General features: G+C 46.0%; 1 protein-coding gene across 1 annotated transcript; it reads left to right on the top strand.

Moving 5' to 3' along the window:
- Positions 1-278,019: 278,019 nt before the first annotated feature.
- On the top strand, positions 278,020-576,266 carry PTDSS2 (phosphatidylserine synthase 2). The gene is made up of 12 exons (XM_069223022.1): positions 278,020-278,267; positions 302,241-302,342; positions 329,780-329,862; positions 349,668-349,735; positions 354,588-354,722; positions 383,245-383,295; positions 394,357-394,470; positions 414,986-415,104; positions 424,826-424,940; positions 480,600-480,745; positions 526,779-526,964; positions 575,573-576,266. The coding sequence occupies exons 1-12, from the start codon at positions 278,122-278,124 to the stop codon at positions 575,715-575,717; spliced, it is 1,410 nt and encodes a 469-aa protein (XP_069079123.1). The 5' UTR covers positions 278,020-278,121; the 3' UTR covers positions 575,718-576,266.
- The last annotated feature ends 450 nt before the right edge of the window (positions 576,267-576,716 follow it).

Genomic DNA, 576,716 nt, shown 5'->3' with positions numbered 1-576,716 from the left:
TTCCTCATCATTTTCCAAGGTATTGTAACAGGGTCTACACGACTCCGTGGCCATACGTGCTCCCTCGCAGGTGCGCCAGACTGTTGAAAGCAGCCCTGTCAAGCCATTTTGATAGCCCAAGTTGGAACTATTGCATTTCTAAGGGCTATACAACATTTAATCTATGTTAGATTTTGTTGTGTTGGGCTTGTTTTACTCAGATAAATATTAGCTATTTTTCTAAACTGGTGAGAAATACTTGTGTGGTGTTTTCATTATGTTACTGTGTGTGTGTGTGTACAACTACTTTACATATTGCCTCTGAGATAAGCCTAACTGCTTGAGACAAATTACCAAGGGGTAAGCAGTGGTTATCTTTGCTGTGTGACTACCTTACCCTGACTACAGTGAGGGTCCCTACATATGCAAACCACTGCCAACTAGAGACCCCATTTCTAACAGTATACATTTTTAGTAGGGACTTACATATATATTAAATATGTCAATAAATTGTGAGTGAATTTGACTGTGTTTTAGGGAGTGAGCACGTTAGCACTGGTTAGCAGGGGTAAAGTGCACAGAGTCCTAAGGCCAACAAAAAACAGATTAAGACAAAATAGGAGGGTTTAGGCAAAATGTTTGGGGGTGACCCTGCAGTAAGGGCCAAGTTCAACATAACTCCACTCCAGCCTAATGCCAGGATAGACTGATCAGGGTAGACTGATCAATATGTTGACAGGCTTCCCTGCTCAAGCAAAACATGGACAATAGCATTCTACTGCAGAGGCACTTGTCAGTTCTACACCCTTCTGAACTCAGTTGGATTCCTCTGCCTACATTCTCCTGAGCCACTGGACTGACCCATGGTAAACACTTCTCCTCACCTGTGGACCCCATATGTGCAGCACCTAACCTTAACTTGCATCCAAGTAAGCAGAGGATACAGCCATGGCCAAAGAAAGTGATGTTAACCATTGCACCTTGTCGTAAGGCAAAATGACGGTAACTCCGGAAAAAGGACTCTAACCCATTTTACAACACTTAAGCATGTCGCAGATTGGAAATGCACTATTTTTGCCTGCATTAGCATCAAATACAGACACTAACGGAGAAGACAGTGCAAAGGAGAGGCAAAATGGAGCCAGAAAGCCAGGAGAGACCCCAGAGTGTCCCCAATCAACCAGGAACCAGCCATGAGGACCCAGTCAAGACCCAGGGGACGGAGAAGAAAAACATAAAGGGGGTCATTACAAAATTGGCGGTAAAAGCCGCTTACCGCCGTGCAGAAGACCGCCAACACACCGCCGCGGCAGCGGAATTCCGCCACAGCTATTATGACCCACATCTCAGAATCCGACAAAATTTAGACACCCACACAAGTCCGCCACACCAAAGGTCAGTGATAAACTGGTGAAAACAAAACCTCCACCGTCACGCCAACAGAAATACGCCCACACTATCACGACACACGAATCCACGCGGCAGTCTTTCAACCGCGGTATTCCATTGGCGGTACACACCGCCGCGCTCAAAATACACACACTTCGACAAAACGCTGCCACGTTGGACAATTTGAAATACACACACCTGAGACACATACACACACCACTCCCACACATCCATTACAATATAAAACACACACCCACATCACACACAAACCCCTACGACCACTATTACAGAGAGAAGGCCAGAGAGAGACACCACCATCCACCAACCAGCAGCCACAGGCATTCAACACCATCACCCACACAACTTCCACGCACAAAACACCACACACCACTACATACACCACACTTATCACCACACCCCACACATCCCCTACACCACCCCATGGCAGGGCAAAGACACCCCAGGTTCTCTGAGGAGGAGCACAGGGTCATGGTGGAGGAAATTGTCCGGGTAGACCCATAGCTATTTGGAGCACAGGTGCAGCACACCTCAATTGCAAGGAAGATGGAGCCATGGCGAAGAATAGTCGACAGGGTCAACGTAGTGGGACAACACCCAAGAAATCGGGACGACATCAGGAAGAGGTGGAACGACCTACGGGGGAAGGTGCGTTCCGTGGTCTCCAGACACCACCTGGCGGTCCAGCGGAATGGCGGCGGACCCCCACCTCCTCCCCCACAACTAACAACATGGGAGGAGCAGGTCTTGGCGATTCTGCATCCTGAGGGCCTCGCAGGAGTCGGTGGAGGAACGGACTCCAGTAATTCAAACCTTTAACTACCATATCCCCCACCCTACCTGCATGCTATTATATACCCCCACCCTCACCCCCTCCCCTATTACTCCAACTCCTCACAAATGTACCAATATCACAAACCACACATCCCAAAACCAAGCCCTGCATGCAACACCAATGCATGGACACCCATCAATAAAGCATGGCCACTGCACATACCCATACACCCCCCTAAACCATTAGCACACAAGGTCCTACACAGGAATGCAAGCACTGGGGTACACGGTCACCCACCCATTGCACACCATGACACACACAGATGCAATAATCATGCTTTTACACCCCTGCAGGACCCCTACCCAACATCACCAGACAGGAGGGTCCAGACATCTCCACCCCACCCACAGAAGAGGCCCACAGTGATGACAGCAGCTCTGTCCAACTGAATCTAGATGACCAGCCTGGACCATCGTGGGCCTCGGGACAGTCGGTTCCCCTCACACAGGCACAGGCCACCACAGACCTTCCACCCTCTGGTAACACCAGCACCGCACCCACCCAGCGGGCCCATACCTCCATCCCCAGGACACGTCAATCAGCTGTGTGCCCACCACTACAGGGAACCCAGGATAACCCACCACCCCAACAACAACAGGGACCTGGGGGCAGTGGCAGTGGGCACACGGTCCAGGGGACGGAGGCCCAGGAACACAGGGGAACTGGGAGGGCTGCTGTGTGACAGGGGGCAGACAGGTCAAGGGAACCCACTCTCCACGAGGCCCTCTCCACCATCATGGGAGCATACCACCACTCCCAGGAGACAATGGCAACGGTCCTGGTCAAGTTTCAGGAGACCCAGCGCATGCAGGAGGAACAGTATTTGGGGTTCAGGGAGGAACTCAGAACCATCAGCTCCGCCCTGGGCACCATCGTAGGGGTGCTGAAGGAAATACTCAACACCAGGAGGGACACTGTGGCACTCCAAGGGGCTCCTGACACTAGCATGGGTGATGAACTGCCCACCACCTCCGCCGGCGCTAGTGGACAGGAGGCACCGCCACAGGACCACCACACCAGCACCCCACCCCCTGCAGATGGAGAACCACCCCGCAAGCGGTCACTGAGATCCAGGAACAAGACAGAGCATGATGCCAAGACCCCCGCCAAGAAATGAGACCACCCTGATTGTCAACCCACTGTCCCACTTTGTCACCCTGTCCATATTGGAACTGCCCCAGCTCCACTTCCTATGCCCATATGGGCAATGCACCTATGAGACAAATAGACTGGACTCTGCCATGGACACTCCCCCGCCATCACCCCTCACCATTTAACTTCACCCTCCAATATTTTGTATGTAAATAAACACACCTAAAGCACCAAAAGATCTGGAGTCTGTCTGTGATTTTGAAATAGTGTATTTGCAATTACAGTGACAACATTTCCAGGAAATAGCAATGTCAACATACCTATGCCACACAGCTCTAGTCCATGAGGAATCTAAGCAGATGACACACGCTGGGACCCACACCTGTGAAACCGTAAGGGAAAGTGACAACTCAGTGACCATACACTGGGTGAAATAGACAGACAGGGTAGAGGTAGAAGTGTAAAAGTAACTGTAGTAGGCAGGATTGTATTCTCACCTGTGTTTCACTGGAAATATTGCTGGATGACTGAGTCCCTGTTGTCAATGTCTTCATCCTCTGCTTCCTCCTCATCACTGCCCACAGGCTCCACAGCTGCCACAACACCGCCATCTGGACCATCCTCCTGCAGGAAAGGCACCTGTCGTCGCAAAGCCAAGTTATGAAGCATACAGCAGGCCTCGATGATCTGGCACACCTTCTTTGGTGAGTAGAATAGGGATCCACCTGTCATATGGAGGCACCTAAACCTGGCCTTCAGGAGGCCGAAGGTGCGTTCGATCACCCTCCTAGTCCACCCATGGGCCTCATTGTAGCGTTCCTTTGCCCTGGTCCTGGGATTCCTCACTGGGGTCAGTAGCCATGACAGGTTGGGGTAACCAGAGTCACCTAACAGCTACACCCAGTGCCTCTGTAGTTGACCCATCACAAAAGGGATGCTGCTATTCCGCAGGATGTAGGCGTCATGCACTGAGCCAGGGAACATGGCATTAACATGGGAGATGTACTGGTCTGCCAAACATACCATCTGTACATTCATGGAATGATAACTCTTCCCGTTCCTGTACACCTGTTCACTCCTGTGGGGGTTACCAAAGCCACAGGGGTCCCATCAATGGCACCTATGATGTTGGGGATATGTCCAAGGGCATAGAAGTCACCTTTCACTGTAGGCAAGTCCTCCACCTGAGGGAAAACGATGTAGCTCCGCATGTGTTTTAGCAGGGCAGACAACACTCTGGACAACACGTTGGAAAACATAGGCTGGGACATCCCTGATGCCATGGACACAGTTGTTTAAAAAGATCCACTTGCAAGGAAATGGAGCACTGATAGCACCTGCACTTGAGGGGGGATTCCTGTGGGATGGCGGATTGCTGACATCAGGTCTGTCTCCAACTGGATACACAGTTCCTGGATTGTGGCACGGTCAAACCTGAAGGTGATGATCAAACTTCTTTCCTCCATTGTCGACAGGTCCACCAGCGGTCGGTACACCGGAGGATTCCACCATCTCCTCACATGTCCCAGCGGACGGTGCCTATGAAGGACAACAGCGACCAGAGAGTCAAACAAGTCAGAGGTATGTACCCACAGTCTACACAGAACACGATTCATACACAAAATCTGGCCTGTATGTGTGTTGAGAGTAGGCCTAGGTATGTGTGAGGCAGTTGATAATTAGGCCATGTGGGCCCCTGAAATGGCAGCTGCCTGACCTCTAAAGCGGGACAATGGGATGTGAGGTAATTGCGCTGTCATTGTACACCGTCGCGGTAGGCGGTCGAAGACCGCGGCGCAATGCTGCATTGGTTAACATTGGACCCTATGGGTCCCAGGAGCCAATGACGATGTACGCCTGCGGTGATGGTACGCACCGCAGCGGACATGACCGCCATTTTCTAGATGTTGAATCACTCGATACCTGATCTTCGACAGGAGAGGACCTACACTGCAAGTGCTGCTGTGACCTCGGTCTGGAAGAGACAATGGCTCGTGCGTCTGGGGAAAGGGCCCCTGCCTTCACATCGGAGGAGTTGGAGAAGCTCGTCGACGGGGTGCTCCCCCGGTACACGCTACTCTAAGGTCCTCCAGACCAACAGGTAAGTACAGAGGGAGCATGTTGTATGGGCTATGCCTGTGTGGAGAGGGCTGGTTGTAAGAGGGAAGGGGGCAGAGTTCTGCGTGCATGAAAGACGGTGGGGGCATGTGCCACATGGCAAGGGTAGGGATGTGGGCCACTCACTTTGACGGTGCAGTTGGTAATGACTTCTCTTCTTCCCCTGTACATGTCATGTAGGTCAGCGCCCACCAGAAGAAGGATATTTGGCGTGCCATCGCCAAGGACGTCTGGACCCTGGGGGTCCACCACAGACGGAGCACCCACTGCCGTAAAAGATGGGAGGACATTCGCCGCTGGAGCAAGAAGACGGTGGAGGCTCAGCTGGGGATGGCCTCCCAACGTGGGAGGGGTGCCAATCGAACCATGACCCCCCTAATGTTCCGGATCCTGGCGGTGGCCTACCCGGAGTTGGATGGGTGCTTGAGGGCATCACAGCAGACACAAGGGGGTGAGTACACTATCATTCAGCTGACTTTGCATGCAGTGAAGGTGTCTGGGTGGGGGAGCAGGGCTGTCGGTTTCCCTAGGCCAGGGCGAGTTCCGTAGGCTAGGCCCCTCCGTAAGGCAGTCCATGTGGCACCCCACCCCGCCTCTGTAGAGTGCCAAGTACAGGTATTCATGCTCCTGTGTCATCTATGCGTGCAGATGTCATCCATAGCCTTGTAGGCCATTTCCCAGGAATTGCATCTGTAGAGCCCAACAGCGCGACGTAGTGCAGGGGGCTGCTGTGTCTGTATTGTCCGCCAACGGTAGCGGTAAGTCATGCACTCAACCTGTCTTTCTTCTGTCGTCCCCCCCCTTTTTGTGGTCTCCCTGTTCTTGTGTGCAGTAGCATCATCAGGCGGAGGTACAGTTGCACCGGAGCACAAGGGAGATGCATCCCACATGGCCATGGAGGGCCACACTACGGACTCAGAATACACCAGTGTGACGGAGGGCGAGGGGAGCACCACGGCGGTCCCAGGATCTGCGACCAGCGACACAGACTTATCCTCCGATGGGAGCTCCCTTGTGGTGGAGGCAACATCTGTGCCCCCCACTTCTACAGGTACAGCCGCCACCCCCCCTACCAGCACCGCCCTCCCAGCAGCCCCTCAGCCTTTGCCCTGTGCCCGCTCACCCAGGAGGGTGGGCATCACCTTCGCCCCAGGCCCTGTCACCTCTGCTGCCCTCAGTGAGGAGGCCATTGACCTCCTCAGGTCCTTCACTGTTGGGCAGTCCACCATTTTGAATGCCATCCAGGGTGTAGAAAGGGAGTTGCAACACACAAATGCATTCCTGGATGGCATTCATTCTGGTCAGGCTGCCCTTCATTGAACCCTTCAAACTCTGGCCTCAGCACTGATGGCAGCCATTTTCCCTGTGTCTAGCCTCCCCCCTCCAGCTTCCTCCACCCAGACCCGATCCCCTGTACCTCTGCCTATCCCAAGCACACCATCAGACCAGCCTGGACACACCTCACCACACCAGGGAAGCTCAGGCAAACATAAGCACCACACATCCCACAGGCACTCACGCAAGCATCACACACATACAGACACACCAACATCTACTGTCTCCACTGTGTCCCCCTCCTCCTCGTCTCCCTCCTCCCTCCCTGTCTCATCTACACTCACACCTGCATTCCCTACCACTACAGCCACTACGTCCCGCACCAGCACAACCACCACCACACCCCGCTCACGTGCAGTCACCACCCCACTACCATTTCCACGTCCCCAGTGTCCTCTCCCAGTGTGTCTGTGACGCCCCCTCCGAAGATACACAAACGCAGGCACAAACCCACCCAACAGCCATCCACCTCATCACAGCCTCCAGCCCATGCACTTGCACCCAAATCCACAAAAGTTACACCTCCTACAACCACCACCTCTTCCTCCACTCCCTAAACCCTCCAGCTACCCATCCCAGTGTCTCCCAAAAACTTTTCCTGTCCACCCTTAACCTATTTCCCTCCCCGTCCAACTCATAGGTCCCGTACTAGCACCTCAGCCAAAAAATCTCCGGGACCAGTGGTGCCTGTTGTTAATGTTGTTAGGTATGTGGAGTGCACCCGCCACCAGGCCAGCCAGTGTGGCACGGAGCCACATCACAGCCAGTCCCCCCCCTGTGAAGCACCAGAAGTTGGACAGTGCCCGGTGGGAGAGGGGGAAGACTCCAGCCAGCAAAGCCGCTCACAGGGGTCCCGGGGGGAGTGTCCACTCAGCTGTGACTCCTCCCAAGTATGGAAAGGGGCAGAAGAAATCTCCAAAGTCTGGGAGGAGCAGCACGGCGGAGAAGACCGCCATCATCCCAGCTGGCCTGGAGGCCTCCACCAGCCTCATCGTCACTGCCCAAGAGACCACCGCCAGAGTCACTGCCCAGGAGGCCTCCGCCAGCCCCATCGTCACTGCCCAGGAGGCCACTGCCAGAGTCACTGCCAAGGAGGCCTCCGCCAGCCCCATCGTCACTGCCCAGGAGGCCACCGCCAGCCTCATCGTCACTGCCCGGGAGGCCACCGCCAGAGTCACTGCCCAGGAGGCCTCCGCCAGCCCCATCGTCACTGCCCAGGAGGCCACCGCCAGCCTCATCGTCACTGCCCAGGAGGCCACTGCCCGAGTCACTGCCCAGGAGACCTCTGCCAGCCACAGCCCAGCTGGCCAGGAGGGCCCCGCAAGCCACAGCCCAGCTGACCCATGAAGGACCGCCAGCTACAGCCCTGCTGGGCAATGAAGGACTGCCTTGGCAAGGACCGCTGAACAGGGCACAGACCGCCATGGAAAGCACCGCTGAACAGGCCAAGGACCGCTGAACAGGGCAAAGACCGCCATGGAAAGCACCGCTGAACATGTCTGACACTAGCAACTCAAGCACTGTTGAACAGGACAAGGACCGCTGAACAGGGCAAAGACCGCCATGGAAAGCACCGCTGAACATGTCTGACACAGGCAACTCAAGCACCGCTGAACAGGCCAAGGACCGCTGAACAGGGCAAAGACCGCCATGGAAAGCACCGCTGAACATGTCTGACTCTGGCAACTCAAGCACCGCTGAACAGGCCAAGGACCGCTGAACAGGGCAAAGACCGCCATGGAAAGCACCGCTGAACAGGTCTGACACTGGCAACTCAAGTACCGCTGAACAGGCCAAGGACCGCTGAGCAGTGCAAAGACCGCCATGGAAAGCACCACTAGCCCATTTGCGGCAGGGCCAGTGACGCAACTGGGACCGTCACGGGGGCACCAGTCCCCCTCCAGAACCAGTGGAGAACAGCATCCACTCAGTTTGTCCTGCACAGGATGAAGCACTCTGGGCACCAGTCCCCCTCCAGGACCAGTGGAGAACAGCATCCACTCCGTCTGTCCTGCACAGGATGAAGCACTCTGGTCACCATGCCCTCTCCAGAACCAATGGAGACCTGCATCCACTTGAGAGACTGTGGCTTTGCACTCCCCAGGATGGCACAGTGGGCAACCCACCCACTGTAGGGACTTGTGAGACTGTGGCTTTGCACTCCCCAGGATTGAACAGTGGGCAAGTCACCCACTGTAGAGACTTGAGAGACTGTGGCTTTGCACTCCCCAGGATTGAACAGTGGGCAACCCACCCACTGTAGAGACTTGAGAGACTGTGGCTTTGCACTCCCCAGGATTGAACAGTGGGCAGCCCCCCCACTGTAGAGACTTGAGAGACTGTGGCTTTGCACTCCCCAGGATTGAACAGTGGGCAAGCCACCCACTGTAGAGACTTGAGAGACTGTGGCTTTGCACTCCCCAGGATACATCAATGGGCATGGAGGCCCCTCGTGGATCTGGCGTGGTGCACTCATCCGGCTGAGGTGCCCCCCATTCCCTTCCCCCTGAGGTGCCTGTTGTATTTCTATCTGATGAACCTGCAGTGTTCTCTCCGTTTGGATCAGGTATCTTGTGTGGGCCTCGCCCATGCATTTTGGGCCCAGTGGTCCACGGACTATGAATGGTGCAATACCTGCACTACTAATCGTGGTGTATATTTTGTTTATTGTGAATATATATATGTATATATTTGCTTACTGTATTTTGATATATTACAATGGTTCCACTCATTTCCTTTTGTCTTTGCATTCTTCCGGGGGTTTTGGTGGGTGTTACTGTAATGTATAGATATGCATTGGTGTGTGTTGTAGTGGGTGAGGGTCGGGGTGGGGGTTGGGGTGTTGAGTGTGTGTGTCCCTGTGTTTTTGCCTCCCACCTCCCTATGTCGTAGGTGCAGTACTCACCGTGGCCTTCGCCGCCGGCATTGATGATCCTCGTAGAGGAACAGGAAGACTAGCGCTGGTAGGATATGGAGTTCCGGCTCCATGGTGCCCTCTTCCCTCGTGGAGTGTGTAGAGGTGAGCGTTTTCCCTTTGAAATGGCTGTTTCCGCCGTGTTTTTATCAGCGGTGAATCCGCCCCAGAAAAGGTGGCGGATTGGTAGGTTGTGATACTGTGGGCGGTACATTGTCTTCCGCCTGTCTCTTGGCGGTGACCGCCGTGCTGTTTGTTTATACCGCTGTGGCGGTCGGAGTGTTAAAGTGGCTGTCTTTGTTGGCGGTTTCCGCCACGGTCATAATTGCAATTTTTTTACCGCCGGCCTGTTGGCGGTCTTACCGCTGCTTTAACACCATCCGCTAGGGTTGTAATGACCACCAAATTATTGAAACAAATATATTATATTCTGAAAAGAAAACAATGCACATTGAAACAAATACAATGTACATTGAAATGAACATTAAACATGTTGCAATGAATTTGAATTGTGTTGAAATAATTATTACCAAGATGGCAATAAATATGAGACACACAGAAATTAATAGGAGATGATTGAAAATGAATATGGCTTGTGTTGAAATGAATGCAACCCCCTTGAATTGAAGTTGACATGTCTTCAAATGAGTATGACCACAGCTGAAATTCACATGAGATTTGTTCAAATGAATATGGCATGCCTTGAAAATTAATATGACACATATTCAAACTAATATGATACATATTCAAATTAATATGATATATGTTAAAATTGATAAGTTGCATCTTCAAATTAATATGACAAGTGTTAATATGAATATGACATCCATTGAAATAAACTTAACATTGATTGAAAAGAATATAGCACATGTTAAAATGAATATGACCTATGTTGAAATGAATATGACCTTCCTTAAAATGAATTTGACATGTTTTAAAATTAATACGAGTAACGTTAAAGTGATCATGCCATTTATCATAATGAATATGGCTTGCATTGAAAGTGATATGATATACATTGACATGATTACAATATATGTTGCAATGGATATGATTCATGTTAAAAATAAGATGTGTTAATATGAATGAAGCATCCATTGAAAGAAATATGACACATGCTAAGATGAATATGACATGCATTGAAACAAATGTGAGCTCCACAAACTGAATATGACCAATGCTGAAATTAAAATGAAACTTGTCAAAATGAATAAGTTGTGCTTTGAAATTGATATGATACATAGCAAAGTAAATACTGCATACATTGAAATTAATGTGACCTATGTTGAAATGGATATGACCTGTGTTAAAATTATTATGACAGGTGTTAAGGTGAATATGACATCCATTGAAATGAATGACATTCATAGAAAGGAACATGACACACGTTAAGATGAATATGAGCCACTTTGAAATGAATATGACACCTGATGAAATTAATATGGCCCACATCAAAAGTTATATGACATTCTGTAACATGAATATCACACTTTTTGAAATGAAATTGAAACTGTGAGATAAATGTAACATGCTTTGAAATGAATTAGGCAAATATTGAAATGAACGCAAGCCATGTTTAAATGAATATGACTGCTGTTTAAATGAATATGGCTTGCTCTGAACTTATGTGGATTTGCTTTAAAATCAATATTACATATTGAAATTAATGTTACATATTCTCAAAGGGTCGCATTACGAGTTTGGCGGTTTGTGCACCACCATGGCGGCGGTGTGACCGCCATCTGCTTGCAGGCCAAAAAGACCGACAGAGCTGGTGTTTCAGATGGAAACATTATGATGTTGCCTACCACGAGCGTGACTGTGGCAGTCCAACCACCACATCCCAGCAGGTGGAAACGGAAAGCATAAAGGAAGCAACTCACCTGCAGGCAGTGTTACATGGCCTGTGCCGCCATGGAGCCCATCACACACACGTCCTGCCGCAGGTGCTGCTCATCGATGGACCCACACAGCACCCACATTACAATACAATGGAAGGTCAATTGGATGCACAATAGGTTGTGAAACAAATATCCAAAGCTCACAATGCAAACAATACCTGCATAATAGTGATATCGACATCGGGAACATTCATGGACACATTTCACTTTGCACATGCCCGTAAAACAGCATTTGTATAGGAACTGACCCTTCATGTATCTCAGGGACAAACAATATTTGAGCCAAGTGATATGCCTAGCTGCCAAATGTGTAAGTGCAAGGCAAGAAAGTACATACAATGGCAGCAGCATGGTCCAGACATCTAGATGATGTAGCTGTAAAGTACACACATCAAAGTGGACACATGGTCAGTCAAATCCAAAGGAAGCTACCAAAATTTAACACCCTCCATGTGTGGACAAACCAAACTCTAGCTCCCGCACATGAAACAAAAGTACAATCTATATCAGGGGACAAATCTACACCATACATGCTGACATTGGCCAGCACAAGATTAAATACTTACCCTAGCAAGCATAACACAATGCAATGACACCCCAATTGGATCAACACCCACATATCCATACAATGAACATCTACCCTTGTCTTTGGTGACCAACACTTCCCACAAAGTCAGATATTAAAAAACAACAGCAAATGTGGTGGATGTGTCTGTGGGTGTTGTGGTTGTGTCGGGAGAAATGGTGACTGAGGTGTGTGGGGCTGTGGGTTGTGAGCTGTTGTAGGAGGCTGGCCTGGCTTGTAGTGGGTACCTTGGGTACTTACACCTTATACCAGGTCCAGTTATCCCTTATTAGTGAAATGTAGTAGTGTTCTATCAGCTTAGGCTGATAGAGCTAGCTGTAGCAGAGCAGCTTAGGCTGAACTAGGAGACATGCAAAGCTCCTGCAATAGCACTTATAGTTACACAGTACTTATACACAATAAAAGACAATACTCAGTGTTACCAAAAATAAAGGTGCTTTATTTTAGTGACACAAGACCAAAATTATCTTAGAGGCAATACTCCTTCTGGAGGTAAGTAGTATACACAATATATACACTAGGCACCAAAATCAGGTAAGTAAATAGTCATAGGACAGTGCAAACAATATAAAATACCATAGAATGCAATAGGAAGAAATAGGCCTTGGGGCAACACAAACCATATACTAAGAAAGTGGAATGCGAATCACAAATTCCCCCCTAGGCAAGTGTAGTGTGTAGAGGGGCACTTGGAGTGTAAGAAAACCACAAAGGTTGGTAAAATACTCCACCCCAGAGCCCAGGAAAGTAGGAGTAAAGTACTGCAGGTTTCCTTAGGACACACTAAAAATCGTGAATAGAGTTATTGCAAGAATCAAGCAAGACTGCAAGCAACAAATGATGGATTCCTGGAGCTGAAGACCTGTAAAGAGAGGAGACCAAGTCCAGAAGTCCCAGAAGATTCCAGGAAGGACAGGAGCGCCTGCCAACCTAGAAGATGGTGGAAAAGAGGATTCTCCGGTTGGAAGAAGTCTGCAGAATAGCACCAAAGAAGATGGCTGTGGGTTCCTGTATGATGCAAAGTATGTCCCACATGGAGATGTTGGATGCAGGCGAGTGGTAGCGCTGGATTAGTCCAACAAGCCTAGGTTCAAACAATGTCACGGATTGTGTCAAAATGGCGCTGCCTGGACCCAGGAGGGACCTGGGAGCCTCAACTCAGACTGGGGAGGCAGAGGGGGCTCCCAACACTGGAGGGAACCCACAGATGACCAGACAGCACCCACAGAGGTCCCAGGACACGGTGACAAAGAAGGTGCAAATTCAGGTTGCTGCAGCACTACAAAAGAAGGTCCCACGCCGCCAGAGAACAACTCAGCAAGTTGAGCATCACAGGATAGAGTGCTGGGGACCTGGGCCAGGCTGTGCATGAAGGATTCTTGCAAATAGTGCACAGAGGCCTCAGGAGGTGAAGATGACATGGTGCACAGGGGTACTGTTGCAAACGGGGAAGGCAAGCTCTTACTTCCTCCAAATTTGGACAGCTGGACCTTAGGACAGTCTGTGTCAAAGGGGTCCACCACCTGTGTTCCAAGGAGCACGCACATCATCAGGAGAAGAGTCCCAGAGAACCTGTTGTTGTCTTAGAAGGTGCCTGCTGGAGCAGGAAAGTGACTCTGTCACTCCACAGGGGATTTCTTTGGTCCTTCTGGTGCAGGGTGAAGACAGGGAGTCCCCAGAGTGTGCACACCAGGGAAACTGTTGCAGTTGCTGGCTGGAGCTGAAGTTGTAGAGTCGCAGTAGCCTTTCTGGATACTTTGTTGCAGTTACAGTGGTTCCTGGAGCAGTCTGCGGTTGATCCGAGGTCAGAGGATGAAGAAGGAATTGCAGAGGATTCCTGGTGGAAACTTGCAAGCCAAATCTGAAGAGGAACCCACATGAGAGACCCTAAGTAGCCCTGAGAGGGGGATAGGCTACCTACCCAGGTATGCACCTATCAGGAGGGGTCTCTGACAGCACCTGTTGGCACTGGCAGAGTGTCCCCACACCCTGGAAAACAAGATAGCTAAGGCAAGGGACACAATGCAGGAGCTCTGGGCACCACCCCTGGAGTGGTGATTGACAGGGGAGTGGTCACTCCCCTTCCCATTGTCCAGTTTTGCGCCAGAGCAGGGACAGGGGGTTTCTGAACCAGTGTAGACTGGCTTATGCAAGGAGGGCACCATCTGTGCCCTGCAAAGCATTTCCAGAGGCTCTGGAAGGCTACCCCTCCCAAGCCTGTAGCACCTATTTCCAAAGGAAGAGGGCGTAACACCCTCCTCCCAAAGGAAATGCTCTGTTCTGCCTTCCTGGGACTGGGCTTCTCAGGCCCCAGGAGGGCAGAACCCTGTCTGTGAGGTGGCAGCAGGTGTGGCTGCAGTGCAAGCCTCAGAGAGCTGGCTTGGCAGTACTGGGGGTCCATGGTGGAGCCCAAAGGATGCATGCGATTGGCCCCCCAATACGAGATTTGGAATGGGGGGACAATTCCATGATCCTAGACACCTTACATGGCCATATTCGGAGTTACATATAGGTATTGACCTATATGTAGTGCACATGTGTAATGGTGGCCCCGCACTCTCGAAGTCTGGGGATTTGGCCTTGGACTGTGTGGGGGTACCTTTGCTAGTGCAAGGGTGCCCTCACACTTAGTAACTTTGCACCTAGCCTTCAGTAAATGAAGGTTAGACATATAGGTGACTTATAAGTTACTTAAGTGCACTGAAAACAACTGTGAAATAGTGTGTGCACTATTTCATTCAGGCTGCAGTGGCAGTCCTGTGAAAAGGTTTGTCTGAGCTCCTTATGGGTGGCAAAAGAAATGCTGCTGCCCATAAGGATCTCCTGGAAACCCGATGCTCTGGGGACCCAGGTACCATATACTAGGGACTTATAAGGGGGGGTCCAGTGTGTCAATTGGAATTGGCGTATGAAGTCACTAAACTATAGTGACTAATTTGGAAGCAGAGAGAGCATAAGCACTGAAGTTCTGGTTAGCAGAACTTCAGTGAACCAGTTAAGCACTACTGACAACACACACAGTAGGCCACAAACTATGGGCACTGGGGTCCTGGCTAGCAGGATCCCAGTGAGACAGTAAAACCACACTGACATACGCTCACAAACAAGCCAAAAGTGGGGGTAACCATGCTACAAAGAGGCTACTTTCTCACGGTTGTTGTCTGGGCGTATGGTGGGTGTGATGGATGTGTCACTGGGTGTTGTGGTGGTGTCTGTGGGAATGGCGGATGTGGTGTGTGGGTCAGTGGGAGTGTCTGTTGAAATGGTGGCTGATGTGGTGTCTGTGGGTGAATGTTGAGCGCCTGCATGCCGGCGTGCCTGGTAGAGTTTGTGTTGCTGTGTGCTGCTTGTGTGTGTTGAGGTTGGTGCATGCAGATGTGTCTGTGTGCTTAGGACAAGTAGGGGAATATGGAATTTGGATAGGGAAGACGGAGGATGTGGGAGGGAGGATTGGGGATAGATTGCTGTCATCATTGAGGAGGCCAGAGCCTGAAAAAAATTCTGTAGGCCAGACACCATCGAAATCATGAACACCATCCACTCCGGCTCTCCATATAACCCCTGCACTCACCACATCCTCAACAAAGCAAGCTCCATCATCGCACCCCAACTACGGAAGATCATCAACAGCTCCTTCGAATCTGCCACCTTCCCGGAGAGATGGAAACACACTGAGATCAACACTCTCCTCAAAAAATCCAAGGTGGACCGAAAAGACCTCAAGAACTTCCGGCCTATCGCCCTGCTCCCTTTCCCGGCAAAATTCATAGAGAAGGCTGTCAACACACAACTAACCCGGTTCCTCGAGGAAAACTGCACCCTGGACCCTTCCCAATCCGGATTCCACAGCAACCACAGTACTGAAATTGCCATCATCTCACCCACCGACTACATCAGAACCATACTGGATAAAGGCGAAACCGCGGTCCTCATCCTCCTGGACCTCTCGGCCGCGTTCAACACCATCTGCCACCACACCCTATGCTCACGCCTCAGCAATGCAGGATTCCGCGACAGAGCCCTGGACTGGGTCACCTCCTTTCTCATTGGCAGAACCCAGACAGCCCACCTCCCCCATTCCGCTCGGATGCCACCAAAATCATCTGCGCCGTACCCCAGGGTTCATCCCTCAGGCCGACCCTCTTCAACGTCTACATGGCCCTGCTTGCTAACATCACCCGATCCCACAACCTCAACATCATCTCATACGCCGATGACACCCAGCTGATCCTATCCCTCACCAAGGACTCCACCAAGACCAACCTCCACGAAGGAATGAAGGCCATCGCCGAATAGATGCCTCAAACTCAATTCCGTCAAGACGGAAGTCATCATCTTCGGCTCCACCCCCTCTGCATGGGATGAGTCCTGTGCCCTACCACTCTCAGAGCCGCTCCGACTCCCACCGACAACGCACACAACCCAGAATTCATCTTGGACTCCCCATTATCCATGACCCAACAAGTCAACGCCATCTCCTCCTCCTGCTTCAACACCCTCCGCATGTTTCAAAAGATCTACAAATGGATACCCACGGAAACCAGAAGAACAGCCACCCAAGCCCTCGTAAGCAGAAAACTGGACTATGGCAATGCCCTCTACGCAGGAACCACAGCCAAACTCCAGAAGAGGCTGCACTGCATCCAGAACGGCTCTGCATGCCTCATCTTGGACATCCCCGCCACTACCACATCACAGACCACCAGAAAATCTGCACGGGCTCCCAGTCAACAAAAGAATCACCTTCAAACTCCTCACCCATGCTCACAAAGCACTGCACAACACCGGACCAGAATACCTCAACAGACAGCTCTCCTTCTACACCCCGACCCAGCATCTCTGTTCCACTCCACTGACCTCGCTCTTGCAAGCGTCCCACGCGTCTGCAGAACTACAACCAGCGGTAGATCATTCTCGCACCTCGCCATCAAAACGTGGAACACTCTTCCAACCCACCTGCGCCAAACCAAGGACCTCCTTAACTTCAGGAAACTTCTAAAGACCTGGCTGTTTGAGCAGTAGGAACACTCCCCCTTTCTCTACCCCCCCCCCCAGCACCTTGAGACCCTCATGGGTGAGTAGTGCGCTTTACAAATTACTGATTGATTGATTGATTGATTGACATATCACTATGAATGTCTTCCAGGAAAGCATTTGTCTGAAGTTGGCTTACCAACCCCTGGATGGTATTCACAATTGCAGTCTGCTCCACAGAAGGCTATTGACCTCCTGATACTCCTCAGGAGGTCAATAGCCTTCTCACTCAGGGCAGCAGGATAACAGGGGCTGGCACTGAGGTGCCTAGGGCAAAGGAGACGCCCACCATCTTAGGTGAGTGGGCATGGCCAATTGGGTGGGGAGCAAAGAGGAAGGGTGGTGCTAGTACTGGGGGTGGCGGACAAGGATGGTACAGGAACAAGTCCTGATGGGTCCCCCACCACTAGGGAGTGGCCACTGGAGGTAGAATCTAAAGATGATGAGGTTGAACCTGTGTCCTCGGTGGCACTCCCCTCACCTTCCGGGCCACTGGGTCCCTCCGTGTTGGTGGTGTAATGACTGGATGTACCGTGACCAGATGCTTCCCACTTGGTTTCGCCCTGTCTCCTTCACTTGCCTGGGATGATGCTCCAAATACAAAGGGGAAAAGGGTCTCCACATGTTCCTGATCACACCTGAACAAAAGCTGTGATTTACAAACAGTACCATGACGTCAAGTAGGCCCCAGCAACAAACTACTTCAAGGTGACTCCTGCATGAATCATACATGTGCATGTATGTCATATGAACTGTCAACAGTTGCCCACAGAAAAATCAGGTCTGAGATCTCCAATCGCATGGGTGAAGTTGTGCAATCATAATAACCATTGAACAAGTAGAAGACCATATCACCTTCAATGCTTTGCCTCATGGAGAATACCTGTTACCTGTTGTCATACAATAGAAGGCCAACGCCAGGTTCATTCCAACAGATCCCACACAAGGTCATGCAGACATCTATTTGTCACATACTCAATAACACAACAATAAGAAATGATGCTCCAAATCCTGCCATCTTGCTGACAGCAGTACAGTATCCTGAAGAAGGTGACATGGAAATACTCATGTCACACTGGAAACATGTCAACAATGCACACTTCACCATGTGTAAATTGTCCTAATTGAGTCATGGAGGTAGTACTAATGTTGCTCAGATATACTACATATTTGGCAAGGAAATGTACACTGTAGTCAAAATGTGCAAATTGACAGGGAGATATGTTGCTGAAACACATAACACAATGAAACAGCTAGCCCCCAGAAAATCACCACTACTATGTGGCACCCCTTACAATGACAAACTCTGATTGCATCAGTAGAAGCCATTAGTTCTTTGTACATTGGAGAGGCCCAGGGATTTACAAGAACTTGTAGAAGGCCCTGGACATGTTGCCCAATGGGAAGCTACATCACTGTCTCCATTTTGGTCCTGCAAACCCAGATGTCCGTGGATGAATGGTTCTACCCAACCACATGTGATTCCAACAAAACTGCAAGTCACTCCATGATGTGTGCCAACAGTCAGGCAACAAATCTTTCCCAATTAACATGTGCAGTGCACTTTGCCACTTAATGCCACATCAATGGCATGGAAATGGTCATTGTGTGTAAAAACTCTAGTCCTACATGTCATACCTCTCATTGCTACTGAAGTTGTACATGACAAATCACATGCAATGACGGGTGAAAGTATGTGTGAGCCAACAATCAATGGTGACACAATCCTGTCTGTGGCACCACATAAAATGTAGCCCCATTGCATATGTCCAATTCCAAAGACAGGTCGGCATGCAACCATATGTGAGAGAATACAGAAATCTTCCTGTGAACACAGGTAGACGAAGCATGAAACAGCAGTGTACACATTTTGTTAAAAGAGAAAGGGACAAATGCTAAAATGTCAGCACAAGGAATTTTGGCAACAGTGAAACAGGGACATAAATCATGTCAATGGACATTCACCACTTACCAAGGGAAAGTTTTGATCTGTAGCTGCACCCAAAGAACAATGTATGCTCTGTCATATGTGTGATGTCATCTTCGCATGTCAGACAGTAGTGAGGCACCAGCATTCATCACACACTGAAAACAAGTGGCCTCTTGGGAGCAGATGCCAATTTATTCATCTAACCAGACACATGGCTGAGGACAATGATCCATCACTTCTTTTTCTTTGGACTGTAACACTGAGAAGTAGTGGTCTGTTGCGTAGAATTTAGACCCACTATAACAACAAACCTTCCTTGATTGATCACTGTACAAAGCAATGTGTCGTCCTCTGAGAGCCATTGTTTTGTGGATTGTACTCAGTTGTGATCTAGGTCCCTGGGCTACTAGGCAACGCACATCAATATGCACAAAGTTACATATCTACACAAACAGTTACTCACATTAACTTGGCTGTGTGACAGGCAGTAATATGTCCTGTACTCAATACGGCTGCTGTGCACCCTGCAAATGCCCATCAAGGTTCGGGTATACTACTGCCAGAATGCGGGCCCTTAGGGGGTCATGCTTCGAAATGTGCCCGCCCACGTTGGGAGGCAAGCCCTATCTGAATCTCTGAGATCTTCTGGCCCAGCACCTCAGGTCCTTCCACCTCTTGCAACAGTGGACACTTTGCCGGGTATGGAACCCCAGGGTCTGCACCTCCTGGGCGATGGCTCTCCAAATCTCCTTCTTTTGATGGGTTTTTACCTATATGGATGCAGGAGACAAATCAATCGATTACAAACACATTTTTTTGCTCGAATGGTTGTGTCACACACGTCAGAAACACCAAGCATAAAATAGGCAATTTGTCAACACACCACAAGTGTGAAGCACATGCCAATAAGCACAGAGACATGACTACACACTTTTGGATTAATTTGCAGACTAACCCACTACCCTGCTCAAGGCCTACAATGACTAAGCAAACCTAATGACATCAGGTATTCGATGCTCCAGCAACATGTACTGTGATGTGAGCCACAATTAAACACCACACAGCAATGTGGTTTCTGAAGGGTAAACTTGTTAGACCTGACTTGACAAACACATTTACACTCTGCAGCACTGACTCAATGCATACAGTCCCTACAGGCAACTATCATAGTACAGACTTCACCCTTACACTTGAGTGACAATGAAAGGGCTGGCATGGTGGGCACGGAAAGCATCTTCCCTGTGCATGTGTGGACATGTGGCCTAGCAAATGCAGACTAATGTCACTTCAGAGTAGGTTTCGGTGGTATGTACCTGTACCACAAAACACTCCTTTAAACATATGTTTCTAACCTACAAAGAGAACAACTCAGCGAGTTGAGCATCACAGGATGGAGTGCTGGGGACCTGGGCCAGTCTGTGCACGAAGGAATTCTGCAAATAGTGCACAGAGGCCTCAGGAGGTGAAGAAGACGCAGTACACAGGGATACCGTCACTCTCAGGGAAGGCAAGGTCCTACCTCCTTCAAATTGCATCAGCAGGACCTCAAGGATAGCCTTTGTCGATGGGGTCCACCCTCTGTGTCCTTAGGAGTACGCTCGTTGCTGTGAGAGGAGTCCAAGGGTACCGGTCGTCGTCTTGGAAGGTGCGTGCGTGAGCAGGGGAGTGACTCTGTCATCCCACAGGAAATTTCTTCTGTACTTCTGGTGCAGGATGAAGACAGGAAGTCCCCAGAGCGTGCACACCGTGGAAACTGTTGCAGTTGCTAGCTGAAGCTGAAGTTGCAGAAGAAAAGTATCCCTTGTGGATACTTTGTTGCTGTTACAGTGGTTCCAGGAGCAGCTGCAGTTGATCCGAGGTCAGAGGGTGAGGTAGTAGTTGCATAGGATTGCTGAAGAAGACGTGCAAGCAGAATCTGAAGAGAACCCACAGGAGAGACCATAAATAGCCCTGAGAGGGGGATTGGCTACCTCATCAGGTAAGGACTCATCAGGAGGGGTCTCTGACGTCACCGGCTGGCACTGGATATTCAGAGCCCTACAGAGTGCCCTCACACTTTGCAAAGCAAGATGGCTGAAGTCTGGGACACACTGGAGGAGCTCTGGGCACCACCCCTGGGGTGGTGATGGACAGGGGAGTGGTCATTCCCCTTTCCTTTGTCCAGTTTCGCGCCAGAGCAGGGGACAAGGGGTCCCTGATCCGGTGTAGAATGGTTTATGCAAGGAGGGCACCATCTGTGCCCTTCAAAGCATTTTCAGAGGCTGGGGGAGGCTACCCCTCCCCAGCCTGTAACACCTATTTCCAAAGGGAGAGGTTGTAACACCATTCTCTCAGAGGAAATGCTTTGTTCTGCCTTCCTGGGACTGAGCTGCTCAGAACCCAGGAGGGCAGAACCCTGCCTGTGAGGTGGCAGCAGCTGTAGCTGCAGTGCAAGTCTCAGAGAGCTGGTTTGGCAGTACTGGGGGTCCATGCTGGAACACCCAGGATGCATGGAATTGGCTCCCCAATACCAGATTTCCTAATTGCGAGTCGCAGTGCAATGCCAGATTGCTTTGTGACCGTGAACGCGGTCACAAAGCAATCGCAGTTTGCACCCATTTGAAATGGGTAGTAACCCATTTACAAAAGGGAAGGGGTCCCCATGGGACCCCTTCCCCTTTGTGAATGGAACTGGAAACATTTTTTCAGAGCAGGCAGTGATCCTATGGACCTCTGCCTGCTCTGAAAAAATGAAACGAAAACATTTCATTTTTTTGTTTTGTAATGCATCTCGTTTTCCTTTAAGGAAAACGGGCTGCATTACAAAAGAAAATTGCTTTATTTAAAAGCAGTCACAGACATGGTGGTCTGCTGTCTCCAGCATGCCACCATCCCTGTGAGTGCCGCAAGTCTCAAGGGGGTCGCAAATTGCGACCCACCTCATTTATATTAATGAGGTGGGCCTTTACGACCCCCTTGCGAGTCACAGATGGTGTCAGGGACACCATCCTACATTCCAATTTGCAAATTGTGAGTCGCTCTGACTCGCAGTTTGCAAGTCACAAATTGGAATATACCTACATCTGGCCCTTGGTACTTTCCTACAGCAGTATTTCTCTATCAAGTAAACATGTAAAATACCCCAGTATATGTCCTACCTTTTAAATACACTGCACTCTGCCCATGGGGCTGCCTTGGGCCTACCTTAGGGGTACCTTACATGTAGTAAAAGGGAAGGTTTGGGCCTGGCAAGTCGGTGCACTTGCCAGGTTGAAATGGCAGTTTAAAACTGCACACACAGACACTGCAGTAGCAGGTCGGAAACATGTTTATGGGGCTACTCATGTGGGTGGCACAATCAGTGCTGCAGGCCCAATAGCAGCATTCGATTTATAGGTCCTGAGCACACATGTTGCACTATACTAGGGACTTACGGGTAAAACAACTATGCCAATCATGTATAAACCATTCATCAGGTCAATTTAGACAGAGAGCACTTGCACTTTAGCACTTGTCAGCAGTGGTAAAGTGCTCAGAGTCCAAAAGCCGAAAAAAACTAAATGTAGCACATTGTCGAAAACATATATTTATTTTAGTTAATTAATTTGTGTTCATATCATATCATTTCAGAATATGTAATATGAATTTCAATATGTATTGTTAATTTGAAAGCAAATTAACATCGATTCATTTATATTAATGAGGTGGGCCTTTACGACCCCCTTGCGAGTCACAGATGGTGTCAGGGACACCATCCTACATTACAATTTGCAAATTGTGAGTCGCTCTGACTCGCAGTTTGCAAGTCACAAATTGGAATATACCTACATCTGGCCCTTGGTACTTTCCTACAGCTGTATTTCTTTATCATGTAAACATGTAAAATACCCCAGTATATGTCCTACCTTTTAAATACACTGCACCCTACCCATGGGGCTGCCTTGGGCCTACCTTAGGGGTACCTTACATGTAGTAAAAGGGAAGGTTTGGGCCTAGCAAATCGGTGCACTTGCCAGGTTGAAATGGCAGTTTAAAACTGCACACACAGACACTGCAGTAGCAGGTCTGAAACATGTTTATGGGCAGGTCTGAAACATGTTTATGGGGCTACTCATGTGGGTGGCACAATCAGTGCTGCAGGCCCAATAGTAGCATTTGATTTACAGGTCCTGGGCACACATGTTGCACTATACTAGGGACTTACGGGTAAAACAACTATGCCAATCATGTATAAACCAATCATCAGGTCAATTTAGACAGAGAGCACTTGCACTTTAGCACTGGTCTGTAGTGGTAAAGTGCTCAGAGTCCAAAAGCCGACAAAAACTAAATGTAGCACATTGTCGAAAACATATATTTATTTTAGTTAATTAATTTGTGTTCATATCATATCCTTTCAGAATATGTAATATGAATTTCAATATGTATTGTTAATTTTAAAGCAAATTAACATCGATTCAAGGCAAGCCATATTTAAACAGTGAGCCTTTTAATTTACACAGGGCTTGTGTTCATTTCGATATGTGCTTTATTCATTTCAAAGCATGCTATATTTATCTCATATAGTTTCATATCCATTTCAATAAGTGTCATTAATTTTAATGAATGTCATATTAATTTTGATATGGCTCATATCAACTTCATCAAATATCATATTCATTTGACAATGGTTCATATAAATCTTAACACATGTCATGTTGCTTTAAATAAATGGCATATTCGTGTCAGTGGATATCATATTCATCTTAACACCTGACATTATAATTTTAATATGGGTCATATCCATTTCAACATAGGTCAAATACATTTCAATATATGCAATATTCATGTCGCTGTGTATCATATTGATTTCAAAGCATAACATTAATTTTGACAAGTTTCATTTTAATGTCAGCATGGGTCATATTCAGTTTAAGGCATGTTGAATTAATTTCAAAAGGGCTCATATTCATTTCATGTCATATTCATCTTATCATGTGTCATATTCCTTTCAATATATGTCTCCTTCATATTAACACATGATATTGATTTTAACATGACTCCTACCAATTGCAACACATATTATGATCATGTCAATGTATATCATATTACTTTCAATGCAAACCATATTCATTTTTTTATAAATGTAATGTTCATTGCACCTTATATTCCTTTCAGAATAATGCATTTTCACTTCAGTATCTTATATTCATTTCAAGCTGTCATATTCATTCCAATGTGTGTTATATTCCACTTGGCATATGTCAGTCATTTCAGGAAATGTCTCATTCTTTTTGACAAATATTGTATGTGTTTCAGTGATTGCTTTTTATTTACAGTGAGGGCCATTTATTTCAGTATGATTGATATATATTTCAGTATATCCCTTATTCAATTCTGAGTGTGAGTTATTCATAATAATAACCAAGTAGCATATTCACTTTGCCTGGTTTCATATTTGTTTTGCTTCGAGTCAGATTTACTCTGCCAGGTATCATATTTATTTTGACACATAGTACGTTCATTTTGCAACACGTTATGCATTCCAGGAGTTGTCCTATATAGGGAGCTGTAATTTTGACATGAATGGCTTCCCATAACAGGGTTAATACGGTGTGCATAAAAGCAAGTTGTTAGCCGCTAATATTGTGAGTGCGTCACTAACAGGCTAATGTGGTGATATGTTTTCCACAATGTGAGGTCTAACACACAGTGTGAAGAATCTAGCGTGCATATTTTCAGACGAATATACATATATAACACCACTAGGCCTAAATAAAGCATTACACTATAATAGGAAGAAGAGCATATGTAAAAAAAATCACAATCTTAATATCAAAACTTAAGCAATACATTGTCATATAGTTCCATGCATAACGCAATAAAGCAATCAACTGACGGGGGCAAAGGCCATAAGTTAATTGTTGGGCAGTAATACAAAATAATGATTAAACATAGCACATGAACACAGCACATGTTGCTGATTGATCATAGATCATGACAGTGAATGCCACCTTTCTACTGCACTTGACAGGGAATTTCCATATTGTCATGACTGATTCATTGGGTTCTAGCTTCTATAAACTACCCTGAGAACATTTGTAATGCATTGATATAACTAACATGACTGGCTGTCTGTACATGTAAAAAAAGTATAAAGGAAAGATTTCTAGTCGTCTGTGGCTAGAGTGCCTTTTCGGTGAGCGAGGCAGAGCATTCCAAGGCTTACTCAAGCTGTGTGCCACAGGCTAATAACTCAGAAATGCATCAGATAACAAAAAGTGTATCAATATCTGGTCAGCGCTTCTTCCAAAAGGAAACATACACGCCTTAAGCAAATAGATGATAGGCATTTAATAAACGCCAGGCCCACTGGTCTTAACATAGTATGTCCCACCATAGAATATAAAACAATCAATAGTAATCAACGTTTCAGAATAATCCTACAAATATATCTTTTTACATATTTCTCTAGAACTAAAGTCATCCCTTCGTGCTTTGACATCCATTCCATAGTGAGCAATACCAAAACTGTGAACATATCTGTGAAAGTCTTATTTCTGTTATCAAACCAGAACATTTAGCACCTAGAAGGAACCCAAACACTCCATGCCATCCAAAGACACACCATACTCTCAGCTGTCAGAAAGCTAAAAGTAATCTAGATACTCTCCATTGTAACGGATCTAAGATCCAGGAGAGATAGAGGGGCACCTTTTGAAAGCTGTTGCTGTGTGTCCACTAGAGAGCTACAACATGCCAGGCAGTCCCAAGAAGCAGGAACCACTTTATAGTGTTTCTTCTGCATTTCCTGGGCACCACGTGACAGGTATACATTTTTCACCTTGAATCAATGGGGCAATTTATTTGGCTAAGCCTTTGATATGGTTGCTTGGGCCATTATTTTTTCCTTTTTTCGTTTGTTTTAGATTAAAGTACCTAGCAAAACAAAAATAAAATTAAATTAAATGATGGATGGAGTGTTGAAGCTTTCAAACACCCACCTCTATTCACAGATCTGGGTTTAGTTCATTGTTATTTTGCTTGCCAGGTCACCCTAATTTGGACACAGTCATATGCACATCAGTCTTGACCCTGCTCCCCATGGGAACAGTTCAGCCCAAACTGTCAAGCCAGGTACTCCCTGGACTGGAAACAAGCTTCCTGGGACCAGTTACAGGGATTCACTCCTCATCACTCTAGCTAGCTTGAATCCAGTCGCGCAGCAAGCAAGGGACCCATGACTGAGAATACCATTTTGTATTGCTTAGATTAAGGCGCCAATTATTAGAATGCATGATCTTGCACGAATGCCTTTGTTTTCCCAGGCACCTGTACACCTCGAAGTAGGACTGAGTGGCAGGCTCCTGAACTGGGTAGTCGCCTATTTTCCATTCCGGCTTGGCATTTGGTTGCAGACTGCTGGTGGGGGAAAGAGCAGCACCTCACGGCTCTCAAAGCATATTACTCTCCTCCTCCCTCTCCTTGCCTGCCCTTTCCAATAAACTAGGCCTTCATCCAGGCTGCCGCCATAATCTGTGGCCAATTTTTAACTCTTTGCATTGAACTAGCATGGAAGTCTGGTACTCTGAAGTACCTGATGATGCACGAAAGTCTAACAGTGAGTAGGGAATGTTGGTACCACTTGGACACAGGTTTCACATCTTTGTTGGACTTGTTATGTGACTTGTCTGAGCTTAGTCAAAGAAACTACATACTGCATGAAACCACAGCTCTTATGAGGTTGGCAAAGTCAGAGAATAAGTTATGCCTGGTCTAGAGTGTCCTTGCTTGGCAACTGAGATGCTCCACTTCTGCAGCCGAAACTTTGTTGCCCAAATTAGGAGAACACTTGACTGATGCTGTACTTTTGGATTCAACAAAAAGGCTGAATTAGATAGAGACGTGTTCTAGAAAACTATTCATATTTGAAGACTTAGGCTACGTTTCTAAGTACTGTCTCAGGAGCTATGCTTTAATTATTATGAACTCATATTTTGCACACATTTTTTTCACATGAGGCATACAAAAATCTCTTATACCTTCAAAGAGTTTGATAACATTTCTTTTGGATAAGTGTATTGTATTAGGGTATCAATATAGGTTGGGAACGTCATAGCTTGCTCTCACATAAACTTTATAATCTTAAGGAATTTGTGTTTATTATTTGGCAGATTATGAACCTGACTCTTTCAACAAAATGCAAAATCACAGGTGGTAGTTCTCCCATAACGAGAAAAGCAAAACAGCTCTAAATACTTTTGACATTCTTTTCAAAGGTGATAGTTTTGTTTCAGTTCTATTTAATTTAGTTTAGAGAGCTTGAAACAGGGAGATGGTTTGAAGATATATTATTTGACATATCAAAACCAAGCCCATCTGATTAACAAATCACAGTGGGTATATGCAGTGTATATACAGTTTCATTTTTCCCTTGTATCCTATAATTTTAACTAACATATTGTTCTGTGAATGGCTGACAGTATATTTGAAGAGTTGTAGAAAAATACACCACTCTTGTTGGATACAGGCTTTCTGATAGCTGCCTATGTATCAAGCAGGAGGCTCGCATATGCCTCGTAGGGCACCATCAGTCAGCACAAGACCACTGAAGACCTAGGTGAACCCCTTTCTCCAGGGTCACCCGAAAATCAGTCTCTACGGTCCACAAGTTGGAGGTGAGGTGCTGGTGTTGTCAGCTCTGGAGAGAGAGGTAACAGAAATCCAAGAAGTACATGTCCAGAGTCCCTCCATTAAAGACATTGGCCCTGATTCTGACACGGCGGTCTGAGACCGCCGGGGCCAGGGTCGGCGGGAGCACCGCCGACAGGCCGGCGGTGCCCCACAGGGCATTCTGACCGCGGCGCTTTGGCCGCGGTCAGATTTGGAAAACCGGCGGTCTCCCGCCGGTTTCCCGCCGGTTTCCCGCTGCCCTTGAGAATCCTCCATGGCGGCGGAGCGCGCTCCGCCGCAATGGGGATTCTGACACCCCCTACCGCCATCCTGTTCCTGCCGGGTCTCCCGCCAGGAACAGGATGGCGGTAGGGGGTGCTGCGGGGCCCCCGTAAGAGGGCCCCACTCTGTATTTCAGTGTCTGCTTTGCAGACACTGAAATACGCGACGGGTGCCACTGCACCCGTCGCACCTTCCCACTCCGCCGGCTCAATTCTGAGCCGGCGTCCTCGTGGTAAGGTTGATTTGCCCTGGGCTGGCGGGCGGCCTTTTGGCGGTCGCCCGCCAGCCCAGGGCAAATCCCAAAATACCTTTCGACCGCGGAGCGGTATTTTGGTGGGGGAAGTCTGGCGGGCGGCCTCCGCCGCACGCCAGACTTAGAATGACCCCCATTGTCCCTCCAGGGTGTGAGTCTGTCTTTCTTCTTCTGTTTCTTCTGTCTTTTTCAAGCCTCTACTCTTGTGCACAGGTTTAAAAATGGAGGTGGAGAGTATTAGAAGGTGGGAATGAGGGAAACCACATCACCCTTCCAGTCCTAAATGTGAATTCACCTCTTCACTTCTGAAACATCAGTGGAACAGTTCTCTTCAACTCTGCTCTATGGGAATTTTCAAAACTTCGATTTGAAGCCAAGTTGAAAACCCCTCCTCTCTAATCCACATTCCTCTCCCTTAAAACTTGGGCTCTTCCCTCCAAGGCTTCATAGGAAACCACTGGGATGACATCTACCAGAAGTATGCCTGCCCTGCCTTTGTCTGCTATTTGAGCATTGTCAGGTAAAGGCACATAAACACCTTATGGAGACTTCTCCCATCTCCTTCCCCTCCCAGAAGGTAAATTCATCCAAATGGGCCTATAGTACAAGGAAAAGGCTTTGAACTGCCATCTGGTAGCAGAATTATTAACTTGGCCTTGCAGGCTAATTCAAAAGCTGAATTTATTTATTAATTGAATTCAATAATTGGCATTGTTATATAGCGCATACAAGGCACAAGATCATCGGAGCGCTTTATAGAGGAGATGATGTATGGTGTTAGCGCGTCTGACCTTAATAAGTAAACTTACAAGGGGATGCAAATAGGTCGATGAAGCTTTTGACTCGCGATTAAGATGTTCTTCCCATAGATCCAGTACATAATCAATAACCAATACTCAAAAGTCAATAATCAACAACAATCAATACCATAAATAATCAATGGAGTCAGTAACTGTCACGCACTATGACCTTTCAGTCATGAATAACCACACCTTTTGGCAAAAGTTAGAATATTTATTTCCCTATATTAACAATGCAAAGGTCATGTAGATCAATCTCAAAATCAAATGAAACACATACAGAAACAATACTGGCTGTCCAAAGCGGCGGATTAAATGTAATCTAATCAAAGCTTGAACTAAAACACATTCTAAGGTTACGGTGCAAATCAGTAACAAAGTCAACTGCATCAAAGTAATCACATACATTAGGTTTAGCAGAGAAATTCAACAAGCATTATTCCCTGTTAGCACAATTTCATTAGTGAGGATCCTTAACTAACACCAAAATAGCATCAGCATGGTGGGCTCCATGCAAAAACAATTTAGTAACACAGATTTGGAAAAACATCTAACTATGGTTCTATCAAAACAATGCAGTTGGTACCTAGAAAGAAAAACAAATATGCAGTATAATCAACAGTATAGCTCATTATACCTATCCCCAGTGTGGATCAGCAAGCAGAGTCAGTCTTCATCCACAGGACATCAATCGATCAGCAAGGCATCAGAATTCAGCATCAAAGTTCAGAAAACGCAAAGTCTCTAAGCAATAAAGTTGAGCACCTCTCTTGTCAAGACGCAAGATGAACAAGAATGAGCCCGTCTTCTCTTTGTGCAGCGTCGTTAAGTTGAATTCACTAAAACTATTTCCCAAATCCCTATTGGTCAGTTAATCGTATGTTCACACTTTGTCCAATAAAACTAAAACTCCAAATCTATGAATTCTACTATTACTCTATTCACATGTCGTTGATTGGTTTGTCCTGCAATATACTCATCATCCGGCTTGTCAGGTAACAATAGTATCTCAATTGTTCTTCTCCTGAGAAAGTCAGTCTCACACGCATTACACACAAAATGTTACTTTAATAAGAACAATATCTTCTAGCAGTCAATTCTCATGGGAAACAACTCTCAACCTCGAGCACAAAATGCAAAATGGAAAATCGCAGTTTAACTCTCTAGGACAGCCATTTATTAAACGTTAAGAAATTCAGCTTTGAAATGAGGCCTGGCAAACTATGCCAAAAAATTTGCTAAGTTAAGGCCTACAATTTATAAAGCTAGAGCATAATGCATAACCCTTAATATGACATATTACTACAGTAGTCAAACATATATTCAACATTTCACAATATTGATTCACTATCAAGTACAATTTGTAAACATTGGTGGCCATTCATCGTAATCACATTTTCAAATACATGCATTATTTTCTACGTTATTATATTTTCCACATAAATCACTTATTCAAAATACATGAACACCTGTTAATAATTTTTATTAAAACACCTGCGCCAGCAATCCCTCCTCTGATGACTAAGGGGGTGATTCTGATTCTGGCGGGCGGCGGAGGCCGCCCGCCAGAATTCCGCCCCCATTATACCGCTCCGCGGTCAGAAGACCGCGGAGGGTATTATGAGTTTTTCCCTGGGCTGGCGGGCGGTCTCCAAAAGACCGCCCGCCAGCCCAGGGAAAAACTCCCTTCCCACGAGGATGCCGGCTCGTAATCGAGCCGGCGGAGTTGGAAGGTGCGACGGGTGCAGTGGCACCCGTCGCGTATTTCAGTGTCTGCAAGGCAGACACTGAAATACTTTGCGGGGCCCTCTTACGGGGGCCCCTGCCGTGCCCATGCCATTGGCATGGGCACGGCAGGGGCCCCCAGGGGCCCCGCGACCCCCCTTACCGCCATCCTGTTCATGGCGGCTTTCCCGCCATGAACAGGATGGCGGTAGGGGGGGTCAGAATCCTCATGGCGGCGGAGCGCGCTCCGCCGCCATGAAGGATTCCCCCGAGCAGCGGTAAGTCGGCGGGAGCCCGCCGACTTGCCGCTTCTGACCGCGGCTGAACCGCCGCGGTCAGAATGCTCGTGGGAGCACCGCCAGCCTGTTGGCGGTGCTCCCGTGGTCGGTGGCCCTGGCGGCCACCGGCCGCCAGGGTCAGAATGACCCCCTAAGTGTGCCATCACACCAACTTTCACCCATAACTTTTTGCATCAGCTAAAATTCTGTCAATTCAATCCCTTCATATTTTTACTTTCCCCTTTGAATTTTCTCTGTACAATTTTTCCCTTTTCTTTTCTTCCCTCCTCTGATTATCCTTTGACCTTTTCAATTTAATTCTTTTACATAATTTACACAATCCCCATATTCCAAATAGACAAACCACAAAAAGCAATATCCTTTGCAATAATTTCAATAGTATCCCATTCCAAATGTTGCTGACCCAATTTCCCACTGAAGCAAAACCTTTGCCAATCTTTTCCCAAACACCTGGTTCTTTCAATTCTTTCAAATCACCACTTTTATTAGTCAGATTAGTAATTAAGCCTCTAATTTCCCTACCATTATCAGGAATATACGAACAACAATGGATAGAATTAATCATTCTAGAAACTCCACCCTCCTTCGCTAAAAGAATGTCTAAAGCAAGATGATTTTGAAGAGTCCTAGCTCTGTCACCAGCTAACTTAGTATCTATCAGGAGTATGGCTCCTGAAAAATTTGTCAGCATGTTATCCACAATAGTAGACAACATGTGAATCTTTATAGAATTCAGAATAACTCAGACTGAAGAAATCACTGCTCCAAATATATCTCACACCATACCAGAAGAGGACTCCCTCCTCTGTCCCATATGATGTAATTCAGTCACTTTCAGAAACTTCTTTAAATCCTTCATTTGATAAATCTTTGGGAAAACTATCCCCAAATACCATGACCCATTCCATCCTCTTGGAACACACATAATAAGCATTATGTCCATAAACATAATAAATTCTGGGAATTGCCAGGTCCTGTCCATTCAAAATAAATGTTCATTTACTCTGAAACTAAAACACATGCTTACATTCACTCGTTCCCACAAAAAAAAGTGTCAGTGCGTGATTTAGGCCTGCATATACAAAGTTTCCCTACTTGTTGTGCATCTAAAGCTAAGTTCCCTTGCATTTTAATTTCACTATAAGCATAATCATTCCTGTAAGTCTTTTTCTCTAAGCCTTTTTTTATTTTTTCCTTTAATGCCTTTCTCCTGTCATCTGTGTTTTCTAAGAAGCTTTTCTCTAAAGGTGTAAGCAAGCATGCCCGGTTATTTCTATGTGCATAAGCTGTGCCAAACGTCAATGTAGGTTCAAAGAAACCTCTAACTATTACTATGTCATTAACCTTAGCTACTCTACTCCAATACCTAATTATAGGAACAAACGAAAACACAACATCATAATTCGAGTAAAAGTACTGTATGTACTCCTGGTTATAAAATCTTGTTAGTAGCAGGTTACAACTTATTCCGTAAGTTAGTGGCAAACTATGGTAGGTAACTCCTTCCTCAACTGATGAAGGAATCTGCATACACACATAACAATTTTTCGCCTCCATTCTCTCAACATATTCACTCAACAAGCGATAGAAAACAATAAAATAAAGTTCTCCTTGTGCATTAGTATCCTCATGCAAATATCTCTCATCTAACCTAAACCTCTCTATTGCTGTTAGTGCAGTAGTCATCTCAAAAGCAGAAGTATGGTTGGCTTCATTCTTATCAAGAGCAGACATACCCACAATCAATACCACAAACAATATCCCAGACATAGGGCCTGATTCTAACTTTGGAGGACGGTGTTAAACCGTCCCAAAAGTGGCGGATATACCACCTACCGTATTACGAGTTCCATAGGATATAATGGACTCGTAATACGGTAGGTGGTATATCCGCCACTTTTGGGACGGTTTAACACCGTCCTCCAAAGTTAGAATCAGGCCCATAATCACCAAACCAATAATCATATATTTACAGCGCCTAGCATTCCTACCCTGCTGAATAATGTTATTCATGATCTGTAAAGAATCAGAAAGCATAAGAAATTCAGAAAACTTGCAGCAAAAATAAAAAACAGACAACTCTTTTTCCAGTAGTTATTTACAGCTCTCAGACTAACTTCCAGGATCCCTTGTCAAAATCGGTTAGCAGCTTTGTGAAAAACAGGATTTAAAAAGTCAAATCAGGTTATCAATGTCTCTTCTGGTTACTTTCAACAGTCTCTTTCTCAAAAAATGTTCTCTCAGATTGTTTCAACAGTGCAGTTCATCAGCTTCCTTCAAGTGCCAAAATGCTGACCCGTAATGTCTCTATCAAAACAAAAAGACAAAAACTCTTGCTGCCATTCAATTGTAGTTGCATACGCCCATTCAGGACCTGCTTATCTTCTACTTGCTATTCTTTTTCTTTTCAACTTTCGATCACCATTCAATTCTCCTTCACTTAGATCTTCTCTCTTGGTTGTATCTATTTGCCCCTCGATTGTTGTCTCAACAACCATTCCGTTTCCTCTTCCTACTTGCGTCTTATCTCCTTTCAATGGACCTTTTGTCAGTGTTCTCTTCAGAGTCAAACTTGAATCTTGTTCTGCAGTGTTTTCTCTTGAGGAACCTGCAATCGGTTCAGGAGGAGTCAGATCACAGTGACTTTGATCCACCTCAACTCCTTTCCCCTCTTGGTCTGGCAATTGCTCTGTTTGTCTCTCAAGATCATCTGCTTCTGGGAAAGTCCTCCTGTGAATAGGCTCTCCTGCTGCCTCAATTGAGATCTCCGTCACCCTCCTAGAGGTCTTCTCCTTCGTCTCTCACAGGAGTGACTGGACCGTCCTCAACGTGCTCAGATCCGGTCTCAGTTCCCCTTTGTTCTATTTCTGGCCCTGGAACTTGTCTAGCTGTTGTTGGTACTCTCAACAACTCTTGTTCTTCATGATCCAATGGACATGTCACTTTCTTCATATGACGTGCATGAATCCAGTTCAGAATTCCAGCACACTTAACAGTTGTGGTAGTTGTTAGAACGACCTCATAAGGTCCCTTCCAATGAGGCTCCAAACATGTTTTCCTCACGTGTTTCCAGTCCACAACCCAGTCTCCAGCTCTCAGATTGTGCCCTGAGTCATGGATTGGTGGCAGTGTGGTGGCTTCCACCTGCTGAGAAAAAGAGAGAACCACATCAGCCAGACCTTTGCAGTAGTCCAACACCATATCATCTGTAATATTGGCAAGTGCATTTGCAGGCACCGTTGGCAATCTCATTGCTCTGCCCATGAGGATCTCATGTGGTGACAATCCTATCTTCCTGTCAGGTGTATTTCTCATTGACATCAACACTGAAGACAATGAGTCAGGCCATTTCACATTTGTGGACACACACATCTTTGCAACTCTTGACTTCAAGGTACCATTCATCTGTTCCACTAGTCCTGATGCTTCAGGGCGGTAACTACAATGCAACTTCTGCTCAACGTTCAGTGCTGCACACAGTAATTTAATTACTTCATTGTTAAAGTGACTTCCCCTATCTGATTCTAAAGAGATCATAAACCCGAAACGCAGTATCAGTTCCCTAAACAGTAGTTTCGCTATTGTGAGACTATCATTTCTGTCCAGTGACTAAAAATGCAAACAATCACCAACACATATCTCAAACCTCCACACACAGGCATCTCAATAAAATCCATCTGCATTCTGCTGAATGGGCCGCCCGCTCTTTCAATGTGGCTCAAATTAACCACTGTCCGTTTTCCCATGTTCACATGTTCCTCTGTTGGCAAATGACACAACAATAGCAAACTGCTTTAGCAACTTATCTAAAATGAACCAATTATGTTTGAACAATCGAATCATTACATCCCTCCCAATATGTGCTTGACCATGATAGTACCTCGACATTTGCGACAACAGACTATTTGGCAAAACCAATTGACCATCTTCTGAAACCTATAATTCATCTTGTCTTTGCACACATTTTATTTTGCCCCATGAATGTTTTTCCTCCTTGTCAGCATTATTCTGCAACCTTTTCAATTCTTCCAAAGTGTTAAATATTTTCAATGAATAGCTTGTACAAGATTCATATTCTTCAGATAACAGTTCCCATTTGTCTTTCAATGATATACAGTTCAATGCGCAAAACCTTGCAACATGATCCACATATCCATTTCCCAATGACACAAAGTCCTGCGACTTCAGATGTGCACTGCATTTTACCACGGCAATCTTTTCAGGAAATTGAATAGCATGTAACCATTTCTCACTGGTGAACCAGAAGAGGTCATGAACCTCTCTGTAAACACAATTGGCCAAAATCATGGACTATTCTAAATCCATACTGGCTATCCTTATAGATTGTAACTTTTAACTGAGCAGAAACAGGGCATGCTCTAGTAAGGGCTACCAGTTCCGCAACTTGGGCAGAATACAGTCCTCAAAGCCAAGAAGTTTCTAAAATATCAGTAATTGTGCACACAGCATATCCTGCTCTCTGTGTCCCTGCATTGTCTTGCAGATAAGAACCATCAACAAAAATAATTTGGTCATTTTCTCCCAATCGGGTATCTCTAATGTCAGATCTCGGTTTTGTGCACAAGTCAGTTACTTCAAGACAATCATGCTCAATATCTTCAATTTTTTCAATTTCACCATTTTCATTTGTAAGTAAGGTTGCCAGGTTCAGCACTGTACATCTTTTCAATTACACATTTGGTGAGCCTAGAATACTCGTTTCATATCTGGTCAACCTCGCACAAGTCAAATATTGGGTTTTTATAATTGAAAGTAAAATCTCAGTAGAGTGAGGGACCATGACAGTCAGGGGTTGTCCCATCACAATGCCTTCACATTGTGTATGGCTTTGACCAATTGCTGCAACTGCGTGCAAATATTCCGGTAAGGCTGCTGCAACTGGGTCCACAGTAGCTGAAAAATATGCTACTGGGCAATTTACACCTCCAGGGATCTGTGTCAAGACAGACAAAGGACATGACAAAACAATGTGAAAGGCTTTGTGTAATCAGGCATATCCAACGCTGGAGCCTTGCACAGACTCTCTCTCAATTCAGTGAACGCTTTCATTCCAGCCTGGTCTAGCACTATGGGATCAGTGACTTCCTTATGAGTCAGTTTCTGCAATGGTCTCGAAATGACTGAAAAATTTGGAATCCATTGACGACAATAGCCTACCATTCCTAAAAACATCCTGACATCTCTCTCCGTGGTTGGGGGATTTATCTGCAATATGGCTGTAATCCTTTCTCTGGATATCTTTCTTGATCCCTTCTCAATCTGGTGACCCAATTATTTCACCATTTTTTGACAGTACTGCAACTTAAGTGGCGACACTTTCGCCCTCATTACAACCCTGGCAGTTGGTGTTAAAGTGGCGGTAATACCGCCAACAGGCTGGTGGTAACTACCGCCACATTATGACAATGGCCGTGTCACCTCCGATAGACAGCCAATGTACCACACCGACCGCCAGGGCAGAAACAACAGCCACCACGGCGGTAGCTGCCTTCAGCCAGGCTGAAGTCAATGTTCCGCCAACCATATTAAGACACAGCAAACCGCCACCGTTTCTGGGCGGTACCAACGATATCAAAAGCCTGGTGGAAACTACACAGAAGTGAAAGGACTCACCATTGGAGACACAGGGAACAACCACACCACCATGGAACCAGAACTGCATGTCTACCCCATGATCTTCTACGTTCTGCTCCACCACAAACACAAACGCCGGCGAAAATGACAACGGCGAGTACAGCCCCCTAGCGCACAAGGGGGGGGGATCAACAGTGATGCACACTAGCACAACACACCCACCCCCCACACACACACCATACACACAACCAGATGCTTTATAAAAATAATTTTACCACCTCACTCAGATGAATAATGCAAGGACAAAAAGATTTCGAAAAAGTAAATGTAATGAGATCAACACAGCATGAAAAATAAGTTAGGCAAGATAATAGATATATACATATGTACACAAAAAGGGACATACCCCAGTCCACAATGTTTGTAGGCCACAGGGCCACAGGCCAAACTCCAAGGATACACATGTTACCTGCCTCAATACAGAGAGAACACTGCAGGGGCATCAGTTGGTAAATAGGCAGGCACCTCAGTGGGACGGGGGACAGGGGGGCACCTCAGCCGAGAGATGGAACAAGACTACTGGTTCAGGAGGGAGCAACATGCCCTGTGCTTGGTCCTGGGGAGTGCAAGGCTGCAGTCTCTTGAGTAGGTGACTTGCCCACTTGCTCTGGAGGGGGCAACATACCCTATGCTTGGTCCTGGGGAGGACAGGGCCATAGTCTCTCGAGTGGGTGACTTGCCCACTTGCTCTGGAGGGGGCAACATGCCCTGCACTTGGTTCTGGGGAGTGCAAGGCCACAGTCTCTTGAGTGGGTGACTTGTCCACATGCTCTGGAGGGGGCAACATGCCCTGTACTTGTTCCTGGGGAGTGCAAGGCCACAGTCTCTCGAGTGGATGACATACTCACTGGTTCTGGAGGGGGCCTTGTGCCCTGTGCTCTTGATCCTGGGGAGTGTTGGGTATGTGGGCAACATGCCCACTGGTTCTGGAGAGGGCCTCCTGCTCTGTTCTCTTGATCCTGGGGAGTGTTGGGTATGTGGGTGTCTTACCCACTGGTTCTGGAGGGGGCCTCATGCCCTGTGCTCTTGATCCTGGGGAATGTTGGGTATGTAGGTGTCTTACCCACTGGTTCTGGAGGGGGCCTATTGCCCTGTGCTCTTGATCCTGGGGAGTGTTGGGTATGTGGGTGACATGCCCACTGGTTCTGGAGGGGGCCTCATGCTCTGTGCTCTTCATCCTGGGGAGCGTGGGGTATGTGGGTGTCTTACCCACTGGTTCTGGGGGGGCCTCGTGCCCTGTGCTCTTGGTTCTGGGGAGTGTTGGGTATATGGGTGACATGCCCACTGGTTCTGGAGGGGGGCTCATGCCCTGTGCTCTTGATCCTAGGAAGTGCAAGGTCACAGTCCCTCAGGTGGGTGTCATAGCCACTGGATTTGCAGGGGCAGGCCGCACAGCAGTCGATGGAGGCAGGATTACATACCGTCTGCAGGTGGTGGTGGTGTTTGTGGGGGGAGGCTCCTGCCCATCACCTGCAACCTCAGTCGGTTGCACAACCATGGTTGGTGGTGGGGGCTCCATCACAGTTCCTGCCCCAGACCCCTTGCTCTTCCTGCCTGTTTTTGCAGGCTCCTTGTTCTTCCTGGCAGCTGGGGCAGGCTCCTTTCCCTTCTTAGCAGCTTCTGCAGGCTCCCTTGTCTTCCTGGCAGCTGGGGCAGGCTCCTTTACCTTCTTGCCTGCTGGTGCAGGTTCTTTAGCCTTCCTAGCAGCTGGGGCAGACTCCTTTCCCCTCTTGCTTGCTGGGGAAGGCTCCTTGCTCTTACTGGCAGCTGCTGGGGCAGGCTCCTTTTGTCAAAGCCCAGCTCACCTGAGTTCTTGTTCAGTTCTGATGGAGGTTGAAGACAATCCGACCCCACCCTGAAACTGCTTGTTCCAGCACACTAGTTTTTAAAACAGTGCACTAAGAACAGAAGCTCAAGGGAAGGGGGGAAGTGGATAAAATAAAAAATAAAAAGACAACACCGTTCTTGCGTTTCCACTGTTGAAGTGCTGCACAAATCTGCGGCCCTTTCTGACTTCTGTAGAAACTGGTGCCTAATGAAACATAAACAAAGAACAGATAAGTGCAACCTATTCCTAAATGGGTTCCTGACTATCCCTTTATTTATTAGAAATTCTCTTCTAAAAGTACCTCTTGGATCCTGGTCTCTAGTTTCCAGGTTTGGAATGTGTTACTGCTCTGGGATGTGTTTTCTATTACTGTAAAGCTTCTAAAACATTAAACAAATACCGTTATCAGAATTACCAATATCAAACATTCATCATAATATAACTAAAGCCTAAATTCCCAATAGTAGACTCACTTTTCCCATGTTTCCAGAATCTTTTATAAAACAAATACTGTACTTGTACATCAAAATACAGCATGTAATTTGTGCAAGTCCTTGATTTACTGTTTGCCTTGCTGTCAATGGTTTTCACTGTTCGATTCCCAAAAGTTCCATGAAAAAAAAAAAAAAACAATGTCCGCTTCACAAAGTTCCGCAAAATACTCCTGCAACAAAGAGCCTGAATCACAATGCTCGTGGAAGGCACTTCGCCTCAAACTGTCTATACACGAATCCAGAAATTGCTGTCAAAGCTTCCTCAGGTAATAAAAAGTTTTGCACTTACTTGTTGCTGGCAAGAGATACTGATCAGTCTAACCTTGTCTTCTTTCTCTTTTGCAGGTTACTCGTAGGAGAGAGGCTGAGGCAAGGAGGAACCGGAAACCGGAAGAAGGAAGAGCCAGCAGCTGCGCCCATTGAAGTCAAAGAAAGTCTGTAAAGAGCAGGAGTGCCAGCGCCGAGGGATCTGTTCTCAGGTAAGCTGGAGGTAGACGAGCACAAGCACTGGGTGAGGCTCGGGGGATGCCTTTTATAGACAGGGCTGGGTGTGGCTCAAAGAGCTGGGTGTGGTTTGAAGGGCTGGGTGTGGTCCTCACATGCTGCACATGTTCTTGGAAGGTGTGCAGAGCTGGGTGTGGTTTGAAGAGCTGGGTGTGGTCCTCACATGCTGCACATGGTCTTGAAAGGTGTGCAGAGTTTCAGTTATTATGCAAATGAGTTGGATTAACACATGGCCTAGGGAGGAGTGTTTTAAAGAAGCCTTGGTAAAAGCAAGGCCCAATGTGTAAACAAAACAGCACATTAAACAACATACACAGAAGCCTAGGGGGGGGGAAGGTGAAATAACAAGAAAGGCTTTTAATAGTAAGTTTAAAAGGGAGCTATTACAGAACCCACTAGTGCAGTGAGAGGGGACATGCTCTTTGCTGTGTACAAACCCTAACAGTTTCCCCCCTCAAAGGCCCTCCTACAGGACGGGGTTTTCCTGGATTTTTTAAATAAAACCGTCTAATCAGCTGTGGGGCATGTACATATGATGCTGGTTCCCATGAATTCTCAGATTCATCATATCCTTTCCATTCTACTAAATAAAACAGACGTCCACTAATTCTTTTTGAGTCTTTTATGCTTTTCACTTCATATTCCAGATTTCCCTTAATTGGTATGGGTGGAGGTGGTGGTTCAGGTCGGGTTTTTGAGTTGTACGGCTTAAGCAAGGACACATGGAATGTAGTATGTACTGGATATTCTTTTGGTAAATCTAATTTTACTGTTACCGGGTTTACTATGGCAGTTATACTAAAGGGTCCAATGAAACGTGGTTGCAGCTTTCGGGATCCCTCTATGTTTAGGTTTTTTGTGGAGAGCCATACCTTGTCACCAATTTTATACATTGGGGCCTCAGACCTGTGTTTGTCTGCTTGTCTTTTCATGCTTTCCTTGTACTTTAATAAATGTTTCCTGGCTTTGTCTTGTATGTCACCTAACCTCGTTAGTCTATCCGTTACTGTAGGCAACAGGGAATCTTCTAACAAAATGGGTATAGCTCTTGGATGATACCCCTGCAAGAAATAGAATGGTGAGCAAAGTAGAGCTGAATGCTCAGTATTATTATAAACAAACTCTGCTACAGGAAGAGCTTCCAACCATTCACTAGAATAATCAGCCAATAAACAACGTAGTGTTTGAAGTAAGGTTTGGTTCAGTCGTTCAGTCTGTCCATCTGTCTCTGGGTGGAAAGCAGTGGATAAGGCCACATCTATTTTCAGTTTTTCACATAATTTTTTCCAAAATCTGGAGTTGAACTGGCTCCCTCGGTCTGACACCACTTTGCTTGGCAAACCATGTAAACGCACAATTTCCCTTATAAAAATATCGGCAAATTCTGCCGCCGTGGGTAATTTCCGTAATGGTACAAAATGTGCCATTTTAGATAAAAAATCCACTATAACCAACACTGTTGTGAAGGATTTTACAGGTGGTAAACCTACAATAAAGTCTACGCTCACAGTGTGCCAAGGTTGTTTGGGTGTTGGCATTGGTATTAACAAGCCGTCAGGAGCCTTATGAGAAGATTTATGTCTTGCACAAATTGGACAGGTAGTGACAAATTGCTTAATGTCCTTTCTTATAGTGTCCCACCAAAAGTGTTTTTGCACATTTTCCAGGGTTTTTACCCAACCAGGATGACCTGCCAACGGTGAGGCGTGATGCCAAATTATCACCTGTGTTTGTAATTCAGAGGTGGGCACTAACAGCATGTTGTCGTGATACAATAAACCTCGTTGTATTGTGTTATGGGAATCCTTTAACCAATCCTGAGGTGCTATTTGCATGTGTGCATTATATAGATCTGTGATGAAATCCTTCTGTTGTACTGGTGCCAACAACTTTTGGGGAGGAATAATGGGTTCTCCTATTTTATCTTGTTTCATGTCTGAGGTATGTCCGTATCTAGATAACACATCAGATTGAATTTGTTGTGCACCTGGTCTATAGGTTATAACAAAGTCAAATGTGCTAAAAAAATTTAACCAGCGCATCTGACGTGGTGTTAGTGCTTTAAGTGATCCAAAAAACTGTAGGTTCTTATGGTCAGAAAAGATTGTAACTGGGTACTTGGCTCCCATTAAATGGTGCCTCCATTCTGAAAAGGCTACTTTGATAGCTAGTAGTTCCCTTTCAGCCACAGTGTAATTTTGTTCAGCTGGCAATAACTTTTTGGAATAGAAGGCTATAGGATGTAACTGGCCATCTACTGCATCTCGTTGAGAGAGAACTCCTCCTAAAGCTACTTGTGAAGCATCCGCTTCAACAAAAAAGGGCAAGTCAGGATCAGGATGTTTCAGAATTGGGGCTGAAGTGAACTTTTGTTTTAGGAGTTGAAAGGCGTGTGCCGCCTCATCAGTCCAAAGAAATCGTTGCCCTTTCCGCAACAAGGTAGTTATTGGGGCCGCAATGTCTGCAAAATGTGCAATAAACCTCCTATAAAAATTGGCGAAACCCAGAAATTTCTGAATATCTTTTACAGAGGATGGTTCTGGCCAATCAGCAATAGCACTGATTTTCTTTACATCCATAGTTATTCCTTGAGGTGACAGGCAGTATCCTAAAAAGTCCACCTTGCTGACATTAAAAGTACACTTTTCTAACTTAGCAAAAAGATGATTTTCTTTTAACTTTGATAATACTGCACGAACATGTTGGGTATGTTCTTCTGAGTTCTTAGAGTAAATGAGAATGTCGTCTATGTATACTATGACACAAACGTCCAGGAATTCGTGTAGGACCTCATTTATAAAGAACTGAAAGGCCGCAGGGGCATTACATAACCCAAAGGGCATTACTGTGTACTCAAATAAACCAAACTTTGTCTTGAAAGCTGTCTTCCACTCATCCCCCTCTTTTACTCGGACCAGGTGGTAAGCTCCCCGCAGATCTAGTTTAGTGTATACAGTAGAATGTCTTAATTGATCCAACAACACAGGTATTAGAGGAAGAGGATATTTATTCTTTATTGTAGCCTTATTTAGTCCTCTATAATCGATACACGCGCGCAGGGATTTATCCGGCTTCGGGATAAAAAAGAGTGGAGATGACACCGGAGATGTGGAATGACGGATGAACCCAGACTGTAGTAGGTCATCTAGGTAGGTTCTTAAGTATTTGGTTTCTTCGTCAGTCAAAGCATATACTCTGTTATTAGGTAAAGGGGCCCCTGGGATAAGATCTATACGGCAGTCATAAGACCGATGTGGGGGCAGCACACTAGCCTTTACTGGATCAAAGACGTCTTTAAAGTCAGAATATTCAGGAGGGAGACTTGGTTCATCTTGTGTAACACTAGCACAGTGTAATACTGTGCTCTGTTCTGTACCTGCTTCTTGATAGCAATTGGTTCTACAGAAAGAGGAATCCAAAGTAACAGTTCTATTCACCCAATCAATTTTTGGGTTATGAGTTGTTAACCAGGGTACCCCGAGAATCAAACCAAAATTAGGAGTATCTATTAGATCAAAGCTAATCACCTCTGTGTGCCCGTTCTGACAGACCATAACAAGTGGACTTGTTTGTTTTGTGATTAATCCAGAGGTCAATTCTGACCCATCCACTGCACATACTGCTTCTGGACAAGGCTTTAGGCACATAGGAAGTCCTAAGATTTCAGCTAACTTATTATCCACAAAATTTCCTGTTGCGCCTGAGTCCAGTAGGACAGGGAGAGAATGCCTCACTTGGGTAGTAACAATTAAAACAACCTGAATTATGAAATGTCTAGGTATGTGCGGTACCCTGAAGGGTGCAGCATTAGAGGTTTGATTAAGATGTTTTCTCGAACAAGTAACCTCTCCCCTTGTCGAGCTTAATCGTTTCCCGATTCAGTTGAGGAGGTGGAGGAAACAGCACCCTTTCGTGGAGTTTTAGACTTTACTGGACATTCTCTGGCAAAGTGACCTGCCCTGCCACAATATAAACATAATTGAAATTTTCTCCTTCTTTCTTTTTCCTCTGATGTGAGTGGACCTCTGAGTGTCCCTATTTGCATAGGCTCTGGTTCAGGGAGTTTATTATCTGTGTCTTTCTTCTCGTGTCTAATAAAAGTTAACCGTGATTCCAGTTTGTATTTATCTCTCTTTCTTTCTCCTAGTCTATGTTCTAATTTCACAACTAAATCTACAAAGTCCGAATAGTCTTTTGGCAAATCAACGATATGAGCCAGCGCGTCTTTTAACTCGTCTCTCAAACCTTTATAAAAAAGGGAGACACGCTTTTCTTCTGGCCACTGTGTCTCGGTGAGTAAACGATTAAAACTAGTGAGATAGGTCAATAAATCCTTGTTACCTTGTTTAAGATTTAAAAGCTCATTATCACTTGCCTGCATGAAAGTGTGTTTTGCAAAAAGGCTGGTCATGGTACGTTTAAATTGATTCCAATTATGGAGGATGGGATCATCTCTATCCACGAAAGGAATTGACCAATTGGCTGCTGTGCCACCCAAATAAGACAAGACGAATGCCACTTTCGTATCATCAGTAGGGAACTGTTGTGGCTTACAAATGAAGTGTAATTGACATTGATTGATAAAAACATGGAATTTGTTACTATCTCCATGAAAACGTTCAGGTGCTGCTAAGGGCACAACATTAGGAACATTAACAGTAACCTCAACTGGGGAAGGCAAAGTTGTATGTTTTGATGGCGCCCCTGTCTCTGAGGAGGTTTTAAACAAAGGCGTAGAAGCTGTGTTCCACTGAGATCCCCTAAATTTATACCTGCTTAAATCCTGTTTTAAAGAGGTATTCTCCATCTTTAATCTTTCTATTTCCTCTTGCATATGTTGCAAGATGCCAGACACTGATTCATTATGAGCCAAGTCCTCATTTAGGGCCAGCGCCATATCCGTGACGTCAATGCCCTCTATTTCTTCCCCGGTATTCATCATCCACCAGAACTGAAATTTTTTAAGGCTTGTGCTTCTGTCAAAGCCCAGCTCACCTGAGTTCTTGTTCAGTTCTGATGGAGGTTGAAGACAATCCGACCCCACCCTGAAACTGCTTGTTCCAGCACACTAGTTTTTAAAACAGTGCACTAAGAACAGAAGCTCAAGGGAAGGGGGGAAGTGGATAAAATAAAAAATAAAAAGACAACACCGTTCTTGCGTTTCCACTGTTGAAGTGCTGCACAAATCTGCGGCCCTTTCTGACTTCTGTAGAAACTGGTGCCTAATGAAACATAAACAAAGAACAGATAAGTGCAACCTATTCCTAAATGGGTTCCTGACTATCCCTTTATTTATTAGAAATTCTCTTCTAAAAGTACCTCTTGGATCCTGGTCTCTAGTTTCCAGGTTTGGAATGTGTTACTGCTCTGGGATGTGTTTTCTATTACTGTAAAGCTTCTAAAACATTAAACAAATACCGTTATCAGAATTACCAATATCAAACATTCATCATAATATAACTAAAGCCTAAATTCCCAATAGTAGACTCACTTTTCCCATGTTTCCAGAATCTTTTATAAAACAAATACTGTACTTGTACATCAAAATACAGCATGTAATTTGTGCAAGTCCTTGATTTACTGTTTGCCTTGCTGTCAATGGTTTTCACTGTTCGATTCCCAAAAGTTCCATGAAAAAAAAAAAAAAACAATGTCCGCTTCACAAAGTTCCGCAAAATACTCCTGCAACAAAGAGCCTGAATCACAATGCTCGTGGAAGGCACTTCGCCTCAAACTGTCTATACACGAATCCAGAAATTGCTGTCAAAGCTTCCTCAGGTAATAAAAAGTTTTGCACTTACTTGTTGCTGGCAAGAGATACTGATCAGTCTAACCTTGTCTTCTTTCTCTTTTGCAGGTTACTCGTAGGAGAGAGGCTGAGGCAAGGAGGAACCGGAAACCGGAAGAAGGAAGAGCCAGCAGCTGCGCCCATTGAAGTCAAAGAAAGTCTGTAAAGAGCAGGAGTGCCAGCGCCGAGGGATCTGTTCTCAGGTAAGCTGGAGGTAGACGAGCACAAGCACTGGGTGAGGCTCGGGGGATGCCTTTTATAGACAGGGCTGGGTGTGGCTCAAAGAGCTGGGTGTGGTTTGAAGGGCTGGGTGTGGTCCTCACATGCTGCACATGTTCTTGGAAGGTGTGCAGAGCTGGGTGTGGTTTGAAGAGCTGGGTGTGGTCCTCACATGCTGCACATGGTCTTGAAAGGTGTGCAGAGTTTCAGTTATTATGCAAATGAGTTGGATTAACACATGGCCTAGGGAGGAGTGTTTTAAAGAAGCCTTGGTAAAAGCAAGGCCCAATGTGTAAACAAAACAGCACATTAAACAACATACACAGAAGCCTAGGGGGGGGGAAGGTGAAATAACAAGAAAGGCTTTTAATAGTAAGTTTAAAAGGGAGCTATTACAGAACCCACTAGTGCAGTGAGAGGGGACATGCTCTTTGCTGTGTACAAACCCTAACACCTTTCCCTTGAGGCTGCCTTGTGCAGGCTCCTTCACCTTCAGGCCATGTGGCCTGGATCCTTTTCCATCACGAGTGGGTGTGGTGACGACTGGGCCCATGGACTGGGTGGCTGAGGTGCTTGGCTGGGTTCTTCCCACCCTGGCCATACTTGCAGGATGGGGGTAGGGAAGAGGTCAATGGTGGATAGGAACAGTTTTTTAGGGACATTGGGGTGGGAAGAGGGAGAAGGAATGGGAATGGAGGAAGAGGGAGTGGTTGTTGGAGGTGTCTGTCTGCTGATTTTGGGTGCAGGTGCACGGGCTGTATGCTGTTGTGAGGTGGATGGCTGTTGGGTGTCTGAGTGCTTGCATTTCTGTACCTTAGGAGGGGCGGACAGACACAGTGGAAGCGGACACAGGGGACATGTGCATGGCTGTTGTGGAGGTGGCTGCCAGTGAGGTGTGTTCTGCTTGGTGTGGTGATGCTGGCAGTGGATGATGATGTAGTGCATGCAGGTGTGATTGTAGATGGAACTGGGAGGGAGGTGGGGGAGGATGGGGAGACAGTGGAAATAGTGGATGTTGGTTTGTCTGCATCTGGATGGTGTTTGTGTGAGTGCCTGTGGGATGAAGTGTGGTGCTTGTGTTTGCCTGTACCTGTCAACACCAGAGCAGTACGCGCTCTATTGGCGACAAACATGCAAAAAACCAGCACTCTCAAAACAAAGTAATTTATGCATTGTGCTGATATGTTGTGGTTTTACCTTTTGCATTGCAGTGTTCAATCCTGAAAACTTATTTTTAATATGCTTACAAATACTGTTCCTTTGCAATGTATTGCTGCAGGTTTTCAGAGTGTGTTAGGGTGTGGCCCCTTTCCAGGGCCTTCCAGAGACTTTCCCTGCAACATGCCTGGGCGTGGTTCTGGGCTGAGCCAAGACTCTATAAAAGAGAGCCAGCCCAACTCCCAGTGCTCACTACTCAGAGGTCCCGGTGCAGAGCAATAGCTTCTTCCTGAGCGCCTGTTCCGGCGGCCTATTTGGATTTTCCAGTCTTCTGCCCTTCATCCTTCATTGGTGATCATTGTTCCAGGCGGTAAAACGGTAGTTGGACTGTCCCGACACCGTTATTGAGAATTTTCATATTCTTGGTTTAATTCTTAAATGAGTAACAGATTACTTGCGCGCTATCATTTCTTGACATTTATATGGTAGTTTACAAATAGGCAAGACGCGCAATTGGTTTCAGAAAGGTTTGACTTTGTTATTCGTTGCGTGCTACCATTTCTTGACATTGGCATGGTGGCTTAAGAATCGGCAAAAGAAGCGCGATTCGGTTCATTGTACTTTGATCTTGTTATTTATTGTGAGCTATTATTTCTTGACATTTACATCGCGTTTTATGAATCAGCAAGATGCGTAATTCGATTAATGATGATTTGACCTTGATATTCATTGCGTGTTAACATTTCTTGGTATTTTACATGGTGACCGGAGGTAAGCGCCTTTTACCGCCGAGGTCAGAATGACCCCCTATGATTCTAAGCCTAGTCACTCTGAAAACATGAACAATCTAAGAGTTAAGTTTAAAATGATTACGTTTCAAGATGGCCGGATACCTGTAGGGGAATCAAGATGAATTAAATGAAAACTTTCTTATTCAAGAACTTTCCTTTACATGAGAATCAGAAAAACATTCTGACTAAATTTATAATATATATATATATATGTATATATCTGCAATATGCGCAATTTGTGTTGAAACATTTTAAGAGTACACAGAAGGCCAGAGTTTCTAGATGCAATATTGTATGGTCCTAGTATACATTCTCAAAACAGGATTTATATGACTGGTTTAAAATTTAGTCAGAATGTTTTTCTGATTCTCATGTAAAGGAAAGTACTTGAATAAGAAAGTTTTCATTTAATTCATCTTGATTCCCCTACAGGTATCCGGCCATCTTGAAACGTAATCATTTTAAACTTAACTCTTAGATTGTTCATGTTTTCAGAGTGACTAGGCTTAGAATCATAGGGGGTCATTCTGACCTCGGCGGTAAAAGGCGCTTACCTCCGGTCAGAAGACCGCCATAACACCGCCGCGGCCGCGGTAAACCGCCACGGCCATTCTGCCCCGCGACTGGCAAACCGCCAAAAACCCGACATCAACAAAAGTCCGCCACACCAAAGGTCAGCGAAAAAATGGCGATGACCAAACCTCCACCGTCACGCCAACAGAAATACGCCCATTCGATTCCAACCCACGAATCCACGCGGCGGTCTTTCAACCGCGGTAATCCATTGCCGGTACACACCGCCGCGGTCAAAATACACACACCCTTACAAAACACAACCACATTGGACAATTTGAAACACACACACCTGATACACATACAAACAACACTCCCACACACCCAATACAATATAAAACACACACCCACATCACCCACAAACCCTTACCACCACAATAGCGACTGAAGGACAGAGAGAGACAGCACTGCTTAGAGTAGACCATCACACAGAGGCAAATCACAACATCACCCACACAATTACCACGCACAAAACACCATACACCACCACACTCACCACACTCTACAACACATACAACATCCCTCACCTCATCCACACCACCCCATGGCACCCCAAAGACACCCCAGGTTCTCTGACGCAGAACTCAGGGTCATGGTGGAGGAAATAGTTCGTGTAGAGCCCCAGCTCTTCGGGGCACAGGTGCAGCACACCACAATTGCTAGGAAGATGGAGCTATGGCAAAGGATAGTCGACAGGGTCAACGCTGTGGGACAGCATCCACGCAATCGGGATGACATAAGGAAGCGCTGGAACGACCTACGGGGGAAGGTGCGTTCCATGGTATCAAGGCACAACATTGCGGTGCAGAAGACTGGCGGCGGACCCCACCTACTCCCCCAGAATTTACAGCATGGGAGGAGGAAGTCTTGCACATCCTGCATCCTGAGGGCCTCGCAGGAGTATCTGGAGGAATGGACCCTAGTAAGTCTAATCTTAACTACTTCTTCCCACCCCCTCCCCACCTGCATCACAAATCATACCCCCACCCCCATCACACCTACTCCCTGCAAATGGCTCACCATCACAACCCACCCATCCCAACACCAAGCCCTCCATGCGACCACAAAGCATGGACACCCATCACCAAAGCATGCCCACTGAACACACACATCACCCCCACAAGCCACCCTCACAAAAGCCCCCACAAGGGAATGCCTGCACTTGGGTACACGGCCACCCACCCATTACACGAAATGCCACACACAGAAGCAATAACCATACCCTTATACCCCTGCAGGACCCGAATGCCACCACACCGCCACGGAGGGTCCAGAGATGTCCATCCCACCCCCAGAAGAGGCCCTCAGTGATGACAGCAGCTCTGTCTCCCTGGACCCAGATGACTAGCCCGGCCCATCGGGGACCTCGGGACAGTCGGTTCCCCACAGACAGCCACAGGCTACAGCAGACCTAACCCCCTCTGGGAACACTAGCACAGCTCCCACCCAGCGGGCCCATGCCTCTGTCTCCAGGACACGTCAATCAGCGGTGTGTCCGCCACTACAGGGCACCCAGGTTGACCCACCACCCCCACAACAACAGGGACCTGGGGGCAGTGGTAGTGGGCACACCGTCCAGTGTACAGAGGCCCAGGAACACAGGGGAACTGGGAGGGCTGCTGTGCGACAGGGGGGGGACAGGCCCAGGGAACCCACTCTCCAAGAGGCCCTCTCCTCCATCATGGGAGCATACCACCACTCCCAGGGGACGATGGCTACGGTACTGGGCAGGTTCCAGGAGATCCAGGCACTGCAGGAGGAACAGTACATGGGGTTCAGAGAGGAACTGAGGAACATTAGTTCCGCAATGGGGACCATCGTTGTGGCCCTTAACCAGATAGTCACCACATTGCGGGACCATGTGGCACCACAAAGGGCCCCTGTCACTAGCCTAGACCAGGAACAGCTTACCACCTCCGCCGGCGCTAGTGGACAGGAGGCCCCCACACAACGACAGGCCACCAGAACCCCACCTCCTGCAGAAGAAGAACCACCCCGCAAGCGGAACCTGAGATCTCACAAGAAGACAGGGTAGGATGCCAAGACCCCCGCCAGCATAAGATACCCCCTGATGTCATCCCACTGTCCCACATTGTCACCCTGTCCAACCTTAAACTGCCCCTGCTCCATCCTTCCACAGTCATATGGGCAATGCACCTGTGAGACTGAGAACTGGACTCTGCCATGGACATTACTCCACCCCCACCCATCACCGTTTTACAATCATGTACCTAAATGTAGCACTTTAATTAAATCACTTATTGCACTCAAAAAATCTGGAGTCTGCTTGTATTCTTGACAAATGTATTAGACATAACGGTGCAAAAAATGTTATATTGTGATGACAACATACCACTGTCATACAGCTGTAGTCCATGGGCAAACAAAGCAGAAGTCACGCAGTGGGGCATACAGCTCTGAAAAGGGAAGGGAAAGTCACAAATCAGTTAACATGAACTGGGGGAAACACCGACAGTAGAGAGGCAGGAGGCTGTAAGTAAATGTAAAATGGCGTGGTTGATTCTTACTTGTGTGCTAATGAAAATACTGTTGATTCACTGTGTCCCTGTTGTCTGTGTCATCCCCGTCGTCTTCCTCCTCTTCACTCTCCACAGGCTCCACAGCTGCTACAACACCACCATCTGGACCATCCTCCTGCAGAAAAGGCACCTGACGTCGCAAAGCCAGATTGTGAAGTATACAGCAGGCCACGATGATATGGCACACCTTCTTTGGTGAGTACATTAGGGATCCACCTGTCATATGCAGGCACCTAAACCTGGCCTTCAGGAGCCCAAAGGTTCTTTCTATGATCCTCCTAGTTCGCCCATGGGCCTCATTGTACCGTTCCTCTGCCCTGGTCCAGGGATTCCTCACTGGGGTCAGTAGCCAGGACAGGTTGGGGTAACCAGAGTCCCCCAATAGCCACACACGATGTCTCTGTAGCTGTTCCATCACATAAGGGATGCTGCTATTTCGCATAATGTAGGCGTCATGCACTGACCCAGGGAACTTGGCATTTACATGTGAGATGTACTGGTCTGCCAAACAGACCACCTGGACATTCATCGAATGATAACTTTTTCTGTTCCTGTACACCTGCTCACAGCCACTGGGGGGGACCAAAGCCACATGGGTCCCATCAATGGCACCAATGATGTTGGGGATATGTCCAAGGGCATAGAAATCACCCTTCACTGTAGCCAAATCGCCCACCTCAGGGAACACAATGTAGCTCCGCATGTATTTCATGAGGGCAGACAACACTCTGGACAAAACCTTAGAAAACATAGGCTGAGACATCCCTGATGATATGGCCACTGTTGTTTGGAATGATCCACTTGCCAAAAAATGGAGTACTGACAGAACCTGCACCAGAGGGGGAATCCCTGTGGGTTGGCGGAAGGGGGACATCAGGTCTGGCTCCAGCTGGGCACACAGTTCATGTATAGTGGCTCTGTCAAGCCTGTATGTCAGTATGATATGTCGTTCTTCCATTGTCGACAGGTCCACCAGCGGTCTGTACACGGGAGGATTCCTCCTTCTCCTCGCAAGTCCCAGCGGACGGTGCCTAGGAAGGACAACATGGAGCATAGAGTCAAGCAACCCACAGGTACGTTCACACAGCTTGCACAGTACACGATTCGCTATGCATTGAATGGCTTGTATGAGTGGCAATGCAAGGCCTAGGCCTGTGTGACGCAGTAGAAATTAAGCCATGTGCGCCCTTGAAATGGCGGCTGCCTGACCTGTGAAGTGTGACAATGGGATGTGAGGTCAATGAGCTGGCGTGGCACACCGTGGCGGTAGGCGGTCGAAGACCGCGGCGCTAAGCCACATTGGTTAACATTGAACCCTATGGGTTTCAGGAGCCAATGACGATGTGCGCCGGCGGTCGCGGTACGCACCGCCGCGGGCGTGACCGCCATTTTCTATCTGCTTAATCACTCGAGACCTGATCATCCACAGGAGAAGACCTATATTGCAAGTGCTGCTGTGACCTCGGTCTGGGAGATACAATGGCTGCTGCGACTGGGGATGGGCCCCTGCCTTCACATCTGAGGAATTGGAGAAACTTGTTGATGGGGTCCTCCCCCAGTATGCGCTACTCTATGATCCACCAGACCAACAGGTAAGTACATAGGGAGCACGTAGTATGGGCTATGCCTGTGTTGAGTGGGGTGGAGGTAAGATGGTGGGGAGGTGAGCAAATGAGGAGTGTAACGCACAACAGATGAGAGCATGTGCCACATGGCAAGGTTGGGGAGGGGGGGCCACTCACATCGACCATGCAGAAAAGTGATGATATTTCTTTTCCCACTCTGTACATGTCACATAGGTCAGCGCCCATCAGAGAATCGAAATTTGGCATGCCATCGCCAAGGATGTCCGGGTCCTGGGGGTCCACAACAGACGGGGCACCCACTGCCGAAAGAGGTGGGAGGACATCCGCCACAGGAGCAGAAAGACCGCCGAGGCTCTGCTGGGGATGGCCTCCCAACGTAGGAGGGGTGCCAGCCGCCAATTGACCCCCCTGATGTCCCGGATCCTGGCGGCGGCCTACCCCGATTTGGATGGGCGCGTGAGGACATCACAGCAGACACAAGGGGGTGAGTATCAGCACATTCTGCTATCTTTGCGCGCAGTGGAGGTGCCTGGGTGGGGGAGGAGGGCTGTGGCTATCTCTAGGCCAGGGCGCTTTCTGTAGGCTAGGCCCCTCCGTTAGGCATGGCCCTGTGCCCCCGCCCCCCACCTCTGTAGGGTGCTATGTACAGCTATCCATGGTCCGGCCTCACATATGTGTGCATTTGTCGTCCATAGACCTGTAGGCCAAGTCACAATAATTGAGTAGTGTACCCCGAGTGCGCGGCGTAGTGCTGGGGGCTTCTGTGTCTGTCCTCTCCGCCAACGGTGCCGCCAATGCATGCACTCAACATGTCTTTCTTTCTTCTCCCCCCCTTTTTTCTTGGTTTTGCTGTTCATGTGTGCATTAGCATCATCAGGCGGAGGAGAAGTGGCATCGGCGCACGAGGGAGCTGCATGTCACATGGGCCCGGAGGCCCATACAACTGACTCCGAATACACCAGTGAGACGGAGGGCGAGGGGAGCTCCACAACGGGGACCCGTGGAGACGTCAGCGACACCGACACGTCCTCGGAAGGGAGCTCCCTTGCGGTGGCGGCAACATCCGTACCCACCGCAACAACAGGTACAGCCGCCACCCAGGGCACCAGCCCCGCCCTCCCAGCAGCCCCTCAGCGTTCGGCCCGTGCCCGTTCGGCCAGGAAGCCGGCCATCTCCTTCGCCCCAGGCACCTCAGGCCCTGCCCCTGTCACCCCTGCTGCCCTCAGTGAGGAGGTCATTGATCTCCTGAGGACCATCATTGTTGGGCAGTCTACCCTTTTGAATGCCATCCAGGGTGTAGAGAGGGAGGTGCATCGGAGCAATGCATACCTGGAGGGCATTCATTCGGGTCAGGCTGCCCATCAGCGATCGTTCAACGCTCTGGCCTCAGCACTGACGGCAGCAATTGTCCCTGTGTCTAGCCTCCCCCCTCCAACTTCCTCAACCCAGTCCCACTCCCCTGTTCCTCTGCCTATCCCAGCCACACCTACAGACCAGCCTGCACACACCTCAACACCCAAGGGCAGCTCATCCAGACATAAGCACCACAGATCACACAAGCATTCACCCAAGCAACATCCACATGCAGACATGCCAACAGCCACTGCCTCCACTGTGTCCCCCTCCTCCTCGTCTCCCTCCTCCCTCCCTGTGACGTCTCCACTCACACTTGCATGCACAACATCATCATCCACTACGTCCATCACCAGCACACCCACCAGAACACTCCGCACACTTGCAGTCACCACCCCCACTACCATTTACACGTCCCCTGTGTCCTCTCCCAGTGTGTCTGTCACCCCCTCCTCCAAACCACACAAACAAAGGCAGCCACCCACCCAACAGCCATCCACCTCACGACAGCCTCCAGCCCAAGCACCTGCACCCAAAGACACCAGACTTCACACTCCTACAACCACATCCTCTTCCTACACTCCCATTCCCACTACACCTAACCGTCCCTCTCTTTCCAAATTGCTTTTCTTTTCAAAACTTGACCTCTTTCCTACAACTCCCCCACCCCGTCCATCTCATAAGGCAGCAATCAGCACCTCAGCCACCACCAAACCCGGACCTATCAGGACTGTTGTCCAAGGACATTGGAGTCCCCCACCCTTAAGGGCAACTACTCCGGCTAGGAGCCAAGGCACGGCCAGCCCATCCCCGGAAAAGCAGCCAAAACTTAGCAGTGCCCGGCGCGAGAGGCGACGGACACCAGGGACCGAAATCCCTACCCTGGCTCCGTCTGGAAGTGGGGTGCCACCTGGCACACCGCCAAAGGTGTCAAAGGGCCACAGACGACCAGGGAAGGGTGGGAAGGGCAGCATGCCCGACAAGTCCGGCAGCAGGCCAGCTGCCCAGGAGTGCCCCACCAGCCCCCTCCCAGGTGTGCAGGAGGACACCCAGAGGCCCGGTACGGCAGCCCAGGAGGGCCCAACAAGCCAACGGACAGATGGGCAGGAAGGCCCCGCCAGCCACATGTCAGGTGGCGAGTGACACCCATGCCTGGGCCGGAACCGCTGAATTGGGCCCTTTCACTCAAGCACCGCTGAACTGGGCCCTTTCAAACAAGCACCGCTGAACAGGGCACCGCCGTCTCAAGCACCGCTGAACTGGGCCCTTTCACTCAAGCACTGCTGAACTGGGCCCTTTCACTCAAGCACCGCTGAACTGGGCCCTTTCAAACAAGCACCGCTGAACTGGGCACCGCCGTCTCAAGCACCGCTGAACAGGGCACCACCGTCTCAAGCACCGCTGAACAGGGCACCGCCGTCTCAAGCATCGCTGAACTGGGCACCGCCGTCTCAAGCACCGCTGAACAGGGCACCGCCGTCTCAAGCACCGCTGAACTGGGCACCACCGTCTCAAGCACCGCTGAACAGGGCACCGCCATCTCAAGCACCGCTGAACTGGGCACCGCCGTCTCAAGCACCGCTGAACAGGGCACCGCCGTCTCAAGCTCCGCTGAACTGGGCCCTTTCACTCAAGCACCGCTGAACTGGGCCCTTTCAAACAAGCACCGCTGAACAGGGCACCGCCGTCTCAAGCACCGCTGAACTGGTCCCTTTCACTCAAGCGCCGCTGAACTGGGCCCTTTCACTCAAGCACCGCTGAACTGGGCCCTTTCAAACAAGCACTGCTGAACTGGGCACCGCCGTCTCAAGCACCGCTGAACAGGGCACCGCCATCTCAAGCACCGCTGAACAGGGCACCGCCGTCTCAAGCACCGCTGAACAGGGCACCGCCGTCTCAAGCACCGCTGAACAGGGCACCGCCGTCTCAAGCACCGCTGAACTGGGCCCTTTCACTCAAGCACCGCTGAACTGGGCCCTTTCAAACAAGCACCGCTGAACAGGGCACCGCCGTCTCTGAACTGCTCTGCTGGGCCCTTCATCGCAAGCACCGCTCCGCTGGGCCCTTCATCTCAAACACTGCTCTGCTGGGCCCTTCATCGCAAGCACCGCTCCGCTGGGCCCTTCATCTCAAACACCGCTCCGCTGGGCCCTTCATCTCAAGCACCGCTCCGCTGGGCCCTTCATCTCAAACACCGCTCCGCTGGGCCCTTCATCGCAAGCACCGCTCTGCTGGGCACCGCCGTCTCTGAACTGCTCTGCTGGGCCCTTCATCACAAGCACCGCTGGCCCATTGCCAGGGCCGGTTCTGTGTCGAGCAGGGCTTCACGAAGCACTCTGGCCACCATGCCTCCTCCATGAGCAGTGGAGTCTGTAATCCACCTGATGGACTGTGGCTTTGCACTCCCCAGGATGGTACAGTGGGCAACCCACCCACTGTAGAGACTTGATAAACTGTGACTTTGCACTCCCCAGGATGTAACAGTGGGCAAGCCACCCACTGTAGAGACTTGAGAGACTGTGGCTTTGCACTCCACAGGATGGTACAGTGGGCATGGAGGCCCCTCGTGGATCTGGCGTCATGGACTCATGTGGCTGAGGTGCCCCCCCTTCCCTTCCCCCTGAGGTGCCTGTAGTTTTATCATCTGATGCCCCAGCAGTGTTCTCTCCAATGGACTCTAGTCTCGTGTGTGGGCTTTGCCCATGTGTTTGTGCACATTGGCCCACGAACGATGGAACTTTGCCAAAATGTGCAGGACTTATAGCCTATGTATATATTTTTAATTATGTTCTTTATTTAATATGTATAGTTCATATTTCATATTTCACATTACTTCATTTGAGCTATAATATACTTCAATTTTAATGATCATTTTATTTTGTCTTTGCATTATTCCGTGGGGTTTGGGACTTGTTGCTCTGCATTGGTGTGTAGGGATTTGGGGGGGCTGGGGGGGTGGGTGTATCGCGTATGTGTGTGCCCGTAATCTTTCCTCCTCCCCCCTCCCCTGTGTCGTAGGTGCAGTACTCACCGTTGTCGTCTGCGCCGGCGTTCGTGCTCCTGGTAGAAGAGCAGGTAGACAATAGCTGGTAGGATGTTTAATTCGGGTTCCATGCTGTCCAGATTCCTTGTGGAGTGTATAGAGGTGAGCGTTTTCCCGTTCGTAGTCTGTTTCCGCCATGTTTTTATCGGCGGGGCTCCCGCCCCGGAAAAGGAGGCGGATTGGTGAGTTGTGATAGGGTGGGCGGTACATTGTCTGCCGCCTGCCTGTTGGCGGTGACCGCCGCGCTGTTTGTTTGTCCCGCCGTGGCGGTCAGAGTGTTAAAGTGGCGGTCTGTGTTGGCGGTTCCCGCCAGGGTCAGAATTCAATTTATTTGACCGCCTGCCTGTTGGCGGGTTGGCCGCTGCTTTAAAACCGACCGCCAGGGTTGGAATGACCCCCATAGTCTCGTATTGATTTCAGGAGATATAATTTTCATATTGTGTGTCCTAACCTTTTTCTTACTACAGGTCTCCTTTCCACCTGTTTCCTTCCTAATCCCCTCTTCCCCTCTTGAACTCTCTCAGTCTCTGGAGCTTGTCAGTGGTGGACGTGTTGGGAACGTGCACAGACCCCGAGGATCTGGTGACTCTGACAGAATAGTGAGCCCACAAATTATTATCCTCCTGGCTTGTGTATGTTCTCAGCATGGCCACGCTAGACGAGTTAGTCAAGGCTATCACCCAGCTCCAAGCAGAGGTGGTATCATCCAAAGAATTGACAACTAGCTTAGCAGAGAGAGTGAGTCAGTTGCAAGATAAGGTAGAGAAGAAGGAACAAAGTCCCACAGGAGTGTCTTGGCCAGGTACTTCTTCTCAGGCTTCTGGAAGTAATCCGATTTCCCTATATGTTCCTTCTGCAATTCCTTTAGCTCCCCCAGAACGTTTCTCAGGTGACCCTTTGAAAGCGCAATCTTTCCTGGTTCAAGTGAAACTACACTTCACCTGCAGACCAAATACTTTCCCCGATGCCCAGTCCAAAGTAGCTTTCTTGTTATCATATCTGTCTGGGGATGCAGCTACTTGGGCCGTTCCTCTTGTGCATAAAAATAGTCCCTTGTTATACAACTGGAGAAATTTTGTTCGTGAATTTGAGAGAGTTTTTGATTGTAGAACTGTAACACAGTCAGCAGATCATGAATTATTAGATTTACGCCAAGGGAATCAAGACCTAGTGTCGTATTTAGCTAACTTTAACCGGCTGGTTGCCGAGACAATCCTGGCCTGAAGAAAAACAAGCGGTCTTGTTTTACAAGGGACTCAAAGAGGAACTAAAAGATATCTTAGCGCAAATTTATCCACAACCTACAGACTGTCAAGAATTAATAAATCTTGTCTTGAGACTTGATCATCGTTTAGCAGAACGTGAAGGGACGCGCAAAAAGATTGAAAAATATTCATGGCGCGTCCATGATAACAGAGACTCAAGAACTCCGAAAGAAAGAACGCCGGAACCGATGGAAATTGGAACCATCAGAAGACCTTTGACCAAAGATGAAAAGGACCTATGCAGAAAAAATGGACAATGTCTTTATTGTGGGCGAAAAGGTCATTTTGCCAAAGATTGTCCAATCAAACCAAAGAACAAACAAGGTTCAGTTCAAAAGGTCACAGCCAATGCACCAGTCGAGTTGGAAAACTAAGACACCCAAGATGCAGAGAAGGGTTGCTCTTGGTGTCACCGTGGACCCTTCACAATATAGACATCTTAAACTGGAAATAAGAGTTCAGGTCAAGAAAAAGATCTATTTCAAAAAATCTCTAGTCGATTCTGGGGGTTCTGGGAACTTTGTTGATGTCCAATTGGTTCGTGCATGGGGGATCCCATGTATTGAAAAGAAGACCCCAGAAATCATCCAGGCAGTCGATGGAAAACTCTTGACTGGAGGTCCGGTAACTCTTCAGACTATCCTCTTATCAATGATTTGTGAAGATAAGAATCAAAGAAAGAAACATAAAGAGAAAATCATCCTTGACGTGATCCATGCTCCCCAATATGGGATTATCCTTGGCTTGCCATGGTTAACTCATCACAATCCGGAGATCAATAGGGCAAAACGAAAAATCGTTTTCTCATCTGTGCTATGTAACGAACGATGTCTCCAAAAGATTCAAGTACCAAAAGTTTGCAACTCTTACATAGCTACTGCCGCAGAGAAAGAAATTCAGCTGCCCAAACAGTATTACAAAGATGTATTTGATGAGAAAGGAGCAGAGACTCTACCTCCTCATAGATCTTATGACTGTCAATTTGATCTAGCCCCAGGTGCAATACTTCCCAACTGTCGTGTATATGCCCTGTCAGAACATGAAAATCAACATTTACAAAAATACCTAGATCAATTTTTGGAGCATGGTTTCATTCGCCCCTCTAAGTCTCCTGCAGCTTCACCTTTGTTTTTTGTTTCAAAAGCTAATGGAGAACTTCAAACTTGCATCGACTATAGGAGTTTGAACAAAGTCACCATCAAGAATAAATATCCTTTGCCCCTAATTCCGGTCTTATTGGAACAAGTAAAGAAAGCATAAATCTACACGAAGCTTGACCTTCGAGGTGCTTACCATTTGGTCAGAATGAGAGAGGGTGACGAATGGAAAACAGCGTTCAAGACAAGATATGGCCTTTTTGAAAACACCATCATGCCTTTTGGTCTGTGTAATGCTCCAGCAGCATTAAAATTTTTCTTCAATGACGTTCTTAGACAGTACCTCAATATCTTTGCCATAGTTTACATTGATGACATTTTGATCTACTCAGACAATTAAAATGAACATGTTCAACATGTCAAGAAAATGTTGGCAGCCCTTTGTAAACACCATTTATATTGCAAGCTAACCAAGTGTGAGTTTCATGTTACCACAGTTGAGTTTTTAGGGGTTATCCTTACCCCTCAAGGTATGGTGATGGCAGAAAGGAAAGTAAAAGCCGTATCTGAATGGTCCATCCCAAAGACTGTTCGTGATGTACAATGTTTCCTGGGGTTTGCAAATTTTTACCGGAGGTTCATAAATCATTTCTCCCAGACAGTGGCTCCAATCACTAAGCTACTAAGAAAGAAAGAAAAGTTTGTATGGTCCGCAGAAGCTGATCAAGCCTTCTCGACTTTGAAGGAAGCTTTCTCCACTGCCCCAGTCTTGACTCATCCTGATGCGATTCAACCTTTCATAGTGGAAGCTGATGCTTCAGATGTAGCAATAGGAGCCGTCTTATCACAACGAAATAAAGACACTGGTCAACTTCATCCTGTAGCTTATATGTCTCGGAAGTTGAACGAAGCCGAACAGAACTGTGTCATTGCTGAGAAAGAGCTTCTGGCAATTTGTAACGCCTTTAAAGAATGAAGACATCATTTGTTGGGTGCTAAATACACTGTCACAATATATACTGATCATCGTAATCTTCAGTTCATGAGTTCCGCCAGACTTTTGACCCCTCGGCAATTATGCTGGATGCTTTTTTTTGCCGAATTTGATTTTGTAGTAACCTTCCGGCCTGGTAAAGATAATCGCAAGGCTGACGCCTTATCCCGTCAAGAGTCTACAACGTTGCCTGCATTTCAAGCCTCCAGAGCTATCATTGCTCCTGACAAGGTTCTATGTATCATAAAAACTGAAGATTTCTTTGAAGAAATTTGCAACTCTTTCACAGTTGAAAAATGGCAAACATGGGCCCAAGCAGATCCCAAAAGGTCAATCAAGCAAGGTTACCCTTTTATGACGCTCGTTTGTTCGTACCCACTACCAAACTTCGCAAGATAGTGTTTCATTGGTTGCATGTTATACCTACGGCAGGTCACCCAGGTACTCCTAAAACTCGTGAACTGATCCAACGCTATTTTTGGTGGCCTATCCTAACAAAAGATGTAAAAGCAATGGTAAACAACTGTGAAGTTTGTGCTCGCATTAAAACAAGTCATTCAAAACCAAATCAAATCAAATCATAAACATTTATAAAGCGCGCTACTCACCCGTGCGGGTCTCAAGGCGCTAGGGGGATGGGGTTACTGCTGCTCGAAGAGCCAGGTCTGGAGTTGCCTCCAGAATGCGGAGTGGTCCTGAGTGGTCCTGAGGGTGGTGGGGAGGGAATTCCATGTCTTGGCCGCTAGGTAGGAGAAGGACCTCCCACCCACCGTGGAGCGGCGGATGAGAGGGACGGCGGCGAGAGCGAGGTTGGTGGAGCGAAGTTGACGGGTGGGTGTGTAGAAACTGAGGCGGCGGTTGAGGTATTCGGGTCCCTTGTTGTGGAGGGCTTTGTGTGCGTGGGTGAGGAGTCAGAAGGTGATCCTTTTGTTGACAGGAAGCCAGTGCAGGTGTCTCAGGTGGGCAGAGATGTGGCTGTTGCGGGGTATGTCGAGGATGAGGCGGGCGGAGGAGTTTTGAATTCGTTGCAGACGTTTCTGGAGTTTAGCGGTGGTTCCTGCGTATAGGGTGTTGCCGCAGTCCAGGCGGTTCATGATGAGGGCGTGGGTCACGGTCTTTCGGGTGTCGGCGGGGACCCAACGGAAGATCTTTCGGAGCATGCAGAGGGTGAGGAAGCAGGAGGATGATAGGGTGTTGACTTGTTTGGTCATGGTGAGAAGTGGGTCCAGGATGAAGCCGAGGATGCGTGCGTGGTCTGAGGGGGTTGGTGCGGTGCCAAGGGCCGTGGGCCACCAGGAGTCGTCCCAGGCGGTCGGGGTGTTTCCGAGGATGAGGACTTCCGTTTTGTCTGAGTTCAGTTTCAGACGGCTGAGTTTCATCCAATCTGCGACGTCTTTCATTCCATCTTGCAGGTTGGTCTTGGCGCTGGTGGGGTCCTTGATGAGGGAAAGTATCAGCTGAGTGTCGTTGGCGTAGGAGGTGATGATGATGCTGTGTTTGCGTACAATGTCGGCGAGGGGGCTCATGTAGACATTGAAGAGAGTCGGGCTGAGCGAGGAGCCTTGTGGGATGCCGCAGATGATCTTGGTGGGGTCTGAGCGGAAAGGTGGGAGGTAGACTCTTTGGGAGCTGTTGGAGAGGAAGGAGGTGATCCAGTCCAGGGCCTGTCCTTGGATCCCGGTGGAGCGGAGGCGGGTTATTAGGGTGCGGTGGCAGACGGTGTCGAAGGCAGCCGAGAGGTCGAGGAGGATGAGGGCAACTGTTTCTCCATTGTCCATCAGGGTTCTGATGTCGTCTGTGACTGAGATGACTGAGACTGACCAAAAGGGTTGTTACATCCACTTCCAACGCCAAGTCGTCCATGGGAGCACATTTCTTTAGACTTTATTACCGGTCTGCCAGTGGTTCAACAGCTTTAAGTAATTCTGGTGGCAGTAGATAGTCTCACGAAATATGGACATTTCATCGCCTGTAAAAAATTGCCCACTTCTAGTGAATTGGCAACTATTTTACTGAACAGAGTGGTTCGTTATCATGGACTGCCAAAGGTTATCCTCTCCGATCGGGGGTCACAATTTTCCTCCAATTTCTGGAAGACATGGTGTAAAACACTAAAAGTGACATCTACGCCATCTACTAGTCACCATCCTCAAACAGATGGTCAAACGGAGAGACTAAATCAGACTTTGAAACAATACCTACGTGCCTACACTGAAAAGGCACTTCATTCTTGGACATCTTTGCTCTGGTTAGCTGAGTTAGCTTACAATAACTCATTCCACACTTCTAATGGCGTTACACCATTTTTTGGTTTATTTGGCTATCATCCTGACACCTTGCCCATCACAATTCCTCAAGAAAGTTCTCTTACTCCAGCTGTGTCAGAAACCAGTCAGCATTTACATCAAACCCAGAAACTGATTCAACAGCATTTAGAAAAAGCCAAACAAAAATATAAAAGGTATTATGACAAGAAACATTGTGAGGGACCGCAATATCGACCAGGTGACAAAGTGTGGCTTCCCACAAAACATATAGACTTCAAGAAGAAGCACATGTTTAACCCTAAATTCATAGGTCCTTACACTGTCCTTCAGCAAATCAATCTGGTGACCTATAAACTACAATTGCCCAGATCCTTACGGATTCATCCAGTGTTCCACACTTCCCTCTTGAAGAAGGCAGTCCAAAAGGTCCACCCTCATCCAGCTCCTGTTCTAGTACAAGGTGAAGAAGAATACGAAGTCAAGAAAGTGTTGGATTCTAAACTGAGAGGGGGTAATCTATGGTACTTAATCTCATTGAAAGGTTATGGTCCTGAAAGTAACTCATGAGTTTCCGCATCTGATGTTCATGCTCCAGTACTTGTGAGATGCTTTCATCGTCTTAATCCAAGCAAACCAGGCCCTAGAGCGTGTCTGGGAGAGGGGAGTACTGTCAACACCAGAGCAGTACGGGCTCTATTGGCGACAAAAATGCAAAAACCCAGCACTCTCAAAGCAAAGTAATTCATGAATTGTGCTGATATGTTGTGGTTTAACCTTTTGCATTGCAGAGTTCAATCCTGAAAACTTATTTTTAATATGCCTACAAATACTGCTCCTTTACAATGTATTGCTGCAGGTTTTCAGAGTGTGTTAGGGTGTTGCCCCTTTCCAGGGCCTTCCAGAGACTTTCCCTGCAACATGCCTGGGCGTGGTTCTGGGCTGGGCCAAGACTCTATAAAAGAGAGCCAGCCCAACTCCCAGTGCTCACTATTCAGAGGTCCCGGTGCAGAGCAGCAGCTTCTTCCTGAGCTCCTGTTCCGGCGGCCTATTTGGATTTTCCAGTCTTCTGCCCTTCATCCTTTATTGGTGATCATTGTTCCAGGCGGTAAGACAGTGGTTGGACTGTCCCGACACAGTTATTGAGAATTTTCATATTCTTGGTTTGATTCTTAAATGAGTAACAGATTACTTGCGCGCTACCATTTCTTGACATTTATATAGTAGTTTACAAATAGGCAAGACGCGCGATTGGTTTCATAAAGGTTTGACTTTGTTATTCATTGCATGCTACCATTTCTTGACATTGACATGGTGGCTTAAGAATCGGCAAAAGAAGCGCAATTCGGTTCATTGTACTTTGATCTCGTTATTTATTGTGAGCTGTTATTTCTTGACATTTACATCGTGTTTTACGAATCGACAAGATGCGTGATTCGATTAATGATGATTTGACCTTGATATTCATTGCGTGTTACCATTTCTTGAATTTTTACATGGTGACACTCTAATCGGCAAGACGCACGATTCTCTCCTCAAGTTTATTTCATGTTGTTTATAGTATGCCACTATTCTAAGATATTTATTATGTAATATTCGAGTTGACAAGTTATGTGATTTGTTTCCTGAATCCATATTGTGTTATTCATGGTGAACAATCCTTTTATGGTGCTTACTATATGTATATATATATAAATATCTGCAATATGCGCAATTTGTGTTGAAACATTTTAAGAGTACACAGAAGGCCAGAGTTTCTAGATGCAATATTGTATGGTCCTAGTATACATTCTCAAAACAGGATTTATATGACTGGTTTAAAATTTAGTCAGAATGTTTTTCTGATTCTCATGTAAAGGAAAGTACTTGAATAAGAAAGTTTTCATTTAATTCATCTTGATTCCCCTACAGGTATCCGGCCATCTTGAAACTTAATCATTTGAAACTTAACTCTTAGATTGTTCTTGTTTTCAGAGTGACTAGGCTTAGAATCATAGTCTATTATTGATTTCAGGAGATATAATTTTCATATTGTGTGTCCTAACCTTTTTCTTACTACAGGTCTGCTTCCCAGCAGTTCCCTTCCTAATCCCCTCTTCCCCTCTTGAACTCTCTCAGTCTCTGTGATTTATCTATCAGAGTCTTGGAGCTGTTCAGTGGTCACTTTTATGTGTTGTCTTGTGTGCATGCTTGTCTGGCTGTGTTCTTGGGATGGGTTAGGGTTGAGGACAATGGGACTGGGAAGAGGAAGTTGAAGGGGGAGGAGGGAAGGTAGAAACAGGGACGGCTGCCATCAGAGAGGAGGGCAGAGCCTGGATCAATCTCTGTTGGGCTGCCAAGCCAGTGTGAATGCCCTCCAGGAATGCATTAGTCTGCTGCATCTGGGCTGACAGCGCCTGGATGGCATTCACAATGGTTGACTGCCCTACAGAGATGGATCTCAGGAGGTCAATAGCCTCCTCATTCAGGGAATCAGGGCTTAATGGGGCAGGGCCTGGGGCGAAGGAGATGCCCACCCTCCTGGGTGAGCAGGCACGGGCAACTCGATGAGTGTAGGAGGCTGGACTGGCTTGTAGTGAGTACCAAGGGGTACTTACACCTTTCACCAGGCCCAGGTATCCCTTATTAGTGTATAGGGGTGTCTGGCAGCTTAGGCTGATAGAAAATGGTAGCTTAGCAGAGCAGCTTAGGCTGAACTAGGAGACGAGTGGAGCTCCTACAGTACCACTAGTGTCATATGCACAATATCATAAGAAAACACAATACACAGATATACTAAAAATAAAGGTACTTTATTTTTATGACAATATGCCAAAGTATCTCAGTGAGTACCCTCAGTATGAGGATAGCAAATATACACAAGATATATGTACACAATACCAAAATATGCAGTAATAGCAATAGAAAACAGTGCAAACAATGTATAGTCACAATAGAATGCAATGGGGGCACATAGGGATAGGGGCAACACAAACCATATACTCTAGAAGTGGAATGCGAACAACGAATGGACCCCAAACCTATGTGACCTCGTAGAGGGTTGCTGGGACTGTAAGAAAACAGTGAGGGTTAGAAAAATAGCCCACCCCAAGTCCCTGAAAAGTGAGTGCAAAGTGCACTGAAGTTCCCCAAAGAGCACTGAAGTCGTGATAGGGGAATTCTGCAGGAAAGACCAACACCAGCAATGCAACAACAATGGATTTCCAGACGAGAGTACCTGTGGAACAAGGGGACCAAGTCCAAAGGTCACGATCAAGTCGAGAGTGGGCAGATGCCCAGGAAATGCCAGCTGTGGGTGCAAAGAAGCTGCCACTGGATGGTAGAAGCTGAGGATTCTGCAAGAACGACAAGGGCTAGAAACTTTCCCTTTGAAGGATGGATGCCCCACGTCGTGAAGAGTCGTGCAGAAGTGTTTTCCTGCAGAAAGACCACAAACAAGCCTTGCTAGCTGCAAAGCTTGCAGTTAGGGTTTTTGGATGCTGCTGTGGCCCAGGAGGGACCAGGATGTCACCAGTTGCGTGAGGGGACAGAGGAGGCGTCCAGCAAGACAAGGAGCCCTCTCAAAAGCAGGCAGCACCCGCAGAAGTGCCGGAACATGCACTACGAAGTGGAGTGAAACGGTGCTCACCCGAAGTTGCACAAGAGAGTCCCACGCCGCCGGAGGACAACTCAGGAGGTCGTGCAATGCAGGTTAGAGTGCCGTGGACCCAAGCTTGGCTGTGCACGAAGGAAATGCTCGGTGAGTGCACAGGAGCCGGAGTAGCTGCAAAACACGCAGTTCCCAGCAATGCAGTCTAGCGTGGGGAGGCAAGGACTTACCTCCACCAAACTTGGACTGAAGAGTCACTGGACTGTGGGAGTCACTTGGACAGAGTTGCTGAGTTCAAGGTACCTCGCTCGTCGTGCTGAGAGGAGACCCAGAGGACTGGTGATGCAGTTCTTTGGTGCCTGCGGTTGCAGGGGGAAGATTCAGTCGACCCACGGGAGATTTCTTCTGAGCTTCTAGTGCAGAGAGGAGGCAGTTTACCCCCACAGCATGCACCAACAGGAAAACAGTTGAGAAGGCGGCAGGATCAGCGTTACAATGTCGCAGTAGTCGTCTTTGCTACTTTGTTGCAGTTTTGCAGACTTCCAGCGCGGTCAGCAGTCGATTCCTTGGCAGAAGGTGAAGAGAGAGATGCAGAGGAACTCTGATGAGCTCTTGCATTCGTTATCTAAGGAATTCCCCAAAGCAGAGACCCTAAATAGCCAGAAAAGAGGGTTTGGCTACTTAGGAGAGAGGATAGGCTAGCAACACCTGAAGGAGCCTATCAGAAGGGGTCTCTGACATCACCTGCTGGCCCTGGCCACTCAGAGCAGTCCAGTGTGCCAGCAGTACCTCTGTTTCCAAGATGGCAGAGGTCTGGAGCACACTGGAGGAGCTCTGGGCACCTCCCAGGGGAGGTGCAGGTCAAGGGAGTGGTCACTCCCCTTTCCTTTGTCCAGTTTCACGCCAGAGCAGGGCTGAGGGGTCCCTGAACCGGTGTAGACTGGCTTATGCAGAAATGGGCACCATCTGTGCCCATGAAAGCATTTCCAGAGGCTGGGGGAGGCTACTCCTCCCCTGCCTTAACACCTTTTTCCAAAGGGAGAGGGTGTAACACCCTCTCTCTGAGGAAGTCCTTTGTTCTGCCTTCCTGGGCCAAGCCTGGCTGGACCCCAGGAGGGCAGAAACCTGTCTGAGGGGTTGGCAGCAGCAGCAGCTGCAGTGAAACCCCAGGAAAGGCAGTTTGGCAGTACCCGGGTCTGTGCTAGAGACCAGGGGAATCATGGGATTGTCTCTCCAATACCAGGATGGCATTGGTGGGGCAATTCCATGATCTTAGACATGTTACATGGCCATATTCGGAGTTACCATTGTGAAGCTACATATAGGTAGTGACCTATATGTAGTGCACGCGTGTAATGGTGTCCCCGCACTCACAAAGTCCGGGGAATTGGCCCTGAACAATTTGGGGGCACCTTGGCTAGTGCCAGGGTGCCCACACACTAAGTAACTTAGCACCCATCCTTTACCAGGTAAAGGTTAGACATATAGACTTATAAGTTACTTAAGTGCAGTGAAAAATGGCTGTGAAATAACGTGGACGCTATTTCACTCAGGCTGCAGTGGCAGGCCTGTGTAAGAATTGTCAAAACTCCCTATGGGTGGCAAAATAAATGCTGCAGCCCATACGGATCTCCTGGAACCCCAATACCCTGGGTACCTCAGTACCATATACTAGGGAATTATAAGGGTGTTCCAGTATGCCAATGTAAATTGGTAAAATTGGTCACTAGCCTGTTAGTGACAATTTGGAAAGAAATGAGAGAGCATAACCACTGAGGCTCTGATTAGCAGAGCCTCAGTGAGACAGTTAGTCATAACACAGGTAACACATACAGGGCACACTTATGAGCACTGGGGCCCTGGCTGGCAGGGTCCCAGTGACACATACACTAAAACAACATATATACAGTGAAATATGGGGGTAACATGCCAGGCAAGATGGTACTTTCCTACAATGAGGGGCTGCTGGGAGGGCAGTGCTGGTACGGGCGGTGGCGGCTGTAGCTGGGGCGGTCACAGAGGTGTCCGCCACCACCAGGGAGTTTCCCTTGGAGGAGGTATCTGTGTCACAACTGTCCCCTACTGTCTCCGCCGTGGTGCTCCCCTCGCCCTTTGTCCCACTGGTGCCCTCAGCATCGGTGGACTCTGCCTCCTGGGTCCTGTGGCATGCAGCTCCCTCCGTCGCTGGTGCCTCTGCTCCTCCGCCAGATTATGGTAATGCCCATAAGGACAGAGTGACAAAACAAAAAAGGGGGAGACAAAGGATACACTTAGACAATAGCTGCACCAACACCACCGTTGGCGTACCCAGCACCATCACACACAGGGAACAGCTCTACGCAATATGCCATAGCACTACCAGAGAAATAGTTAGCAGCCAAGGCATGGGGGGGGCACACACCGCCAAATGCAGCACACCTGCAACCCACGCAGCCCTGACCAGAAGGGGATGCCTACGAGCTAGGTTGCAAGATTTACCCTTCTGAACCCTAGCCACCAGGGGACCTATGCTGCAATGTCTGGCCTGGCCTAGGGAAACTCACTGACACACATCCCCCACCCACATACCACCCTACCATGCATAAGTTGTAATGATGGGCACTGTACTCACCCCCTTGAGGCTGCTGTGATGCCCTCAAGCGCCCATCCAGCTCAGGATAGGCCACCACCAATATGCGGGCCATCAGGGGGGTCAGGGTACGACGGGAACCCATTCCTTGTTGGGAGGCCATCTCCAGCTTGGCCTCCGCCGTCTTCCGTGCCCAGTATCTTAGGTCCTCCCACCATTTGCTCTGCCTGCCGTAGACCCCAAGGGTCCGCACGTCCTTGGGGATGGCACACCATATACCCTTTTTTTGATGGGCGTTGACCTGCAGAGGTAATACACACAGAAAAATGGAATTAGTCAAATAGTCCTGCCTTTTACACTTATGGCCCACCGTACTCCTTCACATCACCATTTACACACACATGGCCCAGCACACAACCTATACGCTGCCCAGAGGACATCCTCCCACCCTCCTTACACGAGGCCTTCACACACACCACTCCATGCATTCATGCCACATGCATCGTGCCCACAGGGTACTCACCTGTTGGTCTGGAGGCCCATATAGCAGTCCGTACTAGGGTAGGACCCCATCCAATAGCCTCTCCAACTCCGCCGAAGTGAAGGCTGGGGCCCTTTCCTCAGTCACACAGGCCATGGTAGGTTCCAGACACAGGTCACAGCAGCACATGCAGTGTAGGTCCTCTCCTGTTGAAGATCAGGTAGCAAGTGAGGTATAAGATAGAAAATGGTGGTCATGCCCATGGCGGTGCATACCGCCATCGCATGCGTGGATCACCATTGGCCACTGAGTTGCACGGGGGTTCCCGACCGCCGCCCGCAACGGCGCACAACGTTAGCAGAATTACCTCACTTCCACCTGTCCCTCCATACAGGATAAGAAGCCATTTCAGGGGGGGGGGGAATGCCCTGGAAAATTGCTGCGTCACTGGTGAAATAAGGATATGCTTGACAAATCACACTTACCCATTACAAGTTAACAGCATGCAAGGCTCTGTTGTAGCTCCATTGTTCAGTTTGTGACCGGCTCCCCACTCTTTTGCCCCATAGATTCCTACCACTGCGGATGAATAGGAGATGGAGACATAACCTCGTGTACAGACCCCTAATGGACTTGGCAAAAATGGAGGACAGGCACATCATCCTCACCTATAGACTAGACAGGGCCACAATAACCGAGCTGTGTGCCCAATTGGAGCTTGACTTGATATCTGCTATCCGTCACCCCACTGGGATCCCCCCTCTTGTGCAATTTCCATCAGTGCTCCATTTCCTGCCAGCTGCTTCTTTCCAAGTGACAGTGGGCTTGGTAGCAGGAATGTCACAGCCAATGTTCTCAATAGTGCTAACAAGAGTGTTGTCTGCCCTGACTAAACACATGTTGAGCTACTTTGTATTTCCCCAGGTTGAAGATTTGGGCACAGTGAAGGCCGAGTTCAACACAATGGGACATATCCCCAACATAATTGTGGCGATTGATGGGACACATATTGCATTTGTCCTCCCCCTGTCAGAATGAACAGGTGTTCAGAAATCAGAAGAGTTTCCACTCTATGAATGTGCAGATGGTGTGCTTGGCGGACCAGTACATCTCCCACGTCAATGCTAAGTATCCTAGGTCGGTGCATGATGCCTTTGTCCTGAGGAATAGCAGCATCACAAATGTGATGGCCCAAATACAGAGGCACAGGGTGTGGCTAATAGGTGAGTGCTGGTTCCCACCCAGTATATATTGGTGTATGGCTATGGTGTGGGTCACATAGGATAGTGAGTGACTAAATGTTGTCCCTCAATATTTGCAGGTGACTCTGGTCACCCCAACCTATCATTGCTACTGACCCCTGTGAGTAATGCCAGGACAAGGGGAGAAGAACGTTATAATGAGGCACATGGGTGAACCAGAAGGATCATTGAAAGAATCTTTGGCTTCCTGAAGGCCACGTTCCGGTGCCTCCATCTAACAGCTGGATCCCTGTGCTACTCACCCAAGAAGGTCTGCCAGATAGTAGTGGCATGCTGCATGTTGCATAGCCTGACCCTCAGATGCCATGTCCCATTCCTGCAGGAGGAGGAGGTTGGAGATGCCCGTGTGCCAGCAGTGGACCCTATAGACAGTGACAATGAGGAGGCAGAGGATGAGGACAACAGAACATCAGTGATCAGACAATACTTCCAATGACACACAGGTAGGACAGTGTTACTTCACATTTCAGTGACCTTTGTTTGAATTACGGTGGCACTGGCATGCTGATATTTCCCACTTCTATGCCCACTTACTGTTCCCGCTGTCAATTCATTTTGCAGATGTTGGTGACCTGACATATGCTCCAAGTGTGATCACTGCAGCCAGCTACAGGTCATTAATCTATGCTCATTTTCAGTACAGTTGAATTGCTAAATTTGTAGCTGTTTCAATTAATACATATTTGAACAATATGACATAGTCCAAACTTCTTTAATTTCCAAGGGTGTTTATTGAAGTGCTAAAATATAGAGGTGCAAGTGCAAGGGAATGGGGTGATGATGGAGGACAGTCCAGGGTATTGTTCCAGTCTGTTTGTAGCACATGTGGATTGTCCAAGGGGACATAGGAAGGGGAGCAATGGCAGTTCAAGGTGGACAAGGTGACTGAGTGGGACACAAGGGTGACAATCAGGAGAGTCTAATTTCCTGGCGGGGTGTTGGCAAGTGTCTCTGGCTTCTGTCTGGATAGCAGGGAACGTTTGTGGGGTGGTTCTCCTTCTGCAGGGTGACCAGTGCTGGTGGCCTGTGAGTCCTGTGTCGGGGCCTCCTGGCCACTAGCGGCAGCGGAGGTGGAAGGCTGTTCAGATGTCTGGCTAGTGGAAGGGGCCCGCTGTTGTGAGACTGCCTCCCTCATAATGCTGGCCATGTCTGCCAGCACCCCTGCTATGGAGATCAGGGTGTTGTAGATGGCCTGCAAGTCCTCCCTGATCCCCTCGTACTGTCCCTCCTGCAGCCACCTGTTATTCTGCACATTTTCCAGGATCTGGCCCATTGTGTCCCTGGAATGTTGGCAGACTCCCAGGATCACTGCAAGTGCCTCCTGGAGAGTCGGTTCCCTGGGCCTGTCCCCCCCGGCGCACAGCAGTCCTCTCAGTTTCCCTGTTGACCTGTGCCTCTGTCCCCTGAATGGTGTGCCCACTGCCCCTGACCCAAGGTCCCTGATTGTCTTGTGTGTGATGTGTGGCCTGGGGTCTCTGTAGAGGTGGACACACAGCTGATTGATGTGTCCTGGGGACAGAAGTGTGGGTACCCTGGGAGGGTGCTGTGGTGATGTTTCCTGATGGGGAGGCTCTGTGGTGGTGTGTGACTGGGCCTAGGTAACCGGCTATCCAGAGGTCCCTGATGGCCCAGGTTGGTCATCCAGATCCTGAAGATCAGAGTTGCTGTCATCACTGTGGGCCTCTTCAGTTGGGGGCCTGGATATTGCTAGCACCTCCTCTCTGCTGACATTGGCTTGGATCCCTGTGGGGATGTAAAGAATGTGTTATGGTTTCTGTGTCTGACATATTTTGCATCCATGGCTTGCCCTCTTTGGTTGTATTTGCCCTGGCAGCTTTAACTTGTGTACATTGGTGTATGGTGGGATGATTAGTTCTCTATAGTGTGCTTGCTTTAGTGATGAGTGTCCATGCAGGCCTGTGAGGGGTGTCCATGCATTGTTAGAGCATGCAGGGCTTGGCATTGGGATAAGTGAGATGTGATGGTGGGATGTGTGGGAGGTGGTGGAGTGATGGGAGTTAGGGTGGGGGTATGAGATATCATGCAAGTAGGTGGGGTAGTAGTAGTAGAGAGTTAACTTACCAGAGTCCAGTCCTGCTCCTACTCCGGCCAGGCCCTCAGAATGCAGGATTGCCAAGACTTGCTCCTTCCATGCTGTTAGCTGTGGGGGAGGAGGTGGGGGTCCACCGGCAGTCCTCTGTACAGCGAGCTGGTGTCTTGCTGCAATGGAACGTACCTTCCCCCCGTAGGTCGTTCCACCTCTTTCTGATGTCATCCCTAGTTCTTAGGTGCTGTCCCATGGCGTTGACTCTGTCCACGATTCTCTGCCATAGCTCCATCTTCCTAGTTATCGATATCTGCTGCACCTGTGCTCCAAATAACTGTGGTTCTACCCTGATAATTTTCTTCACCATGACCCTTAGCTCCTCCTCTGTGAATCAGGGGTGTCTTTGTGGTGCCATGGGTGTTGTGCGAGGTGTGTAGGTGAGGGTGTGTTGGGTAAAGTGTTAGACTGTGTGATGTGGGGTGCGTGAGTGGTATATAGGTGGGTATAGTGTGTGGCTCTGGTTGTGTCAGTGGTCTTGGTGTCTCTCTGCTGGCAATTGTTTGTAATGGTAAAGGATTGTGGGTAATGTGGGTGTGTGTTTTATAGTGGTGTGGGTGTGTGGGTGTGGTGTGCGTATGGGTGTCAGGTGTGTGTTGTTTGAATTGTCCACTTTGGTGTTGTTTTGTTTGTGTGTGTCCAATTTGAGTGCAGCTGTATGTACCGCCAATGGTTTACTGCCGTTGAATGTCCGCCATGGTGATTCATGGGTCATAATGTGATGGGCGTTGTGCTGTTGACATAACGGTGTGGGTTTTGATACCGCCAGTTTATCACTGACCTTTGGTGTGGCAGATTTTTGTGTGTGGCTGAATACTGATGGATTGGTGTGTGTGTGTCATAATATGGGGAACGGATATCCGGGGCTGCAGCGGTAAGTTGGCAGCAATCAGCGTAAGTGGGATTTACCGCCAATGTCATAATGAGGGCCTTTGTGACCATTCTTTCCCAAATGGTTCACCAGGGCAATCGTATCATTCTTGCACTCGTCCCTTGTTTTGGATGCAATCAGCAAGTCACCAATGTACTGCACCAAGGTCACTTGGAACGGCAATTCCAACAACTCCAAATTCTTTTTCAAGATGTGATTGAGTATGGAAGGTGACTCTGAAAACCCTTGAGGAATTCTGCACCAGCAATACACTCGATCCAGGAATTTGAAATAAAAGAGAAATTGACTATCCTCATGAAGTGGCATGGAAAAGAAGGTTATGACAAATCAGTAATGGTGAACCACTCGGTATCACATGAAATCTGAAACATTATCACAGTTGGATTTGGCACCACAGGACACCATTTGACCACAATCTCATTTATTTTTCGCAAATCTTGAACAATTCGAACTTTCCCACAGGGCTTTTGCAAACCATTATCGGTGAATTACATGGACTGCTCAATACTTCCTTCAGAACCCCTTGCTTTACAAAGTCTGCAATTATCTGAGCTACTTTCATAAGGACATCCTGCGGCATGTGGTACTGTGGTAGTAAACTGCATTCAGCTTCACCGTAACTTTAACTGACTCAACTCCCTTTATCAAACCTACTTCTTTTCCTGTCAGATCCCACACTTTCTCCATAACTCTTTCACTGTGAACATCTGGAAAAATGCAATCAGAAGGAACTCCTCATTTGTAGTTTCACACTCTGTCTCTGGGGTTTGGTCATCTTCATCATCACTATCCGTCTGGATCTCTATCCCCTCATTTGAACAAGTTATCGGACACTTCGTTTTACACAGCAAATCTCCTCCCAGTAGGGATACCGGACTTGAATCGCAGACTACAAATTTGTGCAATCCCTGGAAGGTGCCAATCTCAACTTGAACTGGATCTGTAATCAGGTGTTTCAAATACTGGTTTGCTACTCCCACAACCTGAACTGTTCTATGAGAAAGGGGCAAATTTGGAACTTCTGTACTTCTTACTGTAGAGCGTGTGGTTCCTGTGTCATCCAAGAATGAGACTCTGTGACCCATGACCTTTCCCTTCACATCAGGACCTCTTTGATCTACTTCTAGGGAAGTTGCAAGCACACACGGCTCCTCATCTGAACTGTCACTTGTCCAATCATCATTTATTCCATTCTCACTGTATAACGGGAATTGGTGCACTGTGTTACTATTAAGCCTCTGACCTGCGACCTGTTGAGAAAGCATCATCTGTTGTGTTCCATTGGGGCTCGAAGTATATGAAATTGCTCTCTCTGTACCATGGGAACCTGCTGTTGCATTGCCTGTAACTGTGACATCTCTACTCATGGCATTTGCACCTGCTGCATGGGCTGAGAATTCTGCATTTGATTCACATTATTCTGAAAATTTGGATTAGGACCTCTCACTCTTGGTCCTCTTACATTCTGGAATGAACTGATGTCATTACTCTGCTGAACGACACCTTCCTGCACCACCATTGAACACTCCAGTTTCCAATGTCCAATGGCTCCACAAATGTGACATGGCAATTACTTCTTCATTCCCTGCACATCATTCTGAACCACTACAGTACCTAAGTCTGGACCACGATTCATATTTCCTCCACGACCTCTACCTCTCATCTGGGCTGCTGAAACATCATGTTTCCCTGCTGCTGCTGTGGTAACTGCTGTGGAAAATTCCCTTGCACTCCTGTTTGAGCTGCTTTAATCTGCATCACCATCGCCTTCTCTTTCAACCTTTTCTGCTTCAACTCAATCTCATCACTATAGTATTTTGCATACTGCAACACCTCATCAATTGGCTATGCTTGCCAGCAAATCAAATGACTCTTAGTCATCTGGCTAATTTCAGGTCTCAATCCTTCCACAAATCTGAACACAAAATGGCACATGTCTTTCGCCTCAATTGTTTCTGTACCACTGTAATGCTTGAATGCCTGCAGCAATCCCTCATAATACGCATGTATCGACGCCTTTGCTTCCTGAGCTGCCCTGTCAATCCTCTGCCAATCAATATTCTTGGGCGAAATTCTCATTTTCTAAAACTCAATCACCTTATAGTAATATTTGATTACCTCAGGAGACAGTGAACCTGTATTCTTGACGATCTCCGGTAGGCTCCGGTAGGCCACTCTATTGGCTTCTCTCTCGATTTTGGATAATCATTTGTAAATGACAGAATGTCACTTCTGCTCCATGGGACATGAACAAAATTTCCCCCTGGAATCTCTCTCATTGGTAAACATTTTACTGGATCTTTATCCTGCTGCACATTTGCATTCAGCTCCAAATAATCCCTTTTTCTCTTGTCTCTTTTCTTTACCCATCTGCCTTCTCATTTGTCTAATGCTCTCCAGGTCTGAGCACTTTGAAGCAATTCCTTAAGGTGTGCCTTTATTCCGGCAGATCTCATGTGTTCAAAATCGTTAGCCTCAAAATCTAATCTGTACTCCTTTTCAAATGCTTTGTTTTCTCTATTTCTATGCTGTACTTCCCTGCCAAGTCTGCTAATTTCTGACGTACATTGTTCACTTGTCTCATAATTTTTGGGCACAAATATCTCAATTATGCCTCTGTGTAGGATTCTAACCTATTCACCTCCATAGTTTCCTCAATGAGTTAACCCACTTCCATGCTTAGCCCAGTATAATTCAAATACTCCTCTCCCTTAGGAGCACTATGTGGGGTATTCAGCTTGTATAACCATTCACTCAACTGCTGAGCTGTCAATCCTTGTAACAAAATGTTACTTGCTTGGACTGGTGGTACCTGCTGTGCAACTACATTTGGGGTCTGCAGTGTCATCAATTTCAAACTCTGACTAACTGTTTGACCCTGTCATAGTATCTGGAAGTGCTACAAATGGACTAAGGTCTAGCAATGATCTTGATCCCTCAAAAGTCTGTCCCACAGGAGAGACTACTCAAGCATTTCCATTATGTACTCCCCTCATTATATTCTGGGTCATTGCTCCCTGTTCTCCTACAGTAGGTTTCTTCTGTACAAATAATGGTACAGCTAGATCAACAGTAATAGGTGGCGATATAGCATCTGGGGCTGTTCTGGCACTTACGCTCTGTGGGAGAGTAACTCCCATATTTTCATTCATCACCAGAATCATCTCTGACTGTGTCCCTGTTACTGGAGTGAATCTTTGCATTACCTGTGGCTGCACCTTGGGGCAGTAAAATTGGAGTTTGTTCTGTCTGAACCAACATCGGTCTCAGGTAAACCTGTTCCGTAGGCTCCATTATGTTCAAAATTGTTTCCATAATGGGCACATCAGGATAAATTCTCTGAACCTGTGGTGGTTGCATCTTATTTTGCACTACAGGAGTAGTAGGCACATTAAGACCACTCTGCATTGCATTCTGTGTCAGGCTAGCATTAACCTGCATCAGACTCATTGTCCTATTAACCTGTGTTGGGGCTATTGGAAAGGCGCTGGTACTTAGACCACTCTATTGTACTGTATATGGTGGTGGGCGATCTCTCAATAACTGTGTCATAAACTCCTCATTGTCCGATTCCTCTTCCACTGTTGAAGACTATCTAGCCTCCCTACTCTCAAATGGACTTCTGTTAGTCTATCTAGGAGCCTTCCTTCCTTCCTTCTCATTCTCCAGCGTAATTGCCGGGAACAACTTAATTCCGTGCAAAGTCTCCATCCTCCAAACTCTCTGAACACTGTCCCATCTAGCCTCCACTAAAGTCTTTCCTGCCTTTCTCATCCTCCTCTCAAATTTCTGTTGCTGTTGCTGTCTAGCTACTAGCTCCCAAATCGCTAATGCCTCAAACTGTGCTAGGCTCGGAAGGGGCTTTGATTCATATAGCACCATCCTTAAATACTCCAAACCCCTCAAATTTGTAGGAAATGTTAAATTCCCATCCTTCTCTGTCAATTTGCACCATTGCTTTAGCCAGAGACATGGCGCAACACCCTTCTCTTCCATTTCAATGTAAGCTGGTGTACCTTCTGGCGGTGTGGCCTCCCCTACACTTGTTGTAATATACGTATGTCCCCTTAAGGCACTCTTTAAAGCTTTGAAAAATGTCATCTTTTCAACCTTTTTGTTACTCAAAATCAAATCAAGAAGTGACTTTTAATCCCAAGATTCCTTTCACTTATGTTCTCAACCAATTGCCTCTCACGGACGGCTGTCAATCCATGAGCAACCCTTCTCAATAACAGGCCTATCCCAGCACAGCTCCAATGACGTCACACGTACTGCGGCTGACAAAGTCTTGCTGCTTGTCCTCATAAACTCTGATTCACACGAACTCATGCAAAAATTGCAAGCACTGATCAAAAAACAAAAAACAAAAACAAATCTGCTGATTTACTACAGGAAAGGTAACACAATCGCTTCAGAAACCTTACGGATTTTTCACTGACGGCTATTCCCATACTGAGAGCTACTCCTTCTTTCTCTGTCTCCCAGATTCACAAGCAAAATTTGACCCGCAAATTTTACTCTCAACTGATCAATGGGTCTGTCCTCGTGCACATAGGATTTGCCAAATCTCAGTCGAAATTTTTCTTTTACTCACTTTACTCACACTCTGACTTGTCGACCACGCCCGATGAACCTAATAAACCAGACAGATTACAACATAAAACCCAGTGTCTCATACACTTTTCAAAATACTCCGGAGTCTTAGACCATGCAGGGTCCGTACATCAACACCCACGTGGAAAATGTTTGAGCACAAAGGGCAACACACATGTGAAGTTTGACGACTTCAATACTCTCACACTGTGGAGTACGCACAGTCCTTCTACACCTTCATATGGAGTACGCAAACTCCCTAAAACCCAGACAAAACCTCACAATTCACCTGCGATTTGCATAACCTGTGCAAGTGCAACCTACATCATTGACACTGTCACTAGAATGCAGAGAACATCCTAAAACTACCATTAGCAGGATCCAGGATTCTGGGAAAGTAATTTCTGGGCTTAAGGGAACATCATTTACTCTCCAATTAGCATAATTGAAAAATAAAATTCAAATCCCAATAATAATGAACTCCCAAAGTACCAACTAATCAAGCTATTACCATCTCTGGGAACACCTATACAAGGCTCTTAGGGAGACGAACTTTCACCTCTCTTACCAAACACTGTTAACACTGTTACTCTGTACCGGTTGTCTATGATAAACTCTTAAGTAGACTAATCATTACCTCTCTTACCATCTCTGTTAACACCTGTTACTCTGTACTGGACGTCTATGACAACCTCTTAAGGAGACCAACCATTACCTCTGCTACCATCTCTGTTAGCGCGTATGACCCTAAAAAGTAAACTTTCAAGGCGAACCGAATAGGTCAATGAACATTTTGACTCGCAATTAAGATGTTCTTACCATAGCTCCAGTACATAATCAATAACCAATACGCAATAGTCAATAATCAACAACAATCAATTACATACATAATCAATGGAGTCAGTAACTGTCATGCACCATGACCTTTCAGTCATTAATAACTACACCTTTTAGTAAAAGTTAGAATATTCATTTCTATATATTAACAATGCTAAGGTCATGTAGATCAATCTCAAAATCAAATGAAACACATACAGAAACAATACTGGCTGTCCAAAGCGGCGGAAGAAACGTAATCTAATCAAAGCTTGAACTACAACACATTCTAAGGTTGAGGTGCAAATCAGTAACAAAGTCAACTCTGTCAAATAATCACATACATTAGGTTTAGCAGAGAAATTCATGAAGCATTATTCCCTGTTAGCACAATTTCATTAGTGAGGATCCTTAACTAACACCAAATTAGCATCAGCATGGTGGGCTCCATGCAAACCAATTTAGTAACACAAATTTGGAAAAACATCTAAATATGGCTCTATCAAAACAATGCAGTTGGTACCTAGAAAGAAAATCAAATATGCATAATAATCGACAGTCTAGCTCATTATAACTATCCTCAGTGTGGATCAGCAAGCAGAGTCAGTCTTCCTCCTCAAGGCATCAGTCGATCAGCAAGGCATCAGGATTCAGCATCAAAGTTCAGAAAACGCAAAGTCACCAAGCAATAAAGTTGAGCGCGTCTCTTGTCTAGATGCAAGATGAACAAGAATGAGCCTGTCTTCTCTCTGTGCAGTGTTGTTAAGTTAAATTCACTAAAACTATTTCCATTCCTATTGGTCAGTTAATCGCATGTTCACACTTTGTCCAATATAACTAAAACTCCAAATCTATGAATTCTACTATCACTCTGTTCACATGTTGGTTGGTTTGTCCTGCAATGTCCTCATCATCCGGCTCATCAAGTAACAATATTGTTGCAGGTTCCACTCCAGTCAGTATCTCCATTGATCTTCTACTGAGAAAGTCAGTCTCACACACATTACTCACAAAATGTTACATCAATAAGAACAGTATTTTCTAGCAGTCGATTCTCATAGGAAACAATTCTGAACTGCGAGCACATAATGCAAAATGGAAAATCGCAGTTTAACTCTCTAGGACAGCCACTTATTAAACTTCAAGAAATACAGATTTGACATGGGGCCTGGCAAAATAGGCCAAGACATTCGCTAAGTTAAGGCCTACAATTTATAAAGCTAGAGCATAATGCATAACCCTTAATATGACATATTACTACATTAGTCAAACATAATATTCAACATTTCACAATATTAATTCACTAGTAAGTACACTTTGTGAACATTGGCGGCCACTCATCATAATCACATTTTCAAATGTGTCCATTATTTTCTACGTTATTATATTTTCTACATAAACCCCTTATTCAAAATACATGAACACTCGTTAATAATTTTTATTAAAACACCTGCACTAGCAATGGTTTCATACACACACCAAAACTCAGTAACGTAACAGTAAATAAGTAGACAAAAATAAAAAAATGTCTGACAAATGAATGCCTATGTAATTTGATCATAGATCCAAATCCAGCCTCTAAATTCTTTCTCAGTTTCTAAGGTCAGTGGAGTGCTTACTGAGGATCCATATGGAGCCTAAAGGTTGGGTCAACTTACATTTGTAGTATACTCTAGATAGGAGTCAGGTATGTGAACAAGCAAAAGCACAAGAAGAAGGTAGTTGAGACACCTATTTGAGAAAGCAGCCGGAGGATGAAGGCCAGGTTTATCAAATAGCAGCTGCCTAACTGTAATAAACCCGGGTTCTGGACTCCACACTGAAAAAAAATGGACGAAGGTTCTCAATTACAAAAATTATGCATTCAACTGTTAATCCTCATTGAGCATTCCACTGACGACAGAGGCTGACAATTATGAATGCCAATACACCAAATCATTACAGACGGTGGTCTACCTGCCTTGCAGATTATCCCCTTTATTGCTTTTTAAGGGTTATGCATCCCGTTAGACTAGATGTTCCATAAGCATAGCATTTGATCCGATATACTAATTAAATACAGAGCCACTACAATAAGCTTTATGGAAAACAAACTTATGCATTGAGGCAAAATAAATTGTGCAATAAAGTGACACCATATTATGTAGTAAAAAAGGGAAAAAAGGAATGTTTTAGTCAGCAGCAAATTAATCTGTGCGTTTACATTTCTTTAATAAAAGCGTCTCTCTGTTTTTTTGTGAGTGACCTAATTATGTTTCAACACTGGGCTTCAGATTCATTTTTATGGGCGAGCGCAACCGCTCAGTCTATGAAGTAATCTATCTGTGGGCTTCAAACCACGCCCAGGTCACATCAGTCTCTTTCATTGGTTCCTGGGCTTGCTCTTTAAAATCTGCTTGCTTTCATTTGTGAAAGGCATGCATACTTCATAACTTTTCCGGTGTTTAGCCCGCCTACACAGCACTGGTAAACTACTAGAAACATACGAGGCTCGATGTTTTGAGCCTGGATTTCTGGACTACTTTATCTGTTAATTTGTACCGCAGCACAATCGCGCTGGGGTTTAGTAGCGCGACCGCGCTCTGTTTTTTCGTTTTCAATTTCAGAGGATCGTGCTGCATTTCACAGAGCGCGATCGCGCAGTGTTTTTTTCCTTTTAATTTGTGTGGCAAGAAAAGTTAGGTTAGGAGTTTACAATGCAAATACCACCAACTCCAGCAAATGCGAGTCCCGTTGCATTGAAAATGCTTGTTAGCCATTGTGGATAATACAGCATAGCAAACAAATCCCGCAGTGCAGTATTAAACGCGCTATATTAGTATAGACACGTCCCGAAGGAGGCAATGTTTACACCGCCAGCATTATTAGGACAGAAGGCCTAGCAACAGTGATGCACTCTAACTGGAAATGTCTCAGGGGTCTGATCTTGGAAGGACGTGTGCTAGCAGTGAGTAGCCTCATCTCAGAAAAAGCTGTCCTTGATTGTGAGCAGTATCTTGTCACAATTTACGCCCCTCAATACAAATCACCGTATTTGTACGTTTGCTTCTGGTGAACAGAAACAAACATTGGAAACCGGCCGAGTCACTCTCATTAGTCTGCCAATGCGACGGCTTATCCTCTTTTATTATTCCTATCTAGAGAGACACCGTTGCTGGGTTGGTCCGTGTTTATTAAGCAAGGAGTGGTATTTCAAGAAATGCTTTATACTGTGAGATAATCAACAACCACATGCAGCAGTCCTGTTTCTCAAGCAAGCATGTTATGGGTTTCCTACAGTTTTGTAATTTAGAACTGCAGATATGTGTTATGGATGCACAATGTTTAGAGAATAAACTTGGTCTCTGTACCTTGTGCTTGCGTTGGCTCTTGAAAGGCGGGACTACCAGATGAAAGACACTTGTGCTTTGTTTGGTATTTTCGCTGCAACTACGTGAGAACGAAAGTGCTGTTATTTTTCCGTGTAACCTTTTTTACTTCCATGCTTTTAAGAGTTGTATTTCACTTGATGGAGAATTTGAAAATATTGATTGCTTCAAAGGCATAAGAAGAAATGCAACGTTTTTGAAATTCCTCCAAACTCTGAGTGCTTTCTTGAAATAATGTCTGCTGTGGGAACAGTTGCTTGGTTTATAGTTTGGCATGCAGGGTTCTCCATTGCAATTACAACAGAGTACCCTGTCCACCAAACGTCAGTGCAGCCGCCCCATTTAGAGTCTGAGATCCATCACCTTTCTGTCAACAGAGCCACTTTTGGCTCTTTCAATGCAAAGCTTCCTCCAACAGATCAATGGAGTGGAGGCTGTTAGAGGAAGGACTTTACACCACATGACCTATTTATGTTGAATTATTAAATGCTCTTTTTTTATTGTTCATCTCTGCCAGGGAAAACCTGTGGTGAGGGACAGAAAAAGAATAATGACACAGGCACCATGGGGGAAAACTCCCAGGTTGTGGGAATCATTTGCATTTTGCTTTCTGAAACAAATTGCTGCTTTGGGAGTTTGTTTTCAAAAAGAAAAACGTTCCAAAATTTTGCTGACCAGAGTCAGAACCAGAAAGCAGCCTCCCACTAAACTTTTTGTACATTGAAAAGAACTGCTGTTATGGTGGTTCCTTTCAATGTACACAGATGAGCGCTGGGGCAGAGGTCATCTTTAACTTTGATGGATAGTTGTCTGTCAGGGTGGAGAATGTAATGTCCACCACAAGCCACCTTGACGGAGAAAGTACTGCCTGTCAAATGCTACATTAAGCCCAGTGTCTTTATATTAACTGATTATCTTATAACAAAGTGTCTGGTGTTAAAATAAATTTACATGACGACATAAACATAATACTTTCAGGATAAATAATGAATAATAGTACTGGTTTTGAATTACATTAAAACACTTTTCTAAAATACTTTTTTAAATCTACAAATTTTGCAGCATATAGTGAATTATGCACTACGCGGAAAATGCTTCTGACGCAAAATCAAGGCACTTCCATTACTATGATTGTATGGGCAGCTGAAAAGAATGTTTGGTCTGGATTGACCTCTTTTCTTTAGAAATATAGCAAACAGTTACAAGAAGGACACGTTACAACACAAATCTAAAATCAGATACAAAAAAGTGTTACCAAGATGTAAAACTGTAGGAAAGTTAATCCAAGCAAAACTAGGATTCTGGAAAGCATCACCTGCGACACACACATCAGGCATTCTTCCAGCACACCTCCCCTTTTTGAAAGTGGTGGTAACATGGCAGCAACCAGGAAGGGCAGCAGCAACTAATATAGTTTTAATAAGGGGACCTCCAGTGGTCTAGTCTCAGTCCTGATGTGTGAGGCATACTCTCCAAACAAGGTCTCTCTCCTCATGTTTAGCACACATCCCTTTGTAGATTAGAGGTGTGTGATGTCAGAGGAAGGCAGAGGTAGACCAAACAGATGGTAGTAGAATCAGAACAAATTAGCTCAATTTAGTTGTGGAATCCAGTGCAAAGGGTTAGACCATTGATCAGAAATGGTCTCATAACTGCCTAAAAGTAAAAAAAATAATAATCCTTGTGTTAGACCTATCTACCTTAGGGTGGTCTTCCCCTAAATGTTTCGTGTTCCTCTTTCATATTTTTGCTGATCTCGTGTTTGCTGGCCTTAGATCTCTTTCCACCTTACCACTGCTGATCAGTGCTCTTTCCTCCAGACATGGTAAAATTGGCTTATACCCAACTGGCAGATTTAATTTACTTGCAAGTCCCTAGTAAAGTGGTACTACATGTACCCAAGGCCTGTAAATTAAATGCTACTATTGGGTCTGCAGTGCTGATTGTGCCCTCTTTCTCAGGCCTGCCATTGAAGCCTCATTGTGCAGCTTTAAACTATCATTTCAACCTTGCAAAATAAATATTTTGCCAGGCCCAAACCTTCATTTAAAAAAAATATGTCACCCCTAGGGGAGGCCCTGACCAGCCCAGAGGGCAGGGTGCAGTGTATTTAAAAAGTTGAACATGTACTTTTAAGTTGTATATGTCCTGGTAGTGAAAAACTCTTAAATTCGTTTTTCACTACTGCAAGGTTTACCTCTCCTATGGGGTACCATCAGGGTGATTTAATAAGTGATAACTTTCAATTGGGAACAGGTGGAAGCCCTCTTTACTGGTAAAGTCAGATTTTTAATCACAATTCAGAAAATTCTACTTTTACAAAGTTGGCATTTTCTTGTCCTAACCATTTGGTGCCTGCAGCCTTATCGTGAGTCCTATGACTAGGTGAAGCTGGCAGTTGGTCTTTGTGTATTGCTCCCAGACAATGAGACAAAGGGAAGATAGGTGTTGTCAGGATGGACCACTCTGAGATAACGAGGGAGAGGAGCTATAATATTTGCAGAACTATCACACTTGCATATCACAAAGGCTCTGCATGAGTACTCTCACAAAGGGTTTGTCAGTAGTCTTTTGTGACCCCAGACAAGCTGGGGCCAGAGCAGGGATAAAGGGAACGCCTGACACCTGGGGAGAAGGAAACCGTTGGAAGCATCTCCTACTACAATGTGGACACCAGGTATAAATATTGGACCCCGGATCCCAACTCTTCAGATCACTTCTGGACCTGTGGAGTCTGCCAGGAGGAAAGGACTGCCCAGCTGTGAAGTCTACCTTACTCACCTGCTTTGATGCCCAAGGAAGGCTCTGCTGCCCAAGGACTGCTGTGGCTGTACAAACCAGCCTGCCTGCCTGTGTGTCCCAGGACTTCAAGATCTCCAAGGGTCAGTGAACTGACTTCCTATTCTCAAGTCACAGTGACATAACAAGCTTCTCTGTGCCACACATTTTCAACGAAGGAGCGTGCATAGGTTCGACAGCTCTGCATGCTTGAACCAACATGACGCATCTTGATGCTGAGAAGTGGCCCAGAGCCCTGCACCTCATTGCTAGGCCGACCCAGTGCAATACATTTTGACACTGACAACTGGCCTACCCCGGCGCAGTGGGGTGCATCTCAATGCAAGTCTTCATAAGTCTCAGCAGCTTCACCAGCACTAGCCTAGGATGACACTCTTGGACCTCTTTTGACATGGTTAGCCCTTCACTTTGAGCTTGGTATTTGATGTGGTTTCAAAGTTTTTAGTGCCCAGGGCCTGTGCTAACCAGGTTCCCTGGGTCACATGTCTTTCGCAAATCTGTTGTGATACATTGGCATGATTGGCAACACCCTTAGCTTCCACTATAAGTCCCTAATAAATGATACTTAGGTACCAAGAGCATGGGGTGCTAAGGGTAGGCCCCTGAGGGTAGCAGCACAGATTGTGTCACCCTCAGAAACCACTCATCCAGGCACTGCCATTGCAGGCTGAGTGTCCTGGTTCAGTCCCAAAGTGCAAAGCTGACATGACACACAGCCTGTGTGACCTGTACACTACAGACTGCATGCAACATAGGCAAGCCACCCCTCTGGCAGGCCTTCCAGCCCTAAGGCAGGGTGCACTATAATGTATGTCTAAGCATAGATGCATGAGCAATATGCCTCTATTGTGTCCTTGGCAAACCTGGTCGTAGTAAGTGAGCAGAGCAGGTATTTTAAATACATGTGCTGGGCACTGGACAGCACGAGTTTCACAGCTAGGTGATGGGCACTCTGAACTCTGGGATGTTTTGTATCAAACAACTCAGAACAATAAATACAAACCTTAGAGGTGCCCCCTGTAAATGCTAACTAACCCTGGCATGGTTGCTGGCTGGTCACAACCGGCTTCCACCATCAGACATGATTCTGGAACCCTGGGATGAGAGCCTTGCTCTCTGGGTTCAGAAAACAAAGCCCTTCCAGGGAAGTGGTATACACCTCCTCCCCCAGAAAACTGCACTGCCCTGTCCTGCCAGTGAGTTTTAAAGGGCTTACTGCCTTTGAAACTCAGCCCACAGCCCTACTGATAGCAGCAGATGGCTGCCCCTATTGCAAACCCCCACTTTTGGTGGGAGCAACGGTGGGAAAATGCACAAAGGACAGGAGGAGTGGCTACCCCCAGCGTGCATCACCCCTAAAGAGTATGCGAGGTGACCTCTCCATTTCAATTTCCTTCATCTTGCATGTTAGGAAAATAGCCTATAAGGGATAGGGAAGTGACCTCTGCCCACAGGAAGTGGTCACATAGTGGAAGTAGCCACCCTAAGGTAGATTACCCATTGGTCACTACTAGGGACTCCCCTAAACACCCACTAAATGCAGTATTTAATGGGCATTGCTAGACCTGCTGATCAGATTCCGAGGACACAAGAAGGCCTGCAACAAAGAAGCCCCAGGGACTGAAAACTTCATTCCTGCTGCACAAAGAAAAAGGTGCCAAACCCTGCCGCCTGCACCCAGGACTTGACAATAGCTGCTGAGGGGTTGCATGGACATCAGGCTGACTTTACAAAACCCCAGAGAACCTCCACTCTTCTGAAAAATATCAAACATCTCCCTCTAGAGTGAAGGCATCATTCCCTGCAACAAAGAGCAAAAGACCAGTGATGTCCAGTTCACTGACTGTCTGCTGACCAAGGAACCAGACAGAGCAGTTGAAATAACTTTCAACTGATGTACCCAGAGGACAAATCCTGAAAGTGTGCCACGTTTGGTGGCACTGTGATCTCAAGTGGTTGAACCGTGCAATAGCCCGGGGTACTGGACACCCAACATCAGACACCAAGAAGAAAAGTCCACTCTGGACTCTCAAAGGACCATGAACAAGTCCCGATTGAGGGACTTCAGGACACATAAGAACCACCCCCCAGAGTGGCCCTGCTGACCTGCAATCCACCCTCAAAGTGACCTGCGTCCTGCTTCCAAGGGCAACTTTGCACACATCTCCTGGGCCCTGAATCGGAGAACCAGCTGCACTCTAGTGGTCCCCAACCCCTTGCAACCTCTACATTCCAAGGGGACCCACCAGACACACCTTGAATTCCTCCTGTGAATTGCTTTTTCAAGTGGTCCCTGCAGTGGTTTGCACCAGCTCCAAGGACTTTTCAGCAGCTGCTCCCGCCGAAACTGGGAGCCGTCCAAACTTCCCCAGCTGGTCCACTGGACATCTCGACGACCTCAACCTATAAATGAAAGGAGACATTGGTAAACGCATTGCCTGATTTAATACACATTTTACATTTAAAAAATCATAACTTAAAAAATACCTACCCTATTTTGATGATCATGGTCTTAAAACTTTTATATACATCTGAAGTATTGTTGAAAATTGGTCTTGAGTTATTCTTTTGAAAATGTGTCCATATTTATTGATATTGTGAGTACAACAAATGCTTAGCACTTCTCCAAGATTGGCCTAACTGCTCGACCAAGTGCCATAAAAATTTGAGCATTAGGTGGTCTAGTTTTAACCTCTGTATACCAAGGTGAGGGTGCTTGGACTCTTTGCACACTGCACATCATTTTTGTATGCTATATAGAGAGACAGCCTCCTACATTCAGCACCTACGCATTGATACGCTAGTATTCAAAAGTCCCAGGGTCTTCCTCGATGATGCTGCAGGACAACGCACATCATGCTCCCATCACCAGTCACTGACCTCGCTGCATGGTGCATCTTGGTGCAGGACATTGTATCGCAAACTCCACTTCAACAATTTTTTGACACCAGTCAGCACAATCAAACACTAGAACTTTCATTACTCCCCAACCAGGATTTAAGGCACTCTTGTTTAGTGGGCCTAACTGGCTCCCCGTAGTCAGCCCATACTCCATCTTGATCAACTTGAACTTTTGATTTTGTCCTGGTTTGGTGCGACCAGATAACTACATTTGGCACTTTGTGCTTTTAGTGTTATATTCACTGAAATCTATGAAATTGCATTTCTCCGGTTCGTCTGATTGGATTCTTTGTTGTTTTGGTGTCTACATTTTTACTTCATGTTAATTGTTGTGGGGTTTTGCTCCTCCATTGTTTTAATTTTATTACTGTTTGAAGTGCTGCAACACGTTGCCTCTAAGTTAAGCCTGATTGTTATGTGCCAAGCTGTCAGATGGTTGAGCACAGAATAATTTGGGGTTTACGTGTGACCTCACCCTAACAGAGAATCATGGTTGCTGCATGATTAGGGTTTCACCGCCTCAATCAGTAATCCAGTTTCCAACACCTGATAACACTGGCGATAGCAGTAGTTTACTCAAACCAAGGCTGAAGCCTGCACCTTGTGTACAAGTGAGACAGAGCCTCACTAACACTGTGAGTCTAACACTGCAGAAGGTATGCATAGGATGACTATGTACATATATGAATCAAGGCTAGAATCCCAGAACCCGGAACAATCAACTACGTGAACCCTGAATGGCTCCTTCTTAACCCTCCTGTCTCGGGCTGCATTAGTTCCGGACTGTGACCCGTTTCACATGCAGTCTGACATGTACCCCGGGGGCAAGGTAACAAGAGGAACACCAGAGGAGTCCCCCGGGGCAATGAGAGGAGATTCCTCTCATGGGACGCTGGGAACATCCGGGGTCGCGACCTAGAGGGCCGGCGCTCGACAGATGAAAAAGGGGAAGAAAACGTCAAGAGAGACGCGTGCTGCACAAGAGAGACAGAAGATAAGAAACTAACAACCCCACTGAGAAGAGAAGATGCAGAACCTGATTGCCAGCCACCGAAGAAGCACCCAAGTCCCAGAACAGACCAGAGAGATGCAGGGATCCTTGCAACGCTGAGCAGCCCAGCCATGTTCCCTGAGGTACGTGGCTCCTAAAGGTACAGGGGTATTTCAACGAGGGACGGGCCGTGCTGAAACGCGTGAGGGAAGGAGGAAGGAGAGATAGAAAAGGAGACCTACAGAAGGGGATTATTTAAACAAAGCCTAATTATTGATAAATGTTAACCCCTGGTGGAAGTAGTGTGTGAAGAAAATACACATATGCATGAGTCGCACTAATGACTGGTTTTGAACCACTGTGAAAGGGAAAAGAAAAAAAAAATCTGCCCTCACTGTCCTCCACTTATACCTCCCAGGTGCCCTTACCCCTATATAACCCCTAAGATACACTTACCCAAGCCCGTCCTCTGTTTCTTTTCTCCGAGGAACATACGCGGTGGCTCTAAACCCTGGAGCTAGTGTCCAGCACCATCCGACACCCAAAGAGGAGATCTGCCGTTGACGCGCCTAAATAAAGGAGAAGAAAGACTTAGAATCAGAGTGCCAGATCATATAAATACTGAAAATAAAACTCTATTCATTTCTGAGATCACCTTAGTAGAACTATGTTACTCTGCCATTAACCATTACACCTCCTTAAAGACCAACCTAAATAAACTTTGCAAAAGAAGTACCACCAGGCAGTCATTTCCTCTAGATCCCTGAAAGAACCACTTTCTAAACAAAGTCACTTGATTCAGGTCACCATTTTTGCATCCTCCTCATCTTGCTGCCTCACTGCTTTAATCCTTTTCCTCCTCGATTAAATTTCCTTCTTGTTCCCCTGCAAAGCCTAATTGCACATGAGTAGCAATGTGCTTTATTGTCCACTCCCTCTCTGTTGCTCCTTTGTAGACCTGCTATTCTGCACACCTTGTGCTGTCCCCACCTTGTGTTGTCCCTGCCTGGACTATGGCCCTCATTATGACCCAGGCGGTCACCAGACTGGCAGGGTCATGGTCGCGGTCAGATAGCCGCCAAAGTGGCAGTCCAACAGCAACATTATAACCGTGGCGGAGCTGCCACGGGCGGACCGCCAACACTGCCAGATTGCCGCCAGGCAAGAGCCTGGTGGTCTCGGTGGTTGTTATCCTGCAAGCAGCGCTGCCCTGGGGATTACGAGTCCCCATTCCACCCGCCAGCCTTTGCATGGTGGTAGCCCTGCCATGCAAAGGCTTGCAGAAAGGGGGGGTTTGGGGCCCCATGGGGACCCTTGCACTGCCCATGCCCATGGAGAGCTGCATCGTGCTTTCCATTGCCCGAATTATAGGCAGTCAATAGCGTGATGGGTGCTACTGCACCCGCCGCACTGCCACATTGGCGTCAGCTCCTATGATAAGGCACCGGTGGTCTAGGCGGCTGTAATCCTCCAGGACAGCGTTGCTTGCATTAGGAGCAAGCGTCAACGATAAGGCCCTGCAGTGAACTCTTTATGGGGCCGCCGCCTCCCAAACTCATAGTGAGAGTCTATATCTTGTTAATTTCTGTTCCACACACCCTGGTTCACATCATAGATTGCCTCTGAATGGATTATATTACACATCCTTTATGGACAATTTACACATCAACAGTCCTTGTCTCTGTTTTGTCATGATCTATCTTTTGCTTACTGCCCTGTCAGATGGAGCTGAAGTGCGACCTTGATTCTTGTAGGTCCTGCTCTGGTCGAGGAAGGGGCAATCCTTTCCGGTAGCCACAGTGCTGCTGACATTGGTACACCACAGCAGCCTGTGCCCTCCAGAAGGAGTCCCAGAAGAAAACCCCCTAAGGGAACAAACCTCTTTGACAGGAACCCCCGGAACAGAAGAAAGGACACTCGAAAAATTAGAACTCCACGTCCAAGAAAAAAATAACTGGAAAAGCTGGAAAAAACAGGAAAATAAATCAGAATCAGAGAAAAACCAGCCTGAGCATGATCACCACCAAAGGAAGTGTTCCAAAGCAAAGAGAACAAGAATCTGACCCCTTATATACCACTTAGCAGGAAGTGACATGCAGGAAGAAGCAAGAATGCCGTCTTGGTTTGGGAAAGGGGCTAAAGAACAAAGCAGAAGAAGGATCCATATTAGAAAGGGAAACAGATGCATGCAGGGAAAAGAAAAGAAGAATAGCATGCTGGAAAGGAGAGAACATGGCCCCACTAGGAAAAAGGAAAAAAGAAAAAAAGGAAGAAAGAAAGAGCTCTAGAACAGAGCACCAGGTAAGTGAAGGGCCGGGGGTGCAGACATCCCGCGGCGAACACCCATGCCACGCGTTGAACGTGGTGAGGCCCAACGCGCCAACCCTTGGCCTCTGACCTCGCTGCGGGCAATAATGTGGGACGCGGCTGGGAAAAAGGGCCGCGGTGAGCCCCGCGATCCGTAAAATGGACCGCAGCTCTCACTGCACCCCGAGCAGAAGATGCCACTGGAGCCCACAGCATGACATGTTTGCACTATGGTACACATTTACAATTTTTAGAAACAATGTCTGACCTTTATCTTTCTACCCCTCTTCCCTCTTTTCTATATCCCTCCATGACAAGTCTTTGTCTTTTTCCTGCTTTGATTTGTTCCTCCTTTCAGCAGCGACCTTATGCCCTATGAGACCTGGTCCACACATTGCAAAATCTTATAAAAATACATAAATAAATAGGGCCTTGGTGTGAGTAGATGCTCTGCATCAATGGCCTGTGTGCTGTCTGAGCAGAGCTACTGTGCACAGAACATGGCCATCATCAATCTATAGTGTCAATGTAGCTTTAATCATCATATATAGCCTGTCCACCAGGCAGGTGGCATAGTATGTAGCAATGCTGTGCACCCAGCACCAATGCCTGCAGTACACATAGGGCCTGATTCTAACTTTGGAGGACGGTGTTAAACCGTCCCAAAAGTGGCGGATATACCACCTACCGTATTACGAGTCCATTATATCCTATGGAACTCGTAATACGGTAGGTGGTATATCCGCCACTTTTGGGACGGTTTAACACCGTCCTCCAAAGTTAGAATCAGGCCCATAGACACTCTACTAAGCATGGGTAGAGATAAATCCTGTTTTTCTCCAGGTATTGAGACAAAATATCAGCGAACATTTTTTGTGTGGATGAAAATTGTGTCAAGAACATCGAGGACAAAAATATTGTGAAGGTAAGTTTGGAAGGTAAGCAAAGGTTTTAGTATATATACCTCCACGTATATGTACCTTGACTATATATATATATATACTTAGTTGTGGAGTTAAGCATAGTCAATTTATACTAATCTATTTACACTTACCTTCTTGATAGTTTGTTCCTCAATGTTTTTAACACGATATTCTGTCCACACAATATTTTCAGGTCTAACTCTCTCTGAGTGATTCCTGAAAAATGAATGATTCCATATTGGAACATATACTACAAGCTGGAAATGGGGCCTTTGGTTGGCAGTCAGATTACCCCCTGTCCAAGCAAAGACCCTCACTCTGGTCAGGGCAAAGGAGAAACACACTTGGTTAACTCCCACTCACCCCCTTGGTAGCTTGGCATGAGCAGGCACGCCTAACTCAGGAAGGAATGTGTAAAGTAATCAAAAAAGGTGACAACTAAATGTGATGATCTTGTAACGCTGGTAGTTATTCTATATGAACGAATTGGTTACATGGGAGGTCCTGGGGTTGGGGCCAACGGGGGTATCCACTGATGCAATGATTGTATTTGCTCCATATTTATGTATGTATATGTCATCTCCACCCGGTCGGGGGATAAATAGATATTGTGGTATCTCGCACTGATATGCAATGCACTGCTTTTGTCTTTTTGTTGTTCTATATTATAAACTCAATAAAATAGAGTTATAAAAAAAAGTATTTGCACCAACACACACCGTAATACAAAATAATGAGAGTCTTAGTCCATAGAAAATAATGGAAACGATTAATATGCACAGAGTACCTGGTTTGAGTCAAAAATAGAGCTGCACGGGCAAGCGCGCGTTGGAAAAGTCAGCGATGCGCACATCCTTCCTCACAAGGGAGGCTGCGTGTCGTTTCTTCACCAGTCGGGTCAGCGATGCGTTGTTTTTTCTCCCTCGCAAGAAAGCTATGCGTTGATTTCCAGACAGTGCACCTCGGATCCGCGCAGAGTAAGGATGACTTTGACGCCCAGGGATGATGTGTGGAAAATCCGGTCCCACGGTGTTAGGAAAGCGCGCTGCATGGAGTTTGCGTCATTATCAGCAGCTGCAAACGGGTGTTGTGCGTCATTTCTCCAACCGTGATGTGTCGATCTCAAAGCTGTGATGCAGATGGAGTGTCGATTTCAGCTGTAAAGGCGGCAGCGCATCATTTATCAGCTGCGTTGCAGATGGTGCAGCAAACATTTCCCAGCATTGCATTCTATGCATTGATTTTCAGCTCTTGTTCTGACAACTTCGCCTTTCAAGGGTCCAATGACTCAATAGGGCACCTCTTGGCAGGAGTCTCAGCAGAAAGTCAAGGTGCTGGCAGAAGAAGTCTTTGATGGCCCTGAGACTTCAAAACAGGAGGCAAGTTCAGTCCAAGCCCTTGGACATTCTTCACGAGAAGGAATATACCACAAATTCCAGTCTTTGTCCCCTCTCACAGGCAGAAGCAGTAACTGCAGGATAGCCCAACAAAGCACGGTCACATGCAGGGAGAGCACTTCTCCTCAGCTCTTCTTTTTGGCAGAGGTTCCTCTTGAGGCCAGAAGTGATCTTGAAGAAATCGAAAGTCTGTGGTTTTGAGTCCACTACTTATACCCCTTTCTGCCTTTGAAGTTGGCAAACTTCAAAGGAAAGTCTCTGTTGTTCACAAGATCCTGCTTTGCCCAGGCCAGACCCCAGACACACACCAGAGGGTTGGAGACTGCATTGTGAGAGGCCAGGAACAGCCCATTCAGGTATAAGTGACTTCACTAAAAGATGTGTTTTTAAATTGTGAGTTCAGGGACACCAAACTCCAAATTTCTACCTGCTCCCAAAGGGAATCTGAACTTTAAAGTTATTTAAAGGCAGCTCCCATGTTAACCTATGAGAGAGATAGGCCTTGCAACAGTAAAAAACGAAATTAGCAGTATTTCACTGTTAGGACATGTAAAACACATCTGTACATGTCCCACCTTTAACATACACTCCACCCTGCCCATGGGGCTACCAAGGGCCTGCCTTAGGGGTGCCTTATATGTATAAAAAGGGAGGTTTTGGGTCTGGCAAGTGGCGATACTTGTAAGGTCAAATTGTTAGTGTAAGACTGCACATACAGACACTGCAGTAGCAGGTCTGAAATATGTTTACAGAGCTACTTATGGGGGTGGCACAATCAAGTGCTGCAGGCCAACTAGCAGCATTTGATTTACAGGTCCTTGGCTCCTCCAGTGCACTCTACTAGGGACTTACCAGTAAATAATTTATGCCAATCATGGATAAACCAATCACCAATAAAATTTACACAGAGAGCGTATGCATTTTAACATTGACAAGCAGTGGTAAAGTGCCCAGAGTCCTAAAGCCAACAAAACAGGCCATAAACATAGGAGGAAGGAGGCAAAAAGATTGGGGATGACCCTGCAAAAAGGGCCAGGCCCAACACTACATAATATTGAGCAGGAGAAAAGATTTTTGAAGGAAATATATCTATCTGGTGCATGAAAGTTACATCGACACACTTGGACAAGTACTACAATGAAACGGAACTCACTGCAGAAGTAGTTCCACTTCATTTACAGGCCGTCTCCAGGTCAGAGGGGAGCACATCTCTCCTGGACAGACAGGTTTCGAGGAAAGGCAAAAGTGGGCCCTGGACCAGAGCCCCAGCCTTTCAGGGGGACCCTGATACAGCTTTGCAGAAAGGCTTGCCCTGATGAACAGATTGTTTTGAATACCGTTTTCCTTTTATTTATTTTTAATCTGAGTGATGTGTGTGTGTGTTACAGACATTTTTCAGAGAAATGTTGTATTTATGTTTCATGCAACACCCATTAAAAAAGTTTCCTTTAGATCAAAACAGGACCGCACATATGAGAAACGGGAGGATATCACAGAGATTATTTGCAGTAATATCAGTGAGCTTCTGCTGTGTTGCAATATTAAAAGCACATCACTATCCCTGAATATTCGATGTAAACACATTTAGAATTTCGACGAGTGTGCCTGTGCGCTGTCAGTACCCGGCCAAAGTTGTCATCAAAGACCTCCAATTGGATCTTAAATTTAAAGCAGTTATGAAGAGGTGACCCCAAAATACGTTAGGCCGAGGGCCCCTAAAATCCTTGAGATGTCCCTGAGCCCTGACGGCAAGCTGCAAGTCACGCAAATCAGTACTCAAGTGGAAAACATGTTGAGTTTCACGTTACCATTTTTTCTAACGCATGTTGACGAGATGGTTTTAAAAACAGTGACAGTTTTTGTAATTAACCACACACTTGGAATTTCCCACAGGCGGTGCACAGATGTCATTGTGCAACAGAACTATGTGAATGATGTAGTGCACAAGAGCAAAGGCACTTAAGTGTGATGTCAAACTGTTTACATTTCTTTACGTCAGCGAGTACAATTCTTTAACGATTTTCTATAAAAATTGCAAGACACCAAAAACAAGAGTAGGTTTCAAATACTGAAATATTTTAATAATTAAGTTAAACACAGAGCCAAATTCACAAAAGACATTTACAAGTATAGGTAGTAGACCTCCCTTAATACTACTTCATACTATCAAGAGCCTTTCACAATCTTACAGACCTGGCTGAATGCCCACACTGGCGCCATCTCATCTCTGCAGAATAAACAGTCATGACTGCATAGAAATCTGCACGCAAAGTCCTACATTTTAGTTCTCATGTTGGAGTAGCTGGTGGAAATGGCTTGAAAATGGGTAATAACTATTACAAAGTCAGAAGGCGAAAAGAAAAAATAAGGAAGGGTAAGTGAGCAGATATTTACCAAAGCTAAACCAATTTCTACTCCAGTAATCCAACATCCAAAACAGGCTCAAATCTACTCCAGCCAAACCTTAGAGTAAGTTACACTGTACAAATGGCCAATCACAGAGGGTAACCACTATTGTATAGATTCACATACTGCATTTGTACTGTGTAAAGTAGTACTTCAGAACTTCTACTTAACCTGTGGGACGCAGGTGCAATTTTACTCATCAGTGTTACAGTGTGTAGAGTACTTTGGTGCCCAATGGTTTGTACCCCTGACCACTGGATTCTTCAGTTGTATCAACTGTGTTAGAAATGGGGTTTTTGGTTGGCAGTCAGGTTACCCTCTGTCCAAGCAAGTACCCTCACTCTAGTCAGGGTAAGTCACACACAATCCAAATTATCCTGTGCCCACCCTCTGGTAGCTTGGCACGAGCAGTCAGGCTTAACTTAGAAGGCAATGTGTAAAGTGTTTGTGCAATAAATCATACAATAACACAATATAGCACCACAAAAATACACCACACAGTGTTTAGAAAAATATATAATATTTATCTGGATAATTGCAGGTCAAAACGAATAAAGATGCAATGTGGAATTGTAGAGATATCACTGAAAAGTGATATAAAGTGTCTTAAGTCTTTAAAAAACAAACAAAGTCTCTTTCAAGCACAAAGTACCTGGTTTAAAGTGGAAAATCTCCGCAAAGGGCCACAGAAGAAGAGATATATGGAAAAATGGTGTGTGCGTCGATTTCTCCCCTGCACACACAGACTTGCGTCATTATTTTTCACGCGGGGAAGTCGGGCGTCGTTTTCCGGCACGCGGACAGTCTCTTTCTGTGGTTCGCAGGATTACCAGGTGTCCCGGGGTCTGTGCGTGGAATCCTAGGCTTGTTTTCTGGCTGCGCGTCGTTCCGGTGGGCTGTGCGTGGAATCTTCTCCCTTACGACAGGCGTCGCGTCGATTTCCTTTCTAGAGTCGAGCGGCGTTTGTCCAGACGAGGCCATGCGTCGGTGAATTTTTCACCGCGGAGCAAGCTGTGCGTCAAATTTTTTGGCACACAAGGCGTCCAAATAAAAAAGAGAAGTCTTTTTGGTCCTGAGACTTCAGGGAACAGGAGGCAAGCTCTATCCAAGCCCTTGGAGAGCACTTCAGCAGCAAGGCAAGAGTTCAGCAAAGCAGCAGGGCAACAGCAAGGCAGCAGTCCTTTGTAGAAAGCAGTCAGGTGAGTCCTTCAGGCAGCCAGGCAGTTCTTCTTGGCAGGATGCAGGTTCTGGTTCAGGTTTCTTCTCCAGCAAGTGTCTGATGAGGTAGGGCAGAGGCCCTGTTTTATACCCAAATGTGCCTTTGAAGTGGGGGACACTTCAAAGAGTGGCTAAGAAGTGCACCAGTTCCCCTTTCAGTTCAATCCTCTCTGCCAGGGTCCCAGTAGGGTGTGTGGCAGTCCTTTGTGTGAGAGCAGGCCCTCCACCCTCCCAGCCCAGGAAGACCCATTCAAAATGCAGATGTGTGCAAGTGAGGCTGAGTACACTGTGTTTGGGGTGTGTCTGAGTGAATGCACAAGGAGCTGTCAGCTAAGCCCAGCCAGACGTGGATTGTAAGGCACAAAAAGATATAAGTGCAAAGAAAGGCTCACTTTCTAAAAGAGGTATTTATAGAATAGTAATATTAAATCCAACTTCACCAGTCAGCAGGATTTGGTTTTACCATTCTGGCCATACTAAATATGACCTTCCTACTCCCTTCAGATCAGCAGCTACCACTTCAATACTGTATGAGGGCAGCCCCAATGTTAGCCTATGAAGGGAGCAGGCCTCACAGTAGTGTAAAAACGAATTTGGGAGTTTTACACTACCAGGACATGTAAACTACACAGGTACATGTCCTGCCTTTCACCCACACTGCATCCTGCTCTAGGGGTTACCTAGGGCACACATTAGAGGTGACTTATATGTGGAGAAAGGGGAGGTTTAGGCTTGGCAAGTACTTTTAAATGCCAAGTCGAGGTAACAGTGAAACTGCGCACACAGGCCTTGCAATGGCAAGCCTGAGACTAGGTAAAGGGGCTACTTAAGTGGGTGGCACAACCAGTGCTGCAGGCCCACTAGTAGCATTTAATCTACAGGCCCTAGGCACATATAGTGCACCTTACTAGGGACTTATAAGTAAATTAAATAGTCCAATCAGGTATGATCCAAGGTTACTATGTTTAAAGGGAGAGAGCATATGCACTTTAGCACTGGTTAGCAGTGATAAAGCGTGCAGAGTCTAAAAGCCAGCAAAAACTGTGTCCAAAAAGTGGAGGGAGGCAGGCAAAAAGTTAGGGGTGACCACCCTAAGGCGGTCAGGTCTAACAAACTGCATTTATTCCTTTGTTCCTAGGTCGATTAAGGTTGAAAACTTTCATTGAATTGGAATAAATTCAGCATCAAGGTGGTGGGCATCACCTGTGCTTTGGCTATCGTCTTTTGCCACAGTTATCTTTAATTCCTCTTTCAGATTGTCTTATTTGATCTTACTTTCCTACCTATAATTCTCATAGATACAACATAATTCACTCTTGCCCATATTTTATTTTTAAAGCACTAGTCAGATACCGAATAGTTAAGGTTTAGTGTTGATGATGACATTGTCCTGATCCTCAAACTATCAGGCGGAAAACTTTTTCTTCTGCTTCTGATCTGCCATGTTTAACAGCTGGAAAATAGGAAAACAAAGAAATTGTCACCTTTTTCAACTAATGAAAAATAGACATGTTCATATACACCTGGAACATTTGCATCAGGCAGACATTGATGCATTGGTTTTGTTCGGCAGCTACAAGTTAGGTGAAATGAAATGAACTAATCTCTTCTGAGGTACACACAAACATACATAAGTCACAGGGACATACCAGCATACAAGAGATGTTGTTTTACATTTAGAGAGTCACATTGTTTAATAAAAAGTGTGTTTCTGTGTAGCAAGCTATAGTTTATGTACAAATAAGTGTGTACACAAGGTACTGAATTTTCGATTATAAATGGTAACTCTCTCTATTGAGAAGAGAGATATTGTAATAGTACATTGTTGATGGCCTTCTTCCTTTCAGTAGCGAGCCCCTTCTTAAAAGATCCTATCATGAAATCGGTATACACATTTGCAGGAACTATTGTTATTCTCTGCACTTCCTCTTCATTGTTTGTTGACTTGTGTGTAATCTGACCTTCATTAAAGATTAAAGAAGCGACACCATTGGTCAATTAGTGCATAATGCCAATTCCCTTTTCCTAATGTCCAATTTAAATAATAATGCAGTTTTGAAAAGTGGATTAAAGTAGATTCGTGTTCCTTCAGATGCACATGTAGTGATGAGTCTAAGCTCTTGCCATAAAACGAGTGCAACATCCCATTGAATAATGTCTACATTTTCGAAAAGAATGTCTACATTTTCAAAAATGATCTAAAAATGTTGACACGTTTTCAAAAATGTAAAATTAAACCACTGGTTATTATTGAGGAAGATTGGCAGTTAAGCAATCAGATGTCTAATCCTAAATCGAGAAAAAATGCACCCATAAATGAGATTAAACACAACCTTTCTTCAAATATGTCAACAGAACCTAAATCCGGACCTGGGACCGCAATTTTGTACCTTTCTGTAAATCTGTTGTTCACATGCAGACTATTGTAAGCGAATTTAAAAACGAAACCACTTGGAACATGGGAAAAACATGGAAACGCGGTGCTGCTTGGGGTACAATAGAATGTACAAGAAACTGGAAATTCACACCGTATTATAACTCTAAATTCGTCCTTGTGACCTAACTCCTTAACCATTGGTTGTACGGAAAGGGGAAAGGCGCTCATACACAGGATGTAGATGAGGGGTGAATATTCCTATAACAAGCAAACTTCAAATGATCTTTTAGTATATTTCGATCTTTCATGGTCAACCAGAATTATGACCAACAGCAAAAAGGATTTGACCAAATTCACATTCTTGTAATTTTTCACACCGTAAGGCAGTTTGAGCTACTCACAGGGAAGTCACCTCAATCTGCCTGCTGGATTAATTTGAGTAGATATTCTGGGAAACATCTTAGGACATCAAATGATAATGTGTAAAAACAATAAGTGCTAAGGCTCTCGTCAAGCGGCCTCTGCAGCTTGCAGCACCCACTGCCCCTGCCAGTACCACCAATGACAGGATCCGCACAACTACGAACCATCACACCCTACAAGCATGACAATTCAGACTATTCCAGGTCCTCAAAGCTATAGGAATGTCTTGGGCAGCAGGTATAAGCCATTTTAAATGTATATTGAATGAATAAACAATTGTTTTCAAATCTAATTTAGACAAACGGTCCCACCCTGTGGTAAAATATAAAATGTGCCGATGTTGACAAGTGCCGGTGCCGAGCACCAGAATCCACCGGCTCAAATTAAGCACTGAATGATACATGAGAACATCTGTTAAATTCTAAGCATATTGAGGGAAGTATTAGAAAGTCGCATCACAAATCTATATGTTTGCTTCAAAATAGAAGCATTAGGCTCAACTGAAAACAAGGGATTCAGATGAAGGGGGCAACATAGATCCAGCACTGTTAAAGATAGGTGCATATGCGCAAAATGAGGAAAAGTATAAAAATGGTTGTGCTGCAGAAAGAAAATACATGAAAAAGGAGAGAGCAGTTGCTTTGGTGGTGTGCAAAAAAGCATTTGTGGCACAAAGGCATCAAGATCAGGGAACTGACATTTAACACCTAGCGCAGTAATTTTAGGAATAACAGTATCTCAGTAGTGCTTCTAACAGAAGTCCTTTGATAGATATGGCAAAAAGTACAATGGGCGCAGCGTCCGTAAACCCCTGTTCCTTTATGACAACACTGCTTGATAAGGATATATCTAGGTAGAGAGGGGACCAGAATTAGACAACTAGAGAACAGGTTACCATCATTTAATGTATGTGTGGAGCGTGAAAGATACTTTAATCCAGACCATGTCAGTTCTATCTTCTTCCTCTTCAACCTCTTGTGGGGAATCTGGACATGTCCTGCACACTTAACTTGTCATTAAAGGTGTGCTTAGGCATATATCAGCAATGACATAGTAATTAAACGAGAGCTGTTTGGTCATGGGGCGTCCTATTGACATCCATTGAGGCTATATAGTTTTGTACAGTGGAGAAACCTCCATGGACCAGCTCCTGCCTGCACCCCATATTTGTTGCCACAGACTGTGTCCATCTTCTCCATTCCATTGCTGACTAGCATCATGGCTGTGGAGTCTCAGGAAAATGTGTCACCCCTCTCCAGCCCCTTGTCATCCACCATCTCCTTGCACCACAGTCCAAGGGTAACAGTAGAGATTGGCCCTGTTCTCAACCATAGCAAAATCTGTGTGCACAGCTATGTACTCAGGGCCGGCTCTAGGGCGGTGCGACCGGTGCCACCGCACAGGATGCTGATTTCGGGAGGGGGCCCCGTGTTTGAAGATATATTATAGTTTTAAAAGCACCTGCTGTGGCATTCCTTGCCTCCAGCAATTTTCAAGCAACAATAAAACTGTCAAGATAACTCTGGTGATTAATGTTCTGCCTGGAGAGAGTTCTGAGTTTTCTCTAGTGGGAGTTTTAAAGTGGTGCAGGGGGTTAATATGCCTCCTGCAGAGAACATGTACCATGCACTTCACAAAGTGCATAAAACGCAACTAGGACAGTGGGTTACTGCTTTTGTCAGAGAGGATCTGTTGTTACTCAATATAGAACAGTAAGCTATTAACTGTCAAAGAACTGCATGCATTCCTCAAGGTATGAGTAGAGCTTTATTTTTTGCCAGTCTTTCATTATCCTAATGCAAAAAGGGTTCATTTGGGTTTAAATCAATTCTTAATATTAAAGACAACCTCCCGACCATGGTGTTACATTTTAAATTCTGAGTTTGTGCTTCTCTAGACTAAGCACTATTAAACTATACTGCCTGCCAGTGTGGATGATATATGACTCCTATATCTTGTAGTACTATGTTTCATGTAACATTTCTTATACAATGATTTCAACACTTAGGATTGACTGTCAATGTGCGTGCGATGTAAAGTGCTCTGACACCCTACACTGAAATGAGTGGCGCTACAAAACTAATTAAATGTATCTGAGGGAGAGTGGTTCTGGAGATTTGAGGGGCCCTGTTAAAATGTGGTGGTGAGGGAATCCGTGGCAGAGGTGGCCACTGGAAGCGCCAACAAACACTGTCGCACAGGGCGCTGCCAGCGTTATGGCCGGCCCTGTATGTACTGATCTGTTTTTTCATGAATACATTTCGGCAGGTTGGATATACTGAAACGCTGCTGATCAGGCTGCCACTTTAAATGAGGAAGTTAATTGTGCTGCATCTCTTGCTCAGTTTACTTAGTTTCAAAACTTAGATTGTCATCAAATGTCCCCCAGATAACATTCCATATTTTTTTTAAAAACATGGTCAGAAACTCTTGATTGCATGCACCCTGAAAAAGCATGGCATTATTTATTCCATCGAAGCACGTGACCCTCAAAAAGAAGTGTCCAGAGCAACAGAAAACACTTCTCTGGAAACATTAGAATGTTTGCCAAACACTTTTAAAAAGCCCTGGTATAAACATTTATTTTGGCAACGACGCAACAAAAAGATATGACCACTTAGACAAGGAAAGTATAGCTAAGAACACTGCTTTTTGTTCATTGAATAAATATTGTGTAATAAAAATACAGGTTATCATGTTTTCAGAGTTCATACTGTTGAGCTTCCAGTACTCGAAGTACTATAAACTGACGCGTATTTAGGTTAACCTGTTTATGACTCTGAGTATATAAAGCCATTCCATAACTGTAAAATATATTTTTATATCCATTGACATAATCTGAAAATTAATTTCTGTTCTGTCTTTTAATCCTTATAGCTGTCTATATTACTCGGCAGCAGTGTGCAGGTAGTATTTTAGTGAATAATGTTAGCAATATTTACTTCTAATGGTTATTTGTTCTTAGCTTAAGGCTTGTGGTTATACTATGGTGTGACACCTAGGTCTTCGTTAAGGGTAGCTGCTTAATCCTGAAGGGCCAGTAACAGCAGTTATTAGGCTCATCAGAGTTATGAGATCCCAGGGACCACTTCTCTTTTTACTTTCACATGGATATTTTGACTACAAAAAGAAGCCAAGAAGCCAAAATACCAATGTGAGAAATGATCGTGGCAATGTACCCAAATTACCAATTCCCCTGATCCTATTGACCCTACATCCTATTTCTTAGGGATTCTTAAGGTCCAACTTATAATGGGCTGTATTTTCCAACCCCCTGAATTACCAGTACCCTCATTACAGGTAATTCCAGAGGTGGAGAAAATCTGGGTCCATTCATCAATCAATCAATCAGGATTCATAAAGGGCAGCTAATCACCTGATAGGGTATCCATGCATTTTCCGGTCCCGGAGGCTTATTCGAATAGCCAGTTCTTGATTAGCTTTCAGAATTCCAGAAGTGAGGTGATGATCTGGAGCTGCGTGGGCAGGTTGTTCCAGGTCTTTGCTGTGATGTAGGAGAAGGATCGTCCTCCACTTTTGCTTTGGTAGGTTCAGGAGCGTGGGCAAGTGATAAAGAGGCAAAGTGTAATCTTGATAGCTGGGGGAAGTTCAAACTGTGGTTGATGTAGGTAGGTCATTGGTTGTGAACAGCAGCTTGAATTGGCATCTCTTCTGTACAGAGAGCAAGTGGAGTTGTTTGAGGTAGGGTGTAAATCTCGTAACAAGGTCCTCATGTTTTACTAAGGAACACATCGAAATGTTGTCAGTTTTCTCACTCTACTGCACTTGCAATTAAACTCACACATGAGTAGGAGGTAATCAAGTATTTCTCAAATTATAGTAAAGAATCACATGGAATACACTTCCTTGAATAAAAGTATTGTCAGATAATCCGTTCTTTTTGCATCTAGTACACATGCAGATAATACCTATTTTTTTATCACCAGAGTAACAGCAGGTACTGATTTTATTAAGGACAAGAGATGAGAATTGTTTTCAGGGTTTCATTTATATTTGGAACAAAGAGCAAAAAGCTTTCTTTAAAATTACAGATTTTTCACCTGCATGTTTTCTAGTTAGAAATAAAAAGGTAATGGAATACATTCATAAACTGGTGCACCATGCAAGTGTAAAGGATTTCAAGAGCCTCATGATTTAGTGGTGAGAAGGCCAGCTTGCTATTCACTAAACAATTAAGGAGGATGGCTTTTACAATTAAATTGTTAAGAACACGCATACCTTTACAATGGATACCTTTTGTAACGAAAATCATGGTAAATATAAGTATATTACAGGTAAGTAATAAGCCTTTAAAAAAAAAAAAAATATATATATATATATATATATAGATATCTCTGGATTATATATATATATATATATATATATATATATATATATATATATATATATATATATATACATATTGTATTTAAAGGTTGTATGGTATATACAGTATATAAATATATATATATACATCAGATTTTCCGTCATTCCCCAGCTACTTCCACTCTGGCAGGGTCGGTGCCAAGAGCAGAAGCCAGCCATCCCCTCAATAAAATAGTAAAAAGGATTCCAAGTACCACCGTCACCGGTACCTAAAAGTCTCACTCCAAAGGCTTGTTGCTATGTGATAAAGAGAATTAATGGCAACGCGTTTCGACCTCCCAGAGATCTTCCTCACAGCCAATAAAAACAATGTGCACCACCTCCCTTAAAAACAATGGAAATACCTTAAACATAGTAAACAGACTATGAGCCATTGACAAAGTGCAAGAAGAAAGACAGACAGTGTATATATATATATATGTATATATATATATATATATAATATAATCAATCACTAATCACATTCATGATATAACTATCAATTTGTACAACCACATTTTTGTCAGGTTGTGTTACCATTGTGTTTATACACAAATCATGTATTTTGGCCAGTTGGCAATATTACACATCAAACTACTAATTTTAGATTGCATTACCTCAATTGTAAAATTGTAAAATGCGATCATATTGTGCCATTCCCTAAATCCATTATACAAATATCTATACCCTATATTCTGGCCAAGTGGACAGCATATCATAATCTCTAACACATGATTTATCTGACCATACACTTGTAGCCCCTCCTAGATCTCATTGTAAAGATTAGATGCTCTTCTTACATACTAACCCAATAAAATGTCATTATATTTTATTTTCTCATGTCAATCTTCTACCAGAAAAACAACCCATGCACCCACATAAATAAATACGTAAATATGTAAACTAAGGAGAGTACTGAAAAGACTACTACCTATTTTCCCACCATTGCAAAATAAAAAAACAAAAATGCATTACATATGGAGATGCCCCTAACTCCTATCTCCCAGAAACCCAATCATAAACATAATGCAAACAGTGAGAAAGCTATTGCTGACTGTCCCATATTATGAATACTATCAACCTATAAGGACCAAAAGCTCCTCATCAACATTCAGACCCATTGGGGCCTTACTGTTAAGACGCACAATATATTCAGACTCCAAGATCCAGAGTTTCCTCTCTCTGTTGCCTCCTCTTGTCGATACCTCCACCATGTCAATACCGAAAAAGGAAAGAGTATCAGAATGTTTGGCATGCTCTTTTTTCCAATGTTTTGCCACTGGATTATTATGATCACACTCTCTAATCGTTCTCAAATGCTCCAAGATACGCTTCTTGACAAGAAAAATGTTACTTACAATGTATTGTAAGCCACATGGGCATTCCAAAACATATACACAGAAATCACTATAACGTGTGATTACCTTGTTAATGTTTCTCTCCTGTCCATTTAGCATTGAATATGTCTTAACTGTTCTTGCAGGCTTTGCATTTGCCACACTTATAAAAGCCCTGCAGTTCGGTCAGCCTGTTCGGGAGCCTTCTTCATGTCAGTATGGACCAGAAAGTCTCTCAGTGATCTTGCTTTACGATAAGTGATCAAAGGGGAGGGTAGGACCTTCCCACCAATTACACTATCGGATTTTACCGCATGCCAATCTTTCAAGATCATCCTTCTGATCTCTTGTGTGTCTTGCTGTGCTCTGGATTCTGCAGTCATAAGAAATTGTGTTCAAGTTTTTTTCTCAGCCATTTTCGCTCCTTGCTCAATGGTAGATGGTGAATATCCTCTTTGGTAAAGCCATTTTTAAAATTGTTTACTTCCTCAATTTGGATTCTCGTGTCTTCCTCACCATATGGGATGCTCTTGATCACAGCTTTCGGATGAAACATGTTCCACGCAACACACTATTGGTGGCCGTGGGTTTCTGATACATTGCTGTTTCTAGTTTGTCATCCCAAACATACACCCAAATATCCAGGAGGTCAATTTTCTCACGACTCATATTATAGGTAAATTTCAGGCCACATTGGTTCTTATTGAGTTCTTGAAAGTATTGCATAAACTGTTGTTCTGTTCCATTCCAAACCAAAAACAGATTGTCAACGCATCTCAGCCATACGATCACTCTGGTCAGATGTTGCAAATACTTTTCATCCCATCTGACCTCCTTCTCCTATGAACTTATTGTGAGATTTGCCCAGCTGTGGGAGAAGGAAATTCCCATATCTGGCCCCACACCTGTTGGTACAGTTGACGATTGAAGAAAAATACATTATTAAGTAAGCACATTGCAATCATCTCTAGTATGAAAGCTGAATGTATCATATGTTTTTTTTTTTTTTTGTTTGAGGATATAGGGCCAGATGTAGGTACGAAAAAATTAGCGACTCGCAATTTGTGAGTAAGTGCGACCCGCAAATTGCGTGTCGCTAATAGAAATGCAGGTACAATGTCAGTGTAGAAATTGCCGCTCGCACCCGGAGTCGCAACGCAGAGAGCGAGTCCGCTTTTTGCGACCGCGCAAAAAACGAACTCGCAATTTGTGAGTGGGTGTCGCAAATTGCGAGTACCATGTAAATTGATTGCAGGTGCTGCAGAACACTCAAGAAACCACTCCAGAACACTCTGGAAACACTTCCTGGCACATGATGATGACATCACAGCCAGGAAGTTAACTAATACACCTGGGAGGAGGGAGGACCACACCCATTTTAAACTGCTGAACTGCACACAGGAGGAACAGCAGCTGCAATGGAAGAAACTCCTAGAAAAAGAAAACTAAAATTCTCAGAGAAGGAGCTGGAGGTGCTGACAGACAAATGCTGTCAGCACTATGATGAACTATTTGGAAAGGCAGCCCTCAATGTGCCAGAAGCCACCAAAAGACAACTCTGGCAGGAGATCCAGGAAAAAATCAACTTCCTGGGGGTGAGCCACAGGAGTGTGGAAGAGATGAAAAAACAGTGGTATGACCTCTGCCCCCGGACCAAGGAGAAGGTGGCTGAAAGGCTCCGGGAGATGAGAGGCACAGGAGGGGGACCATCATCAGTACCACCACCCACACCCCTGGAAGAAAGGGTGGAGGAGACCCTGGAGCAGGAGGCAGTGTCAGGATTTGGAGATCTGGACACCTCTGAGCCCACTACATCAACCGGTGAGTACCATGTGATATGCCTGTACCCCTATCAATGCCATACCCCCACCCACCATGTACACAGGGGCATGCTCAACCAAGATAGCTCCATTTCAGGGTTGCAAATACCAGAATGATGCATTATGGGAAATGTAGTCAAGTAGGCAGTTCATAGGCAAATGTTTATTAGGAAGTGTGCAACAGATAGTAGACACTGACAGTGTGTTCCCCATGTCCCACAGGTCTCCCACAAGACACCACCACAACCCACAGCAGCCAGCCCCATGAAGACAGCACAGGAGCCGCCACCACTCCCACCTGCACGACCAACACCATCCCTGTTATGTCCACACCTGCTGCAACTGTGTTCCAGGAGGCTGTGCCAGCAACAGGCAGGAGTAGCACAGTTGAGCACACAGGGCAGCCACCGCTGCGCAGGCGACGCAGGTACAGGAGATCAGGGCTGCAGGCTGCGTCCGGCCGTCAACCTACCACCAACAGTGAGGCACAGCTGCTGCGTGGTCAGCGCCTGCAAAACAATATATTAGGGCGGATTAGTGGTGTGTTGCACCGCTTTGTCAGAAACAACGAGGCCAGCATGCAGCATCTAAATTCCAGAATTGACGTTATTGCCACAAACACTGGGGACCTAGCCCTGTCCATGAGGGATCTGGTGGCAGGACTACTGGCACAGGGCGAGGGTGGGCGGCGCAGGGACCGTCAGCTCCTACAGAGGCTTGACAGGATGGCCACATCAATCGGCACACTGGCTGTGAACACCACTGGCCTGTCGAGAAGGACAGTTGGCCTCCAGGTCGAAATGGGCCATTTTGCTGGAGATGTGGCTAGGGGCCTGGGCCGTATCACACACATGATTGACTTAATGGAGGCACGGCATCTGTCCAGGGGCACAGGGGACACACCTCAGGACAGCGAGGAGGGCTCTACAGTGAGCAGTGTCTCTGCCAGTGACACTAGGGTGCTCCGGAGTGGGAGTACCAGGCAGAGCACTGCAGAACCACCAGGGACCAGCCAGGCTGGCAGGGGCCGCCGTAGGACATAGACATAACCCTGTCCCTGATGATGTGGCACATGACATCAATGTGCCCCATGCATGGTTTGCATTTAGATGACCATGAACAGTTATTATTTGTAAATAGTTGTATTTCTGCACAAATTAAATAGTTTTTTTGTTCCACTTAACAAATGGAGTTTTTGGTCAATAGGTGAGTATGGTTGGAGTTGGCACGTACCTTCCAAAGTATTGGTTTGCGATGTGTTCCCGTCTCAGTCTGCCTTGATTAGCTGTACTCCGATCCCCATGATGGCGATGTGGTTGCTCTTGCTCTTCATCCTCAGGATCTGGGTCTGCAGGGGTGAGAGGTAGCCCACGTCGGGTGGCTATATTGTGAAGGATGGCGCATGCGACAACAATTTTGAATGCTGTAATGGGGGTATACTGGAGGGCACCTCCACTGCGGTGGAGGTATCTGAATCTTGCTTTCAGTAATCCAAAGGTGCGTTCGATAAGGTTCCTGGTCCTCTTATGTGCATTGTTGTATCGCCTCTCACATTCATTGCTGGGTGTTAAGAACGGAGTCATAATCCATGGCCGTAGAGCATATGCACTGTCACCTGTTGGGCACAAACATTACACTGTTAGAAAGTCCTGGTTGGTGTGCACAGTGACCTATCTGTATGTCTACGAGGTGTATGCAGCTCTACATAGGAGGTATCCGTCTCCAAACTCCCCACGTTCCAGGCGTTGGTGTATCCCACTGTGCCTAAAAATGTAGGAGTCATGGGTACTGCCTGGAAACTTAGCTACAATGTCAGTGATGACATAATGGGCGTCACAAACAACCTGAATATTGAGTGAGTGGGTACACTTTCTGTTGCGGAAAAGATGTTCCAGGTTTGCAGGGGGGCATATTTGAATATGTGTCCCATCTACACATCCTATGACATGGGGAAAGTTGGCAATCCGGTAAAAGTCCAGCTTGGTGCTGTTGATTTCTGCCTCATTCCTGGGTAGGTTTATGAAGTGAGACCTGTGTGTGAGTGTGGCATCTAGGAATGCCCTGAGGAACCTTGACACTGCACTTTGAGATACCACACCTGCCACAGCAATGACCCCCTGATAGCTCCCTGAGGCCAAGAGGTGCAGTGAGCATAGCACTTGCACATGCGTAGGGATGGCGCTGCCGCGCAGAGTCTGGTGTTCTAGCTGTGGTTTTAGTAAATCAATTAATTCTAGTATGGCTGCGCTGCTAAGGCGGTATTTATCATATATCTCTTCCTCAGTTTGCTGAAAAAGAGTCTGCCTTGTTCTTTATATCTTCTCCTGTCTGTGGCCCCTCCTCCTCCTCTGCTGGGCTGCGTGGACTCTCCTCCTCACTGCTATCAGGTATATCTCCGCCATCTTGAGTAACCCAGATGCCTTCTGGGTCTCCTTTTATACTTTGGTTATGGTTACCACCTGCTCTGAGTTAGTGGTAAAGTGCAAGTGCAAACTGGGCTTTTTGCGACTAGTCGCAATTTGCGAGTTGCAATTGCATATGTTTTGCGACTCGCAAATTGCGACTTGCTATTTGCGGGTCGCAAAATGGGGTCGCACATTTTGCGAGTCGCTAACGGCTCACATCACTTTTTGCAAGTCGGAAATGGGGTTTTTGCATCCCATTTCCGATTTTGCACAGTCGCAAATAGCGATTCGGGCCATTTGCGACTCGCAAAACTTTGCTACATCTGGCCCATAGTTCACTGTATTCAGACCTACATCATGTTTGATGGAAGCATATAGTGAAACCACATCAATTGTTATAGTAGATAATTCTGTTGCCATTCCAGCTCAGATATTCTTTGCAAGACATCGCCAGAGTCCTTGATGTACGATGGGAGCGTTTTGACCAAAGTTGCAATATAATATCCAACATGTTTTGACATGTTCTCAACAATCGGTCGTCCTGGTGGATTGTCCAGTGTTTTGTGCATTTTCAGTAAAAAATATATTGTTGGCATAATCAGATTTGAGCACCTTAAGAACTCATGTTCATCATCATTTAGTAGTTGATCATCATACCACCCTTTCAATTTTTTGTTAAAGTCACAATGATATTCATTGGATTATACTCAGCTTTTTCTAGCTATTCACATTTGTTAATTGTCTTATGGTCTCCTTCATATAGTCCTCTTTGTTGAGTAGCACTATATTACCCCCTTTGTCTGCTGGTTTGGTTGTTATTGATTCATTAGATTCATTGGAGGTAGGGTAGGACATAACTTTGATATTGGCTTAAAAGAACTGTATTCGTGGGCATCGACGCATGTTTCTAAATCTTCCAAGATTTGAGTCCCAGACACCTCTTTATCACCAGACTCATGTATCAGAACCAGTAATGCACTAAACTCCTCCGTTTGGTTTGTTGAGGAGTCATGAGTTGCTTCCTGCCATATTGGCTGTGTATCTCTTGCCTCTTTATTTGAAAAGTAGTTGCAAAGTTTAACTTTACGGATACATTTGTAAACATCAATCTTATTTTCCACTAAGTCAACATGGTGTTAAGGCAAAAGGAGAGACCTTTATTGAGGAGTATAGATTCTTGCGTAGTAAGCTGATGATTTGAAAAGTTAACCACTAGATTTTGACCTGGTTCCATTTTCTGTACTACTTCTTTTGTCTGTTACATAGAGGGTACATTCTTCTTCCCACGCCCTCTTCTGTTTCTTCTAAGTTTCCTCACATTCTTCTTTGCTGGCCTTCACCCCTGTTGCATCCTCAGCCCCTTCCTTTTGACATATGATGGTCGAAATACAATAATTGCATTTCTTCTAGCAGGGTAGTTTTGGTCTTATTTTCCGAGTCCCCTTCACCCTCACTGAGGTCTGTGTCTGGTTCATTAATCACTTCAGAAGCTAGTGGTATTTTAAGCTTGGAATCTGTAGTATATTGTTTCTTCAGAGCATCAAGCTGTCTTGGAAACGTATATATTGTGCCATTCAGATAATCTTGTTCATCCCTCAAGTATTTTCTCTGTTTCCTCGTTTCAATATCAGATTTGTGTTTTTTCCAACCTCCATTCTATCTTTTTCTAGGTTTTTAACCATCCTCTTTTTCAGGGTATTTAGAGATCTGTTCCTCTATTTGTTGAATGGATTTGGTTAATAATTCCTCCACATCCATTGTAGCATATTTTATCAGAATCAACATCATAGCATTTGGGGCTTATATATATATTAAATTTCACTTGAAAAAACAAAGGTTACAGGGACGTTATAATTAGGCTCACGTTTTGAAAGTACAAAACCATACAAATTCACCAGTTATAGTTAGAATTACCTCAAGTAACTATAACTTGTGCTCTAAGATAACTATAATTCGACTCCCTGCCATGCAGTCTTTTCATCAAATTTGTGGGGTAATTAGCAGTGCATGGCGAGGGTGCAAGTTACATTCACCTTAGGGCACAAGTTATAGTTACTGGAGGTAACTCTAACTATAAATGGTGAATTCTTTTGGTTTTGTATGCTTAAAATGTGAGCCTAACTATAACGCCCCTGTTTTTTTAGTGCATTTCTATGTTTTTTTTTAACGTATAGTAATTCTCATTACTATACGTTAATCCAACCACCACCACGCAGGGCCCTTGGCAGTGTATGGTGGTGGTTGGCCATAGAGCCTGGCCTCTGGCCAGACCCTGAGGCCAACCCCCTATAAGCAACCAACCTTGCACTATGCACGGCCTTCACCCATGCACAGGGTAGGTTGCCCGCAAAACCTGGCCTTCAACCAGACACTGCGGCCAACATCTCCTAACCACCCAACCCCATGCTGTGCACGGGCCTTTGGCCATGTGCGGCGGAAGTTGGCTGCAGCCTCTCTAGGTGTGAGAATAGGTGTGAAAGGGTGTATCTGGGGGTGAAAGTGGCTGGCATATTGTCTTTCTGAGTGTGAGAGTGCGTACATCAGTGTTTTAGTGGGTGCATCAGTGTGTGTGCGGGTCTGTGAATAGGTGTATGATAGTGTCAGTGGGTCTGTGAGTTGGTGCATGAGTGTCTGAGTGGGTCTGTGAGTGGTGGTTTGTGTGTCTCAGTGGATCTATAAGTGGGTGCATACATTTCTGAGTGGGTGTGTGAGAGAAAAGAGACAGAAAGAGAGAAAGAAAGTGAGAGGGAAAGAGATAGAGTTTTTCTAAGTTTTGATGTTTGATATACTTAGAATGAAATATTTGTGTTCAAGTTAAAATAAAAAATGTAATTGTTAGTTTTAAAAAATCGATAATAAGAGGAAATGAGTCCAGCTGGAAGGTTTGCGACCTTCACACTGAGCTATGAGTTTGGGTTGGTATTTTTTTGCAATTTTTTTATCCCTTTGTGGGCTATCTGGGGCTGTGAGGGATCACTCAAAGGCTCACCCGTGGCCCCTATATATTTATTTATTTATTTATTTCATTTTTTTTTTTTCATACAAAGCCCTTTACGGGCTATCTGGCACTGCCGGGGAAGCCTCAAGGCCTTTGACAGCAGCTTCATACTTGCTGAAGCATTTCTGCATGTGTGCAGGGACCAGAGATGAAAGCTTCAGTTTTTTAATTCACAGGTACTGCTGTCAAAATCCGAAGTGTTTGCTGTGGCTTGGCTGCAGAGCTGCAGCAAGACACAGCAAACAGCTGTGTCCTATGATGGGCACCCTGGGACATAGCAGGAACAGGCCGTGAGGGGGTGGTGGTCCCCTGGGCCACCTGTGGCTCCACGAGGGGGCCGCGTGGCTTCCCTACAACATTAGGTTAGCTGCAGGGAGGTGGTTGTCCCCAGGGCTAATGATTGCATATTTAAGTATGTGCCCTGGGGGGTTGGTGGTCCCCAGTGGCATGAGGGTCCCAAAGGGACCCACTCTTCTTTTTTTAAATATTTGCCCGTGGAGGGTGGTCCCCGGTGCAGGGGGGGCCACAGGCCCCCACATATTATTTCTTAAACACCAAGGGAGGTGGTGGTCCCTAGGCCAGCGAGGGTCACACGGCCCCCGCTTATACATTATAAACCCCAGGAAGGTGGTGGTCCCGGGGCAGCTGGAAGGGGCCAGGAGCCTCTCACTGCATTTCTAAATAAATGTTCCCAGGTCTTGGTTCAACTGGGGGCTTTATGATAACAAAGCGCAGGAGACCACGCTTCGTTTTCTTCATAGTTAACTGTGGATCAGCCATGGATTCAACAGTAAAATTGAAAAAAATGATTTTTAGCCTGGGGGTTCCATTTGGGACCCCACCACCAGATCAAAAGGGTCAGGGTGTTCATACCCTCGCTCCTTTTGTATTTTATATTATTTTTTTCTGGGACTTGGCTTTAGTTGAGTCCCAAGATGGCTGACAACACTTCTGTTGTTGAAGTGTTTTCAACCAATCAGATCTCAGCAAGAGAGCGGGAGGGGCCACGAATCCTTTATGTCCCTATAGATACAAATTTGGATGTTCTTAAATTTGTCAAAAACTACTGAACGGGTTTAACCCGAATAACAAAAAGGGCTCATTTCTGATCAAGAGATACCTTTTTGCCAAATTTGGTGTAATTCCGTCCAGTGGGTTTTGCGCTACTGCTGTTCAATTTTCCCTATGGGAATTAACATTGGAAATGCTATAAATTTCACTGCCCCTTTATCTCGGCACCTGCTTGATGGATCACCCCAAAACTTTCCAGACAGCAGCTCATGTGACTGTCCAATTTCTTTGAAAAGATTCATGAAGATTCGTCAAGTGGCGCCAAAGATATAGGCAAGCAAAAAACAGCTTTTTCTATAGAAACTAGGAGCTCCATTACGAGCCTTTCAGTGGTGGTCCTGACTGCCGCCAGTTTAGTGGACCAACCACCAAACTAAGATGTTGAGCGTCAGACCTCCAAACAACCGTTGCTTTTTAGCCTAGGGGTTCCATTTGGGACCCCACCACCAGATCAAAAGGTTCAGGGTGTTCAGACCCTCGCTCCTTTTGTATATATATATTTTTTTTCTGGGACTTGGCTTTAGCTGAGTCCCAAGATGGCTGACAACACTTCTGTTGTTGAAGTGTTTTCAACCAATCAGATCTCAGCAAGAGAGCGGGAGGGGCCACGAATCCTTTATGTCCCAATAGATACAAATTTGGATGTTCTTAAATTTGTCAAAAACTACTGAACGGGTTTACACCGAATAACAAAAAGGGCTAATTTCTGATCAAGAGATACCTTTTTGCCAAAGTTGGTGTAATTCCCTTCCAGTGGGTTTTGCGCTACTGCTGTTCAATTTTCCCTATGGGAATTAACATTGGAAATGCTATAAATTTCACTGCCCCTTTATCTCGGCACCTGCTTGATGGATCACCCCAAAACTTTCAAGACAGCAGCTCATGTGACTGTCCAATTTCATTGAAAAGATTCATGAAGATTCGTCAAGTGGCGCCAAAGATATAGGCAAGCAAAAAACAGCTTTTTCAATAGAAACTAGGAGCTCCATTACGAGCCTTTCAGTGGTGGTCCTGACTGCCGCCAGTTTAGTGGACCAACCACCAAACTAAGAATTTGAGCGTCAGACCTCCAAACAACCGTTGTCTCTGCTGGGAAAAATGTTCTCGACTGGCTGACGGCAGTCCAGGTAGAAATCAGCCAAGGCGCCGCTGAATATTTATGTGTTTGAATAGTGCTGTGGCTCCTCTGACATAACTTCCGTTCTTGTGACTTTTCCCCCATTGCATATGCTGTTGATACACACCTCATTGTTTCCATTGGCAATAATACAGATGAGACATCCCTGAGGTTCCGCAAATGTATGAAGGCCATCATATAATGGATGAGTCAAAACAGTTTGACACAAGCTTGTCTTTTAATGCACAGATAAACAAGTTAGTCTGTTCCTGTTTTTATCTGTTGCTTAAGTTCAGGAAAATCCTGATCTATATTCCTTTTGAATTGCATAAAACAGTGGTCACTACACTGATCTTGTCTTGACTGGACCACTGTAATGCTCTATATTTAGGAGCCCATCAGTATTCCTTAAACAAACTGCAATGTCTTCAAAATGCAGCAGCCAAACCTTTGAAAAAGATACCCAAATTTCAGTGTGTCTCAGAAACTTTAAAAGAGCTACACTGGCTGCCAGTGAGGGAAAGGGTCAAGTTCAAAGCTCTCTGCCTTGTTCACAAAGCACTGTATTGAGCTGCCCCAAAATATTTCAAGAAAAGTCCCATAGTAGATCTTTAAGATCCTCCAGTGCCAGATTGATCAGGCTATGTAAATTTACGAGATCAAGCTGGGGAGGCAGAGAAAATGTATGTTTTTGGCAGCTCAACTCGGGAACACCCTGCATGTGCTGCTGAGAGGCCAAGCTAAGCTTCTGTGTTTCAGAAAACTACTGAAAACCTGGCTTTTCTCCACCTCAGCCAATGTGGTTTAAGGTCTGGTTGGTTCAATTTGTTTTTCTCCTTCAGACTTTTTTTTTTGAGTCAGTGGCAGTTCTTTAGCGCCAAGACTCTAATAAATATCAACATCAATTACAAGCTGGCTCTCTGCCAGCCTTTTCATGGAGGTTTCACTGCCCATGTGCTTTGTATGTGCAGTGCAGGGGTCCCCCTGCCCAGCACCCTCGCAATGCTCACTGTCTGCTGTGCAGCATTGCCGCCAGCTCTATGACGAGCTGGCGACAATGCTGCTGCCACGTTCCCACAGGGCTGATGGGTGAAACCTTGGTTTCCGCCCATCAGCCTAGCAGAAAAGTCATACTCGGACTGGCAGAGAGGCAACCAGCATGCCAGCAACCTCCCCGTCGCAAATTCGTCTGCCAAATCTCATAATCAGATCCTAGGTCCTAAATGTAAGTACCTAGTGGCAACCACCACTATGATATATATGGAAATGATATGGGCATGAGACGGAGATGAACAGGCTTAACTAATTTGTTTCATGAAAAGACATTCGCATATTTCCACAACAACATTGAGTTTTCATGCTGAAAGCGCGCCGATTACAATGACAGTATGAATATGCCCAGAATCACTACTGCATCTGGGACTTTTAAACTATAAACAACACATGTTAAAATGGCAGCGCTCTGAGCAGAGTGATTTATGAATGAATTGAAGTCCTTTCTCACTGAGGACTAATATCGAAACTAACAATGAAGGGAAACTATTTAAACAGCCAAATACGAGTGTCTTTTTATTTTGCTGGCATTTGAGAAAGGCATTTAGCTGAAACACGTCATGCTGGGGAAATGAACTTAGCTGCAACCTGGAGAGTGCCCCTTTATGGCTTTGAAGGAAAGCCGGTTTTGTTGGTATGTTTTACGTGTATGCCACTTGCACGGAGGAGGCACCCATTGTTAAGTGTTTGGCATTTTCAGTGGCATTTGGAGAAACTCATAATGACAAAATGCCAGAACTGCCGTGGCCCTGAAATATTGAAATACTTGCTGATTTCACAGGACATGACTACATGGATTGGCATTAGTCACGAGACTGCTGCCTTCAGGTATGGAAATGATATGGGCATGAGACGGAGAGGAACAGGCTTAACTAATTTGTTTCATGAAAAGACATTCGCATATTTCCACAACAACATTGAGTTTTCATGCTGAAAGCGCGCCGATTACAATGACAGTATGAATATGCCCAGAATCACTATTGCAACTGGGACTTTTAAACTATAAACAACACATGTTAAAATGGCAGCGCTCTGAGCAGAGTGATTTATGGATGAATTGAAGTCCTTTCTCACTGATGACTAATATCGAAACTAACAATGAAGGGAAACTATTTAAACAGCCAAATACAAGTGTCTTTTTATTTTGCTGGCATTTGAGAAAGGCATTTAGCTGAAACGCGTCATGCTGGGGAAATGAACTTAGCTGCAACCTGGAGAGTGCCCCTTTATGGCTTTGAAGGAAAGCCGGTTTTGTGGCACCCATCGTTAAGTGTTCGGCATTTTCAGTGGCATTTGGAGAAACTCATAATGACAAAATGCCAGAACTGCTGTAGCCCTGAAATATTGAAATACTTGCTGATTTTACAGGACATGACTACATGGATTGGCATTAGTCACGAGACTGCTGCCTTCAGGTATGGAAATGATATGGGCATGAGACGGAGATGAACAGGCTTAACTAATTTGTTTAATGAAAAGACATTCGCATATTTCCACAACAACATTGAGTTTTCATGCTGAAAGCGCATCGATTACAATGACAGTATGAATATGCCCAGAATCACTACTGCAACTGGGATTTTTTAATTATAAACAACACATGTTAAAATGGCAGCGCTCTGAGCAGAGTGATTTATGGATGAATTGAAGTCCTTTCTCACTGATGACTAATATCGAAACTAACAATGAAGGGAAACTATTTAAACAGCCAAATACAAGTGTCTTTTTATTTTGCTGGCATTTGAGAAAGGCATTTAGCTGAAACGCGTCATGCTGGGGAAATGAACTTAGCTGCAACCTGGAGAGTGCCCCTTTATGGCTTTGAAGGAAAGCCGGTTTTGTTGGTATGTTTTACGTGTATGCCACTTGCACGGAGGAGGCACCCATCGTTAAGTGTTCGGCATTTTCAGTGGCATTTGGAGAAAAACATATATATATAAGTATATATATATATAAATGTGTGTGTATGTACATAGTATATTTTGGCTTTAGGGTAGGTTTTAGGTTTTTGGGTGATAAGAGAATTTTTTGAGTTTAGGGTGGGTATGAGTTTTTGGGTGGTAAGGGAAAGTTTAGGTTTCAGGGTGGGTATGGCTGAGTGATAAGGGAATTTTTAGGGTTTAGGGTAGGTATGAGTTTTTGGGTGGTTAGGATATTTTTTAGGTTTAGGCTGGGCATACGTTTTTGGGTGGTAAGGACATTTTTAGGGTTTAGGCTGGATATGGGTGTTTTGGGTGGCAAAGGCATTTTTGGGTGGGTTTTAGGGTGGTAAAAGATTTTTTAGGTTTTAGGGTGGGTATGGTTTTTTGGGTGGTAGGGGAATTTTTATGGTTTAGGGTGGGTATGGGTTTTTCGGTGGTAAGGGAATTTTTAGATTTTTTCAGTTTGTGTATGAGCTTTTGGGTGGTAAGAGATATTTTAGGGTTTAGGGCGAGTATGGCTTTCTGGGTGTTAAGGGACTGGTTAGGGTTTTGGGTGGGTATGGGTTTTTGGATGGTAAGTTAATTTTTAGGTTTTAGGGTGGGTATGGGTTTTTGGGAGGTAAGGGCATTTTTTGGGGTTTAGGGTAGGTATGGGTTTTTGGGTGGTAAGGGAATTTTAATTTTTAGGGCTTAGGGTGGGCATGGGTTTTTTAGGTGGTCAAGAATTTTTTAATAAAATAATATGCATTTATACTGTTGTAAAATAAATATATATAAATATATACCTTTACCACATAAGCCTTTCCACAAAAACGTAAGGCCCTCATTACGAGTCCGGCAGTTCATGGGAAAGACCACCATGCGAAATGGTGCCACCATATCGCTAGTGGTAGTGGAAGATCGACCGCCGGATTACAAGTCACAAAACATAAACCACCCAAAAACAGACACAAAACCAACACCGCCAGGCCAACCCATGGTGAAAGAGTGACCGATCACCCGCCAGCCCGCCACGCTGAGACCATTGCGACACCATATTTAGAGGCAAACTCCAGCACAGCTGTACATGCACGGCAGTAAGCCATCGGTGGTTCACACCACAGCGGTACAAAAAGGCACTGCTAAAAGTAGCCAACACCACCTTGGACAGTTCAAATATCCCACACCTGAAACAAATACCCACACCATGCACACCTGCACACGCCACTATATAACACACACACACCCACAATCGCTAGCGATAAATACGAGCAGACACACTCGACATAGAGCACACCCCAAACACAACAAAGACAATCACACTGCACACATTGTACAAATTACCACCACAGTCCACCAGCACCCACAGCCAAACACCCCGCACTGCACCTGGCACTCCCACCACATACCCACCCCACAACATGTCACGCCAGAAGCACCCACGGTTCACCAAGAATGAGTCGGGTGAGGGTGGACGAGATCATCAGAGTAGAGCCACAGCTCATGGGAGTCCAGGTACAGCAAACATCCATATGCAAGAAAACGGAGTTGTGGCAGAGGATCGTCGACAGGGTCAACGTAGTCAGCACCTACCCACGCATAAGGGATGACATCAGGAAGAGGTGTAACGACCTCAGTGGGAAGGTCCCCTCCATGGCTTCCAGACATCAGAAAGCCATCAACAAGACTGGGGTGGGCCCCCACTTCCTCCCCTTGAGTTGACATCCTGGGAGGAGAAGGTCTTGGACATCATGCAACCTGAGGGCCTGACTGGCATCAGCGGAGGGCTCGACACTGGCAAGCCAACAATACACCCCAACCAACAACCACCCCTGCCCAGCATGCCACCCCAACCACTCTCCAACCGACTGCAACCCACTCCATTGCACCCATCCAAGACACCCCATGCCCCTCCTCTTCATGCCCACCACACCATTCCCACCATCTCTACTCACTACCTCCTAATGCACGGATGACAACCGCAATGTGGAATCCTGCACAACCCACACAACAACACACCACAGACCCACTGCGCAGTGGAATATCTGCATGGACAACCATACCAGACCCCACTCCAACTGGCTGCCATGACTCCTTCCCTTCACATGGCAATGACAGCAATGCCAGACACCACCCACAACCCCCATGCCACATGGAAAGCATGTCACAAACCCCTACACCAAATCACTGTCTGCAGTGCAGTAGCTGTCATTGCCATCACTGGGAAACAAGTCGAGCCACTGTATGCATCACAACAGGAACATGACAAGTACAGTTACACAACCAATCTCTACCGTTCCCATCCACAGGTTCCCCTACCACCCTGCAGAAGATGCCAGGCTCAGACAGCCTTCCCCAGGATGAAGGCCCCACTGGATGTCTAGGTGGGGATGACTTGCCTGGGCAATCTGGGGCCACTGGACAGTTCACCAACAGCAGACCCAGCCTGGACACACTGGACGCCCCCACCCATGGTACAACAACACCACAGACAGTCCCTGAAATGCAAACCTGTGCCCCAGGGACCTCATAATCAGAGGTGTGCCCCATAGTACAGGGGCCTGAGTCAAGGGCACACACCACAGACAATAAAGACCCTGCTGCTGCTGGAAGTGGGCACACTGTGTCAGGGGCACAGGCACAGGGGGCCCGATGTATTGGGAGGGGAACCGTGGTCCAAGGCTCGGGGCAGCCACACCAACTGACTTCCCATGAGGCCCCCAACCAAGTCCAGGGTATATACCAGAAGACCCAGGACACAGTGGCCCAGATCCTCGCTACCGTGCAGGAGACCCAAGGTTGCAGGGGGAATACCACGAGGAGCAGTAGCAGGCTCATAATATCACCATGGCCTCCATAGCAGGGGTGTTCAAGGACCTGACCACAATCATGCGTGAGTCCACCACCCAGCAGCAGGCTTCTTCCACTGGCCACATCCCATCAGAGCCCTCCACGTCAGCGGCAGCCAGTGGTATGGATGCCCCACCACAGGACCCACAGGACTCCAGCAACCCTACCCCTGTATGCTGAGGAACCCCCACACAAGTCAGGATGTCCAACTAGACATCCAGCCAGATATGATGCCAAGACCACAACCACTATCAGGAAGTGACCCTCTCCTGAACATTCTCCCTTGTGGGTGACTGAGACACCCTGTCCACTGTCCACTCTCATGTCTCCGTTGTCCCATGGCCAGCATACTGGACCTGGACTAACCACTGCTGGCCTCACCACTCAAATGATCTCAGCCGCCATGACCCCACTCATCACCCCTTGCACTTGTCCTTTCCAAATAAGCACCATTGAGCACAGTTACTGCCTACTTCTTTATTTGTCATTAGTACGAATTGAACTGCCAATACAAGTGCAACTGGCAACCATTGCCCAGCACATGCATGGGAGGGGGACAGAGTGGGGAACAAAATGCAGGGAGGTCAATCGTGGAGCAGCCATTGGCTGGAGACATGTGTCAAGGAAGGCAACAGATAAGGCAGAGACCAGAGAACACCACTTCAGTGTCTTGAAAGTAGAACAAGACAGGGACAACAATCGCTGTAGGAGTCACAGATGCCAACCCAACACAAATGCACTGTAGGAACAGGTTTCCAAGTTAGATATGACAGTCAACTCCACAACCATACGGCCAGTACCAACACACAAAAACAACACATACAAACCCAATGGTACCACCCTCACAGCACCCTGCACCAGACCTGACCCCATACCCACTGTCACCAACAACAATGTAGCACTGCCACCCAATGTCACCTCCCAGTATAGATGCTACACAGATGCAACAACCCTGTGTGGCACACACATAGCACTTGCAATGGCAGCTGAGGGACATTTGTACATACACGCTGATGGCACTAGTGCACCAGCAGAACAGCTGTCTGACTATAGGCCTGACCTGTACATTGTGACTACCTAAGTCACAGACACATGTGACACCCCCTCAACCCACCCAGAGGCAAAGCTGAAAGCAATACCGTCAGTGGTCACAGACAACAGGTGGTAGCAGGGACAAGGGAGACAGTCATAGAGGACACATACCACACGGTTAACACATACCTGCATCTCAGTCGAAGTACTGTCAAATCAGGTCTGTCGTGGAGTCAGCTGCATCCTCATCATCCTCCTCTACATCACTCCCCATGTTCCCTTCACCCGCCACTGGTACAGCTACCCCCTCCTCTGCATCCAGTAATGGGATGTGATGCCTCAGGGCCAGATTGTGCAGCATGCAACAGGCCACAAAGATCTGGCACACCTTCTGTGGGTTGTAGAGCAGGGCACCCCCGGAGATATGCAGACACTGGAATCTGACCTTCAGCAGGCCGAAGCACCTCTCAATGACCCATCTGGTACGACCGTGGGCCTCATTGTAACTGTCCTCTGCATCTGTAGTTGAATGCCTCACGGGTGTCAGGAGCCATAGCAGGTTGGGAGAGCCAGAGTCACCTGTGTGCACTGAGGTAAGACTGGGAGGGCAGTAGGGCAGGGACACAAGTGTACAGAGAACCGAGGGGCACACATGTGCAGGGGTACAACCAATGAGCCAGGCCCGGTCCATCATGTGTGGGACACTGCTGTTCCGCAGGATGAAGGAATCATGCACAGAGCCTGGGAACATGGCCGTCACCTCGGAGATGTATTGGTCTTCGAAACACATCACCTGCATGTTCACCGAATGAAGGTTTTTGTGGTTCCCATAGACCTGTTCACTACTCCTGGGTGGCCCAAGGGCAATGTGGGTGCCATCAATGGCCACAATGACATGAGGGACGCGTGCCACTCCGTAGAACACAGCTTTGACAGTGGGCACCTCTGCAGGTTGGGGAACCGGATGTAGCTGCCCAGATGTTTGAGCAGGGCACATAGTACATCCCTCAGGACATTGCTAAACATGGGCTGCGACATTCCTGCTGCCAGGCCCACTGTGACCTGGAAGGAGCCTGAGGCCAGGTAGTGGAGGAATGACAACACCTGCACTGTGGGAGGGATGGCATTGGGATGGCGAATGGAAGGTAACAGAGTTGGCTCCAACTGGGCCACCAGTTCCATGATGGTATCATGGTTCAGGCGATAGGTCTGGATGACGTGATGCTCCTCCAGGGAGGCTAGGTCAACTAGGGGCCTGAGGTTCATCCTCAACCTTACATTGTACCTGGGAATAGGAGAGAGTGGCTATCATGTTGTGCACCATAGACTGTGTGGACGGTGTTGATGGGGCCACAGGTCACCAAATATCACCCATGATGCACTAACATTTCACCCACAACACACACTGGACATGTAAAACGGCAGGCACCTGTCCTGCATGCATGGGACAGGGGAAGTGAGCTCATCCTGCCAGCTATCACGTCATGGTGGTAGGCAGTCATGACTGCTGTGTACCTCACCATTGGTTAACGCTGTTATCTATGGGAGGCAGGAGCCAATGGTGATCACCACCAGTGGTGACAGTGATTTCCACGGCGACCGTGAACGTCATTTCATGTGCTTATGCTCACTTGACTTCTGAACCTCATGCAGTGAAGACCTCCACTGCGTGTGCTGCTGTGTTCTGACTCTGGTAGCCAAGATGCCATGTCCTGCAGGAGATAGGGCCCCAGCCTTCACCCAGGAAGAGTTGGAGTGCTCGTGGACGGGGTCCTCCCCTTGTATGGACAGTTGTATGGGGCACCAGAGCAGCAGGTAAGCCCAATATCATTGTCCTGTAAGTGAGCTGTGCGCATGAGGATGGGGGCCTTGGTGAGTGACAGTGTGTCTGGAACATGGACATGGGTGAGGGGCCTAAGGCTACGTTGGGTGATGACGTGTGGGTGTGGAAGTGTAATGTGTGCTGACCACTGCTGTCCCCGGGATGCCACTCTACATGACTGTGTCCTTCTGTCTGTGTCTCCCATGCAGGTCAGCACCCATCAGAAAACGGGGATTTGGCGTGCCATCGCCAAGCAATTGCGGGCTCTGGGGGTCCATGCCCGGCGGGGCACCCACTGCAGAAAGTGGTTGGAGGACCTGAGATGCTGGACCTGGAAGACAGCAGAGGCCCAGCTGGGGATGTCCTCCCAATGAGGGAGGGGTGCCCGTCGGACCCTGACCCCCTAATGGCCCGCTTATTGGTGTCATCCTACCCTGAGGTGGATGGGCGCTTGAGGGCAGCACAGGAGTCACATGGGGATAAGTACCCATTTTCACTTGCTACATGTGTTGCCATAGTGGCTGTGGGTGGGCACCATTGGGTGGCTATGGTGTGGGTGCTTCACCCAATGATGTCCCCTGTGGGTAGTGTCCATCTGGGCAGGGTTGGCATCATAGGTGTGGGTAATGCCATGCAGTCACTGGTAGCGGGGCAGCTACCTCCAAAGTTGAAACAGTGTGGCCACCTACTAGATAGATGTGCTTGCCAGCTCATGGCAACAGGATGATTGGACCTGGGGTGTCAGACACTGTGCCAGGGGTGGCTCCCAGGACCTCAATCAGCTGGCAGACACTTAGGTGGTCATTATGACCCTGGCGGTATTATAACCGCAGGGCCAAAACGACGGGAGCACCGCCAACAGGCTGGCGGTGCCTCCCGGCGTATTTTGACCGCGGCGGTAGCGCCGCGGTCGCACCGCCGGGGCCGGTGGTTTACCGCCACAATGGCCCCGGCGGATGTAATCCGCCAGGGCACTTCCCTGGGGATTATGACACCCCTACCGCCAGCCTGTTTCTGGCGGTTTGCACCGCCAGGAAGAGGCTGGCGGTAAGGGGTGTCCTGGGGCCCCTGGGGGCCCCTGCACTGCCCATGCCACTGGCATGGGCAGCGCAGGGGCCCCCTAACAGGGCCCCGGCCAGCTTTTCACTGTCTGCATAGCAGACAGTGAAAAGCGCGACGGGTGCAACTGCACCCGTCGCACGGCCGCAGCACCGCCAGCTCCATTAGGAGCCGGCTCCTATGTTGCGGCCTCATCCCCGCTGGGCCGGCGGTGCAAACTTGGTTTGCGCCCGCCGGGCCAGCGGGGATGTCGTAATGGGGGCCGCGTGAGTGCGGCCGCATTGGCGGCCGCACAGTGGTTACCGCCGCCCGCCAAGGTCGTAATGACCCCCTTAATGTGTAGTGGGGTCGGTGTGCCAAGTGGTCACAGTGCTAATTGACAACAGCCAAGTAGGCCTGCCAACTAGCCATGCAGGAATCTGTTGGGTGTGCAGTAAATCACATGCCTGTCTCAACAGCCATGGGTAGTGGGCAGGTACTGGACAGTTGTGGCGGGTATGCCACTCCTCATGTACATGTTTGCTCAGTCATACCATCAGCAGTTGACATGTGCATTGATGTGGTTTACCCCCATGGTGTTCCCTAGTTGTAGGATGTGCAGGGGTGGGCATAGTGTATCATGGCATGGCATAAAATGCTGATGTTCTACCATGTGTCACTGTAGTGCTAGCATTGACCAAATGCACCCTGTCTCTCTCTCTCTCTCTCTCTCGCTCTCTCTCTCACCCTCCCTGTCCTCCTCTGTCTTTGGGTGCATCAGCATCATTTGGCAAAGGAGAAGGGGCACTGGTGAGTTGGGAAGCTGCAGCCCACAGGACCCAGGAGGCTGACACCAGTGGAGCCGAGGGGACCAGTGGGACGGAGAGCGAGAAGAGTGGCACGGGGAAGACAGGATCGACCACATCATCCTCAGATTCCTCCTCCCTGGTGGTGGCGGACCCATCTGGGCCCACCCCCTCCCCATCCTTGTCTGCCACCCCCTTACCAGCACCACCCTCCCTGTAACTCCCCACCCAATTGCCCATGCCCGCTCACCTAAGAGGGTGGGCATCTCCTTCGCCTCTGCCCCTGCCCTAGTCAGCCCTGTTGCCCTCAATGAGGAGGCTATTGAACTCCTGAGGTCCATCTCTGTGGGGCAGACAACTATCTCAGATGCAACAGAGCAATGCATTCCTGGAAGGCATTCACGGTGCCTTGTCTGGCCTACAAAGATTGTTTCAGGTTCTCGCCTCCTCCTTGATGGCAGCCAGTGTTCCTTCTTCTTTTGTCCCCCCTCAAGCTACCTGATCCCATGCCCACATCCCTCCACCCTTACCCATCCAAGGCACACCCACTGACCCACATGCATCCACATCAACAGACTCAGTACGCAAGGACAGACATAAGCACCACAAATGCCACCACTGCCACGCACACACACAAATGACACAGCAGCCATGACAACATCCACACCCTGCACCGACTCCCCCTCCACCTCTCCCCTCACTGTCAGTACACCACTCACACCTGCAGTCAGCACCACATCAGTCACTGATCCTGCCACATGTGCCCTCACTGCCACCCTCGCCACAATATCTGACCCCCATTTATGCACCCCATACACAACTGGTGCACACACCACAACTGTCAACACACCCACATGCAGCACATCCATCCTACCTGTAGACACCACCCCAACATACACTCACACGTCCCCCCTGACATCTCCCTGCATCTCCTCCCCACCTCCTCCCAGTACATCTAAACGCCTGCACTCACCCACTCAACAGTCCACCAGCGCACACATTTCATACACCCAAGCACCTGCACCCAAGGCACATCCACGTACACACCTCCCAACCAAACCCAGTCCTTCCACTCCCAAACATCCTTACATTGACCTCTTGTGTCCCCCAAAAACATTTCCTCAGAGAGTTTTCCCTGTTCCCCACCACTGACCCAGTCTCTGTTCCCCCGGGGCCCTGCTACCTACCAAGGTCCCTGCCTTCTGACTGCCAGGCCACCACTACCCCTCACCATGCTCCTCCACCACCTGCCACTTCCACACCTGACATGTCCGCTGCTCCTCCTGCCAAGCCCAGGCCAATGCCCTCTCTCTCCAGTTCCAAGGCCAAGCCCACTCCCTCCAATTTCAAGGCCAAGCCCACTCCTTGCACTTCCAAGGCCAAGCCCACTTCCTCCACTTCCAAGGCCAAGCCCAAACTGCCACCCCGGCTAAAGCCCCTCCCCTCCAAGGGCAAGGGCAAGGTCAAGGACCCCCCCCTCCAAGCCCAAAGCCCCCCTGCCCCACCCCTGACCCCAGGAGTCAAGTTGAGGCGTCATCTTGTGCCCAGTATGCTTGGGGCATTGTGGGAATTTTGGACTGGCCCTTAGGCCTGTGTGTTCATTGTTTTATCCCAGATTGTAAGATTTATAATATATTAGTGCCACAACACCATTGGCGTCCATGTTACCTATCTAGTCCTGGCTTTTCTTCCACATGTATGTGTGGTGGTTGTGGGTATTTGTGTGTATGCATGTGTGTATGTGTGATGGTATGGGTGTTTGTTTGCATGTGTGTGTGGGTGTACCTTCCTGTTTCATGTGTGTGTTGTGTGTGTGTACTAACGTTGTTCCCTCCAGTGTGTGCTAGGCTGGTGTACTTACGGTTGGTGTTTTGGTCGCCATTGCTGTTCTGGGAGTTGTATGACCAGGTAGAACATTGGGAGGAGTTACAATGTGCGTGCCATGGTGCCTACGGACCTGTCTGTGTTCCTGAAGGTGGGTGTTCCCTTTCACATTGTTTGTTTCCGCCAGGCTTTTGGTGGCAGTGGATCCTCCTTGGAAATCCTGGCAATGTGCAACCTCGTAATCTGGTCATGGGATTCTGCCTGGCCGCCGGCCTGGAGATGGCTGCCGCCAGCTGCGCCGGCCCCTCCGCTGTGGCAGCCAAAAAACTAACTTGGCTGTGTTCTGCAGGTGCCTTCCCAGTACTGGTGATATGGCAGTCTTCACCGCCATCGGGCTCGCGGAGGTGCGGCTGCCAACTCCACTGTGGCGGTCCACTGACCACCAGACTCGTAATGAGGGCCTAAGTATTTTAAAGGTCAAAATAAACTAATTATATATATATATATATATATATATATATATATATATATATGTGTGGGGGGGCATGTATAGCCCACGCTGTGAGGACCGGTTCACTCCTCATAGCGTCGATAAACACTGTCAGTTCAAGACAAACACTATTCTTGTGAGGACCGGTGCGTTATGAGGACCAGTCCCTGTAGTAGTTTCGAGCAAGTGTATCAAAAAACTAAAAGTGCAGTTATATTTGCCTCGGTCCGCTTTATAACCTTCCCTACTATCAAAGCGAGCTTGGAGTTAGAATAGTAAATGCACACTTCATTACTGTCAATGGCTGGTCCTCATAATTATAGGTATGTCATGTTGTGTGTGTGCGTGGGTGTGTGTGTGTGTGTGTGTAAGAAGTGTTTATACTTACTTGTTAAATACTTATGTTTCCGTGGTAAAGGCTTTCATTGTAAAGGCATTCCAGATTCCGTCATAAATCCGTGAGAAGATGTTTCCTCTTAGTCATCAACAGCAGCTAAACCTACTCTGAAGTGGGGGAGATTAGGTATTTCATTGTAAGACCCAAAAGATATGTTATGCTTCCCTTAAGTGCAGAATACAGATTTATAGACAAATAATGTGTGTTTAACAATCAGGGAATCTAAGTGACATCAAATAGTCAATGAGAGTGAAGCCTAAGTTGCCTATGATGTCACTCAGAACCCCAAGGTGATTCACTGTATTCACAGTTATGCTGTCTACAATGTTATGTTATGTATGGATCCATTTAATCTCCCCTGCTGTAGATTAGTTGAGGAGTCATGGGACCAACTCCACCACCCTCCGGCCATCCATTGTGCCTCCCACCCCTATTAAAATAAAAGGTCCTGTGATCCCACCACTCACCCAGATCACTGACATAATATCAGAATCAACAATATTGTGTAACAGAACTACAGTGCCTGGTTAGGAGTTCGGTGGATGGGAAGACTCGTCCGCCGAACTTCCAATGGGAAGGTTGCTGCCATACTGACTACCTCCCCGCCGGACCCATTATGACTTTCCCGCTGGGCTGACGGGCAGAAACCAAGGTTTCCACCTGTCAGCCCAGCGGGAAAGTGGCTGCAGTATTGTTACCGGCTTGTAATTGAGCCAGCGGCAATGCTTCCACCGCAGGGTGCACTAGCACCCTTGCAATCCTCACCGTCTGCAAAGCAGACAGTGAGGATTGCAAGGGTGCTTGAAAGGTGCACCCCTACATTGCCCATGCCAAGTGCATGGGCAGTGCAGGAGTCTCCCTGGGATCCCCTCACCTGTTCTCCACCAGCATTTTCATGGCAATGATACTGCCAGAAGTAGGCTGGAGGAGAACCAGGTATTAATCAGCAGGGCGGAGTTGCATGCATCAGCATTACATATTAAACATAATGAATATCAATCACATTCTTCTAAATGATTAATTAAGTAATAATTGACAATTATTTAAATAACTTCCACATCCCCTTACAAACTCAAAAACTCACAACACTATAAATTACATTGAACTATTACGTTAAACATTCTAAATCACTTAAAATTACAAACTATATTTCAAAAAAATGAATACCAATTATACAACAATATTAACATAAAATTGAAATATAAACTAAAACACATCAAATTAATTTAAAAATGATATCCTTTACAACTATATTATTGAAAACATTATTTACAACAATATTATTAGCAACAATATTACTTACCTGAAAAAATTATATCCTTGACAACGATATTTCTGCATCACAAGATTTTTCCATCACATTTTTCTTCTATAGTTCTGTCTCCTGATATTTACAACTCAATATTGTTTTCCAAATATCCACTCACCCACCACCCTCTGCATCATTTACCTTAGTCTCCCCCAAATAAAAAACGGTGTCCTTCCCCCCATCCTCTCTTGAATCCCTCTCCTTCCCTCAATGAGGCATAAAACAATGCCTTACTCCCTGCCATCCACAACCATACCCTTTGTGCCTTCCCTCACCTTCCCCATCGAAGCTATGGTTTTTGTTCCAATGGAGCAGAGGCCAACACAGGAGTCTTGCTGAGAGCTTTGAGAATCCTGTCAGCAGAAGTCAGCCATTCACAAAAACAGTTTGCTAAATGTAAGGAGGAAAGCATTTGAATTTACCAGTGTCTGCTGGCACCTACGTTATATTAAATTATCATCACAAGTGTTCCACTGCAGTAAAGGTATTCATTGAAAGTTGCATTATTAGTTCATTGTCATAATCCAGCGCTGGCACATATATTTGTCCGTTAGAACAAACACACAAATCATTAAAGGAGCAAAAGTGTATAGGTCATTTGTGCCCATAGTGTTTGTGAAGGTCATTTGAAGAACTTGTATCTGGCTCGAAAAACATGCCTGGTAACCACCGGAGGTCCTGCAGCCTTGTGATAGACTTCCAGCTGTTTCTTCTGTTTTGAAAGACTTAAGGTATTGCGGCTATGAGAAATACCAGACCTATTTATTTTCACAATGCTTGTTTTAGTTGTAACTTGAAGTTATGGTAATGTTAAATAAAACAGTAGTTCCTCTTTTCGTCATCCAAGCTATGACTTTGCTGGAGCCTTTGGTCTATTTTTCTGTGCTATTTAGCAATAGTAAAAACAATCACTGCAGATGAGCGATAGAGAGAGGCGTACGAAGGGCACCATCACTTTCCCTCAGTCGTGGAAACCTTTCCTTGCCCTGGACAGGGGACAAAACATAGAAATACATTTCTATAAGCTGATTTTGTAAATGTGCTCTTTTAAACAAACAGGTGTCTTTCTGAACTGCAAACTTCAATTTACTCAAGCAAATTTGGCAGATTAGAATGAGACTGTATATATTATACAGGGTTGGACTGGTACAGAAAATGGGTCCGAGCACCAAAATAAAAATAGTCCCGATTAGTGAATGCGAATTCGAATTCGAATTATATAAGCTGTCAGTGGCGCTGGAGCTTGGAATCCGGGAAATGCACCCAAATGAAACTAGTAAGGTTAACTACAGAATGACCAAAAAAAGGGGCCCTTTTAATGTTTTACTCCTGACAGTATTTGTTGTGTTTCCAAAGATAGACGGTAACAAATTCCTCATGCCTTTAGTGTAGTGATGTTACAGATCAGCAACCCCACACTTGAAAATGTTCCAGCACCATTGCACACTGTATTGGTGTTTTGCAAACTGTGTTTGCTGCAGGCACTGTGTGTGGTATCTGGGAAATCAACAGTTAAAAAACCGGCCTAGCAGACCATAAAACAGGTCCACAAACAGCCTAAGAAACAGTCACTCAGAAATGTCAGACTAGCCCGTCGGGCGCTGCCTCGTTGCCTTACAAGCCAGTCTTACTATGTAAACAAATAACAACAGATTCGTGTATCTTCTTTCAGAAAATAAGGTCACTTGGCTAGTCTCAGGAGCAGAACGTCCTTAGCACAGCGCAACACACACACAGTAAGAGAGCAATGACTTTCAGCATGTCTTTGTTGATGGAGAGCACAGCATTCCTCCTCAGATATTAGACATCTGACTCCTACTAGAAATGTCAATGTCAAAAGGAACTTGCTGTCTCTCTCTCAGCCTCCATAATCTCTCTAAAAGGGTGCAGCACAGTCCCATGCTTTACTCTCTGATGTGTTACTTCCCAATTAGAGCACTAAGTCAAGTAAGGATGAGAGCAATGTAAGCAACAGATCGTTTGCAAACTATTCAATTCAACAATGAACCTCTGAATAAATACACATGTGAAGCATACCTGTGCTTCAGTCTGCTTCTGTATTGCAATGAAGCAAAGACACTTGAGGCAGCAAATCTACTATTGTCTCCTTGTTTCCCCCACAGTGACCTGTTATCCTATCATATCCCTCCCTCTCCTCTCTGTGTCTGCTCCTGAATGCTCCTCCCTCTTTTCCTCTTCTGAATCCTGGCAAGGTTTTTCCCACCACCTCCCTGCTCCAGTACATCATCTCCTTGCTTCCTAAACCCTACCTCCCCCATAGTGCCCCCACTTAGTTCCTTTTCTATTCATCCTAGCTCCACTGAGTTGCATTGCCACTGCTTTTTTAAACTATTCCCTACTTTTAATTTAGATTTTCTTTGCTCTAACCGACAGTCCATACTACTTGATGATCATCTTACCTATGTTGTTGTTTCAGAAGTTGTTCATTGATGTCATTTGAGATGTCATCAGCGATGTCATCAATGGCTACAGGGCCTGTGCCCAAAACAAGGGTAACGAGTGGCCATCTCTTTGCTGCACACGGAGAACTGTTTTTTCTTTTTCTCTAAGGATCTGTTCTAGTCAAAATAAATGAAGTTTGCAACTTCAAACAGTGTGCACTAAATCTCAGAGTTCTGTTTGAAACTCCCAGCTTGTTGTAAATGGGCAACCAGTATAACTTTCTTTTTTTAAAGATGTTTTTTATTGAGTCAAATACAAGAACATTAGCTTAACATTGCCAGGACAGAGATATGCAGTTGTGAATATATATGCATAAGGAATATTGTACTTGTAAATGCATATTAAACATGTACATGAATTAGTCATATACAGCAATATAGTATCAAAGACTCCAAGTATGAATAAAGAAAGAAGAAAGAGAGAGGGAGAGGGAGAAGAGCTATAGGGATAGAAAAGGGAATCAAGTGATAGCCATGTGGAGAGAGAGGTAATAGACATTAGTTACAGTGAATGTAAGATGAAATAAGTATATATAAGAAGAAAAACAGGAAATATATTGATTTTTTTTTTTTTAAAGGAGGAGAAAAATCAATTTTCTTTGCAGTGCGTGAGAGATAGTTACTTAATGGCAACCATAGCTGATGACGTTTGAAGAAAGATCCTGTTTAATCAAGCTTGTAGCTCTCAAGTCTATGATGATAACATACAGAATTCCACCACTGTCTGATAGTAATGTTCTCCGAAGATTTCCAGTTAGAGGTAATAATAGAGATTGCAATAGAAAGTAAAAGGTCCACCAATTTTCCAAGAGGCCTGAATGAACTCCAGATATCGTGCATGCCACCCAAAAACAGTAATTCATATGACATTGGTAAGGAGATCTGAGCTATTGCTGAAATGCGAGACCATATTGAGGACCAAAAAGTAGATAGGGATGGACAGGAAAAAAACATGTGAAAGTCAGTACCCTGCTGAGTGTGGCAGCACCAACAATTGTCATTTTGTGCAAGTTTGAGTTTGTAAAGGCATACAGGGGTGTAGAAAAGTCTATTATAAAAAAAATATAGGGTCTGTGTGAGGCTTGCAGTGCGTGCAGTGGAATGTATCTTACACCATATTCTATCCCATAAAGGAGTTGGCCAAACAACACCAAGATCTGATTCCCACAATGTCTCAATAGGTGATTTGAGTCTAGGTGAAACAGACGTTCTTAAAAGTTTATAAATTCCAGCTGCCCTAGGATAATTAGAAGTTACAATCGGGTGTGGAGATGATGCAAGAGAAGAATGATTATGATGTATAAGTTTATTGAGGGCCTCTTGGACTAGAGTAGAAAGAATGATATATTGGGATTTCATGCAAATAGGGAGATTATAAATGGCTGAGAGAGTAGTAAAAGGGATGATAGAGTCTTTATGATATAATTGGGAAATGAGAAGAATACCTTTAGTCATCCAAGCCTTCCCACACAAGGTTTTACCTTGTTTCCTAAGCGAACTATTGTGCCCTATAGGACTGTTAAAGAATTGATTAATGGGGGTAAGATGCGAAATAAAAAAAGGTTTCAGTAAGTTGACTGAATGGGAGATAGTGCTGGGCAACCAGAATTTTGGGGGGTTAGACATAAATATAATGGTGGTCATTACAACCCTGGTGGAAGGTGTTAAAGATGCGGTAATACCGCAAACAGTCAGACGGACAAAAAAAGGGAATTATGACCCTGGCGGAAACCGCCAACAAAGACAGCCACTTTAACACACTGCCCGCCACGGCGGTACAGACAAGCAGCGCAGCGGTCACCGCCAACAGACAGGCGGGAGACAATGTACCGCCCACAGTATCACAACAGGCCAATCCGCCACCTTTTCCGGGGCGGATTCACTGTGGATAAAAACACGGCGGAAACAGCTTTTGCAATGAGAAAACGCTCACCTTCTACACATCCCACGAGGAACGACGACTCGATGGAGCCGGAACTCCAAATACTACCTGCCCTTGTCTTTCTGCTCCTTCACGACCAACAGCGACGTAGGCGCAGAAGATACCGGTGAGTACTGCACCTACGACACGGGGAGGGGGGAGGCAAAAGTTAGGGGGACACCCACCAAACACCCCCACCCTCGCATATCTCAACATACACACCAATGCAGTCACAAAAATCACAGTAACAACCCACAATCCCCCCGGGAGAATGCAAAGACAATGCGAATTTCAGGCAAACATTATAATGTGCCAACATACATGTCATACAAAAATATACAAATATATGTATTCCAAAATCACTCATATTTACATAAATAATCCGAGAAGTATTGCAGATATGTACACAACAATTTCCGTGCACAAACAGTCCAAAAATGCATGGGCGAGGCCCACAATAGATACCTGACCAAAATCCGAGAGAACACTGCCGGGGCATCAGATAGAAACACTACAGGCACCTCAGGGGGAAGGGAAGGGGGGGCACCTCAGCCAGATGAATGCAAAGCCAGATCCACGACGGGGCTCCATGCCCATTGATGTATCCTGGGGAGTGCAAAGCCACAGTCTCTCAAGTCTCTACAGTGGGTGGGTTGCCCACTGTTCAATCCTGGGGCGTGCAAAGCCACAGTCTCTCAAGTCTCTACAGTGGGTGGCTTGCCCACTGTTCAATCCTGGGGAGTGCAAAGCCACAGTCTCTCAAGTCTCTACAGTGGGTGACTTGCCCACTGTTCAATCCTGGGGAGTGCAAAGCCACAGTCTCTCAAGTCTCTACAGTGGGTGGGTTGCCCACTGACATATCCTGGGGAGTGCAAAGCCACAGTCTCTAAAGTCTCTACAGTGGGTGGCTTGCCCACTGTTCAATCCTGGGGAGTGCAAAGCCACACTCTCTCAAGTCTCTACAGTGGGTGGCTTGCCCACTGTTCAATCCTGGGGAGTGCAAAGCCACAGTCTCTCAAGTCGATGCAGGTCCATACTGGTACTGGGGAGTGACTGGTGCCCAGACTGGATGAGTCTCCCCGTGAAAGGTAGTGTCCTGTCACTGTCCCAGCTGCACATGGGATAAGGATGCCTGATGTGGTGGGCCATTCATTCCTACCCGGTGCATTGCCCTGTTCAGCGGTGCTTTGCCATGGCGGTTCTGGACTGTTCAGCGGTGCTTTGCCATGGCGGTTCTGGACTGTTCAGCGGTGCTTTGACATGGCGGTCTTTGCCCTGTTCAGCGGTGCTTTGACATGGCGGTCTTTGCCCTGTTCAGCGGTGCTTTGCCATGGCGGTCTTTGCCCTGTTCAGCGGTGCTTTGACATGGCGGTCTTTGCCCTGTTCAGTGGTGCTTTGCCATGGCGGTCTTTGCCCTGTTCAGCGGTGCTTTGCCATGGCGGTTGTGGATAGTTCAGCGGTGCTTTGCCATGGCTGTCTTTGCCCTGTTCAGCGGTGCTTTGACATGGCGGTCTTTGCCCTGTTCAGCGGTGCTTTGCCATGGCGGTCTTTGCCCTGTTCAGCGGTGCTTTGACATGGCGGTCTTTGCCCTGTTCAGCGGTGCTTTGCCATGGCGGTCTTTGCCCTGTTCAGCGGTGCTTTGCCATGGCGGTCTTTGCCCTGTTCAGCGGTGCTTTGCCATGGCGGTCTTTGCCCTGTTCAGCGGTGCTTTGCCATGGCGGTTCTGGACTGTTCAGTGGAGCTTTGCCATGGCGGTCTTTGCCCTGTTGAGCGGTGCTTTGCCATGGCGGTTCTGGACTGTTCATTGGTGCTTTGCCATGGCGGTCTTTGCCCTGTTCAGCGGTGCTTTGCCATGGCGGTTCTGGACTGTTCAGCAGTGCTTTGCCATGGTGGTTCTGATACGGACTTTGGTGTGTGGCATGACGATCTCCATACTGGACATTGGTGTGTGGCATGACGATCTCCATACTGGACATTGGTGTGTGGCACGACGATCTCCACACTGGACATTGGTGTGTGGCATGACGATCACCACACTGGACATTGGTGTGTGGCATGACGATCTCCACACTGGACATTGGTGTGTGGCATGACGTTCCATCATTGCCCAGCGGGGCTGTGGCATCCTGGCCCCGCCTGGGCTGTGTCTTGTGCGGTGGTCTCTGGACCAGTGACGATACTTGGGCCCTCCTGGGCTGTGTCGTGTGCGGTGGTCTCTGGACCAGTGACGATACTTGGGCCCTCCTGGGCTGTGACTCCGGCGGTGGCGGTGGTCTCCTGACCAGTGACGATACTTGGGCCCTCCTGGGCTGTGACTCCGGCGGTGGTGGTGGTCTCCTGACCAGTGACAATACTTGGGCCCTCCTGGGCTGTGACTCCGGCGGTGGCGGTGGTCTCCTGACCAGTGACGATACTTGGGCCCTCCTGGGCTGTGTCTTGTGCGGTGGTCTCTGGACCAGTGACGAAACTTGGGCCCTCCTGGGCTGTGTCTTGTGCGGTGGTCTCTGGACCAGTGACGATACTTGGGCCCTCCTGGGCTGTGTCTTGTGCGGTGGTCTCTGGACCAGTGACGATACTTGGGCCCTCCTGGGCACTGACTCTGGTGGTGGTCTCTGGACCCGTTACGATACTTGGGCCCTCCTGGGCACTGACTCTGGCGGTGGTCTCTGGACCCGTTACGATACTTGGGCCCTCCTGGGCACTGACTCTGGCGGTGGTCTCTGGACCCGTTACGATACTTGGGCCCTCCTGGGCACTGACTCTGGCGGTGGGCTCTGGACCCATTACGATACTTGGGCCCTCCTGGGCACTGACTCTGGCGGTGGGCTCTGGACCCATTACGATACTTGGGCCCTCCTGGACACTGACTCTGGCGGTGGGCTCTGGACCAGTGACGACGGTGCTGGCGGTTGTGTCTGGACCACCGGAAATGATGGCGCACTTCTCCGCCGTGACACTCACAACAGGCTGGGCAGACTTCCTCGGGACCTTCCCCACCTTTTTTGGAGTTACAGCTGACTCACCAATCGCCTTTGATCCCATTTCACTTGTTGTCCCACCAGGAGTCTTGACACGGTCCATTCGTCCACTCTCCAATTTGGGAGCCTTTACAGGGGGTGGGCTGCCAGTGCCTTGGCTCCGGGTCCTACTGCCTGCCCTGGTGGACGGTGCACTCCAAAAACCTGGAACACGCACCACTGGTACTAGTGGCTTTTTGGCTGAGGCGCTACGACGGGACTGATGAATTGGAGGGGGGGTGGGGGCAAAAAGGTCAATTTGACAGAGGGACAGTTTCTGACGAACACTGGGATGGGTAGCTGGAGGGGGTCTGGGAGTGGAGGAAGAGGAGGTGGTTGTAGGAGGTGTCACTTTAGCTGTTTTGGGTGCAGGTACTGGAGGCTGTCGTGAGGTGGATGGATGTTGGGTGAGTGATTGCCGGCGTTTGGGTACTTTGGGAGGGGGCATCACAGACACACTGGGAGAGGACACAGGGGACGTGTAAATGGCAGTGGAGGTGGTGAGTGCAGGTGAGCGGCGTGTGGTGCTGGGTGTCCTGGTGCGAGTCCTAGTGCCTGTAGATGTGGTGCATGCAGGTGTGTGTTTAGACGAGACTGGGAGGGAGGAGGGAGAAGAGGAGGAGGGGGACACAGTGGAGACAGTGGATGTTGCTGTGTCTGTATGGGTGTGATGCTTGTGTGAGTGCCTGTGGGATGTGTGGTGCCTATGTTTGCCTGAGCTACTTTTGGGTGTTGACTTGTGTGCATGCTGGTCTGTAGGTGTGCTTGGGATGGGCTGGGGTACAGGGGATTGGATCTGGGTGGAGGAAGTTGGAGGGGGGAGGCTGGACACAGGGACAATTGCTGCCATCAGTGCTGAGGCCAGAGATTGCAGGGTTCGCTGAAGGACAGCCTGACCAGAATGAATGCCCTCCAGGAATGTATTACCGTGTTGCAACGCCCTTTCTACACCCTGGATGGCATTCACAATGGTAGACTGCCCAACAGTGAGTGACCTGAGGAGGTCAATGGCCTCCTCACTGAGGGCAGCAGGGGTGACTGGGGCAGGGCCTGAGGTGCCTGGGGCGAAGGTGATGCCCACCCTCCTGGGTGAGCGGGCACGGGGCGAATGCTGAGGGGCTGCTGGGAGGGCGGTGCTGGTAGGGGGGGTGGTGGCTGTACCTGTAGAAGTGGGGCGCACAGATGGTGCCACCACCACAGGGGTGCTCACATCGGCGGACTAGACTGTGTCGCTCTTTGGTGATCCGGTGGCCGACGTGAAGCTCCCCTCGCCCTCCGTCCCACTGGTGTATTCAGAGTCTGTGGTGTGGCCCTCCATGGCCATGTGGGATGCAGCTCCCTCGTGCTCCGGTGCCACTGTACCTCCGCCTGTTGATGCTGATGTACAAAAGGACAGGGAGAGCAGGAAAAGGGGGGGAGACAGAACAAAGAGAGTTTTAGTGTATGGCATCCCGCTACCGTTGGCGGACAAGACAGACGCAGCAGCCCCATGCACAACGCCGCGCTCCTGCCCTCTGCACATGCAATTTCTGGGATATGGCCTACATGGCATTGGTTGAAATCTGCGCATATGGATGCCACAGGGGCAACTATACCTCAACTTGATAATTGAGGTGGGGTAGAGTGCCACATGGCCTACATTACGGAGGGGCCTTGCCTACCTAACTCGCCCTGGCCTAGGGACACCCAGAGCCCACCTCCCTCACCCAGACACCTCCACTGCACGCAAAGTTCGCAGAATGAGAGTGTACTCACCCCCTTGTGTCTGCTGTGATGTCCTTAAGTGCCCATCCAACTCCGGGTAGGCCACCGCCAGGATCTGGAACATCACGGGGGTCATGGTACGACAGGCACCCCTCCCACGTTGGGAGGCCATCCCCATCTGAGCCTCCGCCGTCTTCTTGCTGCAGCGGCGAATGTCCTCCCATCTCTTCCGGCAGTGGGTGCCCCGTCTCTGGTGGGCCCCCAAGGTCCGGACCTCCTTGGCAATGGCACGCCAAATGTCCCTCTTCTGGTGGGCGCTGACCTACATGACATGCACAAGGAAAGAGGAACAGTCATTACCAACTGCACCATCAATGTGAGTGGCCCCCTCCCTACTCTGACCATGTGGCCCATTTATTCCCATGCTTTACTGTAGTATGACTTCTGCCCCCTTTCCTCTTCCACCCAGCCCTGTCCACCCAGGCCTAGCCCCTACAACTTGCTCCCTGTGTACTAACCTGTTGGTCTGGAGGACCGTAGGGTAGCATGTACTGGGGGAGGACCCCATCCACAAGTTTCTCCAACTCTTGTGCAGTGAAGGCAGGGGCCCTTTCCCCAGACGCAGCAGCCATCGTTGCTTCCAGACCGAGGTCACAGCAGCACTAGCAGTGTAGGTCCTCTCCTGTCGAAGGTCAGGTATCTAGTGATTGAACAGATAGAAAATGGTGGTGACTTCCGCGGCGGGGCGCACCATCACCGCCGGCGCACCTGTTCATTGGCTCCTGGGACCCATAGGGTCCAATGTTAATCAATGCAGCATTGCGCCGCTGTCTACGACCGCCTACCGCGACGGTGTGCAACGCCAGCGCTGTTACCCCACAATCCCATTGTCCCGGTTTAGAGGTCAGGCAGCCGCCATTTCAGGGGTCCACATGGATTCATTTTCACCTGTGTCACACATACTGAGGCCTACACTCAACACACATACAGGAAGGGTTTTGTGTCTGGTGTAGTCTTGTGTGTAACTGTGGGTACATACCTGGAGGAATAGTGACTGGTTCTTCGCTGTTGTCCTTCTTAGGCACTGTCAGCTGGGACATATGAGAAGATGGCGGAATCCTCCGGTGTACCGACCGCTGGTGGATCTGTTGACAATGGAAGAGAGACATTTAATTGTGACCTACCGGTTTGACCGTGCTACAATCCAGGAACTATGTACCCAGTTGGAGCCAGACCTGATGTCACCAATCCGCCATCCGACTGGAATCCCCCCTGATGTGCAGGTACTGTCAGTGCTCCATTTCCCTGCAAGTGGGTCATTTCAAACAACAGTGGCCATGGCATCAGGGATGTCCCAGCCTATGTTTTCCAACGTGTTGTCCAGAGGGTTGTCTGCCCTGCTGAAACACGTAAGGAGATACATCATATTCCCTCAGGTGGAGGATTTGCCTACAGTGAAAGGTGACTTCTATGCCCTTGGACATATCCCCAACGTCATAGGTGCCATTGATGGGACCCATGTAGCTCTGGTCCCCCCCGCAGGACTGAACATGTGTACAGGAACAGGAAGAGTTATCATTCAATGAATTTCCAGATGGTCTGTTTGGCAGACCAGTACATCTCGCAGGTACATGCTATGTTCCCTGGCTCAGTGCATGACGCCTACATCCTACGGAATAGCAGCATCCCTGATATGATGGGTGAACTCCAGAGGCACCGTGTATGGCTATTGGGGGACTCTGGTTACCCCAACCTTTCCTGGCTATTGACCCTAGTGAGGAATCCCAGGACCAGGGCAGAGGAACGCTACAGTGAGGCCCATGGGCTGACTAGGAGGGTTATCGAACGCACCTTCGGCCTCCTTAAGGCCAGGTTCTGGTGCCTTCATATGACAGGTGGGTCCCTATTCTACTCACCGAATAAGGTGTACAACATCATCATCGCCTGCTCCATGCTCCATAACTTGGCATTGCGACGCCAGGTGCCTTTTTTGCAGGAGGAAGATCCAGATGACGGTGTAGTGGCAGCTGTGGAGTCTGTGGAGCCTGTGGACAGTGATGAGGATGAAGCTGAGGAAGACGAAAACGACAACAGGGAGTCAGTCATACAGCAATATTTCCAGTGAGACACAGGTGAGAACATTTTCATTTTTACCATTCCATTAACTTTCACACATCTACCTCTATCCTGTACCTACATTTCACTCACTATTTGTTAATTGAGTTGTACCCTTCCATTTCAGTTTCACAAGTGTGGTAACCTACGTGTCAACTGTTTGCATCCTTGAAGGGCTTGTGATGTGTGACATAGGTATGTTAGCCTTCCAATGGGTAACCCATTATGAAACTGTAATTTATAATACAGATTTACAAATCATAGACTGACTCCATTTGTTTTTAGTGTTTCAAGGGTGTTTATTTAAGTGCTCAAAAAATGAAGGGGGGTTGTAAACTGGTGATGGGTGATGGTGGAGGAATGTCCATGGCAGAGTCCAGTCTACTAGTCTCACAGGTACATTGCACATCTGGGCATTGGAAGTGGAGCTAGGTCAGTTCCGATTTGGACAGGGTAACAAAGTGGGACAGTGGGGGGACAATCAGGGTGGTCTTATTTCCTGGCGGGGGTCTTGCCATCTTGCTCTGTCCTGTTCCTGGATCTCAGGGCCCGCTTGCGTGGTGGTTGTCCGTCTGCAGGGGATGGGGTGCTGGTGTGTTGGTCCTGTGGCGGGGCGTCCTGTCCACTAGCGCCGGCGGAGGTGGTGGGCAGTTCATCGTCCTGGCTAGTGTCAGGGGCCCCTTGGAGTGCCACTGTGTCCCTCAAGGTCTTTTGAATGTCCGTCAGCACCCCTACGATGGTGCCCAGGGAGGAGCTCAGGACCATCGGCTTAAATATTGTTCCTCCTGCAGACGCAGGGTCTCCTGCAACTTGTCCAGGACCGTCGCCATCGTCTCCTGGGAGTGGTGGTATGCTCCCATGATGGAGGAGAGGGCCTCGTTGAGAATTGGTTCCCTTGGCCTGTCCTCCCTCTGTCGCACAGCAGCCCTCCCAGTTCCCCTGTGTTCCTGTGCCTCCGTCCCCTGGACCATGTGCCCACCACCACTGCCCCCAGGTCCCTGTTGTTGTTGTGGTGGTGGGTTCGCCTGGGTGCCCTGTAGTGGTGGACACACCGCTGATTGACCTGTCCTGGGTAGGGAGGTTTGGGCCCGTTGGGTGGGTGCTGTGCTGGTGTTACCAGAGGGTGTAAGCTCGGTTTTGGGCTGTGGCTGGGCAAGGGGAACCGACTGTCCTGAGGCCCACGATGGTCCAGGCTGGTCATCAAGATCCAGTGGGGCAGAGCTGCTGTCGTCACTGTGGGCCTCTTCTGGGGGTGGAGTGGTGTTGTCTGGACCCTCTGGTGTGGTGACGTTCCTTTGGGTTCCTGCGGGTTCCTGCGGGGGTATAAGTACATGATTATTGCATGTGTGTGTTTCATGGAGTGCAATGGTTGGGTGTTCGTGAACCCCAGTGCAGGCATTCCTGTGTGGGGGCTTGTGTGCTGATGGTTGGGGGGTGTTGGGGGTCTGTGCAGTGGGCATGCTTTGGTGATGGGTGTCCATGCTTAGTTATGTCATGCAGGTCTTGGGGTTGGGATGGGTGGTTGGTGTCATGGGTAGATAGGTGAGGATTGGGGTGATAGGGGAGGGTGTGATGGTGGGGCTGTGTGATATCATGCAGGTAGGGTGGGGGTTATGATGGTTAAGATTAGACTTACCAGTGTCCGTTCCTCCAACGACTCCTCCGAGGCCCTCAGGATGCAAGATGGACAAGACTTGCTCCTCCCATGTTGTTAGTTGTGGGGGAGGAGGTGGGGGTCCGCCGCCAGTCCACTGTACCGCGATATGGTGCCTGGATACCGTGGAACGCACCTTCCCCCGTAGGTCGTTCCACCTCTTCCTGATGTCCTCCCTATTTCTTGGGTGCTGTCCCACAGCGTTGACCCTGTCCACTGTTCTTTGCCATAGCTCCATCTTCCTGGCTATGGATGTGTGCTGTACCTGTGAGCCAAATAGCTGTGGCTCTACCCGGATGATTTCCTCCACCATGACCCTGAGCTCCTCCTCGGAGAAGCGGGGTGTCTTTGGCGTGACATGCGGTGGTGTAAGGGATGTGTGGGGTGGTGTATGTGTTGATGAGTGTGGTGAGTGTAGTGGTATGTGGTGTTTTGTGCTTGGATGTTGCGTGGATGATGGTGTTGTGTGCCTCTGTGTGATGGGGTTGTCTGTTCTGTGCTGTCTCTCTGGCCTTCTCTCTGAATTTTTGGTAGTAGGGGTTTGTGGGTGATGTGGGTGTGTGTTTTATATAGTATTGGGTGTGTGGGAGTGGTGTGTGTATGTGTGTCAGGTGTGTGTATTTCAAATTGTCCAATGTGGCGGTTTTTTGGAGATGTGTGTGTATTTTGAGCGCAGCGGTGTGTACCGCCAATGGAATACCGCGGTTGAAAGACCGCCGCGTGGATTCGTGGGTCGTAATGGCATGGCCGTGTTTCTGTTGGCGTGGAGGTGGAAGATGCTGACCTTTGGTGTGGCGGTATTGTGTGGGTGTCTGAGTTTCAGCGGATTCCGTGATGTGTGTCATTATAGCTGTGGCGGTCTACCGTGGCCGCGGCGGTGTATTGGCGGTCTTCTGCACGGCGGTAAGCGCCTTATACCGCCAATGTTGTAATGACCCCCAATGTGTTTATGGGAAAAGGGAGAAATAAATGTTTCTTCCAAAGAGAACCATAGCTTTTGAGGGGCATTATTGAGTGTAGATAAATAGGGATGTATTTGCTTAATGCCAAAAGATTTGTGATAAGTTATAAAGTCAGGGAATTTAACTCCACCTTGTACTTTAGGACGTTTTAATTTTGAGAGAGAGATTCGGGATTGTTTACCGTTCCACAGGAACTTGGATAGAATTTTATCAATTGAACTAAAAAATAGTTTAGGTATCTTAATAGGAAGCATCATAAGGAAGAAGTTAATGATAGAGAGAAGCATCATCTTAATGGTGTCCAAGTGGCCCCACCACGTGAGACATAACGGAGACCATTTCTGTGTGAGATCTACAAGCTTTGCAGAGAAGATTTCTAAATTAATCCTTAATGTGTCCTTGAGAGTAGTGCAGTACCATACCCCCAGGCATTTAATCTTAGAAGAATTCCAAGATAATCCTGCATCAAGGAAAACAGAGCCAGTGCAATGAGCATTAAGTGGTAAAACCACTGTTTTGTCTATATTAAGTTTATAGCCAGATACATCAGAATATAAGTTGAGCTCATGCAGGAATGCAGGAAGAGAAGTGTCAGGGTGAGACATGAACAAAAGAATATCATCAGCATATGCCATAAATTTGATGTGTGCATTATTAATTTGAAACCTAGTAAATTGTTCAGACGTTTTTAATTGGTATAGAAAAGGTTTGAGAGCCAAAATAAATAGTAAAGGAGATAATGGGCATCCCTGACGAGTACCCCTTTTAAGAGGGAAAAAAGGAGATTGGATACCGTTTGTTATAACCGAGGAACATGGTGAGGAATAAAGAATGGATATAAAATGTCGGAATTTAGTACCTAGTCCATGCCATTCCAATGCTTTCGACTAGAAACCCCAGTAGACCCTATCAAAGGCCTTTTCTGCATCCAATGATAAAGCTGCCAGAGGAATCTTAAGTTTAGATGCCTTGTTAATAATATTTTAAAAAGTACGGGAATTATCTGCTACATTTCTATTAGGGATAAAACCAGATTGATGAGAATCAATAAGGTTAGGAATATATCGGAGTAAACGGAGAGCTAAAACGTTGGCATAGAGTTTACAATCAGTATTAATTAAAGCTATGGGTCTATAATTTTTACAGTCAGTCGCATCCCAATCTTTTTTGGGAATAAGACAAATCAAGGCCTCCGTAAATGAGCCAGATGCAGAACCTGACATTATAAAGTGATAAAGTAATTGAAAGAGTTTGGGGAAAAGAGACTTAGCAAACTGAATAAAGAATTCTACTGTGAAGCCATCTGGGCCTGGAGCCTTACCCTTGGGGAGAGATTTTAAAGCTGTATATAGTTCGGTAAATTGTGGGGGTTGGTCTAAAGATGAGAGGTCAATTTGCAATGGGTCTCTTGATTTGAGATTAGAGAAATATTGGTTGAGAGATTCAACTGTTGGTATGTGTTCTGGAGTGTACAGGTCCTTATAGTAAGAAGCGAAACACAATGCTATATCTTTATCTCTAAAGTGTTTAATACCATTGTTATCTTTGATAGATTTAATAGTTGTTTTTTCTTTTCTTTGTTTCAAATATCGAGCTAGAAGAGAACCAGCTTTATTGTTACCACCATAATATCTGGCATTTATTTTCAGGAGGGTGCCGCATGCTTGTTCAGTGGTATATTGGTTAAACTCCATTTTAGGTGAGACTAGTGCTTCAAGATGTGATTTACTAGTTTTGTGAGTTTAGTATTCATGTTCTAAGGACTTTATATTTTCAAGGATGGAAGTCGATTTTTGTTGAGACGACTTTTTTTTTGAGTGAGTGTAACATAGGCTGATTTGAATGCATCCCACACAAAATGAAATGATAGTTGATGTGAAAATATTCTTCTATAAACTTACTGTAGGAAGCGATAAAAGTAGCATCTGAAAGTAGAGAGTTATTAAACCTCCATGAAGATGTTTTAGAACCATTAAGAAATAGATCAAGGTCAGTAATCACAGGTGCGTGATCTGAGATCAAAATAGCACCGATTTCAGAGTTGACCATATGGTGCAATAAACCTTTACTCCGAAAGATATAATCAAGCCTAGAATGGGAATGGTGGGTAGGAGAATAAAAAGAGTATTCCAAGAGGTCGGGATTGCATACTCTCCAGGAATCAGAGAGAGAATGCTGTAAAATAAAGTTTTTAAAAGCTTTGTGGGAGGCATGTGGATTGAAACGTGACGTGGAACGTCTGTCCAAAAATGGATCGAGAATTTGGTTGCAGTCACCACCTATTAGTAAATTGTTTGAGGAATGTTCAGAGACAATATGTGAAAGATTCTTCAAAAAAAATTGGATCTGGATGCGTGGGGCCGTATATATTTAGGATAGTAAGAGAAATATTGTCAATTGTAAATGTAACAAGTACCCAGCGACCCTCTGTATCTTGATGCTGTAAAATTATGGTAGGTTTGAGAGATTTATGACAGAGTATAACTACCCCATTTTTGTTTGTGAGTGATGGAAGGGGAGTAGAAAATGTCCCCCACCCATTGTTTTTTAACCTTAATTGCCTCAGAGTCGTTGAGTCTCTTGCAACAAAGCAATGTGGCATTTCAAATAAGCATGGTGAGATAAGACACGCTGACGTTTAATGGGGTGTTTAAGCCCCTTAACATTCCAAGTAACAGTTCTAAGTTGCATAACAAGAAGTATTAATAAACAACTGCTGTAACAACAACAAAACTAGGCATATCAATTTTGCAAAAGCAAAGACATGGGAAAGAAACAAGATAGTAAAGAAAAGGAAAAGGAGGAAGACGACCTCCAGAAGTTGTATATACATGGATGTGGCAATACAGGGACTAAAGTCCACAAAAGCGAAAGAAAACAAGATAGAAAGCGAATACCCCGAAAAGTAGGGGACAGCGGAGAACCTGAAAAGACAGGCAAGAGTGGTTTCAGCACAAGAAAAGTGATATTAGATATTAAAACATATGAAGGCGGGTTTCATGGAAGAAAATAAAACATACAAACGAAAAATGTACCATTCAGGAGACCAAATAATATAATAACTACAGTAAAGGACTATGACATGAAAAACAATCAAAATCAAAGCTTACCAGTGGAACGTGTAGGAGAACAGTTTGGATGGCGAGAAAGGGATACCCAATAAGAAGATACAGAGAAGGAAAACCATGGATATAAATATTAAATATAACCATTACTATTAAACTGTCCAGAAAAAAAAAAAAGAAAAGAAAGGACATTAAAGACTAATTAAATTATATGCAGATGCTCCTAGTTCCATAGCTTCTGTTTTGTGTTGGTTAATAAACGTTTGTAGTGCTGAAGGTTCCTCAAACAAGTAAGATTTGTCCTTGAATGTAATTTTGAAAAGGCAAGGGTGAAGAAGACCATATCGAATATTCAAGGATTTGAGTTGTGGACGTAAGTCCAAAAACTGTTTGCGATGTGCAGCTGTAGCAGGAGAGAAGTCTTGTGTGAAAAACACTTTATGACCTGACCATAGCAAAGAGCCCATCTTTTTGGCTTCAAAGAGTATTTGCATCAAGTCAGTAAATTGGAGGAATAATAATTCCTCTAGGATGTGCACGAGGGCCAGTTGAAGTCTGTGGACCTAAACGATGTGCCCGTTGGATAGAGAGGGCAGAGGTAGGAGGCAAGCGAAGAATTGAAGGTATTGCTGTTTGAAGGAATGCAATCATGTTAGAGCCTTCCAAACATTCTGGAATCGCAAAAAGGCGAAGATTATTTCTTCTATTTATGTTTTCTAAGTTTTCAGTAAGCCTTTTAAGTTGAGCTATGTCCTTAGAAATCTGAGGATTGACAGTGTTACAATCTTCAAGGTCACTGACTCTCTGTTCCAGAGTACAAATTTGTTGTTTGTGTTGGGACCATTGCTCCTCAATACTTTGCAAAGAGGCATTAGTGTCCATCATAAAGGGCTTTAGTGCACGCAATTCCTCCATGACATCATCTAGAGTAAGATGTGGAGGTGATTTTGAGGGAGAATCAAGGTCTTTTTTTGGGCACTTGACGGAGGAAGTGTTAGATGTTTTTTTTCGCAATTGCGCAAGCAGCATGAGATGAAGAGGCGCTATCCTTTAAAAAGACTGCAGCACTATCCATTGTTAAAGCTGATGGTAGAGAAGATTTAGGGGGTCATTCTGACCCTGGCGGTCATTGACCACCAGGGCCAATGACCACGGAAGCACCGCCAACAGGCTGGCGGTGCTTCCTGGCCAATTCTGACCGCGGCGGTAAAGCCTGCTGTCAGAAAAGGGAAAACGGCGGTTTCCCGCCGGTTTTCCCCTGGCCAAAGGAATCCTCCATGGCGGCGCTGCATGGGGATTCCGACCCCCTTCCTGCCAGCCTGTTCCTGGTGGTTTACACTGCCAGGAAGAGGCTGGCGGGAACGGGTGTCGTGGGGCCCCTGGGGGCCCCTGCACTGCCCATGCCACTGGCATGGGCAGTGCAGGGGCCCCCTAACAGGGCCCCAGAAAGATTTTCAGTGTCTGCTTGGCAGACACTGAAAATCGCGACGGGTGCCACTGCACCCGTCGCACCCTAGCAACTCCGCCGGCTCCATTCGGAGCCGGCTTCATCGTTGCTGGGTCTTTCCCGCTGGGCCGGCGGGCGGCCTTTTGGCGGTCACCCGCCGGCCCAGCGGGAAAGTCAGAATGACCGCCGCGGTCATTTGACCGCGGTGCGGTCTTCTGGCGGTCTCCGCCTGGCGGGCGGCGCCTGCCGCCCGCCGGGGTCGGAATGACCCCCTAAGTTATATGTGTGCGCACCACTCGAAGAGGATTATTAGACTTAGAGAAAGATAATGACTGGCAACTCTGAGAATTATGTGGTCTCCCCATAAAAGCCAGCAGCAATTTGGTAATAGGAAGCCAGCAATGTGAGGTGTTGCTGAAATTATATTAGGATGAGAAGCTGCTGCCAGACGTTTCCAACAACAGAGCAAAATATAATAAAAAAATATATAAATAGAAAATCCTAAATTATTCTCCCATAACAGGCATGACAGAATACCACACGAGCAAAGCACTTCACTGCACATAGTCAAACAATTGGTGACTAGTTTTAAGGGAACTTTCTTTACCATGTTATGAAGAGCAATTTGAAAGAGCTCCTTGACAAGAGCTGTCAGTGAATACTGAAAGTTGAAAACCTCAGCTAAATGTGTTTGAAGAGAGAGGTCAAAAGTTTAGCTGGCTGTCAGAAAGTAATAAATATTCCATTGCAGAGGAAACTAGATTTGTAGAATCACATCCAGGCAAGCAGTTAAAAGTCAAATAGAAACATCTCTGTGAAAGTTTAGGTTTGTGCAGAGGCTTATGTAGTGAAAGGAGATAAATAATTACCTCAGGCCCTCACATGAAGTCTCTGAAATAACTTCAAAACTTGATGTATCTGTAAGATAAGCACGGCAGACCTCCAGTGCTAAAAAATGCTGAAGAAATTAATCATTTTGATGTGAAAACATCTTCTTTCCAGGAGGTGCTGAAGCCTCACAGAGCTCTAAAGAGCAGCGGCCATCTTGCGTGACCCTCAGCCACGCCCCCCCCAGTATAACTATTTCTATCTTGTTATTTCTAGAACACTTGAAAAACAAACCTGCCACCTCTTTTGTCCAGTCTCTGTTTGGAGATTATTTGCTCGTTTCACTATGAGGCCTGAGTCCTCTGGGTTTCTCCAGTCTCTTGGACAGCCACTTGCTATATTCATATGCCGGTATAAATTGTCCTTCTGTTAATTAAAAATAAAACTATTTGGCTCTGTCAAATCCTAACTTTCTCTTGCCCTGCCTGTGATCTCATTGCTTTTGCTTAAGTACAGTAACGTGCTAAGTGTCCAGTTATATGGTAGCATGAAGAAAGCTCCAGGCATGAAGAAGGTTATTATAGTTATATTGCAGAATATAAAGTCAGCATTAGCATCCCTCAGCGACTACTTCCCAGAGAAGACAGCCATCAACTGTCCACTCTGGAATACTGTCAAGGAACCTCCAATGATAACACCCCAATATAGCAACATATAGAACAAGTGCTTACGTTCCCATTACAATGCAAAGAAGTAAGCATCATGACATAAAATGTCCCTGGGCTGGTTGTCTTCATATGGAGGCAATATTTAGCTGAGGTGTTCTTGTATATAGTCAGCTGATTGATACTCTATGAGAAACAATGCAGAAGCCTTTACAGTTTCTAATACAGTTGCATCTGTAGTCCAAGCTCGTATTTTGAACAGCTTCATATAATACTACAATTCAAGCAGACTCATTCAACCAGAGTTTGATATTGATAGCCTGAAAGCAGCCACCTAGCATGTGGCTTCCTGGGACACTTCCGCTAAAACGGGTCTAGTGGCGAGAGCTCCTACTCCAAGCAATGTCATAAGTAAACCAAGATACATTAAATAAAGGATACAGTAATTTATTAAGCTTCTCTTTTAAATATATCGACTTGAGATACACTGGATGCAAATCAAAATCCACAAAGCTATTTTAATGACATCGTGGGCAGATCCTGTGGATTGCTTCTACACATTGTCCATTCTCTTCATAGTCATCTAATGTTTTCCGCTTTTTCATCCACAATAAGCGTCTCCATTAATTTCAGAGCTTATCAGTTATACCTTGCTTACGAATTTTAGGCATTTGATACTGCACAAACAAAGGAGAAATACAGAGTTTAAAGTGAAAATTTTTATTGCAGCAGGAGCATCCTAAAAATAAAACATGTGAGGCATATTTATAGTTGGGGTTGCGTCACTCTTGCACCATGCAATATGGTGCATGCACGCCGCAAGCCCTGCATGTCTTGATAAATCTGGAGTAAAGCAACACAAACTGTTGAGTTGCGTTACTTTGCCCGAGGGAGGCATTCCATGGGTGTTGGCAAGTAACATCCATGGATTTTGATGCATTCCCAGATTTAGCAAAAGCAGTAGACCTGGGAAATGTTCCTTTTTTATGTGTGCAGCATCCTGGAGCACACATAGAAAGAGGAAAAGGCCTCAGGGGAATGTTTTTTTGCAGGAAGGGACCCTTTACTGCAGGCTCCCTTGCACCATGCAAGGATGCCTGAGTTGACGCTAAGCAGCGAAAACGGCGCACAAGCAGGGACAAAGGCAGGAATGTGCCATATTCTTTTAAATGAGGCACATTCCTGCCCTTTCCCTGTCACGCAGTGCATGCATGGTGACTTGCTGCCCTGTGCTGCATGACTTTTCCATAAATGTGGCACTCTATATAGAAAAGTGTACTAGTGGAAAACGGATTACAGAAAGCAAGGTGTGATGGGAGGGGACTGGCTGGATGCAGTTGCAACAGCAATATACAGCTCGCTTCTTTTTAGATCATGTATACTTGGAATTGAAGACACATGAAGTAAAGAGATTTGCCATACATTAAACATTCGGAAGCCACTTATCAAGTATGGAAGATAAATTGCCAAACAATGGTAACAAATGACTTCACATTATTTATTGTTATTTTATCCTTTGCTGTTGCAGTAATCCTTTCTCAGTAATTGAGATTTGTCTATCAACTTCCAGACTACTAGTAGACACTCAAATGCTTCTTAGTGTTCGCACTTTATACTCCTATCCTAACTGGCTGATTAGCTGACTGACTCACTGTCTATGTTTATAAATGCTCTCCTAACTTATTTAAACACCACAGGCTTTTAAAACATGGATGTAACTAACATGGTGCTTAAGGAACTCATCAAACCCTTAGGAGCCATACAAAACACAAATTAATACCGCTCATGTATTCAGTGCTTAAGAAAAGTTTGAGGCACCCTTATTATTTGTCGCACAAGCATTGTAAGATACTTGTTACAAATTGTACTACCTATAAAAGAATAACAGTGCAGGCCCAAGATTAAGTGCCACATACAGAATGAAGTGATATTCATTCACCATAAATCACTTAGATTTAGACATGTAGAGACATGCCATTCTCACACAGATAAAACAGACAGAATTTGTGCATAATATTCCAACCAACGGTATGACTATAAATACTTTCAAGTGGCATTGCTTATTGCAAACATTAGCATAGAATCAATCATGCAGTGGCCTTTTAATAGTGGTCTTTAATGCAACACACCATGAGGACTTTATTCTACCATACAACAGCATGAGGACTAATTAAGTTGTCAATTAATCCCAGGACATGGTGTGTTCGAAACACTTTGAGTAAATTTGGAGCAATCTGTTCTAAAGAACTACTTTGGGGCATAATTTCTTCTGGATGCACAGGCCAAGATATGCAAAGATTTTATGTCAGGTTTGTGTTACTTTTTAACACAGACCTGATGCAAATTCCAAGTTGGTATTTACAAAACAAAGCAAATGGTGCTTTGCATTGTTTTGTAGCCAAAAGTAACGCAGCACAATGTGCTGCTTGCTTATATTAAGGAAGCATTCCATGAGTGGTGCATGAGATTTCACTTGCATGTACCCATTACTTTTGACGCAAATCCATCAGGGTGGCTCGTCTGTTAGGGAGGAGGAGTGTCACCCCCCCACCACACACACACACACACACACACACACACCAGCAGCATAAGCTGCAAACCTTTCAGAACAAAAGGATAATAAACTTAATTTATTATCCTTTCATTCTGAAAGGGGCGGGCCATGGGGGGGTTAGCAGTGAGGGGGAGTGTACAGTGCTCCCCCTCAGAGCGCAAGTGTGTTTGGCCGGCTGTCTTAGGATGGCCAAACAAACATGCGCAGTAGGCTCTCTCCAGCCTAGCAACACAGTTCATGGGCTGGAGAGAGCCTCTACAGGCTCCCAGTCTGCCTGGGAGTGCCCAGATTCCATTTTGAAGAAAAGTGAGCCCGCTAGAGATGACAAGGCACGACTGTACCACACAGGTTTCCCATTTTACCAATCTACTTTGGAAAATGTACCACAGGTACACACAGTTTTAAACATATCTTCACAGATCCTCCACATTCCTGTAGGGAGTAGTATGGTGCATGTGTTGCACTGACTTGTTCAGTAACTAATCTTTCTTAAAATTCGAAATTTTAGGGAGCTGCCAACCCCTGCTTTGAAAATTGTTCTCGGTCCACTGCCTCCCCTTGCAGTATTTCAATAGAGAGGTTTTTTTTTTTTGCTGAGAGGAATTTAGAGAACAGGTCACCTAAATCACTTGCACCAGGTGCTCTAATTTTCTTGCTTTTTTTGGCAGAAGTAAAGCTAGTCAATCCACTTCTATGAGGACAGTGGTTGATCAATAAATATTTTCTATGAGTATGAAAGTGGGGCCCAATTAGATTCGATACATGATACAGAATTCAAAGAATAAACATGTGAGGAAATTGTCGATGTAGCCCTTCCAGGATATCAAAAATCCTAAAAGTCGAAGTGAGGCAGATAGTCACTTCAAAATAATCAGGGATCTTTAACTTGCTGGCAACGTCCGAGGAATAACATAGGGCCTCAGTTAGAATTTGCGGACAGGTACACTATTACAAGCACCAAGGATATCTTGTCTGCCTTATTACAAGTGCCATTGGTGATTATACTTTTATAATAAGGTAGGCAGGATATCCTTCATGTCTGTGCCAGAATAACCCATCTGCCAAACTCTAAATCCTGGCACAGTTCTCTAATCAAATTATTTTTTGGGAGGTGCACATATCATTTTGCCATTAATGTTTTCCTTTTTCTGATTCAGCATCAGAATATTCTTGGGTTTCTTTTCTAATCTAGAGATTAGAACAGATATGAGTAATATCTACAACTATGTTTTGGAAACTGCTGCAACATAACTCCCTCTTCGAATATGATAGTAATCATTTGAAATCTCTCCATAACTTACCATTTAGATAATTACAATTAAAATTTGAATACTTCCTGGATTAAGATAATCTATATATCAATGTCTGATTAAGCAGGGATACCCCAGGCGACTAGTGGAAACAAAGCATGTAAAAGGTCCTTCTTCTGTACTAGTGAGAGCCCATTAACTCCCAAAATATCTCAAACAAATGTTTCACAACTAGTGTACGTCACCATATATAAACCCTTAATCAATAATATATTAAAAAAACAAATCAATAAAAATGTTTGCATAACTTGAATTTTGTCCACTATCAGGGTTCAATATTTAGAAGTTTATTTATGTTTCAACTAGAATGGAAGCATGAGAGATCATGTAGTAAAAGCATATCTACCTGAACCCAAAGAGAATATTTCAATCACTGAAATCTAGGGAAGTCTGCCACTGGTGGGACATTACAAATGTGATGTCTTGTCAGAAGGTGATCAAACTTCAATTACCAAACTACCATTGCAAATTGAACACCTTCACTAACATCACTAACTGCAACACCCCTTTATGTCATCTACAAAATAGAATTTCAATGTTGCTTCCACTATGTAGGACTCACTTCCTAAAAGGTGAATGTTCAGATCATACAACATAAAATTAGAACCAGATGTCAGGTCAAGCTTGACCTTTGGTACTGGATTTCAGTGCACATGAATATACTGCTGATTACCTGAGATATACTGTTATTTAGGAACTACAGCTTTTAATCAGATTTAGAGATATTTCAGATTAACTCCTGATGAAAAAATACTGATGAATTTATAATCTGAATACCAATGAACAGGACCTCAAGAAAACATGTTAATAGCAGGCTCCAGTACTCTTGTCAGCACCTTGTAAAGGATCCCTGCACTCCCACACTTAAAAACGCAGGCCTAAACACTAAACCCAGACCTAGGGACCTATTCACAAAGAAATCTGAGAAATCTAAATGTGTAAGTTTTACTCTTATACTGCTAAGCAACTTTACTACTTTTGGCTATTCACCATTTATGAGTGGAAAGTTACTCAAAAGTATGGACTTATATGTCCCTACTTCCTGAAATATGGGGTGGAGTGAGTAAAACATCAAATACAACAATAAAGTTACTATTTGTAGTGACTTTATGACCATATTTGATGTTTGTATGTTAATATACATGGATTTTAATTGTAGGCTATGCTTTTAACATCTTATATTTAAAAAAAGTCTTACTGCACAAATACAATTTTAAAAGAGGTTTACAAACAATTTATACCCACTTAAAGTAAAATGTTTACACTTATTTATTGTGTATACAACGTTAGTAAAGGTTATGTTTAAAATTATTTATTTCTTTACTTATTTTGTCAAATTAATTAAGGTTGTATTCATTTTAAATTAAAAAAGTAATTACATTATTTTAAAACACACAATGTTGACTTAGAAATTAGATTTTATTTTTTAACTTAAAATATTACATATGTATATTAAAAAATTAGCTGATTTCTTTTAACATTATTTCTTATGGGGTTCTATTTTAAGTCTTTACCTCCATTTTTTCTATGGAAGAGTGTTGCAATACCTGTGAATGATCATGGGTGGTGCTGGATGAGCTAAGGTACATATTTAGGACTGTTATGGGTCCTTTTGGATGTAAAAACTTCAGAAGTGCATTTCGAGAATAAGAAAGTGCTTACTGTTTTGTGGGTGTGTGCCTGTCCTTTCATAAACCCTTTTGTGGCCTCCCCTTAACCTCTAATTTTTCCTCCCAAAAACTCTCCTCCTTAGACGACTCCCCATTCCCTCCCACATTTACTATTAAAATGCACATCAATATGTGTGGAAATCTCTTCAGTCTGAGCAGAGATCACCACACACAAAAGATAGGAGGGCAGAAGCTGAGACTGAGACTTCCATATTTAGGTTTGGGAAGAACATTTTGTAGTAGATTAATAGTACTACTAAATGTACTACCAAATGCAGAGTCTTACAAAGAAGGATGAGCAGGTTTGGGTGTAGCTGTTGAGGGTTCAATCTTCGATTCACTTAAATGTGGAGTCAGAGGTATTTGGATACACAGGAATCTTACCGTAGAAGCAATAATCTTTGCTTCCACGTCTGTCAGTAGTCATATATGACTCTGAAGGTATAAGGAGAGTTGGTGTCAATGGAGTCTGATTTATTTTTAGTCAAAATACAAGCCTGTGAGAGTGTGAAGCTCAACTATCTGAGCGGAGCAGGCAGTGGGAAAGTGGTTGCTTTCTTTGACCCCTGTTTTTATCAGGAAAACATCTATTTCCAGTAGTTCTGCAGGTAATACCATGATGTATATTTATTTAAGCAATATGTGAGCAGTGTGTCAATCAAAATGGGGTTCTCCGGTCAGCTACTAGACTTCTTTGGAATGTTTGAGGTTCTTTCCTAACATTGGAAAACTCTTTAATTAATTTCCTGAGGTCCTCTGGGCTCAAGGGCCTGTAATGTCACTAAAACACAATTGGTACTGGACTTATTGCCTTAGTGGGTCCTGGAAAGCATCCCCCTTTAGTGCTGTATAATTATATGTGTGAGTAGCAACTGATGGTAAGACGTGGGTCAACTATGACTTATAGATCATGTTGGAAAGTGGATTATTGGTAACAGCAGATAGGTACTTACACTTAGCAATATGCCACAAACCCCCACTAGGTCCAGTTAAGGTCTCAATAAATTAACCCTTGCTCAACTCTTGATAGTTTGGCCCACAAGCAATTAGGCTTACCTTAGGTGACAGGTATGTAAAGTATTTATTATCATCAAAGCAGTAAAGTGGTAAAATACAATAAAAAAGCAACACCATTTGATAAAAAAATAGGACATATTTTTTATCATTAAAATGACACCAAAACAAAAAAAAAACTATGTAGGGAACCAGAAATATGAATTTGTAAGGATTACAACTAAAACTATTGCTTAGAAGCAAATAGCACTCAACGGGTTACTAAAAAGGTTGCACTGGACAGGGGCAAAGTCCAGAGCTCAGGCCACCCACGATGTAACACTGTTACACTTCTTTTCATAAGTATTTCTTGGTTCAGGGAAGTGTCCCACAGCACCAGTTAAGGGTTTAGAGGCTCTGGTTTGCCTCTTGGGGTCTGGGACTACAACTCCCACAAGGCATCTCTTCAACTTATGGAGCTTTTTGCAACAGTTGCTGCAAATGTCTTCAAACATCTGGATCTTCTTCCAGAAGTCATTTTTGGGTCCTTGAAGTGTCCACAAACTTGTTCCAAGGTTCCAAAAAGCTCTGAGTGCTCCTTGGAAGTTGGGACCACAGTTCCCAGAATGCACCTGGTTAGAATCCTCAAATGGCAACTAGACGCTGGTCAGCTGGGCTCTTCATCAAGGATTTGATACAGGGGACTCTGGTCAGCTCCTTTGTACCTGTAGCTTACAGGGAGTCCACTCCTGGAGTTGTATAAGCAAGGCAAAGTCCTTTTCTTGGTGAAGCCCAAAGTGTGCAGCTGATACAGTCCTTGTTAGCACAGTTCTTCAGGTACAGGCTAGGGGTCCAACAGGGCAGTCCTTCTTCTCCAGTATCTTCTTGCAGCAGAGATCTGAATTGTGGGGCATCTTTGCCATATGTATCATTGCTCCTGGGGTAGGAAGCAGAGGGGTGCTCCTGTCCAGTGGGGTGCAGGCCACCACCCTCTAGGGTGACTACTAGTGTAGCAAAAATCAACCCCAGAAAGCAACATTCTCTAAAAATCCAAAATGGCAAAAATTCATCCTTGGAGGTTAGATCTGGCGTAGTACACCCACTGGTGTGTCTAAGTTTCCCTCAACACACCCCTTCCTGCCCCTCTCCTAATTTAATCAGTGGGGCTCTCATCTGTCTGGGGAGCAGCAAATAGGAGATGTCCAGTTTCTGCCCCAAGTGTCTTTCCCTCCTTTGAAGACAAGTTTTGCTACTTTTCCCCCATCCTGTTCTGCCATCTGCTGCTGCAGTTCTCCACCCATCACATGCTTTCTTTGTCTCAGCCCAGGCCACTTCACACCTCAGGAAGGTAGCCTGGCTCAGGCTGCCAGAGACTGACCAATCAGGAAAGGACAATGCACTGCTAAATTTGGGAACTTTCAGAAAGAGTTCTTAAACTCTTTTCCTGTCCTAGTTATATTAAATTTAACATTAGCAAGTTGTTGGATTTATTATAACATTTAACTTGGTACCAGACTTGCTATATTTACCTAATCTGTATTGGAAATAAGACTTTATTATTTTAAAATAAAGTCTCCCAATGCTATCCTATGGAGCACTTTGACTACATTCCTAAAAAATTTTTTTTGCTGTTTTTCACTCACCAGTGCTTATAAAACATATTTTATAAGGTCCCTGCTAATACCTACACTGCACCCAACCCTGGGGGCACCTAGAGCAGACCTTGGGTGTGACTTATATGCAAAAATAAGGTTGATTGATGCTTTGGAAGTATTTTTCATTCCAAAGTCTAATTTGGGCTTAATTGTAACTTTTATAGAATCCATTCACCGCAGTAACAGTGATAATATATGAAGAGTGTCATAACTCATTAATTTCAATATTAAATAAAAAAAAGAAGCCAGAAAAAAAGAAGCCAGAAAGGCCTGCCTGTACAATGACACCAGGGATCACAGCAGTGCACCCAAGGGTGCCCTATCTACCCTTGGGCCCCTAAACCTACATGCCTTACCATATTATAGGGACTTATAGTTAGGTTGTCAGAGCCAATTATAATTAGACCTAACTTGCATATACTATTTGAAACAGAGTACTGGCCCTGGGACTTGTTAGCAGTGCCCAGGGCACAGTCGGAGTTAGAAAACACTAGAATCAGCTAAAATGGGGGCAAAAGTTGAGGGGACTTCTGCAATCCGCCCAGTTTCCCCACAGATCATCTCTCCATTGGGGGAGATGAGGGCTTTGGAATGGCATCATAATGAAGGCCTTTAGCAGGCGGGACTATGCTAGCCCCAGGGACCTCAAATTTGTTAGGAAGCAGTGGGACTAGGAGGACTTCTTTTGAGTCCTGAGTCTAACTGTGAGTGTGTGTGTGTGAGGAATGGATAGGGATGAGGATGAAAGCATGCAGAGAGTGACTGGTGACAAGACATGGGTCAATTGTGACTTACCTTTCTTCTCCCTATAGGGGGAAGCTGGGGATTTCGGAAGGGCATTTTGGATAATTCCTTTAGCAGATGGGGTTGTACTAGTCCCAGAGTCTTCCAATTTGTAGGATGGAGGGATGTGGGGGACCCTTTTGCGGACTGCAATTAACTGACTGTATGTGAGTTTGTTAGTAAGAGGTGGGATAGAAAGATGAGGTCATCCTGTGAAGAAACACACAATGTCCTTTGGAGTTTCTCCATCATGCATAGGAGCTTTGCCAAGCTGTGGATACATGAGGGCAGCTGGCCCTTTATCATTTCTCTCTGTCATTCCTCTCTGTCATGCTGTCATCAGATAAGTCTTTGTTTAATTTTTCTTTTATGTTCTTTTTCATTTTTCCTGGGAATCTTCGGAAGCCCACACCCATGTCTCCTAGATGTCTTTTCATTCCAATCAACATACATATGTATTTCATTGATCTTTGAGGCACCCCTTTCCAAGCCTCTAAGGTTCCCCTTACACATGCTAATTTATTGAGTTCAAATGTACTATCAACTGGGAATTCTTTGGGTGATCTATTTGTGTATACCACTGGCATTTAATTTAACCAAAAATGTATAAGTACTGGGGTCGAAGCTTGCCCGGCCTGCAAATGGCCACTATATAGGCAAGCTCCTACCACATCACCATCACCAAGCCGAAACGCATCAGGAAAGAAAAGACTGCCAAGAAAACTGCATTATTTATTACAATAAATGCCAGTACTTCATCGAGTTGGGCTTTGACAATTTTTCTTCTGTGTGATTTGAGTTATAGGACACTCCAAAACCCATTTCAAAGCCACCCCTGCAGGGATGGGGGCTCCCGTCATTTGGAGATTGCTGTTTGGATATATATATATAAATATATATATATATATATATATATATATACATACATATATATATATATAATTCACCAAACGTATTCACTGCACTCCATGAAGTTTCAATAGTGCCTATTTATTGATGCCAAAATAACAACCACCAACGCGTTTCAACTCCCCAAGGAGTCTTGTTCACAGTGAATGAGTCCCTTTTCCCTTTTGCTATTTATACCCCATAGTGCTTCATTATTTGCAATGCATCCTGGATAGTGTAGTTTCCAATTAAAAAACATTTAAATAATTTTCCTAATTTTAAAGTACCTACCACTCCCCATCATATCACAAATCATAAGAATGCACCCCCCACTATCACCCCACCTTCCAACTCAGCATTCCACACCACCCCTCTCCCACCATCCACACACCAACCCTGCACAATGCATGCTAAACCTTCACTATCTTCCCAACTACCACTCCCACAATCCATCACAAGACATGCCGGGTCCGAGTCACACTCACACCTCACAATGGTGCACCTTCATGGACATTCATCCTACAGCCCACCCAGACTGCTAGCCAACACCACCTCACTACCTATGGCAACTACAGCAATGCCAAACAGCAATCCAACAACTACAATTGATATGACAAGCATGGCCCAAAGGCCATTCACCATGCAGTGTCAGCATTGCTGCAAATGTCATGGCCATCCCTGGGTAACGATTTCACCCACTGCAAGCGGCACAACATGACACTACAACAACATTTCCACTTACTAACTCTCACCCTTTCCATCCACAGCTAACCCTGCTACTGCCATTCAGAAGAGGATGCCTGAGTCAGATAGCCCTCCCCAGGAAGAAGGCCCCAGTGGATGTCTGGAGGACGACGGATTTCCTGGGCCATCTTGGGTGACTGGCCAGTCCACCTGTAGCAGCCCCAACCTAGACACCCCGGAATCACCCTCCCATGTGGCTACAACACCACAGCTAGCCCCTCCTCCCCAAACCTGTGCCTCAGGGACCACTCAATTACAGGTGTGCCCCACAATACAGGTGCCTGAGTCATGGGCCCCGCACCAGACAATGAAGGCCTTGGTGCTACTGGGAGTGGGCACACTGTGCCCGGGGCACAGTAACAGGGGGCCAGGGCTAGTGGGAGGGGATCTGTGGTCCAAGGGAGGGGGGCAGAAACTACATCAGACTGGCCAGGAGGCCCTCGCCCATGTCCTGGAAGCATACCACCAAACCCAGGACACCATGGCCCTGATACTCACTACCCTGCAGGGAATCCAGAAGCTACACAGGGAGAACCATCAGGCGGCCATGCAGCAGTGGCAGATCCACAATGCCACCATGGCCTCCATAGCAGGGGTGCTGACAGAACTTACATCCATCCTGCGTCATTCCACCTCAAACCAGCAGACCCCTACCATTAGCCAGATCACATCTGGGCCCTCCACGTCAGCCGCAACCAGTGGGAGTGAGGCCCTGCCATAAGACACCAGCTCCCCTTCCCCTGTAGCTGAGGAGCCCCCACACAAGCGAGGGCGTCCAACCAGACATCAGCCTCCACTGATGCCAAGACAAAGGCCACCACAAAGAAGTGAGCCACTTCTGAACATACCCCCTTGTGTGTTATGGCGACACCCTCTTGACTGTCCACTGCCATAATTCTGTTTTCACATGGCCATCAAACTAGACTTTGACTCCCCACTGGTAGGCTAAGTACTCTGATGATCCCACTCACCATGACCTCACTCATCAGCCCTTGCACTTGTATCATTAAAATAAACACCTCTGAGCACAGTTTCTGTCTACATCTGTATCTACCATGAGTACAAAATATACAGCCATTACATATGAAATACGAAGACCATTGACCTACCAATGTATGTGACAGTGCCAGAAGGGGGAGCAATCATTTGCACGTTCTGTAATACAGTTAACAAAACCACATCTAAAGTAATGGGTTTACCCTATACCCACATTGAACACAACCCTGGTAGCAGCCCTGCACACGACACACATTGCTACTGGTTACCTATTATGGCTTTGACACATACCTGTATGTCAGTGCAAGTGCTGTTGTGTCAACTCTGCTCTGGAATCAACTGCTACCTCGTCATCCTCCTCCTCATCACTCCCCATGTCCCCTTCATCTGCCACTGGGACAGCTGCACCCTCCTCAGCATCCACTGACGTCTGAAAGCCAAATTGTGTAACATGCAGCATGCTACAATGGTCTGGCACATTGTTGCTGGTCTGTACAGTAGGGCCCCTCTAGTAAAGTGCAGGCACCTGAATTTGGCTTTCACACTCCATAGGTGCATTCTGTTACCCATTGGGTCCTACTATGGGCCTCATTGAAACTTTGTTTGCTGCTGTAGTAGGATGCCTGAGAGGTGTCAATAGCCATGGCAGGTTGGGATAACCAGAGTCACCTGTGTGCACAGAGGTAATATGTATATTGAAAATTGTAGGTAAATTTGGAAGGTGGTGTAGAGTGTGCAGTATAGAGAGGCACACATATTACACAATACATAGCGATGAGCCAGGCACAATTCCTTTGCAGTGGTGCCATCAGGTGTGGGATGCTGCTATTTTGCAGTATGTAGGCATCATGCACTGACCCTGGGAACTAGGAGTAACTTGAGTGATGTAGAGGTCTGCAAGACATACCATCTGAACATTGGTTGACTAGAAGTTTTTACGGTTCCTAAACACCTTTTCACTCCTCCTGGGTAGCACCAGGGCAATGTGGGTCCCATCAGTACCCCAATCACATGTGGAACATGTGCTACAGTATAGAAGGCTGCTTTCACTGCGGGCAGATCATCACGTTGGCGAAACCTGATATAGTTGCCAATATGTTTGAGTAGGGAACATAGGACGTTCTTCGAGACGTTACTGAACATGGGCTGGGACATTCCGGCGCCCAGCCCACTGTTATTTGGAAGGACCCTGAGGCAAGGAAGTGGAGGACTGCTAACACCTGTACTGTGGCTGTGATGGCATTGGGATGACGAATACCAGGACGCAGATCCGGCTTCAACAGCCTCACAAGCTCCATGATGGTCTGACGGTTCAGCCGATAGCACTAGATGACGTGCCTCTTTTTAAGGGTGGCAAAATCGATCCTGGGCCTGTAGACAGGAGCATTCCTCTCCATCACTCTTCCACTGTACCTGGGAATAGGAGGGATTAGCAGTCATTATGTGCATAAGTGACTGTGTGGATGCAGTGGAGCTGTGCACAGGTCACTATTTAACATTCTTGACGCACCTCATTAACCCCCTCTGTACACATTGTAGAAGTAAAATGGCAGCCGCCTGTCCTGCATGCACAGGACAGATAGAAGTGAGCAAATCCCACCGGTGTAAGACGTCATGGCGGTAGACAGTCGCTACCACCGTGCGGCCTCCTCATTGGTTAACATCGTTGTCTATGAGAGACATGGGCCAAGAGCGATCACTGCTGGTGGTGACGGTGATGTCCACGGTGGCTGTGACCGCCATTTCATGTGCTCATCTACACATGACTCCTGGGACTCGTGCTGAGAAGACTTCCACTGTGTGTGCTGCTGTGTTCTGCCACTGGTAACGAAGATGCCACATGCTGCAGGGGATAGGGCCCCAGCCTTCTCACAGGAAGAAGTTGAGAAGCTTGTGGAGGGTGTCCTACCCCTGTACGGCCAGTTGTATGGGGCACCAGGGCAGCAGGTGAGTGCACTATGATTGTACTGTCTGTGAGTGGTACAAATGTAGATGGGGGCCTTGGGATGAAGATGAGTGACTTGTGGAAGGACCTGGCTGCGGGCTGTGAGGGCAACTGGAAGGTCACTGTAGCTCCCCACCCAGTTGCGCGTGCCGGTGTCTGCTCACCCAGGAGGGTGGGCATCTCCTTAGCCCCAGGCACCTCTGCCCCTGCACCAGTCAGCCCTGCTGCCCTCATTTAGGAGGCTATTGGCCTCCTGAAGTTCATCTCTGTTGGGCAGACAACCATGGTGAATGCCATTCAGGGACTGGCATCCCAGATGCAACAGTCCAATGTGTTCCTGGAAGGCATTCATAGTGCCCTCTCTGCCCTTCAGAGATTGTTTAAGGCTATGGCCTCCTCATTGTCGGCAGCCAGTGTTCCTTCTTCTTTCATCCCCCCTCCAACTACCTGTTCCCACATCCCTCTCCCATTTCCCATCCAAAGCATACTTTCATTCCAGCATGTATCCCCTCCAACAGACCCAGAGCGCAAGGACATTCACATGCACCACAAACTTCACCACGGCCATGCTCACACCCACCATTCAGATGTCACACAACAACATCCACTACCTACCCTGACTCCCCAACCTCCTCCCCCTCACAGTCACATCACTACTCACACCTGCAGACACCGCAGCATCAGTCCCAGGTCCAGGCACATGTGGTGTCACTGCCACCATCATCACAACCGCAGACCCCCATTCAAACACCCCATACACCACATTTCAACGCACCACAACTGTCAACACAACCACATGCTGCACATCCACCCTACCTGCACACCACCCCAACATTCACTCACACATCCCCGTTGCCATCTACCTGTGTCTCCTCCACTCCTCCTCCCAGTACACCTTTACGCCCACACTCATCCACCGAACACACACCCAGCACACAGATATCATACACCCACCAGCACCCAAACCACATCCATGTATACACTTGTCAACCATCCCCTCTCCCACGACTCCCAAATGCCTTACCCATGACCTACCCGCTGCAACTAAGAAAAGATTCCTACATGTGTTTTCCCTGTTGCCGTCCCCTGGTCCAGTCCCTGTTCCCCACCCCAACGCCCTGCTAGCCTTCCCAGTGCCCTGCCTTCCACCTCCCTGTCCTCCTCTGGGCTCGATCATGCCCAGCAGTCAGCAGTCTGAAGTGCTGCCACAACAGGCACACCTGCCACACATACCTCCAGCCCTGATAGCACGCCATCTGGGTCCCCTGCTGTGGTGGCCTCCACCGCCGTGCCACCTAAGAAGGCAGGAAAGAAGGGCAATGCTAAGGCGTCCCCCTGAAATAGGACAGTAAGGGGAGGAAGCCTAATAAGAAGAGGAAGGACCCCCATACAAACCCTGACCACCCTCCCACCACCATCCCTGAGGTTTCTGCATGCCACTTTGATGCCCCTGCCCTGTGGAGGTCTGCACATTGCAGTCAGGAGTCAAGTTGGGCAGTCCTCACATGCCCAGTGTGCCCAGGACATTTGGACACTGATGCACTGACCTTTATGGCATTTTGTATATAGTTATTGTCATGACATATTTGTTATTTGCAATAATATTTTTCTACAATGGCACCATTGGTGTCGGTGCTACATTGCTTGGCCTGACTATCCTTGCACATGTATTCGATGGTGACTGTGCATTTGTGCGTGTGTGTGTGTACTAATGTCCTTCCCTCCAGTGTGTGCTAGGCTGGGGTACTTACAGCTGGTGTCTATGTCAGCGTCGCTGGTCCTGGATGTCAATGGCCAGCAGGAGCATTGGAAATACTTGCAATTCGCATGCCATGGTGCCTATGGACGTGCCTGTGTTCCAGAAGGTGGGTGCTTCCTTTTATGTTGTTCGTTTCCGCCATGGTTTTCACAATGGTTGCACTGTCCCGGAAGTCCTGGCGCTGTGCAAGCTTATAATACAGTGAGTGGAAACTGTCTGATCACCGTCCTGAATAGGCCTTCCGCTGGCAACAGCGGTCTGTCCACAATGGCGGCCCGGATGGAAACTTGATTGTGTTTTGCAGGTGTCTTCCCAGTACTCGTAACATGGCGGACTATGCCACTGGGCCCGCGGCAGTGCGACTGCCATCTCTACAACGACGGTCCACTGACCGCCAAACTCGTAATGAGGGCCTGAGTTTCAAAAATCCACTGTTCACTGTATTTATCAGGCACACTTAACTGTAGTATTTTCTGCGTTCAAATTTCACACAGATCCCATCAAAAGTCATTGCTACAACCTATAATCTGTAGCAACGCCGCTCAACTGAATCTGTGTCAATGTTTAAGGATTGTAGCACCACCCCAAAGATAAAAAGCCACGCATTCCAAGGAGTTTGGGGATTTTAATCTTTCCTATCTTTGAGGACCTGGATGAAGAATCATTGAATGACTGGAAAAAGAATATGCAAAACACATCATTTACTATGATGCATATTTTGATTAAGCGTATGGAGAAGAAAGTATCCTAATTACAAATAATAATTGACACATTGAAGAAGGAAATAGAACCTTGATTTGAGAAAAATTATGAGATTTTGAATAAAATCATTGAAGACCACCAGTTTTATTTATGGATTAAAAAACTTAAGAAGATCAGGAGAAATGATAGGGAAAAAAAGAAGGAAGAATCCGTTCATTTGCTCTTTAATATGACAATGTAAATGTGCCTGGGGACAAAGATGGGGGCCGGATGATACTATGGAAACAACGTCGATCAGTAGTAATTCCTTTGCCTTCATAGATAGTATTTAAATACAGGACAAATCTTTGTATGTCTCTACACTACAAGGCCCATCTACTTTCTTAGTAGAAATGGAGAGGTTAAGATTGAGCAACAAGCAACAAAGAGTCAAAACCTGATGGGGCAGTAGGAGATGGAAAAAAGAAAAAGGTGGTGGGTCCTGGAGTCCAAACTCGCTCCAAAAAGATGTAATGTCAGGAATGACTACGAAAATGGAGATTTGTAACACACATATGATGATTGTTTCTGATGCTTTGGATAATAACTAGGCTAAGATTAATGAATTAACAATTGTTAACTTATTTATTGTATATTAGATATTAATGGAAGAATTGGGTTTTTGTCTTTCACATGCTATGGAAATGCCGATTTATTTAAGTTTACAAGAGTATTGAAATGAAAAGACCATTTCAGTCAAATTTCTGGGAAATGTTACTCTGCAATACCTAAAATGTCCCCTCCTTTGCAAACTGTTTCAGATGTATATGCCTTGCAGATGTTATTGTGCTGGACCGAAGAGGACCCAGTTCATATTGAAAGCCTGCTGGATAGAAAAGACAATGTGGAAAATATGGGAGTCAAGAGCGAGCTTAAGCAGTGATCCAAATTTATATCTACGGATACTCACTGGAATTCCGACATTTTGTGTGAAAAGGCCACAAATGAATTGTACAGGTTTAGGAAGAAACCATTGAGACAAAGTAATTAGACACACAACCTCACTAGAGCAGAAAGGTTGGCTCTCTGAAGATAAAGGAGTCTGAGAAGGGCAGTAACATTGTAACTATGAACAAATCAGACTATATCTAGGACATTGATAGGCAACTTCCTTGTAATGAATGCTATGAATGGGCTGATGGTAACCCCTTGGAGGAATCGGCCCCATTCATTAACATGAAGTTGAATGATTGGAGAGAAACATGTTTAACTATATAGGATGATTATAGATACCTGTCAGTCAAAAATCCAAGATTCCCCTGTGTTAGACCTGACAGCCCTAGAGTGGTCACCCCTAACATTTTGCCTGCCTCCCTCCACTTTTTAGATACTGTTTTTGCTGGTTTTTAGACTCTGCGCACTTTACCACTGCTATCCAGTGCTAAAGTGCATATGCTCTCTCCCTTTAAACATGGTAACATTGGATCATACCCAATTGGACTATTTAATTTACTTATAAGTCCCTAGTGGAGTGCACTATATATGCCCAGGGCCTGTAGATTAAATGCTCAATCAATCAATCAAAAAAATGTATAGAGCGCGCTACTCACCCGTGAGGGTCTCAAGGTGCTAGGGGTGTGGGGGGGGGGTTATGGGGGGGACAAGGAGGGTCACTGTTCAAACAGCCATGTCTTGAGCTTTTTTCTGAAAAGCAGGAGGTCTTGGGTTTTGCTGAGGTTTGTGGGGAGGGAGTTCCAGGTCTTGGGGGCGAGGTAGGAGAAGGACCTGCCTCCAATGGTGGTGCATTGGATGCGGGAGATTGAGGCTGGTGCGAGGTCGGCAGATCAGAGGTGGTGGGTGGGAGTGTGGAAGTTCACTCTTTCGTTGAAGTAGGTTGGGCCGGTGTTGTGGAGGGATTTGTGTGCGTGGATGAGGATCTTGAAGGTGATCTTCTTGTCTATGGGGAGCCAGTGAAGGGATTTGAGGTGCGGTGTGATGTGCTTGTGGCGGGGGAGGTCCAGGATGAGGTGTGCAGCTGTGTTCTGGATTCTCTGGAGTTTGTGTTTGAGTGTGGTGCCGGCGTAGAGGGCGTTACCGTAGTCTAGCCTGCTGCTGATGAGTCCGTGGGTGACAGTCTTCCTGGTCTCTGTGGGAATCCATTTGAAGGTTTTTTTCAGCATGCGGAGTGTGTGGAAACAGAAGGAGGTGACTGTGTTGATTTGCTGGGTCATGGAGAGGGAGGGGTCTAGGATGATGCTGAGGTTGCGTGCGTGGTTTGCAGGGTTGGGTGTGGGGCCTAGGGCAGTGGGCCACCAGGAGTCGACCCATATGCTTTTGTTGGGGCCGAAGATGATGATTTCTGTTTTGTCGGAGTTGAGCTTGAGGTGATTTGTTATCATCCAGGTGGTGGTGTCAAGGAGTGCAGTGTGGAGGTTGGTTTTGGCGGTGGTGGGCTTGCGGGTGAGGGAGATGATGAGTTAAGTGTCATCTGCGTAGGAGAGGATGGTGATTCCGTGTGGTCGGAGGATGTTGGCGATATGGGACATGTAAATGTTGAAGAGAGTGGGGCTGAGGGAGGACCCTTGGGGGACTCCGCAGATGATCTTGGTAGCAGTGGAGTGGAAGGGTGGGAGGCAGACTTTTTAGGTTCTATCAGTGAGGAAAGAGGTGAGCTAGTCTAGGGCTTTGTGTCGAATTCTTGTGTTGTGGAGGTGTGTGCGGAGTGTGTGGTGGCAGACAGTGTAAAAGGCAGCAGAAAGGTCTAGGAGGATGAGTGCGACAGTGTCGCCCTTGTCGACTCTGGTTCTGATGTCATCAGTACATGTGATGAGGGCAGTTTCCATGCTGTGGTTCTTGCGGAACCCGGATTGTGAGGGGTTGAGTGTGTTGTTTTCCTCAAGGAAGTGGGATAGGCGGGTGTTAACTAGTTTCTCTGTGACCTTGGCGGGGAAAGGGAGAAGAGAGATGGGGCGGTAGTTGGAGAGGTTGTCCGTGTCGGCTTTGGGCTTTTTTAGGAGTGCAGTGATTGCTGCGTGCTTCCAGAGGTCTGGGAAGGTGGCGGTGTCGAATGAGGTGTTGATTATTGCGCAGAGCTTTGGGGCGATGTTTGGGCTGGCTTTGTTGAAGATGCGATGGGGGCAGGGGTCGGAGGGGGATCCAGAGTGGATGGAATTCATTTTTTTTTCAGTTTCTTCATCGGTGGTTGGGGCCCAGGTGGTATGTCGGTTTGGGGGGGCGTGAGGGGGGTCTGAGTTGGGTAGGTCAGGGGCGTGTGTGGTGGGTGTGTGTGGTGTAAAGCTGTTGTGTATGTCCAGGATTTTGTAGTGGAAATGGTTGGAGAGGGAGTCGCAGAGGGCTTGTGTGTGTGTGTGTGCGAGGTCTAAGTTGCTGGCTTTGGGTTTGGAAAGCTCTTTAATGATGGTGAAGAGGTCTTTGCTATTTTGGGAGTTGGTGTCAATGTGTTCCTTGTAGTGTGCTCTTTTGGTGGTGCGTATGAGTTGGTGGTGGGTGCGAATGGAGTTTTTGAGGGTGGAGAAGTTGGTTGTTGAGGGTTTGTGTCACCAGGCTTTCTCCGCTTGGCAGCAGTTGTGCTTGGAGTTCGGTGGTGAACCATGGGGCGTTCTTGATGTTGCGAGCGTGATGTTTTTTCTGAGGGGGGCTAGTGTGTCTGCGCAGGTAGTGATCCATTTTGAGAGGTTGTGGGCAGCGGCGTTGGGGTCATCGGTGTGGGGGAGTTATGTGTCAGTTGGGAGTTCAGACGTTCTGTGGGGATCTTGTCCCACATGCAGTAGGGCGTGGTATGTTGGTGGTGGTGTGTGGGGGGTTTGGTGAAGGAGAAGTGGACGCAATGGTGGTCCGTCCAGTGGAGTTCGGTGGTGTGGGTGTAGGTTATGTGTTGGCTTGAGGTGAAGATTGCGTCAGTGGGCCTGCAGCACTGATTGTGCCACCCACTTAAGAAGTCCCTTAACCTTGTCTCAGGCCTGCCATTGCAAGGCCTGTGTGTGCAGTTTCACTGCCAATTCAACTTGGCATTTTAAAAGTACTTGCCAAGCTTAAAACCCTTTTTCTACATATAGGACACCCCTAAGGTATGCCCTAGGTAACCCATAGGGCAGGGTGCTGTGTGGGAAAAAGGCAGGACATGTACCTGTGTAGTTTATCTGTCCTGGTAGTGTAAAACTCCTAAATTTGTTTTTACACTGCTGTGAGGCCTGCTCCCTTCATAGGCTAACATTGGGGCTGCCCTCATACAGTGTTTGAGTGGTAGCTGCTGATCTGAAAGGAGTAGGAAGGTCATATTTAGTATGGCCAGAATGGTGATACAAAATCCTGCTGACTGGTGAAGTTGGATTTAATATTACTATTTTAGAAATGCCACTTTTAGAAAGTGAGCATTTCTCTGCACTTAATCTTTCTGTGCCTTACAATCCACGTCTGGCTGGGTTTAGTTGACAGCTCCCTTGTGCATTCACACACCCCAAACACAGGATACTTAGCCTAACTTGCATACATCTGCATTTTGAATTGCTCTTCCTGGGCTGGGAGGGTGGAGGGCATGACACTTGCATGTCAAAGGACAGTAGCCTGCCATCACACAAATGACTGCCACGCCCCCTACTGGGACCCTGGCAGACAGGATTGAACTGAAAGGGGACCTTGTGCACTTCTAAGCCACTCTTTGAAGTCTCCCCCACTTCAAAGGCACATTTGGGTAAACAGGGCCTCTGCCCCTTCCAACTCAGACACTTCCTGGAGAAGAGACTTGAACAGAACCAACCTTTCTGTGAAGGACTGCTGCCTTGCTGCTCTCTGACGAAGAAGTGCTCTCCAAGCGCTTGAATGGAGCTTGCGTCCTGTTCCCTGAAGTCTCAGGACCAAAAAGACTTCATCTTTTCAAGATGTACTCCTTGTGCGGCAAAATTTGATGCACAGCCTGCCAGAAACTACGCACAGCCTGCACCGCGGTGAAAATTTCACTGCATGCCGAACCGGAACGATGCAGCCTGACTTTGCAACGAGAAGATTGACGCAGTGCCAGCGTGCAGCAACACCCGTCCCGCAGTCACTGCCTGTAAATCGGGCAGTGACCTGCGTGATGGGGCACTGCACGGGGGCCCCTGCACTGCCCATGAAAAAAGCATGGGCAGTGCAGGGGCCCCCAAGGGGGCTCCGGAGCACCCCTTCCACCAGCCTTTCCCTGGCAGGGGAACTGGGCAGGGGAAGGCTGGAGGAAACAGGGTACATAATCCGCTTGCAGCGCTGCCCTCCGTATAATGTAATCTGCCACCATCAGGCTGCCTGGCGGCCCTCCCTGTGTTAATAATATGGCGTTTCAGACCGCCATGCCGGTGGCGGTCTTTTCCGCTGCCGCCGGCATGGCGGTCTGAACCCCCAAGTTCATAATGAGGGCCTTAAATGTTTGTGACATTCAATGTCACTAGCTAATTTATATGCATGCTTAAGGAATTCCGTTGGCTGGCAGTGGAGTCCTTTCTACGCAGTAGGACAGCGGATTTTTATGGGCATAATGGGATGGTTGTTGAAATGATCAATATAATTCTTTCAAAAAATTGTTCTCTACAATGAGCAGTGATACCATCAGAAACAAAAGACTACAATGGGTTCCAGGTTTTCTCCCTCTTAAGCCAGCCTTTTCATGGACTGGTAACAGTGGGAGCAGGCCTGGGGCCAGTAATCCTCTCCGTGGACGGACCGCATTGTTTTCTGGGGAGGCAATATACTGATGACATTATTGCCCTGTGGAGGGATTCTGAAACCCAATTGAATGAATATTTTACATTTCTCAATGACAATCCCTATAACATCAAGCTCACTATGAATTTTGACAGAAGTAAATTAGATTTTTTAAATCTTCAGTTTTATATAGAGAGGGGAGCTATACACAGAACTATATTCAGAAAACTACTGCCTGTAACAGTATTCTACACGCTAGGAGTGCTCACCATAGGTCTGCGGTGAACAATATACCCTATTGGGAGATGGTTAGAATCAGGCAGAATTGCAGCAAACCTGAGACATTTCTTGCAAATATAAAGAGTGAGAAATAACGCTTTTTGCCTTGTGACTATGATGTAAAAACTCTACAGCAAGTGGAGGGGAGAATACAGAAGGTGGCCTGGGAGATTACATTGAGAAAGAAGGAGAAATGGGACGATGAGGGACCTGGCTGTTTGGCTTTTATCACTAAGTATACTATGCATAGTGATCATGCCTATAGAATGGCTTTTATTCCTTGTAATCCCCAGTATTAAACAAGATATTACTCCAATACCCAATATTGTTTTCCATAGGGGCAGGAGTTTGAGAGATTGGTTGTGCTCCAGTTAGATTTCCCTGATCAGAGAGAGGGCAATTGATTGCCCCTACTACCAAAAGGTTTTTACACATGCAATAATTGTGTTGTACGTAGATGTAGATACAAAACCAATCAATTTCAGTATAATACTGTGAGAATTTATCAGATAAGGTAATTTGTTAATTTCAATACTAAGTATCTAATTTATGTCATTGGTTGGAACTGTAACAAGATATTTGTAGGCAGTAAAATCAGGTCCTTAAACTCCTGTATTCAGGAATATGTTCGGACATTGAGGAATCAGGATTTGAGGTATTCCATGACCCACCACTACAAAGAACACTACAATGGTAATTTTAATGTATAGCTCCATGGAATCGATCATTTACCATTGCGTGATAGGGGTGGGGATATAGACTTTCTGTTGAGGTGTAAGGAAACAGGATGGATTTATCATCTCTGGATAATTGATTTGGGTCACAATACGAATTAATTGCACTGCTTTGGTACCTATGGGGCTGTACAGTGTTCTATTCCTGAAGGTGGGTGGAATGGTGATCGATTGGAGTATATTTTAACAATGTACCTTCACGGTTATGGTTTGAACACATAGTAAATGGTTTTGAGGATCACTGTGTACAAAATGTAAACTAGTGGGAGCATAATGGTCATTAGCCTATCAAGTAAATTGTGAACGACATGGCAAGATATCCCTTTTTTGAGATGTAAGTTACTGTTTTATTTTTATTTAAATTGGGGCACAATAGGAAAGATCGATACAGGAAAAACCGTGATGTATCGTTGAGTAACAATGTTGCCCTTTTCTTCTTGGATGTGTGAATATCTGTAAACAATTTTGTCCTTTGTTGCAACAATATGCGTAAAATGATTTTCCTCTTTGAGTTTGTGGATTGATTATTATGTAACAGTGTTAGAGAATGCATGTAAATGATGTTGTTCTTTTTGTCTAGAAATGTGAACTTTGTGAAGGATTAATATAGGATACCCCACTACACATTGTTAGTTAATAATATTCCTATGCTCCTGTTTGGTATGAGAATATATGGGATATTATTATTCTACGTTGCAATAGGACATGAAGAGATATATATTTTCTGTGGTTCAGTGGGTTGACTACCATTATTTATGACTATAATTGTAAACACTGCCCCACTTTTATCTTAGGAATTAACTTTTCTCTCTTCCGTTTGATTTTTGGGTAAACGATTTTTAGGCTAATTTACATTTTGGGGAGTGCAAACGTAGCCTATGTATTGTTTGTTTATGATTACAGAGAATAGACTAGGTTTGTATTAGCACTAGAGTCTCGAGGGGGGGGGGGTTACATGACATGGGGCAGTGTGAGGAGTACTATTGGCGAAATGTGGTAGTGATGCTCCTCTCTTGTCTGAATGCAATTGATTGCAGGATCGGGTGCTGGAGTTTCAAACTTTCACGTATTTTAGGATCGCGTTATTTGGAGAAGTGAAACGTGATTGAGAAAGGTGATGAGTATGGGTTGGATACCCTGGCAGGATGAAGCAGTCTAAGATGGCATACCTGTTTCCCTGGAATTGGGGTGGTGCTGCGCTGGCTCGTGCACAGGTGTAAACGGTTGACATGCGGCAACATTCAGCTTAAATGCGCGGGTACCGAGGTATCTCTGCAGTGGCGCTACGATCCTTACTCCGTGACACAGATTTGAGTGAGAGGCGTTGTTACTGATTACAGGCTGTTACAAAGAACTAGGAGGGGGATATATGTGTAATTTGAACGCTTAAATACAATTAAGTACGCCTGATAAATACAGTGAACTATAGGTTTTTTTTAACTCAGACTTGTTTTGGCTCCTGGGGAATACACACACATTCTCAGTATGTTATTCGATATTGGGACCTATTTGTTAACTGAGCACATTATGGCTTTGAATGGTTCCGAGGTCTTCAAATCTTACTGGAGGGATACATTGTTACCGACCGTTGCATTTGGTTTGGTGGACGAAGTTGCAGGAGCCGCTGGGGATTTAATTTCGGAGGCATTGTAACATGTTATCCCATTTTGGGTCTTATCCGGCTTATTGAGCGTGTTACGGTGAGAGTGGTTCATGGGCCTTTAATAGTTTAACGTGGCGGATACAATGTCGCCGATTGCTGTATTTGGCCTAGGAAGGTAAACGTAACCATAGGAGCCACTATCCTGTCCGAATTTGGTGACTCACAGATGAATGTTGTTGATTGCTGTCGGTTAAATGAGCGTGTTATAGGCGTGAGTGGTTCCTGGCCCTTTAAAGATCATTGGGGGACATATTGTTGCGGATCATTGTATTTGATCAGTGTGGTGAATGGAGTTGCAGTAGCTGCTTTGGGTACCATATTGTCCCCGACCATTGTATTTGGATCGGCGTGGTGAATGGAGTTGCAGGAGCGGCTTCCTTATTATTAGAATTTGGTGAGTCATGGATGAGTGTAAGATATGTTACATTATTATACGACGTTCCACTCACGGAAGAGTGCAGCACACGTTATATGACTGTAATACGTTCTGTATAGTGAATTTCTGCCTGACAGCATCGGGTGGCTGTATTGTTATGAGCAATCCTTGGATGAGATGCGCTTGTTGGTCAGAGTGAGTTATGGATGAAAACTATTTTGAGTATTGCACCTGACTTGGTGTGTAGTTATGTGGGAATGGTTCAATATGGTAGGGGCTGTTTTGCAGTCTTGTATTTGTTAGTTTTTCCGCTTTTTGATTTTTCTTTTTAATATTTTTTTCTCTTAATTGTTCTCTCTTCTTTTTTATATTTCTTTATTTTTTTCTTTTCTGCTTATTTACTTCTACTTCTTAGGTGTCCACGGAGGGGTTCACCTCACTTCCTTATTATAGTGAGTAAGTGAATTGGAATATGACTGGGATCTGGCATACTAATTATAAATATGGAAACTGAAACCATTTCACTCAGTGATTGGATAGAGGGTTATGTTTTTCTCTTTGGCTTTTGGAATTTGTACTTGAATTCTGAAACTCATATTGAAATTAATGAGTTGTGATGCTCTTCATATATTATCACTGTTGCTGTGGCAAATAGATCCTATATATACATTTTCTGTGATGGTCTTGGATTTAAGTAGTAATGGTCAGTATTGGGAGATGCCTTAATTCCTTTACCTTCTCTGTGGTGGGCAACAAATCCTCTAATTTAGCATGACATATGAGGTAGTCAGTATTGATTGATTTGTAACAATGTTTGTTGAAGTTGACATCATGCCTTTTTTGGGCATCCGTATATGTGTTCAATATGTTTTTAAAACTGGTCATTTTTTAAAAAACAATTCAAGATTCTGGGTCGGTTTATTAGTTTTAATTGTTTTTGTCTTACAAGTGTATATTTGTGTTATTACATTACAGCTCTGAAGAAGTTAGCTGAGTGAATGAAACACACAGGGCCGGCTTTAGGACCTCCCCCCCGTGACCTCCCCCTTGGTTTCACTCACTACCACCCGACAAATGTGCCCTTCACCTCTCCATCGCTCCCCTTTCACATACATTCATGTGTTTTAAAGCACTTGTAAAGGCTGGCTTTGCTAATCCACTCAGCTAGTCACATAAAATATAGGGGCATATTTAAGAGCCACTAGTGCTATTCTAACGCCACATTAGCGTAATGTTTTTCACGCTAATGTGGCATTAGAAGGCCAAAAACGCCGTGCCATATTTACAAAGTGGCGCAATACATGCATTGCGCCACTTTGTATCCCTTTGCGCTAAATTATGCCTGCGCCACTCATAATGTATGCAAAGGTGGCATTCCCCTGTTAGGTAGGGCCAAAAAATGGCACAAAGAAATCTGACAGATTTCTTTGCATCATTTTTTTCTGGCACTTTTAACGCCTGCTCAGAGCAGTCGTTAAAATGAGGGTTCTGTTGGTTACAATGGGCCTCAGGGTGCTTTGCAGGATTAGCATCAACATTTTGTACACTAATCCTGCAAAGCGCCGGACCAGCGTAAAAAATTCTGACACTAGTCTCCTAACTACCGCCATGTTGCGTCATATTTTAAATACAGCGCACACATGGGTGCAAGAAAAGTGGTGCTGCACTGTGTGTGGCACCACTTTTGTCAAATATGCCCCTTAGGGGCATATTCAAGAGCCCTTAGTGCCATTCTAACGCCACATTCGTGTTATTTTTTTAAGGTAATGTGGCATTAGAAGGCCAAAAACGCTGCGCCATATTTACAAAGTGGTGCAGTGCAGGCATTGCGCCACTTTGTAACCCTTTGCGCTACATTATGCCTGTACCAGGCATAATGTATTTAAAGGGGGCAACCCCCGTTGGGGGGACCATACAAAAATGGCACAAAGAACTCTGACAGATTTCTTTGTGTCATTTTTTTCCGTAATTTTTAATGCTTCCTCAGAGCTCAAAAATAGGTGCTGGTGTTGTGCACCGGATACAACAAGCACAAACTAAGCACTGCCATAGGGGCATATTTAAGAGCCCCTAGTGCCAATCTAATGCCACATTAGTGCCATTTTTTTACATTAAAGAGGCATGAGAAGGCCAAAAACTCTGCACCTTATTTACAAAGGGGTGCAGTGCATGCCTTGCGCCACTTTGTAACCGTTTGCGCTACATTGTGCCTGCGCCAGGCAAAGGAGGCATCCCCCAAACAGGGGGATAAAAAAAATGACCCAAAGAAATTTGTTAGATTTCTTTGCGTCATTTGTTTCTGGCACTTTTAACGCCTGCTCAGAGCAGGCATTAAAAGGAGGCTTCCATTGGTTACAATGGGCCTCTGGGTGCTTTGCAGGATTAGCGTCACCATTTTTTATGCTAATCCTGCAAAGCGCCGGACTGGCATAAAAAATTCTGATGCTAGTCCCCTAACTACCACCATGGTGCACCATATTTTAAATAAATATGATGCACACTTGGTGGCATTAGGGGGGTGCTCAAGGGCACAGGAAAAGTGGTGCAGCACTGTGTACAGCGCCACTTTTTTCAAATATGCCCCATAGTGCAGTGCTTAATTTGTAGATAAAAAGGTGCCGGTGTTCAAAGCCCTCCTCTTAAATACGCGGCTGCTGCAATTAAATGTGTGAACACGGAATACAGAGGCAGCGTAATCCTGAAGCCATCTCAGGCCTCTTCAATCCATTTACAGGCACTCCCTGCCCCTTCAGCTCATTCTTGTGGATTTCTTCTTTTTCCCATTGTGACGCTTTTCATTTTTCTCTTCCTCCATCTTTCCTATATGTGTCTTTTTCTCACAGTAAATGCTAGAGGCAGAAAAATAAGCGCCGGCCCTCAAAAATAAGTGCCGGTGCTGTGCACCGGAAACAATAACCACAAATTAAACACTGCCACAGGGGCATAGTTGAGAGCCCCTACTGCCATTCCAACACCACATTAGTGTAATTTTTTTACATTAATGTGGCGTTAGAAGGCCCAAAACGCAGCACCACATTTACAATGAGGAGCAGTGCATGCATTGCACCACTTTGTAACCCTTCAGTTAGAATTCTTTGCACCTTTTGTTTTTGGCACTTTTAACGCCTGCTCAGAGCAGGGATTAAAAGGAGGCTTCCATTTGTTACAATGGGACTCTGGGTACTTTGCAAGATCAGCATCAACATTTTTGACGCTAATCCTGCAAAGCACCAGAGTAGCGTACAAATTCTGACACTAGTCCCTTAACTGCTGCCATGGTGCACTGTATTTTAAATATGATGCACACATGGTGACGTTAGGGGGGGCGCTAAGGGGTGGAAGAAAAGTGGAGCTGCACTGTGTGCAACGCCACTTTTCTTAAATATGCCCCATAGTTCTGTTTTTGTAGCAGGCATATTAAGCCTCTATGCTACTTTATGTTGAGTCAAAGCTGCCAGTAGGCAAAACTCCCATCTCTCTCCCTAGCAGGAACATTAATCACAAGAGGTATCTTGACATTTTAATTGTTTCTTGAAGGCTAAACACACATGGAACTTTTCAGCAGGTGGTTTTAAATCGCAAGTTTCTGAAGTTATTGCTAAACACAGTGCCCCCCTTGAGGTCAGCGCCTGGTGCTGTTGCACCGCTCACACCGCCCAAAAGCCGGCCCTGGAAACACTTTGGCTGTGTATCTGTAGTGCACCATTATTGGACTATTATGTTTTAACTACTCTTTTAGAAGAAAGAAGAATTTGAATAATTGATGTTGGAAAGTGGATTATTGGTAAGGGGAGGTAAGAACATACACTTAGGAATAGGCCACTAACCGACAACTAGGTCCAGTCAGGTCTCTATAAATTAATCCCAGCTCAACTCTTGGTAGCTTGGCAACACTTAATTTAGGAGATAGGTGTATAAAGCATTTAGAAATTACAAGACAGTAAATAATTGAAATACCTAACACAATAAAAGTCCAACATCAAATTATAACAATAGATTATATTTTTCTATTTAAAATGACACTGACACGACAAAAATCCAATAAAGGAAAGCAGAGATATTAATTTGTAAAGAATAAATGTTTTTTAACACGTAGAAACTAAAAGTCCCAATCTGAACATCTGATCAAACTCGACCGGGGCAAAGTAAAAATTTGAGGCTGACCCCAATGGAGCTCTGCTCGGTTACAGTGAGCCGGAGGCCTCAGTCAATCAGACTTAGAGCTCCAGTACGAGTCTGGCGGTCATTAGACCACCAGACTCGTGGATGGCAGTCGGACCGCTGCCAATAGAGTGGTCCAAGCACCATATTTTGACCATTGCAGTCGTGCCACGGTGGGACCACCAGCACCACAAGGATCAGAGATCCCGGCAGGCTGGCGGTTGCAATGTTCCTAATCCACCAGGGAAAAGCTGCAAGCAGTGCTGCCCTGGGGATTAAGACTATGTTCTCTTCCAGCGGTTTCATGACGGTAGCACCACCATAAAAAGGCTGGCAGAGAACAGGTGCACCATGCACTTGGCCTCGGGAGTGCGGGGGACCCTCTGGCAAGCACCCACGCTGCAGACAGTGAACATTGTAAGGGTGCTGGTGTACCCTGCATCCTACAGCTTTGCCACCGGCTTGATTACGAGCCAGAGACAATGATGTAGACATTCTACCACTAGGCGAGCAGGCAGAAACTGAGGTTTCCTCCTGCTGACCTAGTGGGAAGGTAGTCACTATGGTGGCAACCTCCCTGTCGGATGAGCGGCAGATGGTCTAAACCATCCGCCGAACTCGTAATGAGGCCCTTAGTCTTTTTCTTGAAGATTTCTCTGGAATGGGACAAAGTCACAAGTTGAATCTGACCTCCCTGGAGCTCTATTCAGATACGCGTTGTAGGAGACCTCAGTCAAGGATTCTACATTTGGACTTAGACGATTTTTTTGTGCTGGAAATTTTCATCTGGTACCAACTTGAAATTGAAGTCGACCTTCCTGGAGCCCTCTTCGGATACGCTGCATGGGATGCCTTGGTCAACTTTTTATGTTCAGACTTAGAAAAGTTTTTGGAGCCTTTTCCCTCCGATATCGGATGACCCTTCACAGCAAGTCGATTTCAAATCAACGTCATCAGATTGCCTTTCTACGAGCCCCCGGTGAAATCCTTGAAGTCTGGGGCTCTGGAGCATTTCAACTGGATGAACCTGCAAGTCAGTCGCGGTCGACGTAAGCCAGCGTGACTCGCAATGTCCAGCCAGTCAAATCAAATCAAATCAAATCATTAGCATTTATAAAGTGCGCTACTCACCCGTGCGGGTCTCAAGGCGCTAGGGGGAAGGGGGGGGGGGGTTACTGCTGCTCGAAAAGCCAGGTCTTGAGGAGTCTCCGGAATGCGGAGTGGTCCTGGGTGGTCCTGAGGCTGGTGGGGAGGGTGTTCCAGGTCTTGGCTGCCAGGAAGGAGAAGGACCTCCCACCCGCCGTGGAGCGGCGGATGCGTGGGATGGCAGCGAGCGCGAGGCCAGAGGAACGGAGGAGACGGGTGGGGGCGTAGAAGCTGAGGCAACGGTTGAGGTATTCCGGTCCCTTGTTGTGGAGGGCTTTGTGTGCGTGGGTGAGAAGTCGGAAGGTGATCCTTCTGCTGACTGGGAGCCAATGCAGGTGTCTCAGGAAGAGACAATTATAGAGCTTTTTCCAAAGTTTCTCTAAACTTCTCCAAACTTCTGGATCTGCTTCCAGAAGTTCTTCCATGGTTCTGTAGGAGCCCACAACTCACTCCAAGGTTCCAGAAGCTCTGAGTTGTTCCTTGAGGGTTAGGACTTCAACTCTCAGAATGCACCCGGCTCAAATCCAAAACTGACCATTGGTCAGCTGGTTTGTATCATCAGGGCTTCATGCAGGGGACTCTAGTCAGCTATTTTCTACCTGTAGCAAACAGGCAGTCCCTCCTTGAAGCAGTAGAAGCCAGACAAAGTAATTTTTGTGGTGAAGCCCAAGTTTGCTGCTGTGCAGTCCTTCTGAGTGCAGTGTCCAGGTGCTGGCCAGGAGGCCAGCAGGGCAGTCCTTCTTCTTCTTGTCTTGTTCCTGCAGGGATCTGAGGTGGGATGCAGCTCTGCCAGTTTTATCTTTGCTCCTGGGGGTGGAAAGCGGGGGGGGCCCGTCCAATCACATGCAGGCCACTACCCTCTTGAGTGGCCACTTCCTGGGAAATGTGACAAAAATCAATCCCAGGGAACAACATTCTCCAAAAATTCAAGATGCCAAAAATTCAATCTCAGAGGTTAGGTCTGGCTGAGCCCACCCACTGGTGTGGTTACATTTCCCTTGGCAAACCCCTTTCCAGCCCTGTCTTAATATGATCATGTGGCACCTGGCTGTCTGGGTTTGCAGGAAACGGGGGAGGTACAGTTGATGTCCCAAAAGTCCTTCCCTCCTTTGAGGACCAGTTGGCTGCTCTCCATATCCTGTTTCATCATCTGCTGAGGCAGATCTCCTCTCACCATATGCTACCTTTGTGTCAGCCCAGGTCACTTCACACCTCACCAACGCAGCCTGGTTCAGGCTGCCGCAGGCTGACTAATCAGAGAAGGGCACTACAGAGCTGAAATTGGCAACTTTTAGGAAGAGTTCTAAAACTCTTGCTAGGTGCATGTCATATTACTTTCAACAGTGGCAAGGTGTTGGATGTATTATAACTTTTAATTTGATACTAAACATGCCATATTTTCTCCTTTCTATGGGAAATAACACTTTATTATTTTAAAATTAAGTCTCCCATGTTAGCCTATGGAGGCAATTCACTACATTGGGGAAAAACAAAATTAGCTATTTTTCCTTCACCAGGGCTTATGAAACATCCCTTATGAAGTCCCTGCTTATAGTTACACTGCACCCAACCCTGGGGGCACCTTAGGGGTGACTTATATGTAAAAATAAGGTAGCCTAAGACTTTGGAAGTACTTTTAATTCCCAAGTCGAATTTTGGGTTAACTTTAACTGAAAAGCAGCCAGCAAGGCAGGCATGCCCTTAAAACGACACTGGACACCACAACAGTGCACCTATGGGTGCACTACCTATGCTGGGTTTCCTAAACCTACATGCCCTACCATATGCTAAGGACTTATAGGTAGGTTGATACAGCCAATTATAATTAGCCTGATTTGCATAATCCATTTTACACAGAGCACTGGCCCTGGGACTGGTTAGCAGGACCCAGGGCACAGTCAAGAGTCAGTGACCACCAGTATCTGTCCAAAACATTTGGGGGGTGACCAGAGCAAAAAGGAGGACATTCCTGCAACAATTGATTTGGGCTTGTTTATATTTTCTTCATGGTGCACCATTACACCATTTGTTTATGCTTGATCTTATTTTGCAGTGTACTTTGGAGCAGCCGGTACTTTGTATTGTGCTCATTATCTGTGGGACTTTCACTTTGGAAACAGGTAGGAGGTGCAGTTCGATTAGACCTGCTGTTCATAATTGGGATTGTTAATATTTCTCTGCTGGTTGGCTTCCAGTGGTGCTTGTGAAGCTGCGGGTGCCCCTTGCTGTGATCTGATGGGAGGATTTAACATAATGGGCAAAAATGAACGAGAAGCAGCCAAAGCTGAAATTTGAACAATGGAAAACCCCCAAAAACTGTGATAATAGAGCAGCCCCACCACCCCCCTCAAAGGCTAGTCAAGATACTGCAGAACCTAAGATGGGCAGTGAGCTAAAGCAGATCCTGACTGCCAAGCAATATAGCACTACCAACATTGACGGCAAGATCGAACCAGTGTCCTTCCAAATGGATCAGGTGCCTGAGCGATTGAACAAACATGCAGAGGACCTGGTTATGGTAGAGAGATGTGTGTCAGAAGCAGAAGACGTACAGGTTACTATAACCATGTCCCAGATACAGGTGAAGAAGGTGCTCACTTCCTTGCAAGCTAAAGCAGAGGATTCGGAAGCTCGCTCACACTGTAGCGATTTATGTATTGTGTGATCTGGCTGAATCTATGAATGTAGGCAACATGAAGTAGTTTGTGCAACAACTCGTCATCGATCTCTGAGACATGAGACATTCTGTGACTTTAAAAGTAGAGCGCGCACACTGTTCCTTCGAGCCATGCCCGGGGCCAGGGGTGAGGCCTCGCCAGAACATTGCACGGCTGTTGAACTATAGAGACCAAGATGCGGTGCTCCTCTGGTCCCGGAACAGTCAGGTACTCCGCCACGAGGGCATTGAAAACTCAATTTTCACAGACTTTACACAGCAGGTGTAGGAAGCACGCAGGCAGTTTTTACTGGCTAAGCGCAAACTGCAAGAACTGCTTTTGGAATACACTATGCTCTACCCTGCATGCCTGCAGGTGATGGTGGATAGGAAAGTCAAAATCTTCAATGAACTTAAACTGTTGTAGCAGTCCCTCAAACAGTACCTGCCTGTCAGGACTTGGTAGTGATCTCCGCACACTGAGGAGGGAAAGCTGGCGATGTCACCGGATTCTAGAGGAGCAGGGCTAACACTCTTCACAACCCCTGATCTGGTGATCTTTAGTACTTGTTGTACGACTAAGAGACCGTTGTTGACTGATCAACCAATATGTCTCATGGTCATGTATGGGGGCTCAGAGTTTGTGATCTGTTTGTCTGCTGCATGGAGGTGGCTATGTTGAAACTCTGGGGTACATCTGCTAATGTTCTACAAAGATTTATTTGTGTCTACATAGTGTAGTGCAGCTTTATTGCCTGGTTGTGCGCCATCTTTCCCAGCTGACAAAGTATGGACTTAGACAGCTAGATCAGTACGCTTTTGATGGCTGTGTGGCAGTGGTTGAGGTTTCCAAAGTTTAACACTTGTTGAAGATATTTAAGCAACACAATGCATTGAAACAGCCTGCTGCATCTTGGTGTAGCAGGGGTGATCAGCTGGGAAACATCTGCCCCCATGCATGCTCCACAATGTTATGATTGGGGTTATGTTATTTGGATACAGAGGTGGTCATGGGAGGGATGAGTGTCACTGTGTTGTTTGCTAGGGATCACAGTATGGGTGGTGGTGGGTCATGTTCAATGCAACCATTTACAGTACTCTGGGGAGTGTTGCCTGTGGTAGGCAGTCTGTGTATCAGTCTGCGTATATCTTGGTTCAATAGTTTGTGCGTCAGGGTGATGGCTGATGGCATGGCTGGTAACAGCATGGCCCCTGGTAGTCCATTGCTGTTGAGGTTTCTAACCTGGAATGTTAGGGTGTTGAATAACTATAGAAAAGTGTGCAAAGTGGTGGCATACTTACAGCGACACCAAGTCGATGTTGCAATATTACAGGAAACACACCTGGTGCAAAGTAGAGGGCTCCTCACATAGCAGCGTATAAGGGGCATGTGCTATGCAGCAGGTTTCACCACTCAGGCCAGTGCATGCTGATTTGGGTTCGGTGGAACTCTGGCATTAAGATTCAGGAATTGTGCATAGACCGCGGTGCCCGTTATGTAGTGGTGCACTGATATAAACGTTCTTCTGGTGGGAGTATATGGCCCTAATTACGATGAACTACACGTCTGTCATGCACTGAGTGCTCGACTTATGCAATGTGGAAATATTCATCAGATATGGGGAGGGGATTTTAATTGTGTCCTTTGCTTGTGATCGCTCCAGAGATCCACCTCGGCAAACCTCAGCTGCGGCCCACACCATCAATGACATAATGGAGCAATGTGGTTTGCTGGATGTCTGGCGGAATATGTTCCCCACTGGTGAAGGTTACACTCACTATTCCTCTGTACACAATAGTCATATGCGCATTGACTACTGGTTGATGTCCCATAGTCTGGCATCTAGGGCTTGCCGGTGTGAACATCTACAATGTATGTACTCAGACCACTCGTCTGTGCTCGTGGTTCTGGAGCTGGATTGTCCACTGCCTCCAGCATTCTCCTGCTCTTCCTGCAGTATTCATTTCTGCAAGCTGAGTTCCGTGTGGAACTTGCACAGACAACTGACGAGTATTTCACAAGTGTGAGATAGTCATCATTTTAGCCTGCTCACTCCCATTTTTTCTGACTGAAACTGGTGGCAACTGATTCTGAATGCGCCCTGGGTTCTTCTAACCAGGTACAGGGGCAATGCTCTGATTAAAAAGGTATATGGTAATTGGGAATAACTACAATTGGCAATAACAGACCCCTGTAAGTCTGTGGTATATAATATGGCAAGGGGGATTCAAACTACCTATAAGGCCCTAGTGTATAATAGGGCAGGGATGCTTGGAGTCCCATTAGATTTCCTGCACTAAAATGTGAACTGCTGTGTTGCCGTCACTTTTAAAGGCAGCCCTGCTTTGCAGACTGTCTCTAAAGTAAAAGTTATGCAAATTCGACTTGGGAAGTAAAGGTACTTCCAAAGTGGTAATCAATGTTATTTTTACATATATTCACTCCTAAGGTATCCCCTAGATGCCTCAGAGGTGGCATGCCGTGTAACTATAAGCAGGAGATTTGGCCAGGTGAGTTGTGGAAAAGGTAATTCCAAACTTCCAAAGACCATCTCAGAGCATATAGGCCCTTGGACTAGTGTTTTGGACACTATGAACCCTCAAGGGGAACTGCAGGAAGAAGTTCCTGAAGTTTGGAAAAGTTTGGAGCAACATTTGGAAAAAGCTCCATAAGTGGACTGACCCGACATCAAAAGTCAAGCTGACTACTTTCAACCATGACCCGGCCTGAAATTTACATTTGTTTCACTGAAATCTCCGAAGCTCCAGACTTCCACAATTTGACCAGGGCCTCGCAGAAAAGCGATCCAATGACGCATCAAAATCGGCTTGCTGGAGTGGACCGCACAAAGTCGGGAGAAAATCCTCCAGAAATGTTTCCATGTCCGAAGGTAAAATTTTGACTGAGGCCTCCTGCTCAGTGTATCCATGCAGGGCCCCATCACAGTCAAACTTTGACTTGGTCCTGGTCAAGCGCGACCAGATGTCCCTGGTTGGAGCTATTGGTTTTTACCACTAGAAAGCACATTTTTAAATTTAATCTTTAAAACTTCATATGTCCGGTTCCCTATATTGGATTTTTTTCATTTTGGTATCATTTTAAAGATAAAACTATTTCCTATTTTTATAAATTGGTATGGGATTTTTATTGTGTGTTGTGTCCTACTTCTTTAATGTATTGGTACATTTAAATACTTTCCATACCTGTCTCCTGAGTTAAGCCCAACTGCTTGTGGGCCAAGCTACCAAGGGTTGAGCAAGGATGGATTTTTTGAGACCCTGACTAGACCTTATGTTGTGGTGGTTGCCTTATTGCCATTGTTAGGTATATGCTTACCCCTATTAATAATTGACCCAAGAATGTGGGAACTGGGGAGAAGTTTGCTATGGTCTGGAAGCCCTTTAAGGTCTACATTCGGGAGGGTCACCATATCCAAGCATGCAGGTGTACTAAAGGCAATTTGTGCTTGATTGTCATGGCTAGAGGTGGAACTAGCAGACTTAGAGCGGGCGCATCAGGAAACAGCTGTGCAGAATCTGTTGGGTGACATTAGGATCCGACTGGAGGTATTTCAGAAAGTAGCAGAGAGAGGGGTTGCTGATTTGGAAAGGTAAGCGACTGCAAGGGTGTATGGTGAGAGCGAGCATCCTGTGGTACGCTGGTGATGCTTGTGTGACCACATTACAAGGATAACGAGGCTTTCGCTTTCCAGAATAAGCAGGGATTGCCTCTTTGTTCAGCCGATAAGATTCTGGATCTGTTTAATTGTTACTGTGAAAATCTATATGCCTCATGTCAATCATAAAATTAGCAAGCTGTGGCGGACTATCTTGCCCACATCACAATGCCACCACTCCGCCATTCGGAGATCGTGGCATCCGGGAGGGAAGGCGCTGCGCATGGATGGGCTGATGGTGGCCTTTTTGGAGTCCTTCCAGGACAGATGTGTCCCTCACTTAACTGGCTTGTATTAAGAGCTAGTACAGGAGGGGTGTATGCCCCCTGCAATGCACGAGCCACTTCTGGTCACCCTGTTAAAGCCAGGGAGGCCAGCTGAATGCTGTTTGTCCTGTAGATCATTGTCACTACTGGACACGGACACAACAAAAATCTTTGTGACAATTTTGCGATTCTCCTGGCACCTCTACTTCTCAATATTGTGGGTCCTGAGCAGGCAGGGTGCATACCGGGGTGGTCCTTGGTGTATATTCTTCGGACTTTGTTTGGCATGATCTCTTGTATAGAGCAGAACATCCAGGCTACTGCTGTGTCCTTGGACGCTGAAAAAGCGTTTGACTCTGACAAATGGAGGTTTGTTATGGCTGTGCTGTGTCGCATGGGCAATGTCTTCTTACAATTGGTAAATGTTCCATTGCTATCACAAGGGGTAGGAGGCATGGTTGCCCCTTTGTCACCATATTTATATGCCTTGGTGTCCTGCCTGTGTGTTGGGTGAATATCCTGCAAACCGTGAAATTTGCTTCCCACATTATTATAATTATAATAGTGTCTGCTTAAAAGGACGATATGCTACAATATGTACGGAATCAGGAGCGCAAATTGTCCCCAGTTCTCCGTGAGGTTGTCTTGTTTGGAGGACATTCCAGACCACATAGTGTGAGGTGCGTGGTGGGAGTTCATTTCTCACCTCTGATTAACGGACTGGTAAAAGAGGGCTGCAGAATCAATGTAGATTCTTCATAGCTCTCTTCATAACTCTTTGGGAGATGGGGCTTCCTCCAATATTGCGTCTCTAGCTTTGAGTAATAATCAGTGTGTAATGGCCAAAGAGCAGCTCACTGTTGGTCTTCCAGGCTTGAATGTTTCTGGGCTTCAGTTTGAGAAAAACCAGATGTCTCCACAAGAGTCCTGCATTGGAGAGGCCTTGTTGAAATTCAGATATTCTTGCCCAGTGATATCACCTTGCAAAGCTGGTCCCCCTTCAGCTTCTTTGTCCTTAATAAATGCTGTGCCATCATCACAGAGCAATTTTTGAGTAGTCCACTCAGCATTAATCTATGTTCCTGAAGGACTCTTAAGTGTCTTCAGTGTCTCAAGAGAATTCTGCCTTCTATTTTGCAGCTACTGGAAAAAATGACTGACAGCTCCGATCATAAGTTAGACATCTTAGCAATAATTCTGAAAATACTTCCAATGAAATGTGAGGGGGTTGATGCTTCTGCTGGAGTGCAGCCTGGTTTTGTTAAAAATTATCAATAAATGTGACGTAGCAGTGCAAGTTGGTTCTCCAACATGGAAACTCTTAGCTCCAGTTGATGAGCTTAAATCTGGGAATGGGAATGGTGAAATGGATTTATCGTCACTAGAGCTCCTTTTTATGAAGAATTATTGCTCCGCAGTCAATAAATTAGAGGGCTTAGGGAATGTAAAGTCCCCTTGACCTTATTCCAGTGGCATAGAAGTGTTTCCAATTTTAATTCAAGATAAATGTGAAAGAAACAATTCATAATCAATTTGGAGCTAGGTGTAGTTACAGGGAAAACAACAAAAAAGTTAGGAAAAAGACTAAAAGGAAATTAAGATGCTTTAGGAAAGGAGGAGTTAGGAAAATCACATTTCCAGATGAGCCTTTTCTGTCCCTGAGAAAAGTGTGCAGGTCACCCCGGAGCAGGGGGGCAGGGTGTACAATTGGTTACTCATTAAAGGGGGTGGGGGTGACATAGAAAGTGCAAATGTGGGGGTCTCTATAAAGGTTGGAGACCCTGGGCTGGAAAAGGTAGTTATTTTGGCCAAAGAGTCTGAGATTGACTCTTTTAAAATCAAGGCTATGGTGCCAAATATGTTTGCACTAAGGGATAGAAAAGGCCCTAAAGGGAGATAAGGTCTTCTCAGGTGACTATGGATTCCATCCCTTTAGTTTCCGTGCCCCAGAATATGTCAGATAACGCAATTAATAGCAATCATAATGATTGAGTTTCTCAAAAGTATAATCTCAATAATATAAAGGATATTAAACCTTTAGACTTTATTGTTTTATTAGATGATGAATTCTTCGATTTGAATCAGTTGTTTCTGTTAAATCTCCTAACCCAGGTACACCGACTTAAGAGTAGTGATTTAGAATTGGTAGGACTGCTGGATTCTGTTATGGAGAAGAAAGCAAGGGTTAACTTCAAGTCACCTGTAATCGTAAATTAGAATTTGATCAATGGTGACTATTTTTGTCCCAGGGAATAGATATTATTCCCTCACCTCTCCAAAGGAGAGGGGTGGGGAACTGTGCACAATAGCACGTGCTCTTGAGGAGGGTTAATGCTAAATTGACTGTGACTTTGTGTAAAGATGGTATGAGACTGGTTGAATTCTTTGATCAAAAGAATGGATTATAATTGTGCAGGGCTTGCTGGCTGTTTAAACATGGGAAAACCCTCTAATTCGAAGTTTTTGTAGAGGAGCGTTTAGTAGTATGTTGGATAATATTAGAATTCTATCAAGGAATATTGCTGGTTGCTGGACAAATTTAGGGAAAATCTGGAATCTAGACGCATGGGATCCTGCAATAATTTGCCTTAAAAAAACTTGGGCTCCTGCTCCTTTTGAGGTTGGTTGAAAAAATGTATGTTGTTAGCAGTCCAGCAAAAAAAAATCAAATTGTGGCCATGCTAGTGGTGGTATAGCCACAACTCTATCTACAAACTTTTCTTGGGTGTATCAAGTCTTTAGTCATCATTCACATTTGTTACATTGTATTGTATTCTTTGAGCAGAATTGGGATAGATTTCCCCTTGCTCCTTTTATCTTGGACAATTTGTATATTTTACCAGGTGAAGAAAACAATTATTTGTTGAATTATTTCTTTGATTATATTATCATGATACTGTCTAAGGTGGGGAGCTGTAGGGTCCTAATTAGTGGAGATTTTAAAGCCACTATTTCTAATAACTCCCTTGCTCTTTTTGCAGATAAGGAAAGGGAGTAGGCATTAAATATTCCGGTTATTGTGTTTCCTCAGTCCTCCAGGACAAATTGAAGGGGTGCTCTTCTCCTGGGAGCTTGCAGGGGACACGGTTTTGTTGTTCTTAATGGGAGGCTCCAGAGTGACAATCCCGCTTGTTATACTTGCACCTCAGCAAAATCAGGAACGGTTATTGATTATGTTATTGGCTCTTGTTCAGGTTTTCCTTGGGTGGCCGGTTTAAACGTAATAAAGAACGTTTGGAGTGACCATAAGATAATGCTCTGTACAATCCTGGGGAATCTAGCATGTAGTTACCCCGGGCAGATATCTGATGATGAGCAGGTGTTGTTTAGTGTTGCAAATAGGAAGGTTTTATGGACTATGAAAGACAAACAATGGCTCACCTCTGAGTTAAGGAAAATTACCTTCAACCAGGCCCTCCTCATGTTGGTTACCAATCAATGTATTTGAGGAGGATATGGGGAAATTTGTCTGTAGAATACAACCCCGGAAGGCATCATCAGGAAGAAGTATTTAAAGCAGTCTAATAATTTGAATAAACGGTTCACTCTTAATTGGCTTATTAATCATCTGTAAAGAAGGTGTTTGTCCATTATTCCAAGAAATAAATAAATGGATTGCATGTCTAGAAAGAAGACGTGTCGCTGGTGTTGCAGGGTGCTTCTTACTAGAGCAGCTCTCCACCTAAAAGTGGGAACTTCCCAGAGCTCTCCTTTGTTTTTTGCATAATTTATGCATCACTCTAACCCTGAAAGGGCCTTGGTTTGACTTATACTGGGTGCTCCCTTATGTCTGGACAAAGCTATACTCCTCTGAAGAGCTCTAATGAGAGCAAAACACATGTCAGGGGTTGCTTTACTCATTCCAGGTTGGCTTGGACAGTATTTGACCAGTCCAAAGCTGTAATACTGTGCCTGGAGTGGTAAATGGCTTTTGTCATTTTACAGCTCGGCGAGGATGACACTATGTCAATCCTATGCTTAAAGATTTTGCTGTACAAATGGCAAAAGACTTTGTCACTATCTAGCTCGGCGAGGATAGCACTGTGCTAATCCTATGCTTAAAAACTTTGCTAGATAAGCAGACATTTGAGGTGAGCAAATCTAGAGTGTCGCTAGTGTTGCAGGGTGCTTCTTGCTAGAGCAGCTCTCCACCTAAAATTGGGAACTTCCCAGAGTTCTCCTTTGTTTTTTGCATAATTTATGTGTCACTCTAACCCTGAAAGGGCCTCGGTTTGACTTATACTGGGTGTTCCCTTATGTCTGGACAAAGCTATACTCCTCTGAAGAGCTCTAATGAGAGCGAAACACGTGTCAGGGGTTGCTTTACTCATTCCAGGTTGGCTTGGACGGTATTTGACCAGTCCAAAGCTGTAATACTGTGCCTGGAGTGGTAAATGGCTTTTGTCATTTTACAGCTCGGCGAGGATGACACTATGTCAATCCTATGCTTAAAGATTTTGCTGTACAAATGGTAAAAGACTTTGTCACTATCTAGCTCGGCGGGGATAGCACTGTGCTAATCCTATGCTTAAAAACTTTGCTAGATAAGCAGACATTTGAGGTGAGCAAATCTAGAGTGTCGCTGGTGTTGCAGGGTGCTTCTTACTAGAGCAGCTCTCCACCTAAAATTGGGAACTTCCCAGAGTTCTCCTTTGTTTTTTGCATAATTTATGCGTCACTCTAACCCTGAAAGGGCCTTGGTTTGATATATATATATATATATATATATATATATATATATATATATATATATATATATATATATATAGGGACCCGGATCCACCGCACATCAATCCGCAGATCCACGCGCCACAAGAAGAATCTGATTGGCTGGTGGTAACCTGATAGAAAAATTGCGGCTGCCATTTTGATTGTCGCATCAGCTCGGGTGTGGGAAAAGATTAGAGAAAAACACATAAGAGGTCAGGATATTGGTATCCTGACCCCAGAGGACACATAGAAAGGTCCACTGTATCCAAATTCATACTGCACACGGCCAGAGGTTTAGGTGCATGCAGGAGGATTGGCCGCTGGGCCTGGCCATCCAGGCCATGTGGCCAACCCCACTGCACATGGCCTAAGGCTGTGTGTGGCGCTGCTTATATTTGCGTCCGTGCATTCTAAAAGACCTATAGAAATTCACTAAAAAAACAAAGGGGCATATTTATACTCTGTTTGCGCCGAATGTGCGTCAAAATTTTTGACGCACATTCGGCGCAAACCCTGCCCCATATTTATACTTTGACGTCCGACGCAGCGGGCGTCAAAGTTCCACCATGTGCACCATTTTTTGGAAGGGGGAACCTGCCTTGCGTTAATTATATGCAAGGTAGGCGTTCCCTTCTAAAAAATGACTTTAAGGCCTGTGCCCCATATTTATACTGTGACGTCATTTTGATGCACAGGAGGGGGCAGGCCTTAAAAAACAGCGCCCAGCCTGATGGGCGCCGTTTTTAACGCCTGGGTCAGGGCAGGCGTTAAGGGACCTGTGGGCTCAGAAGGAGCCCAGAGGTGCCCTCCCATGCCCCCAGGGACACCCCCTGCCACCCTTGCCCACCCCAGGAGGACACCCAAGGATGGAGGGACCCATCCCATGGAAGTCAAGGTAAGTTCAGGTAAGTTTTTTTTTCTGTTTTTTTTTTGTGGCATAGGGGGGCCTGATTTGTGCCCCCCTACATGCCATATGCCCAATGGCCATGCCCAGGGGACATAAGTCCCCTGGGCATGGCCATTGGGCAAGGGGGCGTGACTCCTGTCTTTGGTAAGACAGGAGTCATTTCAATGGGGTTTGGGCGTCAAAAAAAATTGCGCAAATCGGGTTGAGGCCAAAATTTTGCCTCAGACCTGACTTGCCCCATTTTTTGACGCCCAAGCTCCATTGTCCCCTACGCCGGCGCTGCCTGGTGTGAGTCATTTTTTTTGACGCACACCAGTCCGCAGCGCCGGCTAACGTCATTCAATAAATAAGGCGCCCGCATGGCGCTTTGGAATGGCGTTAGCCGGCGTTAAAATTTTTGACGCACAACTGCGTTGGCGCAGTTGTGCGTCAAAAAGTATAAATATGGGCCAAAGTTTACAGGGACGTCATAGTTAGGTTCTGAATTTACTCGCACAAAACCTTAGAAATTCAGCAGTTATAGTTAGAGTTATTTCAAGCAACTATAACTCACACCCTAAGGCAAATATAACTCGTGCCTTCACCATGCACAAGTGATTACTCCACATTTTATATCACTGATGACACCTTCTTTGGCATCTTTGATATTATCACTGTAACATTTGCAATAAAAGTATTGTTCAGAAAACTGTGCATGGTGTGGGCGGGAGTTATAATTACCTTAGGGCTTACTTTTATGATTGTTGTTCATACATCCAGACTTGCAGGTACCTCCCTTATGTTCAAGGTATTTAATCCACATTTCTGTACAACTCCACACAACACTTAAGACAGAGGAGGCGCTCATCAGGTGCGTGTAGATGGTTTGTGCTTCCTTGTAGGTGAATATCACATACAGTAAATTGTCCTTTGTTTAATTACAGGAAGAGTTTGAAAGGAACTTTGGTGGTCCAGGATCAGGATGTGCAGAGTCTTGAAGGCATCTACACTTTTCTCTTCCTTCCCCTCTTCCCGATTGGACACGTTTTGACTTTGATGTTGTTGTGTCTTCTTGTCTGACGGGGACGTTGGGACTAGTCCTCGTTGCCGCATTACACTTTTGTGAAAAGACCAGATGAAATCCTGACAAAGATGACTGCCCCTACAAAGCAACGTTCATTTTGCATAACTCCCAAGCATGAGGAACCACTGGAGTCAGTGGTTGTCCACGCCCCTGGCTGACATGGTTAAGCATACTGAGAAAAACAACTACAGCAACAACACCACCATAAAAAGAAAGGGATGCTTGAGATGATGGCCAAGGCGAACCATGAAAGAATAATACATCAGATGAATGATCAAACTCACGTCTTTGAGGAAATCTGTGGTAATTTCTAGTACACGTTGCCCTGAATGATCATCGATTTTATGATGCACTGTAAGAAGTGGAAGCTAAAGACACTGCCTCTCTAGATTGCCCACAATCAGTGTTTACCATAATAGTTAGGTCTTTTGGATTACTTTGTTTTATGAGATTTTGAGATATGAATGGGAAGGGAAAAATAGTAAGTCACCCTCTATGTGGAAATCACTAGAGATAAGCTTAGTACAATGTAATTATATCCTTCAACTCCGTTACATGTGGGGACGGCTCCTGTCGGGGCAAAACAGCAGGGTGGGGGGCACAAAACAAAGACAACAAAAAGAGAAACAAAAAAAAAACACTCACCTGACCCGGCGCATAGCTACGCCATGCCGCTCTTTTGACTCCACTTACTGCAGACATGTGCTCCCAGCCTGCCCTGAAGCAAATCCTAATGCTGCTCTCATGCTGCTGGTCGCATGAGAGCAGCGTTAGAATTGACCTCAGCGCCCCGGCCTTGTGCTCCCAGGCAGACTGGTAGCCTGTGCCTGCTGTCTCCAACCTGGCATCACAGCTTAGGTTGGAGAAAGCTCAGTGTGCATGTGTGTTTTCCCGTCCTGAGATGACCAGCCAAACACACATGCGCACTGAGAGGAGTGCTCACAACTCCCTGCCTGTCATTCCCATGGCCACGCCCCTTGAAAAATAAAACAATAAAAAAGACTGTTTATTATCATTTTATTTTTCAACTTGCAGCTGCTGCTGCTGGCGGGGGCAGAAGGGTGGCACTGCTCTGCCATCACTGAGTAGCCACTGCTGGTTATATACATGCTACTCTTAAGGTGAGTCACCACATCCCCCCACCCTCATCATCACTGCCTGCATAAATCTCATTCTTGATATTTCTCTTCACCCACTTCTCCCTTCTCTGTAGAAAGGGTGTGTTGGAAAATGGATTATTGGTAAGGGCAGGTAAGTACCTACACTTAGCAATAGGCCACTAACCTTCACTTAGGTCCAGTTAGGTCTCAATAAATTAAACCCAGCTCAACCCTTTGTAGCTTGGTAACGAGCGACAAGGCTTAACGTGGGAGACAATTGTGTAAAGGATTTAAAAATCACAAAACAGTAAATAAGTAAAACACAAAACACAATAAAAACCCCAAACCAATTTATAAAAGTAGATTATATTTTTATCTTTAAAATGAAACCAAACCAAATAAAATTGGATAAGGGGAACCTTAGATATTAATTTTTAAAGAATTCCTATTTCCTAACGCATTTAAATGAAAAGTGCCAATCTGGTCATCTGGTCGCACCTCGACCGTGGCAAAGTCAAAGTTTAAGGCTGACCACGATGGAGCCCTGCTTGGCTACAACAAGCGGGAAGCCTTGGCAAAAAGTTTACCTTCAGACTTTGTCGTTTTCTTGAAGATTTTCTTCAGCGGGACCAAGTTGCCAGTCCCATCCGACCTCCTGGAACTCTTCCTCGAATATGCAACGCGGGAGCCCTCGATGGAGATTTGTTTGTATGGACTGAGCTGATTTTTAATTTCAACCGGGGCACACCTGAATCTTGATCCGACGTCCTTGGAGCCCTCTTCGGACACACTGCCTTAGAGGTCCCGTCAGCTTTCTAAGTTCGGATGTAGTCACTTTTTCGGATATTTTCTTCACAGGGACGAACCTGCAAGTTAGGCCAGGTCGCGGTTGAGGCAAGCTGGCTAGAGTTTCTGCAGTGGGTAGGTCCCTTTATGGAGCTTTTTCCCAAAAGTTCTCCGAACTTCTGGATCTTCTCCCAGATATTCTTTTAAAGTTTGTTTGAGATCCACAGCTCACCCCAAGGTTCCAGAAGCTCTGAGATGCTCCTTGAGGGTGGGACCACAACTCCCAGAATGCACCTGCCGCAAACTCCAAATTTGTCACTGGACAGTGATCAGCTGGTCAGTTTCTTCAGGAGTTAGTACAGAGGACTCTGGTTAGCAATTTTTCACCTGTAGCACACAGGAAGTCCCTCCTTGAACCAGTTGAAGCCAGGTAAAGTCTTTCTTGTGGTGGAGCCCAACTGTGCAGCTGGTGCAATCCTCCAGAGTGCAATGTCCAGGTGCAGGTCAGGGGTCCATCAGGGCAGTCCTTCTTCTCCTGTAGTTCTTCCTTGTAGGGATCTGGTAGGGATCTGAGGTGTGGGTGCAGGTCTGCCAGTTTTATCCTTGCTCCTGGGTGAAAAACAGGGGGGTCCTAGTTCTCCAATAATGTGCAGGGTCCTTCCCCCTGGGATGACAACTTCCTGGGAAGTGTGGAAAAATAAATCCCAGGGAGCAACATTCCTCAAAAATCCATCATGGCTCAAACTAATTTTGGAGGCTACATCTGGCCGAGCGTACCCATTGGTGTGGCTTAAAATTCTAAACACACCCCTCCCCTGCCCTCTCCTAATCTAATCAAGAGGGCACCTAATTGTCTGGGGCTGCAGGATGTGAGGGAGGTGCTGCACTACTCCAAATGTCCTTCCCTGCCTTTGAAGACCAGTTTGGCAGCCCTCCCCCTTCCTGGTTCTCCATTTGCTGAGGGAAGTTCTCCTCTCCAAGGCGTATTCCTTTGTGTTCAGCCCAGGCTACTTCACCCCTCATTTAGGCAGCCTGCCCAGGCTGCCAGAGGCTGGCCAATCAGAGCAGAGCACTACAGGGCTGAAGTTGGAAACTTTTTAGGTAGAGTTTAAAACTCTTTACCTGAACAAGTTATATTAAATCCAACAATTGTAAGTCGTGGGATTTATTATAACAATTAACTTTATACCAAACTTGAGGTATCTGACACTTAAAGGGACTTTATAAATTAAAGTAAAGTCTCCCCATTCTAGCCTATGGAGGCCATTCACTACAATGAGGAAAAACGGATTTGGCTATTTTACCTCACGAGGGCTTATAAAACTATTTGTATAAGGTCCCTACTTATAGTTACATGGTACCCAACCCAAGGGGCAAATAGGGCACACCTTAGGGGTGACATATGTAAAAATAAAGTAGTTTAAGACTTTGGAAGTACTTTTAATTCCAAAGTCGAATTTGAATATAACCTTAGTTTAAAAGCAGCCAGCAAGGCAGGCCTGCCTTTAAAATGACACTGGAACTTCAGTAGTGCACCTATGGGCGCACTTCCTATCTTGCGGTCCCTAAATCTACATGCCCTACCATATACTAGGGACTTACAGGTAGGTTGACATAGCCAATAATAATTAGCCTAATTTGCATACTTATTTCATACAGAGCACAGACCCTGGGACTGGTTAGCAGTACCCAGGGTACCAACAGAGTCAGGAAAAGACCAGCAAAACGTGAAAAATGGGGGCAAAAAGTCAGGGGGTGTCTACAATCAGCCCTGTTTTATATTTCTGGTAACACCGCCTTTGTCTTTTATTTACACGAATGCAAGGAGAATAGAATAAATATGACATCTGCCACCCACTGCTTTGTCCATACTGCCTCGTTCTCAGTAATAAACATATATGAATACCAATAGGCATGTCTTCTTCTTCTGCTTTAATGGACATGAACAACACTTAACTGTAATACTGCCTATGAAGACCCACAAACAATGTGGCACACATCACAGATGTCTCTCCTTGTTGCACATTTGAGATTAAGCCTGACAGTTTCCCCAACACGTCCCCTGACTAAAAGATTGTATATACATTTCATTGGAAGTTGGGTCATGAGGGCAAACAATGGTGACAGAAAATAGGCCTGAGCACCAAATAAAAAATTGTCCTCATTAGTGTATGAGATAGCTAAAAAAATGTCCTTTGTTTGCAATTTGCAGCAGTTTTGAACGTGTAAAGACATGCTGTATAGGAGTTTGTTTGCAAGGGATGGAACACTGCATCAATTTGAGATTACTGTAGATGTTGTTTTAATATCAGGGAAACCCACAGTAAAAACAGGCCCAACAAAGCATAGACCTCGCCCTTATCAGCCCAAACAAGCACTGGAAAAAACAATTGGACTCGCATATGTGAGAGTTACCGGCTTTGCCAATATCTTTTAGCCAGGTTGAACAGCAGCGCGTCTGTGTTCTGCATGGCTAAAAGTTAGTGGCATGACATGGAGTAGAGGGAATAGAGGAGAGTGGAATATGGAGGCATAGAGGCGTGTGGAGTGGCATAGAGTGGAGTGGCATAGACTGGAGTGACTTAGAGTGGAGGGGCGTACGGTAGAGTGCAGTCGTGGCTCACGGACGATAAATGGGGCGGCGCGCGGGGGAGTGGTGGATGACGGGGGTGAAAATATTAATAAAAAGTAAACAAAATACAGTTACCTGAATGCTGCTCTGCGCCGCACCCCACTCCTCTGCTGGCTGAAGGCAGACACAGGCTCCCAGCCTGCCCTGCGGCCAATCCTGACGCTGCTCAGAGCAGCATCACGATTCGCTGGGAGCGCCCAGCCAGGACGCTCCTAGGCATACAGGTATACAGGCAGCCCTGTGTGCATGTGTGTTTGGCTGGCCCGAGACGGCCGGCCAAACACACATGTGCTCTGAGGGGGAGTGCTGAACACTCCCCCTCACACTCGTCACCCCTGTTGCCCCACCCCTTTTGAAGAAAAGGATAATAAACATAGTTTATTATCCTTTTCTTTGAAAGGTTTTGCAGCTGCTGCTGCTGGCAGGGGCGACGCACCTCCATCCTCATGGGGGAGCCGCCTCTGGTAGAGTGGCATAAAGTAGAATCGACTGGTGTAGATTGCCATAAAGTGGAGTGGTGTAGAGGGGAGTGGTAAACAGTAGAGTGGAATAGAGTAGCATGGCATTTAGTGGAGGGGCGTACAGTAGAATGGCATAGAGTGGCGTAGATTGGACTGGCATAGACTGGAGTGGCATAAAGTAGAGTGACATAGAGTAGAGTGTGTTGGAAAGTGCCCCTTTTTGACATGATCTCTTTCCCTAAAACTGTGCAATTGTTCCTCAATTGGCAATACCTTTGGCCCTCCTTTAAGTCCCTAGTAAATGGGACCCTTGGTGCCTAGGGCATGGGTGCCAAAGAGTGTCCCCAAGGGCTGCAGCATGTATTGTGCCACCCTCACAGACCCTGCGCCTAGCACATGCAGACTGCCATTGCAGGCTACGTATCTTGGTGCAGCTAAAAGTGAAAATGCAACATGACACACAGCCTGTGTGCCCTGTCCACTAAAACTGTGTGCAATAATTGTAAGTCACCCATACAGCAGGCCTTACAACCCTAAGGTGGGGTGCATTATATTACATGTGAGGGCAAATCTGCAAGAGCAGATGTGCCCCTTCTGTGCCTTTGTCGATTCTCAGGCATAGTGAATGAGCAGGGAAGGTATTTTAAGTACATGTGCTGGACACTGGTCAGTAGGAGTTCCCCAGATAAATGATGCCTTCACTGAATATAGGGATGCTTGTTATCAAATAACTCATATTAATAAAGGGAAACATCCTTTATGCCGACTTTTTTATAACGAAGTCCTGGTTAACGAAAGCGGAACAAGGCTTTCTTTAACCACGACTTCGTTATTTTGTGCCTTAACCACGCATGTCCTGAACAACGAACATGCATGGTTAAGGTACAAACAAGGGAGTCGGCAGAGGAGGACGACGCAGATGAGGCGACGACTCAGGTAAGTGGGGGGTTTTAGGTTTTGGGGTGGGGTTGGGGGTGGGGCGTTTTAGGTTTTGGGGTGGGGTTGGGGGGGGTGGGGCGTTTTTGGTTTTGGGGAGGGGGTGGGGGTTAAGGGGTTTTAGATTTTGGGGTGGGGTTGGGGGGGTGGGGCGTTTTAGGTTTTGGGGAGGGGGTTTGGGGTCGGGGTTTTAGGTTTTGGGGTGGGGTTGGGGGGGTGGGGCATTTTAGGTTTTGGGGAGGGGGTGGGGTGTCGGGGTTTTAGGTTTTGGGGTGGGGTTGGGGGGGTGGGGCGTTTTAGGTTTTGGGGAGGGGGTTGGGGGTCGGGGTTTTAGGCTTTGGGGTGGGGTTGCGGGGGTGGGGCGTTTTTGGTTTTGGGGAGGGGGTGGGGGTCGGGGTTTTAGGTTTTGGGGTGGGGTTGGGGGGGTGGGGCGTTTTTGGTTTTGGGAAGGGGGTGGGGGGTCGGGGGTTTTAGGTTTTTTGGGTGGGGTTGGGGGGGTGGGGTGTTTTAGGTTTTGGGAAGGGGGTGGGGAGTCGGGTTTTAGGTTTTGGGGTGGGGTGTTTTAGGTTTTGGGGAGGGGGTGTGGGGTCGGGGGTTTTAGGGTTTGGGGTGGGGTTGGGGGGGGGGGGCGTTTTAGGTTTTGGGGAGGGGGTTTGGGGTCGGGGTTTTAGGTTTTGGGGTGGGGTTGGGGGGGTGGGGTGTTTTAGGTTTTGGGGAGGGGGTGTGGGGTCGGGGGTTTTAGGTTTTGGGGTGGGGTTGGGGGGGTGGGGTGAGGCATGCAGGATCAATGGGTGCCTGTTACTAATGGCTTTACCAGGAATACCTTTACAACGAAATATCGTTGTTAAGGCATTCGTGGTAAAGGCAGTAGTAGTAACCCGTTGTTTTGTCAGTCGGCATTCCGTCGTACAACCATTAATAAATCTTGACTTATGCCAACGATGGATTAATTAATACATGCACCCAGAGGGCACCTTAGAGGTAGCCCCGGAAAATCTACCAACTACGAGTTTTAGCCAGCCTGCCACCACCAGACATGAGTCTGAACTCCTAGGATGAGAGTGTTTACTCTTGGGCAGTCAACCACAAAGCCTGCTCTGGGAGAAGTGTTTAGACACCCCACCCAACAGGATGACCTGCAAACCTGCATTCCGTGGCAATGGGCTTGAAAGAAGCCCACTGCCCTTTGTATGCAGATCTGGCTTCACTCACAGGAGAGATGCCAACCTCCCTGCCCCAAGGCCCATTTGACATCTGAACAGGCTGGAAATTTTGTATTTTTTAGAAATCTGCCATCTTGATGATGGCAGATTTAGGAACTCTGGGACAGGGTTATGGCCACCTCCCACAGGAAGTGGTCATATAGGGGGTGTAGTGACCTCAGGGGCAAATATCCCATTGGTTACTGTTGGACTTTTTCTCTTACGCAGGGTCATCCCCAGTCTTTTTGCCTCCTTCCTCCTGGTTTTTATGACCTCTCGCTGTTGGTTCTAGGATTCTGAGCACTTTATCACTGTTGACCAGTGCTAAAGTGCAGGTGCTCTCCCTTCTAAAGTTGGTATCATTGGCTTATACCTAATTGGCATATTTAATGTACTTGTAAGTCCCTTGTACAGTGGTATCTCTATAAACAGGGCCTGTAAATTAAATACTACTAGTGGGCCTGCAGTGCTGCTTGCGCCACCCACTGAAGTAGACTTTCAAAACTGTCTCAGGCCTGCTAGCGCAGGGCCTGTGTGCACAGTTTTCTGCCACAGGGACCTGGCATCTAAATTTACTTGCCAGGCCCAGAACTCCCCTTTTACTACATGTAAGTCACCCCTAAGGTACGCCCTAGCTAGCCCTGTGGGCAGGGTGCCATGTATGTAGAAAGGCAGGACATGTGCCAGGTTGCGTGCCCTGTCCTGGTTGTGACAACCAGCCTAACTTGGTGTCTCACTGCATGAGTGCTGCCTTCTCATAGGATTGCATTAGAAATGCCCTGCCTTATGTGTAAGGGGTATTGTCTGATTCATGAGGTGTAGCGTAGGCATGTTTGGTATGGTTGTGATGGTGATAATAAATGCTGCTTACTGGTGTTGGTGTATTTTTTATTGCTATCACAGAAATGCCACTTCTAGAAAGTGCGCATTTATCTGTGCTTATGACTCTGGTGTTTTGCAGATTGACTCCATTCCACGTCTGGGCAGAGTGACAGTTGGGGCTTTCTGCATATTTTTCAGACAGCCTGTTCACAGGGAGGGTGGAGGTGTCACAGAGGTGCATCTGCATACTGAATAGTCTGCCTGGGCTGAGAGAAGGGAGAGGCGGGCACACCTACATTTGTAAAGGCTGTGCCCTCGCCTCACACAATAGGGTCGTTAACCCCCCACTGATATTTGGAGCCTGTGTTGAAAGGTGAGAGGGGGCACTCCCAGAACCAGTTGTAACTGGCTGAACCCCCTCTTCCTACCATTGCAAAACATTGTAAGGACTGAGTATAAGTAGAGGGGAATTTTCCCCACAATTTGGAGACTCTTGGAATCATCTTGGAACTGGACACCAAAGGCTGAAAGGGCTCACAAGGAACCACCATGGACTGCTGCTGCTGTGCTGACCTGTGACCTGCTTGGTCATTGTGAAGGACTTGCCACTGGCTGCCTTTCCCTTGTGCTGGCTTGTTGCTGGACCCCTCTACCTGTGAGCTTTCTTCCAGGGTGCTGTGGCCCCTGACCCCTGCATCCATTTCTTCTTGAGGGGTGCTTCGCTTTTGTTGTGGCTGCTATAGCACTGATTGCAGCACGCTTATGGAGCCCTGGGAGCTCGTAGGCTCCTTGCTGCATTGTGCCCTTTTGCCGAAGAAAATCACCTCTGCAGCCCGGGGGAGTTTACTGACCTGAGCGGGAGCGAGCACGCTGTTCAATGCCCCCGGGGCACCAGGAGAAGTCTTTATTATTTCACTCGGAGCTCGAGTGCTCCTGTCGTGCCCCCGGGTGGGGGAGTGCGCTCCGTAGAGCGTCCCCGGGGCACTGGCAGGCACCAACCTTGGTGCCTGCCTCCTTTTCACCAACCGGACCGGCCGCCGAGTGTTGCGGGAGCCGTGGGCAGGGGAGGACGCCTCATCGGAGGCTCCCTCACCCCACCAGGCCCTTTGTGAGGGCTTCCGTGGAGTCCGGGGGAAGGGAAGCCTCACCAGAAGCTCCCCCTGCTCCTCCGACACGCTGGATTTCCCAAAGGAGGCCGCAGGCAGGGTGGGAACCCCGCTGGAGGTTCCCCCACGCCGCCAGCTTCCTGGTGTGGCGCGTGCAGGCCAGCATTGAGACTTGTGGTCTCCACCACCGCGAAGGGCCAGGACAGGCCCGGAGGAGACCCTAAGAGATCCCAGGCCCCTGGAGGGGCCCGTTACAAAAATTGGAGGGGGTGCGTGGTGCCCCCTCCTTCTCACCTTGTCTAAAAGACATCAGCACCCCCTCGTAAGGGCCGGTTGAGGTCCGGGGCGGCCCCTAGTAATCACTGGTCCCCAGGAGGGGCCCGTTGGGAGTATAGAGGGGGTGCATGCCGCTCCCCTCTCCCCTCTCCGCCTCAATTGCCAGGGAGGATCCCACGTTGCGCAGAAGAGCGCCGGGGTGCCCCTTCTTTGTTCTCCTAGGCACTGGAGGTGCCTCCATCAAACCAGGTACTCCTGAGTGACAATATATATACCAAAAGTTCTTGTTAGAGACTTTAGTGCATTATATGTTGCCTACCTGTCTGAAGACGTTTTTATACATGTGTGCAAATGTTCCTTTTATGGACATGCTTGCTAGTATGTTTTTGTAACTTGCCATATGTTTTCAAATGGTCCTACTATGGGCATTTTATGATATTCCTATGACAAGTGCTTTGGTGTAATAACGTGTTTTCCTGACTACTGCTTTTGTTGCAGAATACTGAGTAACCTGTGTGTTAGGTGTGACTACTGCTAGTTTGCAGAGTAACTAATGTGTAATGTTCTGACAACTGCTAAGGAAGCAGGATAGTACTGAAATGTGATATTTGGTCTAATAATTACATTGTGTACACTAGAGTATATTTTCATATAATCTGGTGTTGTGTTTCCTTTGTGGTGGGGATATTGCGTCACGTGTGTTGTGTGTGTTGTGCAAACGCTTTACACATTGCCTCTGGGATAGGCCTGACTGCTTGTGCCAAGCTACCAAGGGGGTGAGCAGGGGTTATCTATGACATGTTACTCCATTGCCCTGACTAGAGTGGGTAGGTTCTGCCTGGCTGAGGTGCATACCCTAGCCAACCAGAAACCCCATTTCTAAAAGTTACGACCCGTCACTTCCCAAAACATCCCTAAATGCAATACTTAGGAAAGCCCCTGGAACCAGAAAATCAGATTCCTCCTGACCTACAAAGAAGGACACTCAAGAAAGGAAGGGAAGCCTAAAGGAGTTTAGAAATCGAAAGATTAGAAATAGTGACAACAAAAAAAAACAATGATATGCTTTGGGCAGGTTGTAAATCCACTGAATTGTAAACAATTAGGTGGCCAATATGAACACTGCGGGAAACACCGCTGACCGCTGTGGCAGCGGTGAACAGAATCCCGCCGTTTGTCAGTGAATGGAAACCCGCCATATTATGAACGAAAATCCCAACCCTGTTAAAAATCACCAGCCCACCACTCCCCGCCATGACCCTGTTGGTGGGAATCCCTGACCTCCCCACCCCGCCACCGCCAAGCACACCCACATTCTGCCCTCCAAATAATGATGCACAAATCACCTTGGCGGACAGTGGATGCCGGATGACCATTGGCGGCTGCGAAGTGGACTCAACAGCAAGAAGTGCACACATTGGATAGGCGTACGACCCACACACCTGACACACATCCAGAACCCCATAAAACACCCCCAGACACACACCACAATCCTTTGCAACGAAACCAGGACAGGAAGACGGAGAGCACCAGAGGCAGACAGCGAACACCAGCATATAGGAGACGCACACTGACCCACAGAAGAGCACTCTCACCTCGTTCCCAGCCCAGACACCATTCACCACACTCACCATGTCCCTCCCAAACATCCACGCTTCACCGAAAGGGAGTTAAGGACCATGGTGGACGAGATCTTGAAGGTGGAGCCACAAATATTCGGGCCGAGGTGCAGCACACACCCATCGCAAGGAAGATGGAGCTGTGGCAGACCATTGTGAACAGGGTCAATGCAGTGGGACACCATCCGCACACCAGGGACGATATCTGCAAGAGATGCAACGACCTGCGGGGGAAGGTCAGGGGCATGGCATCAAGGCACCACATCGCAGTGCAGAAGACTGGGGGAGGACCGCCACCAACACCACCCGACTACACTGACAGGGAGGAAAAGGTACTGGCCATCCTGCATCCAGAGGGACTCACTGGAGGAATGGACTTGGGTAAGTCATCAACACGTACCCCATATCCACCACACCTGTAATGCATGCACCACCCCACCCCACCCACACCCACCAGGACCAACACCCCACCCAGGCATCATCCACTACATCCACTCCACTGCATGACCAGAAACCCACTAACAGGCCCACATCCCTCCCGCTGTGCACAGTCACCCACCCCTGCACGTATCCACAATGGAACAACACCCCACACTGGCGCAAAATGCAGTGTCAACCTCACAAAGGCACCCTGGAAGGCCACTGAAAGTAACACCAGCACAAATTAGCCCAGTCCTGTTCACCTCAAATATTCATGCAGATGTAACAGACATGTCTATGTCCCCCAACAGGTACCACCACCATTCAACCCTAACGGACGGGACAAGTGCCAGTGCCCCCCAAGGAGACAGAGGCACCTCACAAGACACTGGTGAAGGATCCCTAGACACTGATGAGCAGGCAGGCCCCTCACACGGTCCTGGACTCTCACCATGCAGCAGCCCCACCTGGGAAACCACTGTCACCCCTACCACCCAGTCAAGACCAGCAGCCCAGGGCAGGCGTCCCCACAGCAGTATACCCGGGCCACAGACTAGTAGAACACAGGTACAGAGGCCACAGTCTCCCACTCCCAACATGCAGGAAGGTGAGGGCCCCTGTACAAGTGGCACTGCCGGACCTGTGCAGGGGACACAGGCACAGGGGGCTAGGGCAAGTGCAAGGGTGGCAGTGGGCCAGGGGGGAGGCCACAGGATAGATGCAGCAGCCCAGGACGTGATATCAGAGGTACTGGGGGCCTACCAACATACCCATGACAGGTTGGCACAGATTGTGTCCACCATGGAGCACAGTCAGAGGATGCAGCAGGAACACCACCAACAGGCCATGGAGCAGTGGAAAGAGCATAATGCCACAATGGCCACCATAGCAGGAGCACTGCTGCAGCTGGTCAAAAACCAGTCTGACACACACACTGGACAAGAGGCCCCCACAACAGCACCGGACAACCAGCATCAGATGACCCCAGCAGCAGAAACATCCTAGGAACTACCCTCACAGGAAACACAAGGGCCTACCATGTCATCCCCTGAAGGTCAACAGCATGCGCTGCAACGGACCCTCAGGCCAAGATATGGCACTGGAACCCCAGCTAAGAACAAGGCCCCCTCCAATAAGTAACTCTGTAACAATATGCACAGCAACCATCTCACCCAATCACCAACCACACATTGCTAAGAGACAATATGAAGTACTGTTAGACAAGATGGACCCATCAATACTACCAACAAGGCTGCCACCATGTTGGTCTTGAGGACACCCCTCCCCCCTTATGACTTGCCATCACTGTAAATAGCACTATTCACTCACTTCAACCAATAAAACACATTTCACACCTGTAACACTGTTCCCTGTGTTAAATTGTGAACAAAGTGAAGTATGGATGCAACTGGCAGAGAACAACATTATTGTCAAATCTGTGCATGAAGGGAGTCCTGCGTGCCTAAATGGTGGCAAGGAGGAAATGCATATATTTTCAGTCTGTACCATGCAGAAGTGGGCCATGTTTTGCCTATCATTACCAACCCCCCCTATATGACTGAGCACACTGACAGTATTAGTCACAAACCCCAATGTTAGGCCCAAGCCCCACACAGTTACTGGAAGTAGAGTTGTATCAGATGGTTCCTGGAATTGACATCTTCCCCTTCCTTATCATTACCATCACTCTCCTCACCTCTCTGAGGTAGCTGATCAGGACCTACAGCACCCTCCACCTCCAAGAGGGGGATAGAATGTCTCACTGCCACGTTGTGCAGCATGCAGCAGGCCACCACTATTCTACACACCTTTTCTGGCCCAAAGGCCAGGGAACCCCCAGAGATATGTAGACAACGGAATTTAGCCTTCATTGCAATTCCTCTCTGCAGCCGTTCTTGGATTCCTCACTGGTGTCAGGAGCCAACGCAAGTTTGGATAGCCAGAATCACCTAGAAAATGGTGCAATACAGAGTCGTCATTGTTATGCCCCTTAGTCAGACAGGCTGGTTTTCTGCAATGTGTCAGTTAGTGACAGGCACACTTACCTATGATCCACCCTCTGTCCTCTTGTAGTTGTTCCATCTTCAGTGGCACACTACTGTTCCTCAACACAAAGGAATCATGGACTGTACCTGGAAACATGGCATTCACATGTGAGATGTACTGGTCTGCAGTATATACTAATTGGATGTTCATGGAGTGAAAGTTCTTTCTGTTTCTGTACACCTGTTCACTCACTCTTGGGGGGGTGATCGGTATGGGGGTGCCATCTATGGCACCTATGAAATGGGGTATGTTGGCCAAGCCATAGAATTCAGACTTGATGGCAGGTAGGTCAGTACTTTGGCAAAACCTCACATAGGACTGCAGATGTGGTACAAATGCATTCAGAAATCTTGTCAGTATCATGCTGAACATTGGCTGTGAAAAACCAGCACCCATGCCACTGTCACTTGAAATGAGCCCGTGGCCAGGAAATGGAGTGCGGAGAGCACCTGCACTTCAGTTGGAGTGGCATGCTGATTACGATTTCCCGGAGTTAGTGCAGGATCCAGTAATGCACAAAGGTCCTGAATTGTTGCACGTGTGAGTCTGTAAGTGATTATGATCTGACGCTCCACCATGGTCACATATCCACAAGTGATCTGTACACCGATGGTGCCCTTCCTCGCCACAAGGGTCGGTACCTATGAGGGGTTACAAAAAGGTGAGATGAAGACACATATATAGGCACACTTGTCATCATTTGTGCACTGCATAACTGCTACCTGACATATACACATGTACATCACAAGGGGGGAAACAGAGTATTTCATGTGTGCTAAAATGCTGAATGGACAGAGGCCTAGGTGCTTCATGTGGCTAGTAGGGCCTGCATTGTGAGTAGTAATTAATTCTAGATGCGTAGGTCATGGCAAAATGTCTGCCCACTGTAATTCTGCCCTTTCGTTGTGGAAGTGACCTCATACCGCTAGCTTTTGACGTCACAGCGTAATGCGGTGTTTACCGCTGTTCGCACCCTCATTGGTTAACATGTATGCCAATGGGGAATCCTGGCGTATCATGATCGCCGCCGGTGGTGACAGTGCGCACCGCCACAGAACGTACACGGGTTCGTCATCGTTTGATCACTTGACTCCCTGATCTCGTGCGGACAGGTACTCCACTGTGTGTACTGCTGTGGCCTGCCTCTCGCTATGGATGTGCCTCGTGTTGCAGGGGAAAGGGCCCAGGCCTTCACCCAGGAGGAACTGGAGAAGCTAGTTGACGGGGCCTTGCACCTGTACACAAAACTGTACGGTCAGCCAGAGGTACAGGTGAGTCTGGGTTTTGGGGTGTAATGGATGTTGTTGATTGCACATATGTGTGCACCTCTGAGCCTGCATGGGCCATGGTGCATGGCATGCTGCGTGTGACTGTCCTGTATATCTGAGAGTACTGTCCGTCCCATAGTGAACGATTAGCCAGCTGTTCCTATTGTGCACATGCCTAACCTCTGTGTTCCATTTCTGTGTCGCCCTTTTAGGTCAGCGCCCACCAGAAGAGGGCACATTGGCATACCATCGCCAAGGAGGTGCAGACATTGGGGGTCTACAACCGACGGAGCACTCACTGTAGAAAGAGGTGGGAGGGCCTGCGGCGCTCAGCACATGAGATCACTGAAGCCCAGCTGGGTAAGTCCTCCCAACGTGCAAAGGGGTGCCTGTCAGGCACTGACCTCCCTCATGCGATGGATCCTGGCGGTGGCGTACCCAGACCTGGATGGGTGCTTGAAGGCTGCACATCAGTCACAAGGGAGTGAGTACTCATTTCACATAGTTCAGTCTGGAAGGATGTCTGGGTGTGCATTAGGGTTCATGCTGCTTAGATGCAGGGACTTTGACTGGTGTCCATCTACTTTATGGTCCCCAAAGGGGGTAGGGGTGTCTTTGTCAGGTTTCACATACTTCGGCTCCTTAGGTATTTCAAGGGATGGGTGTAGAGCAGTATTCTGGTCAGTAGTCAGGGGCATGGCCATGGGCATAGTGAACGGTGGTAGCACCTGTTGGGTGTGTCTTCTGGGTGGGTGTATGTCTGGCCATTATGTACCTGCATTCAGCTATTTACAAGTGTCTCTCTTGTTTTGTCTCCCCATCCCTGTTCTCTTGTGTTCGTTTGTGTAGGAAAGTACCATCTTGCCTGGCATGTTACCCCCATTTTTCACTGTATATATGTTGTTTTAGTTGTATGTGTCACTGGGACCCTGGTACCCAGGGCCCCAGTGCTCATAAGTGTGCCTGAATGTGTTACCTGTGTAGTGACTAACTGTCTCACTGAGGCTCTGCTAATCAGAACCTCAGTGGTTATGCTCTCTCATTTCTTTCCAAATTGTCACTAACAGGCTAGTGACCAATTTTACCAATTTACATTGGCTTACTGGAACACCCTTATAATTCCCTAGTATATGGTACTGAGGTACCCAGGGTATTGGGGTTCCAAGAGATCCCTATGGGCTGCAGCATTTCTTTTGCCACCCATAGGGAGCTCTGACAATTCTTACACAGGCCTGCCACTGCAGCCTGAGTGAAATAACGTCCACATTATTTCACAGCCATTTTACACTGCACTTAAGTAACTTATAAGTCACCTATATGTCTAACCTTTACCTGGTAAAGGTTAGGTGCAAAGTTACTTAGTGTGAGGGCACCCTGGCACTAGCCAAGGTGCCCCCACATTGTTCAGGGCCAATTCCCCGGACTTTGTGAGTGCGGGGACACCATTACACACGTGCACTACATATAGGTCACTACCTATATGTAGCTTCACAATGGTAACTCCGAATATGGCCATGTAACATGTCTATGATCATGGAATTGCCCCCTCTATACCATCCTGGCATAGTTGGCACAATCCCATGATCCCAGTGGTCTGTAGCACAGACCCTGGTACTGCCAAACTGCCCTTCCTGGGGTTTCACTGCAGCTGCTGCTGCTGCCAACCCCTCAGACAGGCAGCTGCCCTCCTGGGGTCCAGCCAGGCCTGGCCCAGGATGGCAGAACAAAGGACTTCCTCTGAGAGAGGGTGTTACACCCTCTCCCTTTGGAAAATGGTGTGAAGGCAGGGGAGGAGTAGCCTCCCCCAGCCTCTGGAAATGCTTTCTTGGGCACAGATGTGCCTAATTCTGCATAAGCCAGTCTACACCGGTTCAGGGGACCCCTTAGCCCTGCTCTGGCGCGAAACTGGACAAAGGAAAGGGGAGTGACCACTCCCCTGACCTGCACCTCCCCTGGGAGGTGTCCAGAGCTCCTCCAGTGTGCTCCAGACCTCTGCCATCTTGGAAACAGAGGTGCTGCTGGCACACTGGACTGCTCTGAGTGGCCAGTGCCACCAGGTGACGTCAGAGACTCCTTCTGATAGGCTCCTTCAGGTGTTAGTAGCCTATCCTCTCTCCTAGGTAGCCAAACCCTCTTTTCTGGCTATTTAGGGTCTCTGTCTCTGGGGAAACTTTAGATAACGAATGCAAGAGCTCATCCGAGTTCCTCTGCATCTCTCTCTTCACCTTCTGCCAAGGAATCGACTGCTGACCGCGGTGGAAGCCTGCAAAACTGCAACATAGTAGCAAAGACGACTACTGCAACTCTGTAACGCTGATCTTGCCACCTTCTCGACTGTTTTCCTGGTGGTGCATGCTGTGGGGGTAGTCTTCCTCCTCTCTGCACTAGAAGCTCTGAAGAAATCTCCCGTGGGTCGACGGAATCTTCCCCCTGCAACCGCAGGCACCAAAAAGCTGCATTACCAGTCCCTTGGGTCTCCTCTCAGCACGACGAGCGAGGTCCCTCGAATCCAGCAACTCTGTCCAAGTGGCCCCCACAGTCCAGTGACTCTTCAGTCCAAGTTTGGTGGAGGTAAGTCCTTGCCTCACCTCGCTAGACTGCATTGCTGGGAACCGCGACTTTTGCAGCTACTCCGGCCTCCGTGCACTACCGGCAGAAATCCTTTGTGCACAGTCCAGCCTGTGTCCACGGCACTCTAACCTGCATTGCACGACTTTCTAAGTTGGTCTCCGGCGACGTGGGACTCCTTTGTGTAACTTCGGGTGAGCACCGTTTCACGCATCCTCATAGTGCCTGTTTCTGGCACTTCTCTAGGGTGCTACCTGCTGCTAAGAGGGCTCCTTGTCTTGCTCGATGTCCCCTCTACCTCCTGGTCCAATTTGCGACCTCCTGGTCCCTCCTGGGCCACAGCAGCATCCAAAAACGCTAACTAAACGATTTGCAGCTAGCAAGGCTTGTTGGCGTTCTTTCGGCAGGAAAACACTTCTGCACGACTCTCCACGGCGAGAGGGATCCGTCCACCAAAGGGGAAGTCTCTAGCCCTTTTCGTTCCTGCAGAAACCTCAGCTTCTTCTGTCCAGTAGAAGCTTCTTTGCACCCACAGCTGGCATTTCCTGGGCATCTGCCCATCTCCGACTTGCTTGTGAATTTTGGACTTGGTCCCCTTGTTCCACAGGTACCCAAGATTGGAAATCCATCGTTGTTGCATTGTTGGTTTGTGTCTTTCCTGCATTATTCCTCTAACACGACTTCTTTATCCTTAGGGGAACTTTAGTGCACTTTGCACTCACTTTTCAGGGTCTTGGGGAGGGGTATTTTTCTAACTCGCACTATTTTCTAATAGTCCCAGCGACCCTCTACAAGGTCAAATAGGTTTGGGGTCCATTCGTGGTTCGCATTCCACTTTTGGAGTATATGGTTTGTGTTGCCCCTATCCCTATGTGTCCCCATTGCATCCTATTGTAACTATACCTCGTTTGCACTGTTTTCTAAGACTATACTGCATATTTTTGCTATTGTGTATATATATCTTGTGTATATTTCCTATCCTCTCACTGAGGGTACACTCTAAGATACTTTGGCATATTGTCATAAAAATAAAGTACCTTTATTTTTAGTATAACTGTGTATTGTGTTTTCTTATGATATTGTGCATATGACACTAAGTGGTACTGTAGGAGCTTCACTCGTCTCCTAGTTCAGCCTAAGCTGCTCTGCTAAGCTACCATTATCTATCAGCCTAAGCTGCTAGACACCCTATACACTAATAAGGGATAACTGGGCCTGGTGCAAGGTGCAAGTACCCCTTGGTACTCACTACAAGCCAGTCCAGCCTCCTACATTGGTTGTGCAGCGGTGGGATAAGTGCTTTGAGACTACTTACCACTCTTGTCATTGTACTTTTCATAGGAGAAAAATATACAAAACAAGTACAGTGTATATACACATAGCCAAAAAGTTTTGCATTTCCTCTTTTCACTCTTTTCTAAGTGCTGAAAAGTACTTCTAAAACTTTCTAAAAAGTTCTAAAAAGTTTTAAAAGTTTTTTTTCTCTGTCTTTCTAAAAGCTCTGACAAACTTTTTTCTCTTTTTCTATCACTTTAACTCTCTCTAAAAATGTCTGGCACAGGCCAAAATGTTGATCTGTCCAAACTTGCATATGATCACCTTAGCTGGAAAGGAGCAAGGAGTCTCTGCATAGAGAGAGGTGTGAGTGTAGGGAAGAATCCTTCCTTGGAATTGTTACTTAACATGCTTAGAGAACAGGATAAGGCTAGAAGTGCCCCATCTGTTGAAAAAGTAGCTAATGGTTCCCAATCTGATCCAGGGACTCCCCCAGGAAAAGATTCAGGAAAGAAACTTCCTAGCCTGCCCATTACTAGACAGTCTAGCATAGTTGGTAATGATGAAGAGCCACACCATACAAATAGTGTTGTCTCACATCATAGCAAAAGCATTTATTCACACCACAGTGGTACTGATGTTTCTGTTAGCCAAGCTGTTAGGGTGTAAGGTACAGGTCTCCTTCTGTCCATTCTCACCATACTTCTGTTTCAAGGCATGTCCCTCCCACCCACCCTGATGACAGATTGTTAGAAAGGGAGCTCAATAGGTTGAGAGTGGAACAAACCATACTGAAGCTCAAGAAGCAACAGCTGGATTTGGATAGACAGACTTTAGAAGTAGAGAAGGAGAGACAGAAACTGGGTTTAGAAACCCATGGTGGCAGCAGCAGTATTCCCCATAGTCATCCTGCAAAAGAGCATGATTCCAGGAATCTGCACAAGATAGTTCCCCCTTATAAGGAGGGGGATGACATTTACAAGTGGTTTGCTGCACTTGAGAGGGCCTGTGTTGTACAGGATGTCCCTCAAAGGCAGTGGGCTGCTATCCTATGGCTATCATTTAGTGGAAAAGGTAGGGATAGGCTCCTTACTGTGAAAGAAAGTGATGCCAATAATTTAACAGTTCTTAAGAATGCACTCCTGGATGGTTATGGCTTAACCACTGAACAATACAGGATAAAGTTCAGAGAGACCAAAAAGGAGTCTTCACAAGACTGGGTTGATTTCATTGACCATTCAGTGAAGCCCTTGGAGGGGTGGTTACATGGCAGTAAAGTTACTGATTATGACAGCCTGTATAACTTGATCCTGAGAGAGCATATTCTTAATAATTGTGTGTCTGATTTGTTGCACCAGTACTTGGTGGACTCTGATCTGACCTCTCCCCAAGAATTGGGAAAGAAGGCAGACAAATGGGTCAGAACAAGGGTGAACAGAAAAGTTCATACAGGGGGTGACAAAGATGGCAAAAAAAAGAAGGATGGTAAGTCTTCTGACAAGGGTGGGGACAAATCTAAAAATGAGTCTTCATCAGGCCCATAAAAACACTCTGGTGGGGGTGGTGGGTCCAAATCCTCCTTTAATCAAAACAAAGAAAAGAAACCATGGTGCTATTTATGTAAAGTAAAAGGCCATTGGACAACAGATCCCAGTTGTCCAAAGAAAAGCACCAAGCCTCCTACCACTACAACCCCTACTGCTACCCCTAGTGTCCCTACTAATAGCAGTGGTGGTGGGAGCAAACCTACTAATAGCCAATCCAAGGGAGTAGCTGGGCTCACTATTGGTAACTTAGTTGGGGTTGGCCTTGTTAGGGAGGCCACAGAGGCTGTGCTAGTCTCTGAGGGGGCTACTGATTTAGCCACCTTAGTTGCTTGTCCCCTTAATATGGATAAGTACAAGCAGCTACCCCTAATAAATGGTGTTGAGGTTCAGGCCTACAGGGACACTGGAGCCAGTGTGACTATGGTCATAGAGAAACTGGTCCACCCTGAACAACACCTACTTGGTCACCAGTACCAAGTAACCGATGCTCACAACAACACACTTAGCCACCCCATGGCTGTTGTAAATCTCAATTGGGGGGGGTTACTGGTCCAAAGAAAGTTGTGGTAGCCACAGATTTACCTGTAGACTGTCTACTAGGAAATGATTTGGAGACATCAGCTTGGTCAGATGTGGAGTTGGAGGCCCATGCAGCAATGCTGGGCATCCCAGGGCATATTTTTGCTTTAACCAGAGCTCAGGCCAAAAAGCAAAAAGGACAGGGAAGATTGGATCCTGGAACAATGGACCAAGTGCTCCCTAAAGCTAGGGCTAGTAGAAGCAAACCACTTCCTACTATCCCTCCCTCTACAGTGGATTCAACTTCTGAGGAAGAAGAATTCCCTCCCTGTGCAGAACCTACACCAGAGGAGCTTGAAGCAGACACTGCTGAGCTTTTGGGTGAAGGGGGGCCTGCCAGGGAGGAGCTCAGTGTGGCACAGCAAATCTGTCCCACATTAGAGAGTCTAAGACAGAAAGCTGTCAAACAGGCTAATGGGGATGTCAGTGACTCTCACAGAGTTTACTGGGAGGACAACCTCTTGTACACTGAGCATAGGGATCCTAAACCTGGAGCTGCCAGGAGATTAGTGATTCCTCAGGAGTACAGAAAGTTCCTCCTAACTCTAGCCCACGACATTCCCCTAGCTGGACACCTGGGACAAATGAAAACTTGGGACAGACTTGTCCCCTTGTTTCATTGGCCTAGGATGTCTGAGGACACAAAGGAATTTTGTAAGTCCTGTGAAACCTGTCAAGCCAGTGGCAAGACAGGTGGCACCCCAAAGGCACCCCTTATTCCACTGCCTGTGGTAGGGGTTCCCTTTGAGAGGGTAGGGGTTGACATAGTTGGCCCCCTTGACCCTCCTACTGCTTCAGGCAATAGGTTTATCTTGGTGGTAGTGGACCATGCCACAAGATATCCTGAAGCTATTCCTTTAAGGACCACTACAGCTCCTGCAGTGGCAAAGGCCCTCCTGGGAATATTTTCCAGGGTGGGCTTCCCAAAGGAAGTAGTATCAGACAGGGGAAGCAATTTCATGTCTGCATACTTAAAGGCCATGTGGAAGGAGTGTGGTGTAACTTACAAGTTCACTACACCCTATCATCCACAAACAAATGGACTGGTGGAGAGATTTAATAAAACTCTCAAAGGCATGATTATGGGTCTCCCTGAAAAACTCCGCAGGAGATGGGATATCCTGTTACCATGCCTCCTTTTTGCCTACAGGGAGGTACCCCAGAAAGGAGTGGGCTTCAGCCCCTTTGAACTCCTCTTTGGTCACCCTGTTAGGGGTCCACTAACACTTGTCAAGGAGGGTTGGCAACAACCTTTAAAAGCTCCAAAGCAAGATATTGTGGATTATGTACTTGGGCTCAGATCAAGGATGGCTGAGTATATGAAAAAGGCCAGTAAAAACCTTCAGGCCAGCCAAGAGCTCCAGAAGCAATGGCATGATCAGAAGGCTGTTTTGGTTCAGTACAAACCAGGGCAGAAAGTGTGGGTCTTGGAGCCTGTGGCCCCAAGAGCACTCCAAGATAAATGGAGTGGACCCCACACAATTGTTGAAAAGAAGGGAGAAGTCACCTATTTAGTTGACTTAGGCACTGCCAGGAGTCCCCTTAGGGTGCTCCATGTCAACCGCCTGAAACCCTACTATGACAGGGCTGATCTCACCCTGCTCATGGCAACTGATGAGGGACAGGAAGAAGACAGTGATCCTCTACCTGATCTCTTCTCTTCCACAGAACAAGATGCTCTTGTGGAAGGTGTAGTTTTGGCTGATTGTCATACTGCTGAGCAGAAAGACCATTGCATAAATCTCCTAGATCAATTCTATGAACTCTTCTCTACTGTGCCAGGTACCACTTCTTGGTGTGAGCACACTATAGATACTGGAGACAGTTTACCTGTCAAAAGTAAGATCTATAGGCAGCCTGACCATGTCAGGGACTGCATAAAGCAAGAGGTGCAGAAAATGTTAGAACTAGGAGTGGTTGAGCACTCTGAAAGTCCATGGGCTTCTCCTGTGGTACTTGCACCAAAACCCCATTCCAAAGATGGAAAGAAGGAAATGCGGTTTGGTGTAGACTATAGAGGTCTCAACCTGGTAACCAAAACTGATGCTCACCCTATACCCAGGGCAGATGAGCTCATAGATACACTGGCATCTGCCAAGTATCTAAGCACTTTTGATTTGACTGCAGGGTATTGGCAGATCAAATTGTCAGAAGATGCTAAACCTAAAACTGCATTTTCAACCATTGGAGGCCATTACCAGTTTACTGTAATGCCTTTTGGATTGAAAAATGCACCTGCCACTTTTCAGAGGTTGGTGAACACAGTCCTGCAAGGGCTGGAAGCTTTCAGTGCAGCATATTTGGACGATATAGCTGTCTTTAGCTCCAGCTGGGATGATCACCTGGTCCACCTATGGAAAGTTTTGGAGGCCCTGCAAAAGGCAGGCCTCACTATCAAGGCTTCAAAGTGCCAGATAGGGCAGGGTAAGGTGGTTTATCTGGGACACCTTGTTGGTGGGGAACAGATTGCACCACTTCAGGGGAAAATCCAAACAATTATTGATTGGGTTCCCCCTACCACTCAGACTCAGGTGAGAGCCTTCCTAGGCCTCACTGGGTATTACAGGAGGTTCATTAAGAACTATGGCTCCATTGCAGCCCCTCTTAATGACCTCACATCCAAGAAAATGCCTAAAAAGGTATTATGGACAGCAAACTGTCAGAAAGCTTTTGAGGAGCTGAAGCAGGCCATGTGCTCTGCACCTGTCCTGAAAAGCCCTTGTTACTCTAAAAAATTATATGTCCAAACTGATGCATCTGAATTAGGAGTAGGGGCAGTCCTATCACAACTTAATTCTGAGGGCCAGGATCAACCTGTTGCTTTTATTAGTAGGAGGTTGACCCCTAGAGAAAAGCGTTGGTCTGCCATAGAGAGGGAGGCCTTTGCTGTGGTCTGGGCTCTGAAGAAGTTGAGGCCATACCTGTTTGGCACTCACTTCATTGTTCAGACAGACCACAAACCTCTACTTTGGCTAAAACAAATGAAAGGTGAAAATCCTAAATTGTTGAGGTGGTCCATATCCCTACAGGGAATGGACTATACAGTGGAACATAGACCTGGGAGTAGCCACTCCAATGCAGATGGACTCTCCAGATATTTCCACTTAGACAATGAAGACTCATCAGGTCATGGCTAGTCTTATTGTCCTTCGTTTGGGGGGGGGGGGTTGTGTAGGAAAGTACCATCTTGCCTGGCATGTTACCCCCATTTTTCACTGTATATATGTTGTTTTAGTTGTATGTGTCACTGGGACCCTGGTAACCCAGGGCCCCAGTGCTCATAAGTGTGCCTGAATGTGTTACCTGTGTAGTGACTAACTGTCTCACTGAGGCTCTGCTAATCAGAACCTCAGTGGTTATGCTCTCTCATTTCTTTCCAAATTGTCACTAACAGGCTAGTGACCAATTTTACCAATTTACATTGGCTTACTGGAACACCCTTATAATTCCCTAGTATATGGTACTGAGGTACCCAGGGTATTGGGGTTCCAAGAGATCCCTATGGGCTGCAGCATTTCTTTTGCCACCCATAGGGAGCTCTGACAATTCTTACACAGGCCTGCCACTGCAGCCTGAGTGAAATAACGTCCACGTTATTTCACAGCCATTTTACACTGCACTTAAGTAACTTATAAGTCACCTATATGTCTAACCTTTACCTGGTAAAGGTTAGGTGCAAAGTTACTTAGTGTGAGGGCACCCTGGCACTAGCCAAGGTGCCCCCACATTGTTCAGGGCCAATTCCCCGGACTTTGTGAGTGTGGGGACACCATTACACGCGTGTACTACATATAGGTCACTACCTATATGTAGCTTCACAATGGTAACTCCGAATATGGCCATGTAACATGTCTATGATCATGGAATTGCCCCCTCTATACCATCCTGGCATAGTTGGCACAATCCCATGATCCCAGTGGTCTGTAGCACAGACCCTGGTACTGCCAAACTGCCCTTCCTGGGGTTTCACTGCAGCTGCTGCTGCTGCCAACCCCTCAGACAGGCAGCTGCCCTCCTGGGGTCCAGCCAGGCCTGGCCCAGGATGGCAGAACAAAGGACTTCCTCTGAGAGAGGGTGTTACACCCTCTCCCTTTGGAAAATGGTGTGAAGGCAGGGGAGGAGTAGCCTCCCCCAGCCTCTGGAAATGCTTTCTTGGGCACAGATGTGCCCAATTCTGCATAAGCCAGTCTACACCGGTTCAGGGGACCCCTTAGCCCTGCTCTGGCGCGAAACTGGACAAAGGAAAGGGGAGTGACCACTCCCCTGACCTGCACCTCCCCTCGGAGGTGTCCAGAGCTCCTCCAGTGTGCTCCAGACCTCTGCCATCTTGGAAACAGAGGTGCTGCTGGCACACTGGACTGCTCTGAGTGGCCAGTGCCACCAGGTGACGTCAGAGACTCCTTCTGATAGGCTCCTTCAGGTGTTAGTAGCCTATTCTCTCTCCTAGGTAGCCAAACCCTCTTTTCTGGCTATTTAGGGTCTCTGTCTCTGGGGAAACTTTAGATAACGAATGCAAGAGCTCATCCGAGTTCCACTGCATCTCTCTCTTCACCTTCTGCCAAGGAATCGACTGGTGACCGCGCTGGAAGCCTGCAAAACTGCAACATAGTAGCAAAGACGACTACTGCAACTCTGTAACGCTGATCCTGCCGCCTTCTCGACTGTTTTCCTGGTGGTGCATGCTGTGGGGGTAGTCTGCCTCCTCTCTGCACTAGAAGCTCCGAAGAAATCTCCCGTGGGTCGACGGAATCTTCCCCCTGCAACCGCAGGCACCAAAAAGCTGCATTACCGGTCCCTTGGGTCTCCTCTCAGCACGACGAGCGAGGTCCCTCGAATCCAGCAACTCTGTCCAAGTGACCCCCACAGTCCAGTGACTCTTCAGTCCAAGTTTGGTGGAGGTAAGTCCTTGCCTCACCTCGCTAGACTGCATTGCTGGGAACCGCGACTTTTGCAGCTACTCCGGCCTCCGTGCACTTCCGGCGTAAATCCTTTGTGCACAGTCCAGCCTGGGTCCACGGCACTCTAACCTGCATTGCACGACTTTCTAAGTTGGTCTCCGGCGACGTGGGACTCCTATGTGTAACTTCGGGTGAGCACCGTTTCATGCATCCTCATAGTGCCTGTTTCTGGCACTTCTCTAGGGTGCTACCTGCTGCTAAGAGGGCTCCTTGTCTTGCTCGATGTCCCCTCTACCTCCTGGTCCAATTTGCGACCTCCTGGTCCCTCCTGGGCCACAGCAGCATCCAAAAACGCTAACTAAACAATTTGCAGCTAGCAAGGCTTGTTGGCGTTCTTTCGGCAGGAAAACACTTCTGCACGACTCTCCACGGCGAGAGGGATCCGTCCACCAAAGGGGAAGTCTCTAGCCCTTTTCGTTCCTGCAGAAACCTCAGCTTCTTCTGTCCAGTAGAAGCTTCTTTGCACCCACAGCTGGCATTTCCTGGGCATCTGCCCATCTCCGACTTGCTTGTGAATTTTGGACTTGGTCCCCTTGTTCCACAGGTACCCAAGATTGGAAATCCATCGTTGTTGCATTGTTGGTTTGTGTCTTTCCTGCATTATTCCTCTAACACGACTTCTTTATCCTTAGGGGAACTTTAGTGCACTTTGCACTCACTTTTCAGGGTCTTGGGGAGGGTTATTTTTCTAACTCGCACTATTTTCTAATAGTCCCAGCGACCCTCTACAAGGTCAAATAGGTTTGGGGTCCATTCGTGGTTCGCATTCCACTTTTGGAGTATATGGTTTGTGTTGCCCCTATCCCTATGTGTCCCCATTGCATCCTATTGTAACTATACCTCGTTTGCACTGTTTTCTAAGACTATACTGCATATTTTTGCTATTGTGTATATATATCTTGTGTATATTTCCTATCCTCTCACTGAGGGTACACTCTAAGATACTTTGGCATATTGTCATAAAAATAAAGTACCTTTATTTTTAGTATAACTGTGTATTGTGTTTTCTTATGATATTGTGCATATGACACTAAGTGGTACTGTAGGAGCTTCACTCGTCTCCTAGTTCAGCCTAAGCTGCTCTGCTAAGCTACCATTATCTATCAGCCTAAGCTGCTAGACACCCTATACACTAATAAGGGATAACTGGGCCTGGTGCAAGGTGCAAGTACCCCTTGGTACTCACTACAAGCCAGTCCAGCCTCCTACATTGGTTGTGCAGCGGTGGGATAAGTGCTTTGAGACTACTTACCACTCTTGTCATTGTACTTTTCATAGGAGAAAAATATACAAAACAAGTACAGTGTATATACACATAGCCAAAAAGTTTTGCATTTCCTCTTTTCACTCTTTTCTAAGTGCTGAAAAGTACTTCTAAAACTTTCTAAAAAGTTCTAAAAAGTTTTAAAAGTTTTTTTTCTCTGTCTTTCTAAAAGCTCTGACAAACTTTTTTCTCTTTTTCTATCACTTTAACTCTCTCTAAAAATGTCTGGCACAGGCCAAAATGTTGATCTGTCCAAACTTGCATATGATCACCTTAGCTGGAAAGGAGCAAGGAGTCTCTGCATAGAGAGAGGTGTGAGTGTAGGGAAGAATCCTTCCTTGGAATTGTTACTTAACATGCTTAGAGAACAGGATAAGGCTAGAAGTGCCCCATCTGTTGAAAAAGTAGCTAATGGTTCCCAATCTGATCCAGGGACTCCCCCAGGAAAAGATTCAGGAAAGAAACTTCCTAGCCTGCCCATTACTAGACAGTCTAGCATAGTTGGTAATGATGAAGAGCCACACCATACAAATAGTGTTGTCTCACATCATAGCAAAAGCATTTATTCACACCACAGTGGTACTGATGTTTCTGTTAGCCAAGCTGTTAGGGTGTAAGGTACAGGTCTCCTTCTGTCCATTCTCACCATACTTCTGTTTCAAGGCATGTCCCTCCCACCCACCCTGATGACAGATTGTTAGAAAGGGAGCTCAATAGGTTGAGAGTGGAACAAACCATACTGAAGCTCAAGAAGCAACAGCTGGATTTGGATAGACAGACTTTAGAAGTAGAGAAGAAGAGACAGAAACTGGGTTTAGAAACCCATGGTGGCAGCAGCAGTATTCCCCATAGTCATCCTGCAAAAGAGCATGATTCCAGGAATCTGCACAAGATAGTTCCCCCTTATAAGGAGGGGGATGACATTTACAAGTGGTTTGCTGCACTTGAGAGGGCCTGTGTTGTACAGGATGTCCCTCAAAGGCAGTGGGCTGCTATCCTATGGCTATCATTTAGTGGAAAAGGTAGGGATAGGCTCCTTACTGTGAAAGAAAGTGATGCCAATAATTTAACAGTTCTTAAGAATGCACTCCTGGATGGTTATGGCTTAACCACTGAACAATACAGGATAAAGTTCAGAGAGACCAAAAAGGAGTCTTCACAAGACTGGGTTGATTTCATTGACCATTCAGTGAAGCCCTTGGAGGGGTGGTTACATGGCAGTAAAGTTACTGATTATGACAGCCTGTATAACTTGATCCTGAGAGAGCATATTCTTAATAATTGTGTGTCTGATTTGTTGCACCAGTACTTGGTGGACTCTGATCTGACCTCTCCCCAAGAATTGGGAAAGAAGGCAGACAAATGGGTCAGAACAAGGGTGAACAGAAAAGTTCATACAGGGGGTGACAAAGATGGCAAAAAAAAGAAGGATGGTAAGTCTTCTGACAAGGGTGGGGACAAATCTAAAAATGAGTCTTCATCAGGCCCATAAAAACACTCTGGTGGGGGTGGTGGGTCCAAATCCTCCTTTAATCAAAACAAAGAAAAGAAACCATGGTGCTATTTATGTAAAGTAAAAGGCCATTGGACAACAGATCCCAGTTGTCCAAAGAAAAGCACCAAGCCTCCTACCACTACAACCCCTACTGCTACCCCTAGTGTCCCTACTAATAGCAGTGGTGGTGGGAGCAAACCTACTAATAGCCAATCCAAGGGAGTAGCTGGGCTCACTATTGGTAACTTAGTTGGGGTTGGCCTTGTTAGGGAGGCCACAGAGGCTGTGCTAGTCTCTGAGGGGGCTACTGATTTAGCCACCTTAGTTGCTTGTCCCCTTAATATGGATAAGTACAAGCAGCTACCCCTAATAAATGGTGTTGAGGTTCAGGCCTACAGGGACACTGGAGCCAGTGTGACTATGGTCATAGAGAAACTGGTCCACCCTGAACAACACCTACTTGGTCACCAGTACCAAGTAACCGATGCTCACAACAACACACTTAGCCACCCCATGGCTGTTGTAAATCTCAATTGGGGGGGGTTACTGGTCCAAAGAAAGTTGTGGTAGCCACAGATTTACCTGTAGACTGTCTACTAGGAAATGATTTGGAGACATCAGCTTGGTCAGATGTGGAGTTGGAGGCCCATGCAGCAATGCTGGGCATCCCAGGGCATATTTTTGCTTTAACCAGAGCTCAGGCCAAAAAGCAAAAAGGACAGGGAAGATTGGATCCTGGAACAATGGACCAAGTGCTCCCTAAAGCTAGGGCTAGTAGAAGCAAACCACTTCCTACTATCCCTCCCTCTACAGTGGATTCAACTTCTGAGGAAGAAGAATTCCCTCCCTGTGCAGAACCTACACCAGAGGAGCTTGAAGCAGACACTGCTGAGCTTTTGGGTGAAGGGGGGCCTGCCAGGGAGGAGCTCAGTGTGGCACAGCAAATCTGTCCCACATTAGAGAGTCTAAGACAGAAAGCTGTCAAACAGGCTAATGGGGATGTCAGTGACTCTCACAGAGTTTACTGGGAGGACAACCTCTTGTACACTGAGCATAGGGATCCTAAACCTGGAGCTGCCAGGAGATTAGTGATTCCTCAGGAGTACAGAAAGTTCCTCCTAACTCTAGCCCACGACATTCCCCTAGCTGGACACCTGGGACAAATGAAAACTTGGGACAGACTTGTCCCCTTGTTTCATTGGCCTAGGATGTCTGAGGACACAAAGGAATTTTGTAAGTCCTGTGAAACCTGTCAAGCCAGTGGCAAGACAGGTGGCACCCCAAAGGCACCCCTTATTCCACTGCCTGTGGTAGGGGTTCCCTTTGAGAGGGTAGGGGTTGACATAGTTGGCCCCCTTGACCCTCCTACTGCTTCAGGCAATAGGTTTATCTTGGTGGTAGTGGACCATGCCACAAGATATCCTGAAGCTATTCCTTTAAGGACCACTACAGCTCCTGCAGTGGCAAAGGCCCTCCTGGGAATATTTTCCAGGGTGGGCTTCCCAAAGGAAGTAGTATCAGACAGGGGAAGCAATTTCATGTCTGCATACTTAAAGGCCATGTGGAAGGAGTGTGGTGTAACTTACAAGTTCACTACACCCTATCATCCACAAACAAATGGACTAGTGGAGAGATTTAATAAAACTCTCAAAGGCATGATTATGGGTCTCCCTGAAAAACTCCGCAGGAGATGGGATATCCTGTTACCATGCCTCCTTTTTGCCTACAGGGAGGTACCCCAGAAAGGAGTGGGCTTCAGCCCCTTTGAACTCCTCTTTGGTCACCCTGTTAGGGGTCCACTAACACTTGTCAAGGAGGGTTGGCAACAACCTTTAAAAGCTCCAAAGCAAGATATTGTGGATTATGTACTTGGGCTCAGATCAAGGATGGCTTAGTATATGAAAAAGGCCAGTAAAAACCTTCAGGCCAGCCAAGAGCTCCAGAAGCAATGGCATGATCAGAAGGCTGTTTTGGTTCAGTACAAACCAGGGCAGAAAGTGTGGGTCTTGGAGCCTGTGGCCCCAAGAGCACTCCAAGATAAATGGAGTGGACCCCACACAATTGTTGAAAAGAAGGGAGAAGTCACCTATTTAGTTGACTTAGGCACTGCCAGGAGTCCCCTTAGGGTGCTCCATGTCAACCGCCTGAAACCCTACTATGACAGGGCTGATCTCACCCTGCTCATGGCAACTGATGAGGGACAGGAAGAAGACAGTGATCCTCTACCTGATCTCTTCTCTTCCACAGAACAAGATGCTCTTGTGGAAGGTGTAGTTTTGGCTGATTGTCATACTGCTGAGCAGAAAGACCATTGCATAAATCTCCTAGATCAATTCTATGAACTCTTCTCTACTGTGCCAGGTACCACTTCTTGGTGTGAGCACACTATAGATACTGGAGACAGTTTACCTGTCAAAAGTAAGATCTATAGGCAGCCTGACCATGTCAGGGACTGCATAAAGCAAGAGGTGCAGAAAATGTTAGAACTAGGAGTGGTTGAGCACTCTGAAAGTCCATGGGCTTCTCCTGTGGTACTTGCACCAAAACCCCATTCCAAAGATGGAAAGAAGGAAATGCGGTTTGGTGTAGACTATAGAGGTCTCAACCTGGTAACCAAAACTGATGCTCACCCTATACCCAGGGCAGATGAGCTCATAGATACACTGGCATCTGCCAAGTATCTAAGCACTTTTGATTTGACTGCAGGGTATTGGCAGATCAAATTGTCAGAAGATGCTAAACCTAAAACTGCATTTTCAACCATTGGAGGCCATTACCAGTTTACTGTAATGCCTTTTGGATTGAAAAATGCACCTGCCACTTTTCAGAGGTTGGTGAACACAGTCCTGCAAGGGCTGGAAGCTTTCAGTGCAGCATATTTGGACGATATAGCTGTCTTTAGCTCCAGCTGGGATGATCACCTGGTCCACCTATGGAAAGTTTTGGAGGCCCTGCAAAAGGCAGGCCTCACTATCAAGGCTTCAAAGTGCCAGATAGGGCAGGGTAAGGTGGTTTATCTGGGACACCTTGTTGGTGGGGAACAGATTTCACCACTTCAGGGGAAAATCCAAACAATTATTGATTGGGTTCCCCCTACCACTCAGACTCAGGTGAGAGCCTTCCTAGGCCTCACTGGGTATTACAGGAGGTTCATTAAGAACTATGGCTCCATTGCAGCCCCTCTTAATGACCTCACATCCAAGAAAATGCCTAAAAAGGTATTATGGACAGCAAACTGTCAGAAAGCTTTTGAGGAGCTGAAGCAGGCCATGTGCTCTGCACCTGTCCTGAAAAGCCCTTGTTACTCTAAAAAAATATATGTCCAAACTGATGCATCTGAATTAGGAGTAGGGGCAGTCCTAGCACAACTTAATTCTGAGGGCCAGGATCAACCTGTTGCTTTTATTAGTAGGAGGTTGACCCCTAGAGAAAAGCGTTGGTCTGCCATAGAGAGGGAGGCCTTTGCTGTGGTCTGGGCTCTGAAGAAGTTGAGGCCATACCTGTTTGGCACTCACTTCATTGTTCAGACAGACCACAAACCTCTACTTTGGCTAAAACAAATGAAAGGTGAAAATCCTAAATTGTTGAGGTGGACCATATCCCTACAGGGAATGGACTATACAGTGGAACATAGACCTGGGAGTAGCCACTCCAATGCAGATGGACTCTCCAGATATTTCCACTTAGACAATGAAGACTCATCAGGTCATGGCTAGTCTTATTGTCCTTCGTTTGGGGGGGGGGGGTTGTGTAGGAAAGTACCATCTTGCCTGGCATGTTACCCCCATTTTTCACTGTATATATGTTGTTTTAGTTGTATGTGTCACTGGGACCCTGGTAACCCAGGGCCCCAGTGCTCATAAGTGTGCCTGAATGTGTTACCTGTGTAGTGACTAACTGTCTCACTGAGGCTCTGCTAATCAGAACCTCAGTGGTTATGCTCTCTCATTTCTTTCCAAATTGTCACTAACAGGCTAGTGACCAATTTTACCAATTTACATTGGCTTACTGGAACACCCTTATAATTCCCTAGTATATGGTACTGAGGTACCCAGGGTATTGGGGTTCCAAGAGATCCCTATGGGCTGCAGCATTTCTTTTGCCACCCATAGGGAGCTCTGACAATTCTTACACAGGCCTGCCACTGCAGCCTGAGTGAAATAACGTCCACGTTATTTCACAGCCATTTTACACTGCACTTAAGTAACTTATAAGTCACCTATATGTCTAACCTTTACCTGGTAAAGGTTAGGTGCAAAGTTACTTAGTGTGAGGGCACCCTGGCACTAGCCAAGGTGCCCCCACATTGTTCAGGGCCAATTCCCCGGACTTTGTGAGTGCGGGGACACCATTACACGCGTGTACTACATATAGGTCACTACCTATATGTAGCTTCACAATGGTAACTCCGAATATGGCCATGTAACATGTCTATGATCATGGAATTGCCCCCTCTATACCATCCTGGCATAGTTGGCACAATCCCATGATCCCAGTGGTCTGTAGCACAGACCCTGGTACTGCCAAACTGCCCTTCCTGGGGTTTCACTGCAGCTGCTGCTGCTGCCAACCCCTCAGACAGGCAGCTGCCCTCCTGGGGTCCAGCCAGGCCTGGCCCAGGATGGCAGAACAAAGGACTTCCTCTGAGAGAGGGTGTTACACCCTCTCCCTTTGGAAAATGGTGTGAAGGCAGGGGAGGAGTAGCCTCCCCCAGCCTCTGGAAATGCTTTCTTGGGCACAGATGTGCCCAATTCTGCATAAGCCAGTCTACACCGGTTCAGGGGACCCCTTAGCCCTGCTCTGGCGCGAAACTGGACAAAGGAAAGGGGAGTGACCACTCCCCTGACCTGCACCTCCCCTGGGAGGTGTCCAGAGCTCCTCCAGTGTGCTCCAGACCTCTGCCATCTTGGAAACAGAGGTGCTGCTGGCACACTGGACTGCTCTGAGTGGCCAGTGCCACCAGGTGACGTCAGAGACTCCTTCTGATAGGCTCCTTCAGGTGTTAGTAGCCTATTCTCTCTCCTAGGTAGCCAAACCCTCTTTTCTGGCTATTTAGGGTCTCTGTCTCTGGGGAAACTTTAGATAACGAATGCAAGAGCTCATCCGAGTTCCACTGCATCTCTCTCTTCACCTTCTGCCAAGGAATCGACTGCTGACCGCGCTGGAAGCCTGCAAAACTGCAACATAGTAGCAAAGACGACTACTGCAACTCTGTAACGCTGATCCTGCCGCCTTCTCGACTGTTTTCCTGGTGGTGCATGCTGTGGGGGTAGTCTGCCTCCTCTCTGCACTAGAAGCTCCGAAGAAATCTCCCGTGGGTCGACGGAATCTTCCCCCTGCAACCGCAGGCACCAAAAAGCTGCATTACCGGTCCCTTGGGTCTCCTCTCAGCACGACGAGCGAGGTCCCTCGAATCCAGCAACTCTGTCCAAGTGACCCCCACAGTCCAGTGACTCTTCAGTCCAAGTTTGGTGGAGGTAAGTCCTTGCCTCACCTCGCTAGACTGCATTGCTGGGAACCGCGACTTTTGCAGCTACTCCGGCCTCCGTGCACTTCCGGCGTAAATCCTTTGTGCACAGTCCAGCCTGGGTCCACGGCACTCTAACCTGCATTGCACGACTTTCTAAGTTGGTCTCCGGCGACGTGGGACTCCTATGTGTAACTTCGGGTGAGCACCATTTCACGCATCCTTGTAGTGCCTGTTTCTGGCACTTCTCTGGGTGCTACCTGCTGCTAAGAGGGCTCCTTGTCTTGCTCGATGTCCCCTCTACCTCCTGGTCCAATTTGCGACCTCCTGGTCCCTTCTGGGCCACAGCAGCATCCAAAAACGTTAACTAAACAATTTGCAGCTAGCAAGGCTTGTTGGCGTTCTTTCGGCAGGAAAACACTTCTGCACGACTCTCCACGTCGAGAGGGATCCGTCCACCAAAGGGAAAGTCTCTAGCCCTTTTCGTTCCTGCAGAAACCTCAGCTTCTTCTGTCCAGTAGAAGCTTCTTTGCACCCACAGCTGGCATTTCCTGGGCATCTGCCCATCTCCGACTTGCTTGTGAATTTTGGACTTGGTCCCCTTGTTCCACAGGTACCCAAGATTGGAAATCCATCGTTGTTGCATTGTTGGTTTGTGTCTTTCCTGCATTATTCCTCTAACACGACTTCTTTATCCTTAGGGGAACTTTAGTGCACTTTGCACTCACTTTTCAGGGTCTTGGGGAGGGGTATTTTTCTAACTCGCACTATTTTCTAATAGTCCCAGCGACCCTCTACAAGGTCAAATAGGTTTGGGGTCCATTCGTGGTTCGCATTCCACTTTTGGAGTATATGGTTTGTGTTGCCCCTATCCCTATGTGTCCCCATTGCATCCTATTGTAACTATACCTTGTTTGCACTGTTTTCTAAGACTATACTGCATATTTTTGCTATTGTGTATATATATCTTGTGTATATTTCCTATCCTCTCACTGAGGGTACACTCTAAGATACTTTGGCATATTGTCATAAAAATAAAGTACCTTTATTTTTAGTATAACTGTGTATTGTGTTTTCTTATGATATTGTGCATATGACACTAAGTGGTACTGTAGGAGCTTCACTCGTCTCCTAGTTCAGCCTAAGCTGCTCTGCTAAGCTACCATTATCTATCAGCCTAAGCTGCTAGACACCCTATACACTAATAAGGGATAACTGGGCCTGGTGCAAGGTGCAAGTACCCCTTGGTACTCACTACAAGCCAGTCCAGCCTCCTACATTCGTTTGGTACAGCATTAACATCAGGAGAGGGAGCTGAGGCACTGGCAAGTGGGGAGGCAGCAGCCCACGGATCCTCGGAGGCAGAGATAACCGACGCCCAGGGGACCAGTGGGTGGGAGGGCAACGGGAGTTCCACGGGGAAGGCTACTACCACAGGAGGTAGTGACTCCGAGACCTCCTCCGATGGGGGCTCCCCGGCAGTGGCGGACCCTAGTACCCACACCACTACCGTGACATCTTCTGCCACCCCCATTCCATCACCGCCCTCCCTTCTGCTCCCCACCGAGTTGCCCATGTCCACCCACCCAGAAAGGTGGGTGTCTCCTTCGCCCCAGGCACCTCCTCCCCTGCCCCACTCAGCCTTGCTGCCCTCACAGAGGAGGCTACTGACTGGCTCCTGAGAACCATCTCTGTAGGGCAGACAACCATTGTCAATGTCATCCAGGGGCTAGTATCAGAGGTGCAGCAGACAAATGCCTATCTGGATGGCATTCACGGTGCCGTGTCTGCCCTACAGAGAGCTTTTCAGGCTCTGGCCGCCTCTTGGACGGCAGCCAGTTTCCCTGGCCATTCCGTCTCCCCTCCAACCTCCTCTACCCCTTCCAGCACCCCACTCCCTTCACCCGTCCAAGGCACATATTCAGACACCCAGTCAAGCACTTCAACATACAAGAAACATACTTCAAAACACAAGCACCACACCTCCCACCACAAGCATTCACACAGCCAACAGACACATGCACACACCACACATCCACTTCCCCAAGTGTGCCCACCTCTTCGGCCTCCCTGTCTGTCCCTCTACATCCACACCCTCATGCACTGCAGCTTCACTCACTGTTGCTGCTCCTCCTCCTCCACTCACCACAATAGCAGGCATCCATACATGCACCCCATACACCACACCTGCACTCACCACCACTACTGTAGTTGACACATGCAGCACACTCACCAGACTTGAAGACACCCACACAACATACATCCACACTAGCTGTCTTTCTTCTCCCACTGTGTCCACACCCCCTCCTCCCAAAACCCACAAACCCACCAAGACACCCACCCATCAGACTTCCAACACACCACAGCATACTGACCAGTCACCTGCACCCACTACATGCACCCCTACACCACATACATCCACACCCTCTGCCTTTACTCCCATGCCCTCATCCACGCCCACCCCATTTGCTCCAAAGAAACTTTTCCTCTCCCGTGCTGACCTCTTCCAACCCACTAGCCCATCCCGTGTTGTCCCCAAAAGTGCTCACATCCTTGCCCTTTCCACTCCTTCCACATCACAGCCCACCCCTGTCGGGCCTTCGCATTCCCATGCCCCTTATTCAGATAAGAAAAAGGCCTGGACTGAGCCTAGGCCATCTAGCTCCACCCGATCCAAACAGCTCCCACCCCTTCAAAGGACAAGCCCACTCCCCCTCCAACTTCCAAACGAAAGTCCAAGGCCCACCCCCATCGTAAATTCCCACCCCCACCACCCCCTAGCCCCCTTCCGTGAGGTGCCTGGATACCCATATGTTTCCCCATTAGGTGGAGTACCATGCACTTGTGGGAGTCAGGTTGGGCCCGTTGTGGCCCATGGCAATTGTCGCCATACGGACTGGCCATTGGCCCTGTTTAGACTGTTTGGCTCTGTGAGCTTCACATTAAAGTTTCTGTGTCGCCTGTGTTTCGGCCGTTGAACCCTGGTCTTTTGTTTCATTTTTGAATGGGTGTGGGGCATTTGTATGTACTACGGTCAAGTTGGAATAGCCTTGTGTCGGGTAAGTACCTCTTGCTGTGGGGTGTATGGGTTGTGCTGCTGTGAAGGGTTGGGGGATGTTGCATGGTGGGTGGAGTGGGTAGATATGTGACTGTGCCCTTTCTTCCCTTGTTCAGTAGGTTGGCGTACTTACCATCGTCATCTTCGTCGGCGGTCTCGGTCGTGGAGGTATATGGCAAGGAGCAGGGCTGGCATGATCTACAGCTCTCTATCCATGTCTGTCGCGGCGCGTTCTGCGGGACTCCTGTGAGTGTTTCCTTATATTTGGTTCATTTCCGTCTGGCTTTGTGTGGCGGTGGTTCCCGCACCGGAATTGGTGGCGGACTGGTGGTTCATAATTTGATGGGCGGGTTGGGCCTTTCCGTCGGCCTGTGGGCGGACTCTGCCATCATCATCGGCACTCCTCTGCTGGGGGTGGGTGGTTTGTGGGATGCCTGACTTTCGTTTGGTTCATTATTTGGCGGTCCGGCCAGCTCCTCTGTAGGCAATTTCTACTGCCACCGCCAGCAGCACGGGACAGACCGCCATATTCATAATGAGGGCCTTAGTCTCTGGGCATAGCGTATATGCAGTGTAGGCAAAACCCCAAAACATCTCACATAATGACCTGACAGACCAGCACGTCTGGCACTCTCTGATTGACTTGTAGAGGAGTCTGACCTTAATAAATGCCTCACCTTTAAACTCAGAAATACACAGGAAGTGCTAGGCTTGGGTGAATATAATACTTTTAAACTTCTATTGAAAAAGGGAAGCATTCATCATGTGGCATAGGCAAATCCAAAATGTAAACAACTTTCTATTAGGGTTGAAACTCAGCCAGTATTTTACTGTGTGGCAGGTGTGTGGAGTACAAGTACGTTTTAGTGGAAGCACACTTCTGCCCCAATAAAGACGTACTCCTGGCTCCCAGCATATGAGCATGGCCAAAGCCCAACTCCTATTGATTCTCACATAATTGTCTGCCAACAGCTGCGCTGTCAACCCAGACCATGAAAAATTGGAAAAACAGCAAAAGCCAGTATTCTTTCCCTTTGAAATATAAACATAAAAGATTAAATAGAAATATTTTGGCATGTGTGTGAATAAGTATTGACCTCTTGCGTAGGTGACAGTTGAAACACTACATTACTTCCAAACAACACTATGAACCAACTAGGTTAACAGATATTTACAGTTTTTTTTAGATCTCACCAAACTTAGGGCCTAATGTACTATTCCCATTCACAAACCAAGAACAAATTTGCGCCCTAATTGGCTTGCAATTCAGAATGCAATTTGCCTCATGCCTATTAATTAAGCAGGTTGCAGTTTGAAATCTGCTTAATTAATGTGATCTACTGCAAATGTAGTGATAGAGCATTGTAGGGAATGGCAGACATCTGTTCCTGCATTTACATTCCCAAACGGGAAACAAGATTTTAAAAGCAGCATGTTGGACTTGGCCCTTTCTGCAGCGTCATGCACACACTTTTTGCCTTAATTCCTCAGATTTTTGATGAATTTATGTTTGTTGGCCTGCACATTGTAGCACTGCTAACCAGTGCTAAGGTGCTTGTGCTCGCTCCTCTAAACATGGTACAATTGGCTTATCCACAATTGGCATATTTAATTTACTTGTAAGTCCCTAGTAAAGTGGTAATGCATGCACTCAGGGTCAGAAAATTAAATGATACTAGTAGGCCTCCAAAACTGATTGTGCTGTCACTGATGTAGCCCTTCAAACATGTCTTTGGCCTGCCATTGCAGCCTATGTGTGCAGTTTTAAACAGCCATTTGTACCTCACTAAACAAACATTTTGCCATTCCTAAACCTTCCTTTTTCATACATATGACTTATCCCTGTGGTAGGCCCGGGACAGTCCAGCAGCCAGGGTGCAGTGTACTTAAAGAGTTGGACATGTACTTCTAAATTTTACATGTCCTGAAAGTGAAAACCCCTTAAATTAGTTTTTACTACTGCAAGGCCTATTTATTCCATAGGATAACATTTGGGTTACCTTATTACATTTAGTAAATGATAATTTCCAAATGGGAGCAGGTAACCAGTTAATGGTTGATGTCTCTGAAATTGTAATGAAAAATGCTCCCTCATCATGAAGTCATATGTTAAATTACAATTCTGCAAATGTCACCTTTAGAAAGTTGGCATTTTCCTGCATGAGCCATTTAGTACCTGCAGCCTATCAATGGCTCACATGATTGGGTGTAGTTGGCAGTTGGGCTTTGTGTATTCCTCCTAGACAGCCACACATAATAGAGGGCTTAGGTGTGCCTACATCAGCCATCACTGGCAGAATGGGAGGACGAAGCGAGGATCAGCCGTTCTCAAAATTACGATTGGCTATGTCCTGCCTCCACATAAAGGGATGCACATCCTCTGAAGTTAGTCTGGAGCAAGGGCAGGGGAGGGGGGAAACCGGTGCACTTCAAAGAGAAACTTCTAGAAGCTTCTCCCACTTCAAATGAGTCAACTGGTTTACATATTGGACTTCAGACACCAACTCTTCAGTACCCTTCTGGACCTGTGCAAACTCTGTCAGGATAAAGGACTGCTGTGCTATTAAAGCACTGCCACTCAGTGGGACTGCTGCCCTGCTACCCTCATGCCTGAGCCATAGGGATTGGACCTATCCCTAAAACCAGGAGTGCCAGAGAGACTTCAAGAGCTAGTCTGCTAACATCCTGTTCCGAGCCACAGGGACATAACAGGCTTACAACCACCTGAATTAGCATCCAGATTCAGCTGGAGCAAGCCCCTGACTCCCAAGTGGTGCCTCTTAGGTCTTGGGGCCTTGCTCTGGCCTTAGAGAGGCTGGATTGATGTTTTTGGGCTCTTGGTGACTAGGATCAAGCCCATTGGCATCAAAACCTTGTCACTCGCACAGCCTGCCAATGCGAAGTTTCATCATCATGACTCTTTAGGCTACAGCATCAACTGATCACGTGGAGCACCAACATAAAGCTCCAGCCCATGCACTCACAACAACAATAGAATCTTCATGATACAGCAATGGCCATCTGTGACCCTTCCTTGTCCCTCACAGTCCCCTCCACCACAAATGGGGCTCTTTGCCCTGGACTGAGAAGGAAACTTTCCAGTAGGACTAACCTAGTCCCTGTAACGAATGCGCGCTCCAGCGCTGTCAGTGTGAACCTGTGACTTTCTCCTGGTGTCACATGACCAGATAGCTGTGAGTGGTGCTTTGGGTGTTTGCCACTATTTTCACTTAAATATTTTAAATGTCATATCTGCAGTTAAACTGAATGGTTTTTTGTTGTTTTGGTCTTGATTTATTTATTAAAATGTATTCTATGTTTCTAATTTGGTGTGGGATTTTTTTTGTGTTGCGTTTTCACATTATTACTGTTTGAAGTGTTGCACAACTACTTTACACATTGCCTCTAACTTAAATCTAACTGGTCTGTGCCAAACTAGCAGAGGTTGGAGCACAGGTTAATTTGGGGTTTGCTTGTGCCTCACTTTGTCATGGATTGTGATTGCTGCTTGAGCAAAGTTATACCTCCTTCATCAGGAAACGCAATTTCACACATAGCCTATCGCTCTTAAATGGGCCAGTGCTAGTGTTGAAATAAAAGGTTTCATGTTTGGGAGGACATCAGCCACTGCCTCTTCTTCCTGAGGCCACAGTTATGAATCACAAATGGGAAGGTGTCCCAAGCAGACATCTTTCCCTTTGCAGATCAGATTCCACCGCTTTGATCAACTGTTTTCAGTCACAAACCATTGATCCATTCTTCTCTGCACCAGAGAGAGGTACCCCTACATACCACATCCATTTTGCAATTTAGACAGGGAATAAAAACACTTTTATGAGTCAGAAAGAATTTTTTTGTGTGATGTTGCTTCCTTGTCACAGGCTTTGAGAGCACAAAATAACTTAGTATACCAGTCATATAGACATCAGACCTGTAGGAAAGTACCCTCTTGCCTGGCATGTTACCCCCATATTTCACTGTATATATGTTGTTTTAGTTGTATGTGTCACTGGGACCCTGCCAGCCAGGGCCCCAGTGCTCATAAGTGTGCCCTGTATGTGTTACCTGTGTTATGACTAACTGTCTCACTGAGGCTCTGCTATCCAGAACCTCAGTGGTTATGCTCTCTCATTTCTTTCCAAATTGTCACTAACAGGCTAGTGACCAATTTCACCAATTTACATTGGCATACTGGAACACCCTTATAATTCCCTAGTATGTGGTACTGAGGTACCCAGGGTATTGGGGTTCCAGGAGATCCCTATGGGAGCTCTGACAATTCTTACACAGGCCTGCCCTTGCAGCCTGAGTGAAATAACGTCCACATTATTTCACAACCATTTACCACTGCACTTAATTAACTTATAAAGTCACCTATATGTCTAACCTTTACCTGGTAAACGTTGGGTGCTAAATTACTTAGTGTTTGGGCACCCTGGCACTAGCCAAGGTGCCCCCACATTGTTCAGGGCAAATTCCCAGGACTTTGTGAGTGCGGGGACACCATTACACGCGTGCACTATAAATATGTCACAACATATGTATAGCGTCACAATGGTAACTCCGAACATGGCCATGTAACATGTCTAAGATCATGGAATTGTCACCCCAATGCCATTCTGGCATTGGGGAGACAATTCCATGATCCCCGAGTCTCTAGCTTAGACCCGGGTACTGCCAAACTACCTTTCCCGGGGTTTCACTGCAGCTGCTGCCAACCCCTTAGACAGGTTTCTGCCCTCCTGGGGTCCAGACAGGCTTGGCCCAGGAAGGCAGAACAAAGGACTTCCTCAGAGAGAGGGTGTTACACCCTCTTCCTTTGGAAAAAGGTGTCAGGGTTGGGGAGGAGTAGCCTCCCCCAGCCTCTGGAAATGCTTTGATGGGCACAGATGGTGCCCATCTCTGCATAAGCCAGTCTACACCGGTTCAGGGATCCCCCAGCCCTGCTCTGGCGCGAAACTGGACAAAGGAAAGGGGAGTGACCACTCCCCTGACCTGCACCTCCCCTGGGAGGTGCCCAGAGCTCCTCCAGTGTGCTCCAGACCTCTGCCATCTTGGAAACAGAGGTGCTGCTGGCACACTGGACTGCTCTGAGTGGCCAGGGCCAGCAGGTGACATCAGAGACTCCTTCTGATAGGCTCCTCCAGGTGTTGCTAGCCTATCCACTCTCCTAAGTAGCCAAACCTCCTTTTCTGGCTATTTAGGGTCTCTGCTTTGGGGAATTCTTTAGATAACGAATGCAAAAGCTCATCAGAGTTCCTCTGCATCTCTCTCTTCACCTTCTGCCAAGGAATCGACCGCTGACTGCTCTGGAAGCCTGCAAAACTGCAACAAAGTAGCAAAGACGACTACTGCGACATTGTAACGCTGATCCGGCCGCCTTCTCGACTGTTTTCCTGGTGGTGCATGCTGTGGGGGTAGTCTGCCTCCTCTCTGCACTAGAAGCTCCGAAGAAATCTCCCGTGGGTCGACGGAATCTTCCCCCTGCAACCGCAGGCACCAAAAGACTGCATCACCGGTCCTCTGGGTCTCCTCTCAGCATGACGAGCGAGGTCCCTGGAACTCAGAAACTCTGTCCAAGTGACTCCCACAGTCCAGTGACTCTTCAGTCCAAGTTTGGTGGAGGTAAGTCCTTGCCTCCCCACGCTAGACTGCATTGCTGGGTACCGCATGATTTGCAGCTGCTCCGGCTCCTGTGCACTCTTCCAGGATTTCCTTTGTGCACAGCCAAGCCTGGGTACCCAACACTCTAACCTGCAGTGCACGACCTCCTGAGTTGTCCTCCGGCGTCCTGGGACCTTCTTTTGTGACTTCGGGTGAGCTCCAGTTCACTCCTTTTTGAAGTGCCTGTTCCGGCGCTTCTGCGGGTGCTGCTTGCTTCTGAGTGGGCTGTTTGTCTTGCTGGACGCCCCCTCTGTCTCCTCACGCAATTGGCGACATCCTGGTCCCTCCTGGGCCACAGCAGCACCCAAAAACCCTATCCACGACCCTTGCAGCTAGCAAGGCTTGTTTGCGGTCTTTCTGCACGGAAACACCTCTGCAAGCTTCTTCACAACGTGGGACATCCATCCTCCAAAGGGGAAGTTCCTAGTCCTCTTCGTTCTTGCAGAATCTACAGCTTCTACCATCCGGTGGCAGCTTCTTTGCCCCCACAGCTGGCATTTCCTGGGCATCTGCCCACTCCCGACTTGATCGTGACTTTTGGACTTGGTCCCCTTGTTCCATTGGTACTCTCGTCCGGAAATCCATCATTGTTGCATTGCTGGTGTTGGTCTTCCTTGCAGAATTCCCCTATCACGACTTCTGTACTCTCTGGGGAACTTAGGTGCACTTTGCACCCACTTTTCAGTGTCTTGGGGTGGGCTATTTTTCTAACCCTCACTGTTTTCTTACAGGCCCAGCGACCCTCTACAAGGTCACATAGGTTTGTGGTCCATTCGTGGTTCGCATTCCACTTCTAGAGTATATGGTTTGTGTTGCCCCTATCCCTCTGTGCCCTCATTGCAATCTATTGTGACTGTACATTGCTTGCATTGCTTTCTATTGCTATTACTGCATATTTTTGGTATTGTGTACATATATCTTGTGTATATTTGCTATCCTCATACTGAGGGTACTCACTGAGATACTTTTGGCATATTGTCATAAAAATAAAGTACCTTTATTTTTAGTATATCTGTGTATTGTGTTTTCTTATGATATTGTGCATATGACACCAGTGGTATAGTAGGAGCTTTACACGTCTCCTAGTTCAGCCTAAGCGGCTCTGCTAAGCTACCTTTTCTATCAGCCTAAACTGCTAGACACCTCTTCTACACTAATAAGGGATAACTGGACCTGGTGCAGAGTGTAAGTACCCCTTGGTACCACTACAAACCAGGTCAGCCTCCTACAAGACCCATAGGGGGTCATTACAACATTGGTGGTAAAAGCCGCTTACCGCCGTGCAGAAGACCACCAACACACTGCTGCGCCCGTGGAAATCTGCCACAGCCATTATAACCCACAGCACGGAATCCGCCAATATTCAAACACCTACACAAGTCCGCCACACCAAAGGTCAGTGATAAACTGGCGAAAACAAAACCTCCACCATCACGCCAACAGAATTACGCCCACACTATCACAACACACGAATCCACGTGGCGGTCTTTCAACCGCGGTATTCCATTGGCGCTACACACCGCCGCGCTCAAAATACACACACACATACAAAACACAACCACATTGGACAATTTAAAATACACACACCTGATACACATACACACACCACTCCCACACACCCAATACAATATAAAACACACACCCACATCACCCACAAACCCCTACGACCACAATTGAGAAAGAAGAACACAGAGAGACACCACCATCAACAATATTAGCGTCCACAGGCATACAACACCATCACCCACATAACATCCACGCACCTCACACAACACCCTACTACATATCAGCACACTTATCCCCACACACACCACCCCACACATCACCCACACCACCCCATGGCACGGCAAAGACACCCCAGGTTCTCGGAGGATGAGCTCTGGTCATGGTGGATGAAATCGTCCGGGTAGAGCCACAGCTATTCGGATCACAGGTGCAGCACACCTCCACTGCAAGAAAGATGGAGCTATGGCGAAGAATAGTGGACAGGGTAAACGCAGTGGGACAGCACCCAAGAAATCGGGATGACATCAGGAAGAGGTGGAATGACCTACGGGGGAAGGTGCGTTCCGTGGTCTCAAGACACCACCTTGCGGTTCAGCGGACTGGCGTCAGACCCCCACCTCCTCCCCCACAACTAACAACATGGGAGGAGCAGGTCTTGGCGATTCTGCATCCTGAGGGCCTCACAGGATTAGATGGAGGAATGGACTCTGGTAAGTCAAATCTTAACTATTACATCCCCCTCACTACCTGCATGCTATCACATACCCCCACCTTCACCCTCACCCCCATCACTACAACTCCTCACAAATGTCCCAACATCACAAACCACACATCCCAACACCAAGCCCTGCATGCAACACCAAAGCATGGACACCCATCACCAAACCATGCCCACTGCACAAACCCATACACCCCCCTAAACCATCATCACACACAGGAATGCAAGCACTGGGGTACTCGGTCACTGAACCATTGCACACCATGGCACACACAGATGTAATAAACATCCTTTTATACCCCTGCAGGACCCCTACCCAACATCACCGGACAGGAGGGTCCACACATGTCCACACCACCAACAGAAGAGGCCCACAGTGATGACAGCACCTCTGTCCAACTGGATCTAGATGACCAGCCCGGCCCATCAGGGACCTCTGGACAGTTGGTTCCCCTGACACAGTCACAGGCCACCACAGAGCTTCCCCCCTCTGGAAACACCAGCACAGTACCCACCCAGCGTGCCAATATCTCTGTTCCCAGGACACGTCAATCATCAGTGTGTCCACCACTACAGGGAACCCAGGCTAGCCCACCACCCCAACAACAACAGGGACCTGGGGGCAGTGGCAGTGGGCACACGGTCCAGGGGACGGAGGCCCAGGAACACAGGGGAACTGGGAGGGCTGCTGTGTGACAGGGGGAGGACAGGCCAAGGGAACCCACTCTCCATGAGGCCCTCTCCAACATCATGAGAGTGTACCATGATTCCCAGGAGACGATGGCAACGGTACCGGCCAAGTTTGAGGAGACCCAGCGGCTGCAGGAGGAACAGTATTTGGGCTTCAGGGAGGAACTCAGATCCATCAATTCCACCCTGGGCACCATCGTAGTGGTGCTGAAGGAAGTACTCAACACCAGGAGGGACACTGTGGCACAACAAGGGGCCCCTGACACTAGCCTGGACGATGAACTGCCCACCACCTCCGCCGGCGCTAGTGGATAGGACGCCCCGCCACAAGACCACCACACCAGCACCCCACCCCCTGCAGAGGGAAAACCACCCCGCAAACGGTCCCTGAGATCCAGGACAAAGACAGAGAACGATGCCAAGACCCCCGCCAAGAAATGAGACCACCCTGAATGTCATCCTTCTGTCCCACTTTGTCACCCTGTCCATCCTCAAACTGCCCCAGCTCCACTTCCTATGCCCATGTGGGCAATGCACCTGTGAGACTAATAGACTGGACTCTGCCATTGACAATACTCCACCATCACCCCTCACCATTTTACAACCCCTCCAATATTGAGCACTTAAATAAACACCCTTGGAGCACAAAACAATCTGGAGTCAGTCTGTGATTTCGAAATAGTGTATTAGCAATTACAGTGTCAAAATGCTCTTTCAAATGTAATGTCAACATACCTATGTCACATAGCTCTAGTCCATGAGGAAACACAGCACATGTCACACAGTGGGACCCACATCTGTGAAATCGTAAGGGAAAGGTGACAACTCAGTGACCATACACTGGATGAAAACGACAGACAGTAGAGAGGTATTAGTGTTAAAGAACATGTAGTAAGCAGGTTTGCATTCTTACCTGTGTCTCACTGGAAATATTACAGGATCACCGAGTTCCTGATGTCGATGTCCTCTTCTTCTGCTTCCTCGTCTTCACTGTCCACAGGCTCCACAGCTGCAACACCACCACCATCTGGATCATCCTCCTGCAGAAAAGGCACCTGTCGTCACAAAGCTAAGTTGTGAAGCATACAGCAGGCCACGATGATCTGGCACACCTTCTTTGGTGAGTAGAATAGGGATCCACCTGTCATATGGAGGCACCTGAACCTGGCCTTCAGGAGCCCAAAGGTCCGCTCTATAATCCGCCGAGTTTGCCCATGGGCCTCATTGTAGCGTTCCTCTGCCCTTGTCCTGGGATTCCTCGCTGGGGTCAGTAGCCATGACAGGTTGAGGTAACCAGAGTCACCTGCAAATGGTGAGGGACAACTGTTAGACACACACTAACCTGTAGGGATATCCCCAGCCCCTGACAGCCATTCCCACTGACTTGCTTCCAGGTGCTCACCTAATAGCCACACTGTGCCTCTGGAGCTGACCCATCACATAAGGGATGCTGCTTTTCCGCAGGATGTAAGCGTCATGCACTGAGCCAGGGAATTTGGCATTCACATGGGAGATGTACTGGTCTGCCAAACACACCATCTGCACATTCATGGAATGATAACTCTTCTGGTTTCTGTACACCTGTTTACTCCTTTAGTGCTTTCCTCTTATCTAGTTTTTAAGCACTAACATAACACAACAGAAATGCACTTCTGAGGTCAAAGAAGACTTTTATTGTTGTTAATTCTTCCCCAACCACAATATTTATGAATGACGAATTAGTAGCTTTCAAGCCCGCGTTAATCAAACAAAATATATCAGTTTGCAATATACACAGCAGGTTATATTTATAAGATATTGAATGCAAAGCAAAACAAATACTTCACTGTGTGGGAAACTATTTACAGCTTCATCTTTCTAAGGTCTGCAAGCTGATGACCCCTTGTCAGCCGCGAGAAAGAGATTCATCTACCCACACAGGATTGCTGCCAGCTGGCGCCAAGCTCCAGCACGAGGTCCGGCAGATTCGAATCTGACTCTCTGCAGCCTGTTACATTCGTTACAAAGGTGTGCCCCCTCCTCTCAGACCTGGGAAACTGAGCAAGCCTTTTGGAGACTGGCCAGGTCTCCAAGACTACTCCTGTTCCCAAGCTCAAGCGAAGAAAAACAACACCCATGTACTCTCTCTTATCATGTCTAGTCTACTGTGAGAAAAACATCTTGGTTCTCTGGTGCAAAAACACAGCTTGGAAAAATACAGCTTGGATTCTCAACTGCAATGTCTAACTCCACGTTAAATGCAATGGGCAGCTAACCTAAATATCAAATGCAATGTCTAGTGTCATGTCAAAGCCAATAAGCATCTAAGCTGAATACAAAATGCAATGTCTTATATCATGTCAAAGCCCATAGGCAGCTGAGCTGAATACAAAATGCAATGTATAATATCATGTCAAAGCCAATAGGCAGCTGAGCTGAATATAAAATGCAATGTATAATATCATGTCAAAGCCAATAGGCAGCGGAGCTGAATACAAAATGTAATGTATAATATCATGTCAAAGCCAATAGGCAGTTAAGCTGAATACAAAATGCAATATATAATATCATGTCAAAGCCCATAGGCAGAATATCTAATAGCATGTCAAAGTCAATAGGCAGCTAAATTGAATACATCATGTCAAAGCCAATAGGAATGCAATGTCAAAGCCAATAGGCGGCTAGACTGGATACAGCATGTCAAAGCCAATAGGCAGAATACAGAATGTAATGGCTAATGCAATGTCAAAGCCCATAGGCGGCTCAACTGAATACAGAAAGTAATGGCTAATGCCATGTCAAAGCCAATAGGCAGAATACAGAATGTAATGACTAATGCAATGTCAAAGCCCATAGGCGGCTAAACTGAACAAAACATATTATGTGCTACTGGTGAACATTGAGCAACTAATATGCGCAGTGGTGAAACACAAAGTCATTGGTCAAAACAAAATTTAACAAATGGCAGTACATTCCACCCTTTGACCAATGAATTTTTGTTTCACATATCTCTTGTTTCAAACAAAAACAAAAAACAAAAAACATCAGCACAAAAAAAAAAAACATTATCAGCAAGTCAGATTTGAATGATCAAAGCAATCCCTGTAAAGCAATAGAAGTGGATTAACACATTGATTTCATAACCTTTCACATCAGATACATCTATGCAGAAAAGACTGAGCAATTTGTACTCTGAATGAGTCTCTAATTCAACAGTGTTAGCAATTTGATGTGGCATGAGTTCTACTCATGTAAAGGTGCACGGTCCACCTGAAAGGTTTGCTGGAAGGTAAGCAAAAGTCGGAGTTCCATATGAGAAGGGAAAAAAAAAAAACACAGCTTAGTTCCAGTGGAAGAATGCAATCAAACAAGTTGAACTTGAACTGAAGGCGCAGTTTGCGCAAAATGGATCCATGGTGCTGGCACTTTACTCAGCCAGGTTCAGGTTGGGGGTTCGGTCCCTTCCCCGACCCCACACGCACACACTGGAAAGGGGACCACACAGCACACTCAGGGACAGTGGCGAAACATGGTAGGATCTGCAAAAGAAACAAGTATGACTTTTCTTGCAAATAACATTTTTCATTTAAACTGCACCCTTCCTCTTTCTTTCCCTGTTTTATAATCAGCAGGACGTTTTTGAGGCCCTTTGTTATATTTTCTGCAGGTTCTGGAGGATCACTTGGGGCTTCAGCCCACACATCAGCACTGAGGTTTGTATCTGCTGCGCCACAGCTTCCCTTTTCTTGCACTGTCAGAAGGGCTGGGGCAGACTCATTCTTTACCAAACCTCCATTCACTGCATTTTTGCCAAGTTGGGCCATTCTGTCTCCAATTTGTATGAATGAATCAGATTCTTTTCTAGGTATCAGCATAATTTCGATTTTTCCTTGGGAATTTGCAGCAATCACTCTCCCTAAAACCTGATCAATTTGCCATTTCTGTCCTGGTAACTTTCCTCTCCCCAACTGCTCTGTGACTGCTTGCATGACAGATTGCTTTTGTGCGTGCTGCACAGTTTTGATCAAATCTAGGGGAATGTGCATCTCTCTCATCTCTGCCCACCTGTAAGTGGCTTTTTCTCTCAGCTGTTCACATTTCTGGGGCACCCACTTAGCCATCCCCACTAAGGCAGAATTCTGGGTGTACACTTCTCTCTCTGAATTTTTCTCATTAACATCTGCAAGGTAATTGAGCCAGTTAGGTGCTAAAACATTAGCAATGAACCAAAAATCAGCATAAAAATGACACATCTCACGTAGCTCTTGCTTTAAAATCTGACACACATTATACAACTCTGTTCCTTCTACTGTGCCAGAAAACAACATTTCAGTCAATGAATCATTAGTAAAACAAACATGCTTTTTATCTTCAGTGGACACGAATTCAAATGGTGCACTCAACTTCATTGGTAACTCTTTTATCTGTGGTACTCTAGCCCTGTCTTGCAAGTACCAGATCCATTGTATGATTCTAGCTAGGGGCACTATTTTCTTCCCTTGTTCTTGAATTAAATGTACATAAGTATTTCCTTCTTGCACTGCGCAGAAACCTGAAGTCTGCATTATTTCATTTGCCAAATCACAAGCGCGCAACTGCATATAATTTTTCACAGTGACCATATACAAAAGTGTTAGGATTTCTCTCAAATGAGGGCTATTCTTTTTCCAAAAATCAAACAAGCTAATGAAAGTCGGCTCTTTCTCTAAAATCTTTGGTTTTACTTGTGCATTTTGCAACGGTAACTCGTAAATCACATTCTGGTCTCTCTCGTCCATGTTATCAGTTAAGGAATGCATTTTGGCTGCCAAAAACGCTGGCTCACACGGAAACTCAGTGCAGCTCGGAGCTGTCTTAACCCCCTCATTACTGGAATGGGACAAGAAAGATTCTTCTACAACAGCATTTTTATAACTTTCAGTCTGGCTAATTTGCTCACGTAAATTCCTATTTTCATGTTCCAACTGCCTACATTTCTCCTGCATTTCTCTGTAAGCAGATAAAGGTATCCAGACCTTTCTGTCATCATTACTTCCAAAAGACACATTTTCTACATATGTACAACAGAAATTATTTCTCAAAACACTATCAGGCATTTTAGCTACACATGCATTTTCAGACATGGTCTGTCGTGCTTCTGTAATTCCCCAAACAGAAAACAATTCACAGTTTTTCCGAGCACCATCGGGCAGTTTAACAACACATGCATTCTCAGACATGGTCTGCCGTGCTACTGTGATTCTCCAAACAAAAAAAACAATTTCTGTAATTCTCCAAACAACAAAAACAATTACACTTTTAAAGTGTGCACTTAGAAATCTACCAACTCGTCAACACCCTCTTAATCACCTCTTAATGACCGACCCCACTTCTGGTACCAATTGTAGTGCTTTCCTCTTATCTAGTTTTTAAGCACTAACATAACACAACAGAAATGCACTTCTGAGGTCAAAGAAGACTTTTATTGTTGTTAATTCTTCCCCAACCACAATATTTATGAATGACGAATTAGTAGCTTTCAAGCCCGCGTTAATCAAACAAAATATATCAGTTTGCAATATACACAGCAGGTTATATTTATAAGATATTGAATGCAAAGCAAAACAAATACTTCACCGTGTGGGAAACTATTTACAGCTTCATCTTTCTAAGGTCTGCAAGCTGATGACCCCTTGTCAGCCGCGAGAAAGAGATTCATCTACCCACACAGGATTGCTGGCAGCTGGCGCCAAGCTCCAGCACGAGGTCCGGCAGATTCGAATCTGACTCTCTGCAGCCTGTTACATTCGTTACAAAGGTGTGCCCCTCCTCTCAGACCTGGGAAACTGAGCAAGCCTTTTGGAGACTGGCCAGGTCTCCAAGACTACTCCTGTTCCCAAGCTCAAGCGAAGAAAAACAACACCCATGTACTCTCTCTTATCATGTCTAGTCTACTGTGAGAAAAACATCTTGGTTCTCTGGTGCAAAAACACAGCTTGGAAAAATACAGCTTGGATTCTCAACTGCAATGTCTAACTCCACGTTAAAGGCAATGGGCAGCTAACCTAAATATCAAATGCAATGTCTAGTGTCATGTCAAAGCCAATAAGCATCTAAACTGAATACAAAATGCAATGTCTTATATCATGTCAAAGCCCATAGGCAGCTGAGCTGAATACAAAATGCAATGTATAATATCATGTCAAAGCCAATAGGCAGCTGAGCTGAATATAAAATGCAATGTATAATATCATGTCAAAGCCAATAGGCAGCGGAGCTGAATACAAAATGTAATGTATAATATCATGTCAAAGCCAATAGGCAGTTAAGCTGAATACAAAATGCAATATATAATATCATGTCAAAGCCCATAGGCAGAATATCTAATAGCATGTCACAGTCAATAGGCAGCTAAATTGAATACATCATGTCAAAGCCAATAGGAATGCAATGTCAAAGCCAATAGGCGGCTAGACTGGATACAGCATGTCAAAGCCAATAGGCAGAATACAGAATGTAATGGCTAATGCAATGTCAAAGCCCATAGGCGGCTCAACTGAATACAGAAAGTAATGGCTAATGCCATGTCAAAGCCAATAGGCAGAATACAGAATGTAATGACTAATGCAATGTCAAAGCCCATAGGCGGCTAAACTGAACAAAACATACCATGTGCTACTGGTGAACATTGAGCAACTAATATGCGCAGTTGTGAAACACAAAGTCATTGGTCAAAACAAAATTTAACAAATGGCAGTACAACTCCTGCGGGGGTACCAATGCCACACGTGTCCCATCAATGGCACCTATGATGTTGGGGATATGTCCCAGGACATAGAAGTCACCTTTCACTGTAAGGAAATCCTGCACCTGAGGGAAAACGATGTAGGTCTGCATGTGTTTCAGCAGGGCAGACAACACTCTGGACAACACGTTGAAAAACATAGGCTGGGACATCCCTGATGGGATGGCGGATAGCTGACATCATGTCTGGCTCCAACTGGGCACACAGTTCCAGGATTGTGGCACGATCAAGCCTGTAGGTGATGATCACATGTCTTTCCTCCATTGTCGACAGGTCCACCAGCGGTCTGTACACCGGAAGATGACGCCATCTCCTCACATGTCCCAGCAGACGGTGCCTATGAAGGACAACAGCGAGCACAGAGTCAACCAACTCAGTAGTACGTACCCACAGCTTACACAGAACACAAATCAAAATCCGAAATTTGGCCTGTATGAGTGTTGAGGCAAGGCCTAGATATGTGTGGCGCAGTTAAAAATTAAGCTATGTGGGCTCCTGAAATGCCGGCTGCCTGACCTGTAAAGTGGGACAATGGGATGTGAGGTAACTGCGCTGGCATTGTACACCGTCGCGGTAGGCGGTCAAAGACCGCGGCGCAATTCTGCATTGGTTAACATTGGACCCTATGGGTCCCAGGAGCCAATGAGAATGTACGCCGGCGGTGACGGTACGCACCGCCGCGGACGTGACCGCCATTTTCTATCTGTTGAATCACTCGATACCTGATCTTCGACAGGAGAGGACCTACACTGCAAGTGCTTCTGTGACCTCGGTCTGGAAGAGACAATGGCTACTGCATCTGGGGAAAGGGCCCCTGCCTTCACATCGGAGGAATTGGAGAAACTCGTAGATGGGGTCCTCCCCCAGTACACGCTACTCTACGGTCCTCCAGAAAACAGGTAAGTACACTGGGAGCATGCTGTATGGGCTATGCCTGTGTGGAGTGGGGTGGATGAAAGATGGGGCGGGAGATTGAGGCGTACATGAAACAACGGTGAGTGCATGTGCCACATGGCAAGGGTAGGGAGGGGGGCCAATGACTGTGACGGTGCAGTTGGTAATAACTTTTCTTTTTCCCCTGTACAATTCCTGTAGGTCAGCGCCCAACAGAAAAAGGATATTTGGCGTGCCATCGCCAAGGAAGTCCGGACCCTGGGGGTCCACCACAGACAGAGCACCCACTGCCAGAAAAGATGGGAGGACATTCGCCGCTGGAGCAAGAAGACGGCGGAGGCCCAGCTGGGGATGGCCTCCCAATGTGGGAGGGGTGCCCGTTGCACCATGACCCCCCTGATGTTCAGGATCCTGGCGGTGGCGTACCCGGAGTTGGATGGGCGCTTGAGGGCATCACAGCAGCCACAAGGGGGTGACTACACTCTCATTCTGCTGATTTTGCGCGCAGTGGAGGTGTCTGGGTGGGGGAGGTGGACTCTGGGATTCCCCCTGGCCAGGGCGAGTATGCTAGTTAGGTTCCCTTGTTCTGGCAGACCCTGTGCCACCCCACCTGTGTACAGTGCCAAGTACACCATGTCATCCATGTGTGCAGATGTCGGCAATAGCCTTGTAGGCCATGTCCCAGGGATTGAACAGTGGAGCCCAAGTACGCAGCGTAGTGCAGGGGGCTTCTGTGTCTGTCGTGTCCGCCAACGGTAGCGTAATGCATGCATTCAACATGTCTTTCTTCTGTCGCCCCCCCCCCCTTTTTGTGGTCTCCCTGTTCTTGTGTGCATTAGCATCATCAAGCGGAGGAGCAGTGGCACCAGAGCAGGAGGGAGCTGCATCCCACATGGCCCTGGAGGGCGAGGGGAGCTCCACGGCAGGCACAGGAGCTGACACCAGTGACACGGACTCGTCCTCTGATGGGAGCTCCCTTGTGGTGGCGGCAACATCTGTGCCCCCCGCATCTACAGGTACAGCCGCCACCCCCCTACCAGCACCGCCCTCCCAGCAGCCCCTCATCCTTTGCCACGTGCCGCTCACCCAGGAGGGTGGGCATCACCTTCGCCCCAGGCACCTCAGCCCCTGCCCCAGTCCCCCCTGCTGCCCTCAGTGAGGAGGCCATTGACCTCCTCAGGTCCCTCACTGTTGGGCAGTCTACCATTTTGAATGCCATCCAGGGTGTAGAGAGGCAGTTGCAACAAACAAATGCATTCCTGGAGGGCATTCATTCTGGTCAGGCGGCCCTTCAGCGAGCTTTTCAGACTCTGGCCTCAGCACTGATGGCAGCCATTGTCCCTGTCTCTAGCCTCCCCCCTCCAACTTCCTCCACCCAGACCCAATCCCCTCTACCTCAGCCTATCTCAAGCACACCTTCAGACCAGCATGCACACACGTCAACACACAAGGGAAGCTCAGGCAAACATAAGCACCACACATTCCACAGGCACTCACGCAAGCATCACACACCTGCAGACACACCAACATCCACTGCCTCCACTGTGTTCCCCTGCTCCTCGTCTCTCTCCTCCCTCCCAGTCTCGTCTCCACTCACACCTGTATGCACTACATCTACAGCCAGTACTTCCATCACCAGCACACACACCACCACACCCCGCTCACGTGCAGTCACCACCCCCACTGTCATTCACACGTCCCCTGTGTCCTATCACAGTGTGTCTGTGACGCCACCCTCCAAGATACACAAACGCAGGCACACACCCACCCAACAGCCACCCACCTCACGACAGCCTCCAGCGCATGCACCTTCACCCAAAGTCACCAAACGAACACCTCCTACAACCACAAGCCCTTCCAGCTACCCGTCCCAGTGTTCCCAAGAAATGTTTCCTGTCCAACCTTGACCTCTTTCCCTCACCTCCCCCACCCCGTCCGTCTCCTAGGGCCCGACTTTCCAGGTTCCAACCTAGCACCTCAGCCACAACATCTCCGGGACCAGTGGTGCCTGTAGTCACCGGAATTTGGAGTGCACTGGCCACCAGGGCAGCCAGTGTGGCATGGAGCCACAGCACAGACAGTCTCCCACCTGTCAAGCATCAAAAGTTGCCCAGTGCCCGGCGGGAGAGGGGGAAGACTCCAGCCACCAAAGCCGCTCCCAGGGGTACAGGTGGGAGTGTGGAGTCAGCTGCGACACCTTCCAAGGTGGGGAAGGGCCACAAGAAAGTCAGCAAGTCTGGGAAGTGCAGCACGGCGGAGAAGACCACCATCCTCCCCGCTGCCCAGGAGGCCACCGCCACCCGCCCAGCTGCCCAGGAGGCCACCGCCATCCTCCCCGTTGCCCAGGAGGGCACCGCCACCCACCCAGATGCCCAGGAGGCCACCCCCAGCACCAGCTCCGCTGCCCAGGAGGCCACCGCCAGTACCAGCCCCGCTGCCCAGGAGGCCACTGCCATCATCCCCGCTGCCCAGGAGGCCACCGCCATCATCCTCGCTGCCCAGGAGGCCACCGCCAGCACCAGCCCTGCTGCCCAGGAGGCCAATGCCATCATCCCCGCTGCCCAGGAGGCCACCGCCAGTACCAGCCCTGCTGCCCAGGACAGGACCGCCAGCACCAGCCCTTCTGCCCAGGACAGGACTGCCAGCACCAGCCCCACTGGGCCAGACAGGACCGCCAGCACCAGCCCCGCTGGGCCTGACAGGATCGCCAGCACCAGCCCCGTGGGCCTGACAGGACCGTCAGCACCAGCCCCGCTGGGCCTGATAGGACCACCAGCACCAGCCCCGTTGGGCCTGACAGGACCACCAGCACCAGCCCCGCTGGGCCAGACAGGACCGCCAGCAGCTGAGTCACTGCAAAGGACCCCTCCACCACAAGTACCGCTGAATAGGGCACCGCCGCCACAAGCACCGCCGAACAGGGTACCGCTGCAACAAGCACCGTTGAACACGCCCCCTCCAGAACCAGTGGAGAAAGACATCTACTACCTCTGTCCTTGGCAGGGTGAAGCACTATGGGCACAATGCCCCCTCCAGAACCATTGGAGATTCACATCCACTACCTCTGTCCTTGGCAGGATGAAGCACTCTGGGCACAAAGCCCCCTCCAGAACCAGTGGAGAAAGACATCCACTACCTCTGTCCTTGGCAGGATGAAGCACTCTGGGCACAAGGCCCCCTCCAGAACCAGTGGAGATTCACATCCACTACCTCTGTCCTTGGCAGGATGAAGCACTCTGGGAACAAAGCCCCCTCCAGAACCAGTGGAGACAGACATCCACTACCTCAGTCCTTGGCTGGATGAAGCACTCTGGGCACAAGGCCCTCTCCAGAACCAGTGGAGATTCACATCCACTACCTCTGTCCTTGGCAGGATGAAGCACTCTGGGCACAAAGCCCCCTCCAGAACCAGTGGAGAAAGACATCCACTACCTCTGTCCTTGGCAGGATGAAGCACTCTGGGCACAAAACCCCCTCCAGAACCAGTGGAGACTGTTATCCACTTGAGAGACTGTGGCTTTGCACTCCCCAGGAGGGAACAGTGGGCAATCCACCCATTGTAGAGACTTGAGTGACTGTGGCTTTGCACTCCCCAGGATGGAACAGTGGGCAACCCACCCACTGAGGACATTTGAGGGACTGTGGCTTTGCACTCCCCAGGATGGAACAGTGGGAAACCCACCCACTGTAGAGACTTGAGAGACTGTGGCTTTGCACTCCCCAGGAGGGAACAGTGGGCAAACCACCCACTGTAGAGACTTGAGAGACTGTGGCTTTGCAGTCCCCAGGATGGAACAGTGGGCAACCCACCCACTGTAGAGACTTGAGAGACTTTGGCTTTGCACTCCCCACAATGGAACAGTGGGCAACCCACCCACTGTAGAGACTTGAGAGACTGTGGCACCAAATGGACTACTATTCTTGGTGTATATATTTGTTTATAGTGTGTATATATATATTTTTGCGTACTGGATTTTAATATATTACAATGGTTACACTAATTTCCTTTTGTCCTTGCATTCTTCTCGGGGGGTTGGGGGGTGTAACTGTAATGTATCATGCTGTATTAGTGTGTGTGTTGTCGTGGGTGAGGGTGGGGTGGGGGTGTTGCGTGTTGCGTGTCCCTGTTTTTTCTCTCCCCTGTGTTGTAGGTGCAGTACTAGATGTGGTCTTCGCCGCCAGCGTTGGTGCTTCTGGTAGAGGAGCAAGAAGATAAGGGCTGGCAGGATGTGGAGTTCGGGTTCCATGGCGTCCCGATTCCTCGTGGGGTGTGTAGAGGTGAGCGTTTTCCCTTCGGAGTCCTGTTTCCGCCGTGTTTTTGTCCGCAGTGAATCCGCCCCGGAAAAGGTGGCGGATTGGTAGGTTGTGATACTGTGGGCGGTACAATGTCCTCCGTCTGTCTGTTGGCGGTGACCACCAAGCTGTTTGTACCGCTGTGGCGGTCGGAGTGTTAAAGTGGCTGTCTTTGTTGGCAGTTTCCGCCACAGTCATAATTCCATTTTTTTTTTCTGCCGGCCTGTTGGCGGTCTTACCGCCGCTTTAACACCGACCGCTAATGTTGTAATGACCCCCTATATGTGCATAATAAGCCCCTTAATACAGCTCCTATGGTTTTCCAGAAAATGTTCAGATTATTTCCTTGTCCTCATGCAAAAAGATTGTGTTTGATTCTGAAGACATAATCCTAGAGGGTGCTTATGTTTCTAGTCAATGTTTAAACAATTGATTAAGAGGTTTTATTGAGAAGTTGTATTAATCATTCTTAATTTCTTCCCAGGTAACCAGACGTCTTGAGGCCTAGTTAATTAGTCCATGCTTTAGTTATCCATGGTTACAATATGACAATGCTTAGAATCATAGGGGGTCATTCCAATGTTGGCGGGCGGCGGAGGCCGCCCGCCAGAATTCCCCCATCCGAAATACCGCGCCGCGGTCAAAAGACCGCGGTGGGTATTACAAGTTTTCCCCTGGGCTGGCGGGCGGTTGCTGAAAAACCGCCCGCCAGCCCAGGGGAAAACGACCTTCCCACGAGGATGCCGGCTCGTAATCGAGCCGGCGGAGTGGGAAGGTGCGACGGGTGCAGTGGCACCCGTCGCGTATTTCAGTGTCTGCAAGGCAGACACTGAAATACTTTGCGGGGCCCTCTTACGGGGGCCCCTGCCGTGCCCATGCCATTGGCATGGGCACGGCAGGGGCCACCAGGGGCCCCGCGACCCCCCCTACCGCCATCCTGTTCATGGCGGCTTTCCCGCCATGAACAGGATGGCGGTAGGGGGGGTCGGAATCCTCATGGCTGCGGAGCGCGCTCCGCAGCCATGGAGGATTCACACGAGCAGCGGAAAGTCGGCGGGAGACCGCTGACTTTCCGCTTCTGACCGCGGCTGAACCGCCGCGGTCAGAATGCTCGTTGGAGCACCGCCAGCCTGTTGGCGGTGCTCCCGTGGTCGGTGGCCGCCGCCAGGGTCAGAATGACCCTCATAGTCTAGTAAAGATTAATCTGATATAATTTTGATATTGTGTGTTTTAACCTTTTGCTTCCTACATGTCTCCTTCCCAGCTGTTCCCTACCTCATCCCCTTTTCCCCACTTGGACTCTCTGATATTCTATTCAGAGTATTGGAGCTGTCTTGTGGTGGACATGTTGGGAATGTGCGCAGACCCCGAGGATCTGGTGACACTGACAGACCTAGAATTACTGACCCCCCGGTCATCATCGCCGCCCCCGATACTTCCAACTTTCCATCCTCTGAAAATGTAACTGCCTTTTCTCAAACAAGCATTCAAACTCCCTTTTAGGTAAACATAATTATTAAAGGAGCCAAGGACTCCACAATACATCTACCTGCTATGAGGCCACAAGAGGCTGGTCAAGTGGGGGAAGGAATTCACCCTCCAGAAACTATCCACACCTTGGAGGACCTTAAAAACCCATTATCACCAGGATTAAATCTTTCTCCACTACAAATGGATCGGAGTTCCACCACACACACCTCTAACGGGCCCTTCTTCCAAGATATAGGGGGAAATCCAAATAAAGAGCAAGCCGCAATCTTAGAAACTCAACTGGATACTTCTGCCCCTGAATACAGATCCCCAAACGCTTCTGCCACATCAAAAACAAAAATAATTGAACTCGGAACTTAGGAGGAAAATTATGAGACTGTATCACCTTCACAAAACATACAAAAACAACTGGATCAAATTGCTGTTTGGGATATCTTCTTTAAAACTTTGCAAATAACTCTGGATGCCCTGACCTATCGGTCCTCAAAAATGGACATCCAGGTGGACCTACTGAACGCTATGGCAAAATCAGTAACAGGGATCGATCAGAAACTGGCAAACTTAAACAATTTGATAAAGCGAGCTCAGAACTACGCAGAAATGACAATAACTGATTGCACTTGTGAGCCCATAATCAACAAGCTGGCCTCACTCCCAGAAGCACTAAATTCAATGATAATTAACCTCAGAGAAAATCTTAATATGAAAAGAGGGAGTGAAATTTCAGTCGAAGAATCACTAAGGCAAACGGAAGAGGTGAGCCAAAATAGAAATATGGACAACGGAGCCCATGACTGCCCTGTGAAAATGACTGACATGGAAATAGAATCCCCCAAAGAATCAGGATGTGGTCAGAAAGGAGCACCAAAGGGAAATGCGCGCTCATCCAAATCTCCTGAGATCAAGGAAAGAAGTCAGCCTGAGTTTCAAACAAATACACCTCCACCCTCCCCCCCCCCCAAAATCTTTGGGGCATCTGCTATGCTTAGAAAAAACACCTACAAAAAGACAAAAGAAAAAACAGCGTAAACAAGAAATAAAAAAGAGGGTCTCTCTATGCCCCCCCCACTGTTAAGTCAAGCCCGTCTTTAAACCTGGATGTAAGTAATGGTACGTCAATGCCCTATGACCCCATAAACAGCAAGAAATGTATCCCAACAGCAACTAAAATTATTCCCATTATTCAGCTCTCAAACGAGGGGCCCCACCTCATAAAACCATAAGGGGCCAAACGAACCACACTCAAATGTGGAGCCAATTCAATGTAAGGACAAAGAAGTCCGTCCAATCCCAAACGTTATAGGCCAAAAAAAGCAGGACTCACTGAACATCAACCTACAACTACGGGAGGTGGAAGCCAAATCTAGCCTTAGTCCTGTAACTAACAGGATGCCATTTGATGAAGAGGGCATAACAATAACAGTTGCCAACCCTAGATATGCTGAGCATCAAGGAACTCAAACAGGGGCACAAACAGCTCGGCACCAGAATGCTAAGACCACTCTCGGAAGGAGAATCCCCAATAGGTCTGCTGTGAGGCAATTTGTTGCAAATTCAGGATGGTCAGATAGAGACTCTCCATCACAGGTAGAGATAACAGAACATAAAAGGACAATAAAAATGGGAGAGCTGGAGGTCTCTATAAGAAACCCCAATTACGTCCCATCTAGAGACTGCAAACAACTAATTTTGGAACCAGAATATCAATCCAGGGGTTTACATGACATCCTTAATAGAGGAAACATATTAAAATTGTTAAAAGCTATTCCGGTTCTAAAAGATATAAAATCTACTGACATTGTCTCAATAGAATTTCTACCGGTGGCTAAAAATAAGAAGGAAGATCAAATGAATCAACCCTGATAGCATGGAAGACGTCGCAAGTGCTTGGAAGAGTTGTCAAAGAAAAAAATCTCCTTCTTAAAATGGGGAATCAAATTCAGTATATCTAAACAAATGGGCTAGCCTGACCCTCTAGAGGATCAAATCAATATGCCAAACCTAATAAATTCAAAAGAGTTAAATAAACCCTTTTCAGTTCTCAGATCCGCAGTTGGGAAAAATGATGATCACTCCACAGGGTTCCAAGCATCTAGTACGCACCCTTTGTCGCTGCTAGATTTGGGTTGGATGTCAGAAGCAATCCATTTAGAAAATCATCAGTGACTTCCGAACAGCCGGCCCCCCATGGGGCAGTTAACTCCACTTGATAAACCCCTTCAACTCTGCTCCTGGAACATCAATGGGGTTAGATCAAATATCAAACAAAAAGATCTGACAAGCTTATTAAAAAAAAACCATATCATCTTTCTGCAGGAAACTTGGGCTACACACCCATTCGCAATTGACAGATTTATGGGGGGGTTTCCCCAGCAATCAGGGAGAAAAGGTTTGGCCATCCAAAGGGGGGATTAGCAATTTTTATTTCAGCAGGGCTAAATATATCATGCTAACGATTATATGAGGAAAATTAAGATTTCCTGCTAGGTAAGCTAGACGGATGGAATAAAGAACACTTAAGTCCTCTCTTGCTAATAAATGTATACATCCATCCAGATACACGATCTAAGAAACACATATCCTCCAAACTGATAGATACAATATTAACATCGGAAAATCAGATAAGAGTGACCATGATCAACAATGCTTAGAGATTGGATGTGGCGTTCACATATTTAATTCTGCACTGACTGCACCAAGGGATGTTACCACAACTACAAAAAACTTTGATGGACTGAAAAATCAATGGAATCTATTGGAGAATGGTCAATGGAAACAATTGTCCACTGCTATAATGACACATCCAGGGACGCAACACAAATCTGGATGACGTTCCTGGATAGATTTGCAGCTGGTCTCCTCACAGCTAAATCACAAAAGAGTTATCAAAATAAAGTAAAAGCAAAAACAACCAAGAATATAACATTTTCTGTACATATTATTAAATTAAGAAGACAACGAAACAGACTCCTAAGATTATAGAAGACAAATCCAACGGACTTCTGTGTGAAGGCTGACCTAAAATATTTTAATAATATTTATCGGAAACAAATATGGGATCATAAACAACAGGAAAATCATGTATTTTGGGCTAAGGCCTTATTTCTAAGCAAAAAATAAAATGTACAGGGATTTTGGAAAATGCTAAGGGGCATATTTATACTCTGTTTGCGCTGGATTTGCGTAGTTTTTTTTTACGCAAATCCGACGCAAAGCTAACTCCATATTTATACTTTGGCGTTAGACGCGTCTAGCGCCAAAGTTCTTGGAGTTTGCGTCATTTTTTAGCGTGGACACCTACCTTGAGTTAATTATATGCAAGGTAGGCGTTCCTGTCTAAAACATGACTCCCAGGCCTGTGAGCCTTAATTAAACTCCCATGCAAAAATGACGCACGGGAGTGGGCGGGTCAAAAAAAATGACGTCCAGCCGCGTTTGCGTCATTTTTTAACGCCTGCTCAGGGCAGGTGTTAAGGGACCTGTGGGCTCGGAAGGAGCCCAGAGGTGCCCTCCCATGCCCCCAGGGACACCCCCTGCCACCTTTGCCCACCCCAGGAGGACGCCCAAGGATGGAGGGACCCACCCCAGGGACATTAAGGTAAGTGCAGGTAAGTATATTTTTCCATTATTTTTTTGTGGCATAGGGGGGCCTGATTTGTGCCCCCCTACATGCCACTATGCCCAATGACCATGCCCAGGGGACATAGGTCCCCTGGGCATGGCCATTGGGCAAGGGGGCATGACTCCTGTCTTTGCTAAGACAGGAGTCATGTCAATGAATGGTGGGAGTAAAAAAAAAATGGCGCAAATCGGGTTGAGGCAGATTTTTTGCCTCAGACCGACTTGCCCCATTTTTTGACGCCCAAGCTCCATTTTCCCCTACGCCGGCGCTGCCTGGTATGGGTCATTTTTTTTTACGCACACCAGTCAGCTCCGACAGCTAACATCATTCCATAAATAAGGCGCCCGCATGGCGCTTTGGAATGGCGTTAGCCGGCGTTAAAATTTTTGACACACAACTGCGTTGGCGCAGTTGTGCGTCAAAAAGTATAAATATGGCCCTAAATGACTTGAACAAAGCCACAATGACCCTGACTAGCTCCAATATTTCAGAATATGTATGGTCTGATTATTTAATTCACCATTTTTGGCGAAAAAAGGGAACTATCAAAAACCTAGACGATACAACAAATGAGTCAAGCCAGAAAGGATTTATATTACAGTTACTGGGCGTACTATTTGATGATCGCGGATCTTTTCTACCTCAGATGAAGGAACTATATCGTAAGGGAAACGCTCTACTGCTTGCTTTTCCCACCTTGATGAAGCTGCTTAATGGCCCTAGCTACCGTCCCTTGCTGCAAGTTGTTGCAGCCAAACTAAATTCCACTTTAGTATACGGTAGTGAAGCACTGTGTGGACAAGATGCTACCATCCTAAACAGAATCACTTGGAAAATATTTAGGTCCCTTTTCAAGTTACCAGGGTATACCTCCAAAGCACAAATTAGGCTGGAACTTGGATATTTAAACCAGTGCCTAGCTAGGCAATCCAGTTATATCAAAACCTGGGAATACTTAGAGCTAACTAAAGTAAATCAGCTTTGCCAAGCACTCTGGAAGGAGATTAGTTCCAATCCTAAAGCCAAGTCAAAACAGTATTTAGATCAGGCATTAGAAGGCTTGGAAGTATGGGTTCTATGGGACTCAAATCTCTCCTATAACGCATTAAAATAAATCCTAAACCGATCAATGAAGAAAAGATTGGTAATTGTGGATAAGAGCCTATTAGCTACCAGATCACACTCTTGGATGATAATAAACTTGTACAAACTTCTGAAATATCAGCCATATTTGGAGGCTGGGTGGTCAAAAGCTGACAAGGATCTTTTCATCAGATATTGATTTGGCATTATTCCTGGTGATGCCCATCGACCCCCATGGCAACGCACTGAAACAATTCCTCAGTGTAGGATGTGTGGATGCGGACTGGAAGATATAACTCACCTGATCTGCTTCTGTAACAACCTACAAAATAAACAGAAAGTCTTATTAAAGGCAGCATTCAATCAAAGGAGAATACGTCCCTGTAGACAAGCAGTGATTGCTTGCTTCAAACCTTCAGACTTTGCTTTGAATGCAAAATTTACAAAGTTTTTACGTTTGATATCTAAAAAATTACTACAGGTTCAAAACTAGTATAAATGTAACATATGAATCTGTAGACTTATAGTCCTGTATTGATTCGAGGAAAACACTTTTTCATTCCTTGCTTTAGATAAAATTAATCAGACCTAAACATACCTTTATATTCTTTAGGATCACTTGTATAAAGATGTGGGACACACGGAAAAAGATGTATTATACAACAAACACTATACAACAATAACATACCCAGTAATAACATTTAACAAAATTATTCTTCTATGTAATATACACTAGGTAAGTCACAGTTAGACGTGCTTGACTGCACGTCTTCACCAGAAAGGTATTTTAGATTAAAATGGGGAGTCTTGATCTTTTTTAAAGTGTAAGGGAGGAGATGTATATATTTGTATATTATCTTGTTTTTGAAAAAAAAGTGTATGTATAATGTATTGGTTTTAATTAACTACGCATTTAAAAAAAAAAAAAAGGCCACTGCAGGTGCTTGAAGAAAGCAGGTAGCGAAGGTTGACATGGCCACTCTGAGTGACTGAAGATGCATGTGGCAAAGTTTGGCAAAGCCGCTCGGTGTGATGGAAGCAAGCGAGCAGGAAAGGACAGCAGGGCCGCTCCGGGTGATCAAAGATGCAAGCGGCAAAATTTGGCAAAGCAGCTCGGGGTGATAAAGCAAGTGAGTGGCAAAGGTTAGCAGGGCCGCTCTGGGTGATCGAAGATGCAAGTGGCAAAGTTTGGCAAAGCCACCCGGGGTGATTGAAGAAAGTGAGTGCAACAGTTAGCACGGCCACTCCAAACGATTGAAGATGCAAGTGCCAGAATTTGGCAAGCTGCTCGGGGTGATAAAACAAGCAAGTGGCAAAAGTTAGCAGGGCTGCTCCAGATGATCGAAGATGCAAGCAGCAAAGTTTGGCAAAAGCCTCTTGGGGTGGTTGAAGCAAGCGAGCGACAAAAGAAAACAAAAGTCGTTCAGAGTCACTCTAGGTTTGGTGGATGAGTCTGAGGCTAATGGACAGAGATCAGCAGGCAGCAGGACGGCACAGCAAGACAGGGCAGCAGTTCCTAGGACCAGTCAATCCTGGCAGAGTGGCAATTCTGGTACACACCAGTCTTTACTTCAGCAGCATTTCCTTGAGTCCAGAAGTGTACTGATTTGAGTGGGTCAAGGACCCAGTACCCTGGTCCCAAGATGCTTGTTTCCAGTCGAGGGAGGACCTAGCCTGGCAGTTCGGGCTGGACTGTTCCCATGGGGAGCAGGGTCAAGACTGATTTGCATATGGCTTGGTCCAAACTGGAATGGCAGGGGGAGCAAAAACACGAAGGATTTAGGCCCAGAGCTCTGTACTGGAGGTGAAAGTTTGACATTGTTCAGCATTCGTCCATCGTGTGTTCTTTTTGCACTTTCTAAGAGTGGTATTTATAAATTCGTAAAAATAAATCAGACTTCACCAGTAAAGAGAATTTATTACTACAATTTGAATGGTACTAAACACGTTGCAGTTACTCATCTCAGATAAGGAATTACAGCGTAAAGGCATTGTAAGGAATTCCCAATCCTAGATTTTCAGAGGGGCAGACCTCACAGCAATGAAAAACGACTTTGGGAGTTTTTCATTACCAGGACATGAAAACTTAAAAGTACATATCCTGCCTTTTACTTATATGGCACCCTGCCCCATGAGCTACTTAGGCCTAAGTTAGGGGTGGCTTATATGTAAGAAAAGTGGAGTTTAAAGCTTGCAAATAGGTTTTAAATGCCAAGTCAGAGTAACAGTGAGACTGTACTCACAGGCTCTGCAACGGCAGGCCTGAGCTATATTTACAGAGCAACTTAAGTGGGGGGACACAATCAGTGCTGCAGGCCCACTAGTGGGATTTAATTTACAGGCCCTTGGTATATGGTATACCTCTTTACAGGGGACTTACGGGTAAATTAAATATGCCAATTGGGGTTACACCAATGTTACCATGTTTAGGGAAGAAGCACATGCACTTTAGAATTGATCAGCAGTGGTAAATTGCTCAGAGTCCTGAGTCTAATAAAAAGATACAGCAACAATATACGAGGTAAAGGCCAAAAGTGTGGCGTAAGACCACCCTAACGATGCCAGGTCTAACAGCGTGTCTCCTGCCCGCCAGCCATTTTTGAAAGTCAGTGGTCTAGTACTGACTCAGGGCATTCAAAAGGAGGATGCCGACGTCTACGCGCTTCCAGATTGGTACAGGCACGCCCTAACATGTACATTACTGTTCACGTATTTTTTATAAATCTATTTTATATTTTAAGAGGTCATTTTAATTTTTCTGCAATCTCTGTGTTGTGTGCTATTTTGGTTCTCACTTTTAGGTCTGCTGAGGTACTCTTTGGGACTGATTGTTGCAGAGAAAGCATGCAGCTGACACACTCCTTGGATGACTTTGTTGCCGTGGCTCCCACCCACCATTTTTGAAAGTCAGCGATCTAGTGCTGACTTGGGCCACTCAAAAGGAGGCTGCTGATGCGTATCCGCAGCGGACGTGTGCAGTGGGGGCATACCATTGGCGTTTCAAAAGGCAAGCCTGTCCACATCCATCCATGCCTGAATGGCACCAGGACCCTCCCCCTTTTGCCACTGAGGTCAGTGACTCTGCCAGGATCATCTACTCGGCTAAAACTCTCTGCAAGCTGAGAGAACTTTATATGTCCTGAGTAGACATGTGTTCTTTAAATTGTCTTCCCTACTGCCTGGACGGTCTGCTGACTAGCTATAAATGCAGGTTCTCTTGCTTGGGGTGAAAATACCATTATTGATACTTATGTTAGCATTCAAGCTGGCATTCTAAAGCCCTTCCTACAACTAGGGTTTCTGTGTTACCTCAAGGCCCCGTCAGCCCCAACAGCATTCTCTGCAATGTTAGATCCCTACCTAAGCATGCACTTGAAACCTGGATGTATGCTTTTTGATAGAAACCCGGATGTACCTGACCACCCTGTTATCAGTCACACTTGTTCTCCCGTGTAATTACCTCATGAGTAGATGAGATGAACAGACCAAGCTCGGTGGTGGTATTGCTATTGTCGTTCAAGATGCGATCAAGGTGTCATTTTTCGACCCCCTAATGGCTGACTGGGTAAAACTAGGTATTTTTAAACTAGAGTTTCCCTCTGGAGATTTTTGGAAAGGAACTCTAGTTTATCGCCCTCCAATCCAAAAGAAAGACTTCAGTCATTGTCTAACTGAGCTTATTGCCACTCAGGTATTATCTGCAAAACATTTCCTCCTGTTGGGAGACTTCAGTTATCATGGGGAATATTTGTGTAACACTGAGGCAGCACAATTCATTTCTGACATGGGCTTGCTAGGACTATATAAAAGAAATGTAAGGCCCCACCCACGCAGCAGGTCACAGCTTAGACTTAAATTGTACTAATGCCAATGATCTTTGATGTGCACCCCACTTACCTCTTACCTGGATAGATCATTTCCTATTTCAGTTTCAGATCATAAAATCAGTTGGGACAGTAAACCCAAAATGGGAGGCCATAAAACTCTGCAGCAATGGCATCTGGTGACTACTGACTCTTTTACTAATGCCTTTGAGTAGCCAGTGCCCTCTTCGGACCTTAATATCAATGTCGCCTTAGTACAACTTAACAAATCCCTAAATTAGGCTTTCAATAATATTGCTCCTCTAAATAAGGAGTGAACTTTCCAACTAGGCCTCATGCCCCTTCGTATACAAGGGAGCTGGAACAGGAGAAATCCTCCAGCAAACAGCTAGAAAGATGATGGCTGAAAACCAGATCTGAAATTGAAAAGGATGCCTTTAGATTAGCATTGACTTTCTATCACAGTCACAATAAAGATGCTTGGAAAATGCACATTGTTAGCTAAATAGAGAAAGTGGGCAATTCCTCGAAAGAACTATTCAAAATCCTTAACAATTTTGTTAATACTTCTGCCTTAAGATATGTGCAATGCTTTAGCAGATTTCGTTAGAACAAAATATTCAAATGCCCCTTGTCAAAATGTCAACTGCTCAATAGAAATGTTTTGTTCATTTTCTCTTCAGCCAATTCAACAAGCTCTAGAAAAAGCCAAATCTGGCTCTCCCTTGGACCCAGGTCCCCCCTTGATTACAGCCTTCTTCTCACATCAGTTGTCTCCTGCAGTAATAGCCTTGTTTAACCTACCCATGGACACAGGAAGAACTTCTTGCACTTTGTGGTCTGCACTAGTTGTTTCTATACAAAAAAGGTCAACATCGACCCCCAACAATTTAGCTAATCATCATCCTATATTGCTGCTCCCGCTTTTAGACAAGTCTTTGGAGGGTCTAATAAACTCAAAACTACCAGCTTACCTAGAGGCTAGCGAGATCCTTGACCCATTGCAATCTGGGTACAGGGCCGCTCATAGCATGGAAACTGCTTTGGTCACGGTTATGGATTTTACATGACTTTTTTCCCCTGGATAAAGGCACACCTACCATGCTGGTATTATTAGACCTATGGGCCACCTTCAACTCTGTGTCTCATTCAAAGATGATTTAATGGCTGTATGAGATAGGCATTTCTAGGTGTGCTTTGAAATGGTTCCAAGACTTTCTTAATAACAGAATGCAGACAATTTCACTAGACACCTTTAAGTATCACACCATGTCAATTGACAAGGGGGTACCACAGGGCTCCTGTTTTAGCCGGACTTTATTCAACATCTATGGAGCCCCCCTTGATGCCATTAATAGATACTTTGGATTTGATACAATATCATATGCCGATGATATACAGTTGGTGATCTCCTTTGATAAGAAATTGGACGTAATTAAGGAGCAGTTCTCCAATAGCATGAAGTGAAGAATGGATGGCAACTAATTGCCTACCACTAAATGCCAACAAAGAAGAGATTATGCTATTTGTCAAAGCCCAGTAATCTTGGACTTCAAACTGGGGTCCATCCAATTTGTGCTCGGCCCCTATGCCTAAGCAGATAGCTAAAAACCTTGGATTAAACATTGACCTTTCTCTATGAAATACCATGTTTCTGCCATTAGTTGCAGCTGTCTTAACAAAATGAGTCTGCTGAAGAAGGCTTTCCCTTTTCTTCCATCAACTAGGAAAACTCTTGTCCAGGCCCTGATTATTAGGAAAGTGAACTACAGCAATGCTTTGCTTGCTGCTGCTAATGAGACTCTATTAGCAAAACTGCAAGCGGTCAAAAATATGATTGCTTGGGTTGTCTGCATTCTCCCTGCCACCTCTGCTTCTGAACCTTTGTTGAGATCCTTGCACTGATTACCTTACAAGAAAACGTCTATTTTTTAAATCTGGGGTCTGGCCTATAGATCTCTAATGGGCAGCGGTCCTACTTATTTAACTCAGAAATGTAAACGTTACTTTCCAGCCAGGGCATTACGTTCTAAGGATAAAGTCCTATTGACAGCTTCTTGTGTTCGTCTGCGAGATGCGGTGGAAGGTCATTCTCCTACTTGGCAACGTTTTACTGAAACAAGTTGCTGCTTCACGTCTGCACTTGTCCTGATTTTGTCACTTTCCGGAAATCTCTTACTCTTAAGACAGTTCTGTTTTAATGGCTGGCGCTCTGTTTTTGCCTGTACCTTTCTCCAGCACTGAGATACCCCTTCGGTGGCGAATCATGCACTGTAACAAGTTATATTGACATAACAAGCATAGTATTTCTCACAACTACTGGAGCTTTCTGTCATTGTCCTTTCTGTTTCTGGGTGTCCCTGAGCTATGTGGTGACCCCAGACGCTTTGGTGAAGGGCTATAAAGTGAGGTATGTATGGAGATGGACAGGAGCACCCAAGACCTGCCCCTACTTCATCCCCTGCTGGCCACACCCCCCCCCCCTTGCTTACTTGTTTAGAATCAGTATTACCCATTGAGGTGTTGTTGGAATTATGTCAGTGTTTTGCAAAGCAAACACAAGAGTTTCTGGGGCACAATGGGAAGTGCAATGCAGATTCTCAAAAACTTGTGTAATGTCCATTTTCTATCCTAAACTTGTTGTACCCCTATTCTCACGGTCTTGTTGAGTACCCTCCAAAATCTCATCTTTACCTTTATCTTGTTGCTACTGGGATATCTTGTGGTGGGAGACGCCAATTTTCTTGAGGTGATTACTCTCCACTTTAAAATAGGGCTCCGGTTTCAGTTCTATCTCTGTGAGGATTCTAGAGAGTCCACTGATTTTTTCTAGCTGAGTTTGAACACGGTCAAAAGCTGGACATGGAACAGATTTTACAAGTAGATATTTGGTGCAGTTGCCTAATAAGACTAACAGAAATCTCCCATTGAGGAGAATGCAGAAATCGGCATTGACTTAAGAACAGGGGATTATGCTCTTCTTCCTTAATATCTGGGCTAGATAATGTTCTCCTCCAGTGGCAATTGTTGACTAGCAGTTCGACTGTATCATGCGTGAGAGGGAACCACACTTTTACCCGTAGCTTTGCCAGTGCTATGGCTATCCCCAATGTCCTTGGTGAGGGAATCTTAATATTCTATCTTGCGGGGTTTGGAGCACTACCAGCTTAAAGCCGCTTAGCAACAATCCATCATAAGTGACACTCTCCACAGGGCTATCAGGCACGTTGGCATTGTGATCTCAATTTTTTATTTCTGATAGTAAGATCTTCAGTGAATTCTCTCTCACCATACTAAAGGCGAGTTGGAGGCATATATCTTCCTGTGTGTGCTTTCTGGTGTTCTCCAGTAACCTCTCATCTGAACATGCTGCTTAAGCCTGCCAAGGACTGGACACTGTGAAGGTCTATTATATTTCCTTCATAAATGCCAGAGGAAACTGTCACTCCTGTCAGTAGCCATGTCACCACCCTCCAATTAAAAACAAACACAAAAAACGTGATGAGAGGAATGCTTCCAACTATTCTTTCCAGTGGCAGTTGCTCAAGGTAACATTCCAACCAATCATTCTTTTGCTCATTATGTACCTCAGATGGGCCCAAACAAAAAATGCAGACCAGCATTGGTCCTTCTCCAATAAAAACAATCCAGCCTGAACTGCCAAACCAGGTCCTCTCTGATCCGGAACATAAGCAACCCAAGACACATTTCATCCTGTTGGGCCTCTTCAGTCAGGGTCAGCTTAGTTCCAGTGACACCGCCAGCAAAGGGCCCATGTCAAATGATGTTATTCTTTTCTGACACGGTATGAACAGGAAGAAAATTATAAGATAACCACTCTTTAACTCCAGGAGTAAAAGGAGCAGATCCTCTACTGACTTGTCAGCATATTCTTCCATTGTATGGTTAGAATGACATAGGTTTTCCAAAATGAATTGCCAATGTTTTGTAAATGACTTATAAAGTCGGTAGCAGCTCAAACAAAAGGATCAACAAAAGGTGAAAAGAAAAAACTCTTTGACGGAGTCCTTGCAAGCAAAATAAAGGTGGAAACGCGGTAGCAGAATGAGTTGCATTGTTATAAGAAAGTTGTGCAATCAGTAGATAGGCTCGGTTATCTTCACAAGTATTAAAATAACATTGAAGATACCATTAGTCTTTGAATATTACATTCTATGTTTCCATTTCACTAAGGGGAATAACCCGAATAAAGAACATGTTCTGTTCCTAATGCCTTGTAAACAGCCTTCCAAAACATAAAAAAATATTGATGACCTCTTTTAGAAATAATGGTGTGTTTCTTCTTCTTTTGGCATGGCCATTGGAATTATGCAATTTTGGGGCTGCAGCATTTTCTGCATAGTTATGGATTCGTCAGAGATGCTGCCACATAATCAATTGCCTGCTGCAAAATCTGCAGACTTTAACAAAAATAGAATTTTGCTTCTATCTCAAATGGTTGAAAGGTTACTATAAATGCAGCAAAACATGTTGGTGCACAGTGGAGGACCCTTTCCAAAGGATGGCTGGTCATCTTTCTGTTGCTTAGTGGTGTTTTTATGTATCAAACTGGTACTAATGAGGTGAACTCTTCACCTAATGTTAACATGTGTAAAAATGAAAAAATAACGAGGGAATACTATTACAAAATGTCCTCCATCACATCACATAATTTCCCTTTTCTTGCTGCATAATTTAGTAGACTTTGCCGCATAAGTTAGTCCTCTCCCGGTGCATAATTACAGTGGTCCTACCTGTTGGTAACTCAGACAATGGGGTGAATGAGTCATCTTTTAAAAGGTACCTCTTAAAACCATTACTACTCAAATCCCTTCAGAAGGTATCTTTAGATCATATGCCATGTTTCAGGAGTTATAGGTAAAGCTGAATTTGTCCAAAAAGGTTTGGAATAGGATGATTTATTTGAACAGAAAAGGGACAAGAAAGAACATCATTTTGGACATCAAAATAAACAGTAGTCCACGGAAGAACATAAAACTAGATCTAATGTAGCCACTTACCAGTGGCCAGAAATAGCAGAATCATGAAACCTATGCATCATCTAAAGGTGTAATTGTTTAGTAAGAATAGATATAGCTTAACAGAAATACAACACACTTTGATTTTATGTCCTTAAAGTGTCTTAAAATGAAGATTAAAAAAGATTAAGATTAGATGAAGATTAAAAACTCTCAAAATTCCAATGATATGTGCAGATTTCATTTACGGCCCTGGTGCTCATCAAAATATGGCTCCATTTAGGACAAGCCATGTTTATGGATGGTAGCTCTATTTTAATAACTGGGTAATTCCTTTCATTCTCTGACATGAGACAAAAAGAAGTCAGGATGCTCTCAACCATCATTTTGCAATTGTAACAGTTTGACTCCACTGTTTTTTTCGAAGCATCTGTCTCTACAATAATCTTCTTGGATGTAACTGGATGCAATAAAATTGGAGCTTGAGTGGACATTTTGTTAAGCACATTAAATTCCCTATGAACAAGCATCCCAGCAAAAACCTCCATTCATGTTTTCCTTCTTTAGAACATGAGTGAGATCACTAATTATCTCTGCAAACTCCTTCATGTCTTGAAGGTAATAATTGCAAATCCAAGGAAACTCCCAGTCACCTTAACAGTAGTAGATAAGGCCATTCAGGAATTGCCAAAATCCTCTTTAAAGCAGTCAATGCTCAATCTTGTCCTTCTCAAATTCACATTTCCAAGTTTACAAGTCAGATGATGTTCCTGGACTTTTGATAGTGCCTAATCCACAATCTCACGCTGTTCCAGAAGGGTTTTAGAAAAAAGAAAATATTATCCCCAGAATTTAATATAAACTAATACAAATCTAGAACATCAGAAAAGATTGAATTCACAAAATGTAAAAAATAGCAAAATCTTTGCACAACCCAAATGGCATCACTTGATTTTCAAAGTGCATGAAACAGAACTTGGAATGCCATTTTCGACATGTTACACTCTTATACACATAGGAAATAATATGTACTTCACACTTTAGTAAATACTTGTACTTGTATAGTATCCAAAATATCTCTGTCAAGAAGTAAACAATACTGGTCTTTTATTGTAGTTTGATTTAAACTACTAGAATCAATAAAATGTCTAAGGTCTCTATCATTCTTCCGAACAGAAAAAAGGCATGCTCTTCACAAGAGGAACTTACAATTAATAATTTTTTTAAGTTTTCCTGTTAATACTCTTTAGGTATCTCCTTCTCAAATTTGACATAGAAGAATGCATCCAAAAGGCACAGTAGCACCATGTTTAATTCCAATAGCACATTCATATTTTCTATACGGAAGAAGTATGCAGACCCCATGCTTGGCAAAAACTGAAGAAAAAGCCTGGTACTAATGTGGTACTAAACAATGATTAGCCACAGTTAAATCTGATGGAATTGTGTAGTTCTTCAGTAGAGGACTAATGACCTGAAGCATAACAATGATCATGACAAAACTGCCTCTTCAACCAGGACATTTCAAACATCAGAGAAAAATTAGGAGACATTATGATATCAAATTAAAGTTCTTCTATGTGGTTTCCAAACAAAGCCTGTAACAGGAAAAAGGCTGTAGTACTGTGCCTCTAGCCAATGGTGAACTATCAACAGTTTGAAGTGCCACAGATGTCTTCTTATCTCTTTTAAGAATACTATTTTCGAAAGCACAGTTGTGATCCAAAAACGTTCCTCGTGCACCCCAATTCAACAGAACTGGAACATGGATAGTATTTCCTTCATTTCCAAAACACATAATTGGATAACTAGACCACTCATTGAAGATCCAAAATAGAGTAACCAATATGCTGCTTCTCCTTTCACCAATAATTGAAATGCATGTATAGCCTTTTGAGGAGGAGTAGAGCAAGCACGAGGGATCTGTCCTAGATCTCCTAACAGAACCAGACTTTATCTTGGGCAGCGTTCCTTTTCGCCCTCTGTCAAAGGACTCTTAATCATTTCTGTTCATCGTGAGAGATGGTTTCTAGTCACAAGATATACTAGAGACACCTTTCTTTCATTGTTTTTTCCTGAAGTCTGTATTCTACAATAAGGTAAAGCCAATTAGTTCAGCATATTTAGTAGCCGATTGTAGGAAGGTAGCCTCTTTCTAGCCTTGTTACGCCCACTTTTGGCCTGTTTGTGAGTATACGTCAGGGGGCTTTTACTTTCTCACTGGGATCCTGCTAGCCAGGGCCCAGTGCTAATAGTGAAAACCCTATGTTGTCAGTATGTTTGATATGTGTCACTGGGATCCTGCTAGCCAGGACCCCATTGCTCATAAGTTTGTGGCCTATATGTGTTCCCTGTGTGGTGCCTAACTGTATCACTGAGGCTCTGCTAACCAGAACCTCAGTGTTTATGCTCTCTCTGCTTTTAAAATTGTCACTGCAGGCTAGTGACTAATTTTACCAATTCTCATTGGCACACTGGAACACCCTTATAATTCCCTTGTAGATGGTACCTAGGTACCCAGGGTATTCGGGTTCCATGAGATCCCTATGGGCTGCAGCATTTCTTTTGCCACCCATAGGGAGCTCAGACAATTATTACACAGGACTGCCACTGCAGCCTGAGTGAAATAACGTCCACGTTACTTCACAGCCATTTTACACTGCACTTAAGTAACTTATAAGTCACCTATATGTCTAAACCTCACTTAGTGAAGGTTAGGTGCAAAGTTACTTAGTGCGTGGGCACCCTGGCACTAGCCAAGGTGTCCCCACATTGTTCAGGGCAAATTCCCCGGACTTTGAGAGTGCAGGGACACCCTTACACGCGTGCACTACATATAGGTCAATACCTATATGTAGCGTCACAATGGTAACTCCGAACATGGCCATGTAACATATCTAAGATCATGGAATTGTCACCCCAATACCATTCTGGTATTGGGGGGACAATTCCATGCATCCCCGGGTCTCCAGCATAGAGCCCGGGTACTGCCAAACTAACTTTCCGGGGTCTCCACTGCAAGTACTGCTGCTGCCAACCCCTCAGGCAGGTTTCTGCCCCCCTGGGGCTTGGGCAGCCTGGTCCCAGGAAGGTAGAACAAAGGATTTCCTCTGAGAGAGGGTGTTATACCCTTTCCCTTTGGAAATAGGTGTGAAGGGCCTGGGAGGGGGTAGCCTCTCCTGGCCTCTGGAAATGCTTTGAAGGGCACAGATGGTGCCCTCCTTGCATAAACCAGTCTACACCGGTTCAGTGATCCCCCCAGCCCTGCTCTGGCGTGAAACTGGACAAAGAAAAGGGGAGTGACCACTCCCCTGACCAGCACCTCCCAGGGGAGGTGCCCAGAGCTCCTCCAGTGTGTCCCAGACCTCTGCCATCTTGGATGCAGAGGTGTGAGGGCACAATGGACAGCTCTGAGTGGACAGTGCCAGCAGGTGATGTCAGAGACCCCTCCTGATAGGTGCTTACCTTTCTCAGTAGCCAATTCTCCTCTGTGGGCTATTTAGGGTCTCTCCTGTGGGTATCTCACCAGATAATGAATGCAAGAGCTCACTATAGTTCCTCTGCACTTACCTCTTCGACTTCTGCCAAGGATCGACAGCTGACTGCTCCAGGACGCCTGCATAACCGCAACAGAGTAGCAAGAAGACTACCAGCAACATTGTAGCGCCTCATCCTGACGGCTTTCTCGACTGTTTCCTGGTGGTGCATGCTCTGAGGGCTGTCTGCCTTCACACTGCACTGGAAGCCAAGAAGAAATCTCCCGTGGGTCAACGAAATCTTCCCCCTGCTAACGCAGGCACCAAACTTCTGAAATACCGGTCCTCTGGGTCCCCTCTCATCCTGACGAGCGTGGTCCCTGGAACACAGGAGCTGGGCCCAAGTGTCTTCAACAGTCCAGTGGTGCTTCTGTCCAAATTTGGTGGAGGTAAGTCCTTGCCTCCCCACGCCAGACAGTAATCCTGTGTACTGCGTGAACTGCAGCTGCTCAAGCTTCTGTGCACTTTTGCAAAACTTCCTTCGTGCACAGCCTAGCCCAGGTCCCCAGCACTCCGTCCTGCATTGCCCAACTCGCTGAGTTGGACTCCCGCGTCGTGGGACCCTCTTTTGTGACTCTGAGTCGACAGCTGTCCTCAGATCTTCTAAGTGCCTGTTCAGATGCTTCTGTGGGTGCTGCCTGGTTCTGCGTGGACTCTCTGTGTTGCTGAGCGCCCCCTCTGTCTCCTCCTCCAAGGGGGGACCTCCTGGTCCTTCCTGGGCCCTGGCAGCACCCAAAATCCTCAACCGTGACTCTTGCAGCTAGCAAGGCTTGTTTGCGCTCTTTCTGCGTGGAAACAACTTTGCATCCTCCAGCACGCCGTGGGACATCTTCTGACCAAAGGAGAAGTTCCTGGCACCTTCCGTTGTTGCAGAATCCTCGGCTTCTTCCACCCGGAGGCAGCCCTTTTGCACCTTCATCCGCGGTTTAGTGGGCTCCTGCCCCCCCCCCCCGGACACTTGCGTGACTCTTGGGCTTGGTCCCCTTCCTTTATAGGTCCTCAGATCCAGGAATCCGTCTTCAGTGTTTTGCATTCAGTTGTTCTCCTTGCAGAATCCCCTATCTCGACTTTACTGTCTTTCTCGACTTTACTGTCTTTCTGGGGTAGTAGGGTAACTTTACTCCTACTTTTCACCTACTTGGGGTGGGGTATCTTGGACACTCTTAGTGTTTTCTTACAGTCCCAGCGACCCTCTACACACTACACTAGGCCTGGGGTCCATTCGTGGTTCGCATTCCAATTTTGGTGCATATGGTTTGTGTTGCCCCAAGGCCTATTTCTCCCTATTGCATTCTATTGTGTTCTACATTGTTTGCACTACTTTTCTAACTGTTACTTACCTGATTTTGGTTTGTGTATATCTATTTTGTGTATATTACTTACCTCCTAAGGGAGTATATCCTCTGAGATACTTTTGGCATATTGTCACTAAAATAAAGTACCTTTATTTTTTGGTAACTCTGAGTATTGTGTTTTCTTATGATATAGGGCTATATGATATAAGTGGTATAGTAGGAGCTTTGCATGTCTCCTAGTTCAGCCTAAGCTGCTCTGTTATAGCTACCTCTATCAGCCTAAGATGCTAGAACACCTCTAATCTACTAATAAGGGATAACTGGACCTGGCACAAGGTGTAAGTACCACAAGGTACCCACTATAAGCCAGGCCAGCCTCCTACATTGGTGGTGTAGCGGTGGGATAAGAACTTGTAACTGCTTTACCACTTTGTCATTGGTGCTTTTATGAGAAAAACATATACCAAATATTTCAATATATACACATTGAACCAAAACAGTTTACTGTTCTGCTCTAAAACTTTCTACAAAGTTTCTGAAAAGTTCTGAAAACTTTTTAAAGTTTTCAAAACGTTTGAAAACGTTTTTTTCTCTCTGCTTTCAAAAGTTCTAAAATATTTTTTCTCTCTATCCTAAACCTTTACTATCATGTTGGCAGTAGAGCTCGCTCCCAAAATTGTTCAAGCAACTTATGAGAGTTTAAACTTTAAAAGTTTGAGGGGTCTCTGCATAGAAAGAGGTTTAAGCATTGGCAAGAATCCTACCAAAGACTTTCTCTTTAACCTTCCCTAGAAAATGACCAGAACCAGTCTGGCCCATCTCAGGAACAGGAGGTAGGAGGGGAGGGTGCCCAGTCAGACTCGGAGGAGTTCCCTGAGGAGACTGGGGAGGGTTCTTCCAAAGGCCTGCCACCAAGCAGGCCACCTAGTGACACTGGTAGTGGGAGGGGGGCACACATTGGTAGGGCACCTTTCACTCCTAGAGGCCAGGTTACTAGAGTCCAGCCAGTTAGGGACAGGTCTCTCTCTGCCAATTCCCAAATTTCCTCTGGGTCTCACCATTCCCAAGCCTCCCACCCTGAGGATAACTTAATGGGAAGGGAACTCAGAAAGCTGAGGTTTGAAGAGGCCAGGCTGAAGCTTAAACAGCAGCAGCTGGCCTTAGTCAGGGAATCTCTGGATGTAGAGAGGGAAAGGCAGAGACTGGGGTTAGTTCCCCATGGTGGCAGCAGCAGTGTTTTTGATACCAATCCTGTTAGAGAGCAAGATTCCAGACACCTGCATAAGATAGTCCCCCCTTACAAGGAGGGGGATGACATTAACAAGTAGTTTGCTGCACTTGAGAGGGCCTGTATGGTACAGTTGGTCCCTCAAAGGCAGTGGGCTGCTATCTTGTGGCTATCTTTCACTGGTAAGGGGAGGGATAGGCTCCTTACTGTCAGAGAAAGTGATGCTAACAACTACAAAGTTTTGAAGGATGCACTCTTAGATGGATTTGGCTTAACCACTGAACAATACAGGATTAAGTTCAGAGACACCAGAAAAGAGTCCTCTCAAGACTGGACAGACTTTGTAGACTGTTCAGTGAAGGCCTTGGGGGTTGGTTGCATGGCAGTAAGGTGACTGACTATTAAAGCCTATATAATCTGATCCTGAGAGAGCATATTCTTAACAATTGTGTGTCTGATTTGTTGCACCAGTACTTGGTAGACTCAGATCTGACCTCTTCCCAAGAATTGGGAAAGACGGCTGACAAATGGGTCAGAACAAGAGTGAACAGAAAAGTTCATACAGGAGGTGACAAGGACGGCAAGATGAAAGATGGTGAGAAATCTCAGGATAAGCATGGGGATAAAGGTAAAACTAAAGATCCTTCTTCAAATCCTAAACACTCTTCAGGGGTGGGGATAAATCAACTTCTTCCTCTTCTTCACAATCCACACACATTAAAAAGCCTTGATGCTATGTGTGTAAAAATAAAGGCAATAGGCCAGGGGATAAGTCCTGCCCAGGTAAACCACCTGAGCCTACCACCACTAATACATCAAACTCTAGTGCCCCTAGCAGTAGTGGTGATAGTGGTGGGACTGCTGGCAACAGTCAAAATAAGGGTGTAGTTGGGTTCCCTTATGGGTCCATCATAGAAACTGGGGTAGTCAGCCCCAAGACAGTTTCTATCACACCTCAGCTGGCACAGCTGTACTCCCAGAGGTGGAAGTACCTCTCTGTGGGATAACTAATATTGGTGAGAAAAAGTGCACCATTTTAGTTAACATGGAGCATCCCTCCAACCCTCCCAGAGAAACATCAGTGCAGCAATCCTGCACTGCCTCACAACACTTAGGACAGCAGCCCTGTCCTAGTGTGGAGCTCATAGGACAGAACCCCTGCCCTGCTCCAACTCAAGAGAAACAGCATCCCTGTTCTCTCTTACAGCAATATGGACAAAGTTTTTGTCCAGCTATGGCTTTATTGAGACAGCATCCCTGTCTGGCATTCTCATCACTTGATATAAGCCCAGTGGACAATTCCCACTGCTCTAAACTTAAACATACTAATAGGAACTCTAAGAATATAACTTCACATTGTTGGCAAGCTAAAAAAACTTCAAACAGGGTGGTTTACATCCCCACAGGGAAGTAACCAGTGCTTAATTTGTGCTTGTTGTTTCCGGTGCTGAGCACCGGCACTTATTTTTGAGAGCTGGGGCTTAGTCTTCTGCCTCAAGCATTTCCTGCGAGCACAATACACATATGGGAAAGACGAAGAAAGGGAAAAACGAAAAGACGTCCCAAAGGGAGAAAGCGGAAAGCTGCAAGAGTGAGCTGAAGCGCTGGGAGTGGCTTTAAATGGATTAAAGAGGTCTGAGATGGCTTCAGGGTTAAGCTGCCTCCGTATTCCGTGCTCGCACATTTAATTGCAGCAGCCGCGTGTTTCAGAGGAGAGCTCTGATCACTGGCCCTTTTCTATTTACAAATTAAGCACTGAAAGTAACCATATAGTGGATGATAAAGGGAGTAACCAATCTATTGCAGAGCTACTCTCCAATTATCACCACTTAGACAATAAAGACTCAACTGGCCAAGGTTAGCCTTATTGGACTTCGTTTGAGGGGGGTGGTTGTGTAGGAAGGTAGCCTCTTTCTAGCGTTGTTACCCCCACTTTTGGCCTGTTTGTGAGTATATGTCAGGGGGCTTTTACTTTCTCACTGGGATCCTGCTAGCCAGGGCCCAGTGCTAATAGTGAAAACCCTATGTTGTCAGTATGTTTGATATGTGTCACTGGGATCCTGCTAGCCAGGACCCCAGTGCTCATAAGTTTGTGGCCTATATGTGTTTCCTGTGTGGTGCCTAACTGTATCACTGAGGCTCTGCTAACCGGAACCTCAGTGTTTATGCTCTCTCTGCTTTTAAAATTGTCACTGCAGGCTAGTGACGAATTTTACCAATTCTCATTGGCACACTGGAACACCCTTATAATTCCCTTGTAGATGGTACCTAGGTACCCAGGGTATTGGGGTTCCAGGAGATCCCTATGGGCTGCAGCATTTCTTTTGCCACCCATAGGGAGCTCAGACAATTATTACACAGGACTGCCACTGCAGCCTGAGTGAAATAACATCCATGTTATTTCACAGCCATTTTACACTGCACTTAAGTAACTTATAAGTCACCTATATGTCTAACCATCACTTAGTGAAGGTTAGGTGCAAAGTTGATTAGTGTGTGGGCACCCTGGCACTAGCCAAGGTGCCCCCACATTGTTCAGGGCAAATTCCCCGGACTTTGTGAGTGCGGGGACACCATTACACTTGTGCACTACATATAGGTCAATACCTATATGTAGCGTCACAATGGTAACTCCAAACATGGCCATGTAACATATCTAGGATCATGGAATTGTCACCCCAATACCATCCTGGTATTGGGGGGACAATTCCATGCATCCCCGGGTCTCCAGCATAGAGCCTGGGTACTGCCAAACTAACTTTCCGGGGTCTCCACTGCAGCTACTGCTGCTGCCAACCCCTCAGACAGGTTTCTGCCCCCCTGGGGCCTGGGCTGCCTGGTCCCAGGAAGGCAGAACAAAAGATTTCCTCTGAGAGAGGGTGTTACGCCCTCTACCTTTGGAAATAGGTGTGAAGGGCCTGATGGGTAGCCTCTCCTGGCCTCTGGAAATGCTTTGAAGGGCACAGATGGTGCTCACCTTGCATAAGCCAGTGTACACCGGTTCAGGGATCCCCCCAGCCCTGCTCTGGCGCGAAACTGGACAAAGAAAAGGGGAGTGACCACTCCCCTGACCAGCACCTCCCAGGGGAGGTGCCCAGAGCTCCTCCAGAGTTGTTCCATACCTCTGCCATCTTGGATGCAGAGGTGTGAGGGCACAATGGACAGCTCTGAGTGGCTAGTGCCAGCAGGTGATGTCAGAGACCCCTCCTGATAGGTGCTTACCTTTCTCAGTAGCCAATCCTCCTCTGTGGGCTATTTAGGGTCTCTCCTGTGGGTATCTCACCAGATAACGAATGCAAGAGCTCACCAGAGTTCCTCTGCACTTCCCTCTTCGACTTCTGCCAAGGATCGACCGCTGACTGCTCCCGGACGCCTGCATAACCACAACAGAGTAGCAAGAAGACTACCAGCAACATTGTAGCGCCTCATCCTGCTGGCTTTCTTGACTGTTTCCTGGTGGTGCATGCTCTGAGGGCTGTCTGCCTTCACCGTGCACTGGTAGCCAAGAAGAAATCTCCTGTGGGTCAACGGAATCTTCCCCGTGCTAACGCAGGCACCAAACTTCTGCATCACTGGTCCTCTGGGTCCCCTCTCATCCTGACGAGCCTGGTCCCTGGAACACAGGAGCTGGGTCTAAGTGTCTTTGACAGTCCAGTGACCCTTCTGTCCAAATTTGGTGGAGGTAGGTCCTTGCCTCCCCACGCCAGACAGTAATCCTGTGTACTGAGTGAACTGCAGCTGCTCGGGCTTCTGTGCACTTTTGCAAGACTTCCTTCGTGCACAACCTAGCCCAGGTCCCCAGCACTCCGTCCTGCATTGCCCAACTCTATGAGTTGGACTCCAGCGTCGTGGGACCCTCTTTTGTGACTCTGAGTTGACTGCTGTCCTCAGATGTTCTAAGTGCCTGTTCAGGTGCTTCTGCTTGTGCTGCCTGCTTCTGCGTGGGCTCTCTGTGTTGCTGAGCGCCTCCTCTGTCTCCTCCTCCAAGGGGCAACCTCCTGGTCCTTCCTGGGCCCTGGCAGCCTTCAAAATCCTCAACCGCGACTCTTGCAGCTAGCAAGGCTTGTTTGCGGTCTTTCTGCGTGAAAACAACTCTGCGTCCTCCAGCACGCCGTGTGACATCTTCTGACCAAAGGAGAAGTTCCTGACACCTTCCGTTGTTGCACAATCCTCAGCTTCTTCCACCCAGAGGCAGCCCTTTCGCACCTTCATCCGGGGTTTAGTGGGCTCCTGCCCCCCTGGACACTTGTGTGACTCTTGGACTTGGCCCCCTTCCTTTACAGTCCTCAGGTCCAGGAATCCGTCTTCAATGTTTTGCAGTCAGTTGTTGTCCTTGCAGAATCCCCTATCTCGACTTTACTGTCTTTCTGGGGTAGTAGGGTAACTTTACTACTACTTTTCAGGGTCTTGGGGTGGGGTATCTTGGACACCCTTAGTGTTTTCTTACACTCCCAGCGACCCTCTACACACTACACTAGGCCTGGGGTCCATTCGTGGTTCGCATTCCACTTTTGGAGTATATGGTTTGTGTTGCCCATAGGCCTATTTCTCCCTATTGCATTCTATTGTGTTCTACATTGTTTGCACTACTTTTCTAACTGTTACTTACCTGATTTTGGTTTGTGTATATATATTTTGTGTATATTACTTACCTCCTAAGGGAGTATATCCTCTGAGATACTTTTGGCATATTGTCACTAAAATAAAGTACCTTTATTTTTGGTAACTCTGAGTATTGTGTTTTCTTATAATATAGTGCTATATGATATAAGTGGTATAGTAGGAGCTTTTCATGTCTCCTAGTTCAGCCTAAGCTGCTCTGCTATAGCTACCTCTATCAGCCTAAGCTGTTAGAACACCTCTAATCTACTAATAAGGGATAACTGGACCTGGCACAAGGTGTAAGTACCACAAGGTACCCACTATAAGCCAGGCCAGCCTCCTACACCGATGAGAACACGTTAACTCATCCTGAATATCTTCAGTCCATGATAAAATGATGTCATTTAAGTTTTTTCCGAGTAGTCTCAGATGCCATCTGGCGAAAATGAATCACTTCAACCAATACATCCATTCCTCCAGGATGGATATTGCATAATCCTTTCTTCAACAGAATGCTCCAAATCTAGACATTCAAACATTTTAAACACTAATGAAAAGTTATCATAATTATCCAAACAATCATCAAAAGTCATCTGTTTGCATCAAATATGAGTTATCTTTCCTTGAGAGGGTCGAAGTATTTCTTTGTGGCATCTTGTAGAAAGGTATCTGTGATACTTCGAAAGGCTCATTATTGTGCCTCTGACCACTCCCACACTAGGAGCGTCTTAGTGAGTATTCGAAGTGGATCATTCAAACTGTCCAAATTTAAGATTAATCTCCCGCAATAGTTTGCCATTCTTAAGAAAGTTCAAACTTCTTAGGATTTCTAGTAAGCTGCTCGGTAAGTTCCTTTACCTGCTCTAGTATTGATATATGCACATTGGGGCCAATTCCCTGGATGCAATGGCCTCACGTGATTCACAGTATGTTGATGTGGACCACTGCTTCCTGCACATGACTCTGCTGTCTTTTCTTTCTACCTGAGACAGCAGATTTTGAGTCTGGCTGCACTGCGCCGACAGAGTGGTCTGCCCATTCAAAGTGGGAGCTTGCCAGGCACACTAGCACATCACTGTGCAGCAGGGACAGTCAGTTGAGGTCGCAGCGCTTAAACAGTGAGTATTTGCGAAAGGACAGGCTTGTTAACGTTTGCAGGGGGCAGCATGCAGTTAAGCAGACCTGTAGTCTGCCTCCCTGTTGCTAGTGTTGTGGTGTGAGGTGGACCTAGATCTAGGGACTAAGGCTTCCTTTGTTAATTACCAGAAACTCACGTTACTCTAGTATTCATGTCTCGGAACTGACCTCAAACAGTTGTGTTGCCTTTTGTTCTCCCCTCAACTGCACCCTGCCTAAGAGTCAAAAAACAGCTACGTCTTCAAGTTGTAAGGCTCTGAAAAGGCCTGGACATAACACTTAAATAGAAATGTATATAAAATGGTCTTATTAATTTTTAACATGCCCTTTCTGTCTTTGTTTACTTTAATTATCAGTCAAGGATTGGGTTGCCACATTTCCCAAACAAATATTGGCCATTTGCTCACATTTAAGAGTCTGCAATGGTTCGGACGCAATACTTAAATGAAATGTCATATAAAATCAACTGTATTCACTAGTAACTACTTTTATGTATATGTTTACTTTATCAATCGGCGTTCATTAAGGTAACTCTAGGGCACACTTTAAAGTGTTTTCTTTTTATATTTATTATTATAAGAATGTAGTAATAAGGGGGAAATACCGACTTTATGTGATTTTCCTTTTTTTGTACTGGTCCCTATTTTTATTGTACTGGCTCGCACATTACTGGTCATGCCAGTAAAAAACACAGGCAAGCGGCAACCGTAGTGGTGATGTCTTGCGTGGGTGTTTGGTGTCACACTTGAAAAATGTCTTTGAATTCTGAGACACGTACCCCTGGTTTTCAAATGGACTAAAAGGGGCTATAAGTGCCTGCAACCAAAAAACCTGCACTGGATGAGCATCTCACAAATTGAACTGGGTATTTTGAGACTTCCTACATAAATGTGCATGTCTTCGGGTGTGTGCGCACCCCCTAATGCTGTGAGTGCACGCGGTACCTGTCTTCTAAAATACTTTTTAAAGTGTGAGGATCTTCGACCTATGTTAATGTTTCTATTCGTTGCGATTACTATACCTAAGACCCAGCGGTTGTTGAAGAGAAAATAAGAACTGGAGTGTAGAATTCCCGGTGACTGCTAACCACTGTACACACGTTACTTTGGCACGCAGGCTCTGGATGTGTTTTGTTGAGAGCGCTGACAGTGGGTGTATTATTGACACTGCTCGGAATGCTGCATGCACTGGCTGATGTGCTGAAGTGCGTCCTGGGGCATGTGGGGCCGCCAAGGTCCTCCCTGCCCAGCCAGTTGAAGACTCTCCCGCCCTTGATGCCAGTTGACAACAACGCTAATCACGCGATCCGGGTGGATGACGTCACCCCGTCGGCAGTGTCGCGCTGCGTAGGATTGCTGGCTAGAACAGTGGTAGCTGATGGTGCACGCGCACAGCTGATCCTTCTTACGTCCAACGGCCCCGTGCTGAACCCGCAGGATGAACGAGGGTCGAAAGGGTGCCACCGCCCGGGGTTCGCCGCTCGGGCATGAGAACGGATCTGCTTCTCTCTCCGCAGTGGAGCAACGAGCCGCGCACAAAGGAGAGTCAGAGGTGTTTGACGACGGGACTAATACCTTCTTCTGGTGAGATGCTTGGTGTGGGAGGCGCAGGAAGGGCCGGGGAACAGGCAGTTCTTTAACCCGGTGTTGGGCGCTGGTTGAGATACATCTACTTCTGCAGGGGCAGGATTTTACTTGTGGCGAGGTAATTTGAAAGATGTCCACTTGTTACATCAGTGTTGCCCGTGGGGTAACGTCACCAGTAGAAACGCTCAAGCCGGTAGGCAGCGAGCGCAGGATCCTCCCTCAGACTTCTGTGTTCTTTAATGTGAGGGAACAGAAGTGCAATAGCAGGTTTGGCACTGTGCCGTTGGCTTAAGAGCCACTGTTCTGGGTTGTCGTTAGAGTCCGGCAGAGTTGCAGGCAGCTTGTGTCTCGCTGATGTACACTGAGAGCCTTGCCGTCTCACGGAGTGAAGTTTCCTCTTGCTCTCCTTTAGATCAGTTCAGCTGCAGTCCCTTGCAGTCTCATTGGGTGATGCGTACTGACTCCCTTTTTTACGATTTTAAGGCCTCTCGTAGACAATTATGGTAGAGAGACACAGCTCCAGTTCGCGCACAGTGAATGATGCATTGTGGCAGCCTCTCAGTCAACTCCGGTGTTGGTGGCAGATTTTGACTGATGCATGGAGTGATGTACAGTAACTGAGCGTCGTTGGCAGATGTTCAGCGTATAAAGAATTGCTTTTTGTACTCTTACTGCAACCTTAAGTTACAGTTTATGCCATAATGGCACAATGAGTGTTTCGCCGCGATAGATGTTATGCGTAACGACAGGCTGCAAACGTGATCTCGTTCGGTGACAGCTAGGTTTTCAGGGTGTTGCCGCACTACAACTGCTCTCCATGGTATCGCCGCTATACTTTGAGGCCACGCACTGGTATCCCAGCAGCCTTAAATCTCTTAATTGCGTAGCATTATGATGCCCTTAAAATGGCCTAATCCAGGTTCAGATGGAATATGGACCTGTTTTGAGTATGTAGGGCAGACGTCACCTGTAATCTGCCCCCAGGTTATGTGAGCTAGGTTTATAGTTTGGCTCGTCCTCCCTGTGTTCTTGTAAATCCGCTCTGCTCTCGTTCCAGTTCAGTCGTCAGATGTATAGCAGCAGCTTAAAGACGTATGCTCCAGTGTTGCTGTGTGATTCTGTGTATTTAATTTTGAATGTATTATTATTCACTTAAGTAAAAACAAACTTCATGTTCTAGCATGCCCAATATGTTAATACATGCTGCGACTTTACAGAAACCTTGTTACTTTCTTAGATGATTTCTCTAGTTCACGTTTTTCTAATGCTGTTAATATAAACACAGAAGTTGCACGTTTTAATTGTTTACGCGAGGATGGTACTCTACAGATCGGTATAGAATGCTGGATTGTTCAAACTATTCAGTGGTTGGGATTTTTTTCAACAGAGGCTTTAGAAGCACAGGCTGTGGGGCTACAACGAAGGGTAGAGCAACAACCTTACGCAACTGTGTACGACTCGAACAATTCCGGATTTGGACCCGTAAATGAGCCCCCCATATAGGCTGTTCGCCCAAGCCCAGCTGTAATTTTCCATGTCTTCTTATTCGAGACCGAGTGGGACTGGGAGCTTGTTCTTGTGTTTAGAATAGCTTCTGTAGTTCTTCCGCTATTCCTTCGATACCGACGCTCTTCTCCATGTTTGATTTGTGCCTTTTCGTGCTCTTTGTGTGCTGGTGTAGCTCGTTTTCAGCTCTGGATCACACAGTTCCCATCTCCTTTTATCTTACTTTTTTTCACTTGAGCGACGCTTTGTTGTTTCCCATTGACTTCACAGTTATTAAGAAAAGGTTGATGTTATCAAGTGACTTTGAGTAGTTGGATTTTAACTGGTATGATGTAGTCTTTTACCTATGCACTATTCGTCTTGAGTGGGGCATTTTGAGACTTAATCGTTTTCTTTTTAACCACATTTCTCAGTTGTCATGGGAATAAGTCCATATAATGCTAGCATAATGGCACATCTCCATTTGTTTTCTTACCATCCAAATAGAATGTTTATAATTGTTATTGCATGAACTACAGACAAGTACACAGAGCTCCACAGAACTCTGCACAACAGTGTTTGCATTGTTATAGTGATATTAATTAACAGATCACGATTCTGTCACAGGCATTCGTAAACAAAACGTGTAACCTAGCACTCAAAATTGCTCAGCATCAAAAACACCACCGATATCGTCCATCAATTCCAACAAAGCCACATGATATGAAGACTCATCTGGTTGATTTTAAAAAGGTTTTCGTTATTTATATTCTTCTTCAAAAAACTGTAGCCAACGCTTTTCATTTACCACCGGACTTCTTCAGGGCTGAGTACTTCACTCTCCATTTATATTGCAGCACAAACTCGTTTTTTCATTTAACTTTGCTACATATAGCCATTATGATGATGGGTGCGATGATCATTGCCTCATTCTTTTTGTAAATCATTTATTATGCGGCAGTCGGGTTAAATAGCACGAGGTCCAGTGTAGTAGGTCATCAAATGCTTGGCAGAGGCTTCCCATAGAAAAGTAAAGAAACACTCCGTACGATAAACACACTGCCCAACATAGTTACTTAGCTTAGTTTTATATTGCATGTTAGTTTTAGCCAACTACAAAGATGTGAATTAAGTCCTCTGTTTTGATCCAGCACAAGTGCATCGTTTTTGATGTGATACGTTTTTAAACTCCACATTTTTATTGAGTTTAATAACACAACGCATCATCCACTGTGATACAGACATTATTATCATGATACCGCCAGCAGAATATTGAATCAAAACATTCATATAGAACAACATTCTTTATTACACTGGTAGCCTGTGATACACCCACCACCTCCTCCATATCTTATCATGTTTTTTTGGGGGAATTCCCTTGCCTTTCGTATTGGTTTTTCTTGATGTGCACACCAGTTAACACCCAGCAATATCTCTCTTGGTAACCTAACAGTCCATTCCTATGAAGCTTCTTTCGGAGCATGACCCTCCAAATTACTCCAAGAGACCAAGTAGACCCAAATCAATGGACTAGCCTGGTACCACTGAAATCTCATGGCTCACCCCAATCCCAAAAGTGGGATAGGGCGAGACAAGACCAGACCACTTGAAAGAAGCTGGCATCAGTGAAGGAACATCGTGCACATGTGGCCTGAGTCACCAGGCCCATCTGCTGTAGTCACAGGTGTACAGATATGTTGTATTAAGATAATTAATCTCGACCATCCGCAGTCGTGAGGAAATTGCCAGCTCGCTCGGGGCCAAACATACTTCCCTCCTGTCGTCATCATCCAGTTCGCCCACCCAGCTCTCCCACCTCTGACGGAGAGGAAGGAAACCCGTCCAGGTCATTGATCATCATAGAGTGATAAGCAGCCAATTTAGCTCCCTTTCCTAAATGTTTCATTTTCAAGCCGATTATGTTTTGGGGACCTGGGCATCGAGTGGTAGATGAACCCACAAAGCATGGCTCACCTGGAGGTACAGAAAGAATTGTCTATGGCATAGGTTTGACTCCTTAGTTCTTGAAAGGACATTGGTGTCCCTCCTCGGTAGACTTCTCCCAAGTATGTGATCCCTATTTGGTCCCATCAGGTGAATCCGATACTTGTTTAAACAAGTTACCCTGCCACAAAGAGTCATGTTTGTAAGGTGGTGGTTCCATTGGATAAAGGGCAGTGCCGCCCTCCAACAAAGTGCCATCACCCAGGTGCATGAGGCCACCGTCAAAGGCATCCGGTTTCTTTAAAACAGGTCGAGAAGACCCTCAAACCCCAGAAGTTGTAGTTCTAGATGGTATGTGGGGTCCTCCTCCCACCTGTATCCCATTCATTGATGGGAACTAAAAGTGCAGCAATATAGTATCCATAGTTATCAGTCATGCCAAGGCCTCCATCAAAAAGGTGATTTCTGCACTAAGGCAAAAGCCACCCGGTCTCGCCCACACCAAAGGACGCCCGTCTCAAGGTGAGGGAGCGTAACCACACTGAGGAACCAGATATGGAAAGTTCCCAAGAATATACATGTACCGGAGGAGGCACATCATTTTAAATGCTGCAGTGCGTCCCGTCCGATTAAAAGGCAGCTGTCTACGCAGGTCCCAATTCAAGGCAGATTGAAGGGGACAAATATTGAAGGACCATGCCATGTCCAGAAGACATGAGATCTGAATCCCTAGATACATAAGAATTCTGTCTGACCAGTATGTCGGGGCACCAGTGTTGTGCTGGGGCCTCACCAGCCACCACCACCCAGAGGGACTTGCTTATATTAATTCACAGGCCTAAGACTTTCTCATAGAGATGGAGAATTTCAAGACCTCTAGGGCCTGAGGATTGTGGATTGCCGAGAGGGAGCAGGACATAATCTGCATAGAGAGCAGTTCAGTCTTCAATGCCCCCCTCCCAGTGACAGCCCCAGACGCGAGCATCACATCGTATCAAACTTATCCAGAGGTTCTGTGGTAAGGGCAAACAGCAGTGAGGACAGAGGGCATCCCTGACGTGTACCCATGCAGATTGAAACAAAGACACGTTTTTTAAAGTACTACAAAGTTGAGAGAGTTTTGATGTCTGTAAACAGGATTGAGATTCACCAAATACAACCATCTAAGTGACAAAGAACAAATCTGTTCTGACCCCTATGCAGATGGACGTATGGATTGTTTTAAATCCTTCGATTCACAGCTCCTTAAGATCTTCTAGATGGTGAAGCACCTGCATATCCGCTTTAACCACTTCATTTTTGAGGGCTTTCCTCCCACAGATCTAGGTTATGTTTTTTTTTTTTTATGTATTTTATTTATTCATTCATTGAGCTTGTACTGGGCTAGGTAAGGCACTGGATCTTTAGCATCTGCAGATTAGGTGTGCTCCTACCTTTTTATTTTAAGATGAAATTATCATTGTGAGTGTGTCTGCTGGGCCCAAGGATCGGGGTGGAGACTTGCTAATTGAGTACATGGAGTACCTGCGGACGGTGCATGCATGCCTTTGTGATTGCAAAAGGTGCGTACGGGGGTTGTGTAAGGTGGTAAGTGCAGGTGGTGCTTGTGAGTTTTAAGGATGTCTATGGGGGACACTGCATGTGATGCCTGTGAGAAAGTGTATTATTTGGGGTGGATTGATGTCCTCCACAAGTAATAAAGGCACTGTTTTAAGGACCAGATAAAGGTGTCAATAATTTAAACCTGAACTCAACCTCTGGCAGCTAAAACAAAGAGCAGACCGGCTTAAATCAGAGAAAATGAGTAACACTTTTAGAAGTACCAAAAAGGTTAAGAAGTCAAACACACAACACAATAAAAATCCCACTCCAGTTTATAAAAATAGAAAATAATTGAATGCACAAAATGACACCAAGAAATCCAGTAAGGAGAACCAAAGATATGATTTGTAGAAGATTTAAGTAAAAATAGCACCAAGAAGCCCCAGGTACCAAAGCAGGTCAGCTGGTTGTGGTATACCGTGACCTAGGCACAATTTCAGGCCGATAGAATGTAGGTCTGATACACCAACCAGGTTTGACCCAGTCAGAGGGTTTTCTGGAAGTCAAAATCCTTCAGCATGGCTAGGCATAAGTCTGTGATTGAGGAGGGCTCCACAACGTCTGATCGTTTTTGGATGAGGTTCAGGTGAAGAGATTAGTTTTGATGAGAAAAGCTCTAAGTGGGAAAACTTGAATTTCGTGCCTAGAGAAGTCCTCTTGCTGGTCAGCTACTTTTGTTGCCTTTGCCCAATCAAGATTTTACCTTCGGACTTAGGGACTCATTATGAGTTTGGTGGTCTTTAGAATGCCAAACTCGCAGTGGTGGTGGGACCGCTGCGCTTCTGGCGGTCTGAGTGCCAGATTACAAACCTGATGGTGGGACCGCAACTCCTTAGTTCTTGAAAGGACATTGGTGTCCCTCCTCGGTAGACTTCTCCCAAGTATGTGATCCCTATTTGGTCCCATCAGGTGAATCCGATACTTGTTTAAACAAGTTACCCTGCCACAAAGAGTCATGTTTGTAAGGTGGTGGTTCCATTGGATAAAGGGCAGTGCCGCCCTCCAACAAAGTGCCATCACCCAGGTGCATGAGGCCACCGTCAAAGGCATCCGGTTTCTTTAAAACAGGTCGAGAAGACCCTCAAACCCCAGAAGTTGTAGTTCTAGATGGTATGTGGGGTCCTCCTCCCACCTGTATCCCATTCATTGATGGGAACTAAAAGTGCAGCAATATAGTATCCATAGTTATCAGTCATGCCAAGGCCTCCATCAAAAAGGTGATTTCTGCACTAAGGCAAAAGCCACCCGGTCTCGCCCACACCAAAGGACGCCCGTCTCAAGGTGAGGGAGCGTAACCACACTGAGGAACCAGATATGGAAAGTTCCCAAGAATATACATGTACCGGAGGAGGCACATCATTTTAAATGCTGCAGTGCGTCCCGTCCGATTAAAAGGCAGCTGTCTACGCAGGTCCCAATTCAAGGCAGATTGAAGGGGACAAATATTGAAGGACCATGCCATGTCCAGAAGACATGAGATCTGAATCCCTAGATACATAAGAATTCTGTCTGACCAGTATGTCGGGGCACCAGTGTTGTGCTGGGGCCTCACCAGCCACCACCACCCAGAGGGACTTGCTTATATTAATTCACAGGCCTAAGACTTTCTCATAGAGATGGAGAATTTCAAGACCTCTAGGGCCTGAGGATTGTGGATTGCCGAGAGGGAGCAGGACATAATCTGCATAGAGAGCAGTTCAGTCTTCAATGCCCCCCTCCCAGTGACAGCCCCAGACGCGAGCATCACATCGTATCAAACTTATCCAGAGGTTCTGTGGTAAGGGCAAACAGCAGTGAGGACAGAGGGCATCCCTGACGTGTACCCATGCAGATTGAAACAAAGACACGTTTTTTAAAGTACTACAAAGTTGAGAGAGTTTTGATGTCTGTAAACAGGATTGAGATTCACCAAATACAACCATCTAAGTGACAAAGAACAAATCTGTTCTGACCCCTATGCAGATGGACGTATGGATTGTTTTAAATCCTTCGATTCACAGCTCCTTAAGATCTTCTAGATGGTGAAGCACCTGCATATCCGCTTTAACCACTTCATTTTTGAGGGCTTTCCTCCCACAGATCTAGGTTATGTTTTTTTTTTTTATGTATTTTATTTATTCATTCATTGAGCTTGTACTGGGCTAGGTAAGGCACTGGATCTTTAGCATCTGCAGATTAGGTGTGCTCCTACCTTTTTATTTTAAGATGAAATTATCATTGTGAGTGTGTCTGCTGGGCCCAAGGATCGGGGTGGAGACTTGCTAATTGAGTACATGGAGTACCTGCGGACGGTGCATGCATGCCTTTGTGATTGCAAAAGGTGCGTACGGGGGTTGTGTAAGGTGGTAAGTGCAGGTGGTGCTTGTGAGTTTTAAGGATGTCTATGGGGGACACTGCATGTGATGCCTGTGAGAAAGTGTATTATTTGGGGTGGATTGATGTCCTCCACAAGTAATAAAGGCACTGTTTTAAGGACCAGATAAAGGTGTCAATAATTTAAACCTGAACTCAACCTCTGGCAGCTAAAACAAAGAGCAGACCGGCTTAAATCAGAGAAAATGAGTAACACTTTTAGAAGTACCAAAAAGGTTAAGAAGTCAAACACACAACACAATAAAAATCCCACTCCAGTTTATAAAAATAGAAAATAATTGAATGCACAAAATGACACCAAGAAATCCAGTAAGGAGAACCAAAGATATGATTTGTAGAAGATTTAAGTAAAAATAGCACCAAGAAGCCCCAGGTACCAAAGCAGGTCAGCTGGTTGTGGTATACCGTGACCTAGGCACAATTTCAGGCCGATAGAATGTAGGTCTGATACACCAACCAGGTTTGACCCAGTCAGAGGGTTTTCTGGAAGTCAAAATCCTTCAGCATGGCTAGGCATAAGTCTGTGATTGAGGAGGGCTCCACAACGTCTGATCGTTTTTGGATGAGGTTCAGGTGAAGAGATTAGTTTTGATGAGAAAAGCTCTAAGTGGGAAAACTTGAATTTCGTGCCTAGAGAAGTCCTCTTGCTGGTCAGCTACTTTTGTTGCCTTTGCCCAATCAAGATTTTACCTTCGGACTTAGGGACTCATTATGAGTTTGGTGGTCTTTAGAATGCCAAACTCGCAGTGGTGGTGGGACCGCTGCGCTTCTGGCGGTCTGAGTGCCAGATTACAAACCTGATGGTGGGACCGCAAGGAGACCGCCACTGCCAGGATCACGGATCCCGATGGGGAGGCAGTGCCAATGGCAGCACTGGCGTGCTGATGACAATTTCAGCCTTTCACTGCCAGAGAAAGGCTGACAGAAAGCCAGTGCTGGGAGCTACAGGGGGCCCCTGCACTGCCCGCAACCATGTCTTAGGCAGTGCAGGGGCCCCCCTGCCAGCACCCTCTGAATGGGCATTGTTCTTGGAACAGATTTCACATCTCCTCAGGGCTATTTACTAGCTGTGTGACAGTTGAAGGCTAATGCAAATTAGTATTCAGGAGCTTCATACTGGGAAACTATAGCTTAATAAAAATCATATTTCCTTTCCTATGAAATTCAGCCTTCTGGTGTCCTTCTGTCAAAAGGGTCATTCAGACAGGTGGGCTGCAGTTGTAAAACTACAGCAGCCAGGATACAGTGGTAGGCCTTAAGGCATGTTGGACTTTTCATACTAGTGGATGGCACATTAGTGCTTTAGACCATAAGTAACATTTAACCTTCTATTGCATGGATGTATTTTGGAATACCATATCCTATAACCTTATAGGAAAGTTTAAAGAGGCAATTTCAACAAGTTTTGAGTAATCTAGTTTCAACATGTTTGAGATCAGAGCACATACACTGAGGCCTGGTTAGTAGCGCCCCAGTGCAGAGTTGAAAAACCAGCAGCTAAAGCCCACAAGAAAATTGGGGTGACCATACAGAAAGAGGCACATCACAATGCCTATAGGTTTGAGAGTCTGATGTTTCTTATGGTGTGAGTAAAAGGATTGCCTTTGTGAATGCCATGGGCCTCCTGTAGGAAGTCAGGACAGGAAATGCCTGTGCAGGAGGTACCTGAAGAGGGTCATTGCATGGGGTGGCTGTAGGGGACGATAGGAGGAGATGCTAGTAGGGAGTGCTTGTGGAGGGTGAGAACGGGAGTGCCTAGGAAGTGACTCCAGGTTGTGCTTGTGGGTGGGTGCAGTGCATGGTGCTGTCTGAGTGCAGGTGTGTGTGAGGGAGCTGCATGTGTATGTTTATGCAAGGGGTGTCTGTGTGTGTAAATGGGGTTCCTGCTGTGGGTAGTCAGTGTAGGGATGCTTGTTGAGGGTGAGTGCGGCCTGGGCACTTTGGTAAGTTTGGAAGTGCATGTAGAATTTGAGTTCAGGAGGTAACCTTAGAGTGTGAGTGTACTCTGCCCATGTGTGTGTTCAGATTGTGCAAGGGGAGCAATGTGCCTGTGGGTGCAGGGATTGCTTTTTTGTGTACGGACGAGATCAGGGGATTTCCTGTGAGTGCACAGCATGCCTGTAATGGTTGAGTGCACAGGCACATGTAGAACGTGCATGCAGGAGATCCCTTTCGAGGGGGTTTGCGTGCACGGAGTGAGTCGGTGGTGCCTTTGCAAGTGAGTTCAGAGGGTGCCTACAGGGAGTCAGTGCTTGTGTGCCTGAAGAGTGTTGGTGAGTTTGGCCTGTAGGGGATGGGTTCCTGTGTGTGAGTGCAAGCACTCTGTGAATGTAGTGGTCCCTGTTGGGGGGCGTGTGGGAGGTGCCTGTACGAGTGTACGCAGAGGTTGTCTGTGTGAATGCATGCTGAGGGTGCCCGGTGCAAGGGTTTGTGTGTGTACGAGGAGGAGTATGAATGTGTGAGGAGGGTGCATCCCAATAAATACTCATAGACATTGCTAGTGCTTGTTTAAATATTAATTCATAACCTTGTGCTCAGGAAATATGTCTCTGATCCCTAAAGTCATTGGCCAGGTAAGCTAATACCCTGCTTCCTTCTCCTAGTGATGCACACACCGCTCATGCTGCACCAACCCTTCAAGGGATGTAGTTCAGTTTTATTTACTCTCGTTCCAGTTGTTACTCATTAAAGAGTAGCCTTCTAGTTCCGTTTTGTTACATGCTATTTAATATAGCTGTGTTGAAATACCGAACAAGTGAAGATTCATCCAAAATAAAAAGAATACTCTGAAGTGGTAAGAACAATAAAACACTTGACTGGAGATTGTCACCATTTCTAAGCACTCCACTACTAAATCATTTAAAATGTGAGAAATGATTGAGTTGCCTCTACCATAATGCCGTAGAAGAACTGGTGTAAAATGCTCCATGTCCGATTCACATCTGTCTAATCTATTCAATCATGTATGTATGTGACAGTTGGTCCAAATATATGTTAATGATTCATCACACATCTCCCAAGTGTCTCCTTTTAGAAAATCTTATCTCAGGAGTGAGGGCATTTTCTGCATTCTCCCTACTGTGCACCTGCTGCTGAGCGCAGGTTTTGAGTCTAATAATGCAGTTTCCCATCTTTGAGTTCTCTACACGTGTGTGGTGTGTGTGTGTGTGTGTGTGTATATATTCTATACCCACACACTTAAAAAAAAAAAAAAAAAGGTTACAGAGACGTTCTAGTTAAGCCCACATTTCAAATGTTCAAAAACATAGAAATTCACCTGTTATAGTTGGCTATTTCAAGTAGCTATAACTCGTGTCCTAAGGTAACTATGAACAGGTTTCTCCTCAATAATGTTACTGTAAATGTTACGTTGACATTATCAATGGTGTCATGAGTGCTGTAATATCTGGAGTACTTAGCAGTGCATGGCGAGGGTGCAAGTTATAGTTATCTTAGAGCATGAGTTACAGTTACTTGAAATAACAGTTGAATTTCTCTGGTTTTGCACATTTAAAATGTGAGTCTAACTATAACATCCTTGTAAACTTTTGTGGTCTTTGTCAATTTCAGTTTTTTTTTGTTTTTTTGTTTTTGCTTAATTCTAATACGTTAATCCAGCCTGGCACCCCACACTGCATTTGGGCTGAAGCTGAGTCTCAAAATAACTGCCAGCACTTCCTGGTTGAAGTGTTGGCAGACAGTCCGAGCTCTGCATGGATCGGGAAGATTCATGAAGTGTTTGAGCCTCTAGATACACACATTTTGAATTTCCTTTGATATCTCAGACTACTGAATGGATTTTCACCAAATAAGAAAAAGCACGATCTCTGGACCAAAAGCTACCTTTCTGCCAAATTTGGTGTAATTCTGTTCAGCGGTTCTGGCTGCAGGTAGTTTATGGGAATTAACATGGGAAATGTAAAGCGGCACAAAAGATATAGCCAAGTCTAAAAGTGCTTTTTTTTTTTTTTTTTATGGAAAGTAGGTCCTAGATCATCAGTAGGTAATATATGCACACAAGTGTGTGTATGTGTGTATATATATATATATATATATATATATTATATACACAGAGACTGTGAGTGGGTCTGGCATTGTATGTAGTCAGCATCTGGCATCTTTTCAGAAAGCAGAATTTCACTTTCAGAAATCTGGAGCGCGGTGCAGTCATGAGAACTGGAATTTCTTGTTTGGTACCCCCTTCGAGCATTTCGCTGTCACCTTCATTTCACCATACACCCATATTTTACAAAGGAATCTGTACTTTTCAAACCGTACATGAAAGTAGCAGCAAAACTTGGCGCCTACGCACAATTACATGTATTCTTAGTATCAGAGTGCACAGACAACCTACGCACATATTTGTTGCACGCGTAGCATACATTTTACGATTAATGTAATTATTTAGAACTTTTGGCACGTTAGAGGTAGATATTCTCAGTCAGATCCAATGTGTGGCAAGTTGTCCGGCTCTTTCCAAGTTCCACAGTCTCCTCAGTTTAAATAGTACTGAGCCCTAGAAGCTCAGATTCACCTGGATATTTTGTTTAAAAAAGCATTATCCATCTTGCTCTTTCTTAGGGTAAGTGTTTGGTAATAGTTGGACATCTTTGTATATGTTGTTCCCAGCAAGACGGACATCTCATAATGAAGTAACACTCATTGCTGTAACATTATGAAATCTGAGAGTAATGCTCCTTTGTAGAACAAAGTACAGTAGCTTGGTTATGCTGTACCTCAAAAAAAAGAGTAAGACATTTAAGTTTGCTTTGCCAGTGTTTAACTGAAAAGATACGCAGCAAAATAATGCATAGTAAATCATTTTGACGATTGGCCAATGTTTTTGTTACATCTTTACAATAGCCTTTTAATGCCACATCTTTGCTTCGGAATAAACAAAAGTTGTAAATCCAACATGTTACCTTAGCACCAAAGTAAAACAAATTAATCTGCACGTGAGATTATAAGTAGCACAGTGTCTTTGACAACCTATGGTTTCAAATCAATATGCACTTCATAAAGAAAAAAGCACAAATTAACAATTAAAGTGTCACTGTGGCAGCAAAGTAAATACATCTGACAACACAGTGGTTCTCATGCAGTATCTGCAGTTTAACAAAAGGATTACTTGATGCCTTATCACTAAAACCTAATAGGAACACAGACGATAACTGTCCTTGAAATGTCGTGGCTTTGATGACCAACCCATTCATACAATTGAAAAGCATGCAAAACATTCATTTCCTGCTCGTGTTCAGCAAAGCTTCCCTTTTAATTTGCAGAGCATTCTTGCTGTCAGCTTAGCTTTGCTGTAAATCAGACTGTTATCTTAATCATATTGGAGCAAGGGCAAAGGCCCACTTGTTTATTTAATTACTTATTTTACCTTTGTAATGCTAATGTAGCCCAAACTCGACCCAAATGTATTGGAGGCTTTACATGAGTACCAGCTACATTACACAAGGACATAATATTTTTTTGTAGGCATGGTGAGATTAAGTGATGTTAAACCTATGCCATGACTCGAACCCGGGTCCTCCGTTCCAAAGTCGTCAGCTCTAGGCGTTCTCCTTGTTCTACTTAGTTTCCTCGGAGCACGAGGCATTCCAGTTCCTTTAATTGTTACTGTGCGGCAGGCCACGCTGTATGTTCACATATGGTGGCGATGCCTTTCTTTCATTCTGCACAACTCGCCCACCTCTATGTTTTATTTAATTACTTGTTCTTTTTCCTATGTCTTTGCCGTTTCTCATGAAATTACACTCTTGTGTGTTCCGTTCTATGCATGCGGCAGATGAAAAGGGGTCTCTATTGAGCGCACTCTAATTTGCTTCCAATCTTCGGAGCCTATTTCAAGGAATTTTCTGTCCTGTGCGCATGTTTGTGTGGGAGAATGGCGGTGAGCCCAATTGCTTAATTTACCCAGTGTTAGTGATGGGACAGGTAGAGGTTTAATTGAGCATGAGCGCAAGGTCAGCAGTGTGAGGATCTGTTGTTTTTCTGCTGTAGCAGGACCACTTGGTACCCCAGCTTTCACTGCCAGAAACACTGCTGAAATTAGCGCACAGCGGCCTGGTCTCCAAATTCACAATCCTGGAGCTTAACACTTACTCAGGTCACACGAACACCTTACATACCGCCTGGCCTCTCTATTCAGTCCAGCTCACTGAGTTTCATAAAAGGTATTAAGCGTGTTCTCCTCATCCCTCTCACATTAGAACAGGGCAACCTCAATATACCAACTGACTAGCAATGTACACAGCTCAGGCGTGCCGTCGCAGTGCACGATCTTATGGACCTTTCTCTTTGTGTATCGCCAGGAGTCTTTTCTTCTTCCTAACAAACATGTGCAATACAATTGGTCTTGCATTTGTGAAAGTTACAGCTGTTGGTGTTGAAAATGGAATTTTATTTGTACTTTTTTTTTGTATGCAGTGGAGTGATATTTGCATAGCACTATTGCCATTCGTATGACCTTGTGGTGCTGGCGAATCTGAAAATATTGTTCTCCAGTGCTGCAAGTTATACGAATGACAATAGCGCTATGTAAATATCCCAAAGCTTGCGAAAAAAGTCCCAAAGGCATAAAAAAGTCTGTAGCTGATGGAAAAATTGTAGGCCCAGTAAGAATTAAGGAGGACTCGGGTGATAAAAAAAAAAATGCTTATTCTGCAATGGAGCACTAGCAAGACCAAAGCAAGAAAGGGGTGAAGTGTACATAAACTGGAACTAGAAGCTGGAAAAGTAGGGAGAAAAATATAGAATAAGGGGCATTGAAAATGTTGAAAAAACAACTTTGAATGCACTGCAAAGCAATTGACAGTTGCTTTGAACTTCCTTACATAGTGCCAAACGGAAGGCTTGAAATGGGACATCAAGAAGCCCTGTTGGATATGGCAGTAAGGAAAAGGAAACCAGAAGGACTGTGATATTTGAAATTAAATTCTATGGAAAATTCCAGTCTACTAAAAATAACATAATTACAGGTTTTCAACACCAGTCTAATGATTTCCTTTGCCAGATGTAGTGCTGCTGCCAGATCGGGTCTTCTACAGAATACCTAAATGAAAAGAACAGTCTCGAATTGACTAGGGCATGTTGTGCCCAGGTCAGGGGGAAAACAAGTCAGCGCAGGTAAGCCATATTCACAGAGTCACACAGGTCTGACCCTGCAACTCTCGTCTGCTGAGCAGATGCAAATGGGGTGGCTCCACAACCCTCGTTCCTCTCTGTGTGACAGTTCTCATATCTGCAACTCCTCTCTGCCCAGAAGCCACAACAGTGCTACCCTCCTCAAGAGTACCCGACTTGCTAGGAAAGTGCAAAGAAACAAAAGCTTGAGTGTTGAGTTATTTGGCTTGCTGTAGAGCTATTTCTTAGTAATCATTTTAGAAATATTAGAAGCAGCAGGAACCAGAGGAGTTTTCAGAGAAAGGAAGTAAAAGATTGTGAATAGACTTGTGTAATACAGAAGAATGATGAAACCCTTGTAGCTGAGTAGGTGGTGTAATTGTTGGCAACTCAGCTAATAGTAAATATTTGGGCTAATTACTTCAGTTTGCAATGCATTTACATTGAAAATATTTTTTAAACACTGAATAACCCTTTAAGTGTGCCCATTAGTGTGTGGATGATAACCAGACAATAAAGGTTGTAGAATGACATGCAAGGAACAACAAGATTTTCAAACACGAGAAACAACCAGAGATTCACTGTCAGAAATGATTGTATCATGGAGTCCATGAAAACAAAAAATGTCAATGAGAAACTGTTTACGCTTCTGAGTTGATAAAGGAATGGACAGGAAAAATTAAAAATGTGCTTTCTTAGAGACTATGACCATTAATAACTGATGACCGTTGAACAGAGGCAAACCAATGATAAAATCTGTTACTTTGTTAAACCAAAGTTAAGGGGGTACACAAAGCGGTTGCAAATACCCTCTTGTAACCAGAGATTTCAGAATTGTGGCATATTCCTCAAACTAATTGTAGAATTTTGGTTGGTTGTAGTAAAGATCATGGCGAAGCACCAGAAAAGTCTTACCAAGAATTCTGTCCTACAAAGAATTCTAGCCAGTTCTTCATTTTCCAAGTTATAGTGAGCATCACAAACTGTCTGAAGAAATTATCAAATTAAGCCCATCACTCTTGGGCAGAAGTGGCACTGGCTCTGAGTACTTAACAGAACATTGCGAGAGCTAGGAATATAGGAGTTATACAAATTTATATTTTGGAGAACACCCCAAAATGGCAGCAGCATAAAATAGACCCTTGGTTATTCCAAGACCCGTAAAAGAAAACAACAGGCTAGTAGCAGTTCTGATGGCAAATCCAACACTAAAGAGCAACAGAGAAGTGGGAGAGCCCCCTCACCTCCAACCCACCCTCAGGTCACCTTGGAGTGCTGAACGTGAGCAGGAGTGTTGTCTTCATTTGAAATAATGCCCTGGTTACAAGAAAGGTGGATGCACAGAGTCCAGTACTTGAACTAGTGGAAAGCCAGCATGGACAATACGGAGAAAAGATCTCCAAAACAGCCATGAGCAACTGAAGATCATAACAGGGCCACAGAGGTGCCACAAAGCGACAAATAGGCCTCCCTCTTTCTCCACCCACTTAAAACACAGAACGTAGCACAGTGGTGACTTCCAGTGCTGAAGTTGAAACAGCATGAAACAAGCACAGGGACAAGAGTTCAACCCTAGTGGTTTGCTTGGGAAGTAAAGAGGACAGAGGAAATTGAATGTCAGGGATTGTGGTTGAGCGGTGGCTGAAAACCATGCACAACAGTCCTCTCCTGCCTAAGACAGTGGGTCTATTTTGAGGATTATTAGAACTGGTGCCTGCACTGAAGCAAGCAAGTTACAAGAATGAACAGACTGAGAGAGGAGGAAACAATAGTGGAAAGCAGTGTGGACAGGCTCGGTAAAAGATGCAAGCAGTAAGTCATAAAGTGTACATTTACTTTTAAACTGGATGAAATCGGAAGAGGTTTTACACAACTTCCAGGAAAACAAAGAGCTACTTCATGGTAGCTGAAAATAGAGTTACTCGGATAGCGGAATGAGTTTGTGACCTGAACTGTCTCTGTGGACATATCTAATTAGTAAAACCAAAATTGAATATCTCACAAACCAGCAGTGGGAATCCAATGTGTCAAGTTTGATGCATAGATGGGCACTGGTAAGAACCTCATGTGCAAGGAACCTCACCAGATCCCAAAATCTGTTTTCATCCGTGCCCCAACAGAAGGCAGCTCCTCAGAAGGAGACCCAGCAGAAATGTCGTCAAAATAATTGAAGGCTCTCACCAAGGAAGATGTAAAGGGCTGTTTGATGGAATTCAAAACAGACCTAGAAAAAATTATAAGTGATGGACTCCAGAAACAGAGTCGAAGTTGGAAGGGATGTAGCAAAGATTAAAGCAGATCTGTAAAGCATGGAAAGGAGGCTTGAAGAACCTAAACCCAAACTATGAAACTCAGTGGAATCTGATCTAGTGGTTACCATCACCATTTGCCAACTGTAAACACAAATACAATTGTTACTGGCAAAATATGAGTATCTTGAAAATAGATCCTGGAGGGACAGCATGTTTCATCTGGAACTTTTGAAGAAGGAACGGACGGAGACAATGTAAGCATTTGTGTGTGGACCATATTAGAAGTGTCCTGAAAGAAGACCGATGTTGTAGTTTGGATTGAAAGAGCACAGTGTAGTCCGATTGCAGAATGCTGATATGGAATGACCAAGGGATATTATAATACAAATCTAGCTGTGCTCCGAAAGAGAGGATTTTGTCACAAGCATACACTTTGAAAACAATGTGCTGCTGTGATCAGGGGCCAGATGTAGCAAGTGTGTTGCATGGTGCAAACAGCGAATTTCAAATGGGTGCTAACCCATTCGCAAAAGGGAAGGAGTCCCCATGGGACCCCTTCCCCTTTGTGAATGGCTCTGAAAAAATGAAACAAAAACGTTTCATTTTTTCGTGTGTATTGCAACTCGTTTTCCTGTAAGGAAAATGGGCTGCAATACAAAAAAAACAACTGCTTTATTAAAAAGCAGTCACAGACATGGTAGTCTGCTGTCTCCAGGAGGCCTCCATGCCTGTGAGTGCTGCAAATTGGAAGGGGGTAGCAAATTGCGACCCACCTCATTAATATTAATGAGGTTGGTCTTTGCGACCCCCTTCCGATTCGCAGATGGTGTCAGGGACACCATCCAGCAACCGGGTTTGCGACTTTCAAATTGCGAGTCGCTCAGTCTCGCAATTTGAGAGTCGCAAAATCGGATTTACTTACATCTAGCCCCAGATCTCTCTGCAGAGTGATTGCAAAGGAGACATGAACGTAAATAGGTGACACAAGAACTAAACAAAAGTCTGTAACAGATGGTTTATACCGAAATGTAGACAAGTCATCTGGAAAAGAAGCTGAAACATTGATTAGGTCATCAAGGGAAAGAAGACATTTTCAGGGTATCCAGAGCAGAAAAGAATGTGATTTGGATACAAATGTTCCTGCTTTCACATGGCATAACATCAGGACAGCATTGAGAGCCACAGCTTCAGACCATAATTACAGGGGCAAACAAACTGGGGGGAAAATAAAACCTCACAGGAAATACGGTGAGGACAGTGTAAAACAAGCAGTTACAATGCAATCGGTCTCGCATTTGCTCCTGTTAGAGCTATTGGCATTGTCAATTCCTAACAGGTCCTGCCTTGCCACATAAATTGAAAATTAAAAGTAAAGCATTAGTTGACAAAAGCAAGCAGATTCAAAACGCCAAGGTCACCATGAGCGCGAAGGAGAGACACAAAAGGAAAAAGACGTTTGCTCATATCAGCAATTGCGCAATTATCCATGTAACCGGGTCAGTGTGCAAGGTGGTAACAAAACCTCCCCAAGGAGAGAGAAACATAAATCATATACCAATTATAACAAAGGATGTTTGGAAGGCAAGCCCATGAACGAGTGAAAGTGGTGGACATGGTTAAAAGCCCACAATATTAACAATAGATCAAAGCGCTTGCTCACTCAACCTAAAAACACAGACATTCCTTGTAGGAAGCTGGACTGGTGTGTGGTGGGTACCCAAGGTACTTACACCATATACCAGGTCCAGGTATCCCCTCTTAGTGAAGTGTAGGCAGTGTCTAGAAGCCAGGCTCTCTAGAGGTAGCTGTAGATGAGCAGCCAAAGGCATATCTAGGAGACTTGCAAAACTCATGCAATACCACTGTAGTCACACAACACTTACACACATGAAAGAAAACACTCAGTTGTACAAAAACAAAGGTACTTTATTTTTGGCACAGATGATCACAAATCACTAGATAGGTGATCCACCCTTAGGAGGTAAGTAATACACTAGCAACCAGAAATAGGCATAGAAAAGGTTAGAAAGCAGTGCAAACAGTAATAACCAACAGTGACCCTAGGCAGAGTACAGACCATATACTAAAAAAATTGAATGTGAACAAGGTACCCCTACCTACGTAAGTAAAATGTGTAGAGGGGAGCTGGGGGTATTAGAAAAGCACAAAGGTAAGTACCACAGTAGCCCCTCCGACCCCCCCCCCCCTTTCCTTCCAGCGATCAGAAATGCAGGAGTAAAACACTTGACTTTTCCCCAAACCACCCAAGAGAAGGAAAAGCAGAAAAAGAAGACACCCAGAGAAGACTGCAAGAAAACCAGTGGTGGATTCCTAAAGAAAGAAGACCTGTGCAGAGAGGGGACCAAGTCCAAGAGTCACAGTGGAGTCCAGGAGGAGTAGGAGGTACTACCCACCCAGCTGTGGATGCAGAAGTTAGTTGACGGTTCTGAAGACCAGGTCAGCACTGCAGCCCAGGAGCCAGCGAAGAGTTCCAGATGGATGCAGAAGATGTCCCACGCCAGAAGTAAGACTGCGGACGGGTGTCGTGCAGGATTTCCATCGACAAGCCTTGGCAAATGCAAAGTTGTGGTTAGTGGAAAAGAGGTGCTGCCGGGGACCTGCAATGCCTAGGAGGACTCAAATCAGGAGGGGGAGTCACAGGGGACCCTCGGCATTGCAGAGAATCCACAGGAGCAGAGGCAGCACCCACAGGAGTCCCACATGACAGGGACACAGAAGCCACAGAAGGAGCCCATGCAGCACCACAAACGTGTATCCCACGCCGCAGGAGAGCCAAGCAGGAGGCTGGGATTTGCAGGAAGGGGTGCTGGGGACTGGAGCTGCATGTCACCTAAAGATCCTTTTGGAGGAGATGTAAACAAGCCTTGGAAGCTGCAAGAGATGCAGTGCACAGGGGTACTGTCCTGCGTGTGAAGGCAAAGGCTTACATCTCTAAAGTTGGACAGCTGGCAGAGAGGACCAAGAGGACTACTCTGTACCACCACCCGTGATGCAGGCTCCATGGAGCTCAGCACGAGAGGGGATCCACACAGCTGGTCGTCACTTGTTATAGGTAGGCAGGAAAATACTTGCCAAAAACAAGGTTGTGTGCAATACCGGTGCTCCTTTTTAAGCGGATGACTCAGTTTCAATTTCCAGAACAACTAATGGTTTACTACTCCTAACACATTCTGGATGCTTTTAATGTATTTTTAGTAAATCTGGACATCAAACAAATCTTTGGAAATCTTTTATTATGAAAATTGGCCCAAAAAAACTCCCAAAGTATGAATTTTCAATTAGGAGTGGAAGAGATTTTAAAAGTTTCAAATTTTACATACTTGGGTTTCCCTTTTTACGTCAACTTAAATTGGAACTCTTTTACTCCATTCTAGGGCAAATCAGTGCCGGAGTTTAACAGAGTCTGTTTTTAGTTTTGCATGTGTCCCTATGGTAGTCCACAGACCAGGGGGCTGGGGTGATAAATACACAGGCAAAATACAAAGGTGGAAAATGAATTTCTGCACAAGCTTTTGGCTGTTCCCCACTCCTTGCCCCTTTTTAAGTGCCATTTAGAGGTGGGATGGCATCCAGTAGAAGACAGGATCAAATTAGATCCCTCACATCTCTGGCTTAGAATCTGGGAGAATAATGAGGCTGATTTATTGAGGGACATTTTGTCTGATTTTCTTTCCCTGGAAAATGCTGGAGAGATCCCATGCATAAACTATGTAAAAAATAGCTTTGTTGACTAGCAAACTGCCAGAGCTATTTTATAAACTGGAGAATACAAAAGCACAGGATAGATCTCAGGTTAGAGAAGTATTCCTCAGAAGCAAGTCAGAATCCGCTTGGAGGCCTTTCGGAAGTTAAGTTCTAGTTTTGCCTTCAGTTTAATTAAACTGTCAGTGGGGTGTGAGTTGTATAATGGAGTGGAGGAAACAAATACATTAATAAGATCAAAATGAATCCATACACTAGTTGATAACATTTCCATACATTATCATTTGTACGCTATGGGCCTGACTACAAACTTGGAGGATCGGATAATCTTGCACAAATGTGACGGATATCCCGCCTGCCGTTCCTAGAATATAATGGAACTTGTAATACGGCAGACATTATATCCGTCACATTTGTGATGGAGTATCCCATCCGCCAAGGTCGTAATCAGGCCCTATATACTTTTTATCAGTAAAATTAGTAGTCTCTGCAAATGTAATGGCCATTTCAGTTTATAATGTAGTGTCTGTACTGCATGTGCCTTCACACCATGCTTAATCCACTGTACAACTAGATACTCCATCTCACTCAGCTTCTCTCCACGCCACTCTACGACACACCACTCTACAACACGCCACTCAATGCAATTCTACTTTATGACACTCCACTCTGCGACATGCCTCTTGGTCTATGCCCCCCCAATGTAGGCTCGAGTACTCCCCTCCACTCTGCACCACGCAACTCCGCGCCGCACCTCTGTGCACCCCGCTGCTCCACTCTGCGTAGCTCTGCTCTACTACATGCCACAACACTCCACGCTGCCATTCTATGCCACTTTGTGCTGCTCTGTGACACTCTTCTCTGTTGCTCTGTGACTCTATGCCACTCTGTGCTGCTCTGTGACACTCTACACTTCTCTACAATACTCCACGCCACTATATTTCACTCTGTGACACGTGACCCAATTCTGCGCAACTCACTCTACACCACGCCACTTTACTCCACTCTACTGTGACAGACTAGTCCTCTCACCACTCCACTGTACAACACTCTTTTCCACTCTGTGCCACTGCACTCTACTGTGTGCAACTCTCAGCACTTCACTCAACAGCACTCCACACCACTAATGTTTAGCCATGCTGAACAGCAGCCACATTGGTATCCAGCATGGCTAAAACACATAGGCAAAGCTAATGGCTCTAGCATAGGCAAGACCTATTGGCTTTGCCAATTCTTGTTTAGGTCTTGCATAGGGACAGCTTTGACTGTTATTTCTGAAATACCTGCTGTGAACAATGCAGTACAAATAGTGGGTTTGGGTCAGCCCCTCATACATCATTGAATATTTTTATCATTCATCCCATTTCCCTACTAATGATTCGATGTCTTTACTTCCTATTCTTGTGCTTGCCTCGCCCCGGAGCATTCTGGTCTTTGTTTTGATTGGATGGCTTGTATCCTTTCACTGCTGACTTCAGCCATTGCATTTTAGTGCCTTCAAGTGACTATTTTTTCTCTCTGTCTCTGTCTCTCTCTCTCTTTTCTCTCTCTCCACTATCCCTCTTCCCATTGTTTATTAAAAACAAACCTCAGCCCCTGATTTGAGTGCACTCTTTGGACAGCCATGTTAAAATGTTTTTTCCACAGTCCACATGCGTGTTTAGTGAACATCATTCAACAGGTTTTGTTAAGCTTTAAGGAAATACAAAATGGCCGCTTTGGATGTGGGTGCATATATGGCAGCCATCTTGGTGTGGGGGGTGAACAAACATTGGCAAAGCCACTAGTCTTCACAAGGGAGACCTATTGGCTTTGTTAATGCTTGTTTATGTTAATAGCATGTCTTATGGAGGAAGGAAGAAAAGGGTGGCATTCCCGAGGAGTCTTATCACAGTCCTCCAGATATTTGGGAGGGACAGTGAAGAGCCACTACACAACAGAATCCAAGAAGAGCTTGCGCAGAAGATGGATACTAAAGTTGAATGATGCTACCTAACGGGGAAAAAAAGCAGGTTTAAACTATCTAAACAAAACTCAAAAAACGAAAATTACTCCATAGTACTAACAAATGGTAACCGGAACAAAAACACGAAATGAGCAAATGGGCAATGAGCAATGCGAAGACAAAATACTCAAAGCGTTGTGATGCTCAGATACAAATTATTTACTCCCTTAAATAATGACTGGTACTGATTGCCACAGGAATGCCCCAGACAAACATTACCACCATCTTCGATTAGTAACTACTGTACCAAGAAGTGTTACTTCCCTTCAAAGGTCCTTGTAATTCAGATCTCCGACCACCAAGTTTAATCGAAGCACATAATCAGGTAGGTACTGTTCCACCTCCATTTACCAAAAACTAGAGGACAGAGATATCCAAGTATCTTCCTAAAAGGCGTAAATGGAGGGGTGTTTTCCCTTATTTCCTTGTAGAACATATACCCATTACATGTGTGTAGCTTTCCCCCAACATGTAAAAACCCATACTGCAGCCACTCAAAAATAAGGTGGCTTATGAAAAGTCATGCTGAGATTCACTCAGTGTGGAAGAACAAGCCTGTGGTTTCTCCACCTTGTCTTCCTTCCATTATAGTTGGAACTGTATTCTTAGAATTTGGGTAGTTAGACCGAAGAGAGAGAAGACCTCCAGGAGGAAGAGTGTTGGCAGCTGCCCAGGGCTGAATAAAGTGTCTTAAGAGTTTACTCACCTTTGCTGATGTGTCCTGAGGTTTGGTGCACATTAGAGCCCCATATCCTGAAACCTCAGTCTCTGAGGGACATCATCCACTTCTGCGCTCAACCACAGCAGGAGTGTAGCAGATAGTATGTTTGTGAGCGCTTTGAACGACAGTACGAGGCCGATGTGCAACAGTTTAACCAGACTTGCTGTGGTGCACCTCACGTTAGCTTTTCAAGTGTCTTAACTATAATTTTCTTCAGTCTCTCCCCCACCCATTCAGTATATTCCTCACTTGTCTTTTCTAAATGGATGTGCTTTTATTGGTTTAAAAAAATGATTTGGTCCACCTAGAGGGGCAGGCTGAGTGCATATCATCATACTATGTATATTTTTGTTTTTATGCCTGTGTTGAATTGGGATAAAATCTGTCTAGGGTTGATTTAACAATCTGCTGCAGTGTTTTTAAAAATCATGCCTAGTCATTAGTTAGTGTGAAGTGATTGTTGTTGGGGAGGATGGGTAAATTGAGACCTGATGTACACAAATGTGGGAGAGAAGAAAATCTAAACAAAGCTAAGGTAGAGCGTTGCTTAGAATCTTTCGATATTTTGAAATTGGTGGTGTAATAAATGTGTTCGGTCAACATTTTTTTTTTTTTTTTTTTTTTTTTTTTTTTTCATTGTTTATACTGTAAGGTGGTAAAATTCTTGCTTTCACAAAAAGCGCTGTGGTTGCATATAACACCTGCAATTTGTTTTTCTTTTTCTCCTTTTGTAGGCAAGCTCACACGTTAACAGTATTGTTCATTCTGACCTGTGCACTTGGATATGTTACCTTGTTTGAAGAAACACCACAAGACACAGTGTACAACACAAAAAGGTAATATGACCTCCATCCAACATGTTATCGTGTTTTTTTTTTTTAATAACTTTGAATAGTGGATTTTCAGGATTTAAACCTGTGTATATATATTTTTTTTTAACTTAACTACAAAAAAGCAAGAAAGTCTAGCAAATTAAGAAAGCAAGGCCATAAACGTTAGCTGCTTAATTGGAATTGACCCACTCCAGTAAATAACTGTAGTTATTAAAGATGGAAATTACAGTCAACCTTGGTTTCAGCCGCTATGTGTTTTTTTTTTTGTACATTGGAGCCTTTTTAAGGCCTGTAGTTTGGTGCTATATTTAATGTCAAGTAGGTGCAATATTTGTTAATGACAAGTAGCCATGCAGCTTTTTATGAGTAGATATAGTCATTATTTGACAATGAGCTGGAACATAGAACCAGCACCAAACTGTGAGCTTCGAAAAAGTGCACACATGTGGGAGAGAAACGCTTAAATATGGCAAACTCTTCCAAATTGAAATACATCTGTATGCCTGGCTTTCATGCAATGGTATGACAGGGTGTTTAGGGCAGAATGTATGGTTGTTGTTTAAATTTGTTTTGCACTACCTTCTCTGCATTTCAACAAATTTCCCATTACAATATTAAGATTTTAGTAGAGCCGGTTACTCTTGGCTCTGATGTTAGATCATTTCATGAGATATAACTAGATAACCAAATCTGAAGGTAGGGGTTTAGCTGTACTTCATACCAAGGTTTTTATATCAGTTGTAGAAAATGGAACTCATTAGGGAGTAATGCTTTGATTAGTCAATAAAACTCTGAAATAACATACCAGTGATTTTTACTGCAGGAAATGCACAGCTATTAGAAGGATGTTAGCTAGCGTTATACAAAACAAGAATATGCCACATTCATAGTTCTACCCATACATATTTTAACTGTATTGAAAAATGTAGCTGTAGTTTAGGGAACATTACTTTCGCTTCTAATTTTCTTCACTTTTCACATAACAAAAAGGCCATTAAAGTGTTTGCGGGAACGAACTGTGACCAATCATAAAAAAGCAACAGCAACTGGGAATAACTGAAACGCTATTTAACAGAGCTGACCTGTCTGGGGCGATGTACGCTGATAGTTGCCATTGTATGCAATTTTAGAAAGTTTAGACATTCTTTATCTTGCATATGCAAACATAAACGTGTACTCCTATTAATTTTGTTTCTTCCAATCAAGAATAACTTTGTATAATTGATAGCTAAGGATAAACATGACTGACAAAGATGAACCAACAAATATGCACTTGCAACCTTCGCCTCCTTACCTATGCCCAAGCATCAAATCAGTGCAAACTGCTTACCTTTCAGACCTTTCACTCTAAATAGCCCTTACTTGTGCTCTCGAACCCACTTGACTAACCAGCCTTCTAACCATCAGAGTTTCTCTACTTATTTCCATCTTTTCATAATTCAGCAGGTCCCTTCACTACTTTTCTCCTTTAAGTTGCCGCTTACTAGACAGCGCAGCTGTTTGGTTTGCTAAAGACATCTTGGGGACTTACAGAAAGTTGAACTAGGAATACATTCCACTCGTTGATTACTATTGGTTTTGTGGTTTGTAACTCTTACTTGCTGGCTTTTCATTTGCCAGTTGTATTTGCTTTAGGCTCTCCAGGTTCAGTTCGTCCCTCCTATTTTCTAAACCGTGTTTTCTGTATTCTTCTGCAAACTCGATTTCTCTAATTAGGCCTTTAAATCTCGTTCTTATCTCGTCACATCTGCTGTTCAAAGACAGAGGTCAAATGTCAGGTGCTGTCTTCCAAGAGAGCATTTTTACTTTTCTTTTCTCTGACTTCAAAGTGAGAGGATTCAGATGACCAGTCTTACTGGATACTTGAAGTAGGATTTTTTTTTTTTTTCTAGCACACAAAATTTAGATGAAGTGTGTAAGTATTTCAGAATATATCGGAATTACAACGCAAAAATGAAGCACATTTTTAATTTCTGAAGTGTGTTGGAAACAAATACTTCAAAATGATCAAAATGAATCACTAAACTAGGTGAAGAAATTTCCACACATTTTCGTCTGTGCACTGTATAGTTTCTATTAGTAAAACTTTGTCTGTACAGATGTAATGGTCATTTTAATTTAAAATGTTTTGTCTAATGGCAGTGTGCTGCTACACCATGAATACTCCACTCTATAACACTCCACACCACTGCACTTTACTCAACTCTATACCACTCCATGCCACCGCACCACTTCACTCCACGCCACGCTTCTCTACTCCACCATGTGCTGCTCCACAATGCACTCCTCACAACTGCACTGTATCACTGCGCTCTATGCCACTGCACACTTCTCTGCATCACTGTACTCCTCGCCACTGCTCTGTGCCACTCTATTCTACCCTACACCACTACACTGACACTGTACTCTGCAACACTAAACTGTACGCCACTCTACTCTGATCCACTTTACTGTATGCCACTGCACTCTATGCCTCTATACATTACTCTATGCTACTCTGCATCAGTCTACATCACTGCACTCTGCCACTCGACTCTGCTTTGCACCTCTGCCCTCTGCATCACTTAACTGCTTGCCACTCCATCAATCTACTCCAATCTACACCACTTTACGCCATTACACACTATGCCACTTCACTCCGAAACAATGTACTCTGCGCCACGTCACTCTATGCCACTGTGCTCTGCGCAACTCTGCTCTTAACCACTGCACTCTACGCCAATGCACTCTACTCAACTGCACTCTGTATCACTATACTCTTCCCCACTGAACTCAACGCCACTCTACTCATCACTTCTCCACGCTATGCTGCTGCACTCTACTCCGCACCACTCAACGCCACTGCAGTCTATGCCACTTAACTCTACTCTGCGCCACTCCACTCTACTGTACATCACTCTAATTAACACCACTGCATTGTACGCCACTGAATTCAATGCCACTGCACTCAGTGCCACTGCACTCCATGCCACTATATCTTTAAAACTCTATGCTGTGAACTCTACACCAGTCCACTCTGTGCCTCTCTAGTATATGCCATTCTATGTGACTCCACACTATGCCAGTCCAATAGACAACACTCTTTGCCACTCCACTGTATAACACCCTTCTCCACTCTTAGCCATTCCGCTCTACGACATTCCATGCAACTCTCCTCTATGCCACTAATGTTTAGCCATGCTGAACAGCACCCACTCTGGTGGACAACATGGCTAAAACAAATTGGCATAGCCAGTAGCTCTTGCATAGGCAAGTCCTGTTGGCTTTGCCAATGCTTATTCATTTTTGAAACACTACAAATCACTTCCACTCTGCATCTATCCTCTGTCCTTTCCTTTCTTTTTTATAGCGTGTTTTATGTTTTAAGCACTGTAATGTCTTTCTTTCAGCTTTTTAGTCTATGACAGACCACATGCTGGAAGTGTAAATAAAATTTAAAATGACTAATTGTTTTATATATAAAGCACAGTGCATACCACCCAATTGGCTACTTGACGCTAAGAACTAGAACTAAAAAATTGAGACTCATTGAAAGGTTGAGAGCAGAGAAACCAGGGTAGAAGGACAACCTTAATTATTTAAACAGCAAAGATTTAAATACTTTCATTAAGGTCAGGGTTAGACATAGCAGTCTTAGGTTACTCTGGCCCGAAATGTTTTGCCTTGGCCCTAGGACTGTGCAGTTTACCCTGCTATCCAGTGCTAAAGTGCTTGTTCGCACTCCCTAAATCATGGCAAAATTGGCTTACACCTAATTGTCATATATCGCATGTATAAAGCGCAGCTATCACCCAAAAGGGTATCCAGGTGCTTGCAGGTCCCAGGAACGTATTCAAACAGCCATGTCTTGAGGGTCATTCGGAATTCCTGAAGTGAGGTGATGGTCCGGAGTTGCACGGGGAGGCTGTTGCAGGTTTTTGCTGCAATATAAGAGAAGGCATGTCCTCCACTTCCACTGGTGCTTCAGTAGATGCAGGGAGTATGTGCAAGTGAAAGGTGAAAGGGAGGCAGAGGGTAGTCTTTTCGGCGGTTGGTGGAAGTTCAGGCAGTGTTAATGTACGCAGGACCTTGGTTGTGTATAGCCTTGTGTGAGTGGGTCAGCAACTTGAATTGGCATTTCTTCTGTACAGGCAGCTAGTGAAGTTACTTGAGGTGAGGTGTGATGTTGAGGATGAATCTGGCAACAGCGTTCTATATGGTCTGAAGTCTCTGTAGGAGGTGTGCGGGGATTCCTATGGAGAGGGTGTTGCCGTAGTCCAGTCAGCTGGTGATGAGGGCCTGTGGCAAGGTGTCTCGTGTGTAGGGGTAGCCACTTGAAGATCTTACGTAGCATGCACAAAGTGAGAAAGCAGGTGGAGGAGATGGCGTTGACCTCTGATTTCATAGTGAGCTTATTGTCACTGATGATTTCGCGATTTATGGCATGGTCGGAGGGAGTGGGTACAGGTCCTAGGTCTGATGGCCATCAGGAGTTGTTCCATGTGTTGCTGCTGTTGGCAAAGATTAGTACTTCCGTCTTGTCAGCTGCAGGCAGTTGTTCTTCATCCAACAGCGACTGTTGTCATGCATCTGTGGAAGTTGGTTCTGGTGGTGGAGGGGTCGTCGGTGAGTGAGAGGATGAGTTGCGTGTTGTCTGCGTAGGAAATTATGTTGAGACCGTGGGACCTGGTGGTGTTGGCCAGCTGGGTCACATTGTCCATGTGGACCTTGAAGTTGAGATGTTCCATGGGGGTGGTAGTGTTATCTTTGATGGTGCACTGTATAGTCTCTTTGTGGATGATGGTTGTTCCTCATCCCGCCTTGTTTGTGTGGTCCTGGTGAGTGATTTTATATCAGTTGGGGATTGCTGTGGCAATGTCTGGGGCGGATGTGGGGTTGAGCCAGGTCTCAGTGAGGAAGACGATGAAGGGTGCCGATGATGTCCCATAATTCGGTGGAATGCTTGTATAGTGAGCGTGTGTTGAGAAGGGCGCATGCAAGTTGGTGTTTTTGTTCAGGTGGTGTCTGTGGTGTGTTTGGGGTAGGACTGGTCGGTGGGTTGGTGTGTATATGCTGTGGCAGGTGAAGTGTCAGGCATGTTGGCAGGAAGAACGGTGAGTGGGAAAACCCAGGCATTGGATCAGTCTGGAACAAGATGGAACTGGAAGCTACAGGAAAATGGCAGGCTAGGTGCATACTTTAAGTCCTTATACTGTCATTTTGAGTTGGAAAAATAACCCCTTTACCAGGCCTGAAAACTCCCTTTTTAGGTCAAGCGTGCAAGCGATCTGACGTGTTGTAATCTATCTGTGGGCTTTTAACCATGCCCACTACATGCCCATCACTATCACTTGTTCATAGACGTGCCTTTTCAAAAATCCTTTATCATCATTGATAACTACTTCACGTTTGTCCCTCCTTGGGGTGTTTTGTTACCGCCATGGCCATCGACCCTCTTACGTGGATAATTGCACGTGTGCTGATATATTTGACTGAAAGGGGACTTCTTTTTCCTTTTGTGTCTCTCCTTCACGCTCAGGTGGCCGTGCCACTTTTAATTGGCTTGATTTTGCAAACTGTTTTACTTTTCATTTTCAATTTATGTGGCAAGAAAAGTCCATTTAGGGATTTACAATGCTAATGGCTCTAACTCGAGAAAACATGAGACCCATTGCATTGCAAATGCTTGTTTAACATGTCACCCCTAGGATGGGCCCTGAACAAGGCATAGGGCAGGCTGCATTGAATTTTAAAAGTTGGACATGTACTTTAAAGTTTTGCACGGCCTGATAGTTAAAATCTTGCAAATACATTATCCACTGCTGTGAAGCCTACCTCTCCCAAAGGAGAACATTGGATTGCCTTATTACATTTATTAAGTGATAATTTTTGCATGGGCGCAGGTTCATTTCCTGTTTGTTGTGTAAAGAATTTCTAATTTAAAATACTCTGTATTGGTAAAATTGAATTTTAAATCACAGTTCTGAAAATGCAACTTTTTTTGTCCCAACCATTTGGTGCCTGCAACCTGTTCCTTGGTCACATGACTATGTGTAGTTGGAAGTTGGCCTTTGTGTATTCCTCCAAGGCAGCCACACAATAGAGGGACTGGATTTTGGTAGGATGGGCTTACCAATGAAGGATGGAGGGTAGAGCTGTGCACAGCCCCACTTGCACGTAAAAACAATGCTTCAGCTCATGGGCAAAGAACTTTACACTAGCCTTTTGTGACGGCAGACAGACTGGGCCCAGATCAAGGAGGCAGGAAATTACTGATATTTCTGTGGGGGGAAAGCCCAGAAGTTTTTCCACTTCAAAGTTGGCATCAGGTATAAAAATAGACCCTCAAACTCGCTCTCCAGTTAACTCTGGGCATGCAGAAGGACTATAAGGACTGCTCTACTGCCTGTGGCCTTCTCTGTACCCTGCCTTGTACCCTCAGAGGACTGCCCTGCTGCTTGAGACCCGCGCTTCTGGTTGCACCAAGCACTCCTAATAGGTTAGTTTGTTGCCCTCCTGATCAGAGCTTTGGGCGCAAGGCCCCTACCATCTTAAACCCACACATGGACCCAGCTTGAGCGAGTTCTGACACTCCAGTTGGTGCCCCTCCAGTGTTGAACCCTTGGAAATAGTGCTAGAGGTGCCTATGATGGCCCAAATCTAAAACTTTGGACTTAAACATTTTCTGCCCAAACGTGCCCCTAGAACTGAGAGGAGACCGGGCAGTAGCCACACGCTGATCCACCCAAAGTGCATTGCCAATAGACCTGACTTTGCGGTAGTGCCCACTATGTTATTTTCTGCAGCTGCAAATCTTGTTCAATGGCTCCCCTCTGAAGGGTATCCAGCCTCTTGGAGTCTCTTGGAACCCTTTTCGGATACAGCCTGCAGCTTTGTCCCACTGGAGATTACAGACTTCTGTAAAAGAGACTATCCGAACGTAGAAATCTTCACTGTGCCTTTGTCCAGCAGCTCACCGTCAAAAACTCTGTCTTATACACTGGTGGCTTCTGTGCCCCCCTAAACTTTATCTTCTCACCCATGCTGTTTTTTTGTTGTTCTTTAATTTTTTTTTTTACGTCTGAAGGTAAACAGAGACGAAGACCAGTCCACTTCATGTATCTGAACTGTGTTCCATTGCGGTCGGCCATAACTTTCGACTTTGCCCCAGTCTTGCGTGATTAGATGTCCACAGTTGGTGCTTTTTTTTTTTTTTGTCATTTTGATTGCAAATAATTTATTAATGTACTCTTTAAAAAAAATAAAAATTATTGTGATTATTTTTTATGTTTTGTTCACTTTATTTCTGTTTGTGTGCTGCATAAGTACTTGACACATTGCCTTCAAGTTACGCTCGACTGCTTTTGTGCCAAGCTACCAGAAGGTTAAGCACAGTTTAATTTATTGACTTTTGTGGTTCACCCTGACATGTATTATGGCTGTTGCTTATGGAGGGTTTTACCCCCTCAACCAACAGCCCGATTTGTCAGTTGGCTAATTGAAAATTTGTTGTAGAAAATAGGGTGATTGTTTCACAGATTTGCAGCTTGATAGTAAAAGGACTGCCACCCAGGTACCTCCTCTCTGTCCCCACTGTAAACTTTAGAGATTAACCAGATGCTCCTAGGGATCCCTGTAGACAGTAGTGCTTCAGATGGCAATTTCACCTAAGGGCATGTGAACAGTCAGTAGAGGCTTCTTCTTGCAACAAAGAACCAATCAGGTTGTGTTAGGTTGCAGACTGCATAGTTCTTAATATGCAGGAGCCACGCAATTTGTGCCTCTTGTGAGCCTAAGTAGAGGGCATTGGTTTATTACAATTTAGATGTAACGCAGAACGATGCAACAGATGCCCAAGATTCCCTGGAGAGGAATGGTAACATTTCCCTAAGAGTCTTTAGCAGGCCAAAACAGATATTCTTCGTTAAGGAGAAATTGCAATTGACTTTGAAAGAGCAATCTAAAATATTTACTAACTTTGAGATCGAACTACTGAAACCAGATCTCACCAGGGGAGGGGAAGCAAAGCCCTTATATAGTCCATTTCATTTACCAGGGGAGAGACACTGGAGCTTATTGCAAAGTATATTTTCGGTGTCTGAGTTCATTGTCAGAGGAGCAGATGGACCAGGAAGGAGGAAAAAGTAGCTTAGCAGTTCAGAGGCAGAAGCAGAGTTTTTGGAAAGATAAGAAGTTGGACAAGTGGAAGCAGGGTATGTGGTCAAGAGGAAATAAAGTGGGAGTTGAAAGGAAGTAGAAGAAATGCTAACCCCACATCCCATCAAGACAAAAAAGTAGTGATGCTAACAAATTAAATATGATATTTATGAGAAATGAAGCATACTAATAGGAAGACAAAAATAAGGGACCAGATATTTGAGTTACATATACATTGTAACAATTAAAAAAAAAATAACTGAGTGCTTCGCATTAGGCCAAAGAAAGATGCCGAGCTTTGCATTAGGCCAAAGAAGGATGCTGAGTAGGACATGAAGGAGAGGAAATTGGAGTAGGGAGAGATTTAGGCAAATGTTTAATATGATTGTTAGACGTGGTTTCCTGGGCATCAGGGCATCTAGGGTTGTCCCCGCCCCAATCACATCAACTGGGGTGTCCCCCCACTGGTGTTCTGGGGCCTCAGTACTAGTGGACCCAAAACTGGTTAACCAAGTACTCTTTTCCAGCACTTGACTGTCCCAGGTTAGTGAGGCAGAGCAGTCCAAGGCTTACTCAAGGAGGTGAGGTGGGTTTAGACATTTAGAATGCAGGATACATTGTACTACCAGCTATTAAGATCTATGTCCTGTCAGTGCTTTACTTTTTTAAAAGAAAAGTTCTTTAATACACATAAGAGAAATATACTAGACATAAAACTAGGATAAACAGTAAAAATCAGACCTCTCTACAACCCTCTGGACCAGAGTTCTGACCCCAAACAGTACTATAGCGCGTAGACACTAAGCACTATACGAACACAATTAGCATGTAGACACACAATTAGTGTTGCATATTACAGAATATGTTGCACAGGGTTGCTCTCATTCGCTAGAGTCAGAATACCAATCCTTGTATGTTAATGGTGTAGTTTCATCATATGATGTGAATTCAAACGTTCCAGATCAGCCCCAGAACCCACCACCCAAAGAACAGAAGTGCCCTCTCGTCCTTAACAAGGACACCCCGCTGGTGGCTTCAGGGATCTGATCACAGGTGCCTGATGTCTTGGCACAGTTTACTGGAGCCCCCCTAGACCTGTAGCCATTGGCTAGCTGTAGGATGGTATTAGTTGGCCAGAGTACTGGTACACCCTGATATCACCATATGTCACAAAGAGAAAGGTACCACAGGACACTCTTCCTCAGCTACAGATTGTAACTGTAAGTATCCAAGGCTCCAACAGCACAGGAGAGGGGTCTGGGCAGAAGTGGCCTCACCTGCAAATGCTTGGTGGAATGAAGCGTCCTCATATTCTTCAGTTGATGTGCTGCAAGCTTCCTTATCTTTAGCAGCTGTTTGTCTTCTACGTCAAGGTACAATACCCACAAACAGCTGGTCCTCTGCATTTGCATTCAGGCTGCTGATTGATCCTTTTGCTCTTTCACAGCTAGAAAATTCCTTCACAGCAGAATCCATTCATCACAGAGAACACTCAAATTCAGACACAGTGAGCAAGTTTCCTTGGCTTTACACTGTGGGCCCACAGCTGTCAATGCTTGTTGGAACTGAAGACCAGTCTTGAACAACCACTGACAACTCAGGCCAGACTTTTATCACCTCTGATTGATGGGCTGATCCAATCAGAGGGTTTGCTTCATTTGAATCCTGGGTGCCCCTCCAATCATGAGGCCTATCTGTGTCATGCTCACTGCGTGTATAAGGCATGTATAGGATGAGTTACTGGGCTTCAGGACAGGCTCTGGTATCAGCCCAGGCTATTCTTCAGAGAGAAATTTTAATTAACTCCAGACCAGGAGGCACTGACCATCATCCGTCCTAGCAGAGTCAGGGCAGCTAAACACAGATAAGCGCAAGTGTCTACCTGAACCCACCAAGCTTCTCCAAGGAGTAGGGAGGGGCACCGAGGAGCTTAAATGTCAAGCAGAACAGCTCTGCTCACATTAAACACAATGACTCACCTCAACATTCTCCCCTACGGAACCTACTGTCTCTCAAACACACGTCCCAGGTGTACAAAGACAACAGGACCACAGACAAAGAAGACTGCACAGACTTGATCAGGAGGGTGGCTAGTAGCCCCTTCCTCCTCCCCCACCCAACACCAAGGGTACAAGGATAGGGATATCTCTGACTATAGATTTATTGCTGCCACCACTGTCAGTCTACCACCACCTTAGTAGAGAGGGCAGTAGCCACTCTGTGAAATAGGGGTGCATTATGCATGCTCTCCTCGACCTCCGAGATAAGCTCTAAGATCTCAGTCCATGTAAACAGGGAGTTCCTCAGTGTACCTACATGTTTGTCATGTTCACTGATTAAGGATCCAGAAACCATACAGTAACTTTTAAGTGACTTGCCTGTAGATCACCATATGGCAGGGAAAGCACGCTCTCCAGAGACATGCAGAAGCCTTACCGCCCCAACAGTGATGAACTGAGGTAAAAGGTTGGCTATTTCTTTTTGAAGTCCTTGAATGGAAAGATGTGAATCATATCATAATGCTAGTGCTCAAGTTTGGATGCAATGAACGTCGCAATTTAGTGGAGCATTTGATTGTTTATTCAGGTATAATACAATCCTAGTACATTCTTTCTGTGAGCAGTGATGGATCCTCCAGAGATGGGAAGTTTGGCAGATGTCGTAACGGTCATTAAAATTCCTTGCTTTGAAGACTTTAAAGAGAATGCCACCTTTGTGAGAGACTCAGTCTATACCTTAGGGGCTGTTCTTAATGATTCATAGCATTTAAATACCTTCCACGTCATAGACAACACTTCTTAAAAACATTCATTACTTTAGAGTCCATTTTTCTCTTTATTTCTTCTGAAACTGGACTAAAAGGACATTGACTTTCAAAATTTGGAAGTCTGCCATTAGGAGTTGTGGAATACACTCCTTTGAAGAAGACCTTTGAGTTATTTTTTTTCCCTGAACTGTGGCTCCCGGAATTCTCTTAATAAACAAATCTAGCTGTCATCCAGACAAACATCGTGCATTATATGCTGTCCAACGTTCTTTGAATTCCTATGCAAGCTCTTGCATTTAACTTATCTTAGAAGTAGAGATACGACTACAGTTCCAGTGCATTGATATAAGTGTGTGTGTGTATATATATGTGTGTGTGTGTGTGTGTGTGTGTGTGTGTGTGTGTGTGTGTGTGTATATATATAGATATATATATATATACAATGTTCGATGGCATGAGTAGCTGCAGATACACATGCTGTGCACTGTTCCTGCCCTCTAGTGTTGGCCTCGGAGTGTTACAAGTTGTTTTTCTTCGAAGAAGTCTTTTCGAGTCACGGGACCGAGTGACTCCTCCCTTTCGGCTCCACTGCGCATGGGCATCGACTCCATCTTAGATTGTTTTCTTTCCGCCATCGGTGTTCCTCTTCGCTACGTATTTCGAATCGGGAAAGTTAGAAAAGAATCGAAAATTCGTCTTTATTGTTCTTGTTCGGTACCGGTTTAGTTTATGTGTATCGGCACCGACATCAAGACCGCTTCGGCGGCCCTTCGGGGCTTCCGCTCTTCATCGAGGCCTGGTCGGCCCGACCACACCCGTCGTCCAACACTAATGGACCAGACCCCCTTCCGTTTCTGTCCTAAGTGTCACGCCAAGTATCCTTCTACAGACCAGCACCGGGTCTGTAACCTGTGTTTGTTGCCCGAACACAGAGAGGATACTTGTGAAGCTTGCCGAGCGTTTTGATCCAAGAAGACCTTAAGGGATCGACGCGCAAGACTACAAATGACGTCGAAGCCCACACCCAGGGTCACACCAAAAAACTCAAGGCCACGGGGACGCCACCGCCAGCAGGCCATGGCTCAACCCACAGAAAAGAAGGTGACCAAATGACATCGGCACCGAAAAAGGCCAAAGACTTGCCGAAGACTTCCGACTCTGGTCGAGAATCTGGCACCGGAAAAATCCGGCATCGAGTTATGGAGTCTGGCACGCCTCAAAAAGCTCATCGGAACTGAAAAAGACAATTTTGTTGGGAATTTCGGTACCAAACAAACTGACTTCGGAGCCGAAACGCTCTTCCTAAACTGAGGAGCAAGGTCTTTCTATGCAGCTCAAAGAAAAGCACAGGTTTGAGCAAGATCTGGATTTAGAAGAACATGACCAGACACAACAAAGGTTAGAAATCCAGAAGGACACAGGGAAGATACAAACCATCCCTCCACTCAAATCGAAAAGAAAACTTGCTTTTCAAGAGACTGACATGCAGCCCAAAGCCAAAGTGGTTAGAGACAAGTCACCACTGCCACATTTCTCACCACAACCATCCCCACTGCAATCACCACAATTGTCACCAGTGGGTACACCGTTGGCGCAGTCACCCACACATACTGGGATGACTCAAGATGATGCGGATACCTGGGATCTATACGACCCACCTATATCTGACAACAGCCCAGAGTGTTATCCGACCAAGCCTTCACCACCAGAAGACAGTACAACATATACGCAAGTACTAGCCAGGGCAGCTACGTTACACAACATAACAATGCACCTGGAACCGGTGGAGGATGACTTCCTGTTCAACACTCTGGCATCCACTCACGCATCCTACCAAAGCCTGCCAATGCTACCTGGCATGCTCAAACACGCACAACAGGTCTTCCAAGAGCCTGTAAAAGGGAAGGCCATCGCACCAAGAGTCGAAAAGAAATATAAACCGCCCCCGTCAGACCCAGTCTTTATAACTCAACAGTTCCCTTCCGAACTCATTGGTTGTGGGGAGTGCAAGAAAAAGGGCGAATTCGCAATCATCAGGGGATGCCCCACCCCCGATAAAGAAAGTCGAAAGTTCGCAGTGGGGAAAAGAGTGGCATCACAAGCAGCCAATCAGAGGTGAATTGCAAACTCGCAAGCCCTACTTGCACGCTACAACAGGGCACACTGGGACGAAATGCAAGACATTATCCAGCATTTGCCCAAGGAACACCAAAACCGTGCCCAACAAGTGGTTGAAGAGGGACAGGCCATTTCAAGTAACCAAATACGGTCTGCCCTAGACTCTGCAGATACAGCTGCACGGACTGTCAACACAGCTGTGACAATACAAAGGCATTCATGGCTGCGAAGTTCTGGATTTAAACCAGAAATACAACAGGCGGTACTAAATATGGCGTTTAATCAACATCAGTTGTTTGGGCCGGAGGTGGATACCACGATTGAGAAGATGAAAAAGGACATGTCCAAAGCCATGGGTGCGCTCTACTCCTCATAGTACAGAGGCACATTTAGGAAACCACAGTTTAGGGGGGGTTTCGACAACAGACATCTGAACCATCCACTTCCCAAACAAAACCCAGTTGCAATACCAAAGAGGGGGGGGTTCGTGGTTCCTACAGAGGGCAATTCCCAAGAGGAAGAGGAAATTCCAGCCCGCCAAACCAAGCCCTAGAAAACAGTGACTTCAATGTCACACTACCCCAACACTTGTCACCAGTGGGGGGGAGGCTAACAAAATACTACCACAATTGGACACACATTACCACATCAGTCCTATCAGTTATCCAACATGGTTATTGCATAGAATTCACAACATTCCCTCCAGATGTTCCACCAAAACCGCACAGATTGTCTCCACAACACTTAGACCTATTACATATAGAGGTCCAAGTACTGCTACAAAAACAAGCCATTGAGCTAGTAACCTATCAACAGAAAGGAACAGGTGTTTACTCCCTGTATTTCCATATTCCAAAAAAGGACAAAACATTAAGGCCTATCTTAGATCTCAGAACACTGAATCTCCTCATCAAATCATATCATTCCCACATGTTAACACTTCAGGACGTAGTTCCCTTACTAAAAAATGGGGAATACATGACAACACTGGATCTCAAGGATGTGTATTTTCACATACCCATCCATCCATCCATCTCACAGGAAATACCTCAGGTTTGTGATACAAGGCAAACATTACCAATTCAAGGTGCTACCGTTCGCAATAACAACAGCCCTCAGAGTATTTACAAAATGCTTAGCCGTAGTAGCAGCACATATAAGGAGACAGCACATGCACGTATTCCCATATTTAGACGATTGGCTAATAAAAGCCAACACTCAGCAACAATGTCAATTTCAAACGCAATACGTCATAGATACTCTACACAAACTAGGGTTTTCTATAAATTACCAAAAATCACATCTACAACCATCCCAAATACAACAGTACTTGGGAGCAACACTTAACACACAAAAAGCAATTGCCACTCCAAGTCCACAAAGAGTTCAGTCGTTCCAAAATGTAAAATCAAGCATGCAACCAAACCAACAATACACGGTACGGTTTGTGATGAAACTACTAGGCATGATGTTCTCATGCATAGCTATTGTCCCAAATGCAAGGCTACACATGCCGCCCTTACAGCAGTGCCTAGCAAAACAATGGACGCAGGCACAGGGTCAACTCTAAGGTCTAGTGTTGATAGACCGCCAAACACTTCGCTTCAATGGTGGAACCCTGTAAATTTAAACCAGGGGCGGCCTTTTCAAGACCCAGTGCCTCATGTCATTATCACAACAGACGCTTCCATGATTGGGTGGTAAGCACACCTCAACAATCACGGCATACAAGGTCAATGGGACAATCAACAAAAACGACTTCACATAAATCATTTGGAACTGCTAGCGGTATTTCTAGCATTAAAAGCGTTTCAGCCACTTCTAGCCCGCAAACACATTCTTGTCAAGACAGACAATATGACAACAATGTATTATCTAAACAAACAGGGGAGGACACACTTGTCACAGCTGTCTCTTAGCACAAAAAAATTGGCATTAGGCAATTCACAACAACATTCGCCTGATAGCACAATACATACCAGGCATTCAAAATCAGTTGGCCGACAATCTCAGTCGAGATCAACAGCAAACTCCCGAATGGGAAATACATCCCCAGATACTACAAGATCACTTCTACCACTGGGGGACACCAAACATAGACCTATTTGCAACAAAAGAAAACGCAAAATGCCAAAACTTTGCGCCCAGATACCCACACCCTCAGTCCAAGGATCAGCTGGTCAGGGATATTTGCTTACGCTTTGCCCCCTCTCCCGCTCATTCCTTATATGGTCAACAAACTGAGTCAAAACAAACTCAAACTAATACTTATAGCACCAACCTGGGCTCGCCAACTGTGGTACACCACACTGTTGGACCTATCTGTGGTACCCAACATCAAACTACCAAACAGACCAGATCTGTTAACACAACACAAACAACAGATCCAGCATCACTCAACCTAGCAATCTGGCTCCTGAAGTCTTAGAATTTGGATATCTAAACCTTTCTGAAGAATGTATGGAGTTCATTAAACAAGCAAGAAAACCCACAACCAGACATTGTTACGCTAACAAATGGAACAGATTTGTTTTTTACTGCCAGGCTAATCAGATTACGTCACTAGACACCACCGCACAAAACATTGTAAGTTACTTACTACACTTACAAAAGTCCAATCTAGCCTTCTCTTCCATTAAAATACATCTCACTGCAATATCTGCTTATCTGCAGATTAAACATACAAAATCGCTTTTTAGAATCCCAGTTAATAAAGCCTTTATGGAAGGACTAAAAAGAATCATACCCCCAAGGACACCACCAGTGCCTTCGTGGAATCTTAATATTGTGTTAACACGACTCGTGGGCCCACTATTTGAACCTATGCATTCTTGTCAAATCCAATTTTTAACTTGGAAAGTAGCCTTTCTAATAGCCATCACTTCACTTAGAAGAGTTAGCGAAATACAGGCGTTTACTATTCAAGAACCCTTTATACAAATACATAAACATAAGGTGGTTCTCCGTACAAACCCACAATTCTTACTAAAAGTCATATCACAGTTTCATTTAAACAAAACGGTAGAACTCCCAGTCTTCTTCCCACAGCCAGACTCAGTAGCAGAAAGGGCATTACATAGTTAGACATAAAAAGAACGCTAATGTATTACACTGACAGAACAAAACAATTTTGAAAAACAAAACAATTGTTCGTAGCTTTCCAAAAACCACATGCAGGTAACCCCATATCCAAACAGGGCATTGCCAGATGGATTGTCAAATGCATACAAACCTGTTACCTTAAAGTTAAAAGAAAATTACCCATTACTCCAAGGACACACTCCACTAGAAACAAAGGCACCACAATGGCTTTTCTTGGTAATATACCAATGACAGAAATTTGTAAGGCAGCCAATTGGTCTACACCTCATACATTTACTAAGCATTATTGTGTAGCTGTGTTAGCAGCACAACAAGCCACAGTAGGACAGGCTGTACTAAGAACATTATTTCAGACAACTTCAACTTCTACAGGCTAACCACTGCATTTGGGGAGATTACTGCTTTGTAGTCTATGCACAGCATGTGTATCTGCAGCTACACATGCCATCGAACGGAAAATGTCACTTACCCAGTGTACATTTGTTCGTGGCATGTTGTTGCAGATTCACATGCGCCCTCCCACCTCCCCGTGAGCCCGCAGCTGTTTTAGTTTCATTGAAATTGTAAATCTGTAAATAATTCTTACTTTAATACGCTATGTACATACACATTTACTCCATTGCATGGGCACCTCTAGTATCCTTACTTTAACAACTCCTACCTCACCCTCTGCGGGGAAAACAATCTAAGATGGAGTCGACGCCCATGCGCCATGGAGCCGAAAGGGAGGAGTCACTCGGTCCCGTGACTCGAAAAGACTTCTTCGAAGAAAAACAACTTGTAACACTCCGAGTCCAATACTAGATGGCAGGAACAGTGCACAGCATGTGAATCTGCAGCACAACATGCCACGAATGTACAAAGGTTACAGGGACGTTATAGTTAGGTTCTGTATTTAGTTGCGGCCTAAGGTAACTAAAATGTGCATCCTCACCGTGCACTGGTAATTGCCCCAGATATTACAGCACTCATGGCAACTTTTATAACATTCAGAAAAACACCTGTGAATAATTAGAATTCAAATTATTGAAGAAAAAACTGGGCATTGCGGGGTTATAATTACTTTAGGCCACGAATTATAGCTACTTGAAATAACCAACTATAACCACTGAATTTCTCTGGTTTTGTGCGAGTAAATTCAGAAACTAACTATAACGTCTCTGTAACCTTTGTTATTTTTTTTTTAAGTGAACTTCTTAAGTTTTTTTTTTTTTGTTTTTTTTGTTTTTTTTTTAAATCTGTTTCCTAACTATAAAGTTTCGGTAACCTTTGGTCTTTTCAGTGACTTTCTATGTTTTTTTTTTTTTTTTTAAAACACATCTCCATTACTATAAATTAATCCAGCCACCGGGCGTGTCCGGCTGGGGGTTGGCTGCAGGCCTTGAGCCAACCCCCACATAAAAAAAATAAATAAATAATTAGGGACTTGGCTGAAGCAGAGACCCAACACCCCCGTTGGATGATTAAGTGAAAAAAGAGTAAAAGAGGCCAGGGTAGGGACACTCTGATCCCTTAGCTCTGGTGCTAGGGTCCCAGAGGGACACCCGCTAGGGCTAAAAAGAAAAAAAAAAAAAAAAATGAAAAAAAAAGGTTTAGTTCAAATTTGCAATATCACAAATTTGCTGTAAAAACTGGTAAAAAAAACATCTGCAGTATCAGCAAAGCCCCTGTGTGGGCCAGGTCCTGGGGCATCTTTAAAATACAGGAATGGGTGCACAGGGGCTCTCCTCCTAGGCTTATTCCTGCCCTGAAAACTGACACCTTCCGCGGCCCCCACAGTCCCCAGCACACACTGGGTACCCTGTGGGGCACCCAGGATTAGTGACCGGGGGCTAAAATCGGCACCACACGCCCCCCTCCTCCCAAGCCTCCCCCAAAAAAAAGTTATTAAAAGCCTAGGCCATTTATGGCCTAGATGCACATTTCACAGAAATTAAACTTCAACAGGAAGCACTTTTAAATGTAAATGTAGCAAGTGCCCCAGGACAAAGGCTGTGTGCAGCATGGGTTTGGGTGGTTTGGGGGGGGGGGGGGGGGGGTTGGCTGGAGGGACTAGCCGTAGGTCAGACCCTGCGGCCAACCCCTGCTGTGCACAGCCAAAAGCTATGCATGGCGGTAGTTGAATTAACATATAATAATGAAAACTACTTTACGTTAAAAAAAAATATATATAGAAATGCACTGAAAAAACGAAGGTTACAGGGGCATTATAGTTAGGTTCTGAATTGACTTGCATAAAACCATAGAAATTCCGCAGTTATGGTTATTTCATGTAACTATAACTTGCAGTTTGAGGTAACTGTATGAAGTTGGTTCTGTATATACTATCTCAAAGTAAGAGTTAGTTTGCACAGAATCCAAGGATTACCCTTAGAGGTAAGATAGTGGCAAAATTAGCTAATTCTAATGCTCTATTTTGTGGTGGTGTGGTAGAGTAGTAGGCTTATCAGAGGTTAGTGTAAAGCATTTGTTGTACACACAGGCAATAAATGAGGAACACACACTCAAAGACTTAACTCCAGGCCAATGGTTTTTATATAGAAAAATATATTTTCTTCATTTATGTTAGAACCACAAGTTTCAAGATCTGAAGTAAATACATGAAATGCAAGGTACTCAACATAGGTAAGTAAGGAACTTTGAATTAGAGCAGTAATATACACAGTTTTAGTTAAAATGGCAATAAGCTATTTTAAAAGTGGACACAGTGCAAAAATCAACAGTTCCAGGGGGAGGTAAGTATTGGTTAGTTTTTCAGGTAAGTGAGGCACTTACAAGTTCAAGTTCCTGGGCATAGGCAGCCCACCGTTGGGGTTTCAAGGCACCCCAAAGTTACCGCACCAGCAACACCGGGCCGGTCAGGTGCAGAGGTCAAAGGAGGGCCCAAAACACATAAAGGGCCTATGAAGAACAGGGGTGCTCCGGTTCCAGTCTGCCAGCAGGTAAGTACCTGCGTCTTTGGAGGGCGGACCAGGGGTGTTTTGTAGAGCACTTGGGGGGGGGGGGGGGGGACACAAGTAGGCACACAAAACACACCCTCAGCGGCACGGGGAAGCCGGGTGCAGTGTGCAAAGCAGGTGCCTGGTTTGTAATAGAAATCAATGGAGGGACCCGGGGGGTCACTCTAGTGGTGCAGGCAGGGCACCGGGGGGCTTCGCGGGCCAGCCACCGACTGGGCTAGTCAGAGGGTCGCCTGAGGGGGTCACTCCTGCCCTGGAGTTCGGTTCCTTCTGGTCCTGGGGGCTGTGGGTGCAGTGCTTGGTCCATGCGTCGGGTTCCTTGTTACAGGCAGTTGCGGTCGGGGGGGCGCCTCTGGATTCTCTCTGCATGCGTCGCTGAATGGGGTTCAGAGGGGTTGTCTCTGGTTACTCACGAGGTCGCAGTCACCTGGTAGTCCTCCCTGTAGTGTTGGTTCTCTGGAGCTCGAGCCGGGGGTGTCTGGTACAGAGTGTGAAGTCTCACGCTTCAGGCGGGAAGAGTGAGGTCTTTGAAAGTTGTTGGAAAGTTGCAAAAATGTTGCTGTAGGTGAAGAGTGCCACTGTTCTCGGGAGTTTCTTGGTCCTTTGGATTTCAGGGCAGTCCTCTGAGGCTTCAGAGGTCACTGGGCCCTGTCAGATGTGTCGCTGTGCAGGTTTTTTGAGTCTGGAGACAGGCTGGTAGGGCTGTGGCCAAAGAAGTTGTTGTCTGTCGTCTCTGCAGGGCTTTTAGGTCAGCAGTCCTTCATGTTGTAGGTTGCAGGAATCTGATTTCCTGGGTTCAGGGTCACCCCTAAATACTAAATTTAGGGGTGTGTTTAGGTCAGGAGGGCAGTAGCCAGTGGCTACTGTCCTGGAGGGTGGCTACACCCTCTTTGTACCTCCTCCCTGAGGAGTGGGGCACATCCCTAATCCTATTGGGGGACTCCTCCAAACTCAAGATGGAGGATTTCTAAAGGCAGGGGTCATCTCAGCTCAAGACACCTTAGGGGCTGTCCTGACTGGTGGCTGACTCCTCCTTGTTTTTCTCATTATCTCCTCCAGCCTTGCCGCCAAAAGTGGGGGCAGTGGCCAGAGGGGCGGGCATCTCCACTAGCTGGGATGCCCTGGGGTGCTGTAACAAAAGGCATGAGCCTTTGAGGCTCACCGCCAGGTGCTAGAGTTCCTGCAGGGGGAGGTGAGAAGCACCTCCACACAGTGCGGGCTTTGTTTCTGTCCTCAGAGAGCACAAAGGCTCTCACCCCAGGGGGGCAGAAACTCGTCTCGGTGGCAGGCTGGCACTGACCAGTCAGTCCTGCACTGAAGGATTGGGTAAATTACAGGGGACATCTTCAAAATGCACACAGAGGGCATCTTAGAAATAAATCCAACACTGGCATCAGTGTGGGTTTATTATTCCGAGAAGTTTGATATCAAACTTCCCAGTATTCAGTGTTGCCATTATGGAACTGTGGAGTTCTTTTTTGACAAACTCACAGACCATATACTTAATATGGCCACAACTGTACTTACAATGTCTAAGAATGGACTTAGACACTGGAGGCATATTGCTCATGCAGCTATGCCCTCACCTGTGGTATAGTGCACCCTGCCTTAGGGATGTTAGGCCTGCTAGAGGGGTGACTTACCTGTGCCACAGGCAGTATTTTGTGTGCATGGCATCCTGAGGGGGATGGCATGTCGACTTTGCCTTTTTCGCCCCACCAACACACACAATCTGCTATGGCAGTGTGCATGTGTTAGGTGAGGGGTCCCTTAGGGTGGCACTACACATGCTGCAGCCCTTAGGGACCTTCCCTGGTCACAGAGCCCTTGGTACCACTGGTACCTTTTACAAGGGACTTATCTGTGTGCCAGGGATGTGCCAATTGTGGAACAATGGTACATTTTTAAGTGAAGAACACTGGTGCTAGAGCCTGGTTAGCAGGGTCCCAGCACACTTCTCAGTCAAGTCAGCATCAATATCAGGCAACAAGTTGGGGGTAACTGCATCAGGGAGCCATTTTCCTACAATAACTAGAACTCGTTCCTTCGCCATGCACTGCTAATTACCCCATATATTACAGCACTCATGACAACTTTTATAACCTCAATAAAAATATCAATTAGAAGATAAATTATTGAAGAAAAAACTGTGCATGGCGGGGGCGCGATCTATAGTTACCTTAGAATAACTCTAACTGCTGAATTTGTGTTGTTTTGTGCGAGTAAATTCAGAACCTAGCAATAGTGTCCCTGTAACCTTTGGCTTTTTGAGTGAATATATATATATATATATATATATATATATATATATATATATATATATATTTATTTATTTATTGTATTTTTTATGTGCGTGTTGCAGAGTAAGTTGCCACTTTATTGTTAGAGTTGGCAGAGGTGGAAAGTTTTGCAGTGGTACGTTAAGGGGGTGCAAACTTGCTCCTTGTACATGCAGTGCTGCTACTCTTTAATATACTGTCACTTCTACTATGTTAAATGTCAGTTTTTCTAACAACGCATACAACAGCTTGTAGTAATTATAGTATGATGATGATGCACGTAGCTTGGCGAGTTTAGCTCGTGGTGTGAATAAAACTATGTTGTGAGTGATCAACTTATACTATTGTTTGGACGTGGTAGAAGACCTAATTTAGAGATTTAATTAGAACTTTGCAAGATAAAAATTGTTATGTATTTTAGATTTGTTTTATTGTTATAATAAATAGCATATTCCTCACTGTATTTTGTTTTTTCATTATATATAATCTCCAATAAGATTTTACAGTGTACTGTAAAAATCTTCATTTTTCTGTTGCTTTGCTCCCTTCCCCTCATAACGTCTTCTATTTATGCCCCCTTTATTAATCTGACCCATGTTTATTCACATTTGTTTTGATTATTTGACAATTACCAATCGACTTTTATTTCATTTCTCAAAACCATAAAGCTACACTGTAAAAACATATAAAAATATTCTAAAAACATTTAACTTTGAATCGCAAAATGCTTTACAGTGCTAGCCAGATCTAAGCGAGTTGGAACTCAAATACATTCATTAATAAGCATTTGCAGTGGAATAGGTCTTGCATTTGTGTTTGGCATTAAAAATTAATTTGGGACCTCATGAGCGTTTAGACCTGCAGCACATTGTCCTGACATCAGTATTTGTGGTAAGTCATAAGCACACCACTGCGCTCCCTGGAGTGTGAAGAACTGAAGGGTTGAGACATGCAGTGTGTAAGAAACTTGGTTAGGAGCATAACACCACCGTTCCGGATGGGATGTTTAAGCCTTCAAATCCAGCAAAGGTTGATAATCCTTTGGCTGATAAGATGTCCTCTAGCCAGTCGCCACTTACTTTTTTTCCATCACTGAGCTGTGGGAAATAACTTTGCTGATGGAGGCAGCAGAAATAGGTACCATAACAAAACTGCAAAAATCTGAATCAACTCAGTACTCACTAGAACGTACCCATGGCCCAGCTCCATCACAGGTGTTTTCTGAAATATCCTAAACTATAAAAGTTGTTCATTGATTTAGACCTCTAGAATGTAGATTTTCTACATTTCACCCAGATTTGGTATGCACCCATTTATGGACATTTCTCCTTCTTCAGATTTTTCACTCTGCGCAGGATTTGCAACATGGACTATCAGATTTTATTGACTTTGTTCCGGGTGTGTTAATAAAATTTGCACCAGAGAGCGCCTATGGCAACATGCCTATATCAGTAAGGAACTGGTTGTCTATGTAAAATGTGCTATGAAAGAAGGCCTTATGAGTCAAGTCATAAGCACAGAATAAAACGTCAAACTGTTAGAGAATCTGATTATAGAAATGGTAAAGTACAGAAAGTATTACTTCAACCAACTGTGTGACTAGTAACTCTGGGGGGAGGGGAGTAGAGTCCATAGAGCTCATGGACGTCTTTAGAGGACTATTCCAGAACTACAACACACAAGTTGTTGTGATAAGGAAGTCTCAACCTGAGGTGCAGTGCAAAGTCTCACTATCACCGAAGCAGACAAATATCTGTGGAATATACTTAAGTATGTATGTATGCATGGATATTTGCATGTATGTGGTACTTGTATAGCACGAATGCTGCGGACCACTTTCTTTCATGGTGCTCACATCAGTGTTCAAGGGCTACTGGTAAAAACAAAAGGCCAATGTTTTCTCCGCAACGTTTTGGGAAACAACTCTGCCCGAATTTCTCAACAACTGGTCTAGACTATAGAATACCACACAGAGCACACGAGACATGGGCCTTTTTTCCATCTCTATGTTATGTAATGTGTTTTTGTAAAGTGCACTATCAGCTGCAAGAGTATCCTGGTGCTGTGCAGGTTGTTGTGCCCCTAGTCCTGCCTACGATAAGTTGGTTAAGTGAAAAGCCAGGTCTTTAGCTTCTTGCGGAAGAGGTTCTGATGTGGACTAGAAGGCCATCCCACCCTTTAGGAGTGATTTAAGATAACACATGTCCTCCTGATCTGGTTCTGTGTATTTGTGAGATGTGTGTCAGTAGGAGTCCTGTGGAGCAGAGGTGTTGGTGGAAAGAGGTTGTAGCAGTCTAACTTACACTGTGTCTGGAATGCAGTGTTCAACCTAAGCAAATGGTTACTACAAACCTTGTTCTTTCCTCATTGCAATGAGAGGGAGCTCTTCCAGGTCTTAGCATAATGCCTTTTGAGAGAAACTGATTCCTGAAAACTAGGCAAAACACTTCCTGACTTTTCACACACACAATTCTGCAAGTACTCCTTTGCTGGGATATTGTATTGTATTGTAATAGTATTTATATAGCGCTTACTACCCCTGACGAGGTGTCAAAGCGCTTTTTGGCTACTCCGGAACCCAAGAGGAATTAATGGTGGATTAGTATAGGGAAATAGGTCTACAGTTTTAGTATTATTATGAGTTAATTTGAGCAGAGGATATGTGAGTTTAATTGGATTGACTAGAGTAATGGAGGGATAGAGGATGGAAGAATCCAAAAGTGTCAACTTGGAGATTATAGTAATAGGATGAGGCTTGGGATGAGTAAAGGAGAGATGGAGGAGGGAAGAGTCTGTGGAAAGGGTTAGGGAGATCCTAGTACTAAGAGGGGGTTTGGATGAGTCAAAGGTGAGATAACTGAGGGAGAATTTAGTAGGGTTGTTTGGGTGATCATGGTAGTAAACTGAGGTTTGGGTGAGCTAGATGTGGAAGAGGAGGGAAGAGCTTAGGCAGGGTTATTTTGGAGATGAAAGTAGTAGAATGAGTTTGGGATGAGTCAGAGTGGGGCTGTAGGATAGATTGATCGAGACATGACATATGATGATGGGTAGACAAAGTAAAGCTTACAGGAGAGTACATTTATATTTGTATTTATCATTTTATTTACATATATATGTACATTTTTCTTTTTATTTATTCAATTAGTATTTTCTTTTTTTACTTTAATTTACTTATTTGAATTTTAGTTTATAGATGTTATTTAATTGTTCTCTAGTACAGTAGGACTAGAGTAATAGACATGTAAACACATAGTAAGGGAATATATGTTCAAGGAATATAATAATGGGTATAAAAAGTGAAGAAAAGTAGTATTGTATAAACAGACTTTCAAGATTTGTAATATTTGAAGTTAAATAATAACTGTACTTTTCTAACATTTATTTTCTCAATTTTTGAATAGTGAAATTCTTATGATAAACATTTGATTAGTGTGATATAAAAATGAGAGCAGAAATTCATAAGCTTTTATATGAGATAGACAGGGAATTGTGTGCAACAAGCGGTTAGCCAATATCTCATAAGACAATCCTTATAGGGTGCCTTTGTCTCTCTTGTCCATAACCTAATCTAATATAAAATAGATTTTAAACTAGCTATAGTGGAAGTAGTGGTACACTGGTTACAAGTCTAAACAAAGATTTAATAAAACAGTTTTCAATTCTCTCAAGTACGTTGAGCTTACAAGTCTCACGATTTTGCCCCATACAAAGCTGCCCCGCATACTTGCGCCTTATAAATCTCCAGTGCCAGTGAGACAGGATATGAAGAGGGCCAATTAGCAATCCTTATAATAGTCCCAGCTCTTTGCTTTATAGTCAATGAGCTTATCTCAGTCTGTGCAGTCCATCCTTGAGTCGTTGAGTCTCTCCCCTAAATAGTCAAATTCAAAGAGATTCACAGAATCGAGCCATTAGCAACTGGAAAACTTTTTTTTTTTTTTTTTTTTTTTTAAATGAACAAAATGCGATTCCTTAACTTGTTACTGAATTACATTTTGCATTTGTGATTCTGTATTTCTATGGGGCGTTTTTAGGGCATCCCTTCCAAATACCGCATTGGTAAGGTATTGATTACTGTTTTGCAACCAAATTCCAGTCACAAAACACTAATACTTACCTCCAGTTTAAAACTGGTGGTAACCCGTTCGCAAAGGGGAAAGCATCCCCATGGGACCCCTTCCCCTTTAGGAATGTAAATAATAAATTTTAAGAGCAGGCAGTGGTCCCATGGGTCATTACCTACTCTTAAAAAAATTAAATGCAAAGTTTCAGAGTACTGCTGGGTGTTTTGACTGCTGTATCTCTGTGTGCCATATTTGTTATTCTAAACATCTATGAGAAGAATGTCTGCACTGCAAATTGTGCACTCTATATGTCTCTAGACAGTTCTCTCCATTGTATTGCTTAAAATCTGCCTCTGGGATCATTGTTTGTGTGGTCTAGTGTGCTTTTTGTCATGGATATTCTATGCAAAGGTCAGACTCCATGAGATAATCATCTTGATCATTGTCTTCTGGGCATTACTAGCACAATTATGCTCAGCCCTGGTGTAATACGTGCACTGGAAAGATATTGATAATTCTTACCATATTAATAATACTACATTTTCAACTGTGATTTCTGCCATAAGGTGACTTAACCTATTGTGCTTCTGTAATAACTCTTCTTCCCCTTCTCTTTGATTCCATATATATCAGGGCTTGGTCCTTGGCTTTTTTTCTGTCCTCTATCATCTACTCTCTAAAGGATCCTCACTTCCTTTTGCTTTCTTTATCTCCTCTCTTTTCATGATACTGAGCTCTTCTCTTTCTATTCCTTTTATTCATGGTGACATCGCCTCCTGTCTTTCGGCCATTACCTCCTGGAAGTCTTTCGATGCACTTCTATTGAATATGTCTAATCATTACATTCTCTCTTCCCCACTGCCTTTCTTTAATCCTCTTTGCAACGCTTCTCTATCTTCCTCCTTCCAGTCTCTTTCCCTGCCTGTAAAAATTGTGTCATCTTTGATTTTAGTCTTTCGGTTTCTTTGCATATTTCTGTCTCTTGGTCCTGCCATGCTTATAGATTGCTATTTCCGCCTATTTGCCCTTGCCCTTAAAATCAGTCTGGAGCTCTGCATTCCTTATTTTCTTTCAATGTTTCCCCTAATGCTAGTCTCTCCTAATTTTGTATCTCTCCATTGTCTACTGCTGTCTTGCCACGTTCTTTTCCATTTTTGTTGTGTTTTTGTAAATGTGTTCAAGATCTAGTACTCCCCCGTCTTTCCTCCATTGTCTAGCTCTAAAACCCCCTTTTAACTCACTGGCTCAACCTCAGAACTTAGGCTGGTTTATCCACACTCACTGCCCCCACCGTCTCACCCACTGTTTTAGCTTTTTCACCCTTCTTGTTCCTAGGGTCTACAACTATCTTCCTTTGGCAGCGTGTCACCTGCTTTACTAATCTTCTGTGTCACCTTAAAGATCTATCTATCTGTCTATGGGTAAACATATTTGATGTGTCTCTGAAAGCTGATTTCCCCACAAGCTTTTTCCCTACCAGATTCTTTTTTTTTTTTGTTTGGCTAAGCACAGCCACTTTGTCTTTTGGGGCACCATTGTCTTTCACATTGATGGTTATAGTTACGTTTTGTGCTCTTTACAGCTGAATCAAATTAAAATGAAATTAACCTGTTTACATGTGCACATTAACACCCTTGTTCATTTATCCAATCCTTCCAGCCATGCATGCAATCACTTATAGACCCATTACATTCACCCTCTCATCCACACTGCCAACAAGCACAAGCATGATAATTGATTAAGAATGAATTTCATTTAGCCATTTCTGTTGGCCTTGCCAATGCTTGTTTCATTTATGTAGTAGTTATTTATGTTCAGACTGCCTTCAAACAGTTGCCTTGTAGATGTTTCTGAATCATTTGGAAATATCCTTATGGTGGATTTCTGATAGCCTGCCCCAAAGAAGTATGAAAAGAAAACTTTTGTAAACTGGTATAGTTAGATATTGTCTGTTCCATCTAAGAGACGCATAGAGCAACTCCTGCACCTAATAGAGTTTCATTTTACTTTTCAGAGGCATTGTTGCCAGTATTTTGGTGTTCCTATGTTTTGGTGTCACGCAAGCTAAAGATGGACCGTTTTCAAGACCTCACCCAGGTATTTTAAAATAGAATTGCAATCTTCACAGTGAAATGTGAACACAAAGGGACAGTATTGAAATGGTGATGTTGCATTAACTACTTTTCATTGGATTTGATTAGATGCCGGGGCAGGTTAATTTTGATCTGTCAAGGCTAAATTATGTATCTGATACTGACCGCAATGTAAAACAATGTAGAGCAGTATATCCGAGTATGATTAGAAATGCAGGTACTTACTTGGCCGCTGTAAATCTTTAATACTGCATCAAATTACATAAACGTGCGTTTCTGATGGATACATCTACTTGTGGGTTCCTCACCTTTTGAATATATCCCCATGCACCAGCATTCCACTGAAACTTTTCTTCATAGCTCTTCCACGTAGACGAGGATGTCACAAAACCACAACTCCGCTTGCGACTCCATCTGATGTCATTAGAACTATAAGAAGCCACTATTGGCATGCTGATGTTTCCCATTTTTCCTGCACCTTCGACGTGCAGTGTTTTTTCTGGTAGCTCTTCAAGTTACATTGTAGACTTCTTAGTTTCTAATTCGATACTTTGTAGGAAGAGCTGTCTCCTCTTAGGAAGTCGGCTTTAAACTGTGCAGGGAATGTGAGGGTCATATTCAGATGTCCATTACTGACCCACATGACGCTTGTCTTTGGTGCATAAGTTCTGATCACGACTTCAAGACCTGTGCGTCATGTCAAAGATGAATCCAAAGGCGCTGAAGAAGTGAGAGGCGAAGGTGTTTATGGCCAAAGCCAGGCAAGAAAAAAGAAGTCATCGGAAGTCATGGCCTCAATCAAAGTCGCCGATGCCCCACTCTTCTAAATCATCAAAAAGGAAGCACAAGAAGAAGCGGCGTCACTCTTCTTAACACCATTCTTGGAGGGATGAATCTCCGAAGTCGGGTTTTCCAAAGAGATTGAGACAAGAAAAATTTGAGTTATCTCCTTCTCCCTCTCCAGAGGCCATACCAGCGTCGCCTCCGAGTCCAACTCCGGTTCCAACTTCGCTGCTTCCTGAGTCTGAGGTACAGCATGAGCCTCCAGTAATCCCTGCTCCTCCTTCACAGAAACAGTTATCCGGTGTTTCTAACTCCAGGGATGGATCCCTCGAGTTTTGTGAATGCAATGTATGGTATCTTTAACAGGGCATTGACTCCATCCGATGCGCCTGTGGGTCCGCTATCTTACTCCCTGTGTGGATTCCCGGCGTCGTACCAACGAAGCCCATTGTTGCCGTTTGTACCAATGCCTCAAGTGCGATGGGCTCATCCAGCACTGAGACAGTTGACTTTGCTGATTGAACAAAATTTCTCAGCGGCAGCGCCTGCTGGGCCTTCCATGGCATCGGCTGAAGTGCCGGCGACGTTGTGTCATTCGACTCCAGCATCATCGGTCCCTTCGATCCAAGGTTCCAAGTCTTAAGTCTCTGGCACCAATGTTGGATTCCTTGGCACCTTGTTGGTGTCGCCGTTGCTGATGTCACTGACGCTGGTGTTGAAGCAGAGATCTAGGAGAGAAGTTCAGAGTCTTTTAGAGGAAGAACAGTATGCTTTGGGTAGAGATGATATTGAAGGGGGGGAATAATTATGATGGACCTTGATTTTGAGGGACTGGATATGGTAAGTGGGCTAGATACTTCTCCTTAATGGGAGCTGTCACCACCAACGGGTATCCTGAGTAGAAATAATGGCATTGCTCCTACCCACCACTGAACTTAAGTCACATCTCTTAACAGAAGTCTTGCATTCATCTTCATATACTTCTGAGCCATTATTACCTTTTAATGAATCATTGACCAAACCTATTCTGGATATCTGGCAGAAATCTATGTCGTCTACTACTGTGTCATGGTCAATTGAAAGATGGTACAAGCTGGCTCTGGGAGATTCCCTGTTTTTGACCTCACATTCAACACTTAAGAGTTTGGTTGTGCAAGCCTTGTATTCTTCCAAGTTCACACCTAGGTTGTTTCCCACATCACCTGCTGAGAATCAAAGAGAATGGAACAGTCAGCAAAAAATGTATTTTCGTCTTGTAGTAAACTACATGTTAGCTGGGTTGTTACCTGGATGCTCTAATGGACTCTGCTAAGTTGGTACTCCCAAAGTTGACGGAAGATGTTCAAGGTTATTTTGCTGAACTTTTAACTGATGGACAGGCTGCTACGCCTAGTCAGGGTTGGATAATGTTGACTCTGTGGCGAAAGCAATGGGGACCTCAGTTGGTACTAGAAGGCGTGCCAACTGAAAAGGGATCTTTTCCTTTTTATTTTGCCCGCCTGGAAACAAAATTGTCCATTCAATGGGTCAAAGTTGCTTGGTTCAAAAGCTGACTCTGCTTTGGAAAGGTTTGAAAGAGAGCAAGTCAGTGGCACAATCTTTGGGCCTGCAGTTGCAGCCAAAAGAATATAGGCAATTTCGGACGTTCAGAGGATTCAACAGATCTTTTTCCTTTTGAGGAAGTCAAACCCTCTATGCAAAAGTTGCAGAGGATGTAGCCGGGAAAGCACTGTGGAGCCGCCCAGCAGCCTTCCTCCTCCTCTTCCTCCCCGGCCAATGTTTTAGGGAAGCAGCCCTAGTTGTGCCATCTTGCTGCGTACTTTGCGTGTGGGAGTGTGGTTGGTTCATTTTCTTCAACAGTGGAGGTCCATTACATCAGACCTGTGGGTGTTGAGTATTGTAGGAAATGAATATTTCTGCTAGTTTCCCCCTTCTTTCCCTTCCTAATAAAGTGTATGTTCAGAAGAACATCTTTTGTTAATCCTTCAGGAGGTCTAAGCTCTACTCTTGAAAGGCTCAGTGGATTTGGTTCCGGAGCAGGAAAGGGGTCAGGGATGTTATTCACATTATTTCCTGATTCCCAAAAAGGACTGGCGTTTTCGTCCAATTTTAGACTTCATGGTTTTGAATTGGCTCCTTAAGCAGGAAAAAGTCAAAATGCTGACCCTGGCACAGATGCTTTGGCACTGAACAAAGAAGACTGGATGGTTTTGATCGATTTGCATGATGCGTATTTTCACATTCCAGTTCTGCTATTGCACAGGAAGTATCTGCTTTCCCGGTGGAACCACAACACTACCAGTTTGGTCTTACTTCCGCACCTCAAGTCTCCATGAAGCTGATTGCAGTGGTTGCAGCACATCTCAGAAGGTCTGGTATAACATTGTTCCCTTACTTGGACGATCGGTTGCTCAAATCCAGGTCTCCGGAGTTGGTGCTGCATCACTTGCACAACCCAGGCTTTTCCATAAACATGACCAAATCATACCTTGAGCCCTTTCAGCTTACCCTGTTCATAGGGGCAGTACTGGACACTACAGTGAATTGTACCTTCCCTCCTCCGCAGAGGATTCAAGGCATTCAGGCTATGATTCCAATGTTTGAGTGGAGCGCTTGTTCCAGCCTTGAAGGTCTTGTGTGTTCTCATTCTGATTGCTTCCTGTATTCTGTTGGTCAACCATGCACGCTGGCACATGAAGGCCCTTCAGTGGTGCATCTGCAGGCAGTGGTTTCAACACAACTGAGATCTCAGTCAGTTAGTCAGAATCTCCAGAGACACTGCAGTGGATCTTCTTTAGTGGGGTGTTGACGGCAGTGGGAAGCTGTTTTGTCCTCCACCTCCGGTGGCCACAGTGATAATGGATGCCTCTACTCTAGGGTGAGAAGCGCATCGGGGGATCTGAAGATCAAGAGAATTTGGTCCCCAGTGGAACAGTTTTTACACATCAACCTATTGGAGTTGCGGGCAAAACGTCTGGCTCTCAAAGCTTTCCTCCCTTCCATTTGCAGTCAGTCGGTACAAGTCTTGACAGACAATACTAGCGCAATGCAGTGCATAAACAGGGAGGTGTAGGGTTGTATCTTTTCTGCAAAGAGGCTCTACAACTCTGACCATCAGATTTGCATCGTAGCAAATCACTTGGCTGGAGTTCTGAACGTACATGCGGACAATCTCAGACAGTATTTTTCAGCTGATCATGTGTTGTGTCTCCATCCGGAAGTGATGCTACGCATCTTCAGGCTATGGGGGAACCTATTAAATAGACCTGTTTGCCACTCATGAAAACGCACACTGCCTGTCATTCTGCAGCCTCCAGTATCCGATGCAGAGAGCATTGGGGGATTCATTTCTGTTAGACTGGGGCTCCCAGCTGCTTTACACGTTTCTCCCCCATCCCCTTGATTCCTTGAGTTCTGAGGAAGATTTGCGAAGACCGGGCTGAAGTCCTATTGATAGCCCCAGATTGGCTAAGAAGAATGTGATACACAGACCTACTTCAACTTGCACTATGCTGTCTTCCTCACGGGGCAGATCTCCTCTCGCAGTCGCAGGGGCAGGTTTTACACCCCCTCCTCCAGAGCCTGCAACTACATGCATGCAGATTGAAAAGGGCAACCTGAGTTCTTTTTCTCTCGCCCTGATGTGGTGAATATTATTTTATTGACCAGGCACACTCCACCAAGTCGGTGTATGCTGGCAGATGGGCTAAGTTTATTAAGTGGTGTGGAAAATAAGTCAGTTGACACTTTGAAAGCCAATGTGTCTGATTTTTTTTTTTTTTTCATTTTGCACTTTGTTTTACTGACCAACCTTCCCTGTTCAAGTCCCCTATAGTGCTAAGGTTTATAAGGGACTTACTAACAAGTACCCTCCTACTCCATTTATCACACCTCATTGGGATCTTAATTTGGTACTGACTTACCTAATGGGTACTCTGTTTGAACCCTTACAGAGCCAGTATCTGTATCCGTCTTTGTTAATGCAAACAATATAAAAAAAAAACATAGGTAAACCAAAGGTATGTAATCCTCCACCCCCTTGCATTCAGAAACCCTAAATAACTTTAAAAAATAAACAAGCAAAGGCTTAAGGAAAATAAAATTGGAAAGAGAAAAAGAAACACACACACCCAGCTAGAGGGTCAGAGTGGTGTGAGGTGGCGGGGGTGTGGGGAAATGATGAAACACAAGTTCAGCTCCAGCTTGGCCCAATATCTGGCATCATGACGCCATGGCCATATTATACCGTTTCCCTGCCAGTTTTGGGGAGTTCTGACCCATAGTTCTGCTCCAGGTCGGCAATGTCAGCCATCTGTGGGTGTTCTCTATCCGAATCAGATGACTGGTCCCTCTCCAGCAGTTCTGATGTAGCAGTCCATTGAGCTGTGAGGTGTTTTGATATGTTGGATGACCAGACCAGTTCCCTCCCTATGTCTGGGGAGAGCTCGAATCGGTGCTCTTGTCTCTTGGCCAGTAGTGTTGTCCCGTTAGGTCTCCTGTTTGATGCACTGCTGTGTCAACGTCTTCTCATGTTGGAAGTCTTGAGTTCTGCCTTCTCTGCCAGTGGCAATTAAAACAGATGCTTTGTCCTATTGGCCGAGGGGAAAGCAAAGCTGGGATCCTTGCCAGGGGCTCTTTACCCAGGTAAAATATGGTTCTAGGTTTAATGACCTTTGGACAATGACATAATTCAGCAGTAAGGGTTTCCGCAACTACTCCTGCTCCCTGAAAGTCTTACAATAACTCATAAAAAGCATGTTAGTTCAGAGGATATGCTCTTTAGTTAATCAGTGGGGAGATTTAAACACTTCAGTCTATCCTATGCCTTTTTGGGTAGATTAGTCATAACTTAGCCAAGGGATAGTGGGACACTTGTCCCAGTTCAGGCAGTCTGAAATAATCTCCTAACTAAGAGTAATATGCTTATGTGCCCAGTCAGAGACCCAGAGCAATAATTTCTTTATTGCAAAAATGGGCACAAAATTGCAATTACAAACATTTCGGCAGGATACAGAGGCATCAGATAGGCAGGTGATATAATTGCATTCAACGAAGTGTACAAAGACTAACATCCTGCTCAGTCCTCCATATCTTAAATCTTGCTGGTTAACAAGCATTGTCCCAACTCTTTCCTCCGGCCTCATGATGTGTGTGGGCGTCTGGTTGATCCACAGTTCTACCTATCATCCCACCCCACTGCTCAAAGTCATTACATTTTCCATTGTACTCAAGCGTCTCATGTGCTGCGGATCCACCACTGCCCACTCCACCAAATCTTTATTTCACACCTGCATCTGAGGGGCTTATGGGGTGACCCAGTTTATGGCTATTCTGCACCTGCCAATATCCGCGCAAGCACAACAGTTGCTTCCCCATTTTACATTTATTTCCAGTCGTTCAGAATGCCAAGAAGGCACACTTGTACCGTCCTCTCCATCCTTATAGCCGTTATCAACAGATGAGCAGACCTAGGCCATATGGAGGAAACCTGCTGCATGCAGATGTCACTACCTTGCCAGGGTTGATACAGGTCATCTAACTTGGTGTCAGATAGGATTGGTGTATGTAATTGAAATGTGTCACCTTAAAATTAACATTGGTAGACAGTCTTCACAGCCTCGATGGCCTGTTTTGCTCTCACCTGTAGACAATGCTTGTGCTGTCTCGAAGAGACTGCTGTATCTACTTTATAGGCTTCAGCCTGCCTATATGTTTCCACTTTGCTTGCTCCATCATCTCTCTTCCAGTCTTTCTCCCCATTTTTCCATGGCATGCATTTGTCATGCCTCTTGCTGTGTTTTCCCCTCCCCAAGAGCAGAGACCAAGTACACTATCCCTCCACTATCCCTCATTCTATGATCAAGTTAGTAACTTCTGTTTTTCTTAATTTACGAGCCCTCTTCAGGAGCACTGGTGTCCTCAATACAACTGAGCCCTGTTTTAATTTTTTATTTTTTTTCCTTGTATCCCGTGCCCAAGCTTCTCCTCCCTCGGTGTTTCAGGCTGCTGAGACTGCCTCCTCCCCTGTTCTTGCTTCATTGCTCTGCTGTCCCTGCAAGCTGCATTGCAGTACGGCTGCCTCTGTTTCTGCAACCTCTGTCTGGCCCAGCTGGCGCATCTGCTTATCCACTCCCTCTGCCCTCGGCTCCCTCAGTACTCCTGTGTCCAGCTTCTACTCTCGTCTCCTCCCCCCCTGTCCTCTTCGGCTGCCCTGCTCGCTCTCCTCCCTCTGATTTTGCAGGCTGCCCTGGCACTGCTGCTTGCTTCCTCGCTTCTGGCTCCTGCTCCTTCTCCTCCCCTCTGCTTGTTAATTTATGCATTGTAATTAGGTTCACAGAAGGCCTGCGACTGACAACTGGTGTTTCCCTCTCCAAGAGGGTGTGTTGCTTGTGTTCACCTGATGATTAGTGGGCCTCATCTGCTTCCACTCCATTAAATGAGAGTGAAGTTACAAAAATAGCTGAACATTTAAGTGTTTCTGCTATGGACTTGGCTGATACAGTTTATTTTACTCATATCTCAAATTTGTATGGTCTGAGCAATATCTGTATAGCTCTGTGTAGTGCTGCATGGAACCGCTACAGTTCTTACTCATGAATCTGACTTGTATCCCACATGAATGTTCTTTCTAGTTGGCCGTACTCCATCGGGAAAAATAGGATTATTTGTTTATTTACGCCATTCTTATATATGGATATCCGCTTCTAGTGATAAGTGCTTCTCCTTATCATTAGTTTCTAATGTGGCTGGAGTCTAAAGCCATCCGTAAGCATGCACAAATATTTCTGAATGTTTTGGAAATATCAACGTTGGATCTGGCTGTGCAGTGATTGTGACTGATCGCTGATGAAAAATAAGAATTACACACTCCTTGAGGAAGGCACATGTACTTGCATAATTATTACGGTTATTCTCATATGCCTGTTAATTGATATTCAATTATTTGCATAACTTGTATAACTTAAAAACAACCTCCATAAATAGATTTAAAACAAATCTATATCTATTGTTAAAGTTAGAAAAAGATTTTGTCTATTATTAATATATCTATATTTCACTGAAATATATATAGCTGCACATCGCACTGTCATTCATGAGCAGTGCCCACACTCCTATTCTAATTTAAAAAAGTAAAGCTATATATACACTTCTTATTCCTAGTGACCACGGAAGTCGGGATACACTCTAAGAATGATACGATAATGGTGAATAGTGTGACAAGCCTGCTTTTAACTTGTTTTCAGGGGCTTAGTTTCGGATGGTGTTTAGGGTGTTACACCCCCGAGTAAATGTATTTCTCCTATACATAGTTGGGTGCAGGGGCTTTCAGTCACATTAGGTGAGGTGTGTTGGATTTCTCCAGGAATTTCTGCATGCTCATAGACAAAAAATACACACATGCGCTCTCCCTCTCTCTGTTTTGAAAGTCTTAAAACATGTTTATTTTACAGAATATTATGATCTATCTCACTTTGTACTCCTACCAATCCACCCTCCTTTCTGTTTCCACTGCCCCTTAAGCTCCTGACATGCACCCTCCTTGTCCCATAATTAATTAATTTTTACATTACATGCCAGCATGATTGTTGGAAAATCTGAAGGCCCCCACCCCCATCTTACTGACCAAGCTACGCCCCTGCTAGTTGTATTAAGTATTGCGATACTGCTGATGGTCAAGCACTCAAGCTCTCTGGAGACCAAGTAATGGATTCTTCTTGCTCAGAGTGAATTTGAGGCTGTTTCTAGTGCATGCTGCCACTGACAATCAATGCTGCGTTTCTTTCCATGAGATATGTTCAATGTTGACTTGCTGTGTGTTGCCAACCCAGAATCAGATTTAATCAAAAACGGGCAATGTAGCTCTGTGTGATAATCTACAGACTGAAAAGGAAAATCGTGCAGCATAATGTTTAACAAACATTGCCAAAGCCAGTAATGCTTGCCAATTCGAGAGCTATAGGCTTTGGCAATGTTAAAGCATTTGCTTACGGCTCTGTGGCTGTTATTATTGATCTACACAAATGCATTAGCATTGCCGGCACCTGCAGCTCTCGGATTGCTGAGACCTGTTGGCTTTGTCAGTGCTTGTTCCAGGTGCTTCCCATTTCGGCTTAGCCCTCCCCTTTGTACCTCCCTTATCCTCCTGCAGAGCCCTTTGTAGGTGCATGATCAAGCGCTTGCAGCCAGCCAAATCGAAGATACCAATCGCCACATTGCGCATGCCTGGCAATGTGGGCCAGCCATGGTGAGCCTCATGAACCAACCGTACATATTGCAAAAATTGTCCCGGTCCCACTCCAAAATGCTCCTGCACCCGTGCAATGGTAATAAATTTATCATTACAATAGAGGTCCCCAATAGTCGCATCGCACCCCACTTCTCGCCAATGTGTGTAGGACATCACTGTCTGTAATGCAGTAAACGGAATACAAATACCATATCAACAGGGAGTCAGCTAAATGCCACCCACTATAAGATTTTACACACCACTTTATGCCATATTGCTGCTAGCTACTCTACCACCTCACGATAATCTTGAGGAACACCCATCAGGAAAAGTGCTTGCGATGAGTGCATACAGAAACTACCAGCAAACGGCGTCCACTCTGAGTTCATTTGAGTTAACTGAGGTGCCAGTCAATCAAGGAAGGCCCTATAGAGTTTTGGCCACCCGTTATCAATGTGGTTAACACCACCGTCACTAGTGTCCTAGTTTCATAGAGTCTCAATCTTGTTCATTATTATATATCAGAGCAGCTAAAATATGCAAATTCACCATGTGCCCTCTACAAAATTCTTTCTTGTGTTTGATTTAATAAACTGTACTATTGTTTTGTGTATGATAATAATCTAGGGAACCCAGGACACTGATATGCCTCTTAGTTCAGCAATAGCATTGCCTTCTAGCTTTGTCCAGGAATGTTTCTCAGTTTCTGTCATCACTAAACAGTTCTCGATGCAAAGATACAATCTGATGTACTAAGGTGAAACCTATTCATCTCTTAAAGGAATCTACTTTTAAAATTTTTTAATACACCTTATCATATTGTATCATGTTGTTTGTTTGCATAATATTTATACGCCAAATATTTTTAGGACTCTGCTCATTCATGCGCTCTTGAAACCAGCACGTCCCTTGGCTCGATTCTGGCTCGCCCTGTTGGTTGCCATTAGTGGCACACAACCATTATATGAAAGGATGAGACCACTATTTTCTCCCAGGGTGGGGATTCAGTATGTCTGCTATATGTCTTCTAAATTGTACAATATGGTTATGTCCTACCCTTTCTTTCTTCTCCCCTAGCCCTTCTCTCTACAGCAAAGCGATTCTCAGGGCTGCACCTGTCCATTCTGTTGCAAGAGGTTTGAGTTTTACTTTCCAAAGGACCTATTGAGAGAGTTCCATATGAAGGTTTAGGGGAGAGTTGCTAATAGCTTTTTTTTCTCATGTCCAAGGAGGATAGGGACCTTTTGCCCATCTTAGACGTTCGTCCTCTGAATGCCTTCCTGTGGAATGACAAATTAAAAATGCTCATGCTTGCCTTTTCATATAACTGTCCTGCAGTCCCACTGTCATAAGCTCCTTTTCAAGGTAGGCTAAGAGCATTTTCATTATTCCGTGCTCCTCTTGGCTTCACCTGTGCCCCTTGGGTGTTCATGAAAGAAATGCCAGTGATTGCTGCGTATATGGAAGATACCAGTTTTCCCCTACCTCGACAACAGTCGTAGACCACCACCAATTGATGGTTAATGTCCTGAATTAGTTGAGGTTCACTATTAATGAGCCAACCTTTTACAGAGGTTTTCTTTTATTGGAGTTGTTCTAGTTAAAGGATGTTTCAGGGCCTTCCCTCCATTGCAACGAGTCCAGAAAGTTCAGGCATTGATTCATGGCTGGTGGAATCTTTCTGGATTCAGTCCAGTATCGGGGGAGTATTCTAAAGTGAGGGAACTGCAATTAGAGTATCCACCAGAAAGCGTGTTACTGAAGGTAAGCTATCTGTTTTTCTGGATGTAATTTGGTGTTCAATATCTTTTATGGGCCTGGAAATTATGAAATAGGTTTTGTTTTTTCCTGATTTTTCCATTCATGCTATTGATGGTGAATGCCAAGAGCTCTGCTGGATTGTCCAGTTCTCTTACATGTTCAGTAATGTGAGCTATATTAACTTCTACTCAGCGCTTTACAAGTAATCCAGCACCTGCAACTAAACAATAAATGTAATTGAGTTGACTGTGTTGCACTGCTTAGTTTATACCTGTTGTAGGAAAATGTCCTCTTTCTGGCATGGTTACCCCAACTTTTTGCCTGTTGTCAGTATGTTTTGACTGTGTTCACTGGGATCCTGCTAATCAATCAATCAAGGTAATTTATAAAGCGCACTACTCACCAGTCAGGGCCTCAAGGCGCTGGGGGGAGGATGGTGGTAGGGAATCTACTGCTCGAATAGCTATGTCTTGAGGCATTTCCTGAAAGTCAGGAGGTCCTGAGTCTGGCGTAGGTGGATCGGTAGGGAGTTCCAGGTCTTGGCTGCGAGGTGAGAGAAGGATATTCCTCTGGCGGTGGTGCGGCGAATACGGGGGACGGAGGCGAGGGCGAGGCTGGCAGAGTGGAGCTGGCAGGTGGGGGTGTGGAAAGTGAGTCTGTCGTTGAGGTAGTTTGGACCTGTGTTGTGGAGGGTTTTGTGTGCGTGGGTGAAGAGTTTGAAGGTAATCCTCTTCGATACGGGTAGCCAGTTTAGTTCTCTGAGATGGGTAGAAATGTGGTCGTGGCGTGGGATGTCGAGGTTGAGTCGGGCGGAGGCGTTTTGGATACGTTGCATTTTCGTTTGTAGTTTGGCTGTGGTTCCTACATAGAGTGCATTGCTGTAGTCCAGTCGGCTGCTGACCAGGGCGTGGGTGACTGTCTTTCTGGTTTCAACGGGAATCCATTTGAAAATCTTGTGGAGCATGCGAAGGGTGTTGTAGCAGGAAGAGGAGACTGCGTTGACTTGCTGAGTCCAAGATGATTCCCAGGTTTCTTGCTTGAGTGGTGGGTGCGGCTCCAAGGGAGGTAGGCCACTAGGAGTCGTTTCAAGTGGAGAGGCTGCTGCCGAAGATGAGGATCTCTGTTTTGTCTGTGTTTAACTTGAGGTGGCTTGATTCCATCCAGTTGGCGATGTTGCGCAGTCCATTGTGGAGGTTGTTTCTTGCGGTTGTAGGGTCTTTTGGTAACCAGGACCCAAGTGACTGTGCTCTCTCCCTTCAAATGTGGTTGCTTGGAACACAGACAGACAGACAGACAGACACACACCCCTATACCCATATCACAGACACACACACACACACACACACACACACCTATACCCATATCACACACACACACACTCACACACACTCACACACTCACACACTCACACACTCACACTCACACACACACACACACACACACACCCCTATACCCATATCACAGACACACACACACCCATACCCATAAAAGTCCCTAGTATATAGTACCCAGGGCATTCGGACACCAGGGATTCCCCCATGGGCTACAGCATGTATTATGCCACCCACAGGGAGCCTATGCAAAGTGTATCTGTAGGACTGCCATTGCAGCCTGTGTGAAAGGATGCATGCACCCTTTTTACTACAGGTCTCTGTACTAAGTCACCCCTATGGTAGGCCCTCCTAGCCCAGAGGGCAGGCTGCAGGTATCTGGGTGCGAGGGCACCCCTGTCTGAGCAGAGGTCCCCCATGAACTCCAGTTTCATTTTCATGGACTTCGTGAGTGGTGGGGGGGAGAGGGGGGGCATTTTTTTTACAGATGTACTAGACATAGGTCACTACCTATGTCCAGCTACATAATGGTAACTCCGAACCTGGGCATGTTTGGTATCAAAGTACCCCAGTACTGTTGCCAGTATTGGAAGTATGATTCCAAGCACTCTTGGGGCTCCTTAGATGACCCCCAGCATTGATCCTTCCAGCTATCAAGTGTTTTCTGGGCACTCCAAGCTGCTGTCACCCCTCAGAAGGGTTTATGCCCTCCTGCTGCTTGATCAGCTCAAGCCCAGTAAGGTAGAACAAAGGATTTTCTTTGAGGGGGGGGGGGGGGGGGGGTGGTAACACCCTCTCCCTTCAGAAATAGGTGTTTACATGGCTTGTGAGGGGTAGCCTCCCCAAGCCACTTGTATGCTTTGAAGGGCACATTTGGTGCTCTCCTTCCATAAACCGGTCTGCACCAGTTCAGGGACCTCCAGTACCTGTTCGTGTGGGAAACTGGACAATGGAAAGGGGATGACCACTTCCCTGTCCATTACCACCCCAGGGGTGGTGCCCAGAGCTCCTTCAGAGGGTCCCTTGACTCTGCCATCTTGAATCCAAGGTGGGCAGAGGCCTCAGGGAGCATCTGAGTGGCTAGGTCAGGCAGGTGACGTCAGAGCCCCCTCCTGATAGGTGGTGACCAATACCCTTTCCAGGGCTTTTAGGGTCTCTCTCTTGGGTGTGGTCCTCAGATTCGGCTTGCAAGATTTCAGCAGGACTCCTCTGCAACCTGTACTTCAACTTCTGGCTACTGGAACTGCGACTGGACCCTCTTGGAAACAACAATCTGTATCAACAACGAAGACTCTGCTTGCAACATTGTTTCCACGGCACCTTTCAGCTTATGCAACATTTCCCCGGCTATGCCTCCTCTGAGGGCGGCAAGTCTTCAGCCTGCATGAGAAGGAAGAATCTCCCTTAGAGTGAAGCAGTCACTCCCCTGCATCTGCAAGCACCAACTGCCTTCTCAGGCAAGACAGTACCCCTGTGCACCGCATCTTTTGCAGCTACCCAGTTTGAATTGTTCAACATTCCGTCTATCATCCTTTTGTGTTGCTAAAGGTGCCCTAAGTAGGAAGGATATGCCCAGACATGAGTCCCTTGCTCACTGTGCCACTGGATTCAAGCTAGCCTGGCTGATGAAGGGTGATACCCTGAAACCGGTCCCAGGATGCTTGTTTCGGGTCCAGGGAGGACATGGCTTGGCAGTTCGAGCTGGACTGTTCCCATGCGGAACAGGGTCAAGACTGATTTGCATATGGCTGGGTCCAAACTGGGGTGGCCTGGTGAGTAAAATAACAATTGATTAAACTCAGATCTGTGACTGGGGGTGAGTGAGTGCTTTGTTCAACACTCCGTCCATCATCCTTTTGTGTTGCTAAAGCTACCAAGGCTTGTTGGGATCTACTCCAAGGGATCTTCAGGTTCCGTGTAGCCTAGACGATGACACAAGTCTTCACATCACAAATCTTGCAGTCTCTTTGGAACCAGCTGGTGCACAATGCATCCTCGATGCACGGTTTCACATCGCCAGTCCTGCAGTTTCAACGGAACCAGCTGGTGCGCAACACATTCTCAATGCAAGCTTTCCTCGTCCACAGCCTCCTTGACAACGATGTAGGACCTTGCCTTTCATCCTCACAGCTCCATGGAACTGACGCTGTGCAAGGCTTTTCCAGCCTGGACCTTGCATTGCCTAGGCTGCACGACATATCCTCGACGTGTGTTCTCACAACGCACTGTAACCAGGATTTAAGATACTTCTGTTCAGCAGGCCAAACTGTGCTCCATCACGTACGGCCTGAACTTGTGACTTTGTCCTTGTCCGTTGCAGCCAGATATCTACTGTTGGCGCTTCGTGCTTTTTAGTTCTATTTTCACTGAAATCTTTAAACCTGCATATCACTGGGTCTACTTATTGGATTTTTGTGGTTTTGATCTTGATTTATTTATTAAATATTGCTCTATTGTTTTAAAATGGTGTGGGATTTTTCTTGTCTTTTCACTTTATTACTGTTTGAAGTGTGTGAGAAGGTAGCCTCTTTCTAGCCTTGTTACCCCCACCTTTGGCCTGTTTGTGAGTGTATGTCAGGGTGTTTGTCACTGTTTTCACTGTCTCACTGGGATCCTGATAGCCAGGCCTCAGTGCTCATAGTGAAAACACTATGTTTTCAGTATGTTTGTTATGTGTCACTGGGATCCTGCTGGTCAGGACCCCAGTGCTCATAGGTTTGTGGCCTATATGTATGTGTCACTGGGACCCTGTCACACAGGGCCCCAGTGCTCATAGGTGTGCATGTACAGGGAGTGCAGAATTATTAGGCAAATGAGTATTTTGACCACATCATCCTCTTTATGCATGTTGTCTTACTCCAAGCTGTATAGGCTCGAAAGCCTACTACCAATTAAGCATATTAGGTGATGTGCATCTCTGTAATGAGAAGGGGTGTGGTCTAATGACATCAACACCCTATATCAGGTGTGCATAATTATTAGGCAACTTCCTTTCCTTTGGCAAAATGGGTCAAAAGAAGGACTTGACAGGCTCAGAAAAGTCAAAAATAGTGAGATATCTTGCAGAGGGATGCAGCACTCTTAAAATTGCAAAGCTTCTGAAGCGTGATCATCGAACAATCAAGCCTTTCATTCAAAATAGTCAACAGGGTCGCAAGAAGCGTGTGGAAAAACCAAGGCGCAAAATAACTGCCCATGAACTGAGAAAAGTCAAGCGTGCAGCTGCCACGATGCCACTTGCCACCAGTTTGGCCATATTTCAGAGCTGTAACATCACTGGAGTGCCCAAAAGCACAAGGTGTGCAATACTCAGAGACATGGCCAAGGTAAGAAAGGCTGAAAGACGACCACCACTGAACAAGACACACAAGCTGAAACGTCAAGACTGGGCCAAGAAATATCTCAAGACTGATTTTTCTAAGGTTTTATGGACTGATGAAATGAGAGTGAGTCTTGATGGGCCAGATGGATGGGCCCGTGGCTGGATTGGTAAAGGGCAGAGAGCTCCAGTCCGACTCAGACGCCAGCAAGGTGGAGGTGGAGTACTGGTTTGGGCTGGTATCATCAAAGATGAGCTTGTGGGGCCTTTTCGGGTTGAGGATGGGGTCAAGCTCAACTCCCAGTCCTACTGCCAGTTCCTGGAAGACACCTTCTTCAAGCAGTGGTACAGGAAGAAGTCTGCATCCTTCAAGAAAAACATGATTTTCATGCAGGACAATGCTCCATCACACGCGTCCAAGTACTCCACAGCGTGGCTGGCAAGAAAGGGTATAAAAGAAGGAAATCTAATGACATGGCCTCCTTGTTCACCTGATCTGAACCCCATTGAGAACCTGTGGTCCATCATCAAATGTGAGATTTACAAGGAGGGAAAACAGTACACCTCTCTGAACAGTGTCTGGGAGGCTGTGGTTGCTGCTGCACGCAATGTTGATGGTGAACAGATCAAAACACTGACAGAATCCATGGATGGCAGGCTTTTGAGTGTCCTTGCAAAGAAAGGTGGCTATATTGGTCACTGATTTGTTTTTGTTTTGTTTTTGAATGTCAGAAATGTATATTTGTGAATGTTGAGATGTTATATTGGTTTCACTGGTAATTATAAATAATTGAAATGGGTATATATTTTTTTTTGTTAAGTTGCCTAATAATTATGCACAGTAATAGTCACCTGCACACACAGATATCCCCCTAACATAGCTAAAACTAAAAACAAACTAAAGACTACTTCCAAAAATATTCAGCTTTGATATTAATGAGTTTTTTGGGTTCATTGAGAACATGGTTGTTGTTCAATAATAAAATTAATCCTCAAAAATACAACTTGCCTAATAATTCTGCACTCCCTGTATATGTTCCCTGTGTGGTGCCTAACTGTCTCACTGAGGCTCTGCTAACCAGAACCTCAGTGATTATGCTCTCTCATTACTTTCAAATTGTCACTAACAGGCTAGTGACCAATTTTACCAATTTACATTGGCTTACTGGAACACCCTTATAATTCCCTAGTATATGGTACTGAGGTACCCAGGGTATTGGGGTTCCAGGAGATCCCTATGGGCTGCAGCATTTCTTTTGCCACCCATAGGGAGCTCTGACAATTCTTACACAGGCCTGCCACTGCAGCCTGAGTGAAATAACGTCCACGTTATTTCACAGCCATTTTACACTGCACTTAAGTAACTTATAAGTCACCTATATGTCTAACCTTTACCTGGTAAAGGTTAGGTGCAAAGTTACTTAGTGTGAGGGCACCCTGGCACTAGCCAAGGTGCCCCCACATTGTTCAGAGCCAATTCCCTGAACTTTGTGAGTGCGGGGACACCATTACACGCGTGCACTACATATAGGTCACTACCTATATGTAGCTTCACAATGGTAACTCCGAATATGGCCATGTAACATGTCTATGATCATGGAATTGCCCCCTCTATGCCATCCTGGCATGGTTGGCACAATCCCATGATCCCAGTGGTCTGTAGCACAGACCCTGGTACTGCCAAACTGCCCTTCCTGGGGTTTCACTGCAGCTGCTGCTGCTGCCAACCCCTCAGACAGGCAGCTGCCCTCCTGGGGTCCAGCCAGGCCTGGCCCAGGATGGCAGAACAAAGAACTTCCTCTGAGCGAGGGTGTGACACCCTCTCCCTTTGGAAAATGGTGTGAAGGCAGGGGAGGAGTAGCCTCCCCCAGCCTCTGGAAATGCTTTCTTGGGCACAGATGTGCCCAATTCTGCATAAGCCAGTCTACACCGGTTCAGGGACCCCTTAGCCCCTGCTCTGGCGCGAAACTGGACAAAGGAAAGGGGAGTGACCACTCCCCTGACCTGCACCTCCCCTGGGTGGTGTCCAGAGCTCCTCCAGTGTGCTCCAGACCTCTGCCATCTTGGAAACAGAGGTGCTGCTGGCACACTGGACTGCTCTGAGTGGCCAGTGCCACCAGGTGACGTCAGAGACTCCTTGTGATAGGCTCCTTCAGGTGTTGCTAGCCTATCCTCTCTCCTAGGTAGCCAAACCCTCTTTTCTGGCTATTTAGGGTCTCTGTCTCTGGGGAAACTTTAGATAACGAATGCAAGAGCTCATCCGAGTTCCTCTGCATCTCTCTCTTCACCTTCTGATAAGGAAACGACCGCTGACCGCGCTGGAAGCCTGCAAACCTGCAACATAGTAGCAAAGACGACTACTGCAACTCTGTAACGCTGATCCTGCCGCCTTCTCGACTGTTTTGCTGCTTGTGCATGCTGTGGGGGTAGCCTGCCTCCTCTCTGCACCAGAAGCTCCGAAGAAATCTCCCGTGGGTCGACGGAATCTTCCCCCTGCAACCGCAGGCACCAAAAAGCTGCATTACCGGTCCCTTGGGTCTCCTCTCAGCACGACGAGCGAGGTCCCTCGCATCCAGCGACTCTGTCCAAGTGACCCCCACAGTCCAGTGACTCTTCAGCCCAAGTTTGGTGGAGGTAAGTCCTTGCCTCACCTCGCTGGGCTGCATTGCTGGGAACCGCGACTTTGCAGCTACTCCGGCCCCTGTGCACTTCCGGCGGAAATCCTTTGTGCACAGCCAAGCCTGGGTCCACGGCACTCTAACCTGCATTGCACGACTTTCTAAGTTGGTTTCCGGCGACGTGGGACTCCTTTGTGCAACTTCGGCGAGCACCGTTTCACGCATCCTCGTAGTGCCTGTTTCTGGCACTTCTCCGGGTGCTACCTGCTTCAGTGAGGGCTCTTTGTCTTGCTCGACGTCCCCTCTCTCTTCAGGTCCAATTTGCGACCTCCTGGTCCCTCCTGGGTCCCAGCAGCGTCCAAAAACGCCAAACGCACGATTTGCGACTAGCAAGGCTTGTTGGCGTCCTTTCGGCGGGAAAACACTTCTGCACGACTCTCCAAGGCGAGAGGGATCCGTCCACCAAAGGGGAAGTCTCTAGCCTTTTTCGTTCCTGCAGAAACCTCAGCTTCTTCTGTCCAGTCGAAGCTTCTTTGCACCCGCAGCTGGCATTTCCTGGGCATCTGCCCATCTCCGACTTGCTTGTGACTTTTGGACTTGGTCCCCTTGTTCCACAGGTACCCTAGATTGGAAATCCACAGTTGTTGCATTGCTGGTTTGTGTCTTTCCTGCATTACTCCTCTAACACGACTATTTTGTCCTTAGGGGAACTTTAGTGCACTTTGCACTCACTTTTCAGGGTCTTGGGGAGGGTTATTTTTCTAACTCTCACTATTTTCTAATAGTCCTAGCGACCCTCTACAAGGTCACATAGGTTTGGGGTCCATTCGTGGTTCGCATTCCACTTTTGGAGTATATGGTTTGTGTTGCCCCTATCCCTATGTTTCCCCATTGCATCCTATTGTAACTATACATTGTTTGCACTGTTTTCTAAGACTATACTGCATATTTTTGCTATTGTGTATATATATCTTGTGTATATTTCCTATCCTCTCACTGAGGGTACACTCTAAGATACTTTGGCATATTGTCATAAAAATAAAGTACCTTTATTTTTAGTATAACTGTGTATTGTGTTTTCTTATGATATTGTGCATATGACACTAAGTGGTACTGTAGTAGCTTCACACGTCTCCTAGTTCAGCCTAAGCTGCTCTGCTAAGCTACCATTATCTATCAGCCTAAGCTGCTAGACACCCTATACACTAATAAGGGATAACTGGGCCTGGTACTCACTACAAGCCAGTCCAGCCTCCTACAAAGTGTTACACAAATACTTAACAAATTGCCTCTGAGTTAAGCCTGACTGCTCTATGACAAACTGCCCGAGGGTTGAGCACAGGTTAATTTAGGGTAGTTTGTGAATTCGCCCTGACAAGAATTGTGTTTACTACTTAAGTAGAGTTCCACCCTCCTCAAGCAGTAACCCAATTTCTTACAGCTACTCACTTACTGGAAGCCGGGGACCCAATATAAGCATTTTCGATGATTTTAAACACAAACAATACACAAAAAAATGGAGAAACAAGCATTCATCAAGCAGATAAGACATATGAGTTGGAGCATTATATAATGCGTTTTTAATAGTGTAAGTACCTTAAAGCAAAAATGGTTGATTTAAGGAAGGAACACTGTAAAAAGTGGCCATGAGATCTTTGAAGATGCAAGTAAATCTCAAGGAGATAAACGTGGGAGGATGATTTTACTGTAACTATTCTGTAACGTTCATATGAACAATCCATTAATCTTATTTTTTCTTTTTACTTTTAGCTTACTGGAGATTTTGGTTGTGTGTAAGTGTGGTTTATGAGCTATTTCTTATCTTTATACTATTTCAGGTAAGCATATTTTTTTTATTATCAAATATAAATGTGGTAAATATTATGTTAATGTTGCTTAATGTAAAGAATGTAGTGCACGAAGCGGCAAACCCTTCATACCTAATCATGTTAGAATTTATCAGCCTTACACCTAAACAACTATTAACACCAATAATCTCTCTCACTTCCTCATTCCCTCTTTGAATGAATGAAACTATTTCTGAAATGCACAGCTACTCCAGAGAGTGTTCCAGAGCTGGGAAATGGACAACTTGCAGAAGTCCATTCAATATACCAACCCAAAGAGCCAGGTTTTGAGTACCTTGCGAAACGGGTGTTCATTATCAGTTCTACAAAGCTGAAGTGAAAGATGGTTACATGATTGTGCTGCCAGGAAAGAAAAAGATGAAGCCCCCCCCCCCTTTCGTGGTGCAATTAATTTTCGGGATATATGCAAACATTTATTTTTTCTCCAGAGTAAAGTGCCCGAGAGGGAAGATAATGAATGAATCAGTCACATAAGTACTTGGGAGCAGAGCCATGAAAGGCTCAGTTCGCCAGTACTAAAGTTTAAATAGTATCCTTTTATTTATTTGGCAGCCTATGAAGGGCTGTTAGCTCCTCTCAACCCACCCATCTCCCTTGTAACACAGTCCCTTCATTGTGGGTGCCTGTTTTCCTCTCCTCCTGTTCTTTTTCCTCATGTCTCATCTTACCCCTGGGTTCTTCCACTCCTGCCCTGCTTGGCCTTCTAGGCTTCCTCTTTCACATATGTCCCTATTCCTCTGTTTCCCTACATACCTTGTCTTGCTACACTAGTCATTTGTATCCCTTTCTCTTGACATTTGGTGCAAGACTGTGAAGTTGGAAATCTGTACTAGAAAGAGGGTGACAGGCCTATTGTAAATGGCAGAGGAAAGAATCCGCACTGTGGCCTATGTTAATCTGTGATACTGCTTTCATAGCACTTAAAACTGAAAGTGCTTTGCCTCTTCTAGGAAGATACAGTAGTTTTCTATATGAAACAGTGCAGAAATGTGCTGTTGAGCTACCAAAGGACCAGAGATTGGATTTTTAGGTGATGTTGAAAGAAGGCTTGCTGTTGTCCAAACAAGTCAGTGTAAACATCCACAGGTTTAGAGAAACACAATAGAATTTACAAAATGTAAACTGTCTTCATAATGACTGACTTTATTACAACAGGCAGAGAGTTGAATCCTCTTGTTGAAAATACGATCAGTGACAACAGCAGCAACATAGACTCTGATTTAATTAGAGGGGAGGTTCCATGTCTAAATCTGTTGGTTATCACCAGTTAGCAAATTCATCTGGAAAACAAATGTTCAATTCAAAGCTGTTATTCACTTATTGAGTTGCGTTAGATCTTTACATGGTTTTGTTAAAAAATTAGAAAGGCATTGCAAAGAGAGGTGGGCAGGTGTGTTTGGTCTAGCACTTCCTTATAGATGCGGAGTAAGCGGGTTGCTAGTAATAGGGCATATGCTTTGTAAACTTCCACTGGTAGGCCATCTGGACTGGGAGTTTTGATAGTGGACAGGGCTTTGATGGCATTCTGGACCTCAGGCAGTGTGATGGGTTCATTGAGTTCCATCTGTTGGTCCAGTGTAGCCTGAGGTAAGGGTAGGCCTGGCAGGAAGGAGTCAGTGGCATCCGTGGAGATTAACCCATTAGAGCGGTATAATTTGGAGTAGTGATAATGGATTGTGAATTTCGTGTTGAGTGTAGTATAGTGTGCCTGTTTGACTACATAGCACTTGTGTTAGGCGCTGGGGGTCTTTTTTCTTTTATTTACCCGGAAAACAGAGAACTAGCCCTATTGGCTGTGGTGTGTGTCCTGGCTGAGGATGCCGCATAGCTCTGACAGCGTAGTTTTTCCAGAAGTGTCGGTTGTTCTTTTTGGGCCGCGACAAGTGCCAATCGGTTTCTGGGGTCATGCATGGTTTCATTTTCAGATGCATCAATTGATGTTCCACCGTGGTTACTTCTCTACCCAGTTGTTTGCGAATATTCTATGACCGCCCCATGCAGTGACCACGGAGGGTCACCTTAAAGGCGTCCCATTATGTGACACGTACTTGTGGAACCCTCATTCCGGTCACAATAATCAGTGATGTGCCAGACAGACTTGCGGAATGCAGGGTCTTCTAGGGCCGCCAGTTGCTTGCACCTTGTGGGAACTGGAGGTGGGCCAGGATCCCAATCCAAATCGAGATATTAAGGATTATGATCTAAGTGTGTTCGGCCTAAGTAGTCTATGTGCTATACATAATGGGTTAGGTTGGTGGTGCATAGTATTCCATCAGTACGTACATGCAGACCATGTAGGGCAGAATAAAAGGAATATACTGTCACAAAGTCTTGATGGGTGTGCCATATGTCAAGGAGGTCCTGGTTATAGAGCTAGTGGTGGGATTATAAGCATTGGAGGTCGCTGCTGTGTGAGGCAGACGTGGGGAGAAGGGTTCAAGGGTCATGTCCAAAATGCTGTTGAAGTCTCCCCCAAGCAACCGGGGTATACCCAATTCCCCTCCTCAAGCGGTATAAAATTTCTGTTAGGGTTGTCTTAAGAAATAAACTAGGTCGAAATGGGGAGCGTAAATGTTGCCAATAAGGATGTGTTTTCTGCGCAATCGGCCCCTGACAAATGTGTATCTGCCCTCCACTGTGAATGGACCCCATCTCTGATCCAAATAAGAGCTCAGTGAGCATAGGAAGAGTAGTGTGTGGAATATATCTGGCCACACCAGCGCCTATGAAGTCTTTAAATTTCTGGGGTTGTCAGGTGGGATTCCGGCAACAGAGCAATGTGCACGGGATGTCCCTTAATATAGGAATAGATGGTGTACTGTCTATTGGGCGTGTGGATACCTCACACATTCCAGGCCAGTAGTGTTGGGAGCCATGATCCCTTCAATAAATCACCTGTCATGGTGCTGTTTATTAAAGATTAGACACCCATTCGCAAACTGTTTGTGATGCCACAGTGGAACTTTAACTTGGTCTCTGTATGCCTTTTGAGCCTACACAAAGCTTCTTACTGCACCTACTGACCTTGATGACGGTCTTTCTCATATTACACCAGCTTGTTGTGTAAGTTCAACTACAAATACATCCAGTGTAAGTTCCCTACACCACCTTTTTTTCTGTACAAATTGGTGCGGAGAACCCAGGCACCCATCTTACTAAAAGCCGTTGCTGCTCTCCACTTTGGACAGTCAATCACTGTACAGCATTGTTTGCTGCACCTCACCGTTCAAAAGAGAAGTGGCTCTATTGGTTGGTCTCCAAAACAGCTTTAAGCTGTTGTTAAATTGGTTGGTCAAAAAACCATTGTGCAGGCTTGACTTTTTGTATGTTGTTCTAGAACAAAGAAGGAAGACTGCTTAAGAGAACCCTGTTGAGGGGGATAGTTCCTCAAATTAATATTTGTTGCACACTGGCCAGTAAACGTCCTCAGAAGGTCTGATAGGCTGTTCAATCAGGGCTAAGGCCACGATCACTGAGCTGGCACAAGGAGTGCCTCCCTTTGATTGGTGGCAAGCTGCATCATGGGCGTCAGTGCATATGTTCACGAAACTCTACTGCATTGACAGCCAAACCCAATGGTAAGGACACTTTGTTAGCCCAGTTCTACAATAAATTTTGGTCTAGTCCCACTGAGCAGACCCTCCACCCTTGGTAGGTACTGCTTTGATAACATTCTAAGGTGAGCAACATGTGGCTAGGAGCCGGTGTCCAAAGAAAAAGTTACTTACCTTTGGTAATGCTCTTTCTGGTGTAAACTCTGCCTATCAAAGATTACTCACTGCCTTCTCCTCTCCCCTTTCTGTGGAGTGTCTGCATTTGTAATATTTGAAAAGGTCACTACTTAGTGCTTCTCACACTTGGCAACTGCTAATCCCACTCTTCATCTGAAGGTGCAGAAAGGTAAAAACAGGAGGAACTGATACCAGCATGAGTCAATGCAGAGCTGCACACCCATCCACACATATGACTACTGCTACAAAGTTTCCCTGCATCATGTCTACCTTTTTTGGGATTATCTGAGGAGGAAACTCTTTTTAGATAGATTAACCACAAGAAAGAGTGTTACCGAAGGTTTTTATCTTGTTCTTCAAAACTTGTCAGCTTCCAGTTGGTTAAACAGTCTTCAAAAATCGTGTTTTTTATTTTTTTTATTTAATGATTTCCTCAAAAGTTCTTCAGGCTGATTTTATACTGCTTTTAAATGCCTAAAGAATATTACCTACTGGAAAGGTAAAAAAATAAAATAAATCTTACTGTGTCAAAACAGTTCTCCACAATGGATATTTTCTTTTGATTCGTAAATGCCAGTCTGTTGCTCCTCCGATTTTTTTTTTTTTTTTTTTTTTTTTTTTTTTAAATTTAATTTGTTTTTTTGAATTTTTTTTGTAGCTCAGATACATCTTTGTCTTACTAGCTAATTCTAATTGATATAAACGAGTTTTACATATTTCCCCATGCCTCTCCTAAGCTGTGAGATAGATTTTATATAGTTACTATTCTCTTGAGCTTCTTTTCTGTTAGTGACCAACAGCATAGCAGACAGTCAAGATTTAGGAAAGGGACTTCAATTATTGCTCTTCTATGGCAGGACATACCTCGTTTATAGTTTTGATAATGCATACGTTGTCTTTATGCTGATTACCAGTAGCCGGCTATTTATGTTGGATAAAGTTCAAAACCAAGAACTAATACTTGTTAATAACTCTTCGTTGATTTATGCATTGTTAAACATAGTGTATCATTTTTTTTTTTTTTTATTTTTTTTTTTTTTTAAAAGAGGCATTTTTATGCAGTCTACCACTAACACAACTTACTTTTTCAGACTGTTCATGACGGAAGACAATTTATGAAGTTTATTGATCCAAAATTAGGTGTTGCCCTACCAGAAAGAGACTATGGAGGAAATTGCCTTATATATGATCCTGGCAATAAAACCGATCCATATCACAATCTGTGGGTAAGAATATATATTCTTGTTCAGTTTATAACAGATGCACTCACCTTTTAATGTTCTATATCTTACAGATGTTACTGGGATAGGATGTTTGCTTCCAGTTAAAGTGTTAAAATGACCTAGAAACGAATTTTTGTATGAGTAGCAATAATTGTTTGTGAAATGAATATAATCATCCAAAGGAGTGTGTCCTAAACCCTTGGCACTAATGCCTTTTTATACAGTAGTGCTATGTAAAACTATTAAATAAATTACATTTCCACATCCGATAAGTCAGACTTTCTTCCTAACTTATTACCTAACTATTCTGATAGAAAAAAAGGATTAGGGCCTTGGGTGCTGGTATAGTTGTGATCTGCCATACTGGAGATGCTCCACAGAAATCAATGAACCTGTGTTTGAATCTTTCATATGCTTCACAATAAGTTGTCAATCTACTTCATTTGTCTGAGTACTATACATGCCACGGTGCCTTCCACAATCCATCAAAATGCATTGTATCCATCTCAAAATGCAGAACCATCCTGGGCATTAAATTGATTATCAACCCAGCTCCTAGGTTAAAGGAACCATCAAGGGTAAAGCTATCTAATCACATATGTGGCCACAGCCTAATTCTGCTGTTGTCAGCAAAATCTGAATCACAGTTGATCAACACAGGTGATTTTCTTGAGTGAAGGGGTTGCGAAGCCTAATTCTTACTTGAAACTGAGCAAATAAATCTCTTGGGTGAACTGAATGAAATGGGATTGCAACACCTTCAATCAGGATTTTATGGAATTTGTTTATCCTCCATTTAAGTTGACAGGAATAGTCGACCACCTGAAATTAAAAGTCACAGTTGACCAGATGGCTTCTGTCAAAACTTGCAAATCTAAAAGAATAAAAGGAATGGAAAAAAGAGATTCACTAGTGAGCTTGAAAATTAAACACAGTGACCAATTAAAGATAGAACACCTTACAGTTGCTCTCTATATTCACTTCCATAGCTATAAGCAAAGCGAGAAGGGCAGGCAGTCACACAAGGATTGCACACTTGCCAGTTCTTCTTGATAATTGTTGAAGGTTTGCAGAGATATGGTCATCATAAACTGTCATCTACAACTCATCCGTTTGCGTTGCCACTAAATTTCAGCTATTTCTATCCTTCTGTGAGTTTTCATTTGCCAAAGACTAAGAAAATGACAAGATGTTAGATTCCTTCAAAAAAATCTCCTTCTCTGCCAGACCGCAAGTTAATCAAGCAAATCTTGGTCTTCCAGCACTTGCCTTTTTCATAACAATGCCCATGAGAGCCTCCATACTGCACGCTTGCCAACTGTGAAAAGTATTTGGTAGAACCTAAGGATTTTGATACTGATGACTGCCCTTATAAATGGTAGGAGGGACCCTATAGGCTTTAAGATGGGGTAATGATCTCATTGAAACTCAGTTTCCATTTCTTGAAGTAGGTCAAGATTGTCTGCATCATATGACTCGCTAAACCGACTACATAATTTTGTGCCATAAAATTAGCTTTATGGGGCTGTGATATACTTTGTCTTTTTCTGACTCTGATATTTTAGACAACTTAAACAGTTCCCCTTTAAAAGTACTATTTCAGTTGCCCAAGTTTGTACCTTTAGTACCATTGCTTCATACAATAATGTGGGTGCCTGGTCCCTAAAAAAAACCTGTTGGTTAAGTGAGTATCAGAGGCAGCATGTGCTCTTGATTCACCATTCCGTTTCTTGCCAATCTGAGCCCTCTCATGCAGGCATTGCTCTGGCAACTGAATGTCAGTCTGTGATGCCTCGTAGTCCCTCTCACATCTCTCTTGAACAGTCTGAGGATCGGTTGCAGGGTAAGAAATTGAACCATGGAACTCAAGTGGCCTATCCTCCACCCTTACCTCTGGGATCCACTTTTCCATATCAGCCTATTTCTCTGCTAGCAACCTCCTTCTTCTATCTACAATGGACTGAATTTATTTGAGATGTTACAAAGGAGGCTTGGAGGATGTGTGATGGGAACTGCCAGAAGGCCTGAAGTGACTGTGAACTGCCTGGTTAATTTCACACTGGGTTGTGAGAGTCCGTTTGCAGGGACCGCTCAGGACTTGGTATCTCAAGGTTCTGTACCCCTTTTGAGAGACTTTCTAGACCTTTACCTGAAGGGATTACAGGATCTAATTAATAAACTAGTAACGGAGATGGAGGGCTTCAAGAAGCAGATGAAGAATGCTTTTCTGGCTTCTACTGACTGACTCATTTGAAATAAGGGTGCACTCCTTGCTGGTTGATTATAGTGAGGACTTTAAAGATGTTGGGCTAAGTTGGAAGGTATGTTTCTGTTTTGCGTAATGAGCCCTTCGTCCCCCATCTTGTTTGTGCACAAGGTAGGGGACTGTCTCTTGTAGAGCATTTCTGTGTATAGTCATAAACACTTAATAGTCCCACCCACGTGTGGGGACCCCAGAGCATTTCTTTAATATATCTTCTTAAGTGGTAAATCTCACATTTTTTCATGAAGGCCTGTGGAGACACTTACCATGGAGACAGATGATGCAGCCTATATTTCTAGGCTACTAGACCAACATCTTCATCATGAAGTCTAAAAAGGACCAATATTTTAAAACTGAGTATAATTTAGGATGTTTTGCAAACACTATACATCTCTTTCACAAACCCCTTTTTATGATTGAGATGAGGAATAGCAGGGTAGAGTAGCCTCATAGGCTGCCATTAAATAGGTTAAAATAGACACTGTGCCTTCAAGAACCTAGGGACCACCAGTATCCCACCATGCCCAGCTGGTGGCAGTTGCTTCAGTTCTTTTTCTTCCAGCTCCTGCTAACACGAGCCTGAAGCATTGAGCTCGACCTTTTATAGAATTTTTCCTCAGGAAATATTTTGTCAGAAATTGTTAACAGCACCTTTTATTCAATTTCTTATATGTTCCTGCCATTTTCAGTTATTTTCTGACAGAAAACTGAGGTATTTTGTTGAATAAAATGCCTTCACTGTTCGACAAGTGCCCTAGATGTGGCAGGAAAAAGGCTAAAACAGACCCCCATAAGGTATGTATCATCTGCCTACCTTCCTCTCATCTTCTTACCTCCTGTGACATCTGCAGGACATTTTCCAGAAGCACTGCACAACAGGGAGAAGATTCGCCTGCAAGCAACAAAAGAGGAAAGGATAACAAAAACGGCTTGCCAGTGGGACTTCAGAGCGAGGGGAAGGTCAGTCTTGCACCAGGGCTCTATCTTCAACCTTCAGTGGACACGCAAGATCTCGAGTGAGTGTTTCTAGCCAGAAATGACATTGGTCCCATGAACGTCGAGGCACAGTATTGTTCCAACTTGTTCACCGTCAAGGGCTGGGTCAGTGTCGGAGAAACGGCGATGCTTGCCGTCGACAATACACCAGTTGACGTCAAGGGATTATGCACCAGTGCCTCGTCGCAGGCAAATGACGTTGAGAAGTACTTTGATGTTGAAGTCCCTTTTTTGCCATTGACACGGTGTAGACTATCAACGTCGAGATCTAAACGTCGACTCAAGAGGTCGACGTCAAGGAGTTTGCCGATGTTGAGGAGGAAGAGAAGAAATAGGAGAAGAATTTATTTTTCAACTGATTCATAACCTTCTTTTGTGATGTTACCTTCCTCTCCGTCTCCTACACCACCACCTTCATCACCTCCTCCACCGGCCTCATCTCTGCCACCGCCTCATCTCTGCCACCGCCTCCACTTCGTATACCGGTGCTTCCTCCACCTGTAGCGCCTTCTACTTTACCACCTCCTCCAGACCCCAGGAGAACGCCAGTTCCCAGGACGCCAACGTGCTCATGGTCGTCCTACCACTCATCATTACACACCAGGGTGCTTTTCGACCACTTCAAAGCATCAGCATCGCCGTCATGGATCTCACCATAGAGCAAGGTTGTGTTCTCATTGATGACATACCGACCATTCCTCTTCTTCAGTAAGAGATGACTCACCAACCTTATTGGACACTCCACCACTATGTGTCTCTCCCATAAATGATGTATCCACTTTTCAAGAGGTACTAGTCCAAGGGGCTGCCAAACTAAATATACCAATTCAGTCCGTACACCGTCCACTTAGGTGATTTATGAGGCACTACATCAGCGTTCCATCTCAAGACCTTTACCTGGTTCCAGGTCTACTTGAGCTGGCCATGGACCTGTTTTAACTCAGGCCACTGCTAAGCCTGCCCCATCCAGGTTTCAAAAGAAATACAGGTCTCTGGAGCAAGATCTCTTATTTTTACGTTCAGATCCTCCTCTTGACTCTGTCGTGATCTTGGCTGCCAAAGCACATTTCACCTCCATCTTCTTCACCTCCAGTTAAGGACAGTATAAAACTGTATTCAGCAGGCCGGAAAGTCTGCAGCACAGATGCGGCGTCAATGAAATCAGCCAGTGCTCCTGCCCTCTTGGGAAGGTACGACCAGGCCTTTTGGGATTCAGTCCAACAATTTGCCGAGCACCTTCTAAAGGATAAATGGGAAGACTTCCTAGAAATCGTAAATGAGTGGGCAATGGTATCAAACCAAATAATTAGTGCAGGGGAAGACTCTTCCCTACTTTCCGCATATGGTTATTGCCATGGAATACCTCTGAGGAGGCATGCTTGGCTCAGACTAATGTAATTGAAACCAGAAGCTCACCAATGTATCCAGAATTTGCCATTCTCTGGTTCCACATTATTTGGCAGCCCTACTGATGACGAAAGGACAAGAATGAAAATGGAAATCAACACACTAAAAGCAGTAGAACTGGAGAAGCCTAGAGAACAACGCAAATTGTTCCGACCCTACCAACGTCGTTTTTCTTTAAACGGTTCAACCTTCAATGGATTCCAAGCAGATCTCAGCAGCATCAGCGATGGTACCACACACAATGTAAACCATCAAGAGGATGCTCTAACCATCAACCCATCCAAGGTGGTAACCAAACATCAGGCACAGAATCTTGAGTCCGCCCTTTCCCTTCTTCGTTCTCCACTCAGGAGGGAGAAGCGTTCCACATTTCCTGAAAGAGTAGCAACACATCACAACGGACTCCTGTGGACGACAAGACGGAAGTCCTCATCCTCGGACGCACTCCCTCGGCCTGGAACGACTCATGGTGGCCCTCCGTCCTCGGACCCCCACCCACCCCTGCCAGCCACGCAAGAAACCTCGGCTTCATCCTGGACTCCGCCCTCACCATGTCCAAACAGGTCAGCGCCGTCTCCTCCTCCTGTTTCAACACCCTCCGAATGCTCCGCAGAATTTTCAAGTGGATTCCAACAGAAACCAGAAAGACGGTGACCCAGGCCCTCGTCAGCAGCAGACTTGACTACGGCAACGCACTCTACACAGGCATCCCAACCAAAGACATCAAACGCCTACAACGTATCCAAAATGCCTCCGCCCGACTGATCCTCAACATACCCCGCCGAAGTCACATCTCCCCTCACCTAAAGGAACTCCACTGGCTCCCGGTAGACAAGAGGATCACCTTCAAACTCCTGACCCACGCTCACAAGGCACTTCACAACACCGGACCCTCCTACCTCAACACCAGACTTCACTTCTACACCCCAACACGTCAACTCCGATCCGCCAACCTCGCCCTTGTACCCCGAATCCAGCGCAAGACATCCGGCGGCAGATCCTTCTCCTTCCTCGCCGCCAAGACCTGGAACTCTCTCCCCACATCCCTTCACCAGACCCAGGACCTCCTCGCATTCAGAAGGCTCCTCAAGACCTGGCTCTTCGACCGATAAACCAGCAGCGCTCCCCTCCCCCCCCATCCCCCACACCCCCCCTCAGCGCCTCGAAACCCTGACGGGTACATAGCGCGCTTTATAAATACTATGATTGATTGATTGATTGATTGACTCCTGGGTATTGACCTTCACTATGCATACTTCCACATTCCCATCACCAGGAAGCACTGGAAATTTCTCAGGTTCCTTGTGGGGCACAACCATTACCAGTACACAGTACTGCCTTTTGGTCTCAATATTTTCCAAATGCATGACTGAAGTGGTAGCCCATCTAAGAAAACACCAAATCTTGGTCTACTTCTAGCTAGACGATTGGCTCAAAAAGGCATCCACTTTTCATGAAGCCTCACTGCATTTCAATTGGACTTGCGATCGCCTTCATCGGTTGGGTCTTCACGTCAACCGTAACAAGTCAACGTCGACACCAGTCCAGGTGTTCCATTACTGAGGGGCCACCATCAGCGCCATTCATGCAAAATATTATCCTTTGGAGGAACTACGCTTATCGATCCTTCACAAATGTCAGACTCTGAAGAAGGTACCTAGGCCAACAGCAAGAGAACTCTCATCTCTCCTCAGATCAACTGCCACCAGCATCTTTCTCACTCCCAGTGCTCGCCTCCACATGCGACCTCTCCAGGAGTGTCTAGAAGACCAGTAGAACCATTTGATGGCCAAATGGGAGGACAAGATCACACTCTCTACACATGCACGTGTGAGAGGCGGTCAATGGGAGGGGGAGGTCCATGGGGGGGGGTGGGGAGAGAGTCTCTCCTAGGACGCAGCCCACCAGCGGTCCTGTCTGCATCAGGCCTCAATCGCCCCTGTGTTGTTCAAAGCCAGGGCACCACCCACATTATCGTTTGCCTCGACGTCCAGTGTGTCCCATGCATCCACTACTTTCACCCACAAAGGGGCAATTGGCCGGCGCCTCAGTACCCTCATCTCCACTTTCTGGAGCACCTTCTCCTCCGCCCTTGCCCAATGAGTAACATCTGTCACCCATGTGGCAAGACAGGGTCCACACTTGCTTTTCCAGGCCATCGCCACTCTCCTGCGCGCAAGCACTAATACCAAATCTGCAAACCTATTCCCCACTTTTTTAGCTAAGGGCTTGTCAAAAAGGCCCAACCGACACATCGCAGGCCCATTGTCTAATTGTCTTTGTAAAACTGTGTTGAGTCGGGCAGTCACCCCGCCCCAATAGGGTCTTAGCAAGGGGCCGCCCCATGTCATATGGCGAAGGTCCGTGCCAACCAGCCGACATCGGGGGCAGGCTCCTGCCAACCCCCCGTAGATCTGGTTAATTCTGTGCGGAGTGAGATAGGTCCTATGGACATAGTTGTATTGTATATACTTCAGGCGTGTATTATGCGAAATCTTACATGCCAAGGCTAAAGTCCTATGCCATTCGGCATCCGTCATGGTCTTATCCATGTCGGCGTCCCATTTGAGTTGCAGTCCGTCCAGCGGCCTCTCAGTTATCCCGTTTAGAGCCTTATATATGCAGGTTACCAAGTGCTAGCCTCCCCCCATAGTCTGGAGGGCTGCCGCCGTGGGTGGTTCGTCACTACCGTCTCCCCACAGTGTTTTCATGGCCTGCACTAGAGCCTCATAATTCAAGAATTGGCTGAGCAGTAAACCCTTTTGGTCTGCAAGGTCCCCGAAGGGGGATCAACATCCCGCCCGGTAGCATTCGCCCACAGTAGTGATCTCTGCCTCTGTCCAACATTTAAGTTGTCTGGGGGTGAAGGCGGGCCCAGTTGCGTCATGTGGGAGTCCCACAAGGGGAAGTGCAGGTGCATAGGGATTCATTGTATTTGTTCTCTGAAGGGCTCTACGCCATGCTGCCAGGGCTGTGGATACCAATATGTTCGGTTTGGGCGGTACTGTTTTCCCCCATAGCATACAGGTTATGAGTTCCTCCCCTCGCCCGGATTCACTGTCCAGCGTTGTCTCTGTCAGGTTTAGTCCATGTAGCCATCTCGCCAACCACTGTAATTGAGCTGACAGATACTAGATTTCAAAATCTGGGGCTCCACGTCCACCCTTTTCAGTTGGTAGACAAAGCGTCCCTTGTGCCACACGCTGGCGTCCCCCGTCCCGGATCAGTTCACGTTGCAGAGAGTCTATTGTCCGAAACCACGATACCGGCCCAGCCAATGGTAAGTTGGTGAAGTAATAGAGGAGTCTAGGGAGCATCACCATCTTGGTAGGCACAATTCTGGCCATAACTGGTAGCTTTAAGGATCGCCAGAAGGCTACCTCCGCTTTCAGAGCCAGATACGCTTTTCCCAGGTTGCCCTCCCGTAGGTCTTTGTTATTGTGGTAAATCTGGATCCCCAAGTACTTGAACGTCCAAGGGGCCCATTGTACATCCATCAGACACGAGGGCGGGCGTGTCATCCCCTCTATCATAGCGAACACATACGTCTTTTGTCTGTTGAGCCGTAAGCCCGAGTGTTTACAGAAATCCTCCAGCGTCTGGAGCACCTATGGGAGCACTGCGTCCCCATCTGGTACATAGCTTAGGAGGTTGTCTGCGTGCAGAGAGATAATGTGTGGGACCCCCCCTTCTGATCACACCCCACTCCCGTCCTCTACTCCGGAACGTCTCTGCCAAGAGCTCTATAGCTAGGGCAAATAATAGGGGCGAGAGTGGGCAGCCTTGTCTAGTTCCTGCATGAACCTCGTAGCTGGCAGAGTGTAGAGCAATTTTACCCATTTCCCCCACTCCAGTCCCAGACCCATGCGTTGCATTACGGTGTCCAAAAAATCCCAACGTATCGTGTCAAAGGCCTTTTCTAGGTCTACTGACACTATCAGAGCTGTGGGGGTCATGTAAATGTTTCTCATCATAGAGCAGTTTATAGAGCCTCCGTAGGTTACAGGAGGTGTTTAGCGTAGGGATGAACCATTTTTTCGTCTTCATAGACGAGGTCCCTCATATGTGGGAGTAGTTGGTTCACCAGCACCTTGCTGAGTATTTTAAAGTCGGTGTTTAACATTGAAAGTGGGCGATAATCAGCTACCGTTGCCTTGTCCCGCTTCCCCTTAGGTAGGGGTATCACCAACACCTCCCTAAAAGAGTGAGAAATTCCCTCTTCTTGTAGGCCTCTCTATACATCTATACCAGTCGTGGCATCAGTACTCCCACAAACCTTTGATCAAATTCAGGGGGGAGACCGTCAGTCCCAGGGGTTTTCCCAGTCGCCATTTGTTTTTTATAGCAGTCCGCACCTCTAGTGCCATCACTGGCGCCCGCAGTTGTCCACTGTCAGGTCCTGGCAGCGTTCGCAGTGGTAAGCCACTCAAATAAGTATGCAGTGCACCCCTCTCTGCCAGCAGCAGTGCGCTATGGAGTGACATGTAGTAAGATCTAAACTCATTGTTAATATGCGTCAGTGTGTGCAGTATAGTCCCGTCATGGGTTGTCAGATGGGTAATTGGATTGCCCCTGCTTTCTGGTTTTATCAGCCACGCCAGTAGCTTCCCAGCCCTCCTCCCCTCCTTGTGGATCCTATTAGTGTGTACTTTATAGTCGTAGCAACAAAGGCGTTCCAGTGCGCTAATGGAAGCAGTTGAGGCACCTCTGGGTTAGTACCCAATCCCGACTCCCACCCATGTAGTAATGTCTCTACGCGAAGAACTTCGGTCGTCAGTTCCCTTCTGATTTCCACTGTTGGACCTAGGAAATGGCCCCGGACTACCACCTTCAGGGTCTCCCATTCCACCCTCCGATCTGAGGCTGTCCCTTTATTTAACGTAAAGTACTCCATCAGTTTAGTCGCTAAGGCGCCGTGGAAGGCCTCGTCCTCTAGGAAACAAGCGCCACGTCAGGACCAGTGATAGTTTCTCAGCTGTCTGCATCATCACTAACAGTGGACTGTGATCGAACACCGTGCGGCCTAACTATCCTGAGTGTGTAAACGTACTGCTAATGTTGGCCATGCAGAGCATATGGTCGATTCTAGTATGTATTTGATAAATGTGGGAATAGTGGGAGAACTCCCTGCTGTACTGGTGCTGCAACCACCAGATATCTTCCAGTTCCCACCCAGATCTCCAACTCATCAGGCCCTTAGCCACCCGAATTGCCGTCGCCCCCGCAGAGGCGGAGTAGAACATTCCATGTCGGGATCAGGGACAGCATTGAAGTCTCCATCCCCCTGCCCAGGAGATAAGGGCCTCACGGGTGTAAGGCCAGCCGAACAGACATCCCGTGTAAGAAGGAGACCTGATCTTGGTTGAGCGCGTATATACTTTTCAGTACCACCAGACATCCACGCAAGCGGCCCTCCACCAAGACATACCGGCCCTCCCTGTCCGTGTCTACCAAGACTGGCTCAAACGGCACTCCCGCCCTCACCCAGACCAACGCTTCATGGGCATAGGCAGAGTATGTGGTGGCAAAAAGCTGCCCCTGCCATCTTTTATGGAGGCCGTCGGCCTCCACTTTGGTGAAGTGTCTCTACTGTAGTAGTGCAATATGTACTCCCCTTCTCTTCATGTATGTCAAGATATTTGTGGCTCTTCGACATGCCCCGCATTCCCCAAATGTTCCAAGACATCAGTTTAAGAGTTGTAACTACTGGCATCAGGGAATCAGTCAGTCATCCACCCACAACCCCGCACACCGATCTTCATCCTGGGCATCATCAACAGCAACAATTTCAACAGTAATACTCAATTCCCAACTCCCCATCCCCAGGGCTGAACGGCAACACCTGACCGCCCAAATCTGTGTTAACAGGCTAAAACTGGCCATCATCTTCACCCTGCTGGAATGGTCCAAGGGCAAATGGGGTGGGGGGGGGGTATGTTCATCTATGAGCTTTGCAATGGCGGTGATCCTCAGTGTAGCCCGGACCGGCCCACACTTACACTCCGTGCGCTGCTCCTATAGAGCTGAGTTCCATGCAGTAGCGCGAAGCGGCCGTGGCCAAATGATGTCTTCAGCTGTTTGAGGGGTCACGTGTGGCAGGCCTCCAAGTGGATCCACAACCGATTAATGATCCGATTAATCCCCTGACTCGCCCATGTCTGTGTGGCTTAGTTTGTCCTTATCAGAGGAGGGCGACTCTGTCAGGGATGTGGCTGCTTGAATCGCAGCCAGTTTGCTTTGGCTAGCTTGTGTCTTCGTTGGTCCGAGCACCCTGCCTCTGCGAGTGCGATCATCAGAATGGCGTCTCTTTTTCCGACGTCTAGAGGGTGTGGATTCAAATGAGTTCTGCTGTTCTGTCCCATTTGTATATGTTTTAAGCCAGGACCAAGCTTCCTCTGGGGTCTGGCAGAAATGGGTGTGGCCATCACACATTATTTTCAGTTTTGAGGGAAAGAGCAGTGCATATCAAACCCTTTCAGTCCAGAGGGTCTTCTTCCCTTCGATATAAGACACCCTCTTGGCCTGCACCGCAGCTGTGTAGTCTGGGTACAGAATGACCCTCCTGTTTTCCATGGCAAAGGGCCCCTCTTCCCGCACTTTTTGAAGAAGCAAGTCCTGATCTTTGTAGTGGAGCAGCTTGGCCACAACAGGTCTGGGGGGGTCGTCCCGGTGCAGGGGGCTTGGTCTGGACCTTGTGTGCTCTCTCCGGAGCAAAGAATGATGTGAGCTGATGAGGGCCCATAAGTCCTTTCATCCAGGGTTCCAGGTAGGCCACCATGTTGTTGTCCTCCATGCCTTCCGGTAGGCCTACTTTTCGGACATTGTTACGCCGGCTGCGGCCCTCAGCGTCTTTGGCCCTATGTTCCAGTCTCTGCACTCTGTAAGTTGTGCAAGTTGAGTTTCTTGCGCCCGGTGGGATGTGCCCATTTCAGTCAGCCCTTCCTCTGCATTGTCCACTCTCTCCACCAGTTTTCGGTGGTCCGTTCTTAGAAGACCCAGTTCTGCTGACACTTTCCCCATTTCTTGTCTAAGGGTGTTCTTAGATTCCTCAATTGCCTCCAGTATCTTCTGTAGGGTATCTTGCACCTGGGGCGATTGGAGTTCCGGCTGTGGGGTCAGTGCTGTGATCCCATGATCAGCATCCGGACTCGCCACCCGCGATTTCTGCGGCCTAGGGCGTTGCTTCCCCATCAGGGCCACTTATTCGTGGTAGCCAGGTAAGGGTCCGGGGGGGGTGGGGGCGTCTTGTAACCAATGTTGACCCACCCTCTCTAGCGCTCGGGGTCCGGTGCGTCACAGCAGGTTTTCAAGGACGCAGGGCCGTCCAGGAGTTGTACGCGTCCCACCCTTCGCTCCTTGCAGTTGCTATGGGCCGCTACCAGGCAGTTTATGAAAGGCTGGACACCAGCGCAGACCCCTCCGCTCAGGTTGCACCTCGTGGTTCTGCCCCACCACGGTGTAACAGCTCACCTTTTGTGCCACAAGGGTCTGTTAGCTCCACACCAGGTGCCATTCATGGCCGAAACCTTATCAGCCCTGCCCCATCCGCCGCCTCATCCAACTTTTGCCCCACGAGGGCCAGGGGCCCCTGCAGTATCTGTGCGCACCAGTGCTCAGTGCACTGGCGTGCTCTGCTCCCCAGCGGTAGCCAGCCCAGACCGCTAGCTTCTCCGAGACGGCGCACGCCTGCCATTATGTGTGGCCACGCCGTTGCCACTCACACGCCCGCAGCTCCACCGCCTCGCTCCCCAGGGGGCCGTCGCTCTCTGTCCCACAGCCGATCCGTTCCCTGGTCAGGTGCTGCCAGGTCCAGAGCCATTGCAGCCAGAGGCAGCGCCCGGATCCGCAGGATTCACAGCAGGCCGCTCCTCTACGCCACAGCCATCTTCGGCAGTTCGCTCCGCCCCCTGTTTTTCACCCATCATTTAACACAGACACCCTACTTGTTCAGACGGACAATACATCCACCATGTATTACCTGAACAAACGGGGGGAGGGGCACCAGGTCTATAGTGTTATCACTCGAGGTCCATACAATTTGGAGGTGGCTTCTGGCCAGGAACCTGAAGGTAATAGCAACTCATCTACCAGGAGTCCAGAAAGTTCAAGCAGAGTTCTCAATGAAAATCCCAAACTGGGCTTATACTAAGAGGTCATTCAAAATATCTCCCGCTTTTGGGGCACCCCTTCTGTAGGATTGTTCGGCACAGCAGAAAACGCTGCGACTTCGCATCCAGTTACTCCCATCTAGGGATGCTGGGGAATTCCCTGTGGATCAGCTTGTCTGGCAAGATTTCTTTACGCCTTTCCACCGAGCCCCCTCATCCTGACAGTTATGATCAAGCTGTCCCACTCCAACGCCAAGATGAACCTAATTGCTCCAGAATAGCCTCGACAATGGTGGTTCCTGGATCTTCTTCACCATTCATTCCATCCACATCTCAAGCTGCCATGCAGACCAGACCTACTAGCGGAATTTGGAGGCCAGATGGTACATTCCGGTCTTCCTCCTTGAATTTGGCTGCATGGCTCCTGAGCTTATGCAGTATGGACATTTAACTTTGCCACAAGACTGCTTGGACTTTCGCAAGGAAGCTAAGCAGCCTTCACTCGCTCCGCTTACGCTTTCAAATGGAAGCGATTTTGCATTGCGTGTTCCTCTAAGAACGCGGACCCCACTTCCTGCAAAGAAGAGGTGATCCTACCATACCTTCTACATTTGGCTAAATCTGGCTTGTGATTCTCTTCCATAAAAGTTTATCTGGCGGCTTTTAATGCCTACAGGAAATATCCATCACATACCTCTTTTTTCCAAGTTCCAATTATAAAAGATTTCTTAGAAGGGTTGAAGAAGGTTTTACCTCTCATTAGATGTCCCTCACCACTTTGAGAACTCAATACAGTGCTTTCTCGCCTTATGCAAGATCACTTTGAACCCATCCACAAGGCTTCCCTACGACATCTCACATGGAGGGCAGCTTTCCTGGTTGCGATAACTTCGGCATGCATGGTCAGCGAGATACAAGCAATATGTCCTCATGAACCATATACTGTTTTTCATTCAACAAAGTGGTTATGAGAACTTACCCAATACTACTTTCAAAAGTAGTGTCGGACTTTAATGTAAACCAGACGATTTCAATGCCTCTATTCTTTCAGAATCTCTCTACTCCAACACAAAGATTTCTCCATTCTTTGGATGTTAGGAGGGTTCTGAGGTTTTACCTTGATGAAACAAAAGATAGCCGCCGAAGGGAGCAGTTGTTTATTAACTATGGTCGAATACGCACTGGTCTGGGTTCTTCCAAACAATCTATCTCTAGATGGATAGTTTCTTGTATTTTATTGTGCTACCAAAAAGATAATAAAACACTAATAGCTAAACCTAAAGCGCACACTACTAGTGGTAAAGCTGCTGCTGCTTTACTGCGCGATGTCCCGATTCCAGAAAAATGCAAGGTGGCAACCTAGAAATTGGCACATACCTTCACCAAGCAGTACTGCCTAGATTCTGACGCTAGAGCAGATGCTCAAGTAGGGCAGGCCACCCTCAGAAATCTGTTTGCCTAAACTGTCCAAGTGACTCTGTCTTCTCCACCGCGAAATGGGAGGATGGGCTTGCTACTCTATTCAGTGCTTATGACTATACATGGAAATACCCTACGAGAAAAGGAACAGTTTCTTAAAATTGGCCAATCTGACCAACAATAAGTTGTTACGTTAGGGTTTGTTTTAAAATGAAAAGATATTTTTTTCTGCAAAAAGTGTATGCTTTGTAACGTACTCTGTGATCCCATACTTGTGTGCGATCATTCATTTGTTAAGATTTGAATTGCGACTCTCCTGATGGAGAGCAAGGATTACAGATAAACAACTTTTCCTTAGTAATTTTAATGATTCAACATTTTGTCAGGAGGTGTCTTTTTGGCCATATTGTTGAGCCACTGTTAGCTTCTTTAAAGAGCAATCATTTGAGAAGAAAACATCTGCATTGAAAGCAAATAGTTTGATACACAATAGTTTTGAGTCAGCAGTCATGAAGACTCTTTGAATCAAAACAGGCGAAAGAGCTACTTCATGACAAAAATGGTAAAGAAGGTAGAGGAGGTAGTCTGTAGGCTTCCTTAAAAGTCAGAACACAAACTTAGCTTTTGGCCTTGCAAATAACCCATGAAAGAGAGGTTGAATGGGGTTAACAGAAAGGTGTTTCCACCAGTAATAGACTAGAGTCTTAGGATACACTAAACCATTTAAGACAGCTAGCACTCCCTCTATGGGCTTCCCTCCCACCCCCCAAGGCAGGTATGGAAGGGGAAGCCCTTCCCCTTCCACCCGACCCCCGCTGACCTCATCAGAGGCCACTTCCCTGAGCTTCCAGCGCGATCGGAAGAGAAATGCAAAGCATTTCTCTTCCGATCATGTGATGGGGGCCTGAGAGGCTTCAAAGGGAAGGAAAGGAATTTTCTTCCCTCTGAAGTCTCTCAGAGCATTTCAGAAGCCGGATCGTAAAGTGATCCGGCTTCTGAAATGCCCACTAGACACCAGGGATTCGTTTTTAAAATGAAATTGACATAAGGTGAGCGACCCCTTGGGCAAAGGTCGCTCACCAGGGGGACAATATTCAATATTTTTCAAGGCCTTTTCTGCCCCCCCTATCCCCCCCCCCCGGGGCAGATCGCCCTATTGTTGTTAAGCCAATCTGCCCCCAGGGGTGCAGAAACCACTAGGCGCAGGTAATTATTATTATTTATTTTTTTTGAGTTGGGGAGCGACCCCTTAGGCAAGTGTCGCTCCCCTAGGGGGCAAATTATATTTAGGCCATTTCTGCCTCCCTTGGGGGCAGATCAGCCTATTTGTATGAGGCCAGTATGCCCCCAAGGGTGGCAGAAACCACTAAACACCAGGGAGTTTTTTTTATGGCAAATTCACAGAAGGGGACTGACCCCTTAGGCAAGGGTCGCTCCCCGGGGTGGGGGGCAAATTTATTTTAGGCCATTTCTGCCCCTCCATGGGCAGATTGGCCTATTGTTATTAGGCCGATCTGCCCTCAAGTGGGGCAGAAACCTCTAGGCGCAAGAGATAATTTTTTTGTTTGTTTGTTTTTGTTTTGTTTTTTAGAGGTGGGGAGAAACTCCTTATGCAAGGGTCGCTCCCCTGGGGGCAAATTGTATTTAGACCATTTATGCCCCCCTTGGGGCAGATCAGACGATTTTTTGTTAGACCAATCTGCTCCCAAAGGGGGTAGAAACCTCTAGGCGCCAGGGATAATTTGTTTTCCTTTTCTTTTTTTTTTTTGTGGTGGGGAGTGACCCCTTAGGCAAGGGTCGCTCCCTTCGCGGGGCCAAAATTATTTTTGGCCATTTCTGCTCCCATGGAGAGCGACCCTTACCCAAGGGGCTGCCCCTCTTAAAAAATAAAAATAACAAAAAAGCACACACATAAACACACACCAATTCCTGGTGCCCAAGTGGCTTCTGGGCCGGCCAGATCGGCTTAATATGCAAGTGAGGTACCATTTTTATCAGGAGGCTTCACAAAACAGTTAAATAAAGGCATACCTCATGTTTACATTGCTTACTCTATGATGAGAGCAGGTGGAACATCAGGATTTGGAGCCCCCTACACACTCAGTAACTTTGCACATGTACTGATTCAATCACCATCTTCTGTCTGCGCCTTAGAGTTCCAGCATAGTATCCCATGTGATAGCAATGGGACGCTTAAATTGTCCTCTGTATTCTTCTGTCCGCAGCGAGGAGCTCTCAGTAGAACCCCATTTTCAGCTAATCACAGGAGGTGTGGTGAAGGTCTTACAGTGACGTGTGATCTGTCTTTTAGATAGAAGAAGTTCTAGGTCCACAAAACATGTTTGTTTTTAGTGATTTGGGTCTAGGGTACAGTCCCAATATGTGTGCAGTGCAGGGCATGACTAAAACATAAGTCACTTAAGTGACTATAGCATTGTCTGTGCAGCAGCACGGGTAGGCGGAAATGAGCGCAGGGAAGATTCTGTGCAATTTTGAGGGCATTGGGTAAGCCCTGTGGAGTACTGAAAACTGAATGAATTTGAACAGCGTATTAAAGGTATTAAGCTGGGATACTTCAGCAGAAAGCTCCATTATTTATCATTGAGTACAGGGTTGAGGCCTGTCTCCCATTGACCCCACAGTGGTGTGAGTGAAATATGTAACTATGTAACTGGGGATGTAGTCCCATTGGACTAAGTGCCTGCCAATCTCCATTTCGTGAACTGCTTGAACAAAGGCATGTGTGCTTGGTTCAGGACCCGTTGGTGGCCAGTTTGCGCGTATATAGTATAGTATGCGGACATGTGTAATGAATAGAGTCCCAGGTATGCCATCTAGTTGTGTGAAGTTTTGATGGGACAATAATAAGGCCTTCTCAAATAGATCTCCAATTGTGGTCAGTCCCACCAGCTTCCAGGGTGTCAATCCTGTCAGTGTGAGCCTGCCCAACGGGGTCGAAGACCGCATAAGCAAACATTTGGGGCATAAAGTAAGATGCTGTGTTTGGTACGGAGTGCAGCTCTCTAATATATTAGAGCACTGCAGAGTAGTAAATGAAGTGTAGAGGGATGTGTCACTCCCAGCAGCAGTAGGTTATGTAACCAGCGAGCATTCAACATGGGTTGTGAGTAACCTATTTCTGTAGGTGTATTCCAGCCAGGCAGTGGGAGACCATTGCAGATTAACTGAATGACAGTTAGCTCAGAAGTCAGGGGTTTCCAGCCGACCATTGTGTCGGTAGTTGCAGTTTTTGAAGACTGACCCGCCGTCTACCAGTGCCCCGTATTAGGTCGAGTAGGATGGAGTCGAGGGTTTTGAACACACTCTGCGGGATGAGTACTGGTAGATTGACAAAAAAATAAAGTAGTTTGGGCAGCATGACCATCTTGGAAAGGGCCAGTCGACCGCTAGCGTGATCCAAAGCTTCACTTGTGCCTTTAGTGCTCAAATGGCCTTAAGTAAGTTCCTGTCTATAAGGTTCGTGGGAGATCTATAGACTTGGATGCCCAAATAATGGAATGTGTGTTGTGCGACCAGTATAGCCTGCGTACCCATGTGAACCGCGTCCCTGGATCATTCGGGAGGCAAAGGTAAAATAAAATTCAACAGACAGGCCGTCTATGCCAGGCATTTTACTGCACGTCATCTCAGTTATGGCAGCATGTATTTCCCCTGATGACAGGGAGGCTCCTAACAATTCACGGGCAGTTGGAGTAATCTGTGGAAGTCTCGGGTTTCTCAGAAAAAGTCACTATTCACGAATGGTGGGGCAGGGGGGCCTTATAGAGCTCAGTGTAACAAGAGCATCATTAAAATCTACTTGAGTGGTGCATTAAACCCCATTATAGGATGTAATGTTTAGTATCTGGATGGGAGACAGTGGTAGACCTATCACATTTGCTAGTAATGTACCTGCCCTGTCACCATCTGAGTGTATCTTCTGTAGCTATGATTTATGGTCTATGGTTCTCAACCTCTCGAGCAGCCCTGCTAGGTCTCTCCTGGCACTCTAGAGGTCTCCCAGTTGTGTAGGGTCATGTGCTGTTTCATCTTCAAGGCAGCCTAACTATGTTACCGTATTTTGCACTTCTTAGAGAACAGAGTGCCCCCCCCCACTCGTTACTGGAGAAATGTAAACTCCCCTTATCACTACTTTAAAACCTTCCCACTCAACAATTGGTATGGAAGCAGTTTCCTTATTATCTGCAAAGTATGAATCAATGGCGTTGCCCAGTGTGTCTCGGAATACCGCATCTTCAAGCAGAGCGGGCTGTGTTCGCGATGTTGGTATAGGCGTTGGGATTCTACCCCACATCAGCACAACTGCTAGTGGATTGTGGTCTGAAAAAGAATTTCCCAGATAGGTTGATCCAGTGAAATTCCTGTTCATGGATGATGTACATAATATGCAATTTAATCGTGTATGCATGCTGTGTGAGAATGAGGGAGGAGGGAAGAAAGAATGTTCACGCATGACTGTTGTGTTCTCTCCAAACATCAAGTAAGGACTAACTGGACACCCAATCACCCAGTGCTTTGGCTTGCTTGATAGCTCCTGTGCGTGGTAGTTGGGGTGGGGGGGGTGAGAGCAGTGAAGGTCGACATCTAAGACTGCATTAAAATCTCTGCCTATTAGCCATGAAAGATGTGACCAATCTGCAAGAATGGAAGATATTTGTTGGAGAAGGTCTTGGTCAGCGTTTGGTGCTTATACGCTTCCCAGAATTAAGATTTCACCATCTTATGATCCTCAAATAAAGACCTATCGCTCATGCACATCAATCTTAAGCACCTGTGCCTCAAAAGGAACCCTGGCTCACAACCACACAGCTGCCCCTTGAGTGACTCCATAATGTGTAGTAGTGAATGTTTGGCCCCTCCATTTGGCACGGAGTTTTGTGACTTCAAGGGCTGTGAGGTGAATTTCTTGCAAACAAACTATATTTGCCTTCTGGTGATATAGCTGCACCAAGATTCTATGTCTTTTGTGTATAGATCCTAAACCCCTTACATTCCAAGTGAGTATTTTGTAGTGTTGCAATATAGGTGACATGAGAATACATCTTTGTTAGGCAAGTTGACAGAGACCCCCCCCCCCTGTTGAGATTACATGCATGGCAGGCAGATTAACTAGGACCACTCTGATGGTAAAATACTCCTTATACCAGATCCAACAGAACTTCACGTTCGACCAGAGAACAACAAAATAAACATTTGCTAATATGAATATAAGGAATTTGGCAATTGCTTACTAAGGGGGGGGGGGGACCATCCCTCTGTTAGGAGTAGAGTATATATCTGAGATCCCTCTCATAGGGTCCCCTGGAGAATCATAGTGGTAAAACTACCTAGAAGATTTGCAGACCTCAGACTACAATTGAATATCCCCAACCTTTAGACTTGTTAACTCCTAGGATATTCATGTAAAGGTATTAATCTAAGGTCAACAATCAAACAGCAGTTGCTATATATATATGTTCAATGGCATGTGTAGCTGCAGATACACATGCTGTGCATACTTCTGCCATCTAGTGTTAGGCTCAGAGTGTTACAAGTTGTTTTTCTTCGAAGAAGTGTTTTCGAGTCACGGGACCGAGTGACTCCTCCTCTTTGGCTCCATTGCGCATGGGCATTGACTCCATGTTAGATTGTCTCGTCTGTATTGTTTTGATCGTGTTACACCTTCTATCGACACTTCAGTACCGTTGGATCAAACATCTCTATTCGCCCTTCGGGGCGCGCGTGCCCAACTAGGGCCTGGTCGGACCTACCGCGTGGAAGCCTCATGGATCGGACTCCATTCTGATTCTGTCCTCGTGCCACGCTAAATTCCCTTACAAAGACCAACACCTCGTCTAATCTTTGCCATTCCCCGGACCATCTGGAAGAAAATTGCTAGGCCTGCAGATCCTTCCGGTCAAAAAAGACACTTCGGGACAGAAGAGCACGAAGGCTTGAGATGGCGTCAAAAAGCCCTGAACATCTCAACGTTGAAGAGGAAGAGATCATGTAGACTGCAGTCTCCGTTAGCGGATCTGACTCCGACCAGGTTTCCGAGGAGGACAGACCGGTCACAGCAGGATAGCGCGTGAGTACGCCTGCCCCTGTACGATCTAAGCCGAAACATAAGGCCTTGGGGATGCCACTGCCAGAAGGCCATGTCTCGACCCGAAAGAAGACACCGGGTGACCAACCTATCAGTTCTGCACCGAAAAAGGCCACTCCTCCGAAGCCCTGTCTCTGAAACGAGCAAACAGCGATCTTCTGAGTCCAAATCTCAAATCTTTCGGAGTGGAGACCATCCTCAACCCCATCTTTTTCGGCCAGCTTCGGAGCGGAAAAGACCTGTTTATACTGAGGAGCACAGACTTTCAAAAACACTTAGAGGATGCCATAAAACTACTGAGGAGGACTCACAAATACAGCTAATCATGGAAGTAATGGATGAAAGGAAATCCAGGATTCATATCCATAAAGAAACTGGTAGAATTTTAACAGCACGTCCTCTAAAACCAAAAAGGAAATTAGCCTTTCAGGAGGAATTGGACACTATACAGCCTCCAGCTAAAGTGCCAAAAACAAAGGAAAGACCTCCACCGCCTCATTTTTCTCCTCCACACCTACATCTCATCTCCTACCAGTCCTACACCAATGCAGTCACCATCACAATCATTTGACTTGCAGCAGGAAAGTGTGGACCCATGGGATCTTTATGATCCAGACCCCATTCCCGACAATAACCCTGATTGCTATCCCTCTAAGCCTTCACCACCAGAGGATAGTACAGGCCACAATCAAGTGCTAGCTAGGGCGGCAGCATACCATAGTGTCACCATGCACACTGAACAACTGGAGGATGATTTTTTGTTCAATACACTCTTCTCCACCCATGCAACATATCAGTCACTCCCTATGCTCCCTGTCGTGCTAAAACATGCTGATCAAATATTTAGCGAGCCTGTAAAAGCAAGAATACTTACTCCTAGATTAGAAAAGAAATATAAGACACCTCCTTCTGATCATGTCTATATTACTCAGCAACTCCCTCCAGACTCAGTAGTGGTACGCGCTGCCAGGAAGAGGGCAAACCAGCAGTCAGGTGATGCACCCCCACCAGACAAAAAAGTAGGAAGTTTGATGCTGCAGGGAAGAGGGTGGCATCTCAGCCTGCCAACCAATGGAGAATAGCCAACTCACAGGTGTTGTTGGCTAGATATGACAGGGCCAATTGGGACGAGATGAAAGATATAATCCAGCATCTCCCCAAGGAACTGCAAAAGAGGGCACAGCAGATAGTGGAGGAAGGGCAAGCCATCACCAACAATCAGATTAGGTCTGCCCTAGACTCAGCAGATACAGCGGCCAGGAGCATCAACACTGCTGTAACCGTAAGGAGGCATGCATGGCTTAGGTCCTCAGGATTCAAACCTGAAATCCAACAGGCAGTGTTGAATATGCCATTCAACAAAAAACTCGTTTTCGGCCCAGAGGTCGACACTGCTATAGAAAAAATGCGTAAGGATTCAGACACCGCAAAAGCGATGGGTGCACTATACACCACACAATACAGGGGATCCTTTCGCAAACCCCAGTTTAGAGGTGGATTTAGGGCTCAAACTGCGGAGGCGTCCACATCACAGCCAAAGCTGGCCTAACAACCTCAATACCAACAAGATGTTTTTAAGAGCACATATAGAGGCCAGTACCCCAGAGGCAGGGGAAAATATCAAACACCTAAACAAGCCTAACAACAAAGTAAACAGTGACTTGTGCCATTCCCTTCGAATCCAATGACTTTTGCCATTCCCTTCGAATCCACACCTCCCCTGTGGGAGGAAGACTGCAAAAGTTCCACAACAATTGGCTAAACATTACCACCGACAACTGGGTATTATCAATTATCTGCAATGGCTATTGCCTAGAATTGATACAAACTCCACCAAACATTCCACCAAAACCACACAACCTATCCACAGAGCATATCACTCTGTTACAGGAAGAAGTCAAATCTCTATCTATTACTCAAACAAGCAATTGAACCTGTGTTACAAAATCAAGTAGGGAGGGGAGTTTACTCACTGTATTTCCTCATTCCCAAAAAGGATGGCACCCTTAGGCCAATATTAGATCTCAGGACCCTCAATCTTTACATCCTGTCAGAACACTTTCACATGGTAACTCTACAGGATGTTATCCCACTACTTCAAAAACACGATTTCATGGCAACATTAGACCTCAAAGATAAGTATTTTCATATACCCATCCATCCCGCGCACAGAAAATATATCAGGTTTGTCATTCTAGAAAAGCACTATCAGTTCAAGGTGTTACCTTTTGGAATAACAACAGCTCCAGGAGTATTCATGAAGTGCCTAGCGGTAGTCGCAGCCTACCTAAGAAGACAACACATACATGTCTTTCCATATCTAGACGATTGGCTGATAAAATCTAACAGTCATACACAGTGTCAAAACCATGCGCGTTACCTAATACAAACCCTGCACATGCTAGGGTTCTCAATAGATTACCAAAAGTCACAACTACAGCCTGCGCAAATACAACAGTATTTAGGGGCGATAATAAATATTCAAAAAGCGCTTTCAAGTCCAAATACGCAGAGAATACAAGCATTCCAGAATATAATAGCACACATACAGACGGGTCAACAGTACACTGTCAAATTTGCCATGAAAATATTCGGGAAGATGGCATCATGTATTGCAATTTTTCCACGTGCAAGACTAAACATGCGGCCCTTGCAACAGTGCCTTGCACAACAATGGTCACAAGCATAGGGTCAACTTCAAAATCTAGTGTTGATAGACTGCCAAACATGCATGTACCTTCAGTGGTGGAATTCCACAAATCCAAACAAAGGGCATCCATTTCAAGACCCTGTGCCTCAGACCATAATCACAACAGATGCATCAATGATTGGCTGGGTAGCTCACCTCAACAATCACAAAATCCGAGGACAATGGGGGATGCCTAGCACAAACAGCTACACATAAATCACTTAGAGTTGTTAGCTGTCTTCCTAGCACTGAAAGCTTTTCAGCCTCTTCTCATTCACAAAAATGTTCTTATCAAAACAGACAGCATGACCGCCATGTACTACCTGAACAAACAGGGAGGGCCACATTCGTCCCAACTCTCCCTCCTAACTGAAAAAATTGGAAATGGGCAATACACAACCAAATTCACCTGGTAGCACAATACATTCCAGGGATACACAACCAATTGATAGATGTTCTCAGCAGAAATCATCAACAAACAAGAGTGGGAGATTCCCCCTCAAGTACTTCAAAAATACTTTCAACAATGGGGAACACCAGACACAGATCTGTTCGCCGCCAGCGAAAATGTAAAGTGCCAAAACTTCGCATCCAGATACCCACAACCCCTATCCAAGGGGAATGCTCTATGGATCAATTGGTCAGGGATATTTGGTTACGCTTTTCCCCCTCTCCCGCTCATTCCATTTCTAGTCAACAAATTGCGTCAAAACACACTCAATATGATACTCGTAGCACCAATGTAGGCACGTCAACCCTGGTACACAACACTATTAGACCTGTCAGTAGTACCACACTCCAAACTCCCAAACAGACCAGACCTGTTAACACAAAACAAAGGGCAGATCAGGCACCCAAATCCCAACACACTCAATCTGGCGATTTGGCTCCTAATGTCATAGAATTTGGATATTTACAACTACCATCAGAATGTATGGAAGTAATTAAGCAAGCAAGAAAACCCACTACTAGACAGTGCTATGCAAACAAATGGAAAAGATTTGTATATTATTGTCAATCTAAACAAATTACCCCTCTTACAGCATCAATACTAGATATTGTATGCTATTTACTTAATTTACAAAAATCAAATTTAGCATTCTCTTGCATAAAAATACATCTCACTGCAATTTCCGCATATTTGCAAAATGTATAGCACAGCTCTTTGTTTAGAGTTCCTGTTATCAAAGCCTTCATGGAAGGCTTAAAACACATCATTCCACCCAGAACACCGCCAGTTCCTTTGTGGAATTTAAACATTGTGCTTACGCGACTTATGTGCCCACCATTTGAACCTATGCACTCATGTCAAATACAGTTCTTAACATGGAAGGTTGCCTTCCTAGTCGCAATTACATCATTGCGAAGAGTTAACGCAATTCAAGCTTTCACTATTGAGGAACCGTTCATACAAGTACACAAACAAAGTCGTACTACGAACTAACCCTAAATTTCTTTGTAAAGTAGTTTCACCATTTCATATCAATCAAACAGTAGAACTACCAGTATTCTTCCCACAGCCAGATTCTGTGGCAGAAAGAGCTCTACACACACTAGACAATAAAAGAGCACTAATGTACTACATAGATAGAACAAAACCATTCAGAAAAACAGTTATTTGTAGCTTTTCAAAAACCCCATACTGGTAACCCCATTTCAAAACAAGGTTTAGCAAGATGGATAGTAAGATGCATCCAAATATGTTACGTTAAAGCCAAAGACAACTTAGTTACTCCTAAAGCACATTCCACAAGGAAGAAAGGTGCTACAATGGCCTTCTTAGGAAACATACCAATGGCTGAAATATGTAAAGCAGCTACTTGGTCAACACCACATACGTTTACTAAACACTATTGTGTAGATGTTTTAGCTGCACAGCAAGCCACAGTAGGTCAAGCTGTACTAAGAACATTATTTCAAACAACTTCAACTCCTACAGGCTAACCACCGCTTTTATGGGGGAACTGCTTTGTAGTCTATGCACAGCATGTGTATCTGCAGCTATACATGCCGTTGAACGGAAAATGTCACTTACCCAGTGTACATCTGTTCGTGGCATGTTCCGCTGCAGATTCACATGCACCCTCCCACCTCCCCGACAGCCTGTAGTCGTTTAAATTAAACAGCACTTGTACATATGTATATGTATGTGTGTGTATATATATGTGTGTGTATGTATATGTATATATAATATATATATATTATATATATATATTTCACATTCCATTAGCATGGATATCTCTTTGCTTTATACTCTATCACTCCTACCTTACCCTCTGCGGGAAAACAATCTAACATGGAGTCGATGCCCATGCGCAATGGAGCCGAAGAGGAGGAGTCACTCGATCCCGTGACTCGAAAACACTTCTTCGAAGAAAAGCAACTTGTAACACTCCAATCCCAACACTAGATGGCAGAAGTATACACAGCATGTGAATCTGCAGTGTAAAATGCCACGAACAGATGTACACTGGGTAAGTGACATTTTCCATATGGTAATTCGACTGTGGGCCTCTGCAATGTACCCATTGTATCATTGCCATGCCCTTTTTCCAATCGTCCCCTGCAATTAGAGTGAAGGAGGAATGGGGAGTGGGGTGGGATGGGATGGGATGGGTTAGATATAGTTGAGGCAAGAGTGGGAACGGGGTGGGGAGGAAGGTGAGATGGGGGTGGGGTAGGATATTCAGTCCAGCCTTCTGCTGCGTGTGGCAGTGGACAACACGATCAGTATATATGACATCATTTAAGTCAATAAATCTGCAGTTTGAACTGTTACAGTAGAAAATAGTGCCATGCTTGCGTTTGAGTCGGAGTTGGAGCCGGTACCAGTCGATGAACTGGAGTATGGTCGACAGTGCTGTGAATTCATCGAGGACCTCGTCACCAGGACAGCTCCTCTGCCTTGAAGGGCTTGTCGAGGAGACTGAGCAGCCGCAGAGGTTGTACCATGCGGCCGTCCCGGTCAAGCCGGCGAGAAGTCATATGTGGATTTCTCAGAGAACAGTCTTGTAATGGAGGTCGCTTCATGTTAGGATAGTTTTGTTCCAGCCAGACCCATGTCACATTTGGGGAGTGAAAGAATATGGATTCCTGATTATGTAATTCTTTCAAGCAGAGCATCGGTGAGGCCTTCCCATGCGCAAGTTCCTTTCTGCTGCTGTAGAAGAAGGACATTTTCTTTGTACTTCCAATATATAATCTGGGAACAGGGATACAGTAGTATTGTCCATCGTTAAGGGGGCTTTCTTCCTGGCCTTCTGAAGGAGAATATCACGATCTCTGAAACTGAGAATACGTGCAATCATGGAGTGCAGCGGTGCTCCGAGGGAGGCATCTATTTGGTACACAATGTGCTCGTTCCATGGTGAACAATGTGGAAGTTCCTCTGGGATTGATTTCTGGAACCAGTTTTTAATGAATTACGTTGGGTTGGAGCCCTCCACCACCTCCGGTACACCTATAATTCACACATTATTTAGACGTGCATGTCCTTCTGCATCTTCAGCCCTGTAATGGGGGCATGGTGAGCTGTTTTTGAAGTTCAGAGGTGGCAGTGGAGACAGAGGCCTGCACTGGGGCCAGCGCAGTTAGTGTGGTTTCATCTGCTGACACTTTTTCTGAGAGTTTGTGGTGGTCGTCATGCAGGATCCCAAAGTCAGCGGACAGAGCTTCAATGTGATATTCAGTTGCCACTCTCGAGTCTCTAATTTCTTGGAGAATTACATCTAGTTTATCTGATGATGGTGCTAGGTGTGTGGATGGGACACAGTCTTCAGGAGTATTGGTGGAATAATCATCTGAGAGGCTATGTTGAGACAGCCCCCAGTCATGGTGAGGCTCTGGTTTAGTAGATTTAGTGTGCCCCATGGCAATGATTTTAGAGACTGTCATGTTGCTAAAGGTGGCCCTGAAACTGTGATCCAATATATCAATTGTGGTAATCCACCCCAGCCAAAAGAAGCATGCAAGTGAGTTCTCCAGTGCTCTTTGTATCAGCTCTAGGATCCCCTAATGCAGTGCAACATAGTTGTTATCTCATAGCTCCAGCCGTCTGGTTGGTGAGTATTGCTGGTGTTATGTCCCCTCCAAGGGAAAGAGAGGCTGCAACCACATGTAGCCCAGGGTGGCAAATGCCACTGTTGCACGTTCAGGCTGGCAGCCCCTAGCGTGTATTGGCGACCGGCATTCGCAGAGGCATTCAAGGGATGGTTCTCACTTATATGACTGATATAATGCTGTCATTGCCTCTCACCGACCACAGTTTGCACAGTATAAACATATTCAGTTTCAGTGGACAGCCTGACCTTACATCTCACTTCTCAGGCCGCATAATAATTCCTGCGTGGATCATACCTTATCGTTCCTGCTCTTCTGAAGGGCTGTTCAGGAAGGCTACACTACACTTAGGTACTAGAGCTCCCCCTTCTCATACCTGACCTCCAAAACGAATGGGGACAGGAATGGGTGGTGGGATTGTCACTTTTCACCCCCAGCCTACCGCTGCTGCCACTCTGGCCCCTGATTGTGTTTGCACACTTGTCTTGCGACCGCTGCTCCATACTTCACAAGGACTGGTCCTTGTGTTCCAGCGTTACAGCCTGTTTCACTCACTCCAGCAGCTCTCGTCCTGGCCGGCAGTGACCACAGGCCTTCTGTCACGGCACCTGTTCCCTGCTTCAGGGCAGGCCCGTGAGCTGCTGGGTGGGCAGCCACGAGCATGGGTGGGCCTCCGTCCAAGCCCGACCCCTCTGGGATCTCGCAGTCACTTTCGGCCAGGTACAGGAAGCATTAGGCTGCACAAACCGGCTCATATGTTTAGGTTGCAACAGGCCCGCTATCAAGTTCAGTGCGGCCCCATGTCGCAGGCCAGGTCCCCCCGCAGAGAGATCAAGGGGCGCTTTCTCGCCACCACTTCATTGTGGGATTTTGGGGGTCAGTTTTGTTGAGATTGTTTTGTGGATCGTTGCAGATTCTCCGGTGCCCAGCAGGAGCCTAGAAAAGAAAGTCCAATATTACTGGTGGCTGGCCATGCCCCAATGTGACACATTTTAGTTGCTAAAATAGGGAAGAGTTGAGTATTTGTAGTGTGACCAAAAGCGGCTGACTGGAGCAATGAGAAGAACCAGTATGGCGACGGAAAGATCAACTTTTACATGCATTTATTGTATATTATTTGTATGCATCTTCGACTGGTTTGCTACATAAAATAAGAGGTTCTTTAAATTGCAGTGTTGTCAATGCCACAACACTTCTATTCCTAATCTCCAGTAAAGATCACTGGTATTTTGAATTTTGCCTATGTTGTAATCCCTGCCTTGATTTGCCTAAAAATCGAAATGCTTTACATTAGTCATCAATTTGAGTTAAAAAATAAAAATAAATTGTACTCACAGTCATGTCCTGTGTACGACGACTGGCTAATGTGAACGAAAGATTGCTCTTGGAATTTATTAATATAACAATGTAAACACTTTTTTTTATATTTGAGTCATCCTCTGTTACATACCTTTCTCTGATTTTGTTTCTACATTTAGGATAAATTTGATGGATTTGTTCCTGCTCATTTTCTTGGTTGGTATATTAAGGTGTGTATTTTTATTTGCTTACTTTTTCTTTACTAATGGAATATGTTTGTAAATATTGCTACAGATTCTGTCTCCTGTGCTTTCTTAGCACTATGACAGGCCCAGATATTGCTTTTAAAGTGCAGTGCTGCTACTACGTCTGCATGACCCTTTCTTGTGTCTGTCGTAAATCCATGTTGACTAAATGCTGCGTGTCTTTTTCTGGGCCTAAGTGCTGATTATTTTTTTTTCTCATCTTTCTCTGTTTTTGTTGTCCAGTTTCTCTGTGCCATTTGAAGAAAGCAAAAGTAATTGCTTTACTTTCTATTTGTTTCTCTTTGTGAATGCATAATTGGTTCATGTTCCCACAACCTTGCTTCATCCTGGGCATTCTCTGTAACTGAAAACTTTCCATGGTGGTCTTGTTGAGATATGTTTTGTACCTGTGTAAAACATTCATTCAACCTTCTATTTTTCTGCTGAAGTTGCTTAATGGCGTGTGTTCCGTAGATATGTGAAGTATGAAGTACATTTCACAGGGTTGCAACTCTAGGTATGTGAGACCTCATAAAAGACTCTGAAATAATCTCTTATAGGAAGGTTGTCTTACCTCCCGAATTAGAGCCTGTCTTTGACGTTCCCCCAGGCCCATTCTTGTTGAATAGGCAATATCTAGTAATACATTTTCCTCCACATATCACTCTTATTGCTGTCATTTTGGGTTTGAGACAAGGCAGATACAGCTCAAAAGCTTGTTATGGGTGACCAGTGTTGATCAAATAATAGCTATGTGCCGCATGAACATAAATCAGGCCATGACTCAATGAATACTGTATTGTATAAATTAGATTTTTTTAGTATGCATTGAGAGATCGCTTTCCTGTAATCTTATTTTACCAAGTGTCTTGGAGATTGGGCTCAAGTGAACGCTAGTTATTTAAAAGAGTTCTTAAAGTAATGAAGTTAATACATGTTCTTAAGCTGCAAAGGCGTGGTTGAAAAGTAAATGAATTTTGACCACAAATTAGCAGCTCAATTTTAAGTACTAACCATATTTAATAGTAAGCGCGTTTTTAAAAAAAAAAAATTAAAAAGACTATTAGGCCAGACAGGCTGCACAGACATGCATCTCATGTATATTAAACATTATGTTCTGTGTCTTTGGTGCCACTCATTGATCTCATTCACCCTTTCCCTTTCACGAAATGAGAAGTAAAATGTCTCCTCTCTTAGACGTTGCTGTTATCCACAAAGCTAAAACCTTTATTCAGGTGTTGTATGGGCTTTTCTGCGCTGATAGTATGGCCAGTCTTTATCATTGTGCTTAGTTTAGTCTCAATTTTCTCTATGAAAAATACTGCATTGTGCTAATCTAATGCTTGACCCTTTTTCAGTCCTTTAATTATGGTTGAACATCTCCATCTCCAAGTCAATTACTGCATCACCTCATTCCTTTCTTCTCGCAGGTATTCTAAACTATTCTTTCAGAGGTGTGGCATTGCCACGTTAAGTCTGGTCCTTTGCTTTAAAAAAAGACTACAGCATGAACACCATTGCACTAACCAGCAAAGTTTTGCGAAGTTCTTAGTGAATAATTTGCTGGTTGCATTTATGCATTTTGGAAACGGCTCAAGTTGAAGTAATAGATCAGTTTACACGAAATCTCAATTGGAGCGTTGTCTTTAACTTAACCTCTGTGGTTGCAAGTGAAACTATTTTAATGGAGCTGGCTCCAGCTGGCAGTCATGCTTAATTCTGTTTTAGTTAAATGGAGATGCCTTGGCAAACAGTAGAATATATATAGTACCTGCTGTTTTTGAAACCTCTCAGAGCTTCTTGGATGCAGCAAATTAAACCGGTTATAGTCCTTGGTCTTGGCACCACCTATGTTTTCAAGGCTTTGCATTATGGCGGATGTAACTCCTTTTTTCCAATAAGACATATGTCAATAGATTGTGCACAAAAATGCCCTCCTGCTTTAATAGAATAAGTCGGACCGGATTAAGGGTTGATCCTGGGTACAGATGATCCCCTTATGTGAGCCTGGGGAGCATCCAAGAGGTGGTCTGTGACAGAGCTCATTACCCAAGGTCAGTCTACACTCTGCTTTGGCCACTCCTCACTGGACGAAATTAAATGTCTGGTTTTGAAAAACTTTTTTTTAAAAACATTTTTAAATCAACTGTGTCCCTGAATCTCTTGTTTGTGCCAGACTATTTTGTTTAATTTATGATTTCAATGAAGATTCCCCTGAAGGAGGACTAGGATTACAGCTAAATAACATTACCGTCTTCCATATCTTCTACCCCAATCTGGTCTTTAAATTTTAAAATTGACTAGTAGTGTGCTGAGTGGTGTGCCTCGTACAGAAAAACTCAGACAGAAGTGCTCTTGTTGAAATAAGTACTAATACTCCTGACTGGAGAGAGAACCACCTCATGACAAATGTCAGTTCTGTTATCCGTCAAGGTACTTCCTAGATCCTAAGAATAAAGAATGATAATTTTTAATGAAAAGAAATTAAAGTTATTGACATTTTATATCCTGAATCTTCAGTGTTGATGGTCTTGTTAATGCCACAGGCTGCATATTTTGGCATTCCAGTGATAACTAAACACACAAACGGTTCTTTAGGGCTGACGTTTGTGCCAAGGTTATTTGCTAAAATAGGAGCAGTGGTGGGCCTCATGCAGGTAAGAACAGGATTCATTTTTATCCACACATATGTGATTGTCTACTGAAAGCGGGATGTGTGACCTTCTATTACAGCTAATACTCTGTGGACATGAAAAGAGTGTCATTGATCTCACTGCACAAGTAACATTTTATTGGGGCAGTGATGGACACAAGTTAGAGCAGCAGAAATCGTGAATATGATTGTGTTTAAACCTGGAGAAAGTGTTCAGGCAGTTCAACTTCTCCGTGTGGTTAGGCTAATATTCTTCATGTAAACGTAGTACCAAAACTGTTTTTGTTGTGGTGGGGTTCCCATCTTCTGAATCATTTCATGTGTGGTTTGTGGTCTCATTAACATTGAAAGTTATCTATCTGGTACTAAGCACTTTTCTTCTTTCCCAGCAAAGTTAGAAATTCTAGTGCTTACATTCTAAAAGCAGCAATGTTTTACAAAACTAAACTAGGCAACGTAGATTCTAGGCACCGTTCTGTAGAGGTGTGATATAGCCTTTTGCATTTGACTAACAAAGAACAAAAACAAAAGAAACCATTTTGAACATATTGGAGTTACTGGGTGTAATTTCTCATTCCTGTTTTTTAAATATATCAAAAAACGCTGATCTGATTGTGTCTGGTGAATTATTGGAGTAATCCAAAGGACCTGCATCTAATGCCAAGCTGGAGTTTAAAGAAAAACGCTAACCCACATTGAATAATATTAACCCAAATTAAAGCCATTTGGATGAGCGGAAATTGTTGTGAAAGATGAACCTTTGCACGTTTACGTTTTTGATGCGATTGGTTCCTTCTACTTAAGCTGTACAATAAATTCCAGTTAGGGATTTCGCCTGTGAAAGCATTATATAGAAATGGTGAGACTGTTGCATAAATTCAGAAAATAACCCATTTTGTACAAAAGAAACGTTTTGTACGAAAAAGAAAACAGAGCATTCTGGTACGTCCTTTACCAGTCTTACAGAAGGTCCTAGCTCAATCCTATCCTTAAGGCAATGCACACAGATTGTTGGATAGTGCCTTGTTAATTTGCAGAATGTCAAGAGACAACAGAAATAGAAGTCTCTAAAGTGTATTGTATCAGCTGGGCGAAGCACAACACGTACTTAACATTGACAGCATAAATTATGCACTCTTTTCTGCTTAGTGTTGTAGAATGTTAGGACACGGCCACTATAGACTGATTAGGAAATGATGGTGATGACAAGGAAAAAGTGCATTTAAAACTATATATTCAGTTAATATAAAGAGTTGTGCTCTGGGGCAGAGTAAATTTGTGTTTGTTTCTGTATAATTAAATTCTATTTAAGTATATCTTAATTGTGTAAAATCTTTTTGAATTTGTATATTTTAATCTGAATTATCATATTTAGGATGTTAATGAGAATCTATAAAGCACTCTGTTACACTTGAAAAAGTCTCTTGGAGGTGGAATGCCAACACTAAAAGCTGCACACTGAATATTGGCAGATGAACAAATACGTTTTTAATTTTTATCTTTGGAATAGATGAGAGGGTATTGCAGTTCAAGTAGAATTCTGTACCAAAGAGATGGTGCCATGACTTATGAGGTGCAACCTATAGGTCTGACATGTCTGGAGTGAAGAATGTTGGGAAGCATTTTTTATGAAGAGTGTAAAGCTCAAGGAGGGTGGTATTTGGAGAGTTTATTGCCCAGGAACAGTGATAACTTGTCATAGAAGAATTTAGGGAAAAGGTATACCACTTTAAAGGTAATGCGATGATGATTGGCAGCCATTGTAGGGTGCTTGAAAGACTGTGTATGACACAACATGATGATGAATGGAGTTCTGAACAATGCAGACACTCACCCCTAGTCACAGATCTGGGTTTAATCCATCGTTCTTTTGCTCACCATGCCACCCCAGTCTGGACCTGGCCATTTGCAAATCAGTCTTGTCCTTGTTCCTCATGAGAACAGTCCAGCTCGACCTGCCAAGCCAGGTCCTCCCTGGACCGGAAACAAGCATTCTGGGACCGGTTTCAGGGTATCACCCTTCATCAGCCAGGCTAGCTTGAATCCAGTGGCACAGTGAGCACGGAACCCACATCTGGGCATACCCTTCCCACTTAGGGCAACATTTTGTTTTTTTTAATTAATTTTACTTTATTGAATTTGTTAACAAACACAGCCAAACAGAGTAAAACTCCTTACGTCACAAAAAACTTAGTAAACATTAATAAGCCTCATATTGGTAACAAACAAGCAAACGAGCTTGAAAGCAATCAGTAGAATAAATTGACTCACTATTGAGTGCCATCAATACAAGTCACTATTGAACTTTAGAAACAGAAAAGAGGGGAGAGGGGGTAGGGAGGAAAAAAAGGGGGGAATAGGGGCGGTATCAGCGCAGCCATCCTGTCTCCCACAGAAGGGGAGCAATAACTTGTTACCCCAAAGGGGAAGCCATCTACTACTCCATAACCAAGGGGATGCGAAAAACTGCTATTACCGCCTTGTGTTCGGGTCTCGAGGAAGGGTCTCAGGGGGGCCCATATATTTTGCGGGCGGGAACCCTCAGGCATCAATTCCCAGTATATCACTGGTTGTTCCTGGCAGCACGCTGCATCCTTCAGACATTCATCACACTGGGGAGTCCATTTCCTTTCCCAGTACATCGCTACCCTACGCTTAGTCAGCAGCAGCAGTCCCACTAACCTTCTGCACGCAGAGGGGATCTCCTCAACGTATCCCAAGAGGGCGACCTCAGGGGTACGCGGCAGCACGAGCCCAGTCATCTCTTCAACTGCCCGCAACACCTCAGACCAGTAGTCTTGCAACGCCCCACAACCCCATGCCAGATGAAGGAAGTCCACTTCAGGGGCAGAGCACCGTTTGCATCTAGTGTCCACCCTAAGGCCCATTTTCTTTAGTCTACGCAGAGTATAATACAAGCAGTGCAAAAAGCTAAAATGAATAAGGTGCAATCTGTAGTTGGGGGAGAGCTCCTGCATCTGTGTGCAGCGATACTGCCACATCCTGTATGGAATGGTCTCACCCAGATCCACCTCCCAATGAGCCTTGGCTTTAGATACGACAGAAGGCTCTATATTCTGCATACAAACATAGATTTGTGATGAGTCTACGCGAGAACTGTGCCGTACATACTATTTCCAATGCTCGACACACCGGGGGCATCACAGGAGTACCCCGCTCGCAGCATGGCCCTGACCCTAAAGAAGAAGAATGGGTAAAGCATAATATTGCAGAAGGCACCTAGTGCGTTCTCCAAGGAGACAAACGTCCCCTCTGGGAACCAAGACCCCAGAGTAGTCATATTTAACTCATTCAGTTGGCCATCCTCTGACAGAGGCGGGCACACAACATCTCGTACTGGCATTAAGGGCGCAAATTGCTCGCGTTTCCCAGTGTGCTTCAACAGCATCGCCCAGGCCCGCACCGAGCACAACACAGTATCCACCCCACGCTGCCTGGGCAGTCCCCCTATCACTCCAGATAACCTATCAGGCGACACAGAGTCATGTTCAGGAGCCAGATGTGGTAAATAACGTATGGAATGTAACCAGAAGTGTGCAAAATGGGCTTGCGCGCAGTTGTAATAAAGTTTAAGATCCGGGGCTGCCAGGCCTCCTTGTTCAAACAGAAGAATCAGAGTTTCCCATGAAATTCTGAGCTGCCCACTTACCTATGCAAGAGCCACAAGTGAAGATTTGAATCTTTTCAGGAAGCTAGTTGTGAGGACAAGAGGTAGGGTAACAAAGAGATACAAGAACTTGGGCAGAATCACCATCTTCACTATTGCGATGCGTCCAGTCAACAAGAGTGGCAGCCAGTGCCAAGCCGCATCCTTATCTTCCAGCCACGCAGTGGCCTTGCCGTAATTGGCCACTCACAACTCTTCTGCCTTCCGGCTCAACCAAATGCCCAAATACCGCACCGGCCCAACCGCCCAACTGAGGGACCACCAAGGAAGGGAGCAGGGGCTCAAATCGGGCCGCAATGAGTTTTGCCAGAATCTTATTGTCTGTTAATTAGCGAAAGTGGCCGATATGAATCGCAACTACACTGGTCCTTTCCGGGCTTCAAGATTGTCACGATGAGAGCTTCCCGCAATGAGGGCAGAAGAACACCTTTCTCAAGCGCCTCAGCATATACCTCAAGGAGTTGAGGCACCAGTATATCTGCATATTCCTTATAGAAGGCCAGCATCAAACCATCCAGTCCCAGGGCCTTGTCGCCCGGTAAACTGCGTGTAGCCTGAACCACATAGTCTACCGAGAAGGGGGCATCTAAATAATGTCTGTGCGAATTCTCAAACCAAAGCCGGCTAATGTCCTCAATGTAGTCGGCAGTTGCTGCAGGGCTCGTTCCCGGCTGCCCAGCATACAGGTCCGAGTAAGTCAGTCAAGAAACGCTTAACCTACTCAGTACCGGAGAGGAGTACCCCCTTCGAGTCAGTCAATTCCACTATGTAGTTCCCAGCCCACAGCCTGCGAAGCATAGCAGCCAGCGTTTTACCAGCCCTCTCACCCTCACCATATCTCCTTGCGTTGGTTTCCTTGCCCAGAAAGCAGACCTCGCGTAGTGCCGCCTCCTCATACCTAGTCAGCTTTTCCCTGAGGTCAGCCAGGAGGCTGCCAGACCAGCCAGTCATTTCTCCAGGCTAGCAAGTTGAGCCTCCAGGCTCGCCAACTCTTGCCTGAGTGCCTTAACACACTGTGTTGTTTAGCAAGGCAAATCCCATGGATTACAATCTTGAAAGCCTCCCATAAAGTGTCCGCCGAGGATACCGATCCCTGATTGACAGCAAAGTAGTCAATAATAGCGGCATATATCTCTTCCCTGAAGGCCTGATCTCTCAGCGCTTCCCAGGGCAACTTCCACGAGAACTTGCGGCTGGAGCCCCCAGGCATGCGCAGCTCCAGCATAACCGGTGTATGATCCGACAGGGTATGGAAGACTTCGTCCAAAGCTCCACATCTCTAGTACCAAGCCACCTGTCTATTCTGGACCAGCTGCCATGCGTGTAGTTGACACCTGTGCCCTCCCTTTTTCCGCTCCATGTTTCGTCCTCCACAAGAGCACCCTCAGCCATAATGCGGGACAAGGCCCTCGCAGCCACCACGTGCTGCGGCTTTGGGCCATATACGGACACCAGACCAAACGGCCTATTTTGCAATGTACCCTGCAGCATGACATAACGACCATGCAGGTCTGCAATCACTTTTTCAGTACGTCATTACAGTCCCTTCCTGATCAGGATTGCCACTCCCCGTGCACGACTTGAGTACACCGCCATATGACTCTCACCAATCCAGCCGGCCTTCACACTAGATCTCATGCTCTCGACCAGGTGAGTCTCCTGCAGCATACAGATATCAATTGCATGGTGCTGCATATAAGCTGACAGCATTCTCATCTTGCGTCCATCATTCAGCCCCTTGACATTCCAAGTGAGACAGCGAACCGTAGCCACATTTGTATGCACCATCCCAGCAGTCTATCAAACCGCATGGCGCCCCCATCTGCCACACATGAAGCATCATCTGCAAGAGGGAGGTGAAGGGGGTGGAGGTGGAACAGAGACAAAACCAACATCCCTTATAATGAACATTACAGGTCCCCACCCACGCTGACCCCCCAATTGGGCCAGCCCAGCAAACCCACTCGCACCCAAACTCATAACCCACAGCATAGCAACAAACAACTTTGTTAGACTCGTCCAGCGGGACATCGGCAAGGCCATCCATTAACTGCCCCGGTTGGGGTGGGTGGGCAGGTGCATCTTAGTGCCATTCATACGATAAGATAGGCTGCACCAAAGTTAGGCCTAGTTCAAGACTCAACCAGTTCTAGAACGCAGTTTAGGATTTCCGGTGGCCTCCAACAACGAAATTATTTTAATCATTATCCCTGTCCACGGGGTAATGCCACTCGCCCCGTCTACCTGCGAGCAGTCCGGAGGTGCCTTTTTGGGAATGGTTTAGCATATTTGGTTACCGGTTTTGGTTCTGTAAAAAAAAGGTGCAACTTGCCATTGTGTAGCACTCTCAATTTGGCCAGGTAAATGAGGGAATACTTGGCGTCCGTCTGACTCAAAGTGCGCTTGACCGGAAGAAACACCCTGCGAGCCACCTGCACCCCAGGGGTGTAGTCTGGAAAGATACTGAGCTAGTTGTTTTTATATATCACGGGATGTCCCTCTCTAACAAGTCGAAGTATTGTGTCCCTGTCCCTATAGTTCAATAAGTGCACAATGACTGGGTGTGGTGGCATCCCCGGTGGCGGCCTCTGGCCGAGCGACCTGTGAGCCTGCTCCACCACCAGTATCTGAGAAAGCTGACCAGGAAAAAGCGTAGTTAGCATTGTCTCCATGTAGTCCTCCATCCGTTCCATGGCAGTCGTCTCCGGGAGAACCAAAATACGGATATTATTGAGGCGGGATCGGGCTTCGAGATCCTCATTCTTATTTTGGATTATTTCTAGCACGTGTTCCATTTGCAGTAGCTTCTCTCCGGTGCCACGTTGGCTATCCTCCAGATCCCCGGTGCAAGATTCCACATGCTCAAGACAGGTGTCATGACTGTCCACTCTCTCCTTCAAGCAATCCATTTGCTCAGTCAAACGATCTAAATTGCCATCAATACTTGCCAGACTGTGCTTAAGATCCATAAACCTAGCCTTCACAGCGGGTGATTGTGCATCCTCCTGGGGCGAATCTTCCAATGACTTGCCAGCCTGGCTGCATTTCTTTTTGCCCTCAAACATGAGTTGGGGCTGCTTCTGGTCCACCTTCTCCATCGCAGTGAGGGCACACCTCAGCTCTCAGGTACACGTCAAACAACACTCTGTCTCAGCCAGCAGCCCGAACTGAGGGGGAATTCACCAACACCCAAGTGCTCACACAGGTGAGTACTCCAGCGCGCCAGCGGCCTCCAACCAGAGCCGGCACGCTCCGCCAGCAGTACATTGGCCCTGGCTGGCAGTACCCGACCATTCCAGCAACGTGCTCCGCCGCTGGGCCCATACAACAGCTCCCACACTCTGATTCACCTACTTGCGGGGCCCGCGGCCTGATCGTTGCTGCTGATAGGGCCCCGCAGGCATCAAATGTCAGAGGCGCCAACAACTGCCCAAGGCGCTGGCCGCAGGGCCTCCAATCTTCGTTTCTATGGTGGGGGGCCGCCTCCTACTGCACTTGTTGTCCTCGGGCACCGTCTTGTACCCCTGCCACCCCCCCAAAGGCCCACGAGACACATTCAGGCCACACAGTAGTACTGCCATATCGCTCCGACCGCTCTCTCAGGCCACCTTGCTCAGCAATACTCAAGCCCATGGGGCCCACGATTCGACCACAACCGCCGCTCCAGCCCTGCCGGTGGCCTACACCCCAAGGACTACCACACCAGGCCACCCCGGGCAGCCGATCTGTCAGGATCAAAGATGGATTAAGGCTTCTGCCCTGCAAAGCCTCACAGAGTGGCGGCCATGTTGCGGGATGGCCAAGCCACGCCCCCACTTAGGGCAACTTTAGAAACACAAAGGGATGATCGATGGAGTGCTGAACAATGCAGACACTCACCCCCAGTCACAGATCTGGGTTTAATCCATCGTTCTTTTGCTCACTGTGTATAACTTCTGTGAGTAGCAACCAAGACTATGCCATCTGCTTGATTCTGAATGATTTGGAAATGACCTAAACTTGATCCTGTCATAGCCGGAAATGCATGTATGTAAATGGTATTTCTGTAGTGCAAATCTCGCCAAAAGGCAGAAGAGTGCTTAACATGGCCAAGTGCGAGCCTAAGCTAACAGTGATAAGAGGGATAGCTGGATTGTTAGTTCGTGCATTGTGGTCTAGTGTTCTTTAATGAGAAGAATCTTTAACTCTTTCTTTAATTGGAGCAATGATGATGCAGTCCTAAAGAATACAGAGATGTTGTTCCATGTTGTTCCAGATCCTGGAAGCCTACATGGAAAAGGCCTGCTGACTTGTATTTGTTTCCATTTACACTTCTTTGTCTGCAGTCTGATAGTCCTGACTGTGGTTGTGCCGACAACCACCAGAGATGGTGTGCTTTCCTCCAAGAGCAACAGGAGTGGTGGTTTTGACTAGCTTGCAGCTGTTGATAGGATGACATTTCATCTTATTTTTAAGGCTGTGGAGTTTAAGTTGGATTTTAAGGCAGGTCAGTTTGAGCTATATAATGAGCACTCTAAGTGCAGCACTACGAAAAAGCACATGTGATGACTAATACAATGTTATATAATTGCTTACTTCCTCAGTGTAACTAATATGTATGACTGTGTGCACCAATGAGTTGTGTTCTCTGAAAAAGAGAATTAATAATAGCCTAATGTCACCAGAATGTATTTCTTCTCAACACTTTTTTGCCTTACCTTTCCAGACATTGGTGATTCGAGACTGGTGGATGTGCATGATCATCAGTGTAATGTTTGAGTTCCTTGAGTATAGTCTGGAACATCAGCTGCCAAACTTTAGTGAATGTTGGTGGGATCATGTAAGTAGTGCATTATGAAACCATGTTATTTTTTTTTGTATGAAGACGGTGTATTACATTGATAATATACAATAAGATAAAAGGCTTAATGTTATGATAAGTTATGTTGGCATTCCCATAGCTCTTGGACCCATTGTTAAGGCACCAGACCTCATTTTTCCCATTGTTAGGCTCAAGCCTAAGAGTGCATGCGCTAGTGCATGCAAGACTCTGTTGTGTACAGTAAAGGGCTCAGAGCCCGCCTTTTGCTTATGATTTAGGTTTGTGAAGTACTCCGCTTTACAGCCTCGTAATTCATCACTGCAGGCCAAGCTTAATTGCCGTTCCTCTGTGGAGCAGGGACCAACCACTGTTCGATTCAACTTAATCAGATTCAACTTAATCATTTTGATTTTTTTTACTTTTATTGCCCTGCAAACAGAAATCATGTGACTGACAAAAATGTGCCCAGCAGGACAAACAAAATTGCAAAGTTTTATTTTTTATAACTAACTTTCTTTTATTTTGCCAAGTCATCCTTTGTCACTTTGCACTCATGTTTTCTTTTCTTTTTGTTTGTGGGCACTGTTCTCAAAACATGACTATTATCTTGTTCTAAATATTGCAGAGCAATATTGCTCCTTTATTACGTGTAATTTCTGAAATTATGCTTTAACACATAATTGTGCAGTACACCTCAATCCACTCCCACTTCAATTCGTCTCACTCCAGTTCACCTCACCCTACACCAATCCACCCCACTCCAATCCAAACCACTCACCCCAATCCAATCCGACCCTTTCCACTCCAATCCTCCCAACCCACCCCAGTCTAGTCTGCCGCACTCCAGTTCGCCCCACTACAATCCAAAACAGTCTGCACCACTCCAAAATAATCTACCCCTCTCCAGTCTGCCCACTCCACACAAAATAATCTGCCCGACTCCGATCCAAATCAGCCTGCCCCACTGCAGTCCGTTTCAATCTGTCCCACTCCAGTATGCCCCACTTTAATACAAAACAATCTGCCCTACTCCATCCTGCCTCAATCCACGCTGTCCCACAAGAGAGCTTTGGGTCTGCAAACCCAGCCTTGGGTTACTGGACACAAAATAGACAACAGGAAGTAAGGCTAGGAGATCTATTTTTTTTTTTTTTAATTTGAGTCTGTGAAGGGTTTGCAAAGCACTGGTCATGGCTTAATGTTCTAGAAATCCTGTTTTTCCGAAGTTTGATTGACAGCTTGACTATGTTTGAGACCTACAAAAATCATATTTGTGTCACAGATGTATCTAACTACTGAGGAGGAGTGTGCAGGGGCAATACCAGCTCCGCATTCCCCTGCTATAGCAGAGGTTGTTGGGAACAAGGACACCAGAAATGCCACCTGTGCTATAAAGCATATTTTACGATCCAGCTTTGCATGCAGAGCAATGTGTAGGGGGGCTACCAGCCCCACAATCCCCTGCTGTAGCTGCCGCTGTTTGGGGGCAAGGATGCCAGAGACACCACCAGCACTATAAAGCGCATTTCACAATCCCACTGCATAGGATGAGCCCGAGCAAAGAACGGGCCGAGACCAGGTCCATCTTAACCTGTCATCGACAGGAAGAGGCTGGGCCGGGCCACCTCTCTTGGCCTTGGCTTCTAAAAATGGTGAGCATTATCTTCTCAGTGGGCTTTGATTAGAGCTATTTTGTATCTGGATGTTGACCTTTGACAAGGGTTGCCCATTGACCAACCTGTGCCTCACTCCTAAAAACAAGTCTAATGATCTGGGATCTAACCTGCAAGCATCATAGGCAAGCGCAAATTGCCTGGGGTTAAGGGCAGTATAATAAGTCATCTGTAGGAAAATGCCTCTGATGGCATGGTTACCCCCTAACTTTTTGTCTTTTGTTGATACTAGTTATGATTGAAAGTGTGCTGGGACCCACCTAACCAGGCCTCAGCACTAGTGTTCTTTCCCTAAACTGTACCTTTGTCTCCACAATTGGCACAGCCCTGGTACAAAGATAAGTCACTTGTAAATGGTACCCCTGGTACCAAGGGCCCTGTGGCCAGGGAAGGTCTCTAAGGGATGCAGCATGTATTATGCCACCCTGAGGACCCCTCACTCAGCTTGTGTGTGCTGGTGTGGAGAAAATGACTAAGTCGACATGGCACTCCCCTCAGAGTGCCATGCCCAACTCACACTGCCTGTGGCATAGGTAAGTCACCCCTCTAGCAGGCCTTACAGCCCTAAGGCAGGGTGCACTATACCACAGGTGAGGGCATAGTTGCATGAGCACTATGCCTCTACAGTGTCTAAGCAAATTCTTAGACATTGTAAGTGCAGGGTAGCCATAAAGAGTATATGGTCTGGGAGTTTGTCAAACACGAACTCCACAGTTCCATAATGGCTACACTGAATACGGAGAAGTTTGGTATCAAACTTTTCAGCACAGTAAATCCACAATGCCAGTATGGGATTTATTTAGAAATACAAACAGAAGGCATCTTAGAGATGCCCCCTGTATGCCAGTCCAACTACTAGTGCTAGGCTGACAGTTTCTGCCAGCCTGCCACATCCAGACGGGTTTCTGGCCACATGGGGTGAGTGCCTTTGTCACTCTGTGGCCAGGAACAAAGCCTGTACTGGGTGGAGGTGCTTCACACCTCCCCCTGCAGGAACTGTAACACCTGGCGGTGAGCCTCAAAGGCTCAAGCCTGGTGTTACAGCTCCCAAGGGCACTCCAGCTAGTGGAGATGCCTGTCCTTCCTGACACAGCCCCTACTTTTGGCAGCAATTCCAGAGCAGATAATGAGAAAAACAAGAAGAAGTCACCCACCCGTCAGGAAAGCCCCTAAGGTATCCTGAGCTGAGGTGACCCCTGCCTTAGGAAATCCTCCATCTTCTTTTGGAGGATTCCCCTAATAGGATTAGGGATGTGCCCCCCCTCCCCACAGGGAGGAGGCACAAAGAGGGTGTAGCCACCCTCCAGGACAGTAGCCATTGGCCACTGCCCTCCAGACCTAAACACACCCCTAAATTGAGTATTTAAGGACGACCCTGAACCCAGGTAATCAGATTCCTGCAACCTGAAACAAGGACTGCTGACCTGAAAGCCCGCAGAGACGACGGAGACGACAACTGACTTGGCCCCAGGCCTCCCGGCCTGTCTCCATACTCAAAGAACCTGCACAGTGACGCATCCAGCAGAACCAGCGATCTCTTAAGGACTCAGAGGACTGACCTGCACCCAAAGGACCAAGAAACTCCTGTGGACAGTGGCTCTGTCCAAGAAACCAAGAAACAACCATCTTTAAAGGGACTCCAGCCTCACTCCGGAAAGGGGAGTCCCCAACACTCTGCACCCGAACCCCCCCTGCTCGTGTTCAGAAGAAGCAACACTGCAGAGAGGACCCCCAGGCGACTCCAACGATGTGGACACCCTGAGTCGACCTCTCTGCACCCCCACAGCGACGCCTGAAGAGAAGATCCAGAGGCTCCCCCTGACCGCGACTGCCCAGTAACAAAGGAACCTGAAGCCTGGAAGAAGCACTGCACCCTCACCCCCCAGGCCTGAGAGAAACCAACTACCAGTGCAGGAGTGACCAGTAGGCGCCCCCCCTCCTTGCGCAGTCGGTGGCTGGCCCGAGAAGCCCCCTGTGCCCTACCTGCATCGCCAGAGTGACCCCCGGTCTCTCCATTGTTTTTTATCTGAATCCAGACACCTACTTCACATACTGCACCCAGTTGCCCCTTTATTTCACACACTGCACCTGGCCGCCCCTGTACATACCTGCTAGCAGACTGGAACTGGAGCACCCCTATTTTCCATAGGCGCCTATGCAATTTGGGCCCTACTTTGACCTTTGCACCTGACCGGCCTTGGGTTGCTGGTGCTGGGTGTTTAGGGTTAACTTGAACCCCCAACGGTGGCCTGCTGAATCCCTGGAGACTGAACTTTTAAGTGCTTTACTTACCTGAAAAACTAACCAATACTTACCTCCCCCAGGAACTGTTGATTTTTTGCAATGTCTGCTTTTAAAATAGCTTATTGCCATTTTTGCCAAAACTGTGTGCAATACTGTTTTAATTCAAAGTTCCATACTTACCTGTGTCAAATACCTTACGATTTATTTACTTACCTAAATCCTGAATTTTGTGGTTCTAAAACAAATTAAGAAAATAATATTTTTCTATATAAAAAACCTATTGGCCTGAAGTTAAGTCTTTGAGTGTGTTCCTCATTTATTGCCTGTGTGTGTACAACAAATGCTTAACACTGCCCTCTGATAAGCCTACTGCTCGACTACACTACCACAAAATAGAGCATTAGTATTATCTAATTTTGCCACTATCAACCTCTGAGGGGAGCCCTTGGACTCTGTGCACACTATCTTTCACTTTGAGATAGTGTATACAGAGCCAACTTCCTACTGCGCCCTCTACCCCAAATGGAGGGTGGTGCACTCAGGGGGATCCAAATAGCTACCTCACTATTCTGCTCAGGGAGACAGTGTGTGTTTTTCTAAGAGCATGCCTTCCCTTAATTTGCCCCCTGAATGCTGCCCCTATCATGATAGGGGACCCACAGTTAATTCCAAATACTGAGGAGTCTTCCCTTCGGTGAAGAAAAAAGTGTGCCATTGGCTTAGTTGTAACTCAAAATGTAAAATTTGCGAATATAATAATATTTTGCTTGTGAAGAGTGTGGGGGTGGGTGTAGTGGCTGTGGTTGGTGGGCCCCACAACCAAGAATTTGAGAGGGGATTGTGTGGTGATTAATTGCAAGTATCCAAGTTTGGCCCGTATTTAATCTACAAAGTAAACAAACAGCACTCCTCGGATGATGGCATTAACATTTTTCCACCTGGTTTCATTTATAGACATCTACAACCTAGGCTCCTGGCAGGCCATCACAGACCCCCTCTGCTGGTGCAGGAGGTTGAGAGACCATGTATTCCTATTTTTAATATATTTCTCCCTCTGCCAGCTCTCGATCACAATGACTGACTCTCAGATCAGTTATCTATTAGCTATGGAGCTGCTGAGCTACCCATGGTTAGAGCCTCCCCTAGATCTGTGGAGCCCAAACAGGAAACTGCTGTCAGGCTTATCTGCTGGAACATTGATGGCATCAGGGCAAAGTTGATGGATCCTGAGTGGCTCAGTTTTGCGGCCAAGTTTGATATAGGTCTGCTCCAAGAAACCAAGGCCCGGTAGACTATCATCTGGGATGGATTTTAGTGTTTTTCTGTCCCAGCTACTGCCTCACTGGGCCAGAGAGCTTGAGGTGGGCTAGCCATCATGATACACATTTCCAAACATTTTAAGGTGATTCCCATTTCCTCCAGAAACATCCAGATCCTATGGATTTGTCTAACGAATTTGATTTTTTTTCCTTCTTATTAATTACTATAATTCTGTTTGACCCAAGATGTCACATTGAGACTTTATTTTAGGTAATGTCGGTCCTGGAGTTCAGGTCCCTTCTCAAGCTTAGTTTTAATGTGACACTAGGAGGTGACTTAAATGCTAAACTAGGTTCAAAACCTTTAGCACCTGACCCTTTTGTGAATGGTGACACCCTAATCTGTTCTAAGTCTTTTGACTGTAGGGGGAGGAAGCTGTCCAATGTACTGTATCATGCTGCTCTTTCTAATTTGATGGACAACGGGGGAACCCATCAGCCAACCACATACCTTTTGTTGGTTGGGAAAAGGGGTCTACTATTTGATTTTTTTTTTTTCTTTTTTCATATCTAGGCCCATGGTACAATTAGTCTGTTCTGAGGAGGTTCTAGAAATCATATATTGATCCCAACCCTTTATGGACCCATTATTAACTCTTGACAACCCCTCTGCCATCACCTTGGAAGCTTTTCAAACTGTAAACTTTGCCATCATAGCAATTATGCTCAACCTATCTGGGCCTAATGGGATCCAGAAAGTTGGTTGGTTTGATAAAAGGGTGCAGAGTTGCCAACTGCAGTCTCTGTGAAGCCCTTTATGCATGGCTGAGAAACCAGCAAAACATCACCTTAGCAAGAGCAGCTTACGAGAAGGCTAACAGGAGTACGACGCAAGCCCTAAAAGAGATAACCTGTGAGCTTCTAGTCTATACTTGTAACACTAGAGATGCAAAGAGATTCTAGGATGTAGTCAATGGGAAACAGTCATCTTCAACCTTTTCTAATGAAGTAGGTTCTAACATCATTCCTGAAGTATGGATGGCACACTTTAAGCAGATCTACTCTCTAGGACCGTGTGATACATTAGCACTTGCAGAAGGGGTACCAGAGATGCCATGACTATCTTGTTTGAACTTTAGGAAGTATCTTCTGCTATAATGGCCAGACCCTTCAACAAGGCCCGCAGGCCTGATGGATCTCTACAAAGTGAATATCCACTTGAGGGCCCCTCTGATATCTAATGTTATAAATGCTGCCAATCAGTTAAAATTCCCAGTTAATGGAAAGCTGCAGCCATTGTGCCTGTATTTAAGAAGGGTAAGAACCCCAGTGCTAAAGACCCATTTCCTTACTAGATTCTGTAGTTAAAATCATCTGATGTATAATTCTGCTAAGAATCGAAGACTGGCCCAGCACAGTGACATCCTTTGCCCTGTCCAGTATGGGTTCAGGGAAGGTAAGGGGGGGGGGGCTCTGGAGCAGTGCCTTGAACCACAATCTTATAATTGAGAAATATGTCATGGCAGAGAAAGGGGCCTTCTATTTACCATTTATGGTCCTAAATAGCACATTTTATTGGGTTAATAGATCCAAGCTCTGGGTTATCCTAACTGACCTCGGAATGCCTCCACCACTGATTGCTTTTCTATGGGCCTAAATTCAGATAAGACATGGTACGGGGAAGAATGCACAGGCTTTTCTTGTCTCAGGGGTGGCGGTAGGGTACAGGTTAGGCAAAGGTGAGTTTTTGGCCCCCATTTTATTCTTGCTATATGTCAATGGTCTAAACTCATTCTTGGTAGCTAATGGGAAAGATTTGCCAAAAGTGAATTCTACATTTGTTCCTTCTCTTCTGTGTGCTGCATTGTTATTTTCCCATACCCCGACTGGCCTTACTAACCTTTTAGATTTGTTAGTAAGGTTTATGGATGAGTTGGGTCTGGACACCAACACAGCTAAGACACATTACATGACTTTTGAGATGTGTCTTCAAAAACTAGACCTATAACTAACAAGGGGAAGGTCATCTAAAGAGTGAGTGAGATCCCTTACCTGGGTGTCACTTTTGACTCGCAGAATAGTTTATTACCCCCTCTTGCAAATCGATGTCTGCGTATCAGTAAAGCATGTGGCTTCAGCTATTGGGAGCAAACCTATTTTACCCTTGATAGAAGTGTATAGAATAAAGTGCTTTCCCCGTTTTCACTTAAGGTGCTGCTGTTTGGGAGTACTGTGACTGCTCAAAAATACAGTGTGAGGAGAACCTCTTCTGCAGGAGATTATTAGGCTTGGATCCCGCTAGTTCTAGGTTTTCTTTATGCATAAATGGCGGAACCTAGATTATGATTTGGAACAATGAGTCTACTGCTTTTAATTGGGACATGATCCAGGACGGCCTAGCTCTAAAATTCTGTGGCTTGGCTACTTCAGGAGTACTGCAGTATCTCTGGGTAGACCAGATTTGTGTTTTACCCCCATTTGGTAAATAAAGGTGACGGTTTGAAATTTAAAGAGCTGTAGAGCATGCATCTATAGCCAAAGAGTCTATGGCTCTGAGTAAACCAACCCTGAGAGCCTATATGATCCTAAAAACTAGTGTTAAACCCGAACCTTATCTTTCCCTTGTCATAAACCCATGGGAAAGATCTCGTCTCCCAAAGTTTCATTTGGGTGTAATCCGATCTTTGTTTTTCCCCTTGTCAGTTCGACCCAAGCTCATTTATGATTTGCCCATGTGAGGGTAGTTCTCTCCAGTGCCTAGAGCATTTGGTTCTATTCTGCAGGTTTTATGACCCCTCTCTCCCCCACCCCCCTTTAGCATAGGTACTTGTTACCTTTCTTTAAATCTAGGGGTTTTTGTCAAGACCAGCTTTACTCTATTTTCAAATGTTATCCAAGTCTGTCATATTAAAAAGTGCCCTGTATTGAAACAAAATAATGAGCTCTTGAAGTATATTTCAGTTTTTAATTTCTAGGGATATAGTGATTGATCACTGTATGCAATTAATTTTTCTCTGTTTTATTTATTTATGCTAAGAAGTTTTTGTGTTTTATATTCTTAAAAATTATATTGTTTTATTGTGTTATTTGTATAAATCTTTCTGCTCTTTTATGATTACTTTTTTAGTAATCAAATAAACATTTTTTCATTGATTCATTCGCAAACCATTGAAATGATTGTACCAAGCCAAGAAAAGGCACTCCTTGAGCAAAGTTCTACCTTCATTCTACGCTTGTTGTAACTTTCTTCAGTAGTTTTTTATTATGCACTCTCAAAAGCTTCTTATGCGTTTTAAAATTGGTAATGTAACTCTACTCTTTTGACCCACCCTCCTACTACTGGTCGCAAGAATTGATGGATTTATAGGAAACTTGCCATGTCAAACCCACACTGTATAAGCATGTTATATACAGTCGTCAAATGGTGCTAACAGTTTTCAGTGGGAAGTTGCACCAAACTGTAACTAAAAAGGTACAACCACTTATTTTGCTTCCAGTATCTCCAATTTGGATACGTGTGTGTGTGTGTGTGTGTGTGTGTGTATATATATATGTTCGATGGCATGTGTAGCTGCAGATACACATGCTGTGCAGATACACATGCTGTGCACAGTCCGCCGTCTGGTGTTGGGCTCGGAGTGTTACAAGTTGTTTTTCTTCGAAGAAGTCTTTTCGAGTCACGAGACCGAGGGACTCCTCCGATTTCGATTCCATTGCGCATGGGCATCGACTCCATCTTAGATTGTTTTTTTTCCGCCATCGGGTTCGGACGTGTTCCTTTTCGCTCCGTGTTTCGGATCGGAAAGTTAGTTAGAATCTCGGAAAAAAACGTCGGTATTGTTTGCGTTCGGTATCGGGTTAGTTAGAACAAATCGACACCGAATTTTTTAAGAGCTCCGGTGGCCCTTCGGGGTTTTTTCGATCCCCCGTCGGGGCCTGGTCGGCCCGGCCACGTGCGGTTTCAAGGCTGATGGAACGGACCCCATTCCGCTTCTGCCCAAAATGCCATCACAAGTATCCGTATACGGATCACCATCTGGTCTGTAACTTGTGCTTGTCCCCCGAGCACAAGGAAGATACTTGTGAGGCCTGTCGAGCGTTTCGGTTGAGGAAGACGCTGAGAGACCGAAGAGCCAGGAGACTACAAATGGTGTCCACGCCGACAGGTCAAGACCATTTCCAGGAGGAAGAAGAAGCTTTCTCCGTCCACGAGTCGGATTCTGAAGAACTCGACGCCGAAGAAACAACCAAAACCGTGAGTAAGACGTCGAAAATCAAGACTCACGAGAAGTCTACGAAAGCCCAGGGGACGCCACCCCCAACAGGCCATGGCTTAACCCGAAAAATAGGTGACCCATCCAGGGCACCGAAAAAGGGCATGCTGGTGTCGAAGTCATCCCACTCCGGTCGAAATACCGCCACACAGCAACCTCGGAGCCGAGACAGCGGCTCCGAGAAACTTCGGCACAGAGACAGCGGCACCGAAGAATTTCGGCACCGAGACACCACGCCGAAAACAAAGAAGGTTTCTTCAGAGCCTAAAAAGACTTCGGAAAAGGTTTCGGTTCCGAAACAGCCAGCCTCGGAGCCGAAAACTAGTTCCTATACAGAGGAACAAGGATTAACCTCCCAATTACATAGATTTGGAGAGGAGCTTCAAGCTGTAGAGCCTGACTACACACAAAGAAGGCTTCATATTCATGAGGACACAGGGAAGATAACCACTCTTCCCCCAATCAAAATAAAAAGGAAACTTGCCTTTCAACAAAAGGACAAGCAACCACAGGCAAAGGTGGCAAGGAAAACAACCCCACCACCGTCTCCACCACCATCAATACATGCATCACCAGCAACAACTCCACCACTGATGCACTCACCAGCTCATACCACAATGAGTCAGGATGATCCCGATGCATGGGACCTCTACGATGCCCCAGTGTCTGACAATAGCCCAGACTCTTATCCTACAAAACCGTCACCACCTGAGGACAGTACATCCTATACACAGGTGGTCGCAAGGGCAGCCGAGTTTCACAATATCTCCTTACATTTGGAACCAATTGAGGATGACTTTCTTTTTAACACCCTATCGCCACCCATAGCCAGTATCAATGCCTTCCCATGCTACCAGGAATGCTAAGACATTCAAATTTTTTTTTAAAGATCCAGTTAAAGGCAGAGCCATAACTCCAAGGGTGGAGAAAAAATATAAGCCACCACCGACAGATCCAATATATATTACAACACAACTAACACCAGACTCAGTAGTTGTGGGGGCAGCTCGTAAGAGAGCCAACTCTCATACCTCAGGCGACGCACCACCTCCAGACAAGGAGAGCCGCAAATTTTATGCTGCGGGAAAAAGGGTTGCAGCGCAAGCAGCAAATCAGTGGCGTATTGCCAATTCACAAGCACTTTTGGCAAGATACGACAGGGCTCATTGGGATGAAATGCAACATTTCATCGAACACTTACCCAAGGAGTTCCAAAAAAGAGCGCAACAGGTGGTGGAAGAGGGACAAAGTATCTCAAATAATCAGATACGGTCTTCCATGGATACAGCAGATACAGCTGCAAGGACAATAAACACTGCAGTCACAATACGAAAGCACGCATGGCTGCGCACTTCTGGGTTCAAACCGGAAATCCAGCAGGCTGTGCTCAATATGCCGTTTAATGAACAGCAATTGTTTGGGCCGGAGGTAGACACTGCCATCGAAAAACTCAAAAAGGACACTGATACAGCCAAAGCCATGGGCGCACTCTACTCCCCGCAGAGCAGAGGCACATTTCGGAAAACACCTTTTAGGGGAGGGTTTCGAGGTCAACCCACAGAAACCACAACCTCACAAACCAGGCCTACCTACCAGGGTCAATATCCGAGGGGAGGTTTTCGGGGGCAATTTAGAGGGGGCCAATTCCCAAAAAATAGAGGAAAATTCCAAGGCCCCAAAACCCCTCAAAATAAGCAGTGACTCACAAGTCACACACCCCCATCACATAACACCTGTGGGGGGAAGACTAAGCCAATTTTACAAACTTTGGGAGGAAATAACAACAGACACTTGGGTCTTAGCAATTATCCAGCATGGTTATTGCATAGAATTTCGCCAATTCCCTCCAAACGTCCCACCGAAAACACACAATATGTCAAAACAACATATAGATCTTCTAGGACTAGAGGTTCAAGCATTGCTACAAAAGGACGCAATAGAATTAGTACCAATTCAACAAAAAAACACAGGAGTTTACTCACTGTACTTTCTAATACCCAAAAAGGACAAAACTCTGAGACCAATACTAGATCTCAGAACACTAAATACCTACATAAAATCAGACCACTTTCACATGGTCACATTACAAGACGTAATTCCACTGCTCAAAAAGCAAGACTACATGACATTAGATCTAAAAGATGCGTATTTCCATATACCAATACATCCTTCACACAGGAAATACCTAAGGTTCGTATTCCAAGGAATACATTACCAATTCAAAGTGTTGCCATTCGGAATAACAACTGCGCCAAGAGTTTTTACAAAATGCCTGGCAGTAGTAGCTGCACATATCAGAAGGCAGCAAATACATGTGTTCCCGTACTTAGACGACTGGTTAATCAAAACCAACACACTAAAACAGTGTTCACAGCACACAAAATATGTCATACAAACCCTTCACAGGCTAGGTTTCTCCATCAACTACGCGAAGTCACACCTTTTGCCGTGCCAAACGCAGCAATACTTAGGAGCGACAATCAACACAGCAAAAGGGATTGCCACTCCAAGTCCACAACGGGTTCAAACATTTCACAAAGTAATACAGGCCATGTATCCAACACAAAAGATACAAGTCAGAATGGTAATGAAACTACTAGGCATGATGTCTTCATGCATAGCCATTGTCCCAAATGCAAGATTGCACATGCGGCCCTTACAACAGTGCCTAGCATCACAATGGTCTCAAGCACTGGGTCAACTTCTAGATCTGGTGTTGATAGACCGCCAAACATACATCTCGCTTCTATGGTGGAACAGTACAAATTTAAACCGAGGGCGGCCTTTCCAAGACCCAGTGCCACAATACGTCATAACAGATGCTTCCATGACAGGGTGGGGAGCACACCTCAATCAACACAGCATCCAAGGACAATGGGACATACATCAGAGACAGTTTCACATAAATCACTTGGAAATGTTAGCAGTATTTCTAGCGCTGAAAGCATTTCAACCCATAATAACCCAAAAATACATTTTTGTCAAAACAGACAACATGACAACAATGTATTATCTAAACAAACAAGGAGGGACACACTTGACGCAGTTGTGCCTCCTAACACAGAAAATATGGCATTGGGCGAGTCACAACCACATTCGCCTAATAGCACAATTTATCCCAGGGATTCAGAACCAGTTGGCAGACAATCTCTCTCGAGATCACCAACAAACCCACGAGTGGGAAATTCACCCCCAAATACTAAACAATTACTTTCAAATTTGGGGGACACCTCAAATAGATCTATTTGCAACAAAGGAAAACTCCAAATGCCAAAACTTCGCATCCAGGTACCCACAAGATCAATCCCAAGGCAATGCTCTATGGATGAACTGGTCAGGGATCTTTGCATACGCTTTTCCCCCTCTCCCTCTCCTTCCATATGTAGTAAACCGGTTGAGTCAAAACAAACTCAAACTCATACTAATAGCACCAACATGGGCAAGGCAGCCTTGGTACACGACACTACTAGACATGTCAGTAGTACCTCATGTCAAACTACCCAACAAACCAGATCTGTTAACACAACACAAACAACAGATCAGACATCCAAATCCAGCATCTTTGAATCTAGCAATTTGGCTCCTGAAATCCTAGAATTCGGACACTTGCACCTCACACAAGAATGTATGGAGGTCATAAAACAAGCTAGGAAACCTACCACTAGACACTGCTACGCAAACAAGTGGAAAAGATTCGTGTATTACTGCCAGAATAATCAAATTCAGCCATTACACGCATCTTCAAAGGATATAGTAGGATATTTACTACATTTGCAAAAATCAAATCTAGCTTTCTCTTCCATAAAGATACATCTTACCGCAATATCAGCTTACCTACAAATTACTCATTCAACTTCACTATTTAAAATACCAGTCATTAAAGCGTTTATGGAAGGCTTAAAGAGTATCATACCACCAAGAACACCACCTGTTCCTTCATGGAACCTCAATATTGTCTTAACAAGACTCATGGGTCCACCTTTCTAGCCCATGCATTCTTGTGAAATGCAATACTTAACGTGGAAAGTTGCGTTTTTGATTGCCATCACATCTCTAAGAAGAGTGAGCGAGATTCAAGCATTTACCATACAAGAACCATTTATTCAAATACATAAAAATAAAGTAGTTCTAAGAACAAATCCTAAATTTTTACCAAAGGTTATCTCACCGTTCCACTTAAATCAAACAGTAGAATTACCAGTGTTCTTCCCACAACCAGATTCTGTTGCTGAAAGAGCACTACATACATTAGACATCAAAAGAGCACTAATGTACTACATTGACAGAACGAAACTAATTAGAAAAACAAAACAACTATTTATTGCCTTTCAAAAACCTCATACAGGAAATCCAATTGCAAAACAAGGCATTGCTAGGTGGATAGTTAGGTGCATCCAAACCTGCTTAAAGCAAAGAGAGAGCTGCCTATTACACCAAAGGCACACTCAACCAGAAAGAAAGGGGCTACCATGGCCTTTCTAGGAAATATTCCAATGAACGAAATATGTAAGGCAGCAACATGGTCTACGCCTCATACATTTACCAAGCACTACTGTGTAGATGTGTTAACTGCACAACAAGCCAAAGTAGGTCAGGCTGTACTGAGAACATTATTTCAAACTACTTCAACTCCTACAGGCTGAACCACCGCTTTTGGGGAGATAACTGCTTACTAGTCTATGCACAGCATGTGTATCTGCAGCTACACATGCCATCGAACGGAAAATGTCACTTACCCAGTGTACATCTGTTCGTGGCATGAGTCGCTGCAGATTCACATGCGCCCACCCGCCTCCCCGGGAGCCTGTAGCCGTTTAGAAGTAGATCTTGAACATTTGGACATTTGTAAATATATTACTTTAACCTTTATTATGTACATACGTATTCATTCCATTGCATGGGCACTATTACTAACATACACAACTCCTACCTCACCCTCTGCGGGGAAAACAATCTAAGATGGAGTCGACGCCCATGCGCAATGGAATCGAAATGGGAGGAGTCCCTCTGTCTCGTGACTCGAAAAGACTTCTTCGAAGAAAAACACATTGTAACACTCCGAGCCCAACACCAGACGGCGGACTGTGCACAGCATGTGTATCTGCACAGCATGTGAATCTGCAGCGAATCATGCCACGAACAGATGTACACTGGGTAAGTGACATTTTCCATATAGAAATGTGTGTGTGTGTGTGTGTGTGTGTAGTCGATGACATGTGTAGCTGTAGATACACATGCTGTGCATAGTCCGCCACCTAGTGTTGGGCTCAGAGTGTTACAAGTTGTTTTTGTTCGAAGACGTTCTTTCGAGTCATGAGATCGAGTGACTCCTCCTGTCGGTGATAGTGTACATGGGCACTGAGTCCTTTGTTAGTTTGTTTTCTTTCCGCCGTCTGGTTCGGATGTGTTCCCTCTTGCTCCAGTAGATTTCAGTTCGGTACTACCTGAACTTCTCTATCTTTTCCTTTAACGTCAGTATTGTTTTCAAACCTGTTTTCTCACTACACTCGATCCGATTGTAGCGTTGGGATCGACTAAACGCCTTCTTGGGCCTACTGCGCCACAGGCTAATGGATTGGACTCCATTTTGATTCTGCCCTCTGTGCCACGCCAAGTTCCCCTAAATGACTAACTCTCCAGATCATAAAGAAGTAACCTGTGGGGCGTGCCGATCCTTCCAATCAAGAAGACTTTACGGGGTCGAAGAGCAAGACGGCTGGAGATGGCATCGAACATCTTGAGTGACGAACAGGCACAAACTGCAGTCTGAACCGCCGACTCTGACTCCAACTGTGACTCAGATGGGGACAGTCAAGTTATTCCTGCTGCGCAGTACGCAAGTACACCATCCCCTTCCCATCACCAAAAACAGTTTATAACATCACAGAAGGCCTTGGGTCCACCACTGCTTGCCAGCCATGATGTGACCCGAAAACGACATCTTGTCGAACTAACCTCTGGGTCCACCGCACAGACTGCCACACCTGTTTCTGATGGATACAACTACCTGTGGATTCCTCACCTAATGAATACTCCCATTGCGCCAGCACTCGACGGAAATCTTCTTCCCAGCTTCTGCACATCGACGAGGACGTCATAGTTGCCCACGCGACGCCGTCTGACGTCCTACAGGCAATAAGAGGTCCTCGCCGACGTGCCGAAGTCAGTTCCCTTTTTTCCGTGCCATTCGAAACGGTTATCTTCGAGGGAGCTACTGTTGCTGTTCGACAGTTACAGTGTGTTTTTTGGATCTGTTTTTTCTCTGAGATTACAATGTCGCAGAGAAAGTCAGGATTCAAGCCCTGTCGTGAGTGTGGAGGCAAAATGTCGGTAACGGACCCACATTCTGACTGTTTGTGGTGTCTTAGTTCTGATCATGATGTTGACAAGTGTGATTCTTGTCAGCATATGAATCCTAAAGCCCTAAGAGCGCGAGGCCAAGCTTTTTCTGGCGAAGTCGAAAAAGAAGGAAAAGAAACACCATCGAAAATCCTCGTCACCGAAGTCTCATCGGGACTCCCGGCATCGTCGAGAATCACGGCGCCGGTCGAGTAAAGAGAGGTCTCGGTCGAGGTCACCATCGACTCGGCGTTGGAAGACTTGAGAAGTCAGTCCCACTGTCACTCCCCATCCGTCGACGCTGTTGCCTTCTCCAGCCTCACCGACTTCGCCCGGGTCATCGGGCCAACCACCTTCAGTGTTTTAGGTTCCGCAGCCTCAAATGTTTTCTCCGACGTTGCAGACGTCGAGGCCGGCGTTGGTGTCGCCTTCGAACCAGGCACCCCAGTACCCAGCTTTCCCGGCCCCTGGAGCTAATAATACCGCATTTTTTAATGCAATGTTCTCCATCTTCCAGCAGATGGCTCCAGGTGGTGGACCGGCTGGCCCTTCGGGCCCTTTGGCTTTCAACATGGGTGCTCCGGCTCCCCTTCGACCGGCACCCTTTATGCCCTTTTTCCCCCTGGGGAACGTGGGTTCAGCGTCGGAATCGGCTCCGGTGGCTCCTGAGGCTTCGACTCCGACAACTTCGGCTCCGGCGGCTTCGATGTTTCAACCAGTGGCGCCGTCTAGACCTCCTACGACTCCGAAGCAGTCCTCTTTCTATCCGACTCCTTGTTCGGCGCCGAAGGTTACCTTTGGTAACGACTTTTCTGGTGGATACATTAGCTACCTGTGGATTCTTCACGGTCCCACCCGCCTCCCCGTTGCCTGTTTGGTCTAACCAAGTAATTCTTGAGTGTACTCCTCTTGGTTTTGAGGATTGGTATATATTATGTTTATATGTATATATATATATTTCATATATTTATTTACTTGTTTAAAAAAAATATATATATATATGGTAGGTTGAATTCTCGGAATGATGTGTTTGCTTGGAATAGGATTAAATATTACTATTCTTTCATCTCAATGGCCTATTATTCTCAGGCACGTAAAAAATGTTGGTACTGACGTCGGCACGTCGGCGAGGACCTCTTATTGCCTGTATGACGTCAGACGGCGTCGCGTGGGCAACTGTGACGTCCTCGTCGACGTGCAGAAGCTGGGAAGAAGATTTCCGTCGAGTGCTGGCGCAATGGGAGTATTCATTAGGTGAGGAATCCACAGGTAGCTAATGTATCCACCAGAAAAGTTGTTACCGAAGGTAAGTAACTCGTTCTTTAGGATCGAGTCGCAAGATGGAAGCTTCCACGTCGGAACCGAAACAGCTGCATACCACCTCGGTGTCAAAACATCTCAGCACCTCTTCGGAGCCGAAAGAATTTCCATCTGCTACAGAAACCAATTTTTCGGATCGCTTAAGGCAGTCTATCATCAAGCTTTCAGAGCATTCATTTGTGGGAAGTCAACAGGTTCCATTTCCAAAGAAGTCAACAGACATTAGCCCTATGCTTGAGTTCATGGGCTATAAGCACAGGAAAATACAGATCCAAAAGGATATGGGTAAAATTGTCTCTCCTCCTCCTTTAACCAAACGGAAACTGTCATTCCAATAAAGTTTGGAACCTGGCCCTTCACCGGCAAAAATATTTATACACAAAGAGAAGCCAAAGACAGTGCATCAGCCCTCTCCACCACATTCGCCTTTCCTTTCCACTTCTCTACCTCGTCACACTCCACCACCTTCACCCACACAGTTTTCGACACAATGTTCTGTTTCCTCACACAGGGTGTAGGAAGTTGGTTCTGTATATACTATGTGCACACTGTATCTCATTTTGATAGAGTCCAGGGGTTCCCCAAGAGGCTTGACAGAGGCAATAATAGATAATACTAATGCTCTATGTGTGGTAGTGTGGTAGAGCAGTTACGCTTATCAGAGGGTAGTGTTAAGCATTTGTTGTACACACACAAGCAATAAGTGAAAACACACACTCACTGACTTAACTCCAGACCAATGGGTTTTTATATAGAAAAATATTCTTTCTTTATTTGTAGAACCACTAGATTCATTTGACAGGTAAGTACATTAAATGAAAGGTACTTTGCATAGTTATACTTAGAACTTTGAATGGTATCAACAATGTACACAGTTTTTTGTAAAATGGCGAAAAGCTATTTTAAAAGTGGACACTGCAATTTTCAACAGTTAAGGGAGGTAAGTAAAGTACAGTTTTTGAGGTAAGTAGCACACTTACTATACACCCTATAGGTAGCCCACCGTTGGGGGTTGAAGTTAACTCCAAACACCCAGCACCAGCAACACAGGGCCGGTTAGGTGCAGAGATCAAACAGGAGCCAAAATAACATCAGCCCCTATGGAGACCGGGGGTACTTCAGGTCCGGCTGCTTGCACGTAAGTACCCGCGTTGTCGGAGGGCAGACCAGGGGAGTTTAGAGGAGCACTGCAGGGGCCCCAAGTAGGCACCAAACCCGCACCCTCAGTGGCACTGGGGCGGCCGGGTGCAGGATGCAACCAGGGCATCAGGTTCCCAATGGAACTCAATGGGCAGACCCGTGGGACAATTAAGCGCTGCAGGCAAGGCACAGGGAGGCTTCTTCGGCAAGCCACTGACTGTGCAGGGAGTAGGGCAGCCTGCTCGTCACTTCTGCACCGGTGGTCGGTTTATCTCGTGTCTGGGGGCTGCAGGTGCAGTGCTTCTCCAGGCGTCGGATATATTCATCCCGGGCAGTCAAGGTCAGGGGGATCCTTGGGAGTCCCTCTGTATGAGCCGTCGTGGAGGGGTCTAGAGGTCAGCCCAGGGTGGACACTTGGTCAGAATCGCTTGGGGGTCCTCTCTGGCTGGTTGGTTTCTCTGGACACAGCCCAGGCGCATTGGGTGCAGAGTAGTTTAGACTCCTGCTTCTTGAGTGAGGTGGGAGTCCCTTTAAAGGTGGTTTCTTTTTCTTCTTGTTGGACAGGTCCGCTGTCCACAGCAGTTTTTTTGGTCCTCAGTGATGCAGGCGGACCCCTGGAGGCTTTTCAGGGGTTGCTGGTCCTGCAGAACGCATTGCTTCTTCTTTTGCAGCTTTTTGAAGGAGACTGGCTGGTACGGCTGGGGCCGAGTCAGTTGTCCCCTTCTCTTCTCTGCTGGATTTTCAGCTCAGCAGTCCTTTCTGTTTCTTGAGGTTGTCAGGCATCTGAAGGGCTGGGTTTAGGGTCGCCCCTAAATACTAAATTTAGGGGTGTGTTATGGTCATGGGGCAGTAGCAAATGGCTACTGCCCCTGAGGGTGGGTACACCCTCCTTGTTCCCACTCCCTCTAGGGAGGGGAGCACATCCCTATCTCTATTGGTCCTAATCCTCCAAAGCAAGATGGAGGATTTCTCAAGGAGGGGGGACACTTCAGCTCTCGACGCCTTAGGGGTGGTCTTGGCTGAGGGGGTGGTGACTCCTTGTTTTTCTCATTATTCCTCTGGACTTGCCACCAAAAGGGGGGCTTCATCCAGGAGCTGGGCATCTTCACTAGCTGGAGTGCTCTGGGGCATTGTAACACGGAGCCTGAGCCTTTGAGGCTCACCACTAGGTGTTACAGATCCTGCAGGGGGGAGGTGTGAAGCACCTGCACGCAGTGCAGGCTTTTGTCTGGCCCCAGAAAGCACAAAGGCTCTCACCCCAGGGGGTCAGAAACTCATCTCTCAGTGGCAGGCTGGCACAGACCAGTCAGTCCTGCACTGAAGGATTGGGTAAAATACAGGGGGCATCTCTAAGATTGTAATAAATCCAACACTGGCATCAGTGTGGGTTTATTATTCTTCAAGTTTGATACCAAACTTGCCAGTATTCAGGGTAGCCATTATGGAACTGTGGAGTTCGTTTTGTCAAGCTCACATACCATATACTTAGTATGGCCACACTGTACTTACACTGATAAGAATGGACTTAGACACTGTAGGGGCATATTGCTCTTGTAGCTATGCCCTCACCTGTGGTATAGTGCACCCTGTCTTAGAGCTTTAAGGCCTACTAGAGGACTCACCTATGCCACAGGCAGTGTTTTGTGTGCATGGCACCCTGAGGGTGATGCCATGTCGACTTTGCCTTTTTCTCCCCACCAACACACACAATCTGCAATGGCAGTATGCATGTGTTAGGTAAGAAGTCCCTTAGGGTGGCACTACACATGCTGCAACTCTTCGGGACCTTCCCTGGTACCACTGGTACCTTTTACAAGGGACTTATCTGTGGCCCAGGGGTGTGCCAATTGTGAAAACAATGGTACATTTTTAGTGAAAGAACACTGGTGCTGGGGCCTGGTTAGCAGGGTCCCAGCACTCACTCAGTCAAGTCAGCATCAATATCAGGCCAAAAGTTGGGGGGGGGGTAACTGCACACAAAATGAAGACGAGAAGGGATTGTGGATGTAAAATTAAATATAAATATCTTGATATTTTCTACAGCACATTACACTTTGTGACTGTGTGATCCACGGAGATTTCACCTGTTATTTTACTCACAATCAGACATCAAGTCTTGTAAACCTTATTCCTTCATGATGTTCATGTGATTAAAATTGGTATATTTTTGTTGTTTTGATGCTGATCACTATTAATATTGTCAAGAGTTTTTGTGTTGGTTGGCATCAACTGAAATTAATTATGTTTAGCCGTGTTTATTTGATTTGTATTTTCTAACTTACAGTGGATAATGGATGTTCTGGTATGTAATGGATTGGGAATTTATTGTGGAATGAAGACTTTGAAGTGGCTTTCAATGAAACCTTACAAATGGCAAGGACTTTGGCACATTCCTACATATAGGTAGGTGACTTATAAAATTGTTCATAAGGCATTATTAGTGCTTGTGTTTGTGCATAAAGCAGAAATTATGTTTGTGACCACCACACCCTAGTGAACAAGCATAGCGTTATCCAAGAGGCTGGACCTGTTCAGCTCTTGTTTCGGGTTCAGAAGAGCCCGGATATCTTCCAGAAAACTTGTTACAGTAGCTGGTATTCGGTATTCCTACTTGTCTGCAGACACAAATGGGTTCTTACATGTGGAGTCTAGCGGCTGCATTACTGCTGCATGACCTCGGTCCTACCCACAGCACGAAAGCACTGCAGAGACACCGACGGAAGGGAAAAAGTATTTCCTTTCACCCGGTGTCACTCTGCCCTCCCTATCTTTCCCAGGAGCGAAAACCTATCTTTGTCCTGGCAAATGGCTTCCAGGGCGTCTCCATAGGCTTTTGATTCCATCTGTGCATGTGCTGATATCATCAGATCAGTGGGGGTCAGGGGTAGGAGCATGAGGTGAGGGGCCTGTGGGGTGGCATCCGCTCTTTCCCCCGTGGTGGGGTGCTAGGATGTGCTGGACACTTCCTGAGCCCCTGTGCTGAGGACATGTCCAGCACGTTCTTAGCACCCAAGGAATTAAAGTCAAACTGATTCACTTTGCCAGTGTGTGTTTATAATGGATGGTTTGGAATTAGTTTTGCCCTTTATGTGGAAAATGTTTTCCTTTCATTGTTTAAAAGGGTTTCAGGACCCCATACATTAACCCCTTCGCTGCCAGGCCTTTTCCCCCTCCTGTGCCAGGCCCTTTTTTGCCTATTTGGGGCAGTTCGCGCTTAGGCCCTCATAACTTTTTGTCCACATAAGCTAACCAAGCCAAATTTGCGTCCTTTTTTTCCAACATCCTAGGGATTCTAAAGGTACCCAGACTTTGTGGGTTCCCCTGAAGGAGGCCAAGAAATTGGCCAAAATACAGTGAAAATTTCGTTTTTTTCAAAAAAATTGGAAAAAGGGGCTGCAGAAGAAGGCTTGTGGTTTTTCCCCTGAAAATGGCATCAACAAAGGGTCTGCGGTGCTAAACTCAGCAGCTTCCCAGCTTTCAGGAACAGGCAGACTTGAATCCGAAAACCCAATTTTTCAACACAATTTTGGCATTTTACTGGGGCATATCCCATTTGTGCAATTTTTTGTGCTTTCAGTCTCCTTCCAGTCAGTGACAGGAATGGTCATGAAACCAATGCTGGATCCCAGAAACCTAAACATTTCTGAAAAGTAGACAAAATTCTGAATTCAGCAAGGGGTCATTTGTGTAGATCCTACAAGGGTTTCCTACAGAAAATAACAGCTGAAAAAGAAAAATATTGAAATTGAGGTGAAAAAACCATCAATTTTTCTCTACGTTTTACTCTGTAACTTTTCCCTGCAATGTCAGATTATCGAAAGCAATATACCGTTACGTCTGCTGGACTCCTCTGGTTGCGGGGATATATAGGGTTTGTAGGTTCATCAAGAACCCGAGGAACCCAGAGCCAATAAATGAGCTGCACCCTGCAGTGCGTTTTCATTCTATACCGGGTATACAGCAATTCATTTGCTGAAATATAAGGAGTAAAAAATTGCTATCAAGAAAACCTTTGCATTTCCAAAAAGGGCCCAAGATAAGGTGTTGAGGAGCAGTGGTTATTTGCACATCTCTGAATTCCGGGGTGACCATAGTAGCACGTGAATTACAGGGAATTTCTCAAATAGATGTCTTTTTTACACACACTCCTATATTTGGAAGGAAAAAATGTAGAGAAAGACAAGGGGCAATAGTACTTGTTTTGCTAATCTATGTTCCCCCAAGTCTCCCGATAAAAATGGTACCTCACTTGTGTGGGTAGGCCTAGCACCCGCGACAGGATATGCCCCAAAACACAACGTGGACACATCACAGAAAACAGAGCTGTTTTTAGCAAAGTGACTACCTGTAGATTTTGGCCTCTAGCTCAGCCGCCACCTAGGGAAACCTACCAAACCTGTGCATTTCTGAAAACTAGAGACCTAGGGGAATCCAAGGAGGGGTGACTTGTGTGGCTCGGACCAGGTTCTGTTACCCAGAATCCTTTGCAAACCTCAAAATTTGGCTAAAAAAACACATGTTCCTCACATTTCTGTGGCAGAAAGTTCTGGAATCTGAGAGGAGCCACAAATTTCCTTCCACCCAGCGTTCCCCCACGTCTCCCGATAAAAATGATACCTCACTTGTGTGGGTAGGCCTAGCACCCGCAACAGGATATGCCCCAAAACACAACGTGGACACATCACAGAAAACAGAGCTGTTTTTAGCAAAGTGACTACCTGTAGATTTTGGCCTCTAGCTCACCCGTCACCTAGGGAAACCTACCAAACCTGTGCATTTCTGAAAACTAGAGACCTAGGGGAATCCAAGGAGGGGTGACTTGTGTGGCTCGGACCAGGTTCTGTTACCCAGAATCCATTGCAAACCTCAAAATTTGGCTAAAAAAACACATGTTCCTCACATTTCTGTGGCAGAAAGTTCTGGAATCTGAGAGGAGCCACAAATTTCCTTCCACCCAGCGTTCCCCCACGTCTCCCGATAAAAATGATACCTCACTTGTGTGGGTAGGCCTAGCGCCCGCGACAGGATATGCCCCAAAACACAACGTGGACATATCACAGAAAACAGAGCTGTTTTTAGCAAAGTGACTACCTGTAGATTTTGGCCTCTAGCTCAGCCGCCACCTAGGGAAACCTACCAAACCTGTGCATTTCTGAAAACTAGAGACCTAGGGGAATCCAAGGAGGGGTGACTTGCGGGGCTCGGACCAGGTTCTGTTACCCAGAATCCTTTGCAAACCTCAAAATTTGGCTAAAAAAACACATGTTCCTCACATTTCTGTGGCAGAAAGTTCTGGAATCTGAGAGGAGCCACAAATTTCCTTCCACCCAGCGTTCCCCCACGTCTCCCGATAAAAATGATACCTCACTTGTGTGGGTAGGCCTAGCGCCCGCGACAGGATATGCCCCAAAACACAACGTGGACATATCACAGAAAACAGAGCTGTTTTTAGCAAAGTGACTACCTGTAGATTTTGGCCTCTAGCTCAGCCGCCACCTAGGGAAACCTACCAAACCTGTGCATTTCTGAAAACTAGAGACCTAGGGGAATCCAAGGAGGGGTGACTTGCGGGGCTCGGACCAGGTTCTGTTACCCAGAATCCTTTGCAAATCTCAAAATTTGGCTAAAAAAACACATGTTCCTCACATTTCTGTGGCAGAAAGTTCTGGAATCTGAGAGGAGCCACAAATTTCCTTCCACCCAGCGTTCCCCCACGTCTCCCGATAAAAATGATACCTCACTTGTGTGGGTAGGCCTAGCGCCCGCGACAGGATATGCCCCAAAACACAACGTGGACATATCACAGAAAACAGAGCTGTTTTTAGCAAAGTGACTACCTGTAGATTTTGGCCTCTAGCTCAGCCGCCACCTAGGGAAACCTACCAAACCTGTGCATTTCTGAAAACTAGAGACCTAGGGGAATCCAAGGAGGGGTGACTTGCGGGGCTCGGACCAGGTTCTGTTACCCAGAATCCTTTGCAAATCTCAAAATTTGGCTAAAAAAACACATGTTCCTCACATTTCTGTGGCAGAAAGTTCTGGAATCTGAGAGGAGCCACAAATTTCCTTCCACCCAGCGTTCCCCCACGTCTCCCGATAAAAATGATACCTCACTTGTGTGGGTAGGCCTAGCGCCCACGACAGGATATGCCCCAAAACACAACGTGGACATATCACAGAAAACAGAGCTGTTTTTAGCAAAGTGACTACCTGTAGATTTTGGCCTCTAGCTCAGCCGGCACCTAGGGAAACCTACCAAACCTGTGCATTTCTGAAAACTAGAGACCTAGGGGAATCCAAGGAGGGGTGACTTGTGTGGCTCGGACCAGGTTCTGTTACCCAGAATCCTTTGCAAACCTCAAAATTTGGCTAAAAAAACACATGTTCCTCACATTTCTGTGGCAGAAAGTTCTGGAATCTGAGAGGAGCCACAAATTTCCTTCCATCCAGCGTTCCCCCACGTCTCCCGATAAAAATGATACCTCACTTGTGTGGGTAGGCCTAGCGCCCGCGACAGGATATGCCCCAAAACACAACGTGGACACATCACAGAAAACAGAGCTGTTTTTAGCAAAGTGACTACCTGGAGATTTTGGCCTCTAGCTCAGCCGCCACCTAGGGAAACCTACCAAACCTGTGCATTTCTGAAAACTAGAGACCTAGGGGAATCCAAGGAGGGGTGACTTGCGGGGCTCGGACCAGGTTCTGTTACCCAGAATCCTTTGCAAACCTCAAAATTTGGCTAAAAATACACATGTTACTCACATTTCTGTGGCAGAAAGTTCTGGAATCTGAGAGGAGCCACAAATTTCCTTCTACCCAGCGTTCCCCCAAGTCTCCCGATAAAAATGATACCTCACTTGTGTGGGTAGGACTAGCGCCCACGAAAGGAAAGGGCCCAAAACACAACGTGGACACATCACATTTTTTTATAAAAAGCAGTGCCTACCTGTGGATTTTGGCCTGTAGCTCAGCCGACACCTGAGGAAACCTAGCAAACCAGTGCATTTTTGAAAACTAGAAACCCAGGGGAATCCAAGATGGGGTGACTTGCGGGGCTCTGACCAGGTTATGTTACCCAGAATCCTTTGCAAACATCAAAATTTGGCCCAAAAAACACTTTTTCCTCTCATTTCGGTGACAGAAAGTTCTGGAATCTGAGAGGAGCCACAAATTTCCTTCCACCCAGCGTTCCCCTAAGTCTCTCGATAAAAATGGTACATCACTTCTGTGGGTAGGCCTAGCGCCCACAAAAGGAAATGGCCCAAAACACAACGTGGACACAACATATTTTTCACAGAAAACAGAGGTGTTTTTTGCAAGGTGCCTACCTGTGGTGTTTGGCCTGTAGCTCAGCCGGCCCCAGGGGGGGGGGGGGGGGGCAGAAATGCCCTAAAATAAATTTGCCCCCCCAACCCCCACCCTCCCCCGTCGGGAGCGACCCTTGCCTACGGGGTCGCTCCCCCTGCGTGACATTGGCACCAAAAAACAAATCCCCGGTGCCTAGTGGTTTCTGACCCCTTGGGGGCAGGTTGACCTAAAATCAGCCAATCTGCCCCCAAGGGGGGCAGAAATGGCCTAAATACAATTTGTCCCTCAGGGGAGCGACTTTTGCCTGATGGGTCGCTCCCCATCTCTAAAAAAAAAAAAACAAAGAAAAAAAAAAAGAAAAAAATGAAAAATTCCCCTGGCGCCTAGAGGTTTCTGCCCCCCCCCCCCCAGGGGGCAGATCGGCCTAATAATAGGCCGATCTGCCCCCCGGGGGGGCAGAAATGGCCTAAAATAAATTTGCCCCCCCAACACCCACCCCCCCCCCGGGAGCGACCCTTGCCTACGGGGTCGCTCCCCCTGCGTGACATTGGCGCCAAAAAACAAATCCCCGGTGCCTAGTGGTTTCTGTCCCCTTGGGGGCAGATTGACCTAAAATTGACAAATCTGCCCCCAGGGGGGCAGAAATGGTCTAAATACAATTTGCCCCCCCAGGGGAGCGACCCTTGCCTGATGGGTCGCTCCCCATCTCTAAAAAAAGAAACAACAAAAAAAAAAAAAACACAAAAAAAAAATTGCCCTGGTGCCTAGAGTGTTCTGCCCCCCCCCCCCCCCCCGGGGGCAGTTCGGCCTAATAATAGGCCGATCTGTCCCCCGGGGGGGCAGAAATGTCCTAAAATAAATTTGCCCCCCCAACCCCCATCCCCCCCCCCGGGAGCGACCCTTGCCTACGGGGTCGCTCCCCCTGCGTGACATTGGCGCCAAAAAACAAATCCCCGGTGCCTAGTGGTTTCTGCCCCCTTGGGGGCAGATTGACCTAAAATTGGCCAATCTGCCCCCAGGGGGGCAGAAATGGTCTAAATACAATTTGCCCCCCCAGGGGAGCGACCCTTGCCTGATGGGTCGCTCCCCATCTCTAAAAAAAGAAACAAAAAAAAAAAAAAACACAAAAAAAAAATTGCCCTGGTGCCTAGAGTGTTCTGCCCCCCCCCCCCCCCCGGGGGCAGTTCGGCCTAATAATAGGCCGATCTGTCCCCCGGGGGGGCAGAAATGTCCTAAAATAAATTTGCCCCCCCAACCCCCATCCCCCCCCCCGGGAGCGACCCTTGCCTACGGGGTCGCTCCCCCTGCGTGAGATTGGCGCCAAAAAACAAATCCCCGGTGCCTAGTGGTTTCTGCCCCCTTGGGGGCAGATTGACCTAAAATTGGCCAATCTGCCCCCAGGGGGGCAGAAATGGTCTAAATATAATTTGCCCCCCCAGGGGTGCGACCCTTGCCTGATGGGTCGCTCCCCATCTCTAAAAAAAGAAACAACAAAAAAAAAAAAACACAAAAAAAAAATTGCCCTGGTGCCTAGAGTGTTCTGCCCCCCCCCCGGGGGCAGTTCGGCCTAATAATAGGCCGATCTGTCCCCCGGGGGGGCAGAAATGGCCTAAAATAAATTTGCTCCCCCAACCCCCACCCCCCCCCCCCCCGGGAGCGACCCTTGCCTACGGGGTCGCTCCCCCTGCGTGACATTGGCGCCAAAAAACAAATCCCCGGTGCCTAGTGGTTTCTGCCCCCTTGGGGCAGATTGACCTAAAATTGGCCAATCTGCCCCCAGGGGGGCAGAAATGGTCTAAATACAATTTGCCCCCCCAGGGGAGCGACCCTTGCCTGATGGGTCGCTCCCCATCTCTAAAAAAAGAAACAACAAAAAAAAAAAACACACAAAAAAAATTGCCCTGGCGCCTAGAGTGTTCTGCCCCCCCCCCCGGGGGCAGTTCGGCCTAATAATAGGCCGATCTGTCCCCCGGGGGGGCAGAAATGGCCTAAAATAAATTTGCCCCCCCAACCCCCACCCCCCCCCCCCGGGAGCGACCCTTGCCTACGGGGTCGCTCCCCCTGCGTGAGATTGGCGCCAAAAAACAAATCCCCGGTGCCTAGTGGTTTCTGCCCCCTTGGGGGCAGATTGACCTAAAATTGGCCAATCTGCCCCCAGGGGGGCAGAAATGGTCTAAATATAATTTGCCCCCCCAGGGGTGCGACCCTTGCCTGATGGGTCGCTCCCCATCTCTAAAAAAAGAAACAACAAAAAAAAAAAAAACACAAAAAAAAAATTGCCCTGGTGCCTAGAGTGTTCTGCCCCCCCCCCCGGGGGCAGTTCGGCCTAATAATAGGCCGATCTGTCCCCCGGGGGGGCAGAAATGGCCTAAAATAAATTTGCCCCCCCAACCCCCACCCCCCCCCCCCCGGAGCGACCCTTGCCTACGGGGTCGCTCCCCCTGCGTGACATTGGCGCCAAAAAACAAATCCCCCGGTGCCTAGTGGTTTCTGCCCCCTTGGGGGCAGATTGACCTAAAATTGGCCAATCTGCCCCCAGGGGGGCAGAAATGGTCTAAATACAATTTGCCCCCCAGGGGAGCGACCCTTGCCTGATGGGTCGCTCCCCATCTCTAAAAAAAAAAAAAAAGAACCAAAAAAAAAAACACAAAAAAAAAATTTGCCCTGGCGCCTAGAGGTTTCTTCCCCCCCCTGGGGGCAGATCGGCCTAATAATAGGCCGATCTGCCCCCAGGGGGGGCAGAAATGGCCTAAAATAAATTCCCCTCCCCCCCAGGGAGCGACCCTTGCCTAAGTGGTCGCTCCCTTTGCGTGAAATTCACGCAAAGAAAAAACTCCCTGGTGTCTAGTGGTTTCTACCCCCCTTGGGGGCAGATTGGCCTCATCAAAATAGGCCAATCTGCCCCCAAGGGGGGCAGAAATGGGCAAAATATAATTTTCCCCCAAGGGGAGCGACCCTTGCCTAAGGGGTCACTCCCCACCAAAAAAAAAAAAATGAAAAAAAAAAAAAAAAATGGTCCCTGGTGCCTAGAGGTTTCTGCCCCCCCTTGGGGGCAGATTGGCCTCATCAAAATAGGCCAATCTGCCCCCAAGGGGGGCAGAAATGGCCAAAATATAATTTTCCCCGAAGGGGAACGACCCTTGCCTAAGGGGTCGCTCCCCACCTCAATAAAAAAAAAATGAAAAAAAAAAAAAAAAAAAAAAAAAAAGAGGTCCCTGGTGCCTAGAGGTTTCTGCCCCCCCTGGGGGCAGATCGGCCTAATAAGGCCGATCTGCCCCCAGGGGGGGCAGAAAAGGCCTTCCCGAAAATATGCCCCCCTGGGAGCGACCCTTGCCCAAGGGGTCGCTCCCTTTTGTCAATAACCATAAAAAAAAAAAAAAATCCCTGGTGTCTAGTGGTTTCTACCCCCCTTGGGGGCAGATTGGCCTCATCAAAATAGGCCAATCTGCCCCCAAGGGGGGCAGAAATGGCCAAAATATAATTTTCCCCGAAGGGGAACGACCCTTGCCTAAGGGGTCGCTCCCCACCTCAATAAAAAAAAAATGAAAAAAAAAAAAAAAAAAAAAAAAAAAGAGGTCCCTGGTGCCTAGAGGTTTCTGCCCCCCCTGGGGGCAGATCGGCCTAATAAGGCCGATCTGCCCCCAGGGGGGGCAGAAAAGGCCTTTTCAAAAAAATGCCCCCCCTGGGAGCGACCCTTGCCCAAGGGGTCGCTCCCTTTTGTCAATTTCTACGAAAAAAAAAAAAATCCCTGGTGTCTAGTGGGGTTTCAAAAACCGGATTGCAAGCAATCCGGCTTTTGAAACCCTCGGAGGGACTTCAAAGGGAAGGAAATACTTTTCCTTCCCTTTGAAGCCCCTCCGGGCCTCCCAAGTGATTGAAAAAGAAATGCTTTTGCATTTCTTTTTCAATCGCGCTGGAAGCAGAGCTTCCAGCGCGACGAGGGAGGCCCCTGTGACACATCAGCGCGCGCGCGCGCTGACGTCACAGGGGGGGTGGGGGGGGGGTCGGGGGTGGAAGGGGAAGGTCTTCCCCTTCCATCCCCGACTTGGGGGGGGGGAGGGGGGTGCACGGGGGCGCGCTAGCGCGCCCCCAAGTTCCCCTGTGCCATGGACGAGATGATCTCGTCCAAGGCACAGGGGAACTGTAGCCTTGGACGAGATCATCTCGTCCAAGGCACAGAAGAGGTTAACAGGACTATTTAGTTTTTAGGAAATTAATGAAGGTACACATGATCTACAACGGTCGATAAATTGAGTACCATTTTGATAGTTTATAGAAATATCTGTTACTTTGAATACAATGAAACAAAAAAACTGTTCGGATCTTGTGATTAATACTGGCCAGAACTTCAGTTTGCTCTTTCAAAAAGTGAAGGCTTTCAACATTTGCACATTTTATACTAGTGGTTATAGCTGAAAAGGCTAACTAAGGTGTCTGAAATTTAATTAACAAGTGTATCACTATTGTTCTGGAATCTTGCATTGGCATCTGAAGAGGAAGCATAGCTACCTCTTTTTGTTTGTACCATTTGTAGCAGTGTCTGGCTTAAGAGCTGTAAAATGGCATATATTGATTAAAAACCTGTCAAACGTAGAGATGTGTGTATGAATTCACAAATAGTGCCAGAGGGTTGAGGATCTACCCTGCATTCACTCTTAAGTATGAAGAACCCTTGTCTCAGTAGGTTTTTAATTCATAGAGCGGTTCTCTTTTTGTCCTGTTGAACTCTGTACGCTTCCTGCATATCCATGTTCTAGTTTGAACTATAAAAGCAAATGTATTATTCACATATTTTGTTGTGTTTTGTTTGCAGAGGAAAAATGAAGAGAATCGCCTTTCAGTTTACACCATACAGCTGGGTTAAATTTGAATGGAAACCCGCATCTAACCTACGTAGATGGTTAGCTGTCTGTGGCATCATTTTTGTAGTAAGTAATATTACTAAATAATATTTACGAGTGTTTGATTACTAGCACAGTACTTTTAGTGTTTCACTATGACTGGCGTGATTGTTTGAAAAGTGCTAAGTTTCTGTATCTCTCCTTTTATTTTTAAAGTAGCATGGTAAGAAAAAAAAAAAGTATGTGTAGAAAAAATCCCCATGGGACATACTCATAGAATGGATGAGGGCAGCTGCATCAAGCATCATGTTTTAAACATGGTTAGGAGACAGAATGTCTGCTCTGCTGTCTTCATATACCAGCCTCACCTTAAAGAGTACAGTGTTTGGCATATAGGGCAAGAAAGAGGAAAGCTGGAGGACCCCATCCTGGGAATTTGCTGAATTGCTTTGCTGGCTGGAGCCAGAAGCACCACTCTAGAATATGGATAGTAGGGAGATACTTTGCTTGGGGCAGAAGCAATGGTAGGTCAGTCCCAAAGGAACAAGTTACTCCATGTAATTTGAGCAGTTACAGAGGTATAAGAAAATTTAGGAAATTAAACACAAAGAACTAACTGGAGTCTTTTTTGTTTTTGCCTCTTGATCATGTGTCTTTATAAGACATGGTTATAATGATCGATTATACTCCATGGGGCAGTAACTGTTAACGGGAAGAATAATATATAAAAGGAGTAAATCAGAACTTTGTTCTCTCTCTTCTTCTCAGGGTGGTGGCAGTCTCCAGGGAGATTAAAATAAAAGGAGCGTGGTTGGGCTCACTATTCTCCTCAGGGTGCTGTCCAGGGCAGTTCCCAGGGACATTAAATTGAAAGGAGTGAAGTAGCACTTAATGTTATCATTCAGACAGTTCTCATTTTAGAAATGAGCACTATATAGCTCTACCCTTGTGCCTCATCCTGGACCACTTTACAATATGTATGAATATTCTTTATACATATGTACAACAACACATAATGTAGAAAGAAGCACCACAATAATGAAAATTAGTATGTTTGCAGCTCATAACAGACTAAAAAATTACCAGATTTAATTCAGATGTCATTAAAAAAAAAAAACACACATCCAGTGTTCTAAAGTAGTCACTAGTTACGTTAAATTCCTAGAAAAAAAAACTTTCACAAACCTTTTTTAAAGGGAAAGCGAAAGGAAGTGAAGGCTAGTGTTTGCAAATACACTACAATGTAAAAGTATACAAAAAAGTGAAAATGTGCCTTTAAGCACCTCACTCTTCTCCCTGTAGCCCATCATGTTCCACATGTGGCAGTTAGGCTAGTTTATTTTTAGGGATCCTGGGGGAGTGAGCTCTGCCTTTTTTTATTTGTTTCTCATTGGAAATCAGTCCAATCCTGATCTATTTTGTTTCATTCTACGTCTTATAAGATTAGTCCATTTAAATATTTTTTCTGCCAGGATGCCTTTGCTGATTGTAAAGTGTCCTGCTTGTGGGAAGAAGATGGCCTGTTCACACCTTCAAAGAGTTTGTGTTGTATGCTTGCCAGAAGACAATCCTTCTGAAGACTGCAGCCACTGTGAAAGGTTCTCCTGGAGAAAGAATGGCACAATATTAGGCTCCAGAGCCCGCAGAAAAGGCATCAGTTGCTGGGACATTTGAGGGCTGCTGGGAAATTTGAGAGCTTGGGAAAGATCACCCTTCTACCAGAGCTACATCTTCCTAATCCAAGGTCTTCCCTATGGGTGGATCCAGAGAGAGGCATCGCCAGTGAAAGAGGTAGCACTACTTCTCAACATCTATAAGCATGCTGTTGAGTCGAGTAGCATTCCCACAAGTTCACTGTCAAGGAAGTCAATATTGAGTCAATATTCAGCGTCAAACAGTCTGGATGGTAGATGTCGATGCTTCCAACGTTGAAACCATTGCTGACTCCGTTGTTTAACACGGTTGGAGTCCTGTTGGATGTGGATTCGAGCATCTTTAAGGACACCGACTTACATTAATATGCAAAAACATTTTCTTAGCAGTTGTAGTTATCTTTTGATTGGCTTTGAGAACTCAAGAAGAGGAAAGAAGTACCTCTTACCTCTGACTTGAAGTACTCTTGTGCCTATTCTCCATTAGGAGAAGTTACTACTGAGGTAGTTCAGTCTTGCACACCTTCACCAAGTAATTTTAAATCCCCACGCTTCTCTTTCTGCACCCCTGATACTTCAGTGCCCTTAGCATCTCCACAACTGCCTCCCAAAGCTTTCACAACTGATTCCTCCCTCAACTTTTGTAAGACGTGCCAGGGAAAGGAGTCTTTGAACACAAGTTCAGGGCCTGGAGCTCCAGTAAGATACCCCAAGTAGAAGAGTATCCACAGAAGACTGAGATCACGGTCTAGAACATGGTCCAGAGGGAGGTCAACCTCACACTCCAGGCGGTCTAAACTTTTTAGGAGAACAGCTTGATCTTGCAAGTGGAGACAGTTTCCTTTCTCTTCCTCCCCTCACTCTTCTGTCAGAGAATATCCCCAACTGTCTCTAGTTTGTCTCCTGCAAGAGTATCACTACTAGGTGAACTGATTACGTTTGATCTCTGTGCTGTATTCGTCTACAACTACTGCTGTGATATTTCAAGACTGCTTCAGAGAACAGCATCCATGCCTCTTCCGTTGGTACCTGGATTGCTTGACCCTACTAGGCAGTAATTCCTAGCCCCGCTTCGATAAAGTCTTCACTGTTTTCACTTTGAATAGATATAGACCACCAGATCAAAATACTCTTTTGGTTCATATTTTTAATATTTTTATTGATGTACATGGATACATGTTGTGGATACATATACAAATAATTTGTGCATTAGACATATTTTGTTACATGTGGATCATAGCATCTGTATGCGGTGTGTAGAAAAAGCAGTATAATAATTTCCATGGACAATTTATATTATCAACAGAAAAGCTCAAACTATTAGAACAACTCACAGTTCCCACCCAATTCCCTTGTGTCTCATGTTTCAGAATATTATTCATTATAGCCTTCAAGCAAGAAATTAACAATATGAGGTGCATACTTCCTTAAGAACAAGCGGGAGGCTAAGAAAGTTCTCACCCATATCTGTTCCCAAACCACCTATAAAATGTTAAAACGAAAAAATCACTCTGTGAAAAGAATTGTGTGCATATATATGTGCATTCTGGCGGCAATTCACAGCAGGTTGATATCGTTAGTGTTCTCTTTGAACTGCTCCAGATGCGTGTCGCAATCCTGGGCAATAAAGTATTTCCTCAGGCCTGCTCATGCCACTTTATGAAGCAAGATGCTCTCTGCTTGGTTCCACAAGACCAGTGATCATGCCCAGGTAGCTATGGAAGGGGTGTAAGGTTGCTTCCAGGACACTGTGATAATACCCTTTGCCTGGAGCAGGACCAGGTCTAGGAATTTAATCCTGGCTCTTAAGTTTGGGATGAGGGAAGTGTCCCAGGAGTACTCCATCAGGAAAATTAATGATCAGGAGGCAGATAATAGTGGTCAGCACTATTTGAGAGAAGTAGGACAGGGGCAGAGGGCAGGACCATAGCATATGGAGATGGTCTGCTTCAAGAAAAGATCATTGGGGGCATCCTGCACTGTAGCCTGGACATATTTTGTTGACCTGGGCTAGTGGGAGACAGGCTCTGTTTAGAGTATTAAATTGTATGTGTTTAGATTGGGACCCTCTAGACACTTTATGACCCTATTCCAGTATTTTATTTATTATTTATTCTTGTATTTATCAAGGTCTGCCTCCTAAATGTTTCTGAGAGATAACCTGGGCTCACCAACCTGTTGCAGGAATGCCCTGTAAACCTTACCTATCAGCTTTCCCCATGTGTCCGATACGTGAAGTGTCTGATATCTTTTGTGTGTTGAGGGTACTTCACAACGAGTGAGAAAAGGGGTGTGAAAAGAGTGTATGATGCATTCATTTGTGAGATGTTGTCCTGGAGGGAGATCATAATCTACCACCAGTGTATGGCAGTCAATGAGCTTGCCATTAAGAATTAAATCGCCAGTTGTAGAGAGGCCAGCAGCATGCCAGAGTCACAAGTGTCCTGGTCTCATGTGTCCTGCTTTGGTCAGCAGGCCTAATGGAGATGACTGGAGCAAAGGGTGCCATTGTGCCAGTTAATCTGTTAGTCCTAGTTAGACAGGCCATAGCTGTGCAGAGCAGACTTGAAGCCTGACAATCCAGGTTATGGAGGAGAATAGGAGGTCATTTTCTAAACCTTCCTTTAATTCAGCCATTGAGAGCCGTATTTCCTATTTAGGGAGCCAACATGCTGTCTGTCCATTGCTGCTCTGCTGCTAAGTAATAGCGTTCAAAATCTGGGAGGGCCAGACCTGTCCCACACAGCAAAGGAATCAAGAGTGAATCTAGTTGTTTAAAAAGGAATGCAGGATAAGGCAGGAAAGATTAGTAAGATATTAGAGAAAACAAGGTAAAACTACAATTTTCACCAAAGCAACACTACCAATCACCGACCGAGGTAAAGAGGAACAAAACATGATATGATCACGGAGTGCTTGCATCTCTTTGTCCAGGTTTCCCTCATGTAGATCTATAGGAGAATGAAAATTGCTGATTACTAATTTTTACTAAGTACCAAAATGTGACCATTTTGAACTGTAATTTGAGGTCCAGTGGCGATTGGGGAAGAGGCTTGCAGGTTTGTTGTAGAGGAAAAATACAGGACTTGAGGCCCGAGTGTGTCTCAAAGTCGGTGAAAATCTGTGTTATGGTCCATAAGTTGAGGTTTGCAATGTTAACATACAAAAGAAGGTTGCGTGTAAGGATACTGTGTGGTTATACTCGGATGTGTATACCCCTGGTTGCCCAAAGGAGATGCAGGCGGACTACCAAGGGCTCCATGGGGAATAGCAAAGGGGCAACTCTTTCAGGTGCCTCTGCACACAGGGCACGACTCAGATACATTTCCTGGTCAATACCTAAGGCTGGGTGGCAGAATATAAGGCTCCAATCCATTTCCTCCAATAGGTGTCTATAGTAAATAGTCACAGAACCCCATACATATAATCACAGTGCAGGGAACCGAAGGATTTATCTAGATCTAGTGTGTAGATAGTTGGCTCTGTATATACTATCTCAAAATGAGTGAGTGTGTGCACAGAGTTCAAGGGTTCCCCTTAGAGGTTGAAAGTGGCAAAATTAGATACTAATGCTCTATTTTGTGGTAGTGTGGTTGAGCAGTAGGCTTATTCAAGGGTCGTGTTAAGTATTTGTTGTACACACACAGGCAATAAATGGGAACCCACACTCAAAGCTTAACTCCAGGCCAATAGGATTTTATACAGAAAAATATTATTTTCTTTATTTTAGAACCACAATATTCAGGATTCAAGTAAGTACATAAATTGTAAGGTACCTGGCATAGGTAAATGTGGAACATTGAAGTAAAACAGTAAGGTACACAGTTTTGGCAAAAATGGTAATAAGCTATTTTAAAAGTGTACACTGCAAAAATCAACAGTTCATGGGGGAGGTAAGTACAAGTTAGTTTAGCAGGTAAGTAAAGCACTTACACGTTCAGTCTCCAGGGCATAGGCAGCCCATCGTTTGGGGTTTCAAGTCATCCCCAAATACCAAGCAACACAGGGCCGGTCAGGTGCAGAGGTCAAAGTAGGGCCCAAATAACATAGGCGCCTATGGAGACTAGGGGTGCTCCCGTTCCAGTCTCCTAGCAGGTAAGTTCCTGCGTCCTCTGGGAGTAGACCAGGGGGGAGTTTGTAGAGCACTGGGGGGGGGATCACGGGGGGGGATCACAAACAGGCACACAAAATACACCCTCAGCGGCACAAGGGCGGCCGGGTGTAGTGTGCAAAGTCGGTGTCGGGCTTTGAATAGAAATCAGTGGAGGGACCTGGGGGTCACTCTGGCGATGTAGGCAGGGCACAGCGGGGCTTCTCGGGCCAGCCACTAACTGGGCAACGATGAGTGGCCCTGCTGGTCACTCCTGCACCAGTAGTTGGTTCCTCTCGGGCCTGGGGGCTGCGGGTGCAGTGCTTCTTCCAGGCATCAGGTTCTTTGTTACCAGGCAGTCGCGTTCAGGGGGAGCCTCTGGATTCTCTCTACAGGTGTCGCCGTGGGGGTGCAGGGAGGTCATCTCAGGGTATCCACATCATGGGAGACGCCTGGGGGTCCTTGCTGCAATGTTGTTTTCTCTGGACATGAGCCGGGGGAGTCGGGTGCAGAGTGTTAGGGACTCAGGCTTCAGGAGTGAGGCTGGAGTCCCTTTAAAGTTGGTTTCTTCTTTGTTGTTTAGACAGAGCCTCTGTCCTTGGGAGTTTCTTGGTCCTTTGGTTTGCAGGGAAGCCCTCTGAGTCAGCAGAGGTCGCTGGTCCCGCTGGATGCGTCGCTGTTGCAGGTTCTTTGAGTTTGTAAACAGGCTGGTAGGGCTGGGGCCAAGTCAGTTGTTGTCTCTGTTGGCTCTTCGGGGCTTTCAGGTCAGCAGTCCTCCTTCTTTAGGTCGTCAGGAAATCTGTTTCCCTGGGTTCAGGGTCACCCCTAAATACTCAATTTAGGGGTGTGTTTAGGGCTGGAGGGCAGTAGCCAATGGCTACTGTCCCTGAGGGTGGCTACACCCTCGTTGTGCCTCCTCCCTGTGAGGAGGGGGCCACATCCCTAATCCTACTGGGGGAAATCCTGCAAAGCAAGATGGAGGATTTTCTAAGGCAGAGGACACCTTGGGGCAGTCCTGGCTGGAGGGTGATCTCCTCAGGACTTGCCACCAAAAGTGGGGGCTGTGTCCGGGCGGCGGGCATCTCCACTAGCTGGAGTGCCCTGGGGCGCTGCAACACCAGTTCTGATGGATACAACTACCTGTGGTTCCTCACCTAATGAATTCTCCCAATGCGCCAGCATTCGATGGAAATTTTCTTCCCAGCTCTGCTCGTCGACGAGGACGTCTCAATATCACGACTCCCACGTGACGCCATCTGACGTCATTGAGGCAATAAGAGGTCCTCTGTGGCATGCTGACGTCAGTTCCCTTTTTTCCGTGCCTTCGAAGTAATGTTTTTTCTCCTGGCTCTTAGAGAGCTACTGTTTCTCGGCGGTGATACATTGTAGGAAAATGTCCCCACCTCGGAAGTCCGGGTTCAAGCCTTGTATGGAGTGCAGGGGCCGTATGTCGGTGACTGTAGGAGGCTGGCCTGACTTGTAGTGGGTACCAAGGGGTACTTACACTCTGTACCAGGACAAGTTATCCCTTATTAGTGTGGAAGAGGTGTTTCTAGCAGCTTAGGCTGATAGAAGGTAGCTATGGAGAGCAGCTTAGGCTGAACTAGGAGACATGCAAAGCTTCTACTATACCACTGGTGTCATATGCACCATATATTATGAGAAAACACAATACACCGATATACTAAAAATAAAGGTACTTTATTTTTATGACAATATGCCAAAAGTATCTCAGTGAGTACCCTCAGTATGAGGATAGCAAATATACACAAGATATATGTACACAATACCAAAAATATGCAGTAATAGCAAAAGGAAGTAATGCAAGCAATGTACAGTCACAATAGATTGCAATGAGAGCACATAGGTATAGGGGCAACACAAACCATATACTCCAAAAGTGGAATGCGAACCACGAATGGACCCAAAACCTATGTGAGCTTGTAGAGGGTCGCTGGGACTGTAAGAAAACAGTGAGGGTTAGAAAAATAGCCCACCCAAGGACCCTGAAAAGTAGGTGTAAAGTGCACCTATGTTCCCCAGAGAGCACAGAAGTCGTGATAGGGGAATTCTGCAAGGAAGACCAACACCAGCAATGCAACAAAGGTGGATTTCCAGACAAGAGTACCTGTGGAACAAGGGGACCAAGTCCAACAGTCGCGACAAAGTCGAGATTGGGCAGATGCCCAGGAAATGCCAGCTGAGGATGCAAAGCAGCTGCCACCGGATGGTAGAAGCTGTGGATTCTGCAAGAACGAAGAGGGCTAGAAACTTCCCCATTGGGGGATGGATGTCCCACGTCGTGAAGAAGCTTGCAGAGGTGTTCCCACGCAGAAAGACCGCAAACAAGCCTTGCTAGCTGCAAGGGTCGCGGTTAGGGTTTTTGGATGCTGCTGTGGCCCTGGAGGGACCAGGATGTCACCAATTGCGTGAGGAGACAGAGGGGGCGCCCAGCAAGATAGGGAGCCCTCACAGAAGCAGGCAGCACCCGCAGAAGTGCCGAAACAGGCACTACGAAGAGGAGTGAACCGGAGCTCACCCGAAGTCACAAAAGGAGATCCCACGATGCCGGAGGACAACTCAGGAGGTTATGCACTGCAGGTTAGAGTGTCGGGGACCCAGGCTTTGCTGTGCACAAAGGAAATCCTGGAAGAGTGCACAGGAGCCGGAGCAGCTGCAAATCACGCGGTACCCAGCAATGCAGTCTAGCGTGGGGAGGCAAGAACTTACCTCCACCAAACTTGGACTGAAGAGTCACTGGACTGTGGGAGTCACTTGGACAGAGTTGCTGAGTTCCAGGGACCACACTCGTCGTACTGAGAGGGGACCCAGAGGACCGGTGATGCAGTTCTTTTGGTGCCTGCGGTTGCAGGGGGAGGATTCAGTCATCCCACGGGAGATTTCTTCGGAGCTTCTAGTGCAGAGAGGAGGCAGACTACCCCCACAGCATACACCACCAGGAAAACAGTCGAGAAGGCGGCAGGATCAGCGATACAAGGTTCCAGTAGTCGTCTTTGCTACTTTGTTGCAGTTTTGCAGGCTTCCTGAGCAGTCAGCGGTTGATTCCTTGGCAGAAGGTGAAGAGAGAGATGCAGAGGAACTCTGATGAGCTCTTGCATTCGTTATCTAAAGAATTCCCCAAAGCAGAGACCCTAAATAGCCAGAAAAGGAGGTTTGGCTACCTAGGAAGGAGGATAGGCTAGCAACACAGGTAAGAGCCTATCAGAAGGGGTCTCTGACGTCACCTGCTGGCACTGGCCACTCAGAGCAGTCCAGTGTGCCAGCAGCACCTCTGTTTCCAAGATGGCAGAGGTCTGGAGCACACTGGAGGAGCTCTGGGCACCTCCCCTGGGAGGTGCAGGTCAGGGGAGTGGTCACTCCCCTTTCCTTTGTCCAGTTTCACGCCAGAGCAGGGCTGGGGGATCCCTGAACCGGTGTTGACTGGCTTATGCAGAGATGGGCACCATCTGTGCCCATTAAAGCATTTCCAGAGGCTGGGGGAGGCTACTCCTCCCCAGCCCTGACACCTTTTTCCAAAGGGAGAGGGTGTAACACCCTTTCTCTGAGGAAGTCCTTTGTTCTGCCTTCCTGGGCCAAGCCTGGCTGGACCCCAGGGGGGGCAGAAACCTGTCTGAGGGGTTGGCAGCAGCAGCTGCAGTGAAACCCCGGGAAAGGCAGTTTGGCAGTACCCGGTCCCGTGCTAGAGACTCTGGATCATGGAATTGTCTCCCCAATGCCAGAATGGCATTGGGGTGACAATTCCATGATCTTAGACATGTTACACGGCCATGTTCGGAGTTACCATTGTGACGCTATACAAAGGTAGTGACCAATGTATAGTGCACGCGTGTAATGGTGTCCCCGCACTCACAAAGTCCAGGGAATTTGCCCTGAACGATGTGGGGGCACCTTGGCTAGTGCCAGGGTGCCCACACACTAAGTAACTTTGCACCCAACCTTTACCAGGTAAAGGTTAGACATATTGGTGACTTATAAGTTACTTAAGTGCAGTGGTAAATGGCTGTGAAATAACGTGGACGTTATTTCACTCAGGCTGCAGTGGCAGGCCTGTGTAAGAATTGTTAGAGCTCCCTATGGGTGGCAAAAGAAATGCTGCCGCCCATAGGGATCTCCTGGAACCCCAATACCCTGGGTACCTCAGTACCATATACTAGGGAATTATAAGGGTGTTCCAGTATGCCAATGTGAATTGGTGAAATTGGTCACTAGCCTGTTAGTGACAATTTGTAAAGAGAGAGCATAACCACTGAGGTTCTGGTTAGCAGAGCCTCAGTGAGACAGTTAGGCATCACACAGGGAACACATACATATAGGTCACAAACTTATGAGCACTGGGGTCCTGGCTAGCAGGGTCCCAGTGACACATAACAAACATACTGAAAACATAGGGTTTTCACTATGAGCACTGGACCCTGGCTAGCAGGATCCCAGTGAGACTGCGAAAACACCTGACATATACTCACAAACAGGCCAAAAGTGGGGGTAACAAGGCTAGAAAGAGGCTACTTTCTCACAGTGACGGACCCGCATAATGACTGCCTGTGGTGCTTAAGCTCCGAGCACGACGTGGAGGAGTGTGGTTCGTGCCAAAAGATGAACCCAAAGGCGCTCAAGGAGCGTGAGGCAAAGCTGTTTTTGGCCAAATCAAAAAAGGAGAAACATCGGCATCAGAGGTCGTCTTCAAGATCCCATAAGAGGCGACGTCGTCATGACTTCCGGCGTCAGTATGATTCCTGATGTCGTTTGGAGAAAGACTGATCCCTTTTGAGATCTCCATCTACTTGGCGTCGTACGATGTGGGAAGCAGCCCAACAGTGACGCCTCAGCCACAAAGCCCTCAGACTTCTCCGGCGCCGTCGGTCTTTGAAGTGGCCGAGCCTCGCCAGAGCCCTTGCTTCTCGCCTGTGTAGTCAGAGGTGCCTGATTCAGCGCCGACGCCGCAGGGGTGTCCAGCGCCGACCCCGCAGGAGTATCCTGCATTACCGGCTCCAGGTGCGGATCCGGCGGCATTCTTGAATGCTGTGTACAACATCTTCAGCTTCATGGCCCCTGGCGGTGCACAGGCTGGTCCCTCAAGTCCCTTTGCTTTTGGTTTGGGAGTTCCGGCTCCATACAAGCCAACGCCGTTCATGCCCTTCTGTCCAGTAGAGGGTGCTGGTCCGGTGCCTTTGGCGTCGCCGAGGAGACCTTAGACGCCGGTAGCTTCTGCTGATCCGGTGGCGCTGTTGACTTTGCCACGACTCCAGTCGATGCCGGTGAAGAGGGCTCGCCTTTCCATGGTGCCGATGGATCGGGTGTCGGGCGAATCCAAAGATCCACGTCAGCCGAGGTCGTTGACGTTGGCCAATTCCTTATCGACGCCGAGGTTAGAGGCCAGGTTGCGCTCGAGAAGGAGGGCTCTGGGGCTATTGGAGGAAAAGGAGTTTTGAAGGCAGCTCCAGGAGGAAGGTGAGATCGCAGAGCCCCGTGGGGACTTTTAGGGTTTTGACTCTGCCAGTGGTATCAATACTTCCCCAGAGTGGGATTTGGCTTCTCCAGGCGTGTTTACCCAAGAGGCTGCCTCATTCCACTCAGTGGTGACGAAGACAGCAGAGTTCCTAGATCTCACGCTACCCGCAGCTGAGGTGAAAACTAACATCCTCACAGAAGTGTTACATCCTGCTTCGGCTGCTGTGGAGCCACTCCTTCCTTTTAACGAGGCTCTCAAAGAACTGATCCTGGAGGTTTGGAGAAAACCGGTGTCTTCGACTGCTGTTAGCAGATCAGTGGCGAGGAGATAGAATGGCTCCTGGGGACCCAGGTTTCCTCTCTAGGCATCCAACTCCGGAGAGTCTGGTGGTTCAGGCCCCCTGCTCCTCGCGCTCAGTTCCTGGTTCCTTCCCTGGGGCCCCGTCGGATAGGGAATCAAAAAGGATGGAGAAATCTGCCAACAAGACCTTTTCTTCGTGCAGTATGGCACTGAAGTCTTCCAACGCCACTTGTGTCTTGGGCAGGTATATACATGCCCTGATGGACGCGGCCAAGGATGTGCTGCTTGATTTGCCCCAGGACATGCGGGGTCTTCTGACTGATGCGGCAGCAACTCAGGTCATTCAGTCGTGGCTGGATACATCAGATTTGGTGGCCAGGGCAATGGGCACGTCCATTGCAACCCGAGACATGCTTGGTTGAGATCGTCTGGATTTTCATTGGATGTGAAATGACCCTTTTAGACTTGCCATTTGATGGGGAGAAGCTGTTTGGTTCTAAAGCTGACTCTGCCTTAAAGCGCTTCAAGGAGAGCAGGGCTACCGCCAAGTTCCTAGGCTTGCAGGCTTCTACCACCACCCCGTTCAGATCGTTTAAAAGATTCAGGGGGTTTGGACGAGGCTCTTCCTTTCAGGGGAGACCCCAGCCAGCATGCCAACAACCTTCTACTCTTCCCTATAGGTCCTATAGAGGGCGGGGTAGAGTTCAAACCAGAGGAGCCACCCAGCAGCACCCTGCCTCTTATTCTTCCCCCGGTGGGGGTGCAGGGGGGAAAACAGCCATAGTCCTCCCTCCAGTGCATCCCATGCTCCTCCTGTAGGGGGAAGTTTGTTTCATTTTCTCCGCATGTGGGAGTTGATCACATCAGATTCCTGGGTCACCAATATTGTGGAGAAAGGTTATGCCCTTCCCTTTCGGGAGTTTTCCCCCTTCCATCCCTCCTTTTTCACAGAAGACCATCTCCTGTTGTTGCAACAGGAAGTTGTAGTCCTTTTCTCGAAATGTGCAGTGGAGTTGGTTCCAGAGCAGGAAAGGAGTCAGGGTTGTTATTCAAGATATTTCCTAATCCCCAAGAAGGATGGTCGGTTGAAGCCTATCCTGGACCTGAGGGTTTTGAACTGGTTACTCAAGCAGGAGAAGTTCAAAATGCTGACCCTAGCCCAGGTGCTTTTGGCGTTGAACGCTGAAGATTGGATGGTGTCTATAGACTTGCAGAATGCTTACTTCCATATCCCTATTCTCAAGTCGCACTAAAAGTATCTTTGGTTTGTGGTGGGGTCGCAACACTATCAGTTTTCGGTCCTTCCTTTTGGTCTTACTTCCGTGCCTCGAGTTTTCACGAAGGTGATGCCGGTAGTTGCAGCAAATCTCAGGAGGAAGGGGATAGCGGTATTCCCTTACCTGGATGATTAATTGATCAAAGCCAAGTCTCCGGATCTCGTGCTGCATCACCTGCAGATGACAACCCAGTTGTTTTTCGATCTGAGTTTTTCGGTAAACGTGCCCAAATCTCACCTGGAGCCCTCTCAACGCCTCCTATTCTTAGGGGCAGTACTGGACACAACATTGAATCTGCCCTTTCCTCCGCCTCAGGCGATTCAGGACATTCAGGCGTTGATTCCAATGTTTCAAAGTGGAGCGGTCGTTCCAGTACTCAAGGTCCTTCGTCTGCTCGCTCTGTTCGATTCATGCATTCTGTTGGTCACTCATGCATGCTGGCACATGAGAACTCTTCAGTGGTGCCTCCGTAGGCAGTGGTTTCAACACAGAGGGGATCTCGAGGAGTCGCTAAGGATCTCTAGAGACACTGCAGCGGATCTACGATGATGGGCTGTGGACGGCAACCTTTCCCAAGGAAGGCCATTTTCAATACCTCCTCCAGTGGCCACGGTGATAATGGATGCTTCCACTCTAAGGTGGGGAGCTCATCTGGGGGACCTGGAGATCAAAGTTTGTTGGTCTCCAGTGGAACAGATGTTTCATATCAATCTGTTGGAATTGCGGGCGATACGTTTGGCTCTCAAGGCCTTCCTTCCCTCCCTTTGCGGTCAGTCGGTCCAACTTCTGACGGACAACACTACCGTGATGTGGTACATCAACAAGCAGTGAGGAGTAGAGTCGTACCTTCTCTGCAGAGAGGCTCTGTTCCTGGGCACGGGACCATCGGGTTTGCCTAGTAGCAAACCATCTGACTGAGGTTCTATGCGTACGTGCAGACAGTCTCAGTCAGCACTTCCCAGCCGATCAAGAGTGGCGTTTCCATCCGGACCTGATCATTTACATCTTCCGGATGTGGGGATTTCCTCAGGTAGACCTCTTTGCCACTCAGGAGAATGCGCACTGTCCGTCGTTCTGCAGCCTCCAGTATCCAGTGCAAGGAGCATTGGGGGATGCCTTTCAGATGTCCTGGTACGGCCAGCTGCTTTACGCATTTCCCCCCATACCTTTGATTCCTCGGGTTCTGAGGAAGATTCGCCAAGACCAGGCCCAAGTCATCTTGATAGCTCCGGATTGGCCAAGAAGGGTGTGGTATTCAGACCTTCTCCAACACACACTGTGCCCTCTGCTCTGTCTCCCTCACAGGGCAGACCTCCTCTCGCAGTCGCAGGGGCAGGTTCTAAATCCCCACCTCCAGAGCCTGCACCTTCATGCCTGGAGATTGAACGGAGCAATCGGAGTTCCTTTTCTCTCCCGCCAGAAGTGGTGGACGTTATTTTATCGGCCAGGCAACACTCCACCAAATCAATCTATGCTGGCAGATGGGCAAAATTTGTAGCTTGGTGTGGAGAGAACCAAATTGATCCCTTACGTGCCCATTTGTCGGACATTTTATTGTTTGCGTCATTGTTGGCGCGGAGGAGTTGTGCAGTTGCGACACTTAAGGGCTATTTGTCTGCACGGTCGGCCTTTCTGTGCCTTCCTGATCAACCTTCTTTGTTTAAATCCCCTATAGTTATAAGGTTCTTAAAGGGTCTTATTAATAGGTTTCCTCCCTCTCCTTCTATTATGCCTCAATGGGATTTGAATTTAGTTCTCACATTCCTGATGGGTTCGCCGTTTGAACCTTTACATTCATGTCCATTAAGGTTTTTGGTGTTAAAAACTGTTTTTCTCATAGCCATCACATCAGCTAGGCGAGTGAGTGAACTTCAAGCGCTTAGCGTTAAGCCCCCTTTCACTTTTCATGCGGACAAGGTGGTGCTGAGGACCAGGGCGGCTTTCCTACCGAAGGTTGTTACACCCTTCCATTTAAGGCAATCTATAATGCTCTCATCCTTCTACCCTCCTCCCCATCCATCAAAAGAGGAGGAGAGACTGCATCGGCTTGACCCGAAAAGAGCTTTAAGCTTCTACATTGAGAGAACGAGAGAGTTCAGAGTGGAAGATCAGCACTTCATCGGCTACGCGGGGAAGAGGAAAGGCAAGGCTGTCCACAAAAGAACACTATCCAGGTGGGTCATTCTTTGCATGAAAGTATGTTATTCCTTGGCAAAGAAGGTTCCTCCTGTTGGAATAAGAGCTCATTCCACCAGGGCTAAGTCAGCCTCTTCAACCTTGGCTAGAGGTGTTCCTGTGGCTGATATTTATTTGTAAGGCCGCAACTAGGGCTTCCCTCCCCACTTTTGAAAAGCATTATTGCTTGGACTCAGAGGTTAGGAGGGATGGCCATTTTGCACGGTCCGTGCTGCAGGATTTCTTGGTGTGACCATTCAGGCACCCGGCACCGAGTGCGGTACTGCTTTGGGACTCTATTCATTAGGTGCGGAATCCACAGGTAGTTGTATCCATCAGAAGAACATGTTACTTACCTTCGATAATGCCTTTTCTGGTGGATACACTAGCTACCTGTGGATTCCTCACGGTCACACCCACCTCCCTGTTGCCTGGTTGGTCTTACCAAGATATCCTAGGGTGTATATGTATATAAGGATGTGTATATATGTTAGATGGTATATGTATATATATGTACATATATGTTATTTGATATATATATATATGTTCGATGGCATGTGTAGCTGCAGATACACATGCTGTGCACATCCCGCCATCTGGTGTTGGGCTCGGAGTGTTACAAGTTGTTTTTCTTCGAAGAAGTCTTTTCGAGTCACAAGACCGAGGGACTCCTCCCATTTCGACTCCATTGCGCATGGGCGTCGACTCCATCTTAGATTGTTTTTTTTCCGCCATCGGGTTCGGACGTGTTCCTTTTCGCTCCGTGTTTCGGGTCGGAAAGTTAGTTAGAATCTCGGAAAAAACTTCGGTATTGTTTGCGTTCGGTATCGGGTTAGTTACAACAGATCAACACCGAATTTTGAAGAGCTCCGGTGGCCCTTTGGTTTTTTTTTCGATTCCCCCGTCGGGGCCTGGTCGGCCCGGCCACGTGTGACTTCAAGGCTGATGGAACGGACCCCATTCCGCTTCTGTCCAAAATGCCATAACAAGTATCCGTATACGGATCAGCATCTGGTCTGTAACTTGTGCTTGTCTCCAGAGCACAAGGAAGATACTTGTGAAGCCTGTCGAGCGTTTCGGTCGAGGAAGACATTAAGAGACCGAAGAGCCAGAAGACTGCAGATGGCGTCGACGCCGACAGGACAAGAGCGTTTCGAGGAGGAAGAGGAAGATTTCTCTATCCACGAGTCGGACTCGGAAGAGCTCGAAACCGAGGAAATGCCGAAAACCGTGAGTAAGACGTCGAAACATAAGACTTACGAGAAGTCAACTAAAGCCCAGGAGACGCCACCGCCAACAGGCCGTGGCTTAAGCCAAAAATTAGGTGACCGACCCAAGGCACCAAAAAAGGGCACACTTGTGTCGAAGTCATCCGACTCCGGTCGAGATACCGCCACACAGCAATCTCGGAGCCGAGACATCGGCTCAGAAAAATGTCGGCATCGGGACAGCGGCACCAAACAATTTCGGCACCGAGACACCACCACGCCGAAAATTAAAAAGGTATCTTCGGAGCCTAAAAAGACGTCCGAAAAAGTTTTGGTTCCGAAACACCCAGCCTCGGAGCTGAAAACAGGTTCCTATACAGAGGAACAAGGACTGTCCTCCCAAATGCAAAAGCATAGATTCGGAGAGGAGCTTGAAGCAGTAGAGCCAGACTATACTCCAAGAAGGCTCCACATTCAAGAAGACACAGGGAAGATAACCACTCTTCCCCCTATTAAAATAAAAAGAAAACTTGCCTTTCAAGAAAAGGACAAGTAGCCACAGGCAAAGGTAGCAAGGAAAACAACTCTACCACCGTCAGTGCACACATCACCGGTAGCAACTCCTCCACTGATGCACTCCCCGACTCATACTACAATGAGTCAAGATGATCCCGATGCATGGGACCTGTACGACGCTCCAGTATCGGACAACAGCCCAGACTCGTACCCTACCAGGCCGTCCCCACCTGAGGTCAGTACATCTTACACACAGGTGGTCGCAAGGGCAGCTGCTTTCCATAACGTCACCTTGCATTCCGAACCAATTGAGGATGACTTTTTGTTTAACACGCTATCCTCCACTCATAGCCAATACCAAAGCCTACCTATGCTCCCAGGAATGCTAAAACATTCAAAACAAATCTTTCAGGATCCTGTTAAAGGCCGAGCCATAACTCCAAGGGTGGAGAAAAAGTACAAGCCACCGCCAACAGATCCAGTTTATATTACAACGCAGTTAACACCAGACTCAGTAGTTGTCGGGCAGCTCGTAAGAGAGCGAACTCTCATACCTCAGGGGACGCACCACCTTCAGACAAGGAGAGTCGCAAATTTGATGCTGCGGGCAAAAGGGTTGCAGTACAAGCAGCAAACCAATGGCGCATTGCCAATTCACAAGCACTTTTGGCAAGATACGATAGAGCTCACTGAGATGAGATGCAACATTTCATAGAACACTTACCCAAAGAGTTCCAAAAAAGAGCACAGCAAGTGGTGGAAGAAGGACAAAGTATCTCTAATAATCCGATACGGTCTTCAATGGATGCAGCAGATACGGCTGCAAGGACAGTAAATACTGCAATAACAATAAGAAGGCACGCATGGCTGCGCACGTCAGGGTTCAAGCCGGAAATCCAACAAGCCGTGCTAAATATGCCATTTAATGAACAGCAGTTGTTTGGGCCGGAAGTCGACACTGCTATTGATAAACTCAAGAAAGACACTGATACAGCAAAAGCCATGGGCGCACTCTACTCCCCGCAGAGCAGAGGCACATTTCGCAAAACACCTTTTAGGGGAGGGTTTCGAGGGCAACCTACAGAAACCACAACATCACAAACAAGGCCCACTTACCAAAGCCAATATCAGCGGGGAGGTTTTCGGGGGCAATATAGAGGGGGACAATTCCAGAAAAATAGAGGAAAGTTCCAAAGCCCCAAAACTCCTCAAAATAAACAGTGACTTACTAGTCACACATCCCCACCACATAACACCTGTGGGGGGGAGACTAAGCCAATTTTACAAACATTGGGAAGAGATAACAACAGATACTTGGGTACTTGCAATTATCCAGCATGGTTATTGCATAGAATTTCTCAAATTCCCTCCAACAGTCCCACCGAAAACACACAGTATGTCAAAACAACATATAGATCTTCTAGGATTAGAAGCTCAAGCATTGCTCCAAAAAGAAGCAATAGAATTAGTACCAAAACAAGAATTAAACACAGGAGTTTAATCACTGTATTTTCTAATACCCAAAAAAGACAAGACTCTAAGACCTATACTAGATCTCAGATTATTAAATACATACATCAAATCAGACCACTTTCACATGGTTACGTTACAAGAAGTAATCCCACTGCTCAAACAACAAGACTACATGACAACACTGGATCTAAAGGATGCATATTTCCATATACCAATACATCCTTCACACAGAAAGTACCTAAGGTTTGTATTCCAAGGGATACATTACCAATTCAAAGTGTTGCCATTCGGAATAACAACTGCGCCAAGAGTTTTTACAAAATGTCTGGCAGTAGTAGCTGCACATATCAGAAGGCAGCAAATACATGTGTTCCCGTACCTAGACGATTGGTTAATCAAAACCAACACGCAAATACAGTGTTCACAACACACAAGATATGTCATAGAAACCCTACACAAACTAGGTTTCTCAATCAACTACCCAAAGTCACACCTTCTGCCGTGTCAAACACAGCAATACCTAGGGGCAACAATCAACACAGTAAAAGGGATTGCCACTCCAAGTCCACAAAGAGTTCAAACATTTTACAATGTAATACAAGCCATGTATCCAAAACAAAAGATACAGGTCAAAATAGTAATGAAACTGCTAGGCATGATGTCTTCATGCATAGCCATTGTCCCAAATGCAAGGCTGCACATGCGGCCCTTACAACAGTGCCTAGCATCACAATGGTCACAAGCACAGGGTCAACTTCTAGATCTGGTGTTGATAGACCGCCAAACATACATCTTGCTTCAATGGTGGAACAGTATAAATTTAAACCAAGGGCGGCCTTTTCAAGACCCAGTGCCACAATACGTGATAACGACAGATGCATCCATGACAGGGTGGGGAGCACACCTCAATCAGCACAGCATCCAAGGACAATGGGACTTACAGCAAAGACAGTGTCATATAAATCACTTAGAACTGTTAGCGGTATGCCTAGCGCTGAAAGCATTTCAACCCATAATAACCCACAAATACATTCTTGTCAAAACAGACAACATGACAACAATGTATTACCTAAACAAACAGGGAGGAACACACTCGACACAGTTGTGTCTCCTGACACAAAAAATATGGCATTGGGCGATTCACAACCACATTCGCCTAATAGCACAATTTATTCCAGAGATTCAGAATCAGTTAGCAGACAATCTCTCTCGGGATCACCAACAGATCCACGAATGGGAAATTCACCCCCAAATACTAAACACTTACTTCCAAATTTGGGGAACACCACAAATAGATCTATTTGCAACAAAGGAAAACTCAAAATGCCAAAACTTCGCATCCAGGTACCCACAACATCAGTCTCAGGGCAATGCGCTATGGATGAACTGGTCAGGGATATTTGCGTACGCTTTTCCCCCTCTCCCACTCCTTCCATATCTAGTACACAAGTTGAGTCAAAACAAACTCAAACTCATACTAATAGCACCAACATGGGCAAGACAACCTTGGTACACAACACTACTGGACCTTTCAGTAGTACCTCATGTCAAACTACCAAACAAACCAGATCTGTTAACACAACACAAACAACAGATCAGACATCCAAATCCAGCATCGCTGAATCTAGCAATTTGGCTCCTGAAATCCTAGAATTCGGGCACTTATGACCTTCATACATTCCTGTGTAAGGTGTAAGACCGGCTAGGAAGCCTACCACTAGACACTGCTATGCAAATAAGTGGAAAAGATTTGTTTATTACTGCCATAATAATCTAATTCAACCCTTACACGCATCTGCAAAAGATATAGTAGGATACTTACTACATTTGCAAAAGTCAAAACTAGCTTTCTCTTCCATAAAAATACATCTTACTGCAATTTCAGCTTACCTGCAAATTACGCACTCAACTTCATTATTTAGGATACCAGTCATAAAAGCATTTATGGAAGGCCTAAAAAGAATTATACCACCAAGAACACCACCTGTTCCTTCATGGAAGCTCAACATTGTCTTAACACGAATCATGGGTCCACCATTTGAGCCCATGCACTCTTGTGAAATGCAATACTTAACTTGGAAAGTTGCATTTTTAATTGCCATCACATCTCTAAGAAGAGTGAGTGAAATTCAAGCATTTACCATTCAAGAACCATTTATTCAAATACACAAAAATAAAGTAGTCCTACGGACAAATCCTAAATTTTTACCAAAAGTAATCTCACCGTTCCACTTGAATCAAACGGTAGAATTACCAGTGTTCTTTCCACAGCCAGATTCTGTAGCTGAAAGAGCACTACATACATTAGACATCAAAAGAGCACTAATGTATTACTTTGACAGAACCAAACTAATTCGAAAGACAAAACAACTATTTATTGCCTTTCAAAAACCTCATACAGGAAATCCAATTTCAAAACAAGGCATTGCTAGATGGATAGTTAAGTGCATTCAAACTTGCTATCTCAAAGCTAAAAGAGAGCTGCCTATTACACCAAAGGCACACTCAACCAGAAAGAAAGGTGCTACCATGGCCTTTCTAGGAAATATTCCAATGAACGAAATATGTAAGGCAGCAACATGGTCTACGCCTCATACATTTACCAAGCACTACTGTGTAGATGTGTTAACTGCACAACAGGCAACAGTAGGTCAAGCTGTACTAAGAACATTATTTCAAACTACTTCAACTCCTACAGGCTAAACCACCGCTTTTGGGGAGATAACTGCTTACTAGTCTATGCACAGCATGTGTATCTGCAGCTACACATGCCATCGAACGGAAAATGTCACTTACCCAGTGTACATCTGTTCGTGGCATTAGTCGCTGCAGATTCACATGCGCCCACCCGCCTCCCCGGGAGCCTGTAGCCGTTTAGAAGTAGATCTTGAACATTTGTACATTTGTAAATATATTACTTTAAACTTCATTGTATACATACGTATTCACTCCATTGCATGGGCACTATTACTAGCATACACAACTCCTACCTCACCCTCTGCGGGGAAAACAATCTAAGATGGAGTCGACGCCCATGCGCAATGGAGTCGAAATGGGAGGAGTCCCTCGGTCTCGTGACTCGAAAAGACTTATTAGAAGAAAAACAACTTGGAACACTCCGAGCACAACACCAGATGGCGGGATGTGCACAGCATGTGAATCTGCAGCGACTAATGCCACGAACAGATGTACACTGGGTAAGTGACATTTTCCATATATGTTCGATGGCATGTGTAGCTGCAGATACACATGCTTTGCACATCCCGCCATCTAGTGTTGGGCTCGGAGTGTTACAAGTTGTTTTTCTTCGAAGAAGTCTTTTCGAGTCACGAGATCGAGGGACTCCTCCTATTTCGGCTCCATTGCGCATGGGGTCGACTCCTTCTTAGATTGTTTTCTTTCCGCCATCGGGTTCGCACATGTTCCTTTTCGCTCCGCGCTTCGGAAAGTTAGTGAAAAACTCGTAAAATTCGACGGTATTGTTTGCGTTCGGTATCGGGTTAGCTACAACAGATCGACACCGAATTCGGAAGAGCTCCAGCTACCCTTTGGGGTTTTCGATTCCCCGCCGGGGCCTGGTCGGCCCGACCGCCTGCGTCTTCAAGGCTAATGGAACGGACCCCATTCCGCTTCTGCCTTGAATGCCACAACAAGTATCCTTACACAGATCAGCATCTGGGCTGTAATTTGTGTTTGTCGCCAGAACACAAAGAGGATACCTGTGAGGCCTGTCAAGCATTTCGGTCCAGAAAGACTTTAAGGAACCGAAGAGCAAGAAGATTACAGATGGCGTCGGTGCTGACAGGACAAAAACACATGAAGGAAGAAGAAGAAGCCTTCTCCATCGAGGATTCGGACTCGGAAGAGGTCGATCCTGAACAGACGCCGAAAACCGTGAGTAAGACGTCGATACACAAGACTCACGTAAAAACCAGTAAAGCCCAGGGGACGCCACCGCCAACAGGCCATGGCTTAACCTGAAAAATAGGTGACCGGGCATCGGCACCGAAAAAGGGCATGCATGTGTCGAAGTTATCCGACTCCGGTCGAGATACCGGCACAGAGCACACTCTACCCCGAGACACCGGGTCAGAGCAGACTCGACCCCGAGACACCGGGTCAGAGCAATCTCGGCACAGAGAGAGCGGCACCGAACCAAGTCTGCACAGAGAAATCTGTACGCCGAAGAGCAAAAAAGTGTTGTCGGAACCGAAAAAGGCAGCCAAAAAGATTTCGATACCGAAACATCCGGCATCGGAACCGAAATCAAGTTCCTACACAGAGGAACAAGGCCTGTCCTCACAAATGAAAACACATAGATTTGGACAGGAACTGGAGACAATGGAGCCAGACTACACCCAAAGAAGGCTCCACATTCAAAAGGAAACGGGGAAGATCAGCACTCTCCCTCCGATTCGAATGAAACGCAAACTTGCCTTCCAAGAGAAAGACAAGCAGCCACAGGCAAAGGTGGCTAAACAAGTCACCCCGCCACGTCTCCACAGTGCTCTCCGCAACCATCACCGGTAGCCACTCCACCAATGATGCAATCCCCAACTCATACAGGGATGAGTCAGGATGATCCAGACGCGTGGGATCTTTATGATGTGCCAGTGTCAGATAACAGTCCTGACTGTTATCCAGCTAGACTGTCACCACCAGAAGATAGTACAGCCTACGCACAGGTGGTGGCAAGGGCAGCGGCGTTTCATAATGTCAGCCTGCATGCAGAGCCAATTGAAGACGACTTTCTATTTAATACACTGCTCTCCCCATGCTACCTGGGATGCTAAAACACTCCAAACAAGTGTTTGAGGAGCCTGTAAAAGGAAGGGCCATTAAGAGTGGAGAAAAAATATAAACCGCCACCAACAGACCCCGTGTACATCACACAACAGTTAACACCGGACTCAGTGGTAGTAGGGGCAGCTCGCAAGAGGGCGAACTCACACACTTCAGGAGATGCACCACCTCCAGATAAAGAGAGTCGTAAGTTCGACGCGGCAGGGAAAAGGGTGGCGGCACAGGCAGCAAACCAGTGGCGTATTGCCAACTCACAGGCTTTGTTGGCCAATTACGATAGGGCTCATTGGGACGAAATGCAACACTTTATAGAACATTTGCCCAAGGAGTTCCAAAAGAGAGCACAGCAAGTGGTGGAAGAAGGACAGAGTATCTCAAACAATCCGATACGGTCAGCAATGGATGCAGCAGACACAGCTGCTAGAACTGTAAACACAGCAGTGACAATAAGGAGACATGCATGGCTGCGTACATCAGGATTCAAGCCGGAAATACAACAAGCTGTGCTGAATATGCCATTTAACGGACAGCAGTTGTTTGGCCCGGAGGTGGACACTGCCATCGAAAAGCTTAAAAAGGACACTGATACGACCAAAGCCATGGGCGCACTCTACTACCCACAGAGCAGAGGCACATTTCGTAAAACACAGTTTCAAGGGGGGGTTTCGAGGACAAAGCACGGAACCCACAACCTCACAAACCAGGCCCACTTATCAGAGCCAATATAAGCGGGGAAGTTTTGGGGGACAATATAGAGGGGGACAATTCCAAAAAAGTAGAGGGAAGTTCCAAAGTCCCAAAACTCCACAAAACAAGCAGTGACTTACACGTCACAAATCCCCAACACATAACACCTGTGGGGGGGAGGCTAACCAAGTTCCACAAACAATGGGAGGAAATAACAACAGATACTTGGGTCCTAGCTATTATCCAGCATGGTTATTGCATAGAATTTCTCAATTTCCCTCCAAATGTCCCACCGAAAACACACTATGTCAAAACACATGGATCTTCTACAACTGGAGGTCCAAGCGTTGTTACAAAAAGAAGCAATAGAATTAGTACCAATTCATCAGAAAGGAACAGGAGTCTACTCTCTGTACTTTCTCATACCCAAAAAGGACAAAACTCTAAGACCTATATTAGATCTCCGAACGTTAAATACATACATCAAATCACATCACTTTCACATGGTGACATTACAGGACGTAATCCCATTGCTCAAACAACAAGACTACATGACAACAATAGACCTAAAGGATGCATACTTCCATATACCGATACATCCTTCACACAGAAAGTACCTAAGGTTTGTATTCCAAGGGGTACATTACCAATTCATAGTGTTGCCATTTGGGATAACAACAGCGCCAAGAGTTTTTACAAAATGCCTGGCAGTAGTAGCAGCGCATATCAGAAGACAGCAAATACACGTGTTCCCGTACCTAGACGATTGGTTAATCAAAACCAACACGCAAGAACGGTGTTCACAACACACAAAGTATGTAATCGAAACCCTCCACAAACTAGGTTTCTCACTCAACTACACGAAGTCACACCTTCAGCCGTGTCAAACACAGCAATACTTAGGGGCGACAATCAACACAACAAAAGGGGTTGCCACTCCAAGTCCACAAAGGGTACAAGCATTTCACAATGTAATACAGGCCATGTATCCAAAACAAAGAATACAGGTCAAGATGGTGATGAAACTACTAGGCATGATGTCCTCATGCATAGCCATTGTCCCAAACGCCAGATTGCACATGTGGCCCTTACAACAGTGCCTAGCATCACAGTGGTCACAGGCACAGGGTCAACTTCTAGATCTAGTGTTGATAGACCGCCAAACATACACCTCGCTTCTATGGTGGAACAATATAAATTTAAACCAAGGGCGGCCTTTCCAAGACCCAGTGCCTCAATACGTAATAACTACAGATGCCTCCATGATAGGGTGGGGAGCACACCTCAATCAACACAGCATCCAGGGACAATGGGACACTCAACAAAGACAGTTTCACATAAATCACTTAGAACTACTGGCAGTATTTCTAGCGTTAAAAGCATTTCAACCCATAATAAGCCACAAACACATCCTTGTCAAAACAGACAACATGACAATGATGTATTATCTGAACAAACAGGGAGGAACACACTCAACACAGTTGTGTCTCCTGGCACAGAGAATATGGCATTGGGCGATTCACAACCACATTCGCCTAATAGCACAGTTTATTCCAGGGATTCAGAATCAGTTAGCAGACAATCTTTCTCGGGATCACCAACAGATCCACGAATGGGAGATTCACCCCCAAATACTAAACACTTACTTCCAAAGATGGGGAACACCACAAATAGACCTATTTGCAACAAAAGAAAACGCAAAATTCCAAAACTTCGCATCCAGATACCCACAGGATCAGTCTCAGGGCAATGCGTTATGGATGAGTTGGTCAGGGATATTTGCATACGCTTTTCCCCCTCTCCCACTCCTTCCATATCTGGTAAACAAATTGAGTGAAAACAAACTCAAACTCATACTAATAGCACCAACTTGGGCAAGACAACCTTGGTACACAACACTACTAGACCTCTCAGTAGTGCCTCATGTCAAACTACCAAACAAACCAGATCTGCTAACTCAACACAAACAACAGATCAGACACCCAAATCCAGCATCGCTGAATCTAGCAATTTGGCTCCTGAAATCTTAGAATTCGGACACTTAGACCTTACACAGGAATGTATGAAGGTCATAAAACAAGCTAGGAAACCAACCACTAGACATTGCTATGCAAATAAGTGGAAAAGATTTGTTTATTATTGCCATAATAATCAAATCCAGCCATTACACGCATCTGCTAAAGACATTGTAAGCTACTTACTACATTTACAAAAGTCAAAGCTAGCTTTTTCATCCATTAAAATACATCTTACCACAATTTCAGCTTATCTGCAAATTACGCACTCAGCTTCATTATTTAGGATACCAGTCATAAAAGCGTTTATGGAAGGCCTAAAGAGAATTATACCACCAAGAACACCACCAGTTCCTTCGTGGAACCTCAACATTGTCTTAACTCGACTCATGGGTCCACCTTTCGAACCTATGCACTCATGTGAAATGCAATACTTAACATGGAAAGTTGCATTTCTAATTGCTATCACATCTCTAAGAAGAGTAAGTGAGATACAAGCATTTACCATACAAGAACCATTTATTCAGATACACAAGCATAAAGTAGTCTTACGAACAAATCCTAAATTCTTACCAAAAGTCATATCACCGTTCCACTTGAATCAAACAGCAGAACTACCAGTGTTCTTCCCACAGCCAGATTCGGTAGCTGATAGAGCACTACATACATTAGACATCAAAAGAGCGTTAATATACTACATTGACAGAACAAAACAAATTCGGAAAACAAAACAATTATTTATTGCTTTCCAAAAACCTCATACAGGAAATCCAATTTCAAAACAAGGCATTGCTAGATGGATAGTTAAGTGCATTCAAACTTGTTATCTCAAAGCAAAAAGAGAACTGCCTGTTACACCAAAGGCACACTCGACTAGAAAGAAAGGTGCTGCCATGGCCTTTCTAGGAAATATTCCAATGACTGAAATATGTAAGGCAGCCACATGGGCTACGCCTCATACGTTTACCAAACACTACTGCGTGGATGTGTTAACGGCACAACAAGCCACAGTAGGCCAAGCAGTACTACGAACATTGTTTCAAACAACTTCAACTCCTTCAGGCTGAACCACCGCTTTTGGGGAGATAACTACTTACTAGTCTATGCAAAGCATGTGTATCTGCAGCTACACATGCCATCGAACGAAAAATGTCACTTACCCAGTGTACATCTGTTCGTGGCATGAGTTGCTGCAAATTCACATGCGCCCACTCGCCTCCCCGGGAGCCTGTAGCCGTTTCGAAGTTGATCTTGAACATTTGTACATTTGTAAACATATCACTTTAAACTACATTATGTACATAGATATTCACTCCATTGCATGGGCACTATTACTATAATACACAACTCCTACCTCACCCTCTGCGGGGAAAACAATCTAAGATGGAGTCGACGCCCATGCGCAATGGAGCCGAAATGGGAGGAGTCCCTCGATCTCGTGACTCGAAAAGACTTCTTCGAAGAAAAACAACTTGTAACACTCCGAGCCCAACACTAGATGGCGGGATGTGCAAAGCATGTGAATCTGCAGCGACTCATGCCACGAACAGATGTGCACTGGGTAAGTGACATTTTCCATATTTGATATTTTGCTGTTTGTATTTGATTAAATGTTATGTTTTATATTTGATTGATGTATTCATGTCAAGTGTGTATTGTCGGTAGTCACCTGTTCGCCTTGAAGGCATGGAAAAAAATGGTGAAAACTGGCATCAGCACGCCGGCGAGGACCTCATTGCCTCAATGACGTCAGATGACGTCACGTGGGAGTCGGGCAGTTGTGACGTCCTCGTTGACGTGCAGAGCTGGGAAGAAAATTTCCGTTGAATGCTGACTCATTGGGAGAATCGATTAGGTGAGGAATCCACAGGTAGCTAGTGTATCCACCAGAAAAGGCGTTACCAAAGGTAAGTAACTTGTTCGCTTGAGCCTTTGAGGCTCACCACCAGGTGTTACAGTTCCTGCAGGGGGATGTGTGAAACCTCTCCACCCAGGACAGGCTTTGTTCCTGGTCACAGAGTGCACAAAGGCACTCCCGCCCCCCCCCCCCCCCCCCCCCCCCCCCATGTGGCCAGAAACCCGTCTGGATGTGGGAGGCTAGCAGAAACTGGTCAGCCTAGCACTAGTAATTGGGCTGGTATGCAGGGGACATCTCCAAGATGCCCTCTGTGTGCATTTCTCAATAAATCCCACACTGGCATCCGTGAGGATTTATTGTGTTCTGAGATGTTTGATACCAAACTTCCCAGTATTCAGTGTAACCATTATGGAACTGTAGAGTTCATGTTTGACAAACTCCCAGACCATATACTCTTTATGGCTACCCTGCACTTACAATCTCTAAGAATTGGCATAGACACTGTAGGGGCATAGTGCTCATGCAGTTATGCCCTCACCTGTGGTATAGTGCACCCTGCCTTAGGGCTGTAAGGCCTGCCAGAGGGGTGACTTACCTATGCCACAGGCAGTGGGTTGTGGGTATGGCACCCTAAGGGGAGTGCCATGTCGACTTAGTCTTTTTCTCTGTGAGGCAGTGTGCATGAGCTGAGTGAGGGGTCCCCAGGGTGGCATAATACATGCTTCAACCCTTGGAGACCTTCCCTGGCCACAGGGCCCTTGGTACCAAGAGTACTATTTGCAAGGGACTTATCTGTGTGCCAGGTCTGTGGCAATTGTGGAGACAAAGGTACAGTTTTAGGGAAAGAACACTGGTGCTGGGGCCTGGTTAGCAGGGTCTCAGCACACTTTCAATCATAACTAGCATCAACAAAAGGCAAAATGTTAGGGGGTAACCATGCCAACAGTGGCATTTTTCTACACAGAGCAATACAGAAGGCTTTGGAGACTTAAGCTGCTGATTTGCCCCTAGCATGCCACAATCTTGAAGATTGAGGGAAGTATTACGACCCAGTACGAAGCCCATCTGGTCTTCATGGATTATGTACAGTAATCCTAGGAGTAGTTGACACACTAATACTTTAAAGTCATAAAGTCAGTGTTTGAGATCGACAGTGGATGGGATTATGCTAAGTCTGTCGGGTCTTTATGTGGCTTCAATAAAGTGAAGGTAAGTGCTGCATTAAGGGTTGGGGGAAGAGAGTCTGATGAATTAATGGAGTCGTATAGTGTTGCTAATTTGGATGCAAGTTTTGGAGAAAAGGGTGTAAAATTCATCCGGCAAACTATCTGTCCCCAGAACCTTCTCACAAGCAAGTCTTTCAGAAGTGGTAGGATCGTGGGTTGTGATGGGGCATTGAGGGATGTTCGGCCTTCTGAGATAAACGGGGAAGGTGAATATGAGCAACAGAAAATATCAAATATGTCATCTTGCATTGGCAGTGAGTCGGTATGCAGTTACGTATAACATGCATTAAAGGCAGTATTAAAGGCTTGCTGTGTATGAGCTGTGTTCTTAGGTGGGAGGGAAATGGTAAGTGAGGTGGAGTCGATCTGACGAGGGGTAACACGCAGTGCCAATGGCTGATTAGGTTTGTCATCTTTGTTGTGGGTTCTAGCCAGATGGGCAGTGTGATCAGGGCAGCGGAGCAACTCTATCTTATTCTCCCACCCACCCCCCGCACCCCCCACCCCCCAAAAAAAAGTGGCTCGTGCCATCTGCACATTGTCTTATGTATCCAGTGAGGTTACCACAGCCCGTTCCAGCTCCAGAAGGTAAGCCTCTGGTGCTGCAATGTCTTGTGCAAGAAATCTGCAAATGCCGACTATGGTTTTTATAAAAGCTCTTTCTTAGAACGGGCTCTTCTCTGGGCTCCCTAATTGTATCTGTGGCAAAGCAGTCTCATGCAGTCACTCCTTTCTTTTCTGTTCCACGGTACAAAGTAAGTAATAAGATGGATTCACTGGGGAAAACTGTGAAATATCAGCAACAATGAAATCCGTTAGAGCCACTGCACTTATGGGGAGATATGCTAGATTGGAACTATAATTGGTGCTACTCATCATGGCTGCCCACGGATTGTGCAACATCATTTGCCTAGACAAAATTCATAATTGAGGCTAACTGGTCTGAAACCTGAAGCACAACAACTTCTCTTTAATCTGTAATGGTCCGGGAAACTGCCTCTTAGTCTCACTAGCGGATAAAGAATTTAATCACATGAAAACAGAAATTTTAAGGTGTTGGTCTTAAAAAGATAAAAATACAAGTGGTACAGACCATATAATAGCTTATTTCTGCAGAGGGTCGATGCCCTTCAGTGGTCACACCAACAAAACTATCAGAGACAGTCCTACCAACATTGTATTTATTTATATTTATTAATTTAAGAGTTTTTTTTATAGCGCTCACAAGACCGGAAAAAAATTGGAACTCTTTACAACACTGTGACGGCGATAACCGAGAACAATTAGAACAAGAAAACAGCTGTTTTGAGAGTCGAATCGGGGATTGACCTAGGGTGTCACACAGACACAAGTACAAAAATAGTGGGGTATAGAAACCCTAATGTGAGGCTTTCGGAGGATGGAGAGACTAGCAACCATGTGCAGCCTCAAGGAAGCGCCCTTCCAAAACATGATTTCCCCTTTCCCTCATCTCCATTAGTCACCCTGATAGTGGGGGAAACTTGGGGCCGGATTTAGAGTTTGGCGGAGGAGTTATTCCCTCACAAACATTACAGATATCCCGTCCGCCGTATTACATGTTCCATAGGCTATATTGGGATTGTAATATGGTGGATGGGCTATCCGTCAAGTTTGTGACTGAGAAACCCCCTCTGCCAAACTCTAAATCAGGCCCTAAGTCAGTTATTATCAAGAGTGTCTCTCAATAGCGACAGACAGATGGGTTTTGAATATTGTTAATAATGGATATTACTCAGTATTGGAACTTTCATAGATTCACATGCTTGAATCATTCCCCATCGTTGACATGGGAGTCCCCGGTGTATTATAACAGCAGAGTTATGATAACTAAAGTGTATACAGGCTTAAAGCCTATTACATTAGCAGTCTATCCTTGTCTTTGTGAGGAAAAAGACCCAAACCAGGTTTCAGCCAATCAGGCTGCCCCTTCCCCCAGAACACTCCTATGAGAAGCTCCAGTGCCTCAGATTTTCTACTGCATGTCGTGCTAGGGAGTCTCCACTGAGCTCCTCTCAGTCACATCTTTCTGGAATTTATTCTAGTATTTTTCTTCTCAAGAAATTGCTGTTTCCAGTCAGACTTCCAGGTCTTTTCTCAAGACAGCTTTACACTCAATTTCTGTAAATTTTCAGCATATTTGACAAGGAGAGGAAGAGTTTCTTCAGGAACTGCAAGACCTGTGGAAAGAAGAGGCTTCATTTTGAGGACCCCCACAAAGACTGCATATACTACCTTTATCCACAACACTCTGCCAAGGATTGTAAGGTATGCAGAACCTTTTTTAACAAGGCCCTTAAAGACAGGGAAGGCTTCTTATTTGGCTCCAGAAGCTGAAAACAAGGAGGAATCCTGTTTCTGGTTCGTACAGTGAGGACTCCTCTATTTCCTCCAGGCAGGCTAAAAAAAGGGACAGATCACCTCAAACTGGTCATCTGGAGGACCAACCTAAAAAGGTGGCTAAAAAGACCAAACATGGGTCTTACAAGATGCACAGCTCTTCAAGTTCTCCTCACAAAAGGGCTGTACCCTCACACAGAGAAAGTAGAGAAAGTTCTTTCTCCTCAGAACGTAGTAAAAAAGAGTCTTTTGAGCCTCCTCTGCCGCCTCCAACATCTAAGCAGTCTTTCAAAACATCGTCTGTCAAACAGTCGACGAGATCGCCGACTACATCGACAAGAACCGTCTGCACGGCATCGTTGACGACAGCTACAACGACAACGGTTTATACAGTATACTCTGCTCCCAATGTCCACCCGACTACAACGCCGTTGACGGCCTCCTCCGTCAGGTCGTCGACTCTAAAATGATTGGTTACCTCACATCTGTCGACGGTTCCTGTGACGAGACCATCGTTAACGATGACATCCTTGTCGTCGACAACTGCACCATCGACGAGACTCATACAATCGTAATCACTGTCTACGACGACAGCATCGATCCCGTCAACGGGTCTGTCAATGGATATTTTAGGAAAACCAAGGAAGTTAAAATCCCTGACACCATTACTCATCCCCCAGTAAAGTTTCACCTTTAATTCCTGCTCATCTTTTAGATGGTGGTGAAACGGATGAGGAAGGGCCATTTAGAGCGGCCCATAGTACTTCTGAGCTACATATAAAGTGTCAGGTTTTGGGAGACGATAAATAGTATGACTCTCAATCCTTTTATTCTACTGATGATCAATATTCATATCAGGAACAAATGTTTCCTATTCCAGGATCTCTTATTACAGATCTCCAGTTAATGTTAGCGGACTACTGAAAAAGATTTCCACCAGTTGAATCGGAAGACCAGCGGACAATTATACCTTCCCCAGTACCACCTCCTTCTACTCCTGTTAGACCATGGGTATTACTATTGGATGTGCCTCCACACACACCTCTTTCGGTTCCACCCCAAGACCCGTTAACGTCCGACGATGACAGGGAAGAGGGGGAATTGACAGATCGTATTATGTAATATGATAACTTTCAGATACCTTCACCATCTTCACCCTCCCCAGTCCCTGCAGACTCTCCACCAGGGGACATTAGTGGATTTCACAGTTTGTTGGAACAGGCAGCGAAAAGGTTCGCACTACCTATGCCTACATAGCAGATGGACTGCTTTTTCTATGACTTTAAGGAGCCCTTTCGAAAAAGTGTAAAATCAATGCCCATAGTAGACTACATATGGAGCGAGGGTATTAAGGTAATGATAAATCCCGCCACTGTTACCACAGTCTTGTCCCGCTTGGATAAGAAATATAAGGTGCCAGACGACGCCCCAGCGTGCCTGACTGGACATCCCAAGCCGGATTCTGTTATTACTCAAGCAGCACAGCACAGGTCTAGAAATCCTTCAGCTCCAATCTCTGCTCCACTTGATAAAAAAGGGAGAGGGCTTGATAATATTGGAAAGTGCTTCTCCTTGATGTCCTCCCTTACAGTAAAGATGTCAAACTCATTAGCTGTAAGCGAAAGATATGACAGGCAGTTATAGGCTGACATAGCTCCTTACATAGACCAACTTCCTGGGGAATCAAAAGCAGAAGCAATGAAGATAATACAGGAAGGGGAAAAGGCTTCAGCGGAAGTCATCGACTGTGCAATGGATATTGCTACTACGGCCTTTCGTCAGCTGCCAGGCGCAGCTGTTTTAAGGAGACAGGGCTTGCTTTGTGCAACGTCTTTTAGACCAGAAATACAGAGCAAAATTCATGACTTACCTTTCAATGGGGAAGATCTTTTTGGGGAAAAATGTCGATGAGGCTCTGCAAGCTATTAAAACGGATACGGACATAGCAAAGTCCTGTGGAACCCTGCTATTCAAAAGACAGCCCTTTTGGGTGCCAGAGGAAGGGGATATCCATCCTACAGAGGGGGGTTCCAGCGGTATAAATATCCTTCTTCCGTCTTAAATATTCAATCCTTTCGAGCCCAATATTAGCAGAGGCAACCTCCACAGGCAGCATATGCTAGAACCGCGCATAGAACAAGAGCAGGACGACAAACCAGAGAAGCAGGTCGCAGGCAATGACTTTTCCCTTACTCCGGCTACTTATACTTCTTGGAGTCTCATAATAAGAGGAAGGATTTCCCAAAACCTGCACAATTGGTAGGTTATCACCTCAACCTCTGACCGTTGGGTGTTAAACCTTATTCAATTTGGCCATACACTGGAGTTCATTCAGATTCCGCCACCAAGACACCCTCCTCCATGCTCACTGAAGCACTTAAAGCTCCTCAGAAAGGAAGTCCGTTCTTTTGGTCAAAAATTGAGCTATTGAAAACGTCCTGGTTCGGGACAGAAACAAGGGGTTTTATTCTGGTTTCTTTCTTGTTCAGAAGAAATGGAAAAATTGGCGTCCAAACTTGGATCTCAGAGACCTGAATACTTACCTCAAAAGCCAGTCATTGCATATGATTACGTTACAGGATATCTTTTCCCTTCTCAGTCCAGGAGATTATATGTCAACCTTAGATCTTCAGAACGCATACTTCCATGTTCCTATACATCAATCTCACAAAAAATTCCTCAGATTCGTAGTAGCCGGAGAGAATTTCCAATTCAAGGTGCTTCCTTTCGTCATCAAATCGGCCCCCAGAATTTTCACCAAGTGCCTGGCTTAAGTAGCGGCTTTCATCAAAAGGCACAAATTTCAAGTCTTGCCGTATCTGGACGACTGGCTCACCAAGGCGAGGCCCAGTTCACAGGCTTGGAAAGCGACAAAAGCCTGCATAGACTTGTTTGCCAAGCTAGGCCTAACCATCAATCATAGCAAATCAGCTTTCCAACCCCTGAAAATAAGGACATCCCTGGGTGCAGTTCTAGACACATCCAGATCCAGGACAGCTCCTACAATCGACAGACAGAAGAAACTAATTTCTTTAGCCAGTCTTGTTAACAAAAAAAAAAAAAAAGTTCTGTTTCAGTTCGCCTTTTCAAGTCCCTACTGGCAATGATGTCTTCCTGCATCCTGCTTGTACCATTCTGTCATCTCAGAATGCATCCACTTCAAGAGCAGCTGGACAATCAGTGGACATAATCAAGGTTACAAAACCAATGAGATTGCATCTGTCTTGGTGGACCGAAGCATCTCATGTATCAGTAGGTCTTTCTTTTCTTCCACCTCTGGCCCCCTGGGTGATCACAACAGATGCATCCCTGGAAGGTTGGGGAGCCTTCCTTCAGGGTTTAACAGTCAAAGGCAGGTGATAGTCTCATAAGAAAATGTATCATACCATTTATCTCGAACTGAAAGCAGTTCATTTAGCACTTTAAGCCTTTCTACCAAAGATAAAGAATTAGTCGGTACTCATACGTACAGCGATGCACTATCTCATCAAACGGGGGGAACCAGATCCCTGCTCTTATCTCGAATCTTAACATATTTGAAACTGGTCCATCCTACATGGCGTGCCTCTTCGAGCAGAACATGTTCCTGGCAATCTGAACGTTATTGCGGATTCTCTCAGCAGGCAGAAATCATCCAATCACGAATGAGAGCCAAATCAAAATGTGCTGGATCGTATCTTCTCTCAGTGGGGCAAACCAAACCTCTATCTTTTTGCCACTCCCCAGTCTGCAAAATGCCTATTATGCAAGTCAGTATCACCAACCAGGCTCTTGGAGGAATGCATTTTCAATAGCATGGTCAGGAATTTATGCTTACGCTTTTCCTCCCCTCATTCCGAGAGTCCTGGCCAAAATCAAGAACGAGAACTGCAGGATACTTCTGGTAGCCCCAGCATGGCATCAGCAGCATTGGTTTAGAGTTACTTCTGCCAGTGATACCTCGCCTGTTACCAATGAGCGATGGTCCGGTTCTCCACCAGGATCCAGCATCTCTTCATTTGACTGGCTTGCTCCTGAACACCATGAATTCGAGCCTGTGCGCATTCCTTGCAACTGTAGATTCATTTGGCCAGACCAGCAGCAGCTGGTAGCACCATTAAATCATATTGACTTAAATGGAGAAGATTTTGCTTGTGGTGCAAACAAGCTCAGGTTCATCCTTTTTCCTCATCACCAGAGCAAATGCTGACTTAACTCCTTCTTTTAGCCAGACAAGGTTTGACAAATTCTTCAGTTAGGGTCAACTTAGCTGCTATTTCACGTTATAGGCGATCAGGAAATTCACCATCCTTGTGGTCAACAAGAATTATCAAGCAGTTTCTTAAAGGACTTCTTCATTCTCTCCTGCAGGTCAGACCACCACTGCCATTCTCTGGCAGCTTCATATAGTTTTGTCTCAATTGATGCAACATCCATTTGAGCCCATTCACACATGACAGATTTACAATTCTTGTCATGGAAGGTTGCACTTCTTCTTGCCCTGACCTCAGCTAAGAGAGTTAGCAAAATTCAAGCTTTCACAATCCAAAGCCCTTTCTTGCAGTTTAAAGACGATGTAGTAATTTTGCAAACAAATCCAAAATGTATACTCAAATTTCCTTCTGACTTTCATATCAACCAGCCAGTTATCCTAAGGTCGTATTTCCAAATAGGTCAACACCAGCGGAAAGATCCCTGCATTCCTTGGACGTCAAAAGATGTCTTAAATTGTATCAGGACAGGACGAGAATTTTTTGAAAATCAAACCAATTATTTGTGTCATTCAGTGCCCCAGGGAAGGGCAACAGATTTATAAACATGTAATTTCTAGATGGATATCTAGTTCTATTGACTTTTGTCACAAAGCTGCAGGAAAGCCCCTGCGTAGAACATCGTATGCACACTCCACTAGAGCTGTCATAGCATCCCCTGCGCTCTTCGTTGGTGTGCCCATACGGGACATTTGCAGGGCAGCCACCTGGAGGTGTACAAACACTTTCACTAAGCAAGATTGCCTGGATGAATCGTCACAAGGAGATGTGGCAGTGGGGCAAGCAGTACTGGGGCATCTGTTCCAGTAACTGTGAGCTGTACTATTTTCCTTTTCTCCCTCCAACCCAGTATAATGAGCATCACATTGTATGATAATGAAGTTTTCTTTCCTTCACAATGCACTGGTGTTTTTTTAGCACTGGGTAATGATTCTTTTGTTTCCATAATCATTTAAACTTTTCATTTCTATTTATGGAAATGCATCTTTCAATTCTTATAAAGTGTTCGTCATACAATGTGCTTCACTACTGCTTGCTACTCTGATTCAAACATGTGAATCCATGAAAGTTCCATTACTGGAGTAAGAAAATTAGTTACCTACCTGTAACTGTAGTTCTCCAGTATTGGAATCTTTCATAGATACACATGCGACCCTCCCTCTTCCCCTGAGAAGCTCACCGTTACAGGCTATATACTTAAGCTTCTTCAGCACTCGTGCTGTGGGAAAATCTGGGGCACTGGAGTTTCTCACAGGAGTGTTCTGGGGGAAGGCGCCACCTGGTTTGGGTCTTTTTCCTCAAAAAGACAAGGATAGACTTCTGATGTAATAAGCTTTAAGCCTGTATACACTTTAATTATCATAACAATGCTATTATACTAATCCGAGGGCTCCCATCTCGACGATGGGGAATGATTCAAGCATGTGATTCTATGAAAGATTCCAATACTGGAGAACGCCAGTTAAAGGTAAGTAACTCATTTTCTTCTCTTACTTCCATCATACCACTAAAGAAAACGTTCCCTTCTCATCAGGAGTTGCTTTGAAGTTAACATCTTGCAACTGAAGCATGCAGTGGAGGGTGTTCCCTATTACCAAAAAGAGACGGGGATCTATTCCTGTTACTTTGTTTTAATAAAAATGGTCAAAAAGAAGAATTTAGGCCTATTCTCAATCTTAGAATAACAATCAAATGCATAAGCATTGAGACTTTCAGAATGCTGGCATTATAGCAAGCTTATCCTCAATTACATTAAGTGGACCGGATGGGTGCAATAGATCTACGGAATGCCTACTTCCACATCACCACAATAAGGATGCATCTGCTATTCCTACATTTTGTAGAGAGCAGTAACCATTTCCAGTACATGGTCCTACCATTCGGGATAAAGTCATCTCCTCAAACATTTGCAAAGTGTGTGGCTGCCATCAGAGCTCACTGAAGACAGAAAATCTCTGTCTAACCTTAGTTAGATAGTTGGCTAGTAAATGAATTATCTTTCGAAGATCTTCTAAAACATTTTCAAATGTGTTTGAACATCCTATCTCCCTAGCTGTTCAAATCCGCCTGAAAAAGTGGACGGTTACTTTGGGTCAAAGAATACAGTATCTGGGTGCAGTCTTGGATTCTCATGTCTTTTGCAGGAGAGACTATCATGTAGCCATCTTAGTTGTCTCAATCTATTATGAACTAATCTGACAGCACAACAGATGTTATTCCTCCTAGGGTCAATGATTTATCCACCTAGGATCAATTGATTCCTGCATTTTTTAAGTTAATCATGCCAGTTTTCATATGAAGCCTCTACGGCAATGCCTAGAGGACCAGTGGAATCCATCCTCAGGTAGCTAGAGCAAGCTGTTGATGTTGTGCAGTCAACCACTTACATGGCTGGGCCAATCAAAACATTTACTGAAAGGTGTCCAGTTCCATCAATACCTTCCAGTTCAACCAATAATGTAAAATTTCCTAGCTGTCGTAATGAAAGTTTTAATTCTATCAAGGTTGTGGAGGAAAGGATTATGGTCAAATCTTTCTCCACTTTATTTAACTCCAGCAGCTCCAAAGTTACCTTACTCATGAGCCACCGGGAAAGGAAATGGAAAAACTTTAGCCATTCAGAGAGCACAATGTCCCATAAGAGGCTGTGTCCTCTTCTAAGCCCCCTCTTTCTCTGTGTGAAAGTCGTCCAAGGATTCAGCATTTTTACTCCTGCTTGGAACTCTCCAGACCTTAAACAAAAAATGATATGTCAACAACCTATCTCATGTGAAGAAATGCATCACAAACATCAATTCTTAAAGCCATAACAACCTGTAACACTCAAATAAAAACATCAAGATTATTCAACATCAATTCTGAATATCAGAGGCTAGTATTAGCATGCCTTATAACCCATATAACCAAGAAAGCACAAATACTTACACTTTATAGATGTGTGTGTATAAATGTGTGTGTGTGTGTGTGTGTAAATGTATGTACGTATATATGCGCTAGACATAATATGCAGATAACTCCCTGGAATTCCTGGATAGGGAGTGGTCTCTTGGAACCTCAGGTGCAAATACTCCTTGTTTCTGCGTCCTTAATAGAATTGATACTTTCCTTTAAGAAAGCTAGGAAATTTTAAATTCTGTGTCCGGACTGGAGGTGAGGATTATGCTTATCTGCCACCAAAGAAGCCCTATGCAGGACTGGCTTAAAGTTAAATCTTGTGAACATGAAATCCGGCGACCAGTCCGCTGCATTAATTGTATTCTCTAGCCCTGCTCCTAGGGGAAGGATTTACAAGCCATAGCATTGGCCAGCACACCAGCCTGCCTATAGTTGGGGAGGAAACAACCTTGAAGAGCTTCCTAGAGGAGTTGACGTTCTCTTGGATGTCTGAGCTTCTCTGGCATATTTTCATAAGCCTTTAGGCAGTGTACCTCACACAATTTGAGTGTTCTGTCAAATGATGTGTTAAAAAAAAAAAAAAAAAACTTGAGTTGCAATGTGTTCTTCTGGAAATGTAGAAGGTAACCTCCTTGGGGGTAAACATTCTACATGAGCTGTTCTGGGCTCGAACATCCGAATCATTTCGGTATGAAACCAAATATAAGAGCATGGCCATCTTACCTGACAGTTCCTGTCTGGACTGATGCTCGTTATTCTGCCACAACAGGAACAAATTCAGAACTTTGTTGGCATCCCATAAGGAGGGGTATCTCGGCTCCACAGGAAGGCACATCCGGATATACCTCATTAAATGTTCACCCACCGATACCCCTCCAACGGGATGTGACCTGCTGATATAGTTGATCTGAAGGTGTTAATTGACTTATAAGCCAGTTTTTAAAGAAGAGGGCTAATGACCTGGAAAAATATCAGACCCCACAGTATCCTGCACCTTCCTGCAGACACCAACTAACCCATCTGGACCATGCTGATCTTTGTCAGTTGACAGTGCCGTCTGCCCATGCCTTAATCAGTAATTGTTTAGGTTTCTAAGAAAGGCTTGAGATTTGCATCTTTGCCTGTATTCCTCCATGCCATTAAGGGGATTATTTTTTTCTTGCAGCACCATTTGATGAGGATTGCTGAGTAGGATCCTGGAGAAGAAACTGCAAGTGAAGTAGGTGGACTGGAAAACTCCAGAAAAGATCCATCAGAACTGGGAACCAAGTTTCCGATTTCCAAATCTGACCGGTTGTCTCTTCACCTGGCTGACACCTCATGATCATTGGGAACGGGAGGAAATGCTTAACCCTGCTTCAGTGTCCGGTCTTGAAGGAATGCCTCTGTTGCAGCTGCTGATGGGTCTGGTTTCCAGCTGAAGTTCTGTTCTACTTAATGGTCCACCCCAACTCAAAATGATCTACTGTGAACGGTCCCCATCTGTTTTCTAACATCAAGAAAACAATCAGATCCACTTCCCAGGCTCATGTCCCGCTATTCCCTGGAGCACTAATCTGCCACTTTGTAGGCCTTGCTTGGGAGGTATTTTGCTATGACCAACGCATTGTTGTGTAAACAATACTTCCATCGGTCTTTGTCTAGATCCACAAGGCCATTTGACTTTGAGCTCCCTAGGTGGTTAATACACTGTACTGCCAAATTATGTCTGCCTTCAGAAGGATGCAACACAGCATTTTTTTCCTTGATCCAGCTTTGAATGGCAGACGAGCTATCCATCAACGCTAGGTAATTTATATGTAGTTGTTGTTCTTGTGCGGACCGTTTTCCTCCTGTATAAGATTCCCTGCATCGCGCTGACCAGCCTGACTTGCTAGCATCTGATTCCATTAATGCCTCTGTGTGAGCCACCATGCCATCTCTTCTTGTACTTAGTCTGTCTGAGAGACCACCTTCCAGTAATTCAGGCCTCTGTGAAGATGATATGCTTTGAGTCTCTGAAGAGCCGGGTAGTGGAGCAGGCCCAGGACTATCGCCAGTGTCAAAGAGAACAGAAGACTGATGATCTGTCTCAGGGATATGGACTGTTTCAATAGTTTTGCGCAGCTCCTGCCAAATCTTTGATACTCTTCGAGAGGGAAGGATCAGGACCTTTTCCGATGAGTTGATAATGAACCCCAGGAAGGTAGTCTGCCTGGCTGGAGTAAGAAGACACTTCTTCTTGTTGATGTCAACACCCAGGCTCCCAAGCAACTGCTCTGTAATTTGAAGTGCTTTGATAGTCTCCTGGGGCACCCTTCAGCAAAATATCATCCAGATATACTAATAGGCGGAAACCCTGAGCGTGCAGAGATTCCACTTCCCGTTAAACCATCTTTGTCAAACACCATAGCGCTGACGGGAGGCCGAATGGTAAAGTCTTGAATTTGAATACCTGGTTCCTCTACGGAAACTGTAGAGCTCTGCAATGGGGTGTATAAATGGGGACTGTGAGGTATGCGCCCTAGAGGTCTAGCTGCACCATCCACTTGTCGGGGCTCAGAAGGTCCCTCAGAAGAGGAATACTCCCCATTTTAAAGTGGCGGTAGATCAACCAATCAAACTCCTGGAGGTTTATAACCATTTGCTGGCCTCTGTCCTGGTTTTTTCACAAAGAATGTTGCTTAGGAAACCTGAAGGGGTGCATATGTGTTGGAGAGAGAAGGTCTTTCGCAAACAGATCTGAAACCTCTTGGTCTATGATAGTAGTTGTTCTCCTAAAAGGAGAGGACATGGGCAGCAAGATTGAATCAGGGTGCCATAGAATTCGATGTGGAATCCCCGCACCATCTGAAGGACCCAGGAGTCAGAGGTTTGGGATCTAAAATTGTGAAGGAAAAGTACTAGATGGTCCCCCACACTTGGTTGGGAAATGGGCAAATTGTCACCTGAATTATTTCCTTGAAACTGTGTGCAGGAGCTGCCTCTTGCTCCGCAAGTCTTATATAGTCCTTTGGAGAGGGAAAAAACCTCGAACCTGGGTTGATCCTGCCAGTGGCTGCATTCGGAGCCTTGACCTCTTGGAGAGCTTGGGGTAAGGAAGTGGCCGGTCGAAAACCCTCTGCTACTACCAGCCTCTGTGACAACCTTAGGATGGAATATCATTATTATGGAAGCCTGTTCCTTATTTAAGAGGTGAATGTGTATACAAGCCTCTCAAATTCTTTAATGAAAATGTCGCCAGATAGCCCCCTTTGTGCTACAGCAGATGCTTCGGATGTAGCCAGGTCTCCCAATTTGGGGTCAACCTTTATTAAGAAGGAACACCACCATCCAGTCCACAGCGGGCAGTTTGCCTTTCCCAGGTATATGATGTGCTTTGGGCCCACCCAGACAGGACACCTAGAGGTATGAGGGAGCCAGACTGCTTGACCTCCTCAGCCTTGTCTAAGATTTTATTTAGGAATCCTCTGACTTCAAGCAATATATCCTGACAATGCCAATGGGCGCGGTCAGTGCCCTTGTTTGGGTCTCAGTCGTATTTCCCTAGGAACATGGCCATTCAAAAATCACTCTCCAAGGTGAGGGCAACTTTTCCCACCAAGGGTGGACGTGGGCACTCTGCTGGAAGTTGAGCTCTCACCTCCTTTTCTAGGGCCTTACGAAGGTGGCTGGCCATGCAGTTATCCTCCCTCCCTTCCTGTGACCACTTGGTGGAACGTGGAAGCAACAGATCCTTAGGCTTCAACATATCAGAGGCAGGAGACCCAACTTTTTAAGTTATTAATTGAGGTGCCTGGAACGGGCAGCCAGAGAATGGCGCCAAGGCCTAGAAGGACCTGCTTTGTCATTTGAGTCTCCATGAAAGTCATCGTCATCCCTGTTCGGGGTATTTAATGGAGAGGTATTGACCTCAAGGGAAAGCCTTTAAGTCCCAGCCAACTCCCGCCCACCACACTGAGGCAGGAACGCAACAGAAAATACTTCTTTAGTCTCTCAAAGGTATTCAGGTCATCTCCCAAGTCTTGCTTGTGTTTTGCTAGTTGTTGTACCGGAGTAGTGCCCTCCCTACCGGCTAATTGGAGGGGGCTCATTGGCGGGGTTGTTCTAGGCCTAGGTTGAGGTGGCCTGGGTACATATATGACTGTTGCCTCTCAAAAGATTCTGTGGACAAAGCCACCTCCTGCTGTTTGAAGACATCGACTGCCTCACAGAATTAGTCATCCAAGGGAAGAATGGAGACTGACTCTTCCTCCATGTATTCCCCTTCCACCTCCTGCATCATGTTATAAGAGGATCATTTAGCCAAACACCTTGGAGCTGTTGACAGGTTCCCAATACAGTCCTGGAGCAAAACAAGCTAAATTTAGAGTGCCAGCAGGACACAAGGTGGGTCATGCCCTAGGACAACTACACCCCTTATTTCTGTGGTTTCAGGTCTGGCCACTGTACCGGGCACTATGTGTGACGAAGAAATGGGGAAACGGGTAAAAAACAAAGTAAAGACCCAATCGCATCGCTTGTAGGCACTGCTATAAGCAAATTATAAATACATACCCCAGTGGGGCTTACAGGCTGAATGGGGGCAAGGGCCAAGACTACAGGTGGAAGCTGGGACTTGTTAAAACATGTGCCAGCATGCTGACCTCTGAGTGGGGAGACCTGTGCCTATTACTGCCGTCTTTGAGTACCCTCTAGCAGGCAGAGAGCCTTACTCCACTCATGCGGCCCAGTCTGTAATCTCTACCTCACGGAGACCGGAGCTCTGTGAAGTGATCCCGTGGGCGCACTCCTGTAGAGAAAATGTTAAGGGAACATTCATGCAATTGTTATGCACTGAAATAAAAGCCACAAAATAACAATAAATGGCAAAGAGACACTCGTCCGTAGGTTGCTGGAGCAGCAAGGAAAGACGGGGCTTAGAGGAGGACACAGACTGTTATGGGACATTGTGCTCTGTGATTGGTTAAAGGTTTTTCTGTTTCGTTTTCTTGGTGGTTCCTGGGAAAGGTAGTTTATTGAAGTGTTAAAGCTGCTGGAGTTAATGAAGCAGAGAAAGTATGAGCATAATCCTTGCTTCCGGTCCTGACATAGAATTACAAATACGTTTCTCTGTAGATAGCAGCTCACGTGGGTCACCTTAATGCTAAAGGCAAAAGAAGAAGACCTATATCAACCTGCCTGTAACTAAGAATGGTCTGCTTGGATCGGAAATCCTTCCTTCCTTCGTTCACAACAAATTCCTCCCTTCATGTACAGACGGACAATATAAATACAGTGTATTACCTGAAGAACCAGGGAGGGACTCCTTCTTCCGTACTGGGGAATCTTTCATAGATTCACATGCTTGAATCATTCCCCGTCATCAAAGTGGGAGTCCCAAGATATCATAGTAAGCAGCATATATCACTATAATAGGCTGCAAAGGAAATACAAAGTTCAGCTTATTTTCCTATCCATGTCCTTTTTAAAAAGGACCAAAGTTTAACAATGACTAATCAGGCGATAGCACCCTTTAGAACACTCCAAACAGAAGCATCTTCCCTCAGATTCTCCCTGCACGTTGTGTGTGAGGAAGTCGGCCTGAGCTCTTCTCAGTATTTTCCAAATTTGTTAATCTTCAAGCAACTATTTCTCTGTTCCAGTATGTCAGAACTGGTCAGTAGAGGACTCTTCAGACCTTGTGCCACCTGTGGTAAGAAAAGGCTTCATTCGAAAGACCTTACAAGGATTGTATATACTGCCTTCATCCATCCCACAAGGTGAGGGACTGCAAAATATGCAGACCATTTTCTACAAAAACCCTCAAAGACCGTGAGGGAAGACTTTTATCATGGCTACAAAAACTTAAATCTAAGCCTGTTGTGCTTTCTGAAGAAGAGAGTAGTGAGTGTTCCATCTCCTCACAGCCTTTCAGAAAGAGAGAAAAGTCTGGAACCTTCAAAGTCAATATTGCCTACAAAGGTATCTTTGATGACAAAAACATCGTCAACGACACCTACAACACAAAGAAGCCCGACGACAACTCTGCAGTCGCCATCAATCTTGTCGTCGACTACATCTGTTTCTACATCGACGAAGACCACTATGTCGACGACCACACCATCAACAAGAACTGTTGCTTCGATGGTGACAGTAACGTTGACGAAGACTGTACCTACACTGTTGACAAAATCAAAACAAAAAAAAGGTCATCAACACTGCTATTGCCCACACCATCAACCGTGTTGTGACAATTTTGGCATCTCCTTACCAGATGTATCTCTCTTTCACATCACCTCCAGATGTATCTCGGTAATACCCAGTAATTTACTGGATATTCAAGACTGAGTGGATAATGATCAGGGAATGTTTGGCACAGCTCACAGCCACTCTGAATTGCATGTGAAATATCAGGAGGAAGACGAGGAGCAAGATTATTATGAGCCAGTTTATCAATCCCATCAAACTATCACTATATTGTCTTTTCCCTTCCCCCCAACTCTTTCAGTGACCCCATGCAATTTAAATTCTGCCTGTCTGCAGTGGCAGAATGGTAGGTGTCAGCTGCCTGAAACTTAATGGGATTAAGACCAACATACTAGTGATGGAAAATCAGTCCCAACTTTTAGAACCTCTGTGGTGGCTGGATGGTTTGAGTCCACCGTCAGCCCATAAACATGCAGTCAAATAGCTGAGCGTTTGACTAGATGACAAGTTAACTTTTGGTTAGCAGATAAGCACTGGGTCCATGCACTATTTTGGTCTCCTCGGTTGCATGAGTAAATTCCTGTAAAGTCTCCCACCACATACTCAAAATACCATAAGTCAAGCATTAATAACATCAGACCTAGTTTATAGCAGTGCATTATACTTGAGATTGACAAACGCATCCATTAAACAAATATCCTCTCTTTCACATACAGAGGTTGTATGTGAAGATTGGATATGTGGTTATCATGCATGAGGTCTGTGGTTGCCATGCATCTCTAGCAGGCTCCATAACTGTATTAAAATCTCTTCCTGTTATGAGCCTATCCGTTATGGTGCGTAACACAAAGGTATCGGCCAGCAGGGTTGGTGTGGCATAGGCCGAAAGAAGAGTTAAATCTTGTCCCTGCATCTTAACCAATATCTGTACATACGTACCAAAACTATTCAGGTCCCTGCCCACTATCGGGGGGAAGGAGCTATGGAGGAGGACGGCCACACTCTTGGAAATGGAAGGGAATCCAGCATGATACACCCTATCTCAACCATTCCTTCCCAGAAAAGCAGACATTTTCCAAGAGGTGAGCCTGTTGCAAGAAAAATGCCTTTTTTAACCAATTGCATGGCCTCTCTCCTTTTTTTAAGTCAATTATTAAGCTGATTCATAGTCCAGGATAACGCCTTGTACACTGTCAGTGACTCACAAAAAAATAATCCTTAAACAAAAAAACAGCAATAAAGCAATAATGAGAGAAATAAAAACAATATAGATCAAAGTTGGGTGTGAAGAAGCAGTCTCAACAGTAATCCCATTCTTCTACCGTTTACTTGCATTCAGACTTCTTTTTTTTCTCAGATAACAGTTCTGTGTGGTACTGGGCCAATGCAGCTTTTCCATGGCCATCCCCACCCAGCAAAAGGGAGAAGTGTAGCATAGTACTTCTCCATTTTGGATTGCCCGAGTGATGCCTTCATCTCCTTTGTTGTCTACTTCTGCAAACCAGTGGTTTCCTTTCTGTTTTCTTTCCCTCATTTCAGGAGGATGGGGGTCTGCGACAAAGGGCTTTCTCATTTTCAATATACATAGTTCTGCCACCTAGTCAGAGAACTCTTAAGTTAAATGAAAGAAGTAAGTCTTATCTTTATATATAACTGTCAACATGACTGGGAACAAAAGTATGTACTTAACTTTCATTTCTCGCAGATTCTGTTTCACTTCTACAAATGAGTGCTGTTGTTGCTGGACCTGCAGTGTATAGTCAGGGAAGACCATAACTTATGCCGTGCCGCATTGTAGGTTGTTTGTGTTTAGGACTGCCTTCAAGGTTGTGTCTTTGTACACAAATTTAAAACAGTCGCGATCATGGGCCTAGGTGGGGCCCCAGCAAGGCAGCTTTGTGCCAGGGATCTGTGCTTCTTAAGTTATAAAGCAGAATGCACTGGCTCCCATGATTTCAGCCAAGCTGTAACAAACTCCACTGTAGAAGGTCCCTTTGTCCCCATGGGGACACCTACGATCTTAATGTTGTTCCCCCGCCACGATCCTATTTTGTTCCCCACCTACTTTTCCTTAGCATTTTCCACTTGTTTAAACCAAAGTCACAAACCTACAAAATTTGGCCAAAGTGTCTGGATTGAGTCTTCCACCTCTGCAATCCTGCAATCTATGCTGGTTACTCTATTGACTGTGTTCTGAAGTTCCTGCCTGAGAAGGGCCAGTGAAGGCTGAATTTGCTAATCTTTCCTTCTTGTGATGACAAAGCATTCTGTATCGCCTATAGGATGGTGGTTGTAGCATCCAATGACAGGCCCTCCTCCACTAATGTTTGCATGGCTGTCCACATGTGGCCAGGACCACATTAAGCTTTTTGAACCTATCAGTTTTACCCGATGTGGGTTGTGGTGTTTGTTTGACCTTGCCAGTTGCTTCTCTGCAGCCCTAATCCCAATGGCCCTTCTTATGTGGTTCTGAGGATCTGCACCAATACAATGCTGTTAGGAGGGGTGGGGGACCACCGAATCCTGACCCGCATCCTGTACCCGGAGACCTGTGCTGTTCGCTGTGTTTAGGCCAAAAATTATCATGCTTCCACCACAGGATATGGGAAGCCTAAACATATGTCCCTCCAGGCCTTCAGTTCTATAGCCACTCCTGTTCATTTGTCAGCCAAATGGATTAGCTTGTGTTCGATGGCATATGTTGCTGCAGATACACATGTTTGGCACAGTCCGCTGCCTGGTGTTGGGCTCGGAGTATTACAAGTTGTTTTTCTTCGAAGAAGTCTTTTTGGTCACGGGACCGAAGGACTCCTCCCTCTTTGGCTCCATTGCGCATGGGCGTCGACTCCATCTTAGATTGTTTTTTTCCGCTGTCGGGTTCGGACGTATTCCTTTTCGCTCCGTGTTTCGGTTCGGAAAGTTAGTCAGAATCTCGGAAGAAAGCGTCGGTATTGTTCCGTTCGGTATCGGGATAGTTAGGTACATCGACACCGATCATCGGAAGACTTTGGGGCAGTTTCGATCCCCCATCGGGGCCTGGTCGGCCCGACCGCGTGCGACATCGAAGCCGATGGAACGGACCCCGTTTCGTTTCTGCCCAAAATGTCACAGTAAGTATCCTTATACAGATCAGCACTTGGTCTGTAACTTGTGCTTGTCCCCCGAGCACAAGGAGGATACCTGTGAAGCCTGTCGAGCCTTCCGGTCCAGAAAAACACTCCGGGACCGAAGAGCCAGGCGTCACCAAATGGCGTCCACGTCGACAAAACAACGTTTCGACGACGAAGAGGAAACATTCTCGGTTCCGGAATCAGAATCCGGAGACTCCGACGTCGAACAACAGCAACAAACTGTGAGTAAGACGTCGAAAAGTAAATCCATCGACAAACCGAAAGCCCAGGGGACGCCACTGCCAACAGGCCATGGCTCGACCCATAAATCAGGCGACCCGTCGAAGGGGCCGAAAAAGGGCACGCCCATAGCGAAGACACCCGACTCCGGTCGAGGGACCGCTATGGAGCAACCTCGGAGCCGAGAAAGCGGCTCCGAGAGACAAAAACAAGATACCGGCACCGAAAAACATCGGCACCGAGAATCCATGCCGAAAGGAACAAAAATTCTGTCGGTGCCGAAACCGAAAAAAGATTCTCTCTCGGCGCCGAAAAATACCACACCTTCATCCTACTCAGAGGAACAAGGACTAAGTGGCCAAATGCACAAATTTGGACAAGAGCTCCAAAGTGTAGAATCGGACTACACACAAAAGAGACTGTGCATCCAGCAAGATACAGGGAAGATATCAACCCTTCCCCCAATCATGAGGAAAAGAAGGATCGGACTTCCAAAGGATGACACACAACCACAAGCCAAAGTGGTTAAAAAAGTCACGCCTCCGCCCTCTCCTCCACAGGCATCGCCGGCACAAACACCGCCACAAATGCACTCACCAGCGCAAACTACCATAAGTCATAACGATCAGGATCAAGACGCTTGGGACCTGTATGACACCCCAGTGCCGGACAATGATCCCGAGTCATACCCCACAAAGCCGTCACCGCCAGAGGACAGTACCTCATACTCGCAACTGGTGGCTAGGGCTGCAGACTTCCACAATGTCCAACTGCATTCCGATCCTATAGAGGATGATTTCTTGTTTAACACCCTCTCGGCTACACATAGCCAATATCAATGTCTCCCAATGCTACCAGGGATGTTACGGCACGCAAAACAAATTTTTGAGGAGCCCGTAAAATCAAGAGCCATCACCCCAAGGGTGGATAAGAAATACAAACCACCACCCACAGACCCAGTGTTTATTACTTCGCAGTTACCACCCGACTCTGTGGTAGTAGGGGCAGCTCGCAAAAGAGCAAATTCACATACATCTGGCGACGCCCCACCTCCGGACAAAGAAAGCCGAAAATTTGACGCGGCAGGGAAAAGAGTGGCGTCACAGGCAGCCAACCAGTGGCGCATCGCAAATTCACAAGCGCTGCTGGCCAGATATGACCGCGCACACTGGGACGAGATGCAACTTCTCGTAGACCATCTTCCCCAGGAATACCAAAAAAGGGCGCAGCAAATAGTGGAAGAGGGACAAACGATCTCAAACAATCAAATCCGCTCTTCACTAGACGCAGCCGATACTGCAGCAAGAACAGTCAACACTGCTGTCACCATAAGGAGACACGCTTGGCTACGCACTTCAGGCTTCAAACCTGAAATCCAGCAGGCTGTCCTTAATATGCCCTTCAACGAGAAACAACTGTTTGGCTCGGAAGTGGATACAGCCATTGAAAAACTTAAAAAGGACACAGACACGGCCAAAGCCATGGGCGCACTCTACTCCCCGCAGAGCAGAGGCTCTTTCAGAAAAACTCCATTTAGAGGGGGGTTTCGTGGCCAACCCACAGACACCACCAGCCAACAATCAAGAACCACACCATATCAGGGTTCCTTCCAAAGGGGAGGTTTCAGGGGATATCGAGGGGGTCAATTCCCAAGGAGTAGGGGAAGATTCCAGACTCCAAAAACACCTCCACCTAAACAGTGCCTTTCAAGTCACGCAACCCCTTCACTCAACACCAGTGGGGGGAAGACTAAGCCAATTCTACCAATCTTGGCAACAGATTACAACAGACAATTGGGTATTAGCAATAATCCAACATGGCTATTGCATAGAATTCCACAACTTCCCACCGAACATCCCCCCCAAAACACGCAAAATGTCACAACATCATTTAGAACTTTTAGGACTAGAAGTTCAAGCACTACTGCAAAAGGATGCAATAGAATTAGTACCAGTACAACAAAAAAACACAGGAGTTTACTCCCTGTACTTTCTAATTCCAAAAAGAGACGAAACATTGAGACCAATATTAGATCTCAGGACACTAAATACCTACATCATATCGGACCATTTTCACATGGTCACACTACAAGACATCATTCCACTGCTCAAACAGAAAGATTACATGACCACATTAGACCTAAAGGATGCGTACTTTCATATACCAATACACCCTTCTCACAGAAAGTACCTACGGTTTGTATTCAAAGGAATACATTACCAATTCAAGGTGTTGCCATTCGGAATAACAACTGCACCAAGAGTGTTCACAAAATGTCTAGCAGTAGTAGCAGCACACATCAGGAGACAACAGATACATGTGTTCCCTTACCTAGACGACTGGCTAATCAAAACCAACACAGTAAAAAAATGCGCAAACGACACCACCTTTGTCATACAAACCCTTCACAAACTGGGGTTTTCCATCAACTACACAAAATCACACCTAGAACCGTGTCAAACACAACAATATCTAGGAGCAACCATCAACACATCAAAAGGAATTGCCACTCCAAGTCCACAAAGAGTGCAGGCATTCCACAAGCTAATAAGTGCTATGTTTCCAAACCAAAAGATACAAGCAAAATTTGCGCTAAAACTTCTAGGCATGATGTCATCATGCATAGCCATTGTCCCAAACGCAAGACTACACATGCGACCCTTACAACAGTGTCTAGCATCACAATGGTCACAGGCACAGGGTCAACTTCAAAATCTGGTGTTGGTAAACCGCCAAACATACCTCTCGCTTCTATGGTGGTACAGCAAAAATTTAAACAAAGGGCGGACATTTCAGGACCCAGTGCCTCAATACGTTATAACAACAGATGCTTCCATGACAGGGTGGGGAGCACACCTCAATCACCACAGCATTCAAGGCCAATGGGATATACACGAAACAAAATTTCATATCAATTACCTAGAACTGTTGGCAGTATTTCTAGCGTTAAAAGCCTTCCAACCCATAATAACACACAAATACATTCTTGTCAAAACAGACAACATGACAACAATGTATTATCTAAACAAACAAGGAGGAACACACTCAACACAATTGTGCCTCCTAACACAAAAAATTTGGCAGTGGGCGATTCACAACAACATTCGCCTAATAGCACAATTTATTCCAGGAATACAAAACCAACTAGCAGACAACCTTTCGCGAGACCACCAACAAGTCCACGAATGGGAAATTCACCCCCAAGTTCTGAACAAGTACTTTCAAATTTGGGGAACACCCCAGATAGATTTGTTCGCAACAAGAGAAAACTCAAAATGCCAAAACTTCGCATCCAGGTACCCACACCGCGAATCACAAGGCAATGCTCTATGGATGAATTGGTCAGGGATATTTGCGTACGCTTTTCCCCCTCTCCTTCCATATCTAGTAAACAAGTTAAGTCAAAACCAACTCAAACTCATACTGATAGCACCCACATGGGCAAGACAACCTTGGTATACAACTCTACTAGACCTTTCACTAGTACCGCATGTCAAACTACCCAACAGGCCAGATCTGTTAACACAACACAAACAACAGATCAGACATCCAAACCCAGCATCATTGAATCTGGCAATTTGGCTCCTGAAATCCTAGAATTCGGACACTTGGACCTCACACAAGAATGCATGGAGGTCATAAAACAAGCTAGAAAACCTTCCACTAGACACTGCTATGCATCTAAGTGGAAAAGATTTGTTTACTACTGCCATGCCAATCAAATACAACCAGTACATGCCTCTACTAAAGACATAGTAGGATACTTACTACATTTGCAAAAAGCAAATCTCGCTTTTTCATCTATAAAAATACACCTCGCAGCTATATCTGCTTACCTACAAACTACTCATTCATCCTCTCTATTTAGAATACCAGTTATTAAAGCATTCATGGAAGGGCTAAAAAGAATTATACCACCAAGAACACCACCAGTTCCTTCATGGAATCTTAACATCGTCTTAACAAGACTCATGGGTCCCCCTTTCGAACCCATGCATTCCTGTGAAATGCAATATCTAACCTGGAAGGTCGCATTTCTCATTGCAATCACATCCCTCAGAAGAGTAAGTGAAATACAGGCATTTACCATACAAGAACCATTTATTCAAATACACAACAATAAAATAGTTCTAAGAACAAATCCAAAATTTCTGCCAAAAGTAATCTCACCATTCCATTTAAATCAAACAGTAGAATTACCAGTGTTCTTCCCACAACCAAATTCTGTGGCTGAAAGGGCACTTCATACATTAGACATCAAAAGAGCACTAATGTATTACATTGACAGAACAAAGCTAATCAGGAAAACAAAACAACTGTTCATAGCTTTTCAAAAACCACACATAGGAAATCCAATCTCTAAACAAGGCATTGCTAGATGGATAGTCAGATGCATTCAAACATGCTATCTTAAAGCCAAAAGAGAATTGCCTATTACACCAAAGGCACACTCAACCAGAAAGAAAGGTGCTACAATGGCCTTTCTAGGAAACATTCCTATGAGCGAAATATGTAAGGCTGCAACCTGGTCTACGCCTCATACGTTTACTAAACACTACTGTGTAGACGTACTAAATGCACAACAAGCTACAGTGGGCCAAGCTGTACTAAGAACATTATTCCAAACTACTTCAACTCCTACAGGCTAAACCACCGCTTTTAGGGGAGGTAACTGCTTTATAGTCTATGCCAAACATGTGTATCTGCAGCAACATATGCCATCGAACTGAAAATGTCACTTACCCAGTGTACATCTGTTCGTGGCATTAGTCGCTGCAGATTCACATGTACCCTCCCACCTCCCCGGGAAGCCTGTAGCCGTTTAGAAGTAGATCATAAACCTTAAACATTTGAACATTTGTAAAAAATTATTAGAAACTCTTATCATACATACATATTCACTCCATTTCATGGGCACTATTTATACCAAACAACTCCATCCTCACCCTCTGCGGGGAAAACAATCTAAGATGGAGTCGACGCCCATGCGCAATGGAGCCAAAGAGGGAGGAGTCCTTCGGTCCCGTGACCAAAAAGACTTCTTCGAAGAAAAACAACTTGTAATACTCCGAGCCCAACACCAGGCAGCGGACTGTGCCAAACATGTGAATCTGCAGCGACTAATGCCACGAACAGATGTACACTGGGTAAGTGACATTTTCATTATTACAGCGCACTCCTGGGGACTCCAATTTCTAGGTCATTGGTTCTCATGTGGGGCCACAACTCGACCTTTAACTCTGCTGTTGCCCCCAGTGCTCTCCTGAAGATTCCCCACAGGTTCGGACAAATGTGTGCAGCACCCCTTATCGATTTTCTCATGTCCTGAGGGCACTGGGGTGAGGCGCCACACCTTCTCACTCTTGGGCATCCCACGGGGCTGCCAGGATATGGGGGTGATGGGGGATGTTGCAGCACTCTGCTTCCAATCTGCAGACCACACAGCTCAGAGTGGGGGCCCCCCATGTACTGGGCATCTGGGACCTAATGCAGTACGCCTTTCTGCTAGGTTCTCGGTGCACACAGACAGACTTGATTCCTCATGGCCTTCACTCTGATGGGGAGTCTCAATCGCAACACTGCCATCACTGCCGATCTTTACGTGCGCTTATCAACAGGGAGGCCCGCAGCCTCATCTACTGGTGTGCATTTTTTTTTATCTGTGCCCTGATGATTGTGAATTGCTGGGGTTTTGCTGCAGTGCATAGCAATAAGCGTCCACCATCTTCAGCTGCTTGGATACGCTTCCCCCTTGTCTCTTTTTACAAACGTAACACTGATTCATGATGTGATTGCAGAGATAATTTAAGTTAGTAATAAAGCACGCAGTTGAGACTGAAGCCACCAATTTCTTTTAGGTGCAGAACAGTTGCAGGGTGGGCAATGGGCTGTTCTGCCTTGGTTCATGCTGCTTTGTGGTCTTTCCAGAGCTCAACCTTTTTAGTTTAAGAAGACAGAGCTCATCACTGAACAGGCCATTTTTTTACTGCTGCTGTTTTTCATCTTTTTCAGCTTTTGTACCAAAGGGGGACCGAATGATCAGTCACTGTGAATTGCTTTTCTGGTGGAGTATAATTTCACTTTAGGGAAGATGGTGGGGCGTCTTTTATGGTCAAGAAAGTCTGGGCAATAAAGCCACAGTGAACCTTAATCCAGGTTTTTGTGGCAGTAGTTTGAATTCAGATAGCTACTTTGGTTTAGGAGTAAGTGTTGCCCAATAATTGAAGATGCTTCCTTTCAGAACTATTTTTAACTCCTGATGCGTGTTGTGTTCCTAATTACTTGCTGGAAGTTCACATTTTTTATGTTCTCTAGGATGCCCAGATTGCAAGCATTAGACAGATCATTGTTTCCATAGGTTTGGTTTGTCCAGCATGAAAACCACCTTTTACAGTTTTGTTGCTCAAGCTTGAGGATGATTCTTGGTAATCCACTTCTCCTTTAAAAAAAGAAAAAAAAAAATACCCAAGAACTAAAGGACTGTTTATTTGTTTTATCAGGTGTTATGCAGTTGATTAATATATCAGGTCCTTGCTTTTCATTACTTAGAAAAATATCCACCTATATAAATCCCACTTGTCTGCCTCTTATCTTGGTTTCTGAAGAGAATGTTTAAGTTAGCCAGGATGAAATCTGCCATTGTTAATGCTACCTATACTTATTTACGTACCAGGATACTCTTGTGCAGCACCAGGATACCCGTGTGGGTGATAGTGTGCTTTACAAATACACATAACATAACACAGAAATTTTTTACATCCCCTTCACTAATATATGTTCAGGCTATACCACTTGAGGAGAAACATTACAAGAGAGCAGCTGCAAGAGATGCTGTTTATACAAAATATTTTTTTTTATTTATGCTTGCAAAGGCTGGAGTAAACAATTTCAACTACATAATATATTCTTAGTCTCAAATGTACTGATGCACAGTACTTTAGGAAAGAAGGCAAGAGCTAAAAAAATGCAGTTACGAAGATTCAGTCTCAAAGGTGACCATGTATCAAATTAAGAATGAAAGCCTTTTATTTGAAATAGACATCCCATCTAACTGGCACTTCTGCAGCTGTTGAGGTTCTAATTTGTGAGTGGTATGTTCCAGTCATCAGCAATTAAAGATTAGGATTAATGTTTCCACAAGAGTGAAAGATCTCCTCAAAACAGTTAATATTGAAGTGGATTCTATATTACATTATAAAGTGCTAGCAGAAGGCATCACGTTTCCCAATGTAATCACAAGCTCAGTCCTCAAGGAGGAAAAGCTGATTTTGGGGAATGTTTCTAGACTAGAGGTTTACAGAGCCACCACCTCTAAATCAGCCGAACTTTTTTCTAAGCATTACTGCATGCAGGTATGTTAGCTTTGGATTTCCACCAAAAAATATCAGTCCAAGGACACCATTAAATCTGATGTGCAGTTATGAAGCGAATGAATAATGATTTCCTTTGGCACAATTACAGTTCCCAAAAACCACATCACTTCTTGATATTGCAAGTTGTGCAACAGTTCATTAGTGCTTGGTAAGCCTATCTAACCTTCTGTACAATTAATGGAGACCGACAAAAATGTATATGTCCTCTTTACACCAACACTCGCCAGATACCACAATGTCCTGCCGCTTCTTTAGTGGATGATTCTTCATTGTCCCTAGGATTTTTTTTTAATTTTATTTAATTGTTTACAGTCAAAATTTGGTAAATGACTAATTCCTCAAAATTTACAATCTGTTTATGCGAGTCTGTCTGGATAGAGGATTACATAACCCCTAAAACAATGATAACATTTTGAGAGTAACTGGTCCCTTCCCACAAAAAGCCATTCTTCCTCGCCTGTGGCTTTAAGCATGAGTGGGCTGGAGGGTAGATAGTGGTGAGTGGATGTATGGATCTGGTTTCATTCTCTTTTGGGCAATTTCAGTATTTTAGACGTGTATTATGTGTATAATGCTAAATCAAAACCTTTTGTGTTTTTTAGTTTTTGTTAGCAGAGATGAACACGTTTTACCTAAAGTTCGTTCTTTGGATGCCTCCTGAACACTATCTTGTACTCTTGCGTCTTGTCTTTTTTGTCAATGTTGGAGGGGTGGCTATGCGAGAGATATACGACTTCATGGATGATCCGTAAGTAAAATGTTTATTATACTTTTATTAATTAACACTTTAGAACTGTGTTTACGTACTGTCCCTAATATAGAGAGGTTACTTAACTAGTAACTTTGTTATATGATTCTATATTCCCATTGAGGGCTTATGGAGACATCATTAACCACGGGGATCAAGGTTTGTAAATATCACCAGACTGTCTCACATTACTCAATTTGGAATTTTTATTTTACATGGTTGTCTTGAAAATGATGTTTTTTCGAACATGTAATGGTTTATAAAAATATATCTGAAATACTGGGCTTTACTGTCGCCTGCAGTAAAAAGTAGAGGACAACACTTATTTACATAGCAGTTTTAAAACAACTATTCTCTGCAAGTTGCAGCTAACAAAGGGTACTGATTGGAATTATAACTTCTAATAGCTACATCGAATGGCAGATTATGCACCTTTTGAATTCCCCCCCAGGTGCAACACTGGATGTGAAACTGTAATTGCTTCCATGTGCAGACAAGGTACACCATCAGACACCACAGTGACACTGAAGTCCAACCAAGAGTGATCTCTAGATGCCACACCTGCGCACCGTCCGATCCTTTCTTTCCACACCTTTACACGCAGATTAGAAACTGTGCTCCAAATCTTTTTTTCTCAGTGTTTTACTGATTCTAGAATCGTTCTCTTCACAATGGCTTGCTTGCTCCCCTGCCATCCAAACTGTGTCGTGAATGCAGATGCCAATCATGGATCTGCACTTGGTTTACTTGTGGTGTTTGGGATGTAAGAATGACTCAGTGCTGTGATGAATTCTCCTTGACGAACTCTAAAGCCATGATGGAGGTAAAACATTACTTCTCTGAGCACAAGAAATGGGGTGGACCATGTTTTAGGTCATGGACTAACACCTGCTCCAAGTTGTGAGGCAGCTCTTGTTCCAGATCAAAGTTGTGATCTGGTAATTTGAAGCCTAAGGGCAATTAACCCACCACACACAACTCTCCCATACATCCATCACATTCTGGGGAGAAGTCATGTGTTTGGTATCCCCAAGGACTCGATTCCGTCCCCCTTTTCCATCTCAGAATACATTCTCGGGCAGTTCCTGGCATGTCCATAGTTTCTTTGGACTGCCATCAGCCCACTGCAAGTAGAGGTCCTCAAAGAGATCATGCTGCTACTTTTCCCAAAGCGGAATCCCTTTAGAGCACCTTCGGGCCCAACAGACCTGGACAGGCCCCCTGTGGAGTAATTTCCACTTGCAGGTCATGCATAATAAATTATATATGTACAATACCAAAGATGTAATTGAACCGTATGTACATAACATGAAGTTATATATATTTATGAAGACAGACATATCATAATATCATCTATAATATAGTAAATCATTCAAATATAACAGCAGCTCCATCTTTTCATCTTCATGCATTGTAACATACACACTTTCATACTAATATAACACAACACCATAGAAACAATAAAACCATGGGTCATGCACACCCCAATCTCATAGTGCCTATATAGTTCTCATATGTTATTCAGTACTTTTGGTTGGCTTCCAATGGGTTTACAAGGGAAGTCGACTCTTGTCTCTGTGGCCACTTTATTTTGGCTGCCATCTGCCTCGGGACCAAATCGTCACTTGTCAATTTATCAAACAATAGAGCTGATAGGGCTAAACAAGACTTTATAAAGATATTTCCATCAGCATTGACCATGGATGTAATAAAATGGTGCCAAGCATTTATGAATGTCCGGTCTTTTTAAGCTGATACTAATCACATTTTAACAAAAAAAATCTACTACTTACATCCACCTTGATCCTGCCTGCCATTCCTGAGGAATTAAGAAATGTTTTTGCTCAAACCGCATAAGTTGGACAGGTCATGGCCAAGTATGTGCAGCGAGCCGGTCTAGATACTATTGACTACATAGATCATACCATTGGCACTAGTCTGGCCATTAGGCCTCATGCCTGATAGGTGCCTCAGGTTTTTCTGGGGTTATGCATGTGTCCCTTGTGGGTATGCCATGTCATAGCTCCAGATTTTAGGAGACAAAGCGGATTCTGCACTGGATCACTTCAAAGACAGCAGGGCTACGGCAGCTCTTTAGATTTGCTCTTACCAGTCCATTAATTTCATCAGCAATGCCAAACATTCAGCGGATACTCACAGGGTCTCACGTACCACTAAAAGCAACCCATACAAATATGAGGACATGATTGAAGAGGATCTAGACACAAGCAAGAACAGGTAAAGGGCACAATTTGGTTTCCAGCATTGAATCTTTTATTTATCCACATCTTTGAATCATTCCCTGTCGTCATGTTGGGAATTCCTGGTAACTTTAAATAGCAGTGTTACAATGGTCATAGGCCACAATAACAGTGTTTGTTTAGTAGCACATCTACTGCATTTGACTCAATCCGAACACACCTAGATGTTAACATAACTCTTATTTCTTTTCCAGGGGATTCCTCATCAATAGTCATAAACATTGAATATTCCCGCCCTTGTCCGGGGACCCCGGAGCATATATAAAATACACATATATAAAGTATGAAATAGGCACGAAAAATATATATATCATTTTTAGTAGGCAAATTTTCATACTAAACTCATATATACATGTGTAAAACAGCAATGCAGACTATAATCATAAACAGGCTAAAATGCTTTATTTCTATGGAGTTTTTTTTTTTTTAAATTGTTCTCAAAATTACAATAAGAGAAACATTTCTACCAAAACCACACCACTGAGCCTAGGGAAATCAGCAGTAGTCATCAGAGAAAAAAGATAAAAAACTACATTGAAAAACACTAGAGCCTTCTTAGCCAATAGGCTGCATGCAGGTTAACACAGGAGAACCATAAAAACGTTGGCACCGTGCCTTTAAGACCCTGAGCACCTCCAGTATCCCACCATGCCTCAGGGGTGAAGGAGAGGTGACAGTTGGTTCACAGTTAGGTCAGTTCTTTTTTCCGGCTTCTTCTGAGAGGATCCTGGAGCATTGAGCTCTCAGTTTTTCTTAGAAAAATACTTTAGAAAAGCGTTTTTTCCTACTTTACTCGACATCTATCATCATTGTCTGAGTCTGGAAGTTTTTTCCTGACTGAAAAATGCCTTCACTTTTTGTGAAATGCCCTTCCTGTGGGAAGAAGAAGGCCCAGTCAGATCCACACACTCTCTGCATTGTGTGCTTGCCTCAGAGTCACTGCCCTGACACTTGCAAACACTGCAAGAACATGTCAAAGAGGACTCTGAAGGACAGGGAAAAGATCAGGCTTCATGGGCTTCACGAGAGGCAGAAAACATCATCCTCTTCGCTTCACAGGCAGCCAACAAGCCACTCTCAGGAGAGACAGGCTAGATCGACATCAGCAGGTAGGAAGATACCTGTTTGTTCCCCGTCGACATCGTCGCTGCCACCATCTCACCGACCGACGTCAAAGGATACGGCGTCGAGAGAACATGGCCACCGCAGGGGCATATCTCCGTCGACGGCAACCCACCGATTGACGTCGAGCCATCACCGGCGTGCACATTCGCCACCGAGGGCCTTGTTCCCCTCGACGTCCAGAAAGGCGACGTCGAGGCACATGACGGTGAGCAGGTCGCGGTCCAGAGATCGCCGTTCGACGTCAAGACACTCAACGTCGAGGCAGGAACAACCGGTGGCGCTCCCTTCGACGTCATTACGGCTGTCGACGTCGACGCAGGTTTTACCTGTCTTGCAGGGAGCAGAGCATTGGCTTCCGCCAGCAGATAAGACCACTCCATCTCCAGTGGTTTCCATAAGAAGTGGTTCATCTCGGTTGAGAGCGGCATCGTCGGGGCATGTCTCACCCATCAATTTGTCACCAAGATGGTTGGAGAGCCTTAATAGACCAACGGCCTCCCCGGACTCGCAGTATTCAAGGATGTACTCTCCTACTGCCTCTCTCCCGAGAACACCATCACCGACAACGCGGGCAGGACGGGCTAGTTCTGCTTCTCGCCAGCTGACCACGAGGCCTGGGCGCTTTGCTACAGCATCTCGCAGCAGGTCACATTCCCAGCGACGATCTAGGTCACGATCAAGACACAGAAGGTCGCCTTCTTGGTCATCGTCAGGGTCATCCGTCAGACGTTACTCCCGCACCTTAACAGATTCTCCACCAGCTAGGGTTTCACCGGTGGACGACATCACTACTTTTAATGAGGTGCTTGTCAGGGGAGCACAGAAGCTAAATATAGAGGTTCCAGAACCATCAACCTCCTCATCCGTCATTTTTGAGACTCTACAGCATAGAGCGGTTTCGAAAAAGCTACTGCCGCTAGTGCCTGGTCTGTTGCAACCAACCATGGACACCTTTTTAGCGCCAGCCACCCTCAAATCGGCTCCTGCTAGGATTTTGAAAAAATATAAAGCGCCTGAACAAGACCCTTTATTTCTCAGAACGGATCCACCGCCGGACTCAGTCATATTGACCGCAGCCTGAAAAACTCACTTCGTAGCATCATCCTCCACGGTTCCACCGGACAAGGAGAGCAGACATCTAAACTCTCTGGGGAGAAAAATGTGCAGCACGACGGCATCTATGATGAAGGTCTCCAGCGCGTCTGCACTCCTAGGCAGATATGACCGTTCACTGTGGGACTCTCTGAACAGGTTCACAGAAACGTTACCTAGAGAGGACAGGCAGGACTTCCAAGAGATCCTTCAAGAGGGATGTCTGGTCTCCAACCAGGTCATCAGCGCAGCGGCAGATGGGGCAGACTTAGCTGCACATGGATGCGCACATGGGATCTGTGCAAGAAGGTCTTCCTGGTTGAGACTGACTGGATTAAAACAGGAAGCACAACAGCGTATCCTAAATCTTCCGTTCAACGGGAACTCGCTGTTTGGTACCCATACGGACGAAGAAATGGCGCGCATGAAGACGGAAGTGGACACCATGAGAGCAGTAGGCCTGGAGAGGAAGAAGGACTTCAGGCGAAGGTATAGGCCTTATGACAGGCGCCCTTTCCAGCAGAGGGTTCAAACCCCTCACTGGTCCCAGAGGCCACAGCAGAGGCAAGGACGCCCACTTTTTCAGTCTTGTAAGGCCACGAGGGTCAAGTAGACCACAACAGTTCACACTCAAAGCGCCGGCCAAACAATGAGGACTCGCTTCCCTTAACACATGTGCACCACTCCGTTGGGGGGGGAAGTATCACAGACTTTATTCACGAGTGGCGTGCTATAACAAAAGACAAATGGGTGCTCAACATTGTTGAGAATGGCTACTCTCTTCTTTTCCGGCAACCTCCACCGCACTTGCCACCAGCCAAATGCAATCCGTCTCACGTCAGCCTATTGCGCAAAGAGGCTCTCTCCCTTTTACGAAAGAAGGCAATAGAAAAAGTTCCACTCGCGCACAGAGGGAAGGGGGTTTACTTCCGTTATTTTCTGGTAGCGAAAAAAGGCTGAGAGGGCGTTTTCAGACCAATTCTGGACTTACGGGTACTGAACAAGTACATAAAAAAGCAAAAGCTCAGGATGCTGGCTCTTCACCAGATTTTCCCTCAGCTACATCGGGGAGACTGGATGTGCTCCATCGACCTGCAGGATGCATACTTTCACATCCCGATAGTTCCCAAGCATCGGAAATTCCTGCGCTTCCAAATAGCCTCACAGCACTATCAGTTCAAGGTGCTACCCTTCGGCCTGAAATCTGCCCCTGCGTTTTCTCGAAATGCGTGGCAGTAGTAGCGGCACATCTACGAAAACAAAAAATCTTCATTTACCCATCCCTAGACGACTGGCTACTGAAAGCCTCCTCTCCAGAGCAGGCGAGAACCCATCAGGACATTGTGCTCAAGGTTTTCGAGTCTCTAGGTCTTCAAGTCAACTACCAAAAGTCCACCTTGATTCCAACGCAGAACCTCCACTACCTAGGAGCAATACTAAACACAGAGCTCCAAAGAGTGTATCGTTCGGAGGAACGATTATTATCAATAAAGAAAGTGTCAAGACCTGTTAAAATACGACGCACCTACGGCCCGTCAGGTGACATCTCTGCTGGGCTCCATGGCATCATGCATTTTTATTGTCCTGAATGCAAGGTTACATATGAGGCCCCTCTTAGAGGCGTTGGAAAACAACTGGAGCCAAAGGACAGGTCGCTGGGAGGACCGAGTGCGGCTGCCGATAGCAGCACGTCAGTCATTGCAATGGTGGATGCACAGACCTCACCTGTCAGTAGGGGCTCCGTTTCACCAGGTAATTCCATCCGACACTCTGGTAACGGATGCGTCTCTTCAGGGATGGGGGGCTCATCTAGGTAACCTTCAAGCTCAGGGCCTGTGGTCCGACAACGAAAGGAAGTACCACATCAATCCGCTGGAGCTCAGAGCGGTCCATCTGGCTCTCAAGTCTTTTGCTCCATCGATTCAGGGGAAATCTCTCCTAATACAAACAGACAATACAACTACAATGTATTATTTGAACGGACAAGGGGGAACGAGATCCCTACCCCTATCTCGGGAGTCCCAAACAATCTGGCATTGGCTCCTGGCCAGAGGAATGTCGCTTACAGCGGTTCACCTACCAGTTCAACAAAACGTGGAAGCAGATTTCCTGAGCAGACACCTAGAGGACGCCCACAATTGGGTCCTACACGGCGAAGTCGTCAAAGACATCTTCGCTCAATGGGGTCGGCCTCAATTGGATCTCTTCGCAGACGAGGTAAACAAGAAATGCCCAGACTTCGCGTCCAGGTTCTACCATCCGGGATCTCGAGGGAATGCCCTGTTGATCGACTGGTCAGGGATATTTCTCTGCGCTTTTCCACCGATACCTCCTCATACAGGCATTGATCAACAAACTTGAAAAATCCAGCACCAGAATGATTCTCATAGCTCCGCAATGGCCCCGTCAGTTCTGGAACACAGATCTCCTCAACTTATCGGAACAACCTCACAGGAGGCTGCTGTGCAGACCGGATCTTCTGAGCAGGATGGAGGGCAGGGTACTGCACCCCAACCTACCCTCTCTGAGCTTGACAGCATGGCTCCTGAATTCCTGCAGTATGGGCACCTAGGGCTCTTGCAGGAGTGCATGAACATCTTGAAGGAGTCCAGACGACCTTCCATGCGGCGTTCTTACGCGTTTAAGTGGAAGAGGTTCTACATGTGGTGCTGTGTCAGCAAGGTCAGAATCCCATACGGGCTCAGGAGGAGGTCATACTGTCTTACTTACTCCATCTGGCAAAATCCGGTCTGCAGGTATCATCTATTAAGGTACATTCATCTGCCATTATAGCCTATCGTAAGTCACCTTCTCAGGAATCCTTCTTTACGAAACCAGTAGTCAAGGATTTCTTAAAAGGTTTGAAAAAAGTTTTTCCGCCCATTCGGAAACCCTCCCTTCCATGGGAGCTGAACATAGTACTGTCAAAGCTTATGGGCCCTCCTTTCGAACCTATACACAAAGCCTCTTTGCAACACCTTACGTGGAAGACGGCTTTTTTGGTAGCCATTACTTCTGCAAGGAGGGTCAGTCAAATTCAGGCTTTGTCCTCCAAAGAACCGTACACAGTCTTTCACGACAATAGAGTAGTTCTGCGAACTCACCCATCATTCCTACCGAAGGTGGTGTCAGAATTCCACATCAATCAGACTATTTCTCTACCAACTTTCTTCCCCAATCCGGAGACTCCGGCGGAGAAAGTGTTGCACTCCCTAGATCTGAAAAGAGTGCTAAAATTGTATTTGGATAAAACAAAGTTGATTAGACATTCCAACCACTTGTTTATAAATTATGGTCATTTGAGAACAGGAGAGGCAGCATTTAAACGAACCATATCAAGATGGATAGTTTTTTGTATTGTTAATGCATACCAGTTGGCAAACAAACTACTACTTGCTAGACCTAAAGCGCATTCCACAAGAGAAAAAGCGGCTACTGCTGCCCTCCTTAATAATGTTCCAATATCTGAAATTTGTAAGGCTGCTACATGGAAGTCTGTACATACATTTACTAGACATTACTGTTTGGACTCAGATGCAAGAGCGGACGCCCAAGTTGGGCAAGCCTCTCTGAGAAATTTGTTTGCATGATACATATCTATTCCTGCACTTCTATTGGACAGTCCGCAGAGTCAAGGGATGGGCTTGCTAATCTATTCTATGACTATTGAGGAGGATCCCCTGGAAGAGAAGGATAAGTTACTTACCTGTAAATCCTAGTTCTCTTCCAGGGGTATCCTTATCAAAGTCATAAACAACCCACCCTCCTCCCCGGACGCACGTCTCCTAGAAGTGCAGGACACACTATCTTTCGAATCGGCTACACAGCTTGTCACCGTAAAAAAGTACTGACCTAACTGTGAGCCAACTGTCACCTCTCCTTCACCCCTGAGGCATGGTGGGATACTGGAGGTGCTCAGGGTCTTAAAGGCACGATGCCAACGTTTTTATGGTTCTCCTGTGTTAACCTGCATGCAGCCTATTGGCTAAGAATGCTCTAGTGTTTTTCAATGTAGTTTTTTTTAAAATCTTTTTTCTCTGATTACTACTGCTGATTTCTCTAGGCTCAGTGGTGTGGTTTTGGTAGATATTTTTCTCTTATTGTAATTTTGAGAACAATAAAAAAAAAAAACTCCATAGAAATAAAGCATTTTAGCCTGTTTATGATTATAGTCTGCATTGCTGTTTTACACGTGTATATATGAGTTTAGTATGAAAATTTGTCTACTAAAAATTCTATATATATTTTTCGTGCGTATTTCATACTTTATATATGTGTATTTTATATATGCTCCGGGGTCCCCGCACAAGGGCAGGAATATTCAATGTTTATGAGGATACCCCTGCAAGAGAACTAGGATTTACAGGTAAGTAACTTATCCTTCTACAGTGTTGGATCTTTCATAGATTCACATGCTTGAATCATCCCCGTCGTCGAGGTCGGAGTCCCACGGTAACCTTAAATATACATAGCAGTAAGTGTATTACACTAGGTCTCAATGGCCTATACAGGCACTGTTATAGCCTATCCATGTTTTTTTTTATAAAAAAGGACCAAATCTCAGGCGACAGCACCCTCTAGAATACTCTCAACAGAGGCTCTTTCCCTCAGATTTTCTACCTGCATATCATGTGAATCATGGGAGACTCCCTGAACTCTGCCCAGTTTCTTTTTTCTGCAGCTATTCTGACAGGAAAATTTATTTCAGATATCTTGGATTTCCAGTGGACAGGATATCACAAAAGACTAAAAATGGACTTTTCAGAAATTGTGGGAGAAAAAGACTTCATGTACATCCAGACCAGAAGGTGAGGGATTGCAAGATTCATTACACCTTCAGTCATAAAACCCTGAAAGACAGAGAGGGCAGAATTTTGTTATGGCTACAAAAGCAGAAGGCTATGGAATACCCTTCTTCTGAGAAGGGTGCGGCCTACTCACAAACCTCTCAATCCCTAAGAAGGTCTAAAAGTAAAGGCAGACTTTCTGCAGAACCTCCAAAGAAAGTTTAAAAAAAAAAATATAAACACATTTCTGTAGAAAACCAAAAAGGCCATGAAAGCTATGCCTCATCATTTTCAGAAACCCAGTTAAAAGCCTTAAAAAAGGTTCACTCAGAACCTACAACACCTTTGGGGGCGGGAAAGCACCTCCAAAAAGTGACCGAGGAGAAAACAGAAAAAATACTTTTCAGACTCTGACAAAAAAAGGCTTGTCAACGATAATACTGTTGACGACCACATCTACAGTAACAAAAATGACGATCACGTCAACGTTCACCACAGCAGTGTCTCCTATGATATCTTCACCACTATTGTCGACTATAATAATAGCTAAAATCTACAAAAGGGCACCGTCTACGACTATTCACCCATTAGCTATGCATGCGTCAACGAGGAAATCATTAACAAGAGACAAACCACCTAAGACGGCGTCAACATCAGACCCATTGATTAAATAAATTGGAGACCCCGTCGGCAAAGGACCCGTTGAAGAGAGATCCCATCGACGATTCACCCATCCACGACGCAACCGTCTATGACATGTCCATCGTCGACAGGCCCACCGACGAGACAACCGTCGACGACAGACACAGCGACAAGAGAAACATTGACAACCGATCCGACGATGACCACTTCAGGAATGTCAAGGTTTCTCCCTCTATCATTGATAACAATAGGAAAGAAAGCATCCCCCAATCCTACCAGTGCATACTTCCCCAAGTAAGGTATTACCGTATCCTACTAAACACCTATTTGACGATGACGACGGATCTTCTCAAGATGACGCTATGTTTGGAGTGGCCAACAGTCCGTCACAACTTAATGTCAAATGTCAGGACCCAGAAGACGATTGGGTTGATCAATATTATGACCGCTATTATTCAGCAAAAGTCCAATCAGATCCGTTTTATTCAGCATATGGTGAGGCAGACACCTCTGTCCCTATGCCAAGGTCATTAGTGACAGATCTCCAAAACTTGTTGCATGACTACTACAGAAGATTTCCACCCTCAGTACCAGCTACTCTGACCACACAGCAGTATGACCTGCAAGCGGGACTGCGGATTCCTATCCCTAGCCAACCATGGACACCGCTCAGACCAGATACGAACATCCCTTTCAGACAGCCACCTCAGGATGACCCTCAATCCACAGATGAAGAAAGGGAAGAGGGAGAAATACCTGAAACCACTCCTAGTGAGTGGGATGAATACCTGATTCCTACGCCAGCACCACCGTTTGCAGGACCAGTAGATTCACCCCCGGAGGACTTAAAGGGATTCCGTAATTTAATGGAAAGAGCGGTTAAACATTTCGAACTGCCGATTCTCTCTCGTGAGAAACTGATGGTTTCCTGTATGACTTTAAGGAACCATCAAAAAAGTCAGTTACAGCCATATCTACAGTTGACTTTACATGACAGGAAGGATTGAAAGCAGTGAAAAGCCCAGCTACAATACCTTCCCAGATCCAACGTTTGGAGAAAAAATATAAATCCCTGGAAGATTCTCCAGCTTGTTTAACTGCACAACCGAAGCTGGGTTCCCTGGTATCTCAGGCAGCGCAATGCCACCCGAAAAACCCTTCAACCCCAATATCATTCCTGCCAGATAGAGAAGGACGCCGTCTGGACAACATAGGAAAAAGGTTCTCCTCAGTAGCAGCAAGAACAGTCAAAGCTGCCAACTCATTAGCCATTCTAGGCAGATATGATTGACAAATGTGGGCAGACATGTCCTCTAACATTGACCTCTTTCCAGGGGACGCTAAACTAGAGGCAAAGAAAGTGTTGCAGGAGGGAGAGCCGATCACAGCCGAAGTGCTTGATTAGGTGATCAATATCTCACTGATGAGATTTAGACAACTAATGGGGGCAGCAGTGTTGCGCAGACAGGGCTGGCTGAAATCTACTTCTTTTAGGCCAGAGGTACAAAGCAAAATACTTCACATGGCATATGATGGGGAATGCCTCTTTGGCAAGCATGTGGAAGAGATGGTACAATCCATAAAGGCGGATACCTACCCGGCCAAATCCCTATGGACATGGCAGTACAAAAGACAGCCATTTAGAGGGGCTAGAAGCAGGGATAGTTACACCTTTTGTGGTGGTTTCCAAACATATAGGCAACAATACCAAATTGCTCAAAAAGGTTTTCAACAGTAGTACGGACAACAGCAGCAGCAATACAGACTGCCACCTACAGCTGCCTATGGACACCCCACTAGGGGAAGAACTGCTGCCCATGGCAGAGACACAGCCAGAAAACAATGGCCACACATTCATAAGAGCTACCAGCCCACCACCTGTGTTTCAAAGATTGGAGGCCGCATCACTTACCACATCTTTCAGGGGTCAAGGATAACATCAGACAAGTGAGCACTAGATATAGTATCTAGTGTGTTGGAAATGACCTTTATGCAGAGTCACCCCCAAACTTTCCTTCCTCCTCTTTTTCTGACCTCATTTTGCTGGCTTGAGGACTATTTGCACCTTACCACTGCTAATCAGTGCTAAAGTGCATATGCTCTCTCCTTAAAACATGGGGACATTGGCTCATACCCAATTGGCTTATTTAATTTACTTGTAAGTCCCTAGTCAAGTGTACTACATGTGCCCAGGGCCTGTAAATTAAATACTACTATTGGGCTGCAGCACTGGTTGTGCCACCCACATAAGTAGCCCCATAACCAGGTCTCAGGCCTGCCCCAGCAGTGCCTGTGTGTGCAGTTTCACTGCTACTTCGACTTGGCATTTAAAAGTACTTGCTGAGCATTAAACTCCCCTTTTTCTACATATGTCACCACTAAGGTAGGCCCTAGGTAGCCCATAGGGCAGGGGCTATGTAGGTAAAAGGCAGTACAAGAACATGTGTGTTCTATGTGTCCTGGTAGTGTAAAACTCCTAAATTCGTTTAACACTACTGTGAGGCCTGCTCCTTTCATAGGATAGCATTGGGGCTACCCTCATATACTGTTTGAGTGGTAGATCCTGATCTGAAAGGAGTAGCCAGGTCATATTTAGTATGGCCAGAATGGTGATTCAAAATCCTGCTTAATAGTGAAGTTGGGTTTTATATTACTATTTTAGAAATGCTACTTTTAGAAAGTGAGCATTTCTCTACACTTAAATCCTTCTGTGCCTTCCAATCCACGTCTGGCTAAGTTTAGTTGACAGCTCCCTTGTGCATTCACTCAGACAACCCAAACACAGAATGCTCAGTTACACATGCATACATCTGCATATGGAATGAGTCTTCCTGGGCTGGGAAGGTGGAGGGCCTAACACTTACATGTCAAAGGACAGTAGCCTGCCCTCACACAAAGGACTGCCACACCCCCTACTGGCACCCTGGCAGACAGGATGGAACTGAAAGGGGACCTTTTGCACTTCCAAGCCACTCTTTGAAGTCTCCCCCACCTCAAAGGCACATTTAGGTATTTAAGCAGGGTCTCTGACCCTACCAACTAAGACACTTCTTGACAAGACAATCTTGTCACAGACACTTCCTGGAGAAGAGAACCTGAACCAGAACCTGCAACCTGCCAAGAAGAACTTCCTGGCTGCCCAAAGGACTCACCTGACTGCTTTCTGAGAAGGACAGCTGCCTTGCTGCTCTCTGGCTGTGCTGAGAAGTGTTCTCCAAGTGCTTGGATAGAGCTTGCCTCCTGTTCCCTGAAGTCTCAGGAGCAAAAAGACTTCATTCCTGCAAAAAGAACTCCCTGTGCAGCGGAAATCGGCGGCCGAACCAGAACGACACAGCCAGACTTCCTGAGAGGAATAAACGAAGCACCTGCTGTTGTGGTAGAAATTTCCACGCAACACCCACCAGATCGACACAGTCCCTGTGACTTCACCCTGCCAGTGCCAGATTTCAACGCATCGTCCCCGGGGCATCCGAAGAGGATCCAAGACTGAGCACCGGAAATCGAAATAAAGCCTTCACTGAGTGAAAAACAAATGACACATCGCTGTGTGCGGCCCACAAAATCGACGCAAACCTCCCTGTTTTCCACGCATCCCCTCCTCTCTGGTTCCTTGCGGAGATTTGAACGCAAACCAGGTACTTTGTGCTTGCAAGAGACATTTGTTGCTTTTAAGAGACTAAAGACACAATATCATTTCTACAGTGATATTTTCAACATATACTTATTGCATCTTAATCATTTTGACCTGCATCTTACCAGATAAATATTGTATATTTTTCTAAACACTGTGTGGTGTATTTTTGTGGTGTTCTACTGTGTTATTGCATGATTTATTGCATAAATACTTCACACATTGCCTTCTAAGTTAAGCCTGACTGCTCAGTGCCAAGCTACCAGAGGGTGGGCACAGGATAATTTGGATTGTGTGTGACTTACCCTGACTAGAGTGAGGGTCCTTGTTTGGGTAACCTGACTGTCAACCAAAGACCCACTTTCTGACACAGGGGGCATACTCTAGAATTCATTCAGAAGCCTCCAAACAACCCTCCATCAGGACCACCACCTCCACAGTTAAAACAGCTCCTCAAAGAAGTATATTCAATGTTATGCAAAGTGGCAATAGAAGTTGTTCCAATTCTGCACAGGAACCTGGGATTCTATTCCTGCTTTTTCTAGTAAAAAAAGCCTTTGGGGGATTGGCATCCCATACTCTATTTGAGGGCCTTAAACAAGTTCCCGAAAAAACAAACTTTTCGTATGGTAACACTTCAGGACATTTTATGCCTCTTGAACACTGGAGATCACGTGACATCTTTATACCTACGGGATGTGTATTTCCATATCCCAATGCATCAAAACATTTGGAAATTTCTTAGGTTCAAGGTAGCTGGTATACATCTACAGTTTCGAGTCCTTCCATTTGGATTAAAATCGGCTCCCAGAATTTTTTCAAAGTGGTGGCTCCAGTAGCGGCTCACCTATGTCAACTGGGGATACAAGTCTTTCCATATTTGGACGACTGGCTCATAACAGCATCCACAACAACTCAAGTGGTGAAGCACACATCCATTTGCCTCCATTTGTTCAAAACTTTAGGCCTTACCATCAGCTATTGCAAATCATACTTCCATCCCACAAAGAAGCTGAATTTCTTGGGGCGATACTGGATACTACTAAAGCAAAGCATTTCCATCTCAAGAGGGACAGCGAAAGATTTCCAAATTTTTTTTTTAAATTCAGAATTACATATCATTCATGGGAATGATTTCTTCATGTATTCCACTGATCCCAAATTGCTGACTGCACATGCAACCTCTACAGGAGCAACTAGACTCTCAGTGGGCCCCAAGTGAATTTCTCCTTCGATCGAATTCAAATCACACCGGAAGTGAAAACTGCCATGTCTTGGTGGGAAACACAGACAAACTTATCCAAGGGTCTTTCTTTTCTTCAACAAGTGCCAGAATATATAATAACGACAGATGCGTCATTCAAAGTATGGGGTGCCCACCTTCAAAATCTACAGATAAGTGGCAACTGGACACAAAAGGACAAACCGCTTCACATAAGCCAACTGGAGAGGAAAGCAATAAGTCGGCACTGAAGGCTTTCTTACCAAAGGTACAAAGCTCAAAAATTCTCATCAGAACGGACAATACCACAAGTATGTTTTACTTGAACAAGCCGGGCAGCACAAAGTCCTTGGAGCTTTCACGTCAAGCTCAGAGCATATGGGAATGGGCAATAGAAAATCAAATTTCTCTGAAAGCAGAACACCTACATCAGAATGTAGAGAAATATTGGCCAAAGCCAGAGCGGACACCACCAATAAGACCTATAAACTTAAATGGAAGCATTTTTTGTTTGTGGTGTGCTAAGGAAGGAGTCCATCCTATGTCATCACCCCTGGAACAAATACTTCCTTATTTATTACATTTAGCAAAACCTAGGCTTTGTTACTCCTCAATACGGGTACATGTGGCGGCAATTTCAAGATTCCACCGCTCTCAGCAACCCTCCTCACTATATTCTGCCAGGATTGTAAAACAATTCCTCAAGGGCCTTTTTAGAGTATTTCCACTGGTGCGTAAACCTCCACCGTTAGGGTCTTTAAACATGGTGTTAGGACAACTTATGAAGCCTCCTTTCTAAACCAATCCACGGGTCAGAGTTAAAATTCATCTCTTGGAAGACATCTCTTTTACTAACTCTCACATCAGCAAAAAGAGTGAGTGACATACAAGCCTTCACCATCAAAGGACCTTTTCTTCAGTTCACTCCAAATGGTGTTATACTTTGAACAAACCCTAAATATATAAGTACCATCAAACTTCCATCTAAATGAGCCAGTGGTCTGAAAAACGTTTTTTCCTAAACCACAGACGGTTGCGGAGAAAATGCTCCATTCGCTATATGTAAGGAGATGTTTAAACTTTAATCTTAAAAAAACACAGGGCATTCGAAAATTGGACCAGCTATTCATAGCATATGGACATACAAGAAAAGGCTCTGCGATATCTAAGCAGACCATTGCCAGGTGGATTGGTTTAGCTATACAATTTTGTCATGCCCAGGCAGGAAAATCGATGCACAGTAAGGTTAAAGCCCACTCTACCAGAGTGGTAGCCACATCAGCAGCGCTCTTCGTGGGAAGCACACCTGCAACACATTTGCAGGGCAGCAACATGGTCCAGCCAGCATACAGTTACGAAGCACTACTGTCTGGATGAGACAAACTGATACAGCTGTTGGGCAAGCAGTGCTAAGACATCTTCTCCATTAAGGTGAGCCTCTCTGGTTATCCCACCTTCCACTTGAAAGGTATGTGATCTATATTGGTCCAAAGTTATTGTTAATATTGCTAATATTATTAGTTATATTATTATTATTGTTATTGTTCTTATCATTCTCAATACATATGTATACTGCTTTCTGATAATAGCTGAATGAAGCATCATTCCTTTTGTTATCGATGTTATGGCTAGAATAAATGATATTACTGCTTGCTAATCTAATTCAGGCATGTGAATCTATGAAAGATCCTATACTGGAGAAGAAAATTTGTATCTTACCTGTAACTGTAGTTCTCCAGTATTGGTATCTTTCATAGATTCACATATGACCCACCCTCCTCCCCTCAGAGGCTCCCCTTATTTCTAAGACTGTGTACTTCATACTCATACGGGAAAATCTGAGGGAAACAGCCTCTGTTGGGAATGTTCTAGAGGGTGCTGTCGCCTGATTGGTTGTAGTTCAGATTTGGTTCTTTATTTTTTTTTTTATATAAAAGAACCTGTATAGGCCATTGAGGCCTCATGTAATACATTTACTGCTATGTATATTTAAGGTTACTGTGGGACTCCCACGACAACAGGGATGATTCAAGCATATGAATCTTTGAAAGATAACAATACTGGAGAACTACAGTTACAGGTAAGTAAAAAAAATTCTTCAAGTACTTGTTGTGTTTGATGGAGTCCCAAAGGAGAGTTCTGCTTTAACCTCTCAGGCACCTTACCATGTTTTTTTTATTTTTCTATTCTTGCCTACCCTGGAACTGAACCAGCCATACCTTCAGCTTTCAGAGTACTGTGAGTTGTTTTTTTTGGATACATTTTCTAGATAATCACCATTTTCTAGGCCAGGGAGACCGGTTCTCTGTCTCTAGCTGTCTTCATGACGGACAGAAAAATCTCGTTTCAAATAGTGCTAAACCTGTGGACAGAAAAAGGTCTGTTTTAATGATCCACAGAAGCAATGTATTCATTGCCTTTTTCGAGTACACAAGGCTTTATGCTGTGACATTTGTAAGTCTTTTCCTTCTAAGACCACGAAGGATGGGGAGAGAAGGTTTGCACTGTAGGTCTTGAAAAAAAAAAAAAAAAATCTTCTTGTAAGGGCGATAACCCCTCACCTGGTGGTGATTTTGTGAAAAGGGCCTCACTCAGCACTTTCCACGAGGCAGCTTCAAACAGGAAACAAGTAGGGTTTTCAGAACTGGACTTAAAATCGAAAGTGCCAGCAGCCACCATCTCACAGGGGCAACAATGGAGTTTCCTGTGTAAAGCACTCTAGGAAGGACGAACACCAAACTGTGGGGAAAAGAAAGTGTGGAACTACAGTTTCTCTAATCTGAGTATCTGTTATAGATTCACATGCTTTAATGATCCCCGCTGTTGATGTGAAAGTTTCACAGTATATTTTAAAGCAGTGGAATTATTAACATGGCTTACAATGGCAAAATACATTGCCTTTAATAGCTTTTCCTCACCATTTATAAAGAACCAAACTCCAGCCAGTCAGGTGATAACACCCTCTAGAACACTCCCATCAGAGGCATCTTTCCTCTCTGATTTTCTGTTGCACGTCTTGTGAGAGGGAGTCTCCCTAAGTTCTGCTCAGTTCTTCAGATTCGGTTATATCCAGATTACTTCAGCTGTGTTTCTGTAGGTCAGAAGTCTTGAAGAAAGGACATTTTGCACCTTGTGGGACCTGTGGTAAGAAAAGGCTGTATTTGGAAGACCCACGTAAAAGGTTTTTCTACTGCCTTTACCCAGCCCACAAGGTAAGACTGTAAAATATGCAGGATTTCTTCTACTAAAACTCTTAAAGACTATGAGGGAAGGCTTTTACTTTGGCTCTAGAAACTAAAGGCTAAAACTGATACAGTTTCTAAAGAAGAGAATAGTGAGAGTTACGTTACCTCGCAAGAAAAAAAAAAAAAGAGAGGTCACACCATGGGTCACCACAGGGGCACAGGAAAGCCTTAAAAAGATGCAACATGAGTCTTCGAAAGGCTCCCCTCATGGAGTTAAAACGGAAAGGGCTTCCCCAGAATCTAGATTTGAGCATACATCTCCATCTACAGCTGTGGCATTAAAGCCTACAAAATTTTCTTCAGAACCAGTCTTTGGAAAGCACAAATTGACTGTGAGAACATTGTCAACAACGGTAACACCGTCAAAAGTCATCCTCGACAACAATTAAAACTAAAACATCAATGACGACGACTATGTCGTCCACCATCGCTCTGTTGAAGACTACCACTCCTTTGACTACAACAGCAGCACCATCGGCGAAGACCTTGTCGACAAGACCATTGATGATGCAGCTGGGTGAGAGGATGTCTTTGTCATCGGCGATAAAAGTTAGGAAGCCGCCAATGTTAATTTTCACCACTGCATCGTCAACGCTACTGTCAACACCATGTTCAACGAGGGACCAGCTAACACCAGATAGTCTTCTCCCAGAGCTTACCTTTCCTAACAAGGTGTCTTCATTGTAACCAACCAAGTCACTTGTTAGATGTGGAGGAGTTGGATGAGGATAATCAAGGGCCTTTTGATGCAGCTCACATTCCATCTGTGCTGCATGTAAAGTATCAAGAAGATAAAGAGGAATATTATGAACCCATTTATCAAGGACAACAATATATTGAACAATAACGAAAAAATATGGAGCAGTTCCACCACTTTGCTCCTTCTTCAAACCCACAGGTGTTCAAGGTTCCTGTTGCGTTCGTCCAAGATTTGCAGGGCATGCTCCAGGACTATTACAAGCACTTTCCGACACCAGCAGGAGCGCCAATAAGGGCTCCAACTCCTGCATCTAGATCACCAGAGCCTATGCTGCCTAAAGACTTACCAGCTTGTCTAATAGGACATCCGAAACTGGGCTCAGTTATTACTCATGCTTCTCAACACCTGTCTAAGGCCTGTCCACACTAATCCCAACACCCCCTGACCCCAAACCAGACTTCTCTGCATTTATCATTGCTCCTGAATACCATGGGCTTCAAAACCATTGCAGGGTTATCCTTGCAGGAACCAGAGCTGATGCTACAAAAACAACATATCGCTTGAAAGGAAAGCGTTTTTGCCTATGGTGCCAAAACTCAAACATACATCCTATCTCTTTGCCTCTAGAGCACATCTCGCCATACCTTCTCCCTCTGGCCAGATCAGACCTGGTACAGTCTTCCATTAAGGTACACCTGGCAGCCATTTTGAGGTACAGAAGGACTGCAGGATCTCCTTCTCTCTGGTCTACCAGATTAATCACAGAATTTCTCAGAGGATTATTCTGAGTATTTCCTCCGATAAAATCACCTCCACTAACATGACATACTTAAGAGTACTGTCACAACTAATAAAAAGCCCTTTCATACCTATTTACAGGGCAGAACTCGGGTTCCTGATATGGAAAGTGGCTTTGCTTTTAGCTGTCACTTCCACCGGAAGAGTGAGTGAGCTCCAGGCATTTACGATTAGAGAGCCTTTTTTACAGTACAAAAATAACATTGTAATTATCCGAACTAATCTCAATTCTGAGAACTAATCCCAAGTTCATACCTCAAATCCCAACAGACTACCATCTCAGCGAACCTGTTGTGCTTAAGACTTTCTTCCTGAATCTGCAGAAAAAAACTTTAATGCATCCTCTTTGATAATGAAGAAATAACCATTGTTGTTGACTGCGTTCTCACTGTCACATATGGGACGAGCCATGTCGACCAGCATGAAGAGGTCGTCCACTATGACCACACTGTTGATGGTGAGACCATTGACAATGCACTGACAGAAGTAATAAGGAAGAGATGTCTACATCATACCCAAGAAGGCTGACAAGCCACCCATCCAACCAGTTTCACCTCTGGACGATATAGCCTGGTTTTGTTCTCTGCAAGTGCGCAGCTAAGAAGTTCAAACTCCCAATGGGTACTGTTTCAACTGTGATTGCACGTCTGGAGAAAAAGAACACAATCCCTGCCTGCTATGGGTACCATCCATAGACCAACAGTGTTAGAACATCAGCAGCCACCTCAAAGAATCTAAATGTGCCATCACAGATGCCTCCAGACAGAAAAGCCCAGCAGATATTTTGGCCCGTAAGGTTAGTTCAGGGGCAGCAACATTAATCTAAGCTGCAAATGTCTTAGCAATACTAGACTGGTACAATCAACAGATGTAGCATGTCCTCTTGCTACTACTTCACCTCATCCTGAAAGACCAGAAAGAAACTACAAAAGCAGTTATCAAGGAGGGAACAATAACCAATGCAGCCATCTTAAATGCTGCAGTGTACAGCTCCAATGCAGGCTTCCATCAGCTGGCAAGATAAGCTGTTTTGAGAAGGTAGAGATGGCTGAGGCAACCAACTTCGGGTCCAGAGATCCAGACATAGCTCCTTGATGTGCTGTTTACCAGGTTCACCCTGTTTGAAAACCTGTGGATGATTATCTGCAAAACTTCAAGACTGATACGAATATTGCAAAATCCCTAGGAGTTCTTCAGTATTCATGTCCAGGCTTAGCCACCTTTTTAAGCTCCTGGAGATCTCAGGTCGACAGAAGAGATTTCAATCAGCATGGAGGTCAAGGCGGAACATATTACCCCCCATGAGAAAACTGATATGACTAGGAATGTGCACCTAACCGGAATCAAAGACAAGATTATGGCAGATCATCCTGATGAAAGAGGAACACCTGTCAGACGCGCTCCAACGACAACCAAACCAAGGGTTTGACTTGCCCGGAGCTGCCCTTCTTTCCACCCAATCTCAGCAAGTGGGGTGAGAATTTCTCTTTTTGCTCCTGAGTGATTCCATAACATCAGACCAATGAGTATTGTAGATTGTATGCTTAGGACATTTGTTGAGGTTTGTACAAAAAACACCTCTCTGCTTGCCTAAGTAAGAATATAATCTTCACTTGAGGGGGCTAGAACAGGAAAATACCCTACTCCTCTGGGGAGCAATTGAAACAATCCTGAGATCCCCAAAAAACAGAACAGGGATTCCTTATACTCTGGAAGCACAGGAAATACCTCCACTTTTTAGTGGTGGTTCAGCACTACCCATTGAAGACACTTCCATTTAGCTTCAGATCAGCACAACGGCTATTTATCAAGTGCCTACCACCAGTTGCTGTTTTCCTCAGAGGACAGGAACACCAAATATACCCATACTTGTTGACTGGCTCATTAAGACTCTATCAAAGGAAGAGGCAAAGTCTTCTATGGCTGCCTGCATCAGCCTGTTTAACAGGGTGGGACTGATGTTAAACATCAACAGACCCTTTATGGAACCACAAACAAAGTTTAAGTTCTTGGTAGCTGCTAGGAAATGTGATGTATTATATGGTGTGGTTGTGTGATCTCAAAGTGTAATCCACTACAAACCCCTTAGCTCAATCCTTAGTAGCTGTGTCTCTGAGCAATCAGCTTACAGAAAGTAACAAGTGTAATGCACTTAAACAGCACCAAAACAATTGAAGAATTACATGTAACATTCAAGAAATCCAACACTATTTTATAACAATATTTTAGATGTTTATTTAATTTTTGACTCAAGAATGAAAAAGATCCACTGAGGCTTCTGAAAATAAAGAATTTACAAGATATAGTAATTCATTACTTTTCACTTAATCATGAACAAGCATTGGCAAATTCAATGAATTTGACACTTAAAAACCTTTTCTATGAAAACTGTGGTAAGTATCAATGTGATTACTTAGAGGTACTTTAGGCAGCCCGCTCCTGCAGAATCCCGTGCAAACCTCAAACTTTGACTAAAAAACACATTTTCCTCACATTTCTGTGATGGAAAGTTCTGGAATCTGCAGGGAGCACCTACCTACCATTCCCACAAGTCTCCCGATAAAAGTGGTACAACTCACTTGAGTGTATAGGGCTAGTACCTGTGACAGGAAACAGAGGAAAGCCTAGCAGAACTGTACATGTTTCAAAACTAGACACCTAGGAGAATCCAAGCTGGGTGAATTGTGTGACTCCAGCAGGTTTTCCTACATAGAAGCCCTTGCAAACGTCAGACTGTGCTTAATATTGCACATTTTCCTTGCATTTCTGTGATGGGAACTTCTGAATCAACAGGAATTCACAAAATTCCTTCCATCCGGCATTCTCCTACTTATCCCCGGTGAAGGAGAAGACTTGGAATGAATAAAATAAAGGTGTGATGGTGATATATGTATATGTGTGTATATATATGTATATATATATATATGTGTGTGTATATATATGCATATGTGTGTCTGTATATATATATGTATAAATATGTGTGTGTATATATATATGCATGTGTGTGTGTGTGTATATATATGCATATGTGTGTGTGTATATGTGTGTGTATGTATGTATGTATATATATATATATATATATATATATATATATATAAACACTTCTTCCTCGAGTACAGAGAAAGCCAGCACTCCAGTTTGAAGATCATAGCTTTAATTAATTACAGTAAATCCACTTCATGACGCGTTTCGGCTATTAAGTTAGCCTTTGTCAACTGTTTGAAACGCCGTGGCACAATCACTTTAAATAGTTGGCACATGTGATAATGAAACCAAAATGGTAAAAATACTCCTGTCTGTTTTTCCTTAAATAGGTACGATCTCCATTTCATGTGCACTACAACTTTAATTAGAATTCGACCGGCATTTCATAAGTGGTTTTGCAGTTCTTTAAAATAAATAAGTCATTAAATCACCTTCATTGTTCAATCATTCCCAAGTGGGATATTCGTCTTTTGTTGGTGCATACTTAAGATCCGTTTCTTAGCACTGCAAAATGAAATCTCTTGTTGCTTGAAAAGCATAGTTCCTCTCACTCCACCACTGTTGCAGTGATCTGCGTGATGCCCAGCTCCGAAGGTCTGAAACAGGCCCCCGGGGGCACTCCGACCTTTAAACAAACACTCCTGCTTGCGGATGCCGGTGTGCTTCCAAATCGCTGGTGGTGCTCGGAATGGCGTTCCGCCTTCGCCTTTTACATAAACACTTCTTCCTCGAGTACAGAGAAAGCCAGCACTCCAGTTTGAGGATAATAGCTTTAATTAATTACAGTTAATCCACTTCAGGACGCGTTTCGGCTATTAAGTTAGCCTTTGTCAACTGTTTGAAACGCCGTGGCACAATCCCTTTAAATAGTTGGCACATGTGATAATGAAACCAAAATGGTAAAAATACTCCCGTCTGTTTTTCCTTAAATAGGTACGATCTCCATTTCATGTGCACTACAACTTTAATTAGAATTCGACCGGCATTTCATAAGTGGTTTTGCAGTTCTTTAAAATAAATAAGTCATTAGATCACCTTGGGAATGATTGAACAATGAAGGTGATTTAATGACTTATTTATTTTAAAGAACTGCAAAACCACTTATGAAATGCCGGTCGAATTCTAATTAAAATTGTAGTGCACATGAAATGGAGATCGTACCTATTTAAGGAAAAACAGACGGGAGTATTTTTACCATTTTGGTTTCATTATCACATGTGCCAACTATTTAAAGTGATTGTGCCACGGCGTTTCAAACAGTTGACAAAGGCTAACTTAATAGCCGAAACGCGTCCTGAAGTGGATTAACTGTAATTAATTAAAGCTATGATCCTCAAACTGGAGCGCTGGCTTTCTCTGTACTCGAGGAAGAAGTGTTTATGTAAAAGGCGAAGGCGGAACGCCATTCCGAGCACCACCAGCGATTTGGAAGCACACCGGCATCCGCAAGCAGGAGTGTTTGTGTTTTTATATATATATATATATATATATATATATATATATATATATATATATATATATGTTCGATGGCATGTGTAGCTGCAGATACACATGCTGTGCACATCCCGCCATCTGGTATTGGGCTCGGAGTGTTACAAGTTGTTTTTCTTCGAAGAAGTCTTTTCGAGTCACGAGACCGAGGGACTCCTCCCATTTCAACTCCATTGCGCATGGGCGTCGACTCCATCTTAGATTGTTTTTTTTCTGCCATCGGGTTCGGACGTGTTCCTTTTCGCTCCGGGTTTCGGGTCGGAAAGTTAGTTAGAATCTCGGAAAAATCGTCGGTATTGTTTGCGTTCGGTATCGGGTTAGTTACAACAGATCGACACCGAATTAAGAAGAGCTCCGGTGGCCCTTCTGGGTTTTTTCCGATCCCCGTCGGGCCTGGTTGGCCCGGCCACGTGTCTCTTCAAGGCTGATGGAACGGACCCCATTCCGCTTCTGTCCAAAATGCCATAACAAGTATCCATATACAGATCAACACCTGATCTGTAACTTGTGTTTGTCACCAGAACACAAGGAGGATACTTGTGAGGCCTGTCGAGCGTTTCGGTCCAGGAAGACACTCAGGGACCGAAGAGCCAGAAGACTACAGATGGCGTCGGCGCCGACAGGACAAGGGTGTTTCGAAGAGGAGGAAGAAACATTCTCCACCCAGGAATCTGACTCGGAGGAGGTCGATCCTGAAGAAACGCCGAAAACCGTGAGTAAGACGTTGAAACAGAGAACTCACGAGAAGACCGCTAAAGCCCAGGGGACGCCACCGCCAACAGGCCATGGCTTAACCCGAAAAATAGGTGACCGTCCATCGGCACCAAAAAAGGGCGAGCTGGTGTCGAAGTCATCCGACTTCGGTCGAGATACCGGCACACAGCACTCTCGGGTCCGAGATAGCGGGTCCAAGAGGATTCGGCATCGAGAAAGCGGCACCGAAATGGCTCGGCATCGAGAAGGCACGACGCCGAAAATAAAAAAGGTTTCGTCCGAGCCGAAAAAGGCTGTCAAAGGTTTCGGTACCGAAACATCCGGCCTCGGAACCGAAAAGTAGTTCCTATTCAGAGGAACAAGGACTGTCCTCACAAATGAAGACACACCGATTTCAACAAGAATTAGAGATAATAGAGCCAGATCACACACAAAGAAGGCTCTTTATTCAAAAAGATACGGGGAAGATCAGCACTCTTCCTCCGATCAAGATGAAATGTAAACTTGCCTTCCAAGACAAGGACAAACAGCCACACGCAAAGGTGGCTAAACAAGTGACACCACCACCATCCCCACATCACTCTCCACCACCATCACCTGTAGCCACTCCACCAATGATGCAATCACCAACTCATACGGGAATGAGTCAAGATGACCCTGACGCATGGGACCTTTATGACGCACCAGTGTCAGATAATAGCCCTGAATGCTATCCAGCAAGACCATCGCCATGAAGGATAGTACAGGCTACGCTCAAGTGGTATCAAGAGCTGCAGCATTTCACAATGTCAGCCTTCATTCAGAACCCATTGAAGACGACTTTCTTTTTAATACACTGTCGTCTACACACAGTCAATATCAAAGTCTTCCGATGTTACCCGGAATGCTCAAACACTCCAAACAAGTGTTTGAAGAACCTGTCAAGGGGAGAGCCATTACTCCAAGAGTAGATAAAAAATATAAAGCGCCACCAACAGACCCAGTGTACATCACACAACAGCTAACACCAGATTCTGTTGTAGTGGGAGCAGCGCGCAAAAGAGCCAACTCACATTCTTCTGGAGATGCACCGCCTCCAGATAAAGAAAGTAGAAAATTCGATGCAGCAGGCAAAAGGGTGGCGGCACAGGCAGCAAACCAGTGACGCATTGCTAATTCCCAAGCTTTGTTAGCCAGATATGATAGGGCCTATTGGGATGAGATGCAACACTTTATTGAACATTTACCAAAAGAGTTCCAAAAAAGAGCGCAGCAAGTGGTAGAAGAGGGACAGAGTATCTCTAATAATCAAACACGGTCAGCAATGGGTGCTGCAGACACAGCTGCTAGGACTGTCAACACAGCAGTAACAATAAGGAGACATGCATGGCTGCGTACATCAGGATTTAAACCAGAGATACAGCAAGCTGTGCTAAATATGCCATTCAACGGACAGCAGTTGTTTGGGCCGGAGGTGGACACTGCCATAGAAAAACTTAAAGACACTGAGACGGCCAAAGCCATGGGCGCACTCTACTCCCCGCAGAGCAGAGGCAGATTTCGAAAGACACAATTTCGAGGGGGGTTTCGAGGGCAGACCACAGAAGCCACAACCTCTCAAACAAAGCCCACTTACCAGAGCCAGTATCAGCGGGGAGGTTTTCGGGGACAATATAGAGGAGGACAATTTAAAAAAAATAGGGGAAAATTCCAAAGTCCCCAAACTCCTCCAAACAAACAGTGACTTCAAGGTCACAAAGCCCCAACACAACACCTGTGGGGGGGAGACTAACCAAGTTTTACACACATTGGGAGGAAATAACAACAGACACTTGGGTCTTAGCAATTATCCAGCATGGTTATTGCATAGAATTTCTCAAATTCCCTCCAAACGTCCCACCGAAAACACACAGTATGTCAAAACAACATATAGAGCTTCTAGGACTAGAAGTTCAAGCATTGCTACAAAAAGAAGCAATAGAATTAGTACCAAAGCAACAATTAAACACAGGAGTTTACTCACTGTACTTTCTGATACCCCAAAAAGACAAAACACTCAGACCTATACTAGATCTCAGAACATTAAATACCTACATCAAATCAGACCACTTTCACATGGTTACTTTACAAGATGTAATCCCACTGCTCAAACAACAAGACTACATGACAACACTAGACTTAAAGGATGCATATTTCCATATACCAATACATCCTTCACACAGAAAGTACCTAAGGTTTGTATTCCAAGGGATACATTACCAATTCAAAGTGTTGCCATTCGGAATTGCAACTGCGCCAAGAGTTTTTACAAAATGGCTGGCAGTAGTAGCTGCACATATCAGAAGGCAGCAAATACATGTGTTCCCGTACCTGGACGATTGGTTAATCAAAACCAACACGCAAAAACGGTTTTCACAACACACAAAATATGTCATAGAAATCCTACACAAACTAGGTTTCTCAATCCACTACGCAAAATCACACCTTCTGCCGTGTCAAACACAGCAATACTTGGGAGCAACAATCAACACAGCAAAAGGGATTGCCACTCCAAGTCCACAAAGAGTTCAAACATTTCACAATGTAATACAAGCCATGTATCCAAAACAAAGGATACAAGTCAAAATAGTAATGAAACTACTAGGCATGATGTCTTCATGCATAACCATTGTCCCAAATGCAAGGTTGCACATGCGGCCCTTACAACAGTGCCTAGCATCACAATGGTCACAAGCACAGGGTCAGCTTCTAGATCTGGTGTTGATAGACCACCAAACATACATCTCGCTTCAATGGTGGAACAGTATAAATTTAAACCAAGGGCGGCCTTTCCAAGACCCAATGCCACAATACGTGATAACGACAGATGCTTCCATGACAGGGTGGGGAGCACACCTCAATCAGCACAGCATCCAAGGACAATGGGACATACAGCAAAGACAGTTTCACATAAATCACTTAGAACTGTTAGCGTTTTTTTCTAGCGCTGAAAGCATTTCAACCCATAATAACTCACAAATACATTGTTGTCATGTTGTCTGTTTTGACAAGAATGTATTACCTAAACAAACAGGGCGGGACACACTCGACACAGTTGTGTCTCCTGACACAGAAAATATGGCATTGGGCGATTCACAACCACATTCGCCTAATAGCACAATTTATTCCAGGAATTCAGAATCAGTTAGCAGACAATCTCTCTCGAGATCACCAACAGATCCACGAATGGGAAATTCACCCCCAAATACTGAACACTTACTTTCGAATTTGGGGAACACCACAAATAGATCTATTTGCAACAAAGGAAAACTCAAAATGGCAAAACTTCGCATCCAGGTACCCACAACATCAGTTTCAGGGCAATGCGCTATGGATGAACTGGTCAGGGATATTTGCGTACGCTTTTCCCCCCTCTCCCACTCCTTCCATATCTAGTAAACAAGTTCAGTCAAAACAAACTCAAACTCGTACTAATAGCACCAACATGGGCAAGACAACCTTGGTACACAACACTACTGGACCTCTCAGTAGTACCTCATGTCAAACTACCAAACAGACCAGATCTGTTAACACAACACAGACAACAAATCAGACATCCAAATCCAGCATCGCTGAATCTAGCAATTTGGCTCCTGAAATCCTAGAATTCGGACACTTACACCTCACACAAGAATGTATGGAGGTCATAAGACAAGCTAGGAGGCCTACCACTAGACACTGCTATGCAAATAAGTGGAAAAGATTTGTTTATTACTGCCATAATAATCAAATTCAACCCTTACACGCATCCGCAAAAGATATAGTAGGATACTTACTACATTTACAGAAGTCAAAACTAGCTTTCTCTTCCATAAAAATACATCTTACTGCAATTTCAGCTTACCTGCAAATTACGCACTCAACTTCATTATTTAGGATACCAGTCATAAAAGCATTTATGTAAGGCCTGAAGAGAATTATACCACCAAGAACACCACCAGTGCCTTCATGGAACCTCAACATTGTCTTAACACGACTCATGGGTCCACCTTTTGAGCCCATGCACTCTTATGAAATGCAATACTTAACGTGGAAAGTTGCATTTTTAATTGCCATCACATCTCTAAGAAGAGTGAGTGAAATTCAAGCATTTACCATACAAGAACCATTTATTCAAATACACAAAAATAAAGTAGTTCTACGGACAAATCCAAAATTTTTACCAAAAGTAATATCACTGTTCCACTTGAATCAAACAGTAGAATTACCAGTGTTCTTCCCACAGCCAGATTCTGTAGCTGAAAGAGCACTACATACATTAGACATCAAAAGAGCACTAATGTACTACATTGACAGAACAAAACTAATTAGAAAAACAAAACAACTATTTATTGCCTTTCAAAAACCTCATACAGGAAATCCAATTTCAAAACAAGGCATTGCTAGATGGATAGTTAAGTGCATTCAAACCTGCTATCTTAAAGCTAAAAAAGAGCTGCCTATTACACCAAAGGCACACTCAACCAGAAAGAAAGGTGCTACCATGGCCTTTCTAGGAAATATTCCAATGAACGAAATATGTAAGGCAGCAACATGGTCTACGCCTCATACATTTACCAAGCACTACTGTGTAGATGTGTTAACTTCACAACAAGCCACAGTAGGTCAAGCGGTACTACGAACATTATTTCAAACAACTTCAACTCCTACAGGCTGAACCACTGCTTTTGGGGAGATAACTGCTTACTAGTCTATGCACAGCATGTGTATCTGCAGCTACACATGCCATCGAACGGAAAATGTCACTTACCCAGTGTACATCTGTTCGTGGCATTAGTCGCTGCAGATTCACATGCGCCCACCCGCCTCCCCGGGAGCCTGTAGCCGTTTAGAAGTTGATCTTGTACATTTGTAAATTTGTAAATATATTACTTTAAACTTCATTATGTACATACGTATTCACTCCATTGCATGGGCACTATTACTATGCGCATGGGCATCGACTCCATGTTAGATTGTTTTCTTTCTGCCGTCTGGTTCGGACGTGTTTCCTTTCGCTCCGAAAGTTAGATTCGGAAAACTTAGAAAACGCCTTATCTTCGTCGGTATTGTATCGATCGGGTTTACATCTTCCAGCGACACATCAATACCGTCGGAGAAGGTAACTTTACGCGGCCAACTCGGGCCGACCGCGTGGAAGCCTCATGGATCGGACTCCATTCCAATTCTGTCCTCAGTGCCACGCCAAATTCCCTTATACAGACCAACATCTCGTCTGTAATCTTTGCCTTTACCCAGATCACCGGGAAGAAAATTGTGAGGCCTGTCGGTCCTTCAGGTCCAAAAAGACACTTCAGGATAGGAGGGCAAGAAGACCCGAGATGGCGTCCAGAAGCTCCGAACATCTCGACGTGGAGGAGGAAGAGATCATGCAGACAGCTGTCTCCGTCTGAGGTTCCAACTTCGACCAAGAATCTGACGAGGACAGACCAGTCACGGCAGGACAGCATGTGAGTACGCCTGCCCCTGTACCATCACAAAGACACAAGCATAAGGCCCTGGGTACGCCTCTGCCGGTAGGCCATGGCTCGGCGCGAAAAAAGACATCCGGTGACCAAACTGCCAGTTCAGCACCGAAAAAGGCCACTTCTCCGAAACCATCAGAGTTGATAAAAGGCTCCGTGTCCGACTCCAGTAAACATTTTTTCATAGTCGAAAGTTCGGAAATCCCTTTCGGAGCCTAGAACATCCACGACACCATCTTCTTCGATACCGAAAAAGCCGGCTTTGGAACCGAAAAGAGCAGGATACACAGAGGAACATGGACTTTCAAAAAGACTAAAAGAAAGCCATTAAACCTCTGAAGAGGACACTCAAGTACAACCAATACTTGAAGTAATGGATGAGAGGCAAGTCAGGATTCATATCCACAAAGAAACCGGCAGACTCCTGACAGCACCTCCTCTAAAACCTGAGAGGAAATTAGCCTTTCAGGAGGAATTGGACAGTACGTAGCCTCCAGCTAAAGTGCCAAAGCCAAAGGAGAGACGACCACCTCCTCAATTTTCTCCTCATCATTCTCCTCACTCTCCACACCTGCATATCTCTCCTCCTACGAGTCCTACACCAATGCAGTCACCATCACATTCGTTTGACTTGCAACAGAACAATGTAGATCCGTGGGATCTTTATGATCCAGATCCCATTCCCGACAACGACCCAGACTGCTATCCCTCTAAGCCTTCACCAACTGAGGATAGTACTGTGTACAATCAGGTTTTAGCTAGGGCTGCAGCATACCATGGTGTCACCATGCACACTGAACCATTGGATGACGATTTTTTAATACACTCTCCTCCACACATTCAAGATACCAGTCGCTTCCTATGCTCCTTGGCATGCTAAAATACACTGATCAAATATTTAACGAGCGAGTTAAAGCAAGGATAATTGCTTTCAGGATAGAGAAAAAATACAAAGAACCTCCCTCTGATCCGGACTACATAACTCAACAAATCCCTCCAGATTCGGTTGTAGTAAGTGCTGCCAGGAAAAGGGCAAACTCAGTCATCAGGTGATGCACCCCCACCAGACAAAGAGAGTAAGAAATTTGATGCTGCAGGGAAGAGAGTTGCATCCCAGGCAGCGAATCAATGGAGGATAGCCAACTCACAGACGTTGTTGGCTAGATACGACAGGGCCATTGGGATGAGATGCAAGACATAATTCAGCATCTCCCCAAGGAACATCAAAAAAGGGCACAGCAAATAGTGGAGGAAGGGCAAGCCATCACCAATAATCAGATCAGGTCTGCCTTGATGCAGCAGACACAGCTGCCAGGAGTGTCGACAGTGCTGTGACAATAAGGAGCCATGCATGGCTCAGGTCCTCGGGTTTAAAAACCCGAAATCCAACAAGCGGTGTTCAATATGCCGTTCAATAAAAAACAACTGTTCGGCCCAGAAGTTGACACTGCAATTGAGAAATTGCGCAAAGATTCAGACACCGCAAAAGCTATGGGGGCACTTTACACCACACCATACAAGGGATCCTTTCAGAAACATCAGTTTAGAGGTGGATTTAGAGCTCAAACAGCAGAGGCATCCACATCGCAGGCAAAACCAACCTATCAACCACAATACCAACATGGTGGTTTTAGGGGCACATATAGGGGGCAGTATCCCAAAAGTAGAGGGAAGTTTCAAACTTCTAAACAAACTCCACAGCACTCTAAGCAGTGACTTGGCTTATCCCCTCGACCTCTCCTGTGGGGGGAAGACTGCAACAGTTCCACACTAATTGCAAAACATTACCACAGACAATTGGGTTCTATCAATTATCCGCAATGGTTATTGCCTAGAATTGAGACAAACTCCCCCAAACATTCTACCAAAACAACACAAACTATCCACAGAACACATCCATCTTTTACAGGAAGAAGTCAAATCTCTATTACTCAAACAAGCAATAGAAGCCGTCCCACAAGACCAAGTAGGGACAGGAGTTTATTCTCTATACTTCCTAATTACCCCAAAAAATGTCACCCTCAGACCAATATTAGATCTCAGGACCCTCAATCTTTACATCCTGTCAGAACATTTTCACATGGTAACTCTACAGGATGTTATCCCACTACTCCAAAAACACAATTTCATGGCAACATTAGATCTCAAGGATGCGTACTTTCATATACCCATCCATCCTGCGCACAGAAAATATCTCCGGTTTGTCATTCAAGGAACGCACTATCAGTTCAAAGTGTTACCCTTTGGAATAACAACAGCACCAAGGGTATTCACAAAGTGCCTAGCAGTATTCCCAGCCTACCTAAGAAGACAACATATACATGTCTTTCCATATCTAGACGATTGGCTAATAAAACCAAACAGTTATACGCACTGTCAAAACCATACGCATTACGTTATACACACCCTGCACATGCTAGGGTTCTAAATAAATTACCAAAAATCGCATCTACAACCTGCACAAATACAACAGTATTTGGGTACAATACTAAACACTCAAAAAAGTGCTAGCATGTCCAAATATGCAAAGAATACAAGCATTTCTGATGGATACAACTACCTGTGGATTCCTCACCTGATGAATACTCCCATGGCGCCAGCATTTGACGGAAATCTTCTTACTAGTCTCTGCACGTCGACGAGGACGTCACTCTAGCCCACGCGACGCCGTCTGACGTCATACAGGCAATAAGAAGTCCTCGCCGACGTGCCGATGACAGTTCCCTTTTTTCCGTGCATTCGAAACGGTTATCTTCGAGGGAGTTACTGTTACCTTCGTGGTTACAGTGTATTGTCTGCTGCGTAGTCTTCTCTGCGGTAACAATGTCTCAGAGGAAGTCGGGTTTCAAGCCCTGTCGAGAGTGTGGGGGCAAGATGTCAGTTACAGATCCTCACTCCGACTGTCTATGGTGTTTGAGCTCCGACCACGACGTCTCGACTTGCGATTCATGTCAACACATGAATCCGAAGGCCCTCAAAGAGCGCGAGGCCAAGTTATTTATGGCAAAGTCAAAGAAGAAGGAGAAACATCATAAGAAGTCTTCTTCGCCAAGGTCTCACCGGCGTCATCGAGACTCCCGGCGCCGTAGAGACTCACGACGTCACTCCAGCAAGGAGTCTCGTTCGAGGTCACCTTCGGCTCGGCGTCGGAGGACTTGGGAGGTCAGCCCCACGGTCACGCCGCATCCATCGACGCCGTTGCCCTCTCCGGCGTCACCGACTTCACCTGGTCAGGCGTCAGTGATTGAGGTGGTGCAGCCTCTTGTGTTTTCTCCGGCGTCGCAGACGTCGAGGCCGGCGTCGGGGTCGCCCTCGATCCAGGCACCCCAGTATCCGGCTTTTCCCACTCCTGGAGCCGATAGTACCGCGTTTCTTAATGCGATGTATACCATCTTTCAGCAGATGGCTCCAGGAGCTGCTCCGGCTGGTCCTTCGGGGCCCTTGGCCTTTTCGTTGGGTGATCCTGCGCCTCTTCGGCCGGCACCCTTTATGCCCTTTCTCCCTTTTGGGAATGTGGGCTCGGCGCCGGTGCCGGCGTCGGTGGCCGCTCCGGTGGCTTCGGATGTTTCGGCCCCGGAGGTTGCCCCTCCGTCGAAGTCAGGATTTTGCCCTGTGACTCCGGTTGGTCCATCGGCTCCAAGACCTCGTCCTCCGGCTCCTGCCTCGGCGCCGAAGCTGCCTGTGGCGCCGGACGCGGCGTCAGATGCTTCTGGAGATCGGCGCCGTTCTTCGACGTCGGCGGAGGCCATGTCGACTCCGCGTATCGAGGAGAGACTTCATTCGAGGAGGCGTGCTCTCCGTCTTTTAGAAGAGCAAGAGTACCAGCGAGTCCTAGAGGAGGGAGAGATTGAGGACTCTGGAGACGGACTGCATGGTCTGGATACAGCCAGTGGGCTGGACACTTCCCCTGAGTGGGACCTTTCATCTCCAGGGGAATATACGGAGGAGGCTGCTTCCTTTCATGCTGTGGTGAGGAAGGCAGCGAGCTTTTTGGACCTGCCTTTGCCGGTGGCAGAGGCAAAGCAGAATTTGCTGACAGAGGTATTGCATCCGGCCTCTGCTGCAGCTGAGCCTCTCTTGCCATTTAATGAGGCTTTGCTGGATCCGGTGTTGGAGGTGTGGAAGAAGCCGGTGTCTTCCTCGGCCGTTCATAGGGCTGTGGCCAGGAGGTATCGAGCTGCACCATCTGACCCTGGCTTTCTCTCTAGACACCCTACGCCGGAGAGCTTGGTGGTGCAAGCCTCCTGTTCCTCAAAGTCAGCGCCTGGTTCCTTCCCGACGGTGCCTGGAGACAGAGACTCCAAGAAACTGGATGCGCAGTCCAAGAAAATATTTTCGTCATGCAGTTTGGCGTTGAAGGCCACCAACGCCACGTGCATTCTGGGGAGGTACATCCATGCGCTGATGGATGATATTTCGTCTTCATTCACGGAGCTTCCCCAGGGTCTTTTGGATGTGGTCTCGGACGCCCAGGCTGCCGCGACCCAGATTATCCAGTCTGGGCTGGACACGACCGACTCGGTGGCCAGGGCGATGGGCACGGCTGTGGTGGCAAGAAGACAGGCCTGGCTCCGAAACTCAGGGTTCTCTGCGGATGTGCAGTCGACCCTGCTGGACCTCCCGTTTGATGGGGACAGACTGTTTGGAGCCAAGGCAGATTCAGCCTTGGAACGATTTAAGGAGAGCAGAGCCACAGCCAAATCGTTAGGACTGCAAGCTCCTTCTTCCTCTGCCTCTTCTAGAGTTTTCAGGAGGTTTCGGGGATTTGGGCGTGGCTCTTATTCCTCTTCCTTTCGGGGGAGGTTCCAGCAACCCGCCTCTTCCCTCCCCTATAGGTAATTTAGAGGGAGGGGGAGGGGTGGGGTCCGTACCAGAGGAGCCTCTCAACAGCACTCTGCCTCTTCCTCGTCCTCTGGAGGGGTGCAGCAGGGGAAGCAGCCTTAGGCTTCCACCGTTTCCCACTCACTCCTCTCCTGTAGGGGGCAGATTACAGCGTTTTCTCCACAAGTGGAAGTCTATCACAACGGACACTTGGGTTCTCGGCATTGTGGGAAAAGGCTACGCCCTTCCCTTTCGGGAGTTCCCGCACCTCATCCCGCCCCGCCCATCTTATTGTTCAGAAGAACACCTCCTGTTGCTAGAACAGGAGGTTCAAGTCCTCCTTTCAAAGGGCGCGGTAGAGTTGGTCCCAGAGCAGGAAAAGGGTCGAGGTTGTTACTCAAGATACTTCCTGATTCCCAAAAAGGATGGTCAGTTGAGACCAATCCTGGATCTGAGGATCTTGAATTGGTTCCTCAAACAGGAAAAGTTCAAGATGCTGACCCTAGCACAGGTGCTTTTGGCGTTGAACAAGGAAGATTGGATGGTGTCTGTCGACTTGCAGGATGCTTACTTTCATATCCCGATACTCAAGTCGCACAGGAAGTATCTCCGGTTTGTGGTAGGGTCGCAGCACTATCAGTTTGCGGTCCTCCCGTTTGGTCTTACTTCAGCACCTCGAGTCTTCACAAAGGTGATGTCAGTGGTTGCGGCGGAGCTCAGAAGGAAGGGGATAGCAGTATTCCCTTACTTGGACGACTGGTTGATCAAAGCCAAGTCCCCGGAGCTTGTGTCGCATCATCTGCAGTCAACAACCCAGTTGTTGTTCGACCTGGGCTTTTCGGTGAACGTGCCCAAATCTCACCTGGAGCCCTCTCAGCGCCTCCTGTTCATAGGGGCAGTACTGGATACAACATTGAGTCGAGCCTTTCCTCCGCCTCAGCGGATTCAAGATATTCAGGAATTGGTTCCAATGTTTCGAAATGGAGCGGTAGTTCCAGTCCTCAAGGTCCTTCGTCTGCTCGGTCTGTTCGCCTCCTGCATTCTGTTGGTCACGCATGCTCGCTGGCACATGAGGGCTCTTCAGTGGTGCCTCCGAAGGCAGTGGTCTCAACACAAGGGAGATTTAGAAGGTACTGTCAAGATCTCCAGAGATGCTGCTGTGGAATTGAAGTGGTGGATTGCGGGCAACAATCTTTCACAGGGGAAGCCGTTCGCGCAGTCGCCACCAGTGGCCACGGTAATAACGGATGCCTCCACCCTAGGATGGGGAGCTCATCTGGGGGATCTGGAGATCAAAGGGCTTTGGTCTCCAGAGGAACAGGTGTTTCATATCAATCTGTTGGAGTTACGGGCTGTACGTTTGGCTCTCAAGGCCTTCCTCCCATCCCTTCGTGGTCAGTCGGTACAGGTCCTGACGGACAATACTACCACGATGTGGTACATAAACAAACAGGGAGGAGTAGGGTCGTACCTTCTCTGCAGAGAAGCTCTTCGGCTATGGTCCTGGGCAAAGGACCATCAGATTTGCTTGGTGGCAAATCATCTGGCCGGGGTCTTGAATGTACGTGCGGACAGTCTCAGTCGCCAATTCTCGGCAGACCACGAGTGGCGTCTCCATCCAGATCAAGTCTGTTTAATCTTCCAGATGTGGGGGTTTCCTCGGATAGATCTGTTTGCCACTCGGGAGAACGCGCATTGCCCGTTATTCTGCAGCCTCCAGTATCCGATGCAGGGAGCGTTGGGGGACGCGTTTCAGATAACCTGGTGCGACCAGTTGCTTTACGCGTTTCCCCCCATACCCTTGATTCCTCGAGTGTTGAGGAAAATTCGCCAAGACCGGGCCCAAGTCATCTTAATAGCTCCGGATTGGCCAAGGAGGGTATGGTACTCCGACCTTCTCCAACTCTCACTGTGCCCTCCGCTCCGTCTCCCTCTCAGGGCAGACCTCCTCTCGCAGTCGCAGGGGCAGGTTTTACACCCCAACCTCCAGAGTCTGCACCTACATGCTTGGAGATTGAACGGGGCAACCTGAGTTCCTTCTCTCTCCCACCTGATGTAGTGGATGTTATCTTAGCGGCCAGGCGACACTCCACTAAATCTATCTACGCTAATAGGTGGTCTAAATTTGTTATGTGGTGTGGAGAGAGACAGATTGATCCCTTACATGCTCATCTGTCACATGTTTTGTCTTTTGCACTGTCTCTAGCGCAGAAAGGTTGTGCAGTAGCTACCATTAAGGGTTATTTGTCGGCCTTGTCAGCCTTCATTTGTCTTCCAGACCAACCATCGTTATTTAAATCCCCTATTGTTCTCAGATTCTTGAAAGGTCTTCTGAATCAATATCCTCCAAAACCATTCGTTATGCCTCAATGGGATTTGTCCTTGGTCCTGACTTTCCTTATGGGGTCCCCTTTTGAGCCTATGCATTCTTGCCCCTTAAGGTATTTGGTTATTAAAACAGTATTCCTGGTAGCTATAACATCTGCAAGGAGAGTGAGTGAGTTGCAGGCCTTATCGGTTAAACCCCCTTATATAATGTTTTATGGGGATAAGGTGGTGTTGAGGACCAAGGCTGCTTTCCTTCCGAAGGTTGTTTCACCCTTCCATTTGGCTCAGACAATCACTTTGTCCACGTTTTATCCTGCGCCTCATCCTTCAAAGGAGGAAGAAAGACTACATCGCCTGGACCCAAAAAGGGCGTTGAGCTTCTATATCGACAGAATGAAGGATATCAGGCTGGAGGATCAGCTGTTTGTCGGATACGTGGGCAAGAGGAGAGGAAAGGCAGTCCACAAGAGAACACTCTCCAGGTGGGTTGTTCTTTGCATTAAAATCTGTTACTCTTTGGCAAAGAAGGATCCGCCTGAGGGCATTAGAGCTCACTCCACCAGAGCTAAGTCGGCCTCTTCGGCCTTGGCCAGGGGTGTTCCTGTGGTTGACATCTGCAAGGCCGCAACTTGGTCGTCCCTTCACACTTTTGTGAAACATTACTGTTTGGACTCTGAGGTCAGAAGGGACGGTCATTTTGCACGGTCAGTGCTGCAGGATTTCTTGGTTTGACCATTTAGGCACCCACCGCCGGGCGTGGTACTGCTTTGGGACTCTATTCATCAGGTGAGGAATCCACAGGTAGTTGTATCCATCAGAAGAACGAGTTACTTACCTTCGGTAACGACTTTTCTGGTGGATACATTAGCTACCTGTGGATTCCTCACGGTCCCACCCGCCTCCCCGTTGCCTTTTTGGTCTCTCCAAGCAATCCTTGAGTGTGCTCCTTTTGGTCTTCAAAGTTGCAATACATTTTGCATATATGATATTTGTATATATGTGTATATTTATATATAAATCTATATATATTGTGTATATACATGATTCGTATCTATAAATATATTTATTTGTTTAAAAAAAAAAAAGAAGGTTATATTAAATCTACAGCTATTTTATTGCAATGTTGTGTGATTTACAATATTAAGAGATGTTGCTTTGCTCTTTCATTGCATTGGGTTATTATTATTATTCTCATGCACGTAAAAAATGTTGGTACTGTCATCGGCACGTCGGCGAGGACTTCTTATTGCCTGTATGACGTCAGACGGCGTCGCGTGGGCTAGAGTGACGTCCTCGTCGACGTGCAGAGACTAGTAAGAAGATTTCCGTCAAATGCTGGCGCCATGGGAGTATTCATCAGGTGAGGAATCCACAGGTAGCTAATGTATCCACCAGAAAAGTCGTTACCGAAGGTAAGTAACTCGTTCTTCAAAACATAATCAGACAGATACAAACAAATCAACAGTTCACTGTCAGATTTGTCATGAAAATGTTAGGAATGATGGCATCATGTATTGCAATTGTTCCACACGCAAGACTGAACATGCGGCCCTTACAACAGTGCCTTGCACAACAATGGCCACAAGAACATGATCAACTTCAAGATCTAGTGTTGATAGACCTCCAAACATGCATGTCCCTTCAGTGGTGGAATGCCACAAATTTAAACAAAGGGCAGCCATTTCAAGACCCTGTGGCTCAGACCATAATTACAACAGATGCATCAATGATTGGTTGGGGAGCTCACCTCAACAATCACAACATTCAAGGACAATTGAATGCAACACACAAACAGCTGCACATAAATCACTTGGAGTTGTTAGCTGTCTTCCTAGCACTCAAGGCTGTTCAGCCTCTTCTCACACAGAAGAATGTCCTTATCAAAACAGACAACATGACGACCATGTATTACCTAAACAAACAAGGAGGGACACATTTGTCCCAACTCTCCCTTCTGGCCCAGAAAATTTGGAAATGGGCAATCCATAACCAAATTCATCTGGTAGCAAAATACATTCCAGGGATACACAACCAATTGGCAGATGTTCTCAGCAGAAATCATCAACAAACACATGAGTGGGTAAAACACCAAACATATATCTGTTCCCCACAAGCAAAAATGCAAAATGCCAAAACTTAACATCCAGACACCCACATCCCCTATCCAAGGGCAATAATCTATGGATCAATTGGTCAGGGATATTTGCTTACGCTTTTTCCCCTCTCCCACTCATTCCGTTGGTATTCAATAAATTGTGTCAAAACACACTCAATATGATACTCCAACGTAGGCCTGTGAACTGTGAACTGTGGTACACAACATTGTTAGACATGTCAGTAGTACCACACTCCAAACTCCCAAACAGACCAGACCTGTTGACACAAAACAAAGGACAAATCATACACCCAAATCCCAACACACTCAATCTTTGAGATCTATCTCCTGAGGTCATAGAGTTTGGATATTTACAACTACCATCAGAATGTATGGAAGTTATCAAGCAAGCAAGAAAACCCACTACTACGGTGCTATGCTAACAAATGGAAAAGATTTGTATATTACTGTCAATCTAAACAGATTGACCCTCTTACAGCATCATTAAAAGATATTGTATGTTTTTCACTTCATTTACACAAATCAAATTTAGCATTCTCTTCCATAAAAATACATCTTACTGCAATTTCAGCATATTTACAAAATGTACAGCACAGCTCCTTATTTAGAGTTTCTGTAATTAAAGCTTTCATGGAAGGCTCAAAATGCATTATTCCACCCAGGACACCGCCAGTTCCCTCTTGGAATTTAAACATAGTGCTTAAGCGACTTATGGGTCCACCATTTGAACCTATGCACTCATGCCCTATTTGCAATTATGTCATTGCGAAGAGTCAGTGAAATTCAAGCATTCACTATTGAAGAACCGTTCATACAAGAACACAAACATAAAGTTGTACTAAGAACAAACCCCAAATTTCTTCCAAAGTTAGTATCCCCTTTCCATATAAATCAAATAGTGGAACTACCAGTCTTCTTCCCACAGCCAGATTCTGTGGCAGAAAGAGCTCTACATACATTAGACCTTAAAAGAGCACTAATGTACTATATAGACAGAACAAAACCAATCAGAAAAACTGAACAGCTGTTTGTAGTTTTTCAAACGCTTCATACAGGTAACAAGGATTAGCAAGATGGATTGTAAGATGCTTACAAACATGCTACGTTAAAGCCAAAAGACAACTTTTAGTTTCTCCTAAAGCACATTCTACAAGGAAAAAAGGTGATACAATGGCTTTTTTAGGAAATATACTAAGGGCTGAAATATGTAATGCAGCTACTTGGTCAACACCACATACATTCACAAAACACTACTGTGTAGATGTTTTAGCAACACAAGCCACAGTAGGTCAAGCTGTCCTCAGAACATTGTTTCAAACAACTTCAACTCCTACAGGCTAACCACCGATTTTATGAGAGGACAAACTGCTTTGTACAGCATGTGTATCTGCAGCTACACATGCCACTGAACGGAAAATGTCACTTACCCAGTGTACATCTGTTCGTGGCATGTTCCGCTGCAGATTCACATGCACCCTCCCATCTCCCTGGGAGCCTGTAGTTAAAGTTAACAACACTTGTACATATGTGTATATATATATATATGTGTGTGTGTGTGTATTTGTGTGTGTGTATGTATATATATATATATAATATAGATTTGCATTAGCATGGACATCTCTTTTCTTTATCACCTATATACTCTATCACTCTTACCTTACAATCTAACATGGATTCGATGCCCATGCGCAATGGAGCCGAAGAGGAGGAGTCACTCGATCCCGTGACTCAGTCAGTCAGAAATCTTTATTCGGCATTATGCCATAAAAGCACGTGTGCATTATATACTGAAAAATATAAATAATTAAAATGCAGTACATATAAATTAAGACAATAGTAACAGAACATCTTCAGTCGGCTAAATTACAAAGCTGTATATATTGCCTATATCAGCCTATCCAACGACCCGTAAATATAAAAATATAATGATTTACATATAGTAAGATCCAAACATCAAAATAAAATAATAAATTGCAGATTTATATTAATATGTGTCTACTTCGACCAGTTCATATCGGTTCCTAATGGCCATGGCAGATTTGATAAAACTGACACATTTGTATTGATGAGTCTTTGGATGCTAGTCAGCGCTTCCTTTTAGGAAGTAATTTGCAAATTGGCAATATAAAAACTTGTCTAGGAACAGAGTAAAGCGTGCAGAATAAAAGAAAATGGCAAGTGCTTTGGTTAGAAATGTTATCGCAGGTACAAATGGAAAGCTTTTTTTGCCATGTACATTTCTTTGGAAAAGCCACTCTAAATTGTATCATATTTAATCTAAATAAAACAAGTAAAGAATATAATGAATTCGGGAAGCAAGTTAGATACAGTTCAATCAAAGTCGATGTTGAAATCTGAACATAAGAATCAAATGTTTTCAATTTTACTGCCCCTTGATATGAGGTTTGCGGCGTACTCTATATATTGTGTTTTAACCAGTTCCTTAGCATTAATAGGCAGAGACTCTAGGTTAGTAAACATATTCTCAAGGCCTAAGTTCTGAAAAGAATTCTGCACAAAGTGAGCCACAGAATTTTGTTGTGGTTAGCTAATTGAATGCAGTCGATTAAACAGTCTTGTACTAGGCTAGCCGCCGGGTTTGACCAGACTTTTAACCATAACCAGAGTGAAGCAACGCCAATCAAATCCTCAATGTGCTGTACTCCCAACTCCTCGTGGCAGATATTTGCCACGTTCTTAGATACCAAAAGCAGCCCGTGCAAAAATTTGTTCTAGGTATGTTGTAATAGGACCAAATTGGTGTAACCCCAAAGACCCGCCCCATGGGTAGCTGCAGAAACACATTTGGACTTATAGAGCATGATGATCTGATGGACTGGTCAATGCCCTAGTTTACGAGCAAAGCGAAAAATCGCTTCCATGTTTCTCTCCATTTGTTGGGTTTTAAAAATAAAATGAGGGTTCCCTGACCAGGAAGAGCTTAAAAGTAATCATAAGTAACAAAAGTCTTTCACCTTAGTTAAAATATTTCTGCCCATAGTAAAACATTTTGTTCATGTGTTTCGAGGGCCACATGTCATAACGTGTGACTTGTAAAATTAACTTTCAAATCAATCTCCTGCATAAAGGTTAAAAAAAATCCAACAAGTTCTGAAGACCGTTTGCTGTACGAGCAATTAAAACAGCATCATCGGCATACAATAAAACCAGAAGTTGTCTAGAACCTATCCTGGGGAAATCCTTACCATTCTTTACAAAAAATCTGTAAAGGCCATTAATATATAGCAAAAATAAAAAGGGTTCTAGAATACAACCCTGCCTAACTCCTCGCATGGATGGGAAGGAAGAGGACCTCCCCCAATGCTGGCCATATTGGACTGAAATAGTGAGGTCAGTGTATAGACGTTTAATCAACTCAGGCAGATCCTGGTCAACCCACATTTCATCCATAAGTTGCCACAGCTTCTCTCTGTTCACCAAGTCAAACGCACTGGATAGATCAATAAAAGCTAAGTGAATAGATCATCTCCTGGCAATGACATATTTACTGAGGATGAGGTGCAAATTTAAAGCCTGATCCACTGTGCCTAAACCAGGCCTAAAGCCATATTGAATTGGGGAGAGATTTTTTGTCTTTCCCGCCCAATCCTCAAGCCGAGTCAGGATGACGATCCCCAAGATCTTGGCTGTAGAATCTATAAGGGAGATTGGTATATGACAAGTTGGATCAAGCCTATTGCCCTTTTTAAAAATAGAGACAATTATTGCCATTTGCCATGAAGAGGATTTGTTACTTTTGGCTACACTAATCAGTACATTTGTAATTAACGGACCCCAGAGGTCAGGTATTGATTTAAATAAATCGACCAGAACCCCATCCGGGCCAGGGGCTTTCCCTGATTTCAGTCGTTTGATAGCTGTAATTACCTCATGTACCTCAAACAATAAATCATTTGTGTTCGAGTTTAGTGCTACTATATTAAAATTACTACAGTCCCCTTTTTCGTGGTGGGAGTCATTTTCGGGTTGAAATAACTGTGAAATTTTTCACCCAGACCCCTTCAGGTATCAGACAATCATCCTCCTTGTTATCACATTCTAGAAAGTAAGGGTGGTTAACTACTTTCCAGAATTGCGCAAGATCCTTCAATTCCGTGGCTGCCAGGAGTTCTTCCCATGCTCTGTTTCTAATTTCATTTCTTCTATCCTCCAGGGCTGTCTTATATCGGCCCCTTGCCCCTCTGACTAATTCGCGACTGAATGGGATTATTTTCCTGGCTACTTTTAAATCTTTATGGCCAGCTGTACAGGTAGAATTAAACCATCGCTTAGGCTTGGGGCCCTAAATGGACCTACTACATACTAAGGCCTCAGAAATAGCACAGCTTAAAAGTTCAAAATCAGCTACAAGATGGGCATAAATTGGTTGTGGCGACAAACATTTATTAATAAAATCAAAATTATGCTTGATGATTTCCTTATGAAAGGTTTTAGGATCTACTCTTTCCCATTCCATACAGAGACCAGAATTTTTATTAAAAGCTGGTTTATCCCTGTGTTCTATACTAGATTGGGCCAGCCTGTTATTAAAAGCTAACTTGATACACAAAGGATTATGGTCGCTAGCGCAGTGTGGTATTATCTTAAAATCCAGGATTGAATGGAAATCTGGAGAACTAATTAAAATAATATCAATAATACTGCCTTTAGAATTCCCTGTGTAGGTAGGTATCTTTTGGATGTGTGTAGCAACCTTCTCCCTTGCATAAGCAAGATAAAATTTATAGATCAGGGTATTTAGGGCTTCACCTTGTTTAGAATGTATAAAATGGGTAGACGTCTCTCTGCCCTCTATGAAGGGACCGCACACATGGGGAGTTCCTGGTTACATAGCGGCACCTTAAAATCTCCAACCCAGATTATAACTAGCTCGCTGCCCTGAAGCTTCACAAAAGAATTGAGGAAGTCTGTTAGCTCCTCGAAACTTCCATTCAGGAGTCACACGGGATACTGTTCTAAAAATTTAAAAGCAAAATGCCCTTATTCCCCTCTGTCAATAATTGGACCACCATAATAAATGCAGAGGGCCAAATCAAGGATGCCTCCACTTTAGGAAGCTGCAACGAAACAAGAACCAAAAGCCCCCCGCTTGCCCTACCCGCTGGGGAAAGGGTTGCTGGTTGGAATGCAGAAAAATACCCATCCAAATGGAAAGGGGCCATAGACCAAGTCTCCTGAAAACAAATGACATCATAGGTGGATATAAATTCCAGACACTCAGAGTTTTTAACCTTTGACCGAAGCCCCGCAATATTCCAACTAATCAAAGTTAGGGGTTTATTAATATTAGAGGTCCTACCCGCTAACTCCTTATTTGTAGCAACCTGTACTATAACTTGAGGGGGAGTGTCTGTCTCATTGGGCCCTTTTGGTAATATAGGGGGCACATACCGACCGCCCACCACTGCTCCATATGAGACACCTGCTGTAAGCCTATTCTTAACCGCCTGTCAATCATCCGCATCTAAAGAGGTCGAGTCCTGGAGGCGGCTAGGGATAAGGAAATCTTCCTGTGAAAGTATCATAGGCAACCCCACGTTAGAATCACAATAAACCTTAGCGGGGGGCAGATAGAACAGTTTGATCATAAAAGAAACTTAAAGGATGTATTTGAATCCTTTCTTTTTTATTGGCACAGCATAAGGAAGCCAACAACAAATGTTTAACCAGGAGCAGATTAGCAAAGTTAATCACAATACAATCACCTTCATATACCTTCTTTGATAGACCTACCCACTTCACTCTGCGTGCCATAGTATCTTATTATTTAAATCATCTTGGTAACTAAGCTTTAGCCTCAGCCAATAAGTGCTTTTCCTCATTAGTGCAGCAGTGACCGTTCGTGATGAGAAAGCTGCTGCTCTTGTTGAGGAAGCTGCCGCTTGAGCAGAAAACCTACTCGCACGTGTATCTATACACATCCTTTTGTAAGTCAGCAAGTGACCATGCACTTTCAGCACGATAAAGACATTAAAATTAGATTATGTGTATTCAACAGGCATACGTAATCATAAGGCATAAAAAATAATCTCAGGGCTTGCACATACACAAATGGAGTTCAAGCTGCTTTCACACACACCCATTTAAAAAGAATATGTAGAACAAAACAAGTAGCACTTTCTGACTCCAACCACTAGATGGGCTATATGCATAGTATGTGAATCTGGAAGAGCCAAGCTGCAAAACTATTGTTACACGTAAATAACTAGTTTCTTTCTGCTATTTCTTGCGTTTTATAAAACAACCTGCTGATCAATGAGAAAGCTTTAACCTACAGAATATAGCTCATGTGTGCAATCTTGAACACTTAGAAGGCTACACTGTACCTTTTATCAGTCACAAAGGTGTTTGTTCAGTTCCCAGTTTGCATCTACCATGTATGGTTTGACAGTAAGACAGTAATGAGCATTGCAGTGCGAACCACACACAAATCTTTAAGTTTTCATGCAAATTGTGTTTCAATTTTGATCGCACCTTAGATTTTCTCAAGTGATGCTTGTCATTGTTTTGCAATGCACACCTTTCATCCTGTAGTGTCTGTGCACTAATGTCGTATTTCCATTTATTTCAGGAAATTCCATAAGAAGCTGGGACAGCAAGCATGGATGGTCGCTGCTATTACAGTTACAGAGTTTCTTATTGTTGTGAAATATGATCCTTATACCATAACCCTCCCCCTTCCTTTCTATGTCACTCAGTGTTGGATGCTTGGAATCATACTTGTATTCACTTGGACTTTGTGGCGTTTCTTCATAAGGTAATTTAAAGCATTCATTTGGTAACTTTGTTCATTGTATTGTAAGTTATGGTTTCTTCCAATCATGAGAAAATAACATATTTTAAAAAAAAATCCTTTAAAAAGGACAGGTAAAGTGGAATAAAAATACATTTTAAGCTCATTTATGGTTAGCTGAGCAAACCATAACTCGCACTCTTGCCATGCAGGCAACAATCATGCCAAATGTACTCCCAAATGCTCGTCCATTGTAGCAGAATCGGTACTCCACACTTTGAATCAATTAGTGTATTAGTTTAGTACATGAACAGAACCAAACACTTTATTCCTGTAGTAAATATCCTTTGGGGGTATTTTCAATGTGAGGATTTGTCCATGTAAGGTTTCAAAATCATTGAAACCTAAACAGAACTGTAGGTCTTAGGCTTACTCCATATTTGACTCTTATGCCTTTAGTAGTCGTTAGAGAGAATACACTTTTATTAAAAAAGACCACAGCAACACCAGTGAAGCTTATTATACTGCCATTTTCTGGTGGCCATTTTTACCTGCAGATTCCAAAGAAGGCCATAGGAGCTGTCGACAAGCGAGGTTGTGGTTGAGGTCACAAGTGAAGTCCTGGTCTTTAGAGAGAAAAACGTCTTCACAAAAAAAGAACCACTCTTCTCCCCGCCGATCCAGAAATGCAAGTAAGAAACCTCCAGCTCTACCTATGCCGGAGTTGCTGTAGTTATCACCAGTGCCATCCATGGTAATTCTGCAAAAGGTGCCATTTCCACCACACCCATTGCCATAATCTCCTTCACTTCAAATGGTGTCAGTGCCCATCTACCCAGAGTATCCGGGACCTGTTTAGCTTCATGCGCATCTTGATGGGCCTTTTTCAGTAGGCAGCAGTCCCCTTTGGTGCACCTGCTGTCCCCATTGGACAGGTTGGCCAACTGTTTAGTCTTCTAGCACCTCTGCCCATGGCGCCATAAAGTTTTCTTCCAGTGCCATCACATTTTAAGGCCTCTATTGGACCCACATCTCAGCAAGGAGATGATGCTGATCCTTTTTCTGATTCTCAAGATTCTAGCGGTCTGGATACACCTCCCCAGAAATTTACATAAATCCCTCTCTAGGTCCTGCTGCTCCTGTGAGGGCTACTTTCAATTCTGTGTTAAGAAAGCCTACCAGAATGTCCTGAGCTGCCTACAAAGACTATCATCCTAAAATGCCTATGGATGTTCTACATCTGGCACCCTCCACAGTGAATCTCTGCTTCTGTTGAATGAGACATTATCATTCAAGAAACCCTGGTCTTAAACCATCTTCTTCTCCAGTAGTCCACAGAACCATCGCTTGCCTGTCAAACCAGCTTTGAGGGACCAAGTCTTCCTCTTGTTGCACCCATCCCCATAAAATACGGTGGTCTAAAGCTCTTCCACCTCAAGACTTAAGCCAAGTGCCTTCCCTACACAACCTCCCGATAGGGAATTAAAAAAAGTAAAGGCCATGGGAAAGAAATTCTTTTCTGCAGGACGTCTAGATCTCTAAATTTAGCTTGTTTGCTTAGTTGCCACTCGCATGTCCTTTGGGATATGGCTGCTTTAGTCACCCCACAACCTACTGTGTTACCTAATGGGCCACTTCATGGAAATGATAAGAGATGGGCAGGATTCATCTAGGCATATTGTAAAAGCCGGCCTTGACACCAATGACTGTATAGCCAGGTCCAAGCATTCGTTCATCACCCTATGTGGACACACTTGGCTTCAAGCAAATGCATTTTTCTCAGGTGTACAGTATACCCTGATGTACATGCCATTTGATGGGGAACATCTCTTTGGCCACAGGGCAGATGCCCTGGAATGTTTTAAAGAAGGCTGGGCTCCACTAGATCACCAGGCCTACAATCTTCAGCTATTTGGGCTTTTTTTAAAAACAACTCCCCATTGCCAGAGGTTTCCAGAAATCATATCAAGCCTAAGTTCTGTTCCAAAGCAGCAGCAAAACCCTTTTGTTCCCCACTACAGAGGACAAGGAAAGGGACATATCAAGCAACTTCCATCTACCTCTTTTTATTTTTATTTTTCTTCCCCAGCACCATCTAGGAAGCAGCAGTAGCTTGACTGTGAAGGTGCACATCATGCAGGTTATAGATTGACCCTTTTTTTGCAGGTCTTGAAGGCTATTACATCTTGTGGAAAATGGACACTCTCTACCCTTCTGCCAGCAACCCGCTATTGTCTTTCCTTCCCTCCCACCATCCCAGTGAATATTGGTGCATCTTACATCAGGAAATTATTGTCCTACTGCAGAAACGGGTAGTAGAGTTAGTGCCAGAGCAGGAAATTAGGCAGAGGTGCTACTCTCTGTACTTCCTAGGTTACAAAAGGAGGGCAGTCTTCTTCCTACCCTCGAATTTGGGCTCTTGAATTGGCTCCTATGAAAAGTCAAATTCTGGATGCTGTCCTTGACTTGGGTTTATCTGATAGAACTTCTTGCTGCAGATTCCTTACCTTTGAATTTCCCCAGGTGTCAGACTGGATCCAGAAACCTTTGTGTGGGCAGTACCCCAGCCTTTGGTTCCTTGTGGCATCACGTTGTTGACTCTGGAACTTACGTTGCTGTCACCGATATAGCCGCCACCCAGGTGCACGTAAGGTCGGTTTTTTTTTGTTCTTCAGCTCCAGTTAGCACTCATCCAAAGAAGAGCTACACTTCGGTCTCCTGTCACAGTGCCATGTCTGTAAAGGACCCTCATTTGGTGTGCTTATGGTGTCTCAAGTCCAACCACAACTCAATGTTGTGTTCAGACTGCTGGGCTATGGCGCCAAAAGCTTTGTTTGAGGGAGCGGTCCCTGAAGCTGCTTGCAGCCTGGCGATTGACGCCAGTTAGTGCGACTCCTAGGAGGCCTCGGTCCCGATCAAGAGGGTCATGGGGCCGCTCTAGGGGCCCCAAGTGCTCTTCCTCACACTGGAAGTCCTCGGGACACTCGCAGAAGAGGTACAAGAAGAAAAAGAAGCTGAAGCGGACTTCCCCTTGTACTCCGGCTGACACGACGAGTGAGGAATATCGGCCTTCCAGGCACGGTTCTGTGGAGCCATTGCCAGGACTAACTCCGTGCCTCCTCCTGTTTCCGGGAACCAGAGCGACCTCCGCCTAGGCTCCGATGGAATCTCACAGATCGAATCTCAGATTGGTGCTGGTCGTGCCAACGCAACATTTACTGGCACTGATCCTGACGCTACGGATGGTGCTAGTCCCATTTTCATCTCCAACAACTCTGAGTCAGAATGGCATTGCGTGATGCCAATGGTGGCAGGGCCAATCGGTCCTAGGTCATTGCCTGAGCATTTTCTCGAGCAGCCAGGCATGGGGGAAGAGTGGGCGAGGTCACTGGACCCCTTAGAATAACAGTTAAAGACCCCAACTTCATTGGACTGGTATGAGGAACTAGGAGATGCCAGTGGACTGGTCACCTCTCTAGATACTGGCTTGTTCTCTCCACCTACTGTGGCTATGGAGGAGGGAGCATCTTATGCAATTGTGGTGAAAAGGGCAGCAGACGTCTTTGCCCTTGAACTTCCCTCTGTGGCGGTCAAGACTAACCTCTTGATGGAAGTGCTTCAGCCAGGAGCTTCCTCATTCGAACCTCTGTTGCCCTTTAATGAAGCACTGACTGATATCCTGCTGGGAACTTGGTCCAAGCCCAGCATAGGGGCTCCTGCGAACAGGACAATTACCTACTGCCATCCGATAAAGGGGTGCAAAAGTGGGAGAGAAGGGCGCTCAAGGACAAAAGAAGGCCAAAAGGTCACTATATGGTGCCTTCACAAGGGACCACACCCATCCCTCAAGTTGTTTACCATGTAAACAAAACACAAAAACTACCTACGTGAGGCACTAAAATAACTTAAAACTAAGGCATATATATGTACAACACACAGTATGATGAAGTACACACAATCCAATTTAAGCAATGCGAACAGTCCAAATATAGGTGATTGAGTTCTTCATCGGTTTATTGCAGGAAAAAATTCTCCAGAGGGTGAAATCCCAATGTGTCCAATCATTGAAGCTTCACAAATGATTTGAAATGCAATCAAGCCAGCCAACACGTGTTTTGTCCTGGGGAAATAATCCCCAACGACTTCTTCAGGGCTGAAAATTACACAAACATAGCACTTGAGTGGAGAAACAAAATACTCGGGTATTAATACGGGTGGTAAATACCCATTTATGTTAAGTATACACAGAGCTAAAAAAACACCAAGAAAAAACAGAACAGTAACAGCCACAGAAGCACCTGAACGCCAAAAGAATAATAAAGAGCCAAAAACACCAAATGTAAGCTGAAACCCCATACACATGATGGACAACAAAAATACCTTAAGTAAGAAGCGATATCTTATCACCAAGGGCCGATAAGGCCAAGTGCAAAACGTGCACGAATAATCGTGGTTCTGAATGCTAAGACTGCGATTGAACAGCCAGAGAGCCTCGAGCAAGATCCTGGTGTAAAGAGCTAGTGGAACATGCAGACAGTAATAACCACCAAAATATCATGCAGAATCCCCAATGGTGTTTTGGTAGCGTAACCTTATCACAGTGGAGTATCTGTAACAGTCACTGTTACCTCTATTGTAGAATAATCGTAGTATGACAGTCTTCCATAAATATCCATACGGTAACAATGCCAACGTCCGGGTCAAACTAAATGATATGCATGCGGGTATTACTAATGTCAAAAACCCGTGTACAGATTAATTGTTCAGTACCAAAATCACCACATAAACAATAGAGGTAATAATATACACAAATACCTTCATAGAGTTCCTTGTAGAGGTGCCAACATATCCGTATTAAAATCTCGATGTGTACGGATGTATCCCACAACTTAATCCTAGAAAAGCTGTAACGAAAGTAATCCCAAATAACTCGTTTAATCAAGGATCAATTTCAACCATTTGGTCAACCGCAAATCTATAACTACAGCAAGCATCTTTCGCACCAGCGATCCTGACTTACCCGTATATCCCAAACACCTAAACCGGCGTCCCGGTTCTGGCCGCAGTAGCTGTATCCGGAAGTCTTAATGTATGCCGTCAATAGACTATAAACATAAAGAGAGGACTAACATCATAGAAATGGAGAAAAGAAAACTAAAATTAAACGCGTGTAACCGTCGCTTCTACGTTACACTTGCTAAACACCTACGAAATCTGCACAGATCAACACCATAAATTAATAAACATGCCAAGTAACCTCGGAATATAGAAGGACCCAAAACAAGAAATATAGAGTGTTAAGAGAAGCAGAAAAGAAAGAAAAGGAAAATAATGAATCAAACTAGATATAAAGAAATGGATATAATTTAAATGAATATGTGGATGAATTAAAAATTAGACTACAAATTATAAGAACAGAAGCACAAATCCAAAATTAAACATATGTGAGAAAACCATACATCTACAACTATATGAGAAAATGTTGGTTGTCACCTCAAGTGTTATAGACAATACTAAATGTTCCATATGTATTACAAAACAAATAGAGCAACAACACAACTAGAATTATTTATATATATATATATATATATATATATATGCATGAATAGATCACAATTAACTAATTAGATTTGTGTACAAGAGAATCAAGTTTAAAGTTCAAATTATGATTGTACATGACATCAGCCATCATAATATAATGAGTAATGGAGTTGCTTGTTAGTCTCCCAAGAAATATTCTAGTTCCCTATCTGAGTTGAGTCCAAGCTCTACCGTTCTCAGTCTTATGATCCATATTGCTTCTTTTCTACGTAGGGCCAATTCCCTATTTCCTCCACTAGGGTTCCTGGGAACCTGTTCGAAACCAAAGAATTCAAAGCTTCTATGAGTATCTTATGAGTTACAAGTCATGATGTGTGCCACAACAGGATATCTGACATCGCAGTTCTTAAGTACTCTAACATGTTCACTAATTCTGATTCTCAATGGGCGAATAGTACTTCCCACATATGTACGAAGACATTTACAACGTATCATATAGATAACAATTGAAGTATTACAGTCAATTATCAAGTTAATCTTGTAAGTCCGTTGTCTATATGTAGAGAACTCACTGATATTATGGCAGGCCCAACGGCACACGCCACATTGCCCACATCTAAGGAAACCCACTCCCCGTGGTGATAGCCAGGTTCTAGTAGGCATGGTGACAGTAAAACTTGGGCTAAGAATATTCCTCAGAGTTCTACCTCTACAATATGATGTGGGCAATCTCATAGGTACCACATTCTTCAATGTTTCATCTAAAACATGAATTTCCTCAAAATCATCGAAGAGTTGTTGTAATCTGTAACAAATCTAACCTTGTTGGATTTCTTAGCATCACCGTTATCATCCAAGGTATCACTTCTCTTGAGTTGTCTAGCCCGTTGTTGTGCCCTCTTGATCACATGATTAGGGTAACCCCGTGTGGCAAATCTCTTTCCCATATCATCTATGTGACACATGAATTCATTGTCCAAGCTACAATTACGTTGTGCACTTACCAATTCCCCATACAGGATAGAGACAATTTGATGTTAGGGGTGAGCTCTGGTAGCGTGTGGGATAGAGTTGCAAGCCGTTGTCTTGCAAAAAAGCCTACTCTGTATTTTATTGTTAACAACGAAAAGCTCAACATCCAGAAACTCAATAATCTCAGAGCTAAATTGATAAGTAAACCTCACAATCATAGTGTTTGAGTTAAGGAAATCACAAAATTCCATCAGTTTATCTGTACCACCCGTCCAGATTAAAAGACAATCGTCTATGTAGCGACCCCGGTACAGAATATACATCTGCCATTGATTAGATCCAGGTCCCCACACCCACTTATCCTCAAACCACCCCATGAAAAGATTTGCATACGAGGGGGAGAATTTGGAGCCCATCGCTACACCTTGTTGCCATCTCCCTGCCCTGGGTGATCCTAACTTCCTCACCGAATACCTCACCCCTGAGAGCTTGGTAGTCCAAACCTCAACTTCCCATGGCATTTTTCCTGCCACTCCCCTGGACAGGGAATCCAAGAGGATGGATAGTGTAGGCAAGAAAAGGTTTTCTTTCACCTGCCTAGCATTTCAGTTGGTGAACAGTGCATTGCCGTTGGACTGTTATTTCTATACCTTGTAGGATACAGTTGTGCTAGTGTTGACCCAGGTTCCGGAGGAGGCCATGGCCATCCTCTCCCTAGCAGTGAAAGACAGGAGAGATACAGCAAAGTTCACCATTTAGTTGTGGTTTGGACACGGCTGACACGTTGTAAAGAGTTAATTCCTCGACAGTGGCCTTGAGGCGCCATGTCTGGCTGAGAACATTTGGCTTTTTGAAGGGATGTCCAGGCCTGTTTCATGGACATGCCATTCGACAGGACTTGTTTCTTCGGAGAAAAGTCAGACTCTGCGCTGGAGCGCTTCAAGGACTTTCGTGCTGTGGCCAGTTCCTTGGGCCTCTCAGTGACACCACGGCCCCAGTCTGTCTTGCGCCCATTTCATGGCTACTGGAGGGGTGTGCCACTGTGCCAATCCTATGCCAGCCACTATCCTGTGCAAGCTGTGTGAGGATGCAGTGCATTCCGAACCTGTGGGTCTAGTAGCCAGAAGTCGTCCACCTCCAACCCCCTGGCAACTGCAGCAGCTAAGCCCCCTCTAGTTTGGTTCTGCAAGACCATGAATGTCCAGTTGGAGGGGGAATCGAACATCATCTCATCTGCTGGCAGTCCATTACATCTGTCAAATGGGCCTTGCAGATCATTCAGAAGGGCTACTCCCTCCCTTTCCAGTCTTGTCCTCCCCTAATACTGCCATCACAAGAATGGCTAGTGGAGAATCATCTGTCTGTGCTCTGGGAGGAAGTTACAGCTCTCGTGGCCAAGGGAGCTATAGAGAGGGTTCTAATATCCGAAGTAGTCAGGTGTTGTTATTCCAGCTACTTTCTCATTCCCAAGAAGAACAAGGGTCTTCACTCTAATCTGGACCTCTGAATCATCCATCTCTTCCTCAAATAGGAGAAGTTCAAGATGCTCACTTTGGCTCAGATCTTGTCTGCCCTAGACCAAGGAAACTGGTTAGTAGCATTGTACTTGCATGATGCGTATTTTCACATCCCCTTCCTGCCTGCCTACAGGCGTTACCTGCAGTTCAAGGTAGGCCACGAGCACTTTCAGTTCACTGTGCTCCCCTTTGCCCTTGCCCCTTGAGTGTTCACCAAGGTGATGGTTGGGCCACGGTAAGGAATCTGCAGCTAGAAGTCGCTATCAGATGAACAAGTTACTTACCTTCAGTAACGCATTATCTGGATGAAAGTATATCTAGCTGCAGATTCTTTACACCCACCCATGCCTCCCCTCTCTGTGGACAGATGTCTAGAGTTAGGGTTGAGCCATCTAAAGGCCCTAGTTTGGACACAAATTTGTCAGTTCACTTCACGGCTCTGCTCTCCTGGTGTGGAAAGTCTTGAGAAGTAACTGACGTCCGCATGCTTGGATGGCACCTACATAGGTGACCACCAAGTCACGTCCAATGCCATCTTCGTTGTGCAGAGCCGAATTAAGCCACCTGACCGTGGTACTGCTCACTTAAAAGCTTCCGGATCTAGTCTGATGCCTGGGAAATTGCAAGGGTAAGGAATCTGCAGCTAGATATAGTCTTTGCCACATAATACATTACAGAACGTAAGTAATGTGTTCTACTGGCATTGCCATTGGACTTGGAAGACTGGATAGTATACACATGTCAGTCATGCTGGCCCACAGGAAGTACCTCTGCATTGTGGTTGGTTCTACCCATTACCACTTTACAGCATTACCTTTTGGGTTGACCTCGGGTCTTCAGAATTATGATGGCGGTAGTGGCGCCCCCTGTCAAACGAGCCAAGATTGCAGTATACAGACACCTAAATGACTGGCTCAACAAAGCTGAGTTGGTGTCTCACCATTTCTTCTGGACACCTTCGCTGCTGTTCGACTTGGGTTTTTTGATCAGTCATCCCATATCTCACCTAGAACCCTCATACAGCCTCCAGTTCAACAGGACTGTACTTGATATCTTCACGCTTTGAGCCTTCCTTCATACACAGAGTTGCCAGGACATTCAAGACATGATCCCAGTGTTTCGGGGAAGAGCTCAAGAACTGGTCCTCAACATCCTACATTTCCCTGGTCTTCTTGCATCCTCCTGGTCACATATGCACACTGGCTATTGAGAGCTCTTCAGTGGTGCCTCTGCAGGCAGTGGTTTTAACATCAGTGAGACTTGACAGAATCCATTTTGATATCCAGGAATGTTAAGTTGGTGGGGGCAAGAGGACAACCCGACTCACAGGAGAACCTTCTGTTCCCCTTCAGCTGTGGCCACAGTATTGATGGATGCCTCCACTTTCGGCTGGTGTGCACACTTGTAGGACCTTGAGATCAGTGTCCTTTGCTCTCCAGCATAGCAGAGATTGCATATCAGTATCAATCTTCTGAAATTGAGGGCTTTCCAGTTGACGGTCAAGGCTTTTCTTCTTTTCCTTTGAGGTCAGTCCGAACAAACAGGGAGAAATGGGGTCACGTGTTCTCTCTTAAGAAGCCCTGAGCCTCTAGAGCTGGATGCAATGACAAAGCCTCTGGCTGGTGGCCAGTCACCTAGCACGATCCTTAAACACTACAGCAGACAGCTAGAGTTGGCTGTTTTGCCAGCCACGACTGGTGTCTCCACCTAGAGTTAGTCCAAGATCTTTTTGCACTCTATGGTGTACCTCAGGTGGAGCTATTCGCAACTCAAAACAACACTCATTGCCTGAAATTCTGTGGCTTTTGGGAATGTCTTTCAGCTGACAAAGAGGTTTCTGCTACACTAGGCTTTTACTTCCATACCCTTGATTCCTCACTGTCTAAAGAAGATTCACCAAGACCAGACACAAGCGATTATGATCGCAGTGTGCTGGTTGAGAAGGGTGTGGTACGCAAACGAATGGCACCTCTTCTAGTGTTCATAGAGAATCTGTTGTACTATAAAGGGAGGAATATTCTGTACCTCAATCTTTAGAACCTACACCTTCATTTGTGGAGATTGAGCAGTGGAATCTGAGCACATTTCTGCTTCCACCAGAAGTGGTGGATGTGATCCTTTCAGAAATTCAGTGCGTTCAGGAAGGTGGGACCAATTATTTTCCTATTGTGTTGAATTATGAGTTGATCCTCTTAAAGTGTCCCTGTCCAATGTACTACAGATTGACTATTGCTGTCGTCCAGGGGTAGCTTGTCAGCATTCCTTTGTCTATCAGACCAACCCTTATAGCACACAGAAAGTGGCTGTGGGCCAGCCTCCTTCAGGCATTGGCTCTCTAGGTGTTCCTTCAGTATTGGGAACTCCACACTGCATGTTACTATTTTTATTTATCTGATAAAGACTTCTAGTTGCAGATTCCTTACCTTTTGAATTTCCCCCAGGCATCAGCTAGATACGGAGAATTTTCTAAGCAGTACCCATGTATGCCATTAGTTGGCGTTGACCAGCTCCACGTCATTTGTCAGTGTTGTCCGGCCCAGATATGGTGTTGTGGGTCCTATATAGGCACTACGCCGGTGCGCTGACGTCAATTCTTTTCTTTCCCTACCAGCTGTGACTGGCCTTTTTTTGTCGAAGATTTTTCAAGTTTTCTGCTCAAGGTGTGTCGAGGAGGTCATTGAGGAAGGCCAGGTTTAATCCCTGTGTGTCGTGTCATCTGGCGATGTCTGTGACGGGTCAGCACTTCTTGTGGTTTTGGTGCTTGGAGCGTGACCATGACACAGAGTCGTGCTCCGAGTGTCGGACAATGCATCCATGGTTTTGAGGGAGCAGTCCCTGAGCCAATGGCAGCCCAGTGCTCGATTCCACACAAGTCGATGTCCCGGTCGAGAGGAAGGTCCCGGGAGCAGTCACAGGAGTCCTCCATCATTGATGTACCACTTGGGATGGTCTGGTAAGTCGAGCACAAGAAGAAGAGCAAGAAGTTGAAGCATTCTTGGATTTCTCCTCATACGTCAGCTGATGAGACAAGGGAGCATCAGCACTGTAGGCCTCGTTCCAACGAACATGCCCCTGGCCTGACTTTGCACCTCCCCTGAGCTATCCATGCCCAACTTGCAGAATTTCACCTCATTTTTGGTCAGCTCGACCCCACTGGCGCACGTTTGGCCCCAAAGAGTTGTACGGGCCCCTTTCAGGTTTCCTACTGACAGCTTTGGCATCAAGGGGCACCCACAGATCCAGTGCTGGATCTGAACCGGCATCAGTCATACCACCCTGACCTTCCCTGATGCTCCCGGCACTGACCACCAGAAGTGGCATCCCCATTCTCATTGCCGACACAGAGATGGATGGGCATTGTACAACTCCAACACCAGCAGGAGCCCTGCCTCCTATGTCAGATCCTAAGCCCCTTTCGTGTGGGCTAGGTTATGGTGAGGAATTGGAGAGGTTGCTGGACCCTTTAGAATACAAACTCCATGACCCGGTGGTCTGGCCTACAGACTTCGATGAGGCTAGCTGACTAGACACCTACTGGCATGCTTTCTCCTACTACCATGGCTAGGGAGGAGGGGGCTTCCTGCTCAGCAGTAAGAAGAGCTTGAGTTGCCTTTAGTGGCAGCCAGGACTAATCTCTTGACAGAGGTGCTTCAGCCTGGGGTTTCCTCCTCTGAACCGATGCTCCCCTTTAATGAAGCCTTTACAGATGCCCTGCTGGGTACCTGGTCCAGACCCAGCACAGGGGCACCTGTGAACAGGACAATTGCCTGCTGCCATCGCCTCATTCTGAGGGGCACAAGATTTCTGATGCCTTACCCCACCCTTGAGAGCTTGGTCATCCAAGCCTCCACTTCCCAGGGCGTATTCCCTACCGCGTACCCGGATAGGGAATCTAAAAGGATTGATACACTTGGGAAGGAAGATTTTTTCTTCCTCCAACCTACCATTGTGGTCCGTGATCATTGCATGGGCCATTATTCCCACACTCTGTGAGATACAGTTGCGCAAGTGCTGTCACAGGTCCCAGAGGAGGACCTGGCTGTACTATCTCGCAGTTGCTGATACAAGAGATGCAGCAAAGTTCACTATCCATTGTGGATTGGTCATGACGAACTCACTGGGCAGAGCAGCTTTGTCAACAGTGGCCCTGAGGTGCCACACATGGTTTTGGACGTCTGGCTTTTTGGGGGATCTTCAGACTACTTTGATGGACATGCTCTTTGATGGCACCCATCTCTTCGGAGACAAGGCAGACTCTGCCCTCAAGCGCTTCAAGGATTCTTGTGCTGCGTCCAGGTCCTTGGACCTCGTGATGGCCCCTCTCACTCAGTATGCCTTTCATCACTTTCGTGGCTACGGAAGGGGCCTCCAACTGCGTCCACTTACACGCAGCGACCGTGCTGCGCATGCTGCCGAGCCTCTGCATGGCTGAGGGCGTGGAATCCACTCATGGATCAGGGAGCCAGCGGTCTGGCCAGTCCACCACCCCTTCTCCCCATCTGTAGTAGTTTCTAAGCCTTCCTTGTCTGACTCCCACCAAGGGCCAGTCTGAGAAAGGATTGGCCATCACCTGCACTGCTGGCAGTCCATCACATTAGACAGGTGGGTGTTGCAGATAGTCTAAAGGCGCTACTCCGTCCCCTTCGAGACTACCCCTGCATCCATGCCACCATCATACAATTGGATGACCAAGGATCCACCTCCCTTCGCCACGAGGAAGTTAGGACTTTCCTGGCCAAGGGAGCCATAGAGTAGGTTCTCATGCCAGAAGTAGATTGTGGTTGCTATTCCTGCTACTTTTTGGTGCCCAGAAAGGACAAGGTTCTCTGACCTATCCTAGAACTTTGATCCCTCATTCTCTCCCTCAAGAAGTTCAAAATGCTCACTCTGGCTCAGGTTTCATCTACCCTAGATCCAGGAGACTGGATGGTAGCATTGGCCTTGCATGAGGCTTATTTTCATATGCCTGTCCTACCGGGCTACAGACGTTATTTGCGGTTCACAGTAGGCCACAAGCACATTCAGTTCACCATGCTCCTCTTCGGCCTTACCAGCGCCCCTCGGGTGTTCACCTGGGTGATGGTGGTGGTTGCAGCAGATCAGAGGTTTCAGTCTTCCCCTAGCTCAATGACTAGCTGTTGATGACAGGCTTGCTCCAGGCTGTTGTCTCCCTCATTCAGACTTTGGCAGACCTCCTGCATTTGCTGGTGTTCACTATATATGTGCCGAAGTCACACCTGACTCCCTCTCAGATGCTCCCTTTCATCAGAGCTGTTCTGGACACAGTGCAGTTTCAGGCTTATCCTCCCAAGTGGTGAGTCCAGGATATATAGGCTAGGATACAGATGCTTCAGCCTCTATTCTGGATTTTGGTGAGAATGACTCTGAGGCTGCTGGGCCTCATGGCCTCCTGCATCCTGCTAGTGACACATGCCAGATGGCATATGTATGCCCTGCAGTGGGACCTGAAGCTCCAATGGGCACAGCATCAGAGAAATATATCTGATAAGGTCCAGATCTCTGAGGGAACTGCACAAGATCTGCAGTGGTGGTTAACAAACTGCTGTTGGATTAGAGGCAGACTCTTCGCCCTTCCCCAAACCAGATCTGACAGTAGTGACATGGAGTGGCCATCTGGAAGAGGTGGCGATCAGAGGCATCTGATGTCCGGTGGAGTCTGCACTCCACATCATCCTGTTGGAGTGCTGTGCAATCTGGTTAACATTGAAGGCATTTCTTTCCTCTGTCAAGGGGAAGTTAGTGCAGGTGTTCACGTACAACACCACTGCCATGTGGTACTACAACAAGTAGAATGGGTTTGGGGGCCCTTTGTCAAGAGTCTCTGCGTCTATGGACATGGCTGGAACAGCAGGGCATATCCCTGGTGGTTCAACGTTTGGTGGGCTCTCTAAACGCCAAAGGAGACAAACTCAGCCAAAAATGTCTACCGGATCATGATTGGCATCTCTATCCGGAGATGGCCCAAGGTCTCTTTCAGCAGTGGGGAGAACCTTAGTTTGATCTGTTCACCTCCACAGAGTATGCCCAATTTCAGCAGTTTCCCGCTTTGGCGTATCTAAGGCAGTAATTACTCAGACACTTTTCGATTTGAGGAGAACTCAGGCCACCTTTACACCTTTCTGCCCATGCCACTTTGGCCCAGAGTTCTCCAGAAGATCAAGAATGACTGGGCCCAAGTAATCCTTGTGAATATGGACTAGGCACTGAGAGTCTCTTAACCTGAGCTGTTGAGTGTGTTCATTGATCCTCCGATCAGACTGCGCCTTCTGGTGGTTCTTCTGTTGCAGCAGCAGAGGAAGGTTCTGCACCCGAACCTGTCCACTCTTCGCCTTCTTGCATGGAGATTGAACAGCAGTAGTTGACAGCCTTTGACCTTCTGCCCGAAGTCTGTAATATGATCTTGCCAGCCAGGCGTCCCTCGAACCAAAACGGCATACACCTGTTGAAATTTATGGCATTGTGCACCGACAAGTCTGACCCCCCTCTCTGAGATTCTGTTGTTTTTCCATCCTTTGGACCAGCTTGGCTCTGCTATGGTCTCTCTCAAAGGTTATTTGTCTGTAATTTCTTCTTTGTGAGGTTGCCTGATCAACCTTCTATGTTGCTTAAATGCCTTACACACGTTTCCCCATTCCCTATTCATTCCGCCCCAGTGGGATTTGAATTTGGTTTTGACATTTCTGATGTGTTCTCCTTTTGAACAGCTCCCCATTTGTTCTTTCAGGCTTTTCACTCAGAAAACAGCCTTCCTTGTGGCAAATTGCATCCTTCCACAGTGAATTGCAGGTACTGTCGTAAAAGATGCCCTACCTTTCCATCTATCCTGACAAAGTGGTGCTTCACACTAGAGACTCGTAACTGCATCGTTCTATGGTAGAGGAGAGACTCTACTGCCTTGACCCAAAAAAAGCATTGCCATTATACCTTGATCATGCAAAAGAGTTCAGAGTGGATGATCAACTCTTTGTTGTTATGTGGGTGCGAAGAAAGGTTGGGCCATGCAGAAGCAGATTATTTTCAGATAGGCGGTACATTGCATTAAGATCTGTTACGCAGTGGCCTAAAAGCAACCCCCAGAGGGCTTGCATGCTCATTCTACTTGAGCTATATCTGCGACCACTGCATTAGCATACGGAGTGCAAGTCTTTGATATGTCAGACGGCAACGTGGGCTTCTTTTTACATATTCACCAAACACTTCTGCCTGGACTGTCATGTCCGTAGAGACGGGTAGTTTACCTGTTCGGTCCTGCAGGACTTTCTAGTATGATCATGGTTCGTAAACCCACCTCTGGAGATGGTATTGCTTGGGTATCTATTCAAAAGTAAGGAATCTGCAACTAGAAGTCTATCAAATGAACAAGTTACATACCTTTTAGTAATGCTTTACCTAGTAGAGACATTGGGGGTCATTCTGACCCTGGCGGCCGTTGCCCGCCAGGGCCACCGACCACGGGAGCACCGCCAACAGGCTGGCGGTGCTCCCACGAGCATTCTGACCGCGGCGGTTCAGCCGCGGTCAGAAGCGGAAAGTCGGCGGTCTCCCGCCGACTTCCCGCTGCTCGGGGGAATCCTCCATGGCGGCGGACCCCCTACCACCATCCTGTTCCTGGCGGGTCTCCCGCCAGGAACAGGATGGCGGTAGGGGGTGCCGCGGGGCTCCTGGGGGCCCCTGCAGTGCCCATGCCAATGGCATGGGCACTGCAGGGGCCCCCGTAAGAGGGCCCCACTGTGTATTTCACTGTCTGCAATGCAGACACTGAAATACGCGACGGGTGCAAACTGCACCCGTCGCACCCCTGCAACTACGCCGGCTCAATTCTGAGCCGGCGTCCTCGTTGCAGGGGCATTTCCTCTGGGCCGGCGGGCGCTCTTTTGGAGAGCGCCCGCCGGCCCAGAGGATATGTTTGAATGGCCGCCGCGGTCTTTTGACCGCGGTGCGGTCATTTGGCGGCGGTACCTTGGCGGACGGCCTCCGCCGTCCGCCAAGGTTAAAATCACCCCCTTTATCTGATTGCAGATTCCTTACTGACCCACCCATCCTTCCCGCTTTACAAACAGTTTTTTTAGGGACAGGGACTCTCTTTTCAGGGCCTTAGTTTTTATGCACCAGTAGTTGGTATGCTTCATGGCTCTGCGCTTGTTGCATGGGAAGTCATGGGGGAAAAAAAAAAAAAGAAACTAGCATCAGTGTGCCACGGAGACACCTATGTAACACCTGCAACGTCATATCTAGCGTAGATGATGCCAACAACGGACTTGGAGCCGCTCACTGGCCCCTAATGATGTCCAAAGGGTTCTGCTCAGAAAAGTTTCTGGATCAAGCTGATGATGGGGGGAAATTCAAAGGTAAGGAATCTGCTACTAGAATAGGTCTCTACCAGATAAGATGTTACCAGAGGTAAGTAGGTTATTCTTCACTTTTAGTAGGTAATGTGGAAATAAGTAGTTCCCCTCCATGGAAGTTCCCCATTGCCTTTAGTTTGCTAGAGGATACACTGGCACTGCTGTAACGTTCCTCACACACACACAAACACACACTCCTATTAATAATCTATCATCATCTTTTCAGCATCAGAAAACTCTAGAACATCATTTTTTGAGGACTGTGTTAAAATGGCAGCCATTTGACTGTAATGAGCCATATATTAAATCAGGGGATTCACTTACCATCCTCTCAGAAGTTTGCTCCTTTCTGTATCTTGCTTCAGAGCTTGTGAAAATTATAATTAAATAAATATTTAAGAGTTCACTGTGTCTTTACCAGATGATGTAATGCCAAGAAATAGTAAATATGCTAAATACCAAGATGGCCATCTAGTATCCATGTCGGAAGAGGCAGTGTCTTCATTCAAGTCTTTCCTTTATTTCAGTGCTTCTTCTGCCTCTCTAAGCTCAGTTGTGTGTACCTCCTTTTCGGGGGTCCACAAAGCTGAGTTTATTCCTTCTGCGAGTCTGAAATATCCTCCCACCCGCCCTGTCTCGCTTCTTGACTTGCCCCCTCCCACCCGCCCTGTCTCGCTTCTTGACTTGCCCCCTCCCACCCGCCCTGTCTCGCTTCTTGACTTGCCCCCTCCCACCCGCCCTGTCTCGCTTCTTGACTTGCCCCCACCCGCCCTGTCTCGCTTCTTGACTTGCCCCCCACCCGCCCTGTCTCGCTTCTTGACTCCCCCCCACCCACCCTGTCTCGCTTCTTGACTTGCCCCCTCCCACCCACCCTGTCTCGCTTCTTGACTTGCCCCCTCCCACCCTGTCTCGCTTCTTGACTTGCCCCCTCCCACCCGCCCTGTCTCGCTTCTTGACTTGCCCCCTCCCTCCCACCCGCCCTGTCTCGCTTCTTGACTTGCCCCCTCCCACCCGCCCTGTCTCGCTTCTTGACGTGCCCCCTTCCACCCTGTCCAACTTCTTGACTTGCCCCCTCCCACCATTTCTCTCCTGCTTCTTGACTTGCCCCCCTCCCACCCGCCCTGTCCTGCGTATTTGCTTTATCCCCTCCTACCCTCCCCTACCCGCGTGTTTGCTTTATCCCCACCCACCCGCCCCGCGTGTTTGCTTTATCCCCTCCCACCCGCCCCACGTGTTTGCTTTATCCCCTCCCACCCGCCCCACGTGTTTGCTTTATCCCCTCCCACCCGCCCGATCCGCATGTTTGCTTTATCACCACCCACCCACCCCGCGTGTTTACTTTATCCCCTCCCACCCGCCCCGCGTGTTTGCTTTATCCCCTCCCACCCGCCCCGCGTGTTTGCTTTATCCCCTCCCACCCGCCCCGCGTGTTTGCTTTATCCCCTCCCACCCGCCCCGCGTGTTTGCTTTATCCCCACCCACCCGCCCCGCGTGTTTGCTTTATCCCCACCCACCCGCCCCGCGTGTTTGCTTTATCCCCACCCACCCGCCCCGCGTGTTTGCTTTATCCCCACCCACCCGCCCCGCGTGTTTGCTTTATCCCCTCCCACCCTCCCGATCCGCATGTTTGCTTTATCCCCTCCCACCCGCCCGATCCGCATGTTTGCTTTATCCCCTCCCACCCGCCCGATCCGCATGTTTGCTTTATCCCCTCCCACCCGCCCCGCGTGTTTGCTTTATCCCCTCCCACCCGCCCCGCTTGTTTGCTTTATCCCCTCCCACCCGCCCCGCGTGTTTGCTTTATCCCCTCCCACCCGCCCCGCGTGTTTGCTTTATCCCCACCCACCCGCCCCGCGTGTTTGCTTTATCCCCACCCACCCGCCCCGCGTGTTTGCTTTATCCCCACCCACCCGCCCCGCGTGTTTGCTTTATCCCCACCCACCCGCCCCGCGTGTTTGCTTTATCCCCTCCCACCCGCCCCGCGTTTGCTTTATCCCCTCCCACCCGCCCCGCGTGTTTGCTTTATCCAAAATCCCACCCGCCCCACGTGTTTGCTTTATCCCCTCCCACCCGCCCCACGTGTTTGCTTTATCCCCTCCCACCCGCCCGATCTGCATGTTTGCTTTATCCCCTCCCACCCGCCCCACGTGTTTGCTTTATCCCCTCCCACCCGCCCCACGTGTTTGCTTTATCCCCTCCCACCCGCCCCGCGTGTTTGCTTTATCCCCACCCACCCGCCCCGCGTGTTTGCTTTATCCCCACCCACCCGCCCCGCGTGTTTGCTTTATCCCCTCCCACCCGCCCCACGTGTTTGCTTTATCCCCTCCCATCCGCCCCGCGTGTTTGCTTTATCCCCTCCCACCCGCCCCGCGTGTTTGCTTTATCCCCTCCCACCCGCCCTGCGTGTTTGCTTTAGCCCCTCCCACCCGCCCCGCGTGTTTGCTTTATCCCCACCCACCCGCCCCGCGTGTTTGCTTTATCCCCTCCCACCCGCCCCGCGTGTTTGCTTTATCCCCTTCCACCCGCCCCGCGTGTTTGCTTTATCCCCTTCCACCCGCCCCGCGTGTTTGCTTTATCCCCTCCCACCCGACCCACGTGTTTGCTTTATCCCCTCCCACCCGACCCACGTGTTTGCTTTATCCCCTCCCACCCGACCCACGTGTTTGCTTTATCCCTTCCCACCCGCCCCACGTGTTTGCTTTATCCCCGCCCCACGTGTTTGCTTTATCCCTTCCCACCCGCCCCACGTGTTGGCTTTATCCCTTCCCACCCGCCCCACGTGTTTGCTTTATCCCCTCCCACCCGACCCACGTGTTTGCTTTATCCCCTCCCACCCGACCCACGTGTTTGCTTTATCCCTTCCCACCCGCCCCACGTGTTTGCTTTATCCCCGCCCCACGTGTTTGCTTTATCCCCTCCCACCCGCCCCGCGTGTTTGCTTTATCCCCACCCACCCGCCCCGTGTGTTTTCTTTATCCCCTCCAACCCGCCCCGCGTGTTTGCTTTATCCCCTCCCACCCGCCCCGCGTGTTTGCTTTATCCCCTCCCACCCGCCCCGCGTGTTTGCTTTATCCCCTTCCACCCGCCCCGCGTGTTTGCTTTATCCCCTTCCACCCGCCCCGCGTGTTTGCTTTATCCCCTCCCACCCGCCCCGCGTGTTTGCTTTATCCCCTCCCACCCGACCCACGTGTTTGCTTTATCCCCTCCCACCCGACCCACGTGTTTGCTTTATCCCTTCCCACCCGCCCCACGTGTTTGCTTTATCCCCGCCCCACGTGTTTGCTTTATCCCTTCCCACCCGCCCCACGTGTTGGCTTTATCCCTTCCCACCCGCCCCACGTGTTTGCTTTATCCCCTCCCACCCGACCCACGTGTTTGCTTTATCCCCTCCCACCCGACCCACGTGTTTGCTTTATCCCTTCCCACCCGCCCCACGTGTTTGCTTTATCCCCGCCCCACGTGTTTGCTTTATCCCTTCCCACCCGCCCCACGTGTTGGCTTTATCCCTTCACACCCGCCCCACGTGTTGGCTTTATCCCTTCCCACCCGCCCCACGTGTTGGCTTTATCCCTTCCCACCCGCCCCACGTGTTGGCTTTATCCCTTCCCACCCGCCCCACGTGTTTGCTTTATCCCTTCCCACCCGCCCCACGTGTTTGCTTTATCCCCTGCGTGTTTGCTTTAACCCCTCCCACCTGCCCGATCCGCGTGTGTGCTTTAACCCCTCCCACCCACCCCAATCCGCGTGTTTGCTTTAACCCCTCCCACCACCCCGATCTGCATGTTTGCTTTGCCGGCCCCCACCCACCACGTCCCGCGTGTTTGCTTTATCATAGGTGTTTGCTTTATCCCCTCCATCCTGGTACCGTATGTTTGCTTTATTCCCTCCCACCTTCCCGGTCCAGCATGTGTACTTTATTCCCTTCCACCCGCCCCGCGTGTGTGCTTTATCCCCTTCCACCCACCCCGCGTGTGTGCTTTTTCCCCTCCCACCCGCCCCGCGTGTTTGCTTTATCCCCTTCCACCCGCCCGCGTGTTTGCTTTATCCCCTCCCACCCGACCCACGTGTTTGCTTTATCCCCTCCCACACGACCCACGTGTTTGCTTTATCCCCTCCCACACGACCCACGTGTTTGCTTTATCCCTTCCCACCCGCCCCACGTGTTTGCTTTATCCCCGCCCCACGTGTTGGCTTTATCCCTTCCCACCCGCCCCACGTGTTGGCTTTATCCCTTCCCACCCGCCCCACGTGTTTGCTTTATCCCCTCCCACCCGACCCACGTGTTTGCTTTATCCCCTCCCACCCGACCCACGTGTTTGCTTTATCCCTTCCCACCCGCCCCACGTGTTTGCTTTATCCCCGCCCCACGTGTTTGCTTTATCCCTTCCCACCCGCCCCACGTGTTTGCTTTATCCCTTCCCACCCGCCCCACGTGTTGGCTTTATCCCTTCCCACCCGCCCCACGTGTTGGCTTTATCCCTTCCAACCCGCCCCACGTGTTGGCTTTATCCCTTCCCACCCGCCCCACGTGTTTGCTTTATCCCTTCCCACCCGCCCCACGTGTTTGCTTTATCCCCTGCGTGTTTGCTTTAACCCCTCCCACCTGCCCGATCCGCGTGTGTGCTTTAACACCTCCCACCCACCCCAATCCGCGTGTTTGCTTTAACCCCTCCCACCACCCCGATCTGCATGTTTGCTTTGCCGGCCCCCACCCACCACGTCCCGCGTGTTTGCTTTATCATAGGTGTTTGCTTTATCCCCTCCATCCTGGTACCGTATGTTTGCTTTATTCCCTCCCACCTTCCCGGTCCAGCATGTGTGCTTTATTCCCTTCCACCCCGCCCCGCGTGTGTGCTTTATCCCCTCCCACCCGCCCTGTCGCACGTCTTTGCTTTATCCCCACCCACCCACCCTGTCCCACGTGTTTGCTTTATCCCCTCCGACCCGCGTGTTTGCTTGATCCCCTCCCACCCGCTTGGTCCCACGTATTTGCTTTAGCCCCTCCCACCCGCCCCATCCCACGTGTTTGCTTTATCCCCTCCCACCCGCCCCGTCCCACGTGTTTGCTTTATCCCCTCCCACCCGCCCCACGTGTTTGCTTTATCCCCTCCCACCCGCCCCACGTGTTTGCTTTATCCCCTCCCACCTGCCCCGTCCCACGTGTTTGCTTGATCCCCTCCCACCCGCCCGGTCCCACGTGTTTGCTTTATCTCCTCCCACCCGCCCGGTCCCACGTGTTTGCTTTATCCCCTCCCACCCGCCCGGTCCCACGTGTTTGCTTTATCCCCTCCCACTCGCCCGGTCCCACGTGTTTGCTTTCTCAGGTCCCACGTGTTTGCTTTCTCAGGTCCCACGTGTTTGCTTTCTCAGGTCCCACATGTTTGCTTTCTCAGGTCCCACATGTTTGCTTTATCCCCTCCCACCCGCCCGGTCCCACGCGTTTGCTTCATCCCCTCCCACCCGCCCTGTCTCACATGTTTGTTTGCACCCTCCCACCCACCCCGTCCCTCGTGTTTGCTTTATCATAGGTGTTTGCTTTATCCCCTCCATCCTGGTACCGTATGTTTGCTTTATTCCCTCCCACCTTCCCGGTCCCGCATGTGTGCTTTATTCCCTTCCACCTGCCCCGTCCCGCGTGTGTGCTTTATTCCCTTCCACCTGCCCCGTCCCGCGTGTGTGCTTTATTCCCTTCCACCTGCCCCGTCCCGCGTGTGTGCTTTATCCCCTCCCACCCGCCCGGTCCCACGTGTTTGCTTTATCCCCTCCCACCCGCCCGGTCCCACAAGTTTGCTTTATCCCGGTCCCACGAGTTTGCTTTATCCCCTCCCACGAGTTTGCTTTATCCCCTCCCAACCGCCCCCATCCCACCTGTTTGCTTTATCCCCTCCCACACGCCCGGTCCCACGTGTTTGCTTTCTCAGGTCCCACGTGTTTGCTTTCTCAGGTCCCACGTGTTTGCTTTCTCAGGTCCCACGTGTTTGCTTCATCCCCTCCCACCCGCCCTGTCTCACATGTTTGCTTTGCCCCCTCCCACCCACCCCGTCCCTCGTGTTTGCTTTGCCCCCTCCCACCCACCCCGTCCCTCGTGTTTTCTTTATCATAGGTGTTTGCTTTATCCCCTCCATCCTGGTACCATATGTTTGCTTTATTCCCTCCCACCTTCCCGGTCCTGCATGTGTGCTTTATTCCCTTCCACCCGCCCCGCACTGTCCCGTGTGTGTGCTTTATCCCCTCCCACCCGCCCGGTCCCACATGTTTGCTTTATCCCCTCCCACCCGCCCGGTCCCACATGTTTGCTTTATCCCCTCCCACCCGCCCGGTCCCACATGTTTGCTTTATCCCCTCCCACCCGCCCGGTCCCACGAGTTTGCTTTATCCTCTCCCACCCACCCGGTCCCACATGTTTGCTTTATCCCCTCCCACCCGCCCGGTCCCACGTGTTTGCTTTATCCCCTCCCACCCGCCCGGTCCCACGTGTTTGCTTTATCCCCTCCCACCCGCCCGGTCCCACGTGTTTGCTTTATCCCCTCCCACCCGCCCGGTCCCACGTGTTTGGTTTATCAGGTCCCACGTGTTTGGTTTATCAGGTCCCACGTGTTTGCTTTATCCCCTCCCACCCGCCCGGTCCCACGTGTTTGCTTTATCCCCTCCCACCCGCCCGGTCCCACGTGTTTGCTTTATCCCCTCCCACCCGCCCGGTCCCACGTGTTTGCTTTATCCCCTCCCACCCGCCCGGTCACACGTGTTTGCTTTATCCTCCCACCCGCCCGGTCCCACGTGTTTGCTTTATCCCCTCCCACCCGCCCGGTCCCACGCGCCCGGTCCCACGCGTTTGCTTTATCCCCTCCCACCCGCCCAGTCCCACGCGTTTGCTTTATCCCCTCCCACCCGCCCAGTCCCACGCGTTTGCTTTATCCCCTCCCACCCGCCCAGTCCCACGCGTTTGCTTTATCCCCTCCCACCCGCCCAGTCCCACGCGTTTGCTTCATCCCCTCCCACCCGCCCTGTTTCAGATGTTTGCTTTGCCCCCTCCCACCCACCCCGTCCCTCGTGTTTGCTTTGCCCCCTCCCACCCACCTCGTCCCTCGTGTTTGCTTTATCATAGGTGTTTGCTTTATCCCCTCCATCCTGGTACCGTATGTTTGCTTTATTCCCTCCCACCCGCCCGGTCCCACGAGTTTGCTTTATCCCCTCCCACTCGCCCCGCATGTTTGCTTTATACCCTCCCACCCGCCCGATCCGCATGTTTGCTTTATCCCCTCCCACCCGCCCCGCGTGTTTGCTTTATCCCCACCCACCCGCCCCGCGTGTTTGCTTTACGGGTTTGCTTTATCCCCTCCCACCCCGCCCCGCGTGTTTGCTTTATCCCCTCCCACCCGCCCCGCGTGTTTGCTTTATCCCCTCCCACCCGACCCACGTGTTTGCTTTATCCCCTCCCACCCGACCCACGTGTTTGCTTTATCCCCTCCCACCCGACCCACGTGTTTGCTTTATCCCTTCCCACCCGCCCCACGTGTTTGCTTTATCCCCGCCCCACGTGTTTGCTTTATCCCTTCCCACCCGCCCCACGTGTTTGCTTTATCCCCGCCCCACGTGTTTGCTTTATCCCTTCCCACCCGCCCCACGTGTTTGCTTTATCCCCTGCGTGTTTGCTTTAACCCCTCCCACCTGCCCGATCCGCGTGTGTGCTTTAACCCCTCCCACCCACCCCGATCTGCATGTTTGCTTTATCCCCTCCCACCCACCCGGTCCCACATGTTTGCTTTATCCCTTCCCACCCGCCCGGTCCCACGTGTTTGCTTTATCCCCTCCCACCCTCCCAGTCCCACGTGTTTGCTTTATCCCCTCCCACCCTCCCGGTCCCACGTGTTTGCTTTATCGGGTCCCACGTGTTTGGTTTATCAGGTCCCACGTGTTTGGTTTATCAGGTCCCACGTGTTTGGTTGATCAGGTCCCACGTGTTTGGTTGATCAGGTCCCACGTGTTTGGTTTATCAGGTCCCACGTGTTTGCTTTATCCCCTTCCACCCGCCTGGTCCCACGTGTTTGCTTTATCCCCTTCCACCCGCCCGGTCCCACGTGTTTGCTTTATCCCCTCCCACCCGCCCGGTCCCACGTGTTTGCTTTATCCCCTCCCACCCGCCCGGTCCCACGTGTTTGCTTTATCCCCTCCCACCCGCCCGGTCCCACGTGTTTGCTTTATCCCCTCCCACCCGCCCGGTCCCACGTGTTTGCTTTATCCCCTCCCACCCGCCCGGTCCCACACGTTTGCTTCATCATGTCTCAGATGTTTGCTTTGCCCCCTCCCACCCACCCCGTCCCTGGTGTTTGCTTTGCCCCCTCCCACCCACCCCGTCCCTCGTGTTTGCTTTATCATAGGTGTTTGCTTTATCCCCTCCATCCTGGTACCGTATGTTTGCTTTATTCCCTCCCACCTTCCCGGTCCTGCAGGTGTGCTTTATTCCCTTCCACCCGCCTGTCCCGCGTGTGTGCTTTATCCCCTCCCACCTGCCCGGTCCCACATGTTTGCTTTATCCCCTCCCACCCGCCCGGTCCCACGAGTTTGCTTTATCCCCTCCCACCCGCCCGGTCCCACGTGTTTGCTTTATCCCCTCCCACCCTCCCGGTCCCACGTGTTTGCTTTATCCCCTCCCACCCTCCCGGTCCCACGTGTTTGCTTTATCCCCTCCCACCCTCCCGGTCCCACGTGTTTGCTTTATCCCCTCCCACCCTCCCGGTCCCACGTGTTTGGTTTATCGGGTCCCACGTGTTTGGTTTATCGGGTCCCACGTGTTTGGTTTATCGGGTCCCACGTGTTTGGTTTATCGGGTCCCACATGTTTGCTTTATCCCCTTCCACCCGCCACGTCCCACGTGTTTGCTTTATCCCCTCCCACCCTCCCGGTCCCACGTGTTTGCTTTATCCCCTCCCACCCTCCCGGTCCCACGTGTTTGCTTTATCCCCTCCCACCCGCCCGGTCCCACGTGTTTGCTTTATCCCCTCCCACCCGCCCGGTCCCACGTGTTTGCTTTATCCCCTCCCACTCACCCGGTCCCACGTGTTTGCTTTATCCCCACCCACCAGCCCGGTCCCACGTGTTTGCTTTATCCCCACCCACCAGCCCGGTCCCACATGTTTAACGCCCTGCATCTCTGAACATGCCTGGAACAGAAGGGCATAGACCATGTGGTTCAACATTTGGCAGGTTCTCTTAATGCCAGGGCTGACAAACTCAGCCATTGATGCCTAGTGGATCACAAGTGATGTCTTTGCTGAAAGAGTCCTTGCGCCACCTCCGAGTAATGAGGAGAGCGTTGGTCAGATCTGTTCGCCTCCAAAGAGAACGTGCAATGTCAGCTGTATTGCACTTTGGAGTTTCCGAGGTGCCAATCACTCTGTGACTGTTTTGGTCACGAGTGGCGCTCAGGCCTGCTGTACGCCTTTCTGCCCATACAACTCCTGCCCAGAGTTCTTGAGCAGTTCAAGAACGACCGGGCCCAAGTAATCTTTGTGGCTCCGGACTGGGCATGCTGAGTCTGGTACCCGAGCATCTGAAAATGAGCATTGATTGTCTGATCAGGCAGCCCCTTCGGTTGGATCTTGTCATAGCACCAGTCCTATGCATTCACAGTGGCGATTGAGCAGCAACAATTGACAGACTTCGACCTTCCTCCCAAAGTCTGTAATGTTATTTTAGCAGTCAAGCGTCCTTCACAAAAACAATATTGTTGGTAAATATTTGTAAAATATTGAACAGAGAAGTCTTTAAATCCTCTTTCTGCTTCTCTCTCTGATCTTCTTTTCATTCTGTCTCTTGCCTAGCAGAGCTCTACTATGGGCACTCTTAAGGGCTATCTGTCTGCTTTATCCCTTTTCTGCAGCTGACTCACCAACTCTCATATGTTTTCCCTTTCACTCTTTATTATGCCTCAGTGGGACCTGAACGGGGTTCTAACTTTCCTCATGTAGGCTCCGTTTGTGCCACTTCACAACTGTCCTCTCAGGCTGCTCACCATTCTGTCTCATGGCCATAACATCACCCAGGAGAGTGAGTGAGCTACAGGCCTTGTCATCCAAGCCTCCATATCTCACATTGTTTCCTGACAAAGTGGTGCTTCGCACCTGTGCCTCTTTTCTCCCAAAGGTGGTGACTCCCATTTCATTTGGGACCGACTGTCACCCTGCCCGCCCGCCTTCTAAGGAAGAGGAACAACTACACCGGCGGATCCAAAAAGAGCATTGTCGTTCTACCTTGACTGCACCAAAGAGTTCCGTGTGGATGATCCACACTTTGTGGGATATGTGGGAGCAAAGAAAGGTCGGGCAGTACAGAAACAAACCATTTCGCTCTGGGTCTTGATCTATAAAAAAAAAAATCTGCTATGCACCAGCTAAAAAGCAGCATCTTGAGGGCTTACGAGCCCATTCCTCCAGAGGAAAAGCTTCGACCATGGCGCTACCTCGTGGATTCCCAGTACTGGACATCTGTCAGGCAGCAACATGGACGTCCCTGCACACGTTTGCAAAACGCTACTGCTTGGACAGTCAGGTCCCCAGGGACAGGCATTTCTCCTGCTCGGTCCTGAAGGACTTTTTAGTTTAAGAAATTTGTTGGCAGCCCACCACCAGGAGGATATGGCTTGGGTATCTATTCAATTGAAAGGAATGTGCAGCTAGTAGTCTCTATCAGAAGAACAAGTTACTTACCTTCAGTAACCCATTATCTGGTAGAGACTATATCTAGCTGCAGATTCCTTACACCCACCCATGCCTTCCGGCTCTGCGGACTCACTTACTAGGTCAGGGTGTTCCCTTTCAGTGCCCTAGCTTGGTCACACATTTGTCAGTTGACGTCATGGCTCTGCGCTCCTGGGGTGGAAAGTTGTGAAGATAGTAACTAACGTCCACACGTCTGGGTGGCACCTACATAGGCGACCGCAACATCACATTTGGCGCCGACGATGGCGTGTGGAACCAAACTGAGCCACCCACGGCGCTCACAGGGGTATTGGTCAAGCAAGATGTTCCATATCCAGCCTGGGGATTTAAGTTAAGGAATCTGCAGCTAGATATAGTCTCTACCAGATAATGTGTTACCGAAGGTAAGTAGCTTGTTTGTTTATTTGTCTTATGCTTTGCATTGTAACCTGTTGGCTAACACAGTTGCACTTTCAATTCTTTTTCCCTAGTTACTTTTTTCTGTCATTGACTGATTTTCATCTAATTTGATTCCTTTTTAAAAAGAACATCTGGTAGAGACACCTAGCTGCAGATTCCTAATTTTAGAATCGCAAGACTGGAACCGTAATTGTTTTTCACATAGCACACCTATGCATCTGAAGAGGGCCGCCACTGGATGTAACGTTGCACCAACATCATTTCCTTCTTTTCTGTGCTTGCCACACTGATACGTAACGGTTAGAGGTCTGTTTTTAGCACCATCTCAACAGTTTGTTGAGGAAACAGTGTGCTTTTTATGATGTCTTCTGGGTTTAAGCCCTGTTGATCTTGTGGCAGACAAATGTCAATAGCAGACAAATAGATCATTACACAATTTGTGTGTGGTGCCTTGGAGAACACCATGACTCAGAGGAGTGTGGTTCCTATTGTCGTCTCTGGCCGAAGGCATTGAGAGGGCATCCCGTGAAAATTCTGGTGGTGCGACTATCTGAGACAGAGCATTAGTCCTCATTGAAGTCCAAAGACCGATTGAGGAGCCGTTCGCCTGAGTCTTCTCGGTCAGCGTCCAAGGAGGGTAAATTCACCATTAAATGTGGTATGGACAAAAAAGATTCAGCAGGTAGAGCTATGGCTAAGTCAGTTGTATTGCGCAGACTTGCTTCGCTGCGTTAATCTGGGTTTTCGGATACCATACAGAATAGCTTGAAAGAAATGCGGTTTGATTAAGTACATTTATTTGATGTACATGCTGACTCGACTTCACATCGATTTAGGTCTGGTCGATGTGACAAAGCCACCTAAAAATGTTCTGGTAGGATTTTCTATTTCTAACTTTTGGGGAAATAACTATTTATACATAATTAAGTTGTAATATGCATTTTATCTGGTGACAACCAGTGTAGTGTTTCTGTGTAATGCATGAGTTTATAGTTATTTAGATAACCTTGTGGTTCTTTACTGATTTGCTTGTGACCTTAGTTCCGGTCTGTTGGGATAATTAGAGAAATTATAGATGCATCTTTTCTGAAGGACTCTTGTTAAGCAGAGTCATATTCTTTAAATTATATCCCACAATAACTGGCCTTTATTATTATTATTTACCACTTGGTGCAGAAGTGGTAACTTGCAATTTCAGATCTGTCGATGAGAGCTTTTCAGATGTTTATTTCTGTTTGATTCTTCATTGATACCTGCGTTTTCTTTTCTCTGAAGAAGAGCTCAAGAGTTGATACCTTTATTGTATATGCCTTACTCGAGGTGGATTATCTTTGGTATGCTATAGTGAGCATTTACAAATATATATATATATATATATATATATATATATATATATATGTGTATGCTGAGCTGGGATTACTCAGCTTGTGTACTGTTAAACCCTTATTTGTGGGCACAGAGTTACACCCTCTGTGTAGGGTTATTTTCTCAGATTTACAAAATAAAGAATTCATAAGATTTAGTATCTCTTTTATGATGCTTTTAATATTTGTAACTCAAAGGGAGTATCAGGTATATATGATTTACCTTTTGATAAGAGTGTTTATTTACAATGATCCTCTTAGTTAGTATTATGAAGTGTCTCATACTTTTTATAAGGTATTTGTGTGACCTTATGCTTCATTTATGGCCTTCATCAATAGAATGATCTGCCGTTGATGGGATAGTACAGTACTGAGGGTGTCTGTCCTAAAATTCCTTCTTGTATTTTCAAAGAAGGTAGCTTGTAGCCTACATCATTAGTTTGTGGGGGTCTGCTTTTACCTCTGGTACTTGCTTTACGTTTCAGTGATAGATGGCATTACTTATGATTGATAGTAAAAGTTCACTACTTTTGCTAGATTTAGTACATTGTAAATGGCTCTTAGGGTTCTGTCGTATAGCCATTACAGTTTGGTGGCTAATCTACACCTTTGTGCTGACATTTGTTAGTCTATACATGCCCTTTGAACATTATTCTTTCATTTTCCTGACATGTCATGCTATCATAGGTCCCCATTGAGACGTAGTCTCTCTGGAGATTCTATTCACTTTATTATACAGATTACTTCATATTCTTGGGTCTTTAAAGGTTGTTTTGACACTTTTGCATTATTATTTAAGATTTCCTTCTTTTCTGAAGGAATTTTCCTCTGGTGGTGTATTTTTTCGTCTCTGTGAAGATGTTCATATACGTTTGTACATGAGGGGCATTTGCTTCATAGCTTCTACTTTTTGTAGAAGACTTTTAATTCTATAATAAAGGATCGTTGGTCTTCTAGGTGACAACTATTTTCATCATTCAACTGACTTTAGCTGTTGGTGATTTGGGTTCACATTTGCGGAATGGTGTCCCTAGATGGAATATACAAAATCAATCATATTCTTTTTATTATTGAATCCTTTAATATTTCCGGATTAAGTATGGGAAACCTTTTCTAGATCATCTGTAGATGGTACTCTAGTCAAACAGTAAGTTCACGTATTAGCCTTGATTTTCACTAAGCTATCAAGGTTTCTTTTTTATACTTGATATTATTCAACTTTGTATTACTTTTTCGTAATGGTGGTGTCTCAGGCAACTTGGATTACTGTGATGGGTTGGATGACTGTTGCTTTCCTAAGCAGTGTGTTACCCACTATATTTCCATACTGTTATGTCAGTATTGCCTGACGATTACTTGGATTTAATTTTATATTTGTATATACATATAAAAAATTGTTAGTACATAGGCATTTATTTCTTTTACTCCTATGTGTATGTGTGTGTGTATATATATATATATATATATATATATATATATATATATATAATGTTCGATGGCATGTGTAGCTGCAGATACACATGCTTTGCACATCCCACCATCTACTGTTGGGCTCGGAGTGTTACAAGTTGTTTTTCTTCGAAGAAGTCTTTTCGAGTCACGAGATCGAGGGACTCCTCCCCTTTCGGCTCCATTGCGCATGGGCGTCGACTCCATCTTAGATTGTTTTTTTTCCCCCATCGGGTTCGGATGTGTTCATTTTCACTCCACATTTCGGTTCGGAAAGTTAGTGAACATTTCGGAAAATTCTATGGTATTGTTTGCGTTCGGTATCTGGTTAGTTACAACAGATCAACACCGAATTTTGAAGAGCTCCGGCGGCCCTTCGGGGTTTTCGATTCCCCGGCGGGGCCTGGTCGGCCCGACCACGTGCGTCTTCAAAGCTAATGCAACGGACCCCATTCCGCTTCTGCCCCGAATGTCACAACAAGTATCCTTATACAGATCAGCATCTGGTCTGTAATTTGTGTTTGTCTCCAGAACACAAGGAGGATACCTGTGAGGCCTGTCGAGCGTTTCGGCCCAGGAAGTCCTTAAGGGACCGAAGAGCAAGGAGACTACAGATGGCGTCGGTGCCGACAGGACAAAAACACATGGAGGCAGAAGAGGAAACCTTCTCCATCGAGGATTCGGACTCGGAAGAGGTCGATCCTGAACAGACGCCGAAAACCGTGAGTAAGACGTTGATACACAAAACTCACACAAAGACCGCTAAAGCACAGGGGACCCCACCGCCGGCAGGCCATGGCTTAACCCGAAAAATAGGTGACCCAGCATCAGCACCGAAAAAGGGCATGCATGTGTCGAAGTCATCGGACTCCGGTCGAGATACCGGCACAGAGCACACTCGACCCCGAGACACCAGGTCAGAGCAATCTCGGCACCGAACCAAGTCGGCACCGAGAGATCAGTACGCCGAAGAGCAAAAAAGTGTTGTCGGAACTGAAAAAAGCAGCCGAAAAGGTTTCGGTACCGAAACATCCGGCCTCGGAACCGAAAACAAGTTCCTACACAGAGGAACAAGGCCTGTCCTCAAAAATGCAAACACATAGATTTGGACAGGAGCTAGAGACAATGGAGCCAGATTACACCCAAAGAAGGCTCCACATTCAAAAGGACACAGGGAAGATCAGTACTCGCCCTCCGATACGAATGAAACGAAAACATGCCTTCCAAGAAAGACAAGCAGCCACAGGCAAAGGTGGCAAGACAAGCAACCCCGCCACCATCTCCACAACGCTCTCCACAGCCATCACCGGTAGCCACTCCACCAATGATGCAGTCCCCAACTCATACAGGGATGAGTCGGGATGATCCAGACGCGTGGGATCTTTATGATGCGCCAGTGTCAGATAACAGTCCCAACTGTTATCCAGCTAGACCATCACCACCTGAGGACAGTACCGCCTACACACAGGTGGTGTCAAGAGCAGCAGTGTTTCATAATGTCACCCTGCATGCAGAGCCAATTGAAGACGACTTCTTATTTAACACACTGTCGTCCACACATAGCCAATACCAGAACCTCCCCATGCTACCTGGAATGCTAAAACACTCCAAACAAGTATTTGAGGAGCCTGTGAAAGAAAGGGCAATTACTCCAAGGGTGGAGAAAAAATATAAACCGCCACCAACAGACCATGTGTACATCACACAACAGTTAACACCGGACTCAGTGGTAGTAGGAACAGCTCGCAAGAGGGTGAACTCACACACCTCAGGAGATGCACCGCCTCCAGACAGAGTCGTAAGTTCAACGCGGCACAAGCAGCCAACCAATGGCGCATTGCCAACTCACAGGCCTTGTTGGCGAGATATGATAGGGCTCATTGGGACGAAATGCAACATTTTATAGAACATTTGCCCAAGGAAACCCAAAAGAGAGCACAACAAGTGGTGGACGAAGGACAGAGTATCTCAAACAATCAGATACGGTCAGCAATGGATGCAGCAGACACAGCTGCTAGGATTCTAAATACAGCAGTGACAATACGGAGACATGCATGGCTGCATACATCAGGATTCAAGCCGGAAATACAACAAGCTGTGCTGAATATGCCATTTAACGGACAGCAGTTGTTTGGGCCGGAGGTGGACACTGCTATCGAAAAACTTAAAAAGGGCACGGATACGGCCAAAGCCATGGGTGCACTCTACTCCCCACAGAGCAGAGGCACATTTCACAAATCACAGTTTCGAGGGGGGTTTCGAGGACAAGGCACAGAACCCACAACCTCACAAACAAGGCCCACTTATCAGAGCCAATACCAGCGGGGAAGTTTTCGGGGACAATATAGAGGGGGATAGTTCCCAAAGAGTAGAGGGAAGTTCCAAAGTCCCAAAACTCCACAAAATAAACAGTGACTTCAGCGTCACAAATCCCCAACACATAACACCAGTGGGGGGGAGACTAACCAAGTTCTACAAAAACTGGGAGGAAATAACATCAGACATGTGGGTCCTAGCCATTATCCAGCATGGTTATTGCATAGAATTTCTAGAATTCCCTCCAAATGTCCCACTGAAAACACACAATATGTCAAAACAACACATGGATCTTCTACAACTGGAGGTCCAAGTGTTGTTGCAAAAAGAGGCAATAGAGTTGGTACCAATACATCAGAGAGGAACAGGAGTTTACTCACTGTACTTTCTCATACCCAAAAAAGACAAAACTCTAAGACCTATATTAGATCTCAGAACATTAAATATCTACATCAAATCAGATCACTTCCATATGGTGACACTGCAGGACGTAATCCCATTGTTCAAACAAGACTACATGACAACACTAGACCTAAAGGATCCATACTTCCATATACCGATACATCCTTCACACACAAAATACTTAAGGTTTGTATTCCAATGGGTACATTACCAATTCAAAGTGTTGCCATTCGGGATAACAACTGCGCCAAGAGTTTTTACAAAATGCCTGGCAGTAGTGGCTGCTCATATCAGAAGACAGCAAATACATGTGTTATACAATACTTAGGAGCGACAATCAACACAACAAAAGGGATTGCCACTCCAAGTCCACAAAGGGTACAGGCATTTCACAATGTAATACAGGCCATGCACCCAAAACAAAAGATACAAGTCAAGATGGTGATGAAACTACTAGGCATGATGTCCTCATGCATAGCCATTGTCCCAAACGCAAGATTGCACATGCGGCCATTACAACAGTGCCTAGCATCACAATGGTCACAGGCACAGGGTCAATTTCAAGATCTAGTGTTGATAGACCGCCAAACATACACCTCGCTTCAATGGTGGAACACTATAAATTTAAACAAAGGGCGGCCTTTTCAAGACCCTGTGCCTCAATACGTAATAACAACGGATGCCTCCATGATAGGGTGGAGAGCACACCTCAACCAACACAGCATCCAAGGACAATGGGATACTCAGCAGAGTCAGTTTCACATAAATCACTTAGAACTACTTGCAGTATTTCTAGCGATGAAAGCATTTCAACCTATAATAACCCACGAACACATTCTTGTCAAAACAGACCACATGACAACGCTGTATTATCTGAACAAATAGGGAGGAACACACTCAACACAGTTGTGTCTCCTGGCACAGAAAATATGGCATTGGGCGATTCACAACCACATTCGCCTAATAGCGCAGTTCATTCCAGGAATTCAGAACCAGTTAGCAGACAATCTCTCTTGGGATCACCAACAGATCCACGAATGGGAAATTCAACCCCAAATACTAAACACTTACTTGCAAAGATGGGGAACATCACAAATAGACCTATTTGCAACAAAAGAAAACGCAAAATGCCAAAACTTTGCATCCAGGTACCCACAGGATCAGTCTCAGGGCAATGCGTTATGGATGAGTTGGTCAGGGATATTTGCGCTTTTCCCCCTCTCCTTCCATATCTGGTAAACAAATTGAGTCAAAACAAACTCAAACTCATACTAATAGCACCAACTTGGGCAAGACAACCTTGGTGCACAACACTATTAGACCTCTCAGTAGTGCCTCATGTCAAACTACCAAACATACCAGATCTGTTAACTCAACACAAACAACAGATCAGACACCCAAATCCAGCATCGCTGAATCTAGCAATTTGGCTCCTGAAGTCTTAGAATTCGGACTTCTGATGGATACAACTACCTGTGGATTCCTCACCTAATGAATACTCCCATGGCGCCAGCATTTGACGGAAATCTTCTTACTAGTCTCTGCACGTCGACGAGGACGTCACTTTAGCCCACGCGACGCCGTCTGACGTCATACAGGCAATAAGAAGTCCTCGCCGACGTGCCGATGACAGTTCCCTTTTTTCCGTGCATTCGAAACGGTTATCTTCGAGGGAGTTACTGTTACCTTCGTGGTTACAGTGTATTGTCTGCTGCGTAGTCTTCTCTGCGGTAACAATGTCTCAGAGGAAGTCGGGTTTCAAGCCCTGTCGAGAGTGTGGGGGCAAGATGTCAGTTACAGATCCTCACTCCGACTGTCTATGGTGTTTGAGCTCCGACCACGACGTCTCGACTTGCGATTCATGTCAACACATGAATCCGAAGGCCCTCAAAGAGCGCGAGGCCAAGTTATTCATGGCAAAGTCAAAGAAGAAGGAGAAACATCATAAGAAGTCTTCTTCGCCAAGGTCTCACCGGCGTCATCGAGACTCCCGGCGCCGTAGAGACTCACGACGCCACTCCAGCAAGGAGTCTCGTTCGAGGTCACCTTCGGCTCGGCGTCGGAGGACTTGGGAGGTCAGCCCCACGGTCACGCCGCATCCATCGACGCCGTTGCCCTCTCCGGCGTCACCGACTTCACCTGGTCAGGCGTCAGTGATTGAGGTGGTGCAGCCTCTTGTGTTTTCTCCGGCGTCGCAGACGTCGAGGCCGGCGTCGGGGTCGCCCTCGATCCAGGCACCCCAGTATCCGGCTTTTCCCACTCCTGGAGCCGATAGTACTGCGTTTCTTAATGCGATGTATACCATCTTTCAGCAGATGGCTCCAGGAGCTGCTCCGGCTGGTCCTTCGGGGCCCTTGGCCTTTTCGTTGGGTGATCCTGCGCCTCTTCGGCCGGCACCCTTTATGCCCTTTCTCCCTTTTGGGAATGTGGGCTCGGCGCCGGTGCCGGCGTCGGTGGCCGCTCCGGTGGCTTCGGATGTTTCGGCCCCGGAGGTTGCCCCTCCGTCGAAGTCAGGATTTTGCCCTGTGACTCCGGTTGGTCCATCGGCTCCTGCCTCGGCGCCGAAGCTGCCTGTGGCGCCGGACGCGGCGTCAGATGCTTCTGGAGATCGGCGCCGTTCTTCGACGTCGGCGGAGGCCATGTCGACTCCGCGTATCGAGGAGAGACTTCATTCGAGGAGGCGTGCTCTCCGTCTTTTAGAAGAGCAAGAGTACCAGCGAGTCCTAGAGGAGGGAGAGATTGAGGACTCTGGAGACGGACTGCATGGTCTGGATACAGCCAGTGGGCTGGACACTTCCCCTGAGTGGGAACTTTCATCTCCAGGGGAATATACGGAGGAGGCTGCTTCCTTTCATGCTGTGGTGAGGAAGGCAGCGAGCTTTTTGGACCTGCCTTTGCCGGTGGCAGAGGCAAAGCAGAATTTGCTGACAGAGGTATTGCATCCGGCCTCTGCTGCAGCTGAGCCTCTCTTGCCATTTAATGAGGCTTTGCTGGATCCGGTGTTGGAGGTGTGGAAGAAGCCGGTGTCTTCCTCGGCCGTTCATAGGGCTGTGGCCAGGAGGTATCGAGCTGCACCATCTGACCCTGGCTTTCTCTCTAGACACCCTACGCCGGAGAGCTTGGTGGTGCAAGCCTCCTGTTCCTCAAAGTCAGCGCCTGGTTCCTTCCCGACGGTGCCTGGAGACAGAGACTCCAAGAAACTGGATGCGCAGTCCAAGAAAATATTTTCGTCATGCAGTTTGGCGTTGAAGGCCACCAACGCCACGTGCATTCTGGGGAGGTACATCCATGCGCTGATGGATGATATTTCGTCTTCATTCACGGAGCTTCCCCAGGGTCTTTTGGATGTGGTCTCGGACGCCCAGGCTGCCGCGACCCAGATTATCCAGTCTGGGCTGGACACGACCGACTCGGTGGCCAGGGCGATGGGCACGGCTGTGGTGGCAAGAAGACAGGCCTGGCTCCGAAACTCAGGGTTCTCTGCGGATGTGCAGTCGACCCTGCTGGACCTCCCGTTTGATGGGGACAGACTGTTTGGAGCCAAGGCAGATTCAGCCTTGGAACGATTTAAGGAGAGCAGAGCCACAGCCAAATCGTTAGGACTGCAAGCTCCTTCTTCCTCTGCCTCTTCTAGAGTTTTCAGGAGGTTTCGGGGATTTGGGCGTGGCTCTTATTCCTCTTCCTTTCGGGGGAGGTTCCAGCAACCCGCCTCTTCCCTCCCCTATAGGTCATTTAGAGGGAGGGGGAGGGGTGGGGTCCGTACCAGAGGAGCCTCTCAACAGCACTCTGCCTCTTCCTCGTCCTCTGGAGGGGTGCAGCAGGGGAAGCAGCCTTAGGCTTCCACCGTCTCCCACTCACTCCTCTCCGGTAGGGGGAAGATTACAGCGTTTTCTCCACAAGTGGAAGTCTATCACAACGGACACTTGGGTTCTCGGCATTGTGGGAAAAGGCTACGCCCTTCCCTTTCGGGAGTTCCCGCCCCTCATCCCGCCCCGCCCATCTTATTGTTCAGAAGAACACCTCCTGTTGCTAGAACAGGAGGTTCAAGTCCTCCTTTCAAAGGGCGCGGTAGAGTTGGTCCCAGAGCAGGAAAAGGGTCGAGGTTGTTACTCAAGATACTTCCTGATTCCCAAAAAGGATGGTCAGTTGAGACCAATCCTGGATCTGAGGATCTTGAATTGGTTCCTCAAACAGGAAAAGTTCAAGATGCTGACCCTAGCACAGGTGCTTTTGGCGTTGAACAAGGAAGATTGGATGGTGTCTGTCGACTTGCAGGATGCTTACTTTCATATCCCGATACTCAAGTCGCACAGGAAGTATCTCCGGTTTGTGGTAGGGTCGCAGCACTATCAGTTTGCGGTCCTCCCGTTTGGTCTTACTTCAGCACCTCGAGTCTTCACAAAGGTGATGTCAGTGGTTGCGGCGGAGCTCAGAAGGAGGGGGGATAGCAGTATTCCCTTACTTGGACGACTGGTTGATCAAAGCCAAGTCCCCGGAGCTTGTGTCGCATCATCTGCAGTCAACAACCCAGTTGTTGTTCGACCTGGGCTTTTCGGTGAACGTGCCCAAATCTCACCTGGAGCCCTCTCAGCGCCTCCTGTTCATAGGGGCAGTACTGGATACAACATTGAGTCGAGCCTTTCCTCCGCCTCAGCGGATTCAAGATATTCAGGAATTGGTTCCAATGTTTCGAAATGGAGCGGTAGTTCCAGTCCTCAAGGTCCTTCGTCTGCTCGGTCTGTTCGCCTCCTGCATTCTGTTGGTCACGCATGCTCGCTGGCACATGAGGGCTCTTCAGTGGTGCCTCCGAAGGCAGTGGTCTCAACACAAGGGAGATTTAGAAGGTACTGTCAAGATCTCCAGAGATGCTGCTGTGGAATTGAAGTGGTGGATTGCGGGCAACAATCTTTCACAGGGGAAGCCGTTCGCGCAGTCGCCACCAGTGGCCACGGTAATAACGGATGCCTCCACCCTAGGATGGGGAGCTCATCTGGGGGATCTGGAGATCAAAGGGCTTTGGTCTCCAGAGGAACAGGTGTTTCATATCAATCTGTTGGAGTTACGGGCTGTACGTTTGGCTCTCAAGGCCTTCCTCCCATCCCTTCGTGGTCAGTCGGTACAGGTCCTGACGGACAATACTACCACGATGTGGTACATAAACAAACAGGGAGGAGTAGGGTCGTACCTTCTCTGCAGAGAAGCTCTTCGGCTATGGTCCTGGGCAAAGGACCATCAGATTTGCTTGGTGGCAAATCATCTGGCCGGGGTCTTGAATGTACGTGCGGACAGTCTCAGTCGCCAATTCTCGGCAGACCACGAGTGGCGTCTCCATCCAGATCAAGTCTGTTTAATCTTCCAGATGTGGGGGTTTCCTCGGATAGATCTGTTTGCCACTCGGGAGAACGCGCATTGCCCGTTATTCTGCAGCCTCCAGTATCCGATGCAGGGAGCGTTGGGAGACGCGTTTCAGATAACCTGGTGCGACCAGTTGCTTTACGCGTTTCCCCCCATACCCTTGATTCCTCGAGTGTTGAGGAAAATTCGCCAAGACCGGGCCCAAGTCATCTTAAAAGCTCCGGATTGGCCAAGGAGGGTATGGTACTCCGACCTTCTCCAACTCTCACTGTGCCCTCCGCTCCGTCTCCCTCTCAGGGCAGACCTCCTCTCGCAGTCGCAGGGGCAGGTTTTACACCCCAACCTCCAGAGTCTGCACCTACATGCTTGGAGATTGAACGGGGCAACCTGAGTTCCTTCTCTCTCCCGCCTGATGTAGTGGATGTTATCTTAGCGGCCAGGCGACACTCCACTAAATCTATCTACGCTAATAGGTGGTCTAAATTTGTTATGTGGTGTGGAGAGAGACAGATTGATCCCTTACATGCTCATCTGTCACATGTTTTGTCTTTTGCACTGTCTCTAGCGCAGAAAGGTTGTGCAGTAGCTACCATTAAGGGTTATTTGTCGGCCTTGTCAGCCTTCATTTGTCTTCCAGACCAACCATCGTTATTTAAATCCCCTATTGTTCTCAGATTCTTGAAAGGTCTTCTGAATCAATATCCTCCAAAACCATTCGTTATGCCTCAATGGGATTTGTCCTTGGTCCTGACTTTCCTTATGGGGTCCCCTTTTGAGCCTATGCATTCTTGCCCCTTAAGGTATTTGGTTATTAAAATAAAAAAAAGTTATATTAAATCTACAGCTATTTTATTGCAATGTTGTGTGATTTACAATATTAAGAGATGTTGCTTTGCTCTTTCATTGCATTGGGTTATTATTATTATTCTCATGCACGTAAAAAATGTTGGTACTGTCATCGGCACGTCGGCGAGGACTTCTTATTGCCTGTATGACGTCAGACGGCGTCGCGTGGGCTAAAGTGACGTCCTCGTCGACGTGCAGAGACTAGTAAGAAGATTTCCGTCAAATGCTGGCGCCATGGGAGTATTCATTAGGTGAGGAATCCACAGGTAGCTAATGTATCCACCAGAAAAGTCGTTACCGAAGGTAAGTAACTCGTTCATCTAGACCTTACACAAGAATGTATGGAGGTCATAAAACAAGCTAGAAAACCAACCACAAGACATTGCTATGCAAATAAGCGGAAAAGATTTATTACTGCCATAATAAACTAATTCAACTCTTACACGCATCTGCTAAAGACATCGTCAGCTACCTACTGCACTTACAAAAGTCAAAGCTAGCTTTTTCATCCATTAAGATACATCTCACCGCAATTTCAGCTTATCTACAAATTATGCACTCAACTTCACTATTTAGGATCCCAGTCATAAAGGCTTTTATGGAGGGTGAAAAGAATTATCCCACCAAGAACACCACCAGTTCCTTCGTGGAACCTCAACATTGTCTTAACACGGCTCATGGGCCCACTGTTTGAACCCTTGCACTCATGTGAGATACAATATTTAACATGGAAAGTAACATTTTTAATTGCCATCACATCTCTAAGAAGAGTAAGTGAAATACAAGCATTTACCATACAAGAACCCTTTATTCAGATACACAAGCATAAAGTAGTTTTAAGAACAAATCCTAAGTTCTTACCAAGAGTCATATCACCGTTCCACTTAAACCAAACAGTAGAACTACCAGTGTTCTTTCCAGAACCAGATTCTGTAGCTGAAAGAGCACTACATACATTAGACATCAAAAGAGCATTAATGTACTACATTGACAGAACAAAACAAATTCGAAAAACAAAACAATTGTTTGTTGCTTTCCAAAAACCTCATACAGGGAATCCAATATCCAAACAAGGCATTGCCAGATGGATAGTTAAATGCATTCAAACCTGTTATCTCAAAGCAAAAAGAGAACTGCCTTAACTAGAAAGAAAGGTGCTACCATGGCCTTTCTAGGAAACATTCTAATGACTGAAATATGTAAGGCAGCCACATGGTCTACGCCTCATACGTTTACCAAGCATTACTGCGTGGATGTGTTAACACAGCAAGCCACAGTAGGACAAGCAGTATTACAAACTTTTTCAAACAACTTCAACTCCTACAGGCTGAGCCACCGCTTTTGGGGAGATAACTGCTTACTAGTCTATGCAAAGCATGTGTATCTGCAGCTACACATGCCATTGAACGGAAAATGTCACTTACCCAGTGTACATCTGTTCGTGGCATGAGACGCTGCAGATTCACATGCGCCCGCCCGCCTCCCCGGGAGCCTGTAGCCATTTTGAAGTTGATCTTGAACATTTGTAACTTTGTAAATATATCGCTTTAAACAACATTATGTACATACATATTTACTCCATTGCATGGGCACTATTACTATAATACACAACTCCTAAGTCACCCTCTGCGGGGAAAACAATCTAAGATGGAGTCGACGCCCATGCGCAATGGTGCCGAAAAGGGAGGAGTCCCTCGATCTCGTGACTCAAAGACTTCTTCGAAGAAAAACAACTTGTAACACTCCGAGCCCAACACTAGATGGCGGGATGTGCAATGCATGTGAATCTGCAGCGTCTCATGCCACGAACAGATGTACACTGGGTAAGTGACATTTTCCATATATATATATATATATATATATATATATATATATATATATATATATGTGTGTGTGTATATATATATATAATTATTATTATTATTATATATATCAAATATCCTAGGGGTATCTTGCTTCCTCCACAGGAGATGGACCTTGCTCTGTGTTTTTTTTTTACAGGGGGAGGGTATGGCTAGGACCGGTCTAATATGGCATTAAGATATTGTTCAGTGGCATTACATGTTGATCTGTGTTTCACAGGTATCATGCACACAGTTTGGGTCTGGATGTAAGTGGTAAATACATTTATATTCATAGGATCATTTGGCAAAATAAGCCTACTGTCAAGGATAAAGTTATCCCCCTGCTTTCAATGTCTTCATGACTTTTATTACTGTGGTCCTTTCCATATCTCTTATGGTGTGTCCATGCATGGGTTCGGATCCCATTAAGGTTGAGAATAATTTTATATTCATTTTGTTCGCTGGCTTCTGACACCGATTTGTCTACTAACATGGATAATTTTATTCCCATGCTTTTTAATGTCTTTTGCCATGTACAGTATGTTATTGCTTACCAAAACATGATGAATGTGCATCCTTTTTCCCTTGTTCTAGACCAGTTTTGTTCTCAATAGAGACTTTTAATGGTCTCAATTCGCAGGCACTCCTCCGGGGATGGTATGACTTTGATATCTGATTCTAAAGTAAGGAATCTACGGCTAGATGTCTTTATCAGATGAACAGTTATTTACCTTTGGTAACGCGTTGTCTGATAGAGTTTCAATCTAGCCACAGATTCCTTAACGACCTTCCGTTCCTCCCTGCTCTGCAAACTGAGTTCTCTTTTGTCTCAAATATTTTGTTATGGGAATTCACATCCTGAATTGAGAATTCAGTGTTTATTTGACACAAGGGTGTCTTTTATTTTAGAACACTGTTCCAGTAGGCAATTTTTATATGTGGCTCAATGTTTTGTGCGTGGAAAATAGTCACTGAAGAAACTGGTGTCGGCGGGGGAGTTATATAGACTCTGTCAACGTCACATCCGGTGGACGACGTTGATACGGAGTTGCGTGAGGCCCTCTTCTGACGCACAGATGTGCTATGGGAAAAAAGAAAATCTGGATCCAGTCTTGCACCTGGAGTGGATTAAAGTAAGGAATCTGCAGCTAGATCCTGTTGCTCCCAGATAATGCGTTATCGAAGGTAAGTAACTTGTTCCTTAATGAAATTTTAGCCCTTTATTAGTTGCAAACATATATATGTAGTTTACTAAGGCTCTAATATATATATATATATATTATTATATATATTCAATTGATTTGAAGCCCAGACAGCTTCATGGCGCCCTTTTCTGTAAATGCAGTGGTGAGTATTCCTTTGGCTGGGCAAACGCTGTAAATATTCTTTTGCTTTCCTTCATGTCACTGAAGAAAAGACATGGAGCGCACTCATTGGAGCACTAGGTACATTTATTTTTATCAGAGACCACAAAAACTTGCCGCATTTCGGTCTCACAACCTTGATCATGGGATTGTTTTTTTTTTCTCAGTTGTTAGTTCCTCACGCTTTCTGTTAAACAGTTGTCCTGTTACCGTTTCAACACTGTGTTAACAAGGTTTCAATAATGTTTATTTCCCCCGTGTCTTTTACTGTGAAAAAGAGAACCCAATACTTTATGTGTTATCAGTTTGTGTACTGAAAAAAATAAAAAACTGATTCAGAACCAAAGTGCCACTTGTTTATAACAACTTTTTCCTTTGGAGTGCCAGCTGGATTTCATAATCATTTTGACTGATTCTATGACATGACGCTTGTTCAATGGCTACGATGTATTCAGTGTGAATTAGAGGTCCAGAAGGAACACTCAATGCGAATTAATGCTCATTACACTTGAGCTTCCCTTTTCATATATGCTTAGTTTAGTTCTCATTTCATATTGGATTTTGTTATCACGCCTTATGCTCAATTGTTAGTACTCCGCATTGAAATTCAAGCAAACGTAACCTAGAATTAGTCATTTGTTTAATTTTATGATTTACTTCAAACCAGCACTCAACTTATGCATGACTGTTCCCAAGAAATGTGTGTTGACGTCCATGACTTAAACTAATCTTTTTTTGTGTTACCAAAGTTTTTCTGCAAGTCGTAGAGATACCTAAAATACCCACAATTTATTATTATTATTTTTTTTTTTTGCCAAAACCTACTAGGAAGACCAATAATATTAGTGAATGGCTCCTTGTTCGAAGCAGTCTAAAATTATGTGGACACATTTTTGGCTCCGCTAGTAAGGTCCTATTTGAAAGACACAGTGGACCTGCTTCAGCATTTACACTACATTCCTTGGCAGGACACATAGAGAATGGTAACTATCGATGTTGTCTATCTTTACACCAGTATTGAACATCAAGTGGGACTAGAAGCTTGCAGATACTTCTTGATGAAAAGAAGCATACAATATTATGAGTATACAAACATGTAATTAAACATGATTCAACCCTCTGCTTGAGAATAATATATTTTTGTTCAACAAACACATTTTTCACCAAACGAAAGGAACCACCATGGGTTTTTCATGTTCTCCAAATGTTGCTAAGCTTACAATGGGATGGTGGGAACACCATCACACCTGGTCACCTGAAAATGATGAATATGAAACCAAATTAGTGACATCGTTACATTTTATTGATGACTTATGCATACTATGGGATGAAACAAAGGAAGAATTTGTGGAATACATAGCAATTCATCACAATTCTGCAAAATTGAATTGACATGAAGGAAAAGCAAAAGAACGTATATTTATATATATATATATATATATATATATATTGTTTTGAAAGTGCTATAGGATTCCGCACATGGGTGAGGCTGTTCGGTGCTTATGACTGATGAGGATTCTCCTGGACGAGAACTGGGGTTACAGGTGAGTAAAGTTTCCTTAATACTTGTGTGGGAAAAACTACTGTAAATTACTCACCTCTCTGTAACCCTTGTATCCCTTATTTGAACGACATTGCCTATAGAAATGTGCAAAACATTTAATTTGCATTCTATATGGAGTGCAGAGATTGACCCAGCCAGTCTGAATGGAGTGCAGCGATATGCTCAGCCAATCAGAAGTCTTACATAAATACCATTAACTACATTGTTTGCCTGCTTTCCAACTTCTTAAAAGCTAAAATAATATGCACAAGGTAGATCAAAGAGCTTGCCTGTGAGGGTGACACTGGAAGGGCAGGGGCCAGGAGGCTACCTGGTGTAGGCCCGTGTTAGCTCATCAGGCTGTCACCTTTGAATTGAGGCCATAATTGTGTGGTAGCACAATTATACACAGTCAACATCATCAGTGGCAACACTAAAAAAAATATATATATATATATATATATATATATATTTCTGATTGTTGGAAATGACTATCTTCTTCTGTGTGGCGTGCCCCCAGATTTTTGCCTTTACTTATTTTGCTGCCTGTAGAACTCTACTTCTGCTAACTATTGTTGAAGTGCTTCACCTACCTCAATTGTTATATTTAACATACTTATAAGTCCCCAATTTATGGTACAAAAGTGTACTTAGGCATGTAAGTTAAATCTCTCAAGTAGACTACAGCACCAGGTGTGCCATCCACTGCAGTGAATGTAAAAATGACTACAGGATTACAATTTGGAACCTGGCAGTGCAGTTGTAAACTAAACTGCAAATATAACCTGTCAAAGTAACTTCTCCTGACAGCCCTAAAACTTTCTTTAAAATATTAATAAGCCACCACTAAGTAGGTCTTACTGCCCATAAGGCAGCCTGCAGAGTATTTAAAATTAGGGCATGTAAACATAGCCTTTTAATGGAAAAAAAAAAACAAATCTGTTTTCACTGTATAGGGGTTGGATGTTTCATAGGAACCCTTTGGGATACAATATTACATTTAATATTGTTATCTGCAGCTAGGAAACCACCTCAAATGTAATTATTGCACTTTTTGAGAGATTTATTGCAAGCTTAATTCACTGGTGAATTTGGCTTTGTATCTGCTTCTGTGCCTCTTGACTTTGAAGACAGTCTTTCTCATTGAGATAACTTCCCCACCCCCTACAAAGAGGCGTCATGGTGCTGTACCTCAAAGGGCTTTACGCTTTTCTTTTGATCATACCAAGGAACACTCTATGGCCAATGAACTTTTTGTAGGGTTCTACTGGGTGAAGAAAGGGAAGGCTGAACAGATGAGGGCCCTGTTGAGGTGTTGTCCTCTGCATTGTAGTCTGCTGCGCACTGGCCTAAAAGCAGCTGTTGGATGGTCTCAGAGACTATTCCACAGGGGTAAGGCTGCTACCACTGCGCTGACACACACATAGTGCCTCTACTTTACATGTGCCAGGCTGCAACCCATTGTCAGCACATACGTTTTCGAAGCTCTACTACCTTGACATCCAGGTCTGATGGCAAGAACATATTGCCTGTTCGGTCCTGCAAGACATTTTGGTCAGAGCCCACTCCACAGACCCTCCACCAGGAGAGGTACTGGATTGATATCTTGTCTAAGGTGAGCAATCTGCGGTTAGATGTGTCCATCAATAAGTTCGGTATCCCTCTTTCTGGTTGATACTCCCACCTCGCTGTTCTGTGGAGTGACCTCGTTTTTAACATCTATAAAGGTTCCCACTTAGGAACCAGCACAGTGGCATTCACACACTGCATCTGATGGCACTGAAGGAGATTATCAAGAAACTGAAATTAGCACACAGGGATGGCGCTTACTGTATTTGCTGCGCCACTCCATCTTTTCTGTGGCAGTATAAAGTCAGCACTGAGCTGCATAGAGCCACTTATCAGCATGTGGGATCATTGCTGGAAAGAGATGATTTAGTCTGGTACCAGTAAGTAACTTGTTTGGGTATTTTACCGTTTTAACTCTTGTAGAAGAAATTTTACTCCCACCTACAGTCAAAACCACTGAATGGATTTATACTGAACTTGGTATTAAAGAAGAATTTTACCCAACGTAATATTTTGTTGGTTTGGTCTAAATCCATGAGATATTAACTTTTTTTTTTAAAGTGCTGGATAGGCTTCAGAGAGTTAACACTTTCATATATCTTAACAGCCAATTGTTGATTTTCTTATAACTTTGGCACTGTTTAATAAATATTCATGTCATTTGTCACTACTCTACATTTTCAGTTTCAAGCAGATCCCTCTAGGGTACCCAGTTAAGAGTGGAAAGCAGACGTATTCATTTGGTAATCATTTTGCTGAGAGGTTTGGCTCTGTGTGATGAATCTAAACAAGATTTGCCAGAAGCATATTTCTTTTGTGCTGCCTAACGAATCTGTTCCAAATGGGGCAGCTTGTTTCAAACTACACCCAGTGAAGGTATTTCCATTTTAGTGGCGATCCAGTTTGGGTTGGAGGTTATCAAAGTAAAAGGGGTGGTCTGAGTTAAAGGGGTTTGAGAATCGGCAGTATTTTTGATCTACTATTACCTTTGGCACCATTTGATGGATTGGCACAAAAATTGGCATGGACTTAGTTTAGCTTGCTATTGACCATTGGTATTCTTATGCAGATCTTCAAGGTGGAAGGCAGATTTCAAGGGTGTGTTCATTTGCTAACACATTTGATGAACTTGCACAGAATGGTTTGTAGATTTAGATTTCTGATGATTGTCATGTTTTGAGTACAATGTGCTCTTGAGAGGGTGCTTGGACTGGAAAAGGGAGGAGAGGGCAGAGATAAATGGGGCAGGGAAGCAATAAAAGTTTCATTCACTTATAATTTTGGCGGTGTGTGATGAACCTGCATGAAGTTTCACAGTTTGCAAATTACACCCAGTGCTAGGCCAAGAAGGCTCTTCGACCAACCTGAAGAGGGTTTGGCACAAAGCCGGGTCAGAGCCTTTGCAAAGCACATATTGGTTACATGGCAGAGGTAATTGGTACATTAAAAAAAAAACATAAAATTAACTGAAATACAAAGTTGAAGATAATTTGTGGCCTAGCAGATCTGCTGACACAACTAAGAACTCCATGAAATTTGGCAGCTTTAGTGTGCAACTCACAATGCACACCATAACTAATGCCCCCTCCCCACCCCCATTGTTGAATCAACCCCATAGCTAGTAGTATGGTAAAAAAAAAAAAAAAAAAAATGAAATAAAAATGGCTACCTATAAAAAACAAAGTTCTTATTTTAGTATACTCCATAACTGGCAAATTTACAGAATTCTTCAGTTTTTTTATTTGCTGAACCATAACTGGCATTTAACTTTCTTTTTCCTTTGTTGTGTGCGTCTATATCACATTGAATTCTCTCCTTTTAAAACTGTGCTGGAAAGTTTAAAAGTGACATTACGAAGCATTTTGCTTTCCCACACACTTTCAACGGCAGAATGTCAATCTTAGTACACTGCGTCAATTTGCAAGGCATCACTTGCCATTTTTTAATTTTTCTTCCAGAAAAAAACGACCATATCCTGGGAGATGAAAGCCATTTTTGATTTTTAACTTTTATGAGATATTTTGCACCACTGCTGGTATATAACAGCCTATGAAATACTGGTACACAGTATATCTCTCAAATTCTGCTTCTTTTATTGGTGAGGCTTGTTTTTGTTAGGTGGGCCAACTTCATGAGAAGTGTATAGGCTCCAGTGCTGCTACTCAATGTCTTTCATTTCCAAAACTTTTAAAACAGATACTAAACGGACACTGGTGTGGAAAACATATTTAATTTGGTATTTGCTATAAACCATTAGGTTGAAGTTTCAGCAAACTAATTGCTGCAGTAGTTAACTTTTCTACACAGAGTGTTTATTCTTAAAGTATTCCCAGATGCTAGTATGTGAATTTAGAGGCCATTTAGACACCTTTTTGCAGTTCCAGAGATGCACAGACAGCACTGATGAAACAGCCTGTTTTATCGCTAGCACCCAGACCTGTGCTTTCATTTCTTGTTTTTGGTTTACATTGTTTTATGCTAAAGGTAATTTTATATCTTTTTAGCTTGCACACCACATTCAGACCCAAGCATTCTTAGTTTCTATTACTGTTACTCTCTTAATGCCTGTTACACAGGTTTGCAAAAAATGGAAATATACAAAATCATTGTAGCTTTTACAGTGCCAAACCTTTTGGTGTGGCCAATGCTTTTGGGTTTCATTCTGATTGAGTAAAACCCCTCTGGTTTCAAGTACAGTGAATGATAAAGTCTGGTGACATTAGTTAACAGTGTTGTGAACTTCTGAATGCGGTGCTTATGCCCCTGTATTAGCTTTCAGTTAACTTGGGTATTCATAGCATATTCAATAGACACGTGACCACTGCATGCGAGTGCCAATTATTGAAACTGGTCCTTATGCATTACATAACATAGCTGTTCAGTGTTAACTTGTATAAGCCTTCACAATGTGCTGGATGGTGAATCAATCAATCATGCTTCTTATATAGCACGACTACTCACCCTTGAGGATCTCAAGTTACTGAATGATGCTTTTGATTATGAACTTTCCAATATATACTTTAAAATGTACAGAAATAATTCACAAACTATATTCTTTCAATTTTAGAGATATCACATTGCGATATAAAGAAATACGAAGACAGAAGCAAGAAAGTACACACACTAAAGAGAAGCAGTTGTGTAACGGAGATGCGGATTGTGACATTTTTGATAGTGAAAGTGCAAACAGTATGAAAAAAAAGATTCTTTGAAATTGAAGTAACGGACTGAATGCCAACAGATCCAAATAACTCGTCAGGGGTAAATTGGCTGCAGATCCAAATACATGGTCATCTGCCACTTGGTTTCCTCACCTGTTAAGACTTTTGGGACTAATTCAGTTTGACTTGCTTCTCTGCTTTCACTTTATCTCTTGGACGTACACTGGAATGGGGCTGATAATAGAAGAAAAGCACTACAATTGATCATCAGAAGCAAGAAGAACATTACTGCAGTATTTTTTAAAACAAGTAATGTTTCCCTCTGCAATTTAGAACTTATTTTATTTGAACTTGAAATTGAAATTGAATATTCTATGGATTTTTTTGTATATTTTGAGTGTATATCTTCCTGTTGTAGTTTTGATAAGGGCTTGATTTATCAATAGTCAAGATTGCAACTTTTATGTACTTTACTGAACAAAGAAAGATCATAATGCACTACAATTCCTTTATGTGCTGCCATCCACACTAATTCCTATATGTGAAACTCCCCCCTAGTACGAAGCACAGACCTCAGGATATTAAAATGTTTTTAAAGTACCTTTGTTAAAGTTGGTTTCTCTAGTCCAGCCCAGTCTGTCTTCATTAGCAATTTTGAATGCCATGCTCTGTTCTTTTTTTTTTTATTTACTATGCGGGGTATGTGTGTAACCACTCATAATATCCTGCTCCTAATCCCATGTTGATCTAAATAGGTAGATAAAATATTTCCACTGGATCCTCATCAGTAGTCATAAGCACTGAATAATCTCACACCTGTGAGTATATATATTTATATTACCTACTGGGGGGTGTTCTGCTTTCCTTCTTATCTCGTATCAGAGCTTACAGAACATATCAAGAATGCACTTCTGAGTTCAAAGAAGACCTTTATTGTTGTTAATTCTTCCCCACCCACAAGTTCGTGAGAGACGAATTAATAGATTTCAAGCACACTTCGCAGCAATGAAAACAAAATATATCACAGTACTTCTCAGTTGCAATGTACAC

This window comes from Pleurodeles waltl, chromosome 3_1 (genome assembly GCF_031143425.1).
Source record: "Pleurodeles waltl isolate 20211129_DDA chromosome 3_1, aPleWal1.hap1.20221129, whole genome shotgun sequence".
Taxonomy (NCBI): domain Eukaryota; kingdom Metazoa; phylum Chordata; class Amphibia; order Caudata; family Salamandridae; genus Pleurodeles; species Pleurodeles waltl.
The sequence above is the reverse complement of the archived record's forward strand: the minus strand, read 5'-3'. Positions and strand labels throughout refer to the sequence as shown.

Excerpts from the sequence above, each read along its gene's own strand:
- PTDSS2 (XM_069223022.1), top strand. The coding sequence starts at position 278,122 with ATGAACGAGGGTCGAAAGGGTGCCACCGCCCGGGGTTCGCCGCTCGGG. Across the intron at positions 349,736-354,587 it reads TTATCTTTATACTATTTCAG|ACTGTTCATGACGGAAGACA; the intron begins GTAAGCATATTT and ends TTACTTTTTCAG. Across the intron at positions 383,296-394,356 it reads TTCTTGGTTGGTATATTAAG|ACATTGGTGATTCGAGACTG; the intron begins GTGTGTATTTTT and ends TTACCTTTCCAG.